Raw genomic sequence first — 576,716 nt, 5'->3', positions numbered from 1 at the left:
GCTATTTCTCAGGCTTCTCACTCCAGTCTCCCTGCCCATCAAGAACATAAGAACGGTCATACTGGGTCAGACCAAAGGTCCGTCTAGCCCAGTCTCCTGTCTTCCAATGGTGGCCAATGCCAGGTGCTCCAGAGGGAATGAACAGAATAGGAATTCATCAAGCGATCCCACCCCTGTCGTTCATTCCCAGCTTCTGACAAACAGAGGCTACAGACACCATTCCTACCCATCCTGGCTAACAACCATTAATGGATCGAACCTCCATGAATGTATCTAGTTCTTTTTTGGAACCCTCTTAAATTCCTGGCCTTCACAACATCAAGTCTTAATCCCACCTCTCCAAACTTCCCTTCTCAGTCCCATTTTCTCTTTCCCTCCTGGAATCCTTGCCCAACAACTCCCAGTTCCCTGCCACTTCATATGATCTATTATCCACATCTAGCGTGTAGTCACTGCCCTAACATCCAGCCATAGACCTTAACCCCACTTGTTCCTAGTCCCAATCTTTCTCCATCCAGCCTCTGTTTTTCCCCCTCCCCTCCATGTTCTTTCCTTAATCAGTAAGGGTATGTCTACACTACAGTGTTAATTTGAGTTATCTTAATTCAAAATAGTTAATTTGAATTAAGCTAATTTGAATTAACACATCTACACACAAAATGCAGTTCAAATTAGTTTTTTGCTATTTCGAAATAGTGCTTCCACACTGAGTGGACTCTGAATGGGAGTTAAGGCTGGCCGGAACCAATTCTGGCAGGGCATCAGGTTAGGACTTAGTGTGTAGGGCTGCTGCCTGAGGCTAACTGAGCTCCGTGCTTAAAGGGACACTACTCCCACCCCAGACAGACAGTTCTTAGGGTTCCCCAATGAGGGACAGCAAAGCAGTCCTGTCTTGGAGTGCCCACACTCGGGATACCACAGCACTCGGCCACATGGAGCCAGAGCTGCCCCTGGGCACACCGGTGCGTCTCATGGGGTTGTTGCCATCAGCCCAGCTGCACTTGCTGCAAGCTGCCATCTGGGGGGGTCTACTGGGGGGGCTGTCAGGATCCATGAGGCCCTGCGGGAGAGAGTCCGGCCCGAGGAGCCACCCCGGTCTTCTCCACCAGGGGCTCATGCCCCATTTCCCCCTCACATCCTTCCACTAGCCCCCCTTCCTCCCTAGCCCCCCTTCCTGATGTCAAACAAAAGACATGTATGTTCAAAAATAGAAACTGTGTTTATTGAACAAAACGGGGGGGGGGGAGAATGAACCTTTGGGGAGACTGGGAAAAGGAGGTGGGAGAAGGGAGGGGAGGGGGAAACCTGGGAGGAGGGAGCTGGAAGGGGGAAGCAAGGGGAAGAAGGGGGAGGGGAAGCTCAGCGCTCAGGGTTGGGGGGGGGGGGTCTTGCTGGACAAACTTAATTTTCATGCAAACCTGCTCCTAGGTTCACATGTGGCCTTTGGTGGCCAGGCTGGCAGCTATCCTGCCATAGACGACTGCATTCCTCTGTCTAGTGCGGAGATCATGGAAACTGGGGGCATCCCCCCCCCCTCCTGGGAGCTGGCAGACTACTCCTGGGGAGCGGTGGAGGGCTGGCTGCCAGTGGCTTGCTGGCTCATGTTTTGGGGCCACTGGGTCAGGGGCCCCCGTGGTCACTGCTGGCTCTGGGCTGGCAGGCTTGGAGCTGGCACAGGCACTGTGGCCAGGGTCTACCCCTTTAATGGCTCTGGGGCTGGGGGAGAGGAGAGTAAGTTTTCCTGGTTGTGCCCAGAGTGGCCACCAGGGTTCCCTGGGAAGGGCTGGAGGCCCCCTATTTTGAATTAAGTGTCTACACAGCACTTAATTCAAAATAGCTATTTCGATTTTGGCGCTACTCCTCGTTGAATGAGTTTACCAAATTCGAATTAAGCGCTCTGCTATTTCAATTTTATTTCAAAATAGTGGTTTGCATGTATAGACTCTATTAAAGTTAATTTGAAATAATGGCTGTTATTTCAAATTAACTTTGCAGTGTAGACATACCCTCACAGTGCTCCCTCTGCTTCCTGGTGGCTCTTCAGATAACTCTTTCCCCTCTTCCTCCTTACTCACCATATCCCATCAGGTCTCAGTCAACTTGCTTAACAAGTCCCAGTCTCCCTGAACACTTCATTCACATTCGGTCACCTCTCCTCCCCGCCATCTCCTTGCTCCCAGTCCCTCCCATAACCTCCATTTCCTTTCCTGGCTCCTACTCCCAGCCTGCCTGTGTTGCTAGTTCCAGGCTATGTCTACACAGCTGTGTTACCCAAATTAGAGTTCTGCGCGTCTTAACAGTAAGCCCGTTATTTCAAATGAATTTTGAAATAACAAGTTTGTTATTCCAATGTCTTGTAAACCTCGTTGCACAAGGATTAAGGGACACATCAGAATAGTGCTCTATTTTGATATTTTCACTGTTTAGGCTGCACCAAATTTTGAAATAAGATACACAATTGCCGTAGCTCAAAATACATAGCTTATTTCGTACTACTGTGTAGACATACCCTCCGAGTCCTCAGGCCCAACCTATTAAAAGATCACAATCTAGGCCCAAGATCCGTGAGTACTCTCTCTTCCTCTGTGTTTCCTCTAAGGCATGTGAGATCAGATTACTTTTCTCAGACTTCTTTCTCCATTTGCCTCGGAATGAGACAAGGGAACAGCCATTCTCTGTTTAGGGGCCCCAACAGCTGGCCTTGCTATTTGGGTCAGTATATCTCTGACTATTTTAGCTTTCCCTTTCTACCTTTCTTCTTTTCTATGTCTGTTCTATGATGTAGTCTGGGGAACAGCTGCTAGCTGTGCTGGGCAACTAGCCAGGTTTTAGTTACATTTTGTATAAAGTTTGCAGAGCTTCACAGTAAAACAGGCCTTTGGTTTCATGTGGCTGTATGTGAAGTGACCTGCAGGATCCCCTGTAACTTCCATTTCACTGAAGTGCCCATACCTCCATATATCCCAGTAGACTGGATTGCTCTGAAAAACTCAGTGCTCCTCAAACATGAGTAGTTTTAAACTTTATGCTTCTATTATTTAATTTTGGGTTGTTTGAGTTACACAGCTAAAAAGGTAACCACCGTAGTGCCAGGTTTTGCTGTAAATTAGAGCCTGAACTAAAACTGGGCCAACAGAGGGAAAGAGTGGGGGAGAGGTAGGAGGATGCTTGAGCATCATGGAGACAAATTAGCATCTGTGGCACACACTGTCAGTGTAATGTTGGGTACACAAATATAAAGGCCAGTTTATTAGGGGAGGGAGCATAAGGACAAAACATAAAGAGCAAAATTCTGACTAAGCCTGCTGATTTGTGTAGGGAGTAGGGACAGAGGATGCACAGAGTTTCTGTGCCTCTATGTCAAGGGCAGATAAGATACCACCCAGTGCTTGGAGGCTGTTGGATTTGGGAGTCTGCTCAGTACTATTTCTAAAGCAACAGAAATAAAGGCCCTTATTAAGTGTAGCTTCCTGAGGTGTTTTATTTGTGTACGTCGCATACTAGCAACATAGCTCCAGAGGGCCTGCCACACCTCTGCCAAGGCAATATCTGGAAGAGAGGCCTGGCATTAGCCTCAGCTTCTAACTATAACAATCTCATGATTCTACATATTTTGAAAAAAAAATCTCAATACTGTATTCACTTACAGAACTTTGCCATCTAGTTTATTGATTGTGAGGGCCTGATCCTGCAGTTCTAGCAGAAAAGAGTCCCAGTGATTTCAACTAGAGTTTTGTTTGCATAAGCATTTCAGGATCAGGCCCTTTGGGCATAGTGTAGTAGTCACTGTGCAATTATAGCATGCCCCTTCATGTTGCATAACAACTGAGGAGAACGTCTGTATTTTTTAAAAGCTTGTATTAATCCTACATGTTTGAGCAGGGGTCTCAAGGAAAAATAAAGTTCCCCATTCCTCTCAGCAATTATGCAGGATAGAGCCAGATGGACATCCTTTACTTCTGGTCAAGTGTCATGTGACCCCTCTAAGAGCTCCTCCCACCATCCTCTACCAATAGGGATTAGTTTGGCCCCCACAAGACCCCATGCAACTAGCCTGTAATTACATTAACCCAACTTGCATTGCATTAACTCGGGGAAGGGGAGGAGGCGGTAGTAGGGATGCCAGGTGTCCGGTTCAAAACTGGACAGTCCAGTATTTGAGCTTTCTCTTTGGGGAATCAATTGAGAAAATATAAATGTCTGGTATTTTCTAAATAAGATGTAATATAGATTGTGATGTGATGTCAAGTGTGTCCAGTATTTTTGTTGAAGCCATCTGGCAACCCTAAGGGGAAGTGTTCACTGTAAGGCTTCGTCTATACTGCAGTGTTTTTGCGTAAGAAGCCTTTTGTGGAAGTGTTCTTTCACAAAAACATCTTGTGCAAAAGCACGTCCAGACCTCAAAGCGCATTGCAAAAGCGATGTGCTCTTGTGCAAGAGAGCGTCCACACTGCATGGGCACTCTTGCACAAGAAAGTTCTGATGGCCATTCTGTGAATGGCCATCAGAGCACCTGTGCTTTTTTCAGATAGGGGTTTCTTGCATAAGAAAACCCTGAGGAGCATCCACACTTGTTTGCACAAGAACTCTTGTACAAAAAAGGAGTTATTCCTCGTGGGGAGAGGAATAACTGTACTGCCAAAAGCCTTCTCTTCTGCTGATTTACTTGCACAAAAGCGTCCTTGAGGTGTGGACGCTCCCCTAGTTTTTACGTAAAAATGGCTGGTTTTGTGCAAAAACCTTGAAGTGTACCCTAAGATTTTCCTCCTATGAGTGGAGTGAGTTTTGTCTTGTGCACAGGCCTGGCCTTTGGGCAAAGTGAGCGAGTCAGTTGCCTTGGGCCCTATGCATTCAGGGCCCTGTGGCACTGCACATTCAGGGCCCCATGTTGCCCAGCTCCCAGCCCCGCCCACCCGGACTCTTACTTGCTGCCGAGCGGCCGTGCAGTTCAGCCATGTTGCCTTGGGTCCTGCAGACTTTGGGTGGGCCTGCTCGTGCACCAGTATTGAGTTCATGTGCGCTTGTTCGGATGTGTGCTACTGTGACATCCATGTTATTAATAAATATTTTATAAACCTCACCCATTTCCCTTCTGCTATCATGTCTCCCACCCTCCCCTGATGCTTGCTGCACCCCACCCCTCAACCTCCTCTGCTGTCAGGGCTCCTGCCTGTCTCTCTCCCCTCAGCCCTTTGGGGACCTGCACCCCTCCCCATCCTCTTTGACCCCTGCACAAGCATTCCCTTCCCCCTGTGCCCACTCCTCCTCTATCTCCACTCTGATCATCTGTAGTTACCCCTCCCCATCCCCTCTCCCCTACCTCTCTCCTCTGTCTTCTGATGCCCATCCCTCCCCTCCACATGTCTACTCTTCTGCTTCACCCCCACAGTCCCTTGGCACCTGCACATTCTTTTACCTCCGCATCTTCCTGGTGCCTTCCCCTTCCCTTCTTGTCTGCCTTCTCCCTGGTACCCACCCCCTCACCATCCTCAGCCCCAGTTCCCATCCTGCCACTTTGCCCTCACACATAACTTGCTCCATCCCCTGCCATCCTCATGCCCAGCCCTCCTTTCAACCCCTCTTCTGGCACCCACTCCTCCCATCTCCTCTTCCTGCCTCTTGCCCCCATTGTCCCTCCCCTCTCCCAGCATCACCCAGTCCCCTTTCCTTCCCCTCCCCTCCTGTCCTTTTCCTTATTGTCTCCTCTTGGACCCCTGGCATTTGTCTCTCCTCCACTCTGCCCCTTGGTGCCTTCCCCTTTCTTCTCCTGCCCTGTCCCCCTCCCCTCAATACAAGCCCCTTTCTCTCCTCACCCACATCCCCCTTGGTTCTCCCCCTGCCTCCTCCCTCGCCTTCTGCCTTCCAGTTTGTGAGGGCTAGAGCCAGGCTGCAGTGCTATTTTTAGTACTGCTGTCCCGGTCCCTGCACGTTGCCCGGCTCTAGCTGGAGTCAAGAAGCAGCCACATGAGGCCCATTCCAGTTAGACTGCCCTGGCTGGAGAGCATCTTGTGTAGCTGCCACTTGACTCCAACTGGAGCCGGGACTGCCCACGGTGCTATTTTTAATAACGCCCTGGCTCCAGCTGAAGAAGCAGCGCTCTTGGACCCGCCTGATGCCCAACCCCTCTCCCCTGCTGCGGCCACTGTACAAAGAGCAAGTGGCCACTTGGGGATGGAGGATGAGGCAGTGCACCCGGATTGGGCCATGTGTGGCAGAGGGGGGAGAGAGGAAGGGAAAGTGGGGACCACGTGGTGGTAGGGTGGGGGCTGGCAGGGGGTTGCCAAGTGGCAGCACGCAGCACACTGGAGCTCAGAGAATGCTCTGGGCTCTAGTTTCAATCCCAACCTGGAAACCATGCGCCATTGGAAGTGGCTGTGGCTGCCACTGGCAAAGCACCCAGGGAGACACCTATGTGATGGAGGAGGGGGATGTTGCTGCTGTGCCACGCTAGCATCTGTGAGGCTGTCCCAGAAGGGAGAGGGAAATGGTGGTGCCATTTCTAGCCGGATCCAGCTGGGCTTTTCGGGACATTTCCCTACTTGATAGGGACACCAAGACAGAGCATTTAAATTTGGGACTGTCCCGGAAAAACTGGGATGTATGGTCAGCATAGGTATGGGCAGGTGAGTGAACAGGAGCTGTATGCCAATACTTTCACCCTCCCACAAACACCTGGGCATTGTGGAAGTAGAGACCATCAAAAAGCAGGCAGAGACATGGACATGGGCAGTGGGTGAAGGTAGGACTGGGGGGGCAAGCCCCCCAGACCTGCCCCAATCCTGCCTCTTCTGCTCAGGATCCCCCTCCTTACACTTTGTGGAGGTGGGCCAGCACTTGGCTCCACCACCATGGGGAGGGAGGAGGGCACGTTGGCCCAGCCTCCCCGGCCCCAGAGCACCAGGGAGGGCAGGCACTAGGGGCAACAACTCTCCACCCCAGTATGCCGGCAGTAGGTGTTTGGGGGATGGACTGGGGGTTGAGCCTATGGTACCTGCCACTCATGGCCATGGACCTACCCCCTGTGTTGCAGTCTTTGGAATCGGCTGGATGCAAGGGAGGGAATTTGTTATGCCTACATTACATACTTCTCCCATCCCCCATATAAAATCACAGAATACTAGAACTGGAAGGGATCTCAAGAGGTCATCATGTTCAGTCCCCTGCAGTCATGGCAGGACCAAGCACCATTTAGATTATCCCTGACAGATGTTAATCTAACCTGCTTTTAAATATCTCCAGCGATGGAGATTCTACAACCTCCCTAGGCAATTTATTCCAGTGCTTAACTACCCTGACAGTAGGATCTCCAAGAGAATCCTGACTTGGAGGGGTGCCTCTGAGTCACTGTTCCTTCCCAGAGCTCTTCTTGGGGTGGAACAGAGATACACAGGCCTTAGCACAAAATTAAGAGGAAATGCTCAGTCTATCTCATAAAAATTAAAGAATATTTTTCTTACTTGCTTATGTAGTGTTACAGACTTATACCAAAGAAAGTAACTAAAAAATACCATGTTTATTTTTAAAAATTCTCATCTCAAACCCGTAAAAATCACAAGTAAAATGAGCCATAGATGTGAATTCAATAACTATTCCTATTCTAATCTACAGCTACTACAAAAAAGGATTTATAATGTTCTTAGAATTTATTTATATATTGCTCTATATATTCAACCAAAATTTTACTTACTTGTGAATTTGGAACGTCGCCCACCCAAACCACACTGTCGTAGTTTGCCTCCACGAAAAAGTCCATAGTAAATATCTCCAATGAACTTGACTAGCTCTGGATCAGTGGCATTGACCAAATCAGCTCCTGTTTTACAAAGGATTTTGCCAGTCATCCATTTTTGCATCCCCATAGCAATGACAATCAAGAGAAAAGACACAAAACTCAATGCAGAAGCCAAGGCAAATATAGTCTTTTTAAAGCAGTTGGGCATCCTAGTAGTTTCAAGAGATCATCTCCAAGGCATTTCTGCCATAATTAGAGGAGTTTCACATCTGCTGATGCTCATAAATCCACAGGTAATAAGATGCCAGTTATTCCAAACAGAACCTTTAAAATCTCATTTTATTTTAAAACTTCAGAGGAACAGTTAAAAATCAAGCCCAAAGTGTAGATTTGCTGCAATGACGTCCGAAATGGTCGCAAAGAATAATTTCATTACACCGTAGCACAGTGGTGCTTGTTTCTGCAGAAAGTAATTCTATATCTATCGCACGATTAATGTTTCATCAGAGGGTTTAATTGTTCCTTGCTTTAAACACTCAAATGACACCAATTTATTGACAATAAGCACATGGGAGAAATTTAGATGCACAATTCAGTTGTATGGATTATTAAGAAAAGTTAAACAAGTTGTGTGAAAGGGATGCAGCATGAAAAAAATAGGCACCTGAATTTGATACCTAAACTGATACCTAAACTGTATCAAATGACTTTCCCTTGGTGCTTGCTGTGATCCCTCTTTTTCTAAATGTCACTACTGTCATTGCTATCAGAATTGTTCGTAAACTAGAAAATGATGACCTTTCATTTGCCAAGTCTGTTAATTGAAGTGTATAAATAATGTTTCACTATGCCAAGACTTATTAGATTAATCCACTATATACAATGAGATGCAAAGCAATTTATTGTAGCTTGGAGAAACACAATGCCAGCCATCTTTAACATATACCAGCAACTATGGTGACATAAACACGTGCGGAAACAGAACAGTACAAGCCAGAAGTACTAGCAGTGCTTCAAATAGCACTGAAAATAATAATAGTTTTGCACTTGTATAGGCACTTTCACTAGAGGACATCAAAGCTCTTTACAACTATTAATTAATTAATCTTTCCAGCATCCTTGCAAGGTAGAAAATAAACTAACAACTGACTAAAGTTGTGGAGGGGCACCAGTGCTGTCAAAGGTGCTGCTGACTTTTGGATGAAATCTAAAATCAGACTATTGGCCTGTTATGTTCAGTGAAGGTTGCACATTTGCAAAAATCAGGATGGTAATCCGGGGGTCCTCAGTTACAGTCAATCAACATTTCACCTGGAGACTCAGTTGTTACTTAATACTCTTTTATCTCTTGTATATGCACATATTAATATACCATGCCCATCACCAGAGAATAAGATCACCAGACAAATTTATTACAATGATCAAGCAGATCCTGTCCTAAGTTGTTATGCTGTGTTCAGCTGCTGTCATCAAAGGCAGCTTCATTTTGTTGGAGATGCACTAGAAATTTAAGCAGGATTAATTATCTCAGTTGGAGTTGGCTTTTACAGGAAGTGCAATGTGGGGCCTGTAGTGACCATGAGGGACTGGAGGAATTGGGTATTATTTATATCCTTGCGCCAAAAGACAGCACAGGCCACAGCATAGTTCTCTGAAACACGTTGCTTGGGCGCTGGCTCAAAAGGAAACCTGTCTCCTACTGGATTTCCAGCATTTGTACCCTGGCTTGTCCTTGTATTTGCAGTATGGTGGCAATAACGTGTTGTTTGGAAGATCCTTTTATTTTTACCTAAATTCTAAATTTTTTAAGAGAATGTTTGTCACTACAGTGACTCCCAACAGTGTGGGAAATCTGTAGCAGAGTGCAAAGGCAAGCCACTGAAGGCAGGGAAATGCACGTACCGCCTGTGTTATAAAAGGGTTCTGTTGCAAAGCGCTATCTCACCTAAGGATGTTAAATATGAATAATTTACTAGTCAAGTAGTTGATGGAATTTCAATTGACTACTTGACAGGCACTTCCACATTCCTCCTTTGAAATGTACAAGAGCCCCAATGGGGACTCTTGTGCATTTCAGAGTTGGAGCTCCTCATGCAGCCTGGGCCAGCAGGAAGTCTTGCTGGGTTCCATGCCTTTGAAATGAACAAGAGCCCAGGGGCATTTCAAGCAGAAGTGCCTGTGTGAGCCTGGAGTCAGCAGGAGTTCCCATTGGCCCCGGGGTTAGGGGCAGATATAGGGCAGGGCGAGCTGGGTGGCCCAGGCCCCATGCTTCAAGAAGCCCCGTGCATGTGCCGTGGCAAAGGGGGGGGCCCACGAAATTGGACTGTCCTAGGCCCCTGCCTGGGCTGCACAGGAGTCTGGAGCTGTCAGTCCTCAGCGGGGACTCTTGTGCATTTCAAAGTGGCACAGTGCCACATGGAGCCCAGGATCAGCTGGGGACTCTGCAGCGAATTCCGGTTCTGCAGAAATGCCACATGGAGCCCAGGATCAGCTAGAGAGTCCCCAGTTGACCCCAGGCTCCATGTGGCACTGCCACTTTGAAATGCCACAGCATTTCAGAGTGGCAGCAGTGGAACTGAGCCTGGGATCAGCTGTGTGGCATTGCCCCTTTGAAATGCTGCTATGGTGTTTCAAAGCGGCAGCGCCTCAGGGAGTCTGTATCTTGGGCTCTGTGTGGCATTGCCGCTTTGAAGTACCTCTTCCCCTCCTTTGCTGCCTCTATCTGATTGAAGCAGCAAGGGGGGGGGGGAGTGACTAGTTGTCTTGACTAGCCGACAAGTAGGTCAACTAGTCCTTAACTTCCCTAATCTCCCCAGGGTTAAGGGCACTTAGACACACGTGCTAGGCAACGCAGCGGTGCTTATGGGAGCCTGGAGGTGGTACAACCCGCCCGGATCCCTGACCCGGGGGACCTGGCGCAGCGCCGCCGGCCGTAGCATCTCAGCCAGCCTAGGTGGCGATGGCGAGGGCGCGCGGAAGTGGAAAGCGAACGCTGGGCGGCCCGCAGGGAGGCGGAGCTGCTGATGGGGCGGGCCCCGGCCCCAGGCTCTGGCAGGCAGCGGGCTGCAGAGAAGGCGAGAGGGAGCCAGGCGCGCAGCGGACGGAGCATGGCAGCCGCAGCCGAGGCGCACAGGGTGCTGGTGTACGGCGGCAGAGGGGCGCTGGGTGCCACGTGCGTGCAGCATTTCCGAGCCAAGCACTGGGTAACTAACCGCCGCCGGAGCGGGCTGGGCCGGCAGCCGCTGCCCGGGGAGCTAGCTCCCCACTGCCCTGTGTAGCGCAGCTCTGCACCGCTCTGCGCGGCTTCGGCCCAGCGGCCAGGGCTCGCCCCGGCGCTGTGACATTGGATTGCAGAGCTCCGAGAAACTAGGAGCGAGACGGTAAATCTCTCGCGCAGATGCTCGGCCATCTCCTCTCCTCTGCTGGCGAGGGAGAGCGTTTGAAGCCTTCCTTGCCGCTAATCCCCACGGCGAAGGGAGGCTTCCTCCCCCGAGGAGTAAAACGCGCCTGCTGCCTCCCTTGCAAATCAAGAGCCTTGGTTTCGTACCGCGCTGTGCAGCGGGCAAAGTACAGACACTGTATTCCCCCGCCCGCCGTAAATACTCTTTAAAATCTCTCATTGACTGCAACGTTGTTGTTGTTGTGTATTTTAAAAGCAAAATGTGTTTGCTGATCTTGTTATCTATCAGTGGGTTGCCAGCATTGACCTCGCAGAAAATGAAGAAGCTAATGCCAATGTTGTTGTGAAAATGACCGACTCCTTCACTGAGCAAGCAGAGCAGGTGACTTTTATTCATTTTACTTTAAACGTTGTGATAAAACTTGTAGCATCAATGGCTGGGGCAGCTGTTTTGCGTTAGGTGCTAGGGCAGTTCTTTCAAGTGTTGAGAGAAGCACTAGCCTTTTAACTGCCTTAGGACTTCAATATAAAATCCTATCTACAATAGAATATAGACTAGACCAGTGGTTCCCAAACTTTTTGGCATCACGCCCCCTTTTTGATTTTTGAGAAACCCTCAAACCCCCCTCCCCCATAGCAGCAAAACTTGTTGAACAAAGAAAAAGCTGAAAAACAAAAATAGCAGCAAAACTTGCCAGGAGAGGAGACTGGGTCACCTCGCGCCCCTCCTGGAATTTCTTCACGCTCTCCAGTTTGGGAATCCATGGACTAGACTCTATTGCTTTGTTCCTTGCAAGCTGTTTTTCTGGTCCTACACAGGTCATCTTCAGCTTGATACCTGGCTTCTGCACTGATATGTATTCATATTAAAAGGTCCCATTTGCTCTGAGGGCATCCTTTTATTAAAATCCATCTTTATCTTTAAAATCTGTACCTGGATAACAACAAACCGTAGACTGATTCTTAAAGAATTTTACAAATCTGTCTCTCCCCCCCCCCCCCCCTTTGGTCAAGTTGGTTTACTTTTTGCACTTTGTGCAGTGAAACTAGGATTGCCAGTTTTACTAGTAGGGATGTTAAATTTCCACTAGTCAGCTAATCAAGTAGTTGATGGATTTTTCCATTACTACTTGATTAGTTGTGGCGGGGAGGGGCGCTCACTATCTTGACTGTCTGAGTGGGGATCTTGGTACATTTAAAAGGCTGAGGCACAGCAGTCAGACCTGGTGCTTGTGGAAACTGCTTGAGTCCCTGCTCGCACTGTTTCCCCCACTGCGCCTCTGCCTCCCCGGCTTCCTTGGTGGAGACAATGCTGGGGGGGGGGGGGGAAGTGACTAGTCGAGTAGTGAGTCGACTCCCTGATAAGCCTAGGCTTATTAGGTAGTCAACTAGCCACTTATACCCCTAGTTGCTAGTCAACTTCACTGTTTCTTCCTTGTCTGTCAGAATTCTGCAAAATTGTGAAAAGACAAATAGTTTTATCAACATTCAGTCATCAGTGAAGCAAGTTCCTCACATGGACATGTCCATATACTCATGCAGAGTATCAGTGAAGTCAGTGGGGCTTCTGTGAACTGATGGGTCTAATTGTGCAGAGCATCTCACAGGACTGGGGCGAAAACATTTCTATGAAATTTTCTGAAACTGAAAAACTAAAACCAAACTCTGTCTTTATCTCTCACCTAATTCTGGAGCCTAAATTTCCCCACACTGTCATTTTAAAAAAAATTGTAGATGTACTACAGTATTGCATTACCTGTCTCACCTCGTCTTATTTCTTTTTTTTTTTTAGCAGTGTTCTCACTCACATTTGCAGTCAAGCTGAATTAGAGTTTTTCATTCTGAACTGCAACAAGCCATTTGTTAATGTTCTTGTTTACACCCCCTTCATTATGAACCACAGAAGCAAGCCCAGCACTTTTCCTGAGAAGCCAGTAGAGCTGGATAGGCTAATTGAAAACAGTTTCTCTGCATGAAAATGTTTCTTGGAGACTTACTTGGCAACTTATTTTAGAACTTGGTCTCCTAACTTCCCACTTCTTTCTTGAGTCTTGGTCCTGAAATGTATTGTGTGCAGATAGATTGTTGTGCCTGTTCAGAGCCTCTGACAACTTGATGGGGCTGCAGATAGATGCAACAGACCACCCCATGCACAGCTTGCAGAATCGGGGCCAAAGTGTTACTGTATTGTCAGCAAGTGAAGCTTTGTTCTTCATATATTAGCATGTTCCTCTAATTGTTGAACTGAATCATTAGGCTCAATATTACTTTTATGCATGTATAACTCAAAAGGCTTTCAAGTATCAGAGGGGTAGCCGTGTTAGTCTGAATCTGCAAAAGCGACGAGGAGTCCTGTGGCACCTTATAGACTAACTGAAGTGTAGGAGCATAAGCTTTCGTGGGCAAAGACCCACTTCGTCAGATGCTCCTACACTTCAGTTAGTCTATAAGGTGCCACAGGACTCCTTGTCGCTTCAAAAGGCTTTAAAATAGATGGTGAAGTATTTCAGATCTCAAATTCGTCATTTTTCCTGCTTTTTTAAAGGTTGGTCTCTTCTTTAAACATGAAACAATTTGATTAGACCCTTAGAAATTGATCTCTCGCTAAATAATTGACACAAGTGTTCTTGGTGTAAGTTCCACAGAACTAAAATTCAGTACTAATATATATGAAGCCCTACACTTACAAGAAGAAATAAAAACAGGGTAGACTAAAAGTATAAACTCTCAAGCTTTAAGCTTATAAATGAAAGTATAAACTATGTTCTCAAGTAATAGCAAACTAAGGGCCTGATTCTGAAACTAACTGATCCTGCAAGTCTTATTCTCACATTAGTTTCGTTGACATCACCTAGCACATAGTTGGTGTTTAATCTCTTTTCAGTATTCAGCATTGTTGTATTGCTTCCAGTGGGTAGAATCATAAACTCTAATTTTAAATAGCTGTTTACATCACCATGAGTGCAACATGAGTTAAAAAATACAATGTAAAGATAGTCTGGGTATTTTACATTTTCTTCAATGAGGTATTTTCAGAATGACTTCATAATTTCTTTGGGATATATTTCAGGTGACAGCAGATGTTGGAAAACTTCTGGGTGAACAGAAGGTGGATGCTATCCTGTGCGTAGCTGGAGGATGGGCAGGTGGCAGTGCAAAAGCTAAATGTAAGTCCTTTGTTAGTTGCATATTGGCAAACACATTAATGCAATGGGATGGAAAAGTCATGGTAAAAAGGAGATCTCTCAGATTAAAATTTTTCCTTTACTGTGATCACACAGAAAGGGAGATCCAATTAGCTTATTGGGATATAGATCACTTGAGTGCCTTTCATAGCTTTTTCTAATTGGTGTTTATATATGATTAATAATAGTATCTTGCTCTATTATAGCATTTTTCATCAGTGCATCTCAAAGTGCTTTACAAAGGAGGTCAGTATCAGTATCCCCTTTTTACAGATGGGGAAACTGAGGCACAGAGCAATGAAGTGGTTTGCACAAGATCACTGGTTAATTCTGGTAGAGCACTAGACTTTGGGTCTATATCTGTTAGGTCACACTGCCTTCCACTGTCTTGAATGTTGGTGTATCATTGGACTATAATGTTACATGCTGGCAAGATCTATATAAAAACTTGAGAGCTTTTTAAAATGGATTCAAGTCTTCAAATTTAACATTAAAATGTCTTGTTACTGAGCTCCTAATATTTCATAATAGCCAAAATGGAATTTTTCTAATGTAGGTTAGAATCCCCCAAATCATTAGTCTCATTTGCTATCTGGAGTATACAAAGCAGTTGATGAACCCTCTTCTCCTCACCCCATACAAATATACAAGACAACGGTGTTTCTTACTTTTAAAACCAACATAAAAAGAAGACATTCAGTGCTGCTGAATAAAAAAGTACATATTTGTGGGTTTTTGTTATAATCCAACACAATGCAGTTACAGTTTAACTACTATACATGAGGCAATAGCTTGTGACAAGTAACAAACTAATATTACTGTCAGGATGGCAAACGAATACCCTTGGAATGGGTGGTCATCTTGTCTACTTCATGCCACTAATGTGTGTATATTTGAGTTTAAGCTAGTGGGTTTTCTTATGGAAATAAACACCCTAAATGCTACAGATACAGGTATTCAATATTATGATTTGCTTAATCTTAATTTTCCTCCTCTTTATCCCCCAATAATGTGTTGCAAACACAAACCATCGCTCATTATTTTAAAATTCTATTTTCATTTTGAATTGACTGTTGGCAATACTAAAATTCTTTTAATTGACACTACATGCAGGCCAGTTCTTTGGAAATCTTGAAATTCTGAGCATGTCTTGGCAGCATTAGTAGAATTTGTACCACCTGTCTGTTTTGAACAATAGTTTTATGAACAAAAGATGTTTCCCACTAATTCCTTTATGTCTTGGGAGATCTCCATCCACTAGCCTGCATAGCTTATAAGATCCAACAAGACTCAAGCCAAAGGAGAAAATGGTTTGCAGTCTAACAGTTAGTATTGTTTTCTATGAAATTCCAAGGAATAAGTAAATAGTAGTTGCAATCAAAACTAGGTTTATATAATATTACAGAGCACTATCCAAAGGTCACCATTGCAGACATAAAATATTTAAGAGCAGTCTTTGCAGTCACAGAAAAGAAAAATCATAGGGCACTAGATTTTGTAAGGTGGTTTCCCCATTCAAGAACTAATAGACTTAAACCTACAGTTTATGTAAGACAACACAACTTTATTTTATACAGCTTCTCTCCTACAAACTGTATGGTCTATAGAATTAAATAATACAGTTACAGAATTAAAAGAAATAGAGAGAGAAGTTAAGAAAAATAGGCGAGGAAAAAAATTATTTTCAAAGCAGATATAAAAGTCATTCCAGAAGGTACGCACTTTAGAGAAGAAGGCTTTCTTACCATCACTGGTGAGACAAAGCAGAATGGCAGAGAGAGGAGGCTGTCGCAAGATGGACACAAGAGGAAGGGAATAAAGAGAACAACAAGCTCTTTAATGCTGATGAAAGCACATCTATTAAAGTTTTAGAAATGAGGGGAGTTCTGAACAGGATCTGGAAGCGAAAGGCAAGCTGGTAGAACTGGCTGAAGATAGGGGATGTGGTCATTCTTGTTACAGTGAAAAGTCTGGTAATACAATTGTATGTGCCATTGAACAGTGACTTGGGGAAACCAAAGAGAATGGAGATGCAATGAGCAAGGTGAGACACTGAAGGCATTGATTAAGATTTCAGCAGAAGTGGATTATATGAAGTGTTATAAGGCAGATTTGCACACTATTTGAGTCTCTATGGTGGGATTCAAGTTAGAACGAGAAGACTTTTGCATTCTGCATCATTGACCCAACTACAGGTTGAATCTCTTAGGCTATGTCTACACTACAGAGAAGATCAAAGCTGCTGCTGTCGATCTTCCAGGGTTTGAAATAATGGGTCTAGTGAAGACATGCTAATTCAAACTGAGAGGGGCGCTCTGGTCGATGCCGATATTCCTACTTCCATGAAAGACTTCCTACAGTATGGACAGTGCCAAAAGTTGAGTTAATGAACAGGCAGTCCCCAACTTACGCAGATCTGACTTATGTCGGATCTGCACTTACGAACAGGGCTTTTCTCGCCCCAGAGCTTGCGGGCGGCGGGACCGCCCAGAGTGCAGCGGTCCCGCCACCGCGTCCTCCGGGGTGAGAAAAGCTGCTCCGGGTCTCCCTGGTGTGCTGGGGGGGACTCCCCAGCACAGCAGGGAGACCCGAGCAAAGCCACACAGGCGGCGGGACCCTGCTGCCCGTGCGGCTTTGCTCCTTTGCCCTGGAGCAAAGCCGCACAGGCAGCAGGGTCCCCGCCTCTGCGGCTTTGCTCCTGTCTCCCTGCTGTGCTGGGGGGGGACTGCAGCACAGCAGGGAGACAGGAGCAAAGCCGCAAAGCTGCACGGACAGCGGGGTCCCGCCGCCTGTGCGGCTTTGCTCGGGTCTCCCTGCTGTGCTGGGGGGGACTCGCCCCTAGCACAGCAGGGAGACAGGAGCAAAGCCGCAGAGGCAGGGTACCCCACCGCCTGTGCGGCTTTGCTCGGGTCTCCCTGCTGTGCTGGCTTTGCTCTGGGTGTCCCTGGTCTGCTGGGGACTCCGCCCAGCGGACCAGGGACACCCGGAGCAAAGCCGCATAGGCGCGGGACCCACCGCCTCTGCGGCTTTGCTCCGGATCTCCCTGGTCTGCTGCGGGGGGGGGGGGGGGGGGGGGCGTGCAGCTAGTGCCCCCCCCCCCCCCCGCCCAGCAGACCAGGCTTTTGTTGTGGATGCCTGGGGTGGAGCAGCTGTGGTACTGCCGGGTTGGTCCTGCGGGGACCTACCCAGCAGCGCCCCAGCTGCTCTGTCACAGGCTCCAGAGTCAGCTGCTGTTGAAACTGATCAGTGGCTGATTCCAGGAAGCTGGGGACAGAGCAACTCTGCCTCAGGCTTCCTGTAGTCAGCCCCTGGTCAGTTTCAGCAGCAGCGGCTGAATCTGGAGCCAGTTCCGATTTACGTACAAATTCAACTTAAGAACAAACCTATAGTCCCTATCTTGTACGTAACCCGGGGACTGCCTGTACTTCAACTTCAGCTACGCAATTAACGTAACTGAAATTGAGTATTGTAATTCTACCTTGTCCCTAGTGTAGACATATCTTTAGTTCAGCATTCCCTGGTCTGGCAACATCCGTGGTCTAGCATGATTTTAGTTGGCCACTTATCGCGGATGTGTCCAAGTTTTCCAGGGTCTCATAAAGTTTGTTTACAGCCACCAGTCCTGGCTCTTAGTGTCCTGTGCTATTATTTAGCTCTTATTTACTCCTAACTGCTTCAAAGAACCCAGTAAACAGTAATGCTGCCAGAGAACTTTGACCTCTTGTGGTTGGGCAAATCCTTTGTTTGGCTCCAGTCAGGTCCCAAAGATGCTGGACTAGAGAGGTTCAACCTGTATTTTGTTTTTCCAGCTTTATACAAAAATTCTGACCTGATGTGGAAACAGAGTGTTTGGACATCAACTATTTCCAGTCACTTAGCCACAAAACATCTGAAAGAAGGAGGCTTATTGACACTGACAGGAGCAAAAGCTGCTTTGGCTGGAACTCCAGGTAACAAACAAAATGTGGTGGTTGCTTTGACACCAACAATAATTGTTTTAATTATTCTTATTTGAAAAACAACAGTTTTGCTCTCTCAACATTTCTTCCCATATTACCCATATGGAAAACAATTGTTTGAATCCCTTGAGGAAAGTTAGGAGCTTCAGGGGGTCGCTGAGTTAGTCCGTTACAGGAAAAAAAACAACAAATGGTCTGGTAGCACTTTATAGACTAACAAAAAAAAGTTAGTTGTAAGTTGTTAGGAAAGTTGTAACTTCACAATTGACAGTCTTAAACGGATGACCAGTATAATGCAGTAAAATAAAATAAAATCTGTTGCATAAATGCTACTTGTCTGGCTTTAGTGAAATCTTTCTGTAATATATCAAGCTATCAGAAGTACCTGGGAAAATAATTAAAAAATAACACATTAAAATGTTAGGCATAACATTTAAAGAACTTGGAGAAGGTTAAGTTCCATATTTGCTTTCTTGAAAGGCAGAGTTCTTAGGTAACTAGCTTTTTTTTTTTTTTTAAATTAGTGATAACACAGTTATTTTTATTGAGTATGGTATCCCTGCTCATGTTCTGAATCCAGTCCACCTTGTTTCAGACACAGATAAGTTTGATGACCTTCAGCCTCTATCTCTATTAGTTGTTTAATATAGGTTTTGTGAAATATGCCTTGTGATCTTTGATCTTATGTCAGTTTTTCTCGCTCTTTGTAGAGAAGAAAGTCTGAAAGCAATTAAAAAAACCCAGACACTAGGGGACTGAGAGTGTGAGGTATACAGAAATTAACATTCCTTAAAGTCTGCAATATTTTTCTGAGGTTTGGATGAAATACTTTTCATTTCAGTATCTCGTATATTAATTACTTAGATCTTTTAGCTATCTGCAATAATATTCTGATGTAACATAAGAAACTGTGAACGTTGAAATGGTGGAATAGTTTATAAAGATAAGGGGCTCAAAGGGTGCTTCTTAAAGCTATGTCTAAAAACAGAGGTAAAGGAAATTATAACTGTTACCATTATATTTCAGAAAAGTACACTGTTTTTTAGTTTGAGTTGCCTTCTATAGTCACATGGTTAAAACTGCATCTAACCTAGTCTGATAAAATTATTATCAAGTGGGAAGTGTGTTTGTTACTTTTTTTGAACTAGATTGACCATGTACTACATAAGAACGGGCGTACTGTGTCAGACCATCTAGCCTAGTATCCTGTCAGCCGACAGTGGCCAGCACCAGGTGCCCCAGAGAGGGTGGACCGAAGACAATGATCAAGCGATTTGTCTCCTGCCATCCCTCTCCAGCCTCTGACAGACACAGGCCAAGGACACCATTTTATCCCCTGGCTAATAGCCTTTTATGGACCTACCCTCCATGAAATTCTCTAGCTTCTCTTTAAACTCTATTATAGTCCTAGCCTTCACAGCCTCCTCTGGCAAGGAGTTCCACAGGTTGACTATACGCTGTGTGAAGAAGAACTTTCTTTTATTAGTTTTAAACCTGCTCTCCATTAATTTCATTTGGTGTCCTCAAGTTTTTCTATTTAGGGAACTAATAAATAACTTTTCTTTATCGGCCCTCTCCACACCACACATGATTTTATATACCTCTATCATATCCCCCTCAGTCTCCTCTTTTCTAAACTGAAAAGTCCCAGTCGCTTTAACCTCTCCTCATATGGGACCCGTTCCAAACCCCTTATCATTTTAGTTGCCCTTTTCTGAACCCTTTCCAAGGCCAAAATATCTTTTTTGAGGTGAGGAGACCACATCTGTACACAGTATTCAAGATGTGGGCGTACCATAGTTTTATACAGGGGCAGTAAGATATTCTGTGTCTTATTTTCTATCCCTTTCCTAATAATTCCTAGCATCCTGTTTGCCTTTTTGACCGCCGCTGCACACTGCGTGGAAGTTCTCATTTTTTCTATTAAAATGCAAATAGGTGAATTCTTTAGAGTAATTCTGTGACATTTTGTTTAGGCAGAGAATCGACTTAATTTTCTTTCATGTTTTGAGCAGGATGGTTCCAATCACTGTGGATTTTTAGTACAAGCAGTGCTGTGGGAAAACACATGAATCTTATTAAATATAAGGAGGCATTGGGAAAGAATTGTTGCTCAACTAGTGCAAATATGTCTTCTGACATTTTAGGCTTGTTATTTATAATTATGGAAGTCTAGTTATTCTTTCCCCCTATTCTTGTTTTTCAGTAGAGTCTGGAAACTAATTTCCTATTTAAGTACAGTAACATTAAATGGGAATTGCCTACAGCTAACTGGAAAAAAAAAGAAATAGAAGGGGCACAGAGATGTATGACAAAATTATTTAGAGTCAAAAAGAGACTTCACTATATTGAAAGACTGGGACTATTTGGTATGTCTACACTTCATTCCTTTCTCGCGAGAGTTTTGCAAATGCAGACACCCGAAATTACAAATGAAGTGGCGATTTAAATATCTAAATCCCCCTTTTATTTGCAATTTTGGATGTCTGCATGAAGAATGACGTGTAGACATACCCTTTGGCCTACAAAGAAGACAGATAAGAGGTGACATGACATAAAAACAACTAATAGTAAAGAGAATGTAAATTGTCCACTTCTGTTTCAGCCTTCTCCTAATATACACACATACCATTACCTAAAACCTATAGGGCAACATATTTAATATTGATCAAAAGAAATACAGATTGAAACTCTTTGGTCTGGCAACATCCATGGTCCGGCATGATTTTACTTTGCCCGATGTCCACTTCTCATGGGTGTAGCCAAGTTTCCCGTGGGCCCATCATGTTTTTTAACAGCCGCCTGTCCTGGTTCTCAGTGTTCTGTGCTGTTATTTAGTTCTGATTTACTACTATGAACCCAGTAAGCAGTGGAAGTGTTGGTAATGCTGCTAGACAATATTGACCTTCCATGGTCCAACAAAATCTCTGATTCAGCACCAGTCAGGTCCCAATAGCTCCGGACTAGAGAGGTTCAACTTGTACTTTACACAGTGTATAACTAGACTGTGGAACTCATTGCTGCAAGATATAATTGAGAAAAAGTAACAGATACTATAAGGATGGTGAAAATGTATCCCCAGTTATCGTAGCTAGTATAAGACCTTTCTTTTTGGAAAAAGGAAGATTCATGCGTCAGAATTTAATTTAGTTAGTAACCAATGTGGGTTAGAAAGAAATCTGCCCATAATTAAAGTCATTACATGACTTTCCACTGTGAGATTTCTGTAACTTCCACTAAAGCATCTGGTAAAGTTTTGTGTCAGACATACCAAGACACAAGACTGGATGGACCATTGGACTTTTCTATTATGACTATATATTTACCCCAGATTCTGCTAACATTTAAGCACTTGTTTACTTTTAAGTATGTAAATTGTTTGATTGAAGTCAGTAGAACTAGTCACTAAAGTTAAGTACACACATGCACAAGTGTTTGCAAGATTATGGTCATATACAGAGCTATCTAGTCAGCTATCTAGGATGGTGTAGAAATTGGTGAAATACGCAGATTTGATTATTCCAAAACATTTCAGAAATTTGAGTAAATTTCACTGAAGTATTCATTTAGAAAAACAAAAACATTCTGAAAAAATTGAAACATTTAATTTCAACATTTCCTAAAAAGAACATTCAGATTTTTTGAAACAGCTTTTTTTCCCCAAAACATTTAATTTTGTTTTAAACATTCAAAAATTTTTAAATGGTCAAAAATTAAACAAAATGTTTTATTGAACTTGAAGTAATTTCTTCAACTTTTCAAAATTGCCAATGAAGTGAAAAATCTGTTATTCTCTCATCTCTAGATCTATCTTCTATGTTTTTTTTATAAAAAGAAGTGCTCTAACAATGTGTTCAGATCTATGGCACGGAGTTTATGAAACAACTAAGCAAATAATCTTTTAAAAAATTCCATGTTGCTAGATCAGTTGAGATCTGTAAAACAGCACAGTTCCTTTGTCCTTTTTTAAAAAAATGCATATAATTTTTGCAATGTGCCGTTTGAATAATTCTGTTACCAGATTCCTGCAGCTAAAGATAAACCTACTTTTAATCAAATAACATAGAAATTTTCACTGTTTCTTTTTATACAACGCTTGTCAGTGAGAACTTCTTTTCTTTTTTTTTTTTTTTTTTTTATAATGTGCTTTGTTTCTACTTGTTAGGGATGGTTGGGTATGGCATGGCGAAAGGAGCAGTACATCAGCTTTGTCAGAGTTTAGCTGGTGTGAATAGTGGCCTGCCATCTGGATCTGCTGCTGTTGCTGTTCTGCCGTAAGTCGTTGCGGAGCTACCTGTGCTACTGCATTGTTTAATTTTAAAGTGTAACTGCAACTAAGTGACACATGGATGGGCTTCCTTTCTTCTCTGCTACAGACAGGGGCGGCCTGTCCGTATAGGTGAACTAGGTGATCGCCTAGGGCGCCAAGTTAAATGGGGCGCCAAATGGTGGCACAATATCATTGAGGGGTTTGGAAGTGGGGGCTGATTGCATGGTTCGCCTAGGGCGCCTGTTGCTGGCAGCTAGTCTAGGGCTGCCCCTGGCTACAGATGTAATTGTTTATAAGTTGTTGTGGTTTCTCAAAGCAGGCACGATGCATCCCTCTTCAGTGGTCTAAATTGAACATACCTGGTATATTATAGGCACTGCCATAACAATACATTACATATTTTTTCTTTCCTGTGCTAAGAGAAGAAATCATTGTTACAGTGATGTTAGAAAACCATGACTTAACCTTCATAGATGGTTAAGCCATGTTTAAATAGGTGTCTAAAAGTGCCACATTAGACGTATGGAATTGTTATAGTTCAGGTGGAAAAAGAAAAAAAATAGCAGGAAGTCATATGTAGCTGAAAATGGTTTTGAATGTTTGCATTCACTATTCCTTAATTTTGTTTGGGCAAAGTTAGCTGATGTCTGTCAAATTTTACATCTGAATGCCAAGTGGTATTTAGTGCCAAGAGGAAAATATGTCTTGCCAAACTTTTACCTTTAAGATTTTTTTCCATAGAAATGAAGCCTTTACTGTAGTGAATAATATTCAATCTCTTCTTTGTAGAGTGACTGGAGTAGCTAAAGTAATTGCCCTGAAGACTTGTGAATACAAAAGCTTTAGTTTCTCTTTTCCTTGCTACAAGGCTACTATCTGCCTGCATTGGCAGAGGTGTGGCTGACTGGCCTAATAGATATGGAAAAGATCTAACTTCTGTGCTTGCCTTCAGAAACCTAGCTAAGGGTTTGAGTATTTCCTTTTCAGGTCCAAGTCAAACACAGTCTTTAAAGATTGTCAGTACTCAGAAGTATAGAAAATGCTGTCTGAACTCATTTCATTGCGTCTCCCCTTGTTTTGTCCAAGTTCCTCCAGTACACTTCTTTTTGGGCAGGGAATGAACATACAGGATATCTGAATAATTATCACCTGCCTCTGCAGAGTACCACAACAGGCAGATACCAAGTTCACACTGATTTCTTGGCTACCAACCATTCCAAACTTGCTTAGATGCCTTGAAAGATTTTCTTCTGGTATCCATTTTTAAGAGCGTTATAAGCGTGGGATATTCAGCAACATACCAGTGATGTAGGCATTTCCCCTCACCTTACAAATATCATCATACTAAATTATATAGATTTAAAAACTTAAGACTGATCATTACATGCTGTTAGAAACATGCAGCTTTCAAGGGAAATCTATCTATCGTCTGGATTTCAGTGCCCAGTTTTGAAAACTCAGCCTATATTAAAGCAAAGAGCGGAAGAACAGATAGCTCTTATCAGAAGCATGATGTACAAATGAAAGGCTTATCTCTCTCAATTGCAGAGTTACCTTGGATACACCAATGAACAGGAAATCAATGCCTGATGCAGATTTCAGCTCCTGGACACCCCTAGAATTCCTTGCAGAGTGAGTATCTGCACAATGATGAAACAATTCTTAGCTCTCCTTTCAAAACAACTGGGTGTTTTTTTTTTTTTCCATTTTCTCCTATATGCATTCGTGGGCTTGTCACTTGTATTTGGATGTTTGTGTGTGCACCCCACTTTCTGTATCTTGAAGTTAGGTTAAGCTTATAGGGGTAGATCCTGGGCTAGTGAAAATTGGCATCACTCCATTGATTTCAGTGGCCCTGCATTAATTTACACCAGCTGAGGCTTTTAGCCCAGAGTGCTTTAAAGTCAAGCAAGCCTCATAAAACATGCAGACAATTAAGTTAAATCACAGACAGCTGTGCCAGACGTAAGCAGTCTAGTTTAAAGGTAAAGTGTAAAGAGAAACATGTCTTTGCCTTTACTGCTCCTTTTATATCATGTTAAAGTAGATATAGTTTCCCCTACTTCTGTGTGCCCACTTTCTTCCTGCAAAAGTGGTGTTGTCTGCATATTGATTCAGTAATATCACTCAAGTCCACACTGGCTAGAACTGTGGAGGATCTGACCTGAATGAAGCAGCGAAAAGACTCAAGCTGAGCTGCAGATCTCTTTGCTCTATACTGAGGGTTAAAGGCTTAGCATCCCCTTCTTTGCTCAGCTGAGGGGAGGGAAACCAGCAGCCCATTTGTGCTGGGTTTTTGTCATTATTCAGAACAGGTCCTTTAAAGATCTTGCCAAAGATGGCATGGCACAGAGAGAGAAGTGGGGCCCTGCTATAGAGTTTTGTATCTTTTTTTAAAAAACAGCAGTATTTTTGTGGGGGAAAGGAGGAAAGAATGGAATCATATCCAGTTTCATACCTCATAAAGGGCATTACAAATCTCTCTAGTTTTGTAGTTCTCCCTTTAAACCTGCAGAAGCCAGAACACTTGGAAATGAGGCTGAAGCTGTGTACATCACACCATTGTTCCTACAGCCTGTCTGTATTGACTCTGTATTTCCTTGCCTTTTGGAGTGCTTTAGTTGAATGTTCCATTCAGAAATGGGTTTAGGCAGAGGAGTCCTAGACAGCAGAGTGGTCCTTTAAATATGGCAGCTCAACCAGCTAACTTGACATCTGGTTGGTTTTAAAAAAAAGTAAGTACTTTCAGGTGCTTACCTGCACTCCTGAGACTTTGGCCAGATGCTTTTGTTTTACAAACACATTCCTAATTTTGTTTTTATAAACTGCTTTTCTCTTGTGAGAGATGCTCACAAACAGGAGAACTCATTCTGTGTGTGAGAATGTGTGCAGAGTGCTGCTCAAAGCACATAACTTGGGGTAGGGAACACAATCTGTTCCACTAGAGCAGTGGTCACCAACCAGTCCATCGGGATCTACTGGTAGATCTTGGAGCCTCTGATAGGTGATCTTGACTGGTTTGTCCAAGAGGCTGTCAACTGCAGCACTTCAGCTGCCCCTCACCCCACTGCTGCGCACCTCCCTTTGCCTCGGAGCTGTTTCCCTCTCCCACCCTGTATTCTGCCTCCACAGAATGGGGGGGGGGGGGTGAGAAGCACAACAGGATTTGGGATGGAAAGAGTTTGCTGGCTGCTTTTGAGAGTGGTGCAGGGCCAGCGCAGGAGTGAGCCTACCTTTAGCCTCACTGCACTACCACACCTGTGGTAGTCAGTGTCTAGCTGAAGCCTGCATCCTGAATCCCTGTCATGGTCATGTACTCCCTCCTGCACCCAACCCCTGCCCCAGGCTCAGCTGAAAGCCCTTCTCACACTCCAAATCCCTTAGCCCAAGGCCAAAGCCTGCACCCCAACCCTCTGCCCCTGTCTGATGAAGGGGAGGGAGAATGGAGGAGGGAGGGAGGAGGGAGTGAGCAGGGACAGGGCCTTGCAGAAGGGGCACGGAGGAGGTGAGACACAGGGTATGTCTACACTACCCCCCTAGTTCGAACTGGGGGGTAATGTAGTCATACGGAGTTGCAAATGAAGCCCGGGATTTGAATTTCCCGCGCTTCATTTGCATAAAGCCGGCCGGCGCCATTTTTAAATGCCGGCTAGGTCGGACCCCGTGCCGCGCGGCTACAGGCGGGGGGTTCGAACTAGGGGGGTAGTGTAGACATACCCACAGGTATTTGAGTTTGGGGTAGATCCTGGATTGCACTTAAATTCAAAAAGTGATCTTATCCTTTAAAAGGTTGGAGACCACTGCACTAGAGTAATGTTAGCCATAGTGGGTAAAACAGTTTCTCCCCTGCCCCCTCTTTTTTTAGAGAGAGATTTTAAGTTGATGGTGCTGAAATTGTTTTATGATTCAGCAATGATCACACTCTGTAAGAGGCTTCTTCACACTTTCTGGTAGAGTCAAAGACTATTTCCCTATATTGTGATTTTTGAACATGTGGGGATGATAAGTCAGCCAGGACCTCCAAAATCTTGAGATGACCTTAAAAACAATGCTCTTTTTCATTTGCCTCTGGGTTGCTGAGCCTGTAGGGTGCTAAAGATTTACTTACTTAATGAAAGCTGAGATTTTCACAGGAGGAGGCTTTAAGGGAAACACCAAAGAGCACTGATGACAGAGCCTTCCTCTTGAGAACACCCCCCCCCTCTCCCGTAGGAATTCTCACACCATTTGATACAGGCTGAATTCTTTAGACTGGCAACCTCGGGACCTGACAGGTGCTGAATCAGAGAATTTGTCGAACCATAGAAGGTCAATATTGTAGTCATTTGGTCTCTTTACTTTTCCATCGAGGTGAATAAACCAAATAACTCTTGCAATGCTGCTTAATAATGTAAGGCTGTACTAATACATCCTGTATAAGTCTATGTTATACAATTGTACTGTATTGATACAAGGAAATAAGTAGATAAAAATCATGCTTATGCTTTAGCAACATTTCCATCACTTCCACTGCTTTCTGGTCTCTTTAGAGCTAAACAGCAGCACAGAACTCTGAGAACCAGGGCTGGTAATGGTAAATAAGCTTTACAGGACCATGGAAGACTTGGCCACAGCCATGATAAGCAGACATCTGACTAATTAAATCATGCCAAACCATGGATGTTTCAGAGTGTCAGATTAGAGTGCCAAGTATCAGAGGGGTAGCCGTGTTAGTCCGAATCCGCAAAAGCGGCAAGGAGTCCTGTGGCACCTTATAGACTAACTGAAGTGTTGGAGCATAAGCTTTCGTGGGCAAAGACCCACTTCATCAGATGCATGTAGTGGAAATTTCCAGAGGCAGGTATAAATATGCAGGCCAGGATCAGGCTGGAGATGACAAGGTGGATCCAATCAGGGAGGATGAGGCCCACTTCTAGTAGCTGATCTGGAGGTATGAATTCCAAGAGAGGAGAAGCTGCTTTTGTAGTTAGCAAGTCATTCAGTCTTTGTTTAATCCAGAGTTGATTGTGTCTAGATTAGAGTGGTGCAACCTGATTCTGGCCTGCATATTTATACCTGCCACTGGAAATTTCCACTACATGCATCTGATGAAGTGGGTCTTTGCCCACGAAAGCTTATGCTCCAGCACTTCATTCTGGGATTTATTGTGCCCCAGAATGCATTGCATTGCATCAGATTATATAACCATTCAAAATGGCTACTGCAGAGTGAGAGCATGGGGATAGAGTATGGGCCCTGAAAAAATGCCTTCATTCTCTGAATGAAATTGTGTTCCTCTGTTCCATCCTCAGCAGCTACACAAGACCTTTGCAAAATCTTCAAACTAGGGCTCAAATTGAGCATGGGCAAGAAGGTAACCCTCTGAGAGGTGAATTCAAGTTCCATTGCTCCCTTCCAAGCCCTAACGAATCATTTCCACAATTTGTGTAGTTCAGTGGAGTGATGATGGGAGAGAGTGGTTGAAAGGACAGGATGCTTAGGGAAGGGAAAAATGCTGAAAGAAAAGAGCACTAAGGAAGGATAGAGCATGAAACCAAGAAGGAAACTTGGGACAGGGAAAGGAGGACACTGGCAGTGAAGGAAAGAGGAAGGAACTGGCAGAGACTCAGTATGATAATAGGGTTAATGAACAGGAGAGGAGTGGGGGGGAGGGGGGAATAAAAATACAAAAGGAAAGAAAAAAAATATATGAGAGAGGAAAGAACAAGCAAAGACACAGCTTTGAAATGTGAACTTTATTTTAGCCATAATTTTCAGTGAAAGGATGAATCTGAAGGGGAAAAATACTTCTTTTAAAAAACATATTGGGATGCCAACAGTATTTTTTGTTTTGGGCTCCCAAGTATGGTTCTAGAACATAAGAACGGCCATACTCGTGAGACCAAAGGTCCATCTAGCCCAGTATCCTGTCTTCCAATAGTGGCCAATGCCAGATGCCTCAGAGGGAGTAAACACAACAGGTAATCATTAGTAATCCCCCCTCCGTCATCCATTTCCAACCTTCTTAAGTGTTACTTAAAAAAAAAAATCCACTAAGAAATTGAAATGTTTTGCAAGCTTTCAGAGCTGAATCAGGGTACAATTACCTTCCACCAAAAGTTAACTTATGTATGCACGTTAGACTTTTCAGGTACACTGCACACAGTCTGAAGATCATGGAGATAGAGCCTAACAGGATAATAGGTGCTTGGTAGACAGATGAGAGCCTGCTCTTTGCCCTGAAGAACTTACATTCTAGGCCCCAGTTGTTCAATCAGCTCTCCCTGTGCAAAGCATTATAGATTTCAGTGGGACTCTGTGAGACTGTAAGGCTCTACTCTCATGGAGACAATTGTAGGATGCATGTTTAAAAAGACAGCACATAGCGATGGAAGTGAACATCACAGGCTGACTTTAACACCCTGCCTATACACACATAATATATTATCTCTTTTTCTCTCTCTCTTGCTTTCTCTTTTTAACAGAACCTTTTATGACTGGATCACAGGCAAAAACCGGCCCAGCTCAGGCAGCCTAATCCAGGTGGTAACCACAAGAGGCAAGACAGAACTAGCGGCCGCACATCTTTGAGATTGATCAGTGTAATTGTTTGTGAAAACAGCAAAGGAGAAAATTGTAGCATCCTAGTCCAGTTTGGGTGATCTTCTGTATCCAGTGATTGTTACCTTATTTGTGAAACAAGAAGTTGAATAATATTTCTCTGTTCTTAGATGCAAACAACATTCCTCTACCAAAAGATGTTATCTTCTATATATACCAAGGCTATAGATTTTTAAGATCTGCAAATAACCCTCTAGAGAAAACGCAAGATAAGGATACCTCTGTTTAACACCACTATTTGCCTAAATATATTCATCAGAAATTGTGTTTAATGATATACAGGGTGAACCTCTCTCATCTGGGACTCTCTAGCCCGGCAACATCCATGGTCCAGCATGACCATGGATTTTGCTAGACCAGAGAGCCCCTGGACCAGAGAGCCTGGGGCTACAGGGCTGCTTACAGCCATGCTCTGCACCATGGGACAGAGGAACCACGGCAGTCTGGGTGCACCGGGGAATGGAACCGTGGCATCCTCGGCAGCCCTAGAGCTACAGAGCCCCAGTGGCCTGGAGCCACAAAGCACTAGAAGCCCCAGGGAGTAGAGCTCCAGTAGTCCTGGGGCATCATAGCTGTGGCAGCCACTATGGCCCCAGGGAGTGGAGCTGCAGTGTTCCCAGTGTCCCCAGGACAGTGGAGCAACAGCAGCCAGGACTGACCGACAGACCTGAGAGGCAGCAGCCTGTGGGCAGAGGAGCTTGGCAGTGGAGAGAAGAGTCCTGCTTGGTTGCTGACAGACAGAGAGCCCAGAGTTTATCAGCAGAGGGGCAGAATTGACCTCCCCTTATCCAACAAACTCCCGCCTTTGGGACTGGTCCGGTCTCAGGGTGCTGGACCAGAGAGGTCTATCCTGTACCTACATATATAACTATCCAGTTGTATGTGAGTTGTCTTTTGGGCATTTCAGCAGTATTGTTGTGTGTTGTATTATTATCCTAATGCTAATTTTGGTTTTGGACAGAGATATAAAACAAAATCACTGCAACTCAGTCTTGTTACCCCTTTTCCTATGAGTATCCTATACCATTTCACATTGTTCCAATTGAACCAATGGTACTGAATAAAGGTTAATTGCATATGATGGTGTTGCAAGATTAGAATCCTTAAATTGCCTTAATTCTTTTTCAAAGCATCTGTCAGCCCCATAATTATTGTAGGGTGTTGCCTATTCCAAATAACTGATATATGATATTCTACATGTGTCTTGTGTAACTCTTGCTGGCTCTTTGCACCTTCAGATAGTAAAGTGCTCTACGATATAAAAGTAGAACACACAGATTATTGTTAGTCTTATACAGGATTTTGTGCCAAATAAATAAATACATATATAGCTTTATTTGTAGAATTGGTTACTTTATAATCTAAATCTGTAGTGTAATATTTACGGGGATTTTTTCCAGTGCTTTCAAAATAACTGTTAGTTCCACAACTGAGATTATTGTACACAAACAACAGGAATACTTTACGGTCTCATGTTTTCTTAGAGCAGAGTTATGAAAATGTATATAGTTTCCTACTATAGAGAGGAAAGGAGAACCTTTTAGCATTTCTCTAACAGGGACTTGCCTTATCTCCTTTGTATCTTTTCTTTGCTATACAAAAACATTCACGGAGAAGTGTCAATGAGTGGTCTCAGATCTCTGTGTTCATGTTCAGCACTCCCTGTCTGACACAGTTCTGGGGGTAGTCTTAGAGCAACACTCAAATTCATAAGTATGAGCTAAGGCATACTGACAGGAGTTCTCCAGAGTGAGAAGATGGTTGAAAGTGTGATCAACATCAGCTAGTATACTGTAGGACATTTTGTTTAGCATACACATTCAAAAAAGCAATATTTTGCCCTCCACCTTTCTCCTAGTAGTGGCAGTGGGAGCTCTTCATTTCTATGGCATGAGCCACACCCACCTCCTCAGCTTGCGAGATCTCTTATGAGAAAACACTTTCTGTTGGGTCCCAGGGCAGAAGAGTCAGTGGGCCCCATGCACATGTAAGCCATGCCCATGTGGAAATGGTCTATCTGACATTTGGATGGTGCTGTGTCTGTGCTGGCTGCTGCCCAGTGAGCTTCTGGCTGCCCTGCTGGGTACACTCTTCTGGCATAGCTATGTCTTCTACATTCCTGGCTCGTAGGGTTGCCAACTATCTTAATTACACAAACCCAAAGTCACTTGCCACTGTCCTTCCTGAGATCACATCCCTGTCCTACTCCTTTTCTGAAACCCTGCCCCCTACTTGCTTCATCCTCGTCCCCTCTCCCCAATTCACTTTCACCAGGCTGGGGAAGGGATTTGGGGTGTAGGACACAGTGCATGTTGCAGGCCTTGGGAGGGAGTTGGATGCAGGGTGGGGGATGTAGGCTAGGACAGGAGGTTGGGGTGCAGGAGGGATCAGGATTGGTGTTTTTCTCAAGTGGCTCCCAAAAGTGACAGGTAGCTGCTTTGGGGAGAGGGCCCTGAACGGCTGGGTGCACTGCTGCCTATAGATACTTCCTCTGCACTTCCTGGCCGATGGGAACTGCAGCATTGGTGCACAGGGTGGCCTACAGAGGGGCCACAGGGACGGTGATGACTGCTTCTGAGAGTGGTATAGGACAAAGGCAGGCAGGAAGCTCGCATTAGTCCCACTGCACAGCCACCCCTGGGACTTTTTAAATCACCTGAGCCCGTGTGAGACTGATCCTTTCCCCTCCCTCACCCGGCCTGCTGTTGGAGTTTTATGGTATTTTTCGTTCTGCCATTTAGAATCTGGACTGGAAGAAAGTGAAAAGATGAGAATGAAGAAGATGGGGACCCAAACTGAACTCGTAGATATGAACAGCTCTGAACTTTCAAAGTTTCAGATGATGGCCTGGACTTCACAACTACCTTTACCTCTAAAGCAAGCTAATTCAAAACCAGATCAGAATCTCTCTGCCTCTATCATATGCAGATTTGGATCTGAACTGTATGCTTGGGTCTAATTAATTTTAAAACATTAATCTAATTAATTGTGCCTCCAAATTTTTTTTCAAAATGCCAGAGGTGAACAGATCACAAGGCAGAGGAGCAACGCAAAGAAATACAAAGGATTATACTAGAGCATATAAAGTAGGAGAGCAGGAGGTGATATACTGCCTATAATGTTGCTTTGGACTAACATTAGAAAGCACTGTGCATTAAAAAAATGAAAAGGAAGTAACAGAACAGAGCTGATAAGAATATGAAGAGCTTCAAATAAGGTTGTAAGAAAATCATGATTTTATGGCAATCACAACTTTCAGCATTCACTGCAATATTGATGTAAATTTGAATGAATTAACCACTGAAAAATACCATTTAAAAAGTATATTTTGCATCTCTAAAAACATGTCCTTAGTCATGATAAATTTGATTGATTTCCAGAGACTTTAAATAGCAGAACCACTATCAAATATGATTATCATTTTCTGAATTGCTTGTGAATTGCCCTGCTTAGTCAAGCCAAAACTGAGTGACATCTTTTGAAGAAGTAATCTACTTGTGTGTAATGGGCTCAAGAATATATAGCAAAACTGGAAGATTTACGTGGTGTTGCTCAGATTCTTAAATAAGTTTTGTTTTTCTTCATTTAAATCATTATTCTGGGCTGGGGCTTGGAGGTGAAGGGTTCAGTATTCTGGCTGCCTTGAGGACAGAAGATAGCCCTCTCTTACTGCAGCATCTTAGGACTAGGTGAGAAGTGTCTGTATGTTGCTGCTGCAGTGGGCACAACTAGGGGAGGGGTCAACTGGCTAGGGGACAGGCAGACCAACGCACAAACTCTCTGAAATATATGGAAGAAATAGTTGTCCCTTTCTCCATCCCTGCCTCCTGCTAGCCCAGTGGGATAATAGCTGTCCCGGTTATCATCTCTGTCCCCTTGCTGATCTGCTGTGGTCATTCTACAATATAACTGTCCCTCCTACTAGACTCCTCTCTTTCCATTTTATGAGAAACAAATACCAGGCATTGTTCTGGCACAACCAAACCCTGACCTTGCTTTAAGTTATGATAAGAGAAAGCTCCCTACCAAATTTGGTGGTTCTAATTCTTGCCATTTAGGAGGAGTTCTTGAACATACAGACTCACAGATGGATGTACAGACAGATGCATATTTTTAAAATATGCAGTCAAAGAGGTGGAGAGAATATGATTTATTGCTTTCACCTGTTTCTCTCTTTTCCTGTGTCTGCTAGCCAGTGAGCAGCAAGTAGTGACTGTGTGGGAAGGTGTTTCATTCTAATCCTTGTAACGTTGGACAGATGTCTGGAAAGTATTGCAAAAGTCAATAGCAAATGTCATTTGTGATTTGACCTCGTGTCACACACTAAGAATTTTCTCTGTAAACAGTTATCCAACACGTTCAGCCTTTGAATATTGCCTGCCTTTACTGTATTTTGTGGGAGAGAGGGAGAGAGAATAACAGAACCTTACAACAGAATTGTTAACAATTTTCAAGAATGTCAGTAGAGGGCAGAAACTTGCAGTACATGGGAAAGACCTCCTTTTGAGTTCCCTGAATGCATGGCTATTTAACTCTTTGAAATGCTCTTTTTAGCAGTGAGGATCCTTCAGCTGTGTCAACAAAGAATGGGCCTTCCTTTTTTCCCCTCCTCTGCTTTATTGTCCCTAGATAATTTTCGGGCCTTTCAGGGCACTGCACATGACTAATTTCACACCATTTGCTATCCTCTCCATGAGACCTGCTGCTGCTCTTTCCTGTGAGGCTCCCAGACCCATTCCCTTTCAGTCATTTCCCACTATTCTCACCCCTTCCATCTCTCAATTTAAAACAAAATTTGGGTGCCTTCTCTGTGAAGGAGGCCCTGCTACAGGGTGAGCCATTACAGCAAGCAGGTAACAGCTTATCAGAAGCTGTATTTTCAATGCTTGTTCTGTCATGCCACTTCACTCAAGGGCCGAGATGTCTCTGGGATGGGAAGATGAGCATTTACCTTACACAGTGCTTGTAAGGAGGACATGAAACTGCAGTGTGCCTGAGCCCAGTTTGGTGGAAATGGCTTATTTTCAGAAGTCAAAAGTTAATGACAGTTCAGAATTTGACTAGAGGAGTTAAAATCAGGTTTAATTCTTAAACATGTGGACCTAGCTAGTAGATAATTTCACCACAGTGTTACTTAGGGACAGGAACACAAAGCAGCCAGCCACATAGTTGCAAGTGATATAATTTGAAAATTGTTTTTCTGGAAGGAAAAAAAAAAGCTACTCTAGGCAATGTGGGTTATTTTCTTTGTATATTTCCTCTGAGACCCCATTACCGTTTTGTTTTTGTTATTTGTTGTTCAGAACTTATAAGCTGAATCAAACCCCTCTAAGCAGGCTATGCCCATAACTGCAGTGTGGCCTAGAGAATCAGCATTAGAGCATCTGCTCAGAAGAGCTACGTTCCACTGCTGATTCTGTCAGTGGGCTGCTGAGTGATTGTAGAGACGTCGTTTCATCTCTGCATGCCTCCGTTTTTTCCTCTGTAAAATGGAATTAATGTTTCCTCTTTGGTGCAGCACTATTGCTGGAAAGCACTATAGGCTTTAGGAATCTTTGCCCTTCGGACTCTAGACAGCACAAAGATCCAATTTTCTCCTTCTCAGGGATTTTTTTTTATCACTTTCACCCCAGAATCAAAACTGATGAGATACATTCATGCACAGGCTTCCCCTTTCTAGACAGAATGACAAATGCAATTAAGGAGGTCTCTGTCCTTGGATATTACACAGTGCCCTGGACAGGCCATCTTGTGTGCAGGGCAGCCTGAGGTGGGCTGCGGCAGCTGGCGCCCCAGGCGGAATGCGTGATCAGTGCCCCTGCCTGCACGGCCGTCAATGGTGTGATGTCATCAGCGGGCGCCCCTTTGAAGGCTGCGCCCTAGGCGACAGCTGAGTCAGCCTATAGTCACGGGCCTCCCCTGCTTGTGTGCAGGATAAGAATGTTACCAGAATCAATGTTTTTTCCTCTGTTTGCTGAGTTACACAATTGCAGATGTTTACAAGGCAAACACTCAATATAACCTTATACCATGGACTACAGAGGTCATAAGTCAGATCAATACATGCACCAGCCCACACTACTCATAAGTCTACTCAAACAGTCTTACAAATCTACTATTATCCTTAACAATACAAACGCAGATATAAGCCAGAGCAGTCTCCAGTGATGTATCTGTCAGTGTTCAGTGAGGTCTGGGACCTTGGCATGAGCTGACCAAGTGACCACCCTGTACATGAACTCACTTGAAACCTCTCTTTGTTAATAACTTTATTTACATTTAATCTAAACCAATTCAGTGCTGCGTTTGTATCAAAATGATTGTTAACTATAAAATAATAAGCTGTGGTTTTGTCTCTATAAAGCAATAATGAACATTATTACTTTTGAGTGTTTCAAGACACTGCAGGGCAGATGGTACTGGGGGACTTCAGGACTGGAGGCCTGTTGGAATCACTCTTCAGCGACTAACCAACGCTGCTAGAGACCAGGGAGGGGTTGTTGTGCTATCCGCAGGCTGCTTGGGTCAGAGTGGTGAACCAGGGCTGCACAGTAGTCAGACACTCAGGGTGTCCAGACTGTGAGCCACAGCAGCAAAACATTTAAGGTACCCAGGGTTTCAGTGCTGGTGGTGACACAAGCTGTCATTGGCCTGGGTTGATTCCCAAAACACGACAATGGCCAAAAAGCCACAATCAAGGAAGAAGGCTGTATTGTGAAAAAGATTTGGGGGTTGAATAACTCCTACTGCAGTGCTGTACCCAGAAGAGCGAATGGAATCCCTGGATGCACAAACAAGTAGGTGCAAACAGGTAATTTTACCTCTGCATTTGCCCCTGGTGCAATCACTGCTGGAATATTGTGTCCAGTTTTCACACTGGAGATGGTTCAGAAATGTGCTATGAGAATAATTAAAGGATTAGAAAACATGCATTGGAGCAGGGGTTCTCAAACTTCATCATTCTGCAACCCCCTTCAGACAATGAAAATTACTTCTTGACACCAGGAGCGGGAGGACTGAAGCCTGAATCCCGCTGCCCCTAGTGGGGGTAGGGGCAAAGCTGGAGCCCAAGGGCATCAGCCCTAAGTGGGAGGCCTGTAAAATGAGCCTCACTGCCCAGGGACGTAGACCTCAGGATGAAGCCAAAGCTTATGAGGTGGGGCTTGTGCTTTGTCTTTGGCCTTAGAGCCCAGCAAATCTAACACTAGCCCCATTTTAATGGGGTTGTGACTCATTTTGGTGTCTTGACCCACAGTCTGAGAACTTCTGCCAGAGTGATAGACTGAAGGAGCTCAGTCTTGTTAGTTAGTCAAAGAGACACAGAAGGTATAATGTAGCACCCCCATATTTTTATGGAAATATGTTTTTGAATATGAATATTCATAACTCAGATATGCTTTATGCAAATTGGGGCATGTGACCTATCATTGGGGAGCTTGTAATCTCCTGAATGTGTATATTCTATTTGTGTGCATGAATCATTCCTGTATTTGAAGTTAGAGGTATGTAGTACAAAACTGTTTAGTAATCTGGATGTGCTAGTGAAAGCTGTTAGTGGTTCTTAAGGAATTTAACGGACCAGTACTCAAGACAATGATCAGTGAATAGTTTTGTTTTTACTGTGAGCCTGGACTATGGTTGGTCCTACAAAGATATGTGACCCTGCCATATGGTGCTGGAATCCATCTTCAATTTTGTATTTTCCCACAGAATGTGAAGAATTGAACAAACACTTCTCACCCTGGGGAACTTCTGTATAAGAAATTGGAAGCAACAAATGATTGTCTTCTGCTGGCTTCCCAGACTGCTCCACACTCCCAGAGGATACATGAAAAGGCCTGGAAACAAATGAACTCTAAGGATAGGGGTGAAGGACAGCTCTGGCCTGAAAAAGACTTCACCTGAAATAAGAACTAGGGTGAGAAGTTATGATTTGTAACAACTTTTCTTGGGTTACGTCTACACAGCACCATAACTCGAAATAAGATACACAGTTTGAGCTATGCAATTGCGTATCTTATTTTTATGCTATTTCAAAATAGCTTATTTCGTCATTTGGCACTGTCTACACAGTGCCAAATTTCGAAATAAAGCACTATTCCAAAATGTCCCTTAGTCCTCGTAGAATGAGGTTTACAGGGACATTGGAATAGTAAGCCTGAAATAACAAGTGAAGATGCGGGATAGCTATTTTGGGATGTACCCTTAGGCTATGTCTACACTATCACTTTTTGCAGGAAGACGCAATACAAATGAAAGCACTGATTAGCATATTGTCGAGCTTCATTTGCATAATCTATTCCGAGCCATTTTTGCGCAAGGGGTTTTTGCACAAAAACAATCAGTGTGGATGTGTCTTTTTTGTGAAAAAAGCCCTTTTTGCACAAGATCCTTATCCCTCTCTGGATAGGAATAGATTATGCAAATTAAGCTTAACAATATGATAATCAGTGCTTTATTTGCATTGCCTCTTTCAGCAAAAGCCATAGTGTAGGCAAAGCCTTAGTGTACTAGGCTTAGCTGGTGTATTTTGTTTTATTTCAGCTCAGTAATTTATTTTGATCCGTCTGTTATCATTTGCAATCACTGCAATCCTACTTTTTGTATGTAATAAAATCACTTTGGTTCATTATTGAATCCAGTGTAAATAACTGTTACCAGGAGAGGGAGAAAAAGCTGTGCATCTCTTTCATTGGTAAAGGGGGTGAACTTTATGAGCTTTGTCTGTGTAAAACTTTTATAAAGAATAAGGTGGATTTATATGAACTTTTGATCCCACTGGGGCTGTGTGCTTGGGTGTTGCGTCAAGTCCCTGTGACTGAGCTTTCCCAAAGCTGAGCTGTTATTTAATAATGGGCTCATCAATGTAGCAAAGGAAGATAATAATATAATCCAGTGGCTGGAAGTTGAAGCTAGACAAAGTCAGACTGGCAATAAGGCATAAATATTTAACAGTGAAAATAATTAACTGTTGGAGAAATTTGCCAAAGGTCATGGGTTCTCCATCACTGACAATTTGTAAATTAAGATTGGATGTTTTTTTCTAAAAGATGATCTAGGAATTATTTTGGGAAAGTTCTGTGGCTACAGGTCAGACAAGATGATCACAATAGTCCCTTCTGGCCTTGGAAGCCATATGAGCCAAGTTTTGTAGGTCTGGACATTTAGATTCCTTTCTACATCCACAATTCTGCCTCTTTCAAAAAAGTTTTTAGCACTTAGCCTAGCTGGTGACTTTTGTTTGAATGCTTATTTCACCTAGATATTGGGAGGGTGATTTAAAAAAAAACCCCTCAAAGTTTCTCCTTCATGATGGTGTGTGAAAGTAACTAACGATGTTTGTGAAAGATGTCATGTTTCCTAAGCTGAATCTCACAGTAGAAGGTATACTCTTTGCTGAGCTAGGCTGAGCACAGACTCAGTTCTGTTGCAGAGGAACTCAGACAGGTTTATTGCTGAAGCAATATATTCCTGTGAAGCAATGTATATAACCTCATGGGGAACTACACACAAGAAAAAGTAAAAAACATAGTGACTTCCAACTATAATGGAGGGAGACTCCTCCCATGCTGGTTCCAGTCATCCATGGGCCTCCCAGGGTCTTTGGTTTCTCTCTCTTGGCATTCTTCAAATGCCACCTCTGAGTTGGAGAGTGTATCATTGACCCACTCGTTACAAGAAAAGGACTAATAGAATCATAGGACTGGAAGGGCTTCAAGAGGTCATCTAGTCCAATCTCTTGCATTCATGGCAGGACCAAATTATCTAGATCATTCCTGACAGATGCTTAGCTATCCTGTTCTTAAAAATCTTCAGTGATGGAGATTCTACAACTTCCCTAGGCAATTTATTCATGCTTAACTGACAGTTACAAAGGTATTTCTAATGTCCAACCTAAATCTCTCTTGCTGTAATTTAAACCCATTGATTCTTGTCTTATCCTCAGAGGTTAAGACCAATTCTGTCCTCCCCCTTCCCCTCCCTGCGCCCTCCCCCCCCCCGAGGGTTGTTCTTAGGATTTATGGGGCCCTACAGAGTATTATTAAATGGGTGCTGATGGCAGCCTGGGGAGGGAGAAATGACAGTTTTTTAGAGATGTGATTTTATAATCCTCAGCAACACCCTAATGACAATTTTTAAAGCAAATTTTAAACTAAAGTCTTTGCTTGCTATCTCTTCTTCAGTAAAAGCTACTGTGCATATTCTGGCAACACCATTTCTCAGGACTTTAAATACATCCCTTGATGTAGGCTTTCCTGCTGGCAGACCCACAAAATGGACTGGCCAATGGTCACCTTAAAGCAGGGGCGGATGAGGATTTTGCGGGGCCCAGGGCAGCACAATTTCGCGGCCCCCCCCCCTTTTGATATGGCGCATTCGCCGTGGCGCCACAGTGCATGCGTGGGGCTTCTTGAAGCGCGGGGCCCGGGACGACCGACCCGTTCGCCTGCCCAATATCCGCCACTGTTTTAAAGAAGTGGGTCTGCCCCACAAAAGCTCATCACCTAATAAACTATCTTGTTAGTCTTTAAAGTGCTACATGACTGCTTTTTTTATTTTACCAAGATCAGACTAACACTGCTATCTCTCTGTGACTTAAAATAAAACATTGCTAAATGCTGGAACCAATGTGTAGTACATTCCATTGTTTAATGCAGCCATTTCACTTAATAATCCCCAGGTAGGGAGCCAAAACTGAACAATTCCTGTATATACCAGTGTGTTCTATAGCTTTTGTGTGGAGCGTTTGAATGCAGCTAAACATATCATGATTAGGAAAATACTTAATGTTGCAGGTTCTTTCTATAAAAGGCTATGAAGGGCTGTAGTTAGGAGGTAATTTCATAGTTTGAAGCACAACAGAGAAAAAATGGGTATTGATCTCCAACAGTTCTGTTCCATTTGCTCAGTATTCATTATTCCCCTCTCTGCTATTAAAATGTTTTTTTCCTTTATCAGTGCAGTGGAAAATATTTAAAACATTTATTTGAGGTTAAATGAGTCATGATTGTATTCTTGGAGCCAACTATTACAGGTTGTTTCATATTGTTAATGAGGAGAGAGACCCTCTATTGTGTGCGAGCTCACACTTGAGCCTAATGAACATACTAGTATATTCTATCAGGGACCAAGTGAGAGCAGCACTGAAAGCTGAGGGGGAGTATTGATCATACTGATGACTGGGTGAAAGCAGCTGAGGAAAGCATGGCATGAAGTAGAAAGAGCAGCGAGGGATATAATAGAAAGGGATTTATCATGAAAATCGGGAGCTGAAAATATTGAATTTTGCTCAGAGAGCTAGTTTTATCTTTATTTTCAAGCACTAATTGAACTTTCCTCAGCAAATAATGCTATAACATTCCACCAGCTTTAGAAAGCCAATCTCCAAATTATAAAGTTAGACCTAGTACTTCACCTCTGCCTGCGATTTCATATGCTGAACAAGGCCTAGCTAGTGTTTGGATGGAGGCCTCCAACTACAAAACTCCATTGCTTTGGGATGTGTTTTTTGGTGCTATATTTGGTGCCACTGTTCCCTGAGGCTACGTTTAGACTGCAGGCTTCTTGCGCGAGAAGCTTTTTGCAGAAGAGATCTTCCGCAAAAACTTCTTGCACAAGAGTGCGTCCACACTGCAAAAGTGCATTGGAAAAGCAATGCACTTTTGTGAAAGACAGCATCTAGACTGCATGGACGCTCTCTTGAAAGGAAACTCTGATTACTATTTACAGAATGGCCACCAGGACACCTGTGCTTTTTTTGATTGCCTCTTTTTGTGCAAAAAAACCCTGTTCCCTGTCCCCACACACCTTTTTGCTCAAGAGCTCGTGCACAAAAATAAATTATTCCTCATAGAGGAATACCTATTGCACAAAAACCCCTCTGCTCTTTCAATTTTTTGGCACAAAAACATGCTTGAGGTGTGGATGTTCCGCAAATTTTTGCGGAAAAGTGGCCGTTTTTCTGCAAAAACTCTCTAGTGTAGACATAGCCTGAGTCTATACAAAGTGAATGCCACAGCATTGTGCTAGAGGGCACTGTGTAGCTGCATATGCCACCATTTGGATAAAAGATATAACTTGTGTGCTAAAACATTTTTGGCCAATAGAGTGAGATCCCCAAGGAACTTATATGCTAAACCTACATTTATGTCAGGTACAGAGATTCCCAGGATTAGACTCAGGACCCTCGGTCTCAGCCACACATTTCTGCACCAATACCAGTATCCCTCTTAGGGGGCCAGAGGCAACTCCTGGAACAAGCACCACACGCTGCAATGGAACACGTGGCAAAGCCAGGAGTAACCCAACATCAGGTTCTCTGGCGGGAGTTTCCCAGTCTCCCCTCTCCCTGATACAGCATGTAGTTTCCCTCCCTTCATGCCTGGCTAGACACACAGTCTCTTTGCTCGCTCCCAACACAACCCCCTGCTTTAGACAGCCCAACCTGACCACATGCTCTGATGCTGGCATGTGCTCAAATTGGGAGGTGGTGGTGTATGATCTTAGCTGTCCTGCTGGTTCCAAGCTGTGTCCCTGTAAGAGACCCCTTTTGCAAACACTAGAGCAGTGGTTGGCTCTCCTCCAAGCAGCTTCTAGTTCAGTCTCTTTGTGTCTCTCTGCCCCAGCTCAGCCCTGCTGCAGCTTCTGTTCTCTTTCTTTGCTGTCTCTCCAAATCTTCCTGGGGTGGTTTTCCATCCTTCCCCACACTGAGGCACCAGTTTTAGGCTCCACTGCAATCCACAGATCTCCTGCTGAGCCCCGTAGGCATCTAAACTTAGCACTAACATTTTGAGAGTGAACCACCGTACCTCAGAATCATTCTCACTCTCAATGGCCCAATGACTATTTAAGTATTTATCCACAGTGGAATAGTCATTGGGACAGAGACACTCAGAAAAAAGAGAGAATGACCCCAGAATCAAAGGCAGACAGTAGGCATGGAAGCCAAAGTAGCAGCAATATTTAACACTGATTCAAGGGAGGGCTCTAAGGGTAAGTGTCCTCCCCACGCCCCTCCTCTGGTCCATTAATCTTCTTTCTGTTAAGCCAGACTCCAGAAGCTCCATCTATCACTAGAAGGCATGTTCTCTCACGGGTCTCTTCTCTACCCACTCCAATCATCTGCATTTCTCTGCAGTTGTGGATGCCGGAATTGGGTGTAGTATTGCAGCAGTGTTTGTGCCAAATATAGATATAATATAACCTCTCAACTCCGATTTGAGACACTTCTGTTTACTTCCTGTTCTAAATCCGTTGCTATATGCTGTTAAAGAGCTGTCCTGATCCATTTCACAAATATACCCATTTATGTGTTATTTACCTGAGCCTGGGCCCTGGTTTACCCTACAGAATTAGGTTGATATAAAGCAGCTTATGTTGACCTAACTCTTTCAGTGTCTATACTACAGTGGTACTCTCACTGATGTAAATTGCCTACTACATCATCCTAACTCCATCTCAATGGGAGGCAACACAGTATCCATGTAGATACTGTGTTACTTATATTGCCTGTTGGCTGTCAGCCCTCTACCCCATTTCACTCAGGCCCTGCCAGCCTGAATTTCCCGCTGAGCCGGCACAGGGCTCACAACTGGTGGAATCTCCAACCCAGTGATGACAGCCTGAGCTGTCAGGCAGGCAGGCAAATGGCTCAATTGCGTATCAGCAAGAAGACTAACATTCTTCTCAGTTGCTGCTATTATTTCTCCTCCACCTCTTATTGTCAGCCCTGGGTGAGGGGAGGGTGGGTAGAGGGAGGTATTCTCCACAATGCCCCCTCTTTCTTTTTAAGGGGAACAAGGAATAAAGTTCTGCCTCCCCACACTGTTCCCCCAGGAGACCCTGAAAGGGAACTCAGTGGCTTGTTATCAATAGAGTGAAATGTCACTCCTCGAACTACCCGAAATGCTTGCATTTTTAATCTGTGGTGAAACCTGTATTCTGAGCTCCCAGTGTCCTAACAAGAGTTGTGCACATGCATTTAGCCCAGCACTTGGAAGCTGGAAGATAAGTAGTACATTACACTGCAAACAGACCCTAATGTGTGGTTTAAAATGAAGCTTTAAAGCCAAAACTGGCCAGGGAGGGAATGTGGTCAAAAGGAGTTGGGTCAGGAGTGCTGCCTCCATGAACTCCATTGCAACTACTGTTGGCAGGGGCTGTCTGAAAAGGGGATGGGGAGAGAAATACCACTTGCCTTCCCCCCATTACAACAGCCTTTCCTGATACAGGAGAGTTGCATGTCTGGTAACAGTGACTGTGCCTCTGCTCCATATGTCTAGCTGCCTACTCAGGGCTAAAATCTCTAATGGGCTTGTTTTCAGGGATATTAAGCATACAAAAATCGAATTTATATACATGGGAGCTGCAGGCACTCAGCACCTCTGAACATAAAGGTGCAACAACATAAGAATGAGGATCAGAGCAAGGCTGGCAATTGAGATGGCAGCAATCTGCCCATTCACCCCAGGATAAACAAGCCTAACACATTTGATGGCAGATGTCAAGGGTCATGAAAATTGCAGCTTAAGAACTGTGTATGAAGGATGCTGGATTTACATCTTTCAGATTTCCTTCCAAAACAATGTCACATTTACAAATTATCATCTAAATGCAGCATGGGAGCAAAGGATACAAGGAGAGCTCTGCATTAACAGTGACCTACATCCTGGGGCAAACCAGAGCAACAACAATATCAGACAGGATCTTCATAGATGGCAATTTAACTGTCAGTCACATGATTTGTAGGTAGATGGAGTGAAGACTAAAAAGCCAATATTTCTGTTAACTTGAGCCCAATGTATTACATATTATGAAGAGCAGCAGACGTTTGGAAGGATTAAAAGAGGTTTCTTCAGATTACTCATGTGAAAGTCAGGGATTTGGACAGATCAAGCTAATTTCACAAAACTTGCTACATTTTTGTGATAAATAAATCCCCTCATCTCTCGTTTCTCCACCAAACAAAACTAAACCCCCAGAAAGTGCACACTCATGCCTGTAACCAGTAAGGGATAAGAATACATCCCTTGGTGGTAGACTATCATCTTCGGTGAAGCAGCCACTGTCCCTTGGCAGCAGTGGGAGAGGCTGTCTATAAAGTAGACTTGACCTAATCTATTTGCAGCTTTGAAGATCAAGGCTAGGTCCCCACCCTTTTGTCCCTCTGTCCGCCAATTGGGTGTGTATGCTGAGAGAGAACTGAGTACTAGGAGTAAGATGAGGCAAACCTATCCTGAGTTACAGATTATATGGTATGACCCTGGTACTGCTACATTGGAAAACCAATTTAATGCTTGGTAGAGGAGAGCATAAGTGAAGGGGGGTGGAAATTTAATTAAAATCGCAGCCCATTGCTTAGATCTGTCCATGTGTCTGTCCTCATTTTGCCAGTGTCTATACCAAAATACGTGCATGGTTTGTTGCTACTGCATTTCTCATGCAGTGTTGCACTGAAGTGCCATTCCAAGTTAGGCAGCAGAGTAAACACCATATTTATGTAGCATGACTTGTGTTCTGTACTATTGATTGTATTGTATATTAGGGGTTTGAACTGCGGGTAAAAGCAGCAGCAGCTACTGAAATTCTCTTCTTTAACCAGAGTATACCCAAATGTCACTTGCCACATACAGCATGCTACGTCTAGACTGGCATGATTTTCCAGAAATGCTTTTAACGGAAAACTTTTCCATTAAAAGCATTTTCGGAAAAGAGTGTCTAGATTGTCAGGACGCTTTTCCGCAAAAGCACTTTTTGCGGAAAAGTGTCCGTGGCCAATCTAGACGCACTTTTCCGCAAAAAAGCCCCAATCGCCATTTTCGCGATCGGGGCTTTTTTGCGGAAAACAAATCTTTGCTGTGTACACTGGCCCTTTTGCGCAAAAGTTTTTCGGAAAAAGACTTTTGCCCGAACAGTAGCAGCATAGTATTTCCGCAAAAACACTGACAACCTTACATGAGATTGTCAGTGCTTTTGCGGAAATTCAAGCGGCCAGTGTAGACAGCTGGCAAGTTTTTCCGGAAAAGCGACTGCTTTTCTGGAAAAAGTGGCCAGTGTAGACACAGCCTAGGTGTGTCTACGGCTGACATAAGAATGGCTACACTGGATCAGACCAAAGGTCCACTTAGCTCAGTATCCTGTCTTCTGACAGTAGCCAATGCCAGATGTCTCAGAGGGAATTAACAGAACAGGCAATCATCAAGTGTTCCTTCTCCATCACCCATTCTGACAGATGCTAGGGACACCGTTCCTACCATAAATGACTTTGTTAGCATCAGGATATTGAAATCTCAGCCACGTACTGTATCAGAACCTTCCTTGGGTCATAAAAACCCAGATTTTTTCCCTGGTGAGCTACCTGTACACAACCCAGGAGAAGAATTTAACCCAGTTTAATCCATTTTTCATCCTGTTACTTCTCTTGTAATTCTGTAACCAAGTCACTTGTGTCCTTGCTCTCTTCAACAGCTGGAGAAATACAGCAGCAACATTCCTCTGCCCTACTACACACAGCCTTGTCAGCCACAGCTATATGGAAATTACAGGTTGTTCTAGAAAGGTAAAATGTTCTTCTGATGTAGCCCTCCAGCCTTCACCTCCCTTCAACAGAGATTCCTAGCATATACCAGTGGAAAATGTAGCCAAATAACTAAACTGCCAAAGTGAGACAACCCCTCTTTCCAAGTAATATGGCAGCCTTTCTGTTCATTTACTTACACAGTCTGCAATCCTGCCCTGTCACTCTGCAGGAAAATACAACAGAGTGGCTGGCTCATCTGACCTAGAGAGACAGGATGACTTTGGAGAGGTTGCAAAGAGGAAGAGTGGAAATGGTGTGACCAGTGGTCTGCCACTTCATGTATCCACTTAGTTCAAACCTCTGCCTTCTGCAGAGATGATAATTAGTGCTAGGCTGTTACCCAGAGGTGTTCATCTGTACATCTCCAAGTTCTTGACAAAGAAGGCAGGTTTTGGAGGTAGCCCATGATAGTCTGTTTCAGCAAAAACAACGAGGAGTCTGGTGGCACCTTAAAGACTAACAATTTTCTTATGGCATTCGCTTTTGTGAGTTGCAACTCACTTCATCAGATGCCTGAAGTATGTATTGTGAGCACACTGCTACTACTCTACTATTAGAGAATTTTCAAATTATAAAAGCTCAGCTGTTAGTCTTTTAATAGCCCTGTCTACCTAACAAGCAATAAACACCTGACTATGAGATGACTTTTGAACACTGATGATGATTGTTGGTGTCCGAGACAAAGTTAATACACCTGTCATGCACTCATATAGCACTAAAAATATACAGAGTGACATGTGAGCCCATTTTCATTGGCACGCAAGGCAGGAACTCAGCCCCACCCCGCCTTTCCTCCCCCACTGCAGCTGAGAGCCTGAGCCAGTGCTCCCTTAACGTGCCCATCTGCACGGTGCCTACACAGCAATGCACAAAGAATTCTAATCTAAGTCTGCCCACCTCCACAGCAACACTCACTTCCTCCTGCTCCTGGAATTTGAGTGTTGCGGCTGCACCTGCTAGTGGGGATGGGGATGGGAATGGAGAAGGCCCAGGGCCATACTGGGGGAAGGATGCTCGGGCAGCCGCTCTAGCAGCCAGAGCCACACTGGGATGCGGCTAAGGCCATGTTGTGGGGCACTGCCACTGACATTTCGGGCCTAGAGCATGTGGCGAATGGGTGAGCGGGTTGCTCTCATGGTGTCTTGAAACTGCAGGTAGGTGGGTCATGCCAGGGGGGTTGAAGCTGCAGGCTGGCGGGTTGTTGTGGAGTGGGAAGGGAGGGTTGAAGCTGGGAGTGGGTAGTTTGTTGCCACAGGAGATTGGAGCTTTGGGAGGGCAGGTTGGAGACAAGGATGGGCGTGCGGCTGCATTAGAGGGTACAGTAGGTTGCTGAACCCTGACTCAGAGCCTTGTGTGTATCAGACTACAAGTCTGAGATTGGAGAACTCAGCAAGGCAAACCAAGGCGAAGGATCACATTGAACAGTAAGATCTCTTTCGTTAATATGGCTTCTTAACCAAAGAGAGAGCAATGGTAGAAGTCTGCTCTGAACACAGCTCCTTGTTCATTATAAGCAAGGCATGACAAGACCTACCAAGCCAAGGTCTACTTTCTAAGGAATTACAGTGTCAGCAATTTGAAAGAGAGGGAAGAAAAAGGGTGTGAGAGCTCTTTCTAAGGTCTTAAGTGTCAGCTGAGCACTGACAGATTCATAGCTGGAAACCAGATCTGCTCATCAGCTTGTTGTTATTGTTCAAGAGAGGGGCTAGACTTGTATGGATGAGTTTAGTGTTTATTCTCTGTAAAATGTTTGTAAGTTGCTGCATGTGTTAATCTTCCCTGTGATGGCTGCAGCTGATGCTAAAGGTACGAGGTAAGCGGCGTGCAGGAGGGTGGAGCAGGCTGCCCTAATCACTCCAGCTGCCACTGCCCATGTAGTGAGTGAGGGGAACCCCTGCTGCTGCTGTGCCAGGCCCTGTGCAGAGCTGAGGCAGGGCTTGGAGAAAAAGGGTGGAGTGTGGCAGAGGTGGAGTGGGGAGGCTGCCAGGCTCTCCACCTGAAGCACTGTGGGAGAGGGGTGTTGCCCCAGGCCCTACACCCCCCTCCAAATGTCTCTGCCCAAGGGAACAGTACACACAAGCTTGTTTGAGTCATCTGGGTATCAGCACCAATAACTGTTATAGGGAAAACATAGAATCATAGAATCATAGAACTGGAAGAGAACTCAGAAGGTCATCAAGTCCAGCCCCCTGCTCTAGGCAGGATCAATCCCAACTAAATCAACCCGGCCAGGGCTTTGTCAAGCCGAGACTTAAACACCGCTAGGGATGGAGACTCCACTACTTCCCTAGGTAACCCATTCCAGTGCTTCACCACCCTCCTAATGAAATAGTTTTTCCTAATATCCAACCTGGACCTCTCCCACCACAACTTGAGACCATTGCTCCTTGTTCTGCCATCTGTCACTACTGAGAACAGCCTCTCTCCATCCTCTTTGGAACCTCCCTTCAGAAAGTTGAAGGCTGCTATCAAATCCCCCCTCACTCTTCACTTCTGCAGACTAAACAGACCCAAGTCTCTCAGCCTCTCCTCATAAGTCATATGCTCCAGCCCCCTAATCATTTTGGTTGCCCTCCGCTGGACCCTCTCCAATGCGTCCACATCCTTTTTGTAGTGGGGGGCCCAGAACTGGACACAATACTCCAGATGCGGCCTCAGCAAAGCCGAATAAATGGGAATGATGACATCTCTGGATCTGCTGGCAATGCTCCTCTTAATGCAACCTAATATGCCATTAGCCTTCTTGGCTACAAGGGCACACTGTTGACTCATATCTAGCTTCTCATCCACTGTAACCCCCAGGTCCTTTTCTGCAGAACTACTGCTTAACCGATTGGTCCCCAGCTTGTAACTATGCTTGGGATTCTTCCGTCCCAAGTGCAGGACTCTACACTTGTCCTTGTTGAACCTCATCAGATTTCTTGTGGCCCAATCCTCCAATTTGTCTAAGTCATTCTGTACCCTATCTCTGCCCTTAAGAGTATCTACCTCTCCCCCCAGCTTAGTGTCATCCGCAAACTTGCTGAGGGTGCAATCCATCCCCTCATCCAGATCATTAATAAAGATATTGAACAAAACCGGTCCTAGAACCGAACCTTGGGGCACTCCGCTAGAAACCGACTGCTATCCTGACATCGAGCCATTGATCACTACCCGCTGGGCCCGGCCTTCTAGCCATCTTTCTATCCATCTTACCGTCCATTTATCCAATCCACAATCCCTTAACTTGCTGGCAAGAATATTGTGGGAGACCGTATCAAAAGCCTTGCTAAAGTCAAGGTATATAACATCCACTGACTTCCCCATGTCCACCGAGCCAGTTACCTCATCATAGAAGCTAATCAGATTGGTCAGGCACGACTTGCCCTTTGTGAATCCATGCTGACTATTCCTAATCACTTTCCTCTCATCCAAGTGCCTCAATATGGATTCCTTAAGGATCCCTTTCATGATTTTTCCAGGAACCAAGGTAAGACTGACCGGCCTATAGTTCCCTGGATCATCCTTCTTCCCTTTTTTGAAAATAGGCACTACATTTGCCTTTTTCCAGTCATCTGGGATTTCTCCTGATCTCCACAACTTTTCAAAGATAATAGCCAAAGGCTCCACAATGACATTTGCCAACTCCCTCAGTACCCTCGGATGCACTAAGTCCGGACCCATGGATTTATGTACGTTTAGCTTTTCTAAATAGTTCCTAACCTGTTCTTTACCCACCACAGGCTGTCCATCTTCATCCCATCTTGCGTCATTTGGCGCAGAAGTCCAGGAGCCGACCTTGTCCATGAATACAGAGGCAAAGAAAGCATTGAGTACTTCAGCTTTCCCCACATCATCTGTCACTAGGTTACCTCCTTCATCCATTAGGGGCCGCACACCCTCTCTGATCACCTTCTTCTTGTTAACATGCCTGTAGAAACCTTTCTTGTTATCCTTTACATCCTTAGCCAGTCGCAATTCCATTTGCGCTTTCACCTTCCTGATAACCCCCCGGTATTCTCGAGCTATACCTTTAAACTCCTCCCTGGTTATTTGTCCAAGTTTCCACTCTTTGTAAGCTTCCTTTTTGTGCTTAAGTTCACCAAGGATTTCCCCTGTAAGCCAGTCCGGTCTCCTACCATGTTTGCCTCTCTTGTTACGCATCGGGATGGTTTCTTTCTGTGCCTTCAATAAGGCTTCTTTAAAATACTGCCAGCTGTCCTGGACTCCTTTCCCCTTCATGTTAACATCCCAGGGGATTCTGCCCATCAGATCTCGGAGGGAGTCAAAATCTGCTTTTTTGAAGTCCAAGGTGTGTATTTTACTACTCTCTTTTCTTCCTTTGGTCAGGATCCTGAAATCTACCATCTCATGATCACTGCTTCCCAGGTTGTCACCCACCTCCACTTCCCCTATTAGTTCCTCCCTGTTTGTGAGCAGAAGGTCAAGCTGCGCACGGCCCCTGGTCGGATCCTTCAGCACCTGTGTCAAGAAGTTATCCCCAACATTCTCCAAAAACTTCCTGGATTACCTGTGTACTGCCGTATAGGTTTCCCAGCAGATGTCAGGGTGATTAAAGTCCCCCACGAGAACCAGGGCCTGCGATCTGGAAGCTTCGCTCAGTTGTCCAAAGAAAACCTCATCTACCTCATCCACCTGATTTGGTGGCCTGTAGCAAACACCAACCACAACATCAATGCTGCTGTTTGCTCCTTTAAACGTAACCCATAGACTCTCAACAGGTTTTTCTTCCTCTTTATACTGGAGTTCAGAGCAATCGTAGTGCTCTCTTACATATAGTGCAACTTCTCCTCCTTTTCTCCCCTGCCTGTTGTTCCTGAACAGTCTATACCCTTCCATGACAGCGCTCCAGTCATGCGAGTCATCCCACCAAGTCTCTGTTATCCCAATTAAACCATATTTCTTGGTCTGGGCCAGGGCCTCCAGTTCTTCCTGTTAGTTGCCCAGGCTTCTCGCATTAGTGTACAAACACTTCAGGTAACCAGTTGATCGTCCTATCTTCTCCATTCGAAACATGGCTCCTCCTTTCTTGCCCCTTCCTCTCTGCATTTCTTCCCGGTATCGGACTTTCCCACTCCCCTCAGGGTTTTGGTCACCGTCCCCCGACGAACCTAGTTTAAAGCCCTCCTCACTAGGTTTGCAAGCCTGCCCGCGAAGATGCTCCTTCCTCTCTTCGTTAGGTGGATCCCATCTCTCCCTAACAATCCTTGCACCCAGTACAGAGTCCCATGGTCGAAGAAACCAAAGCCCTCTCTGCAACACCATCTGCGCAACCACGCATTTACGTCCTCAATTCGACGATCCCTGCCCACTCCTTTCCCTTCAACAGGGAGGATGGAGGAGAATACCACTTGCGCTCCAAATTCTTGGATCCTTCTTCCTAGCACTACATAATCCGCAGTAACATGCTCAAGATCATTCTTGGCTGTTCATTAGTTCCCACATGGAGAAGCAGGAAGGGGTAGCGATCCGAAGGTTTGATCAGCTTGGTAAGCCTCTCAGTGACATCCTGAATGTGAGCTCCCGGTAAGCAGCACACCTCTCGAGATTCCAGGTCCAGACGGCAGAGGGATGGCTCAGTCCCTCTTAGGAGGGAGTCCCCAACCACCACCACCCATCGTTTCCTTTTGGGCGTGGTGGCCGTGGAACCCCCATCCATAGGACTACGCATCCCATGCCTTCCAGTAGATGGTGTTCCTTTCTGGTTTCTTCCTTGTGAGGTCCCTTCCAGAGCTTTCAGCACTGCAGAGCCTGTGGAGAGAGCTTGAAAGCGATTGCTTACCTCTATAGCATCGGGGGATTCCCGTGCTGGCCTTTTTCCCCTTCTAGAAGTTACATGCTGCCAGTTCTCTTCTTGGTCACGTACTGCCCTCTCTGGATCTTCTGCCGTGCTTGAAGGATTAAATGCTGCCTTCTATTGAGGAAGTCTTCATCCTCTCTGATCAAGCGTAGGGTCGACACTTGGGCCTCCAGTCCTCTAATTTTTTCTTCCAAAATGTTGACCAGCTTGCACTTGGTGCAGATGAAATCCGTTCTTTCTTCCGGGAGGAAGACAAACATGGCACACGCTGTGCAGGTAACAACAGCAGACCCATCACCAACCATCGCTGCTGTCCTGGATAAGGGATTTAAAAAGAAAGACAAGAGAACCTCCCGCCCTTCCCTCTCCCCTTCCCAACTCCCTCTCAGAACTCCCTGTTAGCACTCACCTGTTCGCAAGCTCTTTGGTCGCTTGCCCACTGCCTTATAAAGCCTCTCCCCCTACCAAGGCTCAGCCAATCAGCAGATGCTTCTAGAATTCTAGAATACATTTATTAACAAAGGTTAAGATTTAAGAGGCAGTGAGCAAAGATAAGAACTGCTTACAAAATAAAACTGAAAGTTGAGTATGTTTGTTATAGTCTAAACTTAATGTTAATAGGCTTAAAGCAACCTCTTGATGTCACTGGGACCCATGGCCAGGATCGAGTTTTCATTCATTTGAAAAGTGCTGTAATTTTTGCTTCTTCAGTGAAGGATGATAAAATGATTTTTTTTCTTCATATTTCCCAGAAACTCATTGTTTTGTCCCCTCCAAAGAAAGTATGGCTCATATAGTTCTGTTCTTGAGAAGTGGCTCCAAGGTATCTTGCCATACTCTCTGTCTACCTGTTTTTGCGTAGACTTTCACACGTGAATTGGGCTTCCATTGTTTTGGCTATATACAATGCTCAATATACATCAAACAGGGATAGGTGAATAAATGTTTTGTCTGGCTGAAAACCTGTTCCTCGGTTCAGTCTTTGTTACAGAGTCTAAAACATAATTTCAGTGTGTATAGACACAATTCCTCATATAGTGCCAATACAAACATTTTACAATTATATTAATGAACAGTGTGTCACCAGCTTTCACTTGACACCTTACGAAACACTTTTTGGATAAATAGTATGAAAGCAGCATGTTGAGTGTAAAGAGTTTTTCAAGCCTAATAAGAGTTGCTGTTACAGAACAGTGAACTCTTTGCTATTGAGAGTGTGTTAGGATCACAGTGGCCTTATGTATCATTTGCTGCACACTATCTAAAGAGTTTATTGATTACAGAGCCCTGGTTATTTGAAAACAATAGCCTTATTTCAAAATAATAAGCGGAGCGTCCACACTACCCCAAGCCTGTTATTTTGAAATAGCAGGCTAGTTCTGTACTCCTACTTTCTTTGGGGAATAAGCTTATTTCAAAATCATTATTTTGTGAGTTATTTCAAATTTAGTTATTTTGAAATAATTTCCTAGTGTAGACATGCCCAGAATGATTAACTTCCTCATGGGTGCAGTGCTACATGCACATCTTATAATAAAATATAATAGTGATATCTCACTTTGGCGTCATGAATGAGGGTTATATCTTTCCCAAATATAGTCAGCCTAGGTAGCCTTGCAAAGTGCACAGGACATCTGAGGGGAAAACCAAGCTCAAGTATCCAGCAGACCCAGTGGTCATATTCAAATCACAGTGAGGAGCCAATTGCAAGGATCCCAGAGAGCACGCAAGATCATTCTTGAACACGTGTCTAATGTCTTATTTTGAGGATTCACCTGGGCAAGCTTATTGTCCCCATCCTCCAATTCACCTGCTGGTATACTATTACTTATGTAACACTTTCTAGTTGTCTTGGATATATCTAGTTATTGTATCATAACTGCAGTACCTATTTTGCATGACAAATTGTTCCTCTGTCTGGCCTTATAGTCAATAGCTTTTACAAAGCTGCATAATGGATAATGCCCGGACCTCTTAGCATCATTGCAAGTGGACTGCAATTTATATCAAAATAATGTATCTATACGTATTATCTTGTCATCCCAAAGGGTATTGCACAGCACTTAATTACCTACCAATCCAATACATAAAATTGGAGTCTTGGAATGCTACAAATTTTATCATCAAAGTGAAGGTCTCTCATTTGAAAAAGTCTTATCTTTGAAGCCATTAAGTACAATATTGATGAAAAATAAAGGAAATATAGAAGGACACACAAAGGTCAGGGACACAAAGGATCGTAATAAATATAAGTAAATATGTTATAAAGTAATTTAAGTAATAGATTATTTTCCTCCAAACTTTTAATCAGACGATGATGTGTTTGTCTGATTAACTGTTACTCGTGGACAAAAAGTTGCCAGATATGTGTAGGTGGTAATAATAATACCTCTCTTATATCACACTGTTCATCATCAAATCACCAAAGTACTTCATAATTTGTAATATATTTGTCCTATTTGAGTAGGCAAGTATTATCCCTAATGTAGAGGTAAGGTACTGAGAGGCAGAGGATACGTCTAGACTATAGGCCTTTGTTGACAGAGGCTTTGTCAACAGATACTGTTGACAAAGCTTCTGTCGACAAAGAGCATCTAGACTACATTTAGTTCTGTCAATAAAGCAAGCCGCTTTGTCAACATGAAAGTGTAGATGCAAAGGACAGTGTAGATGCAATAACGCCTTCTGTTGACAGAACTCTGTCGACAAAAGGCATTATTCCGTATAGAATGAGGTTTATCGCCGTCAACAAAACTGCTGAGTTCTGTCGACGTTATGTTGACAGAACTTGGAGATAGTGTAGATGCAGGTATAGTTAGACAAAAGTGGACTGTTGTCGACAAAACTATACCTGTGTCTACACTACCGCTGAGTTCTGTCGACATAACATTGACAGAACTCAGCAGTTTTGTCGACGCAGGTGAACCTCATTTTACGAGGCATAACGCCTTTGTTGACAGAGTTCTGTCGACAAAAAGGGCAGTCTGGACATAGGGGTTTCTTTTGTCAACAGAAAAATACCTCCAAGGAAACTCCCTGCTGGACAGTCCTTCTTCAGGAAAAACCTCTTCTTGTTTCTGTCTGTAGCCATGTTTTAAAGGCACAGACATCCCTGGCAGGCATTGTGACAGGAAGCTGGCCACCGAGGAAGCCTGTCAGCACAGAGCTCTCCCAGCTTCACCTGCACGTGGCCATGTGTGCAGCTCCAGAGCCACGAGGCCCCCAAGGACCTTTGAGGGAGCCAGCCCTTGTGCCCACAGCTGAGAAAAAGAGAGCCCCAGCCTGGTCAGGGCCAGAGGCCCTGTACACCTGGTGCAGGAACGCCAACATCTACGGCTGCATGGTTCAGGAACTGGCTGATAAAGGGCACCACCCAAGGACACTGCAACAAGTTCGGGCGAAAGTCAAAGAGCTTCGGCAGGGATGTGTGAAGGCCTGAGAGCAGAGCTCAGCATCAGGTGCAGCCCCAGCGCACTGCGCCTATTATAATGAACTGGACCACATCCTGGGAGGCCAGGAACCTATGTCTGCACCGGTGTTCGTGCAGACAGGGTTGCACATACCGGTGCAGCAGAGCCGGCAGGAGGTCCCCAGGGAAGATGATGATGATGAGGAGGAGGAGCAGATGGAAGACACTCTGACCTTAACCACACTGCTGTGCTGTGCCAGGAAGCAGGGCACTCCAAGCAAGCACTGCAGAACCTTTGCTATCCCTCTAGGAGGTAAGCAAGGCAGCTGCAGCAGCTACAGCAGCAGAGCAACGGCTAGTCGGGGGGGAGGAGGGGTCCCTTTTAGCACGTTCTCTGCAAGGGGCAGGCAGCAGCACCAGGAAGTACATGCTGCCCCTGTGACCTGGCAGAAGCAGTTCCGGGTACTTTCTTCTGTCAACAGAGCGTCCTGTAGTCTGGACGCTCTCTGTCGACAAAGCAAATAGTTTTGTCTATCTGCTTGATGTAGTCTAGACGCTCTTTGTTGACAGAAGTTTTGTCGACAGAAGCCTGTAGTCTAGACGTACCCTAAGAGACTTGCCCCAGGTCACCCAGGAAGTCTCTAGGGGTACGTCTACACTACAGCGCTAATTCGAACTAACTTAGTTCGAATTAGTTCATTCGAACTAAGCTAATTCGAACTAACGCGTCTAGAACTAAAAACTAGTTCGAATTAGCAAAATGCTAATTCGAACTAGCATGTCCACATTAAGTGGACCCTGAACCGGGCTTAAGGATGGCCGGAAGCAGTGCCGGCAGGGCATCAGAGGAGGACTTAGAGCGTGGAGATGCTGTCTCAGGCTAGCCGAGGGCTGCGCTTAAAGGGTCCCAACTCCCACCCCGGACAGACAGTTCTCAGGGGTGCCCCGCTTGCAAAGCAGTCCTGGCTTGGAGTGCCCGGAGTACCCACACTGGGCACATCGCAGCACTCGGCCATCAGACCGGCTGCACTTGCCGCAGGCTGCCATCTGGGGAGAGGGGGCAATTGGGGGGATGCAGGAGAGCTTCCACCCCCAGAAGCCCGCAGAGCCAGCCCAGTCCTCCGCATCGGGGGCTCGTACCCCATTCCTCCCTCACCTCCTTCCACTTACCCTTCCCTAGCCCCTCTTCTTGATGTACAAAATAAAGATAATGTGTCTTCCAAAATGGAATCTGTCTTTATTGAACAAAACTGGGGGAGACTGGGAAAAGGAGGTGGGAGAGGGGAAGAGAGAGGCTGGGAGAGGGGAGGGCAACTAAAATGATCGGGGTTGGGAACAGGTCCCATATGAAGAGAGGCTAAAGAGTCTGGGACTTTTCAGCTTAGAAAAGAGGAGACGGAGGGGGGACAGGATAGAGGTCTCTAAAAGCATGAGTGGGGTGGAGAGGGTGCATACAGAAAAGTTCTTCATTAGTTCCCATAAAGAAGGACAAGAGGACACCAAAGGAAAGGAATGGGTAGCAGGCTTCAAACTAGTAACAGAGAGTTGTTCTTCACAAAGCAAAGAGTCAACCTGTGGAACTCCTTGCTGCAGGAGGCTGTGAAGGCTAGAACTAGAACAGAGTTGAAAGGGAAGTGAGATCAAGTCATGGAGGTTGGGTCTATGGAGTGCTATTAGCCAGGGGGTAGGAGTGGTGTCCCTGGCCAAAGTTTGTGGAAGGCTGGAGAGGGATGGCACGAGACAAATGGCTTGGTCACTGTCTTCGGTCCATCCCCTCCAGGGTCCCTAGGGTTGGCCGCTGTCGGCAGACAGGCTACTGGGCTAGATGGACCTTTGGTCTGACCCAGTACGGCCATTGGAAGCTCAGGGCTCAGGGTCGGGGGTCTCAGTGGACCCCCTTGATTTTCATGCACACCCGCTCCTGGGTGGCCAGGTTGGCAGCTCTCCTGCCCTAGACGGCCACTTTCCTGTGCCTAGTGCGGAGATCGTGGACGAGGTCCACGATGTCCGCACTAGCCCAGGCGGGTGCCCGCCTCTTGCAGTCTCGGGCAAACTCGCGGGAGTCGCCAGCCTGGTCCTGGGAAGAGGGGGAGGGCTGGGGGGCATTGGGTGGCTGGCTCAAGCCGTGCCAGGTGCAGGGTCTGCTGGCTGGGTGCTGGCAGGCTTGCACCTGGCACGGGCACTGTAGCCAGCCCGTGCCCCTTTAAGGGCTCCGGGGCCGGGAGGGGGGCAATAGAGTTTCCCTGGTGTTGGCCAGAGTGGCCACCAGGGAAACCTGGGGAGGGCTAGTATCCCACTAGTTCGAATTAAGGAGCTACACACCCCTTAATTCGAACTAGCTAGTTCGAACTAGGCTTAATCCTCGTAAAATGAGGTTTTCCTAGTTTGAACTAAGCGCTCCGCTAGTTCGAATTAAGTTCGAACTAACGGAGCGCTAGTGGAGCGCCTATGAAAGCTAGTTCGAACTAACTCTGTAGTGTAGACATACCCTAGTAGAGCACAGAATTGAACAAAGGAGCCTGCCATCTTAGGCTAGCACCCTAATTGCTAGACTATCCTTGGTTTAGTAAATGAATTGCTGAACTACTTCAAGCTCACCACCTGCCTATAACTGTGTTGTCCTGGAAAAGCAGAATTCTAGGAGCCAGCAGCTCAAGGAGCCTATCAAACCTATGAGCAAACCCTGGTGAGGCATGATGGATCTAGTACCCGTACAGAAGGGATTTGTCTAAACTATGGTGACCTGTGGAAAATGCTGGGACATCTAAGTACCAGTACTAAGCACCATCAATAGGAATGGTCCATTGTGTCAGTAAAACAAGTCTGGAATCCCTTTGGCTCCATCAATCTTTGAGGATAGGCCACAAGAACCATATCAGCCTGACATCAAATCCTTGCTCTTGCAGAAGTTCATGGTAAAATTCCAGTTCAAGTCAGGGGAGCCAGAGTTTCACCTTCTGTCTCTAGCTTTCTTCTAAAGTTATGATCCAAAGTGCTTATCTGTAGAGAAATTAAAACCACTTGAGATAAATAAGATTGAGCCAACAGATCATTGTCACCATAACACTCAGACGTCTTAGTATTTAGTATCTTCTGCACTATTAATGTTAGATACTGGGCTTTCAAAAGTGATTGAAAGCATCTGACAAGCTTAACTCTGGCATTTACATAATGTAATACTATAACTTGTGCATCAAACATTAATCACTCTACACTATGTTGCCTGATGTCTTCTGGATTTAAAAAAATTCTTTGATCAGAAGGCTTCTTAGGGTATGTCTATACAGCAGCAATATTTCAGAATAACTAATGTTATTCTGAAATAACATAGTGCATGTCTACACTACAAGCCTTTATTTCAAAATAATGTTGAGCTGAAGGACTTCATACTCTGACTCCTGTAACCCTCATTTTATGAGGAGTTAAGGGAAGTCAAAGAAAGAGTGTTCTTCTTTCGTCTTCCTGCTATGTAGATAGCTTCAAAAGCCAAATTAAGCTATTTCAACTTCTTCTACGCAATTGATGTAGCTGAAGTTGCATAGCTTAATTAGACTTTAGCCCGGCTGTGTAGACATACCCTTACCATGTGACATAAGCCCCTTTCTGCTATCACTTGTACAAGCTCTTTTTTTTCAGTACTTGTACCACAAATATTAATATTTTCTTACACAAATACTAATGTAAAATCTCCCAATGAAATATTACAACTATTTCAACCAAGAATTCCTGTTGGGTTTAAACTGTTTGGACTGTGCTCTTGTGATCTGACATTAACAGAAACTTAAGATGGAATTGTTGTCTTGCTATCAGTAAGGAACCATATTGTACCTATAACAATTTGAATGAAGGAACCTTTTTTAAGCCCATTTCCACTTTCTTTTTCACATATGGCTGACAATTCACCATGTAGGAAAACTGCAGTAAAAAATCTTGGCAGTTGGTGTTGAAAAAAGAAGGGAGGGAAAAAACATATGCAAACATTAATTATAGCAGTCTTCAGGATCCAAATTTACTAGAAATTTCTAAAACACAAAAAAATGTCTGGCAAAAGTTACTTTTGTGATATTATGGAACTGAGCTTTGGAAAGGGAATCAATGAGCAGAGGCATAATTCAGTAGATTTATGTATGTTGTCAGTTTCTAGGCAATATACCTATTGTCAGTTTTTTCCCCCCTCTAGCTACTTTCTCTAGCTTCTGGGAATAACTACATAATGTATTCAGTTATGTGACATGTTCTTTTTTTCTGTACAGAGCTTACCTCCTTCTCCCTGTTGGTGGATTCTATATTTCAAAGCACTCAAACACACTTTTGCCTGAGATTTTTAAAAAATATATCATGTGACAAAGATTCATTTTGCAATATTGCAACCAAAGTGGTTTTCCATATCACATAGACAGCTGAGAAATCAATGTCAGGCTTACATCCAAGCAAGGCTTAAATAAGCTGGAAGTCAAAAGATGCAATACTTCAGCATTATAAAAAGCTGCAAAGTGACCATATGATAGATGGTTTTGATTCATGAATGCACAGTACCGGCTAGGCAAACCCCTCAGAGAATTATTTACTGGAGGTTAACTTCTTTCTCCCTTTTTCCCCCCTTCCCTAGTCTTCTTTCTTTTCCACTGCCAGTTTATTGTTCTCTCTTGTCACTATTACTCCAGCATGATCCCAGTTTCTGCAGCTTCAATTTCTATCTGATGCTGCATATGCTTATGTCAAATTCTGGGAGCTGTTATGATCAGTGTAATGTAATGTCCATAGATTAAGTTGTTCAGTATTTAACCCCTTGGCAGATGGAAGACATTCAGTTTCTGAACTATAGTTCTGGCTTTGATCATGAAGATTCAGGTACTGACTCTAATTTTAAATAGACTACCTTAGATATGATTTTTTTATGCTCCTTTTATGTTAAGGACAAGTGGGAATTGGTATTTCTTTGTCATTTTGAGTTGCTAGTAAAAGCAATCTGTTTTATTCCACAGAATAGTAGGTAGAATACATTAATGGAAGTATTTTAACATCTTAAAACTAAATATCTTTAATACTTGTGACTATACAACATACTTATATTTTTCTTTATATTACTTTTATATGGACATTTTTGGAACAAAAATACCCCCTAGAAATAGTGTGTTTGTAACTGATAGCTTTTGTTAGTAATTGGAAGAATATTCTAGTGCTACTGATTTGTTAATTTCTAGGAAGAAGGGAAAGGAGATACATTCTTTTGCAGTACTGTACAGAGATCAATGATCAGGAAGGAGTGAGAAGGTCTATAATATTGGAGATGAGACACACTAATTGTCTTTAGCTAGTGGCTCTAGAATTAATGATCTGCCTGGCTGATGGGTGAGACAGGCAGTAGGAAAAAAACAACCCTGTGAAATATAGTGAGAAAAAATAAAATATTTGACAAAAGTTTTTATTGACAGATATTTCTGCTGATTTGCCTACATGTTTTTTGACATACAAGGACATGATTAGATTCCCTTCATTTCCTTTACAGTAGGAACCTTGCTTTCATTTTTTAAATAAGTTATGTTTATGTTACGAACTAGGATATGTGATTAGTGTTACTGAGAAATATATAAATGATCTTAATCCCTTTTCATCACTGGATATAAAAAGAAAATCTACAATTACAAAGATCATAAATGCTGAAAAAAGGTTTATATTTGGGGTTGGGGAGAGGCTGATGAAATGTAGCACTTTCCAGGGGAGGCAAAAATAATGTAAAATTAAATGTTTATAAGCATGCTTGACACTATGTTATAATAACTACATAATTTCTCCAACTTCTTAATGTACAAAAATGCTAGCAAAATATAAAAAATTCAGAATGAATCATTTGGAGAAAATGTTATTGTACTGGTTGTGAATACATGTAAAATAATATCATATTACATTTATATTGCATATTTCATGCTAAACAATCTCAAAGTGACGCAAGGCAGCAGTTCCCAAATGCCAGTCTGTGGACTGGCAGTGGGCTGTGAACTTCTGTCTGCAGGCCTTGGCACATTGCCAGGCCACGCCCACAGTTTTTCTTTAGCCCCTCCCCCAATGGATCCCTAGGGAATTTCCTTCCTGCCCACTTCCCCAGGCAGCAGCAGGTTGAGTGGCAAGGCGGGCAGCCGGTGTGCTGTGGCTGAAGCCAGGACCACGGTGAAGCTGTCCCTACTGGGGCAGCCTCACCGTGGTCCCAGTTCCAGCTCTGTTGGTCCCTATGCAGCCTGGCTGGTGGAGCCACATGGAGAGGAGCTGTCCTGGCTGGCAGGGCCCAGCTCCTGGTGAAGGGAGGGTGCCCTAGACGGCAGGGCCAAGCGCGGTGTGGAAAGCGACTGCCCCAGCCAAAAAGGCCAAGAAAGTGACTGCCCTGGTAGGCGGGGACAAGCACCGTGAGAGGGCGGCTGCCCCTGAGATCCCATTCTCTTCCCTCCCTGCTTTAAAAATACCAAAATATGCTGAAATTTACATTCATGCATGAATAAGTTAAATAGAAGCAAATGTGCTGGTTTGAGCTGTTTAATGTGAATCACCATGAACAGCTTTTACCCAAATTGGATTACTTAGAAATCATTAACTCATAACCACCCAGTCAAAGAGAAGCCAAGATTTACCACACAAAGCACAGCTATCTTGCATTATCTTCACATACAGCTCTTAGAAGCTCAAAGAATCTTCACTAAGGTGTGAATTGATTAGTATTCCAGCTGGAGGAATATTTCTATTCTAGCAGAAATGTTTGGCTCTCTATTCTTATAAAAATAAGGCTTCTCCAAAAATTAGTGAAAACCAGAACTATTCTGCATGTATTGTGTGCATACACACATAATGTAAAATATTACATGACCTCCTAAAATTACCATTCTGAATATGCAAGTATGCAAATAAATTAATTACCATAATGAATATATAAATATTTCCGTGACCATCTATCAACCGTTTTTGAATGAGTTTGCTGGTCCCTGGTGTGAAAAAGGTTGGGAACCACTGATCTAAGGAATATTTCACAAAAGTGTCATTGGAAGGAAGTCATATTTGGGGTGAAACAGGGCAACTCTTCAGCCATGTTCACCCACATTAAGATTAAGACTAGAAGAGTAAAATAATTTTCTAGAATAAACAACGAGAAGTCCTGTGGCACCCTATAGACTAACAGATTTATTGGAGCATAAGCTTTTGTGGGCAAAGGCCCACTTCGCCCATATTTGACGAAGTGAGTCTTTTCCCACGAAAGCTTATGCTCCAATAAATCTGTTAGTCTATAGGGTGCCACAGGACTTCTCGTTGTTTATGCAGATTCAGACTAACCCCTCTGATTATATTCTAGAATATTTAGCAGTGGCATTTGGTGGTAGAGTAGATCAATGCATCAGAGGCGAGGCCCCAGGTCAGCAGGTCATTCCGGGAAGCTTTTAATGACAAGCATAACAATTTAGCTGATATGAAGCCTTAATTTTGACCTTAATCATAAGTGAATATTAAGTGATTTTTGACTATGGAAAACACCTATATATACAAAGCCATCAAAGAAATGAACATGATTGCTATTCTCTGCTAGTACTGAGATACTTATACAGGGATATTTTGAGATACTTATACAGAGTCTGGTAGACTAACGTATGGAATAATAACATTAACAAGAAAGGGAAAAACTTCTTATTTTTCCAGATTCACAAGGTGAAATTCTGTCTTAAACATGTTCATGAGAACTATGGAGATCTTCCCAAAGTGTGTAAAACACCAGGTAGGGGCTCAGGGACTTATCGATTACCCATTACTGTAGTAAAGTCTGAGATGCTTACCCTGGAAAGTTTTTTCTTAAACTTTCCCTGGGTTGTCTGAAGTTGAAGACTATTATTAAGAAAAAGGAAAGATATATCTTTCTATCTTACATACTTTTTTAAAAAATATTCTGTTTTTAGAGGCATAAGAGAACCAGAAAAATAGGATAAATTTTGAGATAAATTAGGGTTTAACTTAGGTTGATTTCTGCACAGTTCTTACATAAGTTTCCCCCCTTCTTACTCCCCAAGCTGTCTAAAAACAGGACACTCTTTTGACTATATGCTTGCAGCCAGAGATTCTTTGAAACACTTGCACTGTCTTTTTTGGATCTAGTCTGGTTTGCTTCTTTAAGCAGGAAAAAATGAAGATGAAAGGAGGATGTGAAAGAGCCAGTAAAAACATGAAATAAACTGAGTTGTGGTCAAAATAAGCCAAGCCACAGTCTTTTCCTTCCTCTGACCTGGTAATGAAATTATCAAGGTTCACATGTGCCACAAAATGAGTGACAATGTAATCTTATAATTGCGACCTCCTCCTTTCCTCACCATGGCTTTCCTCTTGCTGCATCACATTTAAAATGAGCTAGTGAGCTCCATGGGCTAAGTATCTTGGTTATTTGGTTAGCCTGTAAAGTGCTTCTGCACATATTTTGGAAAACAAATATCACAGTAAGGAACATATTGGAAATAATAAAAAAAAATGGCATAAAGAACTAAACTTACCTTGGTCTTTAAAATTCTGGAATTTTTCACTTTTCTGTGAATTTAAAGGGGATTATTCACATGCTTCAAGTTAAGCCTTTACGTACATAGCTTGCTGAATTGTGACCAATTAGAGCTGGCAGATCAGTTTCAAAGCTGAACATTTTCAGAGGGAAGAGGGGGAGAGGACAAAATGCTAATTTTTTCCAGCCTGCAAAACAATCCCTCTCCCCCCCCCACCCCCTACCAACCCCCGTTACCTCAAACCTACATGTAGTATCTTGAAATCATTTCTAATGTAATTGGCTCAGTGTATAAATATTGCATATGAATTGCTGTATGCTTAATAAGATTGTATTTGTCACTGGACTTTCATATGATTCTTTAAGGTTTATATTGATCTTATACATATACTACTGTACAAAGATTATTTTGAGTGATTATGATGGCCTGTTTGTTTGATATACCTGAAGTTTACAGCAAGTGAATGTTGTTGTAGGCGAAAAATGATAATGTAAGTAAATTTTAATATAATGACTACACAGTAGGCAGTAAGATTAAGGATTGTATGCATAATGTTGTCACTTCTTGATTAGAAGGCTTAGCAATATCCTCTAATCACTTTGCTTAATGTTTTTAAATGTCATATAATGTTAAATATCAATGGAATGAAAATGTATACAGCATTGCAGATGGTGGTAATCATATCATGCATAACGAGGATTTGCAGATTAAAATAAACATATAGGATTTATGCAACAGATGGCTATGAAAATTAATGGGAGTTTACCTGAGTAAATTTAGCCACTAATGAGAGGATATTAAATGATCAGACTATGTCAATATTACTTTTACAATATACTATTTAGACATAGATTTTAACACAACTGTCTTTTCTTTGTAACTCAGGTCAACCAATTGCCTTGCTACTTAGTGATTTTTAGCTAACAAAAATGTTTAAGGGCTTGAAAAAGATGAGTGTAGTTACTTTAGAAATATGGATTTTCCTGAAACTTCACACATTCCAAATAATTTACTTTCTTGATATGTTATATCAAAATTGATGGTAGAACAGTACCTCTAAATAGCTAAAGAATAATATGAAGTTTTGATGGCTCTGATAAAGTTTTGCTAGCTTAAGTTGCGCTTTTAGTTAAAGATATGTTATATCTCACTGTTTCCCATGTGTAGCTATCTGCATTGCTACAAGCAAGAGCATAAATTGTTGGCTGGCTTTGCAATACGTTTTAAAGTCAGCAACTGTATTGGTAAGTTGATGAAAGGACCTTGTTTTGTACTTTAACACTCCATTGCATCTGATAACATCTGTCAGTCCCAAATTTTACTTATTTAAAGCCGGACCCTGATCTCATTTACTCTGGTGTGAATCAGGAGTAATTCCAAATCAGTGACATCAATCCAGATGCAAACTGCAATTCACACCTCAGAGTTAATGTTTCAGCCCCTCTGTAGACTCCAGCAGATATCTTTTCATCCCTTATGTATAATTAGTATGTCCAAGCTCTTCATAACCTGAAGTCTAATAACATTCTTGTCTACTATGAGTGGGGTTTTGTTTTTATTTTAAACAAAATCTGACTTCCTGATTACCCTCCCCCCTTCTTCTAGAACTTTGTTCCAGTGCTTAAATCTGGGCCTGATCCTGTTATTTGGAAGGGATTGAGATCATGGTGCTTACTACTGTGAGTATCTCCATTGAAGTCAATGACTTCAGCAGCTTTTACTATATTTCATGTCCAGTAGTAAGTATTTGCAGGCTTTGGCCCTCCAGCTACACAAGTCTCTATGCAAGCTTGCATAATCAGACACTTTTAGGCTATCAGACACTATTTAATGTATCTGGGAATATCAGGGACATCCAGAACAGTGGAAGAGTGACAATATTTGAAAAAGCAAGTGGGATGACCAAGGCAATTAGCCTGACATCAATCCCAGACAAAAGAATGCTACAAGTTGATATGCAATTCAATTAATAAAGAATAGAAATATAATTAATACCTGCCACCACAGAATAAAGTTCTTGTCAGGCAAACTTGAATTCATTCTTTCAGATGACAAACTAGATTGGCAAAGTCAACTGTAGATGTAATATACTTACTGTTATTTACATTACTGTAATTTACATTATTGTAGTCCCTAGGAGCCCTAGTCATGGATTAAAACCCTGAACAGAACAAAGATGTTCCCCTCCCTAAAAAGGTTGCTATCTATTCTTGGAGATCCTTTGACTTAGTACCACACCACTTCCTGAAGTAGATAAAGTGCATGTTGTGTGGATTAAGAACTGGCTAACTGACCAATCTCACAAAGCTGCTGTCAATGGAGAAATGTTTCTAATGGGGCCCTCCAGGGATGGGTAAAGCCAGGGCTATTCAATATTTATTTTAATGATCTGGGAGTAAATATAAAATCAATGCTGATAAAGTTGGTGACTCAGACTAAGGGTACGTCTAGACTACAGGGTTTTGTCGACAGAAGTTTTGTCAACAGATTCTGTCGACAAAACTTCTGTTGACAAAGCGTGTCTAGACTACATCAAGCCATAGACAAAACAATTTGCTTTGTCGACACAGAGCGTCCAGACTGCAGGGCGCTCTGTCGACAGAAAAAAGTACCTGGAACTGCTTTGCCAGGTCACAGGGGCAGCATGTACTTCCTGGTGCTGCTGCCTGCACTTTGCAGAGACGCATGCTAAAAGTGCCACAACCCCTACTAGCCATTGCTCTGCTGCTGCAGCTGCCTAGAGGGATAGCAAAGGTTCTGCAGTGCCTGTTTGGAGTGCCCTGCTTCCTGGCACAGCACAGCAGTGTGTGTGTGTGGGGGGGGGAGGGGGGAAGGTTTTTCCTAACCTTTCTTTACCATGGAGCGAGAGCTTCCCCTGGCCAGGCGCTGGTCCCACTCCACGGTGCTTCAAATGCTGCTGCAACTGCATGAGACTATCATGCTGTTAATGCCTGGTCCAGAACCTGAGCCCAGACTGGAGCCCCTCCTTCAGGATGCAGCAGCACTGTTCCTGCCTCCGAACTTTTTCCCAGACAGGCAATATTGGAGGATGGAAACAAGTATGGACTGGTGGGACTGGCTTGTAATGGAGCAGTGAGATGATCAGGCTTGGCTCCAAAACTTCAGGATGCGGAAGTCCACCTTCCTGGAGCTTTGCAACTGGCTTGCCCCCACCCTGAAACGACAGGACTCCCACCCGCGCCCTGCCATCCCGTTGGAGAAAAGGGTAGCTATTGCCCTCTGAAAGCTGGCCACTCCTGATAGCTACCGGTCAGTGGGACACCAGTTTGGTGTGGGGAGATCTACTGTTGGTGCTGTGTTGATGGAGGTAAGTCCCTTGGGAACGGGGGGAGGGCAGTCCGTAAGGGGACTGTAACCGAAAAAGGGTGGGTGGGGGGTAATGGAGGGGAGATGGTGGAGGGCTCCTGTGTCTTACACCATGATACTACTGGGAGCAATCACTGGGGGGGGGGGAGGGGGAGAGGTTCTGGGTTCTTGGGGGGGCGGATGGTCGCCAAAGGACTTGGGCAACCCATCTGACTTCATAATCTGTATTTGTTTGTATGTGTCTATTTTTGCAGGTGGTGAGGGCCACAGCTGCTGAATCGGATTGTCCACCTCGGAGACCTAGACACGATCATGGCTGGTTTTGCAGGGCTGGGATTCCCAAACTGCGGAGGAGCGCTCGATGGAACGCACATTCCCATCTGTGCACCACCCCATCAAGCCGCCCAGTATATCAACAGGAAAGGGTACTTTTCCATTGTGCTGCAGGCCCTGGTGGACCACCGTGGACTATTTATGGACCTGTGTGTGGGGTGGTGGGGCCAGGTACATGATGCTCGGATCTTCCGCAATTCACACCTGTACGAAAGGCTGCAGACAGGAACCTTCTTCCCCCAGCGAACCTTTGCTATCGGGGATGTAGAGATGCCTGTCTGCATTGTGACCGATGTTGCGTACCCCCTCATGCCCTGGCTTATGAAGCCATACACTGGGCATCTGACCCCGAGCAAGGAAGTGTTTAATGCGCACCTGACACGCGCCCATTTACAGGTAGAATGCACATTTGGCTGGTTGAAGGGAAGGTTTAGGTGTCTGCTAACTCGCCTCGACATGGGGGAACACAATATCCCAGAGGTGGTGGCAGCATGTTGCATCCTACACAACCTGGTGGAGAGCAAAGGGGAGGCCTTCCTCCCAGGTTGGGGGCCAATGGCTGAAGTGGAGGGCAGGTGGTTTGCGCAGCCTCGGACAGCTGCCGTGCGCCAAGCCCATCAGGCAGGGGTTCGCATCCGGGAGGCTCTGCGTGAGCGCTTCTCAGCTGGAGCCCTATGACTCCCCAAGGTATCCCCAATGGGGTCTGTGGGCCTTCCCCCCCATCCCAAAACCTTCCCTCCCACAATCCATCCCTGCATCAGCCTCTGAACAGTTAAGGCGCACACACCATGTTAAACTTGAAAAATATGTTTATAAAGGAGTAACGTTAGAGTTTAGATCTGTTATACAAAATAGAATTGTTCAACAACTGTGAAAAATAAAGTTCTTTTTTTAACTAATAACCTGTGTTTATAACTGTGGTGGGAGGGGGGATTTCAACCTGGAGGGAGGGAGGGATTTCCAACATGGAGTGAGGGAGGGAGGGAGGAGGGATTTCCAACATGGAGTGAGTGAAGGAGGGAGAGAGGGCAGACAACTTAAGGGTAATGGCGGCCTCGCCTGGGCCGCAAGGCTTTGCCACCCCTGGTCCGTGGACTCTGCCGTCCTTGGGCTCGAGTGGGGGCTGACAATGACTCTGCCCTAGCGGGGGAGGGGGGGCAGGGCTGGAGGGGTGGCAGGGGCTGAGGCAGAGGAAGGGGTGGCAGGGGCTGAGGGAGAAGAAGGGGGGTCAGAGGGGGCTGAAGGGGAGGATGGGGAGTCAGAGGGGGCTGGAGCTGGATGGGCAGGAGGAGTCCCCAGGGGGAGAGGGCCTGGCACAGCCAGGGCCTCCCGGACGGTGGCACACATAGCACTCCACTGTGGGAGGAAGTCCTGCAGCAGGCGAGTATGCCACCGAGCCTCCTCCCTCGCTCTTTCAGCCATGTTCTCTTGCATTTTGGCCATGGTCCCCTCCATTTTTTCCATGGCCTCCACATTCCTCCTCAGGAGGTCGTTGTAGGTCCTCCAATGCCTGCAGGTGCTGTGGGACCGGGTGGGTGGTGGCACAGGAGTTGCTCGGCGGACATCAGCAGCAGATCCAGCTGTGGAGAAGAAGAGGGAGAACCGATCAGTGTTAGCAATTCACACACAAGTCCATACAACAAGGGATGGGAATGTTGTTACTGGTAGGCCACGTCTGGCCTTGCCAGCCACCTCGGCTGCACAGGGGACCCGTTGTGGCTAGGACAATGTCCACCTTCACCCCCTAGATCCTCCCGCCCTCCACTGTGGCCTCCCAGGCCAGATCAGTGTGCAGCCACAGTAGGACAGGGGCCTGCTGCACCTTGGGTCTCCCATGTCCCCCACCCACATACCCACCACCCACATACTCACCATCTGCCCGCCTGCTTGTACATGCAGAGAGAGATGCAAGCTGTCCAGGAAGGAGGACCAAGATGTGAACACTGCTCTGCATCGTCTCTGCTCCCACTTCCCCTGTGCTGTGTCTGTGACCCTGCCTGCACTCACCTGATGTTCCTTCTCCTGCGTCGGAGGGTGCCTGCGAGGCTTCCTGCGTCTCTGGGATAGGCTGCAGGGTCAGGGTCAGGGTGTCCTCCATCTGCTTCTCCTCCTCCTCTTCCTCCTCCTCCTCTTCCTCCACATCTTCCCTGGGGACCTCCTGCCGGCTCTGCTGCACTGATGTGTGCAACCCTGTCTGCACGAGCACTGGTGCAGACATAGGTTCCTGGCCTCCCAGGATGCGGTCCAGTTCTTGATAGTAGGTGCAGTGCACTGAGGCTGCACCTGAAGCCGAGCTCTGCTCTCGGGCCCTCATGTATCCCTGGCGAAGTTCCTTCACTTTGGCCCGGACCTGTTGGAGTGTCCTTGGGTGATGCCCTTTATTGGCCAGCCCCTGAGCCATGCGGCCATAGATGCTGGCGTTTCTGCGTCGGGTGTGCAGGGCCTGGACTGCTTCCTCCTACCCCCACAGTTCAAGCAGGGTCAGGACCTCTGTCCCTGACCAGGCTGGGGCTCTCTTTTTGTCGCCTGTGGGCACCAGGGCTGGCTCCCTCAAAGGTTCTTGGGGGCCTCGTGGTGCTGGAGCTGCACACATGGCCACGTGCAGGTGACGCTGGGAAAGCTCTGGGCTGACAGGCTTCCTCTGTGGCCAGCTTCCTGTCACAATGCCTGCCAGGGATGTCTGTGCCTTTAAAACATGGCTACAGACAGGACCAAGAAGAGGTTTTTCCTGAAGAAGGACTGTCCAGCAGGGGGCTTGCCTGGAGGACTTTTTCTGTCGACAAAAGAAACCCCCGCGTTCAGACTACCCTCTAATCGGTAGAGAAAGTCATGAGAAGAACTAATGTTTGGAAGCTGAAGTAAGGGTGAAGGTGATAAACCACTAAATCAAACTACCAAGGGAAGTAGTGAATTCCCAATTTTTTGATGTCTTTTGCCCTTCAGAAAGATATGCTTTAGTCAAACACACATTTTTGACTTAATACAGGGTAACTGAGTGAAGTTTAATCTAATGGTCTCTTAGGTCTTAAGCTCTATGATATGGATCTAAGAATAAAAAGGTGTCTTGAAAGTGTCTCAAGCTGGGAACTAGATGAAAAATTTTCAATCAAGCCAACTTTCCTTTTTGGCAAAAAATTGCCTTTTACTCAAAACAAATTTTCAGCACACAGCTTTTATTCAAACTTTCCAAATTTTGACCAAAATAAATAAATAAAATGTTTCCAGAAAACCAAAAAACAATTTATTTTTGACAAAAAGAGAGAGAAGTACTTTGCATTTGTCTGTATTTCATCCTATTTACGTCAAACCATTTCTCCAGTTTGTCTAAATCATTTTGAATTATAATCCTATCCTCCAAAGCACTTGCAACCCCTCCCACCTTCGTATCATCTACAGACTTCGTAAGTGCACTCTTTATGCCATTATCTATATCATTGATGAAGACATGGAACAGAACCAGTCCTAGAACTGATCTCCACTCATTATGGCCTTCCAGTATAGCTGTATAGCTGTGAACCATTGATAACTACTCCCTGGGAATGGTTATCCAACAGTTAAGCACCCACCTTAGAATGGCTCCTTCTAGGTTGTATTTCTCTAGTTTATTAAAGAGAAGGTCATGAGAGACTGTATCAAATGCCTTTCTAAAGTCTAGATATACCACATCTACCACTTCTTCCTTATCTACAAGGCTTATTATGCTGTCAAAGAAAGCTATCAGGTTTGACATGAAAAAAATGTGTGCCTTTTTGCATCTTATGTTCTTATGATTTGAGAAAAAAATAAAAATCTAAAAATTTTTTGAGGTAAAAATCCATTTTCCAGAATCTCTCTTGATTCTTTATAAGTGTCGGGCAGTTTTTAATGGTCTGTAAAGTTATAATGCACAACTGGCAATGAATAAATACATAAGTATGCTAGTGTGTGATATGTTTTCTTGACATGAGTTGTATATTCATAAACATTTATCAGTTACTTGAGTGCTTTGAGGAGTTAAGATATCCTATTTGATTATTTTCTTTTTGCTGTCTACCTGCGTTGTGTATTTTTATAAGATTAAGTTGTTTGTGTCTGGAAACCAATTCATGCATTGCTGCAGATTACACTGAACAGTGTGCAAATTCTTCTGTGAAATTGCTACATTCAATATATTATTTTGAATCTGACCAGAGTGGAGGTGAGATTTAAAATAATAATTCCTTGCCTGCCTTTGGCTTGTTCTGATGAATTTGGGTATTTCTTTTGTCATACAACTTTTTTCCCTCTGGGTTATGAAATGTCAAGGTCAAACTGAGGTGAGTCTAAATGGTGTTGAGGATCTGACATGTAAATACATTTGCGATAATCCATGTGATGTTCAGAGGGCATCTGCTCTCCCGGAGTCATTAGCATTCAGGGATAGTCATTAGCAGTCAGGCATCCCAGTCAGGGTGCATTAGCCAAATTAGATGTGTTGATTAGAGTTACAAATTACATGTTGTATGTTTAGACACAAAGGAAGATGGCTTAACATTAGATTTAAAAAATCCTTAATCTTGTGAACATTTTTTTTTGGTTGGAGGGGAAGAAAGGAGTACTAAATCAGTAGGAAAAGGGTGATGCTAGTTACTTGTGGCAGCAAATTTAACTTAATAATGTTAATTTTAAGCATATAAAATATCTATGTTAACAGCTGAATAACAGTGAAATTAGAGCCCAATTTAAGATAAACATTTTATGTTTTGTTTTTAGTTGTTGACTGGGGAGTTAGGTGCCTAAATATATCTTTTAAGGCTGGCTTTATACTCCTTGGGGCAAAGGCAAATCTTCCTCTGTTTTGTACAGTGCCTAGATACTCTGGTACTACTCTGGTACTACAGGTTGAATCTCAATAGTGCTGAACCAGAGAATTTGCTGAACTGTGATAGGTCAATGTTGTCTATCAACATTACCAACACTTCCACTGCTTACTGGGCTCTTACAAGACATTTAGGGATAAATTAGAGTGAAAAAACAGCACAGAACACTGAGAGCCAGGACTGGTGGGTATAAACAAATGTTATGGGACTGCAGGAAACGTGGCCACACCCATGATAAGTGGACATTCGGCTAACTAAATTCATGCTGGATCACGGAGGTTGCTGGACCGAGAGTGCTGGACTAGAGAGGTTATGTAAAACTTTGGTGACTTAGTACATAATACATGTTGATTATCTAATTCACCTTGTTCAGGGATTCATGTGATATCTATCTAAATGGAGCACTATGCACAAAGCACTGATAGATAGGTTTAACCATTGGGCAGTATTAATATTAAAATTGTATCACAATGTGTCATGTTGATATTATATAGATAGTGCTACCTCATGTAAACACAGCGAACAAGGATACTGTACTTAACATTAGGCTATCAGCATTTTGGATAACATTAATAAAACATATGCTTGTTCTGCAGTGTGCAGTAACACCAGAAGAGATATCTTAAGCAAGCATAACACTCCAATGTTGAACACAGCCAGCCTTCAGCGCTCCCAAGATAAGGTACATCATGCAGGAAAATAATCAGATATATAGCTCATCGAGATGTAGAGATTTCTACCCTATAACTTTAACAATTCATTGTAGTATTTGCCTTGTTTAGAACAAACTAATGTAAACTAATGTTAGCAAATTGCTGATTGGTCCTAAATGCTTTGCTATTAGTTCTTATAAATTCCCCATTTAGGAGTGTATTGGTGACAAATTCCAAAAGGACATGGCACAGTATTTTCCTTTGCTCTGTTCTTACATTTTTTGGACTCACAGGGGATAGTCTATGGGAATGGCCAACTATCAGAGAAACAAGTATTTTAAATAGGTGGTGGTGAGGCTGAAGAATACACATGCCTTCAAGGAATTCCTTGAGAGTAGTCATGTGGAGACATCCAAGGATGAAAAAACTATCCAGCTACAAAGGACTGACGGTACACCTCTGGGAGAGGAGGAGATAGCACTGTCACAGTGTCACTGACTGGAGGAAACAGTTATTTGGATTTCCAGAAGGGGCTCAAGACTACATCTAGAAAACAGTGTCCTTGACTGATAAGTAAAGTGAACAAAGGGTGATATAAATATTAGTTATGCTTCAGCACAGAGTTGCTAGTTATCCAGACTGCATCTGAAGCAGATTTCTGAGAAGCACACCATACCAGGGTTGCATACTTTTGTGGGAGTAGGTCACTAAACCACTAGTTGAGAAGTGATGTATACTCAAACTATACTCCTGATTCACTTGGGACATTAGCAGGTGTGTGTGTGTGTGTGTGTGAGCTGAGAAGGGGAATGCTAAAATTGGAAATGTAAAACATATTTATCTTCTAAGGAGTTAGCAGTTTTAGGAATTGCCTTAGCAAACTGATCAATTATTCATGTAAGCTGAATGCTTCAGAATAAGTTATAAAAACCTGGTAGAGACCCAGCTATGTAATGCTGCTATGTCCTATGGATGAGAGGAGAAATTTTCCTGATTTTAGAGCCAAGGTTCAGTTGAAAGGCAGACAAATAGTCAGTGACAGTTTAAGGAATAAGGTCAATCTCACTGGCTAACACTTCCAAAAATGGGTATTGAGAGATTAGCTTCCTAAGTCCATATTCAGACACTTAAATAAACAGCCTGATATTCAGAAGCACTTAGTGAAGGCTCTGTGGTTCTGGGTTTCCTATATTCTGGAATGCCAGACTATAGAAAACATAGCAGCTGCACTGATGTGGCTCATAGGCTACAAGTAATCAGGGTGTATCTATACTGTAAATATAAATTTGTGGCACTGACTCTCAGAGCCCAGTCAATAGACTCAGGCTTTCAGGTCTCATGTTATAAAAATAGCAGTGTAGACACTCCTGCTTGGATTGGAGCCCAAGCCATGAAACCAGTGAGGGGGATGAGTCTCAGAGCCTGGGCTTCAGCATGTTTATGTTACAATCATAGTACAGAGATCCCTAGGAAAAACATTGTCCCACCAGAAAAATCAATGGATAATGGGCAAACATTGGAAAAAAATGGAAATGGAAAAGAAAATCATAGTCCTGAAAAACTAAGAGAGAAAGGAATTTCCATGACCATGAATCATCACAGTCAGAGAGAGAGAAGAAATGAATTGCAAACCCTGAAATGAAAAGGGTTTGAAATAAGCGGCATCCTGAATGGAGGGAAGTCTCTAAGGCCATGACTACACTACAGAGAAGATCAAAGCTGCTGCAGCCGATTTTCAGAGGTTCAAATTAGTGGGTCTAGTGAAGACACACCAATTTGAACTGAGAGGGTGCTCCCATCAATGCCGGTAGCACTGCTCCTATGAGGAGTAAGGGAAGTCGAAGGGAGAATGTCGAGTTAAGATGCTCTGACTCAAGCTATGCAATTAATGTAGCTGGAGTTGCGTATCTTAATTCTATCTTATCCCCTGGTGTAGACCTAGCCTATGTGGCAAGTGGTCCATGAAACTCTGATCTCCTCTCTGAGGAGGGGATTCACTGGAAACTATTCAAAGGCAATAGGTAACATATTGAGAAAAGGGAATTTAGCTAATACAGAGGTGTAAAGCATGAAGCTTCATCTTTATGTTTATTTTCTGCATAAAGAAGATGTGTTTGCTGTCCATATTTTGAATCTGATTTTTCAGTTAAGTTTTTTTTTTAAACCATAAGCAGGTCCCTGTGCAAACTGTGTCAAATGTGTGTGCCAAAGTGATAACTGAGGACTGTTTTCACACTTGTGGTGATGATGTGCCAGGGGGAAAGAATCAGTGTGTCCTGTAGTTAAGAACGCTAGGTGGACAGATCTGGGCATGCTTGGGACCAGAGCTGTTGAAGTCACCCTGCAGGGAGTAGCTAGGCTGGGTGAAGCCCTTGTGGACCTTTATGCTTGTGGGCTGGCTACTGGTGTCAGGACTCTGAGGGTATGTCTACACTGCATTCCGCTTTTGAGAGAGGAATGCAAATGCAGTCGACCGAAATTGCAAATGAAGCGCGGCTTTGAATTTCCCATGCTTCATTTGCATAATCACGGCCAGCTGCTATTTCGAAATACCCTATTTCGAGATAAAAACGCCATGTAGACACAGTTATTTTGAAAGAAGTCCCTTCTTTTCAAATAACCATAAGGGTTATTTTGAAAAAAGGGTTTTACCTCAAAATAACCACGTCTACACGGCGTTTTTTATCTTGAAATAAGATATTTCGAAATAGCGGCCGGCCGCGATTATGCAAATGAAACATGGGAAATTCAAAGCTGCGCTTCATTTGCAATTTCACTCGGCTGCATTTGCATTCCTGTCTCAAAAGAGGAATGCAGTGTAGAAATATCCTGCGGATGCATCTACACCGCAGGGCTTAACTTGAAATAAGCTCCGCAAATTGAGCTACATCAATTGCACAGCTTAGTTCGAATTAGGGAGCATCTACACAGCACTTATTTCGAAATGGAGCACTCTTCCTCCAACTTCAGTTACTCCTCGTACAATGAGGGGTACAGGAGTCGGAGGAAGAAGACCTCCAGCTTGACGGTATTTTGACACTATTTCAAAATAACTGCCTGCTCTGTAGATGTGGACTAAGTTATTTCGGAATAGCGCTAGTTATTTTGAAATAGTGTTTTAGTGTAGATGTACCCTAAGACATAGAACTACAGCATTAAGGCAACCAAAGTTACTAGGCAAGTGGTAACAGAACTCCTTCCAGATCTGAATAATCCCCAGAACATTACAGTTGACACTGTTAATTTAGCCTCATAGTGTGAGCTAAAGGCTTGTCCCAGGCTTTGCTGACCATTTATTTCATTCATTCCTTCAATTTAACTGTACCTTCAGGTTGTTTGTGTAGAATGACAAGTTCCCTCTCTTTATAATCTAGTTTGTTGGTGGATTCTCTGCAGGATAAAATATAATTCCAATTATTAGATAACAATTACTGTGCTATCTTCCAGGTTTATACTGCTGCCCATCACCACACCTCAGCCCCTTGCATGTAAAGTCAATAACAATTACATAGTCCCTAATGGATTCTGTGGAGTCCCGGGCTTCTGTGGAGTCTACTTCAAGGAATAAGACCCTCCGGAAAAGGGCACTTTTTCCGGAGGATCGGGGCCAGTCTAGACGCTCTTTTCCGGCTTTTTTAAAAGCCGGAAAAAAGCGGCGGACATTTTTATTTAAATGCCGCGGGGGATATTTAAATCCCCCGCGGATTTCCCTACGACGACTAGTGAAATTTACATGCCCCTTCCGGAAAAGGGGCCAGTGTAGACGTAGCCCCTCTGTTTTATTGCCCACCCCAACATAGTTTGCCCACCTGAACAACACATACCATAGGACTTCCCCGGAAGAACTTTTAAAGTAGATCTTTTTAGAAGATTCAATTTTGATTTAAAAATTGTCAGTGATACCGAATTTACTATGCTTTTAGTAAATTGTTCAAGTGAATAATTACTCTCACTGTCAAAATGTATGCTTATTTTACAGTTTGTATTTGTCTAGCTTCAACTTGCAGACTTTGGATCATGTTATACTTTTCTCTTCTAGATTGAAAAGCCTATTAATAAATATTTGTTCCCCAGGTAGATATTTATGGACTGTACTCAAATCACTTCTTACCTTTCTCTTTGTTAAACTAAATAAACTGATGAGCTCTTTGAGTATATCATTATAAAGCTATGCTTTTTAATCCTTTAATTGTGCTCATGACTCTTCTCAGAATCCTCTCCAATTTATTAATATTCTTTTTGAATTGTGGGCTCCAGAACTAGACCCAATATTCTAGCAGGTCTGCACCAGAGCCAAATATAGAGGTAAAAAAATCTCTCTACTTCTACTTGAGATTTTCCTGTTTATGCATCCCAGGATCCCAGGATTTCTTTTGGCTAGAGCACTGGAATCTCATGAATAAATGATTATCCACCACAATCTCCACATCTTTTTCAGAATCATTGTTTCCCAAGATAGAATCTCCTATCCTATAACTAAAGCCTGCATTCTTTGTTCCTAGATGTATATATTTGCATTTAACAAAATTTAAACCCGTGTTATTTGCTTGTGTCCAGTTAACCAAACAATCAATATTGGCAGTGTTATTTCAGAATAACTGATATTATTCTGCATCTACACATAGTCTGTGTCTACACAGCAAGCAGTTATTTTGACATATTATCAAAATAATGTCGAGCTGGAGGACTTCTTACTCTAGCTCCTTTAACCTTCATTTTATGAGAAGTAAGGGAAGTTGGAGGAAGAATGCTTTTTATCAGACTTCCTGCTGTGTAGACAGCACCAAAAGCTGAAATAAGTTATTTCAGCTTAAGCTATACAATTGAAGTAGCTCATATTGTGTAGATTATTTCGGCTTTAGCCCTGTTGTCTAGATGTGCCCTCAGTAACCTGTTCTTTATTATTTACTATTCCTACATTTTTTTGTCACTGCAAACTTATCAGTGATTTTATTTTTTCTCCCATGTTATTGGATGAAAATGTTAAATGGTGTAGGTCCAACAACCAATCCCTGCAGGACCCCACATGATGAGTCCCCTCTTATACTTACATGTTGAGACTTATCAATAAGCCAATTTTAAATAATTTTACTGTGTGTTATGTTCATTTATATAATTCTAGTTTTTAATCAAACTCTTATGCAGTACTAAATTCAACCCCTTATAGAAGTCTAAATATATTACATCAACTCTTTCAGAGGGGTAGCCATACTAGTCTGTAACTAAAAAACCGTAAAAAACAATTAATAGTCCTTCGAGACAAACAAAAAATATAGATGATATCATGAGCTTTAATGGGCACAACCTACTTGTTCAGATGAATGGTGTTAATGGGTTCAAGGTACAAATAGCAGAAAAAGAGAGGGGATGGAGAGGAAAAGAGAAGGAAAAAATGGGGAAAAATGTTGTCTATTAGAGTGTCCAATGCTAAATGAGGGTAATAGAGTGGGCTCTAAGTACCCAATGCTTAGCTTTTTATGTTATTAGGGAATAGAATGTAGTGACCCACCCAGTTCAGGTCTTTGTTCAGACCTCATTTCCAGGTGTTAAACTTGTAAATGAAACCAAGTTCTGCAGTTTCTCTCTCAAGTTGGATTTTGAAATTGCCTTGTAATAATATAGTCACTTTGGGTATGTCTACACTACACTCCTAGTTCGAACTAGGAGGGTAATGTATGCACACCGCACTTGCTAATGAAGTTTCACGAGGAGTAACGGTAGTTCGGAATAGGACCCTAGTCCGAACTACCTAGTTCGAGCCCCGTGTAGCCGCGCTACACGGGGTTCGAAGCAGCGGGGATTTAAAAATGGCGGCTCCCCGCTTATGCTAATGAAGCCCGGGAAATTCAAATCCCGGGCTTCATTAGCAAGTGCGGTATGCATACATTACCCCGCTAGTTCGAACTAGCGGGGTAGTGTAGACATACCCTTTTAGAGCCATTAGTGAGTGCCCAGGCAAGTTAAAATATCACTCAGCAGGGTTTCTGTATATTAATATTTTGAATATCTGATTTGTGTCCATTAATCCTTTGCGATAGAGGTTGCCCAGTTTGGCCAATATACATGGAAGTGGGGGTTTGCTGGCACTTGATGGTATAAATCACATTAGTGGATGTGCAGTTGTATGAGACTCTGATGTGGTAGCTTATGTGGTTAGGTTCTGTGATGATGTCGCTTGTATAGTTGTGTGGACAGAGTTGGCACTGGAGTTGACTGCAGGGGTAGATCCTGCATGCGTGTGTTGGAGGTGTGCTGCATGGTTGTTGGAAGAATTTGTTTCAGGTTAGGTGGTTGTCTGTAGGTGAGGACAGGCCAGTCCCCAAGGCCTGTGAGAGTGAGAAGTCATTTCTCAGGATAGGTTGTAGATCGTTAATAATGCGCTGGAGGGATTTAAACTGGGGGCTGTAAGTGATGACCAGCGGTGTTCTGTTGTTTTCTTTGTTGGGCCTATCTTCAAGTAGTTCATGTCTGGGTACTCTTCTGGCTCTGTCGATCTGTTTTTTTACTCCCCCAGGTGGGTATTTAAGTTGTGAGAATGCCTGATATAGATCCTGTAGGCATTTGTTTGTGGGATTGGAGCAAATCTGGCTGTATCTTAGGCCCTGGCTGTAAATAATTGATTGGGAAGTGTGTCTTGGATGGAAGCTAGAGGCATGTTGGTAAGTGTAACAGTCGGTAGGTTTCCGGTATAAGGTGGTCGAAATGTGTCCATCATTTAATTGTACTATAATGTCAAGGAAATGGATCTCTTGTGTTGACTGGTTCAGGCTAAGGTTGATGATGGGGTAGAAGTTGTTGAAATCCCTGTGGAATTCAACATCAGCTCTGTTACTTTTCTCAACAATCTCATAAAAAATATCAGGTTAGTTTGATGGAATCTAGTTTCCATAATCCATATTGATTTGGATTTATTACATTACCCTTTGTTCATTCTTTATTAATGTAGTCCTGTATCAGTTGTTCCATCATCTTGCTTAGGATTGACATTTTGCTGATAAGCCCGTAATTACCTGGATCATCCTGTTTACCCTTCTTAAATATTGGCACAACATTAACTTTCCTCCAGTATTCTGCAACTTGTCCAGAGTTCCAGAATTTATTGAATATCAGCTTTGACAATCCAGCAAGCTCCTCAGTCAACTCCTTTGAAACTTGTGGATATAAGTTATCTGGACCTGTTGATTAAAAATGTCTAACTTTAGTGGCTTCTGTTTAGCATCTTCTAGATCCATGAATGAAATAGAAAAAGTGTTACTGTCACCATGTGATGACATTATATCATCTGCTTTGTCTCCAAATGAACAGAAATATTTATTGAACACTTCTGCCTTTTCTGCAGTATCACTGATTATTCCACCATTTCCATCTATCCATGGACCAATATCATTATCAGGATTCTTCTTATTCCTAATATATTTTAAAAGCTCCTCCTTAGGGAAAATCCGTTAGATCACAAAAATGCCATGTTTGGCAAAAGTAGCAGTCTTTACATCACCTCGCTAAGGGAAATATTCTCATTGATTGCAATGGGAACAACAGTGGGCTCTAATAGGATAGCAGGAATGGTCACAGCTGGGTTGTCTGAAAATTTTGGTACTAAAAAAAGAAATATGGACTTAAGATTTTTATTTGAGTAAAACTAGCATAGAGGGACTTTTGGCAGGGATGCAAGGAGGGAGTATGTGAGGAGGAATCAAATGAATCTATCTTTTTTGTTTTGTTTAGGTGCTTATTGTCATCCTGTAAATGTGTGTACATTTTTCCTGGACAGAATCGTTAAGACAAGCATGGCTTCATCGCTGGGGTTTCTGAGAAGTATATTTTAGCCTGCTAGACTTTTAACCTTCTTTTTTCTAACAATAAGTTTGCTATCCTTTTAAAACCCTTTGATTCAATGGCTTTTGTTCCCCTTCAGGGGGGACAGGGCTGCCTGGTTACTCAGCAGATGCCAAGCTTGTGATTTGCATTTGATGAAAGCCACTTGTGAAAGCAGAATCAATGCTCAGATTTACAAACAGTAAACGTGGGTACTGGCTTGTCATTTCTTCCTAGGCTATTGTCCTCTAAAGTCTCTCAAGTTCCTCTCTCTACAAGAACATCTTCCTGATATCCCTACTGCCCTTCTCTATAGTCCAGGCGATATGTTAGATCAAGATGCAGGGTGAGTAATGTTTTCTCCTCTATTTTTCCAGCAAAAGCATAGAATAAAAATACATTCATTGAAAAAAATCTGTTATAAGTTGATCAAATGAACCATAACCAAACTGTGTGTCTGTAGGGTCCTAATCACAGAACACAAGAGACACAACAGAGAGTTTATTGCGAACAGGACAATGCTATAGTAATGCAGTCGTAGCAGTGGCTACATGAGCATTAATGTAAGTGTTTATGGGCAGGTAGAATAAGAATGGCTTAGAATGCTTCAAATAAAGGAAATTGAAATGGGTTATATTAATGACAGTAAACCATTCAAAGTTAGAGAGGAGAAAGGCATTATCTTGAATGAGGTTAACTAGAAACAAAATATCATTTAGTATATTTATGCTTCTAAAAAGGGTGTGTGTCTGTAACATTACTTAGGGTGACTTTACACATCAGACTGTATAAAGTGTGTGTGTGTGTGTGTGTGTGTGTGTTAGAGAAAGAGAGAGAGACAGAGAGAGAGACAGACAAGCAAGCATATGGGACACAACTTCACGGATCCTGATTTTAGACTAGCAGAGTAGTTAGTGTGTGCTGTTGTATTTTCATTAAGACCAATGCAGAGCGAGACGACAGATAGGAGCACTGGAAGTGTTTTAAATGTTTTGTTTAAGGGAAGTACTGTTTTCCCTTTTGAATTCATGGAGCACTGTTGATATTTCACTTATAAAGAATCAAGAGAGATTCCGGAAAAACTTTTTTTGAAAGAGAGTGTCTACACAGCAAAAGTGCAACGAAAAAGCGATGTGCTTTTTCGAAAGATAGCACCCACGTTGATTAGATGCTATCTTGCATTTCAGTTGTGATTACTGTGGATGGATGGCCACCAGGGCACCTGTGCTTTTTCCTGAAGGCCTCTTCTTTTGAAAAAACCTTCTCTTCTGCGTCCACACACGCCTTTTCCCAAAAAAGCTTTTTCTTCCTCGCAGAATGAGGTTTACCACCATCAGAAAAACCCCTCAGTTCTTTTGACTTTCTATCAAAAGAACGAAATAGCAGTGTGGATGTAAGTATAGTTTTTCCGGAAAAACAGCCATTTTTCCAGAAAAACTGCCATGTAGACATATCTTGTGGCCTGATAAACAGATCATAAGAGGAATGTAGCCATTTTCTCTTAATAAAGGCTAGACTGAATCTAACTTATCCCACATCAAGGGTCCTACCTACCCATCCTCAGCAAAACCCAATTCAGTAGGCTGGTATATGGCAGTTGTGAAGGAAGAGCTGAGAGGCTTATGTGTGCCAGAGGCAGAACTTTCATAGATGCTGGATCTGGACTAGGATGCTTGCTCCCACAAGTGATGAGAATGACCACTCAGCTCGGAGTGTTTAGAAACTCGCTTCTTTGATTTGACTTTCTTCCAGTTTCTTCACATACTCAGACACACAAAACACCCACTCATAGACACATGAATATCAGTACATGATGGATATTCAACCTACATGATGGAAAGGAAGAAAGAGGAAGAAATGATAACTGTAGGCTTCTAATTTTAAATACTTCCTAGTCACTCAGATACTGCAGTGTTGGGGGCCTTCTAAATAACTACACAGAACATCTGCAAGTAATTTTTTGCATCTACAGGCTATATAAACATTTACAATGTAACTGTTTGTTTAGGAAGTTAACAGTTAACTGTCTTAACTATACATTTTAACAGGTTTACAAATCATCACTTGCTAAGCTTCAGAAGTGTCTTTAGTCATGTTTATCTATGCAGGCATGTATCTCAAAGTTAATATTCAAAGACATTCATCAAATGTGATTCCTGTTTGAGTATTTTTGCAGGTGTACTCCACCTGAGATTTAAATAAGTGATAAACAAGTAACAAAATGTCTACTTATCCTCTGTTTTTCTTTATACATGTTTGATGCCTTATTATTTCAATAATAATAAACTTTCATATTTTTAATTAACCCACTAATATTAGGCTGTTTTTCTTTTTTCCCAATAAGAACCTACCAATAGTTTAACAGCTAATTGCTAATGAGAAATTAATTCTTCATTTCTCTGAGTGTCATCATTTCCACAAGCAATTCCATAGAGGATTACAATAAGATCATTTGGCAATAAATAATTGCCAGTTTGTGATACTTGGTTATGAATTGTGTCCCTTTATTCTTTAATAATTGAACATGTCCCATCATTGGTATAATATTTCTAAATTTATGTATAACAGTATCTTACGGAACTCAGTTTAACACAGAACATTTTACCTTTTGTAAGTCAGTTTTTTCAGTGATAATTTCTTTTAAATATGTAAAATGATGGCTCAAGTAACATAGAAATAGCCTTTTTTTAGGTCTGGTTTTTAATAGTAAAATTTACTTTGAAAAGTGACTGAATGAAACATACTATGGAGTTCTGTGTTGATGTTTGGGTGTTTATAAGCCTCTGAGAATGCAAGAGCAAGCTTGCTCCATTTACAATTAAAAATGTTTTTCTTAGCTATGCAAATTAAACCTGGGGCTATGCGGTCAAGCTAAATGGGGTTTCGTTGGTGTATCACAGTGACAGTAGCACAATGAAAAATATTTTGCAAAACTAACTTTTGCCTTTAGTCTTATCAGTGCTACCTATGAAGACAATGGGTTTGCACCGTTTTAACTGAGGGGGAAAATTGCCCATGCCATTGGAATTTAGTTAATGTTTTATTTGCAAAGGAACAAATGGAATACAACTTTCTCTCCAATAGCACTTCAGAGCCAATATGGCTTATGAGAGTAAAAATACTCACTTTTTCTCCCCTGGCCCATGAGAAAATGGAGATTGGTGTAGGATTCTGGGGGCGGTCTGAGGGGGCTGTCTTATTCTTGTTATATTTATGTTGTTGCCAGATTATTAATATGATCTGGGGTAATGGACAAATCTTTCTAATTGTATTTTAAATAGACCGTTAGTGTAATTTATATGGAATTGAATGGATGCTCTTTCATTTTCAGCTTAATAAAACAATACAAATAAATACAAAGCAGTAAAAAGGGATGTTAGGCTCATTCACTAGATTTTGTTCTGAATCCATACAATTCCAGACCCCTTGAATAAGAGAGTGTGACTTTAAAACCAAGTCTTTGGAGGTTACTCAGAGGGACAAAACCATTTCCACTTCATTCTTGTCTACACTAAAGCCACTCCATTGATGGGGGTGGAGTTGTACTGGTGTAAGTTTGAGATTAACTGTCTCAGTAATTTGAGCCTTAGTAACAGTGCTGAATATCAGTGAATTGATGTCAGAGGAGAAAACTAGAAAGTTATCAAGAGTGAAGTAACATGTGCTTCCTGCATACCCAGGGTTTGAGCAGGACATTTGTCTATTGCAGGGTTGGCCAACTGAGAGGGAGGTCAAGAACTGGCCTGCACAGCCCTTCCACCACACAGTGATCACTTCTATCCCAACTGTGACTCTTGCCTATTTTTAGTGAACTTGGGGTCCACTTGCATTTGCACTAGGATGCAGAGCATCCTGGATTAATTGCTACTTGCATCTGCCTGGATTTTGTATTCTAGGTATTCCAGAGCTTGCATCATCCATGACCAAAATTTGAATCTCCCCAGAGAGATTTGAAGTTGGGGCAAGTAGGAAGAGAGGAAAAGTCCCAGAAAAATGGATGAGGGGAAAGAGGAGAGCAAACACAACTCCAATCTGCCAAAACCCGTCTACATCACTAGGGACAAGTTCTCTGACAGAGCTCCCAGCAGTCATCCCCTTCTGCATTCTTTCTCCACCAGTGGTGAACAACTGAACTCAGTGCTCAGTTGTCATCACATTGCACCATTGGCTTTCCTGTCAATCTCTTACAATCCTTTTCCTTTCCTGCTATTCTGGCAAGGTCAGTTTCCACTTCAGAAGTCCCTTCCCTGGCACCTCATGCCTTTCTGCATTAAGTTTGCTCCTCATTGATGACATTCACCAGTTTGCGTAGTTCTGCTCCAGCTTCCAGCTATATCTCTTCTCTCATTCCCCATTTCATACTCTCTATTCCATCTCTATCCCTACTTCTTCCCTGACCACACTCTTTTCTCTTCTGCTTTGACACATAATTTGATGCCTGTTTTTTGCATACCATGATATTTCTTACAATTTGTCAGTAAAAATAATGTTTTCATGTAAAACATCATTTCTTTCAACTTGCTATCCCCTTATTAATCTGTGCTCTGGTACAATCCTGACAGCTCTTTGGGGTACTGTCTGAACACAGTGGGTCCTGGTCCATGACTGGGAATTCTGTGTGCTATGATAATACAGATAATCAGAGCTCTGTGTTTGTCACAGTGCTCGCAGAAGTCATGGATACTGTGACTTTCTATGACCTCTATGACTTTTGCAGCGGCCAGTGTGGCTGACTCGAGGGTGCTAAACAAGTGGCTGGTGCCACTAGCTCTGGCTCCTCCCCCTATGCTTTCCAGCAGCACCCTCTTCTAAGATATAGGATGGGGTATGTATAATGTAAGTCATGAACAGGTCATGGGTGTGATTTTTTTATTGCCCATGACCTGTCTGTGGCTTTTACTAAAAATACCCGTGATTAAATCATAGCCTTACAAATCATAATAATCCCCTTCTCACCTGTGACCACTGGAAAGAAAAGGCAAAACAAACATCTAGGACATACATACGTGATTGAAAAATCTTAAACCCACAGCACACCCTCTTGTAAACAGAAGTCCCTCTAGAGCAGGTCACGGGTTTCCGCTGTTAGCCCCCACCTATCTGCCATCATTTGCTCATGATGCTTTCTCACTTAGGTTGCAAGCTCTTCAGATTGGGGACCTTCTTTTCTCAGTTGTCTGTAAAGTGCCATCCACACCAATACACTAAATAATTATTGTTTTATTGTAGACCTGACTATTTATTCACCTATTCAGAAACAGAGATGGGGTCTGAGTTCATTTTATGTGGTTTCTTTTGTGCCCCGGATAGAACAGATGGCTCAGCTCAATACACATCTGGATGTGGACTATAAAGAGCTCATATGCTAGACTATATCTATGCAAAGTGAAACCTGATATAAATGTCAGTTTGCGCACACTATGTTTTTGGGAAGAGGGATTATGAAAACTTCCTGTTAACTACAGATCATATACTAGGGATAGTTGCTACGAACACACTTAAAAAAATTATGTATTGAACACCAATAACATGCTTGGCTTGGGACAATACAAAATTTAGCCATATGCTGCTTGGAGTTCTCACAAGAACGTGCATTGAACCTCTTAACAGGAAGCCATTTCCATGGGAAACAGTACGGCAAAGACACCACAGTAAGGGTTACCCTTACTTCTGTAACCCTACTTCATGAACTAACAACAAAGCTGTCTGTGGTAACAGATGGTAGTTGTGTTGTCTTAACAGGCTACCAAACCTTAACCAATGCCCTGTGTACTCTGCAGTAAACTGGATATAAATTATGTGCAGTGTCCCATGGATTCCATGGAATTCCAGTTCAGAGTTTTGTGGCAGACTGGCAGAGTTTTATTTCAATATTGATTCTGGAGAGGAGATACCCAAATATATGGGTTTCAGGATTTCTTGGTGCTTAGATTTCTATTTTATCTGTCAGTTGATATGGCTTAGTTTTATTATAATAAACTGAAGAGCTAAAAGGATGCAGACACTGTCGAATTGTACTAAATCAGTCTTGCTTAGTTCTTAGAAAAACAAAACAATTAACCAGCCAATTTTCAAAATCTTTAGTTATACCTATTACATTGTAAATACTCACCATATTTGTGAAGTCTTCAATGCTTCCTTCGACTCTGCGAGCTTCACTCCAATCTCTGATTTGTCCAAACATTTTCTGCTTTCTTTAAACCCCTTTCCATAGAAGTTCATCAGAAACTTTTTCCTGCTTAAGTTAGAGGGACTGATTTTTGTGACTTCGGTATCATGGTTTTTTATATCATACCATTTTCTTTTGCTTATTGTTGCTGTGTCTTTGAGAAAGGGTTTATGCTAAATTATGTTGTAGGCAGATGAAATAAATCGGTACAAAAGATGTTTAAAAATGCCCTTGAAAATCTTTACTTGCAAGAAAATGTTTTCAAAATGTTTTTATTTTTTTCCATCTGTCTCTAATCAGAAATAAAACAGTAAGGTAGGAGAAAAGAGAACTATAGAGGTGGTGCTAAGTGAATGTTGCATAACAAATCGAATCAGTTTCACAAAGAATCAAAGGCATGAATTTTAGGACTTGGAGCCAGTATGCTACATCAGGCACATTATTCAAATATGTAATATGCTTTTCATAAACCTCAGTAGGCAAAGATGGGCACTCGGGAGCCTTCCTCACTTGACTTTTCCTCATTTAAGGTGTTTGCATCTGTGTTGTATTGAACTAAGTGTTGCTGTGCTACTACACAGCGGATAAGGAGGCAATTAAGACTAATGTCTATCAATAATTGCAATGTATAAATATTACATGGATCTGAAAAAGCCCTATCCTCTTTCATTCCAAGTTTAATACATCTCCCCCACAGGTCTGAACTAAGAGAAGCACCAGCTGACAGTCAAGAAAATGTTAATTTTCTCTATTTTCAGAAAGTAAAATGTTTTCCAAAGCAAGGAGGTTAAAAATGAAGCTGACTGTTCTCAAAGGGGATGTTATTTGGAACAAGTAGAGAAAACTTTATCATGTTCTTCCTGCTAACAATGGAAATAAAAATGGAAAAATAAAAATAATTTAATAGGAATGCTCACTAGGACTCTATTTGGATGCATACAAGGCTGATTTCATTATTTCAGAGGCCTTGGATTTTTAGAAAGAAGTTTTTAAATAAAATTTTAGTATTTTTTTCTGTATTTGTACTTTTCAAATAGAACTTGTTGCAATCTGTGAGTTTACATGAGTGATAAAAGGACATCAACTAAAGCCTCGCTCAAGTAAACCATCTCAAAATTTACTAGAGCACCAAAAAACATACAAACAAACAAACAAACAAACAAACAAACAAACAAACAAAAAACCCTCTCTGGCAAAAAGCCCAAGATCTAAAGAACAAGTTTCAGCCCTCTCAGTTCAATGAGGGAAGCACATTTTAGGATCAAAAGCCAATGTTTTAAAGCGGGGGACTGTAACTGTAAGTCTGAACATCTCCCTTCACTTCAACTGTCTGGAGGGCTCACAAAGAATCTATCTGTCTTTAAATGGCTAACATCCATGCCATGTGGCCTTTATGGGTCAAAACCAGCCCCTTGGACCCACAAATTTTAAGTCACTGCAGTCCAATGAAGTACAAATGCCCTATGACCCATGCGAGAAGTTACACCAAGCAGGGCTGCTGCACTAGCTGAAGTTTCAGGTGAACTTCAAGAGAAGGTAATTGTGATAAGCCATTCTAGACGTGACAAAGGCATGGATTACCTCAGTGAGACTCAGATTTGAAAGGAAAAGTCACAACTTTCTGGCAAAACAAATATGGGAGAAAAAATGTACTTATCTTCTGATAATTCACAAGCATCTGCAGATCTTACAAGAGTCCTATTTGAAGGCACAGATACCACCTCAAGGAAAAACAGGGATTATCACTTGGATCTGATGAAAAGGGCAAACATTAACATATTGCTGGCACAGCATCCCAAAACTTTGCTATTCCTCCAAGTGGCTTTGTGTACATGTGGTTACAATGGGGTGATGTTATAGAAACTGATGGACACAATGGAGTTGATGGGTCAGATGATCAATTTGCCTTCAAAACTGATCAATGGTTCAAGAGTAGATAATGCCACAAATATCCCTTTCTTATAAATTTTCCCCAAAAGAGTGAAGAGCAGAAAGCAATATGCAAGCATGGACCAGTTTAGCTAAGCTGGCTTGCTTGGAATATCATAGTGTGATCCATGGAGTTGTGCAGCCTTAAAACCCACAGTCAGAAAAGTACAAGATGCAGGTCTCAGATGGGAGTCAGAATCATTTATATATATGCCCTAACGGAACATAGAGGAGCAGCTACCCTGAAATTATGAGAGCTACAGGATGAAATGTCTACATTTTCAGTTTGTTCTTTAAAACCTAGGACATTAGGATATGAAGCTGGCAGGCGTTGCTAGGGCTTTGGAGGATAGGGTCATAAATCAAAATGATCTGGGCAAACTGCAAAATGATCTGAGGTAAATAGGATGAAGTTTAATAAGGACAAATGCAAAGTGCTCCACTTAGGAACTAACAATCAGTCTCATACATACAAAATGGGAAGTGTACAGTCTAGGAAGGAGTACTAGAAAGGGTCACAGTGGACCACAAGCTAAACATGAGTAAACAGTCTGACGCAGTTGCAAAAAAAGCAAACATGATTCTGGGATGCATTAACAGGAGTGTTGTGAGCAAGACATGAGAAGTCATTCTTTCGCTCTACTCTGCGCTGATTAGGACTCAATTGGAGTATTGTGTCCAATACTGGGCACCACATTTCAAGAAAGATGAAGAGAAATTGGAGAAGGTCCAGAGAAGAGCAACAAGAATGATTAAAGGTCTAAAGAATATGACCTATGAAGGAAGACTGAAAGAATTGGGCTTGTTTAGTTTGGAAAGGAGAAGACTGAGGGGGGACATAATAACAATTTTTAAGGTACCTAAAAGGGTGTCACAAGGAGGAGTGTACAAGTAGGGGACTACCGGGGCCAGTCCAGTCTGCGCCCAGCCCACCACTTGCTGAACTGTCAAACCCCGCCCTCAAGGGGCCAGTCTAGTCCCTGTGTCCTTCCTGCATCAGGGCCGTGAGTGCCCTGTGCCCCGGACACTACAGCCTCCCTCAGCTGGGTGCACGCAGGGTAGGGGGGCCCGGGCCCGCCCTCTCTCACAGGCCCCAGCTCAGGGCCCTAAGGACAGGCTTGTCTGATCCCGTCCAGCCGGTGGGGGTTGTAGCCCACAACTCACCGGCTCACCAGCCACACTTCCAGGCCCTGCCCTGGGCTGCTTCCTACCCCGCTGTCTGCTTTCTCTCCCTTTCTTCTTCTCCCCTTTGCAGAATCCTCCTTCTTCCTTTTTAGGACCAGTGCCCTACCTCTCCCTGCCTGCACCCCCCCTGCTCACAGTGTAGCCCCCTTTTAAATCCTTCTGCTCTGCTGATGTCACCCGCCAATTCTGCTGACGTGTGCGTGTCCTCCCGTTGTGCTGATGTCACCCGCCGACCCCACCGACGCAGGTGAGTCCTGTTGCCATGTTCCGCCCGTGCGGCCAACCCCATCCCCACCGCTCAGCTGAGCTGCCACGGCCGTGCACGGCAGACAAAGACTCCGCACATCCCGGTCTGCCCCTAGGAGCGCGAGGGCAACTGCCAGGTCAGTGGGGGGCAGATCCGCCTCGGAGGGGCAGAGGCGGTCTGAACCATCACTCACCTCCCCCCGTAAGTCCTTTGTTATGTCCAACCTCCTCTCAGTCCCTATTTCTGCGATCCTCGAAAAGAAGTCCGCGTTCTCGTAGGCCTTACCGGACTGGTGGCTGATTTCAAATCGGTAGGGCTGTAGTTCCAGGTACCACCTCATTATTCGGGCGTTTGAGTCTTTCATGGCCTAGAGCCATCAGAGGGGTGCATGGGCCATTACCACTTTAAAGGGGCTACCTAGGAGGTAATAACGCAACATGTCAATTGCCCACTTTACCGCTAATGCCTCTTTCTCTATCGTTGAGTATTTACACTCCTGGGGGAACAGCTTTTTACTAATATATACAATGGGGTGTTCTTCCCCCCCTTCCTCTTGCGACAGTACAGCCCCTAGGCCTACCTCTGAGGCATCCATCTGTAAGATAAACAGTTTGTTAAAATTAGGCTGAGTCAACACTGGTGCCTGCGTTAGTCGCTGCTTAAGCGTATTGAAGGCTCTCTCACACTCTGGGCTCCACTGTACCTTCTTGGGGGCTGCGTTGCGGGTTAGGTCTGTTAGTGGGGCGGCCAATGATGCAAAACTCAGGACAAACCATTGGTAATAACTAGCGAGTCCCAGGAACTGGCGTACCTGCCTTTTCGTGGTCAGTGTCGGATAACTGCAAGGCTTCGATTTTGTCCACAATCGGTCAGAGCTTACCTCCCCCGACGATGTAACCCAAGTAGGACACCTCCTGTTCCCCCAAGTGACATTTGCTGGGGTTGGCCGTCAGCCTCGTGGGTCGCGTCCACATCGGGGCTAACCGCCTCCCGACTCCCCTCCCCGCACCGTGAGCCTATACTCTCCCCGGGATGGGCGGCTTGTTCTTCCCCTCGCTCCCCCCCCCCCCCCGGGATAGTCTCCCTTCGGCCACCACTCGGCCCTTCCATGGCTTCGGCCGGGCTCTTGTGGAGTACTTTTCTTGCCTAAAGCGCTGCTGGTAGGTTTCCAGCGTGATCCCTAGTTGATCAAGGATAGCTTCTTTTACTTTATAGTAATGGAGGGCATCCCGCGGATCTAGACTCCGATAGGAACGGAGCTAGAAGCGTTGCCCAATGTTGTTCTGGCCACCTGGCTGCGATGGCTACCCTCTCGAAAGTTATCAGAAATGCCTCTGGATTATCCGAAGGCCCCATTTTGGGTAGCCGTAAGGGTAACTAGGCCAGTGCCGCACCCCTCAGTCTCTTCCCCATCTAGGATAAGTGGGCACCCTCTTCCTAGGGCCCCCCATTGTTTTACCCACCGGTCCTGTTGGGCTTGGTGCTGGTCGGCCAGGTCCTTCATAAGTTGCCTCTGTTGCTCCTGCTGCTGGGCCGCTAGCTGCTGTAGCAGCAGGGTTTGCTGCTGCTGCTACTGTCGCTGATTCTCAGTGAGCCACTTAAAGATGTCTGCCACTTCCATTGACCTGTACCTATTCTCCTACCAGCTACCCCTTTGTATATGCCCGTTTCCTCACCCGGACAAACAAAAATGGACAAGCCCCAAAAAGAATGTTAAGGACAAGCCCCAAAAAGAAAATCCTCTCTCTTTTTTTTCCCCCTCTTAACTCTCCCTGTTTCCAGGGTTCGGGGTCCGCTACCCACATTCTCTACCATGTGTACAAGTGGGGGCCTACTGGGGCCAGTCCAGCCTGCGCCCAGCCCACCACTTGCTGTCCTGTTGAACCCCCACCCCCAAAGGACCAGTCTAGTCACGGTGTCCTTTCTGCGTCGGGGTCGCGAGTGCCCTGTGCCCCGGACACTACAGCCTCCCTCAGCTGGGCGGACGCAGGGTAAGGGGGTCTGGGCCTGCCCTCTCTCATGGGCCCCAGCCCAGGACCCTAAGGACAGGCTTGTCCGATCCCGTCCAGCCAGTGGGGGTTGTAGCCCACAACTCACCGGCTCATCGGCCACACTTCCAGGCCCCACCCTGGGCTGCTTCCTACCCCGCTGTCTGCTTTCTCTCCCTTTCTCCCTCTCCCCTTTGCAGAATCCTCCTCCTTCCCTTTTAGGACCGGCGCCCTACCTCTCCCTGCTGGCCCCCCCCTCCACTCGCACTGTAGCCCCCTTTTAAAACCTCCCACCCTGCTGACGTCACACACTGATCCTGCTGACGTGGGCGCGTTCCCCCCCCCCCCATTGTGCTGATGTCACCCGCCAACCCCACCAACGCAGGTGTGTCCTGTCGCCGCGTTCTGGCTGTGCGGCTAACCCCACCTCCACCGCTCAGCAGAGCTGCCACAGCCGTGCACAGCAGACAAAGACTCCGCACCTCCCGTTCTGCCCTTAGGAGTGCGAGGGCAACTGTTGGGCCAGTGTGGGGCGGATCCACCTCGGAGGGGCAGAGGCAGTCTGTCCCGTCACAAGGAGGGAGAAAAATTGTTCTCCTTAACCTCTGAAGATAGGACAAGAAGCAATGGGCTTAAACTGCAGAAAGGGAGGTTTAGGTTGGACATTAGGAAAAACTTCCTAACTGTCAGGGTGGTTAAATACTGGAATAAGTCGCCTAGGGAGGTTGTGGAATCTCTATCTCTGGAGATATTTAAGAGCAGGTTAGATAGACATCTATCAAGGATGGTCTAGGGTACTGGGTCCTGCCATGAGGGCAGGGGACAGGACTTGATGACCTCTCGAGGTCCCTTCTAGTTCTAGTGTTCTATGATTCTATAATTCTATGATTATATATACATATACAAGCTGCATTAGAGGAACATTATTAAGGAGGCAAAGTCAAGCATTCAACAAAAGTTAAGAAATGTCAATATTCATGTTGCTGATGTAGGATGGCTCTGTAATACTGGATTCTATCCCAGCTTCTGCCCCAGAGTTCCTATGTGATACAGGGCAAGTCATTTGAACCAGACTGTTCACAGGTGGCTACAAATTGTGTGCCCTTCATTTTCTAGGCACCTGACTTGAGACACTAGAGTCTGAGTTGCAGAAGTGCTGAGCACTCACAGCTGAAGTCAAGGGAAGCAGTGATTTGAATACAAAGAGCTCTGTGGTGCTAAGTACTCTAAAAGGTCCTATTGGGCACCCAAAATCAGTATATGTTCTTGACCTTGATCTGTCTTGTACTCCAGTTTTCCACCTGTAAAATGGGATAATTCTCTCTGCTCCCACTCACAGGAGTTTTATGAAGATAAAATAATGTTTGTGAAGCACTTCTTTACTATAGTGATGACTGGCATAGAAAAAACACAGGAAGAAATTAATAGTTCTGTTTTCAGAGCAGGGTTTGAATAGCATGAAATAAGGCAGGAATGGGGCCACACATTGAAAAACGAGGAAAAACAAAATATTGAACAGCTGCTCATTAACTGAGTACTGTAGTGTTCATGCTGTGCACTGAAGGCAGCAGGGGTCCTGTGGAAAAACAGCGTATGATCATGTAATTAGAGATTGTCATAAGGCGTATTGAATTAAGGTTACCCAAGCAATCTTTATTCCAGGATTTCCTAGATTTTGAGTACTTGACGGTGCAGTCTTAATGTTCTTTTAATGTAGGTTTGTGTGTGTGTGATATATCTACCTTTGGGCCGTCCTTCCACATATGCAGAATACACAGTTATGTAGGACACCCCAAAATTTGGGGTACCACTGGGTCTTAATATCCACCCATCTTTGTATCCCTGTTCTGTGCCTCTGCTTCCTCTAGAGAAGATTTAGTTAACATAAAGGTGAAAAAAGCCTGTCAGACCTATTAGCAGAACATCAAACTGGTGATAGAGTTATTCACGTGATACTGAAGACATTTAACAGGCATTTGCCAACCCCAGCTACATATTGTAAGTTTCTGAATTTACTGTGTTAGTCTAAGGACCTTAGTTTAAAATTTGTTTTAAAGATATTTCATTAGTGTGTTGCTGAAGATTATAAAACTACATTTCTAGAAAAGCAACCCTCCCCCAGTTGCTGTTGGGCATAGGGACACCAGTTTAAAAGTACTGCATAGGGCCCTATAATCTCTAAGGATGGCTCTGACACACATTATATTTAGAAGAAAGTGAAGTGTTGGGTGTCGATAATCTACAAATTTATGGCAGGAAGGATGGGCATCTGATAACACAGTTATATATAAAGTTCAGTATACTCAGGGTTGAATTCATTACTGGTATTGAAATGTTAACCTGGGCTATTTCTTAGGGGCTACCACTAGCCACCCTCCTATCTATGAAGAAATTCCTCTCTCTCACTGGAGTTTAGAAGTGCTTTCAGGCTGAGCTAGCTAACCCTTTTGAGCTGTCAGTTAAAGCCTGAGTGAAGTTTTCCCTTGGGCGATAACCCATCCGCTTTGCAGTGAGGGTATGAGCTAAACCACTTCATTGGGGATAGGTCTTCAGTGTCTTCCCATAATCCTTCCATGTGTCCAGGAAGATGAACATGTGCTACCGTTCACTGGGAAAGTAGTGCAGAACAGCTAAGGTTACTACAATGCAAAGAACTTTTGGATAAGCCCCCACAAGTCCCAGACACAGACATGGGTGGCGCCACTGAAGATTCAGTAACTTGGGTAAAACTTTGCAGTGTGGCTGCTCTCACCCAGTCTAGGCTAATGTAGGTGCTGAGCTCTGCAAGCCACTCACCCATGTTAGCTCTGCAATGATACATTCATTTTGAATTCATCAACTGTGAAAGCTGCAAAGGACTCATCAGCATTGAATGATCGCCAGACATTCATGTGTAACTTTTTCTGACTCAGCATCGCTTGAACTTGCAGGAAGTGAATTGAAACAAACAGTTGGCTGGATGGACATAAGCAGATGATTCTTCTAAAGTAACATGGATGCAGAGTTCAATAGCAAAACACAAAGCAGGGCAGAGGATGAGATGGTTCAGGAACAGATGCCTCATTGAGTGCACCTTTGTAAAGAGGAGAATATTGGTGACTTTCAAGGTGCTACAAGTGACATGTTAGATACCAGCATTGTAACTGTAATGTAGCCACAGCAATGATTTGTCTCCCTTCCAGGCCTTCTAATAGCTTTTTAACATTTTAGCTTTTTCGGTTAGCCTAGGAAGCTGACTATTAACTTTTGACATACCAAAAAATATAAAGATTAATCAGTGTGTAAACCACTACAAACAACTGTCAAAGACTTGAACTTTTTTATGTCACCAACCTTGTCTTTGATGCAGCACAAAATGAACAATTTTAAATAAATAAACAAAGTCCTTTACCCTGGATATTCTTCCATCACCACTTTCAGCCTCACAATTGATTGAAAAAGGAAGATTGCTACCTCAGCTTTCCAGTGATATTCCCCAGATGTCTCAGGAAGATTTCATCTTTACATTTGCATTCAGTTTGCCATAAACAAAATTTTTCCCTAAGCCAGAGGAGAACTTTGTTAAAAATATAGCAAGCATTTTACCATCAAGAAACTCTGCTGAAAGACATTAATTAGATTTTGGCGGGACTGGACATTTTACAGGTTCACATTACAGTCTAAGTGGAAATCTGGCTTGTTCAAAATTACAAAGAACTGGGAACCACACAAGGACAAAATCGAAATACTGTTAAGGGAAGCTATGGATCATTTCAGTAATTTAGCCAGACTGACCAATGCCAAACCAAGATTGTACATGGAGCCCAAATGAGGAAAAGAGGCTGAAACATAGCTGATGGAATGTAACCCTGAATTTGTTCCTTCTCTTCCAGCACTTAAAATCAAAGATCTATAGTTGCAAAGCAGTGAATTGTACCAACATGGTAGAAAATGGTGGTGTGAAAAATCATGGAAAATAGAACAGTTGTCAAGATTCACTCCTCTTTCAGCCAGTGAGCAGCAGCATCATGAGAGCATGTTTCCACCACATTCAAATTTTGGTTGAAAATTAGCAATAAGGATGGCAGAAAGGCAAATAACCTGGTGACTTTTGTTAGGACCTAAGGGCAGATATAATTGAGAGAGACACCTAATTAGTCAACTGGGTTTGATTATTGTGTTCCTGAGTCTCAGAGTCAAAAGGTTTTTGTTTAGAAAATATGTGCATTTTGGAGGAATTCTAACAAAATTATATCGTACAGGTTGAACCTTCACACCATACTCTCTCATCCAGGAACATCCAGGGTCCGGCATGATTATAGTTAGCCAGATGTCCACTTCTCATGAGTATAGCCTAGTTTCCTGCAGGTCCATAAAGTTTGTTTACAGCCACCAATCCTGGTGCTCAGTGTTCTATGCTTTTATTTAGTTCCAATTTACTCCTAAAATCTTCTATGAGCCCAATAAGCCGAGGAAGTGTTGGTAATGCTGCTAGACAATATTGACCTCTCATGGTTTGGCAAATTCTCTGGTTTAACTCTGGTCTGGTCTGAGAGTGCTGAACTAGAGAGGTTCAACCTATATGTTTAATTTGATAAAAGTTTAATTGTTTCCCCTTTTCACCCAGAACTGGATTTTCACTTTACGTCTTTCTAGACACAGCCTCTTCAGTGCCCCCCTTCCACTGTCTACAGCTGACCTTTGTGCTTTCCATAAAAAAATGAAACTTTTAACCTGTTTTTAACTTTTAGGTGCCTCTGGTATGTTGTTACCCCAGGTACATTCCTATTGTGCCTAATTGGAAATACAACCCTGCCTCCATCTCACCAAGGGATTTCTGCCACTTTGAACTCTTCAGAGCATAACAATGTTATACAGGCAGTCCCCGAGTTACGCGGATCTGACATATGTCGGATCCGCACTTACGAACGGGGCTTTCTCGCCCCGGAGCTCGCAGGCAGCGGGACCGCCCAGAGCACAGCGGTCCCGCCACCTCGACCTCCGGGGCGAGAAAAGCTGCTCCCGGTGCCTCTGGTCTGCTGGGGACCGTCTCCAGCATACCAGGGACACCGGGAGCAAAGCCGCAGCGGCAGCGGAGTCCCGCGCCTCCCCGGCTTTGCCACAGCAAAGCCTCAGAGGCGCGGGACCCCTCCGCCTCCCCGGCTTTGCTCCAGGTGTCCCTGGTCTGCTGGAGACGGTCCCCAGCAGACCAGGGACACCCGGAGCAAAGCCGGGGAGGCGGAGGGGTCCCATGCCTCTGAGGCTTTGCTGTGGCAAAGCCTCAGAGGCGCGGCACCCCGCCGCCGCTGCCGCTTTGCTCCCGGTGCCTCTGGTCTGCTGGGGACCGTCTCCAGCAGACTAGGGACACCTGGAGCAAAGCCGGGGAGGCGCGGGACTCCACTGCCACTTCAGCTTTGCTCCCGGTGTCCCTGGTCTGCTGGAGACGGTCCCCAGCAGACCAGAGACACCGGGAGCAAAGCTGCAGCGGCGGCGGGTCCCGCACCTCTGAGGCTTTGCCAGAGCTTTGCCAGAGGCTTTGCCCGCCGCCACTGCGGCTTTGCTCCCCATGTCCCTGGTCTGCTGGGGGGGGGGGGAGGGGGAGGCGCAGCTAGTGCCCCCCCCCCCCCCAACAGACCAGGCTTTTGTTGTGGACTCTGGGGTAGAGCAGCTGGGGTGCTGCTGGGTTGGTCCTGCAGGGACCTACCTGTCAGCCCAGCTGTTCTGTCCCAGGCTCGAGATTCAGCCGCTGTTGAAACTGATCAGTGGCTGATTCCAGGAAGCTGGGGGCAGAACAAATCTGCCTCCAGCTTCCTGTAGTCAGCCCCTGGTCAGTTTCAGCAGCAGTGGCTGAATCTGGAGCCAGTTCCGGCTTACATGCAAATTCAACTTAAGAACAAACCTATAGTCCCTATCTTGTACGTAACCCGGGGACTGCCTGTAGTGTAGAAGGGGAATATTCCAGAGTTTTGATAATCGTTCAGTAACTAGATGACTGGCACTGGTGTCATAAAAGTCACTTTCTTACAGGAAGTTAAAGAAGTATTTTATGCCTATCCTTCTTTTGGAGTATTTTTTTCAGACATGATTAATGTTTTATTCTTGTTGCAATTAGCGCTAGCAGGTATGTGATCACCTTATTTCAGATGTAATCTATAGTAATTAGCAAATACCTAAATTATGCTGTGAGTGGATAGTGATCTCTGGTTCACTAAATATCAAGGAAGATATCATACACAGAAGACTCGGTTTCCATTTAAGAAAAAAAAAAGGAAATCCCAATGAACAACTGATTATTGATAAGTAGAACATGTGCTGCTGAACTTGTCCAAGGGTACAGAAAATTAATGGAGGGATCTGGGAATAGAATCCTGGACCTAACCATTCTCTAACACCCAATTAGTCACAGATAGAATTAAATTCTTGAGTTGAGGCATCTTATTCTGCATTGTCTATTTACAACCAGCCATACACTTCCCTTTCTTCAAGCTGCATTGCCTTGGTATCAAACTGTGTGATGTGTAAAACACACCAGGATAACTAGCTACCTTGAGTAGTTAACTGTGCCTGGTGAGCACAGGGATAGAACCCAGAACCTTCTGGCTCTAAAAAGTTCAATCCATCATTTCAGATAAAGGAGAATTCCCTTTAGCTGGTGACAGTGTCATGGGTTATAAGCTGTCAGCCACCAGAAAATAGCTTTAAAGTCATAAATGGTAATCTCTCATAAGCATACTCTCTCGTGCAGAACATGCTCAGCTCCATAGTGAACCAGAGGTGGTCTTCAGCAATGCCTATTCACGCCTCTGTTACCTTGTCTCTTCCCATCTTTTCACTCTGCATCGTAGTGAAGCAGGTTGCAGGAAAAAGTGCCCCTTCATTTCTGAACAATGGAGTTGTTCTCGCTTGCTTCTCTCTTCTCTGTGGAGATGGGGCTTTTTGGCTATCTCTACACTGCACGCTTATTTCAAAATAACTCCTATTATTTTAAAATAACAAAGTGCGTGTCTACACAGCAAGCCTGTTATTTCAAAATAATTTCAAAATAACAGGCTTCTTACTCTGACTTCTGCAACCTTCATTTCACGAGGAGTAAGGGAAGTCAAAGGAAGAGTGTTCTTCCTTCGACTTCCTGCTGTGTAGACAGTGCCAAAAGTTGAGTGAAGGTACTTTGACTTCAGCTACACAATTAACATAGCTGAAGTTGTGTATCTTAACTTGACTTCAGCCCTCAGTGTAGATGTGCTCTTCCTGTCCTGCTCCTTCTCTTTTTCTCTCTTTGTGCTACACAGCCATTTTGGGGGCTGCTCAATTGTTTGAAGGTTGAGGAAAACAACACCCTTCTTTGGTGTAGAGGCATTTCCCTTATAGCTGTGAAGATGGGATACCCAAGTGATGTAGTGGGGCAAGCCAGAGCAAGAAGCACAGTGAGACCTGCTTGGCTGCAGTAGAAACGAATTACTGGTAGGAAGCAATTGGCACTAATTAGTACCCAGTTGGCACTAATTCTGAGTATATGGAGCCGTACAACTCTGACACTCTGAGTGTCCTCCAGCACAGCTGTCATCCTCCCTTCTCAATCACAACCTCAACCATCATCCTCCATTATAGGAAGAAATGTTCACCTGATCACTGCCATCTGTCGCCAGTGTCCCTTATCTCCAAGAATTAAAAAAGCCAATGGCTCTTTTTCATCTGTCTGAACTCCACTCCCAACACAGCCTTTTTGACAGCTGCTATCAGTGTCATGAGTATTACTTGCTTTTCTGTGTGGATGCTCAGATCTGCTCAGTGACACTCATGGAACCCCTTCTCCTTTGATTTTAGTTTTTTTATCTGTGACAGGTTGGGTCACAGAAATCGCCTTGGGACTGTCACCTGATGTGCTGATCATATCAGTGAGCCTCTCCTACCTACCATCTGGGGTGTTCCATCACCCTGTGCTGTTGATCCAGAACCTCTGGTCTCTTCCAGCAGAGGCACAGAGTTGGAGTGACAGCCCACAAGACAGCAACACAGATTCTGAACCAGAACAGCTATAGGACGGCTACAGGGGCATGACAGCACCCAGGAACATAGGCCCAAGGAGATCAAAACCTCAAATAAATCCATTTTACTCAGTATAAAAGTTTTATGCAGAGAAAGCTCATAAAGTTTACCCCCTTGATAAATGAAAGAAGGATATGCATAGCTGTGATTCCCACCCCTAGGTAACAATTATTTATACTGGGTTTGATAATAACCGAAAGTGATAACACACAGATCAAAGCAAGTTACTAATCTAAAATAAACAAAAAACACCAGCTAAGCTTAATACGCTAAGAGACATTGTTACAAATAATAATTTTTCATCCTACTTCTTATTTTAGGTAAAGTCCTTCAGCTCAGAGCTGATCTTTTATCTGACCTGGGTCTAACAGCTTCTCCCCTCATTAAGAGTTCTTTTCTTTTCTTTTCAGGTCCTTTAATATATCCTCTTGAGTTGGGAAGCATCCTGTGAAGCCAGCTGAAGACAATCATTGTTTGCTTCCTATCCCTTAAATAGAATTCCCCAATTTCCTCCACACCTGTGGAAAAATATCAAATTCAGGAAAGATACCAGCATCAGGTGACATGGTCACATGTCTTTGTAGGACCAACCATAGTTTAAGCTTACCAGAAAAGCAAGACTATTCACAGATCCTTGTCTTGAGCACTGAGCCATTAAGATCCTTAAGTACCAGTAATGGACCTACCGTAAAGTCGCAAGTATAGTGCGCACTTTTCCCCCCGGTTTTTTTACATCAAAATCAGGGTGTGCATTATCCATGGGAAGTTTTTTAAAAAAGTTTTAAACTCACCCTTGGCAGGCATGAGCTGGGGGGGTGGGAGTGGGCCAGGCACAGGCTGGGCTGGGCTGGACTGTGGCGGGGGGGCCGGTAGGCAGCGGGGGAGGCTCCCCCAGCGTGCGCGAGCTCGGTGCATGAACAGCTGGGCAGGGGAGGTTCCCCTGGCAGGCACGAGCTAGGCGCACCGGCAGCTGAACGGGAGATGCTCCCCCAGCAGGCGTGAGCTCGGCGCACGGACAGCTGGGCAGGGGAGGCTCCCCCGTCAGGCACGAGCTCGGTGCACCGGCAACTGGGCGGGTGAACCCCCCCCCCCCCCCCCGGCAGGCATCAGCTCAGCGCGCAGGAGCTCAGCTGGGCAGGGGGACCCTGCGGCAGGTGTGAGATCAGCTGGGCAGGGGGCTCGGTGGCAGGTGCGAGCCCCTTCTTTCCTATGCATAGCTTAAAATCTCAAGTATAATGGGGGTGCATATTATAGATAAGAGTTTAGTTTATTCAAGAATTTTGACCTTTAAAAGGCAGATTAATATTAGATTAATATTTATTAATTTATTAGATTAATATTTAGATTTTTACTTCATATTTCTAACTTCACATATAAGAATGATACATGCATACAAATAAAATATACAATTCAGCAAATTACAAGCTCTTGAATGATAGGTAACTTTCCCTCTTTTGCATAAAGAATATTCAAGTTATTCATATTTATATTCAAAACCACATTTCCATTAAAAATATGAGGGTACAATGTCATTTTTTAAAAAGAATTCTTGGTTTTGACTTTATGGACCTGAATCCTTACTGCCTAAAGCTTTGTCCACTGAATGACCCTGGGGTAAGTAAAGGGCTACTGTGTCAGGGCTTCCTTCACTTATTCTGGTAATTATTTACACCTGAATTAAGTAGTTGTAAAAAAAACGATGCAAGGTACAAGACTGTAGAGAAATGGTGGCTCTGTCTTTGAACTGCTACTTATTTATTTATGGTGAAGAACATACATTTCCCCCTTTATCTCTTCCACTGTTGAGCGCTCCAAGATTTGTCTCCTCCTCAAACCTTTTCTTCCTGTGGGAAATCTCTTTGCTAATTATAATCCTGGAAATCCTTTTGTTTACATTTCAAGTGCATCTCTCCAGCTCAAAGCTTAAAATCCACTAGGCAACACCTCAGTGTGGAAAGCAGGATCATTGACCAGTACTAATCTTCCCTCTGAGTCTATGTTTGTTTACATAGAAAAATTGACCAATGCAGCTATGGTGGAATAAGGTATATGTCTATTCTGAAACATCTACTTTTATAAAAGACAGAACTATGTAGCACTTTAAAGACTAACAAGATGGTATATTAGGTGATGAGCTTTCATGGGCCAGACCCACTTCCTCAGATCAAATAGTGGAAGAAAATTGGCATGACCATATATACCAAAGGATACAATCAAAAAAATGAACACATATAAAAAAGACAAATCAAATTTCAGAACAGAGGGGGGATGAGGAGGGGAGGTAAATGTCTGTGAGCTAATGATATTAGAGGTGATAATTGGGGAAGCTATCTTTGTAATGGGTAAGATAATTAGCATCTTTGTTGAGACCTAGGTGTAAAGTGTCAAATTTAAGCATGAATGACAGTTCAGAGGATTCTCTTTCAAGTCTTACTATATATTATAAGTTTATAATTATATTATATTCCTGCTCATCCAGAAATATAATTTATGCTATCATGTGCCGACAGTGTCCGTCTGCTATGTACATTGGACAGACACTTTGCTAAATAATCAATGTGCACAAAACAGACATTAGACAGTTTCACAAAGAAAAAACAGTTTCTTGCCATTTCAACCAGAAAGGGCATTGTCTCAAGGACTTAACTACCTGCATCGTTCTTCAAAGACATTTTAACACCAGACTTGAAAGAGAATCCTCCCTCCCTTTTTTTCTTCAACAGAATTTTTTCCTGGTGTTTTTTTTGGGGGTGTGTGTTCGGTATTTTTGTTTCAACCATCTAGCAACCCTAGGAACCAATCGTGTCACAAGTTGGGAGCCTCCTGTACAATACCACAAGGAGAAATTCCAGAAAAGCTATAGTGAAACAGGTTATTACAGTATAGTTATGCTGGTCAATTTCCCCTTGCAGACAGTCTTATTCCCAAATCAATTCTCCAGCACAGTAGTGGCACCCACTGTGCTCTGGTCCTAATGGAGTCTTCCTTTGATTAAATGGAAAATTGAGATCTTGACAGTTTTGGACTATTCATGATCTCAAATCACTCTTCTAAAGCATGGGGTGTTAAACTCAGTGCAGTAATCTAATTTCAAAAAGGGTAATCAAATTCTGCCTGTTTAAATTATTTTCTCTCTTTCATTTGGAAAAAATATTGCTCATCTTGGATTGTTAAAACAGTTGCTGGATTTCAGTTTCAGATTAAGTGATCCCTAGAGACAGTTTCAATATTTATTTATTGATTGATTTTTATTCTTCTCCTGTCACACCTAGAGGTTTGTTAGTTGCTGGTTTTGTCCATGACTAGCTCTATCTGTGACATAATGCAATAGTCTGCTAAAATGTTCCTCTTCAAATGATTGTTCGATTATTTATTTGGACAGTAGGGGTCACTAGTGATCTAGAAGAAAAACAAAGCTTTGTTTCCACCTTCATAATGAAACTGTACCAAGCAGAGAATCACGTTCATAAAAACTTTTTTTCATATTTTGCTATAAATCTTTACTTGAAGATTTTATTCTAAAATTCACAAAGAAGTGCCCTGTTCCCCAGCATCAGTAAAAATTTTGGTACTAAAAGTGCCCTTAATTACAGAAAGTAATAAGGGATTTAAGGTTTTTTATACAACTTAACTCTTCTTTACATAAAATCTATTTTAGCTGTTACTTGAATCAAGGACTAGAAACTGTAAAAAGACAACATCTTACTTTTTTTCAGGGTACAACAGAGGATAGTGTATACATAAAAAGTCTGGCTATTGATGCAAAAGTGTATTGTCAAAGTAAGGCTTCTAATTGAAATTTCACTTTGTTCCCAGATTCCTATGTCTTTAAGAAGCTGTCAGTAATTAGATATTCTAATTAGGAAGATAGATTAGATAGATAGACAGACAGACTGACCAATGACGACATAAAAATCAGCAGTCTAGCAGATGTATTTTTAAAAATAAACAATAATCATATACAGAATATATTTGTATTTTACAGTTGCCCCTAGTCAATTTAGTGTATACTTCATAGGCCTAAATTTGATCCACTGGTTTAATCATTAGCTTCCCTGGCTTGGGCCGGGTACTGACAGGGATTGCAACATGAATACTCATCCATATAGAGAACTGGATCTGAATCCCTTCAAACTCCATAGCTGTTTGGACCAAGAGCTCAAACCCTGAGTCTCTTGTTCATGTACAAGGCATGGGAAATGAAAAAAAGCCATTTAGGTATGCTGCTATTCTAAGATGAAATTTGCTCCTTTTTTGTGAGAGGAAAACCTGCTTCTTTGGCTGCAGTCCTATATAAACATCTTCTCACATCTATTCCTTTGGTCTTGGCATTTAACAGAGTTTAAGAAAAATATCTTAATGGAGACTGATTTCTAACACCTGCCACACACCTTGGGAATGTAAATGACTAGTGATTATGTTCATAGTGCTTTCTTCTAATCGTTTAATAAACTGTAATTGACAGCGAAATGGAGCACTTAGAAGGGAGTAAGTGATCCCTGTTTTGAGGGAAGGGTTAGCTGAGCATTCTATGATCCTTGACTTTCTTGCAGCATAAGGCAAACATTTGTGTGGCCTGGGACCTGTTGTGCAGATCACAGTTCAGAGGCACTATATGAGATGGTCCTGGTTTCACTTTCCCTAATTGGGTATGGCAAGTTTTTAAATGAGTGTTTGGTTCTATGTATTGCAGCTAATGTAGGAGTATTGCAGACTCACTGGGTAGAATGGGGTTTTTGAGTTCAGTGTGCAGGTGGTAGGATGTGCTGGTAGCCTATGATATTGAGGATATCGGATCAGATGACTGGAAGTCCCTTCTCACCTTAAACTCTGTGTACATTAACTATTTCAGAGTACCTTTAATCCATGAAGGTCATCCTCTTTTTATTGCTGTCCACGGAAATAACTCCCATCAACCAACAAAGCAACATTTATTTTGAACCATTAATATATTGGAAACAATAGAAATAGAGACACTTTCTTTGCCCCAATCCTTCATCAAATATCCCAGGATTGGGAAGTGCGTGTTCATTTTTATGCCATTTCCAGATGCATTTCATCTTGGATGGACACTAAGAAAACCTGATTGATTCCAATATATAGATCCTTGCTGGCTTACCATGTTAGAGATTTCTCAGCCTCTCCATCATGCCCTGAAAACATCAACTGAACATGGAAGATGACTTCCGGAGCTTTTAAATTGTGCAATACCTAGAGTCTCTCTTGAATCACTGATTCGCAGTCAACTGACTCAGCCATTGAGCCATCCGAGGCAGATAAACTAAGTCTCAGGTCATTAATTGTCTGGGTCTTTTGAAAGGGGCCTTAAAAGCAGAAGTCCTACTCCACATGGACACTAAAGATCCCTTGGAACTTCATGTAAAAGTATGGGGCTGCTTAATAGTCCTCAGCCAAAATAGTCTTCCTTCTTCCTCATCTTCTCGCTCCTCCTGCTCTCACAATGCAGTGCCACTATGATGTGATTGGATTTTTAATGTGAACATGCAGAACATTGTTGCACCCCACTGTTGTATGTTTTCCCCAAATTTTGTGCAGTGGGCCAGATGAGGTGTTTGTTCAAAGCGTATGCTTTGTTGATTCTCTTTACACTATTCACATGCATTTATGATTTTTGTGTTTAAAATTATAAGTATTGGCTATGTACTGGTATTCCAAGCACAGTATTAGCGTCTGGGAGATACCAACAGGCTTCCTATTGTGAAAAGGTGGAAGGTCAAATGAGTGGGAGTACTTAACTGACAGTGGATCTTAACTGGTACCAATGCACATCTAAGGAATTTTGTTGTGAACCTACTGACCAGCACATGGGCAATAGCTGTTATGGACTGAGTCGTGCATGGACAGGTGACTTGCTCATGTGATAAACTCCATCTGGGGCTGACTTTCACACAAGGAGAACAATAAAATTCCTTCCAGATGGGGAAAGGTATTAAAAGAGCCCTATGGGCTTCCTCCATCTTTATCTCCCATTCAGCTCATCACTTCAAGAGCATCTTTGCTATGAACTGAGCCTAACAAAGGATGTATTCCAAAACACACAAAACAGCAGATGATTCCATTGTTGTTACAAGCCTGCAGCAGGAACTTTGTAATTGGTGCATGTAATTTGTTTCCTTTAACAATTTTACTCTCAACCTTTTACTTCTTTTTTATTATTCTTTTATTAGATTTTAGGTTCTAAAGGTTTGACACGGCATTCTCTTTTGGGTAAGATCTGAGATATAAATTGGCCCGGGAATGCGGCTGGTCCTTTGGGATTGGAGGAACCTGTTTGGATTTGGTGAGATTGGTTTTCATAACCTCTCATCTGCATAAAGTGTGGTGCTGGTTGTTGCACAGGAGAAGCTGGAGTGTCTAAGGAAATTGCTTGTGTGACTTCTTGCTGGCTAGTGTGGCAAGAGAGGTGCTCTTTGCTATTGGTTTGGTGTGCCATATAGTGGAATAGTCTTAGGCTGTAAGTATCCCTGTTTTTAAGTAGTATTCCCTAATTTGACCCTCTCAGTGTTGCTCCCAGAACCTGTTATATTACAGCCACATTGTCCATTTGTTTTCCACATGACTACCAACTTTCACTGCAGAAGTAGCTGAATTTCCCTGGTGAAGTATTCTACATTGTACATTTATTTGGAATCTATCAGGATAAACTAAAATTCGGTCTTCTTCGACCTACAGCACTGAGTTGAAACACAATGGAAAAAAGAGAAGCTAACTTAGGTGGAGACTGGTTAAGTTTCTACCAAGATAAAGAGGACACCATGAACTTTTCCCAAGCTCCCTCCAGGGATCCCCTATTGCCCTGGCATCTGCAAACAGAAGTGCTGACTCTAGGCTGGAGCACCCATGGGAGAATATGGTGTGTGCTTAGCATCCACCAGCAAGTTCCACCCAATCAACTACTCATGTCCACTGGCAGCCCTGCCAGTTCTCACCCCTTTCCCTCTCAATACCTTCTGACATCACATATTCCATGGTGAGCAAGAGTTGCTGGGGGAAAGGGGAAGAGTGAGGGTGAGGTGCGCTTTGGGGCAGGGTAGAAAAGGTGGGAAGAGGCAGGACAGGGATGGCAAGAGGCAGGGTGGTGTGGGCCCTTCAGGGAAGGGGTGGAGTTTGTGTGTGAGGGGGCGGGGGCTGGGATATAGCAAGGATCAAGCACCTCCCTGGTACATTTTGAAAGTTGGTGTTTCTGTCTGCCAGCCTTTTTTATGAAATTGCAGCCCCAAGTTCTAGCAAGCATCAAGGACCCTTCCTTCCATCCTCACTTCCCATGACGTCTCAGGCAAACTTGCAGTCTCCAACATAAGATAAGTCCTAGAGTCCTAGAGCAGGCATATATTAAAAAAAGAAGATACAGATGGTGTTGGGCCACCCTGCAGATTGGGTGTGAGACTGAACTTCTTGGGGTGCAGGGGAAGCTCTCTGTAATAGAGCCACATTAAAATGTGCGAATTACAGTCTCCAGGCCGGTAACTGGATAACACGGCAGTAGACACATGGACTGCTATGAGGTATCTCCCAAAGGAGCCAAGAAAATGTTCCCTTTAAATCTACTGGAGCAGTAGCAGAGTTGTGCATATGTTTAATAAGAGCAGCATTACAGTGATATTCATGTAGCATGTAAATACATATAGGCAGCATTTTCACAATAACTACAGCTGGGGTATTGTAATGCCTACTCCTTTAACCAGTTTAAATAAATCATGGCAAGCATAAACCAAGAAACCCCCAATCTGATTTGCTAAACAAGTTGTATCCTGACTTCTCTGTATATCCTAAATCTTTCTCCAGCTGTTTGTTAGAACAAATGCATAATTAAGGACACTATCCTTTAGCTCTGTTTCATTTCCTGGCAATTCTACTAAAAATTAAAATTAAACAAAAGCTTCCCCTAAACCCCATTTCACCCCCCCTCAAAACCCAATCCCTAAACTGACACAGCTCTTGGATTTTTGCAAAGCAGAATAACAAACTTAAAAAATCCACTTTGGGGGTTTTTAGATTTATGCAGTTTAATTGTTGGTATATTTTCCTGATAAGGTGAAACTAGTCCTATGTCACTGGGGGAATGGTGTCCTGCTGTGTTTTTCCATCCTCATTTACAATGATTATGTTATCAGGCTAGCCAGGCAAAAGGGTGGAGCAACTATAATTTCAAAGCAGGATTAGGTTGAAATAACGAGGTCACCAAGTTGTGGTTGCCATGGCAACGTCACATCTAAGAATATGGGATGCTTCTAGGAGATGAGGCAAGCCTGGAGTCTCTTTCCTGCTGCACAAAATCCCAGACTACTTCTAGAAAATTGCTTAATTGCTTTTAAATGTTATTTTTTTTAAAAATCGGCTTCTGACATAAGGAGAGGTGGCTTTTTTTGTTTTGACAGTGTCCAGTGTTCACATTACCTCTCAACTGCTATTGAGTCTGTTTTTCTGTCACCTACCAGACCCCATCTTCAAAAATCCTTAATTTAGCAGATAAGCATACTCTGAATGGTTTGTAACCATCCCTTACCATTATTTTAGCTTAAAAACAACAAAATATTTTCCATTTATTTTTTGATACTCTGAAGTGTTTTTAATGCATCATTTAGTAGTTTCATGTTGTTTTGGACGCCATCTAATGAGTGGCAATTCTGTAGTGTAACTGTTCTTTAGCAGGCATTACGCCCCTAACCTTTAGGGGGGAACATTTAAAACAAGATCCTGTCAAATGAAATACCGAACAGCTGGATTTTTTTGTTTTGTTTTTCTATGCAAAATCCTAACAAAAAGAATTCTGTTTAACTCTCTCAACCTTTTAGTCTGATAATGTTACATTATAATCTTTCTGAAACATTATGATGTAAATCTTGGGACACAAAGTCTTATTGAAATCAATGGGATATTGTGTTTTCCAAGCCAAAGCTATACAGCTAATAGTGTAATATAATGTTAAGTGCCAGGGGGTTGGAGATTTATTGACAAAGGGAGTGTGTTACAAACACGCCTAAGGAGATTAGGCTGTAGCAAAAAAGGTAATGCAAAGTTTTAAAAAACAGGTTTTGCAATGAGCTCTGAAAATGGTTGTATTTGCACACAGTCTGATCTTCTCTGAGAGACCCTTGACCAAAAAAAACATTATCTCTGTCCCATCCCTCACAGGTCTTATTCTGGATACCCCCAGGGAGCATGCTCCCAGGGAGCACAAGTGTCTGAATGGGCCATAGGTGGAGCAGTGAGGTCTGAAGAATCCACCACCAGGTCCTTACTCATTGAATGCCTTAAAAGATTAATAATTTCTTTAGAGCAGGGTCTCTTTCTTCATATGTTTGATACTTCTCTCATAGTGGTGCTCTACAGAAACTGTACTGAACTGGAGCTTAAAGTGAACTTACAGTCAACAGCGCTTGCAGTGCCTGTTGGTAATATGTCCTATGGTTTGTTCACGCTATATTTTGCCGAAATCAGTCTGTGGTGCCTCAGTCTTCAGCTCCAGATGGCATGAATTAGAACAGCCAGGTCTGGAGGTGATAGAGGCATAGCTTCCTTTGGACAGATCCTCACCCATGAGGATTCAGGCAAGCTGAAGGTGAAATAAGACATTTGTCACCAATTCTGCTACCTGGATATCCAAGTTTATTGGTGATTAATAGCCCTTTCAGACTTGATAATACTTTTAAATTGAGGACAGATGCCCTGAAGGAAGGAAGTCACTTCCCTAGCTAGCTACTCTCCTCTTCCCACCAATCCCACTTAAATCTTGTCTCCTTTCATTATGAGCCAGATGTTTTCCATGCAAGTGTTAACTGCATGCAGATATAGTGACATCTTTATTATAGTGCTGATGATATCCAGGGAAAAAGATACCATCCTTACAGTGGAGTGCTGGCATGTTCTGGGTAGTAGAAACTTTGGCTTCTCACAACTTCTCTGTGAGAGCTCATAAGACACAGTAGAGAAGGGGTACAGCACTGAGTTCTATGGGACTCTCATGAGAGGGCTCTTGGGAATAAGGCCAGCAGACCAATATCACACTCCGGATCCTGATCAAGAGGAATAATTGAGACCATCCTAGTGCTGTCCTGCCCACTCCAATTAGGCTACTTAGGGTAATCACTAGGAGATGTCACCTACCCTCCCTCCATTAAGAGCACAACATACTGAGTCCCAACGTGTAAATATACCAAATAATGCTGTCTAACCTAAGTGCCCAGAATAGGGCATCTCCTGGCCCTCATGGGGGAACCTGATGCTTGTTACTATGTGAGCATAGTGCTTTGTATATTTGTCTAGTGCATAATCAGGTGTCTGTTGCTGTACCAGTCAGGGTTTTATCTGCTGGGATAATCCAGTCGCAGCTGTGCCTTGTACCTGGTCAATCTTCTATCTCCAGGAGATAGCTGATTGTAGGAACAGGCCTATGTGGCCTTAACAACATGACTCCTCTTTCCAGCCCCACCCAGTGAGTTAGCCCAGAGCCCTGTTCCCACTTGGTATTGACTTCTGGAGTGGAGCTACCCTTCTGCAAAGTGAAGCAGAGTAGCAGAAGGAAGAAGGATTGGAACTAAATTGTCAGTTCATGTGCCCTCCAGATGGTGATGTTCTGACAATAATTTGCTAGTAGAATAGCTGATATTTCTGGGGCATTTTGAAAGCTCATTGGGTTTCAGAGTGAATGAGCTTTCTAGCTGTTTCACTAACTATATGGGATGGAAAGATTTTTTCAAGTGATGCCTAGACTTGGAGAGAGTGAAAGAGTTTGTATTTTTAAAGTCTACTCCAAGGCTAAAGATCAGATTTGGTGTGTGCCATGTAGAACATGGATCAGAAAATATCCTGTTATTCATGGAAATTAGGATAATGCTACTGTATTGGAAATGATTTTTGCATGTCTAGTTTCTCTTCAGTTATTTAACGAGAACTGTGGTGTATTTTTTTTAGAGGTATGAGGGCAGGATTTTGTTGTTACCAGTGTTAGTTCCAGGTTCTTTCTGTCCCTTCCTTGCAGATCATAAGGGTGCACTCAATGAGTTGGTTAGTTGAGTATTGCCTCTTTTAAATCTGAGATTGGAAAGGAATAAAGCTGCTTCACTCCTCCTCCCCCGCCCCTTTTTTTTTTTTTTTTTTTTGGCTTGCTGTTGAGTGGAACAGCCTGCAGGAAAATTCCTGTGTGTCATGGGAAATTACACAGTTTAAGTTCTGGCTTTTCCTTCGTAATACAGAATAAACATTACATGCAGCCAGGGTACGTGCATAAAGTATAGTAGCTACTCAGGGTACATCCACACTATAGTTGGGTACCCATGGTTGCCCCATGCCAGCTGAGTGGCTTCAGTGTAGATGTTGGGGCTCTGTGAGGGGGGAGGGTCCCAGAGAAAAGGCTCTAGTCCAAACCTGAATTTCTACATCACAATTAAACAGCCCCTTAGCTCAAGACCTATCATCCCAAATCAGTTGGCATAGGACAGCCATGGATGTCTCACTGCAGTGTAGACACATCCCTAGGGTGAAACTGGCCATTTAAAAAACAATTTCACAGTTAGGGCTATTGGTGCACTTTTAGGAATAATTGTTGGTAAAAATTCTTCATGAGTCTTCCAGTTTTATTCTAGTAGAATGCAAAAGAGTAGCAAAAACACCACGAATGTTATTCTGTGTAACTCTGCATCACTAATGTTCAAAGAAATCGAAGTACAAATCTGTGGCTCTGTATTATGCCTAAGTCTTTTTTCAGCTGTCAGTGATTCTCTTGTATTCATGAAAGTCAAACAAAGCTATCTGAAAGGATATTAACCATCTATAACAAAAAACAGGCCAAATTTAATACAAAAGTGAATGAAAATGGCTATGTTATATGCCCTCAAAGCCCTACTTCATAATGGAAGCAAACACTCTTGAGGCTGGAATGTCAATGACAATAAAACTAATCTTTAAGTCAGATCTGTCAAACAAAATGGTTTTTTAAAATGTAAATGGTATGAAAAACCTGTGATGGTAATATAGAACTATATTCTACTCAACAACCTGCTAGAATAAGTATTGTACTAAAACAGATTCCCCCTTATTAATTCTCAGTCATACGGACACTTCTGATTTCCCTAAAATGAAGGGCATAATTTAGGATGGGTCCAATCCTAACTTTAGGATAAGTCAGCTGAGCCTACTTGCAATTCCCACTCTGCCAGACTGAAAGTGCAGTGTGCCTTGGGAAATCCAGACTCGTATCTCTTTTGCAACAGAGGCTTCCTGTGGGAGGTAGTGCAGCAGCACCTCGGACCATGTTGCTTGTAAAAGGAAATGCATATGTTCCTCCTTTCTTCTTTTCATCTGCCAGGATGGTATTAAGGGGAATTTACAGGCTATGGATTCTAAGACTTTAAATCCTCTTTACTGATCTAGTTTTCCCCTGGGACTTTCTTTGGATTGGACAGCAGTGACAGATTTCTGTGTTGTAGTGGAACTCCCTACACAGTCAAGAACTTGAGTATGGCAATTTGTCTATGATGCTTGGCATACTCTGCAACTAGCCCAGATGGGAACCTGAGGCTTTTATATTTATGCAGGTAGGTGATGAAGACAATGTTTTTATCATTGTGGGGCTGAGAAGGTAAGCAAGTTGCATTTCCCAAAGAAAACACCCTATGCTGTTCTGTAAACTGCTTGGCTTATGCATCTCTCATGACCCCGCCACTCAGGGCTCAACTTGCTGAGTGTGGAAGGTGTAAGATTGGTGGTGCATGTTCTTTCGTATTGTGTGACACACATCAGCCCTGCTTTTTTTTTGAATAGTGGTGCAATGCAGCATGTATGATTACCTGCCTTGCATTTTTTGCAAGTGACTTGTGGCTTTCAGAGACTGAGTTTGGCTTTTGAGTCCAGAGTGGCTGAACTGGAGGAGCTATGGAAGAGAGAGAAGTACACACACAGGCCAGCTGACAGGAATTCCCAGGCCCAGAACAACACGTCAATGGGCCCCTGACCCTTCCCTTGGATGGAGGCACTAGCCACTCCCCTCCCAGCACAGAGAAACCCCAAGCATCACTCTGTAATTAGAAGACACCCCCCCCTCAGTCACAGTCCTATTCCCCTTCTGCCTGGAGGTGCCTCTCCCTACCTCCTCTCCCCCTCTGCCCTTCATGACAGCCCCAGCTATCTTTGCCCCACAGTGGTCAGTCCTGTGCCCAGCTCAGCTCCTTCCCCTCTCTGCCCTTCCTTCTCTCCCCTCCCCACTCCAGCTCCATCCCACAATGGTCCTGTATGCAGCTGGGGGGCCTTCCCTTCTCTACCCCCCAGACATTCTCAACCCAACTCTGTCCCTGTCCCACAGCAGTCCTGTTTCCATCCTCACTCACCTCCTTTCTCCCAGCCATCCCTGCCTACCTCTGTCCCCACTTGTCCGCTCTGTTGCCTTCCTCTGCCACCCTCGGCTCTCCATTCCTACAGTCCTGTGCCCAGCTCTACTTCCAGAGCTCAGCTCCCTCTTTCTTTTTCCAGCCCAGCTCCCCACCTCCATTGCCAGCCCAGCTTGCCCCTCCCCGCTTATTCACATGGTAACAAAGTTGCAGCAATTGCTGCTGCAGCTCGGTCAACTCCTCCCCATGGCTCTCTGTCTTTCTGTGCAGCTAGGAGCTGCTGTCTCAACTTACTCTGGCTGCCCAGGGCCCCGGCTATCCAGGCCCTGTCTGGTGGGGTGCACCACTGGCTCAGCAGAACCACTCTGCAGTCTGTGGCGGGTGCAGGGGGCCCATATAGAGTGCACATAGGAGACCTGCAACCTATCTGGGCCATGTACAAGGGCCAGGTTCTTCCAACCACTGCTACTGTGGTAGTGGTCAGAAGACTCCTGGCCCCTTTAAATCACCAGGGCCCCTGCTTTGTTGGTAGGCCTGTACATACAGGAGACTTTTAGGTACACTGTAAACCAGTCTGTCAACCTCTGTGCAGTTGAGGAGGATAATAGTCTTTGGGGAGGAGAAAATCTAGCTGGAGTGAATGGAAATGATCCTATAACTAGGACCCCCCTCCATTAAGATTATGTCATGGTATTCTCTCAGGCTACGTCTACACTGCGAGTTTTTTGCGGCAGAAAATATACTAATGAGGGATTCATTAGCATAAGTCACAATCTCATTAGCATATTTGTTGCCATTTCTTTTTGTGCACGGGGTTTTTGTGTAAAAAGAAGCAGTGTGGACTTTTTTTGTGTGCAAAACCACCGTTTTGTGCAAGATCCTTTTGCCGCTCTGGCTACGTCTACGCTACACAGTTTTTGCGCAAGAAGTCTTTTGCAGAAGAGTTCTTGTGCAAAAACTTCTTGCACAAAAGAGCATGCACACCTCAAAGCGCATTACTTTTGTGATGTGCCTTTGCACAAGAGAGTGTTCACACTGCATGGACCCGCTTGCACAAGAAAGCTCTGATGGCCATTCACAGAATGGCAAAACAGTCATTTTTGCACAAAAACCTTGTAGTGCAGCTGTAGCCTCCCGGATAGGCATAAGGATCTTGCGCAAGATGGGGTTTTTGCACACACAAAAAGTTCACACTGGGTTTTTTTTGTGCAAAAACCCTTTGCGCAAAAAGAAATGGCAGAAAATATGCTAATGAGATTGTGACTTATGCTAATGAGTCCCTTATTAGCATATTTTCTGCGGCAAAAACTGGTAGTATAGACAAAGCCTCAATGATCTGGACATGGGGTAAACAGTGAGGTGGAAAAGTTTGTAGATGGTACAAAATTACTGAAGACAGTTCAGTTCAAAGCTGACAGAATTACAGAGGGATCTCACAAAACTGGGTGACCAGGCAAGAAAATGCCAGATGAAACTTAATGTTGAGAAATGCAAAGTAATGCACATTGGAAAATGTAATTTAAACTATATGTACAAAATGAGGGATTTAAAATTAACTGTAAACACTCAAGAATAAAATCATGGTGTGTCTGCAGATAATTTTATGAAAACATTTGCTCAATATGCAGCAGCAGTCAAAACTAATAGAATGTTAGGAACCATTAGGAAAGAATGGTTAATATGAAACATATACCAATTCCACTACATAAATCCATGATATGTCCACACCTTGAGTACTGCATGTAGTTCTGATCACCTCATCTCAAAATGATATATGAGAATGGAACAAAGTACAGAGGAGGGAACAAAAATGATTATGTGTATGGAACAACTTCCATATGAGGACAGATTTAAAAAATTGGGATTGTACAGCTTAGAAAATACTAAAGGGTATGTGACAGAAGACTAAAAAATCAGAATGGTGTGGAGAAAGTGAATAGGGAAGTGTTATTTATCCTTTCACACAACAGAAGAAACAGGGGGTGACCCAAGTAAAGTAATAGGTGGCAGGTTCGAAAACAAACAAAACACAATGCATAATCAACCCGTGGAACTCGTTGCTAGGAGATGTTGTGAAAGTCAATAGTATAACTGGAGTAAAAAAATAATTAGATAACTTTATCAATGGCTATTAGCCAAGATGATCAAGGATGCTACCCCATGCTCTGGGTGTCCCTAAATTTCTGTCTGTCAGATGCTGTTACTAGACAATGGGGATGGATCACTTGATAACTGCCCTGTTCTCATCATTCCTCTGAAAGTATGTGGCACTGGCCAGAAAGACAGGATATTGGGTTAGACAAACCATTGGTTAGTCCTAAAATGGCTGTTCTGATGTTCTAACTTTGTAAGGAGTACTGGCAATGAAATGAAACTGCACTGGACTATGCCATGCCCAGTCAGGAGGAGTGCAGAATTGCTGACAGAAGTGCCAGCCCTCGGGCAAGGTGGACGTGGTGTGGTTCCATGCTTCTGGAAGGAGTGAGTGCTGCCTCAGTGGAAGGGGTATGGCTAGGAGCTTGCCTCCCCCTGCCAGCCCTTACGTGCTGTCTGGAGCATGACTCCTGGGGCTCTAGTAGCAATTGAAAGGGCCTGGGGCTCTGGCCACTGCTGCTGCCGCAGTAGCACTAGCGGCGACCGAGAACTCTGGATCCTTTAGAATTGTTGGACTCTGGAGCAGTTGCCTCCTTTGATTCCCTCCCTCCCACCCCCCACCGCCATTGGCAGATCTGGAGGAACCAAATGGTGCCATCTCTCTTTGCTTTGTTTTTGTTCTATCCATTGCAGATTTGGTCCCTAAGTTGTCTCCTTCTTGGGGGAAGTGCAGCTTGAATCTATCAGGTGGACAGCTCTGCATGTTCAGAAATCTGTTGGTGAGCTTTCACAAGTCTTCCAACATGTCAGACTATTAGAAAATAACTGAATGGCTTGTGAGACTCAACAAATATTCCGGTGTGCTCTTGCTACATGTAAATGGATGGCATCGTACTTCCTCTTAGTTCAGTGTATCTTTTGTGCTGTGGCTGAATGTCAACTGGCAGGACACTCTGTACATACATGGAGTATTTGCGCAGCGGCCAGCAATGTTTATAAACCATGTTTCTTCTGGGTTTCCTTTCAGGTATTTGTTTTTGGCCCATATTGTACCAGAAACAAGTGACACACTCACGGGATTCATTCAAAGGCCATGGCACTTGTAGTTTTATACACACATCTATCTAGAACGTACGCTGGGTTGGCACCTATGCCTTAGAGAACTGTACTGGTATGATTTTCATGTAAACATGAGAGAAAGCTTCCCAGCCAATAGACACAACCTTAGTGAAACAGTCCAGCTAACTTGTAAGTGGGCACCTTGCCATCTGAACAGATGGACATATGTAGGCAGTCAATAGTCAGGTTTGTTCCTCTTGTGAGGGAATTTAGACAAGGATTTAAAACATCTTCATGCTTAAAAAAAAGGCAAAGTACTCTGTGCAGGAGACAGGATGCGGGAGGATAGCCTAATATGAACATCCAGATGACTGTACATCTTGTCCTGGTGGCCTGAGGTGAAGGCGTATGCCATCAGTAAACTAATTCTAACATGGGATAGCTTTCGGAAATAGATTTTGCCTTGATTATTTCCCCAATCCCCTCTTTCTTTCCTGGCTTTTCAATTTGCTTCTCTCCAGCCAATTCAAAGGGCTGCTGCAAAAATCCATTTTCTCTCCCAGCACTCAGAATCCATGTGATGGTTTCCTATATATACAGTATTAATTTCCAGCTTCTGGTCCTGAGCAACTCCAGTTATGGCTGATTCTCTGTGCCATCCTATTCTTTTCGTGTCCATTTACTATCTTCAAGCCTCTGTCTAACTGTTCCTTTCTATCTGTTATGCTTTCCTTCCTTTATGCTTTCTTCCCTGTTGCACTTATTCATGGAGCAATCTTAGCACCAAAGAGTCCTTCTCCCCTAAATGTTTCCCTAAAGCACACATGTTCTGTGATAATCCTGTATAGATAGCAACTGTGATGAATGATAAAAACCTGGCCTTCAAACTGGTCTGTCAGTATCATTGCTTTGAATGTCTGTACTGAACTCTCTGTCCAATTTCGATTTAGTCCCATGAGGCAGGGACCACATCTTCTTTCCCATATCTCACAGCTAGCTACAAGCACACATTGATGGCTCTCAAGAAATAATTATCAAATATTACCAATATTTTTCCATGACTGACCACACATACACTGCTTTTTCCAAATGGACCTTTGGCTAGGAAGCTTTCTCTCTTGTTTATGCAAAAATCATACTGTACAGTTTATGACCATATGGTTTGTGACACAAAAGGAGTCACATAAACCTGTTTTTCTTGTTAATACATGCATATGCACACTTGCACAATGCAGTACACACACAGTATATCAGATGTATTACAAGTAAGGAAACATACACACTCCAGCTTCACATGTCCAGAAGAACAAGGCAGCACTAGCAGCCTTAATCACCTGCTGGGCAGGGACAATGTGAAAGCTGCCAGAATGATTGCCTATGGATCTCACCAAGGAACCAAATACTCTGGCTGAGAATATAATATACAGGCTGGCATCTGTGCTCTCTGATTGCCATCAGTCCCTGAGCATTGAGGAGGAGGGAATGGATAACTGTAATCAAAATGCTCACTGCACAGTAATGATTTTAAATATTTTCATTAAAAATATCTACCACTGTGAAAATAATTAAACGTGTTTTTAAAAGGGGTTGGAAGAAACACAGTTAAAGCAATACAAGACTCCTTTCCTTTATTTCTTTTGCTTAGGAGTCTTCTCCACATCGCACTTTTACTATTAATTTAGCTTTCAAAATAATGTTCCTATATTGTTTTAGCCTGAATAACAACAGTATGGGGAGGTGTAACACACTATGGAAGTGAGTGGCTGTGTCCCTCCTGTGGTCCTGGAATAGCCACACACCATAAAACCATTGCTTCAACTAAAGTCATCCCTTCTAAAGAGTGCTTTATTGCCCTGTTGCCAACTCACACAAGTAATACTATTTTGACCTCCTCTCATAGACAGTCTCAAAATGAAATGAAAGACTGCAGCCTCCACATGATTTCAGAGATCCCCTCCTCCCTACCCAACCTGTAGCCTAGTGGAAGATGTACAAAATTGCAAGCCCAGAACTGCCAGCCCCAGGTCTTCCTCTGAGTGTTGTTAATATTTGTGAGCCTTGCACAGCCCTTGTGATGAGGAAAAGTTTCATACCTTAGAGGGTAATTTTTATTCACCATGCCAGAGTTGAGACAACTCAGGACACTTCAGATACAGCTGGGAAAAGACTCCGGCTACGTCTACACTGGCATGATTTTCCAAAAATGCTTTTAACGGAAAAGTTTTCCATTAGAAGCATTTTCGGAAAAGCGCGTCTAGATTGGCAGGATGCATTTCCGCAAAAGCACTTTTTGCGGAAAAGTGTCCCTGGCCAATCTAGACGCGCTTTTCCGCAAAAAAAAACCCGATCGCCATTTTTGCGATCGGGACTTTTTTGCGGAAAACAGTACTATGCTGTCTACACTGGCCCTTTTGCACAAAAGTCTTTCGGAAAAAGACTTTTGCCCGAACAGGAGCAGCATAGCATTTCCAGAAAAGCACTGATGATTTTACATGAGATCGTCAGTGCTTTTCCGGAAATTCAAGCGGCCAGTGTAGACAGCTGGCAAGTTTTTCCAGAAAAGCTGCTGATTTTACGGAAAAACTTGCCAGTCTAGACATAGCCTCCTAGTCTAACATTACAGAATTCACTCAAATCCTCTTGGCCATACAGTTTTTGGAAAGAACATCCCAAATAAATCATAACCCCCCTTGACATGGTAGTTCTTTTACAGTCTGACAGAGCATATATAGCAGTTTCAAGTGAGTTGTGGTAAAATTCAGAGTCCACTGAAATCAGTGGGGGCTTAATCAATGGAGTAGGCTTGCAGTTGTGTGTCTTCAGCTCAAATGGTAGTGGCTCATGCTTCTTTACATGCAGGTGTCTCCAATCCAGTTCCCTTAGATCAGTGGTTTGCAACTAGGGGTACTCAGAGGTTTTCTAGAGAATACATTGACTCATCTAGATATTTGTCTAGTTTAACAATAGGCTACAAAAAAGCACTTTCAAAGTCAGTACAAACTAAAATGTCATACTTGTTTATACTACTCTATGGTACATTGAAATGTAAGTACAGTATTTATATGTCTATTTATTTTATAACTATATAGTAAAATGAGAAAGTAAGCAAACTTTCAGTAATAGTATGCTGTGACATTTCTGTATTTGTATGTCTGATTTTGGTTTTCTGAATTTTTATGTCTGATCACTGGTTTTTAGTGAGGCAAACCTTGGGAGGTTTGAAAGACAATTCACAGCCCTGAAAGGGGTACAGTAGTCTGGAAAGTTTGAGAGCCAGTGCCTTAGATTACAACAGTCATAATTAGCTACATTTAGCTATTCTGTCTGTAAATGCTAGACTGCAAGCTTCTCCCATACCCAGAAGAGAATCCTAATGCACAACATTCTATTGGTGTGATCCTTTGGGAATGTGTGTGCCAGATGCACTTCAGAAAGAACAACAATATGCTACTAGATACTCTGCTACTTCTATGGCTGAAATGGTTTTTTGCTGTGAAGCTGAGGATTGTAGGTTCAAGACTGCTGATGAGAGAACCCAAAATGGGTGAAAAATACACATACATGTTTAAAAGTTAGTAAAATGACCGTGGAATCAGTTTTAGGATTATTTTATGTTGCAGGAGATAGTAATTGAAAGAGAATTTGGATGTTGTGTTAATATTTGTTTCTTTTTTATTTGTGTTTCAGTTCATGAGAACTGTCCCTTTAATATTGGTGTGGGGGCAGAGTCAGTATCTTTAAAGACTGAAAGCAGTGTGTGGAGATTTTTGCCTGTGCAGCTGAGTGTGGAAAACTCTGCTGGTAGGAGTGCTGCAAAGGTCAGAAATGAATTTAGTAAATGTATCTTTCCAGAACATAAGCCTCATTCTCAATCTGAGAATATTAATACTCATGGGGCTGGATGTTATAAGACATTACTGATAAGCTATGAGCCTTTTACCTTACGTCATCAGCTTGAACAGAACGTCACTCTTAAAAAAAAAAAATCCTTTTTCTTTTTCAGACAAGTCACATGATTTTGAACTTTAGCAGCTGATGATGCTGTTATTGGTATTACTACACAGCATTCACCTTCACCCTTGCATCAGAGCTAAGTCCTTCTGTCTGGGTTTTGCTGCATTATCTTAGCAAAGTCTCTCCTGTTAATCTTGCTCCTGCCGGAGCTCCCTCTGCCCCACTCCAGAGCATTGGTCACTGTGCTTCCCTAGGCAGCTGTTGTTCTTGCAGAGTCTACAGAAAGCATCTTCCCAGGTCACTCCAACACTGGGAAGGTGTCATGCCTAGCTTGCAACCACCTCTCCATAGTCCTGCAGTGAGGGAGGATTTTCACCTCTGATCATGGAGGTCTGGGGGAAGAGGATGTCCCCTGATTCAGCGTAAAACTTGAAATAGTTGGTATTGGGCCTAAACTCCCTTAGGGTACGTTTATACTGTAGCTGAGAGAAAGCCGCCCAGCCCAGGCAGATAGATTCATAGGAGTGGGGTTAAGTTAGTAGGCTAACGATTCCAATGTGTACGTCCAGCAAAGGGTGGAGCTGGGCTCTAGAGCCTAGGGGGTTGAGTGGGCTTGAAATAATAGACTTTGAGGAGTTGAAGCCTTGTGATGAAACTGGTGGAAGTGTTGGTATAGTCATGTTGCCACCCTTTTGGTTTTGTCAAGCTTTATAAGTGACACAAGTATGACTCTGGGGACAGTGTTACAGTAATTTGGTTTTTATTGTTAAATATTTATCCTGCCATAGCACACTGAAGTTCCAAGTGGAGCCGTGTTTCCAAAATCCCAGCCACCATACAATGCATGTGAAGATATGGTCCATACCCTGCGCAGCTAACAGTTTAATGTGGGTAGGTACAAAAAGTGGTAGTACTAAAGCTGACATTCTTGACAGCAGCCCCAAAAGTGAAGTCTGAACAGGAATTTGAAGGCACTGGAGAGTGGCTGGCAAGCAGGTAGAGGGAGGCTATTCCAGAACTAAAAGGTGCTATGAGGAAGAGGTGTAGGCCATACTGAGAAGTACCAGCACAGAGTAGGAAGCTAGCCAGAGGAAAGGAGAATGCAGATTTGGATGGTGTAGCACCTTGGAATCCAAATATGTATTCTTCAGGCATGGAAAAACTCCAGCTGCCAAACAATAGCAGCTGCCTGTTACCTACTGACCTCTGGAGGGGTTAATTGGGTAGTGTAATTGGGAAGTAAATACTATAGTAACATCTCTTGATGATTGGCCAATCAAGCTCATTTGGTTTATTAATCACAGTATAGACATATGAGATCAAACAACATAAAGAAAAAGCTGAATGTGTTAATTCTGGGGTATTATGCCTGTCTGCCTGCACTGGTCCAAGGAGGGCAATAATCCAAAAGGTTTATACAGATAACTCCTTTGTTTCATCTCATTTTGCAGTATCTGTAATTTAGCTACATATTTGTAATTTGGTGTCATCCAATCACTAACAAATGCCATTTTATTGTCAACATTTTACAAATTCCACTGCCCCCAAATTTCCAGCTATACAAAAGCATAAGTTTAGCTTACTTTAGCATGCTTTCATAACAAGTCTCTAATGTTATTAAATATTCTGCCATCCCTGCCTTTTCCTTGTTTTTTTTTTTTCCCTTCAACATTTTTATCAGGAGTTTCAATTACAATTTCTAACTTGTTGTTCAAATTGCTTAGGCAAACACATTTTACCTTGCAAGCACGTATGCTATTAAAAACAGCTGTATACAGCTATAACAAAAGGTCATGCTCATAAACATATTTCCACTTAACAAGCAGTTTAGCTCTTATTGGCTAATAATTCTATAGCCTCTCTTTTAAGCATTACTTGTTTGCAAAGCTTTATGGGTGTTCTTTAGCATACTCATAATAAATACTTAGATTTTAGACCTTCATCTGCCAGGAAGTTCAGATTTTAAAACTGTGGGCCTGGTTCTGCTTGGGTTTCTGCCAACTTTCATTGGTATAAATCCTGGCACAAGTCCCTGACACTGGAAATTTTGCCAGGAGGAGAAGGAGCTGCTGTGACCTTCCTTCTCTGAGAACAGCTTCTTGGCAGGGGAGGGGCCTACTGTAGCCCTCAAGCAGGTGGTGGTTTTCAAAAGATATTGCCAGGAGATGTGGAGTTTTAGCAGCTGCTTGCAGCAGAAGTCTGATGTGGTGTACTGTGAATTGGCTGACCCTTTAAGACAACCTTAGGGGAAGTGTGGCAGAAGCATGATCTGCCCTCCACTAGAGCACAAAGGACAGCATCAGTGGACGATGTTGTAATTCTCCTCTTCCAAAACCTGCTTTTCTGAGTCCTGCCAGTTTTATCCATTGATTAGTGTAAAGCAGCCTTTGTAATACTTGCAATGGAGAATGGGCAACTATTCACTCTGGTTGTAACAGGTCAGTTGGCAGGTGATGCTGTGAAGCCTAGACCTGAAGATTTGGTAGATACTTTTACAATGTCTAGGGTACAGAATGTGGGCCTCCCCTTTCACTGCCTGATCCAGTTATACAGTGGTGCAAGCTATTGACTCTTGTGCAGGTGTACCAGCAAATGCAATTTTAGAGAATGTCCAATGGCATGATTTAGATAACCGTGAGCAAGTGTGAGTGAACATTGCAATATACTGCACAAGTCTAAAACAAAAGCCAGCAACTTTTTTGCAAACCACACACTTCATTTCCATTGGTCACTCTCAAAATGTTTATTTTTAAAAGGGGGAAAAACTCCAAGAGAAGGTTGCAATTGGCAGCAAATTGCCTCTCATCAGATGGTATTGTTTTATCCCTCTTGCATTGGGAGACAATTAAATGAATAAATATATAGCTGTACTATCTTTAACTTGCTATAGTTAGTGAACTTTAGTCCTGTTTTTACACGAAAATGGTTCTAACTGACCATATTAGCATAATAATGGGAAGAAAAAAAACACAAGAAATAAACAAATAAGGCAAGCTTTTACTTTTACCTCTACTCCTTTAGTCTTGATTAACTAAATATGTGGTGAAAGAACTGCTTTGCTATCAACATTTTGTTAAAATACCTGTTCTTATACTTTATAAGGCTGTTCTTATCTGGCAGTTGTCAGAATAAAATTACTTAGCAACACCAATAATAGCAGCTCATATGGAGTCGATGGTTATTTCAGTTTATAGCACGATGCCTTTAGAGAGCCAATGGTGTCAATTGCTATTTCATGGCTCTGTGTCAGTGGCAACTCTTATTCCCTACTCAGGGTGAATTTACACTGCACCATACCTTGAAATAAGATACACAATTTGCATTGTTCAAACTGCGTATCTTAGATTTTTATTTCAAAATAGCTTATTTTGTCACTTGGCGCTGTCTAAACAGTGCCATGTTTTGAAATAACCCACTATTCTGAAACATCCCTTTCTCCTCATAGAATGTGGTTTACAGGGATGTCAGAATAATGAGCCCAAAATAACGGGCTTGCTGCGAAGACGTGGGTTAGCTATTTCGGGATATTCTGGTATCTTGAAATAGCATTGCAGTGTAGACATAGCCTCAGATAGGTGGCTGAGGACACCTTCCCAGTTTATTTAATGGTGACCTATTAAGGGGTTTTTAAAAATTGTACTTTTGCCCTTGCTTTGATTAAATAAATGAAATATTTGCCTTTTTACATTTCTAATGCAAGTACTGTAATATCAGGTACAGTCTTCCTTGGTTTTGCTTGGGGAATTCACATTGATGTCTCTTGTGAGGGCTTGTCACGTCAGACAAAGTGCTGAATTTTTAAAGATGACTTAATTTTCCTCAAATTCATTAGTCACTTCAGTAGATAAGCACCAACAAAAAGTATTTTAAGCGGAGTAAGCAAAAAAATCTCTTCCCCTCTCCATTGGTTTGGCCTACATAGGAACTGAATTTCTTTTTTTTTTTTTAAATGGTAAAACTTTACTTTGTACCCACCTAATGTGGTTCACTGTGCACCAGATGAACCTGCTGAAGATTGCTGGCTGGGTGAGAAAACCCACTTACTGAATTTTGTATACTTAAATCCGTTACATGCAGAAAATGTTAAACGTTCAAGTCACAAATTGTCAGATGATTTCTTGTATATTAGTTTTAGTAAGTAAAACTAGCAAACAAATTTTCCTTCTGTGTGTGTGTGTGGGGGGGGGAATCTTTAAAATATTCACTCTTTTCTATTTGTTTACAAGTTCATGCTGGTGAAAGGAAATTTTAGAGTAAATTCAGTCAACAGAAAACTTCAATTTCTTTTTTTCCCCCCTTCCTGTGACAATCATCACAAGTTTTGTATTTACCTCCGATTTGGGGGTAGTTTGAGGATTTCTGAAATGCTCCTTCCATTTGGATTAATTTAATGTAGTTTATTCATTCTTAAGTCTGCTGTTTGGATAAGCTAGTCTTTGCCATGGAGTCAGCACTTTTGCTGCTGCAGTAAGAAGAGCCTATGCGTATGAGAGAACCACTTGACGGGGTGGTTTGTTTGTTCATTTTCTGGATTCCTGGATCTTACTCCAGACTAGAAAATACCAGTGGGAATTTTTTCCAATGCTTGGGTTTTGACTCGGAGATATATCCTGCAGGCTCTAGGGGGGCAGATGTAATCTTTTAGCAGTTCTGTTATTGAAATTCTGGAAAGCCACTATGGTGCCATTAGTCACACAAAGTATTTGCAAATGTTTAATTTTATTTTCCCTGCTCAATGATGACAGTGTCTCATGATTTAGCTCAAATGTGAGTAAGGGCAGAACAGATGTTCTGAGCAAGACAGTGGCAGATTATGTTCGGTGAGTATCCTTTTGGTTCATCTATTCCAACCAGCGGGTCTAGCAGCCAGATGTGTGCCATATTTTTTTGATTTGCTTTTGGTGTTGGATGCAAAGGGTTTTTGTTCTAGAATCCATTAGAAATCTCACACATGTCAGTTGTTGCTCTGAGGCTATCTGGCAGTGGTCTGGTCACTATGGGGAGTACCTGGGCATAGTGTAGTATGATCCCCAAAGCAAAGCTGGAGTGAGGAATATGGTACTCTCAGTTATGCATTAGTGATGTGCCTTTTTGAGAAAAAAAAAAAGTTTTGATGCTTATCGGGGAAGGGCATGAGGGTTTCTCAACAATCACAAAGGGGGCGTGATGCATAAAAGGGTACGTCTAGACTACAGGCTTCTGTCGACAGAAGTTTTGTTGACAGATACATTGAGAGAGTTGACAGAGACATTGAGTTCTGTCAACAAAGCAAGCTGCTTTTGTCGACATGGCAGTCTGGACGCAAAGGACAGTTTCCATTCAATAACACCTTCTGTCGACAGAAACTCTGTCGACAGAAGGTGTTATGCCTCGTAAAATGAGGTTTACCAGCGTCGACAAAACTGCTGAGTTCTGTCGACGTTATGTCGACAGAACTCAGCGGTAGTGTGGACGCAGGTATAGTTTTGTCGACAAAAGTCCACTTTTGTCGACAAAACTCTGTAGTCTAGACACACCCAAAATTTAGGAACCACTGATCTAGATCGTTCCTGACAGATGCCTCTCTAACCTGCTTTTAAATATCTCCAGTGATGTCCCTGTTGATCTCTTTCCAAATGGAAGATGGTGTGACTGGATCAGCTTATACCCTGGTTAGATCTGGTGAAGCAAAGAGAGTAGTGATAAAACAGATAACTTTCACCTCAAGTAATGGAGTGATTGCAGTTGCACAATGGCTGGGGAATGTACATTTACCTCACATTAGTGGTTTCAGAATTTTGTGACTTTTTTTTTTATGAATCATTTGGGCTTGATAAATTGAGTGATTTAAGCAAAAATATTTCCCCCTTCATTACTCTGATGCTCGTGTGCATGTTTTCTTTCTGGATTTGAGAGCCTACTAATATTGTACCTGCTATTTCTTTCCAAGGTGGTTATGATATTTTGTGCTATTCTTTTTTTGTTTTGTTTTACTGCGTAGCCTTTCTTGAATTTTCTCATGTATAGCTTTATTGCTGTGGAAATCTGTTACAATATTTTTGGGTGGAGGCAGGGAGCAGATTGTGGTTTTCATGAAATACATTCCACAGCCCAACACACTTTAATAACAGGAAGGTTTGTCTTGTGAAATTATTCAATGTTAAAAATTCTTAATTCATTCCATTATTTATAGTTGTTGATGCCATAGAATCACTCTAACTCCCCTTTTTGTGGTTTATACCTTTCAGACATTAAGAGCCCTTTTGTTTATCATGTATAAAATGTCTAGACTCTTGAGTACTATATTTGATTTGTCACTTCAAGATAAAAGATAATTTTGGATCTTTCACATCTTCAGATTATGTGGTGCCAAAGAAGTTCAGCTAGCTGACAAATGTGCATTTCTAAATAATTGCAATGAGATTGTATATAGTGTATGTTTTATTTTATTAGCATTCACATTTAATTTGAGTTGTTAATTATTTTGTTGGCTGCTAAAGGAAAACCAGCTTGAAAGCTGTAGCTGGAACCTGTTTAAGGGGTGTGTGTGTGCGTGTGTGAGAGAGAGATCACTTTGTGTCTTTTGCAGTATATTGACTGCAGCCTTCGTGGATGAAAAATAACATTAAGGGCTGTGTGACAGGGTGGTCGTGCCCACCACTCCTGCCAGCACTGTGGGGGTAGCCACGGGAGAAGTAGCAGAGATGCGGCGCCTGTTCAGGGCCAGCGCGAGAGAATGATGTCACCTGCCGGCCCGGCAGGGGCGGAACAGCCGATCCACCAAAATTACGTTGCCAGCTGACACCGGATGACGGGGTTTAAAAGGTGGAGGGCAGTGAGATGGAAGGGGGGTGAGCCCGATCTGGGAAGGGAAGCAGAGCTGTGGCAGAGGGAAGGGTGGACAGAGAAAGAAGTGGATGGAAGTATGGTGATGGTAGGAGGTGGGTAGGAAGTGGCCCAGGGCAGGGTCGTGTAGCCCGTGGGCTGGCGTGTTTAGGGGAAAACCCCCTGTTAGCCAGGCAGGGGAGATTTTAATCTGTGCTTGAGGGCCCTGGGTTGGGACCTGGAAGTGAGGGAGGCCTTGGATCCCATCTACCCCACCATCCTCGACTAATCCTTCCCTGATGGTGTCCGACATTAACCTGAACTGTTACCCTTACGGCGCGTGCGGTGAACAGTACTTCTGAACATAGGACGGGTTGAGGGGACTATCGGCAGGCCCGTTCGGACTGGGGCGGGCATCGACTCATTCGGGTGGAGGGGTATATTGGGTGCACCAGAGGTGTACAGAGGCAATAAACCCGGTGAAACGCATACATTGGGAATTCGTTGTGTGATAGGCTGTCCCAAGACTATTAAGTTTTGACCAGAAATTGCTGTATTGTGGTTTTCTCAGATTGGAGGGGGCATGGATTATTCTTTTAAACCTGCTTATTGAAGCTGCTTATTCTTTTAAAGCTGCTCACTATAAGTAAAAAAATGTAGAATTGGACTCTCTTTTTCTGGTAGTAGGAGGAAACTCTGTAAACATATGTTGATAAACTTGGTTATATGATTAAACCTTGGGGAAAAATTAAAATAGTGGATATAAAGAAGCTTTTGCTTCAATCTGTAGTTCTTCTCATGGAGCTTCTTAGTGCCACAGCAGTACCAATTGAAGAGAGAGCCTCTTATTCTGAGAAAATGTATGGTCCTTCAAAATTGGTTCTGAGTAGTGACTGGCAACCTGAAAATATCAGGTGGCTATCTCTGTCTCTGCAGTGTACCTTCATGAGAATTACAAATTCATTGCAACCTCAGACCAGAGAATTTTTGCCTCTAAAATTCTGTAGTTCCATGACACATTGTGGAGAACACTAGAATTACATTGTTGGCACCATTTCTGGAAGGGTACCTTTCAAGAGTCAGGTCCTAGGTTCAGAACTCTACTTGTGCTGGGATGTGGTGCTTTGCTTACTGACACTAATTTTGTGCTGTCAGGGTCTGCAGAAGCACTCTCATTATTAAAAATGAAACTTCAGCAAGTGCCTGTTTTGCATTGGAATCATGAATTGAATACAACTGAGGTGGAGATCTACAATGATAACTCTGAGAGGTGGGACTTTGCCCTTTTATGTCAATGGCACTTCTTGGGAACTACTGCTGCAGCCCCTCCCCCTACCCAATCAAGAGGAAACCTAGCAGGGCATCTGGACCCCTTCCCCTGCCATGGAGTTAACTTGAAGAAGCCCAATGGGATGCATGAGCTTTATTGAGGGCAAATTAAGTCCAAGGAAGTCAGCAGAGGTCATCTCTGTATTCAGCTCCCAGTGAAGCAGAGCTGAGAGCAAGGATTCCAGCTCGTATTTGGACATGTGCTATCTATTGTTAAGTGGCATCTCATGTGGGCAGAGTGTAGTTTGGATTTGGAAAGATACTACTGCCTATCTGTCCCCCAGTCTGATCCTTGCCTAGAAGGATTAAAGCACAACAATGAAGCCTGGCACAACCAGCCCTGCTTTTGGAGAGCATCGATTGATACAACTGACAAGGAACTAACAGAATTCCCACCATGAAAATTATCCACTAAGACAGCACAGTATGTCAGTGCTGTATATAGCAAAGTCTGTGTAATTTCTCAGTTTATTTACAGCACTGCTTACAAGGGTTAAATTGCAAGCAGTACTACCTCGCTCTGCCGCTGTCCTCAGCTCAAATATAATGTACTAGGGATACACCAGAGAATGTTGAAGACTCATTTATATTGTCCTTGTTAGTAGTATGGAAGGAAAAACCTTTTTCCTTTTCTCCATGATGCTGTCCTGTAGTTCCGCATTTGAAAAGGCTATGAATGATGCAACTAGCCAATTACTGTAAATTTCTATCCCTTTCCCTTACCTTTTGAGTCGATCAATTCCTCTTGTCCCCTTGGAAGTGCTGCCTCGGCATGTCTTCTGCTGTTGTGTTTTTTGTTTAATACACAGGTATTGGTGTGGAAATTTATTAACGAGTCACTTTTCTTATTTTAGTTCTGCCTCTTATCTGGTCATTTCTGATGAGTGTTTAATTTTCTTGTTTAATTGGTGCACTTGTAATACCAGGAAAATTCATATAGACCTCTTCCCCCTTTGATTAAACCAGGAACAAAGAATTAACGTTACTAAATATGTAGGGTGTCACAGTTGTATGTCATGTGGTTTTAATTAAGTTTTAACTAATTCCCTTTATCTTGTCATAGTAATTAAGACTCTCCAAGTTGTGTCACATTAATGGGAAAACAGCTCTTAGGCATGGCTGACCAAGAAACAAAGCTGTTGTGACCTGTCTTGCTAAATTAAACCAGAGAGACTGATCAACTTGTATTTTGCTACCTTCTTTGATAAATTATGTTAAAAGGTGAAGAAAAGTGTTAACATGCCAACACGTAATGGTGCTGAATATTCCTGAAGTGCAGTAGCAAACTGACTGAGAGGAGAGTTCCTCAGACCTTTTTAAATTTATGCCCTAGGCTTTGATAGTGGAAAAATAAAATGTCATGTAGCAATAAAGTAGTTTAGACTTGTTCAAGTATTATCAATTTTCTTAAATTCCGTACAGTGTTAGCATAATGCATCTGGTTTTCACAAGGCTGGTATTTCCTTTGTTTTAAAAAATAAGTGGCTTTGTGGCCTACATGTTATAAACCTAATCTTTGGATCCCTGAGATCCTGGGTTCAAATTGTAAGCAGTGCTTCTTTGTAGCACAAGAAAATAAATATATGAGGTCAAACTACATGATCAAAATGGTCCCTTCTGGCCTTTAACCTATGAATTATTCCATATAAACTAGAAATAAATAGAGGCAGGTACACATTTGTACCCATATAAACATTTGTATTCCATATAAACTAGAAATAAATAGAGGCAGGTATACAATTGTATGGTCACAATTGACTCCTGCAGACCCCACATCTGACTCTCTTTAATATACATACCCGAGCGTCTCTTAGCTATTGAAGATAGTTCTTCCTGAACTGTCTGACTGCTGTGAAGGAGTAAGTCTCTTCTTTCTGCCAACCTTCTGGGGCCTCCTCTTCGATGGAGAAATTCACCCTGAATCTTAGACTCTGGGCAGGTTTACAGCAGCTGTTCGGAGCCTAGTGTGAGCAGTGACCCAGCCCAGTCTTGATTTTTCACACTGCTGCTCCTCAAGGAATGTGCAGAGTAACAGGAGAGGCAATAGAGTGGCTTGCTGGCAGACTGGGAAGGATAGCACTGCTTTCCTTCATGCCTAGAAGGGTATCATTGCAATATGAAGAGATAGAAAGTTACATTTCAATTTTCAAATGTAACCTTATTCTTCAGAAATGGAGGTTCTATTAGTTTCCTATTAGCTGCTGGTGAGAGGCTTTGTTGAAAGCCCTGGTTAGAGAAGCTCAGTGGATAGCTTGGGAAATGAAACTGCTGCTCCATTTCCAAACAGACTGTACACTTAAGTACTTACCATTTCTTTTTCAAGTAGAAATCAGCTTTCACATACTGGATCTTTGGTTCAGAGCCAGGGATGGACCATCTGGTATGGAAAAACTGATGACCGATGTAAGCAGGGGCTGAACTGCTGCTTGCTGTCAGCCAGCTGAAAGGAGGGGTGGGTGTGCCCACTACAGTTGTTTAGCTCTACAAGGTAATTAACTGTTAACTGTTGACATGTAAATACTGCTCAGGAGAGAATCCAAGGTGTGGCTATGTCAAGGGTGTCCAAATTTTTTTCAAAGAGGGCCAGTTTGATGAAGTGAACATGCGTGAGGGCCGACCATTTTGCCTGACATTCTTTGAACCATTAAAATTAAATGCAAATTAACTATTTTTTGCAAAGTTTATTGCAAACGGCATACTTTTCATTTCGTCACATGGATGACAAATCTAAACAGTTGTTAAATCACTCTGCCTTTCATATCTGAAGGCCAGATGAAAAAAAAATCCAGGAAGCTGAAATATATGTCAGGAACATTGTAAAGTACATTACATATTATTGGTAATAAAGGTTGTCTGTCATTAAGTTAAAAAAATATGAACAGGAACATAACTCCAAGTATACATGTTGTGTCCAAATATATTTATAACTGATTTAGACCAACTGACATTAACTGAGATTTTACAATGTATTCATCTCAATACATATGGATTCGTTGGGGGCCATAAAAGATAGATATTGCCAAATTACCTGGGGGGCCGTATTAAACCGGAACACGGGCCGCAATTGGCCCGCGGGCCGGACTTTGGACATGCCTGGGCTATGTAAATCCCATTCAGCCAGGGCTGATGGAGGGTCAGTGTTGGAATGGAATGTGGAGAATTGTATATAATTTGGGACTGTTGTGGGGGTCACTAATCATGCTACCCCTAAATGTGGGAACTGTCAAACATGCCACCAGTGCTTGCAGGAGAGACACCACCATCATGGTAAGAGGTCTCGGAAGAACAAGCCTTCCCCCTTCCAGAGTTGAGTAGACAGAGTTGGGGGAAAGGGTTAAAGGACTTGAGTCAGCCTGCTTCACACCTACCAGGTGTGAGCTATAAGACTGGCCCAGCCTGCACCTTTCCCCCTTTGTTTTAAGGACTGACCTAAAGCAGACTCCCTGAGGAGTCTTTTTGTTTGCTAGTCCAGTGAAAGCTGGATTCATTTGAGAGCTGAAATCACTGGTTAGGCTGAGAGCCAGACCTACTGCAGCCAGTAGAGTGGCAGCAGGCAAGGAGCGGCGACTAGCAGCGTGGCGTGGCGTGGCGGCAGGTGAAGAGCAGCCATCAGCGGTGTGGTGTGGTGCGACGGTGGACGAGGAGTGGCCATTAGCGGCGTGGCGTGGAGCGGCGGCAGGCGAGGAGCGGCCATTAGCGGCGTGGCATGGAGCGGCGGCAGGCGAGGAGCGGCCATTAGCAGCGTGGCGTGGAGCGGCGGCAGGCGAGGAGCGGCCATTAGTGGCGTGGCGTGGAGTGGCAGCAGGCGAGAAGCGGTGACAGGTGCCAGGCGGAGCGTCCAGAGGTGTGAGACGAGACAGCTGGTGAAGCGTAGCGGAGTTTCGTATAAGGTGCCCCCTATCTATCTCCCCACCCCCATTTCTACCCAGGTTGGGAGGGGAAACCCTGCGGGTGAACTTTGGGACTCTGGGTGGCACAGAGACTTGTGGGGACAGAGACTTTTGGGGAGTCGGACTTCGGGCGAATCTTGGCCGGGGTGGGGGCTCATGTTTGGGTTATGAACTCTGTTTGTGGTGTTTTCCCCAAGCTAATGCCGTATGAATTCTTCCTCTGTTTCATTAAATGTTCTTTTCCTACACTCAGACTCAGTGCTTGCGAGTGGGGAAGCATTGCCTCTCAGAGGCGCCCAGGGGTGCGTGAATTTCCCAGATCACTGGGTGGGGGCTCGAGCCGGTTCTTTGTGAGATTGACCCCAAGATATTGAACCCAGCCCTGGTTCCTACCAGGCCTACCCGGCAGAAGGGTTACATTTTGGGGGCTCGTCCGGGATTTACTGGGTCAGTACCCCTCGCAAGCACATGTTGAGTGAGTTGCTGTTGTGGGAAATAATTGTGATTTGTATTTGAGAGCATTACTGTTTGTATCATGGCTTGTCTGTCAGGTTTGTTGGGCCCTGGCCCAGAAGCCTCTAGCTCAGAGGCAGCAACCTCAGCAGATGATTGGGCAAAAGCCCTGGGGCAAATCTTGGAGAAATGTGTGCTATCCCATGCTATGGCAAGCTCCTATTGTAAGTTAAGATTATTCCCTGGGGAAGAGGAGTTTGAACCCTGGCTGGAACACACCACTGAAATGCTAGAGCATTGGGCTGTGCCAGACAGAGAAAAACGAAGATGTTTAGTAGACAGTCTCCGGGGCCCAGCTTTAGATGTGATTCGCACCTTGAAGCTCACTAACCCTGAGGTCAGTGTAAAGGACTGCCTAGAGGCCCTCACTCACACCTTTGGGAGCATGGAGGGTCCTGAAGACAGTTTTTGTAACTTTCTCAATGCTAAGCAGCACCGAGGAGAGAAGCTCTCAGCCTATGTACAGAGGTTGGAGAAGTTGCTGCAGAGAGCTGTCATTAGGGGAGCAGTGACTGCTGAGCAGATGGGCCAGACCAGATTGGCTCAAATTGTAAGAGGAACTCCATATTACAGCCCGATTCTACTACACCTCCGGCTAAGAGAACGACTGGAACACCCCCCTGCGTACTCCCAACTGATAAAGGAGGTCAGAGAGGAGGAAGAAAGGCAGGCTACCAGTGGGCTTTGGGAGCCCCAGAGGCCTAAGCCAACCAGCGCTGCACCCCGACAAACAGCCGGTGTGCTCATGGTGAACACCAGAGGAGACATTGCCCAGCAAGTTCAGGTCCTGACAGAACGGATTGCTGAGTTGCAGAGAGCCATTGACCAAGCGCGGATTTGCAGGGATGAGGAACCTCAGGCTGTGGTGATGGATAAGTCAGCGCCTGGAGCTGCCATCCCACCCAGCCGAAAGAGGAGAGGATCATTCTTCTGCTACCGGTGTGGTCAAGATGGGCACAGGGCTGCACATTGCCCAAATGAGGAAAACCCCAGTTTAGTTTATGGAAAGCTGAGAATCAGTCATGAGACGGTCGGGGGACAGGGACCACCCAGACCCCCAGGATTTGACGGATTCCCCAGAAAAGACCACTCAGCTAGGATCCCTTTAGGACTGACAGGGCCTCGAGCAGAGGTCACTGTAAGGATTGAAGGGGCGGAGTGCAAAGCAGTGCTTGATACCGGATCTCAGGTGACAATTATATTCCAGTCATTCTACCAGGTGCTCAGGCACCTGCCTATCCAGCCATTGACTGGCCTTGGCCTGTGTGGTCTCAGCATGAACGAATATCCCTACAAAGGGTATGTCATAGTGCATTTGGAATTCCCTGAGGAGGTGGCAGGGGTAAGAGAAGAGGTGGACACAGTAGCCTTGATATGCCCTGACCCTAAAGGGGTCCCTGATGTGTCAGTACTGATAGGGACCAACTCCAGTCTCTTCAAGGTGCTTGCAGAATACTGCAGACGACGGGCTGGGGACCAATATCTGGATACCCTGATGATCCATACCCTTTGTGCTGAAGCCTATAGGAAGATTGAAGATGCTAAACAGGAGATGTCTGAGCTACCAATGGGTACTCTAAGGTATGCAGGCGCAAACCCTTTAGTAGTGCCTGCAAGGACAGAGCAGGAAGTGCTCGTCATGAGCACCTGGCTGAAAGGCAATAAACGAGTGTTCGCCATGGTAGAACAACCAACTGAGGGAGAGCTTCCTGATGGGATCCTGGTCCCCTGTGGAGTTATAACTTTACCAGCAGCATCCCAGGACACAGTCACAGTACTGATTGCGAATGAAACAAGTCGTGATATTATTGTGAATCAAGGGCAAAAGATAGCAGATCTTTTCGAGACTGAATCGATTGTGAGTCCCCAGTGTGAACCGCACGTTCAGACTATAGATCCATCAAGGTTTGACTTTGGAGATTCACCCTTGGACGAAGAGTGGAAGGATCGCCTGAGGAAGAAGCTCTCTGAAAGACCCAAGGTATTCTCACTGCATGAGTGGGATGTGGGGTGTGCCAAAGGGGTCCTTTCAGCTGGCTGACAGCAAGCAGCAGTTCAGCCCCTGCTTACACCATGGTAATGAGGATTTGAGGACTGTTAGGGGTCTAGAAGGAGTAAGATGGAGTTACCAGTTTCCACCTTTTCGGCTGTGGAAAGCTGTATGATTGAAATATAGCCACTAATATAACTGCAGCAAAACTTGTACAAAGTATCATATGAGGTATCAATAGAAAATTACTTGCTAGATAAGATTATGCTGTTTTTAAACCTATGTTCTGGATATACTCTGGCCCAGCTCCACTCCTACTTCACCCTTTAACCCAAGTCCCCAGTTCTGCCCTGTCACTGCTCCTTCCCCTCTCCTCTCAGTGCCTTTTGCATGCTGCAGAACAGCTGTTCTGTGGTGGGTGGAATGCACTGTGGGAAAGGGAGAGGAGCTGATTGGTAGGGTTGCTGGTAGGCAGGAGGTGTAGGGGGTAAGGGAGGAGCTAGATGCTGGTGGGTACTAAGTACTTACTGGATTTTTTTTTCTGTGGGTGCTCCACCCCTGGAACATCCATGAAGTCAGTTCTTATGTATAGCCCAATGTTACAAATACAGGTGTTTATGGCTAATACACCCACTAGGTAAAATCTACATCGAAGCTACATTGATAGCTTTGTCTTAGTTGTCTTTGATGAGCTTTGAATTCTAATAACGGGCCAGACTACAAATTCATTCTGCCCACAATGGATTTTTCTGCAGGCACCTTAGACTTCAAGTGGACAGTGGCTGCTTGTGAGTCAGCAAGCCATGTAAAGACTTGTGGCTTGCTCCCATGACACATCTTGTGCCTGTCACTTTCCATAAACTGAGATGGTGAGCCTTTTTATGAGACAGTAAAATTCCATCCATATGGCAGAGAATATATAGAACCCTTGAATCCTCTCCATGTTGCTTCTTTCCTGCTTTGATTCTCTGGACTATGGACTTGCAACTAAGAGAAGCATTTTTCTAATCTATAGACTGAGGATGCTCTTTTGGAAATTTAGAGGAGACTTTCCAAAAGCCAGCAGTCTATAACATCACTGAAACAAACCTGAGATGAGAAGTATTTTGCAGTGATGGTATTACATATTTACCTGGCTGTGAGGCACGTCTCTTGAGATCAGAAGACCCCTTCATTTGAGGAAACTGGTTTAGGAACTGGGTAATGCATCAAGGGATAGAATGTTTAAGGAGGCTGCATTTTGACTTCCTATTAACTACTGTCTAAGACAGAAGTTAATATTGTTACTGGCTTGGTGTATTAAATGGTAGATTAACCACCAGTCTGAGGCAGAGTCTGCCATATTTTGCAGCAGTTTGTTCTGAATCTGGTATTCTCAGCTGTGACCCACCAAGGCACAGTGATATGTACATCATCATCTCAACTGGCCCCAAACTACAATGTAACATCGCAATGGGACATTTCATAGGTCCCAAAGGTATAGATGGGCTTATGACCTGTCTCATGACAAGAAGACTGTTGTCAAGACAGCAGGCCATGCTCATTTTGGAAGCCGGGTATCTTGGACTTGTTGGGGCTCCTGAGAGAGGGTACTGATGTGAATCAGTCTGAAAGTTTTAAAAAAAGCTGAGTTTCTCGTTAGTTTAGTAAAAGAGCTGACTGTGATAATTTTAAAGTGATCTTGTCAAAACATTGTTTTATGAAGCTCTGTTGTATTTCCTGCAGGTTTTTTTTCCCACAGAAGCTTTTTTGTACTACTTACATAACATAAGAATGGCCATATTGGGTCAAACCAAAGGTCCATCTAGCCCAGTAGCCTGTCTGCCGACAGTGGCCAGCGCCAGATTCCCTGAAGGTGGTGGACCGAAGACAATGATCAAGCGATTTGTCTCGTGCCATCTGTGTCCAGCCTCTGACAAACAAAGGCCAGGGACACCATTGCTACCCCCTGGATAATAGCCCTTTATGGACCTAACCTCCATGAATTTATCTAGCTTCTCTTTAAACTCTGTTGTAGTTCTAGCCTTCACAGCCTCCTCTGGCAAGGAGTTCCACAGGTTGACTATGCGCTGTGTGAAGAACTTTCGCTTATTAGTTCTAAACCTGCTACCCATTAATTTCATTTGGTGAAATTACTTGAGTCATTTTAAGAACTGCTTAAGTATTGGGTGTGACTGGTGAATTGGCTCAGTAAAACTAATGAGGTTCTGAGTGCTATTTTATCCCCTTTAATCATAATGCCAACTCTTTGTTTATTGTAGAATGGTTTGTATAAATATCTTTCTTGACCCCAGCCCAGCAATTAGGTTCCACCTACATTGTACGGACAAGGGAAAAAAATTGGGAGATAAAATCTTGAAGTGGCTCATACATGAGTTTTGTTACAGGGGTACAAGAAACCACAGACTTTAAAAAAAATTGATGTCTGCGTCCAGCACAAACACTGCAGAGCTGCTGAGGCCATAAAAAAGGATGAACATATCACAAAAGTTAAGGTTCTGCACAGCTAATTGGCAAGCATTTGGGGGCAGAGGAATAAGGTGCAAGTTGGGGGAGGGGGGAAGGGAGGGTGGTGATGACAGGAATGAAGGAAGTCCTAGTTGGAATGAAAAGAAAAGGATGGGCAGTGTCAGAAGAAAGACTTGCTGGTGCTTTGATCAAATCTCCAACACCTTTGCTGTTGGCCCACTGCTAAGGTGGATAGTATGGTAAGGAAGCCAACCTTTGAGATGCTTCTTGAAGTCAAGCTCATTTTGTCCCCTAAGCTTCAGAGGGGTAGTCACGTTAGTCTGTAACTGGAAAAACTTAAATAATGAATAGTCTAGCAGCACCTTAAAGTCTAACAAAACATGTCGATAGTATCATGAGCTTTTGTGGGCACAACCCCCTTCTTCAGATGTCCCGCTAAGGTTTGCAATAGGAAGGGCTGTGCTTAGAAAATGAGAACCAGCTGTAGGAGAGCTTTAAAACTACTAGGGGAGTCTCTTTTTCCTCACTCCCCCCTGGATTTGAATCTTCAGATTGTGGTGCTTCAATTTTAAGTGCTGAGCTGCTTTTGTAGGATATTTTTTTCCTTGTCTACTGCCCTTGTGTTAATCTGTGCTATGAAAAGGACTTTACTGAGAGGCTATGATGTGCCCATTTCCTGGAGGCTTCTAACATGGATTGAAGCCTTCTGTAATAGAAGCTGACTTTTGGGATAATCACTGTTCAAAGTGAGCAGTAGCTCCCCTAAGTGACACTTTCTCTTTCCCCCAGCATGAGCTGGGCACCAGCCATTCTCCCCACATCACTCAAAGAAAAACAATGATGCAGAAAGTGTAAGAGAGAAACCAAAAGCTAAAGAAAACCAGAAAGGGAAAGGGGGGGGGAGGGAGGAGGAGAGCCTTTAATGAAAGGATTTGATAAAATTTGCTTTGCAGTGTGCTCCTCTCCTTCAGACGTTCTTCCCTGCCTGCTCTGCTGCTGTCTACATCCCAACATTTTAATATTCTCAGTCTGATGAAGTCACTTCCTACAATATGTTGTTTTCATAACACTGCTGTCTAATTGATCAGATTTCTCAGTTCCCATCAAAATAATTCCACACAGCAGGAAAAAGTATCATTATTCAAGTAATAGGAATAATGGATATTCACAATGGACTGGGATTTCATCATTTTAAAACAACCTAAAGTCTATTGTTCTTAACATATTTAAACTGTTATATTTTGCACTTCAAAGGCCTCATCTAAAGCCCATTGAAAGCAATTGGAAGGCATCCATTGATGAAATTTAGGATGAGGCCCTGGGTGAAGGGCATTACGGGGGCTTTTCTATTTAGGTATAGAATTCATGGGCAGCCATTCACACAAAATAGGGTATGCCCCAGAAATTCTACACTGGCTATCTGGGATGAGGTAGGTTGTGTTTTCCCCGTGACCATTTTGGAAATAGAACAGTGCAACCTGAGCTAAATTTGCTAGTCACAATAATAAGGAGAAGACCTGATGGTTGGTGGGTAGGATATTGTGTAATGGATATTGTATGACCTCTAACCAGTCAGAGATAGAGAGTCCATGATGAGAGAAGAACACTCTGTGTATGTGGTTAAAGGGAGAGAAATGGCAATAACATTACATTATCAATCCACTAGACTTTTTTTTTTTAATAATTTGTAATACCTAGTCTTTGACTGGCTCTGATGTGATCCTGGTAGAAGTACTATCCTTAGATGTCCTGCTTACTCAGCTCGGAACAGCAGCTGTTCCAATAAGCAATTTCATGTGTACCAGCTGAGAATTTACTTCAACCAAGATTGCAAGCTCATCAAAATGTATAAAAGCATGAAGGTTCATAACTTTCTCCATAATGCAATAACCATAGACAATCTGAGTTATGGTGCAGTCATTAGATCTATAGTAAAATTAGTTTTGATACCTGGAGTTTGTCATATTTTTTTCTACGCCACAATGCAAATACTACACATTTATTATATATGTGTGTGTGCATGGACGTGCTAGCACAACACCAAAAATAGCTGCAGCTTAAATATGTATTACTTATTTTAGCCTATATTTTATATTCTGGGTTACCACAATTTGGCGTGGCTGTATCAGCACACACCATGCACAAAAATAAAATGTTGAAATGGAAAATGCATCCTTGTTCCTCCATTCCCATATTTATTCAGATAAGGTTAAGAAGATACAATAATTGCTTCTCACACTTTTTACAGTAAGTTTTTTTTTTTTAGACCTTACTATTACAGAGAAAAGCTTGAAAATGGAACCCTAAAGGCTCAGAAAGCAGAAGGCAAGTTAACAAAAAGATCCTGTATGTATTACAGTACTTTGTTTAACAAATGCTCATGATTGGCTTTAAAAATCTCATGACTTTAGCAAGGATGGCTCCTGATATTTAAATCACTGAGGCTGGCAAAACTGCTCTTTCTCCTGAAACCATGATGCTTCTAATGTTTTCACCTTACACCCTCTTCCCTCAGCTCTCTGATTTGTAGGCCTGTTCATACAGTCCTGATCATGGTTTCCCACCATTACTGATTCTTTGCCCTAGGGGAAAATGTTTGGGAGCCAGCACCTATGGGAATTGCAACACTGGGTTTCTGGTAGTGGAAATAAAATGGCAAGGTTTTCTCTCTCCACCCTCACCCCCTGCCAGCTGCCCCAAACTCTCACCTTGGTGGGAAATCCTCTAATGTTCCACCAAAGAGTCCATAGGGGTGAATATCCCTCCCAATGTTCCTTCTCAGACAATGAGAACCATTGAGAAACTTGCCAGTTGCCAGGCACTCAACACCAGGAAAGCAACCAGTTTCACTGCTTTTTAAATAAAATAAATTAACGTCTCAGATGGGAGGAGGAGGGAGAGGGAAGGAGTCTAAGAAATCACAAAAACTAGTTTCTCCATGAATGTTGGAGCTTTTTTAAAGCCATAATAATCACAAGATTTCATTACAGTGTGATGGATCGGCTTCCATTAAAGTGTTCTCTATTTTTAGGCTCTGGCTGTGTATCAGGCACTGCAGTAATTTCTCAGGGAGTTATGCTCAGTCTTACTGAATGCTGTAGATAATCTTATTTCTGTACCAAGATAGGTCAAAACCAAGCTACCCTTCTATCAGACTGAAATAATGAGTCTGGTACTTTGCTCTTTGTGAATCAACAACACGCAGTCCCCTTCCCTTCAGAATGTCTTCCTGGGGTAATTCTGTGAAGCTGCCATAGCTCTGAGGACTGCTGGAGGTTGGGAACAGAGGAGTTAAGGGTTGCTGAGTTGATAGAGATGAAGAATGGTGTTCCTTAACTGGGGAAAGATATGATGCAAATGCTGCTCCACTGCTGGAGGGGAAGGAGCTGCTGGAGGAAGAAATGTACTGTACCAGCAGCCTCTTTCCCTGCTCAAAAATATCCAGAGAGCAAGATCTCGTAGTCTTCTTCCTCATGAACACGTTGCAGCCATGGCCAACCCACGGCTCGTGAGCCGCAAGAGCTCTTGCCCACCAAAAGTGCGGCTTGTGAAGCTGCTCCTGCGCCCCTCCCCCCCAACAGTCCCTGGACCCTGCCCGCTTCCCCCTGACCCCCAGCTTCCCTGTGCTTACTGGGTCGGAGCTGCAGGGTTTTAAAAATGGCACCCAGGATGGTGGCCATCTTAAGGGGCAGCATCCTTTAAAAAAAAAAAAAAAAATCTTTCACTTGACAATACTGTTTTTTTTTTTTTGTTTGTTTTTTCCCCCACACACAACTCTGGTGTGGCTCTTTGCTTTTTTTCTGCTGCTGTTTTGGCTCTCTTTGTTAAATGGGTTGGCCACCCCTGAAGTAGAAGTCAGGCCTAGTAGTGGGGAACAGCTGGGAAGCAAGCGCTGCCAGACCATTCATAAACTCGACTGTCCTGTCAAGTGTAATTGCTGCCCTCATTAGCTTGGGACAAAGAACGAGACATCAATTTTTCGCCAGAAATGAATTGCAAAGTTTACATGAAGCTATGTTTAGGGCAGGGCTGGGCAAGATGCTGCTCGGGGGGGGGGGGCTCACATGGCTTTACATGGCTCACAGCTCATGGTTGCAGCGCTACTCCGGCAGGGGCCGAAGCCGTGAGCCTTTTAAATAGCCACTGCAGCCCTAAGCAGTTCCCAGGCAACCCAGTAGTGCTGGGGCCAGAATTGTAAGCAGCAATAACAGCAATTGAAAGGGCTTGCAGTTCCAGGCCCTGCTGGGATAGCGCCACAACCGGGAGCCCTTTAAATAGCTGCAGCAACCCTGGTACCCACCAGACAATGTGATAGTGATGGGGCCTGGAGCCCTTTGTTGTGTTTCTTAATTCAAAGTCTCCAGCCCCAGACAACTCTGGGGAAGGCTAGTCCCCAGCCCTGTCCCTTCCACCCCAGGCCCTGCTCCTTCCAGGGGTTGAGCCTGTCTGTGACCACATACCAAAATTCATGAAAGTTATAGTCCACATCTGGTTTAGAGCTACAATTCTCCTACCTGATGGAAAAGTTCACAATATTAGAAAGTGACTGACAGAAATGAGTCAGTCCTTTGTTTCCCAGCTAGAAAATGGCTGCTTCTTTACACTGTAAGCCATTGTGGGATAATGGCTGTATCATGTTACTCTTGTACAACAGAACAATGGCTGTATCTCAGAGGGTGTAAACTTTTCTGAGAGATGGTAAACTGAGAATTTGCCAGTTCCATATGCACATTAAGGATGCCCTGGCCATGATTTTTAGTCTAAGAGGTTAACTGTTGTGAAGATGGAACTGTCACCCTGTTCTGTGTTATCCTAAATGCTGATTTAGACAACGCAAAACTGTTTTTTGATGGGGAAGATACTTATGTTCCACTAACAAGATCTGCTGGTACTCTGTTCTTGTGCATGACATTTATGGAGAGAGCCATGTAGTCTAGTGATTTGAGAGAACTCGGTTCTGTTTGTGAGTTGGCCATGGACTTGTGTGACATTAGCCATTTCTCCCCTCTATTCCTCTTTCAGTTCTCACCATTTGTCTTGTCTATTTAGACTATAAACTCTTCAGATCAAGGACTATCTCTTGCCATTATTACTCCTGGGAAAATTCTGTGCCGAATCTTCAATTCTATGCATATTTCAAAATTCTGCATATTTTATTAAATTAACACAATATAAACCTACTAGCCTCGGTTATCTTGGTAACTCATTTCAAAATACCTGTCAGCCAGTATGTCAACAGAAAATGTTTTTGACAAATAGATTCCTTACTAGGCACAGTAATACATAACTTTGAGTAGTAATGTATTTAAATTGCAATATAGAATCTTATTTCCTGTGCCCTTCAGAACCAAGACAAAGGCTTGGAGGGAAGTCATGGGTAATGGAGGAGCTGAAGGAGAGGGAGGAAGCATGGGAGGGAAGAAACATGGAGAGTTTCCCCAGGAGTATGGAATAGATTTTGGGGGAAGGAGATTAAGGAGTTTGGGAACCTCCCTTGTGCTGACCCCTAGTTTCTCCCATTCAGTCAGACACATCCTCCTTCTCCATCCCCATTTTGGCCTCACTCCAGTTGGTTCCCTCACTAGTTCTTCTGAACTCTAGTATATGTGATCTCCACCCCACCCCCTGCAGCCCTATGCGGCCTGTTCTGTGTTCACCTTCCACGTCTTGTGTTTTATAATCTGGCCTCATGGGAAGGGTGTTATGAGGAATACATCTTCTCCTCTCTCTCATCTTCTGGCTACTATAGCCTGTAAGCCACCCGCTCCTCTCTTCTGGTGCCATGGCAGCCCCAGAAGGCAAAAGGCATAATTGTAGTGCCTCTCCAATAGAATATATTTTCTGTCAGTGGGGGAGGGGAGTAATGTGCAGGGTCACAAATTCTGCAGGTGCATAGTAATGCAAAATTGCCCCAGGAGTACATAATGTTTGTATAATGCCTGTATTCTGTTGGGAACATGAGGTGCTATTGTAAAACAAATACATAATAGCAATTCAGAATAGGACTGTTTCACTTCTCTATAGCACCTTTTGAGATGAAAGTGCTTCACATCTATTTACACAAGCTACACCACTGAAATACGCTTAGATTTACTACTACTTCCTGCTGATACAGTGTGCTAGTTGCTTTCAATGCACATACAATATAAAAATCAGGACTTTGCTTCAAAGAGCTCCCACGTTAGACTGACTATGTATAAAAGCAAAAGGGAGAATGGGAAATGTAAGCAGTATGACTTGAACAGTAAAGTGTGGCAAATGTATTGGTAGCTCTGCAACTTGCTCTCTTATACAGTTGTTTTAAGGTGTGTGTATGTGTGTGTCAATGTCAAGTGACTTGCAAACAGGACACTAAACATCACGTTCAGATGTACTAATGGGATACAATATCCTGCTTTTACAACTCTTAGCCCATGAAAGGTTGCTGTTTCAGTGGGCTATCAGGGATTTTGTGAATCCCTTATAGTGCTGGACCCACCATGCATGTAACTAACTCAAAATGTTCCAAAACTTAGAATTAAAAACTTGCAATTTCAGTGGCAGTCATTCTTTGCTATAACTGTCACTTACAGATCAGTGAAGTTAATTTGGAACAAAACTGCACATCAGAAAATAACTATAAGTGTGTAACTGTTCAATCCAGGTGTCCCCTCTTAGGGTACGTCTAGACTACATGCCTCTGTCGCCAGAGGCATGTAGATTAGGCTACCAGACATAGGGAAATGAAGCGGCGATTTAAATAATCGCCGCTTCATTTAAATTTACATGGCTGCCGCGCTGAGCCAACAAACAGCTGATCAGCGCGATAGTCTGGATGCGCGGGTGTCGACATTATTTAAATCGCCGCTTCATTTTCCTATGTCTGGTAGCCTAATCTACATGCCTCTGGCGACAGAGGCATGTAGTCTAGACGTACCCTTAATTTGGGTTTCCAGTTTTGGATTTGACTTCTCTCCTGTCTACTTGGTGCCAACTGATGCCAACTAAATGTCAGGACTGTGGAAGCCAACTTTCTGATGCCCTCTGACTTATGGATACACTGTCTTCAGGAATAAAACTCACCTTTAATTTGAAAACTCATTAAATTGTGGAAGTTATTCCCAGAATTTCCATATTTTTATAGCACTAATAGTATATACTTCTTGATTTAAATGTAATGCATTTTTCAGAAGTAAATCACTAATGAGAAGAATACACACGGTGATAATGTCAGGCAGACTAGAAGGCCTCCCTATAATGGGCAGAATCACAAAATTTGAGAGATTTACTTTTATCTATATGGGATAACTTTGATCAGAAAGGAAAAAAATCTAGAACCATTTGTATTACCAGCTGCACACCTTATACAATCTGTGACCACTTCTATTGTTCATCCCATTGGTAAGGCACATATATTTATATATAAAAGTTTTAGGCGTTCCCTCCACAAGAATATATATTCTTGTGGATGAAACTCATATATATTCTTGTGAAGGGAACTCCTAGAAGCCCAGATTTTCACCTGGTTTCTGTGGAACCTACCACTCTTAAGGACAGATTCATAGATGAAGCCAAAAGGGACCAGTGTAATCACCTAGTCTGGCTTAGTATCTAGGACAGGCTATAGTACATCCTTGAACTAATTCCTGTTTGAACCAGAGTGTATCTTCTAGGGGGGGGGGGGGGGGCGGGAAATCTGGTCTTGATTTTTAAAATGGCCAGTGATAGAGATTCCATCATTGTCCTTTGTAAATCAGTTCAAAGGTTATTTTACTCACTGGTAAACATTTTTTTCTCATTTCCCCTCTAAATTTGTCCAGTTTGGATTCCCAACCAATGGATCGTGTACTTTCCCCCACTAGAATGGAGAGCCAATTATTTGTTTTTCACTTGGTACTTATTTTTTATCAAGTAACCCTTTTAAACGTGTCTTTGTTAAGCAAAAGAGATTGAGCTCATTGTGTTAGCAGTTGTGAGGCAAGAAGGAAAGTCCTCTCTAGGATCATTATGTAGTTAAAACAGGAAACTAAGAATGTTTGCAGTGGAAAGTGGTAAATAGTATTGATATTGATAAGTGATCAGGAAAAGAGGCTGAATAGTAAAGTGGCAAAATTTGCAGACAATACAAAATTACTCAAGATAATGAAGTTCAAAGCCAACTGAAGAGTTGCAATGGAATCTCATAAAACCGGGTAATTGAGCAAATGAATGGCAGATGAAATTCAGTGTTGATTAATGCATAGAGGAAAACAATCACAACTTGACATACAAAAAGATGGGATCTATAAATTAGCTGTTACCACTCAAGAAAAATATTGGAGTCATTATGGATAACTTTCTGAAAGTTTCAGTTCAATGTGCAGAAGTTTTAAAAAAAAAAGTTAAGTGTTAAGAACCATGAAGAAATGATAGGTAATAAGACTGAACGTAGCATAATTGTACTATGTAAACTCCAATTTCAGCTCTGTTCAACCCATCTTCAAAAAATAGAATTGAAAGAATATATAGAAGGAAAACAAAAATGATGATGGATATGGCACAGCTTGCATATGAGGAGACATTAAAAAGGCTAGGACTGTTTTAAGCTTATAAAAGTCACGACTAAGGGGAGAAACGTAATAGAGGTCCCTAAAACCATGAATGATATGGAGAAATGAATAAGAAAGTGTTAGTTACTCCTTCACAACACAAGAATCAGAGGGTACCAAATGAAATTAATAGGCAGATTAAGTTAAGTTTTGTTTTGTTTTTCTCACAACTCAGTCAACATTTGAACTCCTTGCCAGGGGATTCTGTGAAGGCCAGAAATGTAATTGGATTAAAAAATAAACTGGATGAGTTTGACGGCTAATCACCAGTGACTGATTTGTCTAAGATGGTTGAGAAAACTCCTCTATACTCTGGGTGTCCAAGGGCCTGACAGTTGAAACTAGTACTAAACGGTAAGGGATGGATCACAACTACCTTATTTTGTTCCTTCCCTCTGAAGCATCTGGCCACTGTGCAAAAACAGGGTACTGGGCTAGAAGGACCATGGCTCTGATGAAGTATGGACACTCTTATGTTCTTATCGCTATATGGCATATTTTCCAATCCTTTAATCATTATTGTGACTCTTTGCTCCAATTTATTAACCTCCTTCTTGAAATGTTGACACCAAAACTGGACACAGTGCTCCAACAGCCATTGCATCACAGCCAAATACTAACGTAGGGAACAATTTCTTTTTCCCCCTCTTGCCTTGCTCTCCACTTGCCTGACCCTGCAAACTGAGCTTGTAGGGTGAGGTAAATGTGATGTGTCAAATTCTGCAAAGTTGTTCTGCTGTAGTCATGTACTAGATGGAAATCTGCAAGATCAAATGAATAACCCAATTTTAAATTCTTTCCCTCAGAAGAGATGGAAATTAACCATGATTGAGTGAGCACAGTTCAATAACAGTTATTATAAAGAGTTAGCATATGATTTAAATAGGAAACTGACTCTCTCTCTCTTTGGGGGGAAGTAAACAATTAAAATGAATGCTCTTCCCAACATTTTTTATTTGTCTTTATTCTTTCTCTATTCATATTCCTATTTTACTAAAAGCAACAACAGATTCTGGACTTCACTATGGAATAGTGATAACCAGCCTAAAATCACTTTACCAAGATTGTCATTCCTTAAGGCAGGTGATTTTGGATTCATTAGTTTAAAATGGATCATCAGGCAAAAATTCCTACCCTGCCAGCACAATGGCTCATTCTCTTGTGCTGCAGAGCCTTGAATTGGGTCTATGTGGATGCAGAATTGGTTGCTACTTAACCCTTTTCTAGTGTGTTTCACTCAGATTACTGCTGATTTAGTGAAGAGCAATTTCCATTTATTGTGGAAGCCAGACATACTTTGTGTATTATGTTTACTAAATTCAGCAGTCTCCCCCTTCTATATACTAAGCCCTCTTTCTGGAGTAAATCAAATTTGTATAGCAGGAACCCATCATTTGGCCAGACTGGATTAGGAAAGGAGTCCTCTTAAAACAGGGGTTCCCAACCTGGGGTACGTGCTACATGGAGACTGCGGCCAAGGGCAGATGACTGTTTTGTGGGGCCCCAGGCAGCATAATTCCGCGGGGCCCCCCCTTTGCCACAACGCATGCGCAGTGACGCCATGCGCATGTGCCGCGGCGCCGCGGCGCATGCGCAGGGCTTTCTGAAGCACGGGGCCCAGGGCGGCTGCCTCGTTCGCCCTGCCCTATATCCGCCCCTGACTGCAGCACCCAAACAGCCACTTGCTTCCTCGTGATGGCCTGGCTGAGCGGTACAGAAGTCAGCTGAGCAGCACGGCGGGAGGCGAACAACGTGGCTCAGGCAACAGCGCTGCCCAGAGGGAACAGCCAGCATTTCAGCAACAGCACCGCCCAGAGGGAATAGCCAGCATTTCAGCGTTACAGACTCACAGACATTGGGCTACTATATAACTAGATTGTCCTAATTGAAATATACCAAAAGTAGTAGTGTCAGTGAAAAAAGTTGTGGATTCTAGAGTCTAGAATTTATTTCTTTTCATATTGAATAGGGGGTACGGGAAGGTTTACTAAACACCAAGGGATTCGGGGACCAAAAAAGGTTGGGAACCCCTATCTTAGAACAATAAAACTTAGTCTACAGGCTAACTTAAACATGTTATCTCCAATCAATTTGCCCTGATGCATGTGCTATCTCAGATCCAGCTGAACTGCTTTCATTTCCTTAATGGTACTCAGTTTCCCAACAACTATGGGAACTCTACCCGTATGCCTGGCTAGAAAATTTGAATTAAAGATGATTCCTTAGGAATCATGAGGGAAGGTCTTTTCATAGACTGAGAACTGCTTAAAAGACAGGAAACAAAGGGTAGGAATAAATGGTAAGTTTTCCAGGTGGAGAGAGGTAACTAGTGGGGTCCCCTAAGGGTCTGTCTTGGGACCAATCCTATTCAATTTATACATAAATGATCTAGAGAAAGGGCTAAATGGTGAGGTGGCAAAATTTGCAGATGATGCCAAACTGGTGAAGATAGTTAAGACCAAAGCAGACCATGAAGAGCTTCAAAAAATCTCACCAAACTAAATGTTTGGGCAGCAAAATGGCAAATGAAATTTAATGTTGATAAATGTAAAATAATGCATATTTGGAAAAAATTCCAAATATACATACAACATGATGGGAACTAATTTAGCTACAACTACTCAAGAGAAAGATCTTGACGTCATTGTGGATAGTTCTCCAAAAACATCCACTCAGTGTGCAGTAGCAGTCAAAGTAGCTAATAGAATGTTAGAAATCATTAAATAAGGGATAGAGAAAAAGACAGAGATTATCTTATTGCCTCTATATAAAACCATGCATACAAATGTGGTCACCTGATCTCAAAAAAAGATGCATTGGCATTGGAAAAGGTTCAGAAAAGGGCAACAAAAATGATTAGGGGTTTGGAACGGAACCTTTATGAAGAGAGAGTAAAAAGACTTAGTCTTCAGCTTAGAAAAGAGGAGACTATAGGGGGGATATGATAGAGAGCTATAAAATCATGACTGGTGTAGAAAAAGTGAACCAGGAAAAGTTATTTACCTATTCCCACAATATAAGAACTGGGGCTCACCAAATGAAATAGGTAGCAGGTTTAAAAAAAAAAAAGGAAGTTTTTCTTCACTCAGTGCACAGTCAACCTGTGGAATTCCTTGCCAGAGGATGATGTGAAGAATATGACTTCAACAGGGTTTTTAAAAGAGCTAGATAGATTCATGGAGGTTAGGTCCATCAATGGCTATTAGCTAAGATGGGTAAAAATGGTGTCACTAGCCTCTGTTTGTCTGGAAATGGATGACAGAAGAGGGATCATGTGATGATTACCTGAGGTGTTCCCTCCCTCTGGGGCATCTGGTATTGGCTACTATCAGCAGACCTTTGGTCTGACCCACTATGGCCATTCTTATGTTCTTATATACCTAAATAAAGAAATGGGAGGAGAAACTGGGTCAATTACTCTTTGCTAACCAATGAACACAAATTTTAGCCAGTGCTCCAAATTGTTCTTTGGTTCTCAGGTTAAGATTAATCTGTCAGAAAAACAAACAAACTATAGTTTGGATCTCTCCCTGATTTTTGAAACTGGTGCTGCTAAGTCAGATAAATGTAGGGAGAGATTCAGGAGACGCTAATTTAACCCATATGCTGTAGAAATGCCTCTACACTCAATGATTGGGGTAGAATTTAATTGTAAAGGTATAATTATTTCTATCAGTTGCCTTACAAGCTAAACATGTAATTTAAAACCTAATGGACATTAATTAGAAGCTGAATAAATATGAAAAATTTTGGCTGAACAGAGCACTAATTGCTACAAGACTAGTGCTACAAAACTGTAAATTCAAGAAATTGAATACTGGAATATGGAAAATGTAAGCTTGGCTATGATGGAAAGAATTGTGTTCTGTAACAGGAATAGCCTCAAAACTCTCACAGTATGAGTCTTTGCTGGAAGTCTTTAAATGATACTACTAAATGCACTAATCCCACCCGTGTGTTTTATATGCAGATTTACCTGGCGTTGCTCAGATCCTTAACTCCATTAACTTTTTCAAAAATGTAATCATTTAAATGTCATGCATTTTCCTTTTATTTTAAAAAAGTGTTTTTATTTCAGAGCTCTTAAAGAGGGATTGTTAATTTTTCTATTTAATTTTTAAACATTAATTTTTAGCTATACCAAAACAGAGCATTACTCCCAATTTTTCCTTTTTTTTTTAATCTCTTTTCAATAAGGTTTAGTGAAAAGCAATCCTATTCAAGGTACACCCTATTTTTTCTGGCTCATTTTGTTTCAGTGTCTTCAACATTTACTCAGTTATGTCAGTTTTGAGAACTGTACTTGATTTGGTGATTGGTTTTTGTGTGTGTGTGTCTTCTGTTTGGTTTTATGAGAAGCAATTCCATTCCAGGCACATCTCATTTTCCTGGCACAGCCAAATCCTTACCTTGCTTTAAGTTATGATAAGAGGAAGCTGTATATTGAATTTGGTGATCCTAGTTCTTGAACAGACACATATTTGAAAAGGTTTGTCTGGCTGTTTGATCAAGATCACCTCCTAATGGTAGGAGCTAGGACCATCAATTATGGGATTGCTTCTCAGAAATGATACAGGAGAGAGAGAAAATCACCAGGTAGGTGAAAGGGCTGGCTGCGGGCACACCCTCCCTGTCTGCGATTGCCCTAGCCCCCAGCCTCCCATCCCCCCGAATACACTTTAGAGAGGGTTGGAGTGGCTTAAAAGTCTCCTCCCCTTTCTCCCCCCCATTTCATATAGGAACATTTCTGGCTCCACCCCTTCCTCAGGGAGCGAGGGGAAGTGCACAGTTTGCTGCATTTCTCACTCTGGCTGGGGAATGCAGAGGGGAAACCAACCTGGACCTGCCCCATCCAAGGACAACTCCTTCTCAGCTGCGCCTGCTGGAGCTGCAGCAGCCATGGAGAGGTGCTTCTCACCAGTCCACAAGTTGCTGAAGATAAAGAGAGCTAGTGTAGTCTTCTCTCCTTGGGCAGCCTGCATACTGAACTTCTCATTCCCAGCTCCATCCTAGAGCAGTGACTTAAACTAAGCAAAAATTGAGTTAAGGACCTGAGCAATGTTGGGTAAACCTTCTAGTTTGTGGATGTGTGTATACACACACACACACACAAAGTTAAGTGGAAGAAAACAATTGCTGTCAAGGCTGCAGATGGTGGGGACATGAAAGAGCCCTTAAAATACCTTGCCACTAACGGTTTCTGTTTAAAAAAACCTCCTTAGGGTCACAGATGTTCATATTGTGAAACCCAACTCACCAGGAGTCATACTTCACTGTGTAAACAGACCCATTCAGACCAGTGCTTATGTAAACAGATACTATTCCAAGGTGACTGAGGGATTTACAGTCTGATCTAGAGATGAATGAAAAACCTGCTTTAACCAACATTGGCTGCTTTTATTTGAATCTAGGAATTGGCATTATGATAAGTATAGCCACAAAAGAGGCCATTTCCACTCAGGAAATCAGTGGAATAGACCTCGGCTGGAAACAGAAGTCTAGCATTTTAACCAAGTAGAAAAATCTCCAAATAACTATGCTTGAGGTTTGTAGCTTGATTTTTATGAATTTTGGTTAGTGGTTTTATTTCATTTATTTCTGCATTAGACTTAAAAACTACACACTGTTGAAGTAGGAAAACACGTGCAAGTGAATGATGCTCTCTCTAAGAAATTCTAATAGATGGATCATTGCATATTTTTTACATTTTCTTTCTTAAAATAGAAGACTGCAGTTTACATAATTGACAATTCTGCAGTCTTTTTCATAGCTCATGCGTACATATACAGCTATATTAGAATAGTTATTACAGCTAATTAATTCAGTAAAGTAGTGGATTTAGAATAGTGGGGTTAGACACTGTACTGAGCCTAAAAGTGCTGCAGTTTTATACTTCATGTCATAATGCAGCCAGAAGAAAGCACTGAGGGAAAGAAAGCTTCACAGTTTGCTGAAGCAAGGTAAAAAGTATCTGGAAAACACTAAGCTGACCAAGATCTGACTGAATGCACCATGGACTCAGAGGGAATGTGTAGTAGCCTGAGAACAGAAGCCAGGAAAATCTTCCTTTTATTTGTTGGTCTTCTGAAACAATGCTGTATTCAAAAAGGATGGTTCCTTTCAAAAGGAAGGATACGTTTATTTTTCCTCTCAAAGCTCTACAGGAACTTATCCATCTGGCATTTGCACTGCCACCATTTATCCCACCCCAGAGTGTGCACTCCTCTGGATTAAGAGTCCCAGAGGCTTGCATGGGTGTGCTTGAAGGTCAGCAGCTAGAGTGGAGATAACACTGTGCAGGTTCTGTGTGTGTTAGTCCAAGCTGAGCAGCTAGCTGCAAAATCCTTCTGCCACTGGAGCAGGCTCCACCAAATGCCAAATCTGGTTCACTGGGCTGGTCACTCTGCCTCTCTTTGGACCCAGAGTTAGTCTACATCTCTGAGGTCTGTCCCAGGCAGCACTTTCCCAAAGAGCCTAGTTACTTACATTTACCTCCTATGTGCAGGTTTATGTAGCCCTTCTCAGCCACAGGCACAGCCAAAGTCTCTCCCCTTTAGGGGCAATCAGTAGCAATTGAAGCAGCCTGCTAGATCCAAGCCCCACAGGCTCTCAGTCCCATGTTCTAGCTGCAACACAACAGCTCCTGGACTGGATAAAAGCTCCTTCACAGTAGCCTGGCTCCTCTGTCCCAGAATGGAGAGCGCCTCTCTCTCCTAAAATGCCCAGCCAAGCCCCGCTTCCTCCTTTTTTCTCAAGGGCTCCAGGGCTAGATTGCAAAACAAAGGATCCTCCCAGAAGAAGTCAGAGGCCCCTTTGACTTTGACATATACAAACCATTCAGCCTGGATGGGATCAGCAGGTGGTTCTCAGTGCAGTTACATTGTTGCTTCTCCTCAGTGGTTCAGTCAATCTCCCAGTCCAGGGCTGGCACAGTCCTCCCTCAGACAGCTTCCTAGGGAGAGGGCACATCCTGCCTTGTTGCTGTGGAGTCTCCTCCCCAGTTGGACTCACCCGGTATGTATGGATACAAGCCATCCTCTCCCACAAGCTGAGTAGTTCTGGTTTACCCTCCAGGAGCACCTCTCTGGCCAGTATAACCCTTTTGTAACCTGTGTGGGGTAAACAACCCATCACAAGTCACTAGCCAGAGAGGAGTGATTTTCACGATGCTGTCTCTGTGGTTCTTCCTTGTTTGATATGTTGCTCAGGAAAGACAACTACTCAAATATCAGCTGGTAGGTGATTGCTGAGATGGAGGGAGTGGATGAAAACAACTGTCTCCGTTGCCATGTGCGGTGGGAGGTCAGTGAGCATCCTTTGCCTATGTACCACCAACCTATTCAGGTACACAAAGCTTGTGAAATTCAGAAGTGCCATATGGTCGAGTCTTGAGTACTAGTCCTGGGAAAGGACCAAGCACTGTAGCTGCTATTGAAGAGGGAGCATGCACATGCTTTTCAAGAAAAGGAGTGTTCTCCGCAGTTGCTTATCAGGGAGGCTCAGGGAGCTTCCATAAGGCCAGCAGTCTCAGAGATGAAGAGCAGTCAGTATGGACAGAGTAATGTAAGAGATTGTAATTGCTCCATAGGCCCTTTATACTTTGAAAAATATTGGAAGGGAGAGAAATGATGTGGCATGCAATGATATTTAGTGTATGAAATACTAATGAAGGGCTGATGCGTCACTCATGAGGAAGCCTGTTTTTGCTAATTTACTTGCCAGCATGAGAGGCAAATGAAACGAGAATGGTAAAAACCTAAAGTAAACAGAAAAAAAATGAGGATGGTTACTTTCATGTTCATTCCATCTTTCAACTGATTTTTCTCAGAGAGCAATTTTTGACTCTACAAAAATTCATAGTGTTGGTGGCAGTCTTTTAGCAGATCACAAATTCCAGGATGAAGCAGGTGAGAGCTGGGGACCATGATTTCTCAGCTCAGGGGCCTCTGGCTTGGAATGAATTTCCAAGTGGATAAGATTAGAGAAGTTAGGAGATGCTGCATCACGGAGCCAGTGGAGGACAAGATTTCAGGAAGAGCATGATCAGTGGTGTTACAGGTGGCAAACTCATCAAGGAAGATGAGAAAGAGGATACTGGTTCAGAGCTTTGGCTAGGTAGAGATCAGGAGAGACTTTGGCGAGACTAGTTGCAGTGGAGTGCAACTGGTAGAAAACATATTGGACAGTGTCTAGTTTGAAATTAGAGGCAAGAAATTCCAGGCAGCAATTTTAAAAAGCAATGAGCTTACAAAATGCAGGACAATGTAGCACTTTAAAGACTAACAAGATGGTTTATCATCTAATAAACCATCTTGTTAGTCTTTAAAGTGCTACATTGTCCTGCATTTTGCTTCAACTACCCCAGACTAACACGGCTACATTTCTATCACTATTCTACATGCAATGAGCTTACAACTGAGAGAGAAAAGAGATGGCATGGTTGTTGGGGAGACCAGGGGTTTGGTTTTCAACTGGATCACCTAGTCAAAAAGGGATCCTGGTGGCTCTCATTAGCCCTGCTGACCAAGCCACTGATGGTTCAGTTTGCAGTGCTTTGCAGCAGGGCTGGAAGCTCCAGTGAAACAGCTGACATGTTCCTTTGCACAGGGGCAGTCAGAGGGCTCTGCTCTACTCCTCCTTTCCCATTGGCCAGGGGCCATGTCCAATGGCAGGTGCAGGAGCAATGCCTGTGGACAAGGCAGCACACATAGTTGTGTGGCTGTGCCTTAGAAGAGGGGCTGGAAGGGGACATGCTAGTTACTTTTGGGAGCTTGCTTGAAGTGAGTGCTGCTCAGAGCCTTCTCGCCTGAACCCCTCCTGCGCCCAGCCCTCTGTCCCAGTGCTCATCTCTCATCCCACCCTCTGAACAACTCAAGCACTTTCAGGAGCCTCTTGTACCTCAAAGCCCTTATCCCCAGCTGAGAGTCCTCACCTCCTCTCGCATCCCAATCCACTGACTCAGCCTGAAATCTCCTCCTGCACTCTGAACCTCTCATCCCCAGGAAGTGAGAAAATTGGATAGGATAGGGTCATTGTGGCAAATGGAGAGTCTAAAGGAGAAAAGAGAGGAGACAGGAGAAGAGGAGTTCTATGAGGGGAAGAAAACTGAGCAAAGGGGGAAGGTCACAATTTTTCAATGCTCTCAATTAAAAGGGAAAGGAGGGAGCAGAGTTGACACTCCCAGTTTCGTTTCTGTGGAAATGAACTTAGCTCCTGAGTGAACACAGAGAGAACTCTACCTGCCTCCTGCAGCAACCCTAATTGGCTGGCTGCTTTTCCTCTGGTGATGGGGCAATGGAGAAAGCAGCCAGAGGGTAGGGCTGAAATTTTAGAGGGCTTCCCTCATCATGGTCAGAGGGGCTGCAGGCATGGCTGAAATGACCTGACTTTGGAAGAAACCACCAGAGTTGGCAATACTGGCATGTTGCATTGCACTGAAAAAATTCTGAATGCACTATACTGAGCGTTGTATTAATCCCAGCTCAACACCCAGCAGCAGAGGGATTTTAGGATGGAGCCAAAGGGCAAGTGGAAGTCTGAAGGCAAACAGATTGATAGCTGGTGGAGAGAAAGCTTAGGCACAGAAGAGCTGAAAGCTGCAGTTTTGGCAACTAGAAACTGGACTGAGCACATCCTCATTTCACAGAACAGCAAGTAGCCGTTAAATGGTAATGTGTTTGGGTTGCTATATTTCTAATGTGCACTTGAGGGGGTCTACCACAGCAGAAAAGGTCATTTATTCAAATAAGCAAGGTATAACTATGCAAAGAAAAACATCAAGCATCACAAAGAGATGTTTCACATTTAGTGTAATATTAGGCTAATGTGCTTCAGGTGAAATGTAGGACCTAAATATCAAGGACCTAAACAGCAAATATCAAGTACAGGCACAAGGCTGGCTAAATAAAACCTGTACAGATCCAGAAGGTACAGTAAGATGGAAGTGGATAAAAAGTATAGACACACATAGAATAAAAAGTGCTTGTAAGAGGAGGTCTTTCTATTTAAGTAAGGAATTTAAATGAGATCCTAAGAGACCACCAATACATACATTTGTACTGTTTTGAATCTGATATAAGTGTCCTAGATAAGATAAAGTTAACTGCAAACCCATAATTTTTTGGCAATATAAAATTGGAAGACGAGAGAGAACAGCTAGTGAATTAATTTAACTTTGAGCTAGATAGACCTACAGTAAACAAAATTCCAACAATAAAATGTTGGATCTCAAAATGTAAGTATGAAAGAAACAGTGTTCTAGATCAGCAAGAGTTTTAAAAGGAAATCAGATTAATTGTAGTGGTATCCCAGAGCATGGTGAAGGACACTAGCGGCACACCTACGCAGCAGAGCAAAACTGAAATTAAGCTATGCAACTTGTGCTACATCAGTTGCGTAGCTGAAGTTGAAATAGATTAATTCAACTTTTGGCGATGTCTACACAGCAGGAAGTCTAAGGAAGAACACTTTTCCTTCGACTTCCCTTACTCCTCGTGAAATGAGGGTTACTGGCGTTGGAGTAAAAAGTCCTCCAGCTCACCATTGTTTCAAAATAATGGCTTGCTGTGTAGATGCACTCTTAATTTCAGAATAACATCAGTTATACGGAAATTATGCTGCTGTATAGACATAGCCTACATTACCAAATAGAGTGAAACTCTGGATAACTAGATTGTCAGGTATCTGAATCTAAAATGTTGTCTGTCCTATAGTATTGGAATAAGGTATACAATGTTCCCAATACAAGATGTTCTTAGTGCTTTTCTTCCTGTTTTCTTTTTTTAATGAAATTTGTTCATGACTAGCTGCTGTGCATGTTGTACCATCTCCTCAAGACTGAGCAATCCTATCCTTCAGAACCTTAGGAACAGCCAGCCTTAGAAGAAAACTTGGATTGGACTTTGTCAATTGCTACTTTGCTGGTTCAGTAAAACATTAGGAGGGATGTAAGTTCTGACTCTGGAAAGGGTTTGTGAAGTTGGTCCAGAGAAGGAAAGTAACTTACTTGCAGTGCCAAAGGAGAGCTATCTGTGTTTGTGTGTCCAGTATGACAGAGGCAATACTTGTCTGACCGGATCTATCGGGAGTGAAGTGAAGACCGGAACAAAAAAAATCCAAGTTTGCCTTTTGTTCCTAATCCGAAGGGCAGAGGTGAAGTGAGATGTTAATTAATAACAACATAGGTATATAAGCACTAAAGGGTCTTTCATTTTTTGGTGTACAAGAAACTGATACAAAAAGCCAAATCAGTCTTTTCTGGAATTAAAATTCTGTTAAAAGCTTGCTGAACATCAGGAGAAAGTGCAAACTGTGTCAAAGAGTTCTGATGTGAGATTTGTTTTTGAAAGAAGTTTCATTTTTAGAAAGTAACTCATGGTGTTGATAAAATGAGACCCTTTCAATGGGACAAAGATGATAAAATTAAACTCTGCTGTGGGTGTTTGGACATTCAAATGAACTGGTTTAAAAATAAACAAAAAAAGCAAATGTTTTAACTGGCTTCGTTCCAAACGGATCCTTTTTTTTATTTTATTTTTTTAAACCATTTGTGGAATCTGTTTGTGTTTTTTGAAAATTGCAGTATTTTTAACTTGATGAAAAGAAAATCTCATCTGACCAATCAAACTCTATAATGCGGGGGGGGGGGGGGGACATAAGAAACTAGCAGTCTGTTTTTCAAAAGTTTTTATTTCAACAATTATTGAAAAATTTAAAATTAAAATCAAAATTGCTTTTGAAGTGAAACACATTTTTTTTTAAAGTTCCAGCTATAATTCCAACTATAGTTAGGGACCCAGTATTTTATGGTTCCATATACAGAGATATTTGCCATGCAGTCCATCGCTTGCAAAAAATTATGTTCCTCCAGCTACTCTTTCATTTAAAATATTGAATAAATAGACTGTCCTTATGGTTCAAAGAAAATCTTCACAACATTAATAGAGTTTCAATCCCTCTCAAATGGAATCTTCAGGAAGAGTGCAGAAAACCAACAAAATGTCGTCCCACCCCAACTGGGTGGGGCACTTGCCCCTGGGCACCACGCTGGGGGGGCGCCAATTTAGTCCCCCTCCATTCCCTCTGTTATCCCTTGGTTCTCCTGCTCCTCCTCCACCCGCTGCTGCCAGCTGGAGTCATCTCCCTGCCTCTCCACCCCCATCTTGACCCTCCTCCATCTCCGCCAGCGGGTTAGTGCATGAGGGGGCCCGGCCCTAAACTCGAGGGGGTGGGGGAAGATGCAGTACAAGCTCTTCCCCTCCTCCCAGTGTTGGGCTCAGCTGTGTACTAGGTTCAGGGCCCCGCATCAGCGGCGGGGGGGGGGGGGGGGTAGGTGTGTGTGTGTGCAAATTTTGCCTTTCCCCCAAGCACATAATGCCCTCACTACACCTCTGTCTCAATTGATTTCACTATTAGTCTGTGTGTTAACTCTGGAATTTAATCATAATTGCATCCCCTCTCTAACTGTTTCACTGTTGATTGTTTTTAACAGGATTAGCTAGAGAATAGGTCTATCTAATAACCCAAAACCTTCACAGCCTCCTGCCCACACTCCAGATGTTCCCTACCAAATTGCCAAAGTAATACAACTTTCCTTTGACAAATTTCTACAGTGCAGTTGTTATAATGACATATCAGGTTAGAACTCTGGCATACTACAATTCTAGGGAAGCATAAAATAAACTTAATATAAAAAAAACCCTTGGAAATAACATGCTTACCTTACCATTCATTTTCATATTTAATTGAACACTTCCCTTTTACATGAAGGTACCACAGATTTTGTTAGTTTGCCATCCACAGAAACCCAGGGCCTTATTAAAGAATTTGGGTCCAGATGGAATGATGCTTGTAGCCTTAACTATGTTTGATGTTGGTTGCATTCTTTATAACCTCTGCTGTGTATTGGGTGCTCTATTTTCGTGTTTTTTCCTGGATATGTGGAAGGAAGAGTTTCCAGTCAGTGTGTATGATAAATTCCCTGGTTCCTGCATGGATCCAAAACATGCATCCATATCCATATCTGCAAAAATGAGCTGCTGATATCCACGTCCATAGCTGCAGGTACCCATGGAAATCCCTGCATTTGCAGTGTTCTATCTATTGCCACCTTCTACAGGAGAACCCATGAGTCAGGGTCAGTTATTTGAGAGGGTGGTCCTACTAAAGTCAGGAACAGCTTTGCCATTGACTTCAATGGAGCCTGGGTTTTACTGAAGGCTCCTGGAACAATCTGTACAGTGATGGTGCTGAGATCCTGAACCAAACTGTAAATTCATGTATAATGGAAATCACTTCAAGGCAAGGGTGCAGCAGTACTCCTGCATCTCCATTCCAACACCTATGATCTCACCTCATGTGTTTGAATTAGGGCTGTTAATTAATTGCAATTAACTCACACAATTAACAAAACAAATTGCTATTTAAATTAATCATGTTTAATTGCAGTTTTAATCATACTGATAAACAATAGAATATCAACTGAAATCTATTAAAGGTTTAGGGAACTTGTCTACATTTTCAAATATATTGATTTCAGTTACATCACTAAACATAAAGTGTGAAGTACTCATTTTAAATTTTGGATTACAAATATTTTCACTGTAAAAATGAAAAAAACAGTATTTTTTTCAATTCACCTCATACTATTATTGTAATACAATCTCTTTATAATTAAAGTACAACTTATAAATGAAGCTTATCTTGTTACATAACATAATTCAAAACTAAAAATAATATAAAGTTTTAGAGCCACAAATTCCACTAAGTCCTACTTGTTCAGCCAATTGCTAATAGAGATTAGTGTGTTTATATTTACTGAAGAGAATATTGCTGCTTATTTACAGTGTCACCTGAAAGTAAGAACACACATTCATATGGCAATTTTGTAGCTGACATTGCAACGCAGTTGCGTGCTGGGTATGCCTCTTCATGCTTCCACCACCATTCCAGAGGACACGCTTCCATGCTGACCATGTTCATTATTAAAAAATAATGCATTAATTTAATTTGACTCAACTCCTTGCATGTTTCCTAATATTTTACCCACATTCTGCCATGTATTTCCTATTTTGGCAGTCTCAGATGATGTCCTAGATCATGTTGTTCATTTTAACAGCATTATCCTGTAGATTTCACAAAATGCAAAGATGGTACCCATGTAAAATTCCTAGAGAGAGCTATAGTACTTGACCCAAGAATCTGAAGTGCCTTCCAAAATCTGGAAGGGACAAAGTGTGGTATGTGTTCCCAGAAGTCTTAAAAGCACAACACTCTGATTGAGAAATTATAGAACCAAACCCACCAAAAAAGAAAATCAACCTTTAGCTAGTGGTATCTGACTCAGATGATGAAAATGAGCACGCATTGGTTTATGCTGCTTTCAATTGTTGTTTAACAGAACCCATAATCAACATGGATGTGTGTCCAATGGAATGGTGGTTAAAGCATGAAGGAAGACATGAATCTGTAGCATATCGGGCATGTAACTATCTTGTAACGCTGGATATAAAAGTGCCATGCAAATGCCTATTCTCATTTTCAGATTACACTGTAAACAAGAGGCGGGTAGCATTATCTCCTGCAAATGTAAATGTCCGAGAGGTTGGCTGTATAAGAAATAGGACTGAGTAGAATTTCTAGGCTTTAAAGTTTCGATTCTTTTATTTATTCAGTTTTTTGTGTCTAATTCTTCATTTGTGAGGTCAATTTTCATGAAAAAGACAATGCACTACAGTACCTGTATTAGGTGAATTGAAATATACTATTTTGTTTTTTACAATGCAGCTACTTGTAATAAAAATAAAGTCAGCACAGAACATTTCTTATTCTGTGTGATAATTGAAACCAAATATGAAATTTGAAAATATATCTAACATCCAGAAGTATTTAAATGGTTTCCTATTGTTTAAGAGCCTGATTATGTGATTAATCATTTGACAGATCTAACTCGTACCCTGGAGCAGGATATAGGGTGGAGCAAGAGTTATGACCTCTCAAACCTATGCAGCTTGTAGATTTCTGGGAAATGCTGCATCCCACCCATCAGATCCTAGGTTATCTTAATTAGTGGCAATCCCTTTGTTTCAATCTGGTGCCTTCCCCCTGTTTCCCATTCCAGCAACACAGTTTGGAAACTAGAGTGCCTCTGATTTCTGTGCCTCTGATGCTCCTTTTCCTCCCCTGCCAGTCCCCCTTCAATTGGTCTCAAAGGAAGAAGTTGTTTTTCATAGGGAGTTCAGAGGGAGCATATCATGTAGGGCTGCTTCCTTTCCTCATTTCTTCCCAACTGCAGAGCCCCAAGAATCATGCATGACAGTCAGGGGAAGATTTCACTGACTCAAAGGCAAAAGGAGAAGGGAGCATATGTCACAAAACCACCACCCTTCTTTGGGCATATGTTACTCTTCTACCTTCCAAAGGGGCTAGGGCCAACAAGAGGATTGGTTTGTAAAAGTTGTTTTTGATGATGATTTTGCATTAAGATGCTATGGTTTGCAACATGTTTGAAATTGCTGACCAGAAGAATGTGGTTTTCACTCAGAACAGTTTCCAAGCTGACTTTTGCCGCTGAGCTTTCCAGGGCTATTTAGAGCTACATGCAGCATAAAAATATCAAGAGAGATGGATGCTAGAACGGAAAATTACAATAAAAAATGCTTCTGAAGAAGAGAAGCCATAATGGTATAAACTAGTTTAATTTACCTAAACACATTTTAAACTTTCAGTTAAAAAAATCTTGCTTCACATGAACATCTAGCAGAACAATATTAAATATAGAAAAGCCTTTAAAATGCTCTGATAGCAAGACTGGGGAGTGTAAGTTTTACATGCAGTGCTGAAGATATTCATTAAAATTGTAATTAGACTCACGATTAAATTTAGTCACAGAAACTTTATGTGTAAGTGTTGCTACAGGAAGAAACCTCCAGTCTGAAAATTAGTTCAGCAGGCTGAGCTATTTTAATTATGCAGAGTTGATTATCATTGGAGAAGGAAGCCTTTATTACTACAACAGAATTTTGATTTCCCCCTGTTTTCTGGGCTGCAGTGTGGTACATACTTTGATAACCTAATCTTTTCTGTGCAAATAACATGAAAATTAATACGTGTGCGGTTAATATAGGATACTGAATTTTATTATATGACCATCCAGTGACTAATCTGATACACATTTTCCTAGTGGTGTAGCAACTGTAGTCATAGTGCATAGCCTTTCTGAGGCAAACAGTCTTGCAGTGAGAGAATTCTGTAAGCTGCAAAACCTTGTTTAAAGCTGCATTCCAGGCAACATCTTGTTTCCATTTGTGCACTCAAAGCTTGTGGCAGCAGAGATGATGGATGAGTCTAACTCTCTAAAATGTCACAAACATACTTTAATTTGGCAAATCTTAGTGTAGCAGAAGGAAACGTCCCTCTCTATTCATATCTGGTTTGATATCTGTAGAATCGCAGCAGCAGATATTATATACTAATTTAAGAGAGAACATTTCTCCGAAATGAAACTTGCCTTTATCGCAGATCAAACAGCAAAAGGTGTGTCATGTGCAGTGTACTTTTTTTTTCCTCTGTGTGTTCTAGACATAAAGAGTTCTACTGAAAAGGCTTTGGACATGGTGATGTACAGGAATAAGAGGCTCAGGATATTGTCTGACACTGATGGAGACTGGGGGTGTAGAGAGGCAATGAGAGCAGGCTCTGATGAGAAGTACTTATATTATTGTCTTTATTTTCATCCAGTGTTCTGGAATTTAATTCCCAGACTTCATGCACACACAAATAACATCATAATTGCGGTTTAAAGATATGGAAGCTTCAACTCCTGAAAAGAAATTTTGTGTGTTCAGAAATCTTTTCTAATTTTTTTTCTGTATGTCTGCTGAGTCTCAGCACTCTGGGAGCATATCATCTACATCGCTCAAGCACTCCATTTTTAACTATCACTAACGTGCCCAGCTGAACAGCAAAGCTATTTACTTTTTCTGATGTGCCAGATCATATTTTAAATAGAGAATTTAAAATACGTAAAATTTGTATCTTAAAAACACAGGTTAGAATATCCAAATAGAAGAATTAGCATGGAAAATAATGGTCATTAGGCCAAAGCAAAGAGCAGATATCTCTTGGAAAGCTGGAGAGTATTTATTTGTGTTAGAGAATGCAGAAGTGAACCAAAAGACACCTATTTGCAGAATCAGAGGGTTAGAAGGGACCAAATGGATCATCTAGTCTAACGTCCTGCCAAGATGCAAAATTTTTTGTCTAAATTATCCAAGACAGCTGGCTATCCAGGTGTGTGTGTGGGGAGGGGGGGGGGGGGGGGGACGGGGAGAAGGAGGGAATGGCAGTTTAAACTTTCATGGGTGAAGCTTTCACAATCTCCACATACAGACTCAGTTCTATTGTTTTACTGTTCTTGAAGTTAAGAAGTTTCTCCTGAGAGAGCAGAGTTAGAGGATACATGCTATGCTGTATTTTGAGTCTACTGTGGCAAGACAGAACAGCTGTCTCTCCATCAGTAGATCTCAAAGTGCTTTACACAGGAGTGTGGTTCCATGGTTTCCATTTTACAAATGGAGAAACTGGAGCACGGAGAAACGATGTGCTGTTCCCAAGGTTACCCAGCAGGCCGGTTGCTGAGCCTAGGACAAAACCCAACTTGGATGTGGACTCCATGGACGCTCCAAGCACCCACCAAAAAACAATAAGTGGTGCCCAAGACCTGCAGGACTGGATGAACGTTTTGTGGGTACTGGCTCCTGGATTATGATTCTGGCACTGCTCCATGCTGAGATCCTGCACCCCCTTGACGTCCTCTCCCACATGTAAGCAGTGGGCATGGTCTTATTGAGAAAGAGACTAAGAAGAGCATACACCAGCAAAAATAAGTTTCTCCTGAGACCCAGCCCAGGGCTTTACCAACTAGGCCATGCTACATCCATGTGTACTTTCAGTTAACTCAACAAAAACCTCAGATTACTTAGGTAGCAATAATATTCATTTAAACTGTTGTTTGTATTGTGTTTTCAGTAGCATGAGACAATAGGAACTTTCCAGACCTAAGAGAAAGCAAAGTTCCTGCATCCCACAATATAATTTCCTTAGGTAAGATTACTATGGTCATGTGTAGTGTGTTTGTGTTTGAGTAACTTTTGACAGCTGTATTGTTCGTGACTGCCTGGAAGTATGTGAGAGTTTGTTAGGGGCAAAAAGTCAGTGATTACATTTTTGGATGACTGGGCAGTAAGGTGTGTGAACTGAATTTCAGCTGTATGGTAATGAGCAGTCATTTGCTTGCTTTTTAGTGACTTTGTTGTTAGAAAGTACTCTTGAGCAATCCTTACTCTAACTTAACAATGTTATTTTGCATGGGAATATCCCTAACATAGAGAACACAAGGCAATTTGTCTTCTATGTATGAACTAGAGTTCATCATTTCCAAAGAATTATTGCTTCTTGCGTTGGAAAAGTGACCTTCAGCAAGAAATATTACCAAGTGACTTCAGGCATTAGGTTTCATTGTATTAATCTGGGAGGGGCAATATAAACCATTTTTGCATATAAATATATCTATTTATTTTACAGTTTTATATAGTTCCCATCACTGTGGTATCTAAATGCTTATCAGAAAAATGAGAGAGGTATAGTTCTATCCACTGGAAATTTCATAGAATCTTCTGTTCTCCCTTCTCTCCCTTCCCCCCCCCCCCCCAAGGTTTTTTTGGGGAGGCGTAGAGAAGCGGATGATAGGTGGTTATGTATATTTAATTCTTATGTCGGAAAACTTTTAACAAAGACAAAGTCCTGAAGTGTTTCCTGATGGAGGTCACTCTGGATTAGCTTGATCTGTCCAACAAGTACTTCCATTGCTCACAGCTGTATTCTGAAAATGCCTTGTCTTTGGTATCAGGATATAACATATACACAGATATAAAGCACTAGTACGGTATGTATTCCACGCATCTCTGTTTTGTGCAGTAGGGACTTCACCACTTACTTCCATCTTTGCTCATCTGCTGCTTGTCTTACTTTTTATTCCCATGTCATATTGGTACTTTCAATTCTGCTTCCTTGGTGCATTTGAATTATCATTTCGTTTTACTGTTACCTCTTGTTCCAGCCTGATACCAGGAAGAAAGAATCAATAATGTAACAAGACTGGCATGTTCTTGCCATCCCCATTTATGTCCCATAATTTCCTAGCCACTGGTTTCTAGTTTGTCCTCCCCCACAGCTGTTAGATATTGAGGATTTGTCTGAAGCAGCTGTTCAGGAACATTTGTAGTCTAGATAAGTCATCAAGTTACCAAATGAAGCTGAAACACAGACTTTATAATGGTGTTCAATATTCAAAGGTTAGTTTGGAGAACAAGATTTGTTTCCAGACAGGCTCAGAATTGCAAAAGCATGTCTGACTTCCTCTATTTTGGCTTTAAAAATCTTTCTCCATCTGTGGTATTTACAGTGCTGCCAAGATGCATGAAATATTGGATCTCTTGTATATCAGCTCCAGAAAGTGGTGCTGTATTTCTTGTTGTGTGCTTGATTCTCATGGTGTTGATTTTCCACCCTACTAACTGTGCATAAGCCTGGAGATCATGTTTTTAGATTGCGTGTCTTTGCGGGTATGGGATACCATATTGATGTCGTCTGCAAAGTCAAGGTCTTCCAACTTCTGTGTGAAAGTCTATTGCATACGCCTTGGTTATTCTGTGGTCTTCCTCCAATATGCAGTCCATTACCTGCAACAAAGATCGTGGGTGACGTAAAACATCCTTGTCTGCCTGCAGTAGTCTTGAGTGACTTACCAAGTAATACATAAGTTATATCATGTTGATGTAGAAGCTCTGAATCATGTTCACAAATTTCTGAGGGATTCCATAGTGGTATATCAACTTTTATAAATATGTTCAATCCACTGTCTCAAAGGCTTTTTGGAAATCTAGAAAATTCAACTGATAGTCCTGTGGTGATATGTAGGGTTACTATTTGCTCTAGACAACATTTCTTCTGTCTGAACCCTACCTGCTCTTGTTGTAACCTTGATTTACTACTTTCCTTATTCTTACCAGAATAATATGCATAAATACCTTACTTGGAAAAGTGGGCAACTATATGTTCCTCCAGTAGTTATACTGCCTGAGATGTCCTTTCTTTGGCAACTTTACAATATGACCCTTTTTTCCACTCACTTAATATTTTTCTTCTAAATCAAGCAAGAACACAGACACAGTAACTCCGAGAGGAATATGCTATAAAGAATAAAAAGGCCAAAAAGAGCACTGGGACAGATGAATGAGAATTTATAGACAAAATGCCATCAAATGCATAGACCACTGCTGCACAAAATGAAGCAAGGGTACTATATAACATCATTAGACAGTTGTCAGGAAGAAAAACCAATACCAGCCATCCAGTTCAAGAAAATGTGATCAATTTTACAACAAACCCATCAGAACACTTAAATATATGGAGGCAGTACTTTTTAGTCAGCTATGTGAATGGCAAGCCAGTAGCGAATCACCTAGATAATAGTGGAAGAAGATCTGGATGTTGAACTAGGACCTGTCGCCAAAATACAAATAGAGAAGTGGAATGAAACCCGATACAAATAAGATTTCAAAAGAGGTTCTTAAAGCAGATTGAAAAAGACAGTAGATATGTTGATAGGCCTCTCCCAAATGATATATGTGAAGAAGAGAAAATTCCAGGTGAACGGAAGAAGGTTAATATAGTGAAGCTTGTATTCTCTACATGCGTATTTACTGCTTTCTGGACAAGCTCTGTTTGGGACACAAACTTTGCCATTTAAAACATCTGCTCCTCTGGGTGGCACACTCTTGTCTCTATCTTCCTTTTTTTATTACAGTAGTCAGTGGCAATCTTGTATCTACTGTATCTCCTCTGAGTGGCTATTGTTTCTATAATATTTCTCCATTACAATAGCAGTTCTTGAGTGTACATCCTGTCCTCGGGGTGGCTTTTAATACATAATCTCTAACTCTCTTTCCATTTTTCTAGTGAGTAAGCAAGTGTTTGTGACTACAGTAATCCATGTATCTCTTAGTGCGGTGCCAGATGTGGCAAACATTTGAGTTGTTTTAAACTAGTATTAGTATATCACATGGTAAATGTGACACTTATCAGACCTGACAGGAATCAAAGTGAAACATTTCTCCTTCATGGTGTGTCATATGTGACTCACTGCAGTTTTCCTAAAGAAAAACTTGTGCCTAGGCTAAGGGAAAGCCAATTCTAGTTTAGATTTGGTCAGTAAAGAAAATGCACTAGGCGTTTAATATGTGTTTATATTTTTCAAAGAGATTTGCTAGTGATGGGTTGTTCAGAAACAGCTTGCTTCTGACATTATTTGGTTTCTTAGTAAAGAAAACAAAAGGCACAACATATTGCGATGTGGTATAATAAAACATCGTTGGATTGATAACGGCTTGGATTTTATAGTGTGAGGTATTTTTTGTTTTCAATTACAAAATGCTCTTTTAGTGTGCTTCTTTTACTTCAATACTCATGATTCATTAATAAAATTAGCTTTGTTTTGTATCTAACTATCTTCATTTTATTTTAGATTTAAAACCATTTATTTTCACTAGTGATCAAGTAAAAAATAGTTTATCTAAGAACATAATAAAAAACCCTTGAAAAGATGGTATCTAGAAACACATTTTAAACATTACACTTAGATGTATTATTCTCAGTCATGAGGTAAAGGGTTACAACTCCTGTTGAAGGCAATATGAGTTGTGTTCACTTCAAAGATAAACTAATCAAAATAGTTGATGCATGTTTCATGAGGGAGAGAGTTACCCGTAGGAAAATGAGCCAAATTCTGTGCATCCTATGCAACCCTATTTTGATTTCAATAGGCTTCTGGTCCCATTTACTTGCATCTGTGTAGGAGTTCTATAGAATGAGTATTCTAGCAGTATCAAAAATAAAAAGGTAGATTAAACGTGGGTCCAATTAATCCTGATATTTAGGATCCTACTCGGTGAGGTGGTAAATATCTTCAAACTCCATTCATGTTAATGGGAATTCAGGACATTCAGAGCATTTCAGAATGAGTACTTTCAGCCATCTATATACGGTGCCATAAAACGTTTATAAAGGGAAATAAACATGTTCCCTGCTGTGACAGTCTGTACCTCATGTTCATCCCTTCGAACAAAATGTATCTTAGCCTTATAAATGTGTATTTTGTGAGGTAGTATTTGAGATTGTAATTTTCTGATCACTATTGTCCTAGTAAAATATGTGTGGAAACATTGCATGTGAAGTTATAGGATTCCTCTGTATAGTATTACTAGACACGTTCTAAACCTGGGGGAAGTAGCCGCAAACTAGTTCCCCAAAGATGAAAGGCTAGCCATTACCTCAGCTAGCTATCAGCAAAATTAAATGGACCAGCACCTCGGAAAGTGGCCATTTCTTGAATGGAAAGAGGGTGCGGGTGAAAATACACACATTGACAATGGAACAGCTGAGGGTTTCCAGCTACATTTTCTGTCTGTCTCCAGAACGGTAGCTGGGGATGATTGTTGAAGAAGAGAGAAAAAAACTGGGAGAGAGAAGCAACCCCAAATTCTCTCTCCTTCCCCCTCTATCAACAGCACTGATAACACTTGAAGAACAAAGGAAGCATTGTGGGATTGGGGAGGGATCCTAACTGAAAGATTCAACTGGTAAGACCACTGTAATGTGTGATGAAAAGAGATCTTTGCTTTGAATTCACTTAGCTTAAGTTAGTTATTAGTTGTGTTTTGCTTTTACTTTCTTGTAACCAATTTTGACTTGTATGCCTCATGACTTGTATCTATCTTATTGTAAAAACTTAAACAACTAATAGACCTTCAGCACCTACAAAAATGAAGATGGTATTGTGAGCTTTTGTGTGCATGATCCACTTCTTCAGATGAATGGAGTTAAGGGGTCCAGGTTGCAAAATAAATAGCAGAGAAAGAGGGCATGGGAGGGAAAGAGAAGGTTTGTAGTTAATAAACTTGATTTATTGTTTTATTTAAACCAGCATGTTTGGAGTGAAGTATGTGGGAACTCAATTTGGGATAAAAGCATTTGTAAATATAATTTTCTGTTAATAAAATGATGAACTTTATATGAGCTTCTGTTTTCCAGGAAATAGCTGCACAGTACAAGATGTATCTTTCTGAGGAAAAGCATGGGAATGGGAATTTGCTGATGTTTGCTCTGGCTAGAGCACTCATATTATAATTAGAAGAAGCTTACAGGTTGGAGGCTGTGTGATGAGACCAGGAGTGGTAACTCTCACAGTGACGCAGTGTAAAAGGCACTCCAGGTTGGATAATTTAGGGGGGACAGTGTTTTTTGTTCACTAAGTAACATTACATCAATTATGACCAAGTGAAAATTTATTCTGAACTTTTTAGTGACAACATTTTCTAAATATGCCTCATGCAAAAATATCCAGGGAGGGAAAGAGGGGGAAGTCTTAATAGATCATGTGAGAGCACAACTCACCCCATCATCAAAACTGTGGTGTTGCTTGTGACAATGAGACAACTTCTTCTGATCAAAAGGAGCACTATAGCACTGGATTTTAAAAAAATGTATTTTAAAAAGCTTTTTGTTGTTGTTTTGATTGAGCATATATGTTCCCACAGAGAGACATTTTGAGTATCTAGTGGAGAAGGAGGAAAAGAGGATCCAGACTAGCTCAAAGCTACATGACAGAATGTTTGTTAAATGTGTTCTTTCGCTCTTGGATATTTGCATTTCCTTTCAAGTTTCTCTTAGTACCTCAGTGGCATTGGAGAGAAATTAACACAATAGCACACCATGCACTCACAAGTACACTGAATTTGAATATTAGCTAGATGGGCTAAAATGGCTTAGGGAAGTAGCAAATATTTTTTGGTATGTATTCTTACATGTTTTAGACAGAAGCTGCCTGAAAAGCATCAGGGGAAATAATGAAGCAGCTATCTCCTGAATATTTATTTTTTTGCTTGGTCCATTTTTCTTATGCATCCTCTTCACTTGAGAAGGTTCTGTGGCTTGTGTTATCAGGAGGTGAGATTAGATGACCACAGCAATCCTTTCTGGCCTTGGAATCTATTAATATCCAGGATTTGTATCTAATTTGTTTGCTTCCCTTTGGCTACCATTGCTTTTTCCCTTCTAGGAAAATCTCATGTTTATAGATGATGCTGACTGCTGTGGAATCTCTGTGATTCTACTTAACTAAGTTAGAGGCAGAATTTAAGGGGCTTATATAGGAAATCTACACATCCTGTGTGCAATGTGAATCAGTTTGATCAGGAGTTTCCTGCTTATGACTGTAAGGGCTGGGTGTTGGGATTTTGCAATCACTAATGATCTATCCCCACATACAGACAGTGCAGCAGATATTCCTGCTTCAGTAGTGATCACAGAATGACTTGTTGCTGCTCTGCAGCCTGGCTATGTGGGGGGGAAAAAGAACTGCTACCTCCAGTATCATGCTGTGCCATATCCATTTGATGGATGCAGGGGAGGGTTTCCCTCAAGGCTTATAAATATGAAGGGTAAAAAATGTCTTTTTAAAAATATGTTACCGTGTATCAATACCCTAATGTAGGTGGTCAGTGTTGTAGTTTTCACGTTATTACCTGGATGAGGTGAGTCCTAGGGCAGGATACAACATACCCTGTCAGCATTAAGCTTTTAACCTATTTTTTGTGCTCATGTTTATAAACATCACAAAAGCAAAGGCAAAACAAACAAAAACAGTAGACTTGCTATGAGAGAACAAAAGCTGAGGTGAGCAGCAGCAGTACTGCCCACCCAATTCCTTACAGCTTGAGGTGAGGAGAATAAGACCATATGTAAATAATATTCGAAGAATTTTTGATTCTCCTACCAATGTCTCTAAAAGTCCCAGGAGAGGCTCACATGCCAACTCTACTGTCTCGTCTGACAGGCCTTTGCCCGCCAATGCTGCTGCTACCTAATGACTATTACTTCATATGCCGGTTTTATTGCCTTAACTGACAGTCCTATGCTAACTAGCTATTCATTTTAGACACCTGTTGTGTCTCAACCATCCTTTAGTGCTACATACTCTAGCCCTGTTGTGGATGGGAACTGGTCACCTAGCAGAAAAGAAAGGAGCTCAAAATCTGTGATTCAACAGCTCCTTCTAAAATCATTGTCAGTGGGGGAAAAATAAGCTCCCACTGACATTTTTAAACAATTATATTTATTGAAGTGCTCTGGTAACTTGTTAATTTTATCTTCTCATTATTTTATATTTCTTCTTGTGCCTTGAACCACAAATTGGTCAATAGATTAAAACTGATCCATTGATCAATGGATTAAAATGTGCAATTGTTTTGTAGCAATACGAGTTCTTCTTTGTTCACATATGACTTGTTACTTTGTTACCTTTCTCAGGTTATACTTATGATTGAATCAGAAAAGACATCCTGATAGATATGTTAGATGTACTTTTTGCACTTTGTTCAGAAATGAAAGCACATCACTGTCAAAAAAAAAAAGTGTTGCTACAGTAGGGTAGTAGCATTTATTGTACACATGTTCTATACCTAAAGTCAAATCATGCTTTAAAAGGTCTATTTTCAAACAGGATTTGACTCTTCACATGCAAATCTAGAAAGTGAAGTCCTTGTTTTTGAGAGACTATTTTTGTTTTTTTGTTGCTGCCATTGCACGACTCAAACCGAAAGCCTGTTATCTCTGACTCAAAATCTATTGACTCATATGGTTATGGGGTGAGTGACCAAAAGGATCACTTCAATGGGAGGAACAATAATTTTGCAGTTGAAAGATTATCATTGAAATGTTGCTCTCCATGCACTGTAAAGCCAAATTTAGAGAGGCACTTGTAGAACAATCAGTATAGTTTAATGAACCACTTGAAGATTTACTATCCATGTTCCTCAAGAATTCATGTGCAGATAACTTCAGAAGACTGGAGAGAATAGAGTAGTACTTGGTCTCATATAGTTGTTTTAACACTCAGCTTATTGCAAAGCCATTTTTGGAAAGAGAAACAAAACAAAAAAGCCAGAAAAAACTAAATTCTAGTCATTGTAGTAGCAGATAAAGTCAAAATCTTACGTTAGTTATTTTGTATTTGGCAGCTCACCTCACCAGCTTTACAAAAACAATTGTCGGAAGAAATAAATATGCCAATACAAGACTTCTTAAACCCTGAACATCTCTTCACTCAACTTGGATGATTGCTTAAAAAGAACTCAGCAGTTTGATTAGAGGCATTGCTAGTATGTTGTCTACAATTTGGGTGACTTTTTGAAAAGATTTAATAGAATATTGCTATATTATCCTCCCAAGTACACCATCCCTTCCAAAAAAACCTAGAGTCACACGGGTTCACTGACTATATGAAACGGGGGTGGGCAGGTAAAGCAGAAACACAATTATGAGCTGCTTAAAGGAAGTAGTACATTGTGCCACCAACATCTGAACTAATACTAGTACATGTAATGCATACCAGATGAGTCACTGGCAACCTACAAGGTTACATTTAATTCGAATCCTCAGTCAGGTCTTCTCCTGCAAGACAGAAATCATAAAGAGAAGCAAGCGTGCCATTGGAAGACAAGCTTGTTTCACAAGTGAGGATTCCAGAAGGTGACCTTATTGTCTCGGACGTGGAGAACAGCATAAATGTCAGTGTAAAGTAGGCATAATTGTTATGCCACAATGAATGGTGGAATTGTAAAAAAAAAAAAAAAAAAAAAAAGCCTTATTTTTGTACCTTGTTATGTTTTGGGGCTGCCAGTGAAGTCTAATATCCTGAAAAAGAGGGAAGAAGTATAGTACATCATTGCACACAGATGGAATCTCTGCTCTCATTTTCACAGCTCTGCAACTGAAGCCCTTTCCAAAAGGTTAGGGAAGAGAGTATTCAGCATACCCCACCACCAATCCTAATGAAGTAGGATGGGTTAGCTGAGCAAAACCACTTTTTGTCTGAGGCCATTTGAACAGATTGGTAGTACTAAGTACTAAGAAACTAGATTGGACTTGGTCTTGTTAGGAGTTCAGGTTGTCCTGTGAATAATTAACTTTGTTTTGTGTAAAACTTTATCTATAAAGCCCTGCAAATCTGCAGGTATTTACTTCATTTCTCCAGACATCAACATCCACAGATATCCATACATCATGTTTGTCGATTGCACATCTGATGCAGATACGCTGTTTGTTTGTTTTTAATCATTCCTGCAGGGTTCTAGGAATCCACAAGGAAATTCTTGTGTTGCTGAAATGTCCAGGGAACTCTGCATGCAGTTGTATCAACCCTTATGGATAGGAAATTTTGCTGTATCACTCAACCATGTTGCTTGCAATAGTAACCACAGATTAGGCATAATGAATAACCTTTTGCAAAGTACATGTGAGCAGAACCATCGTTGACAGTCTTAGGTTAGCAGAATTCTGGACAAATACTATTTAAGTCTGGCAATAGCAGATGCACCAAGGCAATCAGAAATAACTGCTACCCTTATTAGGGAAGATAAGAGGTGATTGGAGTAAGATTTTGAGCTGTGCCTCGAAGAGATGCAGCACAGAACTTGCACACCAAGGGAAAAGGAGGCTATGTAAACTGTAAACTGCTTCAGTGCCCTCCTAATCCCTGACCTAAAATGTTCTAGAGAGGGGAGTGGTCCCTGGTGTGCTTTAAGCTTCTCAATAGTGTGCAAGTTACAGTAGGGTCCACAGGGTGCCCAATGGACCCCAGTGCTGCATGTTGCAGTGCCTTCCCCAATGCACACAAATGCACATACAGGACCAGCCTTGTCCTGTGCATGGTTTACAAGTGGGTCCTCAGAAGGCTAAACAGTCTGGTAAGATTATAAAGCAGAATTGTTTGTATAGAGTTACAGACAGTGACTCTGGGGGCTTGTGGGTTAATCCTCCACTGTCTATGAAACTCAAAAGCTTTTCCCTTCCACACCTCTATTTTTTTTTTTTTTTTAGTAAAATAAAAAAAAACATTTCTGATTCCATTCAGCTACAATCTCATCCTCATAATTTTTACATTATTTTTGGGAGATTAGAATACACACTATGGTAGTGGCATAATTAATATTCATGGGAAATAATTGTGTCGGGACTTGCTTTTGCAATCAATGAAAATTTGAAAGCAAAAGTAGATTTTCTGCTGATTTTTCTTTCCTCATGCAAACTGTGTGCTTCATTTTTTTTTCTAAATTTGAAAACTAACCAAAAAACAGTTGATGGAAAGATGGTCAGACATTTCTCCCCCTCTTTTTGAAATTTTGCTTTATTGATTTATTGAATTATCTGTGTTTATTAAAGTAAGTATTTTACCTGCAGTAAAATTCATGGTCTGTTTTGAAACAGTTAAACAATTTCAGACAAAAGATTGGTATGATAATGACATTTTTTCTGTAATATTAGCAACAAGCACAAGCAAATGCACCAGGAATCTAAAAGTTAAGGAAGCTCTGTATGGCATGGTGTTTTACTAGACAAAATTCTTTCTCTCCCTCTCCCTGGAATTTTAAATAGAAGACCTGGGTTGCAAATCAATAGTTCAATTAGATTATGTGGTGGTTCTCAGATGACTGTTAGCATGGCCAGGAGATTACTTTTGTTGATACTGGGAGATGTGGCTGCTCTGGGATAAAAGCTCATAACAGCACCTTGAGCTATTCTACATTGTGAGACAAGAACTATGGTAGAAAACATGCATAAGCTCGTGTTGTTTATATGATGCATGTTGCATATCCAAGGACTATAACATAATTTGCTATATCACAAATGTAGCATTGAACAAAAACCATTTGCAGGACACACAAACAATGAAAGGAAGTGTTAGGTGCCGATTCAGTAACTTTAAGCATGTTAATTGTGTGTCTGGAATCTAACTGAGTAAGTGCTTTGTTGAAGTAGAGCATTGGTGCTGTAAAGAGGAACTGCACCTACAGTACATGTTAGTTTGCTAAAGAGGTTTTTGAAAATAACAGAAATACATTTCTTGTGTTGAAGGAAAATTTAATCTGACGATTTACTTTTAAAAAAGGGTCACTGTCTATAACTCTATACAAACAATTCTGCATTATAATCTTACCAGACTGTTTAGCCAAAAGAGAAAATGTACTGTTGACCTTCTAAAATAAATGTTTGTAAATTCCATTTTCCACAAAAGAATTCAAACAAAATGCCTATTGGTCTGTAACATCAACTGTAGTGTGCATTGCACAAAAGCTCTTTGGAGTATTTGTTGGATACATAATGCTAAAATATTTGAGTGTGGATTTCTTTTGTAACTATGAAATCATTGATATAAACTAGGCTTTAGTGTGCACTCTCGGGGCTCCCTTATTTTAGTAGAAAAGAATTTCATTATGAAAAGCTTTCATTTTTTTTAAAAGATTAGTATATTAAGAATGTTACATTGGTTTGAGTGGTGATAAGAATCCATTTGTGTGTGTTACAATCAGAGTTTTAAAACATATTTTTAGGTGGTCTTTTAGTAAACTCCTAAAACAAGAAATGAACCTGCTTTTTTAACCTAAAGAGGACTAAAGATCTTCCCAGAAATGTTATTTCTTGAAACAACCTTTGCTACTATGAAAGATCTGTTTGTTGGAAAAGCTTGATATTGCAGGGTCCTTTTAAGATGTTTGGACATTGCTCATTAACTTAATATTTCTGGCTGAGAGGTTTGGAAAGGTTAGTCTTTACTCTGAGACCACCAAATACAGAGGGTCTGTAACAAATTGCTATTAGAAAAATCACATTTTTTTTTGATCAAACTTAAATTTCTCACTCAAAAGAATTAATTACAGAGATTTAAGGACAGGATAGTGGAATTCTAAGAAAAGGGAATATTAGAAATGGTTTTACATTCTGTAGCACAACCTTTCTTAGACAATGAACTCCTGGTAATCCATAGGGAACTGGCTGATAACATGAACTAGCTATTTTCCTTGTTTTCAATTGTTTCTCCAGTTATCCCAGATTCTTCTTTACAAAGAGCCTGGTGGTCCATATAAGAAGGAGTCACCCTACCTTTCTCCACTGATGGCTTCTGATCCATGAGAAGGAAGGGAAATGGGAGTTAACTTTAGGAAGCAGAGTTACTAGAGTTACCAGGCACTAGTGGATGAGGCTAAACTGGGGGCCATGAGAGGGTATGGGAAGGGGAGCTCACAGGAACCAAGATGCTTGCAATCTACTTTCTCTCTAAGATAAATATTACTGCAAAGAGCATTAAGCATGCTCCCTGTATTTTTCCCTTGGCATATTGGGCAGACAGAATTCTTCTTTTGCTACCTCATTCTCAGCCTCATGCTGCAGGGATGTCATGACGTGAAATTTAAACAGACTGAGAATCCTAAAACTTCTGTAGGGCAAAAAGACAACCTGGGCACTGTCTGACATGCATTTCATTTTTATTGTATTGCAGGTATAAGCATAGCAAATGTGTTTTGTTTTCCATGAATGAGACAGAAAAAAGTTCTATGTCAACAAATATAGGACTTTTGGTATATTGTGTAGTACTACCAGTAAGTGTCCATTATCAACTACTCCTACTCAATGAACTGGAGGATCAGAAAAATCTATTAACTTAGTTAAAAAATAAGAAAGTTAAGCAAGAAAGATAAATATTTTATTTAAAAATGTTATAGTGAATATGTTTATTTTTAGAAGCACTGTAATTTCACATCACTGTAACAATAGGCTAGAGATGGACCCAAGCCACATAGATCACATCTGAACTCCCCCCAAAGAATGGTATGTCTTGGTTCATATCAATCTCTACTTCATTCACATACTAGTGTATGGAACCAATAAGAGGCTGTACTACAAGGCTATGTCTACACTGCAGGTATTTGTCAGCAGAGAATATGCTAATGAAATGCTCACTAGTATTTGTCACGCTGTCATTTGCATGTTCTCTGCCGATGCTTTTTGCGCAAGAAGTTTTTGAGCAAAATGAAGCAGTGTAGACAGGTTCATTTTGCGCAAAAAAACCCTTTTGTGCAAGATCCCTGATGCCTCAAAAAGAGGTATATGGGATCTTATGCAAAAGGGTTTTTTTTTTTTGTGCAAAGCAGACGTGTCTACACTGCTTGTTTTTACTCAAAACCTCTTGCGCAAAAAGCATTGGCACAGAATATGCAAATGACAGCATGACAAATACTAATGAGCGCTTCATTAGCATTTTCTCTGCCGACAAATACCTGCAGTGCAGTCATAGCTCCAGTGTCACAAATATTTGCATGGTAGACAAGCTAGGATAAATCTTATTTTGTCATCCTGTGAACTATTAGAGTATATGAAAAGTCTAGCTTAAAAAAAAAAGCTGAACATAATCAAAAGCTAGAAGCAAAAGAATTATTGGACACAGCTACACTCCTACAGGCTCTGCAGGAAAGTTATTCTGGTTAATCAACCAAGTCTAAGTAAGAGAGACAGGCTGTGCAACCTTTTCTGCAGTGACTCACATTTTCTGTTCAGCACTACTCAGTTATTCTCCATCCAGAAAACCCCACCTATTGTCAGTGCTAGCTATTGTGAGTGAGAACAGGTCACAAGTGCTGAAAAACACCAGCAAGGACAATGGATACATGTCCCTTTTTTGTTGATTCCACCACTGAAAACAGTTCAGAGGTTGAAGTCAATAGCTGATGGCATGTGAATAAAAGCAAAAGAAGGACAGTGGAATTACCAAACTGAGGAAGAAGTATATTTGATGCAAATTATTACTTCAAATTTTTGCCACCAAATCAATGAAGAAATTGAGCATATCTCTATCAATATATTTTTAGGCAATCTACAAAAAAATCATAATTTCTTTGCCTGTATATTACACATACATAGATTGTTAATATGTCATAATATCAGGGCCATAAGGCAAATCTGAGAACTAACTTTTTAAATAATAAGATGGAAGTTCATTTTCAAAATAGTTTTAGAGGAATAAATGTCTGATGACATGAAATGAAACCTTACAGCCCTTCATTTTTAGTTTTTACCAAAAGAAATATCCTGGGTTTTACAAAAACTATTTTTACTGATTATTTTTTTTACACCCAAATTTTAGACCACTTAAATACATTATAATACTGATTATGTTAAGAACATCAAACATTATACTAGGTGTGTTCTTTAAAAATGAATTAATCTGGGTGTAAATGTGATAATGTCTGTTAAAATAAGACAATCTAGTGGAAAATGCACACACAAGGTTGCATATGTGTGCACGTAATATTAATGTATGGTTCATTTAAATAAGCTGAAGCATTAAACTGCTTTTGCTTTCAATACTCTTAATTTTGTTAATTTTTTCTCTCCTGCCACTCTACCAATATTAACCCTCATACTCGCCCAGAAAACTGTGAAGTTAATTTTTTGCACAAGCTTTTTTTTTCTACTTGTTTTAAAATGTTTGTAATAGGGACTGATAAAGCCCCAGGAAACTTTAAAGAAAATAAATAAAATTAAAACAAAGGGCCTTTCTTACACCACAGAGGGCATGATCCTGAGAGGAGTTCCTGGGAGAGGACAAGCACACTGGTATATGTATTTTTTGTATCCTGTATCTTAGTTGTTTCTGATAGCACATTGTGGATGCTAAGTGCTGTACAGATACTAAAGAAAACATGGTGTTTACACCAAAAGGTGAGATCAAAGATATGCAGATAAGGGTAAGTTAAAGGTAATGGGTTGGTAATGAGTCACATCTTGACAGTACAACTTTACATATATGTAAAAATAAATTTATTATCTTCATATATCCCTCAATCTTCCCTTGCAGTTGTCACAGTACAAGTGGGTCTTCTGCCGAGAATGTGGAGAAGGTAGTGGACTTGCAGACAAGCTGAGGAAGAGTGATCCATGTGAGAGTACGTGATAGGGTGTACAAACCCTGCACTGGACAGCAAGGGATTAAGAAATTATTTCTAGACTCAGTCTGGGCCCATCCCACCTGAAACAAATGCTCCATCTGCTGGAGAAATTAAGACGATTATCTCATTTGGTTGGCAGAGCTGCAAGTGGGCAGACCAACAGCCCATAACTCAAGCAGCACGGAGCAGAGGAAAGCCTAAGTCTTTGACACCAATGTCTAAAGAGGCCCTCCCTGAAGGAAGAGAGGACCCACCTCAGAAACAGAGAGGGAAGTACCTCCCATACTCTGTCTGTAGACCCTGGACATTGGTAATTCCCCTCTTATGTATTTGGTTTGGAGTTCCCCAAGAGGGGAAAGCCCTGGGATAACTTGATCCTAGGGGAAGAAAAGGGCCAAGTGGAAGTAGTTCAGGCATGGCAACCTTAAGCAGCCTTGGTTGCTAGAGCACTGGTAGCCCAAAGGGCCCTAGGTCAGAACCCCATGGAATGGGAGGGACCAGGTACTTCTCCCTGCAATAACCCTGCCAGTCATGGTTTGTGGTTCTGACCACAAGGGAATGCTTCCTTCCCAAGCTCTGAGTACATCATGGAAGTGGTTGGGGCAGAAGTGGACACACAGAACACGAGGCTGTCATTGCCACAGCAGATGGGATGGGAGTGGTGCTGTGCAGTAAATAGATGAACAGAGTTATTCAGGACCTTCCAGGACAGACAAATGTAGCAAAGGCATCACCAATGGAGAGGTTCAAAGTGTGGAGAGGTAACTTAGTCAGATGAGACATGGGCTATTTTAGCAGCTGCATTTTGCATGGGCTGGAGAAGAGCACCATATGTGTCAGGGGAGGACAGAGAGGTGAGGGTGACAATAATTATACGGGGGAATTATGAGGGTGTTAGCGGAAAGGAGAGATAGGAAAGAACACAGTTTTGGTGGCAGAAGCAATGGAAAGGGCATAGGGTGTGTAGGGCAAAAGAAGTCAGTGATGATCATAGAGAGAACCAAGACGTTATCCAAGTGACAGAAGGAAGGGAGTGGGAACAGATTTGGAGGGAAGATCAGTTTTACCCCAGCTGGAAATGTAACAGAAGACAGAGCCAAGATGTTCCCTTTTGTATTGTGGGGAAAAAAAGAAGGGGGCCTGAAGGAATGTAGGGCTATGTCTAGAGCGGTGCTATTTTGGGATACCGGAAGTATCCCGAAATAGCTACTGTGAATCATTAAACACACCTGTTATTTTGAAATAATAGGCACGCTATTCAAGCATCCCTGTAACTCTGAGACAATAGGCAGTGGGAAAGAATCCTCAGTCAGATATAGGTAGAGAAGGACATCTTGTTGGAAGCAAGAAAAGAGACAGGAGATTGGGCTGATTTTTGTTGTTGTTGATCGTTTCTCTGAAAAAAGCTGACAAGATCTTGTGTGAGCAGGAAGGAGATGCACATTGGGAGGGTTCAATGAAAGCTTCAGAGGCTCCAAATTTGGAACTGTGATTTATGAGCAAGAGAGTCAATGAAGTGAAGAATATCAAATAACACCAGGGAAGCATTAGCTTTAACGTGCACTTCTTTCTGTGAAAACAGAGGAGTCCTGTGGCACCATAAAGACTAACAGATTTATTTGGGCTTTTCTGGGAAAACCCAGTTCATCAGATTGAAGTGGCTACCCCCCGCCCCCCTGAAAGACTTATTTCTGTGAACTGTAAATACTGCTCTTTAATGTCACTGTCAGATGGTAACACATTTCTGTGATGCTAACACCAAGAGTCCAAAAATTAATGAATATTTGAAACTAAATTTAAGCTTACCATGTTATTTTTGAGATTCCCTGTTTCCCAATTTTTTCAAGATTATTGGTAGAATAGCCCTGTGGCAAAAAAATTCCCTGCAAAATCCAAGAGAAATAAGGCACCTCATTAGTTCTCACTTTGTGCCAGGGCTGACTTGGCAGTTCATAGCCTCAGCACCTCTGGGCTTGCTTCATCATTTACAAAAATGTAGGTTTTTTAAATTAAAAAAGAAAAAAAAAAGCTTGAGCCTCAGCACCTAATTGCTTGAGCCTTGACATCTCTTTAATTATAAATTAACCAGCACACAGCATCCATGGCCACTTAGCCCAGGACAGGTTTGTGGCATTGTTTGGGAGATCCTTCACTTGCGGCACGTCTGGAGAAGGTCATTAAGAGAGATGAACATTAGACAGCCAGATTTGGTCTAGTACAGGATATCAGTTCTCTAGAAATACCAAATGGCACTATACTTACAGACCATAAAAAAATCATCCACTTATATTTTTTTCGTTTTCAGTTTATTAAAAGGAATAATGACCTTGGCACAGGGCATTTCTTAGAGATTAATGACCAACTGGGATTAATGATCCCAAGCTGCCCCTTGGATGGCCTGTAAACTCCTCTAAACCAGTAATTAATCCCTAGAAAATGCCCTCTGCCTCAATTGTTATTGCTTTAGTATGACACAATTTATCAAACCTGGGGAAAATTGGTTTCTGAACAGTGATTTGCGGATTTTTAGAACCTCTGAAGTAGTACCAACCTGTCCAGAGGAGACAGGTTTGTGGGTAACATCCATGTGGTTACTGATACATGACTCTTTCATTGAGCTTCTCCTTTCTCTTCTACACCACTGACAATTTATGGTTCAACAAGTGTTCTAATGTCTGTCACTGAATGAATTGTTTTCCTTCTTCCTCCTGTGAGTTTTTAATTTTATTTAGTGAGATCTCTTTAAATTAAATGGACCAAACTCATCCGTGTTATAACTTGTAGCCAATAGAATTAGACTTGGGATGAATTTCCCTCCTCATAGAAAGAAAATATCTTTCATGTTAATCATAGTGGCTTCAATTCCAGTAGGGGAACACTTCAATCTTCCTGGACACACAATTGCAGATCTAAAAGTAGCCATCCTGCAGCAAAAAAACTTCAGGACCAGACTTCAAAGAGAAACTGCTGAGCTACAGTTCATCTTTAAGTTTGACACAATCAACTCTGGATTAAACAAAGACTGTGAATGGCTTGCTAACTACAAAAGCAGCTTCTGCTCTCTTGGAATTCACACCTCCAGATCAGCTGCTAGAAGTGGGCCTCATCCTCCTTGATTGGATCCACCTGGTCATCTCCAGCCTGATCCTGGCCTGCATATTTATTCCTGCCTCTGGAAATTTCCACTACATGCATCTGACGAAGTGGGTCTTTGCCCACGAAAGCTTATGCTCCTACACTTCAGTTAGTCTATAAGGTGCCACAGGACTCCTCGTCGCTTTTGCAGATTCAGACTAACACGGCTACCCCTCTGATATTCAATTCCAGTGTATTTTATTGTGTGATTCTTTTGGAAAAACAGTATAATCAGTTTACACATGGAGATGCTATATTTAAATACTTAATCAGACTAACTGGCACTACTGTGCATTATTTACCCTGTGCAAGGCCACTAGTTTATCACTTCCCTTGAGTTATTTCATGTGGAATATTGGGCTTCACCATTGCCTTCCATCTCTTGCAGTCTCTTGCCTAGTCTTAGCTTCTTCCCATGACATTTTGATAGCTTTCAGTTCTGCTTCTGTTATGAATTTTGAAGATGTCCTTGGTCTACCCCATCACCTATTGCCCTGAGGATTCTAGTCCCATGCCTGTCTTATGATGATCAGTTTTTTCTCTTGTGTGTTCTCACCATTTCCATATTCGTTCCATAAGTTTGTTGTGTCCTCCTCCAAAGATCTTCATTTGTGACTTTTTTTTTCTGCTAATCTGATGTTGAGGAGTTGTCTAAGGCAGCTGTTTATAAAAATGTGGAGTTCAGATAGAACTTGATAAGTCTCCAAGTTTCAGCACCATATAGTAAGGCAGATGTTACCATGTATTAAATATTCAAAATTTACTTAGAAGGGCAAGGTTTCTGTTTCTTGACATTGGCTTTAGAGTTGCAAAGGCATGTCTGCCTTGCATTATTCTCACTTTAATGTCTTTGTCTTTTCCACCTGGTTTGCTTATAACACTGCCAAGATATGTGAAGTGGTAGACCTTTCTCAGTGCCAATCCCAGAAATTGTTATGGATGTTTCTGGTTGTGCATTGATTCTTGTGGCTTGTTTTTATTTTCTGTGATGATTTTCAGCCCTGCCTGTGCACAGCTCTAGAGATAATTTGTTTTAGCTTGCATAGCTTTGTGGGCATGAATAGCAGTTGATGTTATCTGCAAAGCTAAAGTCTTTTAGTTTTCCATGTGAAAACCCACTGTATATTACTTGGTTGCTTGGTGATCATTCTCATTACCATTAGTGGTTTCATCACCATTAGCACTGTTTTGAGTTACATAAGACATCCTATTATTTAGTATTGCTTTAAATTCCTTTAAAATGGAGACAGTAGGAATGATCTGAAGATATATTACCATATAAAAATGGTCCAGAAATTGAGCACAAATGAAATACTTCTCTTCAAATTGTTGTCACACAATATGCTACCCATTCTGTAGTTGCATGGAAAGACATGCAATGTTGCAATGAACAGCTGGACTCTGTAGATCTCCTCACCTGCTTGAATTATTGGTTTTACTGGGGTCATTCAGAATTGCCTATAGCCAGTACATACTAAGTAATTGAGTCTTGGTGCAGCCTAACCTTTGATATTGCCCCACACTGGATATAGCAGCATGTGTATTTCTTTGCCACAAATTCCACTTTTGCTCAGAGCACATTCTATTAGTGTGTGTTATGGGTGCTCCACAGATGTGTTATAGCTTCTGGATGGTGATTTTGAAAGAATGAGGGAATTGAGAAGTAACTTGCAGTGCCATCTTACAGGGGCTGCAAGGAAAAAACAAAACAAAACAAAAACCTTGCCTCTCTCTTACCACTTTATATAAACAGTCAGGTTGATTCTATTTTGAAATAACTTCTTTACTTTTGTACATTTTGAACTGAGAGCTTCTGCCTAAAGAATTAATTTCCAAGAACAGCTAGAGTCAAAATCTCTTCAACCATTTAAAAACAACAACATTGTATTGAGTTGCTGTTTTATTGTTTAATAACCGGGTTGGTGCATTTTTTCCTTTTGATATTTCTTCTTTTTGGGACTCTGAAAGTTTACAAAAGAGTCTCAAAAGCTATGTAGAAAAAAGAAGGGATTTCTTATTGGTTCTTCGGAGCTGCTGTTTATGTTCTTAGTATTGCAGTCTTCTCTGCCCCAGGGAGAGAACAAACGTATGACTTTGGGTTTGTGGAAATTATTTTAAATACTTTTGACTATCATTACTACATGAGCAGAACTTTATGCACCATCAATATTTAAAATGTAAATAAAATAGTTCTTTAAAAATGAAGATCACTTAAAACATAGTGCTGCTTGAATGTAGAGGAGCCATTATGTTTAATAGCATTTTTTAAACTATTAAAGTTGAGTGGTTACTTTTTATTTTGCATTTAGTCACTCATGGGAGACATTTATTTTGTCTTGTACTCCACAAATAGGGATGCTGTTAGTAGAGAAGGTTCTCATTTTGAATAATAGCCTCATTTATATAATATCTCTTAGTATAATATATTCATAAGTTAGAGAGGAATGAAAATTCACAAACTGTTAAAGAGGTGGAAAAGCAGATGAAACAAATGCCTGTAAAGCTAAACAGTCTTGGGGTGTGGAAGGAGAAACAGGGTGAATGTTCTATTTCCAATAGTCATTTTGTTTATACTTAACATTCTTTATGGGCAATAATGACATCAGAAGGAAATATTAACAAAAAGTCTTAATTTGGGTTGTGAAGTTTGTAATTTTTGTGTAGTAATCTTGGACAGTAAACTCCAGGACAACCCAGAAAGGCTGACTACATGAAAACACAGAAATAAACTATTGAATTAGATGCAGCAGTTTTTATAGTCCTGACTTAGCTGTATGTAGGCATTTGAGAGCCATTTTTGCTATTTTTATTCACTTTTTATGGATATTCCAGCATGTTCATGACTTTTTTTTATGCTGTGGTAGCACCAAAAAGAAAGACTCATTTATGTGTTACAAACCTTGCAGGACAATAAATAAGACTGATTCATTATTTGTTCCTCGCAGCATTTTTTCCCTGTTACTTATAGGTACCTTGCCAAATGCTTGGTTTTATATTTCCTGATTCTGAGGGCTTTGAAATTTGAACCAAAGAAAAGGACAAACTGCAGGAATAGGTACACTAGTCCCTTTAGACACACTTGATTAAAACTGAGAGGCACATGCAGGAATGAAAAGCTGATGCAAGTAGGGAGTGGTTAAATGAGAAGTAGACATGATGAATCTTGAAGCCATTGTATAAAATGCAGGTGTGGAATATTACCTAACTTCATCCACTGGGGGGTCATTTATGGCCTTTTTCCTTTGTGTAGGAGGGCTATTATCGATGCTATGTATGGCTCTGGATGTTTAGATAAACATTTATGTTTAATGGTTGCTACAGGGTAAAGTTTAGCAAGAAATTCCACAGGTTTAACTGTGATACTGGATAGAGTATGTGTTTGTGTGTTTGGTTTTTTTGGGGGGGAGGGGAGGGGAGAGGAGTGTTTACATTTAAGGAACGTCCTTCTGAGAAGTCTCTTTGAAAGGCATGTAGACAAAGTGAAAAATCTGCAAGCATAAAACCATCCTCTGATTTGTTGCCCTGATGTTAACTTTGTAGAATACTTAACTTTTTAAGAAAGATCTTTGCAAATTCATTTTTTTACCAGTAAGTTTACCATTTGTGCTCTGTAACATTGTCTTTGTAAAGCAATTTTATAAATTTTGAAGCTATCCTTTTGAGTGGAGGATTGTTAATAAATGGAAAGTATTATATTACTTTATCTAAAGAAAAATACCCCAAGGTGGGTTCTGCGGTGAACATAAGCTATCTTCTCCAACATCTATAATTCTGTGAAGATATCTATTTAAAAGATGTCCAAAGGTGTTACTCAAATGATAGATGTTATTTTTAAATATAAAAAATAACAAGTACTGCACCTTCTGCAATACATCAAGACAGTTTATGTGCAAAATGAATGCACTGAATAGTTGGAAGAACAGCTTTTGCACTATGTAATTTTTGTACTTTTAAAGATTGTTTCGTTTGCTACACTAAGAATTTGAACTCTGAATGATTGACATAGCTAGGTGATTTTTATGTAGAATCCATGATATTTTGAGAATGAAACATAATTGCTCTCTGCTTTTAGAACCGTTTCCTTACAATGGTATTAGATTTTCTTGCTTTGATTGGTTAAAGTAAATTAAACAATTTACTTATTCTTTCCTTCAGTTGCATACTCTAGGCCAAATTTCTGCATTCAGTTATATCTATATTAACTATCTAATCTATATCAAATTTATATTTTATACAGTGAACACTGTAGTACGTGTAGTTAATTGAAGCAATTAGATTACAAAAATACAGCTGAGTAGAATTTTAATGTAAACAATTTTTTAAAGGGACTAATCTGGCATTTCTTTCTCAGAGAGAATTCCCATGTAATTTTAAGAAATTTGAACTGTGTGTTGTACAACAGATACGAAGACTTATGTTTAGTGCATTTTCCCAATTAAAGACATATAAGCTCATTGAAAAGCAATAAGACTAATTAGGATTTTAACCCTGACTGCCTGATACTAGATTAAATCTCTTTCCTAAGGCGCTTCAGAGCAAGCGCATTTACCTTGTGGTAAATTTGTTGTTTTAATCATAGTAGTGTATAGTGGCAAGGGCTACCCAAGCAGCTCTAGTCCAAGTAAGAGCTTACAATCTATATATCCTTCTGAAATCAAGCTTGCACATGAAATGTGCATAATTTGCCATCAGTTTTTTGTTGATTGATAAGGGAGATGGATAGATTCTTTTTTTTTTTTTAAAGGACAGAAGGGATCATCTAGTTTAACTTTCTGTACAGCCATATTCTGTAGAATTTCACCCAGTACTGAATCTAGTACTTTATTTGACTAAAGCATAATTTCCAGAAAGGCACCCAGTCTTGAGCCTCAAAATATGGAGAATCTACTACCTTTCTTGGTAGCTTGTTCCAGTGGTTAAACACCCTTCCAGTTTTAAAAAAAAAGTTGTTTGTTTATTATTTTAATTTAATGGGCTTTAACTTTTAGGCATTCTCTTGTTGAGCCCTTTTCTGCTAGATTAAAAAGGAGGTATTTTCTTGCCATGAAGTTTCTTAACTTGATTGTGGTATCTCAGAATTTTATTCCTGAGAAATGAATCAGATTGAATTTATACATTTCCTAGTGTAAAACAGTTCTGTAGACCTCAAATAATTTTTGTGGATCTTTTCTGTGCCCTCTCCAATTTTTAAACATCCTGTCAAAATGTGAACGCTGGAACCATGCACAGTATTTCATATCTGTCCCACCAATGACTTTTGCAGAGGTACAATAGAACCTCAGAATTACGAACACTTTGAGAATGGAAGTGGTTTGTAACTGAAATGTTCCTAACGCTGAACAAAACATAATGATTGTTCTTTTGAAAGTTTACAGCTGAGTGCTGAATTGATACAGGAAAAGAAAAATGCTGTTTTGCCTTTGTTGTTTGAATAGTTTGTTTAAAGTAGTACTGTATTTGCTTTTTTTGTTTGGTTTTTTTTTGGCGGGGGAATGGTTGGTTGGTTGGTTGCTTGTTTGTTTGTTTGTGCTGCTGCCTGATTGCATAGCAAGCTGTGTGTGGTTCACTGGTCAGTTCATAACTCTGGTGTTCCTAACGTTGAGAATGTGTTGTAAAATAATTTCTCTGTGCTTACTCCTTACTTGTAAAGTGAAGGGAGAAAGTAAAACAAGGCCTAGGACAGTGTTTCTCAAAATGGGCCCACTTTGAGAGAGCTGATAACGGGCCACTCTAGTTTCTTTATCTAGTGGCTCCACAGCCTCACAGCTCCCATTGGCTCCAGTTCACTGTTTCCAGCCAAGGGGATCTGAACCACTAAAATCTCTTTGAGGAAGGGACTTTGATTTCTTATGTGTTTGTACATTGCCTAGTACAATCGCAGGGAGGGGTAGCTCAGTGGTTTGAGCATTGGCCTGCTAAACCCAGGGTTGTGAATTCAATCCTTGAGGGAGCCATTTGGGGATCTGTCAGGGATGGTATTTGGTCCTGCTGTGAGGGCAGGGAACTGGACTCCATGACCTCTCAAGGTCTCTTCCATCTCTATATATCGCCATATATTATAGTATAATAATGCCCAGCCTAGCTGGGGCCTTTACATGCTCTACAATATAAATGTTAACCTTTTTTTTAAATATATAAAATTCATATCAATCTGTGCAGAACTAAACACTTAAAATTCCACTGAAATCTGTGGTAGTTTTTTTCATGCATTTCAATAGTCTGTGGATCAGGCTCAGAATTAGAGGCTTTTTTTTTATTCAAAAAGCATGTATGCCTACTATATAGCATTCCTAATTCCCTGCCCCCACAGGATTTAAAAATAAATAATGGCAAAATTATTAAATGCTTTTTATGAATGTTGCCATCTGAAAGCACATATTCATCAGATGTAAATCAGTGACAGATGTAGTTAGTGAAAATATATCTTTAACTTTACAAAAGGTTAAAAATAGCACCTACTTGTTTTAAAATCAGTAAGTTGATGGCAGTGATGGGGAAAAAAAAGTTGACAAGTTGATCAGCTAGCGTGCTGCACACCAAAAATCAGAAGGAGGAAAGAACAACAAAAAGAAATTATAGCAGAAGATATATCAGCTGGAAAAAATATTAAAAACCATCAACTACCTACTCCTATGTTTTCCTCTGACAGTTAGACTGCCTAACTCTGTCTCTTTTGACTAGGTCTAATGAATCTTAAACGTTTGCTTTATACTTTTTTGCTAAAAATCTTTGAAGGAGTGGTGGCAAAAATCAAGACATGTCTTTAACAATTCTGATCAGGTCTCTTCTGGAGTCTTGCTGCTGGAAGAATGTCTTATGGGTAAATTTCCACTCTCTCAGCAGGGCAGTGTTTTGCATGAACTAACTCCCAGGAGAAAATGTTGTGTGCTTATTCTGTACTACAAAGCTTAGGCAGAATCTCCATATTAAACTGACCAGGGTAGAGGAGGGGGAAGGGAGCAATTGACCTGAAAGAGAAGGTGTCGAGGGGGAAAGCACAATTTAGATTTCAGGAGCCAGACATTGCTATTCACAAAATTAAAAAATGAAATATTTCTATAGATATTCAGCAATGGTTTATTATGTAAAGCTGTTATGATATGTGAATATTACCTTAGCATAAATATGCTTGTTAATAAAATGAGAGAAAGCTCTTCAAATAAGAAATCCTTTTGTCAAAAAATTTTAAGACTTTAATATTGATATGGAGAGAAATATTGCCCTCCCCTTATTCTGCTTGGACCTGGAAGTATACGGAAGTTTTTTAACCTTGGATAAATCAGTGTAAACCTGGTATATATTTACTGACTTTAGTGGAGTTACTAGGGATTTACACTTAACTGAGATCAGAATCTATCTAGCTTTTAGTCTGCTTTTGTAACTAATTTATATCCTCAATATCTGGGAACTAGATTTTTCAAAAAATCTTATCTTTTGTAATAAAATGTATTTGTTACCTGGCATTATATACAAAATTATGGCGCTCTTTTAAAACGAATATTTTTTTATATTCACTAAAATGTGGCTTAATTTCTTATTCTTTTTTGAACCAGGGTTCTACAATACTAATAGATCTCATTGTTAGAAGGCTATTTCTTGATACAGTTCTGTGATTCAATACTTTTAATTATCTTTTTATTACAACATGTACCAGGTCCTAACATGCAGAGGATTTACTGATAAGGCCATATACCACTTGTATTGCATCCTTTTATAGTCATTTTTATAATGGTATCTAACTAATAAAATGTTATCTTATTCATTCAACTTGTGTGTAATAAATCAACACCCTATTCTCTTTCTTGCCATGCAGATATCAGTAGAAGTATGTGTGACTGTGTGCATGTACAAAACCTGATGATGGTGCTTGCATACAAATGAAAATTAGCTTAAGAGCATTTCATTAATGAAAGTATAGCCATTTGCTTGAGACCTGAGTAAAATTAATATTCTAAATAAAATAACATGGGCTTTGTTATGCCTCATGCAAATGTTTTATGATGCTTGGAAAAGATATAGCACAGCCTTGTTTTTCTTTTATTCCAGGCAGCAGTCTCATGTCACTAATGAAATAAATATAAACTGTGTAGGTTGTTTTCTCCCCAATCATTTTTTAACTGTATGATATACATATTGGTAGAGTAAAGAATATCCTATACTTTGCATTTGGCCTCAAGAAAGAAGCAATTTCTTTGGAAGTTAGGCAGACAAGCAGACAGCCTTGCTGGCCCCCTGGACAAATTGTCAGTTAGTTGGGGGGTTCTTCTCCATGCTTCTGGAAGGGGTGGGACCTTGGGCAGAAGGGCCCAGTCTAGACAGACAGCCCTCAGTGTAACCCAGACTATGCTCCTCTTCACTGCCATCAGGAGTATGCCCAGGGCTGCAACCGTGATTTAAAAGGCCCGAGGTGCCACCTGTCTCCACTGCCACAAATCTGGGGCAACTGCCCCCTTTGCCTCCCCACTCCATCGGTGGGCCTGAAGGTAGGCTACCACTATTACAAAGATATGATAAAATGACACACACATGTCAGGACATTGATGTGGGTTCCTTCTAGGCTTTCTCAGCCCATAAAGATGGTTTAAGCTTAAAAATATCTTTACAAATATTTGAAGAAAGTGTAAAATTAATATTTGGCTCTTACTGACTACAGTAAAAATCTATCACAAATGAAATGAAGGTGTCATGTGGCAGGAAAAGTTATTGTGACTTTCCTCATACTTTCCTAATCCCAGTGCCATAGAGTTTCAAGACAAATTTTTTTTAAAAAAATTGTTAGTACAACATTGAGAAAAATTGAGATATGATGGTTACTTTTTATGAAATGTAATATTTACAGTATGCACAGCTTACTAATGCATTTAATTTGAAACAGCTCAAGTTGTGCCCATGAAAGCTCATGATACCATCTACATGTTTTGTTAGTCTTTAAAGTGCTACTAGACTATTTGTTGTTTAAGTTTTTTCTAATCTACATAGATCAGGTTGGCCTAGCTGTGGAAGTGTCTTCACTTAAATTTTGGCTCTTGCTGATGTAGGTGCCTTTTTACACTGATTTAGTAGAGTCAGTGTAGACACTCTGTTACTTACATCGACTGTGGCTGGATTTCAGGAGCTGTTTCACAGTGCCCCCACTCTGACAATATAATGGATACAAGCGCTCCTGGTGAGAATGTGCAGTGCCTACAGAAGGAGCCAGGTGTGTGTACACAGAAGCAGTGTAATAAGTGTGGTGACTATATGATAATGTACATTAAGATAATATAATTTTGTAGTGAAGACATGGCTTTAGAGGAGTAAGAAATGTGGTTGTCCACATCTTGTGCCCTGAGGGAGGCAGAACGTGTGCCATCATGGCGAAGTGATGATGATTCTTTGCTGAAAGTGTAGCTGTGCTTGGCACAATAATGGCAGTATTGAGTTCCCAACAGGCTGAGGTACCAAGAGAATAGGAGCATAAGTACTTATAGTAAAGAGTGTGTGTGCGTTCATGTGTGGGCAAGATATTTGCTTAATTTTTTCACCGGCCTGAAACCTGGAACAATCCACGTGTGTGGGTGGGTTGGTTGGTTTTTGTATGGCAGTGCCATGAAATGTGCCTTGAGTTCTACTGCAGTTATTTTATAATAGATATGTTTTGTTATTGCCTTATTTTTTTAATGTGCATTTGTGGCACTAAAACCACTCATTGCCAGGGCTGTTAACTAAAAGGAGAAAGATCTCTACTCCTGTTTTTTAAAGTAACTGTACAAAATACAAGGTTATTACAAGATGGCAACTTTTTTGTTTTTAGAAAATGTATTTAATATTTTATTTGCCAGTGGTTGTGTAAACATCTTTCCATGCTAACATCACCCCAGCTTGTTTTTGACAGTTGCACAACTGATTGCATGGTTTAGCTAGGGACCAGTGAGCTAGCCTGCTCAATACCATGTTTTGTATTCAGCTACTAAACTCTAGTAAAGGACACAATGTTGTTGGTTTTTTCCTGTGCTCAAATTCACAAAAGGTACATTTGTGGTTTTGGATGGATGGTCATGAAATCAGACAAAAAATCTTGGGGTGAAAAATCTTTGTTTTTCTGTTGTCAGACATTACCACACAGGTCTACAGATTAATAAATTGTATAAAGAAATGTGTTAGTATTCAATCAAAATATTTTCATTGTAAATTGGGTCGCGAGTCATCCCACTGATCTGAACAATAAGTACATGCTTACAAGTGCTTTGTGGATGATTATATGTCCACATCTTTTGACCACCCTCCCAGAACTATCTGTGGTGCTACCCAAATTTTTGACAATTGTCACCTAATTGATGTCCCATCCAGACAGGTTAATATTGAACTGATTATAATCTGGATTTGAAGATGCTTGATGGTAATGGCAAAGAATTTCATTTTATGCAGATTAATTACCATGACCGTGTGTTGTGCTTATTGCCCGAGCAGACTGTCCATCCACACTGGGCAAGATGCTTTTGTTCTATTTAGTATGTAATCTGGCAAAGAAATATTGGTGGGGATGGGATAGGCTTATTGGTCAAGTATTTTGGGTGGGAATTGCAGCAAATGTTTGACCTTAAAATTCATGGCTATAATATTTGATTCTTAGAACTTTTTTAAATTTTGCACTTGCATTAACATTTTTTCAATAGTGTGTTTTATTTACAAGTGAATGTGTATAAGCAAATAGCTAGTTTTTTTTCTAAATGTTCTATAGTAACATGGGTTTTGCACCTTTTAAACTCATTAATTTTTCTGATTTTTTTTTAAGATTACACTACTGAGCTAAGCAATGAATGGCTGTTCAATTTTGATTTTTGTTTATTGTGCTGAAATTTTATTATTAATCATTGAAATTAATCTAAGCTATAAAATGCCTTCTTTTTTCCCACTTTAAGAAGATGCCTACATAATTTCCCGATGGAAAATAAGCCACTAAAAACAAAATAGAAAGCCCCTAATGCAAAGCAAATTCCCTTGTGTGGTACTGAAGACTACACTAAGTTGTTACTTTATCCTTAACTTATTCTCTTCTGCCAGAGTAGTTTTGCCGTGTGTATGGTACAAGAATGTTGAGGACTGATCTAATTACTATGCTTTAGGAATGAACTTTTAAGATTAACACCTGGGGTCCTAGTGAGAGAGATGAAAAACATGGTGTGGTATTTTGATGTAAAATGTGAGTTTATTCACTGAAGGTAAAACTTAGACTGGAGTAAAATTAGCATGAGATTAACTACTATTTTTCCAGCATCCATCCATGTGCTAACTAGCTAACACAATCAAGTAAAAAATAGAGAGCTTTACCAATAGAGCTTATAGTTTAAATTGTACATAGAAAAAGCAAGTGTGTCAAACTGACAAGATGTTGGGATGAAGGCCAAAGGTGGCAAAAAAATCATAAGGTTACTCAACAGGGCACAAACACCGAGTGATAGTCTCACCCTTTTTTAGGATGAGTCGTCGAATCAATGCCCCTATTTATTGTTTTAACTTCCTTAAATTTGGGGAGATTCATCAGAACACAGTTTTATATTTACATTCTAAAAATAATTATAATTATTGTGAAATGTTAATTCAGTAACAGTTGCCAGATGGTTCACAGATAATAATGAGAGATGTACTGATGCCTATATTCCTCATGGAAGTTGTAGGAGTCTGCATCCTGCCATCAGAAAATAGATGTCAGGAAAGTGGGGATGTCAAAGAAGGATGTGATTGAACCAACTGTACTACATTTTTGTTGCTGATTTATTTATGGGATTTCTAGGCTGGTAGCAAGAGACTAAGGGCTGCAAGAATTCCCCTTCCACAGTCCTACTGAAAAGATACTGGTGGAACCTAGTACTCTCTATCCAAATTGAAGAATATTACTCACTTTTGTTTCTAGCAAATCATAAATGCATTTTTCAATATGATGAAACTTAAGCCATTGCCATCCAGGTGTCCTTGAGGTGCAAGGCACAGAGGGAAAGATAGTCGCCATTGAGAAAGAGATACTTTTTTTTTTATTGGAAAGCAGAAAAAGGTTGGTACATGTAGCAGAATTCTTAATGCTGCCTCTTTAAACTGATAGTCTTGTGTGTTCTCTGCTACCTGATTTATCAGCATCACATCTGTTCTCGGACCAAGTGGCAGCATATAAATATTGTAAGGCAAGTGAGATGAAACAGAGCCCTGGGATTTCTTTCATGCTAGATCTGTGTAAGTGTGGAAGTAAAAAGGTCTGTCGATTCATAGTAACATGCCAGAAGGGATCTAACCAAGAATAGGCAGTCCAGAAGTGGCAGGAAAAAGGAAGAGTATTGATATTTATTAAAACTGTCTTTTCCAAATAGGTAGTGTATTTATACTTGTCAATGGCACAGTCACTAACATCAGCCAATGAAAAATTTTGGGGGCTTGTTCAGAGATTAATAAGAGGAGATAGTGTCTTTAGGCTGCTTTTTTGAGGCTGGGCAGCTTGGCTCACTAATGACCTACAGATATTGTCAGCATTCTATCTGAAATCAGTTGCTCCTCTCAATCCAATTCACTGTTGAGACATCCACGTTATATTACCAAGTATCTTTTTCAGACTTGGTAGAGAGGCCTCAGGATGGACGTATTTACAAGTGATCCCTGTAAGTCAAGGTTGAGACATTTCAGTGTACGAGGTACTTTGGGGTAAATTGCACTATTTGCTTTTCTGTGGCAGTGGAAAGAGAGGTTAAATGTCTCATGCTGTCAGAATTTTTTCCCATTAAACTCATTGAATGAATAAACAGGTGGGAGTCACATACACCTTCGCTGTAACAGCCTACTTTTGAGACGTATGCAACCACGTGGAAAAATGTGCACAATTGATTGTATGTGTCATGCTATCTGGAGTGGCTTGTGGCTGTGAATGTCAGTCTTGGGGCACACTGTCAAGAAGCCTAGTCGTATGTTCTACAATTAGATTTCATCAACCTAGTAACAAGTGTGAACTCCTAAAGCACTATACCAGTCTATCAATCTATGGATCACAGGAAGTCCCCTTGGGCATTCCAGTCTATATTGCTACCAGCTCAAGCTGGATTTAATGATCAATGTTTGCTATGCACCAAAGATCACAAAATGTTCAGGTTGCTCCCAGTCCCAAGAGACCAGTCACTTTTCCAGACCAATTTGTACCTTAGTTCTCATACCAAAGAAAACACTTGTAGCCAATCGTATAGTAAACTATCTATAGACTTATTAACGAAGAAAAGGAAATGAAAGTTATTACAAGTCAAAGTAGGAAACCATATATAAACTAATGAGTTGCAGTCTATGGTTCCAAAAGGTGACAGAGTTATAGAAATCTCTCTGTTCTGAATGGCTCTTTGGGTTAACCAAGTCTCTTCTTGGGGAATCTTTGATTCTGTTTCATAGTGCTGGCCCTGTGAGAGTCCAAACAAGAAAAGATGGAAAAATTCATTATTTCCTTTAAGAATTCAAGGTGATGGGATGAGTCCTGCAATGTAGCCTCTTCATGGGTGTAAGGGGCAACTAACAAAGTGTAAGTACTGCAGTCTCCCACAATGGCCAATTAGTTTTGATAGATGGTCTTAATGAGCAGGAGAATTCCTCTTCACTGGGTTCACAGTTTCAGACCACACTTTTTTTCAGTTAGAAAGCAAAAACTTAAAGTGCCTAAAGCATGTGATAAAGCTATTATAATTTGAGATTAGTGCTTGCAACAATTATGACAAGGTTAGGCCAGAGGGCTGCTACAGAGTGGGAAAAGGCCTGCTACTTAAGTGTGGAGGTCTACAGGGAAATTAGGAGCAGCTGGTAGGGAGCTGGCCCAGGCAGATTGGGCTAGCTGACTCCGTCAGGCCTGCTGGAGGCCTTTAAAAGCCACCCCAGTTAGAAAGGGGGGGGAAGAGGGGAGGAGGGAAAGAGAGTGAGAGGATGGAAGGAGAGGGAGAGGATGAGAGAGAGAGAGAGAGAGAGTTTGAGGCAAAGCTATAACAGTTATAGAGCTAGAAACAGCAGGGGAGGAAGTCCCAGAAGGAGTGGCTGGGCTCCCTATCGAAAACCAGCTGACAGCCCCAATCCCTGGCAAAGGGAGAAGTCTGCTAGTCCAAACGGTGGCCAGGGCAAGAGGGATCTTTGCCACACAATTTACAAACATTTCATAAAGTCTAAACACAGGGGGTATTGGTCTTATAACAATTTTAACCATTCTGACTCATAAGTGAAACAGATTGATTCCAGCAATGAATTTGCCAGAGCTCAGCTGAGGCCTACTGCCTGATCTATCAGCATCACAGTATGTACATGACTACCTTACTCTGAAGGAACAGTGTAACCGTGTCATACATTTTCAGAATCCAAAATAGCAACAACTTTCAGGAGATCATCAATGCAGCATTCAGTAAAATACATTAAAAATGGGGAAGTAAGAAAATGGACCGAATTTTCTAACTATAGACTGACTCAAACTGGGATCACTAATCCATTCACTCCCAGTTTCAGGATAGAGGTGTCCAGTAGACTCAAATCCTCCGATCTAAACAGGTTCTTGTGGTTTTTGGTTCCAGATTCAATGCAAAATGTAAAAATAGCTATTTTTTAAAAATCTAGTTTATTATACCTTATATGTAGATGCTTCTTTGTAGCTAATTAGAATAGATTCTGGTACCTCTTAAGATGGGCATGCTGAAAGCCCCACCAATAAAAGAACAGACCATCAACTTTTTCTTGCTTTGCTTAAAAAAATTGTACCACTCTCAGACTTTAAATCAGAGCCTAGGTTCTGAACTACAAACATGTTTTGCTGTGTTAGGGGGTCCTCTTGACCATGGATTGGATTCCTTATGTCAGGAACAATTGACAAGTGATTTCCCTTGTTGATCTTATTAGCATCGCTATGTCATATCTCTGTGCAGCTGAATTAAAATATAAACACAGGGAAAATATTTTGCTGAACTTCCAAATCCACGTGAGTCAAGGTTGGCTTGAAAATTTAGTAACCAAAAAAAAATCTTTCTAGGTCAATGTTCCATGATAGCAGCTGAAATACAGCTACCTCCAACCTGTTCATTGCCTTATTTTCTGATAATTCATTTGATCTTTTACTCCCATTCCCAATTCTCAAAATTTGTTTTCTGTTCCTGATCTGCATTTCAGAGCCACTCTATTTCCTGTTGCTGATGTGCCTGGGAATCTTGTATGTCAATAACAATGAGAGCTTCAACCCACAGTACAGATCTATAGACACGTTTTTTCTTCTTCTTTGGCTGTGGGTCCCTGTGTTTAATACATTGTGGGTAACCATGAGCTCCATGAGCCTGAGATTGGAGAATTCTTACACTGTTGGTGCAGCACAGGAGTAAAACAGGGGACACAGACATGGCCAAAGGGACCCCATTTGTAAGTGGCATTGTGGACTGATTGCTTCTCCGGTTCTTTCTTATTGATGCATGGCCTGAGTCCAAATCCTTTTAGAGTCCAGAGTAGATCCTTCCCTTCTCCTGTGAATGTTCATGTTTAGGGTGACCATCCCTTTTTTACCAGAACTGTTCCTTATTTAACCTCTTTTCCAGACGTCCCAATTTTTTTTTTAAAAAAGGGGCAAATTGTCCTGTATTTACACACTGCTTGCTGGTCCTTGAGTTCCCCTGTCAGCAGAGCTACAGCAGCCTCCTATTTGTGGCTAGTAGTAAAGGCAGGCAGCAGCACGTGGGGTCTGGAATCAGGCAGGGTGCCGAGGGAGAAAGATAGATAGAAACCAGGTAGTACTGTAGGAGTCTGTGTGTGTATATACACTGAGGGGTAGGGTGCATGGGTATGGGGTGAGTGAGGAATGTGTCTCCCCTCCCGCTGTGGAGGTCTGCCAGCCGTCCCAGAACATGGGGCTAAAACCCTGACTGCTGGCACCCTCGCCCCTGTGTTGAAACCCCTTTCTCAGGTGCCCCCACTACTGGCTACAGCCCCGTACCCTGGCAGCCTCCTCACCCATCCAGTGACAGCCCATTCCTCGGGTGAGTCCCTATTCCCAGTGGCCCTAATCTCCAGCACTTGCGCTAAAGGCCCATCCCTGCTCCTCCCACCACCCAAGCCATGAATGGTGGCGCTCTAGCTGGGAGTGTCCGGGCTTAATCCAGCATGCTCAGAGCTCCTCATGGGCAAGAAATCTCCAGAGCCCACGGGCAGAATCATGGCCAGAGTAACCTTCTGTGGGCTTGGAACCAAACGTTTGTGTGGGCCCTCTGGGGGATAATGTAGCAGGGTATTGGGATGCCAGTCCCCAGAGCACGGGTACAGCTAGAGGCAAAGGGGCATGGATGGCAGGGGCAGCCCCACTCCACTCAGGCCAGCCAAGGGCATTATTTACAAACTGGCAGTTCTCAGGCACACAGTGTTCCATCTGGACCTTTGCTTTCAGCATCCCCTTTCCCTCAAGGGCAGGGCCATACTGTGCCCCACAGCCCCTTGACTCAACATTCCCTGACTCCATATGACCAGAGCTCCCCACAGCGCTGCCAGAAGTATGACACTGTGAACATCACCCCTGCCCACTCCCTAGTCCTCCCACACACATTTTCTTTCCTGCCACTTCACATCCCAGCACTCACACAACAAGTCCCTCCTAGAGACCCACTCCCCCATGCCCTGCCTCTGGGCCACTCTCACTGACCCTGCTGGGAGGTGATTGTGTCTTCTATGCTGAGCTGGCAGCATAGCCAGCACTGTTCCTGAAGCGGGGAATCGCTCCAACTCCTTGGGATCGGCCAAACCATGCTGGGCTCCATCTAGACATGCTTGCCTAGAGGGGCCCAGCCAAGCCCCCATAATATTCACCCAACACACACCTGAGGCTGGCTAGGATTCTGCATCACTCCCAGGTAACTGAAACTTGTAAATACTGTAAATAAAACCTGCACACCAGTATCTATCTCCTTTCTTTTTCAATCGTTCCTCCTGGGTACTCACAAATATATCTGGTGTGAGACCCACAAAAGGTTAACTCAGCCCTGAATTTCACCAAATGTCTGCTGTTCTATCCATCCCATGTTTACCCTTAGTTTTGTTTCAGAAGTTCTGTAACATGAGCACTGTAAAATTTTGTTGTGTACATGGTAACATACTTCTGTGATCAAATTTATGATAGGCAGCAGTGGCAGCAATTACTCTGAGCAACTTGAATCATTGCTGAGTGAAGCACTGCCAGGCTACCATCACATGAAGTTAGTTCAATCTTTTTTTCTAGAAATGTCACACAAGCTTGTCTCACAATGTTCTTTTAATGATGATGTACAAAAACAGGTTAAGTTTTTTTTAAAAGGACTCTTCAGTAAGTGATAACAGTCAGGTTATATGTTAAACGTGGTGCACATTTTTCAATTGCTCATGGTGGCTATAATGACATTACTCAACATTTTACACTGTTTGTGTAGAAAAACTGAAAGACTTCTGCCGATTTGTCGATCTTGAGTATTCTAAATTGCTTGAGCAGGGCAGTACACAATTCCTTTCTCTTGGACCAGTACTAGACAAAATTTTGTTGATTTTTTTTTCTCCATGGGTTCAAGGCATATTTTCTCTCTCCAGACAAATGCCCAACACTGCTCAAGAAAGTCTTTAGTGGTCTTTGTACAAAACTGTAGCTTGCTTTTGCTAGCAAGTAAACAGCCACCTTTCAGAAGATGGTAGAGGCAATTGAGAAAAACGACTCATTGGGACAGAGGTTGCACTGAGTATTCTTGCCCTTCAAAATAATGTATCACAGAGGATCAGAGAAAGATTTGACGCATCATACACTAGCACCCTGTTGCATTCTTTGGTCAAGAGCGAGGAAATTGGCAAACAAGAATTTTCACAATGCCGCTGAGAAATTTTATTCAACGTCTCTGAAGTACTTGGAACACTGGAAACCTGCCTTTTAGTGCACAGCAAAGTTTGAATGGGCCTGATGTGGGATAATATCCAAAGTAGTCTTACCATTTGCCACACAAGAATTCCCACCCTAAGTTTGATAGATGAGACTTGTCTTTTTGATGAATGGACACATGCAAAACCAATAATATCCTGTCACATGTCTGACCGGAACACTCAGAAAACACCCATTTCTGAAAGGTGGCAGAACGTTTTTCAAGAGATGGACAATAAAGCAGTAGAATACTCCGATCTGGCAGAGGAAGTTAAATGCATTTTGTGTTTGCCAGGCACCACAGCCCTTGTTGAACATGTCTTTTCAGTAATGAATGCAGTTTAGTCACCTAAAAAATCACGTCTTAGTGTGTCTACCATGAAGGCTATTTTGTTTGGTGTGAGTGAATTTTGACCTAGATTGTTTTATGACAAGTTGCTAAAACTACAAGCAGATCCTTCACATAACAAATACAGTCCACAAGAAGTGTCACACTGTAGTGGACAGCAAGATGAAGACAAGGCAGGCACTTCTAAAGAACAGTAACCACTTAATTGTAAGTATATGTTTTAAATTTTACCTATTATTAGTTATAATAATGTAGATATCTTTTTAATGGCTGCTCAGTCAACTTAATGTTGTTTTGAACGTTTGTACTACATAGATCTGATTGATTGATTGCCATTGAAATTGCTTATATCAGAGCAATTTTACCAGGTATCCTGTATTTGGCATAGGGAACTATGGTCACCCTATTCAAGTTAGATTATTGTTAGTCAGTCTACAAGGGTTACTCAGTTACACACTGTTAGAAATTCCACTCTGGGGAATCCTTTTGCTTTCCCAGCGTGGGACTTACATTATGCCTAGGATACCAGGCTTCAAAAATTGTTTTCTGCTCGGGGTGAAAATAATTGTCAGGACTTACCAGTATGTTGGGGGCTTTGACAACATGTGGAGGGGGCACTACCTGGCCTCGGGAAGGGGTGAGGCTAATGCATTTTGTGTGTAGCTGCGTTATTTCAAAATAAGATATTTCGAAATAATGCTGTAGTGTAGACATTTCTGTAGAGGCAGCTGGGAACCTCAGTCCCTTTTAAATTACCTGCTGGAGCCTATTGGTGGGAGCCTTTTTGGGGTGGGGAAGCAAAAAGGGCAGCAATATTAACATTGTCTGATTGTCTGTGTATGGACCAGTAGTGGCAGCCGGTTCTTACCGGTATGCTGTACCAGCCAACTTTCACCTTTGCTCCTGCTGCAGCTCGTTTATGGTCAGCGATGACCCTAGTGCTGCCTTGCCCTGGAGAAGTTTCTATTTCTGCTAAGTATTGTATCTACTGCTATTTTTCCAGAAGAATGTGGCAGGTGTGGTAAAGAGTGACAAGCTGCAGCCTCCAAAGATGGTGTTGACTTACACCACTCTAGACCGAGCACTGTCATTTCTTTAGCTGTTTTGTCCTCTGCATAAGGAGTCACCTAGACTGTTTGTTGCCACAGCAGAATGAGTCCAAGGCCAAGCTGTAGTCTCACAGATTCTCTAAGTGGATCTCTTGCTGTATCTTTCCCTGAGTTAGCATGGCTTCTTCCTCCATGTGCGAGAAGGTCTCACTCTACAAGGGCACATGCAGACTCAGTAGCAGCACACGAAGAGGTGCTCTTGTTTGATATTTGCTACAGGGAGCTCCATCGACACATTCAGCAAAAGTTATGCCTTGGTTCAGGATGCACCATTTGGGACAGTGGTTCTGCCTGTCAGCCATCCACAATGGAATTCATGTAGGAATCTGCACTTGAAGAAGAAAAGTTATTTAGTTTGTTGATGTAGCTAGACTTCTTTGAGATGTGTAGTCCCTCTCTATAGTCCATTATCCATTATCTCAGACTAGATTTGCAGTAGACAAGGAAATGGCCTTATTCTTGGTGCAGAGGATGAGGAGAATGAGCACAGATACAAACCAGCAGATGCTATTTGCAAGAATTCTCAGACTCAAGAGCATGGAGCATGTGCATACTCCCAGTAGAATACAGATAGAGCACACATCTTGAAGAATTCCAGTTACCATAAAGTAACTTTCTCTTTTTCGGTCTGGAAGCTTATTTAAATTTAGCTAATTTCTTTTATGGATAGAAAAAGTTTAGTTTTTGTCTATTTATTTGTATTGTGGCAGGGCTTAGGAACCCTGATTGAGGATTTGAGTCTCTCTGTGTAGGGGCACTGTACAGACAAGTAGGAAAAAAGACAATCAATGCCCCAGAATGTGTATACTAGCATAACAAACTTTTGAACCAGCTGAGAAATGGCATGGGACTGGTGAAAGGCTAAGGCAACAAAGTGAACTGAGTAGAGCAGAACACGAGAAGACACAGCTTTCCAATTCTTCATATAATACTGGATAGAAGTGATTTGTAGGCACCATGGCAGAAGTAACAATTAAGAAGAGGGTAAAATAGTGGCTCTATAATGTTGATGGGGAGAAGTGAGCAGTAAGGTGATTAAAGTTGTCATAAAAGGCAGAGTGAAAATAAGGGTTGATGGTCTGTGTGTGGCAGAATGTTGAAAGGTCTTAAATACACAGAAGTGACAAACAAATCTGGGAAAGGGAAATGCTTGGCAGAAATGTCAGACAGGACAAGATGAAGGACTGGATGGAAGGACATGGGCCTTCCCTGCAGGGCTACATTTGTGCACTGATAGCTTAGTGACCTTAAAAGTCACTTATGTGGATAAGAGGGACCTTGAGATAATGTGCAGAGCCACAAGAACTGGAGTCCAAAGATGAATCCTTAGGAGCACCCTCTGAAACTGGGAGAGAGTCCACCAGAGAAAATACCAAAGAAGCAATCTGGGGAGAGGGGAAAGAGTCATGTGGGGATGGAGCCTCAGAAACTAATCGAAAGAAAGGGTTTCAAGAATTTAGGGAGTGGTTGATGATTTGAGGAGCTACTAAAAAAGTCAAGGAAGATGTGGATGAAGTCTATGCTCTAAGACTGGACAGGAAGGTGTGTGAAGGTTTGGTTTTTTTTGTTTTTTGTCACAGTGCAGTGAAGGTTTAAAATGGGTAAAATGTACAATTTTACGTCTTTCTCGTATTTAATCCAGCTTTTATTATGTAGGAGGAAAATATTTGTTTTTCAGCTGTATGTATTTGAAATAAGCCTTAAACAACTGGGAAAGCAGAAAAATAAGTGCATTGCATAGACCTTGAATCTTCCTCAGGTGGTTAGATGTTTTAAATTATTTTAAAAAAAAAACTTTTTTCCCCTTGCTGGCAGCTTGGAGATGTTGTGGCAAAGACTTAAACATGCAGTTATCAACCACTTCTTTAAATATGTAAGAAATATATAATAGAAATAATCATACTACAAGTGCAGCTCTTCACTATCATGCAAGTGGAAAAAAGGCAGAATGTCTTCAGGTTTATCATTGTTGTATTTAACAACAACATTGGCTTTTACAAAGGAAATATACCGCTAGCATTCTCACTAGTCTGTTGTCCCTTGACACTGAATAGATATTGTGAGTCAGTAAAGTTTCCTTTTAATTTTCTCTGACACTCTGACAAGTGTCTAGGATAACAAGCTGCTGCTGAAATGTGTTCTTTGTATTGAATCTCACTATGAAAAAGCAGGTAAGATGGAATTGTTCTCCCTTGTTGTCATAAGAGCAATATTACATGCAAATCAAGCTTTAAGAGTCCAGTTTAATTCTGAGAAACAAAGTCCCCTCTATAAAAATTCATGAAACTTTGCTTTCTATATATCTTTGTTGAAATTGTTTTTGAAAATTCTGGAAAGATCTATAGTGGCTGATGAGCTGCCCAATATTTTAAAGAAATCCAATTAAAATTATGAAAGCTCTTTTTAAAACTACCACACTACTTAATTCTGGTGATTTACTTATTACATTGGAAACATCTTGGCTTTCATCTGGGCTAAAGTGAGAGCTAACTTTATCTTTTTTGTATCAGGGTGTGTCTTCACCACAGAGCTCCACAGGATGATTGGCACTTTCATGTGAATGGCCCACACTGCCAAGACAGAGTCAAGAGTGACCAATTAACTGCATCCCCCTAGTGCTGAACACATGTTCATGTGGGGGGCTTGGACTTCTGGAATCATAACCTATGATTTATAGCACTGCAGGAAGCTGAGCCACTTGGATGCTTTCCTACTGAATTGTGGGAGAACTTGTCTCCCAGGGAATTGTGGGAAGGCCCTGGAGAACTATAAGTGCTTGAAAGGTTTAGCCTAAGATCATACTGTGAAGTGGGTGAATTCCCAGCCTCAGTATAAACGGCACATAGGCTTTAGCCTACAATCTGAAAGCCCAGTTATCTCAGGTGCAAAGCACTGCCACATTCAGGTGAGAGGGCTTTGTGTGCAGCACTCAAGTAAGAGCCCCAATAAACTATGCAGTGAAGAGAAGCCCTCAGAAATGGCTCTATTTTGCATGTTATTCTCTCATCATGAATATCCTTTCATGCTTATACTCCAATAATACTCATTTAACAGCTATAGAAATATACAATTGTCATATAATTGTCTGGAAATGGGAGGTTTATGTTGAATATATTGATTTATAATAACTCCTGGAACAAATGTAAATGAAACTACTGCACCTCATCAATTTTGGAAGTCTTCTGTAATGAAGAATTGAAGTAAATATAATATTTGAAATCTAATAGTGAATGTTATTTGAGTGCCAGAATACCTCAAGATCTGATTTCCTTTTACTCTGTTGAAGATTGATTAATTTTTTAAGTGCTAATAGAATTTCACTGTTGTATAAGGCATGGAATAAGATACAGTCCTTGTCTTAAGGAATTTACGAGATAGACAACCTAAAATAAACAGGAAGATTCAGAGGTTCTGACTGGCATTGCATCATTATTTTCTCTCTCTATCCTCCCTTTCATCTCATTTTGAGTAATGTGAATGGGTGACAACTATTAGAAAGGCAAGTTAGTGCTTCAGAAGGATTTGAAGGAGGAGAGGCTGGATGCTAGAAATGCTGGAAAAAAGGGAGATCTAGGCAAAACAGTGGGTATTCTAAAGATTGTATTTTACTTTGTTACTATACCAGTTATACAAAATAGGGACAGCAACACTGATGGAAGTCTGATTTCTTATTTGTTGCAGAGGGGGAATTTGCTATGAAGATTTTGAGTTTTATCTTGACAAGTGATCTTATGGAAGTCACTTCATTTATCTGTGCTTCAGTTTACCTATCTACACTATGTGGGGAAAAAGCTTGCCACCATTGTAAAGGTCTTGGAAGGCTTGAAATGTACAGAATATGCAAGGTGGTGGTGGTAGAGGTAGTCTAACTGATACGGAAGTGAGGCTCCTTTTCTGATTATCTCTGACCTCTTTGGATACCCAGTCACCCTTGTTCAACTCTTGGTGCTTCCTCAGTATTAAATGCTAGAAGATTTACCCAGGGTTGCTCAGGTCCTTAATTGAATTAAGTTTGGGATGTGGGTGTTCTTTTAACAAAAGGAAAATGTACTTGTGTAATCCACATACCTAGTGTTGTTCACTGTCCCATGTGGTGGAACATAGAACACAGCAACAGCTAAGATCAAGACCCTCTACAGCATAGGCTGGGAGATAGCTAGATTTTACCTCAGAGAGTAGAGGCTCCTATACTCAGCTCCTAAGGTTCCAGCTTCAAATCCTTCCGGTGGCAATTACACATGCTTTAAATAAATGATTGTATTTTTCAAACAGTGTGTTATTCTATGAAGTTAATTTTTATTTCAGATTTCTTTTTAAAATATATTTAAAAATGAAATGGAAAATTTTAACAAATGGAAATTCCATCAAGTGTATCTTTTAATCAGTTACTGATGCATGAGGACCTGCCTGTTTATCCTGTCACGTTAATTTGCTTCACATACTTCGGTGAGGGACTTTGTCAAAGGCTTTCTGGAAGTTCTCTATGTCCCCCTGGATCGCTCTTGTCCACATGCTTATTAATCTGCCTCAAATAATTCTAATTATTAGAGGCTTTATGTAAAGGGACATAAAGCCATGTTGGTTCTTTCCCAACAAATTAGGTTAATCTATGAGTCTGATAATCTCTTCTTTAGTATAGTTTCATCCAATTTGCCTGATATGCTCAAGTTAGGTTTTTCAGCCTGTAAGTGCCAGGATCATCTCTGAAGCCCTTTTAAAAATCAGTGTTTTTTAGCTATTCTCCAGTCATCTGGTACAAATGCTGATTTAAGTGATAAGTTATGTACTACTATTTCTAACTATTCGTATTTGAATTCCTTCAGAATTCTTGCAGGAATACCGTCTGGTCTTGGTAGCTTATTACTGCTTACTGTATCAATTTTTCTCCACTCTTATTCTTATTCCGAATTAAGTGTCTACATATGGGCTACGTCTATAATGGCATGATTTTCCGCAAATGCTTTTAACGGAAAAGCACTTTTTGCCGAAAAGCGTCCGTGTCAATCTAGATGCGGTTTTGCGCAAGAAAGCCCTGATCGCCATTTTTGCCATCGGGGCTTTTTTGCGCAAAACAGTTTTCAGCTGTCTACACTGGCCCTCTTGCGCAAAAACATTTCCGGAAAAGGGCTTTTGCCCGAGTGGGAACGTCAAAGAATTTGTGCAAGAAGCACTGATTTCGGACAGTAGAACGTCTGTGCTTTTGTGCAAAATCAAGCGGCTAGTGTAGACAGCTGGCAAGTTTTTGTGCAAAAGCAGCTGCGTTTGTGGAAAAACTTGCCAGTGTAGACACAGCCATGGAGTTAATCAGGAATAGTTAATCCGTTCTTATTCCTAAAGCCCAGTGAAAAATCACAGAATTCACAACAGTACCATTAAGCATCACATTTCACAGAATATGCACAATTGTTGAGTATTTTCTGAAGTGCTGTGATTTTTTTCCCCCAACAGTGGGAAGATGAAAGTGGATACTGTGCATGCTGACATGTGCTTGATGTGGTTTGTAGTGTGTGGTAGTATCATGTAGGGCCCTCAGTTTGGGGAGAGACTTGGCAGACAATTTTATGAGAGTCACGGTAGCTAGTGCTGCCATTGCTTGAAGCACAAGCAGCAGTGGCTTCTTTGGGGAGGCAGAAACCAAAATCTCCCTGCACTGGTCTTATGCTCAGTGCAGCTCATAGCTCGCAGCAACATCATGTTGGACCAGCAGATCTAAGGGGACTCGACGCCATTTTCATGCAAGACACCATAGCTAACACTGCCATTGCTCGGAACACACACTGTGAGCTGCATGAGTGACATGTGTGAATTACCTTATCTACCCACCCACCCCTGCAGCCGTATCTGCTTATGTTCTAAGAGGCAGCAGTGCTGGCTACTTTGTCTCTCATCAAACAGTCTCCTACCCCTGAACTTCTGCTCGAACATGACACTGTTGTACACTATGATTTACAAGGAGCATGAAACAGGTGCACTTCCACCTCCCTGCTGTTGGAAAATTTGTGATATTGGGCTAACTTCATGATTCCATGCAGTCCAGGAATCTGACTTTTTTTTCCCAGAATCCTACTTTATTCCAGATTAATTTTCATGTGTAGACAAGTCCTGAAATTGATGCATTTGGATTGATTCTTCTCAGCAGAAAACCCCCATTCCAGCCTGCTTTGAAACCGTGACATGGAAGATCTCTTTGCTAACACCACTTGGTGTTGTATAAGGATGGAAATTATGCAGTTATTTACATGTAGAAATAGCTATGAAGTAAAGTTTTTATTTTTTAGAAGACTAAAACTATTCCCCACAAGAAAATGAAAGGACTCTTCCAAAAAAGAAAAAAAAACTTGTCCAAAAGAATTAGAAGTGCCGTATTGTTAAAGAGGGTATGTGTATAATTTATTAGTACAGTAAGTGTCAACGAGCCAGTAATGGGGAAGTTGAAGGCAATGAATGAATGAATGAATATTAGCTCAGGCGTTAGTTGGTAAATGACTTTGCCAAAACAAAAGTGAAGCAACACTGGACTTCATGGATCTAGGTCCAGCAGCAGTAGGGGTTTGATCTGCTGGATAGCTCAGGAGAATCAAGTCTGAAACAGTGGTGGCAGGAGTCCGTGCCCGCTCTCTTCCCGTCCCCCTCCCCCTCCCCCCACCTGACTCCTTCTGCCTGAGTCACTGCTCCTGGCCGAGCTAGATGCTGGAGAAGACCAAAAGCAGGCCCCCGTCCTGGGGCAGGTGAAGGGTTTGTGGCTCCCCACAGCTGCCCACACTGCTCTCTACAATCCACCAATGGCTGGGGAATGGGAAATCAGCGCCATAGCTTAGCAATAGAGCCATAGTGGACCCTCCACATGACCTAGGAGGGGAGACCTAGAGGGTTGGGGACATGGGTTGAGGGCTGCTCTTGGCCCACCACACCTTGAGCTGGTGAAGGATCTGTGGCGCAGTGCCCCACACTGCCTAGGGCTCCCCAGCCTAACTCTAGCTGCTGGCCTGACAGGGATGGGTGAAGAGGCCAGTGGTGAAAAGTGGACTAGCCAGGCCTGTCCAATTTCAAAATGGGAAAGGGCAACACCCCCATGGCTGCCCCAGTTACAGCATTAATTTCAGACCATCTGGAGCCAGGTGGCCAACTTGAGACAAAGATAAATGAAAAGGAGGTGGATACCCTCGATCCGTTGAAATCCAAGGGAGTGGTCCCTAGTTAAATCAATGGGTAAAGAATTCATCCAGAGTTTTTAGAGGACAGAATTACTAACTATGGAAATCTTTTGGGCTGGACACTGAATATTATAATAGAAAAGATGTGTTGGCTGTGCTGGGAAAGAGACACCAGAATTTCCAAGAGTAGATTGTGGGGGAAAAAAAATCTTAGCTGACCACTACTATGCACTCAAGTTGTGCTGCTTTTTGCTGTAAAAAGCCATTTTGTTCAAAGTCTGTCTACAGGAATTGAACATTTCAAAATAAAAGTGTAATAGGATAATTTAGTAATTCGCTATCTTCTGTCCACTCATTTTCTCTCTTAAAAGAAATTACCAAAATCTAAGTGCACTAAGCACCCTCAGATTGTGAATACATATATTGCCGAATGATTCTCATTGCATTCATTGCTAAGCTGTTTCTGCTGGATCGGTGTCTCTCTCTCTCTCCCTTTCCCTCTCTTTCTACCCCTCAAGTTTTGTTCTGCTTGTTTACTGAATTATCAATCCATTTGTTCAAACTGAAGGGCCCTCTATTTATGATTTTTCCACTGAAAAATCCCTCTGGAACTAAATCCTGAAGTGTGAGAATAATAAATAGAGGGTCCTTCAACCTGAACAAGCTAGATAATTCAGCAAGTAGAAAGGGAGGGAGGGACCCAGAAGACTTGAGAAGTCAAAATATTCAGAAGAAATGAGAATTACACAACTATAAAGGCAAGGAATTGTTAACACTGACATTACTGAACCAGGTAACTCCCATAAGGCATAAGATATTCACTATATAGAACATCTATGGGCTGATCTTGCACCGTTCTGATCTCCCATAATTCACTGAGTTCAGCACTGTCAAAATCAGACTCAAAGTGCATCTATTATGTTGAAAGAGAATGGGATTTGGTCCACTGAAGAGCTTTGTATTTTTCTGGCACGTGTCTGCACAATAAAATAATTGCGGTTACCACATGAGCGCTCATAAAACATCTATTGTGATGTATCAAGACATTTTATTTAAAGCAAAAGGGTGTTCAGAGATCACGTTAACTCTCATGAGGTCTTGTATTAACTGTCACGACAATTGTACAAGTACTTTGCATCCAAAAAGGTTTATATTTACAAGTTGGGTGACAGTCTTCATTCTACAAGCAAAACACCCATTAGTATCAATAGGAAATCTACTCGTACATGAGGTAGGTGTCTGAGGAACTAGTGGATAATGTATTCCTATATTACTTTGTATATGTAATGTGAAGTACATATAAGTGAGCTGAACAATGGCCCTTTAGAAGTTTGTGATATTCTCTACATCACTTGAGTGTACTTTGGATCATGCCCAGTGTGGGCTTCTCCTTGAAATGTCAGAAAAATCACCATTCCTAATTGGTAAAAAAAGAGGTTAAAATTGCGTATTTTTATTTCTAGCTATGCATGTATAGTATCATACTTAAGAAAGGTAACCGAGTTAGTCTGTAACTAGAAAAACTTAAAAAAACAATGAATAGTCTAGCAGCACCTTAAAGACTAACAAAACATGTAGATGGCATCATGAGCTTTCGTGGGTACAACCCACTTCTTCAGTTGACTGAAGTATTAGAAGTCCAGATCCATAATTAAATAAAGGGGGAGAGGGGGACGGAGAGAAATAAAGAAAAGAGGAAAAAATAGTGAATTGGATTGTTCAAGTTACAAGAGGCTGATGAGAACAATTTGCACCTCTATACGCACCCGTTGGTTGGTTGGTTGGTGGACCCTTTGAATTAAAATGCTTTACTTTTACATGGAGGTGGGCGGAGAGAACAGGTGTTATTTTTAATTAAAAACAAGAAGATTCCTTCACTAAGTATGTGTGCAGAAACCATACATTTCTGAAATAAAAGTAAACCAGGAAAATGTTTAGGAACTCTGTTAGAGGAGAGATTTGCAGATATATCATTGTTGATTGCAATTGTCTTGCATTTAATGTATTTGATCATATTTCAGCTATCATCCCAATTCCTTTTAAATGGTAGAGAAAGGTCTGTTTTATATAATAGAAGGATATATTCTAAGATTTACTAGTATCTAAGGACAGGGATTTGGTCTTATAATATGTTTGTACAGAGCACGGCACAAGAGAATGTGATTCTGATTTGTCATCTCTGGGCACTAATGCAAAATGCTTACAAATAATACACCTAAGAGAGAAACTGTCAAGCTTAAAGGTAATTGTAGATATGTTTTACGGGGGGGGGGGGGGGGGGGGATCTGTTTTATTGCAGAGGACACTTTGTGCTTTGGGATCATTCCTGTCTGCTAATCCAGGGGTTTTCAAAGTTGGGTTGTGCACCTGCCCAGGTAAGCCGCTGGTGGCCAGGAGACGCTTTGTTTATCCAAGCATCCATAGACACAGCTCCCATTGGCTGGAAATGGCAAACCACACCAATGGGAGCTGCAAGTGTCTATGCCTTATCAACACTTAGATAAACAAAGTGTCGTGCGACCCACTACTGGTTTTTCCGGGTGGGCCCATGACCCAACTTTGAAAACCTCTGTGCTAAGCTATCACCAAACTGCAAGTCCAGTTGCCTAACATGAGGCCAAAACCTTTTGTTCCCTTTCACAACTTTCAGGAGCCTGGAATTAATCAAGAAATAAACATTACTTTCCAATATAATACCAATGATTTTTCTCTTGAGTGAGGACAACCCACAGTAGTAAAAGGGATTGTGACAGATTAGTATAATTCAGTATGTATATCTCTCAAACTTTGGATTTGAGTGTCATTTTGATTGTCAAGCTAATGCACCTATATTTTTGCCTTTTATCCTTCATCTTTCGCTGAAACCTCCAGTGAGGTATCTGAGGGAAAACTTGTATCTGACAGAAGGCTAACAATACAGTGCAATCCAGGCTCCTTTACCTGTAGGGTTTCTCATTCAAACACAAGCACCTTAAAATAATAAGCTAGCTGCTGCTGCAATAGTAAAACGCTGTTATCTCGTAACCAAGCAACAGATCAGGTGACTAGGGACTTGAAGTCACCAAGGAGAATCACGTGACAGAGAGATACTGGGACTTTATTTTTTAAAAAAACAGGCTTCCTCACTGGCCATTTTAGACACAAGAAATCAGACCCAGAGCGGTGAAAAATAGGCAGAAGTTTATGTGCATGTTAGGTTGTTTTTTCATGGATCTCTCTTGTGTTGTCTAAGAGTAAAGTACGTGTGTGTGTATATGTGTTCAGAATTCTCTGTGTTACTTGTTTGCAGAAGAAAGAGAAAATAGCAAACCAGAGAGTTCACAGTTTTGGCTGGAATTTGGCAGTATGCAACAACTACGGGGGAGGTTTAGGAGAACTGGTACTTGTATCAGACAGGGACCTGCACAATTGGAGTACAAGGTTTCCATTGCTAAGAGGTGTGTCAGACACAGGCATTACACCAAGATTGTGTTCTTAAAAATCTAGAACCAGAGATGGTGCCTAACTCTCTGCCCAGCCACTGCACAACAAGAGAATGTAGGACCGAAAGTTGGGATCCAGTACAGCAGCATGGTGAGTGTGCAGAAAGGGGGCAACATCAAGGATTGTAACTAGGACCGTTAAGGGGCTCCCAACAAGAAGTCACACCTTTAATCCTTGTAGTAATACAATACAATGGCCAAAATATTATTTTAAAACATTAAAACTGTTGTTATGATGCAGGTGGGATCTCTCTGGTGCGGCACCCTCGGACCTGACCCATCCCGAATGAGGGAATTTGCTGGATCAGGGAGGTCCCTTACCACTGGCTTCCCAGGATACTGCCCCTCCCTCTGCAGCTGGCTCTGCTTCAGCCCTCCTGCTATAGGGCTTGGGCCTGGCTCAAGCCTGCTTCTGCTAGCAGGCTCGGGCTCTCCGGGGACGGGGCTCTCCGGGGACAGAGCTCCCCAGCTGCCATGTCCCTGCTATGTACCGCCTGGCTGGGGATTTCCAGGAACACAGCTGTCCCTCTTATGTCCTGCCCAGCTAGGGCTTCCTGGGGTAGGAGCTCCATGGTTTCTCCACTAGGTTGGGGCTCCATGGCAGCCACATTGCTGCTGTGTCCAGCTGAGGCTTCCCATGTTCGGGACTTTGCAGTCACCCTGCTATGCTGCACGCAGCTGGGGTTCCCTGAGACGGGGCTGGCCAGTCCTGATGGTGGGGCTCCCTGCTGCTGGACTCCTGACCAGCGTGCACTCCTGGGCACTGATCCAGCAATATGCCTGATCCTTCCAGACCACAGATCTTGCCAGACCAGAGAGTCCTGGAATTAGGAGGTTCAGCCTGTAGAACAGGATTTATGACCCTGGTAGTAATTTCAAGTCGTCAGTCCCTTGAATTCGTGTAGAAATCTGAAAATATAAAGATTTATGAGTTTAAATATATTGTTCTGGATTTATTGACATGATTTGTCAACTCTGTTGTACAGTTTAACTGTACAAAGACATTTCAGATTTATTTTCTGATTGACTGGTGAAATATATGGACACAAGCCAATCAGTAATCAGTGTATGATTCAAATACAGAGTAGGATTTCTAAATTCTTGAGAAACAATTAAATCAGTTCCTGACTTAAGAATGAGTTCTAACTAAACATGATTGCTATAGTAATTTTTTTTTAAATCACAACTTTGTGGCTATCGTTTACAGGAGTTATAAATCTTAGTTTAAAAATGTAACTTCATCTCTAAAAGATTTACAGGACCTGCCTTCTAGGAGTTTGGAGCACTTTCTAGCTCACTGATATCAACTGGGTCTGTGGAAACTCAGCGCCTCTCAAAATCAATCCATAGAGTTAATGACACCTACTACTTTCACCTCAGTAGTAGTCAAGTAACGCTAGTTTAGACCTAAGATATAGCTATCACAGGCTTTGAAAGATCTTTACAAGCTTTGCCCAGAGTTAATGCTAAGGTAGAGCCAGTTCAATCAAATGTGGGGACTCTGTGAAGTAAATTCAGGTAGGACAACAAGGGCATGAAATTTCTGGTTTTAATTATTGTATATAAGGGGTGGTGTTCTCTGTAAGTTGAGTGCTTGGGCAGCTACCCAGAAGAGATTCTATTGCTGCCCAGCTGATTGGCAGAGCACCCAAGGGTTTCTACTGGTGGTGCACTTACTTCGGTATTCAACGCCTGGATGGAAAAAATTAGGGGTAACATTGATTAGGGGAATATTACATTTAATTTCATGTTTGGCATAAAGCTGGAAGCTTTACTGTAAGAACTAAAGCAAACCTCATCCTCACCAAAAATGGCCCATCAAATCCATCACTGTGGTATTTAGACCCCAAATAAATTTATAAGCATAAATTCAAGGAATCTGTTCTCTTTGTTTCAGGGTGAATAAATCTATATTGTAAAACACTGGGTTTTTTTAAAGAACATTATTTATAGGTGATATTCCTGGCTTTGTCAATAAGTTGAGCCTCATGCTACAATGTGAACAACAGACATGGGATCAAGGTGATTGCTTCTTATATAAATGTTTTTGCTGAGTAACTGTGTCTGTAATGAAGCCAGCTTTCAAGGACTTCCAGGACCTTGGATGACCCAAAAGGCAGTTAATATTTTTTGCTGGCTTGAGCCATAATGATTTTAGATAAGTAAAAAAATATTCATCTTCGTTACTGTAAGTGTTACTACGAGAATCTGAACTGTTTTAGCACACAGCCAAAACTTAACTGCAGCCAATTTTTTAAGTGTGCTAGCTCTGGAATATGGGACTTAATCAACATGTTTGACCCATCTTATATCATACTATGTTTACATTTGTTTACATTGGTGTTTGTTACCTATCATTGTTTAGACACTCTTTGTATTTTTAATTCAACATTAGAGGTTCTAGATAATTCAGCTAGAAGTTAAATTAAATTCAAAGCTTGTTTTCCCGAAAATTCCTGAAGATATGTAGGATATGTTGGGTACCGTAAAACCTGCCTGGCTGTGTGTATATAAAAGGGAAAAGTATAAATATAATTGTAAAGATTAAAAATAAGTACTAATAAGTTAAACATCTAAGTGACTGCACATTTAATGCACAGTTATAATTCTGGATATGCTATATCTTGTAATACTGCCAACCCCAAGTGTTCAAAAATTGTTGGTCAGACCCACAAAAAAATTATTTTAAAAAATAACAAAAGTTTGGAGGGATTTATTTGCTTTCCGGCTTCTGAATCTTTAGGAAGCACTCCTGTCACATTTTTCTGAAGTCATGGGGCTATAAAACAATTTTTTTATTAAAATGAAAACTGAGTTTTTATAATCCCATGAATCCAGAATCTGAGAGTTGGCACCACGGGATAGCGTATTAACTTTGGCTCAGATCTTGCAACTTGCTTTCTGTGGGTAGCCCCCTGAATCTGACCTCATTCTGTGGGCATAGGTAATCTATCTGACTAGGTCCCAGGAAAAGATCAAGTTTATTTAGATAATATATTCAAAATTTACATTTGATATTCCCCCATCCATCAAATCAATGTAGCATACACTATTATGCACATGTGGGCATGTTAATGTTACATTACAAATATTTTCATTTTTAATTTCCTTATTTCTCAAGTTTAATTTTTGATTTTTAAAATATTTTTCTTTTGCACTTAACTCTGGCTGAAGGGAATAGAAACAGTGGGTGGACAGCAACTCTAAAAATATGGCTTTCACTAACCTAGGCAAAAGATTGTTTATGGCCCTTAAAGTCAACAAGTGTCTTTTACTTCAGAGGGCTTTTGATCAGACTCCTACCAGTGATGGCAGTCTTAAAGGCTGAACTACCTTTTCTAGGTAAAGGTAACCCAATTAAAACAATTCGGCAGATGCTTTGTATTCTAGTCCACTTTGACTTTAATGTGGAACTAAATAAATATTGAAAATGAACTGTGCTAAAAAAAAAAAGCATTCTAATTTCAATCACTTTAAAACTACTAAAGAGATTTTCTTCACATTTAGATTATTTCCTTCAGTTGAGTATATGAAATAAACACTATGAAGTGTTTTTAGCTTAAGCCATTTTGGAGTTAAGCAACTACAAAAAGTTCATTTGGGACAAGAATTTTTTTTTAATCCTATAAAATTTAAGAATTGGAGAACTGACTTAGTTGAAGCTTTTCTTGGGGGAAAAAAAAAGCAAGAAGAAGAAAAATCTCATCCCATATAGCATTTATCTGATAGAACTGGAACTCAATCTTAAATATTTGCCTGATAGCAGGAACACAGAGTGTAGAGAGGTAAATCTGATTGATTAAATATAAATAGAATTAACATTTTCTAAAGGTTTGAAAAATGTAGTTACATGTGTCTTGGTACTCCCCCCATTCTATAGTCCTTTGTATTTCTAGGGCTTTTTGTATTGAATTGGTATGTTTGGTGCCAACATACCAAAACAATGACAGTTCTTAAAGATTCCTAGTCCATTTCATGATATGCAAGAGCATCAGTATTTTGGATCAGCATGCTTAGCCAAACCAAACTCCATAAATCTTTTGAGATTCATCTGTAAAGTAGTAATTAAACATTGCATATATACTTATATACAACAATAAACTGAATACCATACACAGACAGATGAAGCTTGCTAACTTTCAACTAACTGTGATTTCAGATGGCTGAATTATTGAACCCTCAAAAATGAGGTTTCTAATGGAAACCTCAATTCAACATTAACTATAGCAGCTCTAATCTATGCATATTATATTAATATAATAAATGTTTGCTGCACTTTAATCTTTTTGTCAGGTAGTTGAGCTATTAGTGGTTGGCCTTCAATTAGGATTTGTATTTTAGAAGACTTTGGACTCAAGGGTTAGATTGCAAACATTGCTCAGAATCAGTTCAGTAGTGAAAGAAGGAATTGATTTCTCAATATTTTTTTGTTCACCAAAAATGTTTAAATTTGTACAGCAGTCTGGACTGAAACCAGTGCGTATTTTTTACTACCAAGCTTCCCCCTCCTCCCCCCCCCCTCCATTATCCAGGCATGGTTTTCTCATTTCAGCTTTCTCTTTTCTCTCTCACATTTTTTGAGGTTTCCCTGCTTGGGCCTCTCTTCTATCCTTCAGTAAGGTTGAATTCCCTGATGGTAATCATAATTATAAGCATATGTTGTTACTGTGGGCTACCAATTTACTTGCAGAATGTGGTATGAAAAGTGTTTTTGGAATATATTTCACATAATCAGGGCAGATCTTATGAATAATTAAAATGAAAGTGGGTTTTGGAGTAATAGAGTGGGCCCTGGAATGTGTTGTTTTGAGATAGTTGCATAATATGTTTGAAACAAGTAACTAGCAGAAAAATATCCTTCAGCTTTAACATCATAGACACAATTATCTAAATTTTAAAGGCTTGTCATTGGAGTAGAGACCATTAATGCGAAACAAAAATAGAAAAATGCACAATAATTTTTTCATATTTGGCCAACTATTATTTCAAGTATTTTTGGAAATTATTAGATTTTTGACTAGTTCATTTATCACAGATACTAACTAAAAAGGATCAGCTTTGCAAGCTGAAAAAGCATACAAGGGCACAAAGTTCAGCCAGAAACTCTGTAGTTTGCATTCTTTTACATGTTTTCCTCAATGATTTTTGTCTTCCATTTTTTTAAAGGTAGGCTATTGTAATAAACCTGGTGAGACATGAGGGAGATTGTGGCCTAGGAATGTTTATTTCTCTCTCTCTGTTCAGGGTAATGGTCTAGATGCCATGTTGAGGTCATTTCCAGCCCCATATTTCTGACTATTTTTTCTCTCTCTCTCTCTCTCTATCTCTATTAAAAAAAACTTTTCTTGCAGGATGACAGAGTGATGACATCACGTCATTTTGTGTCCTGCCTGCTTCCTCCCTCCCATTTCCCCAGTGCTTGGCTGCCGCATGGGGCCTATGAGTTCTTGGAGCAGGCTCCCCTACCTCCTGGCGGCTTGGGGGAGAGCGCGGGACCTGTGAGGCCTCAAAGTGGTCTCCCCAGTGTCCAGGGGAAAAGAGCTGGGACCATGATTGCTGGGAGAAGGAGTGTTAGGTCATAGGGAAGGGGAGAGAAAGAGCCCGGACTGGCATGGGTGGGGGAGTGAAGAAAGAACCCAGGCTGGCACAGCCAGAAGGGCTGGCAAGAAAAGAAAGGGCCTGGGGGAACGTGGCCAGTGGGAGGGCGAAGGCACCCGCGGGACATGTCCTGGGGTGGAGGGAGAGGAGAAGGGGCCCGGGCTGTTGTGGCTACAGCCTGGCCCTCCCCGGTAGCTGGGGAAAGAGCTGGGGCTGCCTTCCCTGCCCTGAGATGGGGGTTGGTGAGCATAACGAGCAGTGGGGGCAGCTCATTAGTACAGTAAACTTCTGATAATTCGGCTCCTTTAGGACCCAGGGGGTGCCAGATTATCAGATGTGCCGGACTATCGGAAGGGGGGACTATGAGGGGTCTGGGGTGGAGTGGGGGGGATGCGCCCCTCGGCGCTGCGGGACCAACCCGGCAGCACCCCAGCCGCTCTGCCCCAGGTGCCCCCAAGTCAGCCGCTGCTGAAACTGACCAGGAGAAGCCAGGGGCAGAGCAGCTCCGATTGTCTGGCTGCCCGGAGCACTTCCAGGTTCCAGATGGTGCCGGACCATCAGGAGTGCTGGACGACTGGATGCTGGACCACTGGAGTTTTACTGTATTATTTAGCATTTTATTTCACAGAGTTCTTGGTATGCCAATCAGTACAGTGTTCATAATGTTCATAAGGGAAAAACAACTGAGGAGAGTTGGAAGTATTTCAAAGGGACGTTGTTAAGGGCCCAAAAGCAAACAATTCCGCTGTGTAGGAAAGATAGAAAATATGGCAAAAGACCAGCTTGGCTTAACAAGGAGATCTTGCATGATCTCAAAATAAAAAAGGAGTCATATAAAAAATGGAAACTAGGACAAATAACAAAGGATGAATATAGGCAAGCAACACGGGAATGCAGGGTCAAGATTAGAAAGGCAAAGGCACAAAATGAAATCAAACTAGCTACAGGCATAAAGGGAAACAAGAAGACCTTTTATAAATACATTAAAAGCAAGAGGAAGACCAAGGACAGGGTAGGCCCACTGCTTAGTGAGGAGGGAGAAGCAGTAACAGGAAACTTGGAAATGGCAGAGATGCTCAATGACTTCTTTGTTTCGGTCTTCACCGAGAAGTCTGGAGGTGTGCCTAACGTAGTAAATACAAGCAGAGAGAGGGTAAGTTTAGAAGATAGGATACACAAAGAACAAGTTAAAAATCACTTAGGAAAGTTAGATGTCAGCAAGTCACCAGGTCCTGATGAAATGCATCCCAGGATACTCAAGGAGCTGATAGAGGAGGTATCTGAGCCTTTAGTTATGATTTTTGAAAAATCATGGCAGACAGGGGAGATTCCAGAAGACTGGAAAAGGGCAAATATTGTGCCCATCTATAAAAAGGGGAATAAGAACAACCCAGGAAACTACAGACCGGTCAGTTTAACGTCTGTCCCAGGGAAGATAATGGAGCAAGTAATTAAGGAAATCATATGCAAACATTTGGAAGGTAATAAAGTGATAGGGAATAGCCAGCATGGGTTTGTGAAGAACAAGTCATGCCAAACGAATCTGATAGCTTCCTTTGATAGGATAACGAGCCTTGTGGATAAGGGAGAAGTGGTGGATGTCATATACCTAGACTTTAGTAAGGCATTTGATACGGTCTCGCATGATATTCTTATTGATAAACTAGGCAAATGTAACTTAGATAGGGCCACGATAAGGTGGGTGCATAATTGGTTGGATATCCATAGTCAGAGAGTTGTTGTTAACGGTTCTAAATCCTGCTGGAAAGGGATAACAAGTGGAGTTCCTCAAGGGTCTGTTTTGGGACCCGTACTGTTCAATATCTTCATCAATGATGTAGATATTGGGATAGAGAGTACACTTATTAAGTTTGCAGATGATACCAAACTGGGTGGGGTTGCGACTTCTTTGGAGGATAGGGACATAATTCAAAATGACCGTAGCAAGTTAGAGACATGGTCAGAGGTAAACAGGATGAGGTTTAACAAAGAGAAATGCAAAGTGCTCCACTTAGGAAGGAACAATCAGTTCCATACATACAAGATGGGAAGCGACTGTCTAGGAAGGAGCATGGCAGAAAGGGATCTAGGGGTCTTAGTGGATTCTAGGTTGTATCAACAGGTGTGTTGTAAGCAAAACTCGTGAAGTCATTCTGCCACTCTACTCTGCACTAGTTAGGCCTCAGCTGGAGTACTGTGTCCAGTTCTGGGCGCCACATTTCAAGAAAGATGTGGAGAAATTGGAAAGGGTACAGAGAAGAGCGACAAGAATGATTAAAGGTTTAGAGAACATGACCTATGAAGCCAGGCTTCATGAACTGGGCTTGTTTAGTTTGGAAAAAAGAAGATTAAGGGGGGACATGATAGCGGTTTTCAAATATCTAAGAGGGTGTCACAAGGAGGAAGGAGAAAATTTGTTCCTCTTGGTTTCTGAGGACAGGACAAGGAGTAATGGGCTTAAAGTGCAGCAGGGGAGGTTTAGATTGGACATTAGGAAAAAATTCCTAACTGTCAGGGTGGTCAGATATTGGAATAAATTGCCAAGGGAGGTGGTGGAATCTCCCTCTCTGGAGATATTTAAGAACAGGTTAGATAGACATCTGTCAGGGATGGTGTAGACGGAGCTTGATCCTGCCTTGAGGGCGGGGGGCTGGACTCGATGACCTCTCGAGGTCCCTTCCAGTCCTATTATTCTATGATAATATAACATTCAATAGTGTGATTATACATTGGATCCTTAATTTTGTATTTGTTATCCTAATAAGTAAAGCTAAAAGGTATGCAATACTAATGACCTGTGATCAGCTAAAAAGGAAGTGATGCCATTGCAGGAATTACTTCATCCATACAAAAGGAATAAAGAGCTTACCATGCTTACTATTGTATTTATCTGAGAGAGGTGGTTCAGAGTTCTCTTTTGAGTAAAAACAAGTACAGTGGCACTTCAAAGGCTAACACATTTATGAGGGTTTTGTGAGCATAAGCTTTTGTAAGCTACAATGCACTTCCTCAGATGCTGAAGAGAAAAAGGAAGAAAGACGATGGGGCGGGGAGGGACGGGGAAGGATACAGAGATGGGAGTGTGACAACAGTGCTAATTAAATCAGAATGGATGTGGCTCATCTCCAACAGTGGTGAGAAGGAGAGTCCCCCCCCGAACGAGAAATTATCTGTTGCAATGCTACAACCACTCCATGCATTTAATCTTTGGTCCAGCACGTCAAATTTACATATGAATTCCAGCTGAACAGCTTCTCTCTGCAGTCTGGTTTTGAAGTTGTTCTGAGAATGGCAACTTGCAACACCAAAACTTCATGATCAGGGAGGTTATAGTGCTCCCCCACCGGCTTTGGATGTTGCTATTTTTAATGTCTGATTTGTGTCCTTTTATTCTTTTCATAGAGACAGTCCGGTTGTCTGATGTACATTGCACAGGGACATTGTTAGCATACATTGGCATATGTCTCAGTAGTAGTTGAATGAGCCTTTGATGGTATAGCTGATGTAGTTAGGACCTGTTATAGTGTTACTAGGGTAGATATGTGGACAAAACTGGCAACAGGGTTTGTTGCAGGGATATGTTCCTGATTACTTTTTCTGTTGCTGGGTTGAAGTTGAAGTTTGTGGTGAGTATTTGCCTCAGGCTTAGGGTCTGCCTGCAGTTGAGGACTGGCTTGTCTCCCAGGGTCTGTGAGTGAAAGATCATCGTCTATGATAGGTTGTAGATCCTTGATGATGTGTAGAAGAGGTTTTAGCTGGGGACTGTAGGCAATGGCTAGGGGCTGTATGTAATGGCTTCATTGGGTTTGTTCTGTACTAACTAATTTCAGTAGCTAATTTCAGGGTAAAGCCTGTCTTTATCAATCCATTTCTTCACTTCTCCTCCAAGTGGGTACTGTAGCTTTAAGAGTGCTTGATAGAGATCCTGTAGGTGTTTGTCTCTGTCTGAGGGATTGGAGGAAATGCAGTTGTATCATGGGGCTTAGCTGTAGACAGTGGATCATGTGATATGTTTTGGATGAAAGCTGAAGGCAGGTCAATAACTATAGTGGTCAATAGGTTTCTGGTATAAAGTGGTATTTACATGACCATCCGTTATTTGTTCTATAGTGTCCAGGAAGTGGACCTCCTGTGTGTACTGGTCCAGGCTGAGATTGATGGTGGGGTGAATGCCTGATCCATAGACTATAGAAGTCAATAGTAAGACTCCTTTTGACTTCTGTAAGCTGTGGAACAGGTCCTATGAGAAGAGAAGGCATAAAAGTGATAATACAGCAAGAGATGGGGAAATTGTGCAACAGAAGTCTGACCTATGGGAATCTTTTGATTGACTTCAATGGCAGTTGAGTTGAGCTCTCAGTGCACATGTATGCGATGGGTGTTACTGTCCTGTCCATTGAACTTTATTGCTCAAGAGTTGCTCTTGAAACGGTAAAACACATGCCATTAGAGAAGAACAAAGTGGTCAGTAAACTAATGTAGAAAAATCTGTGGGATATTTACGAGATGCTATTACCAATAAAATAGAACCTGCTTCTGTCTATATATGGATTACTGCCAATGATCAGCATCTTTAATTTTGCCAGGAGGTAAATGCATCAATCAGACAGACTCAAGCCTTTTTATCAGATCAGTTATTCCAAAGTGAATGAGGTAAAGATTCTCCCATGATGTGTGGTCCAGGAAGTGAACATCACTCTTGTAGGCTAGTTGCTTACTGATCCTAATAGAATGAGGCACGTAATAATTTGAAATGCACAAATAATGAATGAATAAGATGCTGGGTTATTTGTGAAGAAGTGAATAAACAGATTGACAAAGCCAGATGAGTACCCAGGAATCTGCTTCTTTAAGATGGGCCCAACGAGGAAAATAACTGAACGCCACTGATCATCACCTACAGACCCCAGCTTAAACCCCTTTAGTGCAACATTAACGATCTACAACCTATTCTGGAAAATGATCCCTCACTCTCACAGGCCTTGAGAGACAGGTCAATCCTCGCCTGCAGACAACCCCCTAAAATGAAGCAAATTCTTTCCAGCAGCCACACATCGCACCTCAGATACACACCCTCAGGAACCTACCGCTGTAATAAATTCTGTTGCCAACTCTGTTCATACATCTATATAAGCAACACCATCACAGGGCTTACCCGCATAAGCCATCATATCCAAAGCTCGTACAGCTGCACACCTACTAATGTGATCTATGCCATCAAGTGCCAGCAATGCCCCTCTGCCATATATATTGGCCCAACTGTACAGTCTCTATGACAAAGGATTAATGAACACAAATCAGATATTAGAAAGGGTAACACAAAAATATGTCGAACATTTTAACCTGCCTGAGCACTCCTTAATGGATTTAAAAGCAGCCATTCTTCAACAAAGGAATTTCACAAGGGAATTAACCTTCATATGCAAATTGGACACTGTTTCTAGTGGCTTGAATAAAGACTTGAACGGAATGGCCTATTATAAAACCTGCTTTCCTTACATTCAATACCCAATTGACATCAAAAACTAAGTATGGGACACTTCCAGCCCAATCAATTAGCCTCATTAGCACTAGGGTTACAATTGACAGGTACTTTCCCCCCACTTTCCCTTCTTTTTCTGTTACAAATTATAAGTTCCTCCCTTTTTGTCTTCACTCAAGCTCATCTGAAGAAGTGGGGTTTTGCCCACAAAAGCTCATGATCTTATTTATTTTTGTTAGTCTCTAAGGTGCCACAGGACAACTTGGTTTTAATGCTATTATGTCGGACAATTCACTATCTCTTTGTGCCTCCATTTTTAATATCCCCTGTGGGGTTAGTGGCACTAACATTCATTTGTAAAGGGCTTTAAGATCTATGGATGGAAATCGCTTTGAGAGTATGGTGGTGGTGGTTGTTTGTATCATAAACCGTTTCTCCTTGAAATACTTGTTGAATGGACTAACCTGATTTCTACTTGACCTTTACTGAGATTATAAAATTTCTTTCTATTTCAGAATGTTTTGGTCTATAACTAAAGTGAGGGACAATCTTGTTGGAGATACGGTGATCATTTCAAACCAGAATTTGTATGTAGAGTGGTTTTTACTCAGAAAGCTAGACTTAATTGCTTTTTCTTTTTTTTAAAAAAAAACAAGGGCCTGATTTATATCCAACTTTAAAGTAGCATTAATGGATTTGCTTTTGATTAGTTAGTGAATGAGTGGTTGGAATGAAATTTCCATCAAAGAGTCTCCTGACTACACATTTTTAACAAGTTCTGTTGATTATAGTGTGGAACATCAAACTTCTGTATCAAATGTTCTACAAATTCTGAATTTCACTTTCAGAAACCAGTGTATAGTAGTGAGACATTGAAGGCCTCCGAGGGTTAGTACATAAGCATGTAGGTAGACTTTGTCTTGCTTGTACCATTCTTCTGACTGCTCTAACAAGCTTTTAGAGCTTTTAGAGCAGCTGATGTATATGTATGCTCTGAAAGAACAGTCACTCAGTAGACTTGCCGAGAAATGCCTTGGAGGAATTCAAATACCAGTGTATATATGTGTATGATGCACCTTAGCCCACTAATATTTAAAGCCAGCAGAGGAAAAAGACTAGAAATGTCTCAGAAGCAAGAGGGGAAAACGTGTAAAGGTTAAATTCAGTGCTAAAATCACTGACATTTGAACAACATAGATATAAAAGAAACATGAAAGCCTAAGACATTAACTAGGGGTATTGTACTGGAAATGTTATCATTTTAATGACTGAAAAGAAAAACAGGCATACTGTGGATCAACATAAAATGCTTTTTCTTTGTGAAGTGTATTCATCTAGCCTATTTCTAGATACAGATAATGTACAATACGTACACATGCGCCCTTCAGGCATGTAAAATAATTGACTGTCATGAGATCATTAATATTGGGAGAGGGAAAAGGGGGTCAGAATTAACATGCTGCATGTACTATGTCTAAACATTATCTTTGTCCTGTGAATTATGCACATCGACAGCACTTAGTTAACATGAGTGAACCTATGTAAATATCATAGAGGCTACGTTTAGACTGCAAGCCTCTTTCGAAAGAGGCTTTGTCGAAAGTATCTTTTGAAAAAGAGCATGTAGGCTAGCATCAATACTTTTGAAAAAGCAAGCCCCTTTTTTTGAAGAGAGCACCCAGGCAGTCTGGATGTTCTTTTTCAAAAAAGCCCAGTTTGCATTACATAGCACCTTTTTTTGAAAGAGCACTTTCGAAAAAAGGCATTCCTCATAAAACAAGGTTTTCTGTGGTCAAAAAAACTGCTGCGTTCTTTCGATTTATTTTTGAAAGAACACGGCTGCAGTCTAGATGCAGGTAAAGATTTTTTTAAAAAAGGTCACTTTTTACAAAAAATCCCTGTAGTCTAGACACACCCAGACAAACTAACTGATGGCTAAAATATTTCCTCTCTTATGTACACACGTGGCCATTTCTCTGGTTTTCTTTCAGACTGAGCATGAAACGTTTTTAAAGGAAATCCAATCAAAGTGGCTTGCTAAAGTGGTGATCGGGACCTTTATGTTTGAATTTGAAAGTGATATTTGGAAACGGGAATAGATTGATTTAAAAAAAACCCACTCAAATCCGCATGAATTAAGGAAAAAGACTAATAGTGCATCATGAGGCTTTAGCCAATACATTTCTAAACTTTATAAAATGCATTTGGACTCCCGTATATTAAATATTGTCCATGTGTTGCAGGACAAACCTCTTCACATAAAACACATAGACATAAACAATACATTGTAAAGCTAATCCTGGAATGTGAGGACCTTCAGGTTAAATTGCTTAAATCTATGATAGGTGACACTATATGGGTGTCTGTAGTTTTGCATTTGGCGAGTCCTGAACAGGAATGTTCAAAAAAGGAAGTTCCATTAATTTTATCTGAGTCCTCAATAAATCTTTGGAAATATCATGGAAATAACTTCTGGCATTGCCAATGATAGTAGTAGTTGGTGGGATACTTGCTAGCAAGACAAATTCAAATCCCCCCCTTGGAATACTACTACTCCTGTGAGAGATACAGCAGTACACATCAGTGAAATGCCCTGATCCTTCCTCCTTAAACATCCACATGCACGTGCATACACACACAGGTTTGTAAAGACATAAATAAGCACCTTTGTCTTGATCTACCAGTGTGCTTCTGTCCTAGCCTTCAGCTTTGAGAATGCACTACGTGGAACATGTGAGCCTTTGTGTTTTTACTGAGAAGAGCGCACTGTCAAAATTTAACAAATAAAATACATAATTAAAACTGAGCAAAACCACTGCATGTCCCCAAACTTTGAAAAAAATTGGCCTCAACTATGTATTTGGAAATGCTGACTGTGACACTATTTCTTTTTTTAGAGTATCGTTTTTACCCTCAAAGATTGATGTTTGAAATGGTAATCAGTGATACAGGGGAAAGAAATGAACAGAAAAGGTAACTACTGATAAGTGTAGACCCAGATTCACAGTTAGGATTTTGGTTTGTATTGTAACAATGTATTTCCACCTCTCTCTCCTGTATTTAATTTAAATCTTTTATTCTACTTTCGTTTAATTGTAAGTGCTCACAGGTACTGTGTGGTTTACAGGATTGGTGGTTTAAGGTAAAACTGGTGAAGATGCTTGCAGAGGATATGGAATTCCTGTAAGTGTCCAGTGGCTGATTGGATATCACAGGGTATAATTCAAGGGGATTCGGGAACTGCGGTGCATCTGTTACTAAGGAAGGGCTGACATCAGCCCTCAGGAGACCATTGGAGTGGTTGAAGGATTGGTGGTGCCAGAGAACTGAAATCCAGCTGCTGCAAGACTCCCTCTCGCTAGAGGCAGGCAATAACAAGGTGACGACAGTCCTGGGTGCCCTGAGAACTATCATACTACCCATTTCTGAATTCATAAGCATTTTCATACTAACATCTCAAAACAGTTGGGTTCCAAACAGTTTCAAATACCACACTGTTCATTAGCTGGAATTCAATTTCCTGTGCCTCTTCACTGCCGTTTTGCTTCAGTGCACAGTGTGTGCGTATTCATTAAAAACAACAATAGCAAAGTTTTGCCTAAAAAAGAAGGGTGTGTAAATAGAAGCTGCCTGGGGCAAAGCTGTATGTTGTGTTCTGGACAGTTACATAACTATTTACAGTGCTTTTCAGTTAAATAATGTATTTTAAAAAGTAGATTTACCATAGCAACCAAAGCAAGTATGTGATACATTTCCGCTTGCTGAGATACTCGCAACCTTACTATGAAAACACACTGGAAAAAATGTGAACTTGTGTGCCTAACCCGAGTGCCTTCCTCATGTTTGATGGGAAGACCTTGTTTTATTTCCTTGCCAGTATTTAATGCTCACTGTGTTAACAGAATTGTTTTGTTCTCTGTGCATTGTTATACTTGCATCTCAGCAAAGGACGAGTGCAAAAGCAGCTGCAATGTATTCTCTTTTAAGATATTGTGGTGCTGCCATGAGAGTGCAGCAAATGGTAGCTATTGAAGTATTTTGATTTTTTTAATGGTGTGCTTGAATAAATTCCACATGTGAATATATAGTCAGTGCATCATCTATAGACAAAGCAAGTCTGTAACTCTATGCCTATATTTCAAGTGTACGTAAAATATGTATTGTGTTTGCCTGAATTCTATTCACAAAAAGGTATGTACTTGTCTGTGGGATTTTATTTTTCTCTCCCCATTCTCATAAATTCTCTTCAGATTAGAGGATACAACATGACTATCCATAAAAAGATTCATAACAAAATTATTTGTAGAAGTCCACATCAGTGTATGTATTTGTATCAGTAGGGGAAGAAGAAAGAGGTACTGGTTGAGCCATTGGTGCCTTATGCATTGCTGTCCTCTAGGGGTGGTAAATTGGGATTTTATTCCACTTTTTGGTGGGAACTATTTTTCCAATCTATTCCTGCATTTGGTGAAGTAAATTGCAAATGCTCTCAAGATAATCTGAAGAATAAACTAGCTTCTCTCTTCATACTATTTTTAGTACCTTTGCCTGAATCTCTTCTGGAGAATGGGGCTCTCACAGTAACATGCCTTGCTCTTAAGGCAGGATTGATTTGAATAGCATGCAATAAATATTTTCCATCTCTTTTTTTGGAGACTAAATGCCCTTGACAAAAGTTAACAGCCTTCGGACAACCCTGGGAGGGACGGAAATCGGTAACTGTAAATATAGAGAGGCTATGCCTGCCAAAGGTAACATGATGAATAGTTGATAGAGCAGCATATTGGCTCTCTGCTGCATGAGGTGTTGAACAGATTCTGGCATTCTACTATTGGTCCAGGTCTTGATGCATAAGCATCTTTTACAAAATATGTCCCTGTGACCCTTCTGGAAACTTGACCCCTCACGCATATCTTTATCAGATGTTATTAGTTGATTACTTTGCCCAGGTCTTCCAGTACAACTCATGTTATGTTCTAGGATTCAAAGTGATGTGTGCTTGCTTTGCACAAAAAAACTTCAGCCCATTAATGGTAGTGGGGGTTGCATATTCTTATCTGGGGATAGAACTTGGCTTTTGGCTAAAACCTCCCCCTATTTGATTAGCATGGGAGCATGACACAGTTAATAGAACATGTCAAAATTTTCACATCAAATATATACACATCAGAAAATGCTGTTTTGTCTAAATTGAAACTTTACACTGTAGTATGAAAATTTGGTAAATTTTTGTCATAAAGCATTTAAATGAAGCATTGCAAGAAGATACGAGTTGGTCTTGTCAAAGTGGAACATTTCAGTTTTCCATATTGAAATGATTTTTGTTTTGAAACATATATATTGTATAAATGTAAAGTTGTAATTCTGATTTCTATCAAAATGAAATGTTTTTATTTCCCATAAAATTAAATTTTGGCTCAATGTAAAACATTTTTTTTCATCATTTTGATTTAGAAAAAAAATAAATTTTGAAAACTAAGAATTTCCAGCTCTTAATGTTACCTCTCAGGTTTCTTGTCCAGTAGCATAACTCAGAAATCTATACAGAGATTCTCCCATTAATTACTTTTCCCACGAGCAGCTCCAGCTTTTGTTAAAGTTAAGCAAAACCGACACATGACATCTGAATTTTCAGTAGCTTACCTACAGCTGGAATTAAAAACAATTACTGCTTTCCTTTCTTTTCTCATGTTAGAATTCATCATGCAGTGACAATTTGAAATTTACAATTCAGACATTTAGCATTCTTCAAGGAGAACATTATCATTTGAAAACCTTATAAAGAGGCATGCCTGTGCTAAAAAATGGAACTATCTTTTTCTATGGAGACCTCAATCATTTACATTTCATTTTCAGCTTCTCATCTTCTGAAAAATAACTCTGACATAGTCTTCAGATGCAAATTATTTTCTGAAAGTTTCAAACTCAGATTTTTGCCTAAAAGAGTTTTTTTTAATGTGACAACTTGAGCATCCTATTTTATTCCTTCCTTGAAGTTTTGCAGGAAATGCAGAATGTAGATGTAATAGGATTTCAGTACTGAACATAATGACTTCCGACAATTAGTAGAAACTGGTGAACCTCAAAAAAGGTTAGCACCTCAACATTTGAAATTGACACCAAGATTTTTTTTTTAATTTGCATGGTGTTCTCAAATTCTTTCGTAATGACCACTATCTAAAAATCTAGAAAGATAGAACGTCATGGGATCTTCAAGTACTTAATCAGGGTAGGTATCTAATTCTCCTACTTAGTGTAAATTCCATTAGACGCTTCTCTGCAATTTCAGATGGCTAAATACCATTACACAGGTAAATTGGGGCCTTGCGTATTATTATGTATTTATTTATTATTACTGTATGTCATATTTATACTACAGTGGTGTTCAGAGTCACCAACCATGGTCCTCTTTTGGCAGGCACCGTGTACTCACACTTATGTAAAAAAAGAAACTGACTCAAAAACTTTGCAGTGTATGAAAGTTTGAACCAAGCTATATAGAGGCTGCATCATTTGGAATAGAAGTCTTGGGAGAACAGGTTCCATGTGAAATTCCAAGTTTCTCCTGATTCTGGTTTGTAAGGAAAAGCCTTTCTTGTGACACATTAGCACTTGCAGTCAGTGTTCCCTCTAATTTTTTACATTCATGTGCAGAATAAATTGTGTATGCACCAAGGCAGGTGAGGATGTGCACTATCAATGGAAACACATGCTACTGGCTGTAGGCAGTCTGCTAATCAGTTGGGGGGCATCTGAATCTCTCCTGGGTGGCAGCCCAAGAGCACAGTGTACAGGAAACACTTCTTACAGGGAACACTACTTCCAGTGCTAACCAGACCGAGATCTGTGTCTGTGTAAAACTGTAAACTAATAGGTATGATTGGAAAAGAGGAATGTAACCACCATTTTTTAAGTGTTTGCATTCAGTTTGGGGCAAAGGTTTTAAGGGATGGAAAGGTGGTTCTTAGTTGGTCTGAATTGTTTTTTTTTTTCACTCCAAACCTGTGAAATAGTATATTTTAGAAATGGGTAAGAGAAAAATAATCACAAAGCAGACCCAATTAAGTAGCACATTTTTTTGTGTGTTTACCCATATGCACACTGCAAATAATCTCAGTCTAGATGACTTATTTTACATTAGGAAAAGTAACAAAAAGAGAGAATAAAATATCTATGGGTAGGTCTACACTTGCTCCCTATCTCGAGATAGGGATGTAAATGTAGTGTACTGAAATTGCTAATGAAACACGGGATTTAAATATCCCACGCTTCATTAGCACAATCGCATCTGGGTGCCATTTTGAAATCACGTTATTGCAAAATAAAACGCCCCATGTAGCAGCGTTATTTTGAGAGAAAACCCTTCTCTTGAAATAACCGTTACTCCTCATTTTATGCTATTATGTTAATGAAGTGTGGGATATTTAAATCCCGTGCTTCATTAGCAATTTCAGTACACTACATTTGCATACGTATCTCGAGATAGGGAGCAAGTGTAGATATATCCTTTGAGAGGAAAATAGAGTATGTCACTTTGTAGGCTCTTGTAGTGCCTTATAACCCTATCCCTCCCCAGCCCAAGTAGGGCGACCAGATTGTCCTGGTATCTGGGGCTTTTTCTTATATAGGTACCGATTATAGGTACCCCATCCTGATTTTTTTTTATGCTTGCTCTCTGATCACCCTTTCCCCAACACATGTGCAGGAAGACTTTAAATATAAGGTACAGAACACAGAAAATAGTATCATAGTTAATGACAGCGTGCACAGACCTCATGTGAATAAGGAAGATGCCAGAGAGGCCCTGGTGGTAGAACTAGCTCAATGGCAATGAGCTAAGTGGCAGAGAGTCACATCCTCATGTTCGATCTAAACTGCATCACAGCAATGTAATATCGGGCTGTTAAGATGGTGCCTCTGTTAATAGTACCCACCACCACCACAACATAAAGAAAAGATCTTAAGCGTCTTAAAGAACATTTTATTTGATAGTATTCTATCTGGCAAGAAACCACTTATCAACTGTTGTGATAGTGAAATCTATTGTTTTGCCTCTATGGTCCATACTACTCTATTGTTTCTCAGTTCGATTTTTAATTTCGTCTGTTGCATAATTAATTTTGCAAGATTTAAATTAGAGCTGTCAATCATAGTTAACTCACACAATAAAAAATTAATCATGATTTTTAAAAATTACAGTTCTAATCATACTGGTAAAAAAACAAAAACACCAACTGAAATGTATTAACTATTTTTGGATGGTTTGCTACATGTTCAAATATATTTCACCTCCTAAAAATACAGTAGTGCAATCTCTTTATCATGAAAACACACTTTATAAATGTATACTTTGTTACGTAATTGCACTCAAAAATAAAGTAATGAAAAACTTAAGCATATACAAGTCCACTCAGTCCTATTGCTTAGCAAATCACTACGGCAAACAAGTTCATTTACATTTGCAGGAGATAATGCTGACTACTTATTTACAGTGTCACATGAAAGTAAGGATAGGCATTTGCATGGTACTTGTATAGCTGGCATTCCAAGGTATTTACATGCCAGGTATGCTGAACATTTGTGTTTTCCTCTTTTGCTTACGCCACCATTCTAGAGGATTTGCTTTCATGCTGATGACACTCATTAAAAACATTAATTAAATCTGTCCATGAACTCCTTGGCTGAGAACCGTGTGTCTCCTGCTCTGTTTTACCCACTTTCTGCCATGTATTGTATGTTATAGCTGAGTTGGATGATAATCCAGCATACTTGCACTTTATGAATACTTTCACTGAAGATTTGCATGGGATTCTCCATCCTAAGTGCAATACTTGGCACTTGTCCTACTTGAACCTCATTAGTATACATGATGCTGCTGCTTCTGTTGTTCTCCCAATTCATTAGAGCTGTCTGGAAAACTGAATTTCCCACCCAAGGGAAAAAAAAATTTTTTTCAAAGAAACAATATTGATGAATTGAGATAAAGTGTAATAAACAGACCAGATTTTTTTTAATGGAAAGAAAATCCATTTGGGGAGAACTGAAACTGAATTTTTGGGTGTTCTCTTGGGTGCCCAACTCTCTGGATAGCTATCTAACACCGCCTACCTTACTGTTTTCTGGGACCTTTCTGCCTTGGGAGGCAGGAAGTTCCAGGAAGCATCTGCCTGCAATGTCAGGGGACCAGCCTCCTTTGCTGCTTAGATCCATAGAGAACAACTCAGGGTAACAGTTTCTCAAGAAGTCAGGGAGCTGTGTAAGCCCATGCTAGCCAACTTGCCGGACAGGTTTCCATCAAATAATTTTTACAGACTACACACGTTCCCATAGATTATTTTGATTTTTGTCAGTCAGAATCTCCTGATAGAAAAGTGTTCCATTGGAAAATCTTCAGCCAGTTCTGCACTGAGTAATTGCTTATCAAAACCACCTACCGTTTAACTTCTTTTGTGATCATCTGAGTCTTGTGCTAATTCATAGGTGCCTTATAAGAACTGCTGTGGAACGCTTTGCTGTCCTTTTGAACCATCTCAAATAGTTCTCTGATGAAGAGGGAACAACCCCAAAATACAGAGCTAGGGTTGGATTTTGATAAATATTCTCATGACCATGATGAGCTCTTTCATCTGCAGATTTAGGCTGTAAAGCTGTTTAAAACAAAGCTTTCTTGTAACATTGGGCCTGCACTCATGGGTGGAGGAGGGGGATCCTGAACATTGCAGAAGCTTACAAATATTCAGTTCTGTTCTACATATTTTTAGGGTGGGGAAGGATGGGTTCCCCTCCTCCCCCTAGAGAAAGATCTAGGCCAAAATACAAGATACAACTCCCCTGAAGTTTCATAAAGTTTTAATCTGGAACTGAAATTTGAGGTTAGGGAAGCCCTGTAAATTTTTCCATGTGCGTTTTCCCCCTATACCTCATCTCCATTTTTTGTGTCTTAGGTTGCCTAAAATCTTTGTAATCATGTTGGAAGATTCCAAGGCCCCTATTTATGGTATGATAATTTCTTTGGCACATTTATTGGTGTGACTTTTCCCGGATTAGCCCATTGGGATTTTATATTGTTTGCTGTTGTAATAAAGTGTCTATTTAGTTATGTTAAAGTTCATCAGGAAAGCATGAGATGAATTTTTGAGCTTAAGACACATACCATATGCTACAGTATAGATTTCAACAAAGTAGCAGTGTTTTGATTCATTTTGCTTTCCTTTCCTTCAGGGATTGAAAGGCTGAACATGTTTCAGCTTTAAATGCTTTAATGGTAAAGAGGTTGGGTATCTAATTACTGATTATCTAAATACTTAGGTGACTTATTTCTGTATTTTTAATGAGAGACTTTAAATTCCTTGCAGACTGTAACACTTGCAGACTTCTAAAAGTTTTCTAGCCATTCACCAAGTTCAGTGAAGAGCAGGTATCTTCAAGCTTGCTTACTCTTCTTGTTCCTAGGCTCATAATTAAAACCACTCAAATGCTTCTGATTTCAAACAGGTCTCATCTGATTTAATTTAAAACATCCCCTTTGTCTGTCTGTCTGTCTGTCTGTCTGTCTCTGTCTGTCTCTCTCTCTCTCTCTCTCAATCATTATTTAAATACAGATTGAACCTCTCTAGTCTGGCATCCTCAGAAGCTAACCAGCATCAAACCAGAGAATTTGCTGAATTGCGAGAGGTCAATATTGTCAGCAGCATTACCAACACTTCCATTGCTTACTGGGCTCTTAGATGATATTGAGGAGTAAATTAGAACTAAATAACAGCACAAAACACCGAGAGTCAGGACTGGTGGCTGTAAGCAAACTTTATGGGACCATGGGAATCTTGGCCACACCCATGATAAGTGGACATCCAGCTAACTAAAGTCACAATGGACCATGGATGTTGCCAACTACAGAGGTTTGTGGACTTCCACACCTACATTTCTTATCCTGGTAACAGAAAAATATTATGTCCAGTACTCTCACTCAAGACTTCTTTTTTTTTTTAATCTTTTAAAAAAATTATAATAGTAATAGCCTTTATAATATGGGTATCCTTAGTATTTGATTAGATAGGTTTGTGGTGTGCTCTCTTCAAGTTAGATCATCCATCTTAGATACGGACGTGGCACCTATTATGTGAACACATTCTTTAGTGTATTTATCCTCACAAGATAGGAGTTGTATTATTCTCATTCTACAGATGGAGATCCAAGGTGCATAAATACTAATGGGCAATTTTTTTAAAGGTATATGATACTTAAGGAAGCAAATAGGGATTTTCAGACATGTTTAGGCACCCAACTTTCATTTAAATTGATTTAAATGGGAATCAGGCATGCCTATTTGCATCTATATGTACCCATGTCTGAAAATGTGGCTATAGATGACTTGGTTATGGTCACACAGGAAGTGTTGGGCAAAGCAGGGACTTGAACCCAAAGCTCCCGAGTTCTCTTCTCGCATCTTATTTGTTTCCTGTCAGAGTGTGCTCCCGTAACAATAAGTATGTTTTATTAGATGTCCTCTGCGAGGACAGCAAACTTTGCCATTCTCGTGGTATAAGGCTATCAGCAAGACATAATATTCAGAATAACAAATTGGATGCAATGACAGGGTTATAGGCTGCTTTCACTGTAAACGGAACCTGAACATTTTCCTTTTGTGACTGCTTTTAATCGGACAATATATCACTGGTATCTAACACTAGCAGGCAAACAAATATTTGTGTTTTCTTCTATTACCCTATCCAAAATCCAAACTCATTCAAACCCTTTCTCATGCAACCCCTCATCTTCTCAGAAAAAATACCCATACTCGGACTCCAAAAAGATAACTGCATAGCTTTGTTTCCACTCACCCTCTCTTTTCCTTAACTTGAAACCTTAAACCAAAGTACTGAAATCAACTGCAAGGGAAATCATGGTGCTCAAGAAGGGAAATCAGTGCGACAGGAAAGAACCATTTTAATTAGCTGCCATAACTACATTTTTTAGGTTTCTTTTAAAAATCAATGACATGCCTGGAAATGATTTTACTAATGTCTTCATGCCCTAAAAACCCTAAGAAGCCTTCATTCTTTTCATAAAACAAGCTTCCATCCCCTTGACATTATTATAAAGACAATCCTTAATGGGAAGGTGGTAAACATACCTTTTTACTCCCTGGAGAATAACTAAGAGGACTGCATGCTATGCATATGCCTTCACTGGTGACCAAAAACAGGTTTTGAAGCCAGTCACAAAGCAAAATTCTCTCTGTTCCTATCTTTTTGCGTGTTCTGTTCTTTTTGAGCTCCAGTAGGCCAGGAAGATATGCCACAAGCATAGTTCTCTTCCTCCAATTTTGCACTACTTCTCTCCCCAGTGCAGAATACCACTGATCTCTTCACCTGCTTAGCAGAAGTATTTTGTGCCTCAGATTGTGCCAGTCAGGCACAAATACTCAAACCTGACCTAAGCCATTTACCAGACATACCTGGCTGCTTCAGGCCTCCAGGCAGTATCTGGAGACATCTGCCCCTACATCTCCCGACAATGTAGCACATGCATTATGGCATCTAATATTTTTAAGTATGTACAATTCATGCTAGCCATTGACTGCAATGATTATTTTAGATATGTAAAATCTAAAAAACATTCTGCTAAGGTAGAGTTTAAAGTGACCAAAAATTGGGCCCCACCTAAGAGGAAACTTACCAGCTATTAATAGGAAAGAGTGTTTTTTGTTTTGTTGATGAGAAGAGAGGTAGTATCTACTGGTTCTGGCTGAGGTTAGTGACCGAATGCGACAGGCAGTGCCAACTACTGCTGCTAATGAACCTCCCAAACCTGGGACTCTCTGGTCTGGCAACATACACGGTCTGGCAGGACAACGGATGTTGCTAGACTAAAGAGCCCCAGAGACCAACAGCCCAAGCCAGCGGGGAGTCCCACAGATGCTGGGAATCCCCAGCTGGGCTAGCAGTGGCTGGGGAGCCCCAACCACAGACTGCCCCAGCCCTAGCCAGGAACCCCTGGTGGCAATGGCCGGGGAAAATCCCCAGCTGGGAACCCTCAAACAAACAATTCAGAAAAAGGTACTGCATATTTTTTTTTCTGGTTCCAGCCCAAACACCAAAAGATCTGTTGCTACTTCTAAGCATATGGAGTACCCATTACCATAGCAGCTAAATCGCAGCTTTTGGCAGTGAAACTTATTTTCTTGAGTCCCACTCCTCAGTTCTTTCTTTCCCATCTCTTCACTGCTGAATATTGCTGATCACATGTCAGCCAGTGAAAATGTAAATGGAATTTACCTTTTCACTTTCAATTCCTTCTTATCTTCTTATGCAACATAAATTTTGTTTTTTTTATTAAGGGCAAATCAGTATCACTAGTTTTAAAAAAACTGCACCTCCTGCCCTTTTGGCATTAATTGGAGGGGATAAGAGAGGGGAGAACCTGTGTTAATAGAATTCAGGCTTTTCACTTAAAGCCAAAATGCAAACATTTTTGCTAATATGTAAAATGAGCTGCATAGTGGTAGCAGCAATCAATAAAAATATTCCTCCTCAGAAACGGCTAACAAACAAATTGGAGGATCAAGAGGTAAACAGTAAGAAATAGCCCATCTATTGTATGGAAAAAAAAACCCCATACCAGTTCTGTAATGAAGAATCTCATTGCTAAGGAAATTCACTCTAGGAGGCTTAATGTTGATATTCTTAGGAGTATGAAATCAAGAGAGGAACTCAAGAAGCAGCAAATGAAGAAATGCAGTTTGTTCCTTGGTTTTGAAAGCACAGAGATATGATTTAAAACAAAAACAACAAAAAAAGAGAGAAATCGTTTTAAAAATTCTGCTGGCCAAGTCTAAAGCATGCTCTGATTCTTGAACAGAAATGATTAAATAGCTTAAAACACCATTTTAAAGGTCTCCAGGACTAGAATCCAGGTTTATGGAACCAGGGACAGATGACATTCCCACTTTTTCCATGAAAATTTGTATTCTTTCAGCATTTAACCTCCACAGAGCTGCTTGAAGTGCTGCTCAAAGAGTCCAGAGTGAAAGCAGCCTTCAACCTTTTGGCCCATGCTTGCTATTTTAACCTGGAATGGTGCTCCAGGAAGTTGTCTGAACAACTTTTCAGACTTTTGGCCTGTTGCAACTCCAGACTTCACATTGCTTTTTGGTCTCCAGCCTCCAAACTTACTCTGTCCCAGCCTCCAGATTCTGTTCTCCTACTGTCTCTGATCTCTGACCCTGGGATGACTCACACCCTGACTCCTGCTTATCAGTTCTGCCTCTAGCAATTACTCCAATCCTTGCTCGCTGACTACCATCTTGTGGTCTTTCTTGACCCCTAGACACCACTCAGCTATGACTGGTAGGCCAGCCCTTCTATACCCTTGCTTCCTTTTGGCCATTGGCTTTAGGAAGAGTTAATTTAGTGGTACATTAAATATAAACACATTCCTTGTCATTTCCTTAATGCTAATATTACAAAACAGACTAGAGAAACTGAGGGGGAGGGGGGGGTCTCTGTGCACTCTGCGACTTATATTTGAGATAATGATCATTCATGATTGATTTGAATGAGGACTACTTTTGGGGACAAGAGATCACTAGTTTCAATATCATTTCAACCAAATATATGTTTGGAATTGAGGCACTTAAGCAAAGAGTGAACTACCTATATGTTAGACCCTACCTACCTATGCATTTACATAGATGTCATCAGTCATTGCTTACACTACAGAACGGGTGAGAAACCTTTTATAGGGTGGGAGCCACAGAAAAATCAGTCAGAAACCACACAAAGCGAGAAGCAAAAAAGAAAAAAACCCACACAACCTCACTGATGTGGCCCCCAACTGAGGAGAAAGACATTTCTCACATTCCCTTCACACACCAGAGCCTAAGGGGGGCCAGGCTAGTAGATTTTGTGGGCCCCCTTAAACTCTGGGACCAAAATGAGGGGTTCAGTGTGTGGGAGGGAGGGAGGGAGCTGCTGGGAAGCAGGTTGTGGTTGTGAGATCTGGGTGAGAGGAAGAGTGCAGGAGCAGGATGTGGGGGGGGGGGAGGGGAGAGTCAAACCTCGGGGGGCAGATCCAGGCAAGCTGGGGGCTACATTTGGCTCCTGGGCCTTAGGTTTCCCAACCCTGCATTACAGTATGTAATTTCTACCAGCCCCTTCCTACCTGATGATTTGCAATGCAGACAAGTGTTCATTTTGTTCCTTTTCTTTCAAACAGTATCAAACTTTACTGATGTGTAGTGATGTTTTCCTTTTAAAATGATGAACTTTAACACATTCTTCTGGTTTTAATTCTATTTTAATTAATTCTTTCAGTTGCTGCATTACTGTTATAATCTGAACAGGTGCCAGGGCCTTGGAGGCCATTACCATAGAGTTCATGATATCAATATTTGGTCAAATGCATATTACGCAGAAGTGAGAGAGAAGTCTACTTTAATGGTAAAGTTGGTTCCTGGTTGATCAATATCTCCCATCTTAGTGTTTGAAGCAGGCATTTTGCCTTCTGGATCTGATATTAGTTAAGTGTCATTACTCGATTTCTTCAGGATCAATAACACTTATGGAGTGATTACGATTTTTGCTGTGCTTGGCACACCAGATAGCTGATTGATTCCATCAGCTATGAATTGCTTCTGACTTTGTTTTAATGCTACAGTTGCAATAGGGGGGGAAATGGCCTCTTTCCAGCCATGGATCAATTCTGCTTCATCAACTGGAATTTGCATTCCAAATCTTTACCTCTAACTTTTATCAGGCTAAGGCTTGAAAATGATCTAAAACTTCTGCACTTTCTCGTGTTCAGTTTTCTGTGGTTGACTGTCATCAGAAAAGAGCTATGAAAGCAAGTAATGAATGAGAGGAGTGAAGGATGGTCTAGGCTTTATTATTTTACGATTATTATTTGTTGTATATTAGTTCCTAGCAATCGCACCAAGATCAGGCATCCTTTGGGTTAGGTGCTGTATAGACACACAGCAAAAGCAAAAGACTATACTGCCCCAAAGAGCTTAGTGTGTCCCTGAATTTACCTCCAAATTTTGTTCCATCAGAAGGAATAATGTGATAGCTAGACTTCAAATGTGGCTGAAATGAATCTGTCCCAGTAAACACTGTTTGTGCATAGATGAAGTGGGCAGGAATAAAAAATTACAGTAAGGAAACTTGCACAATAGCGGTTAATTAAGTAGAAAGTAAGTAAAATGCTCTCCATAATGTTTTAATATCTGAAGATTTCCAGGGTTTCCCCTTTCTGCTCATGAATACAGTGCTATGTCATACACAGAATTCCTATTTGTCCAAATGGTGCACAAGGCTTTAGACTAGAAGACTCCTGAAAGCTTTTGAGTAACTAAAATAGGCTCATGCCTTGTGTACTGTATTTAACAAGTCAATTACTTGGCATTCATTTACAAGCATACCGTTCATAGTCAAGTTAAGGTAATGTGCAACGCACATTATGCTGCTCTGATTCTGACTACTTGGTTTTACTGCCACTACTCTGAGGCATGAATAACTCACATTTAAAGCCCTGAGAAATGTTGCAAGTATTAAGCATACCTCCATTCTCAGCTTTGTCTGATTCTTGAGTTCTTTGCAATTTAAATCTGTCCACTGTAGTGAGCATATTCAGTTAAACAGCCAGCTGTTGTCTGATATTATTAGTTATGAAAATGTCTTCCCTGGGCTTTCTCTCTTCTTCACCCTTATCAAAAATACTATCCCTGCCCCATAGATTTTTGTGTGTGGGTATGTGTTCTGAACTTGTTTCCATTTAATTTTAATTTTAGTAGTAGTACTCTATCATGATTTATTTTACATTTATTTGTATTTGCACAGGATTTTATTAAGTCTCCATAGTTACAAGTAGTTACTAAGCTAGCCAAATGAGTCATTTCTCTGACATTGATTCCTGGTGATATGATCCCCTTGGTATGTAGCTATTTAATTAAGCAGACAGGCAATATCGCGAGAAATCACCTCTCATCATTTCCCTTTCCTCACATGCCTGACTATTTCAAAGAAGGAGCAGAATGGAAAAGGGGGAAAAAACTAGCCCCTATACATCACTTGGCCATGACAGTTGCAGGCAAGCACAAAGGTGAAAGTGAGTTTTAATTGTGCAATTTGATGCAAAATGCTTATACATGAGGCTGGTTTCAGAATGCAAAATGAAATGGGATGAAGAAAATGTCCACATTAGTACATTCCCAACTACACAATCCCTTGAGTGGCACATGGTCCCTGCAGCCAGCCTATGGGCTAAGAGTCAGAGCATTGGAACTGTGGTAGCCCTTCAACTCTAGTGGAGGAGGCAGAAGCCAAAACTGACTTTATATTTAGAGGCAGCTACATTCAATAGCCATTAGTAGTAGTTGGGATTGGCCGATAACTTGGTAACTTATTCATCATGGTCATTTGAGGGCCTCACTTTTTTTCCCCTCAGCATTTAGAAGACACATAACTGGATCAAACAGAATTTTATTTCTGGGACACTTAAATGTGGGTTGTAGTTTCATTTTGTTGGTGAGAAGTCAAACACTAGCAATGTACAAAGTGTAAAGGCCTGCATGTAAATCATCATCAATTGCTGGAGGTTAAAGAGTTAGTCTTCTATGGAGATTATTAAATGTCATTATTTTCTTCCTCACTTATGTTTTCAGCATTCACTCTCAATAGAGTGAAATTTCTCTTTAGATTTTGTTGATATACTGAAACACACTTGCATTTCTTTTTCTACGTTTGCAGAGCTGTCTTCCATTATGGATTCCTAAAAAACCCAGAGGGACAGCTTCAGGTAAACAGTGGTGTGTTTTTCAGTTGATGAAAATGCATACAAACTTGGGATAAATAAAATTCCAGTTGCAGAACTAAAGAAAATCCTTTCCTCACAAGTCTTCTCTTCTAAATAGTATTGTGTTGCTTCATTCTGGCTTTTCCCTAAAGGTAATACCATATTTAGTTTTGTTATACGTTCAACTATGTGGCTTTTCAGACCAAAAGATAAAGCTAAAATTTTCAGCATAAGATAACTGGAAAGATTTATTCTGCTGGTTATATTGATCTATGTAGTAATTTACAGTTTATTTTTTCAAAATCTCAGCATTTAAAAGAGTCTGCTAAAATTGTATTACAATATTTATTTCATATACTCTGTCAATATTTGGGGAAGATTCAGTGATGTGGTCACATAACTGTGTTTGCTGCTAAGCAGCATCAGGGCAGGTGGATTAATGTTTTGCTATCTGCAGGTCATTGGGTGACCAGCATTCTGAGATATTGTTCTAGAATCTCCTGCAGGTAGTTTGGCATGTCTCTACTAATCATTGTGCCTGAATAACCTTGCTGTCACATGGCTCACACGCCCACATACTGTCACAGCCTCAACTTTTAAATAAAAGAAAGCTGACAGCACAAGGAATTTTTTAAAAAGTCTGTTAGAAGAAGGAATTGTGTGCAACTGTCTTAGAAGGAATGGCGTTTGGGTGGAGGGAGCCAGGGAGAGAACTCAGTCTCCCTGTCTCTCTCAAATACACAACTCAGAAGTGGCTGCTAAACAACAACTTTAGAGAGAAATGCAAGTCTCGTCTCTGGGCCTTTCCAACTGTCAGATCTCTTTCCTGGAAAAAAGATAGAGAAGAAGAGAGAGCCTTCTACTCCATTTCAAGTGGTTTTTATTTTATTGGGTGGAAATCAGTGGCTTTCCTTGCCTCATTGTGCTCTGTCTGAAGGAAAATAATCCTCATTAAGGAAATGAACACTCTACTACAGGGCTAGGCAAAATGGGGCTCACAAGCTGGATCTGGCCCACAGCCCACCTCTGGAGGGCCCCTGCTTGCTCTGCCCCTGCACACAGCTCAGAGTCAATGGGAGCTGCCTGTTTGCAGGGTAGGAAGTGTGAGAAGCCTCTCCCCCCTTACTGCTCCACATGCAATGTTCAGAGAAGCATGTGACCCGTGTCGCTAGCCGCTCTGTGCAACATGCAGGGCTTGGGCAGGCAGGGATCCTGCCTGCTGGGCTGTTGGCTGGAGACCTCCAGTCCTTCCCTCCCCCACAACTCTCAACTCCCCTCCATCAACCCTTCCCCATGTAATCCTGCCCCCATGAGCCTATACTCCCTTCCAGACCCTACATCCCAATCCCTTGCCCCAGATAACAACCCAAATAAGTGCATTCCTATACCCCTACCCCAGTTCTCAACCTCCTCCCAGCCCCTGCACTCCCTCCTACCTGCACCCCTTCTCCAGGTCAGAATCCTCTCCTACATACATATCCCCTCCCAGCCCCTGCACCTCAATCCCCTGCCTTGAACTCCCTTCTGCACCCAGCCTCCATCCCAGAACCCACACCTCCTCCATTATCATGGAAGAGTGTAGCCCTTGACCACTTAACAAATATTTGGAGTGCTCCACCAAAACTTATTGCCCACCTCTGCTCTATCTGAGGGGGGAACCTCATAAGAAGTTCAGAGTCAGCTTGGATATCTATAGACTGGTCTAGATGGTTGTCAAAAGCATGAACCTCTTCCAGCTTTATTACTGAGAGTTTCTTCCTTTCTCCTTCTGCTCTGATGTTGGTGTTTTAGGTTCTTCCCTGGTATTTGTCTGCCACAGCATGATGGGAACCCAAATGAGACTGACAGGATTTTAGGTTCCGCAGACAATAGTAATCTTATTAAAAATAATATTTATTTAAAACCAGAGAGCAAATGGATTTAAAACAAAAGATACAGTTTACTAATATATACAAGTCTCCTCAGTTACAGTTAGATACAGTTAGAATCACTTCTATCCCTTGTGGGCCAATTCCTTCTCTCTGAGTACTCTAGGGCTACATCTACATTGGCCCCTTCTCTGGAAGAGGCATGTTAATTTCAAACTTCAGAATAGGGAAATCCACGGGGGATTTAAATATCCCCCGCGGGATTTAAATAAACATGGCCGCCGCTTTTTTTCCGGCTTGGGGAAAAGCCAGAAAAAAGCATCTAGACTGGCCCAATCCTCCGAAATAAAGCCCTATTCCTGAAAGGAATAAGAGATCCTCCGGAATAGGGCTTTATTCCGGAGGATCGGGCCAGTCTAGATGCTTTTTTCCGGCTTTTCCCCAAGCCGGAAAAAAAGCGGCGGCCATGTTTATTTAAATCCCGCGGGGGATATTTAAATCCCCCGCGGATTTCCCTATTCTGAAGTTTGAAATTAACATGCCCCTTCCGGAGAAGGGGCCAATGTAGACATAGCATAGTAGTCCAACTGACAGAATTCTTTCCTGACCAGAGACCAATCACTCCCTTTAATAAAAAAAAAAAAAAAAAAAAAAAAAGGATCTTATCAGGTTCTCCTAGTCTAGGGCTACTAATCCTGGTTTCTAAAACATTTTTTCCTCCAGTTATCTACAGACATGCTATGGTTTGGATTCACTGTTTTCTTTAGGACATAGAGACCATTGAGGATATCAAGACTCCTCAGTGCTGATTAATAACAATCCTTTTAAGGCTGTAAGGCCCAGCTCACGTGTTCTCTTTCAGAGACTGCTTTGGCTACCTGTGTCAATATTAGGTAAAACCTTCTGAACAATTTTTGTTTTGTCAGTGAACATAATCGGCTGGTCCCCAGTCCCTCCATCACAGATGCATACTACAGAATGTAGATAATGAATGTTTAGCACTAGGCAAATTACCTTATCTTAAATCTATTGCTCACAAGAATTCGTCAATAATAGTGAAAATAAAGAGACTTGCGAGTACCAAACCTGGATCCAATTATTCCTATGTATAATCTCAGTTGTTGCTCGTTGACTTCAGTTGTGCTGCTGCTCAGATGACTTGTTTCTATTAAATCTTCAGCTGGGTCACAACTGTATTTTCATAGAATCACAGAACTGGAAGGGACCTTGAGAGTTCATTGAGTCTAGATCCCTGCCCTCACGGCAGGACCAACCAGTCTAGATCATTCATCACAGGAGTCTGTCTAATCTGCTCTTAAATATCTCCAATAGTAGTAGAGAGATAGCCGTGTTAGTCTGATCTTGCTAAAACAAAAGGAAAAACTATGTAGCACTTTAAAGTGCTACATAATTTTTCCTTTTGTTTTAAATATCTCCAGTGATGGAAATTCCACAACCTCCCCAGGCAATGTATTCCAGTGTTTAATCACACTGACAGTTAGGAAGCTTTTCCTAATATCCAGTATAAACCTCCCTTGCTGCCATTTTAAGCCCATTCCTTCTTGTCCTATCCTCAGAGGCCAAGGAGAACAAATTTTCTCCCTCCTCCTTGTAACACCCTTTTAGATACTTGATAAGTGGATAATAAAATTGCAAGTCCCTTTAAGCTTTGCAGCATTCATGTAGCATATACCAAAGAGGAAGACAGTGGACTGAGACCCATGAGATCCAAATTCAACCGTGAGCTCTACCTTAGACTTGCTGTGTGATGCTATGATCTTACTTTGTGTGCCTCAGTTCCCCATCATCTAAAATAGGATATTAATAGTCCTCATCTCCCACCCTTTCTGACTTGTTTGGACTGTAAGCTCTTCTGTGCTGGGACACACTTTCATTTTGTGTTTGTACAGCGCCTAGCATATCAGAGGTCTAATTTCAGTTAGGGCTTCTATAGATTAATTTTATATGAACTAGATGCTGAGCTAAATATAATTTTCCCCTTCTTATCTCCATGTTTCATCTACATAGCAATTCATGTGTATATGAGAAACAAAGTTCTCTAAATTAGGTCAAACTTTCCTGCAGCTTCTCCTAAAATAACATTGCTTTATGTCTCTTCTTTAATGTGGAAGATTTTTCTGATTATTTGCAAAAGTGCCTTGTGTATGTATTTAACTGATACTTGTGAAAAGGTCAAATTAAAAAAAACACTCCATGCCTCTTTGCAGCTGTCATAGTTCTGTAAACCTCTTTGGTATAATATAAAAATACTAACATTTAGTGTACTGAACCATTTGAAAAAACCTATTTGAAACCTTGTCGGTAAATATCTTCTCCCCATGTTTGAAGCTGACAGAAAAAGAGGGCACCTGATAACAGCAATTAGTTGTTCTGCCCATATTGTACTCAATTCTTTATATGGTCTGTCTTTCCACATTGCTAAATGCAGAAATGTCTAACTAGAGAATTAATTTTGGTTTACTTTTATACAACATAGATAGTTATGCGTCTTTATTTAGTACCGTGTCCATCATACAAGTTACATTCTAGAGTGACAAGTGAAATAATGCTGTTTTATTTGTTTAAATACAGTTAGTAATCAGTGAGTTACGGAAACACTTAAACAATATTTTGTCAATTGCAGATAGAGATGAACTAACGTGATATGAGTTTGACAATCAAGATGTTTGTGTCTTGACATACAACCCCTGACACATCTTCATTCTTACTGTTTCCTTGCCCCTGTCTCTTTCCCTCTCCTATTTCCCAGATGCCACTCAAATTATCAATAGATCTTGTACTTTGAATTTAGGAAAGTAGCTCTCTTCCTTTCCTTGTCCCCAAACCTTCTCCTCCCAAAAGGCTGAAAAATTATGACTATCCTGGAGAGATGTTCTAAGATTTTCATTTAGCTTCAGTGTCCACCCTACAACATGCAGGAGCATGCATAAGAAGGAAAATTAAAGTAGCTGAAAGGGAAATTCTTTTTAACAGCTTAGATATCTCATCTCACTTGAATAAAGCATGTGTCTTTTTAAGATGTGATGAGTAACAATGGACCCATTTCTCTGAAGAGATGGCCCATACATGTTTTTATATTTGATAGCAGTAGCGACTGGTAATATAATTCAGACAGTTCCTGGAACTGTGTGCGTGCATGCGTGCGTGAGTGCCTTCTACTGGCATCCATTTTATTATTTGTATTTCAGGAGTAGTTAGAGGCTCTGACAGAGCTTAGGCCCCATAGCTTATGTCAGGCTGACACCTTGTGTTGGGACCTTTTCACCTTCTAATATATAAGGTTTAAGGTTAAAGAGCTTAAGGTTAAAGAGCTAGCTCTCTTATTGCAAGCTGTAGCAAGCTCCTCAATGTTCAGTTGCTTACCTACCACTAAAGGGTGACAGAGTCCACACTGAGGAGGCATGGGCTATGTGGAAGTACATGAGACAAGAACTTCTTACAGTCTGAATGAAAGTCACTGGGGAATTCTGTTCAAATACATGGCTTTTTATTGCCCCATATTTTTCATAAACATATTTTTCAATCCAATCTTTCCCACAAAAGTGTCTACGTAAAAGGTAGTTTTGGAGGGCAAACAATTTCTTATTTCCATCTGAGAATTTCCTCTGTGTGAAATGATACACGCAGACTGGGGCTCAAGTAGGTATCCTAAAAAAAAATTAAGTAGGGGAACCTCATGCTGTCTGAAACCTTCTTCTATCCTCTTGAGGAACTCCACTAGACAGCCAGAGAGATGGAAGGTAGGATTGGCCTGCTCAAAACTTCAGGTTTCTTATTTACCCTCCTCATTGTTACACTTTTCTGCATTGGATTGTGTCAGTGTTGATTTAGGTGCCAACAATCCATATAAATTGTTGTCCCTTCCTTAGGAGGAATCAAGTTCTTGAGGTAAAATTTAGTTGTTTAGAATCCTAATGAAACAAGTGGAAGTTTTAAGGAGGACCATTGAACCTGTATTTAGTATGTCTAAAAAGTCCATTTTATGTTCTGGTTATATAGTCATCTTTGTGAAGCTGAAAGGAAGATTCATTTAGAAACATCACATGCATATTCTTTATAAGCTCATGTTCTCCAAAGGCAACTTTAAATTCTATCTCCTCTATTGTCTTTGGTAAGGGTATATAAGACTATCTTGTCAACACAGTGTGTATTGTTTTGGTGAAATGCAGCTGTGCCTCTCATACATCTATAGGCCTTTCAGATAATGTTATATGTGCATTTTTTCTTGTGGAGGATATGTGATTTCTTCTATCTGTGCAGTAACTTTTGATGTAGTACAATCAAACACAAGGTCAGTACAACTAGATGCCTTCTTTTGTTATATTCATTGTGAAGGGTAGGTGACTTCTTTGATGTCAGTGAAGGTCATAATGTTGGCTGATCAAGTAGTGCCAGACTGCTCTACTAGGCTAGATAAGCTGTCTGAGGTCTGTAGAAGAGAAAAGCTTAAAAAAATTAGCCAAACATATGCTTTTTATGAGCACACGTTCCTAAAAAGCATGTTTGAATGAAGCAATCTTCATCTATTACATAGCTTTGCAGGCCAATACACCTTTTGGTTATCTTAGTTAACAAATAGGTGAAAGATGAGGACAAGTGAAGTGGGTTGGATAAGATAGGTTCCTAATCTTTCACCAGAACTCAAACCCAAACTTAAAATTATTTGACATTGGGGGGAAATATAGCTAACACTCTATACTTTATCACTTGACATTATTTTGAATATTGTCATAAACCTGTGCTTCCTAGTTCCATCTAGGACCAGAAGTAAACTAGGATAAATATTGAAAGAATGGTCATTCTGTCATGATTTCTAGCCCATGGAGTAGAGCTGTGAAAACTGGTCATTTTATATATTTTCCTATCATGAATTGTCTTCAAGCTGCTTGCAAACTTCACAAATTGATTCATTATTTAAATTTATATGATGAATAATGTTTTAGTCCATAGAGCTCAAGCTGGTACTATTCAAATACTGGCAATTAGAAATTTTGTTTTGATTAGACACAGGTCATGTGGTATTGTTCTTACTTTCTGATTGGAGGACTACATCTCAGCACTAGTGTGCTTAAATTTGAAATTTGATTTAATAGAATATCATAGAATACTAGGACTGGAAGGGACCTCGAGAGCTCATCGAGTCCAGTCCCCAATAGTGAATAATTTCACTATTACTCATTATTCTCTTGCTATTTCCTGTATCTTTGAACACTTCTACTAGTGTACATGTTATAACATTTTAGACCAATAAAATAATGGAGAATGAATACGAGTAAAAATCAAAATGTGTGAGTGAATATTCACAAACATCTGCCTCCTCCTCAAATATTCACTCTAGTTTGGATAGACTTCCAATGAAACTGATCCCAAATAGAAACACTTGACATTTTCACAAACAAATAAAATACCCTGTACACTTCACAGCAATGAGAATGAAAAATACCTAAATATTCATGTTCTGGAAGCTTTTATATTTTACAGACGAAACAGTAGGTATGCCCTAAAACTATCCAACAGATATAAAAGCAATGTTACAAAATAGCCATAAATTAAAAGGAGTCAAGATAGATACCAGATAAGTTGCTGATTGCTCATGAAGAGAATGGCAATAAAAGATCACACAGAGGCCCAAATTCTGCCCTTGGCCATGTACTTGCATCTACTGTTGATTTGGATGAGTGTTGTATAGTTTATGCTTACTTAAGAGTAGAATTAACCTTGAACCTACTGGAGAATAAAATCACATACGTAGCTGGTATCCTGTTTTAATTTAAGCAGAAGCCAAAAGAGTTATCATCTGAAATTAACTATTTTGTATCTGCATTAATTGATATGCGTAAAAATATCCCACCCAGTTAATCCTTCTCTTTCAGTTATCTGGAGTGTGTTTGTTTTACTGTTAGAAGGTAAGAATCCTCAGTAAGTCATACAGCAGGCTGGTTTATAAAACGCACTAATGTATTCAAGTGGGATTTAGCATAAAACGTGTGTTACACGCATAGTATAATAGCTTCCCATTCAGAAGTCAATATACCACAAGTTACCACACACAGTAGAAATAGTGATGGCCAGGCATTTTTCTACATTTAATACAGGGGGATAAAAAAGAGAACTCATACCTCTGGTAATGGTAATTGATATTACCAATAATAATGGTAATTATTAATGGCAGTGAGATATCTATATCGATATAGCTATATCGATATAGATATGTATATAATATGTGTGTATGAGGAAACATTTCTGATAACATAATGAATGTAAGGTAAGGCATTACAGTGTATCATGCCCTTTAGTCTCAGTGTTGTATGTATTTATTTATAAAAACTACAGTACAACACACCAATTTGTACTGATACATACACATGTAAACAAACTACTAGAGAAATTCTAATTATTATGCCTAATTTGGCTGCATACTTCTGAGTATTAAGGAGAATTCAGTTTAATTTTCTCACAGCCTCTATTTTTATCTGTCCCAGTTTTCTAAAGCCCATTTCTGCTCATGTAAATGTAACATGATCGTAGCTGCATGGGATAATCTTGATAGGACAATAGTTTATATTATTTTAAATGAGAGAGATGCTTTGTGACATTCTTGTTTAAGTGGCATGAAAATCTGAAGTTAAGTGCTGTGTAAACGAGGGCAGAAAAGAGCCCTTTGTATTTCATTTCCAACCTGTTACAGGATCATCTGGAGCTATAACCACATAAATCCCCTGAGGCTGCATCTCCAAGTCTCACCCTTACTATGCTGTTTCCTGATCACAATGGAAATCCACTCAATTGAGATTGAATCTCAGGGAAGTCTCACTAGTATTTTCTTTCTAAATTTGAAGCATCTCCTTATGGCCTCTTTTTACATACACTTTGGTTTCTGATAGTATTCTGCTGAGATACCGTCTGGTTTTATGTGTGTGGGAGGAGAGTATTTAAGGGGACCGTAGGCAAATCAGAACCTCTTTCTGCCTCATTTTACTCATCTACATTATTGGTAAAGTCTGTAAATATTCTCAGATTGTGAAATATCAAGTGCAAGGTTCTATACAGCACAAAACTAAAACGACTATTGTTTATATAGGAGCATCCGAACTCATAATGAATATGAAACTAACAAAAAAAAAAAGGGCCGGGGGTGGAGGGGAACCAAGATGCATTCACAAAGAGAGAATCATAGAAACTAGGCTTTTAAAATAAAAAAAAATTAAAAAGGAAGCAGTAAGCAACTGTAGTCTGCGCAGTGAAATGTAAATAGGAGGTCAGGCTCTCCTATGGCCATGTGACCCTCTCAGCAGGAAAAGGGGAAGGGGGCACGGAGGGAGGCAATGCATAGAGACGTGTACAAGGATATTCATGAGCTGGGAACTTCAACAGCAAAAATAGCTTTCTTGCACAATCAATGGTGCATAGCATTCTGTTTAAAAACCCTTATTAAATTAAGAGGCGCTCTCTGCAGCCACCAGGCTTTACTGCTGTGTTTGTACTTCCATAATGATGTGGAGAATACTGGAGCTTAACATCAACATAAAGGTTTAGAAAAATGCAATAACATTCAGATACAACTTGATTGTTGAGGAGCAAAGATATGGAATGTGGAAACTTGATATGACTCACCTGAGGAAGTACCAGCTCTTATGTTTTTTATTCCTTTTATTTAAAACAAAGTCTCTTATGCATGCTTTTGTCACAAGAAGACAGAAGGGTTGGCAGCCAGGCACTCCTCGGTATGTTTTATTACCTAGGCTTTCCTGGTGGTAAAAACCAGTAGGCTTCCTTGGCTTTGCCTTCTGTTTTTTTTTTCTTCTTCTATCAGAATACAGCACCATCCCAACTATTTTATCAATATTATCAGTCTGTGTGTATTAACATAGTGTATTTGTTAGTTCATAAACATGTTCATTTCATTACTGTTGTACTCACCATGCTCTTAAATGTCTCTGACTGGGATTCTGTGCTGCTTAAGCAACATTTTGTGCTTTGCAACATTCCTGTGAGGTGGTGGACGCTATTTATTTAAAACCTAATGTGGTACAGTGTCTTCCACCCCAAATATCAACTCTTACATAACCTTGAGATGGTCATTCATTCTTTCACTGGAGAAGTTCAGGGGAAAGGTGCAGTGTCCCCCTAAATCACAAGTGAAATGAGTTTGTTGGCTTGAATAGTATTTTTCCTTGCAACCTCCCCTCCCCATTTCAGTGCATTCCATTACTCATTGTTCAAATGAGGCTGCTCTCTGACCCCAGGAGGTGGGGAGGAGGGAGCTGGGGTTTAAATGCATTTGCTGATCAGTACAGAGAGAGACATTGTTTTTCATTTCTTGCATGTCCTGTTTTTAGGAGAAAAAATAAACCAAACCTAGTTTCAAGTACCACAGTGTTTCAGTTTTGGGGCATGCTATATGTTTGATGCAGCAAATTTAAATAAATGACTTTCACATATGAGCAATTATGCCTATAATTAGCACTGTTTGACTGAGTTAATCCACTAATATCCTAACACACATTTATTTTTGCAAATATTTTTAAAGGGAGATAATAAATATTTGAGAGGAATGCAGTATAAAAACATAATGTATTTTAAATTCCACGAATCAAAGCATCAACGAGAAGAAAAAACCTATTCAGACCCATTTTTTTCTTTTAGCTTTGCGGGGAATGTGAAATAAGGCACACTGACTTCTTCTGAATTAAAAGGGAAAATCTGCAACCTAAAGCACCACATCTTTTTAAAGTACATTATAAGCTTTTACCACAACTGTGTTTTTAAAAATACCCCAAAATCCTTTTATAAGATCTGTTAGCTCACTGTATTTTGAAACGTGAACACACATCTAATCCAGTGTTAAGAGAGCTGACTGACTCATAACTCAAGAGGTCCCCCCTCCCCCCATTACTGGCTAAATTTTAGCTTCTCGGCATAAGATAGAAATTTATTAGGAGAAAATTATTCTGGTGTCCTTTGACAACAGCATTCCTGATTTAAAAAAAATCTTGTTTGGCAAGCAGTCGAACAAGATACATTTGTCGGCTGTTTTTGTTCGTTGTACTCCTCTTTCAATTTTAGCTCTGTTTTCTGTGGTTTTACTGCTGCATGTTTACCTTTAGAACCTGACGTGTGTGTTCATGTTAAGCTGACCATACATCCCTTTTTTTCCCAGGACTGTATCTATTTTTAATACTCTGTCCTGTTTTCCCCATCGATTAATTAAATGTCCCGGATTTACAGGCCAGGGGCAGTGGCGTGGTGCAAACACACCCCCACAATGGTCCTCCCGTCCCATGTGAGCGGTGTCTTTCCTGTGGGCCAGTATCACTGTGCTCGCCAGTGCCTCAGCCTCCTGCACCAGCAGCCCTAAATCTAGGGAGGTCGCGGACACCAGCAGTCACGGATGCCATGGGAATGCTGGCATCCACGAGGGGGGGTGTAGGGCACCCTCATGTCAGCATTTTTGAACAAGGTAACATGCCAGCAAAGGGCAGGAGCTATAGTCCCACGCCTCTCTACGAGCAGGGCCATGAATAGGAAAAGACGGCCGCTGCACGTGCGGCCTCATACTAAGCCAGCCTCGCCTCTTGTGACTATGGCGTGCAAATGCGCATGCCACAGCGCTCTCTGCTCTCTTGCCTTTGGTGCTTGTGGGTCCATGCTGAAGCAAACTCCCTGCACTAACATGGTGGGCACTGCGTGGCATTAGGCACGTGCATGTTTAGCGCAGGGCTCATGGTGAGGGTGGTTGTCGCCCAGGAGTTCATTTCCTTTTATTAGAAATGGGGGTCGGGGCCTGCAGAGAGAGGGGGGTGGAGGGAGAAGCCTGAAAACACCCCCTGACGCATGTTGCAGAGCAACTCCCTGGCCAGACAACCTATTCCAAGCCCCCTTCAGTACCCTCCCTCCTCGCCAGACTCCTTGCTGCCAGCCCACTCTTGCACCCTTCCTCCCTCTCTCTTTGCCAGACACCCTACTGGCAGCCCACTCTTGCACCCTCCCTCCCTCCTCGACAGACACCCTACCCCTAGTCCACTCCTGCACCCTCCCTCCCTGGCCAGACAGCCTGCTGCCTGCTCCTGATCCCTGGCCAGACATCCTGGAGCCAGCCTGCTACAGAACCCCACCTCCCTCCCAGATCCTGCACCCTATCCAACTCACTGGCAGCACTGTCCCATACACTGAGCCCCTAGTTTTTGTCTATATCCCAGAGCCTAAGGGGCTCCATGAAATCCACTAACTCCAGAACCCGAGAAAAGTAAACACAGCCTATGGGAAGCCCTGAACATCAGTCCTCCCTGTCCTTTCACCTTGCCCCATGGGTCTGGAGTGCCAGTGAGGTGTTTCAGTTGGGGGCCACATCAGTGAGGGTTGGGGGGGGTTTCAGAGGAGTTATTTTGCTTCTCACTTGTGTGGTCCCCAACTGATTTTTCTGTGGGTCAGTGGCCCCTGACCCAAAAAAGGTTCCCCGCCCCTACCATAAATAAAACATTGAAACCTTTTGAGTTGGACATGAGTTAATATTTTACTTTATTTAAAATGAAATTTGATAAACTAACATGAGAAAGTTAAAACCCTTAATCGGTTTAATAATTTAAATTAAACTCTTCTCCTCAGATGCACCGCTAGCAAAATGGCTTGAGCATAATTATGTAATTAATGGTGAGTTTCCATTAGCAACTGGTGGGCTGCGGAAAGGTTTACATTGAGCCAGGTGGTTCATGGGCCAAAAAGATGGAGAGTCACTGAAGTAGAGGCACCCTCAGCTTCTCCCCCTGAGAGACTGCCCCGAGCTCCCTACTGCTCCACAAAACCCCACAAAGAGATCAGGTCTGTTACCAGGGCAGTGAAATCACTGTGTCACTTCAGTGTGGATGATGGACAGACTCTTTGTGAGTCTTCCTTGTCCAAGCAGTTGATGATTTAAACAGCTCTTGCACCCTCTTTCCCTCTTTGCCAGATACCCTACTGCCAGCCCACTCTTGCACCCTCCCTCCTCGCCACACATAGGGACCACATGAGTCAGGGTGTATCGTCTCTCTCCAGAAAGGGTTTTTATGACTTTTCCCTTATATTTTTGAAGGGTGAGACTAAATGTTAACTAGATCTTCTTTGGTATATCAACAGATTGCTTTGGGCCCATTCCTAGCTTAAAGTTTAAATTAGATCAGGCTCTTTCTAAGCAGATTGGGAAGTGGTTGCATTTGGCAATTATTATTAGGTATTATTTACATACTATAGTCATTGCCATCATGGTATTGACACATACATTACTCAGTAGCTTTACATATAAAATAGCCGAGGCCCATTGATTTCTATGGGAAATGTACCTTCAAGTAGTGGTGGCAAGGGTTAGTGACATGGTCTTCTCCACCCTGTTATAGTCATGGTTAGTTTGGTATTGTCATCCTGGCTTGTGGAAAGAAGAGGGCACTTGATAATTTTGCAGTAACTTCAAAAAATGCAGTCCCATTCATCAGTTAACCAGTTAATGTTAGGTCACATTGGGGCTGACACCGGCTCACATCCCCCTCCAGAGCGGCCCCTGTCTAGCAAGCTAGACTCCCTACGGAAAGAGACTACTCTGGACATTGGCGCAGTCGCTGCCTGCAGGACCCCACAGATAGAGGCTGCTCCAGACAAGAGGAAACCCTGTCTGCAGCAGGCCCTCTGCTGGGCTGGAGCAGCCCCCTACCTGAAGCAGGTGGGGAGCTGCTCCAGTCCCCTCTGATTACCAGTTAATTGGAACAGCTAAGCATCATCCATTAAAAGGACTAAGGAAGTTGTCCCATGAAATTGTGGGATAGTTCTGGATGATTCCCAGGTCCTGGGTCAAATGGGGCTGCATCTACACTGCAAAGTAATAGGTCCCTGGAACTCATTTTGAATCGAGGTTGGACCCCTAGCACTGCCTTTGGTGCTAGTGTCATGGGACCCTAGCTCTGGACCCTGGGTTAATGCAACTGCAGCATAGTTGCATGTTGGGGAGGCTCCTATGGAGGCCAAACCCATCCCTATTGGTAGAGGATGGTGGAAGGAGTCCTTAGAGGGGTCACGTGTCCTTCATGACCCTGGAAATATTAACTTCGGGGCAGTAGTTCCTGTGGTAGGTGGGCGTGGCTAATAGGATCAGGGGCATGGCTAATGTGTCCCTATTTTTGGTTCACTGTAGTTCATGTGGGATTTTATGGGGGAGGGGAGGTGGGGAAGGTAGGAAGAGACAGGAGGATAAAGTTTAAGAGGAAGCCTCTTTTTTTTTCTTTTCTTTCTTTTTTTCCCTGCAGTTAAAATCCACAGGAAAAAATCCTCATCGCATTTTGTGACTCAATTTGGAACTGGTATACTACCTGTTTGTGCCTCATTGAAATTTTTACAAAAATGTGTGATTTTTATTAAATTCTGATACACATTAACTCTGAAATCAGTCAATGTTTATGATACCACTCAGATAATATGGAAATAATATCACATTGATATTTTACAATTTTGTTTCTAAAACTATATTCATTTGTTTATATAACAGACAATGTAACCCAACCTGACAGCCCTCAGTCCATTCTGATCTCTTGAGGCACCTACTGGCATAGACCAGTCCTCTTACACAGCTCTGTGGAAGAGGTCTCACAACTTGATTTCCTCTGATCAAGTGTACAACCAAATTACTGACTCCTAATTCCACCTCATTTAAATATGGAAGTCAAGTTTCTTCTTTCCAAGGCTTGCCACCAATTTTATTCCTCAAAGCATCCCTTCCTTATTCGGTGCCTTGACTGAAAGGTGCATAAAGAACAAATCACTTTTTTTTTACGATGTGCTTGAAACTGCTTTTCTGGCAGCCCCTGAAGTTCTTCATTGTGGAAGCTGGAAGATGTATAGCGAATGAGAGATAGGGTTGGTGGAGAAAGAAGGCGGGATTGTGGTGTAGGTAATTCACTGACATGAGAGATGGGAGACCTGAAACTAGGACTCAGTTATCTCTCAGGCTCAGTGGCACGTGTCCTATGAGAAGTTTCCCCAAAAAAGGAGATTAACTGTACATCCTCATTTCTGGGCGCCCCACTTCAGACACCTGGAGACTGATTTTTAGAAGTGTTGAACATTCTCACTTCAGTAGAATTCCAGGGGGCCTGCAGATGCTCAGCACCTCTGAAAAATCAGGCTATAAGTATTTCAAATTGGGCACCCAATCAATGAGGCTCCCAACATTGATTAAAAACATGCAAATTTTAGACTTAATCTTGCTGAGCCTCAGTTCCCCATCTGTAAAATGAGGATAATTATAGTCTGGTACCTTAGCAGGGACTTCTAAGGATTTGTTTGGGGAGTCTGAATGCTATGTTAATGAGTTCACTGGAACCACCTATGAGAAAATTGGTAATTCTGTATCCCGTGCAGAGACTGGTTGATGTTTGGGGAATATGGCATAATAGGGATGGTATATCTCAAATTGGATGAGAGATTTCCAATTATACATGACCCCACCTGAGTACCTGCTTCTGCTTGCAGCCATCAGTGGGAGAATGGCAAAAGGATGGCAGGGTACTGGTTTAAAATTACAAACCACAGAAATGAGAACTCAAAACACATAGATCCTGCCCTAAGACATACGGCTTTCATCCCCCTCCCTTCCGCAGTGTCACAGAGATATGACTAGAATAGTGCTATATGTACAGTCACTTAAGTAAAATCTCTGTGTGTGATCTGGCTCTAGGTTGCATCTTTATGGTCAGGAAGAATGTTATACCTGAAGGCAGAGGGAAAACTGAAGGATTTTAGTAACAGTTTGATTTTGATTAAACTTCAGAACTATCAGTATGTTTCGACACATTTCATGTAATTCTGAAGAGTTCAGAGGCTAATTGCATAAGTAATTTTAATTTTCTAACTTTTTTACTTGGATTTTTTTAATGTAGGGTTTTTATATGTAATAAAGGTTATAATTATGTGTTGAAGGCCTACACAAATCCCTTCAAATTGGGAACCTAAACCCATATTTAGGCTAACTGACCTGATTTTGAAAGTCGTTATGTAGCCAGGAGTTTCCAATGAAGTCCATCAGGCACTATATGCTGTACATTATATTGGATAAAATTAATAATGTTATGAGTTGGGGTTAAGCAAAACCTCAGTGAGGTCGATAGATGTGAACTCATCCTTCGCTTAACTTAAGTATCCCCCAAACTTTGTTCTGTGTGTGTGTGTGTGTTTGTGTGTGAGTGAGAGTGTGAGAGAGGAAAAAAATAAATGAAAATATACAGGAGGGCATGGGTGGGCAGAGAGATCACATGGAAACTCAAGACAGACAAGAACAGAGAGAGAGGCAGAGGCAAGAAAGCCAACCAGGAGCCTAGAGACACAGCATGGAAAAGTTAAGAGTCTCTGTGTCTGATGTTTGTTGGATAAAGAAGTTTCTGTGCTATAAACTATGAAAATGCTCAGTTTCTTCTCAATTCCTTCTGCACTCGGAGACACAGAACTTTATACCTGCACTGTACATCAACAAAAACAATAGGTTCATAATTCAGAATGATCTGGAAAAACTGGAGAAATGGTCTGAGGTAAACAGGATAAAATTCAATAAGGATAATTGCAAAGCATTCCGCTTAGGGAGGAACAATCAATTTCATACATTCAAAATGGGAAGCAGCAGTGTAGGAAAGAACACTGCAGGAAGAGATCTAGAATTGTCAGGGCTGTTGCCCATTCTGGCACTCTAAGTGCAGAAAGTGGGGCCCCGCAGGAGACTTTAAATACTTTGCCTCTATAGGCTCTGCTTACAAAAATTCTCCAGAGTCACAGATTTACTGACTTGGGGACATGGGGGGTGGGGAAATAGCTTCCACCACCAATTGAAACAAAAGAAAACCTCTTTTCTTCTTGAACCCAGGAAGAAGCATGTGGACTTCTTCCAGAGGGGTACCCCAAAGTTCCTTTCCCACAAGAGAGCTTGAAAAACAAAGAGAAAACAAATTGCAGTGTCTGGTAGCTGGCCTCTTCGTCTGAGGCATGCATACACTTACACAGACTGCCTGTTTCCTTCCTGGGCACAAGAATCAAATTCTTGCCTTAAAAAAGGTGATTTTTAATAACAAAACGAAAAGGTATACTTGATACAGCATACTTGGTTTCTAGGTGTTACAGAGCAACTCAGTAAAACCAATTAAAATACACAGAACACCTTTGGGTACGCTCTTAGATAGTGATACTTCCTGACACTTCTCAGAACACTTAGCTGCATTTGGTTGCTTTTTTCTGGTGAGGTCTCTTAGTGGTGCGGTGATCTGACTGTAGTGCGGTACAAATTGCATGTAATATCCTGCCAAGCCTAAGAAGGATTGGACCTGTTTTTTTGACTTGGGGACAGGCAAATTACACTCCTCTTATGCACTGGAAGACAGCTTGGAGGTATTATAGATGTTCTGCCCATGAATCAGAGAATACAGTCAAACCATCCAGATAGGCTACTGCAAATTCACCAAATCCCACTAGCAGATTATCTACAAATCTTTGGAAGGTAGTGGGTGCATTGTGTAGTCCAAAAGGGAGAACATTAAATTCATGCAGCCCCACGTGTGTAATGAAGGCTGCTCTGACCATGGTTGACTCATCCAGAGGTACTTGGTTAAGTCCAGGGTGGAGATGAACTGGGTGCGTCCCAGTTTCTACAATAGCTCATCTGTGCGGGGCACTGGATAATTATCAGAGCAAGTTATCGCATTAAACTTATGACCGTCCACGCAAAAATGGATTTCTCCATCTGGCTTGGGGACTAGGACCACCAGAGAGGCCCGTGAACTTTCATGGGAGCAAATTACACCCATTACATGTTCTTGTTCTCCTTCTCTTTAGCTGCTTTGGCTGAAGGAGCAATCCGGTAGGGTTGGGCTCTGATTGGGGTGAGCTTCACCTGTGTTAATGGAGTGGTAAGCTGGTCAGTCCATCCTGGCTCACTGAAAACATCGGTGCAAAGCTGATGCACAGCTCCTGGATCTGCTGTGAGGCTCATGGAGAGGGTTACCTCTTCGACACCACCCTTGCCTTTCCTGTAGTAGTAGGCTTCTTCAGGCTACTCAGCATCATCTTGTAGGCTGTGATCTGAAGAACCATGAATTCTTGGGAATAAAAACGCTTTACAGAATTAACATGATATATCTTAGGCTTAAGGTTAATGTCTGGGAATGCTATGAGGTAGTTAACAATTCCTATGCACTCTCGAACCATGAACAGTCCGTCCCAGGCTGTTTCGATCTTATTGGCGTGGAGTGTCTTCAGGGCCATGACTTGCTTATCTACCTTGAAGGAACGCTCTCTGGCATGTTTATCAGACCAGGCCTTCTGTTCTTGCTGAGCATTGTGTAAGTTTTGTTGAGCAAGGGCTAAAGAGTCTTTGATGGTGTTTTGCAAGTTGCCTAAAAAATCCACAATGTTAGCTCCTGGAGAAGGGGTAGCCCCTTCCCATTGCTGCTTCACTAATTGCATTGGCCCCTTAAACTCATGGCCATACACAAGTTCAAAGGAAAAGACTCCCAAACTGGGATGGAATACATCTTTATAGGTAAATAGTAACTGCTGCAATACCATTGGAACGTTTATTTACTAATTTGCATATCACAGCTCCCAAAGTTCCATTAAATCTCTCCACTGGGCCATTTGTCTGGTGGTGGTAAGGGATGGCAACCAAGTGTTTCACCCCGTAAGCTTCCCAAAGAAGTTCCATGGTCCCTTCCTGGGAGTTAATCCTTGAATCCTTAAGGATCTCAGAGGACCAACCTACTCTGGCAAAAATATCTGTCAGTGCCTGGCACAAGCTCTTGGCTGTGGTGTTCCCTAGTGCTGCTGCTTCAGGCCAACAAGTGGAAAAATCCATGAAAGTTGGTATATTTTGTTTTCCTCTGGATGTCTTTTTAGGGAAAGGACTCAGAATACCCAAAGCTAAATGCTGGAATGGAACCTCTGTTATGGGGAGTTAGCTGAAGAGGTGCCTTGACTCAGTCTTGGGGCTTTCCCATCCACTGGCACACCTCACAAGACCGGACACAACTAGACACAACTTAGGAAAAACTTCCTAACTGTCAGCGGTTGTGGAATCTCAATCATTGGAGAGATTTAAGAGCAGGTTAGATAACTATCAGGGAAGATCTAGATCAAGGCTGGCCAAAATACAGCCCAGAGGCTGAATCTGGCCCACCAAGCCACTAGACTCAGCCCATGGATGCAGCAGGGAGTCTCAGGTAGACTCCCTGCCTGCCCCACTCCCTGCAGGCCACTCACAAAAGCCGGCTATGAGTCCCGGGGAGGGGTGGGGGGAAGGAGAGGCTTTGTGCACTGCCTCTGCCCCTAGCACAATCCTATTGGCCAATTTCCAGCCAATGGCAGCTGCCTATTTGAAGACAAGGAAGTGCATGAAACACCCTTTCCTTCCCCGCATGGGCTTGCAGCTATTCACAGATGCACATGTGGATCAAGTGGAGAGCCTGCCTGAGAAACCTGTGGGACTGCTGCCTGGGAGTCACCCAGTTAAGACTCCCAGCCAGAATTTGCCCCTGGCCATGCAACCCCTCCTTACCCAACCATCTGGCCCCCACTCCTGCCCCTCTACCTCACATAATCCAAAGCCTCTGTCCCACCTTCTGCACCCATACCCCCTCTCAGATCCTGCACCCCAATTCTCTACCTCAGATCACATCCCTTCCTGCCGTAGATCACAACTGAAATCCTTGCACCTGAACCACTGCCCCAGGTCACAGCTGTCTCCTTCACCCCCCCTCCATCCCAGATCCCACACCCCTTCCTGCATCCCAATCCTTTATTGCAAGTTCCCTTTTGTCCCCAATCTCTATCCCAGACCCTGCACCTCCTCAATTAATATGGTGGAAGAGGAGGCTCTTGATCACTTTCCAAATTCTCAGTGTGGCCCTGCATCCAAAACTATTGCCCAGCCCTAATCTAGATGATGCTGGGTCTAGGGATGTAAGTGACTAATCGACCAGTCAATTGTTCGATAAGCAAAAGGTTATTGGATAGTTGACACACTAGTCAACTAGTCGCTTCCCCCACTTGCTGCCTCTATCGCAAACAGGCAGCAAGGGAGGAGAAGAGGATAGAATGCTGGAGGGAGCCAGCTTAAAAGCCGGTTTCCCCCAGGTCCAACTCCATGGGACGGAGCAGGGGCGCAGCGGCAGTGTTCCAACTTTGAAATGTACAAGAGTCCCAACAGGGACTCTTGTACATTTCAAAGTGGCAGCGCTGCAAGGAGCCTGGTGCCAGCAGGGGGGACCCCACTGGCCCCAGGCTCCATGCGCCGCTTCCTCTTTGAAATGTACAAGAGCCCTAACAGGGGCTCTTGTGCATTTCAAAATTTGAAACACCACGTGGATCCTGGGGGCAGTGGGGAGTTTCCCACTGACTCTGGGCTCTACATGGAGTTTCAAACTTTGAAATGTACAAGAGCTCCTGGTGGAACGTGCTTGTGCTTATCAACTAATCAAATAGTCAATGGAACTCCCATCAACTAATTAGCAGGGCTCGACAAATTACTGAATCTACTCGCCTGTGGTGGCGCGCACATGCACAATGCGGGTCTTACGCATGCGCAGTGCGGGGCTGGCGAGTAGATTTCGCCGCTGTTTGTCAAGCCCTGTTGATTAGTTAATTAATCAAAATTTACTAGCTGGGGCCTGCTGTGAGTGCAGGGGATTGGACTTGATTGACCTCTCAAGGTCCCTTCTAGTTCTAGTATTCTGTGATTCTTGAAAGACTGCAACAGAGAGAATTCTAGGTTCCATCAATTTCTATTTCCTGCTGGAACATCCCTGAGCATCAAACTTTGACTAGCCACCTGAAAAGGAGCAACTTTTTTATTAGATGGGTGCTTAAAGTTAAGGTCCTAAATCTGTATTTAGAGGCTTGATTTTCAAAGGTGCTTAACACTGAAAGCTGAATAAAAATGGTTGTTAATAACTGGCTGTCTTCTGTAAGATCCGTGACCCATTTGGTGTAGAAGTTAGGAAAATAAAGGTATTAAGTGCAAAATTGTAAAAATGATTAAAACGTGTGAATTTCAGATACTATGCATGTAAAATGTCAACAGTATATACGGTATGTCTGAATCACACAGCACAACAGCTGTTCTGGTTATAAGCTACAGAAGTTCATAGCAAACAAAAACTGCAATGTATGGTATTCCCTTTTTAGATTCATGTAACACATTGACTGCCACAACTTAAGTAAATACAAATCCTTCAGCATGACCATAGGAGCCAGCCTCTGCAGACATTTGCTTGCAGTGGATTGGAGTCAGCTGATACAGAGGGACATAGACTCAGAAGAAATTGATATTGGGAGCTAAATTTGTCTCCATATCTGCAGATTGGTTAGTTTACAAATGTAATGGTATTGTGACCTTAGCAACTGCATATAAACTGGCTTGATTTGCAACAGTTAGCCGAAAAATGCTTTAGGGACCTGAGTTGATACAGCTTTTTAAAGACACCCAATATAATGTACTTTTATTGATTTGATGCTGAAATTATCATGTGAGTTTGGTGTTCATTTTAAACCCTGGTTTTCAGCAAGTAGAAGGAAACCTGAAAAGGCTGCAGTGTGGATTCTGATAATCATTCAAAACTTTGGACACTTGTTGGAAGCTCATTTGAACTTTTGCAATCTGAGTGTGAATATTAATGCTGAAAGTTTCTTGAAAATAGACTATTTTTGAGACTTCTGCAGTTTGCAATTCTGGTCCAAAACGTAGGTCAGAAGTTTAAAATTTGAGTTTCAACATTTCAGTTCCTGGACATGGGTAGAATTTGATTCAAGGTCTGTTCTAAAAATGGGAGACGGTACAAGAATGGGATGGCTCTTATCTTATCTCCATCAATTCACCCAACCCTTATTTATTCAATAGCAGTGGAATTTCATATCCTATTTGATTGAAATGAGGTGTTACAATTGCAAGAGTATGTATATATGGGTATGTCTATACTACAGCGTTAATTCAAAATATCTTATTTCGAAATAGTTAATTTGAAATAAGTTATTTCGAAATAACGTGTCTACACACAAAATGCATTTCATAATAGCGTTTTGCTATTTCGAAACAGCATGTCCCCACTGAGTGGATGCTGAATCACATTTAAGGCCAGCTGGAACCAGGTCCGGCAGGGCATCAGGTCAGGAGTTACTTGTGTGGCTGCTGCCTGAGGCTATCTGAGGCCTGTGCTTAAAGGGACCCCCCCTTGACAGCCGGTTCTCAGCTTTCCCTGCTTCCTTGCCTACCTCGATGAGGGACAGCAAAGCATTTTGTCTCTGCGTGCTTTAGTTGCCCTCACTTGGGACACCACAGCACTCTGCAACATGGAGCAGCGCTGCCCCTGGGTGCTCTGGTGCTTCTTGTGCACGTGTTGCTGTGAGCCTGGCTGCACTTTCTGCAGACTGCCATCCGGGAGGTCCATCAGGGGCTGTCAGTATCTAGGATGCCCTGCAGGAGAACTTCCACCTTGACGAGCACTAAGAGCCTCCCTGGTCTGCCCTACTGGGGGCTTGTGCCTCATTCCTCCCTCACGTCCTTCCACTTACACCTCCCTAACCCCCCTTCGTGATGTCAAATAAAATACATGTATTTTCATGAACACAAACTCTATTTAACAAAACTGGGGAGGTGGGGGAATGAAACTCTGGTGAGACTGGGGAAGGAGGTGGGAGAGGGGAGAAGAGAGGGTGGGAGAGGGGAGGGGGAAACCTGGGAGGAGGGAGCTGGAAAGGGAAGCAAGGGGAAGAAGGGGGTAGGGAAGCTCAAGGCTCAAGGTTGGGGGTGTCACCAGATCATCTTGATTTTCATGCACACCTGCTCCTGGGTTCACATGTGGCCTTTTTGGCCAGGCTGTCAGCTATCCTGCCATAGACGGCCTCATTCCTCTGTCTAGTGCGGCGATCATGATATTCGGGGCATCCCCCCAAACCTGAATAAGGTCTATGATCTCCACCCTGGACCAGGGAGGCGCCCACCTTCTCCAGGCCCTGGCAGGCTCCTGAGAGCTGGCAGACTGCTCCTGAGGAGTGGCGGAGGGCTGGCTGCCAGTGGCTTGCTGGCTTCATGTTTTGGAGCCACTGGGTCAGGGGCAGTGACTGCTGGCTCTGGGCTGGCAGGCTTGGAGCTGGCACAAACTCTGTGGCCAGAGTCAACCCCTTTAAGGGCTCCGAGAAGGGGAAAGGGAGAGGAGTGTTCTTGTTTGAGGCTGGAGTGGCCACCAGGGTACCCTGGGAAGGCTGGAGGTCCCCTATTTCAAAATAAGTGTCTACACAGCACTTATTTTGAAATAGCTATTTCAAATTTGCTATTATTCCTCATGGAATGAGGTTTACCAAATTCAAAATAAGCGCGCCACTATTTTGAATTAATTTTGAAATAGCGGTTTGGCTGTGTAGATGCTAGTAAAGTTATTTCGAAATAACAGCTGTTATTTCAAAATAATTTTGGTGTGTAGACATACCCTATTTGAATAAAAATGACTTAACTCTAGATGGTCAGATTTTGATTCCAGTTTCCCTAGGAATTCTCTGACTTCAGCAACCTTATTCCAGACTTAAACATTCATATTAGACATCTAAATTTGTTCCAACAGTGTTTCTATAGTGATGTTTCAATATAAAATAGCAATAATATGTCTTAAAATTCTGTGTTCTCTTTCTCTGCCCTCAAAACAAATAAATACCCCTCCCGAAGCATAAAGTTGTTTTTAACTGTCTGGACTGATTTAAATATAATTCCCCCACCACTGCTTTCAGGTCTCTCCCACCCTTTTGGTTTCAAACAGGCTCCCTCCTACTTTTGCTGATGATGCACAAAATCTTTGGCAGAACATCAGCAGATCTGATCATTTTTCTGGGCTGTTTGCCATTGCCATATTTTATATTCTTCAGGGTTTCTGTGGGTTGCAGATGCTCAAAACATCTTTGGAGTGTGGTGATCAAGCAAGGCTTGAGCACTGCAACTTACCAGCAGTTTGCCAGACCTGCTGAGACCCTCTTGTGGATTCGGGGTGGGGACAGATAAGCAAAGTTTCGTGGCGTGGGAGTGTTGAAAGCAGAACAGACCATAGACGGAGGAAAGAACCAAGTGTTCTGTAGGGGGGAAATACACAGGGTGGCAGGGAAGGTTTAGTAATTTCTTTGGGGAATATCAAAAATAGAAAGAGGGAAGAATGTAGTTGATCTGGTTCAGCATATGATGTATCTAGCAAGGAACAGCCTATATTTGGAGAGAGTGGAAGAACGGTTGACAATGAAGAGAAGACTTTGCACAGGATAAAATCTTTGCTTGCAGGGGTTTAACTGAACTGGACTGTACCTCAAACCTTTTGGGAACAGTTCACCCCTAATTACAATGCCATTGCTATGTGAGATTATGATGAGAAAGCAATGTACTACAAGTCTTAGTGAATCCATTACTTTACTTATACGATGTTATGATAGGAAAAGGGAAAATTATAGTACAATATGGCTGTCTATAGTTGTTCCTCTGATGTTGACAGTGGGTAATGTTACACTTTATGCATGACATACATTCTGAATCCCATACAAAAACAATTCATTAACTTAAATTTAAGGTTGCTAGACTGAATGCTGTAAAAAGCTAAGACTGGTTAAGTCTCTCCCCCAACCTCCTCTATGCTCCATACAGTAGTTCTCCCCCTTCGTTCCCCCCCCCCCCCCCCCCGGCTCAATTAACCTCCATTTGACCACCTACAAATGATATCTCAAAGAACTCACTTCTTGGAAGAACGGTTATTGTGGAGGGATGCAGCAGAGGGGCAGGGAACGCAAGTGGAAGGAGGAAGAAATCTTTATCATCTTCCTCCAAGATGTCCAAGAATAAGTGGTAAATCCTAGCTTTCTGCAGCAGAAGGTCATCTCTAAACAGTCTGTTGGACTTGTTTGGGGCCTTACCTTTAGCCCAACCTTTCCAGACTTCCATATCCTATTCAGGGGTGTGATTTATCTTGCATCTGCTCAAGTTTCACCTCACTTAAAACTACTTGCTTACAAAATCCGACATAAAATACAAAAGTGTCAAGCACATTATTACTGAAAAATTGCTGACTTTCTCATTTTAAAGAAATTGGAATATACACATTGTACTTTCATTTCAGTGTATAGCATATACATCAGCATTAATAAGTTATTGCAGGACATTTTAGTTCATAGTGATATGCATACGCATAGGGATATGCATACGCCAAGTTGAAAGCATTCAGGAAGCTCAGAAGAGGGAACCTGGCTTTACTGCAGAGCTCAGAACACTGCCACTCAGGCTTGCAAACAGTATTGCCAGTCACAAACATTTGAAGATCATGAGTCAGACCCCCCCAAAATCATGAGATTTTAAAAGGAAGTTGAATTTTATTTGCCTTCTGGCTTGTGAGCCTGTAGGATGCACTTAGGTCATGTTTTCAAGCTTTTCTGTAAGTGTTAGAAAGCTTTATTTATTTATTTATTTATTTTATTAAAACTAAAGCTGAGAGTCTAATAAAAGCACATAATTCTGTGAGCTGGGATTTCAAGGGAAAGTATCAAATAGTGTAAGACTCATGATAACACTGCAAAAGCTGGCAACTCCCCTCCATTCTTCTTGCCTCTTGTTAGTAATAGAGGCTGGAACATGGCGTGTGTGTGGGGAGGGGGGATAAAGATGAAGAGAGTCTCATCTGAAAGTACCTCAGGAGCAGAAAAAGAAGTTATAGGTGCTTGACAACTTTCATCCCCTTTAAATTATTTTTTTAATAGGAGATAGTAAGGGTTACCAGAGCTCGGAGAGTGGTTATGGAAGATACAAATACCTGTAGAGGCTGTGTGCTGTAGCATTGGTAAAGCAATTCCATCAGTTTTCTTGCCGTCTCAATAAGGAAATCACTGTGAGTTTTAATTTTAATATTTCAAAAGCAGACACATTTTGAGATTTTTGTCAGGATGTGTAGGATGTTTAAAGTCTGTGGGGACAAGAGCTGTTTAGCCAAAGAGAGCAGCCAGTGAATTTTTTTAAAAAAAGGAAGGAAAGTAGGTAGGTAGGTCCAGACTAGACCAGACTTTTACAAGGGAACATTTAAAGCAGTTCCTCTGAAAAAGTCACTAAATATGGAGAGCAAATGTGGGATTAAATAACCCAAACAAAAACACTTTGATTTTTCAGTGGGTCTTGTGTTTGAGTCACTTACACACTTGGAAATGCTATCCTAACTTAATTTAATCATATAGTAAAATAGGAACATTTTGATCCTGCTGGAAGGGCAAGTCACTATATGACTTTAACTGAGGGCTTGCCTTCACTACATAGGACAGGGGTGGGGAACCTCAGGCCCAGGGGCCGAATGCAGCCCCTAGCTTGCCTGGAGCCGGTCCCGAGGCTCAGTGTACCCCCAGCATTGGGAAGTCCCTGCTGGTGCTCCCACCCCCCCTGCTGCTCCATTGTAGGGCTGGAGCGCACACAACCTATTAGCCTGCCCTGCACTTAGGCTCTGGTGTGGGAGGGAAATGTGGGGAGTGTCTTTCTCCTTCTCAGTCGGGGGGCCATGTCAGTGAGGGATTGTTTGTTTTTGCATCTCACTTGTGTGGTGTGCAGCCCCGACTGATTTTTCTGCGGGTCAGTGGTCCCCAACCCAAAAAAGGTTCCCCAATCCTCTGAACTGTCATTGGGTATGTCTACACTACAAAGTTAATTCGAACTAACAGAGGCGCTACACATACAAACCGCTAGTTCGAACTTAATTTGAACTAGCAGAGCGCTTAATTCGAACTAGGTAAACCTCATTCTACGAGGACTAACGCCTAGTTCGAATTAAGTAGTTCGAATTAAGGGCTGTGTAGCCACTTAATTCGAACTAGTGGGAGGCTAACCCTTCCCAGCTTTCCCTGGTGGCCACTCTGGGCACCACCAGGGAAACTCTTCTGCCCCCCTCCCGGCCCCAGACTCCTTAAAGGGGCACGGGCTGGCTACGGTGCCTGTGCCAGGTGCAAGCCTGCCAGCACCCAGCCAGCAGACCCTGCACCTGGCATGGCACGAACCAGCCACCCGATGCCACCCAGCCCTCCGCCTCTTCCCGGGACCAGGCTGGTGGCTCCCAGGAGCCTGCCTGGGGCCGCAAGAGGCGGGCACCTTCCTGGTCTAGTGCGGAGATCGTGGACCTCGTCCACGACCTCCGCACTAGGCACAGGAAAGTGGCCGTCTAGGGCAGGAGAGCTGCCAGCCTGGCCACCCAGGAGCAGGTTTGCATGAAAATCAAGGTGGTCCACTGAGACCCCCGACCCTGAGCCCTGAGCTTACAATGGCCGTACTGGGTTAGACCAAAGGTCCATCTAGCCCAGTAGCTTGTCTGCCGACAGTGGCCAACACCAGCTACCCCGGAGGGGATGGACCGAAGACAATAACCAAGCCATTTGTCTCGTGCCATCCATCTCCAGCCTTCCACAAACAGAGGCCAGGGACACCATTTCTATCCCCTGGCTAATACCGCTCCATGGACCCAACCTCCATGAATTTATCTAACTTCTCTTTAAACTCTGTTCTAGTTCTAGCCTTCACAGCCTCCTGCAGCAAGGAGTTCCACAGGTTGACTATTTGCTTTGTGAAGAAGAACTTTCTGTTATTAGTTTGAAGCCTGCTACCCATTCATTTCATTTGGTGTCCTCTAGTCCTTCTATTATGGGAACTAATGAAGAACTTTTCTTTATGCACCCTCTCCATACCACTCATGCTTTTATAGACCTCTATCATATCCCCCCTCAGTCACCTCTTTTCTAAGCAGAAAAGTCCCAGTCTCTTTAGCCTCTCTTCATATGGGACCTGTTCCAAACCCCTGATCATTTTAGATGCCCTCCCTTCTCACACCCTCTCACACCTCCTTTTCCCAGTCTCCCCCAGTTTTGTTCAATAAAGAGAGTTTCTATTTTTGACCACACGTGTCCTTTATTTTGTACATCAGGAAGGGGGGCTAGGGACGGGTAAGTGGAGGGATGTGAGGGAGAAATGGGGTACGAGCCCCCGATGAGGAGGACTGGGGTGGCTCTGCGGGCTCCTCGGGGTGGAAACTCTCCTGCAGCCCCCCGATTGACCCCCCCAGATGGCAGCCTGTGGCAAGTGCAGCCGGGCTGATGGCCGAGTGCTGTGATGTGCTGAGTGTGAGCATTCAGGGCACTCTAAGCCAGGACTGCTTTGCAAGCGGAGAACCCCTGAGAACTGTCTGTCCGGGATGGGGGTCAGGTCCCTTTAAGCACAGCCCTCGGCTAGCCTGAGACAGCAGCTCCACGCTCTAAGTCCTAATCTGATGCCCTGCTGGCACTGCTTCCGGCCATCCTTAAGCCCGGTTCAGGGTCCACTCAATGTGGACATGCTAGTTCGAATTAGCAAAATGCTAATTTGAACTAGTTTTTAGGTCTAGATGCACTAGTTCGAATTAGCTTAGTTCGAATTAAGTAATTCGAATTAAATTAGTTCGAATTAGTGCTGTAGTGTAGACATACCCATTCATACTTAAATTCGACACTTTACGCCTAACTTTAAACAAAGACATAGCTTCCCCAATTATCACCTCTAATATCATTAGCTCACAGACATTTACCCCCCCCCCATCCCTCTTCTGTTCTGAAATTTGATTGATCCTTTTCATATATGTTCGTTTTTTTTAAATTGTATCCTTTGGTATATATGGTTGTGACAATTTTCTTCCACTATTTGATCTGAGGAAGTGGGTCTGGCCCACGAAAGCTCATTACCTATTAAACCATCTTGTTAGTCTTTAAAGTGCTACATAGTCCTGTTTTTTGTTTCAACAGTGGGAAGTGTTGTGCTGTAGTTTCTAGCTAAGTTCCAAAAAAAGTTGAGCTACAGGTTCTGAGGCAGCTTTGACACAGCTACTTTGCTTTTGTAAGTAAATACAAAGGCCTTACTATTCAGATAATGCCTTTTTGTCCTTGTTGTCTCCTCTGCCATTCTTTTTTTTCATGGGATTCACATTTACGGGAATAGGAAAACCTTTAGTACGATCCACTGCTGAAATCTGGTGATACTTATCAGGACCTTTGCTCTAGAGAAGACATGAATGAAGCACTAGTCTTTGCTAGTAATCTGGGCACGCTATCACTTTGGAAAGGATGTAGTAGAGACTCTGCATTGTTTGGATACAGGTAATTGGAATGTCATTGTTTAGAGTAAGCAAAATATATACCGAATATAATTTGCAGCTTAGTGAAAATAAAGTTTCATTAGCTATATATTTTGCTTTGAGTTTCTTTTACTGTGTTTCATCATTCAAGAAAAGAAGAGATCCATAGGCAGCCTTCTGCCTTCTTGAGATGAAATATTTCACTCCTGGAACGTAATCAGACTGAAAAAGTGAAAACCCTGGTTATCTCAGTTCTATCTTGGCAGCTGTACAAAATCTTGCTAGCATCAATGTAATCTAGCTCGCTCATACAGTATGCTTTCAGCTATATATATACTGAAAGTTGAGTGCTGGATGAGGCCTTTAATAGGTAAATCAGCACTGGGATGGTGGGGCAGTGATAGGAAGGAATAGTGAACTTCCAGAGAGAGGTGAAAACTATGCCAGAGTATTCATATGTGACTCCCTAGCCATAGAGAGCTGCTTTTTATCTCACGCTTTGAGTCCCTTCTTTCCTTATGCCCGTTCTGTTATAATCAGTCTGTGCTTTCCTATATTTGGGAAGGATGGTTAGGTGAAAGGATTGCTTAAGATGTGCCCACAAGTCAGGTTATACCTTTGGAATAAGAGTGAATGGAGTGAAATAGATTCTATTAATTCCTGCTTGGGGTTGGGGAAAGGAGTCAAGAAGTTTGCACGTGAGCTGAAAATGATCACATAGGCCACACGTTCCAGAAAGTTTTCCATTAAAGTTGAGAGATTGTGCCACATGCTTTTTACTTCTGAATCTACTGCATTGTGTTCGGATTCCCCTGGTCATTGGTTCTGTACTGATTAAGATATTTTGGCAGAATTATTCTGTTTCTAGCTGCTTTGGCCATCTCCACCACCACCTCTCCAGCTTCTTTGACCATCTGCCAACTTGAAACATCGCAAAACTTCCCTTTTCTTACTGTGGCTCTAGGCTGTGCACTTCCTTAACTGCTGGGTAAGGTTTCAGAGGGACAGTGACTGAAATTCCCCCTTTTTCTTCTCTGCTTGATAGCTCAGTAATAACACTTCTCTGCATGCTTCACCTCCGGGGACAAGCCATTGGTACTGACCAAGCTGAACAGAGAAGGGTGCAGGAGTCTGAACTAGTTCAATAACAACCATGTCAGTAACATCTGCGCACACCTCATTTCTTGTCGCTAGGGCAGCCAAGCTCTCAGTAGGCAGAGGAGGGAGCAGAGAGGTCTGTCTTGGGGAAAATGTGGTTTTGAGGGAGGGACTCTGTTGTGTGCTGGGGAGAGAAGGGAAGAGATGGATGAGGATGCTGTGTAAAAAGGCTAGAAGGTTGGAGTAATTGAGGGGAGGAGCTAAGTTGGAGCATGGGAATAGGAGAGAAGGCCCTTCATGAAATTATGGAATCATAGAACATTAGAACTGGAAGGGACCTTGAAAGATCATCAGGTCCAGTCCCCTGCCCTCATGGAAGGACCCAGTACTGCCTAGATCATCCCCGATAAATGTCTATCTAACCTGCTCTTAAATATCTCCAGTGATGGAGATTCCACAACCCCCTTAGGCAATGTATTCCAGTGTTTAACCACCTTTACATACAGGAAGTTTTTCCTTATGTCCAACCTAAGAACCCTTAGAACAAAAGAGAATGAGCCATCCCCTGAACATGCTAACATTTGGGGAACAGGCCTGATGGCTACCCGAGAGTCACAATGTAGCAAAAGTCTGTGCATGCAAACTGTACATAAATTAAATAGGGCTTTATTATTAGTCCAATGTAGGTAGTTGGCTCTCCAAAAGGGTAAATATCATGGGTAAGTTATGGGCCTATTGTAGTCAATGGGAAAACTCCCATTGATTTCAATGAGACCAGAACTACCCCCTGTTTAACTAATTCTTTTTTCTCTTGTACCATGTTTAATCACTTAGCTTCCAATTGCTGATCACTATGGATGGTTTTTACATTCACTTTACACTCTCACTGCCCAAGGGCAATACAAGTGAGAATCAGGCCTTCCTGACTCTACTGACCTGCCCTCCTGAAGTGGAACAATATCAGGCAGTTTGCTGAGAACTGAACGGAGACTTCCAGACCGTAAAGCATAAAACTCTGCGTCTTGAGCTAAAGAGTTGTACTGTAACTGAGAGTTGTAACAGACCCATATTCTCTGTGTCGGGTACAGAGGGGGATGTGTAACAAACACTGAACTGTGGGTTACAATAGCTTCATTGAAGAGCGGATAACTTGATCTATTGGAAGTCCTGTGGCACCTTATAGACTAACAGATTTATTGGAGCATAAACTTTCATGGGCAAAGACCCACTTCATCAGATGTCCACAAAAGCTTATGCTCCAATAAATCTGTTAGTCTATAACAATGTTTCTGAACCAGTGGTACGAGTACCCTTAGGGGCACTCGAGAGAAGTCTGGGGGTACCTCAACACAACTGAAATTTTGAGAAAACTGAATTTTTGTTTTAAGTTTTACAGCGCTTTGTTATTTTTGTACTTTTTTACACCCAAAAATTTCATCGCCCGCCTAGCTACGATTAAGTTGTTTAAATAAATGTGGTTTAATGGTAGAAAAAAAATTGTGGGTCTAAAAATTGTAGGTACTGGGGGTACTTATAATTTATTTTTAAAAGGGGGTACTTTATAAAAAAAAAAAGGTTGAAAAACACTGGTCTATAAGGTGCCATGGGACTTCTTGTTGTTTATGCAGATTCAGACTAACACGGCTACCCCTGTGATACTTGATCTATTGGTTACATAATGGTATTTTCAGAGTAGCACCTCACTTATTCCACATTGCCACTGTCCCATTCTTCTTCCTCTGCCCCACCTGCAGTAGGCTTCAGCAGATATACAATCTGTGTAAATCTGACAGTTTGCCTGGTCACAAATTTGTAGGCTCACTGCAGGCATTCTTCAGTTGAGCATTTGTCAATTTGCATAGCAAATTTTCAACTCCCTTTCTATTATCAACAAAGTCCTTGTCAAAATAGGGAAATAAAAAAAAATCCCACTGATGCTATTACTGGTTCACAGGCATTGCTAGTGTTAGCTCTCAGGTAATAGAATAGCCGACTAATCTCATGCATTTTTAGTGGTTAGTTGACAATTCTGTAGTCCCCAAAGATGGGGCCAGCAGCCAGTTCGCTTCGGGCCCACTCCCCAGGGAGTCCCCTGCCATCCCACCCTGGTGCCTCTGTATCAGACAGAGCAGTGCAGAGTGTAAGGCGGGAGCCAGTTTAAAAACCAGCTCCCCGCTCAGACTTGCTGCCTGCCGCCCTGCACTGCTTCCTCTGATACAGAGGCAGCAGCATGGGGTGGCAACAGCTCCAGTCCACGGGGAGTTAGAGGCAGGCTGCTGGGGGAAGGGGTAGGGAGCGGGGGCTAATGCCAGAACAGCCTCTGTCCGCGACCAGCCTGGGCCCATTGCAGGCAGAGGTTGCTTTGCGGCAGCCTCCCCTACTCTCCCTAGGTGGGGACAGCTGGCACCGCATAGACCGTGCTTGGGGGAACCGGCTTTTAAGACGGCTCCTCCCAGCACCAGCTCCTGCTTCCCTTCCCACACCTTGCTGCCTCTGATACAGCAGGCAGCAAGGGAGGGGGAAAAATGCGAATAATCACCTAGAATAACTGATGAACCTAGGGATATCAGTTAGCTGACTACTCTCTTACATCCCTAGTGTATATATGGCCAAACCAGCACTGGATTAAGGCATAAGCATGGACCTACAGCCCCAAGTCATAAAGTCACATAGTGGTATCAGAATCGCATCTAAGATTATTTGTATGTTGCTAGCAATGATGTATATGAAAAAAACCTCATAATGTGACTCGAAAGTAAATGATACAGATATGTCTGCTTGAGTCTACCGAAAGCCTGAAACAGTAACTTGAGAGGTGTGATTCTTTGTAATGCACTGTTAAATCTGAAACCTGTTCCTTCATGCAATCCCCTATTTATTTTTCCCTCGTTTGCAAAAGAGTTTCTCGCACTGTTCTAATGGTGAAAGAACATAACCGTCAATCATGGAAATAATCTCATATATAGCAATGCAAATTAAAGTACAGTAGACATCCGATAATCTGGAACCTTTAGGACCTAGGTGGTGCTGGATTATCAGATATGCCAGACTATCAGGAGGTACTATAAACTGGTTATATATAGTATATAAAGTGTTTTTAACCCTTTTTATTGTAGCACAAGCACTGTCCAGCATCACACAATGTCAGTGGTAGACTGACTTGGTCCCGTCCAGTTTCGCTCGGTTCAGCTGCTGCCTTGTGACTCGTTTTTTGCCGAAGCTCACTCACTAGGCTCTTGCAATTTTGATGCCAGACTATCAGGAGTGCCATACAATTGGATGCCAGACTATTGGAGTTTTACCGTATATGCTAGATAATCCAGGCAAACATTTTGTAATAATGCAGTCAACAATTATTTTTTAAAAAAATTTTAAATTGTGAATGGTAGACTGCAATTTATTCTGAACATGTTCACTATTTAAAATTGTTTAGTGTATGACACTTTCAGCTTCTGGATTGCTTATAAACTGTGGGCAAGTAGCTAGTCACTCCTATGTAGCCTATCTATTTATAGGGTCCCCATCACTGTAGTAAAATGGGCATATTCAATATTGAAATAGTTAAAATTCAGTATCTGAGCTGTTTGAATGGCTAGCTGCTATGGGTAATGTGGCATTGTTTACTGGCTGCATGTACTACCATTTAGAGATGTCTTAAATTACAAGCAAATTTCATGTAGACATGAAACACACTTCATTTTGCGATGGTATGAATGCTCCTGGTGAACTAATTTTGGATTTATAGTCGAGATTCATTTAATATAAAATTTGGCCACCATTTCTTTTTTTGTGGGGAAGACGAAACTTTTATATAAACAAAAGAAAGGTGGAACAGGTCACTTTGGTTCAGTATTTCCAATAAATTAATATTAACAAGATTTCTGCTTTTGCATACCTTTAATTACGCTATCTTCATTTTGCCATACATTTTTAGCTACATGAGAACATCCCTTGTTCCTCCTTCCTGCCTATCAATTACAAACCACCTTAAATATGTTCTTATAAACATTGTGTACTAACAGACTGATGTGTGCTGCATATCAAGCAGAGATAACTGTTTCACTTTGCTGTGTTACTACCAAGTAGTTATTAAAAAAAATTAGTGCAACTGCCAGAGCTACATATATTGCTAACTTATGAAGAGAGGGACACTGTCTTACTCTAACCCTTACAGACATATGCAGTACTAAATAATGACTATAAATACATTCAGAAGCCTGCTTGTGGTATGGAAGGTGTGTCTGTGTGTGGTGCAGAACAGTTCCTGTTCCAGTACAGTCTATGCTGCAACATGCTCAGCCACTGGCAGGGTAGAAACATATCTCCCCCAGGCTTCTAATAATAGCAACAACCAGAAGGCTGCAAAAGACCACGTGTGAGAGTGCAAACGTCAGGGACGGATGAATGAACTGTTCCCATTCACTCCTCCTCTCTCCCCGTTTTTGTCCTGGGGAAAGTTCTTCCTTAGTGATTCTTGGCCAGTGTACCAATCATTATATTGTAATAAATCTTGGGTACTACACAGCTGTCACCACGCTCCACACAAAGGCTACTCTGAACTTTATGGCAGCTGTGAGGACTATAACTCAGAACCTCAAACTTCAAAAACATAGGTTCCTACTGGCTGTTCTAAGGAAAAGATAGGGACTATGACATATAGTGGAGCAGTTCTGATTCCATTCAGCAGAGGGCTGTAATACAAATGCACATGGACAGCTCATTACTATACTGTGGCACCTCTGAATATCTTGAAATCCATTGTTTAGTTTCTGAATAGCATGTGTCTCTGTCCCCATCCTCCCGTCTCTCCCCCCCACCCTCCCGCCCCCGGCCCAGCTCTTACAAGTTTTATCTTTGCACAATTCAGTCCCCCACACCTATGCCATGCCTATTTCCCAGTAAATCTGGGGCCTCCCTATACCTCAGTATTATTTCCTTTCTTGGATTAATTTAACTTCCACACTTCTGCTTTCTAAGCATCTACTGTAATTGGTTGAGGAAACAAACTCTTTTTATACGTGGTAATAGAAGCTAAGAAATTTTAGTTTGGGTCACTTTGAAAGTAGATTGGGCTTTGCTCCCTGGCCTGGATGGGAGAGGGAGAGCGGGACACACACACTGTACTGTGTGTGCAGTCTTTTACATACATGCACTCAGACATGACAGATGTTCATCTTCAGAACTGAAGACACTAGCTGCGTTCTTCCTTGTGTCTGTATGTGCCCTCTCACAGCTTCAGAAAACCCATTTTTCCAGATGAAGGAATGTTTTAGTTTGTGGAAGTCTCCATTCAAAGTTTAGTTCAGACCAGCGGGTTTCTCGCACTAGCTTTATTCTCTAAGTTATTCTTCAATTTGTAATCAGTCCAGGAGGAAGTGATAGCTGAACGCCCCTGTCAGTTTATTTGCAGAACTTTTAAAGAGACAAGATCCCAGCAGAGATACTTACAGTTCCAAAAGCGACTGCCTGTCTCATTAATTCCATTTTTCTTTATTTTGTGTTTTAATTTACTCTTTTTAGCATGAAGTCAGGATGAGAATATGCAAGTGGACAAGCAATCAAAGGTTGTCAGTGGCAGGCAACTAGCATGGGATCTAATTGCTGCTGGTGGATTATAACGGTTTTATAATCTAGTAATAAATCAGTGGGTGGTACCCAAAATTTTTAATTTTTACTATCATTAGAGTTCTGTGCTTAAGATCTCTCCCTATTAAGGTTCTCAGTAAAGCAAAACATGATACTTATTCATATTTTACTGATGAAATAAGCAAAATTTAAAACAGTCATCGAGCTGCAAAACATAATTTTGTGAAATGGGCGAATTTTGGACTGGGCAGAAATTCCTCAAAATTGATTAAATTTTGCCCAGTGTGTGAAGTTCAGTCCTTTAACTATGAAATGTAGTGCATGCTATCATTAGAGCTGGCAAATTTTTTTTGGCTCTGGATTTAATTTGTAAATAAAGTACAGGTCTATTTAGGAAAAACATCTGAAGGGCAAGTGAAAAACCCTCCAGTCCAGAATGTGGTAAGATCCTATGTGTTTGTCAATTTGTTATGAAAATTGTGGGAAACATGGCAGAGTTTGTTAGTTGAGCATTTTGATTACATGACGCTGGTTAAACAGTTTTTATACACTGAAAAAAATCAGTTGTATGTGCATGGTTGAAGACCTAAAACTGTTTTTTTTTTCTGGACTTTGTGTCACCGATTTTAGGATCGGGGTTAGATAGTTGGGATTTGCTACAATAAAATATGGATAGCTATAGAGATACAGTAGACCCTCAAAGATACGAACACCAGTTATGCATTTATTGGTTAACCCCACACAACTTGGAAACACAAGTAAATCAATTGGGCATCAACAGACAACAGCTTCAAAAAAGCTCTCTCAAAAAACAGCAAGTACTCTATTGTGAGGCCGAAGCCGAGAATGAAGCTTGGGGGCTGACATCCCAAATCACAGTGCTCTCCCCAGCTTTAAAGCTCAGAGCCCTGGTGTTCTTGTGGAGCAAAAGCCCTGAGCCTCCTACTCCTCTCTCCCCTATGGCTGCAGCCCCAGTCCCCAGGGTCTGAAATCCATAACATCTTATTCGGAGTTATGGACCATTTCAGAGTTACAAACAACTTCCATTCCTAAGGTGTCGATAACTCTGATGTTTACTGGGGTTTGTATCAGGGATGCATCCACTTTCTACCGTTACCACACTTAGGCCTGTCTACATAGTGTACTACTCTGCACTTGAGAAATTTACATTCTAGCACACACTAGAGTGTATGCTAACTGGTCCCCATGGACTCTGCTAGTATGCACTAAAAATTCCCTTTGTGCACGTTAATGTAGCACTGTTTGAATTGGGATTACATCATTGTACACTAGAGAGAATTTTTAGTGTGCATCAGCAGGGTGTACACTGACCAGTTAACACACAACATGCTAATGTGTACTAGAATTTACACTCATCTAGTGCAGACTAACACATTGTGTAGAGAAGACTGTAGTTGTGTACCTGTTGAATGTTATATAGTATAGGTTGAACTTCCTTGGTCTGGCAGCTGCGGTCCAGCTAAAATGTTTCCCATGCTCATAACAGGAAACCAGCCCAAATATCACTGCTTGTGCCTCAGTTTCCTCATCTGTGAAATGGGGAAGGGGGGGAATAAATACATATTTATTTATAAAAACAAACAAAAATTACTCTGTCTTTGAAAAGCAACATGAGATGTATGCATGAAAAGCAGTATGAAAATGCTAATATTGTTAACTCATGCGTATTGTAGAGCTAAATCCATCGTTGGTGTAACTCCACTGACTTGAATGAAATTACACCAGTGATTAATTCAGTCCTGTTCGTTATAATTTTTACAATTTTTTGTGCTGTAAATCTGCATGGTACTTTGCAGAAATATAAAAAGACACAGTCCTGGCCTTAACGAGTTTTGTACAGGGATTCAAAAAAATTCCCTCCCAAAAACTCTTCATCTCCTAAGATGTTAATTAACCCATTTCAGTCGTCTAGATATTAAACACTTTTTAATCCACACACTATAGGTTCCAGGACTTTTATATGAATTTAATAGATTTCACCCTTCACTTACAAAAAGTGATTTTCCTCCCCCAGTGGGCAGTTTTGGATTTCTTCCATTTATAATATACCGCAATTGGTGAACGATTTATGTATTTAAACAATCTTGGAAAATAAAACAAGCTCTCCATTAGAGCTCAATCTATTATTTTAGAATGATCCATTGGATTATCTATAATTTATTTCTTAATAGATTTTTTTCATCAGTTATTGTATATAGTCTCTAACCTCCCCCCCTTAACACCTTTCCCCAGTTCCTTGCTTTTTTTTATGTTTCTGGGAGGTTTATGTTAAAATCTTGAGTGCTCTCCCTTGTGTGAAGTGTGTTATTGAGATTATTTCTGTGAAAATTCTATATCTACAATAATTTCTAGTCTCTGATGACAGTGAGCCAACCCTCCCCCTCCCCCGTGCAATCCTTTAACTGTTGATTAGAAATGTAAAAACAAAAAACCGTGCAAAAGTGTAACAGGCTGTACAAACCACTGTAGATAAACACGGTAAACACTCTGAATTGACAGATCTTTACTGAAAGAAATAGTCTCCTAGAAGTGACTCACCGGGCTCCAAATGCTTGTTATTGTTGTGGCCTTTGTTTATGTATTTTGTAGTCATCACATTTCTGATTATTACACAAATGTGGTCTTCTGAGAGGGTGATTGGCTCAGGCAGCAGTTAAACCACCTATATGCTAACAAGCCTTTGCTGCCAGGTTCCTAAGGGGTCCTGGCTGGGAAAAATTAAAACCAAACCTTAGACCTCTGTCAGACTGTGAAGAAAATTATATTTTTGAACTAGTCTACAGTGTGGACAGGAAATGACCCCTTCACAAACTGCTTCTTTAAAAACAAGCAGTGGTGCCTGAAGCTATCCAGTCTCTCTCTCTCGCTCTCTGGAGCTTGTGCTCTCTCTCTCTCCTCCCCCTTCTCTCTCTGCCTCCTGCTATAGAAGCAACAGCAGTTTCCAGCCAGTGTGTTCCGTGTGTGTGTGTGTGTGTGTGTGTGCATGTGTGTGTGTGTGTGCGTCCGTCTGTGTGGATGTGTGTGTGTCTGTCTCTGCGTGCCTGCCTGCTGCTACTTTGTACTGTGAAGAACACACAGCCCATGTGCTCTGTATGGATGTTGATGATACTCTGTGTAGCTTGATTCTCTGCAAGCAGGCAAGATGTCCAGCACACCACATGACCCTTTCTATTCTTCTCCTTTTGGCCCATTTTATAGGAGACACTCACCATACATGGTGCAACCAGAGTACCGAATCTATGAAATGAACAAGAGGCTGCAGTCTCGTACAGAGGTAAGTCCCTCAGCCTTGTTTTACTGTGCATGGACTGTGTGGTAGGTTTCAGGCTGAATTCCGTCTAAAGCGTCCCATTAGACAGCACAATATATAAAGGAATGAACACCCTAATTAATTTAGTAGTTTACTTGGGTAATCTTCATTATATTTTCATGCAAAGCAACTCTGAGTATATACCAGTTTAGGCTGAAATCTTGAAATCACAGAACAGCACTTCAGGGTTGATGCCAATCCGAGGAATTTCTTTTTCTAGTGTGTTTGTTCAGGATCTGTCCTGTTGGCATTTACAGCTATAATATTGCAAGGTATTCCTTGATCAATTACACTAAACTAATGCTTCTCCTTTGCAGAGAAGTGAGCCACAATCCTGTATTTGTTTTTCAGACTCTTAACATTAAATATGAAAGACAGCAGCAAACAGAAGGGAAGAGTTTTAAAAAACTTATTCCGGAGCTGCCCTTAAAGAACACATGTGCCTAAAGAACAGATACTGAAATATGTGCATATCTTTAGAAAACAGTTGCTTTTAGCAAGACAAACGATCAGTTCATGACTTTTTCATGTACTTGTCAGAATACTTGAAATGTACTGTTTGTAATGCCTTGTGCAGTTTGTTACTCCTCTTGCACATATTGAATTGTACATGGAGATCAGTTCCTTTAAAGAATATACTAAATGAAAAGTAGTAGTAGAAGAAATGCTTGTAATACTTTTTGGTTTAAAAATCTAGTACTGCCCCTTGTAATGTAAATATTTAATGAAGCAACACTTTTGATCTATGGGAGTGAAAAGTATATGGACTGGGGTCAGGCTGCGTTTTTGCCCATGTGTCTGTGCAGCACACATGCTTCCTGCTGCAGTTTTTCCAAAGTAGTTTACTGTGGATGCTCTGAAAACACTTCAAGAAGTAGAAATCTTGGAGAATCCATATCCTTCTGTAGCATGAAGTGTCCAGTTGAATATGTGGTGACTCTTTAAGGAAGGATTTTGGTGGCATTTAATATACATCTGTTTGCTGAACTATAATTCTTTAAGGGAACACGAGGTTATCATAAAATAAAACACACATGCCTGAATTGTCAGCTAAGCCATAGAGACTTCATGACGTTTAATGTATATGATGCAGCTAACAAGATGTGACCTGCTTTCTGATTGGTTAATTGTTAGAGAATGACTGATTTCCTAACCCTTCTATTTTCTAAACATATTATTGGTCTGTATATGATAAATACAATTGATAGTAGCTAAAAATGTAAAGAAGTTGTTGGTTTCCATAGTCATGTTAACTATTCTCAGTTTTGCCTCAGGTCATTAACAGTGACTGATACGGGTGTGGAAGGTGTGTTTTGTTTGGTTCTTGAAACTCTGTGATTTACATTCCTATACAAATTAATGTAACAATTGTAGTGTCCTACAAATAATCAGGAAAGAGAAAGTGTTATCAAATGATTATGTTGGCATTATTTTGTAGAAGTTATTTTGAAAAGCTGTATATGTGACTAGCAATTCAGCCTTTTTGCTTCAATGATATTTTCAGTATTTTAAATATGCCTTTTTTTCTGATTAGACTGAAGTTACAAATCTTCCACTCTGGAAAGGACTTGTAGAAAGACTTTTCCCTGTTGCCTTGCTGACAGGAGTAGAGCCATATTTAGGCTCTAGTCCTTTCATTACAGTTTTGCTCCACAAATGCTCTCTATGTTGGGCTACTCTGAGGAGGAAGGATAATTTACCCCCCCCCCTTTTTTTTTTACTGTTACCCTTATGGGTTTCATTGAGTTATAACAGAATTTGGGATAGCGAAAAGTGTACCATTACAATTTTTTCTTTTCTCAGCGTAAAAACACTTTGGTCTTGCGATTGCTTGATATTAAAATTCTTCTTTTCTTTTCTTTCTGAGTTCCTGAAGTCTGGACTGTGGCAAGGCTACTTGTTGAGACAGATAAGATTCTCTAACTAGCTTTGGCACCATCACCTGTACTTGTATTAGAGCAGCTTCTTTAGTACAAAACTTAGTTCCTTGGACATTTTGACATTTATGGTGACTAGAGGTGGACATATGGTGATGAAGCATTCCCTAATGTTATCTAATTGCAGGTGAAAAGTGGAAGTTTCATATTCATTTTACACACTTATGACCCCATCTGTGATTTGTGGCTTTGGAGTTCTAAAGTTTTATTAGGACCAGCCTTGGATATCTTACATCCTGATCAGTGGAGGCTTGTAGGTATGGAAGGAATGTAGTTGCGCTTTGAGTGATATGGGCTCAGTAAATAAGCATTTTTCTTCAGGCAATCCTTGGAAGGATGTAGGTGATGGCCTCTGGTGGGAGGCTGCTTGCATACACTCAATCCCATGGGATAGGTAGCAGAACTAGAGCAGTTTAAAGGGAAAGTAGTTATAAAGAAAGTGTCCAAAAGGGAGGATGGGAGGTAGTGTTCTTGGACCCCTTTTGGACGTACTTTGGACAGGGACAATGGAAAGCAAAGGTGCCAGAAGGATGGAACCACCTCAGCCCAAAAAAGAAACCCAACAACTACACATTTCCAGTCTAGGAACTTTTTCATGGCTTGTTTCATGATGCACAACAATAGCTCTCTTAATAAATCCGGTAGAGTCCAAGTATAGCGTTTGTCTACAGCTGAGGAACATGTAAGATAATTTGTCAGGGAAGGGCGGGGGTCTCTTATGTGCTTCCCCTCACTCCAGATAAAGCAGAGTCCAGTTTCACAGTGGCTCCCTGAGCATTACTGCTCAGCTGGACTTGTAAGCATGTTTGGATGGGTCAAGAAAGAGTGGAGTGGTCAGCCATTGCCACATCCCTCTCTCCATCTCCCTGGGAGGCAGGGTCTACTACCTCTTCAGGGATGCAGATGTGTCCAAGAGTAGGATACAGCTGTTCTGTGGCTTAAGGACAGCCTTTTAATGCCATTTGCATCAAGTCTGATTGGTTTGGCATAGGGTGAGGATAAAGAATATCCTGTAACAGAGCATGTGTAGCCGTACCTCGACATGCTAAGCAAAATGCTGTTTCAACACAGCTTCCACGTTTCTGTTTTTCTTAAGGATGTTTTATTTAGGAACAAATTGTAGCCATGTGAGTGAAGAACCGAAACTCTGAAGTGTGCCAAGCCTACCATACTCCTCTGCCCTTCAACCCCCTCTCAGTGCTTTCAGTGCTCTGCTCCTATGATTGGCTTCTAAATCTTGGTCAGCCTTAAGCAAAGAATGATGGTCAAGCCCAGTCACATATTGGTTTTGTGAAGTAGGGAATTGTCCAGTGGCTAAAGATTGTCACTGCCAAGCTCCTTCTTATTTATGTGATTTTAGCAGTGCTTGAGCCCAGGTTATTAACCTTCAACAAGACTTCAGCCTTTTTAAAGGTTGTGCAGAAAAGTTCAAATCATACAGAAGTTCGATACGTTGGTTCTTTTTCTTTAAATTAATATGCCAATTGTTAATTCCACTTGAGGAGTCTCATGTCCTTCCAGTATTCATGATTTTAACAAGTAAAAATGTTTTTTCTTTCAAATATTTAAGTAACTTTGGCTGACAGAAATGCACATAAATGATGTTTAATTTTTTATCTCTATTAACTGAAGCTCCTGGTTCATAAAAATGTACCTCTATTTTAAAGTAAAAGGCCACTTTTAAAAGAAGACCTCTTAAGCCCCTTTTAGACTGACATGGACTTTGAGAATTAATTGTCTTGTTGTGTGTGTGCATGTGTGGGGGTGCTTCTTTACTGTATATTCATGCTCAATTTATCTGAATGTTTTGGGTATCTGTATTAGTTTAAAATATTTAGAAAATACTTTGTTGTAGCCATTAAGCAGTCTCTCATAGATAGGAAGTGTAAAGTACTGGTAAGTTAACATAGCCTTCGTATCTTCCTTCTCTATGGAACTTCCAACATAAAAGAAATAACCTTTCTCCTTTCATGCAATTCATATTTTTATAACTGAATATTTTAAAATAAAAAAAGACAAATGAAAAAGTTTGAAATATCCATTAGTATTACAACACGCTACATATCGATCACTTACAGTTGCTAACAGTTTAGAGTCTGATAATTTTCTTTATTATCAATAAGCAGTGAAATATGTCAAGTTTATCACTTGTTTCTAGGTTCCCTTGTATTGCTGGAAGTTGTTTGTGGTAAAATCTACTCAAATCATCCAGCGATCTATATGTTTGTCTCTATCACATTTGGTGATATCTTTCAACTATTATGTCTTTATATGTAAAATATAACTTCTTGCCTGGCACAGAAAACATCATTATAGAAGTGACTGGCAAAATAGCTTAGAGTAATATGATTCTTCTTTAAAACAAACAAACAAACAAACAAACAAGCAATCAAATATTATTACTTTTTATTACACTGTACAATGTATTTTACAGAAGTAAAGATTTCACAGTGAAAAATATCAATAAAAGAAAACAATGATGTTTAAAACGGCTGCTTAAACATACTGCAAACTTATTTCCACAGAAATTAAACCAAACATTAAAAGCAAAACAAAACAAGCCCTGTCTCTGCGCCATACTTAAGCAGAAGTCTCTCTTTCTTTCTCCCTCCTCTATTCCCCCCACCTTATTTCCTCAGATTGCTGTCTTATGACATCATCTTTTTTCTTCTTTCTGATACATTTTTAAATATATTAGTCATAAAATTCTGACTTGTGTCATTACATTTGTTCACATAGCAACTTGATGTCACAAACAGATGTCTGGTACTGTGTACATCATAAGTCTGAGTTTGTTCCAGACACATTTGTTTTGTGGTGGGAGAACCCCAAAATGCTTTGATATGTTGGTTCTTATTCTTAAGAATTTATTAGACTGTTCCCCTCAAATACACTAATAACCAGAAAGGTACTTTAAAAGACTGTTCTGTTCTTAAAGCATGTTTGTATAAAAGTAAAAGGCTACTTTAAAAAGAACACCTCTTAAGTCCCTTTTAAACTGACATGGAAATTAATTCAAGGGTCTGAGTACTGTTTGCATTATTTCTACTGATTTCTTTTCCTCTCTCTTAAAAAACATCTGAGACTGTTTTCAATTAAAATTGCTACAAACTAACAATATTTATGAGGCTAGAAAAATCAGTTGACTTCCTTTCCACAGTAATTCTTACCTTACAATCAATGAGAGCTTGCTGCTTGTTTGTTTTTTCTTGAATTATAATATAGAGCATGAACTGTATACTTGGCAAGCACAGAGTTTCTTATTTGATTTTGGTGGAGGAAAAATCAATGTGAAATTTTTAAAGGGAAAACTCCTTCTTAAATTACAAATATTCTTACCAGCTCATTGTTTATAAAGAACATAAAGCATGTTTTAAGCAAAAACAAAAACAAAAACAAAAACAACAACAAAAAGAAAAGGAAATAAAAGAAACCTAAATTAGTTTAAAAAAATCTGTTTTCTTCAGATTGGGTGTAGGCACAATTTACAACGCACAGCATACCTGAAAAGCAAAAGCTCCTTTTATTTTGAGGACAGAGAACTGAGATTATCTGTGAATGACCCAGTCCCATTTATTCTTTATTTCAGTGGGGGTTTTGCCAGCATTAGGACTGCTAGGTTAGATCTAACAAATATCTCCTTGGGTTTAGATGCATGCGGTGCATTGTTTTCCATTTTTTGTATCACTAAAAATAAGGGTGAATTTTTGAAGAAATTAAAAGATATTTACTATGCATTTTGTAGGATATTTTTGTGTGTGTTTCATGTGTGTCATACACCAAGCATTCCAACTGTGCTGATTTTTCCCAGCTGAACACCTGTGCCGGGTACGTTTGCACAGAGTACTCCTGTTTGGATGAAGGCTGAGTCTTCCCTTCTTCAGGGCAGAGTCTAGCCCACTGGATGTTGGGGAGTAGTGATCTGGGTGGAAAGAGGACTGTCCAAGGAGGAACAATTGTGGGTCCCCCCACTACTCCAAAAAATATTTTTATTGGTGGCTTCTGCCATCTCAGAGGAGCAGAGCTATAGTTCAGGAGCAGCATTGCCAGGGTCCTATGGGAGGGTGCCTCACCCAGCTTCCCTCTTATTGAGTTATTCACTGTTCTTGGGGTCTGATTTATTAACAACAAGGTAATTACAAAGCACTGGTATATGAAACCCAAGATTAAGCTTTTTACTTAGGTTTAGCTACTTCTAGGATTTCTTCTCTCTAGCTAAACCTTCCCTGTAGGTTTGGTTACTTCTAGGGTTTCTTTCCTCAGAACTTGTATGCCAGAACACACTTCCCAATTGATCACCATTATATTCAGAATGCAGCCACAACTTGGTAAACATGTACAATCTGTGTGTAAAAATCTAGGAAACCTCTTTGGCCTGTACATAGGGGTGTAACTTGTAGCTCAGGTAGATGTCTGCTAGCTTTGACTGAGCTAGCACGATAAGTGTAGTTATGGTGGTGTGGCTATAGGGCCAGGCGTAGCAGTCCAGGACAGTATAAGAGGGTTAGTACGTACTCGGGTGAGTTAGTATATCCCACAGCCACGACCCCACAGCAACTCTTATCTCTTTTGCATCCTAGCTGGACCAAAGTCTTTGCAGGACCTAGAAGTGCTGCCAGGGGTAAAACTGCTGCTGGAGTAGGGATGCAGAATCTCAGCTGTGAGACACCACCAGAACGAATCTTCTTTATGCTGCTCAGTCCCATGACACCTCACACCAGGGCAATTCTTCCAGTTACTCCTTGATGTGAGGCTCACTCTTTACGATCCCACGCACTGCAGACTAATGTGCAAACCACACGCTGTGTCGGAGCTGCCTACCCAGCCACACCAGCCACACTTGGGGTTTTCACATGCTCCAGGGCTAAATAAAGCTTGATTGGTAACAGGATAACCACAACAAAACAATAAACCTCAGACTGGTCTTCCTGAGTTTGGCCTGAAGATATTTCTGTTATAAACTGTGTTTCCCCTCTCTGTCTAGTCATCTCCCATATCCCTTTATATCTAAGTTACATGGGCCAGGCCTTCCAGAGTGAGTTCACATCTTTTTGAAGTTTTTAAACCTGCCAGCAGGGTAGACGAAAAGAAAAACTCTGCCACCCTATCATATAGATCATATAGCTGCCTTTTTCACATTCTCTCCCCCTCTCCCTGCCCCATGGTTGAAAATATAGAACATTTTTGTCTTTCCCACCAAGCACAGTTCCTCCATGTCTGATTTCTATCCTTACATGGTAAATCATAAAGTCAACTTGCCAAATCTAGGCACCTGAACAGGAACTAATGCAAATGTCTGTGCTCTAATTTTTTTCCTTATAAAAAAATCTTAAAAACTTGTTACAGCTTTGAGATCCAACAACACACATATGAGATATAATAGCTGTCTGGATCCCATCAGTTCAGAAATACTAGCTGCAGGCTACAACATCATTCCTGCTACAAAAGGAACAACACCGATCTTACCTATTTTACCTAGGGGTCAAAAGTGAAAATCATGTTTATGCCATTAGGTAATGCTGCATCACAAACATGATGAATACTTGCTTGGTTAAAATTTCAGTCTTAACTTATTCATTTTTAGCTTTGAAACACTCGGCTTTTCTAATTATGTTTTTAATAAAGTTATTTTCTAGAGTAATGAAAAATTCTCTGGCAAAATCCTTAGGTAAGACAAAGTTACTGTTGTGATTTTTACTATATGTATGTTTACTATACATATGTTTACCATATTCATTGTACATTATGGTAGGCTTGTAAAGAGATTATGGTTCAAATATTAGCGTATTTCACCTTTTTGTCAGCCAAAGAGCTTCTACTTTTGTTGCTCATCTTAACATGATTTCCGTATATTTTGATTGCAAATGAACGTTTTGAAATGTTACTTAACTATTGTATACAAAATTCAATATGTGCATATGTGCTTGCACCCACCCATCCATCCATCCATATATATATATATATATATATATATATATATATATATATATATATATATATATGAATGAGACAAAAAGTCTTAGAAAACAAAGTAAAAGAGAACAACTCAGGTTTCATCACTTCTTATTTTAACCATTCAGAAGCTAGGCAATAACACTAACATCTGATTTCTTTATTGTGATATGGAATCCTTGAGATTATCTGAGACTAGACAGAACAAAAAGAGAAATTGCAGAGCTTCAATTCATTTGCAAATTTGATATTATCAGTTTAAGATTAAACAAAGACTGTGAATGGCTAGCCAACTACAAAAGCAGTTTCTCCTCTCTTGGTGTTCACACCTCCACATCAACTGCTAGAAGTAGGCCACATTCTCCCTGACTGAATTGACCTCTTTTGATCTTTGCCCTTCCTCTTAATTGGTACTCCTTTCTTTTCATATGCCTGTATATTTATATCTGCCTCTGAAATTTCCACTACATGCATCTGACGAAGTGGGTCTTTGCCCACGAAAGCTTATGCTCCAATAAATCTGTTAGTTTATAAGGTGCCACAGGACTTTTCGTTTTTAGACAGAACCGATTTGTGAGCTTGATTCTCTATTGGCTTACAACATATATGCTAGTTTATACCTAAGCAAAGTCAGTGTGAAATGCTACCTAATCAGGATGGTAAACTCAGTTTGTGTTATAAGTGTAAAATACTAGAGAGGACTGTAAATCAGTGGAAAATCTGGCCCAGTTCCCTGTAAGCTGAATGCCATACATAGGCGTGCGCACGGGGTGTGCCGGGTGTGCCCAGGCATACCCTAAAGTTTCAAAGGGGGCGTGAGTGAAGGAGCGCTGCTTCAGCGCTCTGGGGAACGGATGCCACGTCGGGTTTGCCGTGCATGCGCGGCCAAAACCGGCAGAATTTGGACCCACGGAAAGAAGCATCAGGGACGCAGCAACATCACCCGGCCGCCCCATCAAGCGAGGTGAGTTTAAACCCCGGGCGGGAAGGCGGGGGGTGTTCCCCGGGCAGGGGATCGGGTGCAGTACGGCTGGCCCAGGGGGGCGGTCGGGGGCAGCGGCAGAGCGGCTGGCCCGGGGAAGGGGGGAAGTGCGGCTGGCCCAGGGGGTGCTGGGGTTGGGGGCAGCGTGACTGGCCTCGGGGAGGGAGGGGGAGCGGAGTCGGGGGCGGCGCTGCTTGCCTCAGGGAAAGAGGGGGGGCCAGGGTCGGGGGCAACATGGCTGCCCTCCCCCTCCCGAGCTGCTTCCCATCCCCTCTTCCCCCCGGCCAGTCCCTCTTCCTCCCCCGCCCAAGGTCAAGTGTGTCTGTTTTTTTTCGGGACGGTCTACTTGACAACCCTATGAGTTGGACCCGATGCAAGCACCAAGTGATGGGGACTGCCGGAACTTTGGGAACCAGAGACTGTGGGGTGGGGGTTTGTGGCCCAAAAGGGGTCTGGGAAACCTAAGAAAGACAGAGTAGGGGGAGCACCAGAAGGGAGACAGTCAGGGCAACCCTAGAACTCTGTTACAGACCAGTTGGCGGCTGCTGGAAGAGGAGGGGAAAATAGGGAGTAAGGCTCAGAGAGTAAGGGGCTTGGGCTGAGGAGAGGGGGGTAGGTCAGGAGAAGAAAGAGGAAAGCAGCAAGGGACAGGGTGCAGGAGAGAGACAATTGCCAGGGAGACAATGAGGAAAAGGGCAGGAGGGGAGGTGTCAGTGAGAGGGGAGGACAGGATGATGCTAGGAGAGGAGAGGGGAAGAGCTTTGGTGGCTAGGGGGAGAAGGAGAGGTGTTGGGAGAAGGCTTGAAAGAAGGCTTGGGCATGAGGAAGGCAAGGATGGAGGCACGTGCAAGGGCACAGGGGCATGAGGGCAGAGGGTAGTGAGGGGGTGGGCATCAGGAAAAAAGAAGACAAAGGGGGCAGGTGCAGTGAGGGAAGGGGGAGGCACCAGGAGGGTGTTGGGGTAAAGGAAGGTGCAGGTGCCAGGGGATTCCGGGCGGTGAAGCAGAAGGGCAGACACCTGCAGGGGAGAGAGGAATGGCAGGTGTGTAGAGGGAGGTGTTAGGAGTGGGGATGAGGAGGGGTAGCTCACATGATCAGAGTGGGGCTAATGGAGGAGCGGGCACAGGGGGGAGAGAAAGGCTGGTGGAGTGGGACAGGTCTCAGGAAGGCTGAGGGCAGTGAGAAGAACAGGAGTCGGGACAGCAGAGGTGGGTAAAGGGTTGGGGGGGGGCAGCAGGCACCAGGGGAGCTGATGGAGCAAGTGGAGGAGACAGAGCAGCAGAGGGGAAAGGTAAAGGTTCATAAGATATTTATTAATAACTTGGGTGCTACAGTGACACATCCAAACAAACCAGAAACTCAGTACTGGTGCACAACACAAAATTTATTGTGCTCATGGGAGGAAACTCTTAGAGGGAACAATTTCACCAGCCTCTCCACCCCCCAAGTTAATGTCATACACGTTGCGTTAATGCAATTGCACGATAGTTGCATAAGTGAGTTTGGTGAGGGCCAAACTAATCCCTATTGGTAAGAGGATGGTGGGAAAAGTCCTTGGGGGTGGTGGTCACGTGACACATTTTATTTCTGGTCATGTGTCCATATTGCCCCGAAAGAGTTACCTCCAGAGGCGTGGCTACTAGGGGTCAGGGATGTGGCTAATGGGGGGGTCAAAGAGTACATTTTAAAAAAATTCTTTGCGTGCACACCCTAAATGAAATGTGCTGCTCACACCAATGATGCCATATTCAATTTAGTTCCAGTGTCACCCTGAATGCCATCATGCTTATATAGGGCTTCAATACCAGAAGTGGTTTTATAATAGTTTGGCTAAAGTCACAATAATTTTGTGACTGAGTATTACTAGTAAGTAAATACATTGGCATAAAATACTTTGCTTTTGTCATGGATGTGTTCATTTGTGAATTCTGTTTGTTGGATGTTTAAGAATTGTCAGGGACCTACTTCCTCCTTCATAAGAAAACTTTTCATCATCCATCCTTCCTCAGCCCCTATTCTTCATCACTAAGCCAAGCTACTCGCACAAGGATATGCCACCCTGTATCTGCATTTGTCACCTTACTTGTTCACTGAATGAAGGCAGTAAATAGCCCTGCCACTTGTCCCTCGTCTGCATCACAAGAGTATCAGTTAACCCTTAGGGTAATTAGCTAATAAAATCATTGATGTGATTTGAAGTATCATTTTTAGCAATTAGGAGTTCAGGTATGATGCACTGCAATTATTATATAGTGCATCTATCTGTTTTACATAGCAGTCATGTATGTAATGCTTTGTGAGTTACTTACATTATGCATGGAATGGAATCCTGTGTGCCAGCAAACTATGATGATAACCTTTTGACTTCCATGCCTTATGCACACCCAGGATTATTATTATAAAGGGAGGTGCATTATGAAGTGTGTGCTGGCATGAGTTATAAGCAGAGCCAATACGGTTCCTGCCAACTTCATGACCAGGTCTGTGTAAACTTATGAAGCTATTTAGTGTTAATGACTGGTGATGGTGGAAAATTACAGAGAAGTGAATGCCATGCATGTGGGTATTTTATATGGTATGGGAGATTGCTAGATATGCAAATACTCTAGAAAAAACTAGATTGAAGCGTTTCAAAGCCCCAGTGGCTTTGTAAGCCTCCATTGTAATTATAAGAATTATGGTCATCCAGTCAGGGACAGAAACACTATGTATGACTTTTATATGACCAATCACAAGTTGAAATTTGAATATAAAATATTACGAACAGATTGAACCTCTCTAGTCTGGCGCACTCTGTCCAGCAACATCTGTGGTCCAGCATGATTTTAGTTAGCTGGATGTTTACCTGTCATGGGTGTGGCCAAGTTTCCTGCTGTCTCATAAAGTTTGTTTACAGCCACCAGTCTTGGGTCGCAGTGTTCTGTGCTATTATTTAAATTTTCTCTAAATGTCTTTTAAGAGCCTTGCAGGCACTGGAAGTGTTGGTAATACTACTAGACAATATTGACCTCCCGTGATATGTCACATTCTATGGTTTGGCACTGGTCGGGTCCAAAGTGTGTCTGACTAGAGAGGTTCAACCTGTATTTACAGCAAACTGGTGATAAATCCAGTGAGTTAAAAAAGAAGAAAAAATATGAGCAAAAATTAGTCTAATATGTGAATAATGAATACATTCCAGGAAGTTATCTGCTCACAGAAATGCTGTGAGTAGAAGGAGATTCAATTAATCAAGCCTGGGGTTTTGTTGTTTTTTGTTTTTGTTTTTTACTATGATTAGCTCAGCTCTTTTCAGTACCTCTTAGCACATTGACAGGGTTAATAATGCAAAGTAAAATGATTGGTTAATAAGCCAGCATTAAGCTTATTGCTTGTGAGACAGCTAAGATATTTAACACCCACCAAAGCAGCCAGTCTGAAACAACCAGGCTGGCCTTGACTGACTGACTTTCGTCCAAAGGGCTGCAACACATGCACTTCTAAATATTCAGCACAGCACAGATGTCCTAATATTGAGCTATGTTAGCACTGGTATGCAACCTGAAGCCACAACCTGCGTGTCTAGACTGACAAGAGTCCTACCAGTTGAGCCACCATGACACCTTGTGGCTTCCTAAGTTATATATGTATCTTTTAAAAAATAACAGCTAAAATTTAGCACTTGGTGGATATTGTTAAACACCATAAGATACAATTTTCTGTTGTTTTATATACATTTACTAGGTTAATGCATGAGGTAAATTAAACAGTAATGATTTGATTTTAATTGTGCTAATGCTCCCTAATGAATTAATTTGTCAAAGTATTGTACTATGCAGTCATAGCATACACACCATCTCACTACACTTGACCCTTTGCTCTTATGGTCATATTCCTGGTATCACCTTGTCACTCAGATTAAATACTGAAATTTGTCTAGCTACAGGGCAGGACCAGCTAAATTTATAACTGAAATTTAGGTTAATCCCCCAAAGCTCACAAAAATGAGGGGAATCTTCGTTGGCTGAAGAAAATGGCTACAAACCACCGAGTTAAATGAAAGTTACTAAAATATGCTAAGCAATAAACAATGTGCAATAGACACAAAAATCCAAAATTAGGGTAGAAAATTGAGCATGTCCTCCAGTTGTGGATAATTTACAACCCATTCTTCTTAATGTGAATTTTTCACAGAATTTTTTTTTTGTTGAAAAATTCTCACTTGAACTTAAATGGGGCAGGTGATCAATTATGCATCATGCTGAGGTACTCAGACTGAGCATTATGTCCATAATGAATCAGCATCTTACAGTACAAGATGCCATCCTCCATCACCTACTTGTTACATTTTCAAACAAGTAGCATTTCATGCTGATCAATATGGTCTGATGGTTTTCTTGTACTCCCCATCTATCTGTCCCTATGTCCATCTGTTGTCTCTTGTCTTCTCCTGAGGCATGTCTGCAAAGCAAATGTTGTGCATGAGCTATCCTACCCAAGCGAGATTGAATTCAGCTAGCAGTGAAGACAGTGTAGTGGCTTCAGAATGGATAGTACTAATCTGGCACAGGACCCAGCTGCTTACTAGCTTTCATTGAAGCCCATGTTGCACAGTCTTCACTACCTTCGCTAGCTAGAGTCAAGCTAGTTCAGATAGAGAAGCTTGTGCTCAGCATTTACTGTGTAGACACACTCTTAGGTTGTAAAATCTTTGGGGGCAGGGACTGACTTTTTCCCCTGTGCTTGTATAGGGCCTAGCACAATGAAGTCCTGATCCATGTGTGGGGTTCTTAGGCACAAAGAAGGTAATACAAATAGTGAATAATAATCAGATTATGGAAAATATACACTTAGAAGGTAATATTATTATGCTGGTGTAAATCAGATCTTGTGTACATCACTTTGGTTTTAATCTCACAAATCAAAAGGAGTTCATTTATATTTTACGTTTGTCCATCATAAATTTTACATTGATTAGAAAATGCCACAATATATTATTTTCCTGTAAACTTAGAATTATTTGATGCCACTAACACACATTTTTCTAATACATACTGGCCATATTTTTGCTTTCCATTATACCCGGGCCACGCTAGTGGTTTTGCTGGGATTGGACGAATACAGCAAAGGGCAGCATTTAGCCAATTTTTAATTTGGTATCAGTTGCTACATGCACAATGATTTTGTTATTTCAGAGTGGTCTCATGCCAGTTAAAGTGATGCTTTCCAAGTCTCAGTTTATAGTAGCAGAAAAGTTAATGTGCCTTCAGCTCCATATGAAACATATTTTCTTTTTCAGTAGTGGCCAGTGTTGTGGGCCATGTGTTTTATCTCAGTAGGCTGTTGGATGGAAAGGCTGTAAACTCTTGCAACATGCATAAGTACAGAGGTAGAGATGAATTGTGAAGATCCTCCTTTGGGACATTGCTTGTTAACCTCTGCATTCAACTGATCTATTAACCACTGTATGCCCAGTATAAATATTTTAAACCCTATTGGCTTGTCAAACACAACTCGCAGTATTAAATAGATGTGTATTCAGTTTTGCTTTTTTTTAAGAGACATTATCTTTATTTACAGACAAATAAAGAGAGTCTTAAGTCTGAAGCCAAAATACTATTTTAAATGTCATTTTGAAAATAAATTGGGATACCTTTGGCAAAGCATAAATCATCTCTGGTATGCTACACATGCCAAAATAGTAGCAATATTATGATGATACTCATTTGAGTGTAAGTAAAATAGCTATACCTTAACTCTTACCACATTATACAGTAAATATTATAGAAGCTGCTGTAAGTTGCAAAGAACCATTTCCCTCTGGGGCAAAAGTGACAGAGGGTTCTATGTTGATCATTAGGGAGTGTAGTTGGTTAAACTACTCAAATGATCGCTGCTCCATTTCATTCAACTACAGTCCTCTGCAATACAAATACAGTGGAATGAATTTCAATAAAGAACTGGAGCAGTTCACTTGTAGTGCTGATTGGTTAGGCCCATTACAGCTAAGGAGCTCTGGCTCCATTCCTAATAATAAATTTAAGTATGAATATTAACACACATTCTTGAATATTATTGTGGCAGGGATGCAGAAGTGTTTTCTACATAGATTCTCTTCGAGTGGTGGAAAAATTTGGTGACTGTGATTATACACCCAGACTTTTACCACCTTTGCCTAGAGCAGTATCTAAGAACATGTGTTATGTTTTTTTTAAAGGATAACAGAGGGAGATCTGATAGCTAGTACCTCTCCCTTGCCTTAGGTGAGTGGAAAGTTCTATAGCTTTTATGACTGAAGGAAAAAATACCCTTGACTAAACTTATTGAAACACTGCAGATGGCCTATTCCATATACAATTAAGTGTGTGTATTCAAACACACATATAGTCTGGGTAATTATCAGGAAGTATATGAAAATACTAGATTTGTGAGAACTTGGATAAACCCACCTGGTATGCAGACTTTCCTTAATAAATAGCTTCTATTAGCTTGCAAACCCAGAGCAGCATTATAAGAAGCAACAGAAAAAGAAAAAATTGAAAATGCTCAGTTAGACATTTTCCATTTCCTTACTGAGAAACTGAAGCCACAGACATACACGTGAAAACAATAACATAGTAACTGGTAATTCAGCCCCTTTTCTATAATTTTAACTTGCTCTTCTCCACAAACATAGTGACCATAGATGCTGGTATTGGGGGTGCTGCTGCCACCCCCAGCTTGAAGTGATTTCCATTACATACAGGCTTTACAGTTTGGTTCAATGGCTCTCTGCACCACACTGTACAAATTGCTCCAGCACCCTTGCTAGTGGCCTGAATTTTAGTCGGAGCCTGTTCTTTGTAGTGCTTCTGTGGGGTAAATCCTGGTTCCACTGAAAGTTTTTCCACTGACATCAATGGGATCAGGATTTGGCTCTGTTTGTGAAACTTGCATTGAAGCTCTGGGAAACTATAATAAAGTAGCTGCAGCATTTTGTGTTCATTCAGCAGAAAAGAATAATTGGGGCCTTGGTTTTCAAAAGGAGAAAAAGCAGGCCCTTTAGGCTACATCTACACTGCAGCACTATTTTGGGATACTGGCGGTATCCCGAAATAGCTATTCTGCATCTTTTGAGTGCACCCGTTATTTTGAAATATAATGGGGTTGTTATTCTGATGTCTCTATAAATCTCATTCCACGAAGAGTAAAGGATGCTTCAGAATAGCAATTTATTTAAAAATAAGTGCTGAGTAGACAGCGCCAGATTTAATAACTGATTCAAAATAAGTAACACAATTTGCGAAGCTCAAATTGCATATCTTATTTTGAGCTACAGGTCCACTGTAGATGCACCCTTAAAGTGTCTCCAGTTGGGCACCAAAACCTGAGGCATTCGAAGTAATAAATTTCTCTTAAAATGTTGCCCATAAAATCTGTGCAAAATTACATGTTCAGATGCACAGATTTTATAGGTACCTGTACATGAGTTTTCCGCCTACAACTTTACACACATCAGAAATGTAGAAAGCTTAGTTAACAACAGCCAGATTCTCTATCAAGAATATTGGAGAGCAAATACCTGCTGGAAAGCTATAACAAGTGTGATTCTGCAGGGGTCTGTTTTGGGACCGGCTCTGTTCACTATCTTCATCAACGATTTAGATATTGGCATAGAAAGTACGCTTATTAAGTTTGCAGATGATACCAAACTGGGAGGGGTTGCGACTGCTCTGGAGGATAGGGTCATAATTCAAAATGATCTGGACAAATTAGAGAAATGGTCTGAGGTAAACAGGATAAAGTTTAATAAAGACAAATGTAAAGTGCTCCACTTAGGAAGGAACAATCAGTTTCACACATGCAGAATGGGAAGCAACTGTCTAGGAAGGAGTACGGCAGAAAGGAATCTAGGGGTTATAGTGGACCACAAACTGAATGAGTCAGCAGTGTGATGCTGTTGCAAAAAAAGCCAACATGATTCTGGGATGCATTAACAGGTTTGTTGTGAGCAAGACACGAGAAGTCATTCTTCCGTTCTACTCTGTGCTGATTAGGCCTCAGTTGGAGTACTGTGTCCAGTTCTGGGTACCGCATTTCAAGAAAGATGTGGAGAAATTGGAGAGGGTCCAGAGAAGAGCAACAAGAATGATTTAAGGTGTAGAGAACATGACCTATGAAGGAAGACTGAAAGAATTGGCCTTGTTTAGTTTGGAAAAGAGAAGACTGAGAGGGGACATGTTAGCCGTTTTCAGGTATCTAAAAGGGTGTCATAAGGAGGAGGGAGAAAACTTGTTCATCTTGGCCTCTGAGGATAGAACAAGAAGCAATGGGCTTAAACTGCAGCAAGGGAGATTTAGGTTGGACATTAGGGAAAACTTCCTAACTGTCAGGGTTGTCAAACACTGGAATAAATTGCCCAGGGAGGTTGTGGAATCTCCATCTCTGGAGATATTTAAGAGTAGGTTAGATAAATGTCTATCAGGGATGGTCTAGACGGCATTTGGTCCTGCCATGGGGACAGGGGACTGGACTCAATGACCTATGGAGGTCCCTTCCAGCCCTAGTATTCTATGATTCAAAGCATAGCATGGAAATTTTCACTAACTCACAAGTTTAGCCAGACCAAGTGTATGACACATAAATAAATCAGTAAAATACTGCTTTGTCTTTGACAAGAAATAGGATGAAGTAACACATCCACCCAGCTTCATCCATGAAATTAATCAAATGGGACGCTGTAAGCTATATTGTTACTTGTGTTCATGGATTACAATTTTTACAGGATTCAGTGTGGCTATGTCTAGACTGGCATGATTTTCTGGAAATGCTTTTAACGGAAAAGTTTTCCATTAAAAGCATTTTCGGAAAAGAGCATCTAGATTGGCAGGACACTTTTCCACAAAAGCACTTTTTGCAGAAAAGCGTCTGTGGCCAATCTAGACGCGCTTTTCCGCAAAAAAGTCCCGATCGCCATTTTCGCGATCGGGGCTTTTTTGCGGAAAAGAAATCTCTGCTGTCTACACTGGCCCTTTTGCGCAAAAGTCTTTCGGAAAAAGACTTTTGCCCGAACAGTAGCAGCACAGTATTTCCGCAAAAAGCACTGATTTCTTACAGTAGGAAATCAGTGCTTTTGCAGAAATTCAAGCGGCCAGTGTAGACATCTGGCAAGTTTTTCCGGAAAAGCGGCTGATTTTCCGGAAAAACTAGCCAGTCTAGACACAGGCTGTTAGATTTATTCTCAGTTTGCACCAGAAATTAGATGCTCATAATTAATATTTTTTTAAACATTTTCCAACAGTAGCCAACCTCTGGTGCTTGGCTGCGAGGGAAGAGGAGAGGATTAAATGAAATTCATAGCCTTTTATCAGGGATTTGGGCTGCGAATGGCAGCATGTGTGGTTTGTGGCTGGTGAATTGGCACATTTACAACCTTCATACAATGTCAAGTGTGCGTGTTGTGGATGTGCACAAGCTAAACGTCAGCTTTAAAAACAACTTCCAGCTTGCTCTTACTTAGGGGGCAATTTACTCCATCTAAAAAGGGAGAGGATAATAATCAAGCGGATGGTTACTATTAAAGACTGGTATTGTTTGTGAGCAAGGCCTCAATTGATGGGTTCAGCAGTTATCTCGTCGTTGTATTTACTGAAAAGTGTTTTACTTGTGAGCTGTAATAAACTACAACATGCTAGCTCAATAAAAGGAAATGGCTTCATCAGGTTTTGTGGGGCAATTGTGCAACTAGCAAATACCATCGATGTAATCCCAGCCACACTGAATCAATTACAAAACTCCCACTGACTGCAGTGGGACCAAGAGCTCACCCTATTTATTTGCCTTAGAACATGGATTCCTTTAGTTCAATAATTGTATACCCTTCGCCACTCCAGTAGTGGAACATTAGAGAAATAAGAATAAAATAAATGTATTTGCAAGATTACAATGAACATGGATGATTTTTTTTGTACTCTTCACACCCAAATCACCTTGATGAATGTAATACACTTAGACATAGGTGCTGACTTCCCCTCAAGTTGGGGGGGATACTGGCTCCCCTTCCTTTCAGGTCCCACCCCTTCCCCCAAGTTCCTGCCTCTGCCCCATCTCTCCCCACCTCTGCTCTGTGCCTGCTCTGTACTCAATCGACCCCCACAGCACTTCTTCCTGACCCTGCTCCTGCCCTGCCTTCTCAAAGTGCACCCTTCCCCTGCTCCTTCCCAGAGATTCCTGAATACTGTAAATCAGCTGTTTGTGGCACTCTAGAAGCATTGGGAATGCAGGGGAGGAGTTGGACCAGTGGGCAAAAAGCACAGGAGGGAAGAAGGGAGGCAGAGGGGGAGCTTGGCTTTTGATGGGTGCTCGCCACACATGAATTTTTCCCCGATGGAAATATGGCAGTGTCACTGCTTATGCCCTTAGAAGCATCTCAGACTACAAAACAAATTTTCAAAAAATGTAATCCTAATGGTACTCTCATTTTTCCCCTGGAGCATCAAATTTGTGGATTTTTTTTTTCTACAATTCCATTTGAAATTTCCACGCAATTAATCTTTTTTGGCATAAAATTCATCCCTGATTTTTTAAAAATGATCAATACCAGTTCTCTTATTAACAAAACTTGAGGAGATTCAAATAACTGGGAACTATTACGACTTTTCTTTATGAGCTGTATTTTTAATATTGAAAATGAACATTGCTTCTTGCCTGCTGCACTGAGTATAATTCCATTAAAAATTCCTGTTCAGATTTTCCTCAATACAAACTACTGTTTAGTAACCTAATTTGGGAGAGCAATTCTGTGGGAGATAGTCATATAATTTTAAGGAAGTCATGGGAAAATTAAGGTTTCTGTTGGACATCAATCTCCATTACTTCTTATCTCATCAGACATCATCAGATAATTCCCAAAGATGGCAAACTCTCACTTATCTTTATAGTGGCTTATTTAAAAGGCCCTTGTAGCTCACTGTTGTATTAATCTTCTGTCCACAAACTGTACCTTTAAGAAGAAACCCTTTTTTTAATATCCATTCTTAAATGAATCAATGGAGTCTGAGAATCCTCTCTATGTTCTCTGCACAATAAACTTAACTTTCACTCTAGCAAAAGGAAACGTTTTCCTGCCACCTTCATCAATCCCATAAATATTCTTTGTGTGAGCAAACTTTTTGCAAATGGAAACTGTTATTGGACTTTTCCTTAAAGAAAAGATCTTAACAGCAGTGCTATCAGTGTTGCTTGTATCAGTTAATTCAAATATATAACCCTGTTTCTCAGCACAGGACTTTCTAGAATACCCCTAAAAGACACGATTAATGTGTTTGGGCCTAAATTTTGCTTTTTGTATATAACTTCATTTAGGAACTTGGGATGTGAAAGGCCTTCTTGTGTCACCAAGTCCAGTCCCCTATTATCTCAAAACACCCTGTCATATGATCCCCTTAATAAATGTATAAAACTACACCTTACAACTAATTAAGTTCTTTGCCCCCACTACTCCTATTAGAAGACTGTTCCAGAATTTCATTCCCCAGATGGACACAAAGCTTTTAATTTCCAGCCCAAGAATTCATTTTTTATGGAAAAGGACGGTGCAGAATACAGCTAAATGTTATATTAATCAAGAGCGTGTGGAGACCCATGTATCTGGGAGAAAGACCCTATCTCAATTCACAACTGCAAGGGCCTACTGCTAACCTCTCCCTGAATATGTATAATAAACCACGACTGCATATGTACAGACATCTTAACCATCGGCATGTTTTTCAACTGGGGTTTACAGCATCAAAAAGACAAACTGAAGGAATAACTATCAGCTGTCAGTAAACAACAGGCTTTTATTCTCTCTAAGACCAGTCACACACACAGGTTCTTACACATTAGTCTAGTGAAATATATTGGAGAAAGATTGCAAATAATGACATTTGGAAAGGGGAATTGATTACCAGGTAGCAGTTCTATATGTTTCCTCAGCTGAAGTCAAGTCTCATCCAGCCCACAAAAAGATCCTTTGGAATATGTCCTGATTTCTGGAACTGGCTTGTAGATTTTAATGTAGGCTTGGCTTTATAGCATATCTGGAAATTGAAGACCTTTGGCCATTGGCAGTTGGGAATAAAGGAAAAGGGATGTAAAACTGCAGCTCTTTGGTCTATTTGATGTGTATTTTCAAAGTTCTTTTCAACATCAGGTTTTGTTCCAAAGTTCTTTATTACATTTAAGGGTAAGTTGACACTTGCAGCTGGGAGTGTAGTTCTCAACTCAAAGAGCCATACTTGAGCTGGGACTGATTGAGCTAGTTCACTAAAACTAGAATGTGGCCATTATGGTCCAAGAGGCAGGATGGGCAATACTCATCTCAGATTCTAGGTATGTTCTCAGGATGGCTAATCCCTCCTGCTGCTTTTGCTACCATGGCTAACCTGTATTTTTGGTATGCTTTGTCCTTTCAAGCTGGGAGTGGCTCTCCCTGCTTAAAATATAGACAATACGTTAGTTTTAGGAAAAGAGAGAGAGGAATGGACTCACCGGGGGTTAATGAAAATGAGAACTGGCTTTTGGAATAAAGAAAGGAAATGTTTTCAGGAATAACTTGTCATCAGATTACAAGGCTGATCTTTCTTGGCCAGAATGATGCACTTAAATACTCCTTTTTTTTTTTTTTTTTTTTTTTTTTTTTACATACAGTGGTAACCAAAATATGGCACAACAAAGTTTTCTAGGACAGAAAACAAGGTATTTGGAGGGTCAAGTTCAAATTCAAGATTGGACAATGCTGGCATCTAATTAAGATGATTTACTTGATAAACCTTAGTTATCCTGGGGAATTGCTCTAAAAACTTGTCTAGGACTTATTGAGACGCCTATATTAGAATAACAAGCCAGTGGAAAATTGTATGCAAATATCAACAAAATCACCACAGTGATTCAAATGCTCATATATATTTCCCTTGAGATGTGAACACAAACGCGTGCGTGTGTGTGTGTGCGCGCGCGTGCGTGGGTGCGCACGCAGTGTCAATATCAATACTCCTTAGCTATTTGAAGAAAACAAGGTTAATCCTCCCCTCCATACTTCATTCCTGCTTTTGCCTCCTAAGAGCACTAAAATTCAGTTCCACAGCACAAACCTCCCATTAATGCTGACCAAATGTATTTCAAATATGGTGGTAAGTTGGATGCTGAGCATTTCAGCAACACTCAATAGCTAGACACGAAGAAAAGAGTTCGTGATTTTAAGGAACGGTAGAAGGGAGAACAGTAAATTAGTGATAAGGGATTTCAGGAAGGCAGATTTTGGTAAGCACAGAGAGCTGGTAAGTAAGGTCCCATGCGAGGCAAGACTGAGGGGAAAAACAACTGAAGAGAGTTGGCAGTTTTTCAAAGGGACATTATTAAGGGCCCAAAAGCAAGCAGAAAATATGGCAAAAGACCGCCTGGACTTAACTGGGAGATCTTGCATGATTTAAAAATAAAGAAGAAGTCATATAAAAAATGGAAACAAGGACAAATTACAAAGGATGAATATAGGCAAACAATACAAGAATGCAGGGGCAAGATTAGAAAGATAAAGGCACAAAATGAACTCAAACTAGCAACAGGCATGAAGGAAAACAAGAAGACATTCTATAAATATATTAGAAGCAAGAGGAAGACCAAGGACAGGGTAGGCCCATTGCTTAGTGAGAAGGGAATAACAGGAAACTTGGAAATGGCAGAGATGCTTAATGACTTCTTTGTTTTGGTCTTCACCAAGAAGTATGATGAAGGAATGCCTAACATAGTGAATGCTAGTGGGAAGAGGGTAGATTTAGAAGATAAAATTAAAAAAGAATAAGTTAAAAATTACTTAGAAATGTTAGATATCTGCAAGTCACCACGGTCTGATGAAATGCATCCTAGAATACTCAAGGAACTGATAGAGGAAGTATCTGAATCTTTAGCTATCATCTTTGGAAAATCAGGGAAGACAGGAGAGATTCTAGAAAACTGGAAAAGGGCAAATATAGTGCCTATCTATAAAAAGGGAAATAAGAACAACCCAGGAAATTATAGACCAGTCAGTTTAACTTCTGTTCCAGGAAAGATAATGGAGCAAGTAATTAAGGAAATCATTTGCAAACACCTGGAAGATAATAAGGTGATAGGGAACAACCAGTGTGAATTTGTAAAGAACAAATCACGTCAAACCAATCTGATCACTTTCTTTGATAGGATAACCAGTCTTGTGGATAATGGAGAAGAGGTGGACATGGTATACCTAGACTTTAGCAAGGCATTCGATATGGTCTCGCATGATATTATCAATAAACTAGGCAAATACAAGTTAGTTGGGACTACTATAAGGTGGGTGCATAACTGGCTGGATAATCATTCTCAGAGAGTAGTTATTAATGGTTCCCAATCCTCCTGGAAAGGTATAACAAGTGTGATTCTGCAGAGGTCTGTTTTGGGACAGGTTCTGTTCAATATCTTCATCAACGATTTAGATATTGGTATAGAGAGTACATATATTAAGTTTGCAGAAGATACCAAGCTGGGAGCAGTTGCAAGTGCTTTTGAGGATAGGGTCATCATTCAAAATGATCTGGACAAATTGGAGAAATGGTCTGAGGTAAACAGGATGAAGTTTAATAAGGACTAATACAAAGAACTCCTCTTAGGAAGGAACAATCAGTTTCACACATACAGAATGGGAAGCGACTGTCTAGGAAGGAGTATAGCAGAAAGGAATCTAGGAGTTATAGTGGACCACAGGCTAAATATTAGTCAACAGTGTGACGCTATTGCAAAAAAAGCAAACGTGATTTTAGAATGCATTAATAGGTGTGTTGTGAGCAAGACATGAGAAGTCATTCTTCCGCTCTACTCTGAGCTGATTAGGCCTCAGATGGAGTATTGTGTCCAGTTCAGGGCACCACATTTCAAGAAAGATGTGGAGAAACTGGAGAAGGTCCAGAGAAGAGCAACAAGAATGATTAAAGGTGTAGAGAACATGACCTATGAAGGAAGACTGAAAGAATTGGGCTTGTTTAGTTGTTAGAAGTTGAGAGGGGACATGATAGCGATTTTCAGGTATCTGAAAGGGTGTCACAAGGAGGAAGGAGAAAAGTTGTTCTTCCTGGCCTCTGAGAAATGAACAAGAAGCAACGAGCTTAAACTGCAGCAAGGGAGGTTTAGGTTGGACATTAGGAAAAACTTCCTAACTGTCACGGTGGTTAAGCACTGAAACTAATTGCCCAGGGAGATTGTGGAATCTCCATCTCTGAAGATATTTAAGAGTAGGTTAGATAAATATCTATCTGGGAATGTCTAGACAGTACTGCATCCTGCCAAGAGGGCAGGGGACTGGACTCGACCTCTCCAGGTCTCTTCCAGTCCTAGTATTCTGTGATTCTTTGTAGAAATCAGAGCTCTCTTTTTTTAAACACCTCCACCCCTGTAATCTAGTGTCCCATAACTTAAATGTGTTGATGGCAAAGTTAGACAATTTATATCCATTTGTTCTAGTGTCAATACTAATGCTTAACTCAAATAACTCATTTTCTTCCCTGCTATTCATCCATCTAATGTATTTATAGAAGGAATCTTATCTCCCCATAGCTGTTATATGACTCTTTGAGACTCATTTCATAAAGGTAGCTTTTCCATTCTTCTAATCATCCTTGTAGTCCTTTTTTGTACCTGTTCCAATTTGAATTCATCTTTCTTGAACATGAAAGATCAGAATTGCACATAGTATTGCAAATGAGGTCTCACATCTGCTTTGTATAACCTTATTAACACTTCCCTATCTCTATTGGAAATGCCTGGCCTGATGCACCCCAAGATCACATTAGCCATTTTCATGGCTGTATTACATTGGTGGCTTATAGCCATCCTGTGATACATCCCAGTCTTTCTTCTCAAATGGCAAGACCCGGCTTTATAGCAAAAAGTCTTGTTGTTATTCCTTAAGTGCAGGATATTGTACTTCACACTTTTAAATTTCATTCTATTTCTATTACTGAAGTTAAGGCATTCATATCTTCATATATGATATTCTGGCTCATTTCTGTATTGGCAATACCTCCCCAATGTGTGTCATTTGCAAAGTTTATTAGAAAACTCTCTCTTTTTTTTTTAACCAAGGTCAGAAATAAAAATGTTAAATAAGATAGGTCCAAAAATCAATCCCTGAGGAACTCCACTAGTAACCTATCTCCAGCTTTATAGTTCATCTTTCAGTATGACCTGTTGTTGTATCCCCTCTAACCAGTCCTTTAGGCTCTATTCAGTTTTCACATTAATCCCCATCTTCTCCAATATAAGTAATAATTTCATACGTGGAATTGCATCAGACGCTGTACTGAAAATCAGGTAGTTAGATCTATTGCATTTCCTTTGTCTAAACAATCAGTTATCTTCCCAAAGAGACCAGTTTGGTCTAGGGATGTTCAATGGCATTTAATCAGCTAATCGACTAGTCGATTAGTTGTTACAGGGAGGGAACTGCAAAGCCTCAGTGGGATTAGCTCCCAGCTCCAGTTGCTAACCCCACTGCAGCTCTGCCTTATAAATGTATTAAGAGCTGCCATATTTCCCAGCTTGTACTCAGTCCCCTGCTACATCTCTGCCTCCCCTGCCCCACTAGGGAGATGATGCTGGGGGGCAGGGTGTGGGAACCAGCTTTTAAGCAGGATCCTCCCAGCACTGGCTCCTGCTTCTCTCTTCTACCCCCCGCCCCCCCTGCCCTTTGCTGCCTCTATGATAGAGGCAGCAAGCTGGGGGGAAGCGAGTAGTCGCTCACATCTCTACTTAGGTCTGGCACTATCTACCTTTTGTCAAACCAAGTTGTATTATCTTGAGCCTGACTATCTCTACGGCTGTTTTTAGCTCTGTAGCCTGAATCCTGTGAGCCTGAGTCAGTTGACCTAGGCTCTGAAGCTTGCTGCTGTAGGTGTTTTTTTTATAATAGTACATCTCCTAAAATTCTAATTTGGGTGTTGCAGAACTTGCCTGTTTTTCTGGGCACATGGGGAATTTATGGGAAGGTACAGGAGGACTATCAGCACTTGAGTTCTTAACAGATACTTCTAACTATTTGAACTGTCTGCTCACTGTCTCTCTTTTTCTTCCTCCCATCCCCTTTTTTCCCCTCTCCCCTTCCCTTATTTATTCTTGAATCTGGACTTCTTATACTCCGGTGAGCTGAAGAAGTGGGTTGTGCCCATGAAAGCTCTTGATACGGTCTACATGTTTTTTTAGTCTTTAAGGTGCTACTAGACTATTTGTTGTTTTTAACGTTTTTCCTGTTACAGACTAAGTCGGCTACCCCTCTGAAGCACTTGCGTGGTTTAACCTGAGTCTTTCTGGAAAGTGGTTGACTACTAGGACTGAGTGCAAGACAAACCGGGCTCTAAGACACGGGCAGTCTGTATTGAAAGTACCATTTAACTCGGGTGAGAAGTTTTGACATGTGGATGAGGAATGAGGGGCAACACCTCAATACTGAGTTAGCATGGGCTCTTAAACTTTTACATCCAGAATGCACATCCCCTGGTGTTGCAAGCCCCTACTCTCTCTATATCAAATCCCTCAATGAAAGCATCTATTAGGCTTATCAGTATTAAATATCTTAAAAGTGTTTAGCTGAGAAACTTTAAAACAAAACAAACTACTAGTCATGTAGGTGTTTTGTGTTTAATTGCTGCCTAGTTCTGACATTCATTTCTTTGGGATGTTGTCAGCATTGGTATCCTCAAAGAATGAAAAGAGATGCTGTTGGTTTTAACTTGTTTCTGGGCAGGTATTTTCCCTGTGCTTTGGACTGTGTCCTTAGTTTTGCTCCTCTGGAATTGTCTCTTTAACTGTATTGTCAAGAATTCCATAGGCATCAATTTACCATGCCTAGAAATGGCAGATTCTGAATATGAGAGGACCTTTTGCGTGAGCTGCACATGACATGTCTTGAATGTTTTAATCCCTATTTATTTCTTGGGCTTTTTGAAATTCCCTTATGGGTCAAGTAGGAGGAAGAAACGGATGAAAAAGAACTTGTATAGTAGAAAGGGGAAGACCAAGAATTTTGATGGCTAATTTTTCTTTAACAATTAATGTTAAATCTGCCTCACTAGCAAAAGCAGACAATTTTCTGGTCAATGAGGTTCCATAGGAGGTTTTGAAGAGAGTCATTGCTGAGTATCATGTCTCTGTTTGACTACTTCTAGTGATGCACCATTTTATTACTCATTTTTGAAACTACCTCAAAAGAAACTACTCCATTAGACCCCTGACAGGGAGTTTTTAACATATCCATATGATACAATGCTGACTCACTGACCACTGTATCTCTGGAACAGAGTTTTCTGGCAGGATCCTGGCCACAGTTCAGTCTTTTTCTTATATCCCTGCCAGAGGCCATGACTAACAACTGTATGCTATTGTGTGCCACACAGAGAAGAGACTTACAAATAGTTGCTTTTTCCAGATGCGTATGAGGGGGAAAATGAAGAAGCTCATTAGTTCCAGTTGTTGGTTATGCTGAAGTACACTTCATAAAGTTAAACTTGCAGACTTTTGGTCCATAATAAGCACTAGGATGTGTTTGGAATGTGATATTTTAAGAAAATTGTTGTTATAATACGAAAATGGGTTGACACAAATGAACAAGAACATTTTAGTTGAGATTCCTTAATATTCAAATTCACATTTACATCATAATAGATTCACATGGCAATTTTTGTGACGGCTCCAAGGAAGTTACTGTGAAATATTGTACAAAGTCTGCACTCGCTGATCTTCTTGAAGGGTCTCGCAGACATTTGGTATCCCTTTATTAAAAAATTCTGCTAAGCAATCTGAGGGAAATGCTGAGATGAATTCACTGCCTTGGATGAAGTTCACTTTCCTTCTGATTAATGCTAAATCATCCCTCCTAGAGAAGACCAGGGATTCTAGCTTTCTTGTGATTAAAAAATCTTCAAAATCTCAGATGAAATTAAAAAAAACCTCACTTTTTTCTGCAAATAAAATGAAATGTTGAACTTTAGTTTTGCTATCCACAATATATATAGGTATCAGTTAAACACAATGTTTTATTGATATAATTATAATTTTAAGCAAGTTTGAAGCATACCTTATTCATAAAATAAGAATAATAGAACTGCAATTTGTATATCTTGTGTATAACAAATATTTCTATGCCTATATTCTGGATTTTCAGAAAAAAATTAAATGCACAAAAATGGAATGATCCAGTCACAGTGCACTGGTGTTTTTAGTGTTTTTCATGGGTGTGCTGTCTCAGTCCTGTTTTCATTTCTTTTCATTTGGTTTATATAAGTGCTTTCCATGTGTTCTACAGTTGTCTATCTTGGAATGTGAGCTATAGCCTTGCTATATACAGAACAACAAATTACCATCAACAAGAAATTTGTCCTTGCCAAATTCAGTGATGTGGTCTTTAGGAGTGATTTTTAAAGATTTCAACATTTTTTTTCATAATTTTAATTACTGAAGTGAAATTTGAGATGCATTAAAACACTAACATCTATATGCTGTTGAATAATCTCAATATGTTGGAAGCAGTTTATTGGAGTTTGTTTAGCTATGTAAATTTAAAGTGCAATAAAAAATCAACCACAAGATGGGGAGGTTGTGTGCATTGAATAAAAGACACAGGTACGTTCAGTAAAAAGTGGTTAATAGTTAATATTTTTATTTTTTCACAATATGTAAAATCTAAAATTTCACTGTACATATGCAAATTCTGTGTCGTTTCCCCCCCCCCCCCCCCCCCATGGCAAATGGATTTCTAGGATCCTGGGAAGATGGCTTGCAGAAGTACAAAAATAGTTTTTTTAAATAAAATGTGTTTGTCTTCAGAGAGGACAAGAAAGAATCAAAATGGTAGTGCCTCATTTCTTGGTTATGGGCTAGCTAGGAGAAAATTGCTTAAATGAAAAAGAAAATATATCCATTTCTCATATCCTCACTGCTTTATTGAAATCCTTGTCTACAGATTAACAATAATGCAGAGTGCCTGTGTGACATAGCTAAGAGCCCAGTATAAATAGCTTTAAATTCTTTCCATGAGTTTGTGCAGGAAATGTTGTTGAAATACATGCAAATGGAACAGTGAGTACCTGTCTATTTAACCTGTATTGGCAAATGTCCTATGTGTTCATATGTGATTATTTTGGTGCATGGACAAGTCTCAAGGCTGACTTAAGTCTACTGAAAATTTGGGTCTATAGAATTTGGATTAAAATAGCTCATTAACTTGATTTGTTGAGTGTCATGCAGCTCGTATCAGGTCCAGTATTTCCATATCTGATTGTATTTTATTATTGGGTCATCCATTGTGCCCATAAAAACAATTCAGTCACATCTTTGAATTTCCTGGCTTTTGTTGATATCATGTAAATTTTAATGCAATTTTAGTGTACCAGATCATTTTGGGGGTCTGCATTTCAATATCAAATATAGACTCTCTCTGGGTACATCTACACTAGCCCCTTAGATTGATCTAAGGAGGCTAATGAGGGTGACTGGAATTGCAAATCAAGCCCAGGATTTAAATATCCTGCGCTTGATTTGCATGTTCCCGACCGGTCGCCATTTTAGAAATTGACTAGCCCGAAGTAACTGCCCGTGTCTACATGCAGCAGTGAAACGGGATTCCAATTTAAAGCCCCGAATTCGAATTAGCGGGTAAACCTCATTGCTGGAGGAATATCAGCTAATTCGAGTTAGGGCTTTAAATTGGAATCCCGTTTCACTGCCGTGTGTAGACGTGGGCAGTTACTTCGGGCTAGTCAATTTCTAAAATGGTGACCGGTTGGGAACATGCAAATCAAACACAGGATATTTAAATCCTGGGCTTGATTTGCAATTCCGGACGCCCTCATTAGCCTCCCTAGATCGATCTAGGGGGCTAGTGTAGACGTACACACACACACACACATTCATTCTGTATTACCTTGAAAATCACGTAAATCAAAATGACTATGGGAATGTGTTCAGCTGATATCAATCAAGAATTTGGCCTTAACAAAGTATCCTGAGTACTCCAATGTCTTTTGTGAACACTGGTTAGTGAATCATAACCCAGATCTTTTTATCTAGGGCACCTTTTGACTTTCTTCGTGAGCACATTGCTGTCTAGTGATCTTCAGAGGAATAAAGCTGCTTAAATGTTGAAAAACGATAATGACATCAAGGGTAAATGCTTCACTAATAGCTATGGACACACTACTGACTGATGCTACATTTTTATCAATGGTGCAGTGCTGTACAAAGAGGAAAGGATGGATAGGTACTCACCCTAATATGTAGGGACAAAACTTGTAGCTAACTGTATAGCTGCAGCAATTCTATACTTTTATTTACAAATTATAAATAACTACCATTTCATCACAGTGAAATCTGAAATACTGAAAAATCCCCCATTCTGTGAAAACAATGAATGAACAAGTTTTTAAAATAATTGTAGCTACGTGTATGTGCTAGCAATGTACCTTGTGTTCAACTAACCAGAGTAGAATGGCATTATAGGGAGAAGCCCAGAACCCTAAAAATTAACCCAAAAGCTTTTGCCATGGATGAGTGTTTATAGGTGGTGCTTTCTCCTCTGTCCTGATTTGTCTGCCTACAAATAATTATCAGTCAGGCAGTGCAGAGGTAACAAATGTGTATGTTGCTTTTACATGCAGACAACTCTCATGACTGCAGCAGGAAAAAAACCTACCCCAAAACCAAACATTGTTTCTTTTGCTAGCAAGCCAGCCAGCATTCAGAAGAGCAGTCAGCATTTTGACAAAGAAACAAACCTTGGGTTCAGAAGAAGGGTCTTTTGTTTTGTTTGTTTGTTTGAATTGGGGAAAGGTGCTGCAAATCAAATATATGAAATTTAAGGCTGTCATCTTTGATGGTAAAAACTTAAACAACGAATAATCTAGCAGCACCTTAAAGACTAACCAAACATGTAGATTATATCATGAGCTTTTGTGAGCGCAGCCCACTTCATAAGATGAATGGAGTTTTTAAAGGTCCCATTCCAAAATAAATATGGGATGTGGGGAGAGAAAGAAATAGAAGGGGAAAAGGGGGAAAAATAGTTAATTAGGGTATGTCTAGACTGTGTTGCTCTTTCAGAATACTGAAAGTATCCCAAAATAGCAATGCTGCATCTTTAAAAGTACCCACTATTTCCTGAAATAGCGGATGTACTTTTGCATCATCCCTGTAACCGTCATTCCACGAGGGTTAACAGATTTGTCGGAATAGTGCCTTATTTTCAGTTTACACTCGGAATAAGCTATGCAATTTGCATAGCACAAATTGCGTAGCTTATTCCGAAGAAGGGTGATGTCTAGACAGAACCTTAAAGTGTTCATGCTATATGGAGCTGATAGAGAAGGTGCAAATTGTTCTTAAATACCCATTGTTCTGTGTTTTAAGTCATTAGGATATGGAAGGTAGTGTGCTAGACTAATGTCTTTATTCCTTTGTGATCGGTCCCAAACCTGTAAATGAAGTTAAGTTCCAAGGCTTCCCTACGTATTTGGCTTGTAGAATTGTCCTGAAACAACATAGTGATTTGAGATCCATTAATGTGTGCCTGGGCACGTTAAAGTGTTCTCCAACAGGTTTCTGTGTGTTGCTGTTTTGGATATGTGATTTGTGCCCATTAATTCTTTCTCGTAGAGACTGTCCAGTTTGGCCAATATACATGTCAGAGGGGCACTGCTGGCATTTGATGGCATAAATCACATTGGTGGATGTGCAATTGTGTCTTTAATGTCACTGTTCTTTGGTATAATTTCCTAGAGAAAGTCACGCAGCAGGGAGAGAATGTTGTGTTAACAAAGGGCTCTTGTAAAGATTAGACAGGTAATTGTTAGTTTTATTTGAACAACTATGGGCATGTTTACATTAGGACATTATTTCAAAATACTGTATTTAGAAATAACTCCTGAGATTAAGTATTTTGAAATAAGCTTATTCCCCCAGAAAAGCAGGAGTACAGATTTCAAAATAACTAGCCTTTTTTTTTTCCGAAATAACAGTCTTGGTAGTGTATATGGGGGGCTATTTTGAAATAACTCTCTAATGTAGATCAAGGCTTTAAGATGTAGCTCAACTCCCCCTGACTTCAGCGGCCATCATATTCGTGTTAGGGATGTTGAATATCGGTTAACTGAATAGTCAAGTAACCTCATGAATTCTTAAAGGTTACTCAACTATTTTATAGTATCCAGGGGAGGGGCTGGCAGCCAGTGTGCTCCAGCCCCACTCCTGAGGAGCCCCCTGCCACTTTGCACTGCTGCCTCAGTATTTGAGGCAGCAGCACAGGGTGCCAGGCAGAAGCTGATCCATGAAAAGAGCTAGTTTAAAACCCAGCTTCCCTCATGGACCAGCTGCCTGCTGCTCTGTGATGATGCCTCTGATACAGAGGCAGCAACACGGGGTGGCAGCAGCCCCTATCCAGGGAAGGTCTGAGCTTGTAGACCTAGCATGAGCTGGAACTGAGCTGGGTTGCCTGCCCACCTAGCTCCTAATACACTTTACATTCAGAGCTGCAACAGGGGTAGGTCCCAGACCCATTTCAAGCCAGGACTGAGCAGAGCTGCTGGCCAACCTGCTGAAAAATGTATAGGGGAGCATTAACCTACAAGTTTTTGCTTATCGGTTAATCAACTGCACTATTACATCCCTAGTTTGTGTATCTGAGATGTGATTGGATGCCCATCCCACACAAGGCAAGGCAGGTACATTTAGCACAATTAACCTCATGGGTGGTACCTTGGAAGTGATTTAGGCTTGGAGGACAAAGGACCCCAGGTAAGCAGGAACATTTTGTGCCTGTATAAAGTCTGGAGGCTCAGAACAGTGGAAGGCTGCAGGGGAAGTTGTCACTCCTTAGGAGAAGAGAGATTTCTGGAGTTAGTGGATGATAAGAAGCCAAAGGAAGGAGTAGTATATAGTTAGTCCCTGGGAGAAGGGAGTTTGGACTAAAGCCAGAAGAGGGGGGCAGAAGATAGAGGAAAGAAATAGGAAAGAGTCAAGGAACAATGGCAATAGGGTGTGGGAGCAAAAGCAGACCGTAGTTGCCAGACAGATGGTCCCTGAGCTGGAACATGAAGTAGTGGTTTGGCCCAGTCTACTAGCCAGAAGAAAAGTGGCACAGGACCTGGCCTTGGAGCAGAAGAATGTTTGGAGCAGTATGTGGATAGCTGATCATGTGGGGCACTGATATTCTAGAAGGGAAGGATTATCGTGACTTTTAGCCAGGGGCCAAATTAAACAGAAGGAGGACCCCGAGATCAGATTTAGAGAGAGAGAGGTCGCAGTGCAAGGAAGGGAGCATCAGTCCTGAGTAGACCTAATCCCCACGAGTTACCAGGAGATGCCAAATGGACAGTACGTTAGAAACTGGCCCGAAGTTTGAAAATTATCAGTGCTTGTCTTCAAAGAACTTAATACAGACAGAAGAGCACAACTAGAAGAAAATACTAATAAACTGGCATGTTATCAACAGAAATTTAATGCTGCAAGATTAATAACAATACAGGTTTGAAAGAAGGTAAGTTTGACAAAGAATATGAGTTGAATGTGGACAAGACGTATCACGTAGGTGATATGCAAAGATCCTGAGAATATATGCTAGAATGACAGCTGCATGACAAGTGATAAATTATTGCTTCTTAGGAAAAACTGTTGCAGAAGATAAAATATTGTGTGCTGAAACTCCAGAATAGAAAGAGTGAAAGACACATTATGGAAGAATAAACATCTGTTGAGAAAGGACATAAATCTGAAGACTGAATTCCAGCTCTTAAAAGCTGTTTACTGAAATAATGGTGAATGCTCCCACTAGTCTGGCAAAGAGGAATATTGAAACCTATCCTATAAAAATCAGTATATTTAGGGCCAGAAAAGTCCTGCCAATTGAAACTCCTGTGATGTCCCTAAATGCATTATCCTGTGGATTCACAGTATCAGCACCAGAAAACTTCTGCAATGTGGAGCCAACCCTTTAGTGGTTCAGGTAAGAGTCATGATTAAGTCTATGGCTGAGTTTTCAAAAAAAAAAAAAAATCTGTTTCAAAGGAACACTCTCAGGTTAAAAATCATTCAGTTGTTTAAAAAAAAAAACAACCCTGAAATTTCTTACCTTGTGCATAACCAAGACTATCAAAATTGAATTAAAAAAACTGATTTACTTGTTACTGCTTTTTGCCCTTCTTTCTACATTGCATTCAGCTTGGACAATTAAAATAGTCACTTTTACATTCAGGTTCTCACACATCCTCTTCATGCTGCAAAATTTAGGTTGTGGACCAATTCCTGATCCTGTAGTTGGATCTACATGTGAGAGTTCTTATAACTGCTCTAATTACACTGAAGCCAAAGGGGCTTCGTCCAAGAACAAGAGTCAAGCCATGTGGATTTGATTGTAGGCTTGGAGCCAATTTTGCTAATAATCCCACCCCCATGACAATAGGGCCTTTTTAACAAACCTGAATGTTGGAGGTATCTATTTAAATGTCCAAAGGTATACCAAGAAACTTTTATTAGCCATTCTATAGCCTAAAATGCCTCCATCTGTTTGAGCTCCTATGGACTACACCATGGTACCTGTGGCATCATAGAATGATGCATGCTGAGGCATCCCAGCAAAGCTTTGAGTGGCCCAAACAACTGGAGGTGGGTACAAACTAAAACCATGTACCTGAACACACTGGAACTTTCAGGGAAAGTCAAACCTGGATCTGGTCAGTGTTTCAAGCCCTTTCTCATTTATGGAATAAATCATCTTTCTCAATACCACCTTTACATCCACTAAGTTCAGATCCAAAAGTTATGTTTGGGACTCGCTCTACTGGCAAGAATACTATTAAAGTTGAGGATTTTTAGCTTTTTTGTGAACTTCCAAATAGCCTGATCCAACACATGAATCCACCAACTCTGAATGTTATGCAAACACTGAAACCCCCTAACTATCTGACTTGATCGAACCCATTGCAAAACTGAGACTTCAATGCCAAAACTGGTTGTTTCAGTAAAATGAGTTTCCATTTTTTTCTTATTTGCAGATGAACTTTTCTGAACACTTCCCCTTTCTGTACATTGTGCTCACATGCATGCAACATTCTACAGTTTTAACCAAGTTCAGCAATAGCAGAAATGAAGTCTGTTTTGAAGAAAGAATAAAATTCTTGAAACTGAGGATAGGTCTTAAACATGTTGGCACATGTATCATCCTTTGCCCTCCTGAATACTCTAGCACTGTGGTCACCAACCAGTAGATCAGGATCGACTGGTAGATCCTGGGGCCTCAGAAAGGTGATCCTGACTATTTTGGCCAGGAGGTTATCAAGTGCCAGCACATCAGCTGCCCTTCCTCCCACTGCTAGGGTTGCCAGATGGTCTCCCAAAAACACCGAACACAAGGGCTAAAAATTTGTCAAGCAAAAAACAAAACAAAATAAAACCCCACTCACACCGAACACACATCCTGTGTGGCTACTACCAAGAGCCACCAAGCTGGGAACAAAGCGGGAGGCAGCAGAGCCTGCTCTGCAAAGCAGCTGCCTGCTACCCAAAGCAGAGAGAGGTAAACCCCGGAGCAACATGATGGCGGGGGCTGGGGAGGGGCAGCCATGGGTAGGAAGGTGCCTTCCCCATAGCCAGGTCTTTGGGTGTCCCAGTAGGAAGAAGCAGAAATTCCACCCCAGTTAGTTTTGGCTGAGAGCACATGGAAGGTGCCTAAACGCAACTATAAAGTACCTGTAGGCTTCTCTCCTGAACTACGGCGCCACAATGCACTTGAACAGTGCTCAGGAGCTTCTCCTCCTCCCCAAGCCATCACTCCTCCTCAGATGCAATCAGTTGAGCGCTTCCAGTGCCGATTGCACTCCGCCCACCCAGCTTCTGCACACAACCACAGGTTCCCAGCTGGGAGGCGGGGTCGCGATTGGCGCTGGGAGCCTGTGGTTGCGTGCAGAAGCCGGGCAGGGGGAGTGTCTGGGAGTCCCAGCCACTCTCCCCGCCTCCTCCAGGCTTTTGAATGCTACCACAGGCTCCCAGTGCTGATCACAACCCTGCCTCCCAGCCACTCTCCCCACCCCCGCCAGACTTCCATCCGGCGCCCAGCTGGAAAAAACAGAAAATACCAGACATTGCACATGTCCGGTATTTTCTGAATTTTTTTTTTACCAGACAGAGGGCGCAAAAACCGAACACCTGGCAACCCTACCCACTGCCTTGCTGCTCCTGCCCTCTGCCTTGGAGCTGTCTCCTGCTTGCTGTGCAAGGTGGAGGAGACTGAGGAGGGGGATGCTGAGATGTTAGGGTGTTCTCCTCCTGTATCCCAACTCCACAGAGTGAGCAGGGTGGGGCCTCAAAGAAGAGATGGGACAGGGCAAAAGCCTCGGAGAAAGACGGGGAAGAAGGTGGGGAAAGGATACTTGGGTTTAGGTAGACCCTGGATTGACTTAAATTAAAAAGTCTTGTGGGGCCTGGTTGCTGAGTGTGTTGCAGGGTTGCCAGGTGTCCGGTATTGACCCGGACAATCTGGTATTTTCGCCTCCTGTCCGGTAAAAAAAATTCAGAAAATACCAGACACCTAAAATGGCCGGTATTTTCTGTTTTTTTTCCCTGCCAGGAGGCAAAAATACCGAACACCTGGCAACCCTACAACACACTCAGCAACCAGGCCCCGGGCCCTCGGACACCTTCCCCCTCCCCCACTTACCTAGTTCTGCAGGGGCTTGTCTTGTGGCTGAAACAGAAAAACAAAATGGCTGCAGGCAAAAAAGCCTTTTCTTAAGGGGCCATGCTCATTTTTTAAAGTCGCATGCTCAACAACTTTGGTGTGCCCCTTTTTTTTCTCAACAGAATTTTTTTCCCGACGTTTTTTTTGGGGGGGTGTTTGGTATTTTTGGTTAAACTAGCTGGCAATCCTAGTGAGATTGTGCTCCTGATATTGATTCTTGGCATCTGCCTTGTGGTTCTTGACTTCTACTTTATCTCCTACTTCCTTCTTGTATCCTGATTCAGCCCAATTCTTGATGTCTCCTGCTTCTGATCTCCTGCTACCCTGATCCAGCTCAGTTTTGATTCCTGTCTTGTGACCGTGGTCTCCTGCTCTGACTGCTAAGCCTAGCTATGCATGACCTGGCTGTGCACCAGGGATCTGTGAGGATCTCTTTCTCTTTTCGATTTCTTGTGATAGCAGAGAGGGAGCAGCAGGGACAGAGAGGTTGGCATTGACAGGCTCAGTCCCAGCTTACAGAACTGGAGAATTGTGGGGAACACAGCAGAATCATCGATGTACAGTGTTGCCTCTATTGTGGAATAATACTATGGGAATTGTTAGTTATAGTTAGATCAGGGTATGCTTCATACCCCTGTATGTTATGCTTTGCCAATCTTTGCAGTGTATGGAAAAGCAGGTTTTTGTGTTTGTCCTTTGACAGGATAATGTTCCCCTGTGATCTGTCACTACCCTAAGCTGCAAAAAACAGGGATAGTAGCATGACTAAGCATAATAGAACAGCGAGAGGCAGGATATTTTCAGATCATTCATCTATATTGAGTAGCGCTATTGGATTCAATGCAGTCACTGTTTAGAGAACAGGACATTGCCACTACTTGAAGATGGCTATATATATTAAGGTGCCAAATCTGTCCTTGGGTACATACATGGGGCTTTTCTCACTTTGAGAAGGACACCTGCATGTGCATTAAAGGGCACAATTTGTCCCTGCTTACCTCGAATGCTGTTTGACCTAAGTGCACTTGCTAAGAGTTTGCTTAAGCAAGTTTTTTAAAGAATATTCCAGCCAGCCCTGTCACTTGCAATTGGAAATGAAAGGATTTGGCCTCTAAGAGTCCTCCCCTCCCACCTCGTACATCTTTCTGTTTGTTCTCATTTGGTTTCTCTCAGCCTTGGTTCACAGAAACTGATGCCCTCAGTTCCTGTCGGCTAGCAGGATGCCTGGTGGTAGCCAGGTGATTGATAGCTCCTTCACTAAACTTGCCTTGCCTTTCTACATCCCCTTCCTTTTCCTTGTTCCTTTTCCTTTTCCCCTTGACGTCACAGTGCTGTTCAAACTCTGTCTCTTTGGCATTTCTGTGACTTTAAAAATACTTCCAAGCTACTCCGTTTTGGAGGTCCAGTGGTGTGAAAGGGCAGTTGTAGGCTTTTTTATTTCTCTTATTTTCTTCTGCAGTTTTAATTCCCTTGAGTTCCCATGGGAAAGTGAGAAACTTTAGCAAATGACAGTCAGTCTTGCTGTTGTTGGGAGCACCATCCTGGGAATTTGCACACAACATTCAATTAACTCTCCAGCTTGGGGATTGTGTGCACCCACAATATGTGTGCAGTATTGTCAGCATTTCCATTAAAATGCCTGTCAGTGAGTGTCTTACAGTTCAGTTATTTTGACTGAGGCTGGTCTGAAATTTTTGTTCCATAGTCAAAATAACTACGGGCATGAAATACCCCAACTCTGTCTGTGCCCTCCCATCGTGGCATAATGAAATTCTGTCTCCCTGTGGTTGCTGGTACCATCTATTGGATGCTGACATTGGGTAGTGTGCATTTTGTATGTTTATTCTTTCTTTTCCATGTGCTGTTCGATGGGTTTTGTGCCTTGCCAACAGTGTTCTGAGAAGTCCACCTTGGGGAGAATTTATCATTTCATAACTTTCAAGCTTGTTTTTTGCAGCTTAAGGAGACATCTGTCTCCATGATATTTTTCTTTTACTTAAGGTCAGTGTGTTTATCCTGTCAATAATGCACAACATATAAAGTTAGGAAATATGTAGAAACAGGGATATAGTACAAAGAGATCTTCCTTTCTGTGTTACACTGCCATAGTCTCCCTAAAAGTGATGACTTTCAACCAGTCCTTGCAGCTCTCCTATCCTGGGGGGGAAGGAAACTTGATATTTTTTATACAAAACTTGAAACTGCTACAAATGAAATGGGTGAGACTGAAAGCCAGCTGAAAACTGTGGTGATACCATAGAGATAAAGAGGAGTCACTTTTGGGCTAGACCCTTGACCTTGTTCTGTTACCTTGTTAACTCTTGTGGTACAAAGGGAATGGACAGCCAGATTAAACAGCTATGGATGCATTTCCCTGTGTTGCATAAAGCCAGCATAGATAACTGTACACCAGCAGGGGCAGATGAAGATTTTGTGGGGCCCAGGGCAGCACAATTTCTCAGGGCCCCCCCTTTGACACGGTGCATGCGCGGGGCTTCTTGAACCGCAGGGCTCGGGGCGGCCACCCTGCTCGCCCTGCCCTATATCCGCCCCTGTACACCAGTCTCTCTCAGCCTTTCCAGACTACAGATTTGTTTTGCATACCCCATGTTGCACTTTATTAAAAACTACATCCTTACAGAATTAAACATAAAATTACAAAAGTGAAACTGCACACTTATGCTGAAATATTGCTGACTTTCTTTTCTTTACTATATAACAATAAACTAAATCAGATGGAATATACTTACAGGCAGTCCCCGGGTTACGTACAAGATAGGGACTGTAGGTTTGTTCTTAAGTTGAATCTGTATGTAAGTCGGAACTGGTGTCCAGATTCAGACACTGCTGAAACTGACCGCCAGTTCTGACTTACATACAGAATCAACTTAAGAACCCCAAGCGTCCCCAAGTCAGCTGCTGCTGAAACTGATCAGCAGCTGATTCCAGGAAGCCCGGGGCAGAGCAACTCTGCCTGGGGCTTCCTGTAGTCAGCGCTGGTCAGTTTCAGCAGAAGCTGACTTGGGGACGCCTGGGGCAGAGCAGCTGGGGTGCTGCTGGGTTGCTCCAGTAGCGCCGCTCCTCGGTGCTACTGGACCAACCCAGCAGCACCCCATCTGCTCTGCCCCAGGCGTCCTGATTCAGCCGCTGCTGAAACTGACCAGCAGCGGCTGAATCAGGACCTGGGGCAGAGCAGCTGGGGTGCTGCCGGGTTGGTCCAGTAGTGCCCAGAGCAGGCGCTGCAGGACCAATCGGCAGCGCCCCAGCTGCTCTGCCCCAGAGTCCAAAACAAAAGCCTGGTCTGCTGGGGGGGGAGGGGGGGAGCACACTAGCTGCGCCCACCCCCCCCCCCCCAGCAGACCAGGGACACGGGGAGCAGAGCCGCAGCCGCGGGGGGGTCCCGCGCCTCTGAGGCGTTGCCAGAGCAAAGCCTCAGAGGCGCGGGGAACCGCCGCTGCTGCCGCTTCAGTCTGGGTGCCTGTGGTCTGCTGGGGACGGTCCCCAGCAGACCACAGGCTCCCGGACTGAAGCCGCAGCCGCGGGGGGGGTCCCGCGCCTCTGAGGCTTTGCCAGAGCAAAGCCTCAGAGGCGCGGGGACCCGCCCGGTGCCCCTGGTCTGCTGGAGACGGTCTCCAGCAGACCAGGGGCACCGGAGCAGCTTACGAACGGGGCTTTCTCGCCCTGACCTCCGGGGCGAGAAAGTCCCGTTCGTAAGTGCGGATCCGACGTAAGTCGGATCCGTGTAAGTCGGGGACTGCCTGTACTTACTTTTTCAGTAGTAATAGAGAGGTAGCCATCTTAGTCTGATCTTGCTAAAACAAAAGGGAAAACTATGTAGCAGTTTAAAGACTAACAAGATGGTTTAATAGGTGATGAGCTTTCGTGGGCCAAACCCACTTCCACGGATCATATTCTGGAAGAGAATTGGCATGACCATATATACCAAATGAATACAATGGGTAGTATGTAGAACAGAATAAACAAGTCATTGTATGAAATTTTAGTTTATACTGACTTCACGAGTGATTGTTGTGTAGCCTGTTGTAAAACTAGGCAAATCTCTAGGTGAGTTGATGGAAGCCCTTTGCGTACCCCCAAGGGCATACAGACCTCTGGTTGATAACTGTTCTAGAGCACCTGCTTCTGGATTGGGGGCAGAAGAGAAGAGGTGGTGGGTTAGAGGAGTGTGGAAAACCTGGAGTGACTTGTGGATCATCTCCAAAGACACTGCTGTTGGAACAAATTGGAAACTGCTCCAAGTACCTCTGGGGCTAAATTGGCCTCGGTGTACTTCCAAAAGCAGGTGGAGGAAAACCCTAGGCTCCTCACTCATCCCCTCAGGTGTGCTCAGGGATGCTGCCCCCAGGGCTCAGTGATTTAAAAGGGCCCAAGGTTTGGGGCTGCACAGCCAGAGTCCTGGGCCCTTTAAATTGCCTTCAGAGCCCTGTTCAGTGCACTCCAGGCAGAGTTGTCGGCAGGTTGGGGAGGCATGGAATTGTCCAGGTGGTGCCGAGGGCTGTACTCCCACCCCTTCTGCCTGAATCCTCATTCCTTTCGGAGGTCTGGAGCTGAGTTTCCCCCCTACATTGCCCAGGGCCCAGCAAAATCTGTCACCCACTCCTGGATATACTGAGTGCTGCTCTATGACCCGTCTGAGATCTGTCCCTTTGGCTTTGGAAGATGAGAGAGAAAGTAGCAAGATGCTAACTGGTGTCTCCATTAAAGGTTATTTCCTGTTACACTTGATAATAAAAGAGCTAGAAACTATGAGCAAAGTCTTGAATTTTTTTGGGGAGGGGGAGAGGACAGAGAAGGAGCAAAGCAAGAGGTTCTGCTTTGTTTTAATTAGTTAAGCAAAATGCTGATAAACAAGCAACTTTGCATTAAAATTACATTAAGATCAGTAACGGGGTGCAGGCAGTAGCTCATTTCATGTGAAATGACACACGAAGAGGACACACACGCGCACACACAAAACACACCTTTCCTGGGGTTTGATGTATTTAACAGCAAAGCAGTTCCAAAATACTATTACCGTATATTCCGGCGTACAAGACGACCTCTGAAGTTAAAAAACATCCCCCCAAAATCGGGGGTCGTCTTGTACGCCGGATGCCCCGCCGCCGGAGCCCCTCCGCGGCTTTGAAAGCCTCGGGGGAAGCCGGAGGGGGGGGCAGCCCATGCGCGCCTGGGATGCCCCGCCGCCGGCTTCCCCCGAGGCTTTGAAAGCCGCGGAGGGGCTCCGGCGGGCGGGCAGCCCATGCGCCCCTGGGATGCCCCGCCGCCGGCTTCCCCCGAGGCTTTGAAAGCCGCGGAGGGGCTCCGGCGGGCGGGCAGCCCATGCGCCCCTGGGATGCCCCGCCGCCGGCTTCCCCCGAGGCTTTGAAAGCCGCGGAGGGGCTCCGGAGGGGGGGCAGCCCATGCGCGCCTGGGATGGCCCGCCGCCGGCTTCCCCCGAGGCTTTCAAAGCCGCGGAGGGGCTCCGGCGGGCGGGCAGCCCATGCGCGCCTGGGATGCCCCCCCGCCGGCTTCCCCCGGGGCTTTCAAAGCCGCGGAGGGGCTCTGGCGGGGGGGCAGCCCATGCGCGCCTGGGATGCCCCCCCGCCGGCTTCCCCCGAGGCTTTCAAAGCCGCGGAGGGGCTCCGGCGGCGGGGGAGCCCAGGCGCTCCTGGCGGCTTTGCTCCCGGTGCCTCTGGTCTGCTGGGGACCAGCTCCAGCAGACCAGGGACACCGGGAGCAAAGGAGGCGGAGGGGCGCTGGGGTATAAGATGAAACCCTATCTTTTAATTAAAAAGATAGGGGGTCGTCTTATACGCCCAGTCGCCCTATACGCCGGAAAATACGGTACATGGAAATGCTAGCCTAAGATTTTTTTTTTTCCTGAGGCATGAGTGCCCCATGGGTTACTTTAACCCAGTTTAACTCTTCTCCCTAGTGTTGGTTGCTCTTAGGCCCCCTCCTTGCAAAACTATTAGGGCTATTCCAATCTCCGTTGTATCAGGGCGGAGCAAGTAGCCAGCTGCATAAGCAGTCAGCAAATCTTGCTATAGCATTTCCCAGTTGGAACACCACCTGCTAACAGGGCAGAACACTGTGAGCCTGTTGCTGTATGTGATGTTTTGCTAGTTTTAAAATTAGCCTCTGTGATACAATACAATACAAAGAACTGGGAAAATGTGGAAGCAGAGCTGTAACACAATTTTATCTTAATCTATATCCACAGTGTGTGCTAGTATGATGCTCATGCTGTTGAATAGGAATATAGCATATATTTGTGAAGAGCATGGACTTAACAGTAAGGAATGTTTCATATTAAACTTGGGACTTTCAGAACTTAAATGCCAGTTTTAGGAATCTAGATGCTGAAGTGAGTGACCTTGCTTTGGCACCTTCATTTGAAACCTGAGTTCCTCCAGAATACTACAAAAGACATGCGTTCCTGAATTGTACATCTTTAACCAAAAAAAAAAAAAAGTATACAAGAATAAACACAAAGATAGATGTACAGGGAATATTTTTGAATATGTCATAAAGAGAAGTCCCTGGTGAAGACTTATGTAAGCTAATAAAAAAAATCATAGCATAGAGAGACTGACAACAAAATGACCAACTAGGTTCAGAAGATGCAAGTTGCTCTTTGTGGCCCTGGTTTTGATAGTGATGATCCATTCTGAGATGCACATGACAAAGTTTCTGTCCAAATTCTAGAATTTACTGATTTGCAGGTTGGCATAATTCTGTGTTGCTGTCTCCACATTTTGGAATATGACAGTTAATGAAACCATGCATCATCAGTTGCTGATTCAATGGCAGCCATGTTATGCAGGTGTGATGCAACCCCATGAGATGGAGAACTAAATGCCCAACAAGATACAATGCAGATCATGTCAGTATCAGCCTGTGGCAGGTTGCAGTCTGCAGGATATGTCTCCCAGTGGTGACTCCCAGATACCTTTAGGGCTATGCAACTTTGGAAGCCCCGGGGGCCACAATGATACTCACAGCACATGCCAAAGGCCACAACTTAAGTGTGGTTGCATATACATGCAAATATATGCAAATAGATTCTTTCACACTAAAGGCATGAATACAAAGATTAAGCCTTAAGCTGTGCTGCCAGACCAAACATGACCAGTGTGAGCCAGTCAGCATCTCTCAGACTCGGCCCACAAGACTAAGGAGCCAGCACTTCCCACAATGCCCCGGTGCACCCAGCTCCCTACTGGGAGCTAGAAACACTGACACCCTGTACCCCACTCTTCTAGCCAGCCCGTCTGCTTGCGTCTTTCAGTGCTCACCCTGCCTGGGAGATGCCTCACCATTGTGAAGCATGTGCCCAGTGGAAGCCATGTTCAACGAATCCTACCCGTGGGTCATGTGTTGAGCCCTGCATAAATCCAAACCGCACTGCAGGTTGCAAACAAACAGACCGTGGGCTGCATGTTGAGCAGCTCTGCTTTAGACAGTTGGTCAGGCAGAAGGAGAGAGCAAAGGTGCAGGAGAGCTGCTTCCTCACCTGCCTCTGTCTGCCCCTTTCCGCAGAGCTGGGTGCGAGTCAAATCAGTTGGACTGAACACTTTCTAAAATCAAGCTACTTTATTTCAGGTGCTTAAATATAGATTTAGTGACCTAAATGTAGGCACTCATTTAAATATGTTGGCCAAAATAGAGAGACAAAGTGAGTGAAGCAATATCATTTATTGGACCAACTTCTGTTGGTGTGAGAGAGAAGTTTTTTAGATACACAGAGCTCTTCTTCAGGTCTAGGAAAGGTACTCAGAGTGTCACAGCTAAATACAAGATCTAATAGATTAGCATAAGCAGTGGGCACATATTCTAAGGGACTATTTGATGTGAAGTGGCTCTACAGTCCTAGGAGAAAAAGAGGGTGATTAGTGGGTTACTTGTAATAAGCCATAATCCAAGTATTCATTTTAGTGTCTATCAAAGTTATGAATTTAAGCTCCCAGGATCATCTTCTGGAAGTGTAGGTTTCTTCTGAGGATGAGGTCTGTTATTTCATTCCAGAGCATGGTGATTGGTTTCACTCATATAATTGTTAAGACATTGTTTGACACCCTGTATGGGTCACACCACAGTAGAAACCCACAGGGAGTACCATCAAATAACTACAATCCATATTGAAAGAAATCTTTTCTGAAACCCTTCTTCTGGCCTTCAAATAACACCCAAACTCATCATCAGAAGGAAGCTCTCTATAGACCAGGACATACCAACTCAAAATGGTATCAAAATCCTTCCAGAACATTAGACGCCAAACATGCAGATGCCATCTCCACTGCTACAATAATCAACACCTCACAAAGCGTACCTGTCACAATGAGACCCATGTGTCCTATCGCAAGATGTGGTGTCGCTCATCCAGTGCTTTAAATGCCCTAATAACAAGTGTTTGGGTGAAACCAGACAATCATGATGCTCTCTTAAGGATTCACGGGGAGTGATCTTTAGAATATATGCTAACTACCTATGCTAAATTATGTTGGATCTTGCAGTTAGTTGTAAACTTCTTAGTACCTTTCCAACACCTAAAGAAGTACTCTCTGTGACTTGTAAACAAAAGCTGATCCAATAAAAGATATTACCTCACTCACCTACTCCTTAATATCCTGGGACTGACACCTAGCAATGACTATACACTGCATAGAGCTTCTGGCAAAAATACTCATAACAGCATTGGAATATTAAGTCTCTTCTTGCTAGCCAGGCAGTTTTTTAACACAATAAAGATAGTTGTCTAGTGCTAGTTCTGTTATGGTACTGAAAAGTGTGGGAAACCCTCCCTACTCAGTGCAGCTGTCCTTGTTGTATATTGCAAATCAGTGGCAACATACATAGCTGAAATTGCTCTTCAGTGTCCCACATTTACTTTTTCCACATTTGTCATACAACCCCTCTCCTGTCAAAAAAAAACAAAACCCAGATTGATTAGCCCCTTGCAACTGTAGCGATAGTTCATCTATGAAGTTAGTAAGAGCATGCCTCAAATGTTTTAATCTAATTAATATGTTCCATTAGAAGTAAATAAAAGACATAAAGGTCAAGTTATATAACAATTTTCCTGCACATTTTTACTGCTTTTCAGATATTCATTGTATGATGAAATCCATTCTTAGGCAGTGAGCTAGCACAAGACCTCTATACCAATTAAATTTACTTAAGCCCTGTTTGGGGGACTTATGTAGAGCATTGGCTATTTCCTGACTCTCTAAAAGCACACAGATAAACTTTACCCTGTGATAAATATTTCAGACATTTTCTAGTGAAATGATTCAGTTTTGTTTCTCAGTGAAACTGAGCTGGTAGGATACTCTGAACGCAAAACTCAAGTGAGATTGTTAGTGTTTAAAAACATTATTTACAAAAAATAAAATTACTTAAAAAAAGAACTTCCAGGAATATCTCAATACGTCGTAGTTTTATCTACACAATGAAGGGTTCATGAACAAATCTTTTTATTTTAAATTTATGCTAAGACTGCAAAGTGGAGCACATCTATTGACGCAGTTTTCACAAGTCAGTAGATACTGTATCAAGTCCTGCCTGGAAAGAGGATGTTACAGAAATAAATATGACATGATGCGATAGTGCATTTAAAAAAAAATTAGAACAATACATTCATGTGCTGGCCACCAGGAAACATTGACAATGCTCCCACCTTTTTCCTGTGACTTACCCAGAGTTCCTTCCAGGCGACGCAGATCACTGATAATGCTGTGGACTGAATTCTGTGCCAAATGAAAATAGAATAATTTTTGATACACTTGTATCTAAGTTATGGATTTAAGGAACACCTTTTCCATGCAGCTTTAAACCATTTCTGTACAGAGTAAATAAAAGCCTTCTTGCCAGTTCATCAGATTGGTAAACATGTTATTGCATCTGGAGACAACCACCAAAAATTATTTAACTCTTGCAAATATATAGTTCAGCAATGTATAGCGAATAGAATTGCTGCTATATTCAGGAAAGAACTTGGATCGTTGTTTTTCTTTTTTTAAATGATTCAAAGTAGTCTTTAAACAAGTGGATTTAACTATTACTGATTAGAGGACCATATACTGCAGGTAAATAGCTTAATTTCATACCAGGATTTTAACATATATGTAACCCACTGGTGAGTGTTTCTTACACGTCCCCGCTCCATACACAATCCACAGAGGAACTGAGCTTGTGGCAAACCACTGAGAGCGCCTTGGCTCTTCAGTTCAAGCTGTAGCAAATCATCGGTTCAGCTCTGTTGGTTCCTGGTTTAAGCCTTGTTGTATCAGTCAAGAGTGGTGGCTGCAGTGTTAGTCACAGATGAGATAATGTTTTAATTGGACCCACTTCTCTGTGGTAGAGCCACACACTTTGCATGCCTCACACACAGAAGTAGGGCCAATAAAAATTATCACCTAACCCACCTTGTCTCTCTAAGAATGGTGGCTGTTGGATACATTGAAGAACATTATTTGGGTGAAAATCTCTCATCCCTGCAGGTCCCCAAAGAACTTTGATAGTGCTCCATAGTGCATCATGGGATTGGAGATGGCTACCAGTGAACTCTGTAGTTGGCACAGTAGGGCTCCATAAAATGGGTTATTAATGGAAAGGAATTTGGGATCATGGTAAAAAATATTGTGGATCCCCACTAAGTAGCTCCAGCAACCATACACTCTCAGGTGGGAAGAGCTGTCTCAGAGTCTGCCTGCCAGCTGGATGAATTCTGTTTTACCTCTCATCTTAATTCTGAACCACTGAGTCCACTTCTTCAGGTATTTTCTAAAGTTGTACAAATTTTACCTTTTATGTAATAGCAGCTGATAAGAAAAAATTCTAGGCTAATGAAGAATAAGTAAGTTTTATCTTCCCAGTTATTACATGCAGAGGAAAACCAAAATCTTCACTAAATGGAGATCACTTCTTTTTTTCCATTTCCCAAATCTTTCTGCCCAAATTGTTTACATAAAACCTAGATAAATATTTATAAAATATCTTGGGCACAGTGACTAGTGTTTAAATATTTGGAAGAGATTGTGAAATTTAACTGTTAATAACATAGTTTGGCACCTTTGTGACTAACAGTTCATTGCATTCCACCATTTACTTAGGAAAATGAATCAAGTTATCTTTTATGGCAATGATTTGAAACAAACGTTATATTTAACTTGGAGTTGTGTAAGAAAACAACTCAGAAAACCTTGAAAATAGTGGGTGCCCAGTAATGAGACTTTCAAATATGTTAATTTCATATATATTATGATTTTTAAAAAATGATTCATTATGATCTTATAAAATATTTTTAGCAAGCTAGGCCGATGATGATGATCTTTCATGTGATATCTCGTCTGTTTTCATACTGTGTCTCTCATTGGGTATCTAACCACTTTCCATCTTCTAGGTGAAACTCTAAAGCATGTTACAGCTTTACTATGGTAACAGATTGTATGAATGATAGGCCAAACCATGATTAAAGGGCACTTGCAGAAGGAATTAGGAAGCGTGTGTGGAGGGGGGAAGGGGACACGATCCTTCTGAGTTCCTTGTCTGTTTCCGTTTCTATGAAAGGTTGGATAGTTGATCTGTTTAATGAAAGCCTATCTCTTAGATATTAGTCCTACTCCCATTGAAGGCAATGTCAACGCTCTCACTGATTTCAATGGGACAAGATTAGGCCCTCTATCTATCCTAATTCAACTTCTCCTCCATGTATGCTGCCATGGAGAATGACCTTTAGACTGACCTCTCTCTGGAATGCTTCTGGAGTTGAACGTCATAATAAACCTGACTGTATTTATCTTTTTTTAAAAAAGGGGGATTTAATGTTTTATTAAATTTGTAATAATTAATCATTAAAAAGCACATCAAAAGTAGATAGAAAACTGAAGAAAATTTGTGAGCCATTGGAGTAAAGAGATGCAAATAAAAGCAAAGGCTGTATTCTACCTTCTGCTATCAGTATAAAAGTCATCAAAGTAAACCTGTTTTATTTAGACATCTGGAAAATGTACTTTGACAAACATCCGTTTGATGCATGTCAGTGTCTTATAAAGAGACTTTGATATCAAAGATCCTCAGAAACTGTCAGAATAAATCAGATCTTCTTTATGACAGAGAAATCTTTCCTAGCCATGATTTGTATTGTCTGGATGATATGTTTTTAGCATTTTAATACAAAGGGCTATTTTGCAAATATTTTTGTACATTTTTATGCAAAATATTATCTTATTAATGAAGCATTTCAGGTGGTTAAGCAACCTGGAAAGCAGAATCTTTATAGCTATTTTCACAAATACTCATACATGTTACTTCCCAGGTTTTTAATGTATATATGCTTACTAGCTTTACATTTGCCATAAGGTTACACAGGTGAAGTGATCTATTGAAAAGGCCTTTCAAACTAAGGTAGGAGAATTGTAACACCAAATTATAAAGATGCCATCTCCTTGCATTCAGGTTTGTGAAATTTATATCTCAAATATTAAAACCTGATAGGTACAGTTAAAATATAATAGATTTGGTTATATTTTTTAGCCTTTGTAAAATGTCCTTTCATCAGCAGTCTCCAGAGAGAGCATACTTCTCTTTAAATCAGAAGTAGATAATTAGTTGCTGAACTATACAAAGAGAGGCATCTGTGTACGACTATGCCCATTCAAAACTGCAGCATGCTTTTTCTTAGTTGAACTTTAAATACAATCTAGAAAAGAAGGTTCTGCCTTGATGTGCTTGGAGACGTTGAACCCATTAAAATGGAAAGGGAAGAGTAATGTCTTGTGATGCCACTCCTCTTTGGAAAGGGAGACCTCTCTACTGCTTTACATTTACAACCTGGTGCAGAAACATTAACTATTTAATTCTCATAGTACAGGCAGTCCCTGGGTTACGTACAAGATAAGGACTGAAGGTTTGTTCTTAAATTGAATTTGTATGTAAGTCGGAACTGGTACATATTGTAGGGGAAACTCTAGCCAAACATTTCTCCAGAGCTCAGTTTTATTCTCCCACACCTCACTTCCCTCAGTCCTTTATTCTCAAGCTGAGGTGTCTGCTGAGAAAAGCCACTCCGCGTCTCCCTGGTCTGCTGGGGGTGGGCGGGGGAGGGATGCTAGCTTCGCGTCTCCCTGGTCTGCTGGGGGGAAGCAGCTAGTGCGGGGTTGCCTCACCCCGTTTGTAAGTAGGGATCCAATGTAAGTCGGATCCATGTAACCCGGGGACTGCCTGTACTGAGATAGGGAAAGGATTATTTGCTATTTTTGCCAATGGAAAATTAGTCTTTTAACTTGCACAGGGCAACACAACAAGATTCAAAGAATCTCTCTCTCTCAGACCCAGACAAGATTTGTCTCAGAAAATAAGAGGTATTGGAAATGAGTGTCATATGTAAGATGGTTCTGGGGGTATATAACAATTTGTTCTCTGGGGGAGTGAGGAACTGGGATACTCTATCTTGAAACTTCCAATAGTTTAGGAAGGTATTATGACAACCATATGGAGGAATAATTCTATGCATTCGCTAGATGCAGTTTCTGAATGGTGGGATCTATGTACACAGGAGTTATTAGAGCTTCATGGACACACATGGTATTTTGACTACTCCCAGTTACCAGTGGCTGAATTATGTTTGATAGTACTGCCACCAAGCGGTGTGTTCAGTAGCTAGCACCAAAACACGAATCTGATGACGTCTTTGGGTAGTTCAGAAAGAGTGGAGAGGAAGGATCTGACAGATACTATCAGTTTCCAGAGAGAGGTCATAGTTCTCCTTGAACTTAATCTCTGGATCTTCTGGATAACTCCCACAAATGCATCCTTTTCAGTATCACTTCAGTCTTGATTGTTGCTATAATCCTGTTCTTCAAAGTATTGCTCTGAGGCTGTGTTTCCAGATATGAAAGCCTGACAGTGCATCAATCCTGTCTAACAACATTGTGATGCCTATACCCTCTTCCCTTGTATCCAACTTTCATACTGTATGAAGGTCAGGTCTTTGGTTGATTTCTGCACTTGGTCCTATATTAAGGGCTGCAGAAGGATAGTGAGGTATTCCAATATATTCCCATCGCTTTATGTACCAATGCATTATGTTGGCAGATGGAAAACAAGGATCTTATAACAAATTGTGTTACTAAATCCAGGCTTCCTTTGGTGTGGATATCCTGTATGGAGTCAGGAAGGTTCAGGAGGGGACGAGATGCATTGTGCCTGTAGGGGCTGTAATCTAGAAATGGATAATAGAGGAAGGCTTTTGTAGTCTTAAGGAAAATGTTAGTCTCCTTTTGCTTTCATATACAATTATTGTTAAATAAATATCAATAATTACTTAGTAAACAGCCGTGCCAAATAAATGTGGATTTTATACTGCATTTTGTTTGCTGAAAAGTTTCAAAAATGTTCAGTCAGTTTTATCTCAAAATAAAGTTCACTGCTTATAAGCTGGATAGTTAATATTCATTTCTAAACACTGTGCTGTTTTAAAACAACTACTGATGATGCACATAAGTCCATGGTCTGGACTTATTTAAGGGTCACTCTTCTGGGAATTGTGGGTACAAGCCAGACCCATGGATGGGGAGGGGAGAGACAAAGGGAGCAACTGCCCCAGGGTCCAGCGGTTTAAAAGGGCCTGGGGGTCCTGGCTGCCACTACTGTCATCTGAGCAGATGTGATGTCAGGACATTTACCAAGTAGAGGAGGAGTTGTAAAAGAAGGACTGAGGGAAACCCAACTGGTGTGGGGGAGTATACACTTCAGATGGACACCCTGTAGGGATTCTCTGTATCCTAATAAAGCAGAGAGGCTAGAAGTTGATTCTGGGTGAGAACTCAAGAGAGAAGGTCAAATGAAAGCGTTCCATTCAATTATATCACATAAAGGCTAATCACAACTAAAAAGTGACACATTTTGTATGTACTTCTATATAAATTCTAGAAGTCTAAATACTAAGATGGATGAAAATGAGTGCCTGCTATTAAATGAGTCTGTTACTATAATAAGCAACATAGAAACTTCATGGAATGATGACAATCAACGGCACACTGTTATCAGGGTACAAAATATATAGAAATGACAGAATAATATGTTCTGGTGGGGGAGTGGCACTATAAGTGAAAGAAAGCATATAGTCAAGTAAGAATTTTAAGTGAAACAAATGGCAACGTAGATTAGAAAATGGATGGCTAGAAATTCTATGCTTGAATAATGAGAATAATAATGAATTTGGAATATACTACTCACTACCTGACCAGGGAGGTGACTGAAAAATGCTCAGGGAGATTAGAGAGACTACAAAAATAGAACACTCAGTAATTATGGGGGATTTCAACTATCCCCACATTGACTGGGTACATGTCACCTCAGGATGGGATGCAAAAATAAAGCTTCTAGACACCAATAATGACTGCTTCTTGGTAGAATGTTTAACCACGTGAGCGATAGAATTTTGATCGGTTACTGTTTTTGTATATTTTTTACATTCCTCGTAGCATTTATTTTCAGAAAGTGGAACTACACAAAAATGAGGAAACTAGTTTAAACAGAAATTAAACAGAACAGTCACAGGAACAAAATGCCTGCAAGCTGCATGGGAGCATTTTAAAAACCCCATAATTAGAGGCTTAAATGTATACCCCAACTTAAAAAAAATAGTAAGAGGACCAAAAAAATGCCACCATGATTAAACAAGAGAGTTAAGCAGTTAGAGACACAACAGCATCCTTTTAAAATTGGAAGTCTCATCCTACCGAGGAAAATAGGAACATAAAGTCTGGTAAGTCAAGTGTAAAAGTATAACTTGGCAGTCCAAAAAAGAATTTGAAGAGCAAGTAGAAAAAGACTAAAAAAAAAGAACAATAATTTTTTAAAAGTACATCAAAAGCAGTGAGCGTGCCAAGCAATTCACTAGACAATTGAGGAGCAAAAGAAGCGCTCAGGGGAGACAAGGCTATAAAAGAAAAGGTAAGAAACACCTGTTCAAGAAACGGTTGGCAGAGCTTGGCAGTGTACCTCCCCAAAAGTTTCCTGGAGATCTCTATGGATGATTCCTGGGATATCCTGGTGTGCATAAACAAACTTTTATGTATTTTTGAGGAAGAATGGCTCTTGCACAACAGGGGGGTTTTGCACAAAAAGGAGCCATCTATATGCTCCTTTTTGCGCAAAAGCCTCTTGTGTGAAAACGGCTGCTTGTTAATTATGCAAATGAAGCACGGCGATATTCCACGCCGAGCTTCATTTGCGTAAGTTTTTCTGCAAGAAGGCCACAGTGTAGATGTACCCTGAGGGGAAAAAATTATGGTAGGACAAAAAGCAATGGTCTCATGCTGTATCAAAGGAGAGATAGGTTGGACATTAGGAAAAACTTCCTAACTTTCAGGGTGGTTAATTACTGGATTAAATTGCCTAGAGAGGTTATCATTGGAAAGTTATTGCAAAAGCTAGAAGTTCATCAATTACTAAAATTGGATTTTTCCTGGGGCATTACTGATGCATGAGAAAGTTTAAGCAACTTGCCCAAAACAGCAGCGCACTTAAGTAGCCTAGCTTGCATTAAACTCAGGGCCTTTGCTATAACTAAGGCTATGTTTTAGTTGTGGATATTTTTAGTAAATCTCATGAACCAGTCACGAGCAATAAACAAAAATTCACGGCCCGTGACCTGTCTATGACTTTTAGTCCCTGACTAAAACTGGTGGAGGGGGGGTCGAACTTAGGGGCACTGTAGATGCCGGGGTGGGCCACCCAGCAAGTAACTGTGGATGTTTGGGGGGTGGGTGGGGCGCAAGCTGGGAGGGCACCATGAGTGGTAGTGGTGGGGTGTTGGTGGGACTGCGGCAGGCTTCCTACCTGACTCCTGGGTAGAGGTGACCTCCAGTTCCTAGCTCCATGTGCCGCCTTTGCTCCAGTTCAAGTCCTGGTTCTGCAGCCAAAGGGAGCTGTGGGGGCAGCAGCAAGTGGAGGTAGGAGCCCTTACAACTCCTGCTGCTAGAGGGAAGTGGGGGAAACTCAGGGGAGACTACCCCAGTCACGTCTAGTGTGGCTGGCTGAGGGCTGCCGAAGTGTTCAGGCAATTCCTAAGTCAGTCGCATGGGCTGCTGCAAAAGTCAGAGGCGTGACCTTGGTGACAAATATGGAGCCTTAGCTATAAAACCCCTAGACACACTGTTTCTCTTTGGTATAGGGATTGGAGAAAGAAGAAATGCCTATATTCTCCTTACCCTCCCTGTGCAAGAGCATCCATGGTCTCAGTCCTAGTGACCCAGCTAGCTCATAGCATAGCTAGTTCTGGTCCAGCGGCACATCAGTAATTCTGCTGCATGAAGCAATAAGGCTTGGCTCTCCGTAGTTCCCTCCCTTTCTACACTAATTCTCAGCACAGATGTGAGATTGGGAGAACACTTATGGAACCTTGTGAAATAGTTCAACAATTAGCTATTTTATTCCTTTCCCAGCATTCTGGTTGCCTTAGTTCTGCAGCAGAAAACATGCCTCTAAGAACTACTGCTGCCATAGCTGAACTCCTCTGCACTACCGTGTCCAAGAAAGGCATGGAGTGAAAAGCCACAATGGAGTCCTTGGTATTGTTATCTCACACTTCCATATTTTTTCATTTCCTGCTTATAAGGAATTTCTTTTTACAGGCTGAGTCTATCCAGAGCAGAGAAGGCTTTACTTCCATTTTCACTGTAACAGTGCTGTAGCAAATGGCTGTTTAACACTTAAGAATTACGAGCTGTAGCATTTGTATGCTAATCTTACCCAGGGAGTGAGGATTTGCCATTTTTTCATTTTAGAAAGTATTGGTAGCTGTTAGGAATTTCCTAGTCCTATTGGAAATTTTCACATCACTCACAATGTTTAGAACTGTGAAAATTTGCAAAACCTTATTCTTCAACTGAGTAGGATGCAAAAATCACTAGTTTTTATACTACTTTCAGTGATGGATGGGAGAAGTTGTTACATATTCCTCCCACCAACCAAACATTCCCAAGTGAGATAAATCTATTTAAATTGCACAGGAAGCCGAGAAACCTTGAATACTCAAAGCTAAAGGATTATTCATATTCTGAGAAACGACACTTAAAAATGCAGTATTCTTAATATTTAAACACAGACTGTGAGAAGGTATCATGCATATTTACACCTATTATTCCAATTTCAATAAATACTCAAAATTGTTGTGCTTTTTTAATAACTACAATCAGTTCATACAGTAGCCTTTTAATTAACAACTAAACATTTATACAAGTTGCACTTCCCTAAACCAGGACTCTCTGGTCCAGTAACATGTGTGGTCTGGCAACAGAGTCCCAGGGATAGGAGCCCAATGGCAGGAGGGCAGTTTGGGGCCTTGCTCGGACTGGGACCCTGGCAGAGCTGGCAGCAGACCCAGCTGGGAGCCAGCAGCAGCCCTGGCCAGGAACCCAGTTGCAGAGCTGGGGCCAGGAGCCCAGTTGTGGGGCTGGGACCAAAAGTGGAGCCGGTGGCAGGTCAGTTGCAGGGACCTCCCCTAGTGCAGCAAATTCCCTTGTTTGGGACCAGTCAGGCTTTATACTCAATATGGTATGTACAAATCCAAAGTAGTATAGCTCTAGGTCCTGGTTGTGCCAAAAGCAGACTTTAGGCTTGCTTGAGGTGATCATGACGTTGAATCGGTGTCTATAGGATTTTCTACAATAAATGTATACACTAATTTCGGTAATAGACAAAAGTACAGACATCACAAATAATATAAGTGATCCACAACAATATAAAAGTGAATACAGTGAATTGTAAAAAGTTGAGCTACCACAGCTCATCCAAATCTGCATAATTCTGTACATCAGTATTACAAAGAACAGTATTTTATCAGAACAGCACTTTTTAAATTCAACCATATTTGTAATGTTCCAAACCTAATGCTGCACCCTGGTTCTCTTTAAGTGATGTTTCCCTAAAAATGTATCTGTTCTCAATACTGAAGTAATAGTATGTGTGAGTTGAATTTTAACAGTGTAGTGACAAAGTCTCAGAGGGGTAGCCACGTTAGTCTGTAACTTGAAGTGGGTTGTGCCCTCAAAAGCTCATGATACTGTATATTCTTTTGTTCCACGAGGAGTAACGGTAGTTCGGAATAGGAAGCCTAATCCGAACTACCTAGTTCGAGCCCCGTGTAGCCACGGGCATGGAGTCCGAACTAGCGGACATTTAAAAATGGCGGCGCCCGGCAATATGCAAATGAAATCCGGGAAATTCAAATCCCAGGCTTCATTTGCAACTCCGGTTGCCTACATTAACCACCCTAGTTCGAACTAGGGTGGTAGTGTAGACATACCCTAAGAGACAATTTCATCAGTCTAGGGGGTATAAAAAGAGTTTGGGAGATCTGAGAGTGAGGGATCATTTTCCAGGATAGGTTGTAGACTGTTAATAATGCCTTCGAGGGGTTTAAGCTGGGGGCTGTAGGTGAGGACCAGTGGTGTTTTGTTATTTTCCTTATTCGGCTTGTTTTGATGTAGGTGATTTCTGGTATGTGTCTGCCTCTATTAATCTGTTTCCTCAATATCTCTTCTGTGGGTGTCTCACTCTTACAGACCTAGGGAAACAGGGCAATCCTTGCATATAGACAGTCCCCCAAACTGAGGCAAATACCCTGTTGCCTACTCTGTCCACATACCTATACAAGCAACACCATCACAGGACCTAACCAAATAAGCTACAAGATCAGGAGCTCATACAACTGCACAACCTCTAATGTAGTGTTTCTCCATATTGCAAGGGGATGTGGATTGCAACTGCTTTAAACACTAAGGAGAGGGGATCACCACATTGGAGTGTAGAGGGTTTGTTTATTCAGTTAAAACAAGAACCCACCCCTTCCCTGAGGCCCCGCACTCTCTGTTCCCCTTCTTTCCATCACTTGCTTTCCCCAGCCATTATATACTCTCAGAGTACGGCTACACTGCCACTTTTTTTGATCCTTCTGTTGGAAGAGATTTTTCTGACATTTGGCCTGTCTAGACTGGGCCAAATGTCGGAAAAATCCCTTCTTTTGGAAGCCCCCTGATTCCTCATGGAACGAGGAATACAGGGGCTGCTAAAAGAGCGTGTTTGCTGGAAAAATTCCTGTAGCTTAGCCATATCCTCACTGAGTTGACAGGATGTGTGGGCTGTGGGGTAGGAATAAGGGATTTGGGTGTGGGAAGGGGTGAGAGGTACAAGCTCTGTGAGGGATTTGGATGCAGGAAGAGGTGGAGAAGGGGATGCTGGCTCAGGGAGGGGGCTCCAGGCTGGAAAGTGTTGGAGTCAAGTGGAGGGTTGGGGTGCTGAGGAAGCCACAGGCTTGTGGATGTGAGGGTGCAGGATTTAAGGTTGGGATGTATGAGGGGCTCAGGGCAGGGAGGCAGGGAGTATGATGGGCTCAGGACACAGATTTGCAGAGTGTGGATTGTGTAAGAGTGTTGTGGCAGAAGACTGAGAATGTGGGGGTGCAAGAGTTTGGGGATGTGAGAGGCTGAGGACAGGGGGTTCCAGTGAAAGATAGGCTCAGATTTGGGGTCGGAGTGGGGAGTACAGGAGTATTACAATGCTCTGACCAGATGAGGGCTTGGCCCCAGTTGGTGGCTTGTTGGCCAGGCTTCATTTTTAAATAAAATATTATGTCAAACACAAAAAGTTTCCGTGTTGTCTTTATTTACGAGAGGGGCGGGGAACCTGTTTTGAGCCAGGGGTCACTGACCCACAGAAAAGTCAGTTGGGGCCATACAAGTGAGATACAAAAACACAACCCTTCCAAAACTCCTCAAGCCTCACTAATGTGGCCCCAACTATGCTGGTGGGGTCAGAGGCCAGGGTACTGTGGCAGGGGACAGGGTGCTGGGGTAGGGGACAGGGTGCTGGGGCAGGGTGCCAGTGGGTGCTGGGGAAGGGGACAGGGTGCTGGGGTAGGGAATAGGATGCTGGGGCAGGGTGCTGATTGGTGCCAGGGCATGGGACAGGGTACTGGTGGGTGCTGGGGTAGGGAACAGGGTGCTGGGGCAGGGGACTGGGTGCTGGGGCAGGGTACTTATCGGGGTCTGGGCAGGGGGGAGGGGACAGGGACCGACCGGTACCAGGGGATCCTGCAGCTGCACGCCAAGGCCCAGGAAGTATGTGGGCTGCTCCCCCATCCACCGAACAGCTGGTGCAGTACCTGAAATGCCGGTCCGTCGTGTGCCAGGGACTTTCTTCCCCTGCTGACTTCCTGCACAGGCCGAGGGCGAGAGTGGGAGTCCCAGACAATGCCAGCTCTAACTGCTTGAGCAGTGTGTACCTTGCTCCTTCACTTCCCATGGCAGCGCACGCAGCCTGAGCAGTTGGAGCTGGCGCAGTCCCAGACTCCCACTCCCTTCCCGCTCTCTCCCCTGCACGCAGGAAGGCAGCAGGGGAAGAAAGTCCGCAGCATGCAATGGATCAGCGTTTTAAGTACTGCGCCGGCTGTTTGGGGAGGGGGGAAGAGCAACCTTTGTACTCCCGGGACCTGGCGCACAGCTGCAGAACTCCTCCCCACCCCGCAGGAAGCCCGCGCTACCTCTGTTGTCGCTGGAGGTAGTGTCAGCATGGGGTGGTTCTTGGGGGAAGAGGCAGCGAGGGGGGGGGGGGCCTGAAAGCCTTGTGATTGATTGATCGAGCCCCCAGGATCGACCAGTCAATTGCTATCGACGAGTTGGTGACCACGGCTCTAAAGTACCCAGGAGTATCAGAGGTTTTTTTAAGTGTTATATCTCTGGATTTATTAACGTAATGTCTGAACACTGTGAAGGGCAATACACAATTAAAAATGCCCCTGCCATTAGGGTTTTTTTAATCCCTGGTCTTTCTCAATTAATATGCACATAAACATGAGTTAGTATTCCAGAGGTTGTGTGGGCAAGATTGTATGGATCATCTGATGGTATGCAGAGAAAAAGAGAGAGGGGCACATACATATTTTAAATCTGGGTATTTTAAAAGCAAATATATTGGTGTATATAAAATACGCAGAGTTTCAACAGTCACAATTGCTTATTAGGGTTTTTTCTACAATTACATATATTTTAAAAGGACTCTTGTTTTAAAGTGTTTGCATGCTAGAGTTCCTCACAGTAACACATTTTATGTAAGTGACCAAAAAAGCATTTATCTATTCTCATTATTAAAACATTATTAAGAAGGGTTTTTTCTTTCTGCTTTGGAGAATGTGTTTGCTGTTTTGATCACATTTTCTTTTCTCTCTCTCTCTCTCTCTCTCTCTCTCTCTGGCTTTGACTCTCCCCTCAGGCAAAATAGTGATTCCGCTGCTGAACACTGAAAAGAGTGTTCAATAAACAGCAAAAAAACAAAAGCACAGCAGGACTGACTCTCTGATAGGAGTATGACTGTTGCACACTTAGGAGAAACCTCTGCCAAAATCTGTGTTACTGCATTGAACTAAGTCATATATTAACGCATATGGAAAAGAGATTAACTCTTTCCTTGTCAGACATGCTTTGTGTAGTCTCCAAAACTAATGGAGATCTGATTGTGTACAGCTAGTATTTTCTTAAATAATTACTGTTTTGTAATCACTGTGTGGTTAGCCATATGTAATGCTTGACTTTTTATGGAATTGCCCTAAATGTGTATATTAGTGAGAGAATTAATAGAGAGTGTTGAATTGTTTGTCATGATCATTCTTTATTGGGATCTATCTTCAGAGCAACTAACAGTTAATAGAGCTACTTCTGTGGTAAATCTGTCAAATCTGTTTCAAAGCCTGTGTACTCATTGTACACATGGGTCAAATGGGTATCATTTTTGTGTATAGCAAATGTTTCATATACAGAAAACTTGAAGAGATTTAACGTTTCTATGTAGTAAAGTTTAGGGATCTTTTAATTATAGGGTATTATATAGTAGTAATTCAATTAAAAGACATCTGGAGAGTTGTACATTAAAGGATGTAGTTTTGGAATAGAATATGTTTTCTAGCTTTGCAGCACAGTGCTTTGTTCTTACATATTACTTTGCTGTGCTGGTGCAATGCTTTGTGAAAGTGTGTGAATCAGTGTTTTAAATCAGTGTGTGTTTGATCTTCCCAAACTTTTCTGATTGACCTGAATTCTGAAGATCTGTGCCTTTGGCTACTATGTTTGTGTTTCTTTTGGTTACAACAGGCCCAATAGAAAGACAGCAATGCGTGCATCATTTGCAGAAAACATAAAATAAACCCAGTAAATAGCATTTGCTCCTTCTCTTGTTGTATGTGATGATAATGTCAGTTTCTTATTAGAATTTTATGACTTTTAAAATTTATATACAATATAAAAATACTACTTGCAGTTACTATGATAAATGTTCCTCAGCATAAAGTCCATTATTAAAGTTTCTGCATACAATAAATGAGTAAATATCTACACACATCTGACTGGCTGCGTCTAGACTGGAATGATTTTCCGCAAATGCTTTTAATGGAAAAGTTTTTCAGTTAAAAGCATTTGCAGAAAAGAGCGTCTAGATTGGCACGGATACTTTTGTGCAAAAGCACTTTTTGCAGAAAAGCGTCCGTTCCAATCTAGACGCAGTTTTGCGCAAGAAAGCCCCGATCGCCATTTTCGCTATCAGGGCTTTTTTGAGCAAAACAGTTTTTACCTGTCTACACTGGCCCTCTTGCGCAAAAGCATTTGTGCAAGAGGGCTTATCCCTGAGCGGGAGCATCATAGTATTTGCGCAAGAACACTGACAATCTTATCAGTGTTCATCAGTGTTCTTGCGCAAATTCAAGCGGCCAGTGTAGACAGCTGGCAAGCCGCTTTTGCGGAAAAACTTGCCAGTCTAGAGGCAGCCATTATGTTGAATGTCAGCCTTCATAGTGTCAGGGATTACTAATAGTTATATATGCCCTTTAAGATATCTTGAAATTAACACCAATATTAACGATAATCAAGGGGCAGGTGGAAAATTAGCAGCAATTTGAATTAACAGTTCTTATTTTGGATGCACTGTTTTAGGAAAAAGTAAAGGAAATGTTACATTTGATATTAGAAGTTTCTTCTCACATAGCTCTTTCTTAAAAGCTTCATGCAATGAATTTGTTCTGATTTACTTAATGCTCATCATATTCAGAAGGATAAAATTACAGGGGTTAGCTCTATTACTGTAATAGAGGTCTTAGGAAATGAAATATTAGAAACATTCTAATGCATCTCAGCTGAACACTGCTTGCTTCACCTCTGAATTTTTTGCTAGTACATGCAGAACATATGTGGCATTGGGGGGTTAATGGACATATGCAAGTATGGTTCCCTCCTTGCTTTTATCACAGCAAAAAGACACTGCGAATGGTTCCTATTTCCCCATATTTGGAATTTTCCTTTTAATGGAAATTTAAACACCAACCCCTCGCCCCCATAATCCTTAGTGTCATAGTCTTCCCATGCTTGGGTTTTCTTTCTTTTTGGTAGATATTTCTATGGCTGAAATTCTCTTATGAAAATTCGCAGAACTCTGTTGTTGAGCTCCCTGACAAGATTGAAAACAATGAGTAGTACGGTAGTACCTTAGAGACTAACAAATACATATATAGATACAGTATCATGAGCTTTCATGGGCAAAACCCACTTCTGTCCTCTGCTCATCTGAGGAAGTGGGTTTTGCCCATGAAAGCTCATGATATTATATGTATTTGTTAGTCTCTAAGGGTACGTCTAGACTACAGGGTTTTGTCGACAGAAGACAAAACTTCTGTCGACAAAGCGCGTCTAGACTACATCAAGCCATAGGCAAAACTATTTGCTTTGTCAACAGAGAGCGTCCAAACTGCAGGGCGCTCTGTCGACAGAAGAAAGTACCTGGAACTGCTTTGCCAGGTCACAGGGGCAGCATGTACTTCCTTGTTCTGCTGCCTGCACTTTGCAGAGACGCATGCTAAAAGGGCCACCCCCCCAACTAGCCATTGCTCTGCTGCTGCAGCTGCCTAGAGGGATAGCAAAGGTTCTGCAGTGCCTGTTTGGAGTGCCCTGCTTCCTGGCACAGCACAGCAGTGTGGGGTTTTTTTTTGAAGGTTTTGCCTAACCTTTCTTTACCACGGAGCGAGAGCTTCCTCTGGCCAGGCGCTGGCCCCACTCCACGGTGCTTCAAATGCTGCTACAACTGCATGAGACTATCATGCTGTTAATGCCTGGTCCAGAACCTGAGCCCATACCTGAGCCCCTCCTTCAGGATGCAGCAGCACTGTTCCTGCCTCCGAACTTTTCCTCGAAGAGGCGATGTTGGAGGATGGAAACAAGTACGGACTGGTGGGACCAGCTCGTAATGGAGCAGTGGGATGATCAGGCTTGGCTCCAAAACTTCAGGATGCGGAAGTCCACCTTCCTGGAACTTTGCAACTGGCTTGCCCCCACCCTGCAACGACAGGACTCCCACCCGCGCCCTGCCATCCCGCTGGAGAAGAGGGTAGCTATTGCCCTCTGGAAGCTGGCCACTCCTGATAGCTACCGGTCAGTGGGCACATGATGCTCGGATCTTCCGCAATTCACACCTGTGAAAGGCTGTACGAAAGGCTGCAGACAGGAACCTTCTTCCCCCAGCGAACCTCTGCTATCGGGGACATAGAGATGCCGGTCTGCATTGTGGCCGATGCGGCGTACCCCCTTATGAAGCCATACACAGGGCATCTGACCCCGAGCAAGGAAGTGTTTAATGTGCACCTGACACGCGCCTGTTTACAGGTGGAATGCGCATTTGGCCGGTTGAAGGGAAGGTTTAGGTGTCTGCTAACTCACCTTGACATCGGGGAACACAATATCCCAGAGGTGGTAGCATGTTGCATCCTCCACAACCTGGTGGAGAGTAAAGGGGAGGCCTTCCTCCCAGGTTGGGGGCCAATGGCTGAAGTGGAGGGCAGGTGATTTGCGCAGCCTCGGACAACTGCCGTTCGCCAAGCCCATCAGGCGGGGGTTCGCATCCGGGAGGCTCTGCGTGAGCACTTCTCAGTTGGAGCCCTATGACTCCCGAAGGTATCCCCAATGGGGTCTGTGGACCTTCCCCCCCCATCCCAAAACCTTCCCTCCCACAATCCATCCCTGCATCAGCCTCTGAACAGTTAAGGCGCACACACCATGTTAAACTTGAAAAATATGTTTATAAAGGAGTAACGTTAGAATTTAGATCTGTTATAAAAAAATAGAATTGTTTAACAACTGTGAAAAATAAACTTTTTTTTAAACTATTAACTTGTGTTTATAACTGTGGTAGGAGGGGGGATTTCAACCTAGAGGGAGGGAGGGAGGGGGGATTTCCAACATGGAGTGAGGGAGGGAGGGAGGGCAGACAACTTAAGGATAATGGCGGCCTCGCCTGGGCTGCAAGGCTTTGCCACCCCTTGTCCATGGACCCAGCTGTCCTCGGGCTTGAGTTGGGGCTGACAATGACTCTGCTCTAGCGGGGGGGGAGGGGCAGGGCTGGAGGGGTGGCAGGGGCTGAGGGAGAGGAAGGGGTGGCAGGGGCTGAGGGAGAAGAAGGGGGGTCAGAGGTGGCTGAGGGGGAGGAACGGGGGTCAGAGGGGGCTGGAGCTGGATGGGCAGGAGGAGTCCCCAGGGGGGGAGGGCCTGGCACAGCCAGGGACTCCCGGACGGTGGCACACATTGTGCTCCACTCTGGGAGGAAGTCCTGCAGCAGGTGAGTATGCCACCAAGCCTCCTCCCTCGCTCTTTCAGCCATGGTCTCTTGCATTTTGGCCATGGTCCCCTCCATTTTCTCCAATGCCTGCACATGCCTCCTCAGGAGGTCGTTGTAGGTCCTCCAATGCCTGCGGGTGCTGTGGGACCGGGTGGGTGGTGGCACAGGAGTTGCTCGGCGGACATCAGCAGCAGGTCCAGCTGTAGAGAAGAAGAGGGAGAACCGATCAGTGTTAGCAATTCACACACAAGTCCATACAACAAGGGATGGGAATGTTGTTACCGGTAGGCCACGTCTGGCCTTGCCAGCCGCCTCGGCTGCACAGGGGACCCGTTGTGGCTAGGACAATGTCCACCTCCACCCCCTAGATCCTCCCGCCCTCCACTGTGGCCGTCCAGGCCAGATCAGTGTGCAGCCACAGTAGGACAGGGGCCTGCAGCACCTTGGGTCTCCCATGCCCCCCACCCACATACCCACCCCCTGCCCGCCTGCTTGTACATGCACAGAGAGATGCAAGCTGTCCAGGAGGGAGGACCAAGATGTGAACACTACTCTGCATCCTCTCTGCTCCCACCTCCCCTGTGCTGTGTCTGTGACCCTGCCTGCACTCACCTGATGTTCCTTCTCCAGCGTCGGAGGGTGCCTGTGAGGCTTCCTGCATCTCTGGGACGGGCTGCAGAGTCAGGGTCAGGGTGTCCTCCGTCTGCTCCTCCTCCTCTTCCTCCACATCTTCCCTCGGGACCTCCTGCCGGCTCTGCTGCACTGGTGTGTGCAACCCTGTCTGCACGAGCACTGGTGCAGACATAAGTTCTTGGCCTCCCAGGATGCGGTCCAGTTCTTGATAGTAGGTGCAGTGCACTGGGGCTGCACCTGAAGCCGAGCTCTGCTCTCGGGCCTTCATGTACCCCTGGCGAAGTTCCTTCACTTTGGCCCGGACCTGTTGGAGTGTCCTCGGGTGGTGCCCTTTATCGGCCAGCCCCTGAGCCATGCAGCCATAGATACTGGTGTTCCTGCGCTGGGTGTGCAGGGCCTGGACTGCTTCCTCCTCCCCCCACAGTTCAAGCAGGGTCAGGACCTCTGTCCCTGACCAGGCTGGGGCTCTCTTTGTCACCTGTGGGCACCAGGGCTGGCTCCCTCAAAGGTTCTTGGGGGCCTCATGGCGCTGGAGCTGCACATATGGCCATGTGCAGGTGACGCTGGGAGAGCTCTGGGCTGACAGGCTCTCACAGTAGCCAGCTTCCTGTCACAATGCCTGCCAGGGATGTCTGTGACTTTAAAACATGGCTACAGACAGGACCAAGAAGAGGTTTTTCCTAAAGAAGGACTGTCCAGCAGGGGGCTTGCTTGGAGGTCTTTTTCTGTCGACAAAAGAAACCCCCGCGTCCAGACTGCCCTTTTTGTTGACAGAACTCTGTCGACAAAGACGTTATGCCTCGTAAAATGAGGTTCACCAGCGTTGACAAAACTGCTGAGTTCTGTCGACGTTATGTCGACAGAACTCAGTGGTAGTGTAGACGCTGGTATAGTTTTGTCGACAAAAGTCCACTTTTGTCGACAAAACCCTGTAGTCTAGACACACCCTAAGGTGCTACAGGACTACTCATTGTTTTTAAAGTTACAAACTAACACATATACCCCTCTGAGTCTGACAAGATTAAGTTAATCATTAAACAAAATTCAATATGAAACCAAAACAACACTTATTTTGGGTGGAAATTATTTATAAAGGTTACATGAACCTGTCAGGAAACATAACCAAAGTCATGTAGCATAGCTGCCCAATTTGTACAGCTCACATGTTGACCTGTGTATATTGAATTCTTAACTGAATATTTTTCAAGACCATCTTGTGTGTATCATAGGCTATCACATATTCCACTGAACAACTTTGAATAGCAAACACATTCATAAAATAAAAATAGCAGCCTATTCGCACACTGTTGCAAACAGGAGAAAGGGCTGATTACTCGAGATAAATGGGTCCTTATTTGTCCTATTGTATTGTATGATATCAGTAATTAGATGCATTTTAGTAACAGTTTTCGTATTGTGTTACTTCCTCTGGTGAAGATATTCACTCCCATTAGGCCTTCCTTGCTTTCTATGTCTTGCACTATCATTATAGTGATAGTCACTTTGAACACCTGCTCAGCTCTCTTGTTGTGTCTGAGCTGTAGGACAGCAATGAATCTTCTAAGGTTGCTCCTCAGAGAGAACTGTTTTTCTGGGTTCAGATCTGTATCTTAATGAAATTCTTCCCATCCCATAAGGCAGAATATAAATGTTAAAAATCAAAACATTTAATGTGTGTTTTCTGTGGCGCTATTGTAATAGATGTTTCAGAGCATGTCTGAAGTGGTACACTGACCTTTCTATACTACGATACACCTAAACAGCTGTTACGACTGAGCCTTTAAATCAGTCAAGCTTAGTACAGTATTTAATCAATCTAGAATTACAGCAGTTTTAGTTCAAATGTCAGTCTTTACACCTCATAAGTTTTTCCATTTGTATTTAACTCAGGTAACTTTTCTGAGGGAAAACTGTTTCAGAATATAGAAAACCGCACATTTTCTTAGTCATTTGTTAACTTTGTGATTAACTTAATTTATTACAAATAACATAGAATGAAGGTTTTTTTTCCTAACCATTAGGGTCAAGGTTTATGTTAGGCTTCATAAACATTCTGAAGAAACCTGGCATACCCATATATATGAAAATTTACAAACAAAAGCATTGTGCACTAGAGTGAAGCAAGAAGCATTTTAGTGTATGAGGCAGGTATTGCCACTTGCATAACAATTCACCTCCCTCTGTTGCTAGTGAATATTCATAGTCCCATAATAGGGCCCTTTGTATTTACAATTCTGTTGAAGTGTTGAGCAGGCATTCAAGCCCTCTTGCGTTTTAATAGGGTAGGTATGTCATTTGTTTTTTTATTCTAAACATTACTAAATAGCCAAACTAAGATTAGCAGTGTTCCTTAACTGCCTCCGAAAACTCCCTCTGGAAATATAAAATTGTGGTGACTCCTATTTATTTTGCTGCTCATGTCAAATCACCTTTACCGGGCTTGTGTATAACAGGGTTTTTCCTTTGTGGGGAACCATTGGGAAGATGCCATAGATCTCAGTCAGAGTATTAGAAGAATTCATTCACAATATTTATGTATTATGTAGATGTAGGAGAATTAGCATTACACAGATAATCAAATATTAATGATATGGGCTACTATTCCATTTAGGGGGCCTCTAATCACTATCCTGCCTTTCAGTGGGATTACAGGCCTGCGATTGAAAAGTTATTGACTTTTTACTTCATATGAAATAAATAAAACTGGTACCAGGATGCATGCCCTTCACCGCTTACTGTACCCTAGCTGCCTGCTGTGCCTGCCTTACTCTCCACTTTCACCTCTGCCCTGCTGCTACTACAGTCTCTTTCCCTGTGATGCAGTCTTCACTGTCCCCCACTGAAGTAACTCTCACCTTCCACTCAAGCAAGCGCCCGTATCTTTTCTTGCCAGAGCAGCGTGCCCATCCTGTTCCGGCAGTCCCATCTTCCCCAGGGGAGGGTCTATTGCCTCCCTCTCTCCTTGCTTCCTCTTTCATGTTGTGCTGCCTTTCCATTTCAGCAGCTCTCCACCTTGGCAGGTTAAATCACATCTGTGGGTTCCAAACAGCTTGTACCATGGGTTGCAGTGGGTTATGTTACATTATACCACAGTGATTCATGCTGCATTTCAAAACAGATGTAAAGGGTTTGTATTCATTGAAAAGGAATCAGGCCTGTACACATGCTCTTTATCAACCAGCTCGCTTTTGTACAGTTAGTGCTACCCTGTCTGTGCAAAGACTACTTTTCAGTGATCAGACAGCATAATTAGGCAAGACTGTACTTTAGAAGCATGAGTTCCCTCTTCATCTCAGCTGGAAAACAGGACACAAACATCAGGGATCATATTGCAGCAGGTTAGATGCTGTAGACTTATACAGCAGATACAGTACCTGTAATCAACAGGCTTCTTTCCAAATCATAGTTAATGCTTTAGCAAGTCCCTGTCAAATTACATTGCTGTGCACAGCAAGAGCTACATACGCATATGTAAATAACATTTTGTCACTCTTCTGGCTAGTTATCCCATTAATGATGCTGATGATATAACCATAGCACTTGTATATTGGAGAATGTGCATAAACACAGATAAGGACTAGCTGTTGGGATCAGGAAGGCTTAAGATCTCAGTTGTGTTGGAAGGAAGGAGAGGCTGAAGCCCTGTATGTTTGTGCAGGAGATACAGAGCTTTGGGTTTGTGGGAGATATTTTATCAGAAAAGAAGAGCTGAGCTGCAAAGGGCTTAAGAGTGTAACCCTGCAAACTACAGAGAGGGAACTCAAGAGCAGTGAATCAAAGCCTACTGGCTGACACTAAACAGCGGACAGGGAATGTTTAGTGACCCTCCACAATCTGCATTGTATATTAATATTCATATATACACAGATACAGAAGATTTTGTGTGGAGTTCTACTGCAAATTAGCATCCTAGTGTATGTATGCACAAAAGATGACTTTCCTGCATTGTGTGTTCTCTAGAGAAGCAACACTGTCACACTTCCTTTAACAGTCAGGTTCTAATTACACAACTACCACATTATTTCATTTATTTATCCAAAGCCTTTTTCCTTTTATCCAATGTAAATCTCACTGCTACATATTTGTGTTGGAGATAGGGTGGGAGGGGACATTTTTCAAAGGAATAAATGAGAGTTAAATGCCCAGATCCCTTTGAATTTCAGTAGAATTCAGGTACGTAAATTTCTTAGCCTCCTTTGTAAATCACAACTCTTTGTAAATCACAACCTGCTATCTGCCCTTTTGCTACATATAGTCACTGAATAGAATGTATAGGAATGCTTTATAATTAATACAAACAGGCAATGCTAATAGTCCTCTTTCTACAATTCTGTCTTAGTTTTGCAGGGTGACAGAATTAAAGTTGCTGTTTGATTTTATTTCCAGTCTCTCTATTAAAATTCATTTCTAAGTTTCATTACTTTTTCATATACTAATTATGCATCATAAAACACAATGGCCCTCACACTTTGTAAATGGTTTACGACTTGAAACACCCACATACCACTTGGTAACCATATTGTGCTTTGGTGGTGGCCAACTTTACTGTTTTTTTGAGACAGAATTTAAACTAAAATGTCACAGGTAGCAAAATAAGTGTTTGATATCTTTTTAATGCTCTCCCCAGTCAAAATAAGTTGAGTCATACTGCTGAAATGTATAGTTTATGCATCTTAAAGAGATGATGTTGATATCAAGTTAAGGAAGTATTGACTGGATAAACAGACCGTAAGATGAATAGAAAGCTGGCTAGACTGTCGGGCCCAATGGGTAGTGATCAATGGCTCGATGTCAGGTTAGCAGTCGGTTTCTAGCAGAGTGCCCCAAGGATCTGTTCTAGGGCCAGTTTTGTACAACATCTTTATTAATGACCTGGATGAGTGGATGGATTGCACCCTCTGCACGTTTGCAGATGACACTAAGCTAGGGGGAGAGCTAGATATGCTGGAGGGCAGGGATAGGGTCCAGAGTGACCTAGAGGATTGGGTCAAAAGAAATCTGATGGGGTTCAACAAGGACAAGTGTAGAGTCCTGCACTTGGGACCGAAGAATCCCAAGCATTGTTACAGGCTGGGGACTGACTGGCTAAGTAGCAGTTCTGCAGAAAAGGACCTGGGGGTTACAGTGGATGAGAAGCTGGATATGAGTCAACACTGTGCCCTTGTTGCCATAGGCATTCGCAGGACATTTCATTAGGGTGTGCACGCAAAGATTTTTTTAAAAATGTACTTTGACCCCCCATTAGCCACACCCTGACCCTGTTAACCACGCCCTCTGACCCCCATTGGCCACACCTCTGGAGGTAATACTCTCCTGGCAAGATGGACACATGACCAGAAGTAAAAGGTGTCATGTGACCCCCCCATGGACTTTTCCCACCATCCTCCTACCAATAGGGATTAGTTTGCCCCCCCCAAAACTCCCTTTATGCAACTATCCTGCAATTGCATTACCCCAATGTGTGTGACATTAACTCGGGGGAGGAGGGGGCAGAGAGGCTGGAGGAAGTGTTCCCTCTAAGAGTTTCCTCCCATGAGCAGAATGAATTTTGTGTTATACACCAGTACTGAGTTCATGTGGCTTGTTTGCATGTGCCACTGTGGCACCCAAGTTATTAATAAATATCTCATAAACCTCTACCTTTTCCCTCTGCTGCCATGTCTCCTCCCCTTGGTCCATCAGCTCCCTCAGGGGCGCCGCGCGGTACTGCCAAGCCGGGCGGGGGTGCCCCCAGGTGCACAAAGGGCGGTGCTTCCGGGCCCGGGGTGCAAAAATGGCTTGGGCTGGCCAGCGTTTGTAGTCAGGCCCCAGCTCCTGCTGGAGCTGGGCCGCGTGGTTTGAAAGTCCCGGGCCGTGATGTCACACCACGCCCAGGCGTCTCCTCTCTCATCTCTTGTGCGGTGTTTGAGTACGCTGTGCATGCGCTCTCTCTGCCCCACAGTGCCCTGTTGATGGCCACGGGGAATTTAAAGTGAGGGTCTGCGGTGCACCGTCACAAATCCCTTTCCTCCTCCAGGAGCCGCTAGCTGGCCCAAGACATTAGGGTGTGCCTGGGCACACCCGGCACACCCCGTGCACACGCCTATGCTTGTTGCCAAGAAGGCGAATGGCATATTAGGTTGTATTAGGAGGAGCATTGCCAGCAGATCGACAGAAGTGATTATTCCCCTTTATTCAGCTCTGGTGAGGCCACATCTGGAATATTGTGTCCAGTTCTCTCCCCTCCCCCCCCCCCACTCACTATAGAAAGGATGTGGACAGATTGGAGAGGGTCTAGCAGAAGGCAACCAAAATGATTAGAGGGCTGGAGCACATGACCTATGAGGAGAGGCTGAGGGATTTGGGTTTGTTTAGTCTGCAGAAGAGAAGAGTAAGGGGGGGGGGAATTTAATAGCAGTCTTCAATTTCCTGAAGGGAGGTTCCAAAAAGGATGGAGAAAGGCTGTTCACAGTAGTGATGAATGGCAGACAAAGGAGCAATGGTCTCAAGTTACAGTGGGGGAGGTCTGGGTTGGATATTAGGAAAAACTATTTCACTAGGAGGATGGTGAGGTACTGCAATGGGTTACCTAGGTAGGTGGTGGAATCGCCATCCCTAGAGGTTTTTAAGTCTCGGCTTGACAAAGCCCTGGCTGGGTTGATTTAGTTGGGATTGGTCCTGCCTTGATCTCCTGAGGCCTCTTCCAGCTCTATGAATCTATTATTAGAGATAGAGAATCAGAAAAGCAGATAGTAAACCAAACACCTGTCTACTTTAAGAAAAGAATATACGAATGGCCTTACTGGTCAAACCAATGGTTCATGTAGCACCGTATACTGTCTTCCATCAGTGGCCAATACCAGGTGCTTCAGAGGGAATGTACAGAACAGGGCAGTTACAGAGGCCTTGTCTATACTTATGGGAAGATTAATGCCCTGGAGATCAATATCCTGGGATTCGATTTAGGGTGTCTAGTAAGGACCAGTGTTCCCCCTAAGCTGCGCAGCAGCACAGTTTCACAGGAGATTAATCAGCCCTGCCCAGTTAGAGGCTCAGGGCTCTGTGCATGGAGCTGACTGACTGGGCGGGGCTGATTAATCAGCTGTGAAGCTGTGCTGCCAGTAGCTTAAAGGGAATATTGGTAAAGACTGGCTAAATCAAACTCTGATGGCATCCCCATCAACCCTGGTACTCCATGGTGTCACAAAGAATAGGGGAAGTCAACGGGAGAGTTTCTCCCATCAACCTCCCTCAATAGGGATGCCAGAGAAATTTGACTCCAGCTATGCAATTTTCTTAGTTGGAGCTGGCCTGAGTGTAGTGTAGACCTTTATTTAAATCCCTGCTATTGTATCTCCCCCTCCTGTCTCATGTACAACCCCTGCTCTCTGTGTCTCCCTTTCCCAGACTGGCTGCTCTTGCTCCCACAGTCTTCCCCCAGTCTCCCCTCTCCGCATTCCCCCTGACCCTCCCTGTGACCCACCTCCAAGTTTCCCTCCATTGCACCCCTGCTCCCACCTGCCCATAAGTCTCCCCAAATCCACCCAACCTTCTTGCAGAGCCTCCTGCATCCCCCTCCTACCTACCGCCTCACACATCCCTGTTCCTTTCACCCTCTTATCTGCCCCCACTCCTCTTCATCCCCCTCCCGACCCACCTAGGCCTGGCTCCCCCTGTTCCGCACACATTGGAACCTGGTGGCATCTTCCCTGGCCAGGGATCACAGCCAATTCCACTGGGAGTAGCCCGGGGCCAAACCATCCTCCTACAGCCCTGGGGCACTGGGGGCACCATTCCCGGGGGGAGAAGGGGAGGGGTCTCTCTTACCTTCCTCCCAAGCACTACTTGCCCTGTAGCAGGGGCTAGGTTGGGCCACGGGCTGGCCAGGATGCGGGTGTTGCCCTGGGAGAGGCTCCTGGAGAGCAGTGGGACTGGCCCTGCTGGAGATTCCCCCTCCTGGCTGCAGTCTGGGCACATCAGCAGCTCCCACTAGGACTCACGGATCTGGCCTGGAGCCTGGCTCCAGAGTCACCATGAGCAGCAGTAGCCAAGACCAGCCCTGGCTCCCAGAGCCCCTGCCCACTGGTGCTGTGTGCTAGCAAACAGTCCATTGCACTAGTGATCTCTTTTCCAATTCTAATATTTTTCGTGAGATGCGGTGATCAGAACTATATTCAGTATTCAAGGTAGGGGCATACAATGGATGTAAATGGTGGCATTATGATATTTTCTGTTTTATTACCTATTCCTTTCCTAATGGTTCCTAATATTCTTTTAACTCTTTGACTGCCTTGCACATTGAGCAGCTGTTTTCAAGAATTACATGAATTACAAGAATTACTCTAAAATCTCTAATTTAGACCCCATCACTTCACTCAGAATGGGCTAGGTGCTTTTCAGATCCAGAGGAAGGCACACTTCCTTCTTCCTGCCAGGGCCAGCATTAGGATTTTAAAAGAGCCAGGTGATTGCCTGTGGTTCCTTTTGAACCTTTTTGCCCCACAACACATCAGCTGACAGATTAATATTGTTTTAAAAAGCACCTGTGAGGGGAACACTGCAGAAAAATGAGTTCTCTTTGGGCTCCTACCAACTGCCACAGATGCAAGTTGATGGAATGCATTGACTTGTGCTAAAGACTGCACGTATTTGCCAATATTTATAAGTGTTTACAGCAAACTGGCTTTTGAATAAATTGGGGCCCTTGAGAGTGCCAGGCTTCCATCTGCTGGAGAATTTTACATCAGTTCTGTTGAATTTTCTAATAATTATTAAATTTATTTCGGTCTTGTCTAGCTGTCCACCTGAAATCAGGGCCTCATTATGTTAGGTCCTGTACAAACCTGCAATGAAAGACACTTTCTGCACCCAAAAGATTGTGATTTAAACAGACAAGAACTACAGAGGTGGTGAAAAAGGAAGCATTATTGCTACTTTACAGATAAGAGATAGAGAGGCTGAGGCTGGTCTTGCAAGGTGCTGAACATTCTGCCTGCAGTACAGAGGAACATTTAAGCATGTGTATTGTCTCACTGAAGTAAGTTATTTACACTTTGAAGGTTATTTTTTGAAGCAAAAAGAGTTTGATATGTACCTTACTTCCAACTTTTTTTAAACAGTCTAGGCTAATGGCCACTGGGCCACTAAGAGACAAACCCCAGAACTCCTAGCTCAAATGGAGGAAGGGGCTATGGTGGTTTTAAGTCACTTGATACTGAACTGCTCTGTAATCTCCATCATAAATTAAACAATCTGGGAGCCTAAATTACAACAGTCTCCCTGGGCTGCCCTACAGACTACAGTGCTGGCTGGACACGCTGCCTCTCTCAGAACCTGACTGTGTGGTTCTCCTTACACCAGGGTTTATGAAGGCATCTGCAGAAGGAAGCTTTACTGCCATCTACTGCAGTGCCTCTACTGGAATTCTCTCATAGCCAGGCCTGTGGTGTTTAAGGCTCTTTCACACTACCATTGCTCTTTTATGTTGCATAAAGCAGCAAGAGAGGGGGTGAAATTCTCACCCGAAGTGTCCATTAAATCAGGGTATGTCTACACTACCCCCCTAGTTCGAACTAGGGGGGTAATGTAGTCATACGGAGTTGCAAATGAAGCCCAGGATTTGAATTTCCCGGGCTTCATTTGCATAAAGCTGGCTGGCGCCATTTTAAATGCCGGCTAGGTCGCACCCCGTGCCGCGCGGCTACACGCGGCACGGACTAGCTAGTTCGGATTAGGCTTCCTAATCCGAACTAGCTGTACACCTCGTTCCACAAGGCGTACAGCTAGTTCGGATTAGGAAGCCTAATCCAAACTAGCTAGTCCGTGCCGCGTGTAGCCGCGCGGCACTTCATTTGCATAAAGCCAGCCGGCGCCATTTTAAATGCCGGCTAGGTCACACCCCGTGGAACGAGGTGTACAGCTAGTTCGGATTAGGAAGCCTAATCCAAACTAGCTAGTCCGTGCCGCGTGTAGCTGTGCGGCACGGGGTGCGACCTAGCCGGCATTTAAAAATGGCGCCGGCCGGCTTTATGCAAATGAAGCCCGGGAAATTCAAATCCCGGGCTTCATTTGCAACTCCGTATGACTACATTACCCCCCCCTAGTTCAAACTAGGGGGGTAGTGTAGACATACCATCAGACTGATGTATGTCACTAACATTGAGCTAAACTTCTTCACACACAAATGCTAGATCAATTTAAGTTAGAAAGACAGGTGTTTATTTACTTATTTCATAGTTAAAAACCACAAGTTGAACCACAATTGTCTAATCTGGCACCCCTAGGACGTGAGTGGTGCTGAACCAGAGAATATTCCTGATTACATAAGGTCAATATTGTCTAGCAGCATTACCAACACTTCCACTGCTTACTGGACTCTTAGAAGACATATAGGGGTAAATTAGAGCTACAGTACAGCACAGAATACTGAGAGCTGTAAACAAACTTTGAGACCACAGAAGATTTGCCCACACCCATGATAAGTGAACATCTGGCTAACTAAAATCATTCCAGAACACAGATATTGCTGGAGCAAATTGTGCCAGACTAGAAAGGTTCAACCTGTACTTACAAAATTGTAAGAACTGTGGTCAAATCAACCCAAAAGTTTACATGCATCCCCAATAGAGAACTATGTGAGAATGTGAAAATCTTTCTTTTGTTTCCTCCTTTCCCAAATGAAAATACAATTAGAGAATGGAGAGAGAACCTCCAGATTTATGGGGAGAAGAGAACCCCCTTCTGCTCAGTAAAACTATAGATGCCTTTGGTCAAGCGGAGACCTGGGTAAGGTGATGACTCTAGATTTTGGAATAAATATAGCAGTGGTACAGATCAAAATTCTGTTTAGGAGTTTCCTTTTTAGCCTTCACAAAAGCTGTCAAAGTAATATTTTCTAAGAGCCTGGCTAAAGAAACTGAGGTGAAGTTGCATCAAAGCCTCCTGGAAGCACCTTTCATCATATAGAGAAATGTAAGAACCCATCAGCAGTACAAATACAGGTGGTTGGTTATAACTCAGGTCCAATTTATAGAGTAAATGAAACATATTTAGAGACTGGGCTTAAAGGCTTGGTTGTGGTTAGGATCCCATCTACCCTGCAAATTGTAATCACTTTGAAAGTGACTACAGATTCCTCTGATTCCTCTTTGGTCCTGCTTTTATTCTCTGACCCTATGTAGTACAGAAAGACTCAAACAGTCTTTTAAAAAAGAGATACTGTATTGTAACCATGAAAGCCTTTTGGCTTCTTAAAATGAATGAAAGCAATCTCACCTTGAATTCTGTATACTACTTTTATACAGTTAAAACCCATGTTTTTGCTTGTAACAAGGAACTGTGTTATGATTAAACGCCCAGAAGAAATCTAAAAGAAAGAGATTTTTTTCTGATACCTTGTCTTTCACTCAAATGGCCAGTGATAATAGACACTGGAGGCACTGGAGGTCAGCTGTGCCAGTGCTGACAGTTATTTAAAAAGTAACATGTCAGAGAACTGAGCATCAGTAGCTCTTCTCTGGGGAGACTGGGTGATGTCCCATTCTAATACAGTATCTACTGTACTTAAAATTACTGTGATGAACTGAACTGAAATATCCTCATTCCAGTACCCTCTGTCCAAAAAATTACAGTGTTCAAATTGTAACAAATTTGAATTTGTTTGTGAGGAATCCACAAAATGCCTTGCATTTAGGGGAGGAGAACCAGAGAGAATCCAAAGTTCATATTTGTGGGATACTGAGCTCTTTCAAATCCTGTTGCTTTCCTGTGTGCCAGGCATTCTCTCATCCTAAGTGAGTCCATTCTCAAAATTCACTTAGCTGTCCACAACTAATCTCTACTGTGTTGGGTTCAATCAGAGGGATCCCTTGGGGCTGTCACTGGGGTGCTGGTCATGCCACTGAGCCTGTCTGTCGTCTGGGGCACCCCCCACCCTGTCCTGCAGCCAAGGCTCAGAGTTGCAAAACAACACAGACCCTGAATCAGAGCAGCTTTGGGAGGATGCAGCTATAAGGCCATTGACAGCACCCAGGAGCACAGACCCAAAGAGACCAAAGATCCATATAAATCTGTTACTCTCTGTACAAGTTTTACACAGAGAAAGCTCATAAGGTCAGCCCCTTCTATCAATGAAAGAGAGAGATGGATAGTGGTTGCTCCTCCCCCTTCTCCGCCTCATGTAACGATTATTTACACCAGGTTGATAAGTAGGATTTAAGTGATTGCAAATGAAAATAGACCGATGAAAGTAAATTATTAAGCCAAAATAAACAAAATACAGCAGCTAATTCTAATACATTAAGAAACTTGTTACATGCAAATTCTTGTCCTAACCGTTGTTCTAATCATCTCTTTTTATAAGTGAGGCAGCCTCCTAGCTTGGGCCCACTCCTTCCCCCTGTTGAGTCTCAGATGTTTCCAGCAGGCATCTTGGGCACTAAGTCAGAATCTCCTAGCATCTGGCCACTCCCCCTGTTGTTTGATTTCCCATCATTATATCCCTTTCGCCCAAGGCTGTGATTCTTTGTGCTCAGTTCAAACTTTTATCACCTCAAGTGGAAAAGTACAAATTCCAAAATAGGTTCCAGCATTAGGTGGCCTGGCCACATGTCTTTGTAGGACCAAACACAGTTTGGGCTTACAGGAAAACCAGAACCACTCACAAGGTATTTGAACACTGGGCCATTAAGCTCTTAAGTACTACTAATGGCTCTCGCTACAAATTCTATATTAATAAATGGATTCACACTTCATATTTCTAACTGCATATAAGAATGCTACATGCATGGAAACAGAATATACATTATTCAGCAGATCATAGCTTTAAAGATTATATGTTACATGATGCATTTTGTTTAAAGCACCTTCGAGTTATGCATATTAATATATGCCAATTTTCATAAAGCATGAGGGCTTGTAATATTCACTTCTTAGCCCCCCCTCTTTTATTCCATTGTGTCCCACATTTCAGATTGGAATGAAATGAAGAAAAAGTAGTAGATATGGTACAATAAATAGGAAAAGAGGGTAGAATCAGAACTAACAAGATACTTAAATAGCCCAACAAACTAATCTTTATTTATAATACTCTTGCATTTCCTCCTGTGCCATTATTAATTCCTTTGTCTGTTTTCTTATTATTTATACTTAGGACTTCTGATTTTTGGTTTTAACATAAATATCAACAAAGCACCCCTGATTTAAAGAAAGAAGAAAATTGGTATTTATATAGTGAATGCTGGTAAAACACCAGAAATGGTTACTTGTATCTTTGGGATTATCTATATGAAGCATTAATGTGAACTGTGGGGTGTGATTTGTAAAGTGTGTTCATGTGTTAGTCTGCTCAGATCCTGCTGGTGCACACCAAAGCTTCCCTAGGGCTTTGACATAGTGCTGTTTGAAATAGCACTATGCTAAAGGGCACTAGGGAGCATTATAAAGAGACTGCTCATTGAGGATATATTACTGTAGTGAGTAATTACATGCATTACTATTTTAGGCAGTTTGTTCAAGAATACCTCCTACACAGTAAGAGCTAGGACCACCAAATTCCTTATACAGCTTTCTCTTAGCATAACTTAAAGCAAGGTAAGGGTTTGGTTGTGCCAGAAAAATGGGATGTGCCTTGAATGGGATTGCTTCTCATAGAACCAAACAGAAAAGAGACAGAATCCCAAAAGTAAGTAGAGTCCTCAGAATTAACATAACTAAGTGAATATTGAAAGAGACTGAACCAAGATGAGCCACAAAAAGAGGATGAACCTGGAATAGGACTGCTTCTCAATAAGCCATACAGAAAAGAGATAAAATTGAAACATTTGGAATAGACCTCTGTTTTGGCACAGCTAAATCCAGGCTTAAGGTTGGTAAACTAGAAGAAAATGTTATTGGAAACCAGTTTCACTATAGCCCTTTTTTGTTAAAACATAGTGAATGATAGGAGTTTATAGGGACGAAGAAAAAATACACTTAATGGAATTCCCATTTTTTAAAATACTAAAAAAATTAAACAATTTAAACAATCCTTTTTATAAGAAATCTAAAATAAAAATTAACTTCTTAAAAATAAGTTATTTTGAAAAATACAATCATTTAAATAAAGTACCTACATTTTCCTTTTATTTTCCAAAAAAAATTCCTTGATTATGTCAAGGACCGGAGCAATGGTGGGTAAATCTGCTAGTAATATATATTACTCGGAACTGTGCTTACAAAAAGCAAGTTCTGTGTCCTCTTCCTTCCTCTTATTTTGGACGTCTACATAAAACTGAAAAAATGGTTAAAAATACCTGCCCAAAGAAACTAATAAGTCCTCAAAAAAACCAGCCAACCAAATAAACAAAAAACAAACCGAAGCCTGATTTTTACTGTTCATTCTTTGGGACTAACACCAGTCATCCTATATTTTTGTAAAATACCATGCACATTGGTGGCGTTGTATGAATAATAGTAATACAGCAAACAGAGGCTTGAATCACTCACAAGCCAATATTCTCTCTTGATTACAAATGTTGCCACCCACACGCCTGTAGCACATTTAAATTGCAAGAAGTTCTATTTCACACTGTCTTTAGAATATTTAGGCAGTGAACTGCTAAGAGGAGAGAAGGTTGGTTCATTTAATCTCTGTGCTAGCAGTCTGTGCTACCTTTTCACTATTGGATCCAGTCTCTCCCCTGTTCCTCTCATGGGACATACAGTGCTACATACAATGGGTATACAGAAGGCCTAATTGTAGCATTAGGCCGAATACAGTGCTCCTGAAAACGGTATTCGATGGAAGTGAAATTGGAAGGTAAATATTGAGTTGAGTGGTACATAATAAAGCCATACATATTATAATTTATCATTAATTGCAGCAGGAGGTTGTAATAAACTATACCAATAATTAGTCAACCTCCTAACCGCACAAAACAGAACCTATTAGCTATTTTAACCTTCACAGTGTATTTTATTAATAAGTTCCTATTGTCTTCATCACACATTTTGAAATTAGAACTGCAGTTACTGTATCTTGATGACAGTACTGTATACATAAAATACTGCATTAGGATTAAGTAGGTGCAGTGGAGTCTCAGTGCAGTGTAATTGTTATTAATTACAATTAAAAAGACTTTGTCACTCACTCCTAAAAAAGATATTTTATCAATTCAGTCTGTTCAGGAATGAATTACTTGGTCTTTTTATTAAACCAATAACTTGTTTTTAAAATGTAAATGTGTATGGATACCTTCTGGGAACGCTAAAGACTTACTCCAAATGCTCTCATGTTTATATTATATTCAGAGGTATAAGATAGTGAGACTATAGGATTATATTTATATTCATATAGTCTAAGACAGGTAACCTGAGAGTGGCAAAATTATAATTTTAAAATATAAATTGCAAAGAGGAGAAATGAAGCAAATTGCCTCTTTACAAAGGTCTTGATTTAGGAAATCACCCCATTCAGGAAAGATGTTTAAGTATATGCCTAAGTCCCATTAAAGTCAATGGGACTTAAGAACATGCTTAAACACACGTGCTTTCTTGAACAGCAGTTACATTAGGTATGTCCTTAAGTACTTTCCGGAATTAGGGATTTAAAGACGTGAGTCTCTGCTATTTTATGCCAGTGCTACTCCAAATACAATTTTTATACTTATGTTGATGTAAAACTAGAGCAATACATGGTGAACCAAGCTCCATAAGCTGGTCTTATATCTGTCATTTTCCAGCACTCATTTCTCTGTTACTACCTGATTCTGCTCCTTTTGTAGTCAGGGACAATACTCCCGTTGATTGCAGTGGTCCACCTTCACTGAGGAGGAGAGTGAAAGCTGGGGATGGGTGGAGGGCAAGATCATGAGAGAGTGTTGAAATGAACTGATCATGAACAAGAGACAAAAAGAAGCAATTTGTGCCTCAGAGAAGGAAGAGAAGCTCCTGTAAACCACACTGAAATGTGCCCAACTTGAGAAATGTCTGTGAAGAAGAGAAGAGAAAAAGCTGTCTAGATGGCTCTGAATCAGCTACTTCTAGGAAGAAAAAGACACCAGTTCTTTGCTTCAACAAGGCTAAAATTTACTCCCCCAGCATTTAGATCAAACTTCAGCCAAAAGTCTGCAACAAGCAAGATTTTAGTTTATCCCTGCTACCCACCCATCCTTTGACCATGTGGGATATTCTAATCTGGAGCCTGCTCTATGTTATTGGTCCACAGCACCACAAAGAGTTAAGTAATCAAAGATGTAAGGTTGCCATAGTTTTCATTTAGCCAGTGACCCTAAATATTGTTAATATGATTTTTGGCTAATTCATAAATTATTGACATTTCAAAGTATTCTGCTGTGCTTTGGAAGTATTTACATGACACCATACAGCTCTTGTGTGTGTGAACACCCGACAGCCTCCAGTCTATGAACTGAGGAGGAAATTTTTTTTAACTATGAAAAAACTTTTTCAAAATCATTTTATAGAACAGCCAGCAGTGGCTTTCTAATGAAGGGATTGTTAGCTGACTGAATCTATTCAGAAGCATTTCTTGGAGAAATTTTGGTTTTGGAACTCTGGTGGAAAAACACCATTGAAATTGAACACCAAATAAAAATGTGAAGTAATTTTAAATTCATGCTAATATCCATCCATCGTCACAGAGAAATAAAAAATTTCACCCAGAACACTTCCTGCCCCACCATGGTGTTACAGGGACCTTTGAACAGCGAATTACCTAAAACAACACGTTAATTGGAGCTTCCTTGTATTCAAAACTGAGGGGGCAGTTGGCAGTCTCTTTGTTATTAGAGACTTACAGATTTGAATTCACTGTTCCACTACTGGTCCAAATTAATCCAAATCTGCAAAATTGTAATGCAGGCTGACATCTCTCTTTTTCAGGTTTCTGAAGGAGCAAAAGGTTCATTGAAGACCTTAGAGAACTGCTGAATTCCTTCCCCTTCCTCCCTCCCTTTTTCTTGTTTGGATCAGGGTGGGTGTACATTTGATATTTGAGCTCTGGACAGCCATTATGTATCCTACAAATAAAATAGTCTGTAATGCTTAGGCACAATGGGGTGAGTTAATAATGCTTGGTATTTATATAGCACTTTGCATTTTTGGAGCTCTGTTAAATGTATGCATTAACCCTACAATACATTAGAGAGATTTTCTAAAGATAAACAACATGATGTGCCAAACTCATTCCTGGTGTGATGGAATATAATCAGGAAAGAGTTTGAGCAAATACAGTCCTTATTTCCTTTACTGACTGTTTACAACGTATACAATTGTAAATACTAGGCCAGATTATTATCTGGCATAAATAGGAACATCCCAAAACAAACATGATCATGCTAATGGCTAATGTTTTCTCTCAAACTCTTTCATCTTGAAGTTCTGCACAGATAGTGGTTCCAATTCTGATTTTATTTATTCAGGTGTAATATCATTAACTTCAGTGGAAGTAAAGGTTGGTCAGTCTGGAAATCAGGCTGTTTAGTTATGTGCCTAAATGTGGATTTAATTGCCTATCTGTAGGTTCCCAGGTTGAATGATTTAGGCCAAAATTATTGTTTAGTTAACTATTGTGTGAATATTTTTAGGGTGAGACAGAATAAAATGATTGTAGTAACATGCCTTTTCACTGCCAAGAATGTGCACAGAACCCTCTTTGACTGTCAGGCATGGTTACAAACATTAAGGCCCTAGTCATTGAAATCAACGTTTTTCCTTCCACTTAATTGAGTATAGGACTGGGCCCTGAGGAGAAGCACTGAGAAAACTCTGTTTGGAACAATTCCATTTGGAAGTGATTTTGAGCTGCTCATTTAGATCATGAACTGTTTGTCAATACTGACAATTAGTGGGCCAAAGATTCCATTGACCACATGACAAGAATCAATATACACAGTACTTGTTTGTTATTTACCATAGACTGTATTAAAGCCTGTATATTCCCCATAAATCCTTTAAAGCTATCCTGCTATGATCCTATTACTACATGCATTGACTCATCAATAAATCCTTTTGACAAGGGTGATATGTGAAAATCAATACCAGTTTATCATGTAGTCCCATGTAGTGTTTCCTGCAAAGGTTTAAGACCATTTCCCAAAGCTGTGTAACTGTGACAAGGCTTAGGGGCAGATCTTGTATCAGCTGTGCACACATGTACTGACCATGATTAACATCTTTGTAAATCCCGTGCAAGGGAAATAAAACCACTATCCATGGTTTTTATGAAGTTTATGATTTGAAAAGTGCTAATCAGTGCTTTTATTAAAACTATTATTTTCCAAAAGTGAATGAACTCCTAGTATTCCTAGAGAACAAGTTAAGTTTTACAAACAATTATTCCTTGAGCTGTTGGGAAACTGCCAAGTGCATCTTTGTCACTGAGCCATTTTCCATTATGTCAAAGTAAAGGCAAAAACCTAATAATGTTTACTTATTAAACCAGTGGTTCTCAAACTTTTTGGCCTGCAGCCCACTCTGCTCAACGCAAACCTTTCCGTAGTCCACCAGCCAAATGCCTATGATGACAAAAAGGGTGCAGGAGGGGGTGGTAAAGTCTGGATGGGAGGGAGGGTGAAGGAGCAGGGTGTGGACAGGGGGGTATCAGCAGCAGGGGATGGGGGGGCACTTAACTGGGTCCGCACCCCTGGCCGTTCCTAGGCACTGTCCCCTGCTGCTTCTATTGGGAGCAGGGGGGGAAAGCCTCTAGGAGAGCAGTTTCCTGTGCTGCCATTCCCCCAGCCAAGGGGAAAGCTAGTGACAGTATGTGAAGCTGCTTCCTCCCCCGCAGCCAGATTTGGCCCAAGAGGCTTAGCGCTTCTTCCCCACAACTGGAAGCCGGTGCTCGCACTCCAGCCTCTGGGGGTGGGGGAAAGATGGGACTGGAGCATCAGCACAGACTCCCTGCTGCGCGGGGAAGGGCGGGGACCAGGAAAGGAGCCACGAGCTTGCAGCCTATCTGCAGGATGGTCGCAGGACACTAGTGGTCTGTGGACCACACTTTGAGAACCAAACCACTGCATTAAACAATAAGAACCTTATTGCTTTACACAGTAAAAATCCTATATTATTTAAGTATAATAAACCTATTTTGGCAGGTTACTTGGAACTGTTCTGATATTTGTGCAAGCTCTTAGCAGCTAGTTTGAAAACTACTAAGTTGTCAGGCTCAATAGATTTCCAGAGACCTTCAGGTCCGTAGACGGCAAGTGGGTGGCTACTGTAGCTAAAGCCAGTTGTTCATGGCAGTGCATTTTATTTGTTTATTTTCATAATGAATATGCAGATATTCAAATAAAATGCTACCGGGCCACCTGAAGTTTATGAATGAGTTTGCTGGTCTATGGTATATAAAAGTTTGGGATCCACTATCCTAGAGCAGTGTTTCTCAACCTTTTTTTTTTTTTTTATAAAGTATCCCTTTAAAAAAATTATAAGTACCTCCTTAAAACAACTTAATCGTTGCCAGGCGGGCAATGAAATTTTTGGGTGTAAAAAGTAGAAAAATAATAAAGTGCTGTAAAACTTACAACAAAAATTCAGTTTTCTCCAAATTTCAGTTGGTGACGTACCCCCCCGACTTCTCTGGAGTACCCTTGAGGGTACTCGTACCACTGGTTAAGAAACACTATCCTAGAGCTTCTAGAGATGTTTTGAGCCTATTAAAACAAGAAACCTTCTTGCAACTATATAAACCCATCCTAAACAAAGCCTATATAGAAAATAATCATTTTACAAATCTACATTTTAGCCTTTCTAGGCCTGACTTATTTCCTTACCGACATGACAAAAGAAGAGTTCAAAGAAGGCAAAGTATTTAACTGGTTCTATATTTTATGTCCAGGAGCATGCAAGTCACACATGAGCCTGAAAAGGATCTCAAATACCAGGCAGAGTGAAGGGGAAAAAGCCTATTACATGGTGCTTTGGAGAACGAGCAGAAAAGGCTGCCTCAGCATATACAAGCCCAACTTCCACTGCAATCAATGGGAGACGGAGTTGCTTATGTCAGGGTTGAATTTGGTCTCTTGTGTACAATTTTTTCTGCAAGGGCTGTGTGTGTGTGTAACAAGTTATGGCTCAATGAGTGTATTTCCTGAAAAAATTCTACAGAGATACAGCCCTTAAGTGGAATTTACAACAAAATATTGGCATAGCAGGAAAGGTTTTAAGTGAATGGATAGAAGAGATAGCTACAGCACTTATGATAGAAAGTGTTGCTCTTTCAAAAAAACAATATTATGCCGCATTCTAGCGCAAAAGCCTTACCTGAAAACTCTGCTCCCTCATCGCTGTGCTTCTGCCTTTGCATATTATATAGTTTTTTTATTCCTATCAACTTTTGTCTTTCCTATTCTCATAGTTCATTCTTCTGCCCTCTTCTTCATTTCTCCTTCCTTTATATTATGTCTGTTAATTAATCCTTAAGTACCCACTTACCTAAATTACTGGGCACAGAGACAACAGTGTAGCCTTGTTTATTGTACTAAAAACGTTTAGAGACATTTTTGTTTTATGTACATGACATTTCTTAGTCTCTTCAGTTGATTTCTCATTTTTTCACCAAAGATGACTTGACTCATTTTCATGCCTTTTCTTTGTCTAATGTTAAAAAAGGCAAAGAGGAAATGTGGTAGAATACTGCTGTCCCATCTAATTCCAAAAGCATGGGTTTCTCATCATGCAGGAAGGCCAATGTCAGATGTGGGTTTCGGGGGACTGCTTACTGATAGGGGAGCAAAGTAGGGGAAAAGGGGGTGGAATTAAATCTGCATTAAGCAAAAGGAAAAACGACGATTCCTAAATGAAAAACAGATTACATTAGTTCCAGGCAACACATAACCCTAGCTCATGCTGACCTGGGCTGCCTGGTGGGGTCTTTACGCAACAACTTACACAATTTCTCCGAAGTATCAGGCACCTATAGATTCCCTTCTCCCCTATACATCTTCCATATATATATTGACCTCCTTTTTATTTTTTCTTAAGCAAATAGATTTGTTACTGTTCATGCAAGGACAATCTCATTCTCCTTTTATGGCTGTGTTTTCATAAGTCTCTTGTACTCCAGACTACTGCTGAAATGTGGCATCTTGTTTCTCACTTCAAGGGGTGATTCTCTTTCAAAATTCTTGAGCCAGAGAGAAATAGGGATTATTGTTCTGTAACACCAGGTTTGTATTTTGGACTTTGAGGTCATTTTGCTTGCCATTTTGGCATGGATTTAAGTGTAACTTTCACCCACCTCCTATGAATGGGCAGTAAAAGCAACAGCAAAGAATGGGGAAGTTTCAAAGATGTCAATTGGCAGCAACAGGACCCTAAGCATGAACAGATTTGTTGAGGCAGCTTTTTCAGCCTAGTCTGTAAAAGCAACCAATTCTCAGCTTTGTGTACAATGAGCTGATGGAATCTACTACCTACCTTCTCATAAAACACTCTAGAGGCCAGTGTGAGGGGAACGAAGGCCTAGCAGTATTTATTTACAGATGTAGGCTCAAAATTGACAACAGTTCTGTCTGACCGAGGCTACGTGTTGGATTGTTGATTTGCAAAAGATGCCCGTATGCTTCTTACTCTTAGATTGCAGTGGCTGCATGTACTTTGTGTCAAAAGCCTCAGGACATATTACAATTTGTGCTAGTCCTTTGAACAGGTGGTCTTGCTGGTATATGCATAAATGAAACCCCAGTGAAATACATATAGAGAGTGATATTGTTTGGTGAGTTTGGTTTTTTGTTTGTTTGTCACAGTACTGTATATACAAGGCACCGGTGTTGCTCACATGGAATAAACTTTTACAAATGAGGATTTATAAGCAAAACCCAAATATTTGTGAATTCAGGATCAGAACATAAAATGAAGTTCTAGTGTATGTTGATAATTTAGAGAGATTTTTCCAAGGTGAAATGTTATTGTTGTTTTAATGAGCGAGTAGAACATGGACTTTAAGACCAGAAAAAGACAATCATGATGATCTAGTTTGACCTTCTGCATTGCGCAGACCACAGAACCTCACCCACCCACTCCTTCAGTAGTCCTACAGCCTCAGTTTGCAGAGACTCCACCATTTACTTACAAGTTAGTATAATAATCAGGGCAAGTAGAATTTTTACCATCTAATTTCTTTTGTCCTATAAATATTGATTCGTGAACTGATTGGCTTGTTTCTGGGAGATTTGTTTTTGAAAGGATGTTATGTAGCCTTTAATAACAGAGTAGCAAGAATTCCATTAATTTGTATTTTGATATAATAGATCTAATGCTGCTGAAAATGAATGGTGTTACTAGCACATCAGAAAACTGGTATATATTGTCATCCATTAGAAATGTTAGCTAGTGTCATAAGATTAGAAAAAAATCTGCAGGGTTTGTGAAATATTTCTTGAAGTTCAGTTTGCAAGGTTGACAAGCTTAAGAAATTCTGCCAGGCTGTGCAGGTCTCTCTCTTCTTCCTCTGGTGTGCTCCAGGTTCAACCTCAAAGAAAATTCAGCAGTGACCTGTGCTAAATTTCCTTGGGAATAGTTGAGCCCTGAGAGTACTAGGCTTCATTCACTTATAGAAAACAATGAGGGGTTTTCAGGAAGGAATTTTCCGTAGAGTTGAAAGATCAGGTTAGAGAAAGTGGGGTTTTAAACATATAACCAAACAGAAAAGGAGGGGAGAAGATTACAGAAGTAAGGATTTGTTGGGGAGCCCAGAAGGGTTGATTTTTCTCCTAACCCACACTTGACCTCCTTTCTTCAGGCTTCCTTTGTTTCTTATCCTGAACAATGATGTAATATTCACATGAAATTGTTGCAACACCTCACTGCCATAGTGGTTGAATTTCAGTAATGAGAACCATTATTTTTATAGAGTTTAGAAATTCATAGGTGCATATACATAAAATGTTTTGGGATCTTTCCATGTTCCGGGCAGTGCTATACAGACATTCAAGTGAATTATCATTAAAGGGTGTAATAAAACATGCAGTACTGAAGATTTTATTTTAGCTAGAGATGTGTTTGGCTTTTGCAAAACTTCAGTTGTCTTACAAAACCAAAACCACCTTGATTTTTAATTCCAGGCCTACGTATTGCAGATTATCAAATATCAAAGTCAAACAAGCTCAGTTTTTCAAGTAAAAAACGAACAACAACAAAAAATCCACGCCCTAATTGCTAGTCCAACAGACTAGACTCCCTCTTGTTCTTCAACTATGTTTGTTTTTGCCACAAATTTTCATTTTGCAGGTGGCATTAAGTTAATGATTCTGTTGGATACCTGTGCGAGAATAGGATGTAGCTCATTCACCCATAGCTATATTGACATTGCAGGGAGTAAAAAGTAGCCGTGAATGTGAGTTTATAATAAGTATTTTCAGGCAAAACAGAAGCTACCCTACAACAGTCACAGTTAAAACATATTTTTAAAAGATTAATAATAAGCAGGTACAGACTGGTTTCTAGGGCAAACTAGAAACCCTCGTGTTGGAAAAAATGACTTCCTGTGAGCAATAATATCTCTAGCTGTATCCAGTGTCACTTTTTCAACCTGCAGAATGACCTGTAGTTTTTAATCGACAAACCTCAACTCTCTACCGCATACATTTATAAACTGTGCCCTTATTCTCCAATGAGCCCCATGATGGCAGACCCTTGTACTCATGCAGCATTCCAGCAGGTGTATGTGCAGCCATTGTGGTTCCCCTTATGCTTAGCTCATCATAAAGTTGAGGCCTTTGAGATCAAATTCATGCGTGTCCTTAAACCCCTTGGAAATTCATTACAAATGTTATTTTCTAATCATCTCTATCTGATGAAAATGTATTTACTTCTAAATGTGGCTATCTACCAGCAGATTTTTTTTCCATTTAAAATAACAGTAGAGTAGCATGTATGTGCTATGAAAAGTGCAACAATTACTGTCATATCATAAAAATTAGGGTTCTAATGCAAAAGCTTTGAGAGTACCGGATTAAAAAGGTGGAGGTCCAAGTGCAACAATTGTTTCTTAATTGCTTACCAAATGTTGTAAAATGTTATCCAGTCTTTTTTAATCTGTGGTAAGCCTCTGTTTATGTATTCCTACATCTCTACATAGAAAGCAAACAAAGCAAAATCTCCTTGACTTGTAAAAAGAAAACTCCTGAGACCTAAGGAATAGAAAATGAGACACTTTAGCTGCTACCCAGGGATCTGACAGCTTGATCATTATTACTTGGAATGGAATTCCACCTACAAGTCCTTAAATATAATTAATTAAAAAAAGTATTAAAAGAGTATTTAACTAAACACACAAAAGCTGGATATTCAGAGACAAGATTTTTTTATTCCATTTTTAATTCTTGCTGTTGTGATTAGAAATTGCATCTCATATAGTCATCTACTGAGGGCCTTGGAAAAATAGGTCTGACATAACTTATGATTTACATTACCTTGGTACAAAGGGATGACCTAAGAATGCTTTGATCATCAATCTTAGCTTTGAATTCCTTTGCTTTCACACATTTAAAACTTCCTCCTGCTAAAACCTATTTTAAACAAATCTTTTCCCCATTTTTGAATATCAGCTACCATACCCAGGGTTGATAATTAATTGATTGATTTAGGTTTGTAAAAGCTAAGTACATGCAAGGAGCAAATATTACAGGACATTACTTCTCTTTGGGTATGTCTACACTATAATGTTATTTCAAAATAGCTAATTTCGAAATAGTTAATTCGAAATAGCTTATTTCGAAATAACGCATCTACACATGAAATGCCTTTCGAAATAGCGTTTTGCTATTTTGAAATAGCGCGTCCACACTGAGTGGACGCTGAATCGCGTTTAAGGCCAGTTAAAACCAGTTCCAGCAAGGCATCAAGTCAGGAGTTACTTTGTGTGGCTGCTGCCTGAGGCTATCTGAGGCTTGTGTATAAAGGGACACCCCTGGATAGCCAGTTCTCAGCTTTCCCTGCTTGCTTGCCTACCTCACTGAGGGACAGCAAAACATTTTTGTGTCTGCCTACTTTGGTTTCCCTGACTCGGGACACCACAGCACTCGGCGCCATGGAGCCATAGATGCTCCTGGGCACTCTGGCGCTTCTTGTGGATGCGTTGCTGTGAGCCTGGCTGCACTTTCTGCAGGCTGCCATCCGGGAGGTCCATCGGGAGGGGGTGGGGCTGTCGGTATCCAGGAGGCCCTGCAGGAGAGCTTCCACCTAGACAAGCACTAAGAGCCTCCCTGGTCTGCCCCACTGGGGGCTTATGCCTCATTCCTCCCTTACGTCCTTCCACTTACCCCTCCCTAACCCCCCTTCCTGACGTCAAATAAAATACATGTATTTTCATGAACACAAACTCTCTTTATTTAACAAAATTGGGGGGAAGGGAATGGAACTCTGGTGAGAATGGGGAAAGGAGTCAGAAGAGGGGAGAAGAGAGGGTGGGAGAGGGGAAGGGCAACCTGGGAGGAAGGAGCTGGAAGGGGGAAACAAGGGGAAGAAGGGAGAGGGGAAGCTCAGGGTTGAGGGTCTTGCTGGAAATGGCCAGCCAATCAGAGCTGAGAGCCATGTGGAGGGAGCAGCTTTTATTTTCAAGCGGGCTGGGGCTGCCAGGCAGGAGACAATTTGGTAAACCTCTCCCAGCCAGCACCTGCCTGTGGCACCCCATCCCCTCTTGCACCCCAACTCCCTCCCCTGTATCACCATCCAAACCCTCTGCCCCAGGAGACAACTCCCTCCCAGATCCTGTTCTCTCTCCTACTGCCTTGCCCCAGGCCAGAATCCTCTCCTGCACCCACACCCCCTCTCTGACCCTGCACTCCAATCTCCTGACCCAAGTCACAACCCCTTCCTTCACCCAAACACCCTCTGAGACCTCACACCGTCTCCTGCACCCCAGTCCCTTACCCCGTGTACCCTTCTGCACCCAACCTCCACCCTAGACCCTGCATCCCCCTCCACAGAAAAGTGTGGCCCTTGACCACTTACCAAAATCTTGGAGTGGCCCCCACCAAAAATTATTGCCCTAAGTTTTAGCAGCTAAATCCCCTGAAGATTCCATCTTCACTGAACATACTCAGACCTCTCATAGATCCTAGTGATAACCAAAGGAACAGAAAAATAGCCATACTGTGGGTCAGACCAATAATTCATCTAGCCTCATATTCTGTCTTCCAACAGCAGCTCACAGTCATGCCATGGTTTTATATAATGGCATTATGATATTTTTGTTCTAATCAATTTCCTTTCCTAATAGTTCCTAACATGCTGTTAACTTCTTTTACTTTCACTGCAGAATGAGCAGATGTTTTCAGAGAACTATCCACAAAGGCAAAGATTTTATTCTGGAATTATAATAGTTGATTTAGACCCTATCATTTTCTATGCATAGCTGGGACTATGTTTTCCAGTGTGCATTACTTTGGGTGTGTCTAGACTACAGGGTTTTGTCGACAAAAGTCCACTTTTGTCGACAAAACTATACCTGCGTCTGTACTGACACTGAGTTCTGTCAACATAACATCAACAGAACTCAGCAGTTTTGTCAAAGGCTGTAAACCTCATTCTACGAGGAATAATGCCTTTTGTCGACAGAGTTCTGTCGACAGAAGGCGTTATTGCATCTACACTGTCCTTTGCATCTGAACTGTCATGTCAACAAAGCGGCTTGCTTTGTCGACAGAACTGGCTGTAGTCTAGACGCTCTTTGTCGACAGAAGCTTTGTCGACAGTATTCTGTTGACAAAAGCCTGTAGTTTAGACGTACCCTTTGCCTTTATCAGCATTGAATTTTATCTTACACTTTGTTGCCAAGTTACCCAATTTCATGAGATTAGTTTTTAAGTCTTCTTGGACTTAACTATCTTGAATAATTGAGTGTTCTCTGCAAATGTTGCAAGCTCGCTGTTTACCCCTTTTTCCAGATCATTTATGAATATATTGAGCAGCACTATTCCTAGAACAGATCTTTGAGGGAACCTGCTATTTATCTTTTTCCACTCTGAAAACTGACCATTTATTCCTACCCCTTTTTCAAGTATCTTAAGCAGTTACTGATCCATGAGACAGCCTTCCTTCTTATCCCATAACTGTTTTCTTTACTTAAGAGCCTTTTCTGAAGGACCTTTTCAAAGGTTTTCTGACTGCAAAAATATTATATCCATTGAATTCCTCTTGTCCAGATGTTTGTTGACTCCTTTAAAGATTTCTAGTAGATTGGTGAGAAATGGTTTCCCTTTACAAAAGTTGTGTTGACTTCCACCACAGATCATGTTGATCTTGTGTCTTATAGTTCTGTTCATAACCACAGTTTCAAATAATTTGCCTAGTACTGAAGTTAGGTTTACTAGTTTACAATTGCCAGGATTGCTTCTGGAGCCTTTTTTTTTAAAGGTGTTATATTAGCTACCCTCTAGATATATGATACAAAGGCTGATGTAAATGATTAGGTTACAAACAACAATTCTGCAGTTTCATATTTGAGTTCCTTTAGAACTCTTGTGTGAATGCCATCTAGTCCTGGAGACATATTACTGTTTTATGTTTCAATGTTTTTAAAACTTTCTCTAGTTATATCTGAATCTGGGACTTTTCTTCAGCTTTGTCAGCTAAAATGTCTCAAGTGTGGACATTTCCTTCACATCCTCTGCATTGATGAAGACTGATGCAGAGAATTCATTTACTTCTCTGCAATTGCCTTGGTTTCCTTATGGACTCCTTTAGCACCTTGCTCATCCAGTAGCCCCACTAATTGGCTGGGTTCCTGCTTCCAATGTACTTTAGTTACGTTAAATGTTAATTTTTATGTTTTTTTCCAGTTGCTCTTCACATTCTTTTTTTGGCTTGCCTAATTATTCCTTTAAAAAACAACAAATGGTCTGGTAGCACTTTATAGATTAACAAAACATGTAGATGGTATCATGAACTTTCATGGGCACAGCCCACTCATTTTGCCGGAATTTATGCTCCTTTCTATTTTCTTTAGCAGTATTTGACTTCCAGTTGTTAAAGAATATCTGTCTGGCTTTAACTGCCTCTTTTACTTTATTGTTTAACAATAGTGGTTTTTGTTTCTGTTCCTCTGACTGTTTTCTTTTTTGGGGTTTATGCATTTAATTTTAACCATTATCATGGTATTTTTCAGTAGTTTCTATGCTGCTTGCAGGCATGTCACTCTTGTGAATGTTCCTTTTAAATTCTGCTTAACTAACTTCTGCATTTTTAAGTAGCTTCCCTTTTTGCCTTAAAGCTAATGTGGTGGGTTTCTTTGGTGTGTCCTTCCCTACAAGAATGTGACATTTAATTACATTATGGTCACCATGACTGAGTGTTTCAGCTGTATTCACTTCTTGAACCAGAATGTTCACATGCTATCCCACCAGACTTCCTAACACTCACCAGAATGTGTACGGCATCTGGAGAGCAACTGAGTATGCACCATCTTCTCTGAGCTTCTAATGCTGGTGACAATATGTGAATCCATCCATACAGAGTGACAGATCATGCTTCCTCCAATCCAGGATTACCAGGGAGCAGCCAGACTCTCCCATAGCATAAGAACTCCCAAACTCCCATAACTTAAAAAAGAACTAGGGGTCACCAAATGAAATTAATAGGTAGCAGGTTTAAAACAAACAAAAGGAAGTTTTTCTTCCCACACACCACACAGTCAGCCTGTGGAATTCATTGTCAGAGGAGGTTGTGAAGACCAGGACATTAGCAGGGTTCAAGAAGGAACTAGAGAGAAATTCATGGAGGTTAGGTCCACAAATGGCTATTCGCCGTGATGGGTAGGAATGGTGTCCCCAGCCTCTGACAGAGGCTGGGAATGGTGACAGGAGAGGGATCACTTGATGATTCCCCATTCTATTCACTCCTTCTGAGGCATCTGGCATTGGCCACTGTCAGCAGACAGGATACTGGGCTAGATGGACTTTTGGTCTGACCCAGTATGGCTGTTCTCATGTTATGTGTTGGAGCCAGGACTGGAATTAAGAACTGGGAATCTGTCTCTCTTTGTTCTCAGTGACTCTCTTACTGGCAATGAGGCAGTGTGGAAGAGGAAACCATCTGGAGTTAAATGCAGAGAGGATAAATGCTGCACCATGGAAAAGGGAATCAGGTCCTAACTATCTTGACTTAGGCAACCAAAATTAGTGAAACGCTTTAATTTCTCTATGCTGCAGTTTCCAATCTGTAAAATGGGAACAATTCATCATTTTCTCTTCAGAGCAGGTTTGGCATAATGTGCACTAGATAAGGCATGGGCCCTACATGGAGGAAACTTAAACAGAATCATGCATATGTACAAAGCAGCTGAGTTAAGGTTGTAGGGCAACCTCAATTCTGGTAGTTCCTAACTTTTTCATAGTTGACTGCAAATTTTAGAAATCTGATTTGAAAGTGTCTGTGTGCATGCATTCACATTTAACACTATCTATATTATTATCTACTTATAATTAAGGTTTTGAGCTTGGGTATTTTCAAACCTGCAGCCCAAATGAATTCAGGGCAGGCACCTTATTTCTCTTATCCACTCATTTGCAATACATATACCTACTCCTCTGTGTGTGTATGTACGTTCATGTTAGGGAGGCCACTGATACATCCCCAGAATACTGGACATTCCAGAATGCTATGGATTCATCACAACCAATATGACCCTCCTCCCCCCCAAACCGTGTCAGTGTCAAGATAATGCTGGAGGGGGAGGAGCAGCACATTCTGCAACATGTCATTTCTCCATGATGATACCTGACAAAATCAAATTGAGCGCTAGACAGGGACAAACTTTTCCAAATCCAGATGAATGGCCTGCCTAACACATATGCATATAAGTGGACATGCACATGCGTGCACACACACTCACTCACTCACTCAGAGTCAACGTCTATCCAAAAATCAGAAAAGCACATGAGAAGTTATATACATGCTTAATTATTTTTGTGAAACATGGCTTACTTAATAATCTTAAAATTGCCAAAGATAAAAGGTCAATATTTAGGGAATATAGTTCTGTGTATTGCAATGGATGGTGTCTTATAAATGTAAAATATTATTATTTTAAGTAATTACATTCTTTTTAAAGCACTAGAAAAAACATTGTTCACTGAATAATTGTCTTCAAATGCTTAGACCTGGATATTGGCAAAATAATATCTAAACTCTCACGAAAACTCTAATGTTTATAAATCAACCCCAGCTGTTCCTGTTTATAGAATACTTTGTAAAAGTAAAAGAAGAAAAATCTTGATTTGACAATGTGTGCCAAGTTTCAGTCCACTGCAAATATAAAACAGACAATATATTAAACTACAAAATGTGAGTTTTATCATAGAAATTCCATTGGACTGACCTGTACTGTGACAATGAACTTGATGAATTAAACCCACATGCCCACAACCTGAAACAGCAGGTACTTTCTGTAGATTTCTAAAGCCGAGCAGTAAGAATTTCATTTTTGCTGTTCCTCTGACAGTAAAGAAAATGAGAACTATCTCATATATAGCACCTGTCTAGCAGGAACTCCTATAAGGATCTAAATTGTCTTTTAAAGGGCTAAATTCTACTTCATGTTTCACCAGAGTAAAGTCTGGAGTGCCTCCTTTGAAGTTGGTGGATTTTATTTCAGTGCAATTGGGAATAGAATTTAGTCCCATAATAACTTTTGTGAGACTCTTTCACGTGAATATTATTCCTTGAGAGATGGGGTTTTTAGCTGATCGTGAAAATGGCGATCGGGGCTCTTTTGCGCAAAAGCGCGTCTAGATTGGCAAGGATGCTTTTCCACAAAAAGTTCTTTTGTGGAAAAGCGTCCGTGCCAATCTAGATGCTCTTCTCCGCAAATTTTCCGTTAAAAGCATTTGCGGAAAATCATGCCAGTCTAGACGTAGCCACTGAATTTGTGCCGGCCCTGGGCTCAGGGCACGTGGGCGGCCCCTGCCCAGGCGCACGGCACATGCGCGGTTCCGGCTCAGGGCATGTGGGCAGCCCCTGCCCCGGGCGCATGGCACATGCGCAGTGCCGGTCCAGGGCACATGGGAGGCCTCTACTCCCAGTGCGTGGCACAGGCACGGTGCCGGCCCCAGGCTCAGGGCGGGTGGGCGGCCTCCACCCCCGGGCGCACGGCACATGCGTGGCCCCACCCCCAGAAGCATGGCGTGTGAGCGGCCCCGCTCCTGGATGCCCCGCAGCCACGAAAGGTTGGGGACTGCTGCTATAATGAATAGCAGTTACTGTATAGACTCCATCCACTGTGGAAAGGAGAAATCATTTTTTGCTTCAGTATGGAAGAAAAACATTGTACATATATGGACGGGTTGGAAGACAACATTCATGTTAATGTAGCTTCATATGCAGTTCTTTCTGAACATCTGGAACATAGCTGTGAAATCTCTCACAACTTTCAAGTTTGGAAATGTTTTGGAGCACACTTGCATGCCATTTCAGTGGTAGAAACCACTAAATTGTGCGTGTTATTTTGGAATGCTAGTCTTAGATTATTTATTTACTACTTGGCAGACTTCTAGCCAGAAGGGGATAAATCTGGCCCCAGTGATAAGTTTTAACAACTGCATGCTTATGCACCAGTAGGTATCCGGAGTTCAGTAATAAAAACCTGTCAGTTTGTATTACTTGTCTCTAGCTTTTTTGTCAAAGCATGAAGGAAAGGAAACTAGCAATCTTTCTTCCCCTAATAGTGGGCAATCAGTCACTTAATTAGATAAAACAAGCTGATCATTTTACTATGATGCTATCTGCACATTGACCCCCACACCTTCGCCCCCACACCTTCAGCCCAGACCCTTACCTTGGCACCGGGAGTGGCCCGAGGCTGGCTGCAGCAGCTGGCGCCCCAGGCGGGCGGCGCAATCGCCGCCTACGCCTGCTCGGCCATCAGTGACCATGACATCACAGGGAGCCCCGGCGCCCCGTGATGTCATCATCGGGTGCCTGGGACAGCGGCGCTCTAGGCAACTGCCTAGGCTTACGGGCCATCTTTGCTTGGCACCTCCATCCCATGTCAGCCTGCAGCCAAACCTCCTGCTTGTCCTCCCAGACCTTTCTGGATGAGGTCCTCGCTGTCAGGCACACAGCCTACTTGGTGATAGCACTGTCAGAGTCCAGACATGGTGTAGTTGAAGTAGAAGCCAAAGTGTGAATCTAGAGGTGTGATAGTAGCAGATAAGGTAGAGGTCAACAGCTACCCAGTTAGCTGGGCCTGCAGAATTTCTCAAAGGCTCCTAGAAGTATATAATTTTGTGGTAGCAATAGTCAAAATGAATATCACCTCTGTCTCTCTTATTTCACTTTGGAGTAAGTTACACCCCCTCAATCCCATAAGTTTTGCTCTCTCAAAGGATTGAGGATGCATTGCATTTGCAAAAATAATCTTGACCTTCTTGCATTTGCATCTATTCAGAGTTAGAAGCAGGGGTAGCAATTGGACATTCATTAGGACTGATAGAAAAGCTTAGGCTGTGTCTACACTCGCAGCTTCTTGCGTGAGTAATATGCAGAAGAGGCTCTTGCACAAGAAGGAGCGTCTATACTGCCCCTTCTTGCTCAAGGAAAACCCTCTTGCGCAATGTTGTTACACCTATTACTTTTCAGGAAGAACAGCATTGCGCAAGAGGGTTTTTCTTGCGCAAGAAGGGGTAGTGTAGACGCTCCTTCTTGCGCAAGAGCCTCTTCTGAAAAAAATGGTGACTTATTAGGTATGCAAATGAGGCTTGGCGATATTCCACGCTTAGCCTCATTTGCAGAGTACTTGCGCAAGAAGCCGCGAGGATAGTCATAGTCACAGTGTTTCAAATAGGAAACTTAGTCTCTTAAAGAGATGGTTAGTTCATACAGTACCACCTGGTCTTGAGAGACTTTTAGTATTCTTGAGAGACTTTTAGTATTACTTTATTATCATAGTAATGTTATAGAATGTCATGTTTCCTTTAATTTTTGCAAGACACTGTAGTTGTTCTTCCTCTGATGATCCAATGGGTTTAAAATTTTCCATCTGACATTCTTGGTTGTGATATAGATATTGTGTAACTTAGGGTATGTCTACACTTGCACCCTAGTTCGAACTAGGGATGCAAATGCAGGCATTCGAAATAGTAAATGAAGTGGGGATTTAAATATCCCACGCTTCATTAGCATGATCTCGCTGGCGCGCTAGTTCGAATCACAGCTGATTCGAACCAGGAAGTGCACGCCGGGACACGTTAGTTAGAACCAAACCCCCTTGGTTCAAACTAACGTTACTCCTCATTTGAGTAACGTTAGTTCGAACCAAGGGAGTTTGGTTCTAACTAATGCATCCCGGCGCACACTTCGTGGTTCGAATCAGCTGTGATTCGAACTAGCATGCCGGCGAGATCATGCTAATGAAGCGCGGGATATTTAAATCCCCGCTTCATTAGCAATTTTGAATGCCTGCATTTGCATTCCTAGTTCGAACTAGGGTGCAAGTATAGACATACCCTTAGAGAACAACTCTCTTTTCATGTCTCATCCCAGCAAATGGGATCCATTTGGGCATTTGAAAGCATAGAATTGTATGTCTGGGGCAAGGTGCTAATGTATATTTCTCTGAATACTATCAGTGTCTTTTTGTGGTTTCTGTGCATTTCTCAGTGGACAATTACACATTATCTTCTCTGTTGGTACTAATTATTATGTATCCTTAGAGATTTGCTAGAAGCAAAGGGATGAATGAACATGAAGACTATACTGATAGCTTAAGCCTACTTACTGGTGGTCCCTCTAGGTCAGGATGCTGGCATACTGTCAGGGCAGTACAGAGAAAATTGCCATGATTCTGCACTTTTTTTGTGAATCTATATAGATTGCAGGACAGGGCCCTAAATGTGCTACTGTAGAGTTTTTGCAGAGGGATGTTCAGTTCAAAAGGAGCATCAGTCAGTCCAAATCTTTATCCATCCACAAACTGAACCTTACTGAATTAGAAAGCTTTTGAAAATTTGGATAAGTACCTGCTTACCTAATACACTATGTCATGAGCCCTCAGTAGACATTGCTTACATCCAACTAAATGTATTGTGTAATCTGAGGCGCTTTGGCAGATATTGGACTTCTTACTGTTTTCAGGCTTCACATTTTCCAGAGGTTCACAGATCCACATTCATTGCAGAAAAACTTAAAAAACAACTAATAGTCTAGCAACTCCTTAAAGACTAACAAAACATGTAGATGGTATCATGAGCTTTCATGGGTACAGCCCACTTTCATGAAAGCTCATTATACCATCTATATATTTTGTTAGTCTTTCAGGTGCTGCTAGACTATTTGTTGGTTTTTTTTTTTTTTTTTTTTTTAGTTTTTCCAGTTACAAACTAACTCGGCTACCCATCTGAAGGTTTTATTCATTCCAGAGTGCGTCAGGCCAGGGAGACCCTACGATATGTGATTTTAGGATAGCAGCTCACCTGAGCCCAGCAAATACAGCCAGACCAGGTAGGATTATCTGCAAAAGGCAGAGTGGGCTGTGTGTGTGAAGACTTTTTGAGATACAGACAACACCGAGAAAAGAAGGAAACAAAACAAACAAACGAACAAACAGAAAACAAAATTTTTGTGGAGAACAAAAATTACTTGATCCAGGTCAGGAATCAGAAGATCAGATTGGGGAGCTTAAGTGGAGAGTTGGTTAAGGAGGAATTGGTTTTGAGGGAGATGGTGTCCCAAAATATCATCCAGTTTTTGAAGGAGTTTCTAAACCAACCTGAGCTTCCAAACCTTTTGAAGTTTTTCAGGCATTTTGTCTTGAGGGTCACTCCCACACATTCTTTGCAGAATAGCAAAGTACAGTACTGCTGCTAAATCATTTTGATCATCATATCAGAATAATAACAGTAATTAATAGCTTTTATCATAGTGCCTACGAGTCCCAGTCATGGACCTAGACCCTATTATGCCAGCTGTTGTACAAATATAGAATAAAAAGAAATTCTTAACTCCAGAGAACTTGCAGTCTAGATGCATGGAGCTCTAGAGTGGCAAGCTAGGGTGTGAATCTACAGCTTGGTATGTGCCAGGCACTATCTGATTATGTGCACCAGGAAACTATGCACTAATACCGGGGTTATCAAACTTCATTGCACCATAGCCCCTTTCTGATAACTAAACTACTGCATGACCCCAGAAGGAGGGGCCAAAGTCTGAGCCCCCCAAGCTCTGCCATGTTGCAGAGGCAAAGCTGAAACCCAAGACTCACCGCCCCAGATTAGGGACAGATGCCAAATCCCATGGGTTTCAGTGCCGATCATGGGGATGAAAACTGAAGCCCAAGATCTTTATCCTGTGGCAGTGGACTACAAAAATCCCCACTACAAAAAGGATGTGGACGCATTGGAGAGGGTCCAGCGGAGGGCAACCAAAATGATTAGGGGGCTGGAGCATATGACTTATGAGGAGAGGCTGAGGGACTTAGGTCTGTTTAGTCTGCAGAAGCGAAGAGTGAGGAGGAATTTGATAGCAGCCTTCAACTTCCTGAAGGGAGGTTCCAAAGAGGATGGAGAGAGGTTGTTCTCAGTAGTGACAGATGGTGGAACAAGGAGCAATGGTCTCAAGTTGTGGTGGGAGAGGTCCAGGTTGGATATTAGGAAAAACTATTTCACTAGGAGGGTGGTGAAGCACTGGAATGGGTTACCTAGGGAAGTAGTGGAGTCTCCATCCCTAGAGGTGTTTAAAAGTCTCGGCTTGACAAAGCCCTGGCCGGGTTGATTTAGTTGGAATTGGTCCTGCCTAGAGCAGGGGGCTGGACTTGATGACCTTCTGAGGTCTCTTCCAGTTCTATGATTCTATGAGTGGCGCATGGGCTTCGAACCTTGTGGTAGGCCTTAGGTTTTGTTTTTGTCTCAGGCCCCAGCAAGTAGAACAGCCCTGGAAACTGCATCAAAAAGGGCATGTGACCCACTTTGGGTCCCAACCCACTGTTTGAGAACCACTGCACTAGAAGTTCCCTTTTGTTTCAAACAACAGTAAGTCAGAGTGCTCTGCCAAACTTGTAATGGACAGCAGCAGAAGTTACATGGTTTTTTGTGTACATTAGGCTGGTGCACTGTAGATTTACACTCCAGATTTCTGTGTCGTAACATATCATATGGACAAGAGAAGACAGATGGATATAGACAGGCCCGATGGGGAATTACCAGGAAATGATGAGACCATATTGGTCATCATAGAATCAAAGAACTAAAACTGGAAAGAACCTCAAGAGGTCATCAAGTCCAGTTCCCTACTCTCATGGTAGCACCGAATGTAACCGCCACCAGCCAGATTTGAACCTGGGACCTCGGGAGCTTGGTATAGGAGCCTCTATGCTTTGAGCGAAAAGCTAGCTGGCTCTCACCCCCCATGTTGTTGAGTCTCTTGTTCTTATCTGTTGCTGTGGTCTAGGTGCCACTGCATGGGACAGCGAGGGCTATGTCTACACTTCAGGCTTCTTGCATAAGAACTTTTTGCGGAAGAGATCTTCTGCAAAAAGTTTTTGCACAAGAGCACGTCCACACTACCATGTGCTTTTGCACAAGAGAGTGTCCACACTGCCATGGACACTCTTGCACAAGAAAGCTCTGGTGGCCATTCACAAGATGGCCATCAGAGCATTGTGCTGTTTCCAATAGGGATTTCTTGTGCAAGAAACCTCTGTTGTCCGTCCACACGCTCCTTTTTGCACAAGAGCTATTGTGCAAAAAGGCTTATTCCTTCTAGAAAGAGGAATAACTCTTGTGCAAAAAGCCCTGTCTTCTGACGATCTACTGTACTTTTTTGTTGCTCAAAAACATGCTTGTAGTGTGGACTCGTTGAGAGTTTTTGCACAAAACTCTGCAGTGTAGACATAGTGTAGGTGTGTGGGTTACATAAGCACCATCTAGATCATTCTTGACAGATGTTTATCCAACCTGCTGTTAAATATCTTCAATGATAAAATTGCACAGACTCCCTAGGAAATTCCCTATGAAATTGAGGCCTAATCAGCGTAGAGTAGAAGACTTACTTCTTGTCTTGTGCACAACATTCCTGTTAATGCATTCCAGAAAGATTTTTTTTTGCAGTAATATATGTCTGTTGACAGATATTTAGCTTGTGGTCCACTATGACTTCTAAATGCCTTTCTGCAGTACTCCTTCCTAGACAGTCACTTCCCATTCTGTATGAGTGAAACTGATTGTTCCTGCCTAAGTGGAAAACTTTGCATTTGTCCTCATTGAACTTCATCCTATTTACCTCAGACCATTTCTCCAGTTTGTCCAGATCATTTAAAATTATGATCCTGTCCTCCAAAATGCTTGTAACCCCTCCCAGCTTGGTATCATCAGCAGACTCTCTATGCTGTCTTCTAAATCAGGGGTCAACAACCTTTCGGAAGTGGCGTGCCAAGATTTAACTTTCCCCATCCTCTTCAGAGCAATTCCTGCCCCCTCCCATCCTATCCCCGCATCCTCCTTCACTTCCTCCTGTCCCCACATTCCTGTGCCCCAGCACACACACCAGCAGGGCCGCAGCGCTGGGACTCACAGCCCCCCCAAGAGCAGCGCTGGGATGAGGAGGGACTGGGGGAGCAGAGTCACTTCTCTGCCCGGCTCAGCTCTTTGCCTGGGGTTCATCCCTCACCTGCAGGCTGCAGCTCCAGGGCTGTGGCAGGCAGAGCCTGGGGCTGGCCAGGGCACTAAGGAAGGGTCTCTCTGCCCGTGGGGGCTTAGCCCAGGCTCTAGCACCCCACGGAGGCAGCAGCAGCATTTGACTGGCCCTGCCACCCTGATCTGTGGAGCAACCCCAGCCCCGCCCCCTCCCAGAGAAAGAGGCAGAGCCTGTAGCTAGGGGAGGTGGATATTAACTCCTTAGCTCTCAGGAGCCGCATGCCCAAGAGGTGCAGAGACCAGCTCAGTGTAATGCAGCCTGCTCCGCTTGCTGGGCTGCCTGACCACTACACCATGCTGCGCCTACCACAAAAAAATCATCTTGCATGCCGCTTATGGCACATGTGCTGTACATTGCAGACCCCTGATCTAAATAATTGATGAAGATATTGAACAGAATTGGTCGCAAAGCTGATCCCTGCAGAACCCCACTTGTTATGCCCTTCCAGCATGTTTGTGAACCATTGAGAACTTCTTTCTGAGAATGGTTATCCAACCAGTTATGCACCCACCTTATAGTAGCCCCATCTAGGGTGTATTTCGCTAGTTTGTTGATAAGAGAGTCATGTGAGACTGTTTCAAATGCTTTACTAAAATATAGGTGTATTAAATCATGATAGGCACTGGTCTCTGCACAGCCACAGCCCGACTGTTAAGGTTTTTTGTAGGCATAATTGTAAGAGAATTATAAAGAGTTTTGAAGCTGAACAATTAATTAGTTTTTTAGATGTTTATGGTGAGGCTCCTCTCAAGCATGAGAGGCAATGTGGAAGAAAACACAAAAGACTTGGCTGAAATTGTAACAAGTGGGCAGTGGAGGCCAGTATTAATGTCTGATTGGAGCTGTCAACATCTCACTAGTAAAGAACAGATGACAGGGTTGTGAAGCACCTTGGAAGTGAAGAAAGTAGCCTATGCTTTCTGTGACAGAAATGGGAGAGCCAGTAAGGAGATGCAAAGAGAGGAGAGACGTGGTCCAAGCAATGGTCTTTGCAGCAGCAGTGTGAGTGAACAAGGCTAGAGAAAAATGTTACAGTAGTCGTGGTGCAAGATGGGTAGAGGTGAAAGGACAAGTTGTATTTTAGACATGTTATACAGAAAGAATCTGCAAGATTTAGCTGTAGCCTACACAGTAGAGGGAGGTGTAAGTACATTAAAATAAAAAAATAACTAATAAAACACGGTGCATAGAAATATTGTAACATTTCATAATAGTGCTTAATATCCTTTAAGTGCATGTAAAGCAATGTAAAAGCATGAGAAAGTTGGGGTGTCCAAATAGAATGCATCAAAAGTAAAAAAATCTTAAACAATTGGGATTTACTGCTGATTTGATTCACCTGATCTAAAGCAGTAGGTTTGCAGTTCATAGGAGGCTACTCTACTCCTGTGATGTTTAAAATTTCATTAGATGTTCATGGGCTCATAGGTGAGGCATCTATTGCATTATCAGCTATAACAAACAGAATTATTTTAAAAGGAGACTGAACTGTCTCCTCTTATGACCCCTACAATGCATCACATTAGGTTTCAGCAACAACAATGACCTTACTGGGTTCTTTTCCTGACATTTTGTCATTCATACTTGACCTTGCTTGCTTTGTTAAAATGTAAATGTATACACTTCTCATGTTCTTGGCAGATGGTAACTAGATATTTTTAATAAATAGCTGCTCATGTTGCCACTAGTTGAGCAGCAACAAATGAAATTTTATAAGAGTTTTATACCTTTTGGTGGTAGTGTTGCTGATAAGTGGCCACTTGGTAGGTGAGAGCTTTGTTTGTCTAGGGTTTTAGCATAATCATTGAATCACAGCTTTCTCTAATTGCTTCTGTGGCAGCCAAACTCAGTTGGATCGGATTCTATACCAAATGGAATTCTGTCACATTCAATATCAGTGTTTGCTTTATTAAATAACATTTCTCTGAGGACTTGCATAGACTTTTACAGTTTTTAATTTGTTACAGTATGTAATAGCTGGCTTCTGTGAAGGAATTGTTCTCCAATCGCATTCTCTTTATTGCGACTGATGCCTTTTTGCTGTCACTGTGGATGACAAGATAAGAGACTCAGTTTAAAAGAAAACAGTACTCACTTTGCTCAGTGAGTTTATTTCAGAATTTTGGAATAAAGCATTTCTTACTATGCATAAATTTCACTGTTTTTTTTAAATGAAATTTTAAATTTAACCAAAAATAAAAAGTAAGTTAATAATTCAAACGACTTTGTAATCACCACCTCTGATTTTCAGTGTGTCCTGCCTTCTCTAGATATCTGCTTTACATGCGATGTGTTTCAGAGCAAAGACTCGCTTATGTTTTCACATCCTTGGCAATTAGCTAATACTAATGATATTAGTATTAATAATAACAGCAATAAAAAGCTTTTGGTGACAAGTAGTTTTCCTGTTGGTAATGCTCTTTCTAAAGATCTTTAACAGGACGTTCAGGCATACCAGCTTTAACTAAAACTTTATAAGTACAAGTGATGGCTCATATATGTTAGGTAGTCTTCATTAATGTTTTCCTCTGTGTACAGTTTTTGGAATAGTGTGCTAAGCCAGATGGCTACAGCTCTGATGTATGTCACTCCCTTCCTGCTCCCACGCTTCCCCTGCCTCAAAGTAATTGTTCTTGTACAACCTTAACTTCTATCTATTATTTTTATAACGCAGACGTGATTGTAATATTCTTTTAAGTTTTTGATGTATGCACTGAGGGTGGTGATAGCATTGTAGAATTGAAAGGGATTGTGCTAGTGTGTTTTATGGCTGAGTGTGGGGATGGTAATAGACTAATGCATGAAGAATGATATTGTTTGATGTGACTGTTGGTTTGACATGTGATTTCCTTGTGGTTTAGTGAGAAAAAAAACCCACTCCTATTTCTTAAAGTTAATATGCCCCCCCTCCTTGGGAATTTCCCATTTTTTTAAAGTATGTGTATAGGAACCTTAGGGGCCTGTACTGGTGAAAGGGTAGCTATGGAATGGGGTTGAGGAGCCAGTCAAACAGTCAGATCTCCTTCATTAAAATATTTCACACTGGCAGGGAAACATTTAACCAGTGCTCCAAGTTCTTCTATCTGCCACTCGACGCTTTTCATGTGAAGCAGCAGGAATCTGGCAGCCTGAATAGCTTTGAGCACTAGGAGGAGAAAATCTGAACATGATTTAAAGATTTCTCTGCCAAGTTTTGGAAGAGCAGAAATGATTGTTTCACCAGCTCCTCAGTTATTCTCACCCCGTTCTTGGCTTGCTGGGCTCCCAAAACCCTCAGTCAACTTCTTTCCTCTACTTCTGCTCCTTGGTAGGCACAACCATTTCAAGGCTGAGATTTTCAGAGCCACTTATGGCCTTTGGACACCCAACTCCCACTAGATTTAATGGAAATTAGTTTTTAAGCTCTCAACTTAACTGTCTGCATTTTAATACATAGAATATTGTATGGCTGCAAAATTATATACATTACAAAACTACACTTATAAAAATATTGATATATTATTTTTGCAAGTGCTTGACAACCAGTAGCACCCACAGAACTCGGTGGCCCAAATATTGACTCTGGTGCTAGGTGACCAGCAATTTTGAAAGTCACTTAGTCTGATTCTGAAATACCTTGGACTCGGAGGATTGGAAGAGACCTTCTAGTCTAGTCCCCTGCTCTCATGGCAGGACTAAGGGTACGTCTAGACTACATGCCTCTGGCGACAGAGGCATGTAGATTAGGCTGCCGGACGTAGTAAAATGAAGCGGCTATTTAAATAATTGCCGCTTCATTTAAATTTACATGGCTGCCACGCTGAGCCGACAAACAGCTGATCAGCTGTTTGTCAGCTCAGCGCGATAGTCTGGACGCTCCCCTGCCGACATCAAAGTTAGTCGAGAAATTTCCTACCCCAGTGGGCTGAAAAAGGTGTAATCAATCAAATTATTTTAGAAGGCCCATTTTAAAATGATTCTCTCTGATTTACAAACCTGTACATTCTCAGAAAAATCAGTCTCTGCTTAGAGAGCAAGTCCTCTTTATTTGGGGAAGATACACTATCTTATTCATCCATAACAGAGAAATTTAATTCCTGCTTTTAAGTGCGACTCTCAACTGTAACAATGAAACTGCTGAACAGCCACCTTAATATTTTCCTGCCTGCTCTTTCTGGAATTAATAATGTTTGGGTGATACTAAGCAAACAGAGCTACAATTATATTATTAGGCAACTATATATAATTTTAAAATGAGCTCATGTTTGTCAACAAGCAGTAAGAAAAAGAAATAATTTTTGAATACCCTCCCTGGGTGCATCTACAGAGCAGGGCTTAACTCAAAATAAGCTAATCAAATTCAGCTACGTCAATTAAGTAGCTTATTTTCAAAATTGGGAGCATCTACACAGCACTTATTTAGAAATAGAACACTCTTCCTCCAACTTCCCTTATTCCTCCTATAATGAGGGTTACAGGAGTAAGACATCCTCCAGCTTAACAATATTTTGACATTATTTTGAAATAACTTAGTCCATGTCTACACAACAAGCAGTTATTTTGAAATAACACTAGTTATTTCGAAATAATGTTGCTGTGTAGACATATGGCCTCTGTCCCTGCAGTTACTACTATAATAGAATCTCACAAATGTTGTCTCTTTCTTTCTCTGCCTCTTTGAAGATCAAGCTTTTGTAGCATAAGGCTACATGGAACAATCCTGTCCTACAAGGGGATGGGGTAGATGACAATGGGTCTTTCCCATCTCTAGTGTCTGTATTTCTAAGAGATATGTAAGATCCTTTTTGGAAGAAAGAGGTGCCTAAGATTTTGATGCATATTTTGCTGTGACTAGTGGGATGGATTTCAGCGCTTAATAAGAAGTAAAATCATAATCTTTCATTGGTTTGATTTACAGGTCATTATTTATTGTTTATAGGCTATAGATGCAAACTTGGGTCCCAGTCCAGAAAAGCACTTACCTCTGTGTTTAACTTTAAGCATGTGCTTAAGTGCTTTACTGGATCAGAGTCTTATGCAAGATTGTTCCAAGCCCTTCTAGGTTGGCAGCTCAATAACACTCAGATATCATATTGCTATGTTTCCTCACCTGAAAGCTTTTCTATCGCTTTAATTTAGTCTAAAATCATCTCAATTCTTCATTATCAAATTTCTCAGCTCACTACAAACATGGTAGTTTGTTAATTATATAACTATCAATAAGCTGGAACATCGGTTTTGCCATACAATACCAAACCAGTGATTTGTCCAGTCTAGTATCCTGTTCGTCACATTGGCTAATACAGTTTAGAGGAAGATGCAAGACATTCTGTAATGGGCTATTCTAGAATAATCTACATGTAAAGGCCCTTTTTTCTTAACACTAAAGTTAGCACTTAGCTCATACTCTGAAAACAGAGAGTTTATATTCCTCACAATTTTTATCCGGTCTAATGTAGTTATACATAGTCTTATTAGCTACATATAATCTAATCATGTTTTAAATTCCGCTAAATTCTTGGCCTCAAATGGAAAAGCTGTTTCCTATTTTTCAGGACATAGCTGTTTTCTGACAAACATGCTGTTTACATGCTAAAGTCTCTGGATCAGTGACCTTGAATAGGGCTACGCTATTGATTTTTTTCAGAAAAAGCTAAGCAAATTGTGCTCCGCAATTTGCGTAGCTTTTTCCGATTGCTTTTCCAGAAGAGGCTTTTCCACCATTTGGCCCTGCCTAGACAGAGCCAAATGGCGGAAAAGCCTCCTCTTCCGGAGGAGCCCTTATTCCTTGTAGAACGAGGTATACAGTGCTCCCCAAAAGAACGTTTGCTTTTCTACAAAAAAAAGCGGAAGAGCAAACGTGTTCCTTGGACGCAGCAGAGTTTTTTTGGGGATACCTCTGGTATCCTAGAAAACCCCTGCAGTGTAGATGTACCTCTTATCTTCATATATGTGTGCAAAGTACCTTTTGCTGTATTGGGATTATATCAATACATATTGTTGCAGGTGAGAATCCAGAAAGATTCAAAAAGCAAGATTCAGAAAGACTGTCTCTGCTGGTCCTCCAATACCCATCGCTGCAGTATTTTAAATGCCATCAGTAATAATAATTTAGTTTCTGTAAACCTAGATATGGCATTGGCATCAGATTTCAATCGTATTGTTGTTTTACGATCAGTGCATCGACACTCATCTGACCAACCCTCCTCCTTTAACCAGGCTTGGGACTGATATGGAACCCCTAGAGCAGTGGTTCCCAAACTTTTTGGCATCATGTCCCTTTTTAGATTTTTGAGAAACCGTCATGCCTCACCCACCCAAAAAAATAGCAGCGAAACTTGGGGTGGGATTGACGGGGGTGTGTGAGGCTGGGTCGCCTCGTGCCCCCCCCCCCCCGGAATTTCTTCATGCCCTCCAGTTTGGGAACCCGTCCTAGAGGCTTCATGGTGGCAGCCCACTCCACATTGGATAGGGAAATGTTGAGAATGACTGCCTCAGTTTTCCCTACAGGAAAGATGGAAGGAAATAGTGAGGGAGGCATTGGACACCAATGGGCCTGAGCCCATGGTTGTTGATGATGAAACCTAGATGTAATGCTATCAGTGAGTGTTTTTTCTGATCACCAAATCTGAGACTATCGATAACTCAGGTAGTTTCTGTTTACTGACCTTAATGGGGATAAGTTTTTCTTTTCCCTGCAGGGGCAGCCCTAGACTAGCTGCCAGCAACTGGCACCCTAGGCAAACTATGCAATCCCCCCCCCCCAACCTCAAGGGCAGATATCGACTGAGGGTTTTGTTTCTGTGCTGGGGAGAGGGGGGCTGGGGCTGGAGTTCTGTGGCTGGCGCTGGGGGTCAGGGGGTTGGGGATGGAGTTCTGTGGCTGGGGGTCAGGGGGCTGGGGGCCAAGGGGTTGGGAATGGAGTTCTGTGGCTGGGGATGGAGTTGTGTGGCTGGGGGTCAGGAGGTTGGGGCTGGGGGCCAAGGGGTTGGGGATGGAGTTGGAGTTCTGTGGCTGGGGGCTGGGGACCAGAGGGCTGGGGATGGAGTTCTGTGGCTGGGGATGGAGTTGTGTGGCTGGGGGTCAGGAGGTTGGGGCTGGGGGCCAAGGGGTTGGGGATGGAGTTGGAGTTCTGTGGCTGGGGGCCAGGGAGCTGGGGATGGAGTTGTGTGGCTGGGGTCTGAGGGGCTGGGGATGGAGTTCTGGGGCCGGGGGGCTAAGGATGGAGTTCGGGGGCCGGGGGCTGGGGAGAGGTAACAGGGTGCTGGGCCGGGGAGACAGTCCCCTGCACCTGCCTCCTCCCAAGATCCCACCCCCCCAGAGAGAAGCCAGCATGTGCCTCTCCCGGGGCCGAACCCCCCCTCCTGCAGGGCAGGGGAACGCCCCCCGCGTTCCTCCTCCCCTGGGGCCGATCCCCCCTCCCGTGGCATAGAGGAACCCCCCCCCCCGTGTTCCTCCTCCCCTGGGGCCGACCTCCCCGCCCTGTGGCACGGGGAAACCCCACTGTGTGCTGCCTCTCCCAGGACTTACCCCCCTCCTGGCCGCAGGGAAGCCGTGCTCCAGGTAAGGCACCGGAAGGAGAAATGGAAGGGGCAGGGTTTGGAATTTGGCGCCCCATGTAACTTGGCGCCCTAGGCGGCTGCCTAGTTTGCCTATAGGCACGGGCCGCCCCTGTTTCCCTGCTTCACTGTCACAGATAATATAGGTGGCTTACACTCACTGATGGTGAGCTTAGATACTGACTGTTCACTGAGATAGCTGGAGTAGGCAGTTTTTATATGCTAAGTTAGATGCAAGTACACAAGTTAAAAAAGAAAATCGGTCAACATCTCAAAAGAAAATAAGAGAATTCCATACCAGTGAGGATAATGCACAGGATAACACACACTTAAAATTGTATTCCATTTCTACAAGCCATTCTCAAAGGCTAATGCTATTGCATACTCAGTGCAGTGCACAAGAATGTAACCACAATTTATTTGGGCTAAGCACAAATCCAAGTCTATGATTTATCTGCAATAGTTATGGGTGAAGAGAGCTGTTAAAGAAATTCTATACTGCAGAAGCCTCCTTACAGTCTGTTATAAAAGAGTGCCAATATCCTTAAGTTTCAAACAACATTGAAGATTATAGATTTATCAAATGTTTAATATACATGTAGAGTGTAGCCAGACCATGTGAATGCTATATTAAAGATGGAATAGTCCATCTCTATTAACTGCAAAATGGTAATAATTTTAGCTCATTACTAACCAGTCTGTCGGCTCCCCAGAAACAACTATGGAGTCTAATGTTTGAACTATCCCCGAAGGTGACCTAGAAAGGCAGAATATATCCCATAATAATTCTGGACAGTTTTGCAATAGAATATGTGTGGCAATGAGAGATTACTTCTTGACCCCAGTTACCTCTGCCCCTTTCCTTCCTTTCTTACCCATGGCCCCTCTTCTTCATAGTTGTACTATTGCACACAGGAATATAAATTGTGGGTTTGGATTAAATCCACAGGTAAAATGGCATACGTCATAAATCGTCAGTTTTTTTTCTTTTTGCAAGAGCTACAGCATGCTACTGATATTGCAATTGAGGTATAATTACCATAGGTGGCTAATGGGTCACCCAGTGAATGGATACTTAAGGGTTTGTTCTCTTTTGCCCACAAGCTGCATTGTAATGTAAACGATGATAATTAATAGGTTTGGGACATGAGATAATTTTCTTTCAGTTCTGTTATTATACTGAATCAGTTAGCCTCCTCCTTTCTGCTTTTCCTGACTACTAAAATTAGCAAACCTACTGGATACATGGGTTTTTCTTCCTTCATTCTAAAGAGTCCTCTGTTTGAAATAGAGTTTGTCTACATGGAGAAATTGATCAGTGTAGCTGTAGCAGACAGTGGTGTAATTATACTGTTGTTATGATGGTAAAACTTCCCCATGTGGACATTCTATTCTGGAATAAAGAATAGTAACGTTAGTATTTCTGTAGTTATGCCTATCAATTTCTCCCACGTATACAAGCCTTTTGCTACTAAAACATAACTGGGACTTACCATGAAATTGGCATTAATCAACTTATGCCTCTCCAATATATTCTTTTTCAGTCTGCCAGTTTTTTCTTGGATCAAAGAATAAATACCTGATTTCACAAAGTGCCCATTTTAGAAATGAGCCATCACATTGTATCATTATATAATGGTGTACCATATCCCACGCCAATTTGACATGATGTTAGCAGAGCAATAAATCTATGACTTTTGGTGCTTCATGTTCTATGAAGGAATTATTTGTGAGAATGGGGTCTCTCACTCACTAGTGTAATGCCATATATTTCAGTGGAGTTACTTCTGATTCAAATAATGAGTAGAGAGAACGAGGCACTTTGTCTTTACATGTGAGTCAGAGGGCACTTTCTCTTTGAAATTGTATCTCTGTGTGCATGGGTGAGGCATTCATATACTGTAGTTACAATACAGATAAAACCTTAGACTGTCTTTACTCCAAAAACTTAGATGAGTTCCAAATTGGAATGTAAACTGACTTAATTAATTATTAACTCAGCTGAAGAAACTGATATGCCTTGGCTACCAAACAGGTTGTTGGCAAGAAATTGGAGAATATAATTGAATAGAAAACTACTTATGAAAAATGCCAAGTCTTCAAATCTTTCTGCCAGTTTTACATCACTTTGTTCCATAGTTGGCATCCAGCCATGCTAGTAAGGGAAATAAAGTAAGCAATGCCATGAAAGTGAAACTATCAATATGTGTGAAATAACAAATGACAGTCATAGAGCTTTGTATTCTTATTGTTGGGCACTGGCTGCAGTAGTGTGCCCATAAAATATGGTGTCTGGATAAGATTACAGGAGTTTTTAACTCTTTGAAAGTTTGAAAAGCAAAAATAGCAACAGGAATGGTAAGGGTCAATTTAAAAAATGAAGACTGGTATACTACACCTAACAAATCCTATCCAGGGAAGAAGAGAGAATGCAGGAATTATCACATTTTCTTCCGTCTCTCAAGTCTCATCATGAATCAAGATCAACAGTTGGTGCAGAATATCTTGTACCAGGCCATGTTTTATATTCTTCCATTTGTCTGCAGCTGAGAAAAGTTTGACATATGGATCAAGTATTAGTCTGGCAAAGTTACTAGGTATTGTTAGGACCATTGTTCTGAACTGAAGAAGAAGAGGTATCTCACTGCCAAATATACCTTTGATTTCATTTTAGAGGTGCAGAAAAGTTGGAAAATGGTAAATTTGTGTGTTCTTTACCTAATGGGAACACAAGGGAAAGAAAAGATACCACATCATCATACATGTGAACTCTTACCTCACAGAAGCAAAGAGAAGTGTATGGGTATGTCTACACTACAGAGTTAATTCGAAATAACAGATGTTATTTCAAATTAACTTTAATAGCTGTCTACACATACAAATCGCTATTTCGAAATAAATTCAAAATAGTGGAGCCCTTATTTTGAATTAGGTAAACCTCATTCTGTGAGGAATAACACCTAATTCGAAATAAATGCTGTGTAGACACTTATTTCAAATTAGGGGGCCTCCAGCCCTTCCTAGTTCCCCCTGGTGGCCACTCTGGGCACAACCAGGAAAACTCCTCTCCACTCCCCCAGCCCCGGGGCCCTTAAAGGGGCAGACTCTGGCCACTGGGCGCGTGCAAGAGCCAGGCCTGCCAGCAGCTGTAGACCATCAGACAGTGGCCACAGGGTGGCAGCCAGCTCTCCCCCGCCCAGTACCCCTGCACCCAGGGGCCGTAGACGGCGCGTACCCTCGTGGACTACTGTGGAGATCATGGACCTCATTGAGGTTTGGGGGGAGGCTCCCAACATCCATGATCTCCGCACTAGGCGGAGGAACGCGGCCGTCTACGGCCGCATAGTGGCCACCATGGCCAGGAAAGGCCTCAGGCACACCGAAAAGCAGGTGCGCCTGAAGGTAAAAGAGCTGTGGCAGACATATGCCAGAGCCACCGGGGGCGGTGCCACAGCATGGGCTGACACCTGCCCCTACTTTACTGCTCTCGACCAACTCATGGGGGGAGGAGCGATCCGCGCCAGCCCAGGAGGCAGCAAGCTGGGACCGGAGGGCCCTGACCCGGGCATACCAAAGGGGCCACTGCCAGCTGTCCCGGCACCGGAGTCGGCAGGGTCGTTCGGGGAGGCCATACCAGGTAAGTGCCAGCACTGTCCCCTACGTAGGGGCAGGTACAGAGGGAGACCAGGGACCGCGCGCGTGGGCCATGCCTCCCACAGGTCATGTAGCCACCTGTGCAAGTGCAAGCACGTGTCATGCCACCCTTGGGCAGGTGGGTCCAGCTGCATGACACCCAGAGGCCATGGTCCAATAGGCACATGCGTGTGTGAAGAGACCTGACACGCTCCCGACCCTGGGGCGGTACCCAGCAGGACACTCTCCCTTCACATGCCCCCTCTACACAGAGGCAGGTGACATCTCCTCCCCCCCGCCCCGGACACACTATACACAGCACAGGGGCATGGGTGCAGTCTTGGGGCAGCTCCCGGTCCCGGGGAGAGCCAGACATCCTGACCATGGCCTCTGTGCAAGCACAGCGGCTCTGACAGTGCAGGGCATGGTCGCCCTCACATCGCGGGGGCGGGGCCTGGGCATCATCCACTGTGTCACCAGGGAGAATTGACCACTTCTCTTCTTTCTCTACAGCTGTACCAGCTGCTCGTGCAGGGCGCACCACCCGCCCGGGACATGCTCCCATACCCATGGCCTGCTCCGGACCACCAGCATGCAGCAGGAGTACCGGGATCAGCACCTGAGGGCCTTGCAAGCCCTGCATTGCACCATCCAGGCCTTGATGGTGGAGGACCTGCAGCTCCACCGGGAGCAGCTTGCTGAGGACCAAGTGATGAACTCTAACCTGCAGGCCCTGCTACAGAGCATGGTGCCCTGTGCTGGTCCTACGCCTGCTGCCACCCCAAATACCGTCCCTCCTCCCACTCCTGCCCCCCTCCCATCTCTTCCTCCTCAACCTCCACACTCTCCTCCTCAATGTCCACACCCCCCACCTCAACCTCCGCACCCTCCTCCCCATCCCCCCGGGGACGCCGAGGCTCCCTCCTCTGCCATTGTGGGAGGCGGTTGGCCCGGTGAGACCCCCACCCCTGAGCTTCCACTCCCCCTTCTTCCCTTTGCTTCCCCCTTCCAGCTCCCAGTTTTCCCCCTCTCCTCTCCCACCCTCTCTTCTGCCCTCTCCTGCCTCCTTTCCCCCATCTCCCCAGAGTTTCATTCCCCCTCCCCAGTTGTGTTAAATAAAGATAGGTTATATTTTTGAATATACGTGTCTTTTATTTGACATCAGGAAGGGTGGGGGGCTAGGAAAGGGTAAGTGGAAGGACGAGAGGGAGGAATGGGGCACAAGCCCCCAGGGGGCAGACCGGGGAGACTGTTAGCGCTCCTTGGGGTGGACGCTGTCCCACCGGGCACCCTGGATCCTGACAGCTCCTCGTTGGTCCTCCCGGATGGCAGCCTGCAGAGAGTGCAGCCAGGCTGCTGGCAGCGTGTCCACGAGACGCAGCAGAGTCTCTGGGGGCAGGTCTGGTTCCATGTCGTAGAGTGCGGTGGTGTCCCGAGTGAGGGCAAGCAGAGCACTCTGAGACACAAATGCTTTGCTGTCCCTCAGGGAGGTAGACCAGCAAGCAGAGAACCCTGAGAACTGACTGTCCGGGATGGCGGGTCAAGTCCCTTTAAGCACAGACCTCAGCTAGCCTGAGGCAGCAGCCCCACACACTAAGTCCGACCCTGATGCTCTGCCGGCACTGGTTCCGGTCAGCCTTACCTTAGATTCAGGGTCCACTCAATGTGGATGCGCTATTTTGAATTAGAAAAATGCTATTTCAAATTAGTTTTTGTGTCTAGATGCGTTATTTCGAATTAGCTTATTTCAAATTAACTAATTCGAAATAAGTTAATTTGAAATAGCGCTGTAGTGTAGACATACCCTACGTGATTTACTTTTTAAAGTAACTTTTGTCTTATGTGCCTGTTTCTGAATCAGGCAGAGATGGGAATTATGGGGGAAAGATGGGAAGGAGGGTAGGAAGGGAATGTTATCATGGACTCTTGCTCTCTCACACATCTTTGCTCAGGGCAAAAGAAAGAATTATACATTGGAAGCTCTTCTGGGAACAGATTGTCTCTTATTTTGCATGCTGTAAAACCAAATTGCTCTCACCAAACAGAAAAGTATTTACAGAGGCACTGACTGGTTACTGTTCCATACATGTTGCTAAGGAGAAAACCAAACTATAGGCCATATTTTGACAAGTTCTGCCCTGACTTTTCATAGAAAGGTGCAAATGCTATGAAAAAAATGTGATTAAGGAGACTTTTAAAATATTTTTAAGAGTGTAGGTTTACAAACTTTTTAATTGTGCAAAGATGAACACTTTTTTTGCTTTAAAAGGATTCAAAAAAGAAATAGATAAATTTATGGAGGTTAGATCCATCTATAATTATTACCCAGGAAAGGTAGGAATGTTGTCCCTAGCCTGTTTGTCAGAGTCTGGAAATGGATGACAGGAGAGGGATCACTTGATGATTACACGTTCTGTTCACTCCCTGTAGTACAGCCGTGACCAACCCATGGCTCGCAAGTCGCTTGTGGCTCTTGCCTCCCAAAAGTGCGGCTTGCGAAGCCGCTCCTGCACCCCTTCCCCCCCAAACGGTCCCTGCTACCTGTCGGCTCCCCCCGGCCCCTGGCTTCCATGTGCTTACCGGGTTGGAGCTACGGGGTTTTAAAAATGGTGCCCAAGATGGCAGCCATCTTAAAGGGGCAGCCTCCCTTTAAAAAATTTTTTTTTTAATTTTTTAATGTTTTTGTTTTTCATTGACAATTCTGATGCGGCTCTTCGCATTTTTTCCACCACTGTTTTGTCTCTCTTTGTTAAATGGGTTGGCCACCCCTGCTCTAGTGCATGTGGCATTGGCCACTGTTGGCAGACAGGATACTGGGGTAAGTGGACCTTTGGTCTGACCCCATATGGCCATTTTTATGTTCTTATGAAATGTAAAACAGAATGATCTCAGGATTCTTCAGTCACTTAAAACTTTAAAATGGAATATTCAATAAACCCCAAAGTTCAAATATAGACAGGTATAGCTATATTAGAACTTTGATTTGGGCACAAAAATGGTTACTATCAGTCTTTGTCTTAGTAGCTTGGATCTTTGCTAACCACTTAACATACAGTTTACACACAAATTTCACCATGTACAGCTGTCAAATTATATCAACTTTGCTCTGTCTAAAAATATAAGCAGGAAGTTTAACTGAATTGTATGCAATAACCTTATAGGGTTTTTTACAAAACTTTACATAAACATTCTAATATCTAAGGCTCTTAAGGAAACAAAGTAGTCATGGGATATCATGGGATGTCAGGGAAGGTCCTCATGGCTGATAGGCAGCTTTCCCAATGAAGAGTAATAAACACTGGGGTCACACACATAGATCTGTACTAGGACCGTTAACAGATACATCAGTCATCTGAAACAGGGAATGAACAGTGAAGTGACAACGTGTCCAGAAGATACAAAATTATTCATTAGATTTAAATCCAAAACTGAGGAGTTACAGGGGTTGACTCAGTGACAAAATGAAAGGTGAACTTCAAAGTACAAAATAATAGACATTGAAAAAAGTAATCCATATTATGTATACATGAAAAAAAATATACATATTTAATGGATGAATTCTAAAATAACAGTTACCATTCAAGAAAGATCTTGGAGTCATTGTGGATAGTTCTCTGAAAACTTCAGCTCAGTGGGCAGCACTGGTCAAAAAGGCTAGCAAAATGTGAGGATCAATTAGGAAAGGAATAGAAAGTAAAACAAAATATCACAATGTCCCTATTTATATCCATGTTGCACTCACACCTTAAATAATGTGTCTAGCTCTAGTTGCCCCATCTCAAAAAGATTAAGAAAAGGGCAACAAATTTGATCAAGGCATGGGATAGTTTCTGTATACAGAAAGACTAAAAATACCGGGACTGTGCAATTTCAGAAACAAATATGTAAGGGGGGTTATGGTTGCAGTCTGTAAAATCATGAATGATAAGGAAACAGTGAATGAAAAGTGTTATTTATCTTTTCTCCACAGTACAAAAATCAGGGATTGCTCAATAAAATTAATAAGCAGCAGGTGGAACTCATTGCCATAGGATATTGTGATGGCCAAAGCTATAGACTAGATTTTTAAAAAGATCTAGGTAAGTTCATGGAGGATAGTGGATATTAGCCAAGATGGCGAGGTATGTCACTCGAGCTACATCTAGACTATAGGCTTCCTTTGGAAGAAGTTTTTTTCGGCAGAGATCTTCTGAAAAAACTTATTCTGAAAGAGAGCGTCCACACTGCAAATGTGCATCGAAAAAATGATCTGTTTTTTCGAAAGAGAGCATCCAGACTGAATGGATGCTCTCTCTCGCATGTAAGTTCTGATTGCTGTAGATAGAATGGCCACCAGGGCACCTGTGCTTTTTTTCCTCTTTCCTCGTCTTCTGAAAGAACTTCTTCTTCCTGTTCACACTCACCTTTTTGCGAAAGAGCTCTTTTGCAGAAAGGATTCTTCCTCATAGAATGAGGATAACCAATGCCCTGTTCTTTCGATTTTCTTGTGGAAGAATGCAATTGCAATGTGGACGTTCCTCAAGTTTTGTCAGAAAAACGGCCATTTTTCTGACAAAACTCTGTAGGATAGACATACTTTCTATGTTTGGGAAGACCCTAAGTCTTTGACAGCCAGAAGCTAGGAGGGAAAGATGGGGGTGGCTTTCTTTTAAAATAACCTTTTCCTGTACACACACGCCTGAAGATCTGGTACTTGTCACTATTGGAGATAGGGTGCTAGGCTAGATGGCCTATTGATCTTACCCAGTTTGACATTTCTTATGTTCTTATTCATATTCATACAAGTTTGCTTTTCTTACAAAGATAGAAAAAAATCAAATAATTCAAATATCAATATTCAGTCTCAGATTTCCTAATAATAAGAGACTGACAACAACATGATTTATATCACATGACTATATATATATATATATATATAATGTTCAGTGTGTATGTTTGTATAGTATTAAAATGCATATAAAGGGTCTGATCTAGAGGGACTTCTACTGACTTTGACGGAAATTGTACCAGGGCCTTAAATATAGTAGGAAGAGATTGGGGGCAAATACAGGAGCAGAGTTAAGATTATTAGTCAATGAAAAATTTTATGTTTCATGGCCTACAAGTGTAAATTAGGTATAAAATTTGAGTATCAGAGGTTTTTATACAATCTTGTCTTCTGACTTCCATAATTTTTAATGTTTGTCCATTTTTACTGAGTAAATCTTCTCTTATATCTCTTACATTTAGAAACTCCTATTATAGCTTTTGTGAGCATGTTTGGGATGAGGGGAGAGAGAAATCAGATACAGGCAGTCCCCGGGTTACGTACAAGATAGGGACTGTAGGTTTGTTCTTAAGTTGAATTTGTATGTAAGTCGGAACTGTAGGGGAAACTCTAACCAAACATTTCTCCAGAGCTCAGTTTTATTCTCCCACACCTCACTACCCTCAGTCCTTTATTCTCAAGCTGAGGTGTCTGCTGAGAAAAGCCGCTCCGCGTCTCCCTGGTCTGGTGGGGGGCGGCGCTAGCTTCGCATCTCCCTGGTCTGCTGGGGGGAAGCAGCTAGTGCGGGGTTGCCTCACCCCGTTTGTAAGTAGGGATCCGATGTAAGTCGGATCCATGTAACCCGGGGACTGCCTGTATAATAATTTGCTTGTGCAGAGTTAATTTGAACTGAGAAGGGTACATGTTGCCAAAATGAGTGAGAACATACATAGTGCTGAAAATAGCAAGGGTCAATAAAGAATTATAGAAGGTGCCAGAACTAAAATTTAAGTTCTCCAGGACCCTATATCTCTTTATTTTTGTTTTATACTGTGTGGAGCACATAAGTTTGTCCTAACAGTGCAATTCTTCTCTATGTAAAAATGGTCTTTTTTCACAACAGATCTGCTTACTGTGAGCATTCAGAGTCACATTTAGAAGCGTTAATGACTGTCCTTTTAAAATACTTCGTACACCACTGATACATGCACAGACAACAGAGAAGAGAGGGAGTGAACAGGAATCAGCTGTGTGATCAACAGAATTTGTTAACTGAGGGCCATTTTGTTTCCCAGAGATCCATAAGCGGTAGGGAACCTCCGTAAATATCACCCCTCTTTTTGGTCAAATGGAAGCAGTCATCTTTATGCCACTATTTCCCAACACCGATGTCCTGGACCCGCAGAAGATTCTCTGCTAGACTAGTAATTTTAGAGTAGGAAGGAGGACTGTGGGTGCAGTCCTGTTACTCCTGGATTAAGGAATTATCAGTAAAGTTGACACATCCTGAGGTTGTAAGGACTTTATTATGGACTCGTCCTTGCTATTATTTAAGTAGGGGGATTGCATGTGCTGATCCTTGTAAGCTGGCTTGAGGGGATCCCAACAATCCCCACAGTAGAAACATGTCAGCACAGCTCTTCTGGGGCCAGACTTCCAGAGGGAAGGGAAGAGAAACAGGTTGGTAGGGAGTTGCTGGAAACAAAGGACCATGTGCCTCCTGTCAAGTTTGGGGTTCAGATTTCCTGTTTCAGAGGGGGAATAGGGAGCAAACTATATTTCAATCCAATAGAAGAACTTAGACAAAACCACAGGATAACCTTTTGAATGTTTCACCTCGCTGGAGAGGGGCAATTTGACCTTACTTTCCAATTGCAGGGTCAGCTACTCCTGTCCAGCAGTCCCCATTGTTGGCAAGAGGGAAGGTATTTTTTGATTTGCAAACTTTCACTAATACAGGTGTGTAAAGAGGAAATAGTCCAGCTTGACTCCCAGTTCTCGAAGAGAATTTGTGGGAATGTCAGGTGCTAAGACCTAAGACCATTTGATGCAGAAATCAGCGTCAGAAAATAAATGCGGAGCACCACAGTTCATAACACTATTCAGAATTGAACCACATTTCAAAATGCAATTAACAATAAGGGTAGAGGTGATAAGAAGGAACAGTGACAGTTGTGACTGAAGGACATTTTGCTTCTAGAGTAGTTGTCGTCTCTACCACTGACCTAAATATTGGTTTCCGTTTGTCCTTTCATCCTGTTTGACCTAGTCTTTAAATTTATTTTAATGAAAATAGTTTCCCAAGTATTAATTTTTTGTTACGTTTGGTCCATTATTTCAGTGTTCCAATGTGTGAGTGCGCTATGTGAAAGGGAGGTTGCCATGGTAATTTCTCATTATTGTTGAATAGAAAAATAATTACTCTGGCAAAATCCCACGTAACCTGTCAGCGCATAAGTTAAAGATGCCTGGGGGCAGCCTTGACTTCAACATCCTTCTTTTTTGTGTGGAAAGAGATTTTTTTTATCCTTTTTTTTCTTACTAATTCTATCCATATTCTGCAGTTTGACTGGGGATACCTCCCTTAGTTTTGTTCACCATTTGACTCTGGGCACTGTTGGGCCCACTTGTGAGGAGATTGGACCAGAGAATTAATCAGGGAAGTGTATCTAATTCTTTATGCAAAATTTATACATTCCCCTGAGTGATTGGTTTTCCTTCTTCCTAATTTTAAGTATGCAAAAAAAACACAAAGAAAAATACTTTGGACAATATTCAAATTGCAATAGAAGGTGGATGTTTTTATTTGTCCTTTGAGACAATCTATGATAATGTAGTAGCTACACTTTCCTACCCTTAAGAATTACTGGGAATGAGAAGGAATGAAAGTATCTGTGGTTTGAGCTGAAGCTCTGCTCTTTTTCCTATGCTCTTTGCTTTTGTTTTATGTACGCATTACAATTGTGTGATGCTTCTTTTTTGCTTCTCTCACTGTTGGATTTTCATTAGTAGCCGTGATCCTTCTGTAATAAAGAACTAAAAGGAGCTGTTCCACTGCAAAATGGTAAATGTGGTATGTAACTCTGCTTAACCCGCCATCCCCTTTTCAGGTACAAGAAGCACGTCCAAAAGACTTGAATAGAACGGGGCAGTGCAGCATCCCTTTTGACAAGTGATTAAAAGTAGGAGCTCATAATTATTGGCTGGGCTCTAAACTATTACAGGCAAACTTATGATAGCAACTTACCAGACTGCCATGAGTGAAGCATAAGTGCTTAAAATACGGAGGGGTTCTGTTATGGAATATATCTATCTATCTGTTCTGTGCTTGGCACTATAGTGCCTCAGCTAATAAATATATCAGTGTGTCCATGTGCACACACCCATAAAAATTACAAAGCCACGCAGAAGAGAGCAGGAATCTCTCACTGACAATAGACTTATGAAAAGTGGGGTCAGTATTTTTTTATTTTAAAATCTTGTTTCATCTTTTTTGAGAGCGTGACTTGAATTATTTCTCAGGAACTCAAAAGCTGCTCTGTTCCCGATTACACTGCCTCCTGTTGGTGACACTGCTGACAGCAGGAATTAGCATTGATAAGAAAGAGTGAATAAGGAAGGCTGGCAGCTAACCAAGAAAGCTCTTGTATTATCATGACAACAACTACAGTGCTATGCAGTGCTCTTATTACTTTATTAAATCTCAACAACAAGGAGCTGTAGAAACACAATTGAGAACAAAGCCTAGACCGGGTTCTCAGGATAAGCATGAGAAGGAGTGTCTAAAAAGACCAGGTAGTTATTTATCAATTTGTGTGTCTGTATGATTAATATGGTATATGCATAGTTTACTTAAATTAGAATTTTCTCATAAGTATTAGTTTCAGAGGAATAGCCGTATTAGTCTCGTTCAGCAAAATCAACGAGGAGTCCTGTGGCACCTTAAAGACTACAAATTTATTTGGGCACAGCTTCCATGGTCTGGAATCCAGGATGCATCCAATGAAGTGGATTCCGGTCCCCAAAAGCTTATGCCAGGTTTTGTTTATTTAGATCAGGGTGATAAGCGCTTGCTGCCTATGATATATATTTTGAGGACATATAAAGTCTGCTCATAGCTCACCAAATTGCGTTTAGTCACCGGTAGATTGCTGGCACGATTGTTTTAGATTGGTTATAGTACATGGAATTTCTGATTTTATATTACCAGCTTCGCCACCAAATCACTTTGTGAGGTTCAACAAGTCATTTAAATCTCAGTACCTCAGTATCTCCACCCATGTTGAAGACATGCACTCCACATTTTTGGAACAAGCTGCCTAACCAGATTTTCTTTCATTTGTGTTTATTAAACCACAAATCATTTTCTTTCCCCTACTTTTTTTTTTGTCCATAGCATATTAAAAGAATGTGCTTAATTTATACTAGAGTGTGTTACTGTATGGATGGGATTAGGAAAGGCTACAGTTATGCTGTAAACAAGAAATGTTATTTGGCATCCTTGATGGACGTTTCAGCAGAGAAGCCAAGGTGAATGGAGACTGAACTTAACCGCCATACTGGATCCATTTAACCTAGGATCCTGTCTTCTGCAGTGACTAGTCCCAGAGCTTCAAGGAGAGTGCATAGACATAGGAAATTCTGGAGGGATCCAACACTTTCAGCTTTGGGATTTAGATTTAGGATCTCCGCTGGTATGGGCTTGTATCCCTGACCATCTTGGTTCTGATATCTAAAAGGGTGTCACAAGGAGGAGGGAGAAAAATTGTTCTCCTTAGTGTCTGTGGATAGGACAAGAAGCAGTGGAATTAAACTGCAGCAAGGGAGGTTTAAGTTGGACATTAGGAAAAACTTCCTGTCAGGGTGGTTAAACAATGGAATAAGTTGCCTAGGGAGGTTGTGGAACCTCCATCTTTGGAAATATTTAAGAGCAGGTTAGATAGACATCTATCAGGGATGGTCTAAATGGTACTGGGTCCTGCCGTGAGGGCAGAGGACTGAATTTGATGACCTCTCGAGGTCCCTTCCAGTTCTAGTGTTCTATGATTCTATGAATAACCATAGACAGACCTGTCCTCTAGTTCTTTTTGGACCCCAGTTATATTTTGGCTATCACAACATTCTATAGCAATGAATTCCATAGGATAATTGTACTGTGTGTGAAAAGTATTACCAGCTGCTTAATAATTTAATCCAGTGGCCCCTGGTTTTTGTATTGTGGAAAAGGGTAAAAAACCACAACTCTAGTCACTTTTTCCACACCATGGTTTTATAGATCTCTTTTACATTCCCCTTAATCATATGCTTGCTGAACTGAACAGTAGACACTTAAATAAGACACATGGTTTTAAAGTTTCCTTTGACTTCATGAAGAACAGTGAAAACTGAGAACTTTCAAAATCAGAGAACTTATTTAGGTGTCTAAATACAGATTTAGATGCCCAAATGTATGCACCCATGTTTCAAATTTTTTGGTTTAATTTCCAAGATCATCAGCCCAGCTTTAGTATTATATTTGTTATATGATGTATATTTTACTATGTGTCAGTTTTTAAATTCTAATAACTATCGTTATTTCTAAATAATTTAGTCCACGTCTATACAGAAGGCAGTTATTTCAAAATAATATCAAAATACTGTTAAGATGGAGAGCTTCTTACTCCGACTCCTGTAGCCCTCATTGTACAAGGACTAAGGGAAGTTGGAGGAAGAGTGCTCTATTTCTAAATAAATGCGTGTAGATGCTCCCAGTTTCAAAATAATCTATTTTGAAATAAGCTACGCAACTGACGTAGTTCAATTTGCGTAGCTTATTTCAAGTTAAGCCCTGCTGTGTAGACACACCCTCAGAGAGCAGGGGAGACTTTAAAATCCTAGTTTCAACTTTTGTGTCATGTTGAAAACTAAAGAATTATCTGAGCAAGTGTATTTAAATAACTAGCCGATATTTAATTAACCTACTGTATTGTCATCGTCATAATAAATGCATCTAAGTCCAACAGCTATTATATGAAGCTTCAAAATAACTTACATTTAAGTGCATGCTAATAATGATCATGTACATAGGATTACAGAATGAAGTACTGTTCCTTCTCACCTTCAAGACTAATCATACCATATAGGTAGAACACGAAAAAAAAATAAGAACAGTATATTAAGTACCAAGTGATTTGTAAAAGCATTTTAAGATTTAACAAAATGTGTGTAAACATTCATTTATATGGAAGACACTGTGCTCTTTTATATGCTTGTATAGTGCCTAGCTTAATGGAAAACCTCTATTACTACAAAAATAAATGATGTTTTATTAATAACATATTAGAAGTTTCCTTAAATTGCAACTAAATACTTAGATGAGTAAATTAATCTGACATACATGGACATCCACTCTTCCACACAGACAGGTCCCATACCAAAAATGAGATCCTTTGGATTTCTTTTTTTAAAAGAGATGTTTTTTCTTATTACCACATGTTAAATGAATGATTTTTCTCTTCTTAGGACAGTGATAACCTCTGGTGGGATGCCTTTGCAACTGAGTTTTTTGAAGATGATGCAACCTTAACCCTTTCATTTTGTTTGGAAGATGGACCAAAGCGATACAGTAAGAGACATGTGTCTTGTTATGATGTTATGCCTAATTCTATAAAAGCAGTATATACTTAAAAGCTGGTGATGGTAATGTGCTCACTACAACACATGAAGCTACCAACAAGCTCCAGTAACAAAACGTACTGTCAGCTTTCTCAAAGAAAGGAATTTAAGTATTGAAATTCCTTTGTACAGTTTGAACCTCTCTAATCCAGCATCATGAAGATCCTGACCAGTGCCAGCCCAGAGAATTTGCCAAACCACAGGAGGTCAACATTGTCGAGCAGCATTGCCAACACTTCCACTGCTTACTGGCTTTTGGAAGACATTTAGGAGTAAATTAGAGCTACATAACAACACAGAACACCGAGAGTCAGGACTAGTCATTGTAAACAAACTTTATGGAACTGTAGGAAATGTAGCCACAGCCATGGTAAGTGAACATCTGGCTAACTAAAATCATGCCAGTCCATGGATGTTGCTGGACCAGAGAGTGCTAGATTAGAGTGATTCAACCCATACTTTTATACCTGGATTATAAAAGTGTGAGTTTCAAGTTGACCTGGCAAATAATGCAAAGAAATCTTCGAATATTCAGTGGAATTATTAAATGAATTTGCTTTGTCTGTATTTGCATTCTCTATATGTTCACTTTCTACTGACATTCAAAAGATACAGTTTTGATGGCAAAAATATTCACAGAAGGGAAATTTTATGGAAAATTTCAGTATTCCTATGGGAAGAGTCTCCACATTCACTCAGTGCTCAGAAAAAATACCAAGAAACAGATCCTTGCCTGGTGTAAATGGTTACCACTCCATCAACATCATGGAGCCATTCTAATTTATACCAGCTGAAGATCTGCCCTGCATGTTAACTGACCTATCACAACTAAGCAACGATGCTGACATTTAGAATAAGGTCAGTCCATCCGTGAATAAATTCGAGTAACGAATACATTTCTGACAATACTGTAATCGAATTGACCATGTGCCACAGTCAGGAGAAAGAGCTAAAATTAATCAAACAAATTGTTTGCAGTGAATTATTCTCTCTGCCCTAGCACCAAGCAACACAGAAATACATAAATAGTGAATTGTACATTGATCAATCCATTCTGAGAGACCCCTACTTCTCCATGACAGCTTGTGCTCTGTGCTTAATGTTCTGAGTCTCGCAAGGTTCTTACTTTTCTTGAGATTGACTGATTGTCAGTGTATCACTCACAGACTTCTAATTCATATTATCAATTATCTCAGGTATTTATTTGACAAGTGTTACCTTTTTCTCAAGAAAAAATATAACAGTCACTTTGAGTACACATTTTGAGATTAGTGTTGGCAGAATTACAGTTTCTTGCCTTTCAAAGCGAGTGATAACTCTGTAAAGGTCCTGAAATTACAGCCTGTAGCAACATTGGTAACAGCTGATCTGTCCTGATTAGGCTGAGTCAACTTGTCAGATATCAGATTTCCTAGTGGTGTTATCAGTCCAGAAGACAGAGATACATCAGCAAAAAAGCAATTAATGTCCAGTTACATCAAAGGGAGTTGTGTTTCTGGAAAACAGTATCACATATGAAATAATTTGTCACAGGGTAAAATATTTGTATTGTCACAAACCTTTGATAATCGTTGTGCTATCTGTAAGTGTGGGTAGCTCACAGCAAGCCAGGGCTGTAATTCTCAGCATTGCTGTTGATAAATGTGATTGAAAGATCAAATTACTGTGCGTACACGTCAAACCTATCTAGTATGCATGATTTTGCATGGTGACCACTGAACAAACTATTGTTGTTATAGCTTTTGTTATGATGCTCCTTAACACTATGATTAAAGTTGACCATAGAGAGGATTTTTCAGTACATTTTTATTTCTGTACTTTCTGTACTTTGCATAATTTTCTCATTAAGTAATATTGATGTTTTCTGGCACTAGCCCTATTTATATTAATTGTTGCTGTAAAATCTCTTTTAAGCGTCTCCTAACCTGTCAAACAGCTAGGCTAGTGACTGTTCTTTAATTATTATTTGAGTTCAAGAGCAACCTTCCTGGATGGATGGAGTTTGAGTTGTCCCAGTTATTACCTTCCCAGATCGTGTATGAGAGGAAACAGGAGCAGATGGAAAAGATCTAGGTTCATTGCCTATTGCAGTTCTCTATATCTAAGAATGACGCCTCATGTCCTGAAAAGGCTTTAGCTAATTTAGAACAGAGCAGTCTAGCAATAAAGAGTTGTGATTGGTCAGTTAATGTCCAAGGACAGATCTTCAGCTGGTATAAACAGTGCAGTCCACTTTGTCAGCAATAAAAGTTATCAGCACAATTTACCACTCTTTGCAGGGACTCCTGGTAGAACACAGAATTCCATTCAAGTTCTCTTTCCTGACTGTCAAAGCCATGCATATAATCAGTTCTTGCTACCTGAGATACATAGAACTGGAAGAGACCTCAGAAGGTCATCAAGTCCAGCGCCCTTCTCTAGGCAGGACCAATCCCAACTAAATCAACCCAGCCAGGGCTTTGTCAAGCCGAGACTTAAACACTGCTAGGGATGGAGACTCCACTACTTCCCTAGGTAACCCGTTCCAGTGCTTCACCACTCTCCTAGTGAAAGGCTGCAGCTAGACTGGCAAGATTTTGCGCAAAAGCAACTGCTTTTGCGCAAAATCTTGCCGCCTTTCTACACTGTACAAAATCAGTGGTTCTTGCGCAAATACTCCAATGCTCCCGCTCAGGGATAAGCCCTCTTGCGCAAGTATTCTTGCTCAAGAGGGCCAGTGTAGACAGCCAAGTTAATTTCTTGCTCAAGAAAGCCCGATGGCTAAAATGGCCATTGGAGCTTTCTTGCACAAGAGAGCGTCTACACTGGCACGGATGCTTTTGCGCAAAGGCAAATCTTTTGCGCAAAGGCACATGCCAGTATAGATGCTCTCTTGAGCAAATACTTTTAATGGAAATACTTTTTCCATTAAAAGCATTTGCGCAAAATCATGCCAGTCTAGACGCAGCCAAATAGTTTTTCCTAATATCCAACCTGGACCTCTCCCACCACAACTTTAGACCATTGCTCCTTGTTCTGCCATCTGTCACTACTGAGAACAGCCTTCTCCAGCCTCTTTGGAACCTTCCTTCAGGAAGTTGAAGGCTGCTATCAAATTCCCCCTCACTCTCTGCTTCTGCAGACTAAACAGACCCAACTCCCTCAGCCTCTCCTCATAGGTCATATGCTCCAGCCCCCTAATCATTTTGGTTGCCCTCCGCTGGAGCCTCTCCAATGTGTCCACGTCTTTTTTGTACTGGGGGCTCCAGAACTGGACACAATACTCCAGATGTGGCCTCACCAGAGCCGAATAAAGGGGAATAATGACATCTCTGGATCTGCTGGCAGTGCTCCTCTTAATGCAAATTAATATGCCATTAGCCTTCTTGGCTACAAGGGCACACTGTTGACTCGTATCCAGCTTCTCACCCATTGTAACCCCCAGGTCTTTTTCTGCAGAACTACTACTTAGCTGATTGGACACTCTCTTTCAGGGACCCTGAACGCCCACAATAGCTTTATTTCCTGGGAATAATAAAATTGTTGACTAATAGGCTCATGTCTTGGGGGACAGAACCATCACAGCAGCTGGACCAAATGTGTGGAATATGCTCACAGATTAAAAATGTTTAGTGACCTCAAAGTATTAAGAACTAAATATGACACCTGTCTGTCTCTGAACTTTCCTTTGGCAGTACCCTTATGCCAGGGGTGTCCAAACTTTTTTCAAAGAGGGCCAGATTTGATGAAGTGAACATGCGTGAGGGCCGACCATTTTGCCTGACATTCTTTGAACCATTAAAATTAAATGCAAATTAACTATTTTATGCAAAGTTTATTGCAAACGGCATACTTTTCATTTCGTCACATGGATGACAAATCTAAACAGGTGTTAAATCACTCTGCCTTTCATATCTGAAGGCCAGATGAAAAAAAAAATCCAGGAAGCTGAAATATATGTCAGGAACATTGTAAAGTACATTACATATTATTGGTAATAAAGGTTGTCTGTCAACTTTTAAGTTCAAAAAATATGAACAGGAACATAACACCAAGTATACATGTTGTGTCCAAATATATTTATAACTGATTTAGACCAACTGACATTAACTGAGATTTTACAATGTATTCATCTCAATACATATGGCTTCGTTGGGGGCCATAAAAGATAGATATTGCCAAATTACCTGGGGGGCCGTATTAAACCGGAACACGGGCCGCAATTGGCCCGCGGGCCGGACTTTGGACATGCCTGCCTTATGCCTACATTCTGTCTCTTCTATATACAATAAATATATTTTTAAAACCCCAAAGACTAATTCCTAAGCCTGGGGAAAGAGTAGTTATGTTGTTCTTACTCTTGGAGGCAAGCATATCCTGTGATGAGGGGAACCAATAGGAGAACCTAGAAAGACAGATAAGCATCTACTGATGATTCATTTGTAGAATTGAAATTGATACAGGATACGCCTACTTGAAGAACCCAATTGAAAACTGCACTCCTTTGACTTGCTGCAGTCTGTGAGACAGCAGCTTGACTCTCTGACATAGATGGATATTCATTTAGGACCAGAAGGGACCATTTTATTCATCCAGTTGGACTTCCTGTATAACACAGGGCATAGAACTTCCTCCAAATACCTTTTAGAGCTGATCTTTTAGAAAAACATCATCTTGATTTAAAAATTGTCAGTGATGGAGAGAATTCACCATGACCTTTGGCAAAATCTTTCAGTGGTTAATTACATTAATCATTACACTATCAAAATTTACAGTTTTTATTTGTAGTCTGAATTTGTCTAGTTTCAACTTCCAGCCATTGGATCATGGACAGTTTCCTCAGTTTCTTCTGGGCTTCAACGTCTCTCTATTGGAATGAAAGCTTAGGTCTCTCTCAAAACTGAAAGTCATCCCTATCTGGGATAGACAAATACCAACAAAACCAATCCTTTGCATGTTCATTGGGGAGTAGAAATAGTCCTTCAACATCCTGAGGCCAGAGCTACTCTCTAGGTCAATGTGACAATCTTCCCTCGATTGCAGGCATTCAGAATAGACCCTTCACCCTCAGTCACAGGGATTATCAAGTCATTACCTCAAAGTGGCACAGATGCAGTATAGGGGGAGTCTGTGCTCTCTTCCGCCATAGGTTCCAGCCTCAGGACCCTAAATAGTGAAGTGGCAGTCTGCTCCTGTCTTTACTATTCCATTTCACTTTTCCCCTTCCTTGACCCCAGACCTCTCGGAGTGCTGTTTTTTACATTTTCTTACCATCTGTGTTTTATGCCTTCTTTTCTTGCCTTTCCATAGACTGAAGTCCCTCCCTCAAGTTCCCCACAGGTCCAACCCACACCTTGATCACACTAGTTGGCTCCACCAGCTTTTCTCTCTTTCTCATTCTCTTTCTCTCTCATTGTACTGCCAGTCCCAGGTGTTCAAAACTCGTGACTCAGGCCAACAAATCATGAAACTGTCTGAAAAATTATGATTTTAAAAATATTTTTGCAATTATTTTTGCCTTCTGATTTTTTTACTCCTATTTTAAACATTTTCTTGGTTATGGTGAGGGTTGTAACTTCACTTATTTTTTAATGAAAATTGAGATGCTTCTTTAATCACATGATTCCAGGAGACTGAGACTTTAAGAAAAACACCAAATTTTGTAATTAAACACTAAAGTTGGCATTTTTACACCAAGAGAAGTTGCTTGCCAAAACAGTACTTCCTCTCTGAAGGTCTACAGCTGTAATAGCCTGGGGACCAGAAGTTCCAGAATTCCCTTGATCTGTGAGGAAAACCAGACTTGGCTCAGAGCTGGCAGTTGAACATCTCTTAAAGGCCCAGATCAACCAGTAACACATTCTATGACTCAAGCCTGATCTTTACTGTCCCTCCTTATATTCTTATCATTGTAGATGCAAGTGTGTTAGTTCTTGCAGCTCCTGCTGTTCAGTATGTTATCCCAGAGAGATTACCATAGCCTTTCCAATCTCATTAGAAAACATTTTTTCTCCCTTGTGCATACACCTTAATATCCCCATCCCTCTACTATTATTGATTATGAAGTCTATCAATATGTTGTTGAACTGTGAGTAACGTCTTGCAATTTAGTTGCAGTACAAATGCCATACGGAAAAAAGTACTGTATTTTGTTTGGTAATAAAAGTGTGTTGGACTCTGACTAGTCTTCAGGCTGGAGATAGACACAGTATAACCCCACCTTTCAATGCCTTAGGAAGAGGAAAAGCTCCCTTATACCAGTCAAAGAGATGTAACTTTATTTTAAACTGAAAGCACTGCACAGCGTATGCTGAGTTTCACTGAACAGTAAATGAACGAGGAAACGTGCAATCATTTAAAAATGTAACCAGAATTGAAATTGAGTTAATTTATGTCCCATTTTATTGGATCAAAACCACAATAGGGTTCATGCAAGACAAGAAAATTTGTAACTAATCCCAATAAAACAGATTTTTTCCTGTTTGTGGATAAAACATTTTTATTTCCTGTTAAGCACCTTGTATACTTGTAAAAGAGTAAATACAGACTCTGATCCATTGTTGCCCAGGTTCTTTGTTTCTCTGAGACAAAATATTTCTAGAACAGATAAGAGAAACAAGTTTGATTGACAGCCCTTAGCAGAGTCTCATCAGCTGCTGCACTGACAGCCTGATGATGCACACTGTGCTGATGTGGTGAGGACTGACAGTTGATTGACAGTCCAAGAGTGTGGAGACAGGGAAGATGAAGCATGCTCAGTAAGAATAATGTGCAGTGTTTATGCAGCACTGCAGAGAATAGGAGATAGGAAGTTAACTCTTTCAAAGCAAAGTGACATTATAACATATAATAGATGTATCTGCCACTGTACTGGAAATTGGACATGTCTTGATTTCTGTCTAATTAGCTGAGAGCTTTGCATTTATGGGAGAAATCAGAAATAGGTACTATAAGGAATACAGGCAGTAGTTATTACATTTATCTTTTGTGTTAGGTAGACATTTCAGATTGGGTTTATCTAAGATTTACATTCACAAGATTATGCCTAGAAAGCATTGTGAATTTCAGGCACTTTTTATGTGCTTACATCAACATAGTGTATATGTCTTTGCATTGCCTTACACAGTTTGGAAAAGCAAGACATTTCAGAAAGATGAAGTTAAGCTAGGTTGTTTCATGATTTCCTAGAAAAACATACTGTTTTATTAGTTTAACTGATGTTCTAAATGAAAATCTAAATCTAGATATGTGAAAATACATTTTCTATTATAGCTACTATTTTATTTTGTGGATGAAATGCACAATATGACTATAATATAATATTGCATTATGCACCATGATTCATTTATGTATTGTTTGGGGCATGAAATATGTTTTGCATTTTTCCCTTCATTCTAGATTTCTCTTGGCATGTTGTAGAAGTGATTTTACATGCAGTAATGTAATATGCTGCCAACGATGGACTAAATAGCACATGGTTTGCTTTTAAAGTGATTAAGTAGGTACTGCCCATGCCTTTAGAGAATTGTTAGCTTATGTGTATTTTAGACTTCATTTCAAATTATGCTTTTTGTGAATACATGAGACAAGCATACTACAAATGCTCTTTATATTTCTGAGCCACATACACTCTACTGTTTGTCTTGTTCACACCCAGTGATGGTCTATAAATGTCTCAGACTTTAGTTGGATACTTTCTGGAAATGTAACAAAGGAGGGTTGAGATGCATTTGGCTTTTCCCTAAAGCAATACATATATTTTGGGACTCTGCCCCTAGGAATACAGAATGACCATCTGCCACACTTGACTTGCGCTTAACTGTTATCAAAAGATACTGGCATTCTGTCTATATACCCCTATTTTATAAAACTGTTATCTGACTTCTGTCACACAATTCATAGAGAAACATATATTTACCAAAAGAAATAGGTTGCCCATGTTTCAAGGTGTACTCTCTCTTCTTCCTGTTTTTTCTTAAGAAATCCAAGTCGTTAAATATGATTTGATAATTCAAATATGTTTGAATAAAACCCCTCTCTTGTCCCTTTTGAGGCCATTTTCATTTTCTTTCTACCTCTTCCTTTGCTCATGCACACGTTTTCAGTATTCTGCAGTATGTTTTACTTATGGTGTTTTGGCCAGATGCCCTCAAGTCGGTGGGTATTTTTGGGGAGTGGGAATCTCTCAATTGCAACTTTCATTGGACTTGTCCTTTGTAGTAATATTTTATCAACCAGTAGCTCTTCTGATGGACTGTCTTTGTGTTATAAATGGCATGCTATTTTTTTGCAGAAGGAAACACCCCATATCTGTTCGTTCTTTTATAAGTATTTATTTTTAAATCAAAGGGAGCTGTTTTTCTGAATATTTTTTAAAGACCCTTTTAAGCATTTTTGGATGAACTGATTTAACACAGTTCTTTCCTCTTTCATATCTTTTATAAATCTCACATTAGCTTAAACTTTAGTACACACATGAGGGTAGGCAAATGCCAGTAGGCAAAGTATTTTAGAATTGTCTTTGGTCCTGCTTTGGTCAGGGGGTTGGACTCGAGGACCTCCTGAGGTGTCTTTCAGCCCTATGATTCTATGACTGCTTTATGTTACACATCTAGCATCAATCCTCGAAATTCCACCGTTGGAAAATGGCAGTTGTGAAAACAGCATTTGTGCTTCCAGGCAATTCATTAAAAAATGTTGATGCAGTAATTTCAGTTATTTATTACTTGCCTGGTATTGACAGGTATTGCCACTAAGGATCACAAAGGACCTATTTTACTGGATGCTATACTTACACATAAGAGTAAGACCCAATATCAACCCAGAAGAATTTTCAATCCAAGTAAAGGTAGGGCACAAGATATGAGTGCAACACCCCATTAGAAAGACTTAAGGAACAAAGACATGGGTAACAATGACAGACTCACATAGTTATATAAGCTCTTTTTGGACCTCCTTCATAGCCCAGTGGAAGGCATACCACTGACTTGACTGGGATTTTGGTCAGCTCTTATGTTCCCAATTAAATAGTTTTCAGTCATTTCTTTCTCTTTTTAGTTAACAGAAAGAGAAACAGTACCTATGTATCAGCATAGTTTTTAAAAAGGAAACGCCAAACATGTATTAAAAGTCATGAATACAATAGGCTTCTTATGTACGCAATAACAATTGCACTTAGACACATGAGAGTGGAATAGGCCAGACGTTTTTATTTTGTGTAGGTGTAGGGTATCTGCCAGATCCATGTCTGGCTGCAAATACTGTATTAAACACCTGTTTATATTAGGTATTTAAGTGCAGGTTGGACCTCTCTAGTCCGGCACCCTTGGGACCTCACTAGTCCTGGATAAGGGATTTTGCTGGACCAGGGGAGGTCTTTTCTGGTCCCCTGCTGCCAGTCCCACCCCCTGCCCTGCACTCCCCCTAAATTTACTGCCTCCCTGCCCCCCCCCCCGCAGCTCAGCTGAGCTGCCCCTTGTCTCCCGCAGCCCAGCTGAACCCCGTGTCGCCCTCCCCCGCGTTGTTCCAGCCTCCCGTCTCCCCCCCACACACACACACATCGTGCTCAGCACGCTGGGATTCTCTGATCCTGGAATATTCATGATCCTTCTGGACCTCAGATGTTGCTGGACCAGGAAGTTGTGGTTTATAGAGATGCAACCTGTATTATATAAACTACAAATATTTGTGTACTTGACATTTTTTAAATAATTTGATATCAAATTAATAAGAATGATTCTTTTATAGAATCACCATCAGTCTTTAAAACAAAACTACCTTTATCAGTAGATCAAACATTGCTTTTGTCAGTCCCTAGAGTGGCTAGTTAATACAGATTTCACAGTATATTAATATTAATTGTAATCTATAACTAACATATTCTCAGATTGCTGAACATTTGTATTAAGACATATGACAAAGGACAGATGAATTGGTCTCTATATGAAATAAGATTCAGCTTGAATCTTCAACCACAACTGAACTGTGTATTTTAGTGTTTTTTTGTTTGTCTTAATTGGTTTTATTTTCCATCTTTATTTGCCTGTGCTCTGTCTGGCTTTAGAAGTAGAAACACTGAATTCTGTAAGAGACATAAGCATAACCAGAGGAGGATGGTAATCTCATTAGAGAGACTATTCTTGTGAGATTTCAATTCTGATTTCTGAACCAAATAGATCCAGAGACACTAACCCAAACCTCTGAACCTTTCTGAGTTTTATCAGGCAATTGTATAAACAGTAATGTTTCAGGGACTTGTGATCACCTGCAGGATTCAAAAAATAATTCCTTCTTCTCTCCATTATAAAGTATTATACAACTGCACAGGAGTATAATATTTCCCCCCTTCCTGTTGATGACTCTCAATATCAGGCTAGATGGACTTGTGATCTGCCCTGCTATGACAATTTAGATTGCTATCCCTGGTATTCTATTCTATTCTATTCTATTCTATTCTGTACAATCTCTTGGGGCTCATCTAGATTACATTCCTCTGTCAAAAGAGGAATGTAAATGAACCCGATCAAAAGTGCAAATGAAGCACAGATTTAAATATCCTGCACTTCATTTGCATATTCGCGTCCGATTGCTGTTTCGAAAAAGGGTTTTTTGAAAGTGAAACCACAGTCTAGACACGGTTCTTTAAAAAAAAAACCAACAACAACCCTTTTTCAAACGAACCCGTACTCCTGAAAATATGAAGAGTATGAGTTCTTTCGAAAAAGGGATTTTTTTCAAAAGAACCACATCTAGACTGCGGTTTCACTTTGGAAAAACCCTTTTTCGAAACAGCGATCGTATGCAAATGTGCAAACGAAGCACAGGATATTTAAATCTGTGCTTCATTTGCACTTTCAATTAGGCTCATTCACAGTCCTCTTTCGCCAGAGGAATGTAGTCTAGACAAGCCCTTATATTGCTCTAATCACCAGAATATTTGAGTACCTTCTGATAGTGCATTAAGCAACTGATTAATATCTGTCATTTGCTGTTTGTTCTTACCTCAAGAGTAGAATTGTATGTGCAGTGAAGGGTTTTGTTTTCGTGGGTTGGCCCTTAGTCCTGGGGGAGTTCATTGACAATGCTGGCCTGAGAAAGCTTTGTCGCCTGCACAGACAAAGTTTAACCTTATTGTAGCTCTGCTGGGCCCACAGACTGAAGTTGTCAACCTCAGTCTTCATTCTGGATTTTTAGGAGATATCTTGGTCCCAGGCTACCAAGCATCCTGAAGATAAGGACCAAAACTTTGAACCTGTCTCCATATTCTATGGGAATCCAATCTAGGGAAAAGAGAACAGATCTGATGTGTTTGTGGCAAGCTGTGTTGTTCAGGTGCCAGGCTCAGAGGGGTAGCCGTGTTACTCTGTAACTTAAAAAACTTAAAAAACAACTAATAGTTCCGCAGCACCTTAGAGACTAACAAAACATGTAGATGGTATCATGAGCTTTCATGGGCACAGTCCACTTCTTCAGATGAAACTGAAGTTAGAGTTACCTAAATATTGAAGGCTTCATGCCCAGGGACATTGCGTTGCTGTAATCCAATTAAAAGATGACAAAGGTATAAATAGCCAAGGCCACAACATCATTCACCAGGATGGGACAGAATATCCTACCCAATCAGGATGGTAGAAATAATTAATCATGAGTGCTGCTACGTGAGAGCTTAGCCTTGGTGGAGAGTCCAAGAAAACTCTTTTAAAAAACAGGTGGAATTGACCAATTATGGGGGGGGGGGGGGTTCAGCCAAAGGACACAGCGCATTAGCTGCAAACTCTTTGAAATTCTTCCCCCTTTCCACCTCTCTCTTGATTGGGTCCAGCTGTTCTTCATCCATGATCTGATCTGATCCAAGCATGGGGCCACCTTGGTGACAGTGGTGTAGTCAAATATGGTGAAAGATAAGTAGAGCTCTGTGTTGTCTGTATATTACAGCCACTTGAATCTATGTGGCCTGACTCTTTCACGGAGTGGCTGCATGAATATGATGACCATTTAGTTATCTCTTCTAAAAACTCATAGCTGCTCCCATTCTGTTCTAAACACTCTTATACCACCTTACGTAATGCAGCTCTGGCAAATGCATAAAAGTATTAGAATACAGTGTGCGCTGTGAGTCAAGTTTATTTTCGTCTCTATTGTCCTGGGCTAATCTAATAGATCATTGCTTTTTAACTTATTATCAATCTTAACCCTTCCATTCAGACCCATGTTCCTTTGTGGCACATGGTTTAATTCACTAAAACAAGGTAAAATAAAACCATGGATCAAGTGGTATTAAACACTTTTAATTACATGGGTGAGGAAGGAGTGATGACAACCTTTGGGTGGAAGAATAGCAAGAGATTTTGTGTATTTGGTGTATGTGTATATGGAGCATATGTATATGGTGTATTTGGACTCCAATTAACTGAGTAAGGTATGCAGGGGTTGTGGAGTGGGCTTCTGTATTCAGTGACTAAGATAAGGGCTCCTGGCAGCGGGCAAGAAGAGGAGTTTTTGATCAGGGAAGTTCTCTGTATTTGCATTTGGTGGCAAGGTAAGTGCACACAAACCAACTTCAATTGAATTAACATTTTACACAGAATTTGTAAGGTATTAAGTCAAAGGGTCCTGGGGACCTTGTAAGATGCGTAGAGCTAAGGCAAGGGAGTGGATCAGGGAGCCTGCATGTGCTATTTGCATGTTTTGGAAGCCAGTAGATCTTCAAAGTCCTGGAGACTGAAGTGTCTTCTATTGAAGTTCCTTCTTTTCTTCCATCTGTTTTCTTGTTTTCATTTTATTAAAAAGTCCTAGGAAATGCATAGTAGCATAACCTGTCTTCAAACTCTATTCTATAGCTCTCAAGCAAAAGAATTGGTCTTTGGGGCAACATTATCAAAAGTATCTAAGTGACTATCACTTAGGCACTTTTGAAAAATGAATCTGGACATCAATAAAACATATTGGAGGACCATTATGATGTCTCAGGTAGCTTAACTAAACATCAATAAAATATTGCTAACTGCTCTGTGTGTTCATATTGTAGAAGGTAAGTGTACATTCACATTATATAGAAAATGGCATACTACTTAATAGTGGTAATTTGAGAAAATAAAAGCGATCATGTAATTAAGTCTGCCTATTGTTATCCAGCCACATAAGAAGCAGAGTTAAGATTATACTGGCAACATTGACATAAACATTTTCTGCCTTTTGAATGCATATGAATGTGACATTAACACTTTCTTAGTAAGTTTTCTTGCATAAAATGCAGTTTTAGAGTAAGGAGCAATGCTCACTTTTGTCTATGATGAGCCACTTGAATCCCAGCTTGTTGACTTGGCCATAGTGAACCATGCATTTTTCAATTGCTGCTTCAGCCAGTGCAGAAAATGGCAGCCCATCTTCGCAAAATAGATCAATGAAAGCATGTTAATTTGATGGTCTGGACACTACCCTAGCTTCCCTTTGGTGTTGAATTTCAAAGCCCTAAGTATACTGGCCCTGACCTACTGCAGGGTAACCTTTCTGCATCACCAGGATCCAGTTGGGACATCTGTGAGTACCAGGAATAAGGAACATTATTTCTGAGTGTGAGACTCACAAGAGCAAAGAACTGAGCTTTCTCAGCCACTGTCATATACTGCGGAAACCCCACTAAAAGAAATTAGCATGGCAAAAATATGTTTGCAGTCTTCAAGATAATTTGACAGAATTGTCTCCTTGTCTTAGCTTGTCTTAGCTTTCTCATAATAACCAGCACCTCAGGGGGGCAGAGATAGCGGGAGACAAGGTGAGAGGTGAAAGTAGAAGAAAATTAACTAAATGAAACTCCAATTTAAGGTATATCTTTGCTGCAGCTAGGAATGTGCTTCCCAGCTCAGGCAGACAGACACATGCTAGCTCTGCTGAAGCTTGCACACTAAAAATAACAGTGTGCTATTTTGGTAGCATGGGTGGCTCTTTGGACTAGCCCAGCCACCTGAGTATGTACCTGTGGGGGTTGGCTGGGTTTGTATTCAGGCAGCCAGCCTGAGCTGTCACTCTTTGTTAGTCTTGGGTACACTGCTATTATCATTGCACTAGCTTGAGCAGAGCTAGTGTGTCCATCTACCTGAGCTAGGAAGGATTCTCTCAGCTGCAGCCACACAGATGGTGCTGGACATAAATGGTGCTTGTGTTACATGCTCACAGAAAGGACAGAAAGAATAAAAGGTCACTAGTTTTTAGATTTTTCTTTTTTATGTAATGTATTTATTGTAAGGTGATGAATGGATGAGTACAGGATAGATGGAATGTATGATTAAATTTAAAGACATTTTAGTTCATAATATAAATGAAAGTAAATAAAAAGAGAGGATGTACAAGTCTATTATTTATGATCAAGCTCTTTCAAACTACTATTTAACCCACTTTATAACGAATGTATGTTTGAATTCAAAAGCTCTCTGAGCAGGATGTCAAATGCATGTTCCTCTCCAATCATCCTAATTCTAAAATAAAGGGTATCACAATGCAGCACTCATTTTGTTTTTGTGGAACTGATATAACTACCTTGCAAACTGTGGCATATTTCAACAGTCTTGTTGACAGGAAGAGAACCATGGTTTGTGTGTTTGTGACTTTGAATTTTCAAGCACAAGTCAGTGAAATTTGAAAGGGACAACAGTGAGTTAGAATACACTTTAATGCAGTTCTCAAACAATGAATTCTAATATAAGACCAAAAAAAGTAGGAGCCTGTGGAGGAAAACAGATATCCTTGCTAAGACAGGACACTGCTTTTTATGTACACATTAATATCTGATCTTAATATTAACCAGGAAGAAGAAAATTACATTTTCTTTTCAAGCCTTTCACTATTTTCTTCTATGAAAAATCATGTTTCTGCTTTGATTGGTGGTGGTTCTGTTTTAGAAAACTCTTCATTTGCTCTCAGGTTAGGTTAGTTATACTGCTAACAATAACTATCACCTCCAAGAAAGCCAATAATAATGAATGAAAGCCAAGTTAATAATGCTTGGGCAACCTCTTACCTCAGGTACACAACATGCTTGTGTAAAGGGGAAATAGAGTGTAGCCAGCAAGAGTAAGTCTCAGGTCTGACTCTGGGTTCCAAAAGTACAAAGGGCGCCACACAGGTATCTGTCAAGCACAAACAGTTTATTTCTTGACAGCTAACAGCTGTGCCCCATAGATAAAAGAACAATATAATAAAGAAGTGGCATAGCTTACATCCCTTCCTGCAATCTTGGGACCCTGGGTAGGCTGCGGATGAAGTGGGAGGTTGTCTCAGTTTCCGAGGCTCTGGTACCCAAAGCTCATCGGCGAAGTCCGATTTGCTAGGCTCTGAGGCAGCCTTAAATACAGTTTTCCCGCCCTGTTTGGCAGTTTGGAAATTTCCAGGGCTTACTCATAAGTGCTTAGCTGTTAGTTATTGATCTGGTTCTTCTTGTCCTTTGGCCCTGTTTACGTGATCAGTACATTAGGATAAACAGAATTGTTTATGCGTTCTTGTCCTTTAACCTTATCTTATACTTGTTCTTGCTATACTGGCAACAATGCTTATCTTAAATGGCGTATGTTCCCAAAGACTTGCTTCTGGCTCATCAGATATAGGGGGAAGGAATGCAGGCCTCACCACTCCTAAACTAGCACGTACAAAGTTCTTCCGCAATTGACCACTACATAGAGTAACAATTTTTGCAAACAAGGGATGCTAAGGGTGCGAGTTTTACTTAAGTATTCAGAAATAGTTCTCTCAACTATTGGTGCTGATGAGTTTTCAAGAATAGTTCTCTCAAATATTGGTGTTAAGTAATGTTACCCAAGAGAAGTATTTGCTCATGCAAAATTCTCTTTGAATAGAAAGATCTATTATGTCATGTATTTGAAGCCTTACCACCATTTGTTAAAGTTAACTGCATTTTTTTCAGTTTGCTACTAAGGCATTCTCAGAAGTGAAATTTTTATACTATTTCATATAATAACCAATTTTTTCAAGGTGACTGGCAATAATAGAGCTTGCAGATTTTCCTACATGTTTACTTTCCTGTTCAAAGACAGTCTAGAGATGATAAATAATGTTTGATTATATATGAGTAAACCTACAATTTTACAGTTTGTACCTGAACATATTTTATATGAAAACTTTAATATGCAATACTGCATTATTCTTTTTAAATAAAAATAGGCCAAAATATCAGTAATTACAAGAGTTGTTGCTCAGGTTCACAGCAGTGCAGCAGCTATTTTTCACTTGATAATTACCTTCCTAAAGTAATATCCGACTTGTCTACACCTTATTTAAGGAAATGGTCTGCTCACCAAATCTAGGCAGAACTCCAGCCTGGTGCTTCATATTTTTGGTTTCAAGTTTAACTAAGTTTCAGATTTTCTAGGAGGAACCAGCATCTTCTTCAGCTTCCACTGGACCCCTTGGTAATCTGTTTCAAACGTGCTTTCTTACTCTTAGCTCTATGCTAGTGCTTCTCAAACTGGTCCATAGATCCACTCTGAGAAGCCTGTTAACTGGCCACTGCAGTTTGTTTGTTTACTGGCTCCGCAGTCACGGAACTTCACAGCTCCCATTGGTTCTGGTTCGCCAATTGCAGCCAATGGGAGACGCGAGAAGAGACGGCGCCCCATGGCTGCAAATGGCAAACCCGAGTTAATGGGAGCTGCGAGGCTCTGTTACTGTGGAGCTGGTAAATAAACAAACAGCAGTGGCCAGTTAACAGGCTTCTCAGAGTTGATCCATGGATCACTTCCAGAAACACTGCTCTGTGCCTATAGACCAACCTATGCTATGTTTAATTGGCCATATCTATTGAAGTTGTATACAATGTCCACAGGAATGGAAGAGAAGGCTAATTGTTCCTATAAAATAGAAACAGTGTGTAATGTCTCCCCTCGCCTTTTCTAGAAGGAGAGAGAGAAACATGTAGAATTTTATTTAGAATCTTTATCTTTGTTTCTTATTGTTCTGTTTTCTCACATATTTTGCAACTTGCGGAGAGCCTTCATTGGTGTTGCACAGATGCCAAATGACGCAGACAGTAAATCTACCATCTTAAAAAAAAGTTAGTGAAAGTTTCCTTGGATGATAGGATGGAACAAAGGCGATGGGCTTTACCTGCAGCATGGAAGGTTTAGGTTGGAGATTAGGAAAAACTTTCTGTCAGGGCCATTACATTTTGGAACAAATTGCCTAGGGAGGTTGTAGAGTCCCTATCAATGGATGTTTTGTTAAAAACAGTTGGACAAACACTTGTCAGGAATAGTCTAGTTATTACTTGGTCCTGTCTTTTTGAGTGTAAGAGGCTGGACTAGCTGGGATATTAAAGTCCCTTCAAGTTCTACACTTTTGTGAGAGAAGCTACAAATCACCCCTTCCTTTCTTTGATATTTCAGAAGAAACCAAAATCTGTTAATAAGATTGCCGTGAGCTATTGATGAACTTGGAACAACAGAACTCTTCCTTAAAAGTTCCAGCTTCTTCTTATTTCTCAAGAAGAGGTCAATTCCCTGTTCCAGTTCCTTGATGTTTCCTGCTCGGGGGTGACAACAGCAGAAAAGTAATTTGTTCTTTTTCAAGACCAATATAGATGATAGATATCAACAAAGATAAAAATAATAAATCTCAGTATCTTATTTAATGTTTTTGTATGGATTCTTTTGCTGTTACAAAAGATGCAATGAGGACTTCTGCAATTTATTTCTTTATCTAAAAAATATAGAAGCATTCATCTGTCTACCATCATTACTATTTACAATAGCAGCAGCGCTAAAGATGATCTTCCTCAAGTTTCCAGTTCATAGCATTTTCTCAAACCCTTCAAAGCTGCCAGAAGATATCTTAGACAACATGTTTAATATAGGCTATTAAATGTGGCACCTTGGATTCCTCAGGACATTTGTCAGGATTGGCTAAGTTCTTACTCATTTTGCCCACAGATCTCATGGGAGCTTTCTCATGCTTAAAATTAACCCCCTGAATTTTATTCAGTGTCAAAAGTGCAGCAAAAATTATTTCCAATTGTCTTAATTATCTCAAGATGTTTTCCACTGTGTGTTCTTTCCAAGAATAGGAAGCTCCCAAACACTGGGTCTCTATTTTGTGTGTGTGTGTGTGTGTGTGTGTGTGTTTGTGTGTGTGTGTCTGAAACCTAGGTCCTTATTTACTATATGAAATCTTTTTCCTAAGAGTGTGATTTTTTCAAAAGCCTGTCACAGAGTTAGGTTCTCAATTTACAAGGACACTGAGTGGAAATTGTGTGTTTAAAGGTGGGTGTACTGATGTGCTTTTTAAAATACCACCCTTGGAGTTTAATCGTGGTCCCTTGTACAAAGGCTAAATAATATGGAAATGAGAGAATGAACCAACACAACAGCCTGCCATTCCATCTATTACAGGGATCTTTGGTCAGTGCATCAGCACAGTAACACACTCACTGACTTTTCTTGCTAGCCATCTGTTCCTGTATGTAGCCTTGTAGGCTTCTTTACGGCCCTCTCTTCCTGCCCCAGTAGTAATATAATGAGTCTGCTGATTTTCAGGCTTTGAACATCTGTGCATAGATAAGAGAGACTTCTCCATGAAAATATCTTGCTTCTCTTTTACCTAAATCTTTCTCTCCAGCTATAACCTTTCTATCTCATTAAATACAAACAAGGCAAATATTATATGGGTTCTGTTACTTGGAGTTGGAAGTGTCCTTGGAATGCTTTAGAGAACACTGCATTGTTTGCCCCTGTATTGGCTGAATCTCTGTACTGCATGTTTGAAGTAGATGGCATCCCTATTGTAGCCAAGAGCTGTACTGAAGATCATTTGCCACCTCTTTTAAGTCTGGTAGGGCCCTGGCATCCATGGCTACGTCTAGACTGGCCCCTAAAAACGGAAAAGCGATGCAAATCAGGTAAGTCAGCATAGGAATTCCTGAAGGTAGGAATAAGAGATCCTCCGGAAAAGGGCTTTATACCGGAGGATCGGGCCAGTCTAGACGCTTTTTTTCCGGTTTTTCCCCAAGCCGGAAAAAAAGCGGCGGACATGTTTATTTAAATCCGCGGGGGATATTTAAATCCCCCGCGGATTTCCCTATGCTGACTTACCTGATTTGCATCGCTTTTCCGTTTTTAGGGGCCAGTCTAGACGTAGCCCATCAGTTTTATTTTTGTGTATTCAGAGAAGCATCTCTAGGCAAGCTGCCAGCTAGAAGCAGATTGGTTGTTCAGAATTCTCCCTTGGAATTGTAGGGCAGCCACTTACTGGAGCCTTACTTAGCAAATGTCATGGTTCCCATGATTAAATTATAGATAATTCAAATGTTCAATTTTTCTCCATTGCTTCCTGCAGAGCTAGGGTGTCTGTCCCTAGAGCAGGCATAGTGCAGCAAACACGCTTCCCCACCCTAGGCTCAGCAGAACTAGCCTTGCCTTACACTACAGTGTAGGAAGTGGATGTTAATGGAGGCAAGAGCTGCAGGATCCTGCCAGGAAATTTGGAGGAATATGGGAGGGAACACACTGGGCAGAAGGTGAGGGACTGGAAATCTACAACATTAATCTCTGGGTAGGAGTGGGGCTGGAGAGGGGGATGCAGGACCCAGCCAGTGTAGTGGGGGGGGGGGGTGCAGGCTCAAGAAGTGGGGAGGGTTCTGGATGAAGGGAAGGAGAGGAGTTGGGGAGGAGGGAGGCCATGGCATATGCTTTAATGTGGTCATCTTTAATTTGCATTTAAGTTTGAATTTTCAGCCTGTAGCTGTCATACACATTGGGTGTGGGCAGAGGGAATTCAAAAAATAAAAAAAACATGAGTGACCATAAAAACACTATCCACTTCAAAAATACTGTGATTTTAATGGCAATCTCCTGGTTATTTTATTTTATTTATTTGGTTTTTGAGTAATGATTGCTGATCGCTATGACTGGTAATACTGTGCCAATCTGTATTATTCTGATTTCATATGTGAAAAAAACAGAGATGGGTGAGTTTGATGTGAAGTGACTTGGTCTTGATCTGTGAAAAAGCCAAGGATAGAACCTAGGTCTTCTGACTCCCAATCCTTGCTCCTTAACCATAAAATCATCTTTCATCTTCAGACCAACTTTCTGAACATTTTGGCCAAAATGTAGTCCAAGAACAAAACCATTTCTGCAGTTAGCCTAGGGTTGGTTTTTTTTCTTTCAAAAATCTCTTTCATTTGTTTTTGTGCTTCTGACCACTTCCTGATTTTGGCTAATATTGGAAGTGGAGGTAGTAAAATGCTATAGGACGGGATGTTTTTCACAGCATTTCTAACCTAGCGAGGACCACAGAAGATACTAAAATTCTCCTGAAATGGAGCATTCATATGTGATATATAGTCTGATTTTAAGATCAAAGCGATTTAGAAAAGCCTAAGAGAGACATCCTAACATTTGAAGGTTTATATGAACAGAATCTCTTGTGATTTCTCTGTTGCTACCAGACACACAGCCGATAATTTTCTCCTTCTGTAAATGTTGCTTGAATCTTAAGAAGAGTTTATAGAACATTCACAGGCAAAATATCTCTTCTATGCTGCCTTCATTAATCCTGGATTTTGTATAGCAAAATATAAATTAATTTTATGTACTGCAGAGCTAAAAATCAAAGGTAATAAAATCTTGCAGGTTGCTTCTAATCTTCTGCAGCATGTCTGACTGCATCACATTAGAGCTGCAGAAAAGACAGTTTCCATTTCAGCACAGACTTTCTCAGATTTTTATCATATAACTTGTGTTTGTGGGAAAATTACCATCCTCTCATGTATTTTGCCTGCAAGATGATAAAAGGAGCAGACAAAAACCCTGTATAATCCAATGATTCCTGTCCTTCTATAAGCATTTATATTCTTATATAGTTTTGGTGAAGTGTGAGACTGAAACTACATCTCAACTTCTGAAGAGAGTCTATAGGAGTTTTCTAAGTAGAAATTAGTTCATTATTTATCCCTTCAGAGTGTGAAGATTAACTTTGCAATACAACTAGTATTGTTATGGTACAATAAATAGTTTTTACTTGCCACAGTTCTTATTTAAATTTTTCCAATTTTTTCTTTCTTTCATCTGCATTTTTAAGACTGACACAGTGCTGCCCTGTGGTTAGATCAGGGGAACAGAAAGTCAAGAGATCTGGGCCAAGGTTTTAAAGAAGCAGATTTCTAAAACTAGGCATCTAAATAACTATCTGATTTTCAAAGGTGCTGAGCATTTAGGAGTTTCCATAACAGTTAATGGGACTGCTTGTGCATACAATTGATTGCATTGTTAAGGGAGAAGTTTTCAAAGGTGAAAATGGTAATTTAGGGGCTAACCCCATTATCGGTGAATGGGAGTTAAATACCTAACTGCTGTCCCTGCCTTTAAAATCTGCTCTTGCAGCTCTGGTCATGGTCAAGCCTGCAGAAATAGAAGAAGTCTACCTTGTAAGTGGCCTTTACCAAGCAGGCTGGGATGCTTCTGACATCCCAAACATGATGGGCTTGCTTCACATGGCTCCTAACAAGTATATAAGCACAGATCTTACAAGGAGAAAATATCTTGAATATCTATATCCCCTCTAAAATGTCCAATCAAAAAAGAAAAGAGCAACCATATTGCAGTTGTACAACAGATTTCTAAGACCAAATTGTATGTGTTCCCTGGGCATAACTGCTGTCCCAATTTGGGTTGTGAGATGAGTTCTTTGGTCTCTCTGGGTATGTCTAGACTACATGGCTCTGTCGATGGAGCCATATAAACTAGTTTACCCGGCATAGGCAAAGAAGCGGGGATTTAAATAATCCCCGCTTCATTAAAATAAACATGGCCACCGTGCTGTGCCGATGATCAGCTGATCTGGCACAGCACGGTAGTCTAGACGCGGATCGGTCGGCAAAGGCTTCCCCAACCGACCGATCCGCGTCTAGACTACCGTGCTGTGCCTGATTAGCTGATCGTCAGCACGGCGGCCATGTTTATTTTAATGAAGCGGGGATTATTTAAATCCCCACTTCTTTGCCTATGCTGGGTAAACTAGTTTACAGGGCTCCGTCGACGGAGCCATGTAGTCTAGACATACCCTCTGAGAAACTGAAAGTTCTTTACATCACTTTTCATTCATACCTTTCTGGACTAGTAGTGTGACAAAAACTTCATAGACTGTGGAATCATCTGGTCCTTGTCTGCCTTGTATATAGTAGATGCCCTTATCTATGAATCAGGAAAAGTAATTGAATGAATTGCAAAATAATTTTATTAACTGACACAAAAAGTCCCTTCTACACTTTTTTTTCCCTAGAGAAATACCATGACATTTGGGCAGATGTTAATCAAAAATGCCATACAGATTGAGCTTATGCTTTTTAACTCTGTTGAAAAGGAAATGTGCATAGCTGTGAAAAATGGTACCAAAAAAAGCTAGGCAAATAGAAGGTAGATCTATCAGTTAGACTAATTGGGTTTATATGCGTTTGCTATTTTCTGTACCTTCTCCCATGTGATATTTGATGGTTCAATGTTTTATCAAATATCAAATGTTGAATAGACTGAAGTCCCTTGAAAATTATCTGAACACAGGATGAGTTATGTTGGTATGACTCCCGAAGTATCCTTGGGCTACTTTTTCACTTCTTGTCTGAAGTATTTCCAGTAGGTGTTAGTTCAGTTTTATCTGATTATTTAATAGAAATTGCCACCAAAAAAAACCCAACAACCCCAAAAACCTGACAATCTAATTTAGCTGGAGAAAGCAGAATTTGCTAGAATGTTATATTTAATCTTCCTTAATGTGACTTTGTTAAACATTTTAATAGTTTAAAACATGTATCCATACTCAGTCAAGTTTAGTTTTCTCAAACAAGTTTAGTTTTCTCAACAACCTGTATCTGTTGAGGAGGAGACCTTATGGGTTGTCAATGTGTGTTTGATTTGTATACATTCAAGTTCCAATAAAAAGATAAAGGAAGAGTGAACTGAAATTACAAGTCCTAATTTTAAAAAAAATTATCACTGCAAATCTAAATGACTTCAATCAGTTAAGCTGATTTTATTTTTATGTATCAGAATTCTCAACCATTTGAAATTTTTATCTGCCTAAATTTGATGATAAAATTCTCTTGTTTTCCCGCAACATTTAACACAGAACTAAAACTGAGTAGAATTTAAGTACATACACACAATCCCAAATGAATCTCTCCAGTGTCCCTTAGGATAATACAGACAGGAGTTTATTGTCAGGGCTCACTTGCTGCTTCTCTTGCTTTGGAGTACACACATGGATCATACAAAGAAGTGACAATTGTGTCCAAAAGCTATCAAAATAGGTACAGCAGTTCGTTTCACAAGGTCTCTGACATAGCTTATATGAGTGCAAATATTTGTAAGGGCCAGGGCCTAGTCTTATCTTGTCCCTTATTTTAAACAGTTGTGCTAATGTTTTACTGCCTCCCTAGGTACTAGAAATCAATGATAATGCTAGAGTGCTTTGTTCATTGTTATTTTAGAAAATCTCTAATCAAAACAAGTGTAAGTGCAGATATGTGCTCAGTGGTGGAGTTTTGTGTATTCCTTGGAAAGATGGTATTCCCTGGAGAGAGAGGAAAGGATTAGAAATGATAACCACTTTTTAAATACATCAGCTTGCTCATGTGTGTGGTATTTTGTTATCAGCTTTACAGCAAAAGCTTCATTTGATTTGTGCAGGGATGTGGATAATAAGGAGAGGCCAGTGAGCTGATTTTTATAGTCCATTTGTAGCTTAAACAAAGATCTGGGATTGTGAGGATAAAGACTGACTGAAATACAGCAGATTATGCAGCTTTATTTTTTTTTAAATTGTTATTTTTTTGCCATAGCGCATGGTTTTCCTGTGCCCATGCCAAATGAGAATGGGAAGTTTTAAATAGGAATTTGTGACAGAACTTCATCAAACCCAGCTCTCTTCGTATGCAAGAATGTGCCATGCATATGAACTAGTGCAGTTATGAAAAACAGAATTTGAACTTAGACTCTAATATTAGAAGGCACAATATCCACTGCTGAACAAGAGGGCTTAAAATGTTTCTGTGAAAGATGTTATTTATTTCCTTCTAAATGCTTGTAGCCAAACAGGAGGTAGGCTAAGCATTAGTATTTACTGCAAAGGTGAATAAAAGTGAAACACATTCATGGTTTTTCCACACCATAATTTAAAAGCCTGATGAAACTCAGCCTACATCATCTATTGTGAAGGACAGGGATATGGAGAGATGCCAACAACTTTTTAGTCCAAGTAGGCATTGTATTTTTTTCTTTCCCCTTTTCATTTGAACATCTTCGGCAGTGTTTATTTTGTACTGTGGATCACAGCACAAGGTGCTTTCTGTTTAAGTATGGCTGAGTGGGATTTGGGGTAAAGTCCCATCAGTGCTACTACATAGTTCACTGGCTACATAGTTCACATCTCTGTTTCCTGAAGGGTTGAACAAATCGCCTTCACAACCAAACAGCGGTCTCTTGCACGGTAGTGCAGAGCAACGGAACATGGTAGAGGAGCAATGTGCCAGATCAGTTTATTAAACATCACTGAGGTAGTGTATCTGAGGGGTAAAAATACTATTTCTTTAAATGTGTAGCAGGAAAGGGGGGGGGGCAGATGGTGCCCATTTAAGAGGAAAGGCAGAAGCTCTACAGTGGAATGAGACGCAGATAGAGTAGTCTCAGCGGGGTACTTGTGTTAGTCTGTAACTTTAAAAACAACAAATGGTCCTGTGGCACCTTAGAGACTAACAAAAATATATTTAGTATCATGAGCTTTCATGGGCAAAGCCCATTTCTTCAGATGAGGTTACCATTTTTCCTTATTTTAATTAAGTTTCTCATTCAGTGTTAGAAGAAAACTTATGCTTTTTCTTTAATTCAGTACTAACTTGATCTAAAATTTAAATTTTACAAAATCTCAGCTTAATTGTTCAGTTGTTTGTAAATTCAGATGGAAACAGGTTTTTAAAAACCTTCAGCATTTGCAACGCAAACATTGTTTCAGCTTCATAATGCAGAAGAATCTGGGAATGAAGTTAACTAGAATTTGACTAGACAAAATGAAATTTCAGGGAATTGGATCTGCCCTGTTTCTTCTGTCCAAGCAGGGAAAAATATAAAAAAAGAAAATCAACATTATTATAGGCAATGTTTTCTTGGGGGTAGGACACTGAAATGAGATTAGTTTCTACCCTGGTCCATTGTGTGACCTAAGGCAAATCATTTCCTTTCTCTGTGATACCCATTGTCTTGTCTGTTTAGAATATAAACTGTTCAGGGCAGGAACTTTCTTTTATTTTGTGTTTGTACAGTGCATACGACAATGTTATCCAATCTTCATTGGGACATCTAGGCACTGCTGTAACATTAATAATAATATAATTGATATCAGTATATGGTTGCAATTATTTCACTTTTGGTAAAACAGTCAGGAAAAACTAGGCAGTTAAAATGGGCAAAGGGAGATGCCATCAAGCCCTCTGACTAGTTGTTGTATGACATGAAGAGACAAGAGCTGAATGTGTGCTAACTAGCTTGCTTACTCCTATTTTTGAGAAGTGCTCAGACTTTTTTAGTGTGCTTGCAAATCCATAATTCATGTTATACCTGCAGCTCTCATACCAATTTTTGCTGCAATCTCATCATATCTCAGAAGTGAATCAGGGCTTGGGCCTCACTAGTACTCTGATGAGGCTTCCAAGGAACACTAGGGATGAGTGACCAGTCTCTGTATATATTGTTCATAAGGTACTTTGGGTTCCTTCTGGGCTTAAGGTGTTTTTGCTCATTGTAATAGTGCAAACTAAGGGCCAGATTCTGATGCCCATACTGAGATTAGATGGCATCTAACTCCACATTGACTTAAGTAGAATTATGTTTGGAATAAGTCTAACTAAGATTGAGTAAGTTTATCTGAATATTTCCCTAAATAAATTATACTAAATCGATCAGAATAATCCATGATTTATGACGCTCCTACTACTGACAAGAACATGACAATACGATGAAAAGCCACTAATTCCTACTGGATAAATGCATTTTCAGAATTGTCTAAAAGAATGTTGTGCTCACAGATACTCTGTTGAAATGATACTAAACTGTAAAGTTCAGATTGCATTTGCTTCTGTTGTGAATGTTTGTTCACATAACAAAACCATCGTTAGAGCCTGACCTAACTAGTAGTCTTCGTTGAAGTGAGATCAAGGACTGGAACTGTAGGTTGTTTTGCTAGAAATTGGCAAAGCTGGGTGAGATGTTCATGACATAAATAATGCTTGTCCCCAACCATATCTGACTCTATTTAGTTCCAAAATCACAAAATCTCCACCAACCTCATTTACCATCCAGAAAATGGCAGGATTAAAATAGAGAAGGAAGAACTGCTGAATCCATGTTTGCTGAGAGGTTTACAAATGACTTCTCATTGTACTAAATCAAGGTTAGAGACACAACTCTTGAAGAACAACAGTTATTTCTCAGGCCAGATCTAAATGGAAAACTTAGGTAAGAATAGCTCAATGATGTGAAAAATCTAACCTCTCTGAGCACTATGTCACATAGGGGTAATGCCACATTAATCTGTATCTGCAAAAATAACAAGGAGTCTTGTGGCACCTTCATGGGGAAGCCCATGAAAGCTTATGCCCAAATAAATCTTGAAGGTGCTACAGGACTGCTTGTTATCTCTAAGCACTGTAACTATGTTGATCTAATTCCTTGTGTAGATATAGCTACCATGACATAGCAATGTACTTTGCTGCTGTGGTCCCTATAGTTTAGATGTGGCCTACGTGACCTCTGCTAAATTCACAGTATTATTTGTTGAGTAACAATAAAGTGCTCAGCAATCTTCAAAATATTGTTCCCTCCGATGGATATTATGATTTGAGGTTTCAAAGTTGCAAGCTCAGATGCCCCAGAAGTACAAAGATCAGCTTGAAGAATTGAAGGCTAAATAATTTTTTTATTAACTAGAAAAATGGTAGATAATTTTTCCCCTACTTGTAATGTCAAGGAATGTTTGAATTTAACTCTGTTTGTCAGTCTGTTAATTATAATCCTTTACTAACCGTACTTTTTTCTTAACAGCACTTTCTAAATGTATAGCAACCATTTAAAACTTTATTTCCATGTCTATAATGGTGACTGTTAATTTTTAATGTTTCAGCTTACAGTTTGAAATAAGCTTTTATGATCTATTACTGTACATCAGTTTGACATGATTTTGCTATTAAAGTTAAATGTTTTAACACAACATTTATACTTGAAAACAATCACTGTCACTCTGGGATTGTTCAGCAAAAAATAAAGTAAATTTTAATATTGGTGAAAATGGTCTGTTACTAAATCAAACTTCTATTATATGCATACTATATATTATTTCCACTAAAAACCAACAATTTATATTAGAAATTCTAAATTTAATTTACTGTTAAACCAGTTAAGTTACAGCAATTGTGAAGCAAAGCTGCCTGTAATGTAACCAAACATTGATGTGATTTCCACTTGGAATGCTTGTGATAGGTCATTATGAAAACATGCATGGTACAAGAATCCAGCAAAAAAGAGAGGTTCCAGCTCTGTTTGTTTTTTTTCAGGGTCCACTTTAACCATTTGAAAATGGGATACAATAATTTCTTCAGAATTAATTAGGGATTCAGATAGCTTTCTGCATCTGAAAACCTACCTCAATTCGTTTTTGATCAATAGCCTTTAAGATACCATTTTAAAAATCACTATGCTGCAAAGTTGCTTTTCTGTGTATGACCAAACACAGTTAGAATGTGCTCTATCTTCATTTTAAAGATGGTTCTTGTTTGCAAGAGTTTTAAACTCATAGGTGTTTTCGAATAGGCTTATGTACACAGCTGAGGAGAACTTTCCTATAAAGATATAATTCTCCAAGGGCTTGACCTGCAAGGAGGTGAGCACTCTAGCCTTGATCTCACAAAGCACAGAAGCACAGGCTTCACTTTAATCATATCTGAGTAGTCCCATTGACTTCATTTAGCACCTAGCTACAGTGCAGAATGGAGCCCCAAGGGCTGGATATCAGCAAAGATTGACTCAACGGCTAATGAAATACAAAATCTCCCTGTGATTTGACATAAATTTTGTATGAGCTCAAGGAAATGAGTTCCCAATCAGCCTCTCCAACTTACAGACTAGAGACCTTCAGTGAAAAGTTATACTTGGTACGTGGCATTTTGTGGTAACAAAAAGGCAGTTCCGCGAAGTCGATTAGTGAATTCCTTGTCATTAAGTAGGGATGAAGCAACATTATCAACTTGTAATGAGGCAGCTGAAGTACAGCCACACTGACCACTAAAGCACTGTTGGTTTAAAGTAAACATTTTATCTGTAAAGCTGTATTATTAATCAAACTTATCAGGAACCCATGTGGTTCTTGATTCTAGTAGCTTTTCCTTTAAGTTTCATACCCAGCGATCACAACCACAGCTGTCCAGCCATTGACATGTCAATGAGTTGCATTTTTATCTTATTGTGGACAAACTACCATACTTGGGAACAGAGTGCTAAGTCTGGGAGGAGCACTCACTCCCCTTTGATGTAAAATGAAGAATGTCTTTATTACTCTTCAGAATATATGGGTATGTCTACACTACAGCATTAATTCGAGTTAACTTAATTTGAAATAGTTAATTCGAATTAAGCAAATTTGAAATAACGCATCTATACACAAAACCTATTTTGAAATAGCATTTTGCTATTTCGAAATAGCACTGAGTGGACCCTGAACCGAAGTTAAGGCTGACCGGAACCAGTGCCGGCAGGGCATCAGGTTAGGACTTAGTACATGGGGATGCTGGCTGAGGCTAACTGAGCTCCATGCTTAAAGGGGTCCTACCCCCACCCTGGACAGATAGTTCTCAGGGTTCCCCGCTTGCTTGTCTACTTCGTTGAGGGACAGCAAAGCAGTCCTGTCTTGGAGTGCCCTGAGTGCCCGCACTCAGGACACCACAGCACTCGGCCACATGGAGCCAGAGCTGCCCCTGGGCACACCGGTGCATCTCGTGGGGTCGTTGCCATCAGCCCAGCTGCACTTGCTGCAGGCTGCCATCCGGGGGGGAGGAGGTCGATTGAGGTGCTGTCAGGATCCAGGAGGCCCTGAGGGAGAGCATCCACCCCTCAGAGCCCTCAGAGCCATCCCGGTCCTCCCCACCGGGGGCTCGTGCCCCATTCCTCCCTCACATCCTTCTACTTGCCCCTCCCTAGTCCCCCTCCCTGATGTCAAACAAAAGATACGTATGTTCAAAAATAGAAACTGGGTTTATTGAACAAAACTGGGGGGGATGAACCTCTGGTGAGACTGGGAAAAGGAGGTGGGAGAGGGGAAGAGAGAGGGTGGGAGAGGAGCGGGAGAAACCTGGGAGGAGGGAGCTGGAAGGGTGAAGCAATGGGAAGAAGAAGGAGGGAAGCTCAGAGCCCAGGGTTGGGAGTCTCGCCAGACCAACTTGATTTTCATGCAAACCTGCTCCTGGGTTTCCATGTGGCCTTTGGTGGCCAGGCTGGCAGCTATCCTGCCATGGATGGCCGCATTCCTCCATCTAGTATGGAGATCCTGGACATTGAGGGCATCCCCCCAACCTGAACAAGGTCCAGGATCTCCACCCTGGACCAGGAAGACGCCCGCCTTGTCCAGCCCCTGTCAGGCTCCTGGGAGCTGGCAGACTGGGGAGCGGTGGAGGGCTGGCTGCCAGTGGCTTCCTGGCTCATGTTTTGGGGCCACTGGGTCAGGGGCCCCCATGGTCGCTGCTGGCTCTGAGCTGGCAGGCTTGGAGCTGGCACAGGCACTGTGGCCAGGGTCTACCCCTTTAATGGCTCCGGGGCTGGGGGAGAGAAGAGTAAGTTTTCCTGGTTGTGCCCAGAGTAGCCACCAGGGCTCCCTGGGAAGGGCTGGAGTCCCCCTATTTTGAATTAAGTGTCTATACAGCACTTAATTCGAAATAGCTATTTCGCATTTGGCATTATTCCTCATAGAATGAGGTTTACCAAATTCGAATTAAGTGCTCCGCTATTTTGAAATTAATTTTGAAATAGCGGTTTGCATGTATAGACGCTATTAAAGTTAATTCGAAATAACAACTGTTATTTTGAATTAACTTTGCAGTGTAGACATACCCTACGACAGCAGGCATATGAACTCTCCTTCCCTTTGTGATCTTTCCAGTCATGATACGCTAATAGATTAAAATGGCTTTCGTGGCTTGGTCATCACTTTTGCTTTATAGGGGCTGTCCTTTTAGAGGAAAGGTGCATACTTGGGCAAGTGTGGGACTAGTAATCAAAGGCTCTTCTGTTTTCAGCAGGGAGACAGCAAAGATAGCAACTGAAAATATTTCCATTTGTCTCCTCTTTGTCCTGTCTGACATAACGTGTTACTACCATTTGAAAGCTGGTGCTGACTGAGAGAGATTTTCTGAACATATGATGAAAGAGACAGTGACATTTCTTAGATTGGCAGAACATTTTTACTGTAATCTTATTGATCAGAATACTGTAGGCATCTGGTTTCCACTAAAGACAGACTAAGATGTGTTTTGTTTGGCTTTGCAAAACCTCGTTGTTTTGTGATTTGAACGTGAGTCCTAATGTCATGCTAATTAAGGAAAGTTTGTGAATTTGGCCCATCTTTGGTTCTATAGCTCATCCTCATAAAAATCATGTGGGGAATGCTGCTGCTGACTGCCGCTAGTTTTTTTCTGCTTCCTGTTGTGCCTTTCTGCTACCATTGTGTGTCTAGTTGAGTCAGCTAAATCTATCCATCCGTGGTGGCTTCACTCTTCATCATTACCTGTTTATTTTATTTCAATGTTTTGTGGTTAAATAATTGACCAGACACCCGCGTTCACTTCCCCAGAGTGCTGGATTATCTTCATCTACATTTGTTCTGCAATTACAGATGACCTTTCCCCAGCTCCTTCGTTTTGTCACAAGAATAAGAAATGAATGAAAATAACTCTTATATTTACACTCAAACAACAAATGTTTTTGAAAGTGAGTTTTTTATTACCAAGAATAACTTCAGCAACATTTGCTGAATTTAAAAATACTGTCATTGCTAAGTTGGTAATCAGCACCTTTCCCCATCTTAACAACTGTTTAAACTGTCTTACTTCTGCTATCAACATTCTCCAGATGAAGCTCTGAACCCGTGTTTCTCTCCACTTTAACGTCTACTTCTGCAACAGCCATCTCTTGTGTCATTGTCTCATTGAAACAAATTAGAATAATATACAGCTTTACTGTGCTGTCATGTGGCATACAGCAAATGAAGCTGTTTTGTGACTCTCACTTCTAGTTTTATTTCTACATAGTGTGATACAGAATGTGTAGATTTGCACCAGATGTGCTGAAAGAATGGAGAACACGTACTCCAGCTTCAGTAACTATAGCCCTAGCCAGCATGCGATGGCTGTGTTTGTGGTTTTGATCGCTTCCTGCAGAGAGAGTTTCATTCAGCAATGTACACATTATCCTTGTTCTTTAAAAATAAAATAAAATCACTTCTGGGAAAAGAAGGGCTCTTTTTTGATATTGGAGAACTTGTGTGATGTTTGCGAATTTAGAAACAATGTGTTGTGCCTTTCCTGCACCCTGAACAATATCCCGGCCACTTCAGTTCATTTGATGTATATATAGTTAGCAGATTTACCAGGGACGCCTTTGTGGTTATTGGCAAGAACCAAGCGTTTGAGGTGAGCAAAAGCCTTTCTAATATTGATGAAGAAAACTTTGTCTGGGGCTGCAGGAGATCAGTGCATACCATTTTTAACACCAGAGTTACTTCTTATTTGAATCATGCAAGCAAATTGTGAAATGCTTCTCATTCTCTTGTGTTACTCAAATGTACATGTTGAGTGCCTTTCCTCACAGCACCATGCCATGGCAATCCCAGAAAAGGTCAGTATATAATGATATAACAGCTTATGTGATGACATTTCTCAAGTTGTATTTTTCTCCCAAACACAGCAGAAAAGCATTCAGCCAATTTTTAAGCAGCTCTGAATCAAACAGGAATTTGTCATCCAACTCTTCATCCATCCCTTACCTTTAAATGTTTTAGATAAATTAATAAATGAAAGGATCAGTATGAAATAATTTAGTAACCCACAGAATTCAGTTAGCTTAATTTATGCTAATCATGATATATTGGCATTCTAGCAGATAAAATAAAGCTGGTGAAGAAGATTGCATTGAATAAGCTGCAACAATTAACCCTAGAAATTATCACTGTGAAAATGATTTGAGCTTGCTATTGAAAATAACTAGTCTGACAAATTCTGTTAACTGTTGATTAAATTCTTGGGTGTGTAAATACAAATTTTATATTTCCATGTGTATGCATATATATGATATACATTTTAGCAAGTATGAATGTGGACATAAAATACGTATTTTAATGATAAAACAAGCCTTAATGTCAGAATTATTTAATTTTTATTGAACCATTTGTATTTTGTTTTTATAAAGACCATTTGATTATCAGGTTGGGTATAAGTGCATAGTGTAGGTCACAGTATTAGTACAGATTTCAGTACTATCAAAAGTAAGGAGAAAAGATGCAAAACAGAAAAGGTTATAACCATTTTTCTGGCTGTTTGATCATGAAAGGATGATTCATGGATTCTGTCAGGTTACATCTGATAGAATTATGTCTTGGGCCCTGGGTCACGAAGGGGACCCATGGAGCATATAGCCAACAGAAATAAATAACACGATTATCACATACAAACAACTAGCTAAGGACTCCTTATGTACTCTTGTTTCTGTATCTTTTGATATGCGTAGAGTTGTAAATGAAGTTCTTTGGTTTCTGAGTTATCAATTCAGAGTTCTGGGTAGGCATTAGATTTTAAACATAGTATTTTAAACATAAGATTTTTCCTATCCCCGATTGCTATATTAAACTGACCATACATAAGTTCTGCACAGAGAAAACAAGGCAGGTGGAGGGAAGCAGAAAAACATTGTTTTCTTAACCCCTTTCTATTGCAGGTATTATTTGAAATAAGAATGGTTATCAAATTGAGGGGCACAGTTGTGGTTTTTGAAGTTGACTGTGCCTTTTTTAAGATTGCATGGCAACTTGACTGTGTATAGTGGTTTCTATTTTAACCCCTGACAGTCAGTCATTCACAAGTTGCTGAAATGTTCACTTTGAGTTGAAATGCTTCATGCATTATATCTCCTAAAGATAAGTTTTCCGAAGTTTAAGAATGCATGGTTCAGACTCTTTTTATTAAGGAGACAGAGATGAAGTTTATATTTTTCCTGTTATAAAGATAATTATTGTGGCCTTTTTTTTATTAGTTCTCCAGTAAAACTGGCTGAGGTTAAAAAGTCAAAATTTGAAATGGAAATGGTTCTGATTAAGTACTTCTGCTTTTTCTAGAGAAAATTGGTGTTGATTTGACTGTGATAAGCCTTTGGGCAAGTGAAAAAGCTTCCGCCCACCCAGCTTACACTGTAGAGGGAGGAATTACTGCACACTTGGTTAATTTAGCTAAAAGTGAAAAGGTAGTGTAATATATTTCTGAAAATCAGTAAATTCACAAGGGGCTGTGTGACCTTGTATGGTGTGTAGGGAGTGTGGAAAGTACTGCTGTCAGTTTGTAAGATGCACAGGGACTAAGCCAAGGGCTTCCTCGGCTCCTACAAATCTCACAACTGATGCTTATAACACAAACAAACAGTCCTACCTACACACAAAGCCATACTTCTCTGCCCCAGAGGAGCACAAAGAGAAAAGAACCTTTTGTTCTAGGGTTTTTTGGACTTTGAACTGTGCAGAGCTTAGATGCCATGGTGATATCACTACATAAAATTCTGCAGACCCATCATGCTACACATAAAGGGCCTTGTAGCAGTAATTTACCCAGCAACAACTATGTTCACTGCCTCAATTTACTTTCTTTCCCATCAATAAAAATACCTCACAAGGGAGCCATTCAAATTAACTCTTATGCTGTCTGATTCATTAGCAGTCTAACTCAAAGCAAATCGTCTACACCTCTTACGCAGCTTGAACCCTTCCCCCAAGTGTTTACAGTCCTTACTACCTTCTTTTCAGGGTGCTGTAGTCTTTTACAGCTCTCCCTGGGCTCAAAGAATTCCTTTGCTTTTATGGCTCAGGGCTAGAGAAAGATATTACGAAGACAGCTTCCCCAATTATCACCCCTAATAACATTATCTCATACACACTAACCTCCCCCTCTCTGTTCTAAAATCTGATTTGTTCACTTTTTTTTATTGTATCCCTTTGGTATATATGGTCATGCCAATTTTCTTCCACAATTTGATCTGAGGAAGTGGGTCTGGCCCACGAAAGCTCGTCACCTAATAAACCATTTTGTTGGTCTTTAAAGTGCTGCATAGTCCTGTCTTTTGTTTCAGCAAGACCAGACTAACACGACTACATCTCTATTATTATGGCTAGAGAAGAGGCTTTCTTCTTCACTCCCGGCTATCCCTCCAGCTGCCTTGGCAGAGCGAGTCTCCTGCTGGCCTTTCCTGCAGTCTCTTGAAGGTTGATTTTTCTCTTCCCCAGCAGGCTTCAGCCACCTTCAGCTCTCTCTGCCTAACTAATTGATTGATCCATAATCTTGTCCTTAATATGTAGCTTTGTTATGTCACCTGGATTCTTAGTCCCATCATCTGTAAAACATGCTAAACGAAGCAAAAGTGAATTTGAAACCAACACACCTAAAGTGCTAGCTCACCTTATGACAGAGCATAATTCTGCATTCTTACATCTGTTCTGTGTTGGTGCAAGTTCACTGAAGTAGACACAATTATACAACATACAGTAAAAGTGACAAAATTACTGGTATGCAGCATATAATCTACCTTATTTCCACTTAAATTAGTTTAATTGTTTTATCTTTTGAATTACATCTAAGCAAGGCTGTATTGCGGGATGGGGAAAAATATGCAGTGTATGCTTGCTGACAAAAATGATTAAAATACACACTATAGGGAAAAGGAGATATTATCATATACAAGTCTAAATCAGTCTCTACAATAAGATTCCCAGAATGTCGCTCCATGTGCCACTTTGAAAATGAATTTTCTGTTGAGGCAGTGAAAACAATTCAAGCATGGTTGAGCTTTTATTAAGAATATCAGTACACAGTACACATTATCATTGGGTTTTGCAGTCTCTTACCAGTTTTGAAGTCTTCAGCTATTTTAACTTCATGATCAGTGTAGAACTACAGAAAGGTGTTTATCTGTTCCCTGCCAAGAGTCCTAGACCATTGTGATATCAGAGGTAACTCCGCCAATCACCACCCTTACTCAATAGCTAATTTGCATGCAACAGTTTCATTGGTTGTATGAGAAAGATTTCAGAGATGATGGATTACTTGGCCCATCTGCCACATCTTTTTGTCCAAGTGCCACCACACATATCACCACCAGCCACCTAGATAACAACACAACCAGCAGACCCAAATACAGATACCCTCCTCAGATTACATCTGAAGAAGTGACTTGTGCCCACGAAAGCTCATACCATCAACATATTTTTTTAATCTTTAAGGTGCTTCTAGACTATTTGTATATGTAACCCCCAAGGAGATTGCTTGGATTCCCGGGGCTTTGTCTGCTGGCAGCTCAGGGAGAGGCACTCTGAGTTTGCCTTGGCTCCCCCTCCCTACCAGGGCCAGAGTCTGCCCGGCAACCCACAGGGAGTGAGATGCCCCTCCCAGGGGGAAGGAGAGACCATTGTTGAGGGGAGTCTGGAGCCAGCCAGGAAAAGGGGAGGACTGAGTGTGTGGGAGCTAGTAAGCCCCAGGCCTGCAGGCAGGGTTCCCCCTGAGAGCTAGCCTCTAGGGACCTGAAGGCAGGATCCCTCAGCTGGGTTTATGTCTCCACTGTTGATTCCCAGTTGTGGAGTTTGCTGGGAGGCTTCCCCAGCCAGGCGGAGTTGGCTCTCCAGCTCCCTGGGTGAGAGAGTCACTGCATGGTCAGCTGGGCTCTAGCAGCAAGTTCAGGGCTGCTGCCTGCTGTGTGGGTCTGGAGGCTGGCCTGGGAGGCTATAGTTTTGAATTTTGGTGCAGTTGTGTGGTCTGCATCTTGAGCCCTGCACCCCTTCACAGTAAGGGGAAATTCTGGGACCGAAGCAGCCTGGTTCCTGCTTGAAGAGGACCCCTGTGAGAAGAGAGCAGCCCCTTTGCAGAGACTGAGTCATCTCTCAACCTGAGGCTCATTCATGGAGTGTGTGAGTGCACCAATTTTTAGTTAGTAAGTCAGGGAATTTGTTTGGGGATTTTATTACCTGCAGCCTATTAAACTGTGGAGGGATTTGCTGCCTTCTCCCATTTGTGAGTCCTTTGGGCTGTACTGGACCTAGTCAGCCCCACTGCTAAACCTCTGCAGAGAAGGATTGTGTGGTCAACAGTCATCAAGGGCCCCAACAAAGTACGCGTACCAACGGGACACTAACTTCACAGTTGCAGGGCACCGGTGACCCTAAAAATAATGTTTTACCCTGTTCTGTTATAATTGTCTCCTGTTTAATATAATTGTGTTTATTATAGTGTATGTGTTTGTGTTATTTTCTGGGAGTCTCCAACTATCTTACAAATACGTGGGGATTATCCTGGGCTAGAATTTTCCTCCCAAGCTGCCCTGGCAACCCTGCTAGGAAGGAGTGAGGGGGGTGGAGGCACCGCCAAGTACATCAATCAGAAAGAATAAAATTGAGTAGGTGGCGGGATCCAGAAGAACCCAGACCTATCCATCCGAACCTGAAAGGAGATTGGCTCTAAAAGAAGGTAACCAGGTGGAGAGGGGGCGCTACATTGGAGGCACCACTGGGAGCCCGTCTTTTAAACTCATACCTTATATACACTCCTGCTGTCTTCCTGGGATATTAAGTAAATTCCCAGTATGGATTATCAGAAGAGGCTTATAGCTTGGTGTGAGCTGGAGGGAGCTGACCCTGAACGCCACTTTCTGCTCACTAATGTACCCACTGAATGGGAAATTAGACAAATTGAAGATGAGATTGCTAATGTCAGAGAATGGGGAACCTGTGTGGTTCGGAGTCAGATGAAAGCACAAGGGGAAGCTACTTTATCTCTTCTTGTAGAGAGCAAGATTATACTGTCTACTGTAGTGACTCCCCATGTAATTCTGCCAGATGGAGGGAAGGACGGATGGAAGGTGACCATTCAAACACAATCACGTTTTCCCTCCCCATCTGCCCCACCATCTGAAACTAATGGTTTTCAGTCCAAATTGGGGAACTTCCTTATGCAGGAAGGGAAGACCATGACTGAATTAAGGACTCTTTTGGGAAGTAGTCCTGTGCCTCCTTCCAGTTCTACAGACCAAATAATTTTTGCTATGGGAAAAGCAATAGGGGAGTCCATAAAGACAGCATATGAATCAGGCCCTTACAGAAAACTGAAGTTCTTTTCAGGCATTAAACCTGTGCCTGTAGGGGAAGATGACTATGACACTTGGAGGCATCAACTAAATCAGGTGATGCAGGAATGGCAATGTAGTGAGGCTGAAAAGAGGAAACGTGTGGCAGAAAGCCTGCGAGGACCTGCAGGGAATGTAATCTGTGCATTAAAAGCCAGCAAGCCTGCTGCCACTGTTGATGACTATCTCTCGGCGATGGAGGATGCCTTTGGGAGCCTAGAGACTGGGGAAGACCTCTACTTTCAGTTTCGATCCTGTTACCAACATTCAGGTGAAAAACTATCTTCCTATCTTCACAGATTGGAACCATCCCTTCAACTGTGCATCCGCCGTAAAGGCACTGAAAGGAGCAAGGAACACCGAGTACGACTAGAACAGGTCATACGAGGTGCCATTTATGATGATTTTCTAATTATGAAATTGAAACTTGCAGACCGATTGGACAGTCCTCCAGAATTCCACCAACTGCTGCGAGAAGTCCGGGAGGAGGAGGAAAAGAGAACGGTTAGAGAGAGGAATAAGATCTCAGTGAGCCAGACCGTTGGTCCTCAGAAACTGAAGGATGACCTTTGTCTGCCTACCACTGAGGACCTCCATCAACAGCTCAAAACCCTGACAGCACAGCTCACTGAATTTATGACGAGTAAGATGCCTCAGGGGTCACCTAGCGATATTCTTCCACCAACTTTGACAGAAAGGAAGTACCCTCCTTTTCACCCAGGGAGAAGGGACCCCAACAGAGAACCTGTAAAGAAAACCTTGGTGACCCTCCCAAGGAACAAGAGATTCTGCTACCGATGTGGCGAGGATGGGCACATTTCCACCCAGTGTGACAACCCAAGGTATCTCAGGAGCTCCTGCTACATTCCAGCGTTTGATGGAGAAGACAGTGGGGGATATGAATTTGTTAGAAGTGCTGGTGTATTTGGATGACTTAATTGTTTTTGGGAAAACTCTGGAAGAGCATGAAGCTCGACTAATGAAAGTGTTAGACCGCCTGGACGCTAGTGGGTTGAAACTGTCACTTGATAAATGTCAATTTTGTCAGACCCGAGTAAAATATGTAGGCCATATTGTGTCAGCAGAAGGTGTGGCGACTGATCCCGAGAAGATTGAGGCATTAACCACCTGGCCTGTACCCAAAGACCTGAAAGCTTTACAATCTTTCCTAGGCTTCTGTGGATATTACCGCCGATTTGTAAAAAATTACTCCTCCATTGTGAGACCGCTCACCAATTTGACAAGGGGATACCCCCCAACGTGGAAGAGATCACCCCAACATAAGCTTGCAAGTCCTAATGAGAGGTATTTCAAGGTGAATGAACCATTTGGAGACCGTTGGACTGAGGAATGCAACAGCGCTTTCCATGCCCTTATTGAGAAACTCACCACTGCACCAGTGTTAACCTTTGCAGACCCTACCAAGCCCTATGAACTACACGTAGATGCCAGTCTTGATGGATTAGGAGCAGTTCTCTATCAGAATTATGAGAATAAATGGAAACCTGTGGCGTTTGTCAGTCGAGGGTTGACTGCCTCTGAAAGACACTATCCCGTGCACAAACTTGAGTTTTTAGCTCTCAAATGGGCTGTTGTGGACAAACTTCATGATTATCTATACGGAGCGACCTTTGTAGTAAAAACAGATAATAACCCACTTACTTATGTGCAGACCACGGCTAAACTAGATGCTACTGGTCAGCGATGGATGGCTGCCTTGGCTGCTTATGACTTTAAGCTGCAGTACCGTTCGGGTCAAACCAATGCAGACGCAGATGCATTGTCCCGTCGCCCTCATAACCCACTCGAGGAAGAGTCTGAGTGGATGGAGATACCATCTCCTGCTATTCGTGCCACCTGCAAGGCTGTAATAGGAAAAGTGCAGTCCCCTTATGTAAATGAGGAAAGATATGCTGACACACTGGGGTTGTCTGAGAAGGCTATACCTACCATTTATGCAAACCTCGTTGGGCTAAAGACTTTTGAATTGCCCCAGTTAACTCCGACTGAATTGAGAAGAGCTCAGTGGAAAGATTCAAATATTGGACCTGTGCTGGAAGCTGTAGAAAAGGGTGAAAAACCCATCTCTAAGGCTAACTTTTCCCCCGGCACAATTCTTCTCTTAAAAGAGTGGGATCGTTTAGTGATTAACAAAGGTTTGTTATTCCGGACCACCCAGACTGTAAAGGGCCATGTGCGGAAACAACTGGTCTTACCCCAAGAATACCAGGAGATGGTGTTGAAGTCTCTGCACGATGATCATGGTCACTTGGGGGTAGATAAGACTTTGGAACTGGTCAGAGATCGGTTTTATTGGCCCAAAATGACAGCATCTGTGGAAGACCACTGCAAATGGTGCTCTCGGTGTGTTAAGCGGAAGACTCTGCCAAAAAAGGCAGCGACTATGGTGAACATCGCTACAGATGCACCCATGCAATTGGTGTGCATTGACTTTTTGTCATTGGAGCCTGATAGAAAGAACCACTCCAGTATACTTGTAGTTACTGACCATTTTACAAGGTATTCCCAAGCATATCCCACAAAAGACCAAAAAGCCAGTACAGTGGCCAAAATTTTATGGGACAAATTCTTTGTACATTATGGTTTCCCGGCCCGAATCCATTCTGACCAGGGAAGAGATTTTGAAAGCAGACTAATTCGTGAACTTACAAAAACCCTGGGAATAAGGAAGTCCAGAACCACTCCTTACCATCCCCAGGGAGATCCACAACCGGAGAGATTCAACCGGACTTTGCTAAACATGTTGGGAACACTACATCCATCCCAAAAGACCAGATGGAGTGAGCATGTCAGTTACCTTGTGCATGCTTATAACTGCACTAAAAATGAGTCCACTGGGTTTTCGCCTTATTATTTAATGTTTGGCAGAGAAGCCAGGCTACCAATTGACTTATGTTTTGGGATATCCTCTGATGAAGCTAGCGAAACAACTTATCTCCAGTACATTCAGAGTCTCAGGCGTGACTTGCGGGAAGCTTACAGACTGGCCTCCCAAGCAGCCACAAAAAGCAACCTTGCTAACAAGCAGAGATATGATAGTCGGGTCCGTGAACAGGATCTGCAGGTAGGAGACAGAGTGTTAATCCGAAATCTAGGTCTCACTGGAAAACATAAATTAGCTGACCGGTGGAATGCAGACACCTACATAGTGGTTGATAAGCTACCAGACTTGCCTGTATATCGCCTTAGGATGGAAAATGGAAAAAATGTTTATAAGACTATTCACCGAAACCACCTCTTGCCAGTGGGGCAGTTAATAGGTGAAGAGAAAAATAGTGAATGTGGTTCCTCCCGGCGACCCATTACTCGTTCAAGACTAAGAAAGAAAGTTCCTGCAGAAAGAACCCTTACTGCACAACTTGAATCTGCTGAGGAGGCAGACAGTGAGTCTTTAACCTCCTCTGGAGAAAATGATCCTCATTCACAGAGTAGCAGTGAAGAGGAATTCTTCCCCTATTATCCAATACCTCCTATGCTTCATGAGCAGCTATGTGAGGTAGAAACTGTTAGAGAGGGAGAATCTGAGCCTCCTCTAGCTCAAATACTTAACCCTGAAGCTGCACCCTTTGTACCCCCTCAGTCAACAATACAGCATGAAGAGGCAAGTGGTTTACCAGCTAGGATGGTTCCACCTGTAGAGGATGTGGGAGAAGCCATGCAACCTGCAGAGAGGGAAATCATTGATTGTCCTGCAGTCATTACTGCTGAGAACCCTGAGAATGAAGAAGCTCCTGTACTTCGACGTTCAGAACGAGAGCGAAAACCTGTACAGAAACTCACCTATGATGTCCCAGGGTCCTCCACCTCTATCCCTCTGCATTTAGTAAATAGATGGGTGCGGGTGGCCTATTATTGTTTGTGTCTGATAGTTAACAATGGAGACTCCAAGGTTAAGTCCTTTATTTAAATATAGTAAGAATGTTATTAATGTAAATTGAATAACAATTTAATGTTTAAATTAATATTGTATGTGGACACAGCAATACTTACTTATTGGCTAATGATATTTATTGTCAACTAAACAATGTATACTATTACCTGATGGAAAGGACCTTGCATGTTTGTGTTGTGGTTAAATGACCCTTGCCGAGGACGGCAAGAACTTTCGCACAGGGAGAGTGTAACCCCCAAGGAGATTGCTGGATTCCCGGGGCTTTGTCTGCTGGCAGCTCAGGGAGAGGCACTCTGAGTTTGCCTTGGCTCCCCCTCCCTACCAGGGCCAGAGTCTGCCCGGCAACCCACAGGGAGTGAGATGCCCCTCCCAGGGGGAAGGAGAGACCATTGTTGAGGGGAGTCTGGAGCCAGCCAGGAAAAGGGGAGGACTGAGTGTGTGGGAGCTAGTAAGCCCCAGGCCTGCAGGCAGGGTTCCCCCTGAGAGCTAGCCTCTAGGGACCTGAAGGCAGGATCCCTCAGCTGGGTTTATGTCTCCACTGTTGATTCCCAGTTGTGGAGTTTGCTGGGAGGCTTCCCCAGCCAGGCGGAGTTGGCTCTCCAGCTCCCTGGGTGAGAGAGTCACTGCATGGTCAGCTGGGCTCTAGCAGCAAGTTCAGGGCTGCTGCCTGCTGTGTGGGTCTGGAGGCTGGCCTGGGAGGCTATAGTTTTGAATTTTGGTGCAGTTGTGTGGTCTGCATCTTGAGCCCTGCACCCCTTCACAGTAAGGGGAAATTCTGGGACCGAAGCAGCCTGGTTCCTGCTTGAAGAGGACCCCTGTGAGAAGAGAGCAGCCCCTTTGCAGAGACTGAGTCATCTCTCAACCTGAGGCTCATTCATGGAGTGTGTGAGTGCACCAATTTTTAGTTAGTAAGTCAGGGAATTTGTTTGGGGATTTTATTACCTGCAGCCTATTAAACTGTGGAGGGATTTGCTGCCTTCTCCCATTTGTGAGTCCTTTGGGCTGTACTGGACCTAGTCAGCCCCACTGCTAAACCTCTGCAGAGAAGGATTGTGTGGTCAACAGTCATCAAGGGCCCCAACAAAGTACGCGTACCAACGGGACACTAACTTCACAGTTGCAGGGCACCGGTGACCCTAAAAATAATGTTTTACCCTGTTCTGTTATAATTGTCTCCTGTTTAATATAATTGTGTTTATTATAGTGTATGTATTTGTGTTATTTTCTGGGAGTCTCCAACTATCTTACAAATACGTGGGGATTATCCTGGGCTAGAATTTTCCTCCCAAGCTGCCCTGGCAACCCTGCTAGGAAGGAGTGAGGGGGGTGGAGGCACCGCCAAGTACATCAATCAGAAAGAATAAAATTGAGTAGGTGGCGGGATCCAGAAGAACCCAGACCTATCCATCCGAACCTGAAAGGAGATTGGCTCTAAAAGAAGGTAACCAGGTGGAGAGGGGGCGCTACATATATATTATTTAAGAAATTGTACATAACCCTGTAATACAAAGCTTGCATGACAACACGTAGCCTCAAAGGGGCAGAGATAAAGTTCTGTCTGAAATCCTAATTTTAGCATGTGTGCTTAACTCGGCCTAGTCTTAACATTCTCTTGCTGTAGTTTTTTGTATGGTATGTGGTACATCTCAAGGAAATACCACATTTATGCCAAATGAAATCAATAAAAGCTGGAAGGACCAAGCCTGCAATGCATCACAATAGTTGATAAATACAATTCTAGGATCGGAAGAAGATACCAAAATGAAAAGAATATACTGGAGGGGGGAAAACCCTGTGAAAAGCCCAAAAACTAGTAACGTTTAGCATAGCAAAGTACAGCAAACTTTCTTTAATTGCCCAAATTGCAGTATACAAGAACTGAAAGTGCAAGTAAATAAAAAATGTGTGTAGTTTAAAAGTAATCCTTCTCTAGAAATGAAACATAGTAGAGAAGACTTCTTGTTTTGATCCATATATAGGAATAAACACTTAAATAGTACCACAATAATGAAAGAATTTTCCCCAAGGCCGTATGGTTTTGTTGTCATTCCCTTACTTGCTGTGGTTGATGAGAGGGCAGGTTATCACCTATCCACTCATGTAACTCAGTTTTGTTTGCAATGTAATTGTATAAATGGCACTTTATTAAAAACATCTTTTATTTCTCAGACTTTAGACTCAGAGACTAGTTCATGTGTTGATATAAAGATCTCATGTAATTCTTTATGTACTGCAGACAGCACTTCAAAAGGGTTTATTTGGGATTTGATGAAGCAGTTTTCTGGATTTGTTCCATTGCTGGTTTGCAGTACATTGTTTATAACATGATTGCAAAATAGAACAGAACATTGAGTCTGGATCTACATTTCGATTTTATTAATTTCATCCACTTACAACTAGAAAAAAATCCAGAGTATTTATTTGTGAGGAATGTTCAGTGAGAACCATTGTAATGTGTATTCCATAGGTCACAGTGTGCTTTCATGAATATAAGTGAAATGTGCTGTGTGCTTGAGATGTTGTTTTCTTTAAATTATGAACTACACTGAATAGCTTAACTTTAGAACAATTAGATGCATCTAAGATTCTAGGGTACTTCAGAAGCAGAGGTAATGTGAACTCTGAGGTACAGATAATACTGTTGCTACTGCTGATGTCTGTATTTAGATTATAATCGGATTACACACTGAATTCTGCTGTTTGATAGTATTTTACTTGTTTTTATCACAAACTGGTCTATGATAAAACCAGGGACTGGACTGAGGCTGTGCTCCACAACAGAGAGACACTGCACTAGTGTTTCCCTGATGGCCGTATCATCTTCTGTATAATTTAAATTTCTAGTTCTTCTGGTTGATAGGATAACCTTCCAAATGCAAAGTGATGGACTATTCTCTTCCTGAGTTTACAGGCAACCTAAAAATATAGCTCTAAGAAATGTGTAAACTTTTATTCAACTCAGTGGGGTGTCCATTTTAATTTCAATAGCAAGGTAAGTTCTGCTTTGAGGTTGATGGTATAATAAATAGCCCTAAATTTTCAAATGAGGGAAATAATGCACGTATACTCAAAAACCAGTATTTGTACATAAAATGGAACAGTGGCATGTTTAGTTCAGAGAGCTGTGTGGGCATATGATTTTTTGGGGAGGCAGTCATTTGGTTTCCAGATGAGAAAGCAGGATCTGTGGGTATAACAGCTATGTGAGCATTTTCAAGCATGCCCATTGTTACCACTGCTGTTTATATAGCACCACAGATATACACAGCACCATGAGATCAGAGTTAAAATTGCATATCAGTACAAGAAAGACAAAAAAAACCAGAGCAAGACAGAGTTGGAAGTGGTCTTCATAGAAGGAAAGCTTTAGAGGGTTAGTCTTCAAGAGTTTAATTAATAAAAGAAGAATAAGGGTATGCCCTTCATGTACATCTAGTAATTATATTTATAGTGGTGAACTGGCAAATATTTAACTGCTATCATTACACTTTGTATCAACACTAGTGGCCACCACTGTGATATGTATAAATTCTACATGTGCTGTGATATTATACTCAATTTAAAGGAGGAAAAAAGTGATGATGCTGTACCATACTATGTGATTAGTTATGGGGATGCTAAGGTGCCTTGAATCCTTGACAGTTATATAGATAGCACGCTGTTTGTAAAATTTGCTAGTTAAAGGGAGACAGCCCTAAATTCTCTTTGCTATGAAACCCCCACAGCCCTCTGCCTTTCAGGCAGAAGCAAAAAAGAATGGAACATTCCAGAGTAACAAGCGCTTCGATTTTTTTCTGCAGTGCTGTGCTTAGAAAAATTGCACTCTTTCTAAGTCAAAGAAAAAAAAATTAAAATTTATGACAGTTATAAATATTACATGATAAGGGCATCAAGAGTACCTGTAGCTCTCTGGTTTTGGAAGCTGTTTTAGAATTAACTCTTTAACAGGATTCCTGTTTTGGGGATAGAGAATATATAAACATTTAATTACTGTCAGATTTTACGCTGGGGCTGTGTCTAGACTGGCCAGTTTTTCCGGAAAATCAGCCGCTTTTCTGGAAAAACTTGCCAGCTGTCTACAGTGGCTGCTTGAATTTCCGCAAAAGGACTGACGATCTCATGTAAGATTGTCAGTGTTCTTGCGGAAATACTTTGCTGCTCCCGTTCGGGCAAAAGTCCTTTTGCGCAAAACTTTTGCGCAAAAGGGCCAGTGTAGTCAGCTCAGATTTGTTTTCCGCAAAAAAGCCCCGATCGCGAAAATGGTGATTGGGACTTATTTGCGGAAAAGCGCGTCTAGATTGGCATGGACGCTTTTCCGCAAAAAGTGCTTTTGCGGAAAAGCATCCATGCCAATCTAGACGCTCTGTTCCAAAAATGCTTTTAACGGAAAACTTTTCCGTTAAAAGCATTTCCGGAAAATCATGCTAGTCTAGACGTAGCCTGGGTGTTTTGGGAGGGCTTGTCCTACCTTACAGATGTGAGTAATAATTGTCTTACTCATATGAGTAATAATAGTTGTTTACATTTATATACAACTTCCACTGGAGTGATCTTTTACAGCTATGGAAACTGAGGCAGTGAAAGGAATAATGATTTGGCCACGTGTACATAGGAGGTCATTAGCAGAGCCCAAAACAGAATCCTAAACACTTGACTTGAAATTGTGTGGGGATTTATACTCCTTGGAGCCTTACTACAGTAAATGGAATGGTGGATTGAATTCATCAGTATAGGATTTGATTCCAGATTACAACTCAACACTAGTGAAATTCAGCAAATATGTTGAAATTTTGATTGAATTTCTTAAAATAAGTTTTCAGCCATAATTCATAGCCATGCTTAGGAACATCTTCTGACTGTTGCTGTTGGATGAGTGTGGGAAAAGGGGAAATGTAGCAGCCAAGTTCCCTGGCTGATTCATATTGACAATGCAGGGCAAGAAACAAAGAATGTCCCAAGAGTAGAAGGGGGATGTGCTCAAAAACAGTCTGTTCTGATGCTTCAAAAACAAGTTCTGCACTTCTTATAGTACTAATTTCCAGACAGCAGGGCTACGTCTACACTGGCCCCTCCTTCGGAAGGGGCATGCTAATTTTGAAAGTGGGAATAGGGAAATCCGCGGGGGATTTAAATATCCCCCGCGGGATTTAAATAAACATGTCCGCCACTTTTTTTCCGGCTTGGGGAAAAGCCGGAAAAAAGCGTCTAGACTGGCGTGATCCTCCGGAATAAAGCCCTTTTCCGGAGGATCTTTTATTCCTACTTTCAGGAAACTTATTCCTACTTTCAGGATCCTCCGGAATAAAGCCCTTTTCCGGAGGATCTCTTATTCCTACTTTCAGGTAGGAATAAGAGATCCTCTGAAAAAGGGCTTTATTTCGGAGGATCGCGCCAGTCTAGATGCTTTTTTCCGGCTTTTCCCCAAGCCGGAAAAAAAGCGGTGGACATGTTTATTTAAATCCCGCGGGGGATATTTAAATCCCCCGTGGATTTCCCTATTCCCACTTTCAAAATTAGCATGCCCCTTCCAAAGAAGGGGCCAGTGTAGACGTAGCCCAGCAGTTGCATGGAAATCATTTGGCCATACTTTCCAATTTAGATTAACACAACCTCTTCAGGTTACGGAGTGCTACCTGATTTCTTTTTCAGTCAGGTCATGCCCAACACAAGCTTTGTGCAGTGCCTCTGTCTTGCAATAGGGACAGAGATTTTCATTATCTTCATTCCATGTCTGCCCTACCCACAAAAGCATACATATATAAGACTATATATAATTTAGTCCACACAATCAATAAAGTAAGATATGCAAAATTTAAAGAGGACTTTCATGCTAAATGAAAGGTGAAAACAGAATATTTATAGAAAACTCAGTGTTGTTAGGCTGTATTTTGTTACATTTCCTTTTCCGTAGTTGTAGTTTTTTTCTGAAAAGACCCTTTCTCCCTTACATTTCTGCTCTTCATTGGCTTAATCTTGCTGTGACTTTACCCTTGTTCTGTCCTCCCCATATTAACTCCTTCTTAAAGACTCACTTCTGATGTGGTACTTATGGTGAAGGGAGAGCGGAGTTTTATATAAATTACCTACAGTAACCCTGACCTACATGTCTGTATTTTTTACAATGTAAGCTGCTCAGAGTAAATAAAGACTGTCTGTTAGTGTTTGTAAAGTCCTTAGTAAATTGTGGGCTAATTGGTGCTAGTGCAAATAAATAACAGTAAATACGACCAATACAATAATAAATTTTCTAGTCTAACACACTCAGAACTTCAATAAAAGTTTTGTGTGTTAGGACTTCAGGATTTGATACATTGTACCTTTGGCATCTTTATCAGTTTTTATGGAAATGACTCTGGTCTCACAAATTCACCATTCTGTCTTTATTGCAGAATCAAATAAAAGTCAATACATTGTTAGGAAGAGCACAATCTTGACTAATCACAAATAACTTTGATAATTACATTAGTTAGCAGACAAGAAAAATGACAAAATGAGTAAAGTAAAATTTGCAATTCCATGTATGTGCTATTTTATAAACATTTCCCTACCATGTAGACTGTTCTTTAACGTATTCACACATTTCAAAGCTATTTTTCACTTATGCAGAATATCTGCAGTTCACTCAATAAATATATCTTTGATAACTGTATTTTCAGCCTTACAGTAAAAGTTTTGATGTCTTAAAAGGGCCATGAGCCTTCTTTAATATGGATATCTTTCAGTTATTTTCAGAGGAGTTCAGAACAATAGAAATTGTAATGTTAAGCAAAAATATTGCACGTTGTAGATATGACTGCTGACAGTGGATGTATTTTTGTGACAAATGGCTGTTATTTAATAGGAGGCAAAAGGAGTCTGAAGTCATTTGGAAAAAAAGCAGATTGAATAGATATTAACCAAGCTAAGCATGTAAATGTATTTCACTGGCTAGGTGTGACTACAGTAGTTTAAATACAAAGCATAACATGAAATTTAGTTACTGTTGCTAGGTTTTCGGTTTTTTAAATGTAATTTGAATTTGGTTTTCATGACTGTGGCTAGAAATACATACTGGAGCCAAGCTTCCCTTCATAGCTGTGTAAAGAGAGCTCAAATTTTCCAGGATAAAATCCTGGCCTTAGTGAAGTCAGTGGGTATTTGCCATGACTTCAGTGAAGTTGAGATTTCATCCCTGGTATTTAAACCAATGCTGTTCTAAGTCCAGGTCTTTGTTTACTGGAGAATGACAATTGGATAGAATTGAACAAACTCTGCAGCATTTAATTCAGCCAGGCTATATAAACCAGATCCTGAGGGATGTGGTTGCAAGACTGGCAATGGTATGAATCAACTCTTGCTGTTTTATATGGAAGCCAAGGTTCTAATGCTCATATCACACAAACAGGCTGCAATTTAACGTGTTGTTAGGCTGAGCAAATGGTCATCTAGAAAATTCAAGTTGTTTGAAGATGACAGGAGTGTTGGATGTCCAGAACCAACAATGAAAGGGGGAAGGGTGGAAGGGAAGATGGGAAAAAATTGGAGGAGGAGGAAGAAAAAGAGGCAATGGGTAGATAAGTTTCAGAAGGAAAGCCGAGCCAGTCTGTAACAGGAAAAACTGAAAAAATCTGAAACAAAATACAGGACTATGTAGCACTTTAAAGACTAACAAGATGGTTAAAGTGCTACATAGTCCTGTATTTTGTTTCAGCTACACCAGACTAACATGGCTACATTTCTATCACTGAAAAAATCTGATCATCTAAAGAAGTGGGCTATGCCCACGAAAGCTCATGATACCGTCTATATGTTTTGTTAGCCTATACAGGCAGTCCCCGGGTTACGTACAAGATAGGGACTGTAGGTTTGTTCTTAAGTTGAATCTGTATGTAAGTCGGAACTGGCATCCAGATTCAGCCGCTGCTGAAACTGATCAGTTTCAACAGCGGCTGAATCTGGACGCCAGTTCCGACTTGCATACAGATTCAACTTAAGAACCCCAGGTGTCCCCAAGTCAGCTGCTGCTGAAACTGATCAGCAGCTGATTCTAGGAAGCCCGGGGCAGAGCAGCTCTGCCTCGGGCTTCCTGTAGTCAGCCGCTGGTCAGTTTCAGCAGCGGCTGACTTGGGGACGCCTGGGGCAGAGCAGCTCGGGTGCTGCTGGGTTGGTCCAGTAGCACGGCCGCTCCTTGGCGCTACTGGACCAACCCAGCAGCACCCCACCTGCTCTGCCCCAGGAGTCCTGATTCAGCCGCTGCTGAAACTGATCAGCAGCGGCTGAATCAGGACTCCTGGGGCAGAGCAGGTGGGGTGCTGCCGGGTTGGTCCAGTAGCGCCAAGGAGTGGTGCTGCGGGACCAACCAGCAGCACCCCACCTGCTCTACCACAGGCCCCGGGCTTTGCTCCACGTCTCCCTGGTCTTCTGGGGGGGGCACTAGCTGCGTCCCCCCCCAGCAGACCAGGGAGACGGGGAGCAGCTTTTCCTGCCCCGGAGGAGGCGGGCGGCGGGACCAGGCGTCCTGCCGCTCCAGTCCTCTGGGGAGAGAAAATCCCCATTCGTAACTGCGGATCCGACATAAGTTGGATCCACGTAACTTGGGGACTGCCTGAAAAGTGCTACCAGACCATTTGTTGTTTTTTAAGTTTAACTGGGCTATCCCGTGAAGCCTCTGAAAAACAACAGTCTATTAGCACCTTAAAGACTAGATAGTTAAAAGAGGTTGATAAGAACCATTAGTGTACATGGAGAGGAAGAATACTAACAGATTCTATACAGACATCAAGAACCATTGGCACCTTCATTGGTTGGTTGGTTGATAATGTCCCAGCCATCCAATATTGAGATTTAAACCATCTGCATGAGAATTAAACTTGTGAATGAAGTGGAGTTCCAATCCTTTTCTGTGTATTTGTCTTGTGGAATTGGTCTGTAACAAAACAGCAACTTGGAGATCCCTTAATGAGTGTTTTAAGGAGGTTAAAGTGTTCTCCAACAGGTTTTTGTGTGTTCCCTTTTTGGATATCTGGTTTGTGTCTATTAATTCTTTCCCTTAGGGACTGTCCAGTTTGCCCAGTATATATTGCAGTGGGGCATTGCTGACATTTGATGGCATAGGTCAGATTAATGGATGTGCTGTTGTTTGGAAAGTAGGAAACTATGAAGCCTCCCATTATGAATGCACTTTGGGCAAGTGAGGGAATAGCTCATCTGTCTACCTGAGTTGCTTTGCTTCATTTTTTGTCTGCCCATCTGCAAGTATGTTTTAAGGGCCAGAAACCCAAAAAAGAATGGAGCACGTCTGTAGTGGAAGATGCAGCTTCGTGAAGAAAACACTGCAGGATTTACACTGGGGCGGAGGGGAGGGGATAGGAGAGAGAGGAGATGCAGAGTCAGTCCATTCAAAATGCCATAATTATTCCCTTCAGTCTGCATAACCCTCCGTGTTCATTGCTGTCAGAACAGAGCAGTATACCCTAATGAAAATAACAGGAGAAACATTTATTTCCTTCCCCCACAGAAGAATGAGAGATTAATGTTTAATTGCAGCTAGAATACATGGTGCTCACAGAATGATTCCTTTCCCTGTAAATGTCTCCATTGATACTGATGCTGTTTGTAGCTCATCTCCATATGCCCTTACTATCTGCTAACAACGGTGCCTTGCTGCATAAGCAGGTTTTGCTTTTTTTAATAAGGAGAAGGGAAGTCTTCTGGTCCTTCCCTGTAGTGTAGTTTAGGAAAAAATCAGAACACACAAACAAACTGGGGCACAGATTAGATTCCTTTAACTCTTTCATTGCTTTTGCCTCCTTTCCTTGATTTAACTTACTAAATAATTTTCCATGGTGCATGCCTGGTACCCTTCCACCCCCTCCCTATGCACACTTCCTCCTTCAAACGTGAAATGGCAGCTATCAAGTGATTTTGGTATCCTGCCACCTTTTATTTGTCACAGCAAGTTATCTGCTTCTACTACTGGCTTCTTTAAATCACTGTAACACATCAAAGAGGTGGGTGAACTGGTATTTGTGTCCAAGTGGGATCTATTCAAGCATTGTGTCTGAGAGAGAGAACTTTCTGAAGCATAAAAGAAAAGAAAAAAACGGTTGCAACCTCTTTTACACCATAGAAAGCAGCAATGATTTCCTGAACTTTTGCCCTTGTAAAGTAATTATAGCCTAAATTACCCCATTGTTTGTAAAGCAGCACTTTACAAAAGCTCTTCTATGGAGTGATGACACTGCCACACTGCCTGTTCTCTAAGCTTTTTTTAAAAATAGAACAGACCCCACAGCACTGTGTTCTCAAGATAGGCTTGCCAGGTAGACTGACTTTTGGGCTGCAGTAGCCAATTTAATTGCCACTCTCTGGCTCCCCTGAAATGGTTTAGAGGAAGGCAGTGCTGTATGGACTATGGGAAACGGCAGGACGTTCGTGTTAATCACAGATTCCAGTAATAATGAAATGTCGGACAGAGAGGATTATGTGATCACAAACATATCACAGGCATGGGGCTGTCTCCATATCTCTCACTCATGTAGCACTGGAATGCAGGAATAATAATTTCAGTTTCTATGGCGTCTTTCATCACAGAGGAGCCAGAGATGATTTACAAATGAAAACTGTTACATAAACTACCCTTATAAAACAACAAAACTGAGGTAATGGTCCAAAACACTACAGTTAACAGGTATTACTAAAATGATTTGGGCCATTATTGAAGAATACTGTAAATTTGTTTTTAAAAGGGAATAAGCAGGTTCACTGTAGCCAGCATAGAAGTGGAATTTGGCAGTGTCCTGTAAGGCAACATTACAGCATAGCTCAGGAAATAAAAGTAACTTCCTCCACTGAATGAGCAAGAGCATTTCAGATGAGAGTGTTAATGCATAAGGTGGAATTTATTCGGGACACCTGGGTAAAACTCCTCCTCTTCCGAAGAGTGACATGGAATTTTTAATGATCCCTGATGGTCACAACCTTGGTGTTGCAATGTGGCTGAAAAATGGCACGTGCAGTAACTTGATAACCTACAACACTGTAGTAGTGTTTGAGCTCAGTACTGATTCATGGGGAAGAGCATCACCTGTGGAATTACTAATCCATCTTCCTGCAGCACCTTAATTTTCCTTGAAGGTCTCCTATTGAAGTACAGGCAGTCCCCGACTTACACGGATCCGACTTACGTCGGATCCGCACTTATGAACGGGGCTTTTCTTGCCCCGGAGCTCACGGGTGGTGGGTCGCTGCCTGTGTCCTCCGGGGCGAGAAAAGCTTCTCCCGGTCTCCCTAGTCTGCTGGGGAGGTCCAGCAAAGCTGCTGGACCCCCCCGCCTCCCCCAGCATACCAGGGACACCCGAGCAAAGCCGCCCAGGCAGCGGGAGTCCTGCTGCCTGGGCGGCTTTGCTCCCAGGCAAACGAGCAAAGCCACCCAGGCGGCGGCTTTGCTCGGGTGTCCCTGGTCTGCTGGGGGGTCCAGCGGCTTTGCAGGTTTTATGTTTGACCTTCCTTGCATAAAGTTTTAGCTTGAAGTGTGTAGTGCTGATTGTTGTAGGTGAGGTCATTAAACTGACAAACTAGAACTCTTTCTGGTTCCAGATATGTGTAGAGCTTAATCTGTCTATGAATTAACCTGGAAAACTTCTGTGGTTTTATTTGCACAGTGAAGTCAATGGCAAGAGTAAAGCTGATGTTTTGTACAAACTGGAAGAAGATATGATTGGAAAGAGAGTTCAAACAAGTACTACTAATCTGCATGATTAGCAGTGCAAAAGCCTACATGCAAAACACGTTTCTACATCATGGATGTACGTGTGGTTATCTTTTTTTCTGACTACTGGTTCCTACTGTTAAATTGAGCGTAGTTTCATCATTACATTTGATGTGTTCTGGGGTTTCCTATGCATTTTTAGAAATATCCACTTTAGTCTATTTCTTACAGTGCTTGGAATCATTTAGGAGACAGATGGAAGAGTTGTGCACTCTTAGTTGTGACTGCAAATGTGGCCCCATAGCATGAATATTTGTACCACTATTTGTATTTTTACTGTTTTGCTCTAGACAACGCTACTGTATATACTTTTTTTCTGAACAGAAAATGAATGTTACTATGTAATTAGACTTTAATGTGACCTAGGTATTTTTTAGACCCAAAGGAAAACTTTTTACTGGCTCTAAGGGAAGCATTGCTGTGCATATAAACTGAAATGTGGGGAAAAAATATCTGAAATGTAAACTGAAGAATTCAACATTAATCTGACATTGAAGTGTACATTTCAAAACACCTGTGATATTGTAACTGCATAACTCCCATGGCATTTACTGGGGATAATGTGAAACACAAATCCTATGCAACAATTTGAAAAACATAGGGCCCTTTCCAAGCCCATGTGATGACAAGCAGAAGTGCAATTCTGAACAAAACTGCAATAGTACAAATTACAACTAAGTAATGAGCCACCTTTGTAGATTACAGTTTATTGAGGTGAGGATCTCGTGAAAGTCTCCCCACACTATAAATATTCTTGCAGATACTATACTGCATCCTAATGCACTCTCTTTTAGGAACCAATTCTGCATTTGTGAGTGCGTGGACTAGGTGGCCAAATAGACCTTGATCATCTTTCATTTCTTGTGATTCTCCATTGGTTCTATTAAACTGAAATCCCTGCTGCCATTTTTAAAAATATATATATTATGTGATCTTGATTTGCTATGCCTTGATAGCCAACTATTGGTTTTAATTAGTACAAATAGCGCTCTTCCATTTGACAGTTGCAGAACATAACAGCTGATAACATGTTCCTTTAAGTCCTGTAATTACAATTTATAAATAAGTAAGAGAATTTCCTGCTATTTCAATTTTATTTATGTTTGGAAATACACTTTCTGTACTTGCTTTCTACAGGCCAATTAGCAACGGGATGATGTGGAAATGCACACTACCCACTGTCTTTTATTTTTAGTGTTCACTTGCATTGTCTTGTGCAATTTGTCTCTGAGGGCCCATTTCAGTTAAAACCCCATCCAACTCCTGCTGCACAGTACCCTGTGTGAGGCCAGGAAAACTCAAAAGTCTGCTTTCCTCCAGAGCCCATGCTGTAGAAGCCAGATGGATTTTTTTATTACTGTTACTGAACTGGAACGTTAAAACTAGCATGAGGCATGGCTAAATCAACAGTGGCAAACCCATGTATACTGTATATAGTTTTACTCTGTGTTTGCTAAATATCCAGATTGTGTGTGTAGATTTTTTTCCTTTTCTCTTGGGTGGGGGGAAATGGGCAATCTGCAACAGTTATACAGAGAGTTGGAATAATCCACTGTCCCTAATCCTCCTTACTTTGGTTCAAGTGAGCCAAAGCTGTATTCACTTTCCTTCCCAGCTCTGATCAAATTCTCTAGATGGCATATAGTTTGAGCTGAATTACATATGCAGAAGTAATGCCATGGGGCTAAGCTTTTGTTATATTTACTTCAGCTTTAGTTGTTTAACACTGTTCTAGTAAAAAATAGCAATATCCTAAATGCATAAGAAGGCCTCTCATCCCAAAGACTTTACAACTTTACAACTTCTGGACTGATATCCCAATTGTCCAAAGCCATCAAGCACATGCTTAAAGTTAAGGACTTGCTTAAGAGCTTTACTGACTCAGAATCTATATCCTGGCATTCCTACTCCGTTTTTACAGATTCATTTATGAGGTGAAGCTACCCTGTAAGCAATAAGGTTTATGCCTGGATAAGATCTGAATACAAGCTGAGAGGGAATTTCAGGACTTGACCTTTCTGTAGTGTATTCACTTTACCTGCCACTGAAATGCAGCCACATCGAGAGTGCCATTTTGCAGTTCTGCAGGAACACCCCATGATGTTTTGTACCACGGGTTGGCAAGCTACGGCACGTGTGCCATAAGTGGCATGCAAGCCAATTTTCAGCAGCATGCAGGGTGGGAGCTCAGCCTCACCCTTCTGCCCTGCACAGCCACTGAAGAGCCCTCTCTCTTCCCCGCAGCTGGTTAAGCTGCAGTGGGAGGAAGCAGCACTGGGGATGAGGCTCCTTAGCGGCACTTCCGGGTCTGGCCCAGGACCACGTGGCCATGGCAGCCATGCCCCTGGGGCCAGCTCAGGACTGTGTGGCTGTGGCAGCGGTGCCTCTGGGGCCAGCCCTGGACCACTTGACCATGGCAGTTGCTGCAAGGGGGCGCAAAGCTAGATAAGCGTCTCCCCTCATGCCCAGACTTCAGTAAAGATACCAAAGCCAACACCTCAGAGTGCTATGTGATCTTTAAAGACTCCATGAGACCAGGATTTCAGATCAGCCTTGCATAAGAAACATAGATTGTCTAGCAGCAATAAGGTAAATTAACGGAAGAGAGAAAAAAGCTCAAATAGCAAAAATAATCTGTAAGCGTTTTGATTCTAGCTAAGGCCATGTGCTTGAGGAAGGGAAATCAAAATCTCTACGTAGTTCTGAAAAATAGTAGGCTATGAAAACCTAATGTTGAGCTAAAAGAGAGAAGCAAGTAGTTAGCCACTTTGGAATGAATGCAAAATATATATTTGATTAGAGATTCTTATATTTTGACATTGAATTACTACCACCACTTTCCTCCAGGAGACAACTTGCTGGAGTTTGTAGGAAGAAAATTACCCCCTTTTCTATGTACTTTTTCCTGTCACCTTGGGCAGAGGGGATTATGGCAGGTTATCTCTCTCATAATGCTTCAGCACAGGCACTTCATGTAAGCAGCCTTCATAGCAGGATACGTGCTTCTTTAAAACAAACATTTTCTATTTTTTGAAATGTTCTGTTAACTGTTGCGAAGACACAATCCCTTGGAGACTGCATACGTGGCATGATGTTGTCTATCTCACAGCTGGTTAGAGACAAACTGAAACAGCACTGGTGGTAAAATCAGCCATTGCAATGAGCGACTTTGTAGAAAGGGAGCTTGTTTACTGAAGCAGAAATCCTCTTCTTGTGATAAATCCACCTGGCTGGTTCAGTCTTGTAATCCAAGCAAACTGTGGGCTCTTCTGAGGCTTTTCAGTCACAGCCCATGGAAGGCGGCATGTGGTTCTGCATCGTCTGGCTGCAGCTCCCAGAGGCAGCATCCCTGGGAAGAGACAATGGGCCAGATCCTCAACTAGGTTTGCTCCACTGACTCCAGTGGGGTTACATCAATATGCCCAGCTGAGCATTTAAGCTTTGTGCTTCTAGCAGTCCTGACACTCTGAATGCTGCAGTGTGTCTTCCTCTCTGTGCTAGTTGAGTTCAGCTGGCTTGGCCATGCTCTTTCTCAGCCTCTCTGGTGTTTCCAGCCATGGCACCCATGCTGACTACAGTCCTCACACTTGGGGAGGTAAGGATTGGGATGGTAACTTTCTATGCAAATTTTGAAAGGAAGATTCTTGTGCCCCCAAATACCCCATGCTGGGCGGTTACCTGCTATCTATAGGTTAAGGCACAATCAATCCTTAACCTATAGATAGCAAGTAACTGATACTGCCAAAACTTGCCGTGTATGCACAAGTCTCCATGCACATAGCCATCTCTTTGCTATGAGGACATGATGGATCTCTGCGTTAAACACAATGTATACACGCTCATGGCAAGATATGCTATATCTAGCCACCTGAACATGCAGATTGGTTGTATGCCTACACATAGTGATAGTGCACTGAATATGTTTACATATAATTAAAGAGAGGGTAGTTTCTCCAAATTCACCAGCAATGCCATCTCTTAGACCATCATTATTACATCTTTTTAAATGATGATTGCAAATGCTAACTGCACTTTCAGCAAAAAGAATTGCCAAGAAGTCTATAAAAGAAGAGAGAGAAAATGCATAGCTTAGTAATAGAGCCACATGACTATAATGATGTTGGAAAATTTATTTTCTTTTAAAATACCTTGAACCTCTTGCTAAAGCACAGCTCAGAGCACTGACCAACTGGTGGTCCTTTGTCAGAACATAAGATGCTAGATTTCTGCAGCAAGGTGCTCATTCACTACTGTTAGCAAGAATCTCCTTTAGTTTGCTTCGTAAAATGGTAAAACTTTGGACTCGGAATCCTGGAAACACTTTTTTCATGATCAGTAGATTTCACATTAGTAGTCAAGAAAAAAAAGTGCATTGAAGGCAAATAAACTGTTAGAGACACTTAAGCCATATTGACTTAAGTGGTGAGATCATGCCAAGGAAGTTGATATAGTCAGCTCGATCATGCCAAGGAAATTGATACAGTCGGCTCTAGGGGAATGCTGATCAACTGATTGCAAAAACACGTGTTTAAAAAATATGTGTTTTCAAAACTAGTATGAAAAACTAAAACTGCCAAGTTCTCCTCAAAGCCTTGATAGCCTCACTAGTTTCACTAATTAAAGCCTAGCTTTTCATGTTCAGGCTAAACAGAATGAAAACATAACACCAGAAACACATTTTTGTTTTATCTATATTTCTTATCCTTTACTGGTTTATTAAATAACAAGGATCAAACTGTGTATGTAATGTCAGTTCAAAGAAGAAGCTCTTTACATCAACATTCCACACGATGATGGATTACTGGCTGTCACGAACACCATCCTTGATGACGTCACTGCACACCTGGTGGCTGAGCTATGTGATTTTGTCCTCACTCACAACTATTTCCAATTTGGGGACAATTTATATCTTCAAATCAGAGGGACAGCCATGTGGACCTGCATGGCCCCGCAATATGCCAACATCTTTATGGCTGACCTTTAACAACGTTTCCTCAGCTCTCGCCCCCTAGCAGCCTTACTCTATTTACAGTACATTGCAACATCTTTATCATATGGACCCATGGGAAGGAGACCCTTGAAGAATTCTACAGGGATTTCAACAACTTCAATCCCACCATCAGCCTTAGCTTGGATCAGTCCACACAAGAGATCCACTTCCTTGACACTACAGTACAATTACACAACAGCCACATTTCCACCACCTTATACCGGAAACCTACTGACCGTTATACTTACCTACATGCCTCCAGCTTCCATCCAAGACTGTTCACCACAAATGAGCCCTAAAGGATCTGTAGCCAGGAAGTAATTTATAAGGAAAGACTGCGGTGACTAAGTACTGGATAAAGGGAAACTGAAATCTCTGCATCTATCCAAAAGATGTAAACACCAAGGAGGGAGAGGAATTACTTGATGTGAACCATGGGACTATAACTACAGTAAGAGTAATGGCATGGTATTAAGAAAGAAAAAGTTCAGACTGCGCATCAAGGGAAACAGTCTCAAGAGGGACATGTGTTAGGCTCTAAAGTATTTTCCTTGTGGTAGTAGTGAAATCCCTATTGCTTTGGACTGTTAAAACTAGAAAATCTACTCCGGGGACTGATCTTAAAGTGGCAGAGCAAAGGACTGGATGACTTATCACATTTTATTCATCCCTTACTAGAGTTGCGAGTTTTGGTTGGGTGTATTCCTGGAAGTGTCATCATGTGATGTAATTTTCAATTACAGATTAATTCCTGAAGATTTCAGGACAATTTTGGAGGGTTGGCAACCCTCCTTACTTCTTAATATGGGCACAGTCCTCTTCCCGTCACTGAGCTATACGCTGGGCTATGCATTGTTCAGCAATACACATAGTAACCACAGGGGGTATGTCTACACTACAGCGCTAATTCGAACTAACTTAGTTTGAATTAGTTAATTCGAACTAAGCTAATTCTAACTAACGGATCCAGACTAAAAAACTAGTTCGAATTAGCGTTTTGCTAATTCGAACTAGCATGTCCACATTAAGTGGACCCTGAACCAGGGTTAAGGATGGCCGGAAACAGTGCCAGCAGGGCATCAGATGAGGACTCAGAGCGTGGAGCTGCTGCCTCAGGCTAGCCGAGGGCTGTGCTTAAAGGGACCCGACCCCCACCCCGGACAGACAGTTCTCAGGGGTGCCCCGCTTGCAAAGCAGTCCTGGCTTGGATTGCCCGGAGTACCCACACTGGGCACATCACAGCACTCGGCCATCAGCCCGGCTGCACTTGCCGCAGGCTGCCATCTGGGGAGAGGGGGCAATTGGGGGGCTGCAGGAGAGGTTCCATCCCCAGAAGACCGCAGAGCCAGCCCAGTCCTCCCCATCGGGGGCTCGTACCCCGTTCCTTCCTCACCTCCTTCCACTTACCCTTCCCTAGCCCCCCTTCCTGATGTACAAAATAAAGAAAACGTGTGGTGAAAAATAGAATCTCTCTTTATTGAACAAAACTGGGGGAGACTGGGAAAAGGAGGTGGGAGAGGGGAAGAGAGAGGCTGGGAGAGGAGAGGGCAACTAAAATGATCAGAGGTTTGGAAGAGGTCCCATATGAAGAGAGGCTAAAGAGACTGGGACTTTTCAGTTTAGAAAAGAGGAGACTGAGGGAGGATAGGATAGAGGTCTCTAAAAGCATGAGTGGGGTGGAGAGGGTGCATCAAGAAAACTTCTTTATTAGTTCCCATAATAGAAGGACTAGAGGACACCAAAGGAAAGGAATGGGTAGCAGGCTTCAAACTAGTAACAGAAAGTTGTTCTTCACGAAGCAAAGAGTCAACCTGTGGAACTCCTTGATGCAGGAGGCTGTGAAGGCTAGAACTAGAACAGAGTTTAAAGAGAAGTGAGATAAAGTGATGGAGGTTGGGTCCATGGAGTGGTATTAGCCAGGGGGTAGGAGTGGTGTCCCTGCCCAAAGTTTGTGGAAGGCTGGAGAGGGATGGCACGAGACAAATGGCTTGGTCACTGTCTTTGGTCCATCCCCTCCAGGGTCCCTAGGGTTGGCCGCTGTCGGCAGACAGGCTACTGGGCTAGATGGACCTTTGGTCTGACCCAGTACGGCCATTGGAAGCTCAGGGCTCAGGGTCGGGGGTCTCAGTGGACCACCTTGATTTTCATGCACACCTGCTGCTGGGTGGCCAGGCTGGCAGCTCTCCTGCCCTAGACGGCCACTTTCCTGTGCCTAGTGCGGAGGTCGTGGACGAGGTCCACGATGTCCGCACTAGACCAGGCAGGTGCCCGCCTCTTGTGGTCCCGGGCAAGCTCCTGGGAGCCGCCAGCCTAGTCCCGGGAAGAGAGGGAGGGCTGGGAGGCATCGGGTGGCTGGCTCGAGCCGTGCCAGGTGCAGGGTCTGCTAGCTGGGTGCTGGCAGGCTTGCACCTGGCACGGGCACTGTAGCCAGCCTGTGCCCCTTTAAGGGGTCCGGGGCCAGGAGGGGGGCAATAGAGTTTCCCTGGTGTTGGCCAGAGTGGCCACCAGGGAAAGCTGAGGAGGGCTAGTCTCCCACTAGTTCGAATTAAGGGGCTACACACCCCTTAATTCAAACTAGTAAATTCGAACTAGGCTTAGTCCTCGTAGAATGAGGTTTTCCTAGTTCGAACTAAGCGCTCTGCTAGTTCGAATTAAGTTCGAACTAGCGGAGCGCTAGTGTAGCGCCTATCAAAGTTAATTCGAACTAACGTTCGTTAGTTGGAATTAACTTTATAGTATAGACATACCCAGGGAAAGTTACATTACATGGAAGAAGAGCACAGCCAATTGCCTTTTACACCTTATCCCATTCCAGCATTCAGTGGAACCACACTGTTTCTATTCTTTCTTTAGGGGTTTATAGGGACAGGATTTTCCCTATATGCACATAACTGCAATAAAGGCTGAGTTCTGTGCAGGCAACAAGGGAAGAATTAGACCCAAAACATTTTGGAAAACCAAAATGATTTACTATCTCTTGCATCAGACTTTACTCCCTTGCTTGTGGTGACCCCATTATAACTGTCATCATTATTGATTTGATATATTTGCACTAATAAATTGTATGTATAAGCCCCAATCTACGGTCATGTTCCCATTATGCTAGGTACTGTATTCACATGTAATAAAGACAGTTCCTGCCCCAAAGAAGGCAGGAACTCTCAGTATATGATGGGAGAGAACAAGTGAGTACAGCAAACAAACAGAAGAGGGATAGAAACAGTGGTGATGGAACAGTTTTATAGCGGGGATGATGAAGTCAGAAACCATGAATTGCGGTTGTTAATTTATAGGAATACAGTCAAAAGAGTGGTCATTGCTACTCTCTGGCCCTAACTAGTGTCTAGACATGGATGCCTATAATTACCATCTTCCTTGCCATTGTTGCGTATTTTGTGGACATTTTTTCAGCAAATCTGCTTCAGTCGAAGGGTGAGAAATGGCACTTCCAAAAAAGAAAGGTTTTATTGAATTGCCACAGAAATGGAATAGCATAGAAAAAATGATACACTTGGCCAGTGAATGCAGGGTACATGAATGTGTGAGAGCAGGTACAACAGGATAACTACACATAGCCAGCTTCAAAGTATTTAATTCATAGGAATACTGTCAAGAGCGTGGTCATTGCCACTCTCAGGGCATAATTAGCGTCTAGACATGGATTCCTTTAATTAAAAGCACTGGCCCTGATCCTGCACCCACTGATGCCCATGGGAGTTTTACCAATCATTTCTCTGAAGGAAGAGCCAGGCTCTTCTTTCAAATGCATGGTGTATTTGAAACTTTACTCATGGTGAGAAGTGCTGCTTGTACCATGTGAAGTTTCAGATTGAGGAAAAATGCAACAGCTTCCTTTCAAATCATTTTGAAGTGCAGGCTCTTCCTAAACCCCATGATGGATTCACTGCTTTCAAATTCTCAATGGTGTGCTGGACATTACTGAATACCTTTCATATATTCAGACACACTGTGTTCTGCCACATACTGGGTAAATATTTTAAAAGGATACAAAGAATAAAATCTAAAATGAGTCAGATAAGCCTAAATAAAATATAAGTTGTAGTGCTTGGAATATAGTGTTATTAACTTAATTGGCTTTGCTGGATAACCTAAAATGATCCCAGCACTGCTAGAAAAAAAGCTTTCTGTGGAGTGGGGGTAGAAAGGAATTTTTGGAATATGCATCTTAGTGTGTGTAGAAATCTCTGTTTTTATATAATATCTATATGAGAATTCTGTATTAGATATATGTCTTATATAGTATGTCACGTGTAAATGTACTTAGCGTAAAATGTGTAATTTTGTGTAGAGCTTGTGGAATATTAAAATACTTAATTTACAAATATATTCTAAGTAAAAGTCACATTGAGTTCCATTTATTTCAAGGTGGGCGGATAAATCAGTGTTCACTGAAGTCCATAGGAATTTTCAGTTTACTTCAATGGGCATTGAGTTAGGTCCATATTATTCATTGTTCGTTAGTATTTAGATGACCAGCCAAGCATTCATAAAAATATTTGCAAATGCTGAAAGTAATGTTATTTCTAACAAATAGTTAAAGCAATTCTTATGCTTTGTAATAGTGTGTTTATCCGGTGAAAAGACCTGATGCTGCAGTCCTTAGGCTGCCAGACACTCGTTGACGCTAATGGAAGCTTTTTCTATGTTAAAACCATGGTGCTGAGCCAAAAGTGTATTTTTTTCAGAAAATGTTTATATGGGATTATGTTGGGATGCTGTGTGTGTGTGTTGAGGAGAAGGATGAAAAAAAATCTCTTAAAAGTTTACAAAAGCTGTAAGGTTTTATAATTTTCTCTCTTTTTTCGGTATTGCATGATATTTTTTCATACCACATCTTTTAGCAAGAAACTGATGAATTATTTCAAGCTGAAGTGTTTTTTATTCCCACACAATTTGAAATGCTGATATCTTAACACAAAATTGATGGTACAGTCCATGTCCTATCCATTATCTTACCTTTTCCACTTTTTTTTCTTAATTGCATTAGAACTGTTTCCATCACAGAAGGCAACTGTTTCTTTTATCCCAGGCACAGTTCATGTTGTATTTCTGAAAGGTACAGCTGTGTTTAGAAGTCCCATTCTCACACATTTAAGAATAGCTGAGCCTGATTTTTTCTGAGACAGAGCCAATAGTCCACATGGCTTGTCCTTTTGTTTATGAGAAGTTAAGCTTAATTTTTGGCATTTCTCATATTTGAAGTTATATTTGTTTTCAACAGCTTTTTTTGTAAGATCCATCATATGAAGTAACTCCCAGTAATTACATGAATTCGTCACGGTATTGTAGATTACCTTATACACATGTTTTTCTGTCAGAGACTGAGGGAAAATGAGGGTGGAGGGTGTGTGTGTCAGGGAGCTATTTATATGAACTGTTCTCTGGCTGCTACACAGTATGTGCAGTGTCAGCAATAACCCACCTTTAAGACTCAGTGATCTTCAATCAGTCTTTATGGTCCTTATTTATTTGCCTGTTGTTCAAGCTGTGTGTCACAGCCAGTCACAACAGTTACTTCAAGCAAATTTTCACACTCTTTGGCTCAAACTGCTGGCAGCATTCCTAAAGACTCTGAGGAAATAATTCCACAAAGTGGCATAAATTAATGTGACTAATTAACATGATGTTAATTATTTGTAAATTGCATGTTTGGATACACATTACTTGAGAGGCATATGTTACATTCAGTGTTTACTGAAACAAGTGACTGCTAATCGCATCTCCTGAGTGCTCCTTTCACAACAGTCAGCAAACAGAGGCTTCTCTAAAAATAAAAATAGTGTCCTAAGGGAATGCATGAACTATAGCATATAATGAAATGAGCAACTAAAGTAGTGAGTTCCCTTCAGAACATTTAGTAACTGCTTTTGTAGGTAGCAATTTCATTGACAGTGCGTGTGTGTGTGTGTGGTATACATTACATTAAAGAACCCATGGAAAAATAGTATGTGATGACATAATTAGACTGTATCATAACATACAAACATATAAATATGAGGGTCAAATTATAGTTGCAAGGGTAATCTCAATTCTGCCACTGCCTAATTTGTGAGTGCTTGGCTTGACAATTTTAATGTTATTTCAAGGCAGGTTTTTTCCCAGTAATTTCCTAATTAAAAACATGCTGAAAAAGTAATTCCATCATACAGAAGCATATAGACCCTCACTGGTGTCATCAGTGGGTTTGGGACGCTTAGATGCACAGCACTGACCTCTGCTACTTGAACTGAGTACTGGTCAGAGTAGTAGGCTGTTCTCTTTGTGGACCAGATTTTAGAGGGAGAAGTTAAGATTCCATTTTTCTAGTGGGATTCACAGCGGCTTGGTGATCATACAGGAATGATGAGTTAATTAAATACTGGGTTCTAGAAGGGAGTGTGTTCTACTGATTATCATAGAATCATAGAACACTAGAATTGGAAGGGACCTCAAGAGGTCATCGAGTCCAGTCCCATGCCCTCACGACAGGACCCAGTACCATCTTCACCATCCCTGATAGATGTCTATCTAACCTGCTCTTAAATAACTCTAAAGATGGAGATTCTACAACCTCCCTAAGCAATTTATTCCAGTGTTTAGCCAGTTAGGAAGTGTTTCGTAATGTCCAGCCTCAACCTCCCTTGCTGCAGTTTAAGTCTATACCTTCTTGTGGTATCCCCAGAGGCCAAGGAGAACAATTTGTCTCCCTCTGACTTGTGACATCCTTTTAGATACTTGAAGACCGCTATTCTGTTTCCTCTCCATCTTCTCCTTTCCAAACTAAACAACCCCAGTTCTTTCAGTCTTCCTTCATGGGTCATGTCCTCTAGATCTTTAATCATTCTTTTTGCTCTGCTCTGGGCCTTCTCCAATTTTTCCACATCTTTCTTGAAATGTGGTGCCCAGAATTGGACACAACACTCCAACTAATCAGGTCTAATCAGTACTGAGTAGAACAGAAGAATAACTTCTTGTGTCTTGCTGTCAACACTCCTGTTAATGCATCCCAGAATGATGTTTGCTTTTTTTGCAACAGCATCATACTGTTGGCTCATATTTAGCTTGTGGTCCACTATGACCCCAGATCCCTTTCCACAGTACTCCTTCCTAGACAAAAAACAGGACTATGTAGCACTTTAAAGACTAACAAGACCATCTTGTTAGTCTTTAAAGTGCTACATAGTCCTGTTTTTTGCTTCAGCTACACCAGACTAACACGACTACATTTCTATCACCTTCCTAGACAGTCACTTCCCATTCTGTATGTGTGAAACTGATAGTTTCTTGATAAGAAGATCATGCGAGATCATATCACATGCCTTATTAGAGTCTAGGTATGCCACATCCACCACTTCTCTCTTATCCACAAGACTGGTTATCCTATCAAAGAAAGCAATCAGATTGCTTTGACATGATTTGGTCTTTACAAATCCATGCTGGCTGTTATCTATCACCTTATTATCTTCCAGGTATTTGCAGATGAATTCTTGAATTACTTGCTCCATTATCTTTCCTGGCACAGAAGTTAAACTGATTGGTCCGTATTTCCCTGGGTATTCTTATTTCCCTTTTTATAGATGGACACTATATTAGCCCTTTTCTTGTCTTCTGGAATCTCTCTCGACTTCCATGATTTTTCAAAGCTAATAGCTAAAGGCTCAGATACCTCCTCTATCAGTTCCTTGAGTATTCTAGGATGCATTTCATCAGGCCCTGTTTACTTGCAGACATCTAACTTTTCTAAATGATTTTTAACTTTTTCTTTTTTAATCTTATCTTCTAAACCTACCCCATTCCCACTAGCATTTACTATGTTAGGCATTCCTTCATAAGACTTCTTGGTGAAGACCAAAGCAAAGAAATCATTAAGCACCTCTGCCATTTCCATGTTTTCTGTTATTGTTTCTCTCTTCTCACTGAGCAATGGGCCTTCCCTGTCTTTGGTCTTCCTCTTGCTTCTAATATATTTATAGAATGTCTTCTTGTTACCCTTTATGTCTTTAGCTAGTTTGAGTTCATTTTGTGCCTTTGCCTTTCTAATCTTGCCTCTGCATATCTCCATGATTATATTCATACATTCTAATTTGTCCTAGTTTCTACTTTTTATATGACTCCTTTTTGATTTGTAGATCCATTCCCCCAGTTCCCCGCCCTCCTCTGATGTTATACTCCTCCCCATGCCCTCCTCTCATCTTATGCATCTCTCCCCCATCCGGGTTTACAGTCCAGTTTTTGGTTTCTGTATCTGAGTTGTTAGGTGCCAGGTTCTTTGTCAGGCTGCAGCAGCTCTCATAGCAGAGGAAGCCTAGCAGGAGGGAAGGTGGAGATGATCCAAAAGTGCCAGCAGGAGGTGGGGAGTAGAGTAGGGAAAGGGAGGAAATGGAGCAAGGGGAAGAGTGGGATCTTGGGAAGAAGAGATTGGAAAAGGGTGGGAAGTTTGGAGGAAGAGGCAGGGCAAGATTTGGGTGAATTTTCACAGAAATAGCACTTGTTCTGTCTCCAATACTGGGTGAGGTCCCTCAGCTCTTACCTCCTTCTAAATTTCCAGGACTGCAATCAAAGCATAGAGATGTCAAGTTTCTCAATGAAATGGTTTCAAGAATTTTTAACAGACACAGAACAGCGTATATTTTACTAACCTCTTTCTAGGAAGCAGCAAAACTATATTTGTTGAAACTTTAAAAGTAACAATAAAACCCCCTAGTCTAAGGCAATTATGCAAAATTTCAGCCAAAATGGTTAAAGTTTGGTGAAATTATAAACATCTGAAAACATGATATTATGCTGGAAAATATTGGTCAAACATAACTTTCATTGTAGCTAGCAACATTGCCTATAATAGTGAATAGAACGAGGAATCCTGTGGCACCTTAAAGACTAACAAATTGGGCATAAGCTTTCATGAGCTGTGGCTCATTTTCTCAGATGCATGATGTGAAAGCTTTAGATGACAGAGATTTATACATATATACAGAGATGGAAGTGTTGCATCAGTACTAATAAGGCTAATTCAGTCAGGGTGCATGTGGCCCACTTCCAGCTGTGGATAAGAAAGTGAGAATACCTAAACGGGAAAATCAGTTATTGTAATGAGCTAGCCATTCCCAGTTCCTATTCAGACCCATTCTGATAGTTTTAAGTTTGCATATGAATTCCAGCTCAGCAGTTTCACACTGCAGTCTGTTTTTGAAGGTTGTTTTTTCTGAAGTATGGCAACTTTCACATCTGTAATTATATGTCCAGGGAGGATAAAGTGCTCTCCTACTGGTTTTTGTATGTATCTGAAGAGGTATCTGAGCCCTATCATCTTTGAAAAATCATGGAAATTAGGAGAGATTCCAGAAGACTGGAAAAAAGCTAAAATACTACCCAATTATAAAAAGGGAAATAAAATCAACTCAGGAAAATATAGACCAATCAGTTTAACTTCATGCCAGGAAAGATAATAGAGCAGGTAATTAAGGAATTCATCTGCAAACATCTGGAAGAAAATAAGGTGAGAGGAAACAGCAAACATGGATTTGTAAAGACCAAATCATGTCAAAGCAATCTGATAGCTTTCTTCGATAGGATAACCAGTCTTGTGGATAAGGGAGAAGTGGTGGATGTGATATACTTAGACTTTAGTAAGGCATTTGATATGTTCTTGCATGACCTTCTTATCAATAAACTGGGCAAATACAATTTAGATGGAGCTACTGTAAGGTGGGTGCATAACGGAGTGGGTAACAGTTCTCAGAGAGTAGTTATTAATGGATTACAGTCATGCTGGAAGGGGGAATCCACCGGGGATTCCACAGGGGTCTGTTTTGAGACCAGTTTTGTTCAATATCTTCATCAACAATTTAGATGATGGCATAGAGAGTACGCTTACTAAGTTTGCAGATGATACCAAGCTGGCAGGGGTTGCAAGTGCTTTGGAAGATAGGGTCAAAATTCAAAATGATCTGGACAAACTGGAGAAATGCTCTGAGGTAAATAAGATGAAGTTTAATAAGGACAAATGCAAAGTACTCCACTTAGGAAGGAACAATCAGTTTCACACTTACAGAATGGGAAGTGATTGTCTAGGAAGGAGTACTGCAGAAAGGAATCAAGGGATCATAATGGACTACAAGCTAAAGATAAGTCAACAGTGTGACACTGTTGCAAAAAAAGCAAACATGAGTCTGGGATGCATTAACAGGAATGTTGGGGGACAAGACACACGAACTCATTCTTCTACTCTATTCTGCACTGATTAGGCCTCAATTGGAGTATTGTGTCCAATTCTGGGCACCATATTTGAAGAAAGATGTGGAGAGATTGGAGGGGGTCCTGAGAAAAACAACAAAAATGATTAAAGGTCCAGAAAACTTGACCTATGAGGAAACACTGAAAGAATTGGGCTTGTTTAGTTTAGAAAAGTGAAGACTGAAAGGGGACATGATAGTGGTTTTCAGGTATCTAAAAGGGTGTCACAAGGAGGAGGGATTAAAATTGTTCTCCTTCGCCTCTGATGATAGGACAAGAAGTAATGGGTTTACATTGCAGCAAGGGAGGTTTAGGTTGGGCATTAGGAAAAACTTCCTAACTGTCAGGGTGGTTAAACACTGGAATAAATTGCCCAGGGAGGTTGTGGACTCTACATCTCTGGAGATATTTAAGAGAAGGTTAGACAAACATCTCTCAGGGATGATATAGGCCATGCTTGGTCCTGCCTTGAGGGCAGGGGACTAGACTTGATGATTTATCGAGGACCCTTCCAGTTCTAGTATTCTAAATTCTATGTTACTATTCTTAATGTCAGATTTGTGTCCATTTATTCTTTTGCATAAAGACAGTCCTTTTTGTCTAATGTACATGGCAGAGGGGCATTCATAGCACATAATGGCATATATCACATAAACTAATTCAGCTATCGCATCACCTATAATGAAAAGCTGTGCGTATCTGCATATTTTTACGTATATACCTCTCTCTCTCTCTCTCTCACTCACACACACACACACACACACACACACACACACACACACACACACACACAGACATATGTAAATATGTGTGTGTGTGAGAGAGATGTATAGATGTATATACATATACACACCACATCATGGGTTTTGGAGCTATGGAATTGCAGTTTTCTGAGGCCAGATCCTATTTCAGTGGAACTGTGTGTAGATAAAGATAAACAAATATGAACATTTTGTACAATCATTTAATTGATTGACAAACCTGTAAAAATGTCAATCTTTTTATAGAAAAATGTCAATTTTTCTCCTTAAAAGTAGAGAATGGGACATTATATTTAAGAAAAAAAAAAGTAAAACTTGAAAAACTGTTTGTATAAAAAACCATTATATTATGGGAAAATGCCATCATTTAACCTTTTGACTGACAAGTGAAAGCCAGCTGGATGCATGACTCCTATATCAAAACAAGATTGAATCCAAGTTTGTAGTAGTGTTAGGTAACATACAGGAAGATACTCTGGGTCTAATTCTAGCAGTAGCTCCACTGAAGTCAAGTGAGTTATGCCAGAAGAAAATTTGGCCCTCTGTTCTTGAAACAAACTGTCTGATTTCCTAGAATACTCTTTGCTGTTTAGTTATTTACAGAAAAAAAACCAGTCTCTCTATCTACTTACATTCAGTTAACAGCCCCCGGAGTCTCACTCCTATTTCCTTGTTCACCTTCTTTTGTTGCTTGGATCTTCGGTCCAAACTGAAATATTTAACTCTGAACTAAATTAACAATAACTATTGTATCCCTGAAAACTATATTATCCTATGGTGGGAGTGTGAACTTGTCACCTGAGGGTGAGAAGCCATGATTAGGATTCTTTAACAGCGGCTGAGTGGGTTCAAGAATTGTCATAATGGGTAGGTCAGGTACTTGTTACCATTGAATGTGTGATCATGCAACAAGGCCAAGAAGCATTTAGGCTGGACATTAGGAAAAACTTAACTATGGTTAGGCACTGGAATAAATTGCCTAGAAACAGAAAAAAAGACACAAAAAATCACTTGTTTTGAAATTTTGAAAAAAAATCTATCCAGCTCCAACAATAAAGACCTTATATTTACATATCATCTTCAGCCAGCTGCCAACTAAACTTTTTTACAGACTGATTGTGGAAATCCGAATATGGTGTCTGGAAATCTTTGTATCTACCACTGCATTGCTGTTGCCTGTAAAAGAGGAAACAAAACTACTTCTCAGCCATGCACAATGAAGTGACCCACAACAGTGCTTACAAAATAGCTTAGAACACAATGTGAAAAATAAGAAATTCTAGGGGAAATTTAGCAACTAGCAGACAGAATATAGTTACTAAAATTGAAATTTCCAGGTACCAAGGTTAATACACACATGGTTAAGAAAATTGCCATGGAACCTTAGCTTAACAGCTGAAGATGGCCAGGCACTGAGGAAAGCCAGATGCAGGGACACTTGTGTGTTTGTGAACACTGAGAGCCTGGAAGGAGGGGAGACAGACTTCCCATGCTGCCCCTCCCCCCAGTAGCTCCCATTGGCTGATTTTGGCCAATAGCAGCTGCCTGTTTGCAGGACAGGCAGCATATTAAGTGCCCCTTATCCTCTGGGTTCATAGCATTCAGTTTAAAGCAATAAACATGTCTCCTGCAACACCCCTGAGGATGTATAGGAGCTGGAAGGCAGAGACCCTGTCTAAGGAATCTGCTAGGCTGTTGGCTTGGAGCCAGGAAAGGTCTCCCAGACAGAACCCATCTCTGGCACCCCACCCCCTTTCTCCCTCCCCCAACCTTCTGCCCTGCTTCTGCCCTCTTACCCCATGTAACCCAAACCTTCTGCACCCCTACTTCAGCCGCCTTACACCTTCCCAGACATTGCATCCCCTCGTACACCCCTCCTCAGGTCTCAACCCCCTTTCAGACCTTGCAACTTGATCCGCTATCCCTGGTCACAGTCCAAATCCCTTCCCCCCCCTTTCACATCCCTGCCCCACATCACAACCCCCTCCATACCCCAGTCCGTTGCCCAGGTCATGATCCCCTATTTCACACAAACTCCCTCCGAGATCCCACACCCCAGTCTCTTACCCTAAGCTCCCTTCTGCACCCAACCTCCATCCCAGACCCGTGCACCTCCTCCATTCATATAATGGAAGAGTACGGCCCTCGACCACTTGTCAAATTCTTGGAGTGGCTCCCCCATCAAAAATTATTGCCCACCCCTATGTTAACGTCCTAAGGTAAGAAATAAAAAGATTCTTTTAACATGATTTTTTTTGAGTGTTGCAGATATAAGAAATTTTAACCTGCCCAAAAGAAAATTCATCCCACGTATAGATGGAAAATCTTAGCAGGAACATTGGTGTTGCCTAACTCATTTTGGGCAGCCAAGCCATTCAGCCTGATCCAACAGCCACTGAAGTCAAGACTAAGATACAATAGGAAATCCAGAGATTTTTACTGGATTCCTGCCATTTCCCAAATAATAATAAAGGAAAGGGAATTTCCTTTGTTTTTGCATGTGATACCTTTTAATGTCATTGATAGAGTTGTAAGGGATCAAATTTATCAGAATCAACAAACTGTCAATTTGTTTTCTTGTGGTATAATCTGATGGTGAGCTGTTTTCTAGTTCTTGTTTACTACTGAAACTTCCCATCAGTTATGGTCCTTTTTTAAAACAGGAAATAAGTGTCTTCTAGTATTTATGTGGTTCCCTAATAAAATCAAAACAATGATTTATTTCTTTCCCTATTGAAAATCTTGAACTCAAATACATTTCTCAAATTCAAGTATTACACTTGTCATGCCAATAATCAACTATATATCTTTTACTATCTTATAAGGAATTTTGTTTGATCACAAAGATATGTAGCTAGGGTTGCTCTATACACATAAATCAGATATTTGCAAATATTGATGTTCATGTTCATTAACATATGGATCAAATTTTAGGTCACCCTGGTATAATTGTGGGTAGAATTTGACCCATGGCATACCATATAATATTTATGTTACTTGCATTGCCTTTAGTATTCAAAAAATTACAATAGTCTAAAACATTTGAATAATCATAATTTACATCTTTTAGCGATAAAACATCTTTTTGCTGCATATCAGTGTATATTTTTATCTTAAATTAAATGTACTTGTCCCTGCCTGTTTTAATTTAGAGATGCTGTATAATTAAAATGAAACCAATGCACATGACAACAATGTCTAATTATGATTTAAAAATAAAGAAAAATCTATTTTTGAACAGGTAACATTTCACAAAACAGTTGACCTGTTCCAGAGAAGCATATTTGAGAATACATACCTTCTGTATTATTAATTTGGTTGTTTAAACTTTTTAAACTGCGTAGGGGTTGTCTTCTCTTTGAGTAGTATATTTAATTTTCTAGGCTGGTTGTAACATAAATGCTTTTGCACTGAAAATATGCCTTGACTGGAAGATGAAATATTATGCTATGTATGTCATTCATTAAAGAATTGTTTGGCTGTTTTCTATATTATAATCAGCTCTTTCAAAATATGAATTTGCAAAAGCGGCTGTGACAAATCTCCAAGGTATTTTTCTGCTTCCCTGGATGTAAACAGAACAGCTTGATAGAATCTGTCTACCATATTTAATAACATCCCAGTAGGAACTGTTTCTCTCTGTGAAAAGTCTGCAGATATAACAGTGAAAGACAACAAAATATGAACACAGTATACACACTATTTCTGCTTTGGTTACTACTTTATTATTCATGTTTATTTATGGTTCCTTTAATACCTATGACTTCCGGAGGCAATAATTTATTTTTGGTCCTTTGAATTGGGACTGCATAATTGGGAGCAGACATCTGATTTTCATTGAAAAAATATGAAGCTTGAATCTTGAGATCTACTTGAACCTTAAAACTCTGAGAGAAGGGAACCCTTTAAAAATGTTGTTGTACCTTGCTTACTGTTTGTGCCTATATATTGTTCCTGAATTCAAGGAGAGTAAGTAAGATGTATTCAAAGAACTCAGCAAATGGTGGATCTATTACTCAACCACTTATTTAAGCTATTTTTGGGGGGTATCACTGAGGTGTTAACCCCTTCATCACATGTCCTTGGAGAAAGGGCTATAATTTAGAGTGCACGCTGCACTATGCAATGCTTAAAAAATATGGAAAGCAGTCAGGATAGCCTAAATCCTGAGCTATCAAGCACAAGGTGCACATAATATCAATATTAAATGTAAAGCATGAAGACGACCATTTGATACTCGGTCCTCTGTGCAGTGGTTTTCAAACTTTTTTTCTCATGACTCAGTTGAAGGATATTGTTATTGCCCATGGCCCAACATAATTTCACTATAATGTAGGCACCGGGGTGGAGCTGATGATGAGATCTTTGAAATATAGGAGGGAGCTGGCTTTGTGGGGGGGGGGCAGGGCTGGGGCAGAAGGGGCTTACTTTGAGCGGCTCCCAGTCAGTGGTGCAGTGGGGGCTTCCTACCAGTCCTGGCACCACAGACCATGCTGTGCCCCAGAAGCAGCCATCAGCAGGTTTCCAGCCAATGGGAGTGCAGAGCTAGTGCTTGAGGTAGGGGCAATGTGTGGAGCCATGTGTGCTCTTTCCTCCCCAGCAGCTGGGCTTGCTGTTCGTTTGTTCTAGGGCACAGCGCATCCTGCGGTGCTAGGACAAGCAGGTCGCTGTCTTAGCACCCCACTAGTCACCTGATCCCCCTGCAGTAATGAGACCCAGTGCTGGGACGTGACTCATAGTTTAAAAACCACTCCTGTATGTGAACGTGCATTATTTATGTGGAGATAGTTACTACTTTTTAAAAGGCTTTACTTCATTTTGTAATCAGGAAAATTCCCAATAATTGAGATTTGTAGGCTATCTCAAATTAGATGGTGTTGGTAGTCTTTATTTTTATTGCAGTTGTTCTAAGAAATAACATAATATAACAGGTAATGCAGTAGTGAGCTAGTGATGTTGTCTTTCTTTTTATATGCTTTTTTTATGCTGTTTGTGATCTTAATATAAGATTACATCCAAAATATGAATTTCCCCTTCTCTGTAACACATAGATAAATAATACATGATTAAAGCAAACAGATAAAAATAGAAATAGTAATTTTTAAAAAGTAGAGGTGTGAGAGACAAATTCTGCTGTTAATTATTCTGGTAGGAATCTGACATAACTCCATTAAAGTCAATGGAATTGTAACTCCAATGGAAATCAGTGGAATTACCATGGATATAAGCTAGTGTAATTGACTGGTTTACTACTGTAAAATATTACCCGAAACATTAAATTACAAATGTAAGATCCAGTTGTTTTTCCCTGCCACCAGCTACCATAGGAAATCCCCTCAGGGGACTACACAACACAAAGGAGAACGATATCATTTTATCCCTACAATTGCTGACTGCAAGAAGTAGCTTTCCTTGCTGATCCTTCCCATCTTCTAGTCCTTGTAGGATTTTTGCTTTCTCTTACTCAGCCGTATGAGATGTTTTCTGATCCAGCTTGGTCTGAAACACTTCCCTATGAATTTTCCCCCATTGCTTAGGAAGGGAGCTTCAGATACCTTTTGCAACTTTGTTGTAAAGTAATTCCAAGCTTCCTTCACATTCAGATCTTTAAGTTCTTAGATCCAATTGACTTCATGAAGTACAGTAATTCCTTTTGTTTTTTTAAAGTTCTCTCTTTTGAAATCAAGGACACTCGGGGTACATCTACACAGCAACATTATTTCAAAATAACTAGTGTTATTTCAAAATAACTTGGTCCTCATCTACACAGCTGGTAGTTATTTTGAAATAATGTCAAAATACTGCAAGCTGGAGGACTTCTTACTCCGATTTCTTTAACTCCTAGGAGGTTTGTGGAATCTCCATCACTAGAGATATTTAAGAGCAGGTTAGAAAGACACCTGTCAGGGATGATCTAGACAGTGCTTGCTTGGTTCTACCGTGAGGGCAGGGGACTGGAATCAATGACCTCTTGAGGTCTCTGTCAGTTCTATTGTTCTATGATTCTATGAACTCAGTGTACGAGAAGTAAGGAAAGTCGGAAGAAGAGTACTCTATTTCAAAATAAGTGCTGTGTAGACGTTCCCAGTTTCGAAATAAGCTATTTTGAAATAAGCTACATAATTGATGTAGCTCAATTTGCATAGCTTATTTTAAGTTAAGCCCTGCTGTGTAGATACACCCTCATTGCCGATCTATTTTGTTAATCCATTTCTCTCATTTATGCCAATCCTCTTTTTGTGTAGCATTCATGAAGAAGACATATTAATTATAGCAAAAACAGATTCAACATTTTTCGGAATTTAGCATATTCTTGGAAGATAAATCCATAGTTATCCATTTTGTCCAACAATTTCCAAAAGAGGTTGTTCTTGTGTAGGCCTATAATATATTTATATTACTGAACAATGGTAAAATATAACTTGTGATATCACTTGAATTACATCAATTTTAATTTTGTGTTTCTGGTAACTGTATAATATTTCTCATATCTTTTTATTCATATTTTAGATTAGCATTTGAAGTGTAATTTATTACTTTAGGTTATTTTATGTGCATACGTGCAAGAATAGTGAAATGTGATAGATTCCAAGTCCAGAAGATATCATAGTTATCATCCAGCCTGACTGACTATAAAACATGGACCATAGAACTTCCCCCAAGAAATTCATAGACCATGTCTTTTAGGAAAAAAATCCACCTTCATTTAAAAATTGCCAGTGGTGGAGAATCCATCACAAAACTTGGGAAATTAGTCCAAAGAATAATTATTCTCACTTTTAAAATGTACATCTTATTTCTAGTCTGATTTTGTGTAGCTTCAACATGAAGCCATTGGATTGTGTTATATCTGTCTCTGCTAGACTGAAGAGCCCATTATTAAATGTTTCTTCCCCATGTAGATACTTGCACACTCACCCCTTAATCTTCTCTTTGTTAAGATAAATAGATTGAGTTCTTACAGTCTATCTCTGAGAGACATGTTTTGTAATCCTTTAATCATTCTCTTGGCTCTTTTCTGAACCCACTCCAATTAATCAACGTCCTTCTTGAATTTTGGACTGTGAAACTAGAGGCAGTATTCCAGCAGCAGCCACACCAGTGCCAAAAGCAATGGTACCTATCTGCTCATACTCCAAATTCCTCTGTTCATGCATCCTAGGATTACACCCATTCTTTTGCCAGAACATCACACTGGGAGCTCATGTTGAGATGATTAGCTACCACAACTAGATCTTTTTCAGAGTTACTACTTCCCAGGATACAGTGCGCCATCCTATAAGCATTGCCCACATTCTTAATTCCTAGCTGTATACATTTATATTTAGCCATAATACAACACGTATTATTTACCTGCTCCCAATCTGACGATTAATTCAGAGCAATGATCTGCCTTTTTTATTATTTACTACTACTCTATTTTTTGTATCATCTGCAAATTTTATTAGTGATGATATTTTGTTTTCCTTCATGTCATTGATAATAATATTTAATATCATAAGATCAAGAACTGATCCCTGCGAAACCCCATTGGAAACATACTGCTTGATGACAATTGTCCATTTACAGTTATATGTTGAGAACTATCACTTAGCCAGTTTTAATCTATTTGATGTGTGCCGTGTTAATTTTATATTATTCTATTTTTTTAATCAAAATGTCACGTGGTACCAAGTCAAATTCATTGCAGAAATCTAAGTCTATCGCATCAATACTATTCCTTTTGTCTTGTGTGTGGAGTGTCTCATGATTGAGAGTGCCTGTTTCAGGGCAGACTATCAGGAAACAGGGCAAATCCCACAATCTAATGGTGTGTTCTACAATTAGATTTCACCAAGCCAGTATTAAATATGAACTCCTTGGTCTATACCAGTTCTACTATGGAGTCACAGACTGTCCTTTTAGACTCTCCAGTCTATCTTGACACCCAGACCAACTGGACTTCATGATAAAAGATTGTTTAAAGCAAAAATCACACCACATCAGGTTGCTTTCAGTCGCAAAAAACTGGTCACTTACCCCAGATCAGTTGGTACTCCATATCTTATACCAAAGACAAAGCTGTCAGACAATTCTATAGTAAAGTGTAGGTTTATTAGTTAAGAAAAGAAAATCAGACACATTGAGAGGCTAAAGCAGGTAAAATGTAATAACAGGTGAGTTACAATTTGTAATTCCAAATGGTGGCAGTGATGTAATAACCTTCAGTTTCCCAAAAGTCCTTTCAGGGTATTATGCCTCAGGGGAGGCATAAGGATCTTGTGCAAAAAAGGTGGGTTTTTTTGTGCAAAAAGGAAACGTCCACACTGCTTGTTTTTGCACAAAAAAAACCTTGCGCAAAAATGGCTCAGAATAGATTATGCAAATGAAGCATGACAAAATGCTAATCAGTGCTTCATTTGCATTGCCTCTTCTGGCAAAAGCCATAGTGTAGACAAAGCCTTAAAGTCCTTAAGTCCTCCATTAGTATTTCACAAGATTTATATGATGGATTATTTAGTTACAGGAGTGTATGCAATATAAAGGTTTGCTGTTACATTATAAAAGGAACAGATAACTGAAAACTATGTAAATAATGTCACATTCATTTTCAATAAGTTTAAACACCCATTGCACTCTTATGCATCTAACCATTACTTTGATCTATACCAATACACAAGTGAATTGATTTGAATACACTGTTTGACTGCTAGGAACCACAGATTTATCTCATAAAAAAATCAAGTTAGATTGACAGGATGTGTTTTCCATAAACCTATCTTGATTTGCATTAATTTTATTATCCTCCTTTAATTCCTTATTATTTGAGTCCTGTATCAGCTGTTCCATCATCTTGCCAGAGATCAGTTCCATGCTGACAGGACTATAATTATTCAGGTCATCCAATCTAGGGATGTTAAATTTAAATGAATCAACTAATTGAATAGAACCGCCAGCTCTTGCTACATTTCAAAGGTGGAAGTGCCACAGGGAGCACGGGGTGAGCGGGAGACTCAAGCAGTCCCCCACTGGCACTGTTGCTTCCCGTACATTTCAAAAGCAGGGAGCACAGGGCCACTGAGGGAATACCTGAGTCTGCCACTCACCCCATGCTCTCCAGGGCACTTCTGCTTTGAAACGTAGCACGAGTCTCACTCTTGCTACATTTCAAAGGTAGAAGCACCGCCAGTGCCCCACTGTGCCCCAGCCTCCCTCCCCTACCCCACGGAGTAGATGCTTTTAAGCCAACTCCTCCCAGCACCCGCTTGTGCTTCCCTCCTCCCTAGCTGCCCCTCTCTGATAGAGGCAGCAAGGTGGGGGGAGCAACTAGTTGAATCACTAGTCAACTATTGGATACGAATATGCCTATGTCCCTAATCCAATCTACCCTTTTTAGTCTAGTTTCCATTTTGTTTGACCCATGCAAAACACTCAGTGACTTACTCAGTGTTCAGGCATGCATGGTTCATGAATGAGAGCCATCTGGCTAAGACTGAACCCAGACAAGACTGAGGTGATATTTTTGGCTTTTGAGAGGGAGGGGAAGAGAGCAACCATAACTGAGTGTGTCTGCCATTTATTGGTCAGATTCACACTCTAGGTGTCTGGTTGGAGTTCTAGTTGCAGATAACAGTAACAGCCCTGGTTACCTTTTTTATCTTTTTGCATATAGACAACAGCAAATCTTGCAGGTGCCATCCATGCTTTTGTTGCCTTGAGGTCAGACTACATCAGTGTGCCTTACAAAGGACCAAAACCAGATTGAAAGGAAGCTGGTCCTGAGTGTGATAGTTCACTTATGGGGAAGAGAATTAGCCATTAACCTGTGCTTTGTTATATTCTCTTGGTGAAGCTTAAGATGTTGGTATGGACTTACAAGCCCTAAATGGACTAAGATATTGGAGATAATATCAGTCTTGCTTCCCAGTTCAGCAAAATACTTAATCATGTGCTGTGAGTGTACTTGATTTGACTACTAAGATGTGTAAAATTAGGTGCTTGTTGACTCAGGGCTGTTACGTAGGCTTATAGTGTGTATGCCCCAAAATCAACAACAAAAGGCAGATAGAATCTTTTTACTTGGAAATTATTGATTAAATGAAAGAATGATGTAGGCCCTGAGGCACTATTTTGAGTGTGCTGGGGTGCTGAAGACATTCATAGTAGTCACTGCCAAAGAAGTTAAGGGATTGTCTGAAAATACAGCCATATGAGAAATTCAGGATGGCCTCCAATAACTGGATATTTGTTTGTCAACATCTTTTATTCCTTGAAGTGATTGCCTCTGGGAAGCAATATTGCCAGTGTAATTTCCTGCAGTGAAAGGAAAGTTATGGACTGTATCCTATAAATACTTTCTCAGGTGAATAATCCCACTGACATCATACATTTTTAAGGTGCAGTTTTAAGCTAGTCATAAAGTAATAAAGTGCTTTGGGATTCTTCAAGATGAAAGGTACCATAAAAATTAGGATGAATATTTTTTATCTATGATTAAATGACCTTGGTTATTGTGATAACACTGCAAGCCACTTACTGCTAAATTATTGCTTAAAGTTTAGCAAATATTGCTAAAAGAAAATATAATTTTACTCACTACCTATTGTAGCAAAAAGGGTATTTCCCAGATGTGAGAGGAAAGGCACTAGAAATGAAAGTTTTAAGTGTATCAACAGAAAAATGTAGCAGAATTAAGCAACATCTAAACATTGTGAGAACCACGACAGAACCCGCCCCACCACCTCACCTTCAGGGTGTCCCCTAACCCGCCTTCCACCAGGACAGCCTGGCTGTGTCTACACTGGCCACTTATTCCGGAAAATCAGCCGCTTTACGGAAAATCAGCTGATCTACTGTAAAATCATCAGTGCTTTTCCGGAAAAACTATGCTGCTCCCGTTCGGGCAAAAGTCCTTTTCCGGAAAACTGTTCCGGAAAAGGGCCAGTGTAGACAGCACAGATTTCTTTTCCGCAAAAAAGCCCCGATTGCGAAAATGACGATCGGGGCTTTTTTGCGGAAAAGCGCGTCTACATTGGCACGGATGCTTTTCTGGAAAAAGTTCTTTTCCGCAAAAGCATCCTGGCAATGTAGACGTGCTTTTTCCGAAAATACTTATAACGGAAAACTGTTCCGTTTTAAGCATTTTCAGAAAATCATGCCAGTGTAGACGTAGCCCCTGTGTATTGGCTATCCCTCCGCTCCCAGAGAGCCTCCAGATTTAAAGCCATTGCCTTCTCCTTTCTCTGCATCAAAGCCCTTCTGTTTTTAGCTTATATTTTTATAAAAGGTTTTTATAGCATTGTTGTGGTGACCAGGTTTTAATTTTTTTAAATCATTTCTTGACTATGGAGCTGTTTGTAGAGTGCAATCGTGCTCTTCCCTTACTCTGTCAGCAGTCTTGTTAAAATCAGTGATAGTGTTGCCTGAGTAGGGATTTCAGTATTGAGCTCATTTTTATTATTACAGTTATTTAATAATCCCTTCCCTTCCATTTACTCATGCATTTCCAGGGTCGAGACTTTTACAAATGATTTCTGGGCAAAATTTCTTCTGAGTTAATATGGACCAACACTCATGGAGTAAATGAAATAAATTGGCATTAGAGCAACAGAATGTGCAAAAATTCATCAGCTAAGCCACATGCCATTTTTACCATGTGCCCTAACACTATATGAGAGCTAATAAAGTGCCTACTTCTAATGTGCATATTCCAGCCTCACAATAAAAATCGGCCATTGAGATTAAATTTATCAAAAATCAATTGAACAGTCAAATATGTCAGCCACTGGGAGCTGACTTTCAAGTTGAGAAGTAAAAATAGAGTATAATCATTTGGCCATATATCCTACTGTAAAGTTTTAATTTATATTTTTGATTCATTTACATCATATTAATTGCCAGAAAAGTCTTTACTGAAGTCAGAACTAAATAACCTTTGCAAACTATAGGGCTAAGACCTGTCTACACACAAATGATCACTTTAACTATACCATATATCCTCTAGTGTGGACATAGTTATGATGTAGCTATTTCTCTGCAAGAAGGGGAATGAACTATATTAGTATAAGAGCAGGTCTACACTGGTGAAGAAAATGGATGCACGATACTCAACTCCAGCTAAGAGAATTACACCAATTCTCTGTGGCAGCCCCACAGTGGGATGTTGACGGGAGAAACACTTCTGTCGACTTCCCTTACTCCTCACAACAGGAGTAACGCTGCTGATTGGGAGTGCCCATAGTGTTCGATTTACCAGGTCTTTACTAGTGTCACTAAATTGAACCCAGAAGGATCAATCGCAAGAGCGTCAATCCTCTGGTAAGTGGAGTCATGGCCTAAGACATATTTATACTGGTATACTTGGGGTTGTTCCAAGTAAAACTAATTAACATACTGTACTTATATTGGTATAAAACTATGTTTACACCAGGCCTTAGGCTGTGAGAACAAAGAGTGTATTTTTTGTAATTCTTCTGGTTTTTACCTATATCATAAGCAACCTGTATTTGTAGTAATTAACTACATTGATGGACGATTTTGTTAGTCACCATAATAGAGGCTTGAAAATATGGTAGGCACTGTCCAGTTCACTCTGAAGATCTTCAGAGGAAGATGATGATAGATTACTTGGGGTGTCTCAAAGGTTTTAATTCCATTGTAGGGTTCAATGTATCATTGAGAAACACTGACAAAATGATAAGGATCATATCTGCTCTTTATTTGTGGTATAATTTTTAAGAGCATTTCCTTTTCCTGTTTTAATCTCTCTGTGGAGACTTATAGAATCATAGAATAATAGGACTGGAAGGGACCTCGAGAGGACATCGAGTCCAGCCCCCTACCCTCAAGGCAGGACCAAGCTCTGTCTACACCATCCCTGACAGATGTCTATCTAACCTGTTCTTAAATATCTCCAGAGAGGGAGATTCCACCACCTCCCTTGGCAATTTATTCCAATATTTGACCACCCTGACAGTTAGGAATTTTTTCCTAATGTCCAATCTAAACCTCCCTTGCTGCACTTTAAGCCCATTACTCCTTGTCCTGTCCTCAGTAACCAAGAGGAACAAATTTTCTCCTTCCTCCTTGTGACACCCTTTTAGATATTTGAAAACCGCTATCATGTCCCCCCTTAATCTTCTTTTTTCCAAACTAAACAAGCCCAGTTCATGAAGCCTGGCTTCATAGGTCATGTTCTCTAAACCTTTAATCATTCTTGTCGCTCTTCTCTGCACCCTTTCCAATTTCTCCACATCTTTCTTGAAATGTGACGCCCAGAACTGGACACAGTACTCCAGCTGAGGCCTAACTAGTGCAAAGTAGAGCGGCAGAATGACTTCACGAGTTTTGCTTACAACACACCTGTTGATACAACCTAGAATCATATTTGCTTTTTTTGCAACAGCATCACACTGTTGACTCATATTCAACTTGTGGTCCACTATGACCCCTAGATCCCTTTCCGCCATGCTCCTTCCTAGACAGTCGCTTCCCATCTTGTATGTATGGAACTGATTGTTCCTTCCTAAGTGGAGCACTTTGCATTTCTCTTTATTAAACCTCATCCTGTTTACCTCTGACCATTTCTCTAACTTGCTAAGGTCATTTTGAATTATGTTCCTATCCTCCAAAGAAGTTGCAACCCCACCCAGTTTGGTATCATCTGCAAACTTATATGTTAAAAAAATCTGTTCATCCATTTAACTTTTGTTCTTTGTATAATAAACAAAGTGTTTCATTATGGAACAAGGGTGCTGGAACTCCATGTGTTGGGGATGCTAAGCTTGAAATGATTTCCATCATATACAGAGTTTACAGTTTTGTTCAACGGCTTTTAGCACTCCAAACATAAAAATTCCAACACCACTGTTATGGGATATCATTGGCTGCCACCACTCTTCACCACTTGGGCACTAGTTTTCCCACAAATCTGTTATTTTGCAAGTACCGAGGTACTATATTAAAAAGGGTTTCCTGAGCACAACTAATTGTGACATATTTATTTATTGTGTATAAATACTGAACAAATTGTCATAAACATGTATTCTTCAGGGTCTGGGTTTTGTGTCTAAAAAAGAAGCATAATTTTTTGAGGGAGAGTGAGTGAAGGCAGACCTATAGGGGAAGAAAGTTCAAGTGGAGTCAGAAATTAGGGTAGTAAGTAATATAACAGAGAAGGAACAGCTAATCCACACCAAGACACAGGGGGGACTTCCACTGAAGTTGCCTCATGGGGAACATCTGTCCTAGAAGGGGAAGAATATTTCCTTTTTTAAAAAAGTCATTTGCCAACAGTCTCAATCTGTCACTATAAGCAAATTAACATATTACCTAATTCAAATTGAACTGCAGGCTTTTTGAGGGCCCACTTTAGGCTGGTCTGTTGGGAAAATCCTCATTTCCCCTACAAGTTTTGGCCCTAGGAAGGCACTGAAGAAATGTGCAGTCATTTCCATTAAATATTTAGTTGTACCATGAATAGAGGCAAATAAACTCAGCCATGGCAAAAGATTATTTTAGTATTTCTGAAGTGTTGATCATATTGCAGATGACATGGAGAAATGATTGTTCCATCCTTAGTAACATGAGAGACTCAACTACTCAAACAAACAAAGGAACAAAGAAAGCCTCTTTGCAGTGGAGTGACGTGAGTTTTGCTGTGGGATGAAGTCAATGTGTGTAGCAAACTGTTCTGTGCTGAACAAAAGAGAAGAGTGAGACTTTGACTGTTATTAGCAAATTGTAACATAAGCAAATCATCGCCCCAAACATATGCTCTTTCTTATCAAGCATTGAGAAGTACTGCGTCATTAAGAGCTGAGTCTTGTAGTCTCTTAATTCAAGTGTACTCCCGGTATTTAAGAGAGAATCTCTTCAGGACGTTAGGATTTAACCCTAAAATGTTCTTTGAATCAGTACCGCAAAAACCAATTAATGTTTCACCACAGTAAGGCATTATAGAAGTCATGCTCCCATACTACACATTATCCCACTGTGTAGACAAATCCTTAGATATTCATGTCCTAGTTACTGTGTTTGTCTGAATAGCAGAGCACATCTGCAGAATGGTTTTAAACTGCAGGTATTATGCAGTTAACACATATTCTGTTACCACTTGAATCAATACTCTTACTATGGTCTGAGTATACTTCTCAAGAGTACCTAATTTCACTGTTGCTCCAAAGTTACCTGTGTTCCACTCAAATTTGGCCAAAGATGGGGTTTTGGGTGTGAGGGGGGGCAGCAGTCATGTGCTCCAGGACTCAGCTTGATTTTCATCCCATTCCCTAGACTATCAGGGTGTAAGGGAAAAGTACTCACATGCCGTGTACTCACCAGCCAGGTGTGAGAGACATGCATGGCATGCAAGTACTTTCCCCTCACTTCCTGATAGTCCGGGGAATGGGATGAAAAGCAAGCTGCTTACTGGAGTACACAGCTGCTGCTCCTCCTACCCTCTCAAAACTCCACCCTTGAATTTGATGTCCCCTTATTTTTATGCTTGAAAATGGCTTATGGAACAGAAGCTATAGAATGAGTTATTTACACTCAAGGAATTAATCCCGCAACAGTTTAAAATTCCCACATGAAGCTATTTTTGCACTCATTTCATCCTACATGTGGGCCACTCTCTAGTAGTTTGAAATCATGAGCACAACAGGTTCCTGAAGCTGTTTATCCACTGTTTTTTTTAAACTGCTTCTCACTGTTCTTTACATATATCAGTTCCAAAAGTTGCAAATTGTTGTGACAAATATACATAGAAAAGGTAGCCTAATGATTATATGAAAGATGGAAAATAGCCCACAGTTGTAGGGAAAGGGTCATTTCCTCATCAGTGCAGATTTGCTACAGAACATACAATACACACTTGCTATTGTGCACATTTATTTCTGTATAATTGAGTAAGATTTTATGGGGAACAGTGTGCAATATATGTTCTGACTGAAGCATGGAAACTTGATACATTCCTTGCTCTCTGCTGAAAATGGTTTGATACGATTTTGTCAGAAATCTGCTTTGTTTTGTTGGTGCACTGGTTTTTTAACTTAATAAACTTTCATATTTAAAATAAACAGAACGTTTTAAAACCATGGAATATTTATTCCAATTATTTTAATGCAGTTCTTGCATACTGTTTGTGACTTTCTCTACAGTTATTTTCAATTAATATTTTAAGAAGTAAAAGAATGAAAGAAAAAGAAAAAACACTTCGCAGTACAAAAGGAAATCAAAGCTAACTGCCAACAGCTTTGTGGGTGGGGAAAAAAGAATTATGGTTATTATTAAACATATATGTGACTGACAACTGATGTTATCCACTGGTGAGATATTGTTCATATAAAATTTCCAGAAAATCATACTGGTTATCAATCCACATATGCTCAGTACTGACTTTTGAATCTGAGAATTTCTTGTGATCTTCCATATTCTCTAAACTGCTTACCTCTCACAAATTCTCTATACATGGTCCTCACTGTAAAGTACCCTTTGATGCAGCTATGGACATATGTTTCTCTGCTACTGTTTGTAAATTGACTGTGGATCCAGTTTAGATGCTGGATTGACAATCCTGGAACATGAAGTTGTCTGTCCATAGAATAGGCAAACTTTCTCTCCCACGCTGTCTACCAATAATCCCAGTCCTGACCTGAAAAGATGTCTTTTGAGGTTGAAGTGGTCATCATATGATGTCCTTGAGCTCTTTTGCATCTACCAATTGGAAAGTTTAGAGCAAGTGATGGTGATACTCACATTTGTCTGCTATGAAATGAACTGAGACCAGAAACAAAGGCTCATGAGCAGCTGATAAAGATAGGTTGATACTGACTTGATATGGATGTAAACAAAAGTGTTAGAAGTGAAAGTCTCCAGCTTATGTTCACAATCCTCTGGCTCATTACCCCTTAACTTGTTGTTATATATTTGTAAGGGTGTGCACTGGTGAGAGAGATCTCTCTTTTCATTCAGAGTAATACTGTATCAGGAGGGTATCTTCCTGCACGAAGGCTATAAATGGTGAGGGCTCATTTTGAGCACAGTTAAGGATCTTTTATCCATGGTCCTCCAGCTTCCAGAACATATCCGCATGGCTTCATGTGGAGACTGTTTGGAGATCGAGTTCTAGAACATGTTTGCTCCAGTGAATCTGGCAGAAAGGATCTTGTTGCTTGATTGTCTATTCTCATGGTAACTAATTGAATGTTTATATTGCTTTTTGTCCTAAAGGATCCCAAACATAATGACCAGATCCTTAAATTGGGTAAATTTGCATAGCTCCATTGATTTCAATGAAACAGTGTCAGTTTACACCAGATGATGATCTGACCCAGTGTAGTGAAAGATGAAATGTGCATAGGGGTCACTTAACCCACCACTGAAATTCAATAGTCTTTCCATTCTTTCAGTAGTGTCTAGAAGTTCTTCACATCATTTCCTGTGGCAACCAAGTATTGATTCAGAGGTCTCCCATCTATATTCTGATCAGCCCAACTCCAGTTAGCTTGTGACAGGCTCACAGCACCAGAGAGTGTATGGTTACTATCACTTTGGCTTAATGTCACTATGCTTGTTCATGCACATAATTTTTCTGTAATGTAATCTTCAATATACTGCTGAAGTCAACAAAAGTCAGAGAGTAGATGTCTGTTTCATCTAGTAAAAGTGGGTTATTCGCCTGTCTTTTGTTTATCCCTTTTTGTTGGGCTGTCATTTGAATTTTATGTATGTGTCCTTATTTCTTTAGACCATTTATCTGGGTATCATTTTCTATGTTGTTGTGGTACTATGTGCTGGCAAGGATTGCATATGCTCCTCTAAAATGCCTGTCCTGCACAATCTCCATCATTTTTATGGTCTTGCATTTTGTCACTTTTTTTCTTGCACTTGGTTGTGGTTTGTTATGTTTTGACAGTAGAATGTCATAAAAGCCATGGATAACTTCTTTGGCTTGTCGTTGAAACTTTCTTCTGTGCAATTACTGAACCAAGTCAGCTAAATAATTAATACGGACAGCGTTCACAGACCAACCTGTAACTATGATTATATTAAGGCAACACATTTGTTTGTTATATTAGCACTCTGTTGAAAGTACACATATTTGTGCCTTTTACTGAACCCAAAGCTGAAATTTGAGATGTTAGGTCTTCACTAGGGAATGAAGGCTCTTTGTCACAGACAGGTTTTTCCAATCATGTAAAATTAATAATTGACCATATGTTTCTTAAAAAATGAAAAGTGGGCAAACGATTAGATCATAATGCTTCCCGGAACTCTTCCAGATTATAAATCTAAATCCATCTTCAATTAGAAGTCTTGAATTCTGTGTTGGGTCTGTTGTGAGCTTCCAGTAACTTAGGTCTGCTGTTCAACCCCCAAGCCGTGTGAGATGTTATATTATCTTTTTATGATTGGTAAGCCAATAAAAAAACACTGCAAACTTATATAGGTCTATTATAATACCTTTTATATGGGTCATTTAAAAGCACTCTAAGGCTTGAAGGTGGTGCAGAATGCAGTGGCATACTTTCTGAGCGGAGATGATTGGAAGATAGCTAACATGACACCAATATTTAAAAAGGTCTCTAGAGGTGATAGTGACAATTACAGGCCAATAAGTCTAATGTCAGTACCGGGCAAATTAGTTGAAACTATAGTAAAGAATACAATTGTCAGACACATGGGTGAATATAATTTGTTGGGGGAAAGTCAACATGGTTTCTGTAAAGGGAAATCATGCCTTATTAATCTGCTAGAGTTCTATGAGGGGGGTCAACAAACATGTGGACAAGGGGGATCCAGTGGATGTAGTATACTTAGATTTCCAGAAAGCCTTTGACAAAGTCCTTCAACAAAGGCTCTTAAGTAAAGATAAGAGGGAAGGTCCTTTCTTGAATTGATAACTGGTTAAAAGACAGGAAACAGAGGGTAGGAATAAATGGTAAGTTTTCTGAGTGGAGAGAGGTAACTAGAGGGGTCCCCCAAGGGTCTGTCCTAGGACCCATCCTATTCAACTTATTTATAAATGATCTAGAGAAAGGAATAAACAGTAAAGTGGCAAAATTTGCAAATGATACCAAACTGCTCAAGATAGTTAAGACCAAAGCAGACTATGAAGAGCTTCAAAAAAATCACACCAAACTAAGTGATTTGGCAACAAAATGGGAAATTAAATTTAATGTTTCAAGCGGAGTGCCCCAAGGTTTGGTTCTAGGACCGGTTTTGTTCAGTATCTTGATGAATGACCTGGATGAGGGGATGGATTGCACCCTTAGCAAGTTTGCGGATGACACTAAGCTAGGGGGAGATACACTTGAGGGCAGAGATAGGGTCCAGAGTGACTTAGACAAATTGGAGGATTGGGCCACAAGAAATCTGATTAGGTTCAACAAGGACAAGTGCAGAGTCCTGCACTTGGGACGAAAGAATCCCAAGCATTGTTACAAGCTGGGGACCAACCAGCTAAGTAGTAGTTCTGCAGAAAAGGCCCTGGGGATTACAGTGGATGAGAAGCTGGATGTGAGTCAACAGTGTGCCCTTGTAGCCAAGAAGGCTAATGGCATATTAGGTTGCATTAGGAGGAGCATTGCCAGCAGATCCAGAGATGTTGTTATTCCCCTTTATTTGGCTCTTGTGAGGCCACATCTGGAGTATTGTATCCAGTTCTGGGCCCCCAATTACAGGAAGGATGTGGACTCATTGGAGAGGGTCCAGTGGAGGGCAACCAAAATGATTAGGGGGTTGGAGCATATGATTTAGGAGGAGAGGCTGAGAGAGTTGCAGAAGCAAAGAGTGAGGGGGGATTTGATAGCAGCCTTCAACTTTCTGAAGGGAGGTTCCAAAGAGGCTGGAGAGAGGCTGTTCTCAGTAGTAATGGAAGGCAGAACAAGGAACAATGGCCTCAAGTTGCGGTGGGAGAGGTCTAGGTTGGAAATTAGGAAAAACTATTTCACTAGGAGAGTGGTGAAGCACTGGAATGGGTTACCTAGGGAAGTAGTGGAATCTCCATCCCTAGATATTTTTAAGTCTCGGCTTGACAAAGCCCTGGCAGGGTTGATTAAGTTGGGATTGGTCCTGCCTAGAGCAGGGGGTTGGACTTGATGACTTTCTGAGCTCTCTTCCAGCTCTATGGTTCTATGATTCTATGAAAATCTCAAATTCAGCTGTATACTTAAGTACGGTTAAAAAAATACACTTACAGGCATCTTGTGCATATTTGAAAATAGGCATAAAAATAAATATATCATTATACTGTATGGTATTCATAGAAACATAGTACTCGCAGAGACCTTGAGAGGTCATCAGTCCAATTCCCTCACTGAGGCAGGACCCAAGTACACTTAGACCGCCCCGACAGATGTTTGTCTAACCTATTTTTTAAAGCACCACAGGCTAGGGTTCTACAACCTCGGTTGGAAGCCTATTCCAATACTTATCCTTATAGTTAGAACAGTTTTCCTAATATCTGACCTAAATTTCCCTTGCTGCAGATTAAGCTGTTTAGTTGTTGTCCTGTATGATGGGAGGTATACCCCACACTGGAATTGAAGGGGTCAAGGAACAATTCTGGGCGCAGGCTCTCCCTACTGCAGAGCATGCTTCGGCTGGAGGTGGAGCTTAAAAGGGAGCCAAACACCCCAGCAGGAGCCTTACAAGGCAGTGAAAGAGAGATGTTCCCTGACACCTTGTGAAGAAAGATGCTACAAAAAACTTTCACTTAGTGAAAGAAACTGCATCCGAATTTTCAGTAATATTCCTTTTCTTTGCCATTTTGTCAAACTGTAAGACTGTTGGGCTGTGTCTACACTGGCAAGTTATTCCGGAAAATCAGCCGCTTTTCCAGAAAACCTTGCCAGCTGTCTACACTGGCCGCTTGAATTTCTGGAAAAGCACTGACGATCTAATGTAAAATCATCAGTGCTTTTCCGGAAAAACTACGCTGCTCCCGTTCGGGCAAAGTCTTTTTCCGGAAAACTGTTCTGGAAAACGGCCAGTGTAGACAGCACAATAGTGTTTTCTGCAAAAAAGCCCCAATCGCGAAAATGACGATCGGGGCTTTTTTGCGGAAAAGCGTGTCTAGATTAGCCACGGACGCTTTTCCGGAAAAAGTGCTTTTCTGGAAAAGCATCCTGCCAATCTAGATGTGCTTTTCCGGAAATACTTTTAACGGAAAATCACATGTAAGCTGTGATTGCTCTGGATGGATTGGCCACCAGGGCACCTGTGCTCTTTTCCTCTTCTTGCGAAAGAACTCCCTCTTCCCCGTCCACACACACGTTTTTCTGAAAAAGCTCTTTCAGAAAAAGGCTTCTTCCTCATAGAAAGAGGTTTACCAATATCGGAAAAAACCCTCAGTTCTTTCAATTTTTTTTTTAAAGAACACAATTGCAGAGAGCTGTGTTTCCGAAAAAACTCTGTAGTGTAGACATACCCTGAGAGTTGAAAAGTGGAGACTATGACTTATTGGTCAAGGAGACAGGAATTAGGACCCAAGGGTAGAGCAGGCTGTGACCCAGGTAGGAAAGGAAGCTGGGACTGGTAGCCCTGGAAGAAGGAAAACTTGAACTGGTTGGCCAAGGAGGCTATGTCTGAGATCTGTGGAGAGAAGACTGGCACTGAGGAACATGTATATGTGGAGAAAACAGGGAGCCAGTTGTCTGAGTGGAGGAAAATATTGAGATCAGATGAAGAGCTGAGAAAGAGGGGGCACATTAGGACTGATTGGACAGGGAACTGGTGGGCGGAACATGAGAAGGGGGCATGAGAGAGAAGTCTGTCAAGCAGATATTTAAATCCCCCGCGGATTTCCCTACGACGACTGGTGAAATTTACATGCCCCTTCCGGAAAAGGGGCCAGTGTAGACGTAGCCACAGTGTATAGAATGAAGGAGAACTGGGAATGGCTGGACAAAGAGACTGGGACATGGTGCAGCAGGGATGAGACTGAGATTGGATGAGGCTGTTGAGAGACCTGGCCAGTAGGGGACAGGGAGAGAGACACAGTTGGGGTAAGGCACCTAGGAAGGGGAAACTGGAACTGGCTGGATAAGGAGACTGGAGAAAAGGAGTGAAGGGGACAGATACTACCTGGGAAGGGAGATTAGGACTTTTGGGTGAACCAACTGCTTGTGTAAATATGCCATATAATGGAACTGCTGTTTTTCCAGTTTGCTTTATTAAAAGAGGAAATTACACACAAGGACCTACATTAAAATAACATTAACCAAGTTGCAAAATCAAGCACTTGAAACTTAGGAAATAAAATTAACGTTGTCTCTGCAACTTTTATTCCTTCCCTTTGTGTGTATGCATTATGATATAGTCTTTAATTACAAGATCACCTACTTTTTTCCCACAGAACTCCTGCCTCACTCAGTGCACAGCATGGATGCTGCTCAATTGTTTGTATTGACACTCCCTCAGTATCCCAATTCTAGGTGCTCCATTCCAAGTGGAGAAAGCTTGGTTAGGATTTTTGTTTAATTTGGGCATTTCATTTTGGGTAGTTTTGGTTTTACAGATGTATAATTAGTGTGTGAGTGTGCATGTGTGCTGTGTTTAAATACAGACACCATACTGCAACAAAGTTCTCACGCTCCTTCACAGCATGGGGCACATCTTTACAGAGAGATAACCATGGGGACACCTCCCTTCCCATTCATGATTGTGGGAACCCTAACACTTCCATACACAGCTGCATGACATCCCTGTGGCAATCATAGCTATTGCTTATGTGGAAAAGTAATAACAGGAAAGTATTCAATATATTTTTATCTTTCTTTAATGTGTTGCAGCAGCTGGAAACAAGGAGGAAAGCTAGCACTATGTGACCAGGCCACTTTGGGAACCACTTATCAAACTATTTTAAATGGCATTTAAAATATTTTCACAATATTCATGCATTGCACAAGGAATATGAATATACATGTATTGCAATCACTAGAAATTCTGGCTTTTCATATCAGGCAGTAAGTGCACAGGATGATTAACAAGAAACTTAATTTGTCCTAATTAGCCTTAAGGGAGCAACAAATTAACTTGATGGATACATGTTTCATTTCAAAATATACTGTACTGAAGAACATAGGAAATTGTTACTTAAAACTTCAGAAAAGTTTTCTTCTGTTTCACTGGACTTTAGTTTCTTTAATTACATTTGAATACTATAGAAAAATAATCCATACTTTTGATATATGGGTGGTTTTTTGGTATGGTATTGTTCAAATTATACATCAACTTGTTAGCTCTATTTAGGGACTTCAGTATAGAATTATAAGTTACATTGAAAACATCAGTGTTAAGGCATTTGTAGCCATATTAAAGTTCAATATCTTAGCAAAAACTTTTAATAAACTTTTATATATTTTCTCTATTTACTTATCTGCTGTACTGTTATATTATAATAAAGAGAGATTTATTGAACCCTCAGATTTTTCTGGCACAATTCAGTTGTCTGAGACAATTTAGGTATATATGATACTTTTGAAACTAATGTAGAAATACCTAAACTACTTTCACAAAAGTGCACATACTTTTTAATTCCCAATTCCCACTCCCAAATATATAAATAGGGCCAATTCCTTAGTTCTTATGTAAGCAAAACTCCAAAGGAAGTCAATTTTAAAAAATTACCTTCAAAACATACAGAACAAGACAGAAAGACATGAACTCAGTGGTCTGTCTGAGCTAGGAGTTAGAGTTGTAGTCTGGGCTCTGATACTGACTTCTCTATTGGCTTAGACTAAGTCACTTAAACTTTTTGTCTTAAGTTTATATGAGATGGGAAACAATCTGCCTTCTCACCCTTCCCCCACATAATGGAGTTAATCTTTACTTAATATTGCACAGGGATTTGCAAAACATATTTCAGATGAAAAACATAATATACTGTAAACTCAAAATATTAATTGTCATTCTAAAAATACAGTATTGATCTGTTTATAAAGTACTAATCCCTATGTTTTGCTATTTTAAGTTGCTGATGGCAGCCAACCTGTCTGCAAAAATGGAGCAAGAAAACATCAGTTGCACATAACACATTTCCCTTGGATGTCTGTTTCTGCTACTACTTAGTGCAACTGAAAAACATTCTGAACTCATAATTAGTATTAATATTATTAGTATTACTATTAGCAGCTAAGTCCCGCTGCTCTTATTCAAAACTGCCATGGATTTCACTGATGTGAATTCTTTGAGAGCTGTTTCCAAGGTTTGCAGGGTTTGTCCCTTGAAGTCTAGGAGTTGGGGTTTAAAAAACATATGCAGGCTGGTCTATTGGTCAAATCTACCTTTGTACATGGTTCATCTCCTAGTCAGGGAATATCTATATTGCAACAAAAACCCTGCAGCACTGAGTCTCAGAGACTAGGTCAGCTGATTTGAGCTATGGCTGTGAGGTTAAAAATTGCAGAGTAAACCTTTGCGTTAGGGCTGGAGCCTGAACTCTTAAGATTCCCCCCTCAACATGGGGTTCTTAGAGCCTGAGCTCCAGCCAAACCTTAGGTATCATTCTTCAATACAATTGTATAGCCCTACAGCTCAAGTCCCACAAGCCAAAGTCTGCTGACCTGGGCCAACCACCACTCAGTTGGTTGGCCAACCACTGGGCCAACCAGCCATCTCAGCACAGGCTGAACACCTGTGCCTTTTTATCAGCCATTTTAGATCATATAGGCAACTATTTGCATTTGAATTGAAAAAGTGATCTTTGGTGGGCTCTGTGTTCTTAGCCTGTGGATTTATATATAGTATTGAGCTGTCATGCTCTTTTTCAATCACGGGATTTTGGTTTTCTTTCAATAGCTCTCACTCCATTCAACAAACTATGTTAGTTATATATAATTATATAGATAATTTTATATATTTTTTATCATGTTTGTTATAACCTAGAGTATTTGTTGATTTTTCGTTTTGTGTTTTTCTCACAGCCATTGGAAGGACCCTAATTCCTCGTTATTTTAGTACTGTCTTTGAAGGAGGTGTAACAGACCTGTATTACGTTCTCAAGCACTCAAAAGAGTCATACCACAACTCATCTATCACAGTGGACTGTGATCAATGCACCATGGTCACCCAGCATGGAAAACCCATGTTTACCAAGGTAACAGGAAAGACTCAGTGAAACATATTGTGGTGCTTTTGTTTTGTTTTCATGGAGTATTGATGGATAATTATTACTGTGTTTTTCTGAAAGGATGTGTTGATTTCAGTACCTCAAACACTATCATCTCTTTAGATTTTGCATTATTATTATTATTATTATTATTATTATTATTTGTTACATGACTGGAAAGCGTTGTGGGCACCTTTTACAAACTTCCTAGAAGTTTTGCAAGAGAAGGAACATACAACTAAGCCATCAAAGACACCTAATTTATAGAAACAGTTTCAGCTGCCTCTGTACTTTTCTCTCATCCTTCATTTTAAAATAACAGATTATCTTCTTTTATTCTCATTGTATGAACCTGTACAATCTCAGATGGCTAAATCCCTCTCTTTGAATGGAGAAAAGCACAAGACGGATGGGACTGAAGAAATGTATCTGAGCCTTTAGAGAACATGTTCTATGTTCCTTGTTGGCATGTGGGACTGATGAGGTTCTAGTGTAGCCAGAGAGTATGGAGGTGCTGGCGCTATGATGGCTGAGCATTTGTAGGGTAATCATGACATAGTCTGACCATGTAGAACTTGTTCCATCAGATCACACTGACTTTCTGACTACCATGTTCACATATCTCATTCACAATATTTTCATGACATTGAGATTGAATTAGGGGTAAGGCTGGCCAGAAAACAAGAATTTTGTTTTGTGAACATTTTTGAGGTTTCAGCATTTGGATCCATTCCCTGGAATTGAAATCAAGTTATCCTGAATTCTTTTGCCAAAACAAAACAAAAACACAATGGGGGGTGAGGGATAAAGTAGCCTGGAGATTAGGACACTCATTTGGCATGAGGGAGAACCACATTCATGTCCCTTCTTCAACTCAGGATCTTGAACCAGCATCTCATACATACCGGGTGAGTGCTCAAACCACCAGGCTATTGGCTCTTCTGAGATCTTTTTCTTCTTCTTGTGTTTTGACCACAGATTCCATCCTGACCTGGAGAAAGTTTGGTCAAAACCAATTAATTTCCACAAATTGGCATTTTCTGACAAAAGAAAAACATTAATAAATGCTTTATTGAAATGTTCTCAACCAACTCAAGCATATGGCCAATGTATTGTATCATAAATCCACTCTCCACTCCCCTTCCCAAAAGAGACAGAAGCATGCCAAGTAAACCGCTGCTTCTAGATGATCTCTCCTTGCCACCTGGCCAATGAAGAACTTTCATATTACAGCCATGGCTAGATGTGTGGCCATAGGCAGTGGAAGGGAAGCTCTGGTGTAGCTATTTGTCCTTTCTGCATGGCACTGTACTAACATGTGTGCTATTTTCATGATTTTTCTCCTCTTTGTGATGCATTTGGCCAAAGGCAGAACATAGGTCAGTTGATTTAGTGGAAACTTACACAGAGAAGCAGTTTTACTAACTCCTGCCTTTGGAGTTTCTAGCATTCAATAAATACTTTTGCTGATTTAACATATTTGTTTTGCATTGTTAGCACACTGTACTACAGCATGGTTCCTACAGAGGGGAAAGTACTGCCTCCTAATAAAAAAAGTAAAAGGTGGAATACTACTAAGGTCTGTTATCTTAATGGGTTGAACATCCCATCTACTTAGAGATGAACTTTGGCAGTTTGATTTCAGTCTTGCAAAGATTTACACATGTGTTTAACTTCAGTTTAAGAGAATACTCTCATGTGTACAGTTAAATGTATAAGGCTTCACAGGATTGGGGTCTTAGTGACACCATTCTCACTCCAATAGTTAATGTTCTGTTGAGATTCTAATGTACTTCTCTATACTTCAATAGAAAGTTCTCTCAGGAATACAACATGGCTAAAATGGCTTTATTATGTTTGAACAATTAAAATGTCATTTTCTTAATAAAATACCTCAAGCAGAACAATTTAGAAAAGAGGAACATTGTTTGTCTTATTGAAAAACAAGTTAGAACCAAATTCTGCCCTCAAATGTGTGGGTACAGCCAACAATGAAGTCAATAGAAGCCCAGACATGTACCCAATGGCAGAACTGTGACCGGCTGTCATGGGACCAGGGACAAAATTCGAACCTCATGTGTACCTCTCTGTTACATTTAATTCACCCACTTTAACCCATGTCAAAATTTTCTCAAGTAAGATTTTTTCTTCCTTTAGTAACTCCATTATTTAATGCACCAAGCATGCTGCGGTTGTTTCTCACCCACTTTTGATCTGATGAACAGTCTGTAAGCTAACAAGTCTCTAAGCAGTTTTAAATCAATAGTATGGAACAATAAGCCACAAGCTATAAATTTTTACATTTTCCTGGTTAGGTTAATTTATTAGATTGTGCTGAGTAAATTTGAGATTAGACATGTTTATTTTTTTTCTTTTTTAGACAAGGTTCTTGAGCATATAACTGATTTTAAGCACAAGTAGTCAAAACCGACTTCAGTGGTGGTGTTCACCTGCTTAAAGACACACAAGTGCTTAAGTATCTTACTGAACTAAGAGGTCAATAAATGTCATATTTTTAATAAAATCCAAAGGAAGTAAATGAACAGAAATATTTTAATAAGGTTTAGGATGTGAATTAAAAGTAATAAAAGAATGGAAATTCATGTTCAGGATTAAGAGTACCAGTTAACAGTTTTGCCACTGACTTGCGTGATAGCAAAATCACATTCTAAATATGCAGGCTACCATGTTAGTTCCCAGTGGTGGTTGGATTTACGATTTTTTACCCCTTCACACGGTGGAAATCATGAAGCAGTGTGCTGGTAGAATTAACCCAGACGCTAATAATTTACTTATACTGAAACATTATATGGAAGTTGAGCTATATTTTTAGTGCTAGTGATTTTTGTATTTCCCAATAGCCTAACATAAATGAACTTCGAAGTGATCGGAGCTACTAAAAATGGTAATAGCCTACACGCACATATTGTTATAAGAATATACCTTTTTCTCTGCCATTGACAGTGACTCATTCTTCCATACTTTACAATATAACACTAAAGCTCACTTTGTCTTTTTTAACTCTGAGAAAATTTTATGTATGCATGTAAGTTTCAAAATGTTTTTCAAGTAAAGGAACAGGTTTCAGAAATGATCTATCAAGAAGGGCAGAAAAGGGGGAAAAAACGTATTTTAGAAAAACTGCGTCCTATCCAAAAAAAGAGCAATATTGAGGTTACTTTTAATGAGTACAGCTTGCTGAATAGCCTACAATTTATCAATGCAAGCAAGGGGTTAAAAAGCTATTGGTTAGTTTGAGAAATGTTCTTTTTTAGTTTTCTTTTTCCTGGCCTAGTCTAGCACTACCACGTGATATAGTGAATGCCTGCCAGCCTCTTTCTTGTTGATCCTCCGGAGACCATCTGTGCTAGGGGCATTGATTAGAGTGTGTCTGCTGGGATTACATCTTTTCTGTTGCCATGCCAACTAATCAGCTGATTTTGGTTACCACAGAAACAAAATGTCAGAGCTCACAGTAAGGTAACATGAATTCAGCACAACAGAAAATGTTTTCTTAATTGGAGACCCTTTTGATTTGGATTCTAGGCGAAATGCACCTTTTCTTAAAAAAAAAAGACGAACTTCAAATAAGAACTACATTAATTGTATTGATTAGGAGTAATACATACAATTCTTCTGTACACGGGAAAATTAAATTCCTTTATACAATGTGTAAAATTTTACCACTGATATGAGCTATGTTTTCCAGCTCTTTTGTGACCATTTGTTAACACATATGCATAAAATAAAGTCTATTAAGGGCTGTGTTTCCTAATATTTCATAGAAGACATATTTGTGAACCTATGGGATAGTATTATAAGAAATTATTATAAATCTAGAGTAATTTAATATTGGACAATAACCAGGATCATTGGCCTAAGTACAATTTTATTGATAGGCTCAGCTACCTCACATTGGTGTATTAGGGTTGTGTGTGTGAAATTTTTAATCTTACTATGAAAATAATGAGGACATTGGAGAGTCAAGTGAGGGAATAAATCCTGCATAGAGGCCATCAGCTATACAAAAAGGAATGCATGACTGAGGTACAGTGAATATGAGAACCCAGGAAACTATTAACAAATCTTTCTTTCCTAGGCCTACAATATTGTGCCTGCACAGTATGCCTGGTAGCCTAGCCTAAGTAGTTTTGAATCGGATGCTAAAGCAGGTCAAATTGTTAGGAGACACCATTATCGCGTCAAATGAGCAGTTAATCAGAAAAAAAGTCACAAACTAAATAAATCTGGGTTTGATGACCACACCAAAGTACAAACTGAGTAACTAGTAATTAGCATATTTTTATTTAATTTAGCTATTATTTGATTAAAGTTTCAATAAGCATCTATTTTAAATGGCAGACTAGGTTATCTAATTGTCTGTGCACAGTACTGTAAGAACATTTCACTAATTACTGGCTCTCTCCTTTCATTATTTCTTTCACTGCAGGTTCCCTCAGTGATACTAACTCCTAACAGGAGCTTTGAGACTAAATTCATAACCACTGTCTTTAAAAGAATTTCCAGTGCAGATAATGTGTACAATGCTTCAGGGATCTACTAGCCAGGGCACCCTACATGGAGTGCGTTTGGCACCCTCAAAAAGACTGACTGCATGACAGCCACATGATACTCAGATTCAACACCACTCACAGATAAAGCTGTGGGCGGCTCTATGGCCATCAGCCACTTTCCCTCCCTTTACTTGCAGTACCCAACTGCATTTATCCATCTTTCTACCTGCCCACCCACCCCCTTTGCTTTTCTAATACAGCATCCTTCACAGTACAATATGAATTATTAGGCTGTGGGAGCAGCTCACATGTACAAGCATTGGCATACAGGTCTCTCCTCTGCCCCCTCAACACTCAGCTTCAGTATTACATGGGAGTCAGCTCCATGGAACTACTGGAATAAACTCAGGGAGATCTCTATGTAGCTTTCTGGTTAGTGGCAAATCTGTGTAATAGGCAGCTGATGAAACAGAATGGAAATTAGAGAAGAAAATGAGATTAAATATAAAAAGTGGGTGTATATGTGGGGAGGAAGCACTTGGAAAAAGACAGCAAGGAAAAAAAAGAACAGAAAAATGAGTATTAACAGCAAACATGCTGGGGCATTGTGCACTGCTGGTGGATGCAAATGGACCATTTATACATTAATCCATTAGTAGGGAGGATCAAACTTTAAAAGGTTGCGAACGACTAGTTCAGCAGCTTGACATCAAGTATGCACAACAGTCACCTGTGTTGAAAGGTTTAGTGTCATTAATTAGCTGTGGTGATTCAAAAGGGAAACAGAAATGTGCCATAAATAAGATTTAGTGTGCACAACACTATAAAATCTAGAGTATAAGAAGTTATTGTCTCCACTATGAGCCCTACCAACTTACTTACCCTAATTCTATTTCTAGGGAAACAATTAACCCAGTGACAATGAACACTGAAATGCCGATGATATTTTGATGTTTAGTTTAAATGAATGAGAATACTGTAATTCTGCACAGATTTCCTGGAAGATTTTATTTCATGTGTTTTATTAATCTTAGGTATGCACAGAAGGGCGTCTTATCTTGGAATTTACCTTTGATGATCTTATGAGAATAAAAACATGGCACTTTACCATTAGACAGTACAGAGAATTAGTCCCACGCAGCATTCTAGCCATGCATGTAAGTAATCCTTTTTTCATTTGACCTAATGCAAAGAGATGAGATTATGTTTTTAAAGGACTTCAGCAAATTTCACAGCTCACACAATTAACTATAAATATTTTGTTCAGACTGCAAGTGCATTAATTTATACGCGTATCTTGCATCATTCACCCCTGTTTTTCAGTGTTTCATAGTAAAGCTATATTGTAACTATATTTCACAGTTATTTTTCACTTCACTCTAATACAAATCCAATTTTATCATCATGGGTTGCATGACAAAAGATTTAGGGCCAATGTCTGCTTTCATTTATATTGATTCAACTCTACTGAAGTCAGTGGACTTTCCTCACTTTAGTTGAGAGAAGAATTTGGCCCTTAAATATGTATGCTGATTTTTATACTTTCAGGAAATATTAAATTCAGACATACCTCTCCCGGCAGAGATAGACCCAAACCAAAGCTTTGGAACCTGATTCCGGAACTTATTGTCACATTCAAATTCTTTTTTCTGTAATGACATGAACCAGGACCCCAAAGTACCTTTGTATTGTGGAGGATTGGATAGTCAAATCAAGATTTGAGTTTTATAGCTCAGTTTCAAATGCAAATCTACTACAATAAAATAACTAGCATAGGTTAAGCAATTAGAGAAAAATAGAAGTTAATTGTATTATTATTATTTTCAAAGTGTTCAAACACTGTAGGCATTTCTAGAAGTCCAACTGCACACATTGAACTGCAGGATCAGGGCCATAGATGTTTTAAGAACTCAGGCCCAGATTTTCAAAGGTATTTAGATACCTAAATATACAGATAGTCACCTAGTGAGATTTTCAGAAGTACCTAAGTAGCGCACAGAAGGTTTTGTGCTGAAAAGAATAATACAGGTTGAACCTCTCTCATCCAGCACCTTCAGGACCTGACCAGTGCCAAACAAGAGAATTTGCCGAACCACAGGAGGTCAATGTTGTTTAGCATCATTACCAACACTTCTACTGCTTACTGGGCTCTCAGATGACATTTAGGAGTAAATTAGAGCTAAATATCAGCACAGAACACTGACGGCCAGGACTGGTGGCTGTAAACAAACTTTATGGGACCATAGGAAACTTGGCCATACCCATGATAAGTGGACATCGGGCTAACTGAATCATGCCGGATCATGGATGTGGCCATAACAGAGTGTGCCAGATTAGAAAGGTTCAACCTCTTAACTTCTGTTTTTCTCTGACTGCTTACCCTATGCTAGTTATTTATTAGAATAGATTTGCATGTCAACCTCTTATAGCATCTTTGCTGTTTTCATATATGTATAAATACACACACACACATGATGGATAGCTAGGTGGGTGAAAATTCCACTAATCATCTAGATTAGTCACTTAAAGCCAGAGTTATGTATTTAGAAAAGTGTTATATGAAAAGATTGCAAACTTGGAGATAGCCTGTATCTTGAACTGTGTCTTTTGTACAGTGTCTACCACACTGGAATCCCAATTTCAGAAGTGTCCAGGTGCCAATATAATAATAATAATTGTATGCAAGTGGAGAGGATTCTAGAAAGATTGTATGAAATGGACTTTGTCTAACAACAAATTAGTATTGCTTAATGTTACAAATCCAGGAAAAGACATCTGGAGTGGTTTTATTTATTTAACTTTCTACTCTAGCTTTGAAATGTAATTTTCCCACAAGAGAGATTCTCCCCACAAAAAAACCAGACCAAAATAAAACAAAACAAAACCCAACAACCCTAAAAGCAAAGTGCAAATTTCTTTGTTTCCTTCCTCCTTAGGCACAAGACCCTCAGGTGCTGGAGCAGCTGTCCAAAAACATCACCCGAATGGGTCTGACTAACTTCACCCTCAACTACCTCAGGGTAAGCACTGTGGAACATAGCAGTTATTGTAAGTAATTTTTAAAAGGTTACAAGCATGATTAAGGCAACATAGCAAAGACAGGGCATGGGGCAGTCAGGTAAGATATGAAAGCAGCCCTCAATGAGGTTGGGAGAGTGGTAGTGTGATTGTAATTAGGGTAACAAAGTAGCACATAACAATGTTGGGGCTCGAACCCGCCTCATTGAAGTGAATAGAAATTTTGTCATTGACTTGAATGGAAGCTGGATGTGCCCCTACATTTTTGCTTGGAATTCTTTTCAATGTTGCATAATTTAACAGGATTTATTATTTGTTTATTTCTAGAAGTTTTTCATCCTGTTTTGCTAAGATTTCTTATATGTTTTTCTTGTCTCTAAATCACTATGTCCTAGAAAACTGCAGCTAGTTTTTACTACAATCCAATGTTCTCAGCCTCCTTTCTACCTCTCTAATAAGAAGCAGTATTAGGAAAAGGCACAGGTCCAGCTCTGGAAGCAGTCAGACCCTCCAGGTTCCCATCCTCCTTTGCCTCTGGGAGACTGAGTTCTTTCCTCAGCTTTGCACTACATTGATGCTATTTTTTATGATTAAATAATGCATTTGTTCCCATTGCTTTATGACCCTTGAAGTGCATTTAAAGTTTGCAAGTTTATTTTTATTTTCTTAAAGTATTCCCCTGTGTGGGTTTACAGTGCGCACACTCTAAACCCAGATTTCAAAGTTAATATTTTTATGGTTAAATGCAAATTGTTTCTAGTTTTGGAAATATTAAACAAATAAAATGAGGCTACATACCTAACGATGCAGCAAGCAAAGGTGGGCCCCAGTAACAGTTTTTCCTTTTAAGTAAGTGAATAGTTAGCCAAAAAGGTGGTGGGGGTTTTCAGGGAAAAAAAGACTATTCTGAAAGATGAAAATGTTATCAGCCCAATGCAGAGCTGCACAGGATAGTAGTTAAATCAACTGCAATTCAGTGACAGCCATGTTTCTACAAAATGTTCCATGCAGATAGAGACCTGAACCAAGCAGAACCCCACTGAAATCAGTAGGATTCAGGGGCCAGGTCTACACTGGATCTGGAAGGTTGGCTTAAGGTACACAATTCCAGCTATGCAAAATGCATAGCTGGAGCCAGCTTATCTTAAGCTGAGCCATGGCAGTGTCCACATTGCAGGAGGTAAAAGAAAGAGTATCAGATGCCAGTGGGAGCTGCCCTCGGCATTCGATTTAGCAGGTTTGTTCTAGACCCCTTAATTGAATGCGAGAAGATTGACCTCCGGAATGTCAGTCTTCTGGTAGGTATAGATGTGCCCTGTGTGAGCACAGGGACAACTTGCAGAAATAGGGCTAAAGGTGAGATCTCACCAAGATGTCTCTAAGGCTGTGCCCTTGTTTCCCCAATAGACTAGCTGGTCATAGCTGGTATCAAGATTTGCACTGGGAAGATATACAGTGAAGTGTAAGGGGATGATGAAGTCTTGCTTTCTTTTTTTCTTCCAGAGTAGTCTAGTTTTGTTCGTTTAATAGACAATGTTGGGCCCTTGGGTGCCAAGCTTTCGTTGACTCTTAGCCAGAATGATTCCAAAAGGAAATCTTTTCTGAGGCACTCTTTACTTCTTTCTGCTTTATAATGATGAATTGATCATTCTGCTCTTTTCAGATGTGCAGCTCATCATTGGTGCTCACATAAGCTGATACACTTCCAGCTTGATTTACTTCTCTTTCCCATCATTTTCCTCTGTTAATTTTGAAATGGCAATTTCTTCTTAGCCCCGAGCTTTCAAACCATTCACTGGAAGACAAAAATCTGTTAAATGTAACTATGTTTAAGTTTTTAAAAGTCAGCATTTTACCCGATTTTTTATTTAAACCTTTCTGATGTTCAATAATTAGTATTGTTATGTGATTTTAAATAAGGTTTAAACGTAAGCCTGTAAATGACTTCCATTTTTCTTATGCTGCATGCTGCAAAGGCTTGTAATAATCATAGGAAAAAAACTTCACTGATGGGCAGAATTAATCATTTTTATTCTCTAAGTCTAAAGCACAAAAGTGAGCTGCTCTGCAGCCTTTTTAAAAGCAGAATTTAAACCTTGATTTCAGATACCGCCAATATAAAGGTGTAGTGTGTATCTTGTGCTCTGTAAATACTGTAATATGGCATATCCCTATTATTTGGGATAATTACAATTTCTAGCATTCAAACCTTCTGCTTGTTTACTCTATTTTTTTATTCATTTACTTTTGAGTTGGTGGAAATAAAGCTACTGTGCTTAGAGGAACATTCATTTTGTTTAAGAGTGGGGGTGGGAGGTAGAAATCTTTAAAATATTTTCTTGGAAACTTGTAACAAAATGTACTGCCATACCATTTTTTCCATGTTGGAGTTAGCAAATGTACTTTCTCCCCACTCCCCCTCCTAGTTCTGCAAAGAACATGGCTTTTCTTTGCCTTTATTGCCTTACTTTGTACCAGCATAATTAATTAGCTCATCAATAGGGGTCAACATGCTGTGCTGTGGCTCTTGCATAGGATTTGTTAGTTACTGGAGATCCTCAGAGAAATAGTGACTAAAATCTTGTAGGTTTTAAATTAATATCAGCCATTGTTTTTATTTTGTTTCTTGGAAAGTGAGGGATATTGTAAAAGAAATCAGATATTAAGGCTAAGAACTATATTCTACCCTCAGATAACACTGTCAGTAACTAATAGTACCCCTAGACAGATGGAGAGAGGAGAACATGACAATCTGTAGAACAGTTCCTATCTGGTTGTAAGAATGGAAGGTAGGTAAATTGTTACCTGTGTGCTTTGTTAGCCACTCAGCTATTTCCCTTGGGTCAGACTGGACTTGAATCAAGTCTGAACAACAGGGACATAGTTGGAGTGCCGTTCCCTCATATTTTAGAGCTAAAATTCCTCTTTGTCCCTGTGCTGTACAATTTCATATTCCAAAAAACACAGCTACATTTCTCACATACTTGTTTTAAAAATGTCAGTCCTGTATTGTAAAGCAGTTATGGCTAGATGGAGCCTTAGGCACATCTCTGTGCTGTCCAGGAGAAGCCTAGAATTCCTCCTCTGTTTCTCCCTTGCTCTGAGGCAGGAAGGGAATGGAGTATTTGCTACAGCCTTTTACCAGGAGTAGATATTCCACCTTCCCCGCAGTCCAGCTCAGCTCCACTCCCTTGAGTGTTAGGGTAAGTGCAAACAAAGCTCTGCCCAGTTCCCAGCATCTGCTCACCCCCTTCATAGGAAGAACTAGCTCAGCAAAGTCAGCCGTCCCTTCCCAGTGTCTGGGGCAAAGATCCAGGTAGGCCACAGAGGGGATTAAGAGGTCTTTTTTCCCCCTTATGACCCTGTGTGAGTATGTTAAGGCCAGCTATAATCAGAGCCTTCATTACAGATTATCCAATTCTCTGGTTTGCATGCCAGTATCAAAATGTCATCAATGCAAATGCCAGTTTGGGCAGGAGGAAAAGGGAATAACAGAGACCACTTTTTGCTTATGCAGTTTTTCACTAGATATTATCTTACTTCAGTTCCCAGAAGGCTAACATAATTTATTGTGCTATTTATTATATGATGGGGTAACATTTCAAAAGGAGAAACTTAAATTGCATCCGCACCATTTACATATGTACCTTTTATGCATGCACATTTTTCATTTGTACATACAAAATATACACTTATGCAAGTATTTCTTTAGGGGTTTGGAACGGGTCCCATATGAAGAGAGATTAAAAAGACTTGAACTTTTCAGCTTAGAAAAGAGAAGATAAGGAGGGATAGGATAGAGGTCTATAAAATCATGACTGGTGTGAAAAAAGTGAATAAGGAAAAGTTTTACTTATTCCTAAAATACAAGAACTAGGGGTCACCAAATGAAATTAGTTTTTCTTCACTCAGTACACAGTCAACCTCTGGAATTCCTTGCCAGAGGATGTGGTAAAGGCTAGGACTTTAACAGGGTTCAAAAAAGAGCTAGATAGATTCATGGAGGTTAGGACCATCAATGGCTAGTAGTCAGGATGGGTAGGAATGGTGCCTCTCACCTCTGTTCGTCTGGAAATGGGAGACAGGAAAGGGATCATGTGAGGTTTACCTTTTGTGTTTCCTCCCTCTGGGACATCTGGTATTAACCACTGTCGGCAGACTTGATACTGAACTAGATAGACCTTTGGTCTGACCCAGTATAGCTGTTCTTATGTTCTAGTTCTCATGTGGTATAAATGTGGTCTAAATATGGGTATTAGCACAAAATATTTGGGTGTCATTTAGGGATTCTGTTTGGCCCTTGTTCTGCAATTTTCTGAATACTAGCTCATCAGTATTTTACTGTTATATTGCATCCAAAAAACCTACGTTAAAAGAATGTTAAGGCTGCAGAGTCAAGCACTCAAAAGTTAGGAGGTGCCAGAATTAAGGTTGCCTTCTTAATTTTTCTCCCTTGTGCATTATGGTACAAGTCTTTAATTACATGATCACATACTGTTTTTTCCCATTGAAATTTTGCCTTATTTTGCACATGTAGTAGTTGGTGCTATTCATGATTGCTTTCAGGGCTGGCCCACAACATTTTGGTACCTGAGGCGGGGAGCTCAAATGACTCCCCCATGCCACCTTTTCTCCTGCCTGCCTGTTATGTCTCTTGTGCCCTCCTTCCTCAACAGCACAGCACCATCTCTGTGAATCTAGAGCAGAGAGAATACATATGCACCAGCAGCAGATACAATTTTCTACACTCTGGGTCATAGTGCCTTCCTCCTCCCCCCCCCCCACCCCCACCCCCCGCCACAGTCTGGCAGCTGCCTCAGTTCGCCTCATGGTAAGGCCAGCCCTGATTGCTTTTTATCCTCATAATTCAGTGTGTGGTACCATGCATTATTTACTGCACACCATCCAAACCCTGCACTAAATACAGAATTATTAATTTCCTCATGGGCTTTTCCATGGAGCTTTCATCGTAGTGTCTTAGTTCTTTACAAATGTTAATGTATATTCACAACACCCTTATGAGGGGAAGCCAAGGATTAGAGCCAAATGGTCAAAAGTGGAAACAAATTAGGCACCTAGAATTAAAGAGATTTAGGGCCTGACTTTTCAGAGGACTTACAGTGCTATAGCCCTTTCTGTGTTTAGAGCAGAGCTCCTGTTGACTTTGGCTGTAATTGGGAGTGCTGAGAACTTTTACAGATCAATTGTGGAAGAGCTTCAACCTGGGTACCCAGAAAATGAAAAGTTTAGCTATCACTCTGTGGAAGAAGCAGTTGCCCTAACCATGAGGCTATCTTTTGTTTTTCTGGAGTTCCCTCCCTCATTCACTGCCTGCATTCCAACTTTTAGAACAACTGAGAGAGAGGTCCTAATATTCCCAGAGCAAGTCCATTCTGGGAACTGTGGTGTCACTTTCATAATATATATACACATTATAAAGGGAACAAATTAGGATTGGGCACGCAAACTTATTTCTGGTATTTCTTCACTTCTGAGAGCTTGCCTTTGCAACTGTAATATTTTTTGGATATAATTTCCTATGTTTCTAACAAAAAGTAGAAATTGAAAAAAGAAAAGTTTAATAATGTGGAACTATCCCAACTTATAGCCTAGGTCATCAGTAAGTTTGCAATCTTTAGATTCACAGCAAAGTTCTCTATTGGTGTTCCATGTGAGCTAAGGGTAAGAGTAAAATAGCCATAAAAGGCTAATCTGCCATTAGAGGGAGATGAGCTACATACTCCTCCAGTGGGGTCGTAGCAATTTGCTAGACAGTGAAGGAATGTTGAGAGTCAGGACTCCTGGGTTCAATTCCTTGTTCTATAGCAAAATACAGGACTATGTAGCACTTTAAAGACTAACAAGATGGTTTATCAGATGATGAGCTTTCGTGGGCCAGACCCACTTCCTCAGATCAAATAGTGGAAGAAAAGCCCACGAAAGCTCATCATCTAATAAACCATCTTGTTAGTCTATAAAGTGCTACATAGTCCTGTATTTTGTTTCAGCTACACCAGACTAACACGGCTACATTTCTATCACTTGTTCTGTAGGGGATTGTGCTCTAATGGTTACAGATCCTTCTGCTTCTTCCCATGACCTCCTCCTCCTATTCCCTCCTGCTTCTACCATACACATCTGACTCCTCTGTCTCCTGCCTACCCTCCTGCTGCTTAACTTCTGTCCTGCCCCAGCTGCTATTTGCTATCCAATTCGTGTTCTCCTGCCCCTGCATCCTGCCCATGCACCCTCACTTTCCTGCTGCTGTCTTCCCTCCTACCTTACCCTCACACCCCTCCTTCCTCTGAATGCCCTCTTCCTCACTGCTGGGGCACAATCATGGGTCACTGAGAGCACAGGTGAGATAGACTCCTGGTTCTTGGTTCCAGTGCCACAGCACACTGCAGCTAAGGGGAGGAGCAATTTTGGGGAAGGAGTAGTAGGCTCAGCCTCTCTGGCCCCAGGATGGAGCATGCTCAGTTGCTCTGTGGAGATGGGCATGCACAGCTGAATTACAGGTAGGAGTGGTAAGTAGATTAAATATGCTCAGTGCTGATGACATCTCCAGAGAATTTGGCTGCTGTGCTAACAAGTCTCTCCAAAGCACATACAAACTGAGATTTATAATTTGGCCAAATGTGGGTGATTTCTTATGGACAGCAAAAGACACAGCTCTGACCCTAGAGTGACAATCCTGCCAAAATGTTTAGTCCTGCTCCAAAGCATGGAGGTGCCAGAATTTTCCAATAAACCAGTTATGTTTGTTTTATCCCTTACAAAAAAAAATTCCCCTAACCCCTTCAGTTGGAGGGAAACACACTGTCCATGAGAAATTTCAGTCCAAATGGACAGAATTTGACACAGTTATAAGTAACTAAAAGCAGCTCTAACACCTGAAAGTGCCAAACAGCATTAGCCATAGGGATCTGTAAAGTGCTTTTGCTGCTTATAATTAGGTAATCCTGCCATGGACTTTCTAAGTGTTGATTATTTAAGTGTTGACTATATCCTTCCCTTTTGTGTATCTACTTTTGTAGGATAGTATAAGCTGGTGCTTTCTGAATGGAAAGTATGATGAAGTATGCGTCTTTGACAAACAAATACAAGATAGGGTTTTTTTAAATATAACATGCCTTAGTATAGAGTGTCACAAACCACCTTACAGCAAAAATCCATCCATCATTAGCTAAAGAAACAGCAGAAAATAAGTTCTGAAGAAACAATTTCTAGAAAAGAAGTGATCAAGATGAAAGGGGCAAAACAACAGAGGGCAAATCAGTTCCAGAGAAAGGGATCAGCTCAAGTAAAAAATGAATGCCCACCAAATCAGTATTGCAAAGAGGAGACCAAATCCAGTGTAACAGAGTCTAGAGCTGGCTAAAAGTTGGAAAGTTGTTAATAATTGCCCCTTATGTAGAACTTTTCATTCATCAATCTCACGGCACTTTACAAAAAAAGGACACATATTTTGTGTAAGGGGAAGCTGAGGCAGAGAAATGAAAAGTAGGTAGAAGCAGGTATTTTGAGAATTTTGAAAACCAGGACCACAATATATAATAGGATTTTGAGACATATAGGGAGCCAGTGCAGGTGCCAGTGGTAAAGATATGGATGATCAGTTCTGTTTCTTGGCATAGTATTTTTTTCTCTAGATAGTAGGAATTAAGGAAAACAATAAACAAGAAGGAATGGTGGCAGTAAGGAAGTGAGAGATTAAAGCATTAAGAATTTCAAGTGAGGCAGAGACAAATTCTAGCAATATTCCAGAAGTAGTGAAAGCAAATGTTCACATACTGTCACTGTGATGGGCTCTTGAGTCTTAATTTAAAAGAGTCCTAAAGACAAGATATATTGTGCATGAATTAAAACTGACGGTGCACTGTGGACATACAAAAACATGACCTTGGGAGTAAAATTAAGGTATAGATTAAAGAGAATGAGAAGATGATAGAGAGACTGAGACAGACAAAGAGGTCTTCAGTCTCTGAAGCATTCAAAAGTGGGAAATCAGGGTATAGAACGATGTGGACAGTTTTAAAAAAATGACAGCAAAATGGAAGAGAGAGGTTGGAGACAGAGAGAGAGAGTTATCCACAGAGAAATAATGTGCAAGGTTTAGACTAGGAATGTTATCTTGGTGACAAGATAGAGGAAGATAGAGGAAAAAAGAGGGCCAAGAATATAGCCTTTTTTGAAAAATCTTTACTTGCGTCTAGACTGCCGCCACGTTCTGTTGACAGTAAATTGACAGAACACGGCAATTTTGTCGACAGCGGTAAACCTCAATTTACGAGGAATAACACTATTTTCAACAGTGATCTGTCGAAAAAAGGGAAGTGTGGACGTGGGGAAGATTTTTTGTCGAAAATAAAGGCCTCCGGGTAGAAGGCCTGGTGGACACTCCTGCCAGACCTTTCATCTCTATTGTTCCTGCCTGTAGCCATCTTTTAAAGCCACAGGCACCCAGGAGTAACATTGTGGCAGCAAGCCAGCTCCAAGCAGGACCCTGACTGCTCAGCTCTTCCTGGTAGGGCCACTCTGAGCCATGTCCCAGGGACGAGACCCCCCTGGCCCTTCCAGGGACACATCCCCACAAGAAGCCAGAGGCACCAAATGCTGGCCACCCTCCTGGTCTGGCCCCGAGATCAAAGCCCTCTTGAGGCTCTGGTCTGAGGAGGAGTTTCTTCAGGCACTGCAGTCCAAGAGGAGGAATGAGGACATTTACGCCAGAATGGCTGATGGCCTTGCCAAAAAAGGTCACCACCCCCGCACACTGGAGCAGGTCAGGGCAAAGGTCAAGGAGCGAAGGCAAGGGTATGTTAGAGCCTGTGAGCACAGTTCCCGCTCTGGGGAAGCACCACACTACTGTGCCTATTAGGAGGACCTGGACTGGATGCTGGGGGCAGGGGAGCCCCTGCCTCCCAAGAGGATTGTGGAGTCTGGGGTGGAGACATCTGTGCAGCAGCAGCTGCAGTTCCAGGGTGACCAGCAACTCCAAGAGGAGGAGGAGAACACCAGCAGGAGCACAGTGACCCTGACCCAGCAGCCAGACACCCTGATGCAGGAGGCCTCCCAGACAACTTTGGACACCGGGGAGGGAACATCAGGTGAGTGCTATGATGGTCCAACACACACAGGGCAGGGGAGGCAGGAGCAAAGTAGATGATGCAGTGCTGTGACATGTCATGCTGATCACAGCCTGGGGGGGAGGGGGCACACACATGGCCAACCTCAAGGAGGGCCGTCTTACCCCTGCACCCACATGGCTGTGAGGCACCACCTGCTCCTGCAGACGCTGATGCCAGGTGCAGGCATGGGTTGAGGACGCTGGGATTGCCACACAGCTTCAGCGTCTCAGCAACCTGTGGGAACCCCAACTGTGGCCTGACACTTGTTTGTGCTGCTTGGCCGTGGGGTATGGGTGGGGACAGGATGGTGGCTTGCACTCCTTCTGGGCTCCAGGGAGGGTGTGGCTGCTGGCCAGGCCACACTATGCCTTACTGAGACCACATCAGCATCCCCTGACCCTAGAGAACAGGCACTGTCTGCTGAGAAGAAGGGCATGCCCTCTCAGGGAAAGTGTGAGCATGCATGACTGACGACTTTTCCCTCTTGTCCTCCACAGCCAGACCAGCTGTCCAGGAGGGGAGCGCCACACCTGTCCCACCACCCAGTTGGCTGCAGGGAACCTGTCGGCACTGGTGCACATATTTGGACCTGGTGCGCCAGCACATCTCGGTCCTGCAAGGGATGCAGGAGACATTTAACCAGAGGATGCAGACAGAGGCACAGTGGTGCAGTCACTTGCTGGATGAGTTTGTCCAGCAGCATGCTGCTATCCGGGAGGCCATGGCCTTCCCCGGTCCTGTGCCTGTTCCTGCTCCTCCTGCTCAGCCTGACCTCGTCCTCCCCCCTCACCCCTGCCATCCCAGACCCAGGCACAGCCCCACCCTCCTCCCCAGGCCCCTACTGTCCCAGCGCGCACGCGCAGCCATCTCTGAGCAGGTCTCCGCAACCAAGGTGCCAGGGGCTCTTCATCCAGGCAGGCACCCTCAGCCCTGAGCCTCCCTCCCGCCTTCCAGGTTAACATTCCCCTTCCCAGCTGTGAGAGTCAGTAAGGGAATCACTTTACTTTGTTAACAAACAATTTATTTTTTTGAACAAAAGAGTTTTACAGTTTTTGAAGCAATAAATAGTGAAATAAACTGTCAAAATGTTTTCAATAATACCTGTCTCTGTTCTCAGGGTGAATATGTACAATGTGAATGTGGAGCCGGGAGGAACTTGGGGAGGAGAAGGCACTGGGGGCATGAGCAATCCCACATTTGGAAAGCCCTGAGGAAACTCATCGGGCTCCTTGGGAGAATTGCTCCCTCAGGGCTTCCCGAATGCGCAATCCCAGCTGGTGGGCAGGCTGGATAGCAGCTGTCTGAGGCTGCTCAAAGTGCTTCCCCTCCACATCACACCATGTCCCCCATGCAGGGAGGAAGGCCTCCCCTTTCCTCTCCACTAGATTGTGTAGCATACAGCATGCAGCAACCACATCAGGGATGTTGTGTTCCCCCATATCCAGCCAAGTGAGCAGGCATCTAAACCTGCCCTTCAGACGGCCAAAGGTGTACTCCACCTGAAAGTGAACCCGATTCAGGTGGGAGTTAAAGAGTTCCCTGCTCACATCCAGGTGTCCAGTGAATGGCTTCATGAGCTAGGGCATAAGGGGGTATGCTGCGTCAGCCACAATGCACGTAGGCATCTGCACATCCCCGACTGAATAGTTTTGCTCTGGAAATAATGTCCCAGCCTGCAGCCTGCGGTACAGGTATGAGTTCCGGAAGATGCGGGCATCGTGTGCCCGGCCTGACTACCCAACACAGATGTCTGTGAATTGTCCCCGGTGGTCACCCAGGGCCTGCAGCACCATAGAAAAGTAGCCCTTTTTGTTAATATACTGGACTGCTCGATGGAGCGGTGCGTGGAACGGGATGTGTGTCCCCTTGAGTGCTCCACCACAGTTCGGAAATCCTAGCCCTGCATATCCGACCACGATGGTCTCCAGGTCTCTGAGGTGAAGTACCTCTGAATTGATGGCTGTCATCACTTCCAGAAAGGGACAAATAGAAACACACATAACAGGACATTAGAGAGGAATTACGTGAGCTGATGGGAAGTGCTCCCCCACCCCTCCCCTTCCAGACACCAAGAGCCCACCCCCAAACAACCCCTCATCCACCTCCCTCCTCTCCTTCCCCCCACACCATGGCAGAGTGAGGCCAGGAGGACTTCTACCACTGCCACCTCCATTCCCCATTCCCTCTGCCCAATCCTGACTGCCCCCTCCCCCATGATCTGAGGAAGTGGGTCTGGCCCACGAAAGCTCATCATCTAATAAACCATCTTGTTAGTCTTTAAAGTGCTACATAGTCCTGTATTTTGTTTCACCCTCCCCCATGGACTGTCCCAAGTGAGTGACTTATCTGCATCAAGACGGCCCCAATTGTAGACCTCCCCACACCAAACTGGTGTCCCACAGAGCAGTAGCTGTCGGGGGTGGCCATCTTCCAGAGGGCAATAGTGACCCGCTTCTCCAGGGGGATGGCGGACCGCAAGTGGGTGTCCTGGCGTTGTAGGGCAGGAGCGAGCCAGGCACGCAGCTCCTTGAAGGTGGACTTCCACACATGGAGCCTTGTCGTCCCACTGCTGCATAACAAGCTGGTCCCACCAGTCTGAACTAGTGTCCAGCCTTCAAACTCGCCTCTGCAGGAATAAGTTTGGCGGCAAGGGCAGTGGGGCTGCAGCCCGAGTTAGCAGCTCAAAGCTGAGCTCTGAATCCAGCTCTGTCACAAACATCATGATGGTCTCATGAAGATGCAGCAGAACTTCCAGCATCACAGTGTGGAGCCATCGCCTGCCATGGGGCAGCTAAGGCTCCATGGTCAAAAACACAGTGAAAAGCAGAAAAAAAAACCCTGAAAATAAACTGCTGTGGTGTCCGAGGGAGCAGAGCAAGCACTGCAGCAGCTTTGCTTTACCTCCAGGAGGTAGGCAAGCCAGAAGCAGGAGCAGAGCAATGGCTGTCCAGGGGGATCCCTTTAAGCACGCATTTCTGCAAAGGGCATGCAGCAGCACCTGGAAGTAAAGTCTGCTCCTATGCCCTGCAAGAAGCACTTCCGGGTGCCTTTTTTTCTGAAAGAGATGCTCTTTTTCAAAAAAGCGGATCCATTTTTTGATCCACGTCATGTAATCTAGACACTTTTTTTCAACAGAGGCTTTTTCAAAAGATACTTTCTAGATGTACCCTGTGATTCCACTCCAGAACAGCTAAGGAGACAAGGCAATGGTACTTTGATGTGACTGTGAACTGAAGCAAGAAAGCCCATATAACAATTGTAATTACAAAACTAACCATTTGGTTTGTTTTCAGTAGCCTTGTATCTCTCATTTGAATTTGCTTTGTCTTGCAAACCCAAATGTCCCCAAAATGGAAAAGTATTTTCACCACTTTCTATTTGAAAAATAGCAATGGGCCCTACATAAAATAAAAGCCAAGATTTTCGGATATGATTAGCTATTTTGGGATTCTCAGCTCTGAGATCCCTAATCTGAGACAACTTGAAGAAGCCTGATCGTAAGAAAGTGCTGAATTCCCAGTCCTATCCTGGGCTATAAGTTTTCTATTCTATTCTAAGAATCTAAGAAAATTATAGCAATTGGGTCTGATTTTGATTTCTAATACACCAGCTGTACACTGTTGTAACTGTTGACTCCAGTGGATTTTCTGCTGATTTATATGGCTGTGAGAGGAGAAACTGGCCCATTGAGAATTGTATTTTATGGTAGTTAACTGAGAATGTCAAACCATTACTGACATAAGTGTGTGGACATAGGATTGCTTTGTGACTATTTTATTTGAGCTTGCATATAAGTATGTATGATTCACAAACATTTTTAAAAACCATCATGGATTCCTTAGGTGTCAAGGATTTAACAGTCTATTTAAAATATTTTCTTGGAAATTATTAAATTGATACAATGCTATGTCTGTGTTTTATATGAAAAACAATGTATGTCTATGCTTGAGGCTTACCGGTATGCTTATTGGTTAATCAATTAACCAACCCCTGCTAGTGACTTCTGGTGATGTCCAGCAGTGCCGAGCTGGTACATCCCTGGCTGCAGAGGGGACTGCGGGTCAGGCTGCGGGACCCCATAGCTGCAGCAGGGCCAGGCAGCTGGCTAGGTGGTGCACCTGGAGTTAAAACAGTTAAATAACAACAATGCAGTGTTGTTGTAGCCTGATTAGTCCCTGGATATTAGCGAGACAGTGTGAATATAAGAATTGCCATACTGGGTCAGACCAAAGGTCCATCTAGCCCAGTATCCTGTCTTCTGACAGTGGCCAATACCAGGTGACCCAGAGGGAATGAACAGAACAAATAATCATCAAGTGATCCACCCCTGGTCACACATTTCCAGCTTCTGACAAACAGAGGCTATGGACACCATCCCTGCCCCTCTAGATGGACCTATCCTCTATGAATTTATCTAGCTCTTTTTTATTTCCTGTTATAACTTGTATTTCATAACATTCTCTGGCAAGGAGCTGTACAGGTTGACTATGTGTTGTGTGAAGAAGTACATCCCTTTGGTTGTTTTAAACCTGCTACCTATTAGATTTATTTGGTGAAGCCTAGTTCTTGTGCTATGGGAAGGCGTAAGTAACTCTTCTTTATTCACTTTCTCCACACCAGTCATGATTTTATAGACCTCTATCATAGGCACTTTTCCAAGTTGAAAAGTCTCAGTCTTGTTAATCTCTCATTATATAGCAGCTTTTCCAGACCCCTAATCATTTTTGTTTTGCTTTTCGGAACTTTTTCCAATGCTAAGATTTTTTTTTATATGAGGCAACCCCATCTGCATGCACTATTCAAAATGTGGGGGCACCATGGATTTACATAGAGACAGTAAGATATTCTCTGTCTTATTCTTTATCTGTTTCTTAATGATTCCTAACATTTTGTTTGGTCAAAAAGGTGGTTGGTTGTGGGTTGCAGATTATTATAATAAACTGTAAATCCAGTCTCTGTTCAGTCCATGATTTTTAGTAGTTAGCTGAGTATTGAGTTCAAGCTCCTATGCTCATCTTTTGAAGGTTTTCTTCGAGAATGAGGACTGGGAGGTCAGGTATAAAGTGATCACTTTTTGAAAAGTGCTTTCCTACAGGTAATAGGGGTTTGTTTGGTATTTTTTACTTTTATCATTTTCTGGTGTAAGTTCATTCAAGAGCAAGTAGTGATTATCTGGTTTCACACATATCGTTGTTATTAGAGTATTTAGTGCACTGAATGAAGTACAGCACATAGGCGTGTGTAAAACCCATGTATCTTGAAAGCTATGTTATGGAGAGAGTTGATCATTGTATCACTGGAGATATGTCTGCAGGTTTTTCATTTACTATTCTTATAAGATCTGTTGCCACTTTGAGTTGATGTATCCTGGTTTGAGGGGAGCTTGCTTCTGATGATGAGCATGGAAAGTTAGGAAGGGTATTTGAACGCCACAAGAGAGGGTTCAGGTAAGATTTCTTTCAGGATGAAGACAAAGCTCCACTGCTAGAATAATCCCTAAGATTTAACTGACACCGTTCAGGAAGGCTAAACCTGTTGTCAAAAATGTTGAGAAACACTGCCTTCAAATATGTGCGAACTGTTGATGCTGAACCAACACTCTGATCTTTTATTTAGCTGTGACACTCTCAGTACCTTTTCCAGACCTGAAGAACTCTGGGTATGTCTGCTCTACCTAGTTTGGTCAACAAATGTTATGTCAGCACCCAAAAGTCTACAAAACAAAAATTGTCAGAGGGTGTTCACACTCACTCTCTCTGTCACCAGATCATGTCCACATTGGGGGCACTATCATTGATAGTATGAGCAATGCACTGTATGTATGCCCTGGTGTGGAAAGGCAAAGGTGATCCCTGTGCATCTTGGGCCCCCTCAATTCTCCCGCAGCCTTTTCAGCTGCCTGGAGTGGCATCTGAATAGCTGTGTGAGCTCTCCATGCTGAGGAATGCCAAAGCAGCACAGCAGCCTATGTCCCTCCCCCTGAAGCAGCAGGGAAGAACAGCAGCATCAGTTTATCTGTTTCCATTATGGTTATACACCAGCTCCTGCGAGTCCCATCTCTGGGAGCTAGCTGTTGTCCCACAGCGAAGCCAGCTCTCTGGAAGTGGGGCCAGTAGCCAGGAGCCAAATTTATAAGTCAGCTACCAGCACATACCTGCTCCCAGCCCCACTCCGAATGAGGTGGTTGTATTGCAGGCTCTGCAGTATAAAGCTTATATATCCTGCAGAGCCTACAGCACCATGTAACTACTAGGATTTTTAACATTTACACATACGGTTGCCAGATAGTTTAACAAAAAATACCGAACACACCTCCTCCCCCTCCAAAAAAAGCACTGGGAAAAAATTCTGTTGGGGGGGGGCGGGGAAAAAGGCGAGACCACAGTTGTTAAACAAACAAAAACAGGCGGGGGGGGGGGGGGGGAGGAGCCAAAGTTGCACCACTTCCTCCAGTTTGGGACCACACACTAACCACCAATGCACCCACCACTCCCCCTGAGCCAGGCCCCCTAGTTTCCCCATCCCAGTGCACTCACCTCTGCCTCAGACCCGGCCCCCCCGCAGTGTCTCCCATCCCAATGCACTCACCCCTGCCTCAGACCCAGGCCTCCCTAACGTCCCCCCAACCCAGTGCATTCCCCCTTCCTCCTGAGCCAGGCGTCCCCAGTGTCAGGAGCTCCCGCTCCAATCAAACCTCTCCCCTCCCCCATGCAGAGCCAGGCACGGAGGAACAATCTGACTTTTAAAGTGGATGTTCTTGCCTCCCGGCCCAGAGTATTTTCAAGTGTTGCAGTTTCAGCAGAGTTGTTTAACCTCTCACATTGGGAACTGCACAGCTAAAACTATGCGTAACAATGAAAATGTTCCCCAAAATGGCACCATTAATTCTGTACTTTGCTGCATTTTCCACTCTGTGCATATGCCTCCGTATTACAGAATAGTATGTTTAAGCAATGCTCTCATATAGCCTCCATTGACATCAAAGGTTATACTTCCTTTTATCCAAATGTAGTTGCACATTTTTTTCATTTATTCAGGGAACTTTTGTACCTATAACAACCAGATTTTTTAAAATTAATTTCCCCATTCCCTTGGGCAGTTTCTAGCCATGAACATGCCATGCTTCATGAACAAAAAAATAAATGGTTATTTTTATTGTGGATTTTTGTGTGCCAACAGAAAATGAATTTGATTTAGTCGCAGATAATAGTTCTTAGGTGAGCCCAATGGAACAAATATCAACTAGGGGATCTGATTTGAAGAAAAAATGTAGGAATATAAAAGCATAAAAGAAGGTGAAAGAACAGTGTTTTAATAGCAAAACAGAGAGTAGTCTCATTTTATTAATGATCCAGGCAAAACTTAGGGCTGATTTAATTAAAGGACTGTGTACTGTTTCTGCTCAAGATAAGACTATTTTTTGTACAACAAATATTAAGCACATGCATGAGGCCTGCAGCCATATTCTAAGGCTGGGATTGATTACATTGGATCTCATACACTAAGCAAAGCAAGATTTATCCTGATCAGTAGGGGTATGTCTACACTTGCACCCTCTTTCGAGAGAGGGATGCAAATGAAGACATTTGAAATTGCAAATGAAGCCAGGATTTAAATATCCCATGCTTCATTTTTATATTCATGTTATGACGCTATTTCGAAATAACAGACGCTGTTAAGACGCGGTTATTTTGAGAGAAAACCCTTCTCTTGAAATAACTGGTAAACCTCATTGTATGAGGAATAAGGGTTATTTTGAGAGAAGAGTTTTTCTCTCGAAATAACCACGTCTTAACAGCGTCTGTTATTTTGAAATAGCGCCATAACACGAATATGCAAATGAAGCACAGGATATTTAAATCCCAGCTTCATTTGCAATTTCAAATGTCTTTATTTGCTTCCCTCTCTTGAAAGAGGGTGCAAGTGTAGACATACCCTAGTTGAATGGGAAACCTCCAAGAAAAACAAAAGTGTTTTATAAAATGGTACTTAGTGATTACATAAAGATTGTTCTTCCCTCTGGATCAGTCATTGCCCCACCATGGCAACTGGGTGCAGAACTCCTATTGACTCCAATGATAGGAGAATGGTTATTATTTATTATTCTTTGTATTACAGTAGATTCCACAATAGGAGCCAAACTTATTGGAAGTCACTAAGGCCCTAAACTAAATAATCTAAGGCCCTAAACTAAATAATCTTCTGAGTGTGAGGCTCAAAAACAATGCACAACATCCATTGGACACTTCACTTTATTGGCTTTGTCAAAAGGTATCAAAGCATCAGTGCCGCTTTCAAGTATTATTTTAGTGTTTAGTATTAAACTTCTGTGTTCTATAACTCTGCCATGTGCAATACTATGACTGCTATTCCATTGCATCCCTGATAGATTCATTAACTGCTGATGGGGATGTGAAATGTCCAGCCATGTAAAGGACAGAATATTTTATATACTATTATTATGTCCCCTTAAAATATAGTCGTTTTTTAAAAAAATCACAATACATTCTGTGAGAACTATTGCAGTAAGAAGCAGAACATGGAAGAAAACTCACCGAAAGTCTACATTCCTGTGATTCTCTTCTAGATGAAGAGTAAAACATAGAGCAGAATTTAGAACACAGAAGAGTGTTGTTGAAAGTCTGAAATACAGCTGCAAAAATAATGTACACTTGTCAGACCCACACCAAACTGAAACAGTAACTGGAAATCCCAGTAAAATTCACTTTTTCCATGTTAAGATTTCACTTGGGAGGAAAGTGCCAGATTTTGCTTTACAAACATTTACCAACAAAATAACAAATGTTCATGACACCTTATTTTTTTGCATCTTCTGGGTAGTTTTGGTACCTTGAAGGCCATCTGGACTCCTTGTATGCCAGCTCCATCAGTTCTTTCTGGCTCTATTTCTGGGAAGACTAGCTTAGTTAGTTGTCTTTTAACATTTTGGCTCATATTGCCACTTAACTCCTGTAGAAAATCATTCTATAAGAAAGCTAACTAGTATGTAGGACCAAATTTTGTTTGCAGTTACATCAGCATATAAAATGGAGTAGCTCCTCAGAAACTACTGATGTTACTTTAGATTTACTTTGATAATACTGAGGCTATGTCTAGACTGGCCCCAAATTCCGGAAAAGGGATGCAAAGCAGGTAAGTCAGCATAGGGAAATCTGCGGGGGATTTAAATATCCCCCGCGGATTTAAATAAACACGTCTGCCGCTTTTTTTCCGGCTTGGGGAAAAGCCGGAAAAAAAGCGTCTAGACTGGTGCGATCCTCCGGAATAAAGCCCTTTTCCGGAGGATCTCTTATTCCTACTTGAAAGTACTTGAAAGTAGGAATAAGAGATCCTCCGGAAAAGGGCTTTATTCCGGAGGATCGCGCCAGTCTAGACGCTTTTTTTCCGGCTTTTCCCCAAGCCGGAAAAAAAGCGGCAGACGTGTTTATTTAAATATCCCCCGCGGATTTCCCTATGCTGACTTACCTGCTTTGCATCCCTTTTCCGGAATTTGGGGCCAGTCTAGACGTAGCCTCAGAGTGGAAGTTTCACCCTTATATGACACACTGCTTTTAAGATGTAATGCATGCACGCATAACAACGAATCATACAAATAACAACTTGAGGAGCCTCACAGAAGCAAAACAGATGTGAAGAATGTGAGAATTTAATTTACAACAATTTGGATACAAATGCCCTTATCTTCAGCTGTGTAAATCAGCATAGTTCTTTTTAAGGTCAGTATGTAGCCATGGAGAATACGAGCCCAAAAATACAAATCTGGTTTACAGTCGAAAAACTTTCCTCTGATTTGGAGTGAGAAGAAGACAGTTGAATGGGGAATCTCAGAAGCTTTGAGAGCTTTCATTATTTTCACTGTTCACTGAAGCAGGAATTAAAAATACATGAAGCAGGGAGAAAGGGAACAGAAGCAAAACCTAGCCACATGAATTCATTTTGGCACCTAGACATGCACATACAAGTTGCCTTCCCTCCACATACATTTAATTTTCTGCTAATTCCTTCCTGCCTTTCTGCCACTGAAATTGTGCTCAAGATTGTAGCCTGAAAAAGAAAAAGGGTTAAAATATAAAAGACAAAATAGATTGTGCTACCTAGTTTTTGGCATATGTTGTTGTAGTTGTGTTGGTCCCAGGATATTAAAGAGATAAGGTAGGTGAGGTAATATCTTTTATTGGACCAACTTCTGTTGGGGGGAGAGAGACAAGAGATAAAAGATATTACCTGATCCACCTTGTCTCTCTAGTTTTTGGCAATTATTTGAGACTGTTTTCTTGCTATTTCTGATCTCCCCTAAAATGAAGTTATATAAGAAGAAACCAAGCTGATACTGTAGGATTTTTTAGATACTTGCTAATAATATGATTGTGTGTCCAATTCTGCAAGATGCCTACCTCACTACATTTCAGTGGAAGTTATGGCTGCTCAGTAACCCTCAAGAGACTTTTCAGGATTGTGCAAACACAGCTACAAGGGTTGACTATATTTCTCTCTTAGAATGCTTTCTTTTAATTATCCAAAGGTTGCTTATTACATGGGTTTGTCTTGAACAACAGTGAGATGGGCCAGCTCATTAACTGGTGTAAATTTTTATAGATCTGTTGACTTCAGAGTGGACCTGTAGTTATTTACATCACAGTGTGAGAAATCTTAGAAGAAAATACCTGTTCTTACTGTTACCAAGGCTCCTTTTCAATGACGACTTAGAGAAATTTATCAATGAGCTTTCTCCCCTGGATTTTTTAAATTACTGGATGTTCATTTGCTTATAAACTATAACTACATACTTTCCATCTAACAATTAGTGCATTTTATTTTATTCTGGAACATTTTTGCTCAATTGTTCAGCATTCATGCTTGGAGGCAAACATTTGATTCTGTGCCTAATGCTTGGGGTAGAGTTATTCTAAAAAGCTATCCATCTAAATCTATAATCTCGGAAGGGTGATGTATGTAAAGGTGAAAAATATCATTTGTCATTGAATTCTAGCTTAAAGATGGCCTGAGCCTTGGGATTTAGGCAATATGGGCAGTTTTTCTTCTCATCATCTGCTTTATTCGTAACTGCAGGGGCTGTCAGAAGCATGCACTTAATAACACTCAGCTCTTTGCATATTAATAAATAAAGCTGCATGAATCTATGGGATGTCATAGGCATCGTGATCATGTAGAAAATGCCTTTGGTAATGAACAATTAAACCTTCCATTTGGGAACACTCAAAAAAATTAAATATGAAACTAGACTGGATGTATTTAGGTTGACTTATTTATGCTGATCACATAGATATTTTATATGTATAGAAAACTGTGAGTTTTCTTCAGTTTGGGGCATATAAAAGTTACACTAGCTAGCAAGTATTAGCAATATGTTATTGAAGCAGCAGGAAGGTCCAGTAAATGCATCTGTGGTGGGTTATCAGTATTGAACACCTTGAATGCATTGCGTGGCATCAGGAAGGCCAGATGACTTCAGCCACCCAAAGAAGTGCCAGAAAAGGCAGTGCATGTAGGCTGTTGTTGTTATTCTAAAATGGAAATAATAACAAAGAGGGAAAAGTTTATGCATGTACCTTTTATTTGAGTGTATGCCTGTGACATCATTGACAACACCACTGAAAGTTCCATTTGTGTCAGGCATACTAAAGCCATTGCATAATGTAAATCTTCCTGTGGCTGCTTCTATATATGCTGGACTCTGAAAATCTTGCTCTGTCTGTGGTGCTCGTGTATGGCCTCCATTAGTATGGTAGCTGAGCACTGCACAGTTTTAAATAGTTTTTGTATAATAGTCCTGTGAGGCGGGGAAGTGTGAGAGGGAGATGAGGCACAGGGAGACTAAATGACTTGCCCAAGATCACCCAAAAAGGTTGTGATAGAGCTGTGACTTAATCATAGGCCTCCCAAGTTCTAGGCTTGTGCACTAATCTCTTTCCAATCTGCCATTGTTAGCCACACATGATTTTTACCATGACTTGGAAGAGCTACTTCTGTCTTGCAGTATTGGACCATGGTTGGAGGCAGCTCTTCACTCCCCCCAACTAGCAATAGAGACAACTCATTTTTACCACCAACTCATAGGAATCTCCAGTGGCAAGAGTAGCAGCATCTCTTTGCCCATCAGAAAGAGGCCCGCCACCTGAACTACAGGCAGGAACGATGGGGCTTCCAAAGGTGTGAGTCCCACATAAGATGCATGACGCTTGGCAGGTCTGTGCCACTGCGTGGTCTGAGAAGAATCCCCAATCCCTATGGAGAATTCCTAGTTGTTGAAAATAGGAGTCTTTTCAATTTGCTTGAAATGGGGTTGTCTTTTTTTTTTTTTTTTTTTTTACTATTTACTATTTTTATTACTTCTTGTGAGCACTACTGAGCCAATTCAATGCAGAGACTGGGCTAGATTCCATTCTGACTTGCACTTCACCAACAAAATCATTAGCTAAGTTATGATTGCAGAATTTTTATGTTGGGTGATATCTGAGTTAAAAGGAACACAGCTTGACTCACATTCCAGAAAGTAAGGGAGAAAATATTTTTTATAATGTAAACTTCAAATCTTTTCTGGAAGTCTCCATAAGATAATAAGCTTGGAGCACCATGATGCTATTTCATGGAGTCACTGAATGAGTCTCACAATTCAAGGATCTTCTTGTGAGGCTTCGTACAAAATGGTAGTAAAGGGAGGAAATAGAGATTATTTCCCCAAAAGAACTGTAGCAAAGTTACTGTTTTTTCCTTTGCAGAGGAGCACTTTCCCCCTGAATGTTGTCTGTTGGATGTTTGTTATAGGTAACCTAGTAAGGACAGGGGATTCCAAATCATAGTTTGGGTGGAATGTTAACTTTTGTTTCAAACTTTAAAACAACGCGTAGTTGTTGTTTTGATCAATTTATTTTGCTTATTCATGACACTGGGCTATTTCACAAGTTCCATTCAAATCTAACTTTTTACTTTATGTCCCCCCTCCCTTATTCCTGTCAATGCCCTTCCCTGGAGCTAAGGCTGAGAGTGGGGATGTGGCTCAGGGAGAGCGGGTAGACATTCCAGATGTTGACAGAAAAAGAGGACTGAGGCTGGGGCCACAGCTGGGGAGGAGGGGCTAGGAGTGGATCCCCAGAGACAGGGATGGGACCCAGAGGTAGGTGATGCTCTCTCCCCACCCTCATAGGGGCTGGCACAGGCCCCAGCCACACTCCCCGTACCCCCAACAATGCTCCTTCCTGTTCCCTAGGTGGGTGTGCCCCACAATTGGAGACCTCTGATATGGAGGATCCAGGCTCAGGGAATAATATGACCTAAGGTTTTGAATCTGAAATGGGTGAACCAGCCATGATATATTTGCATGAAATTTAAAATCCGATCCTTAATTTAATTATTCCTGTATGCTCCCCTGAACACTTTTGTGTTATATACAGTATTTCAGCAATGAGTTATTTCTTCAGCCTATGGTTCACAAGTGCCTCAAAACAAAGGCTCAGTTAAAAACATAATGCAAGAAGGAAATCAGAGAAGAGAAAGTGAGCTGCCCCTACAAATTTTACACCCAGACACTCTGTCTTTGGTTTAGTTTGGTTCAACAACAAACCATGTTATTATTGTGCCCCGAGTCATGGGGCAGCATCCATCAATATTAGTAGAAAAATACAGATTTAGCTTTGCCTGCTCACCTAAATAAATGGTCAGACTTTCAAATACCATCAGGATCTACTCTCTCTTCTCCAGCACACTGTATGACAGAGCAATATGGGAAAAGCATATTCACATAAAAGGCCTAAGGAACTCAGAAGTGCTATATGCTGAATGCAATCTGTTGTCACTTCAAATTGTCATATACTGGTGCATAGTCTCCCATATGCTGCATTGTTACAAAACTGTAGAAGATCTAGTAACCCTCAAAAGGAGTAGAGGAACAGGAAAAAATGCTTTTGTGACCTGTTCTAGTTGAAGGTAGAACAAAGAGGAGAAAGCACTATTTTATTTTATGTCTGTACTTCGATCTGCGGGTAATTCTCAGCACAAAACCATAGGAAGGGACCACAGGAGGCATCCACTCTAACTCTTGAATGAGGAGACAAACTTGCTGTAGCTCCCATCAAGCTTGCACACTAAAAATATAATGTATCCGCAGCAAGTGTTAGCTGTGGGATTGGCAGCTGGCCCTGAGTATATGCCCATCTGAGAACCAAAGCATGGACTCTTAGAATCATGGAAGGGTGTAAAATAAAGTAGGAGGAGGCACTTACATACTTATATTAGGTTTTTTTTGCTGTTAGACTATTCCTTTTATCTTCTGGTTAGGGCCTCATCTGTTCAGGGAAACTGACAGGCGTAGCAAGAGTAATTATTCCAGAATAAAGGGACTTTTATTCCAAAATAGAGTGTCCACATAGGAAGCTGTTCCAGAATACCTGTAGTTAATAGTTTATGAAAGCTTTGATGGTCAATTTCTTCATGCTGGCAAGGCCTAAATTACATCAGCACACTGACTCATCAGTGCATGTCTTGATCAGTTGACTCATGCCACAGTATACATCATCATCCTGGGTGCGTATAGACTACATGGCTCCGTCAACGGAGCCATGTAAAGTAGTTTACTCGACATAGTCAATGAAGCGGGGATTTAAATAATGCCCGCTTCATTAAAATAAAAATGGCTGCCACGCTGTGCTGACAATCTGCTGATCTGGCACAGCGCAGCAGTCTAGACACGGTCGACAAGGGAAGCCATGTAGTCTAGATGCACCCTCTGTGCCTTAATAGTTAAAATTACATTTAATGAGAAGTCTCTTGATCTGATTCTTTTCTGCCCTGCATCTCATGCAGTGATTTACACTTATGCAAAGTGGAAAACTGTTACAGTAACATTTTCCCATTTACTGCGTATAGGTGTAAAAGACTCTCTGAGCTGTAAGGCAGTGGAGAATCTGGTTGCCTGACAGAGGATACACGGGGAAGGAGGGAGGGAAAATAACAAAAATCATAAAGCTGTAATACAATCCAGAAATGCCCTGAAATGCAAAATCACAATAATAAGCAAGCACCATCACTCCTGATGCCACAGAGCAAAGCAACAAAGATTAGTAGGTTTCTAACCTTCATTCTGCAAATACTATGTATGCCAGTCCATTTGCACCATCTGCTGGACCAAGTGTCAGAAGAGCACAGGACACCAGACAATATGTGTTGAAATTCCATTTGGAAAAAGAAAATTGGTTCAAAGGCCATGAAAACAAAAATCCTGGGTGTTATAAGTGGCTGTTGCTAGTTTAGGGAAGTAAAACTGAACCCTAGTGGTACCATTTCTGAGTCTCAGATGATTACCTGACTTTATTTTATACCACCTAAATAAGTAGAAAAAAATTAAAAATAAGAGAAGAGACATTATTTCCTATAGGAGTGTATTACAGCATGAGTGTAAATGTGAATTCAACCAGCCCAAAAATTGGATGCACATGCCTTGTATCACTGCACACTTATGATGGAAATGTGTAGAACATTGTCAGTGTTTCAGAAAGTGTAACCCAGTGGTCCAATAGGAATGCATTCTGTTTGTTATATTTAATTATCTAAATGTAGGTCCTTTATTCATTAATTGCATTGAATAAAGGTCTCAATCTGTACTATATAATTATTTCTAGTGCTTGGGAAGTGCTGTTATTCAGATAGTCTTTGTGAAAAGAAATATTTATATTTTCTTTTCACAAATGCCATCTAAATGTTGGAAAGTATAATTTATTCATTGTTTTTATATGAAATGTGATTGAATTGTTACATTTGAACTGATCATAATGAAACTAAATCTATACTACAAAGGATGATGTCTTTATAAGTAAAAAAGGGTCCTTGCACACTGGTGTAACTTGCTGATAAATTACTTCCTTTGTGAGATAACATGCAAGAACTGCAAACATTGTGCCCCAGCCATGAAACCTTGGAAAAATTATGACTCCAGTGCAGCAAGAAAGGAGCTTACTTAAAAAAAAACATACATTGTACTTGAGTATGATAACGTTTTGGAATACAATGTTGTCTATATTGGAAAGGCTTCTAAAATAATTACAATACAATGAAGTTATATAACTACTTAACTATTTATATGGCCCCCATATATGTTGTGTCTGAGCCCCTCACAGTCACTGATGAAAGAGATATAGATTTTAAGTCCAGAACGAACTATTGAGTCCAATGATACTCAGACCTCAGTGATTCAGGAGCCAAATTAGCAATCAGCATTACCCCAAAAAGCCACAGGCATGTGAATTTGTTTCATTTATATATATAAACTTCTCACAACAAAGCGATTGGCCATTTTATCAACTGCAATTGGTTACTAACATAGTAAAAGCATCTGGATTGGTTAATAACTTAGATTGGTTAATAATAAATTATACAGCCTTTTAATATCGTGTACTGCAAAGAGTTGCAGGAGACACATTAAAGATCCACTTGAGACTCACAAGCCTGAGTCTGAATATCACTGGACTCGATGGTATACTAACTGTCTGTATACATCATAAGCTGTTGAATTTCATTCTTGTATTGAGGGCCAGTAACTTGTGTTTGGATAAAGCACAGAGTATCCTCACAATATCCATTAGAGGTATGGAAGTAGTATTGTCCCCAGTTTACAGGTGAGGAACTGAGGCCCCAGATCACATAGCAAGTCTTTGGCAAATCTGGGAATTGAACTCAATTTTCCCAAATGTAGTCCTGTTGAATGCCACAAAATCATCCTTCTTCCCACAAGTCTGGGCCATTTATATAAGTATCCCTCAAATATACCCAGTACAATAATAGTAAGGCAATAGCAATACACAGTGCTCGCCGAACAGCAGTGAGCCCCGCTCACCAGCCGCACTGTCCGGTGATCTGCGCATGCACAGATCTCCTGAACCCGGCTCTTCCGGGTTGCAATCTACTCGCCATGGGCATTGCATTGTTTGTTGAGACCTGGCAATACAACAGGAATGTGTGAGAATAGCTGGAGACAGTAGGCAAGAAGAGGTATATAGTGAGTTGGAAATGTTAAGCATCTTTGTTGGCAGCAAGTAGAGAAGAAGAGCTAAAGGGCTAGAGTTATATTGTAAATAGGGATGGGCAGAGGTTAAAGTAGATTGGAAAAGGAGGTGGAACTCTCAGCCCTGGGGCAGGGAGAGATGTGAGCGAGTGCTGTTACCCCAAGCCAGCTAGAGGGTAGCTCCCTTCCACTTTTAGCAGTGTCTAGTGAGCTGTACTCTAGCCAGCACCACTACTCCTTACTTTAACCCTTGGGATGGAACTCAGTAAGATTAGCTGGCACACTGGGGATGGTGTAAAGATAGGAAACAGTACAGAACTGGGAAAAACCTAAAATGCAGTCCTATGTAAAAAGGAGGCAGTGTGCAGGGAGATATGAGCACATGCAGGTAGATTGGGATAGAGTCTTCAAGATGGGAAGAGTGAATGCAGAGAGTGGAACCACTGGAAACTTTTTTGTTGAATGAACATGTGATCCATCAGGAAGTAATTTACAGGAGGAAAAGGAAAATGCTGTCCTTGCTTCCAATCACTGTAACCCTGTGACTAGCTTAGTTACTATTCTCTGCTACTATTCTCTGTTTAGTTACTGTTCTCTGTAGAACTGGCGACTTCTGACCCCAGTGGGAGCTACCTTTCCATTTCAATGAGAGCTTGACAACCCTGCTGTGTTTTGTGATATTTTCTGTGCTTGAAAATAAAGGGTATACAACTGTGATCACAATAGTAGAAAACAGTGTGAAAGTTGCCCTCAATTTCTGTAATTGGTGGACTTCTTGGAAGAGGACGAATGTGTTGGCATTGGCAATAATCCACATGCCAAAGGCAGACTTCACACTACCCTTCTTCCCCCAGAAGATCCAAATTGCCAAAAGTTTGTTCTGTTAAACAGAGTACAGCATGATATACTGTCAGTATAATGCAGAAACTTAGCTGGGTGGCATATGGAAAATGTGGATCTATTCTTTCCACCCTCTAGTGAAAACCCAGGCTGTTTTAACTGCAGTAAAAGTGGCAGTCTCCATCATTAGCTCTGCAGCTGTCCTCAACTGAAGATGACTCTGGTAAAACTTTCTTTCTGAAAGGCCCACATTTAGCAGTATCCAAAGTGCTGCTTCAATGCAACTGGAGATATTGAAGCAGACAGGAGATCTTTCTCAGTATTTCCACTCCTGAGATCCTAAAATTAATGGGTGAATTTGAAAACTATCTCAGATAGCACAGCTACCCTTCCACTTTCAACTCAGATTATTCAATAGTCATGTGAAATATATTCTTTCCATAAAACAACTCAGAGTTGTTCTCTTTCCCCTCCCCATTCCAACTACAAACAAAACTAACCCAGCACTACAAACAAAAAATACTATGTGCCACATATAGTAGATAGTATGTATGGTGCTGCTAATCCAGCCTACTGTGTGGTTGGTAGGAGAAGGGAAGGTTGAGAAGTAGTGACACAGGTAAGATGTTTTTCTTACTAGTCATTTTCATTTAATCTCAACTGCTTAAATCTTCCAGGAAGGGAGCAGTGGATGGGACACATTCAGTCATTCTGTTTGTAGCCGTGCTGATGAGGTCAATGTTGATGTAATATCAGACATTTTGTGGCTACTAACACACCAGTACTTAACTTATTAAAGTATCAGGCAGATTGTTCTACCTGATTATCCACAGCTATCCAGTGATTCCCAGCCTGATCTGGTATTTCTGCTATTTGCAGACCTTGCTCTCTCAAAAGCCCTGTATTTTGGCAGTCTTCCTCCTTGCAAGATAAACTGGATGCAAGTCCCAGTAGAGTCTACCTACAGCATTCTGACAGATGGTTAGAAAGGTACCTAGTAACTGTGCGGCATAACTCAACCCCCGAGTTCAGTCTTATGGCTCCATCGCACTCTCATATCCTGCCATATGGAGTCTAGATCCATGTATGCTAGCACATTGTACTGTTATTAGGGGCTTAGATCTCCCACCTTATAGCCTATATCTGATTTTGTATAGATCCTCACAAAATAGCTTGAGGACAGTCAGGGGCTAAACATTGATTTGGTGTACCTGACTGGAATTCTTAATAGAAGGACAAGCTTAATGTTTGTTTCCCTTCTGACTTTTGTGGATGACTTTCCACAGTCGCCATATAGCTCTTCATCCATTATATAGTACAAACACAAGGCCTGCAGCATGGGACACTGAGTTTTGCAGTCACAATTTGCGTCTGCAAATAATTTTGTTCAGAATTTGGTAACTTCTGTTAACAGTAGACGCAGACAATAACAATTACATATTTACCTAGCAGCAAATTAGGTAGTTAGAGGTGCCAGTGTTACAAACCAAAGCCCTATTATTTCAGCATTTACCAATAAGAATTTAAATGTGTCAACCCGCAGGAACTATGAAGAGCTCTTACTCAAAGTTTATATTCCTTTAATTTGGGAATTCAGAGTATGTTGTTGTAAACTATATTTATTGTGCTACAATTTGTAATGCAAAGTTTTGGGTACAGTATATAATATTGTGTTGCTAATTATATTGTTATGAACATAGTGTGGAGCATTATTAATTCTGGCAATATTGATACTTAAAAGCATCGTTGGCAGACCACAATAATATAGCTTTAGTAGGGGATGATCTATGACTGTAAGCATTAAATACTCTCCTATTTTAAAGTCATTAATCCCTACTTCCTTCAAATGCATTTAATTAAAAAGCTCCATTTTCCAGTAATTGCTGATTTTATGTAACCCCAAAATGGAATTTTATTGAGGCACAAGGTCTTTTATATAAACATCCATCTGTCTACAGGGTGGGTAACAGTGGCTGGAACAAGTACTGTAGGATGGGTGAAAAATGGGCAGATTAGGGAAGAATCTGTGTCCCCAAAAGAACTTTGAACTCTTCCCAGATGTATGAAGGCTCTGGAGAATTTTTGCTTTCATAATTTTCATAAACAAGTGAATTGCAGCATCAATAGAAGAGAGAATCACAAACACAAGTAAAGGGTGGAGGTTATGACTTTTGGTACAGGAAACCTGGGTGCAAGAAAACGTAGGAAAATGAGCTTTCGGAGCAAAAAAACACAGTATAATGTTTTGATTTCTGGTATAAAAAAATGATTTGTAGAGTCAAGTGAAGAGAGAATCACAAACCATGGACTTAGTGGCCAAAAGCATTGCTTTATTTGTACATTTTAAAAGCACTTTTGTTTTCCTGCTTTTTAGAATTTGCTCTGTAAAATATCATCTGCTATCCATATTATTCCATTCTGCTTGAAAGTAGAATTAAGAGGGCCTCAGTAATGTACACATAACAGAATCAGGCTGAGAAATATGGCTATCAAAATTGAAAATGTTGGAATTAATACAGCTGGCATGCAAAAAGTATGAAATAAATGCATGAAAGTTTGTCAGCTTATTAATCTTTCCATTATAAGTGGTGTTTCTACTTTCATTGCTCTAACATCTAGCCACAGTTCATTGGCTAAAGGCCAAAGTAGCTTTTGCACTGGCACATTACTATGTGGTGTCATTCTGTATTTCACTTCCATTTATTAATGCTGCAGACTTCCTACAATTCAGTCTAAAAATAGAACTGGTTATGTGAAAAATACTGCATTTGTGCCTGAGCTGCAGCATAGAAACAAGATGATTTTATGAGGATGTGGGAAGTGATTCATGACATAGAAACAGTTCATTGGTTATACTGTGGAAAAAAGCTTCCTTTTTTATATTTGTAAATAAGACTATAGTTGCTAGGTACATGTAACCTTCTACAGATGAAAGCACTTCATTTATGATATTGCCTCAATATGTGTGGATGATTGTGCATACATGCATATGTGCTTGTATAACAGTAATGGGAGGTTATGACTTTTGGTACAGGAAACCTGGATATAAGAAAATGTAGAAAAATGAACTTTCAAAAAAAAAAGCATAGAATAATGTTTTGATTTCAGGTGTAAAGAAAGTGATCACATATATGCGGTATGTTTTGAACTGCCATCTAAAATTAAACAGTAAATTATACACTATATTAAAACCTTTAGTTTGCTGCTAAATTTTAGACCCATATTCTTGTCAGGTGTGACCTAGTTGTTCTTTCTTTTCTGTCTTTGGTATTTCTAAAGTTTCTATTTGCAATGTGAAGAAAACCTTCCTAAACTTTCTTGCACATTTTAATATACCTGCAAACTTAAAGTTGCCAGCACTCAAGTGCAATCTATACACCCTTGATATTTTTTATGAGTATGATTTTTTGAGGGGATCAGCAATAGTTTGAGCAAGACAAACAACATGCTAGAATCTATCTGAACCTCAGGAAGTTGCCAAGGACACAGGTGAAGAGAGATAGTGGATGCATTTTATAGTCCAAATGAAAAGCAGCAAAACTGATAAGGTCTCATTGTTGCACAAATAGAAAAGCTAAGCGTTTACATATCAAAAATATCAAGTGGCAGTATTTGACTCAGAACTGCTGTATAGTAGTTTGTTTGCCTTTTGGAGAAATTGAGAGGAAGGAAATGTCATGCAGCAACATCACAGATGATAGTGATGGGAGATGGCAAGCAGGGAAATAGACTTTTCCCATTCTGTTTCCTAAAGATACTGTTTGTTTTGGATTTGCCAGTAGTTTATTAAGAAATTCTGATGGATAAAAATCTGCACTTTGTCAAGAATAATAGAACATCTTATGAAGTGCACATCAATCTGAGGGTTTTAACTGGAATTCAGTAGGATGCAAGAAAAAATGGTCATTGTATTAGTACTGGCTACAATAATAAAGAAATAAGAACAGACTGTAAGCAATACCGGTTTTGAATGAGCTAGAAAAATTGGAACTAAGGAAGCTCTTGATTTGCACACACTTTTCATCAGGCCATAAGATAGAGCAACAGATTTGGGGTATTTGCATTGAAAGTGAGAGAGATCAGATCATAGGAGGAGGACTGGATCAAAAATATAAGTTTCAAAGTTCAGAGGTCCTCTCTTAATTGTTATGGGCCAACTGTATCCCAGGCATAATGGTGTAGCTCCATAAAAGTCCTGTGTAGTCAATGGAATTGTACCATACTTAAAGGTTGATTTTATTTCCAGTGATTTGATTTATGACAGACTCTTTCAAATTGCTATATAAATGTAAATTGGTATATAAATAAAATTTGCAGGGAATCTAACCATCCAGTCAGGGTGTTGTACTTTGCAATATAGTCTAAAACCAATGCTAAATTAAATTACAAGGATAATTGTATGCTCATTAGTAAAATCATTAAAAAGCTAGTTTCAGATATGCAAGACAATGATCATTGTGTACTGGCCATTGCCTAGGTGCAAGTGTGTCTGAGATGAGACATGCGCTTTGTGATAACCTGATGGTCTGCAGGAGGCTATGCCTTATGATAGGGCTTATTACTGGTTGCATTAACCGTATTCTGTGGTTAGCCGCTTTGCTAAAAGAGAAGGCTCAAAATGTTGGTTGAAGAGAATACCAGGAAATCCAGCCTGGGCAGGATGAAACTTGAGACATCACAAGGGATCATACAAGAGTTGTAGCTGTTGAATTACAAACACTTGTGTCTTCATAGATCTAAGAATCAGGTCCAGCCAAAGCTGAGAGGAGACTCTGTTTGCAAGAAGGCCTTTTGCTTTTGTTGGTAAAACTATGATTATAAAATGCATTTGCCTTTGCAGTTTGGAATCCAAAATTGTATCTTTTCCCCTGGAGCCAAGCACTGTAGTTTACCTAATTTATCATCTGTATATCCCTGCACAGATACAAAATTTGTATCCATATCTGATCCATTATCCACAAAACTAATCTGCAGATATAAAGTGGATATCTGCTGATTTACAGTGCTTCAGATATAAAATTTGGGTCTGCATCCATCCATGATCTGCAAAATGGCCCAGAGATGCAGATATAAAGCAGATATGTGAAGATTTGCAGGGCTCTAGTCACCTCGGAACAAAGAAAAGGCACCTCGGAACAAAGAAAAGTGCTCAGTCAGGGCACAGAGAACGAAAGGAACCATGAATCTGGCAAGAGCAAACTAGTTGAAAAGCTCAGAAAAATAAGATGGTTCCACCTAAGGACGCGCTTTAAGAATAATTTCTCCATTGTACAGAAGTATAAAAATAATATAAATCTATTAGAAAAACAACATAAAAACTTTAGAGGGAGCAGCACTAAACATAAGCAATAAAACTGGTTTTATAAACATATAAACTGTGAATTAAAATAAAGTGTCTCCAATGGGTTTATCAATGAGAAAGTGGTAAGTCTGAAGCTTTTTTTAAAACCTCAAGAGAAAGACTTTTCCAAGTAGGATTCATCCCAGACCCACATCATAACATCACAAAGAGCATACAGTGAGCCCTCGCTACTTCGCGGTTCGACCATCGCGGATTCACGACTTCGCGGACTTTTTTCATTACATTATGTATATACGTGAATCCGCGATGGTCGAACCGTGAAGTAGCGAGGGCTCGCTGTATACATGTTAAATATGGTGTCCCTACTTCGCGGATTTTCAACTATCGCGGTTGGGTTTGGAACCTATCTACCGCGATAAACGAGGGTTCACTGTACTGGGAAACAGATAGACTAGATAGATGTCACAGTCAAACTTATCTCCAGAAACAGCTCCAGCATGAATGCTTCACCTAAAACAGTGATAGGCAAGCACTTTAGCATATATTAAATGGTATCTATTAAAAAGGTTCAATCTCTCTCTCTGACCTAGCTAAAGATTCCAATAGGGTTGCATATATCCAGCAAAAAGAATGCTAAGCTCAGTGCAGAGCATTTTAATATCAGTTATCTAACTATCGGGAAGTTTATAGCAGTGACATCTTGACCACAGTAGTATTGAAATGCTAAGCCCTTTTGTTAGTTTGAGCAAGTTAATTGCCATAAACATGAGCCCCAACTTGTGAGAGAGGAGGTTCTCATATCTTTCAAATACGTGTCCATGTAGGTTCATGCTGCTGTTGTCATTGTGCCTGACAATACTCAAATAGGGCAGGATTAATAAGGAGATCTGACAATTTAGTCACATACTCCTGCATTGTTCTTGAGCACAGTAGAGGGAAGAGTAGCACTATGTGTCAATAGCTGGAAGATGTTTAGAAATATTGCAATATAAAACACTAAAAAGCATTAGTAGCAGCATTATCGATGATATATTAGGAATTAATTTTATTTTCAATATGTTCATTTGTATAATATTAATTTTTAAAAGCTTGCCCGTCGTGACATGAATGCAGTTTCTTTTTTCATTCTCACTGTTACTGGGAGTTGAAATGGCTGCTGATACAGAGTGGTGTAAAAACATGATGAGCCTTGTAACTTGGGAACAATTGAGCAACTGAATAGTGCATTATTGAGAAATCATTCCTTACCTCTGGGTGTTGGGCAGAAACTGGAGAGCCCTAGATTGAAGTTTAGAGCAGAGCGTAGGATGAATAAACATAACAGAGCACTGAACATTCACTACTAAATCTAGGATGGAGATTCGGTAGTCCCAAATTTTCTACTTGATATTGCAGGGTTGGCAACCCAAGCTAAAAAGACCCTAAATTTGAGGTTTATGCTGTAATTTGTATTGAATTTCTCAATAACCAAATAGCGAATGACAAGAATAACAACTTGTTTAATGTGCAGCAGGCAAGTTGCATGGACAAAACAGCCACATTTTTCCAAAGCTGCCAGAGACAACCCTCCATGTGCATTTTAACACACAAGGCATGCAAATAACTACATCAGATTATTGTCTTCACCCGTCTCACCATTCCCCCCTCAAATCTCTCCTGTCTCTGACATAGCCTCCTTCTTGTTTTATCTGAGACAGTAATCTCTTCAGAGTGCAGGGCTCAGTAGTCTGTAAATCACCATACATATCAACAATGCTGTACAAGAAATAAGTAATAACCTCTAGATTATAATAATTATTAATATTGTAAGTGTTCATCTGAAAACTCTAATTCTTAGCCTGTTAGATAATTACAAACATAGATGCTTCTTTGAGTCACTGTGACAGATCACTGCCTGAATCAAAGGGATGGTGGGACATTAATGATATCCCAGGTCAGGAACCCAGGGTATATAGCAGTGATTTCTCCAGCTATGAAAATTGTCATAGAATCCACCTCTTGCTGCAAAATTGTGCAGAATCTCAGCTTTCATTTCTATATGGTCCTGAAATACTTGAAAATGTGATCCAAAGGTGATCTGATGCAGTTCCATCTTGCAGTCTTCAAAAAAACTAAAACAAGAACTTGATCCTTTTAGGGAAAACATCTTGCTGCTGTTCTTACCATGCATTTATAAACTGTCTCCCATGCCCATCTCCAGGTATCAGAAGTGCAAACTGCTCCCTGACCAGTTGCCAAAAGCTCCACCTATAACTTTGACAAAGACTATAGTGCGGTTGTGCATGTGAACACTGTTAATTTTTGCCATGACAAAACCAAAAAATACAGTGAAAAATAAATGGAAATGAATATAAAAACAAGGACTAGTAGATGTTCTAGATTACTTAGATGTTAAGCAGTGATCATCTTTTAGTTCTGTGTTTATACCTCACTTAGCACAATGGAGATCCTTCTCCATGAGTGGGACTACTAAGCACTATTACAGTGCAAAGAATAATCACAGTATTGACTGACTTTTTAATTTTCTGATTGTATTCATTATTTTTTAACTTAAACGGTGCTGCAGAATTTCCTGTCTGTCACGTCAAAGTGCCACAGAACCCAGAAATACAGAAGGATTTAGGTTCAGCTTGCTGTGGAGTATACAGGTCTTGACTGTGTATTTTTAATTTGTATTTAGTTTGTAAAATCTGAAAAAGTATACCATGGTGCAGAGAATTTATTGTGGGTGCTGAAGAAAACAAAAGTTAGGTACTAAGGAGCTGAGCTTAGTTCTGTTTAGTGGCAGCAGAAATCTATAAAAATACTAATTTTGGTGCAATATTCATCAGCTTGTAGCTGACCCGTTCAAACACAGTGATTCAAGAGTGTCAGAGTAGAGGTGACAAACCAGGAAAGTGCTTAGAGAAAACTAAAAAATAATGAAACCACTGGTAATATTAGTATTAAAAAGTACATTTATAGTCATGAAAAATCTATGTTTTTTCATTTATGCCTAAAATTTGTAATGGAAATCATTAAAGGCCATTTTTAAGGTGAAAATCTATATTTGCATGTGAACTCAGAAAGTACAAACTATTTTGAGCCATGGGTTTCGTAGCCAGGCAGCAATATGTTGCATGTTCCTGGACTGTTTTCATTCTGTTCTACAGAAAAATAGTTACATTAATTCTGGAGAAGTCATCAGCAGAGAGGTTTAAAGTGATTCAAATCCCTCCCTTTCCTTTATCTACCTCACCTAAGTGTACACCATATTCAGGCTGCTGAAAGGTGACACTGTTTCAGTATGTTGCATGAGCTATTATACAGGGCACAACAGAGGTCAAGTTTTCAGGGCTAGTTCTTCCGTGTGACATAATAGTTTCTATACAGTGACATCAAAATGTTCCCAGGTGTATCAGTAACAATATGTAAAGATACTGATGGGCCTCTGAGAAAGACAGTGATTGAATGGATATGCCTTACCTGACATTGGAGGTTTTTTGTTTGGTTGGTTGGGTTTTTTTTTTGGTGAAATCTTGCTTCAGTGGAATGGAATTTTGCCATGGGATGTAATGGGGCCAGGATTTCATTCACTGTGTTAATTGAAATGAAAGCATTCTGTATAAAACATACAAGAAGTGCTGTTGCAAACTGCAAACATGCTAGAATGTGACAGTCTGTTCTAAAAATTAAAGCAAAAATGTGCATGTTCAGTTTTGTTTGTGATTAAATCAGAGCCTTTGAGGAGAAGGAAAGAGCCTTAAAACAAAGCACAGAACCTTATGAAGAATGCATAGTGTATTACAGGTGTAATTTCACTGTCTGAATCTAAACTGGTGAACAATACTCAGATTGAATTGGAGGGAGAGTATCACTTTGGTGAAGTTTCAAAATCTGTCTGAGCGGCAACTGTTCCTAGTTTTCTCAGGTTTCCAAGTGGCCGATACAAGTTCTCAGTTGGAGAAAGATGGAAAATATTGGAGAATATTAGTAAGTTCATCTTCTGTGATGATGAAAGTAGCTTTTCCTAATGAGGGGTGAAAGCTGTAAGCTGTACACAGAAGCAGTCTCCCTCTAACCTACTGCTTTGGGTAAAATTTTGGAGTTGGTGGCAGCCTGGTACATATTGACTAAATGGGGTTCTTGCTGTAAAAATACTGGCTTGCGGATTATGGTCCCTCTCTTACCACCTAGTACTGCATTACTCCAAGTCCCACTGCATTCTCTTCAAAATGCAAAAAACATTGATTGAGTGAAATGAATGCAGCTCTTTTGTGCTCCATAGCATTTAAGTGGCGGGAAAAGTTTCTTAGCTGAGATAGTTCTGCCACCTGCAGCTCATAACTGGCAGAGCTACAAAAGCTTTTTTTTTTTTCCTTCTTAAATGAGTTTTCACATGAGGAAATAAGCCTAGATTATATAAGCTGTGCCATCTCTGGTGGAGAAAAGAAGAGGCCTGAAGAGAGTGTTTGGGAATCAAAGTTAGAAACAAGAGACATAAACTTCTTATCTAGTAGTACAGGTTGAATCTCTCTTAACCCGGACTCTTGGGTCTTGCAACATCCCTGGTCTGGCAGGACCACAGATGTCCTAGGACCAGAGAGTCCCGGTGGAGGGCTGGTGACTGGGAGCGGGGCTAGAGCCCAGTAGCAGGGCTTCCCTGTGGTAGCGAAACCAGGAGCCTGCAGTAGGTCTGCCATCTGGTGCTGACAGAGGCTGGAGCCAAGCAGCGAAACTGTTCCATGAAACCGGGAGGCAACGGGGCCACCCGGCAGCATAATCAGGATCCCAGCAGCCTCGCTACTGCCAAGCAGCTCAGCTGCCTGGCGGGACTGGGAGGCAGCGCAGCTGCCCCATAAGACCAGGAGCCTGACCGCTGAGCTGCCTGGGGGAGGGGCCAGGAACCCTGGAATGGAGCTGCTGAGCGGCGCAGCAAAAAGTCCAGCAGCCCCGCTGCCACTTGTCGGAGCTATCTGAATGGGGCTGCCCAGTGAAGCTAAAGCCCAAGCAGGGCTTGTTGCCTGATCGCGCAATTAAACCCCAGCAGGGGGGCTGCCTCACAGGGATGAAACCCGGCAGTGGGACAGTGCATGCCAGTGGCAGGGCTGCCAGGAGCCTTGTATGAGAAGGGTCCAGAGGCAGGGGGAAGCCAGCTAGGAGGCTGGCAGCGAGGCCATGGTTGTGGGGCAGGGAGGGGCTCAGAAATGACCTTCCCTGGTCCAGCAAAATCCCTTATTCAGGACTGATCAGGTCCCAAGGGTGTTGGACCAAGAAAGGTCCAACCTGCAGTATGAAAGAGAACTTTTCTACTAGCCCTTTCTTCTAAACTATGGTGCTATCAAAATGCATTGATGTTCTGAAATGTATATAGAAAATTCATGCTAGAACAGAAATTGTGGGATCAAATCCATTCTTGGTGTAACTACAACGAACCTCCAGGACTGGATTTGGATCATTCCATAAAAGCAAATTTTGGCTGTATGTCGCCAACTCTAACTGATAATTGAAAGATAAGAGCTTCATACTGCCCCAAACACTTGAAACCTTTCTTGACCCTATCTACTATGTCTCCAAGTCTCTCCTTAGAACACTGTTCTTTCTCTGATCCCCGTAGACATTAGCCTTCTAAGAAAAATGTTTTTTTTAAAGCAGAGCCTTGAAGATACGTGCACGTTAAACAAATCCAACATGATCTTATCTTTGTTTTTCTTTGTCACTCTGTCTTTCCATCTTTCTGTGATTCTTTTTTTCTCTCTCCATAGTGCCTAGTAGCAATAGATAATTACGTATTATTATTAAGTATTAGTATTAAGTATTATTAGTATAATGTTAATTAGGTAAAGCATGTTAACTTTTAAAATTATCCAAACTTTTGTAGAAAGTTAATATTTTTAAAAGACAGTTAAAAGAATGAGATTATCTGATAAAGTCAGGGGAATATCAAACATTTCTTCACAATTATTTGACAAAATCACTTCATAAAATGCACTGCCATTTAGATTAGACACTGGTAGTTAAGAGTGGCAGGTGCTTTAGGTTTGCAACTGCTTCTGTATAAATGAATCTTGTCTTTATATTTTAAATCCAGCTCTTTGCAAGGACCAAGGTACTGATTGTTGCTGGCAGATTCTTCAGACTTAGGATAATTGGACCATGATCCCTTCCTCTTTCAGGGATTTGTTCTTTGAGTCACTTTAGATTTCAAAGGGGTCTCAAAGGTCACCAAGAAAGACTGAAAGATTTAATATCAATCACTCTTAATCGCATTCCTTTTACATCTGTGTCCAATTCACAGTGAGCTAGATGCATTTAAAATGAACTTGTCACTGCAGAGCACAGTTCCCTGTTAGTCCTGAGGTATCCAGAACTGACTGTTACCTGCAAAAATCTGGGGCATCTTTATGCTTTGCAGGGTTTAAAGCTCTAGAGAGAAAAATGGATTCGAATTTCTTGATTCCAGAACTAGAGGGGTGCTTCAGAATAGACTGAGAGTTAGCAACAAGAATCACTTTGAATGCTTGTGCAGATGACCAATCCTGCAGGCATCTCTACCTTCTGTGTTTCTTATCCGGTTATAATTTCTTTTGTGAAATTACATATGGGATTATCATTTAAGAGATCTATATATAGCAATGACAGTATATTTTCCCCTAATTACAATATGGGCAGCATAAACCCATGTGACACAGAAAAAATTTTCTTTGTGCATCTCTAGCAGTAAGGAGATGCTATCCAGTTTATTGCACTGAGTGCAACACGGATGATTACCTGTCTTGTGGTCAGGTAGTATATGTTTACTGTTGGTGCATGGAACTCATTGCCCCCTCAAAAACTGAGTATGGGTTCTTGAAACCTGAACTGGAGGAGCTAAAGGAGCCAGAGAGGTACATAGCCAAGACTTTCCAGGACACAGTAGAGTGGTCCCACCTCAAGTCTGATCGCCCTAGTGCTATTGAGGACAATGAAAGTCATAGAGAAGGACATCAAATTGGCATAGAGGAAGATGATCCCATATTTGGGAACCTCTTTCCATATGATGTCATGCTATCCTCTCTCACTGAGGATATCCCTCATGGCAAGGTGACTCCAGTTATTAAGAAGAGACAAGGTAATATGAATGGAAGATTCAGTTATTAGAAATATAGATGGTGGCATTTGTGATGACTGAACCATACAGAATATACCTGCTGTGTGCAAAGGTTGTGGACCTTTTGAGACCTCTAGATAGACTTATGTGCAGTGCAGTGGAAGAGCCAGTGACCATGGAACGTATAATTACCAGTGACATCAGGAAAGGAGGAGAGAGGTCCTAAAGGCCAAATCTATACTGGTCTTAATGCAGATCAAACTGTGCTGCATTGGACACTCTTCGTTAGCTGAGCAGAAAAAGTCAAAACTAGAAACCAGAAAAGTAATGATTAGTTTCAGACTCTGTGAATACCTTTAATCTAAAAATAATTTAGCTTAATTTATTCTGTTTTGTTTCTTTCAGTTGTGTGTAATATTGGAGCCAATGCAAGAACTGATGTCAAGACATAAAACCTACAATCTAAGTCCTCGGGACTGCCTGAAGACCTGCTTATTTCAAAAATGGCAGAGAATGGTGGCACCACCAGGTAATTTTTTCTCTATATTTTTATTGCACTTGTTATTGATATTAATATAGAAATACTGAAAAACATTGTGGATAATCCATTAGGAAAGGAAATTTAAGCATTATTCTAAACATAACCTTAGATATTATTTTAATACAAGTAATCTGAATCTGCTGGTACATAACATGGAATAAGTTTTAGATCTACACACATTCAAATAGTTTTACAATGTGTAAGATAGAATTCAGCATAAGTCATACATAGTATGTAAAATGCCCACTGGCTCCAATTAGAATTCATAGCTCACTCATATCAAGGGTGGGAAACCTCCAGCCCACAAACCTCATGCGGTTCATCAAGGCTGCCAAATGGTTTGTTACCTGAGGGTCCACAGGCATGGCCGCTCATAGCTTCCAGTGGCTGCAGCAGATCATGGCCCCTGGGAACAGCAAGTGGCTGTGCCTATGGGCGATCAAGTAAACAAACGGTGTAACGGCGGTCCACCTGCAGCTAACCCTGATGAATCACATGCAGCTCCCCACTCCTGGTTTACATATTATAGCTTCCCGCTGTAACTCTGGAACTACAGTTTCAAGTTACAATTAATAGTCTTCTATTCTAATACAATTTATCTTCAGGCCTGAAATTAACTTCCTTGATCACAAACACAAAAATAACCTTTATTTTAAAAACATTGAAAGTTGTAGATGCACTTATCACAATTTAGATGAGCTGTACCATTATCACCTTTGGGATTTTGTGATCAAAGGTCATAAATCAACTGAATGTAATAATTGTGACTTGGTACATATTTGGTAAACTAGTAGAGGGCCATAATTTAGCACAGGTTGTATATTCTACAGTATGGGTCCACCAAAGGTGACGTCCATGACTGGAGCAGTAGAAAATGATGCAGACTTTCATTTGAATGCTGACAGGATTGTAGAAAGCTGCCCTTATCTGTTAAACATGTTTGACATAGGCAGATAGTCCAAAGGATAGTGCAATGGGCTTAGAAAAAGGACAGTTGAGTTTGGTTCTGAGCTCTATGCCTGGCCTGCTATCTAACCTTTAGCATGTCACTTCACCTGTTGGTGCCTCAGTGTTCTCTAACTAAAGTGTTTCTTTGTAAAGCACTTTGAGATGCATTGATGGACAATGATGTAAGACAGATGAAAAGAAATACATTTTTAGCATGTCTCTTTGTAGTTAATTCTTCTGTGAGCTTTAAAATGCCTGTAATGTGCTTTGCCTTTTCCATTTTTATTTTAGCAGAACCCACAAGACAACCAACAACCAAACGGAGAAAAAGGAAAAATTCAACTAGCAGCACTTCAAACAGCAGTGCTGGAAACAATGCAAATAGTACCAATAGCAAGAAAAAAACAGCAGCTGCAAACCTGAGTCTGTCAAGTCAGGTACCTGTAAGTCTCATTTTCCATTTAGGCCTGAATCACTTACAAAACTTTAAGCTGTGCCTAAAATCTTATTGTATTCTTGAGCCAAATTTATCACACACTTGAAGAGGCCTTAAACAATGTAATGTAGATACAGGGACAATAGAGGTGAACAGTGAGGAATCTGTGCTGCAGCTGAATGATCTTCAACCAGTTGATGGGCTTAAGAATAATTTTGGGAGGTGTGGTCCAAGTCCCATTCAGTTCAATGGGAGTCTTTCACTGCCTTCAGTTGGATTGGGTTGGGCTTTTGGTTATCAGTAGTAGCAGATCTGATAGATTCTTTCAACCCTCTGTCCATCATAGAGCAAATGAACACATTAACCTGAGTCATAACAGGAGCATAGACCAAACCAGAGCAGTGATCTCTCTAGACTACTATCCTGTCTCCAGCACTGAGTGACCTGAGTCAGATGCTTCTGTGGAAACTGCGAGAAACCCCATGCTGGACAAGCATGGAATGACCCGAGAGTAGAACTTGTTTCTTTATAACCTCTGTCAGTTAGCAGTTGGCTTATGCTGAAGCAGATGAACTGCTGCTCCTTACAAATTTTTATCCTGTTATGTGTAACTATTAATGATCTTGTGGTTCATGTTAACAGCTAATTCTTTTTTGAACCATAGTAAGATCTTGATCTCAGTGGCATCTTGTGGCAATAGTTCCAGGAGTCCATTATGCAGCATGCAAAATAGTATTTCCTCATACCAGTGTTAAGTTTGTTGTCTTAATCAGTATCAGGCCCCAGACTATGAGTGAACTAACTGTCTCTCATCTCTAGAGAGGGTAGCATATGCATTTTAAAGCTAGTGAAATGAATTTGACAATATGGGAACTATAATACAGTGACTTGAGAATAGCATGCAGTGAATTTTATTGTATTTTTTAATCAACATACAAGAAAGGGTCTTTTGTGGATCCTAAAAAAAATTATGACATTTATAACCACCTAAAAGGTGGCTCCCATAAAGCCTGACTTTTTAGGTAAAAAGGATGAGTGGAATATCTAGAAATAACACTAATAACTTGTGAAATAGTCTGATTCAACAACTGGTTGAACAAACTACTAGATTTCTACAGTTTTTGGCTTTAGTATATTAAGTTAATATTTTTTCCCAGTCAAATCAAACTTTTCATGAGGATACTTCATCCAAGGACAAATTTTCACCACAACTCTAGCAGCTTATCTGCTATTCTGGTGGCACAAAGCATATCTCATTAATTAAAAAATTATTATAGTGCAACTCTCATTTATGGTAATGATTGTTGTACATCTAATCCAATAAATCCAATAATACAGTAGACTCCATATGATTTTTCCAAGTCGTGTAGGTTGACTTCCAGTCTTTACTGTATTTCGTGGTATTTCATAGAGAACATTTTCAATTTTTTTTTGTCTTTTATAGAAAAAATAATACTACGTAGCAAAGACAGAATGTAATATATTTTCAGATGTAGGACATTCTGGTTAAACCTATTCAAATCTTTTTCTTTAAATTAAATACATTCACCTAAATATAACTGAAGTGTCTAGGGTGTGTGAATGAATGAGATGAGACCATGTTTCTTTAAAATAATACAGGCAAGGATCTTCATTACAGAAGAGCCTGTATTCTCTATAGGTTGCAACAATCTCACTTTTAGTTTTTCCTTTTCAATCTCATTCACGAGCAAACTGGTCAATAGCAAAGGTGAAATGTATTACATTTGCCTTCACTTACGTGCAGTGGGAAAGTGAAAAACCCTACTTTTCCTTTACCCTTATATGCATTCATTCTCAATACAATGCCCTCACTTCATACATGATGTAATTTCAGGCTACAGTTTGACAGTAAACTGAAGTCCCTGTTTGTCAAGGCTTTCTCTGTGGCTAGTCCTGTCTTTTTCTCTCCTCTTTGGAAATAAACAGCTAGGAGTTAAACAATTCTTCAGATGTTGAAGGTGAGGGACTTCTTTTTTCCTGTTGTCATTAGCTGACAGAAATTAGATGAATTCACCTTCTGTCTCCAAGTGACTCCACTAAGCAGCAACAGCGCCTGTCCCTTTTTCCTCCACATCATTTCTCTGAAGGACCCTAATGGTGAACTCATATGCAGACAAATATGGGTTAATATGAGGTTTTTCTTTTTCTCCAGGAACACAGCTCCACCCAGCAAAAACCTCTCTCCTGGAGGATGCAGTCAATTCCCCAGGTTCTAGTGAATGCTGTGCTTCTGTCCCAGTTTCTGTCTTAAAATCACACTGGGTCTGACACTTCCTGCATAAACCCTGCCAGGACTCTGTCCAAAGTCATCGGGTTAACAAAAATGTTGTCAATACACTACTTGAAAGACTATTGGCCTAAGTGTCCTTCTCCCTGCAGATCCTGTCTCCTCCACTTGCTTCCATTCTGATCAATTCTTCCGGCAGTGACAATATTGACAATCATCTTCAAGCACAGGCAGAGAGAGACAAGGGGGCTGTATTTCCATGCTGGGGCACTGGTTGATGCTGTACCCTAGAGTTGAAAAACTTAACAACAAACAGTCTAGTAGAACCTTAAAGACTAACAAAACATATAGATGGTATCACGAGCTTTCGTGGGCACAACCCACTTAAAGTACTTCAGTTTATCCAGCCTATAAGGTTTCTGTTCTTTGGGTTGCCTGAAGTTTGACAGAGTTTGTAGAAATTATGAACCCTTTATACAGTGATGCCTACATTAAGAAAGAAATAACTCTGCCAGTAATTCCCTGTGGGAAGATCATAGTAGTTTCATTCCAGTTTTCTGACAATCTGGCTATAGAAGACCACTGTCGATTCTCACTAATTTCCTCTTGGGAGAGCACAGCTCTTATCTCTCACTGGCAGCTTTGCCTGTTGTAAAAGAACAACTCAGTCTAGATACACTCTGAATGGCTTTCTGATCAGATTCTCCTTCAGCTTCTGGAAAGCCTGACTGCACTGAAATCTCCACCAGACTACTGATCCCTTCTATGTCAAACTATACAATGAACAGTATCCGAGGGGTAGGCGTGTTAGTCTGAATCTGCAAAAGCGGCGAGGAGTCCTGTGGCACCTTATAGACTAACCGAAATGTTGGAGCATAAGCTTTCATGGGCAAAGACCACATCAGATGCATCTGACGAAGTGGGTCTTTGCCCATGAAAGCTTATGCTCCAATACTTCGGTTAGTCTATAAGGTGCCACACTGCTCCTCGCCGCTTATACAATGGACAGTGATGAACTTCTTGCACAATGGTATTCCTGTAGCCGGCAGATTGCCAAGATTCCAGGCCCTAGCATTTCAATCACTTTCCTACGTTGGCAGAGATGACCTATACAGACTATTCCCTTCTAGAAGAACTTGCCCTTCATAGGGTTAAGTTCCAGGATTGCTTGCCAAAGCCACTGCAACACATCCAATAACCATTTTAGTTCTAAATGAGAACTTCCTGCATGTGCCAGGACAACACCTCTGTGACACCAGACAGAATAGTGTTGTGCTAGCAGAACCATGTAGGACACCCAGGGCATGTCTTCACCAGGGAGTGATTTTGAAATAACTCCCCTTATTTCAAAATAACAAGTCAAGTGTCCACACAACTCGCCCGTTGTTTTAAAATAATAACTCCTGCTTGTGACGAGGAATAACATTTATATCAAAATAGTTATTTTGGGAGTTATTATTTCAAAATAACTTATTTCAAAATAATTTTCCAGTGTAGACATAGCCCTAAAGACTTATTGAAGACTCAACAATTCCATTAATTTTAAAGGAATGGGGATGTGTAAGTCAGCTGAGGATTTTCTCTCAGCCATAATGGCTAAACAAACAAGAACAGATAGTCAACCTAAAGAGCAACCAAAACTGAGAAATTTAAACTCCTCAATCATCTCAAGGGAGCGATAAGCCCAAAATCTAATTTAAATGACAACTTTCTCACTGCCCATCATGCTAGCTGAAATATCAAGCTTGATGTGCCTATCCTTCATTGAGCATAGTCACAAATACTGGGGTGGGATGCACTGAGGTAGGGAATTGTTAATGGTGGATGTACTGGGAAACCAAGAATTCAAACCCCTCAAAATAGTCACCTCCAACTCCATTCACAAAGGAAAAGGAAAGAGAGCTGCATCTTCACCCCAGTATCCAAAGATACTCCTGAGTACCAAAAGTCATCACAACTAGTGTCAAATTGTCAAAACCAGGAGCTGCTTTCTTGTGAAAACTTAGCAATACAGAAATTATGGCAAATTGAAAATGTGAGGACAACTTAAATTAAGTGAATCAAATTTCACAAGCAGTAACATAGTCTTATTGTACTGTTCATTTTCATATATTATATATTCATAATATAAAAATGTAAATTTGGGTTCAATTAGGAATTTTTTGGTATGAAAGGCACTAAATACATGTAAGCTGCTGTTATGATTATATTATTAAATGATTAATTTTATCACATATGTAAAACATCCACTGCTTTATTTATAAAGCTTCATTGCAAAGATACTTTGCCATCACTACACATTCCTTGACTAAACATGTTGTTTCTAATCACAGAGTAAATTAGTAAGAGTGACTATAGCCTAAATCTTTATTTAAATAAGCTACTCAAATATGTGCTACTGTAACTAGCCCAGAGCAGTATGTGCTGCCATGCAATAGACTAGGGTTTAATTCTTGGATTCTGCTTCTCACTCCATGAGCAGGAGCTAGGAGTACTCCAGAGCTGCAGCCTCAACCCTGGGAGGGATGGAGCCTTGTGTCATTCAAGAACAGTGACCCCCACTGGCCAATTTAAGGAGAAGCATTGAGGGGCTCTAAAAGGAGTCACTTCCAGTCCTCCTCAGAGGTTGGTGGAACTAGTGAGTGGAGGTTAAATGGGGTTAAATTGCTGGGGATCGTCAGCATTCCATCTGAGGAGCAGACCCCACCATGGGGAGGAGCTAGCATGGGTGCTACCTCAGAAATTATTTATTGCTTGATAGAAGAAGAGCAAGAATCTGAAGAGTATGCACTCTCTAGCTAATGCCGCGGTATCTTTTAAATATGATCAGGAAAATTGCCACTATACTCAATAAAACTGTAGTTTAGTCAAAAATTATATACTGATATGGTGAGGAGAAAGATAAGACAAGCTTCTTCTCTCTTGTGGGTGTTGTTATACGGAAAGAATAATAACTGATCTGCAAAAGATCATGGAAACTGGAGGTGTGACATACTTAGTAGGTCACTTAGTTTATTTCCTGCCAGTGCATGAATGTTTCCAATATCATATTGAGGTGACTTGAGTGATGGGGCTATTACTGATTCCTTTCAAGTGTAATTCCATAGTTTGCTAGTCTGAGTATCAGGAAAAGTGTCCTTCCAATGTGAGTGACGTTGTCCTTTACTGAGTTTCATCTTAGTAGTCCTTGTTACACCTCCTTAAACAACCCCTACACATTTAATCCTTCTACCCATTTAGCATATGCCTCTGTAGCAGTAATTTGGTAAACTGTGTACAGATTTTTGTTTTTTTAATTTTCCTCTTAAATTGAGCCCTAGTCTTAGTAATTTTGATGCACTTCTCTGAACTTCTTCCAAGTTGCTGCCATCTTTCCAGCATTGAAGTGCCCAAAATTGGATGCAGAAGTCAAGGGTCCAGTCTCATCAGTGTTTTATACAAATGAATGAGCACTGCTTTAGTCTGTAATTCAATTGCCAGCTCAGTGTCATGCTGGTCTTCCTTGGCTACCATATCACATTGCAGGCCCAAATCTCATTGGCTGTCCTCATACTGCTTTCCTTCCATAATGGGGTCAGTCCTGGTTCAGCGCTGCAAAATACCTATATTCTTTGCTTTAAAGGCAAAAGACTAAATTAGAACAAAGTTTTGATTATAAACACCTCTGTTGCATTCAACTTTTAGGTTCCAAAAGTTTGATTTAAGAAATATTTTGTTGATATTGAGAGTAACACAATAAAGACAGTGTAAAGAAGAAACTAGGTGATACATTTCCTCTTTTCCACAATTCCTCACAGACTACAGTTTGAAATTACAATATACACGTTCATCCATAACTTGGCAGCTTTTGTTCAGGAATGTGATGAAGCAGTATAAATATTTGTAGGCGAAGCTTGTTCTATTTCATGGAGAGTGAAATATATATATGATAAAAATCTTATTATATGTAAGCAATAGTCTTCTGTTTGCATTTCACAGATGCTTTATATTAATGAACAAGGTACATTATACAGGGATGGGCAAAAAAGTGCTGGTGGTTCACCTGGGATAGCTCCATCAGGCTTCCACCACTACATTTATTTGCATCTCCACAGGTTTGGGCAATTGCAGCTCCCGATGGCCCAGACCAGGACACTGCTTCCCACAGCTTGCATTGGCTGGGAGCGGTGATATCTGGCCAGTGGTAACTGCAGTCACCCATACCTGCAGTGGTGTAGTAAATACAGCAGAGGCAGCCCACTGAGACTCACACTGAGTAACCGATTCAGACACATGGGCCGGTATTTGCCCACCACTGCTTTTATATATGAATCTATGTGTTCAGCAGGATTATTTGAAGTGCTGATTAAATCAGCAGGTACAAATCTGGGCATCTGGAATTGTTGCACTTTTACCAGTTATGATAAGCGGGACATGATAGCGGTTTTCAAATATCTAAAAGGGTGTCACAAGGAGGAAGGAGAAAATTTGTTCCTCTTGGTTTCTGAGGACAGGACAAGGAGTAATGGGCTTAAAGTGCAGCAAGGGAGGTTTAGATTGGACATTAGGAAAAAATTCCTGTCAGGGTGGTCAATATTGGAATAAATTGCCAAGGGAGGTGGTGGAATCTCCCTCTCTGGAGATATTTAAGAACAGGTTAGATAGACATCTGTCAGGGATGTGTAGACGGAGCTTGGTCCTGCCTTGAGGGCAGGGGGCTGGACTCAATGACCTCTCGAGGTCCCTTCCAGTCCTATGATTCTATGATTCTATGTTATCTGAAGGTCCACCTGTCCCACTCCATCAGAAGATGCATCCCATGTATTTCCTTCCCCAGTGTAGTAGTTTGCAGAGCAACCTGATTTTCCTTAAAAGAGAGAAAACAAAAGAGAACTTTTTTCAGTCTGATTTTGCACCTTTCCACTCTATTCTGGTTAGCATCCAGCAACAAATCTGTGATGCACTGTAGTACAGTAGGTGTTTTACTTGTTTTCATGGAAGGACAATTTGTACTTAAAGCAGTGATTAGATGGATTCTTTCCTTCTTGAATTCTTCAATTTTTGATGACTACTAGTTTCATCAGTATAATTATAATTAGCACTCTTCATCTTCCTTGGATGGTACCAGCTGGACAGATTGGGCCTCTTACTGCACAGATTGGCGGCAGGGTTGCTTACGCGAAGATAGGTGACAGGCACCATGAAATAACAGATGGTAAATTCAGGGCTTGTTGGCAATCAGCAGGTTTTTGCTAATGACTTAATTAACTATGCAAATTGTCAAATCAGCGTGAACATTGTTTTTATCGAAAACTTTACCTAAATTAATTACCATAATTAAGTAGCAGAATGTCAAGTATATTGGATGAGCAAAAGGGCTTGGCTGGCTAGGGATAAGAGAGTTACCATCTTTACACTGTGTTCTTTATTTCAACAGCCTGAGTGTGAGAAGTACTGTGTCATGTACTAGATTTAATGCATGAATATTACAAAATTGCAACTCATTTGCATCCTGGGCAGTCTTTGTAAACAAAATAATTGATGTCCTGTAAAGGAAAATAATTGTATAGAGGATAAAAATACCAAATAGAAGGTTAAACCAACCATTTAAAACTTTCTAATTGTCTCCACTTTTCTAGTTTGATTATTTTTAAATGTATATTTTATTCTTCTAGCATTATGAATTTTGGTGGTTTGAGAACCAGTGCCTTGAATATACAAATAGATAAAGGTTTTGCAGTGTTTTATTTTATAAATAAAAAATCAAATGTAAGTTTGCATTGTGACGCTAACCATATAGGAGCATCAGGTTCCATTGTGTGAATGTCACAAAATTAACAGATTCAAATCCTCTAATATGGCTATTTTAAGTTGGTTTTCTCTCTCTCAAGGTTTCCATATAACAAATGTTGGGTGCTGTTCACAGGATGTGATGGTGGTAGGAGAACCAACGCTGATGGGAGGTGAATTTGGGGATGAAGACGAAAGGCTTATCACTAGACTAGAGAACACGCAATATGATGCAGCAAATGGTATGGATGATGAAGAAGACTTCAACAATTCACCTGCCTTGGGAAATAACAGCCCCTGGAACAGCAAACCTTCTGCTAACCAGGAGACCAAATCTGAAAATCCCACACCACAAGCTTCCCAATAGGTTATTCTGCAGCATTATCCACTGTTATATATGTCAGTGGATTATAATTACTATTTCACAACATTCTTTTAAAAAAAGTTCCAGATACAATATCTATTTCTAAACTACAGCTATCTGATTTTTTTAATTAGAGAAAAATCATATATAAGCTTTCATGTACTTTTCTTGGAAGCTTTCATACATGACACGATACTGGCACTGACCTCAATTAAAATAATTGAAAATTAAATAGCACCTCGTGGCAAATTTCAAACAAAACTTTTTGTTGGAGAGGTCTTTTTTCCTCATCAAACAAAGGCCATATTTTAACAAGTCATCAGTGCTCAGGATCTCGTTAACATAACTATGGAAAACTTTTTAAAAATTGTAAAATATTTTCTGCTTTTCAACTTGCACCTAAAATTTCTTGTTTCAGAAAAATCAGCTTTTTAAAAGTAACTTAAAGTAACTTTAGTTCTTTCTTTAAATCTTCTTTCATTGTTTAACCATTTAAAGGATCCAGCATTTTTTATTTATATTGTAGCTGATGCCAGTAGTCCTTCTGTCATTATTCAAAAGTGCTGAAACAAGAAATGTCTTTTTTTTTCATCAAAGACATGAAAAATATTTTTATGTGGAGAAAGATGCCCTGTCCTATGAGAGTTTATGCTTTGTAAAATTGCTGTTGATCCAGATATTTTAAAGCCATGTAATCCATTCATTTTGTGGGCAGCTTAATAAATCTAAAACTTTTGTGTTTTTATTATTGTATCTGAGTTGGCTTTGTTGTTATTTCTTTTCATAGTATATTTCTTGTATCATATTTTTGTAAAGCCCTGGAGCCCTTAAACCAGTTAATTTTTTTTATTATTATTCTGGTGTATTTATGTGAAACTTTATAAAAGAAACTAATTTTTTTCATTTCCATATTAATATGTTCATTTCATCATGTAAAAACACAGTGAGTCAGTGTGTTATATAATACAACTGTATTTTATGTATGCTTTGCCAATAAATGTGCCAATAAACTGTGTTAACAAATGTGGTCTTATACAGTTCCTTACAGACAAAAAACATATCAACCTTGACTAATCACGTAACAGAAATAGGTGCAGTTGATCTGAATCCCTTTATCGATATCATTTCTTGAAGTCAGTGTTTCACCTAATATCATTGTCAACTCTTTCTAGCACAAAGGGAATGCTGTATTTAAAGGTATATAACATTCAGTTTTTAATTTGTTGATATCTTCTCTCATTTAAGTGTTTGTGTCATTGTGTGGCCAAAAGCAGTGGCTAGCACCAAGTACAAAGAAGCACAGTATAGCAGGAATAGTACCCAACTACCTTAGCCAAAGCACCCAACTATACCAAGACCAATATTGAGCTATGCCTCTGATCTTGTGCTCCTGTGACTTGCTTGAGCACTTCACATTCTGCTGAATTATGTATGATAGGATTCCATTGACAATTACCAAAAAGACTAAAAGTTATTTATTTTACTTTTTCTATCAAACAGAACGTTCAAAAATTCAGATTTGCAAAGTTAACAGGAACCTATAACATTTTAAATAGTACTGAACAATTTGATGCACATGATACCAGGACAATCGATTCTGGGGTATTGTAACAAAATTAGTTACAGAGCAGGAATTGCTGAGAATGTCAGAAGAGTACTGCAAACGCCATTAAAAAGCCTGCAGGGAATGCAAGACTCTCAAGGGGAACACAATACCCTTGCAGACGTATTTTAAAAAAAAAGGAATATAGTATGTCCTGGGCAGACACAACACTTCTGAATGTCTGCTTTCTGTAGTAGCTATCTACTAGCATGGCACTAGTTTACTGAGAGTTCATGCCATTAAGCAATATTGAAGTTAAAGGTCCAAAGTAGTGCAACAGTGTTAAATTGAATTGATTGATTAAGGACTACAAACGTGTAAAGGAGATAAACGAAATTATTGGAATTTACAGTAACTGAGCATCAGTGAGCAGAATCATTAGCTAAACACAGCAAGTTGAATAAAGTTGATTTAAGAGCAGGTTACATAGACATCTATCAGGGATGGTCTAGATGGTACTGGGTCCTGCCATGAGGGCTTTAAAATTGTTTGTATTGCATAGGTTAAATCTCTAAAATCTGGGACACTCTGGTCCGGCAACATCCATGATCTATCAGGACCTCATATATTGCTGGATCAGAAAGCCCCAGCTGTCCATGTTTATGGGCTGGGCTGGTGCGGTGAAGAGCACGCTCCGACTGTGACTGGTGGCAGGGCGCGCACCTCCACCTGGGCCACAGGTAGCAGGGCCAACACTTGGCAGTGCAGCCACGGAAAAGCAGGCAGCCCTGCCTGGGCTGGATGCAGTGGGGCCAGTGGCACCCAGGAGCACAGCCCCGGCCGGGGTTGCAGATGGCGCAGCGGAGAGTACATCCCCAGCCAGGCTAGAGACAGCAGGACCTGGCACCCCCACCATGGTGGGGAGCACATCCCCATCCCCAGGCAGGAGCACAGCCCTGACATGGCTGTGGATAGCAGGGCCGACAACTAAGAGGGGAGCCTTGACCTCCCCTGGTACAGCAAACTCTGTGGTTCAGGACCGCTCAGGTCTCCAGGGTGCCAGACCAGGGAGGTTGTACCTGTACAATGTGTTTTTTGCTGATTCTTGTAATAATGGATATTGTAGTTAACACCCCAACTTCTAGAGGCAAGTGATTAAGAGAATCTTCGCTTTCATTTTAAAAAGTATATTGGTAACCCTCCTGTTGTAGAGAAAGGTTTGAAAATATGACCCTAGTGCACCCTAAAGGCTCAGAAATAAGAAGTCAAATAAAAAAGTGTTTTAATCATGTGATTTAAAAAAAAAAAGCCAATCTCATTATTTTTGAACATTTGGGTTTGGTAATACTGAGATAGGTTTCAAGGATGGGCCAGTGGCATTTCTTTAGTTTCTTTTTTTCTTTAGTTTTCTTTTTTCAATTCTTTTTTCCAGAATTGGGAGCTTCACCATACAATCAGGGAGGCCCTGTTTTTCTGATGCCTCTTAACTTTCTTGTAATAAGCAGATTCCAAATCGTGTATTTGTAGCTGGCATTTTATTTCCATTTCCTGTGTTCAGCCACATGCTGCTAGCTAATGCTGAATGTGGATTTTCACTGTATCATTTCTTACGCGATAACTCCCTGTACAACCAGCAGTAATGGTGACTATAATCTTCTCTGATGATTCTTTTGTTTTTGCCCAGTTTGTGCTTTCAGGCAGGTCACTAAAATCTAGATAAACGAAGTTATCCTTCAGTCCCTTTGGCCTGCTTCTGAACAAGTTATATGAACTGACTAAGTCTGGAGGAGAGTCCTATGGCAATGGTGTATTATTTTGCAAGAGTTCTATGATGTGAAAACACTAAAAGAAGGGGAGGCAGTGCATTGCCATATAAAAGACCACTCTTCCAAAGGAATGTTTTTATCTGCTGAGCACTCTGTTTTCTTATGCAACCACATTTCTATTTGATTTCTAGCTTCACTGGGTCTTGATTCTGCTTTGAAATCAACCCTGGGTGTCTCTCAAACCTGGTACAATTGTTGCCAGTCATATTAAGAGGATTTTAAGATACTACAATCTCAGTAGACTGGAGAAATGTGTATGTCAATTTAAATCTGATTACTAGAGCATCAACTATTTGTTATTGATTACAAGAGAGATGGGATCCTAAGCTTTATATGTGAAAAGGTAATGTGATGGGCATCGTATTTCTCTAATCCAAATAAACCAGTTTAATTTTTGCTTTCCCATAAACAATGAAACAACAGATTAGCCACAGTTCTAGTTCTTCTTTCTATGGAAACAGGTTATTGTAAGCTTTAGCCTATTTCTCGAAAGGAAAAATAATGCAATTCTGGCTCTTACTTTTTTGTCTGATAAGAGCCTTGCCATTTTCTGACCTTCAGCTGTGTGACCTCTGCATATACATTTATGTAGTTCATTGCTACAAATTACCTGGTATTGTGCTTTTCTATAGGCTGAAGCTGTGTACATTAGTACATTAGTTTATGAAATAATGGCAGCCTGAAAAAATGTTGAGACCTATTCCACAGCCTATTGAAATCTATGGACATTTCTCCTTTACCTTCAGGCCATGAGTCAACCAAGAATGGGCCCCATTGTTCATACTGAGAGTTGCAGAGGTGCTTGTAGCCAGTAGCCTCATTGGGTTTATAATCTTTAAATAGACAAGAGAAACACAGGGCAGAGTGACAAGCAGTGTGATCCTGGATGGCAGCAAAACTCAATGCCTGAGACGAGGTTATTTTAATGGGTGGGTTTGTTTGGCAGGGTGTCAGTGAAAGAGAAATGGAAAGGAAGGGAGTAAGGGGGCAGGTCAGAGGGAAGATGATGAGAGAGGTAGGTATAGAATAATGCTGAGGTGAGGAGACTTAGAGGAAGCATGTTGGAGCAAACACCAGTCAGCACAGGGCAGAGAAAGTCTAATCAAAACTGCAGACATTTCTTTGACTTTCCAGAGGTCTCTACTTGGATTGCATCTCTAGTTGCTCCAAGTGGCCAGAGGCTATGGTGTAGGAATATTTTTAAAAAGAGTGATTTTGAAACCTTTCGTGTTCTGAAAAATGCACTGAAATGAGTGTGAAAAGTACCTAGAACATTAAAGTTTGACCTTGTTTGAATCAGTATATGTTTGACTCCTAAACCCCGCTTCAAGGTCCCAGTTCAGGAAAGCATCTCTATTCAGCAAAATACATAAACCCCTGGTTCACTGCTCTGCTGAACAGAGTTGGATTTAAGCATGGCCTTTTCTATCTCACTGAATAGGAACATGAAGACCTAATCCAAAATCCATTATAGTTAATGGAAAGCTTCCCATGGTTAATGGGCTTTGGATCAGGTCTTACATGCAAAATCCAGTGCAAACATAACTAGGGAGCTGCTGACTTCATAAAACTGCTAAAAACACAGATTCAGTCATCAGAAAATCTGCTATACTGAGCTAAGGGGACTCATGGATTGGCCCAGTGTCTCAGTAACAAGTATAGTAGAAAGGATCAAATTTCAGTATGATGGTTTAATTATATGCACTGTGTGCATATATCTCCTTATGATCATTTAATTATAGGCACTGTGTGCACCTCTTGAAAAATACACAGCGGCCTCAGGATAAAGAAGAGCCTCATGATGGTACAGGAGTATTTGTGCACTTAGTGTTTGTCTCACATCTCAGGCCTTGGGACAGAAGTGTATGGATATCTGCTGTATTAAAAGTGGGAATACCTGGACTGAGCGTGTCTGCAGAGATAAGAGAGTTGCTCTTTCATAGCACATTCAGCATGTTGAGACAGTGGGTCTATCAGTCAATGACTTTATCAGCAATGATTTTTCCCTGTAAATAATTAAATGCATGCTGTAGTCCATTAAGGGATTACTGGCTCCTATATAGCCACAGAAACATTACAATTATACACTGCAATTCTAATGTTCTAAACCCCTAATCATTTGTATTATATTTCCATAAACACACTTAAAAGGCTGTTTCTTATTATGAATCTTTAAAGACTGGTGCTACCATTTTAATTCATAAAACAATTATAATGTGATATCACCCTTGTCATTACAGTAAATAAGCAGAAGAACATTTGAAAAATGGAAAACAGACTCCTTGGAATGTCCTTCTTGAGCTAATCTGCAAGATGAGTGTCCCACACCACTTCAAAACCTTCCCAACAAAGTGACAGTTCACCAGTTATAGTAGGTTGAGTGGCAGATGGAGAATAAATAAAATCAGTTATCTATGAGAGAAAACTTTCACATGATTTGGGCCAGTAAAAAAGTTGTGCAATGCCTAATTATGTAAATGTGCTCTTTTTATTACCTTCTTCCCCCTTCCCCCACCGTAATGTGTTAAACTCAATCTTTGGGTTTTGTGTCAAAATTAGCTTATAGATTCTTCAAGGCAGCTCTGAAATCATAGAAAGGAAAGGGTGGAAATCAAAGGCTGCCACTTGCGCTGCAGCTAGACCAAATTAACCTGCACATCTTAGGGGTTTCTCCACTGAGGCAGCCTATACACACCCCGTCACAGGAGTGAGAATATTCTGAGGTGAGGATGTCACCCTATCAGCTGAGGGTCGTCAGTCACCTCTGTAGTCCATAAATATCTCTTGTCTCAGGGTAACACAGAGTCCATAAGCAGTCCTGCTCATGGGACAGTATTGCCCAATGGCCAGAGTCTGTAAGCAGCCCTTGTCTCAGGATAATATGGCCTACTGGCCAAGGTCAGGAAATAGCCCCTGTCTCAGGGCAGCACAGAGTGTCAAGGTATGTCTACACTAAAGCGTTATTTTGAAATATCTTAGGGTACGTCTACACTACAACGTTAATTCGAACTAACTTCGTTCGAATTAGTTAATTCGAACTAAGCTAAGTCGAACTAACGGATCTAGACTAAAAAACTAGTTCGAATTAGCGTTTTGCTAATTCGAACTAGCATGTCCACATTAAGTGGACCCTGAACAGGCTTAAGGATGGCCGGAAGCAGTGCTAGCAGGGCATCAGAGGAGGACTTAGAGCGTGGAGATGCTGTCTCAGGCTAGCCAAGGGCTGCGCTTCAAGGGTCCCGACCCCCACCCCGGACAGACAGTTCTAAGGGGTGCCCCGCTTGCAAAGCAGTCCTGGCTTGGAGTGCCCGGAGTACCCACACTGGGCACATCACAGCACTCGGCCATCAGCCTGGCTGCACTTGCCGCAGGCTGCCATCTGGGAAGAGGGGGCAATCGGGAGGCTGCAGGAGAGGTTCCACCCCAAAAGGCCACAGAACCAGCCCAGTCCTCCCCATCGGGGGCTCGTGCCCCATTCCTCCCTCACCTCCTTCCACTTACCCTTCCCTAGCCCCTTTTCTTGATATACAAAATAAAGGACAATTGTGTTCAAAAATGGAATCTGTCTTTATTGAACAAAACTGGGAGAGACTGGGAAAAGGAGGTGGGAGAGGGGAAGAGAGAGGCTGGGAGAGGGGAGGGAAACTAAAATGATCAGGGGTTGGGAACAGGTCCCATATGAAGGGAGGCTAAAGAGACTGGGACTTTTCAGCTTAGACAAGAGGAGATGGAGGGGGGACAGGATAGAGGTCTCTAAAAGCAGGAGTTGGGTGGAGAGGGTGCATACAGAAAAGATCTTCATTAGTTCCCATAAAGAAGGACTAGAGGACACCAAAGGAAAGGAATGGGTAGCAGGCTTCAAACTAGTAACAGAAAGTTGTTCTTCACAAAGCAAAGAGTCAACCTGTGGAACTCCTTGCTGCAGGAGGCTGTGAAGGCTAGAACTAGAACAGAGTTTAAAGGGAAGTGAGATCAAGTCATGGAGGTTGGGTCCATGGAGTGCTATTAGCCAGGGGGTAGGAGTGGTGTCCCTGCCCGAGGTTTGTGGAAGGCTGGAGAGGGATGGCACGAGACAAATGGCTTGGTCACTGTCTTCGGTCCATCCCCTCCAGGGTCCGTAGGATTGGCCGCTGTCGGCAGACAGGCTACTGGGCTAGATGGACCTTTGGTCTGACCCAGGACAGCCATTGTAAGCTCAGGGCTCAGGGTCGGGGGTCTCAGTGGACCCCCTTGATTTTCATGCACACCTGCTCCTGGGTGGCCAGGCTGGCAGCTCTCCTGCCCAAGCCGGCCACTTTCCTGTGCCTAGTGCGGAGATCGTGGACAAGGCCCACGATGTCCGCACTAGACCAGCCGGGTGCCTGCCTCTTGCGGTCCCGGGCAAGCTCCCAGGAGCCGCCAGCCTGGTCCCGGGAAGAGGGGGAGGGCTGGGGGGCATCGGGTGGGTGGCTCGATCCGTGCCAGGTGCAGGGTCTGCTGGCTGGGTGCTGGCAGGCTTGCACCTGGCACGGGCACCGTAGCCAGCCCTTGCCCCTTTAAGAGATCCGGGGCTGGGAGGGGGGCAGATGAGTTTCCCTGGTGTTGGCCAGAGTGGCCATCAGGGAAACCTGGGGAGGGCTAGCCTCCCACTAGTTCGAATTAAGGGTCTACACAGCCCTTAATTCGAACTAGTAAGTTCGAACTAAGCTTAATCCTCGTGGAATGAGGATTACCTAGTTCGAACTAAGCGCTCTGTTAGTTCGAATTAAGTTCGAACTAACTTTGTAGTGTAGACATACCCTTATTTAGAAATAACTTATTTTGAAAGAATGCGTCTAGACACAAAATGCATTTCGAAATAGCATTTTTCTATTTCGAAATAGCACGTCCACACTAATAGGACGCTGAATCGCATTTAAGGCTGGCCAGAACCGGTTCTGGCAGGGCATCAGGTCAGGAATTACCTTGTGTAACTGCTGCCTGAGGCTATCTGAGACCTGTGCTTAAAGGGACCTCCCCCCTTCCCCCAGACAGCCGGTTCTAAGGTTTCCCTGCTTGCTTGCCTACCTCGCTGAGGGACAGCAAAGCATTTTTTTCTCTGTGTGCTCTGATTGCCCTCACTCAGGACACCACAGCACTCTGCAACATGGAGCTGGAGCCGCCCCTGGGCAATCTGGTGCTTCTGCAGGCAGTAATAGTCTCCCTGGTGTGCCCCACTGGGACTTGTGCCTCATTCCTCCCTCACATCCTTCCACTAACCCCTCCCTAAGCCCCCTTCCTGCTGTACAATAAAAAATGTGTTCTTTACAACAAAGCCTCTTTATGGAACAAAACTGGGGTGGGGGGGATGAAACTGAGGTGAGACTGGGGAAAGAAGGTGGGAGGAGGGAGGGTGAGAGAGGGGAGAGAGAAACCTGGGAGGAGGGAGCTGGCGGGGGAGGAAGCGGGAGGAGAAGCTCAGGGTTGGGGGTATTGCCAACCCAACTGTCTCCCAGCACTGTGGGTGCAGGGGCCTTGGCATCCCTGGGGGTGTGGGGAGGGTGGGGAGGAAGAAGCAGAAGGGGGTGGAGGAGCAGTAGCTGGGGAGGCAGAAAGCTCTGCCCCAGGCTCTATGACCACCTGGGGGGCATGGACCATCCTGCCCTACAGGATGCGGTCCACGGTATCAAAATAAGAGCAGGGGTCTGGGTCTTCCCCTGTGTTGTATCATGCAAGCAAGGTACTAATAAACTTCAACAGGCCTTTATTTACCAAAGGTGAAACCTCTACAAAGCGGCTGCTGCCCCCTCTGTAGCTCTCACTTAGCCTTAGCTCCTCTCCTCTCCCCTCCCCTCCTTCCTGTTTCCTGTGCTTCCAGACTCCCTACAGCCAGTGCTCCCAGTTCTACTCATTACAAGCAGCATCTAAAACACCACGTTCCCTCCTCTCTTAAGAAGCTCTCTCAATTATAAAATAAACATTGTTGTTCTAACCACAGCAACAAATATGGAACAAGACACTGTTGGAGGAAAATATTACACTGAAATACTACATAACATAGTCTCTAGTCCAGACAGGTGGTCGTCTGGGTCTGACAGACCGTCTCTCAAACCCCGGTTCCAGTGAAATGTCTTGTTGTGTTGGTGCTACGGTGAAGTCATACATCTCGGGCTGGGTATTGGCATCATCTCCTCTTGGTGCATAGGCAGGTGCAAGATAAGAAGCATTCCATACCCGCCCATCAGAAAGTCGATAGGTGTAAGGTCCCTTCTTCTCTATGATTTTAAGAGATGTGAATTTATGTTCCCCTTTGAGTAAAATTCCAGGTTTTCTTACTCTAACAAAGGAATCACACTCAAACTTCGGTTCCTTAGCACCCCGCCAGTTGTCCATGAACGCCTTATACTTTTCTTGCTTCTGTTTAACTGTTTTTCTCACACCATCCTCTTTTGATGCATCAGGTCTTGCCTTTAACAATCCAGCAATGTTCAGTTTAGTGTTCATCTGTTTTCCATGCAGTAACTCTGCGGGTGATCTTTGAGTTGTTGCATGTTGTGTAGCCCTGTATGCTTGCAAGAAATCAGTAGTGAAGGTTATCCACGAGCGCCCTTCCAGTTTAGCCATTTGCAAACTCTCTTTCAAACTTCTGTTAAACCTTTCGATTTCCCCATTGGCTTGAGGGTAATACAGGGATGATCTTCTATGTAAAATGTTCCTGTCTGCTAGAAAAGTTTCAAATTCCAGGGAAGTAAATTGACTACCATTATCTGAAACCAGTTCTTTGGGGTTACCTTCTCTGCTAAAAACTGTAGAGAGGAACTTAATTACTGTAGCAGAAGAGATTTGCGATGTAAACGCTACCTCAGGCCATTTACTGAAATAGTCTATTAAAGTGATGGCATAATGACAGTCAATTGGAGAGGTATCAAAGGGTCCTACAATGTCAATCACAACTTTTTCCCATGCAGAATCAGGAAGAGGAACAGGCTGTAATGATGGGGTACGTGTCACTACTGTCTTATCATGCATTTGGCAAGTGACGCAGGATTTTATGATTGCTTCAGTTTAGGAGTCCATACCTGGCCACCCATACAGATCCCGTAGTCATTGTTAGGTTCTGACAATTCCTTGATGAGTATTGTGGGCCGAGCATATAAGTTTTGACTGTAATTCTTCTGGCACAAGTAGCCAGTATGTACCTTGTAGCACACAGCCATCAAGCAAAGAAAGTTCATCCCGAACTCTAAAATAAGGCAGCAAAACTAGGTCAAGGTTTTTTGGGTTACGGGGCCATCTCTTTGTCAGAAATTCTCGTAGCTTTTGTTGAATTGGACATGCTGAACAAGCAGCTTGGAATTGCTCTCTTGTAACTGCATTAAGAGTGCTTCATAAGCGCAACTTCTTCATCCTTATCCTCCGGTGGATCATCTGATGAAGACAAAGGCAGGTGAGAAAGGCAATCAGCTATCACATTTTGGTTTCCAGGCTTATATTCCAGTTCATAACTGAAAGAGAGTAGTCTTGCAGACCATCAAGCAATACAATTTCCTGCTCTTCCCAGTCCTTTTGTAGTTAGCAATGTTGTCAAAGGGCTGTGGTCTGTATGCAACTTGAACGTGCCCCACAAGTAAGTTCTCCATTTTTCAGTAGCCCAGACACAGGCAAGTGCTTCTTTTTCAACTGTAGAATATTTTCTCTCAGCATCACTCAGCATTTTCTCTCAGCATTTTTCAACTGTAGAATATTTCATCTCCTTGAAGCAAATGCAACAGCCCCCTCTGTGTTGTCCTCATGAAGTTGTATTAGGACAGCCCCAAGTCCGTAATCAGAAGCATCAGTAGTCACGATTGTGGGCAATGCAGGACTGAATAGTGCAAGCACTGGACTATGTACAATCGAGTCTTTCACAGTTTTCAAACTAGCTTGTGCATCTGTTGTCCACACCAAAGTTGAACTTCTCTGTAGTAATTCTAGTAACGGTTCAATGACAGAAGCAGAATTGGGAATGAATTTTGCATACCAGGAGGTAAGACCCAAGAAGGAACGTAAGGTTTGCAAAACTGTTGGAGGAGGAGCATTTGAAATTGCTAGGATATGATCTGGATCAGGTTTTAGTCCAGCCAGTGAAATTATATGCCCCAGAAAGAAGAGTTCTGTTTGTCTAAATTTGCATTTAGATATATTGAGCTTGAGGCCTGCTGTGCTGATGCAGTTTAGTACAGATTGCAGGTTATAGTCATGCTCCTCAGAAGTATTTCCAAACACAATAATATCATCCAGATAACACTGAACTCCATGTTGATCTTCAGAATCAATGACATCATTTTTTGGAAGGCACTTGGGGCAGATGCAAGACCATATGGAACACGTTTAAAATGATATAGTCCCTCATGTGTAATAAATGCTGTGAGGTCTCTGCTATCTTCATGCAACATAACCTGGTGGTATGCGCTCTACAAATCAAGAGTAGAAAACATCTTTGCTACACGGAGTACTGCAAATACTTCTTCTGTGTGAGGAAGAGGGTGACACAGAAGAAGGATGTCAAGTATCAGAGGGGTAGCCGTGTTAGTCTGAATCTGCAAAAGTGACGAGGAGTCCTGTGGCACCGTATAGACTAAGGGTACGTCTAGACTACCGCGTTTTGTCGACAGAAGTTTTGTCGACAGATACTGTCGACAAAACTTCCATCGACAATTTGCGTCCAGACACATGGAGTTCTGTCGACAAAGCAAGCCGCTTTGTCGACAGAACTCCGTAGTCTGGACGCAACGTTACAGGCAATAACACCTTCTGTCGACAGAAGTCTGTCGACAGAAGGTGTTTTGCCTCGTAAAATGAGGTATACCAGCGTCGACAAAACCGCGGAGTTCTGTCGACGTTATGTCGACAGAACTCCGCGGTAGTGTAGACGCTGGTATTGTTTTGTCGACAAAAGTCCACTTTTGTCGACAAAACTAGGTAGTCTAGACACACCCTAACTGAAGTGTTGGAGCATAAGCTTTCGTGGGCAAAGACCTACTTCGTCAGATGCAGGTAGTGGAAATTTCCAGAGGCAGGTATAAATATGCAGGCCAGAATCAGGCTGGAGATGACAAGGTGGATCCAATCAGGGAGGATGGGGCCCACTTCTAGTAGCTGATCTGGAGGTGTGAATACCACGAGAGGAGAAGCTGCTTTTGTAGTTAGCAAGCCATTCACAGTCTTTGTTTAATCCAGAGTTGATTATGTCAAACTTGAAGATGAACCGTAGCTCAGCAGTTTCTCTTTGAAGTCTGGTCCTGAAGTTTTTTTGCTGCAGGATGGCTACCTTTAGATCTGCAATTGTGTGTCCAGGGAGACTGAAGTGTTCCCCTACAGGTTTTTGTATGTTGCCATTCCTAATATCTGATTTGTGTCCATTGATTCTTTTACGTAGGGACTGTCCAGTTTGGCCGATGTATATAGCAGTGGGGCATTGTTGGCACATGATGGCATATATAATGTTATATTCCACTTTTACAGAAGAAGGATGGAGGCATTCACCTTTGTGTGGACTTAAGGGAGCCAAATAAAGCTATTGTGATTGACAGCCACCCTCTTCCTTACATAGAAGTATTTGCAGAACTGAAAATGGTAAGCACCGTAACTTCTGTCATACAGGCATCACAGTATGTTGCATTTTAACTCTATGCACAAACTCATAAGCACAGCCAAGTTTCTCCTCAACCTGGTCTTGGGTCCCAGCTGAAACTGGTGTGTATACTGCACGAGTGCTTTGCTGTGGAAGATCAATTAGTCTATTAACTACCCTGAGGTTTAAAGCAGCCAATAAATCTCTGCCAAGGATAGCAGTGTCTTTGTGGACAATGTAGAACTCTGCATTTACACAGCAATCAGCAAAAGTCACTGTTGCTGGCAGGCAGCCATGTACTGGAATTTTGTTTTTCAAATAGCACACCAAGTGAAGTTTGGGTTCAGTAAGAGGCACATCTTTAAAGTAATGCAAATAGATGGAATCAGGTAGTATAGATTCTGCTGAACCAGTGTCCAACATTAGCTGAATAAGATGTGATTTGCCTGAAGGTGTGACAGAAACATTTACAGTGCATCTTATCTGTTCTGGAATATGTGCAGTAGTGATTTTGTCCACCCTCAGCACAGTAACATCTGGTATTGTATCTGCATGCACCTGTTGATTGGACTGGCTACTGCAGCATACCTTAGTAAAATGCCCAATCTTTTTGCAGTGATTGCACTGAGCTACTTTTGCAGGACATCTTGTGTAGCTTGCAAGGTGTTGTGGGGATCCACATGCTTTTGCTGTGCTTTGAATTTGCTGATTCTGTGGTTTTTCATTAGCTTTCCCCTTGTAATTGTTTGTCTGCAGCGATAGTGGACTTTTCTGCAAAGGAGTCACAACCTGGACTGGGCCTCCTGTATCTGTGCTCATTATTTTGGCTTCTGCTATAGCTAACTCAATCTGGGTAACAATGGTTATTGCTTTTTCCAGTGTAAACTGTGGTTTTAGAAGAAAGCGTTCTCTTACACAAAGCATGGTTGTTTTCTCAATGAGCTGGTCTCTAGTCATCTCATCTGCCATAATCCCAAAGTCACAAGTTACAATCAGACTCCTGAGAGAAGCAATATACTGCATTATAGTCTCCCCTGGTTTCTGCTCATGCTGGCAAAATCTGTAGCGATTAGCTATTACATTCACGTTTGGCACAAAAAAGTTCTTTAGTGCAGTGAGTGCAGTCTCATATTTATCATCTGCATGGGGAAAAGTGTAAAATATACGCTGCCCTTCTGCTCCAAGGCAGTGGATTAGCAGAGCATGCTTTCGTACTTCAGAAATCTCTGTAGCACTGATTGCAAGCAGATAAGTCTCAAACAAATGGATCCAGGCAGTAAAAGCAATTGGAGGCTCACCAGGGCTTTGCAGAAAGGGTGTAGGTGAGTTCAGAGGCAGAAGACTCATCCTCGTTGCCAAAATGTTGTATCATGCAAGCAAGGTACGAACAAACTTCAACAGGCCTTTGTTTACCAAAGGTGAAACCTCTTTACAAAGTTGCTGCTGCCCGCTCTGTAGCTCTCACTTTGCCTTAGCTCCTCTCCTCCCTGCTCCTTCCAATTTCCTGTGCTTCCAGTCTCCCAACAGCCCAGTTCTAATAATTACAAGCAGCATCTAAACATCACACCCTGGTTGGGAGCTGCGCCCTGTGGCCCTGGCATACGCCTACTACAGCTCCTTTATTTTCATGCGAACCTGCTCCTGGGTTCGCATGTGGCCTTTGGTGGCCAGGCTGTCAGCCATCCACCTGTAGATGGCTGCATTCCTCCATTTAGTGCAGAGATCACGGACGTTGCAAGCATCCCCTCAAACCTGAATTAAGTCCCTGATCTCCACCCTGGACCAGGCAAGTGTCCGCCTTTTCCGGACCCTGGCAGGCTCCTGGGAGCTGGCAGACTAGTCCTGGGAAGCGGCGGGGCTGGCTGGCACTGGCTGCTTGGCTCATGCTGGGGCCACTGGGTCAGGTGCAGCGACTGCTGGCTCTGGGCTGGCAGGCTTGGAGCTGGCACAGTCACTGTGGCCAGAGTATACCCCTTTAAGAGCTCTGGGAAGGGGAGGAGGGAGAGAAGTTTTCTTGGTTGTGCCCAGAGTGGCCACCAGGGCACCCTGGGAAGGGCTGGAGGCCCCCTATTTTGAAATAATCATCTACACAGCGCTTATTTCAAAATAGGTGCTATTCCTCATGGAATGAAGTTTACCAATTTTGAAACAAGCCTTCCGCTATTTCAATTTAATTTTGAAATAGCGGTTTGTCTGTGTAGACACTGGTAAAGTTATTTCGAAATAACTTTGCTGTGTAGACACACCCTCAGTTAGTAGCCCTTATTGCAGAGCAGTGTGGCCTAACAGCTAGAGTCTGTAAGCAGCACTTGGCTCAGGGTAGTGTGGCATAATAGCCAGAGTCTGTAAGCAGCCCTTGGCTCTGGGCAGTGCAGCCTGAGAGCTGGAGTCAGTAGGATTGGAGGCTAGTGCCCAGGTAGGGAGATCTGGGCCCACCCTGCTCCACCAGGTCCTGACCCAGGGCCCTATGCATGGCAGATTGGTCTGCCACTCCCTCAGAGGGGAATCTGGCTGAAACATGCCGAGTGTACCTGGATAGAAGAAGCTGCTCCTGCACCCTCCCTGTGTCGCTTCTTATGGGTGCTGCCAAGGTGTTGTCCCACAAAGCAGCTGGGTCCCCCAGTTCCCCAGCAGCAGCTTCTCGCTGGGGCTCCACTGGGCCATGTAGTGGCAGTCTCCTGGAACTTTGATTCCTGCTATCTGGATTGCTGTTTGTTGCAGCTCCGGAGCTCTGGCTGGAGGTCCTTTCTCTTCACTGGCCGGCCCAGATTGAGCTGCTCTCTTGCCTTTTTTGCTGCCCCAGCACTAGGAGCGGGACTTTCTCCACCGACAGGGTTTTTACCCCTCCTGCTCTGGTGCCAAGTATGCTCACCTTGGCTATGTCTAGACAGCAGGCGGATCTTTCGAAAGAGCAATCCGCTTTTTCGAAAGAGAGCACCCAGCGAGTCTGGATGCTCTCTTTCGAGGAAGCCCTATTTACATTGAAGAACGCCTTCTTTTGAAAGAGGAACTTTCGAAAGAAGGCGTTCTTCCTCGTGAAACGAGGTTTACCGCCATCGAAAGAAAAGCCGCGTTCTTTCGAAATTATTTCGAAAGAACGCGGCTTGAGTCTGGACGCAGGGGAAGTTTTTTCGGGAAAAGGCTACTTTTCCCGAAAAAACCCCTGAGTCTGGACACAGCCCTTGTCACAGCCACACTGTTCAAAAACCTCCAATGGTGGGGCATGCATACTCCTCCATGGAAGCCAGTTCCAGGCCTTTATTGCCCTTACTGTTTAATTTTTTTTCTAATAAAAACCATAAGCCTCCATTGCTGTAGGTTAAGCACAATATTTCCTGTTCTATCTTCAGTGGACATGGAGAACAATTGACTCCTGTCCTCCCACTCTAATTTTTTTTCTCAGTGCTAAACATGTCCAGTTTTTAGCCTTCTCTTACTAGGTCAGGTATTCTAAACGCTATTTCTTTTTTGATGCTCTTCTCTGGACTCTTTTGTCTACATCTTTCTGAATGTGTCGTGCCCAGAACTGGATGCAGTACTCCAGCTAAGGCATCTCCAGTGCCATACACCCCAGAATAATGTTAGTTTTTTCTCAGCTGTATCTCATTGTTGACTCATATTTAATTTATGATCCACCTGCGCTCTCAGATCCTTTCCCGCAGAACTGCCACCTAGAAAATGACAAAATGTTACTGTTCTTAATGTCTGATTTATGTCCACTTATTCTTTTGCATCAAGACTGTCCGGTTTGGCCAATGTATGTAGCAGAGGGACATTGCTGGCACATGATGGCATATATCACATTAGTAGGGCTACATCTACACTGCAATGCTATTTTGGGATACTGGAGTATCCTGAAATAGCTATCCTGTGTCTTCACAGCAAGCCCGTTATTTCAAAATATAATGGGCTTGCTATTCTGATGTCCCTGTAAGCCTCATCCCATGAGGAGAAAGGGATGTTTTGGAATAGCGGGTTATTTCAAAATGTGGTGCTGTGTAGACAGTGCCAAATTATGAAATAAACTATTTTGAAATAAGACTGAAATAAGATACTCAATTTGCGTAGCTCAAATTGCATATCTTATTTCGAGCTATGGTGCAGGTGTGCAGGTGAATATGCCTACTAAAAGAATTTCCCTCCTTCGGTTTTCTCACCTCATTGACTGTTGAGAGTGAGCCACAACCACTATGACTGAACTGGCCTTGTTAACTTTGGTCCTCTGCATAGTAATGTAACTCCCATCTTTGTATGTATGTTTGTAGCTCTGCCAGACTGAAGTTTGTACTTCATGCATTTGATGAAATAGGCTCCAGCCCACAAAAGCTTATGCTCAACCAAAATTCTTAGCTGTTCAGGTGCCCCAGGACTTTTCATTGTTTTTGCTGAAACAGACTAACATGGCTACCCCTCTGAAACATGCCTGATTATATTGACGAAAAACCTGTTTAAGCTATCCTGCAGAAATTGCTAGGTGAAATTGTAGTCTCTTGGCTACGTCTAGACTACATTCCTCTTTTGAAAGAGGAATGTAAATGAGGCATATCGAAAGTGCAAATGAAGAGCAGATTTAAATATCCAGTGCTTCTTGCATATTCACATTCGAGTGCTTTTTTGAGAAAGGATTTTTTGAAAGTGAAAGCACAGTCTAGACAGGGTTCTTTCAGGACCTGTACTCATTTTTTCAGGAGTACAGGTTCATTCGAAAAAGGTTTTTGTTTTTTTTTTTTAAGAAAGAACCCTGTCTAGACTGCACTTTCACTTTTGAAAAACCCTTTTTCAAAAAAGCACTCGGACGCAAATATGCACATGAAGCAAAGGATATTTAAATCCGCGCTTTATTTGCACTTTTGATTTGCCTCATTTACATTCCTCTTTCGAAAGAGGAATGTAGTTTAGACCTGCCCTTCCTGAAAATATGCCATGATCATGCAAACCTGGCGAATCAGATCTTTGGTAATACAGTACACTGACTGCCTTAAGTCACCAACTTAAACCTGCCTTAGGGCACAGTTAACACTGGAAGTTAATTTTACAAATGTTAAAATAGTCCCACTGCCAGCACAACTTTTCACGGGAGTGTAGGGGGGTCTAAGGAATCTATGGTTTCATAGCTTTGTGTTTACTTGCTAGATGCCTATTGTGGCTTCCACTGTACAACTGGCCCCATTCGTCATTTAACAGTCAGCACCACACACAGCTGAAGTAACACTGATATATTTCTATGCTAAGATTAGAAAATACTATAGCATCACAATATTGTAGAGCAAGAAATGTTGAAATGTATTTGTGCCCCGACACAGACAGAATTTTAGCTAATTTTTGTAAATTTCTCAATAATACTACTGTATCACACCAAAAGATTGTAGTTTCCATTAAAGAACTAAATCCTGTACTCCAATGTAGATAGGACTTTTTATTCCAGAGCTATGTAATTCAACCTCCTGTCTTTGACAGTGGCTGGTACCAGATGCTTTAGAAAAAGAATGCCTATAGAGAACTGTTATGAAATAATCTGGATTTATGGCACATTTCTTTCTGACCCTGTTGGTCAGCTGTTGGATCGTGCTCTGAAACATAAATATTTATATCCCTTATAACATATTGTTTTGTTTTTAAAGTAACTGTGGATGTTTCCATAGCCATATGAGTGTTTAATCCTCTTTGCTTTTGTAAAAGTACTTATCCAAATCATTCTCCACACATGCACAACCCCTGACTTTATAAGATAGAAAGCAATACACCTATCTATGCTTAAACAATCTAAAGGCACAGAGAGACATTGTGCCATGCCAATATGCCAATTACATGAAAACTTAGGTGGCCTGAAGTAAATCCCACTCAAGTCAATGTGTGCATTTCCACCAACTTCAATGGGAACTGTATCAGGCCCCTAGGCCTAGATTTAGCAAAGCTCTTACGCATATGCTTAACTTTAAGCATGGCTGTAATCTTAGCCCTGGTTAGATGTGCTGTTACTAAAATGTCTTGTTCAACTGGACTCTTAGTTTACAGGCTTTGTCCATGTCTGAGTCTCATCATGTCTTCAGGATTTCTTGCTTCAGGGCTGTTCTCAGTATTAATGGTAATATTGTAAGCACATCAGCACCATGCTTTTTAAGAGGGAAGGTGCTTTTAAGTCATATGTCAGAAAACGCAGCTGATGTTCAAAGCGCTATAAATACAGGGCAGTGTTCATCTTGGGCACTCAAGTGGTAAGGTATCATTTCACTAAGTATTTATTGAGGTGCATAATTTCTGGGCCAGAGGTGTTTTTATTTTGATTTGGTTTGAGAGAGGTGCTTTGTTTTGGTTTTTTTCTTTTTTTAATTATAGTATCACATTTAATTAATTATTTTAGCTGAATACAATCATGTAAGTTATGAGCTGGCAAGAACAAATGCCATTAGACTATAAGTTTCTCTTAAGTATTTTTTTAACTTGCTAACATGGATTCCATCTGATTGCTAGAGAGCCGCAAGTTTTATGTGTCTCTAGTTTAAATAATAGCTTTGTCTCAACAATTCAGAATTCATCCGAGATAGCATGTTCATTTCAGTATTGAGCAGTTATAATGCATAGCTAGTATCTCCTTTATAAGGGCATTTAGGAGACATTTACAAAAACTAAATATGAAACAGACATTTAACATTTATTTCTTATCGTATTCAACTCCCCTTTCATTTCATCACATAAAATTTCATCTTCCTTGTGTGATCTCTGGGGGGCTGAGTACTGGAAAGGCTTTTTATGAACTGTGTTCTTTATTTCTACAGATGATTCTTAAAACTTTCTTCCTAATCCTCCTGATGGCTTTTTAAAAACTCATTTACTGTTTTGCAACATTTTTAATCCTCTGCCTTCTGTTGGCCATGTATAAAATTAAATTGTGGCCCACGGGCAGCCCCATTAAAATCAGGAAGTTATAGAGGTTGCAAAAGATTATCTGTTTTAGCTGATAGAACTGCAAAATAAATAAATAATAAAAATAATACTTTCTGAATGACTGTTTTATATTTTAATACAGAGGAGTCCAGAAACACTGTAAGAGATGTAACATTGTCAATGTAATTATTTAAACTGTCATATGTATTTTAGACCTTCTCAATGAAGGGACTTCAAGCCCAACCCCTTAAATTCACTACATAGACCTGGCAGTGACCTAATGCACAAGGATAAATTTTCCCTCTGAGTTGTAATCTGGCACATGAATTCTCAGCAAGAGAGTTCTGGAAGAAAAAAAAAAAACGTTTGTTTTCCTGCTTTACAGTTATGAGAGAAGAGCTATGAATTCTTGTTTCTGTACCTTTAATTTTTTCATGTGATCACTTAGGAATTGTTACAGAAATCCTCTATATATGTAAACAGTTAATAGACAAAGGTTCCATTCCCGTAAACGATGCTTGCATAGTTCCTGGGGTTTGTAGGACTAATAAAATTGCTTGTGTTTGCACTGCAAATAGCTTCCTCTGGCCGCTCTTCATATAAATTCTGAACAGGAATCTCAGGTTTCAATATTTTTTTAAAAAAATATTATTTAGCCCTCCTGGTCTACCGTAGAGTTTGCATGTTAAAGACTCAGAACCCAGAAAAAAAGCAAGAAAAACCTCAAATTAAACATTTTTTAAATGATGTACAGGCAGTCCCCGACTTACGCAGATCCGACTTATGTCGGATCCGCTCTTACGAACGGGGCTTTTTTTGCCCCGGAGCTCATGGGTGGCGGGTCGCCACCCGTGTCCTCCGGGGCAAGAAAAGCTTTTCCCAGTCTCCCTGGTCAGCTGGGGGGGTCCAGCAAAGCCGCTAGACCCCCCCAGCAGACCAGGGACACCCGAGCAAAGCCGCCCAGGTGGTGGGGGTCCCGCCGCCTGGGCGGCTTTGCTCGGGTCTCCCTGGTCTGCTGGGGGGGAGGGGGCGCAGCTAGTGTGCCCCCCCCCCAGCAGACCAGGCTTTTGTTGTGGGACGCCTCGGGTAGAGCAGCTGGGGTGCTGCCGGGTTGGTCCTGTGGGAACCTACCAGGCAGCGCCCCAGCTGTTCTGTCCCAGGCTCCAGATTCAGCAGCTATTGAAACTGATCAGGCTGATTCCAGGAAGCTGGGGGCAGAGCAACTCTGCCTCTGGCTTCCTGTAGTCAGCCCCTGGTCAGTTTCAGTGGCAGCAGCTGAATCTGGAGCCAGTTCCGACTTACATACAAATTCAACTTAAGAACAAACCTATAGTCCCTATCTTGTACGTAACCCGGGGACTGCCTGTACCATTCTTTGTGGATCAGACTCAGGAATGGTAAGTACTTGGGATTGGCAATATTGTGGATGTCAGTTGTATGCCAGCAGGGAAGAACAGTGTATAAGAAGCACGGATGCTGTGTTGTGAACATGGAAATTCCACAGAGATTTAACAGTTTTTAAGTTCAAGGACAT

General features: G+C 41.6%; 3 protein-coding genes across 10 annotated transcripts in view; 2 read left to right on the top strand and 1 right to left on the bottom strand.

Moving 5' to 3' along the window:
* CLRN2 (clarin 2) overlaps positions 1–7,940 on the bottom strand; it is a 9,460-nt gene extending 1,520 nt beyond the window's left edge. Inside the window, exon 1 of the mRNA XM_006136991.4 lies at positions 7,688–7,940. Coding sequence (XP_006137053.1) covers positions 7,688–7,940 — 253 coding nt within the window. The remainder of the gene's footprint in view (positions 1–7,687) is intronic.
* Positions 7,941–10,751: 2,811 nt separating this feature from the next.
* QDPR (quinoid dihydropteridine reductase) lies at positions 10,752–30,482 on the top strand. Its single transcript, XM_006136990.5, has 7 exons — positions 10,752–10,935; positions 11,422–11,514; positions 14,203–14,299; positions 18,127–18,267; positions 22,442–22,550; positions 24,095–24,178; positions 29,011–30,482. Exons 1-7 carry the CDS (start codon positions 10,756–10,758, stop codon positions 29,114–29,116), a joined length of 810 nt encoding a protein of 269 aa, XP_006137052.2. The 5' UTR covers positions 10,752–10,755; the 3' UTR covers positions 29,117–30,482.
* Positions 30,483–279,305: 248,823 nt separating this feature from the next.
* On the top strand, positions 279,306–556,380 carry LDB2 (LIM domain binding 2). 8 transcript variants are annotated; one of them, XM_025178423.3, is made up of 9 exons: positions 279,306–279,874; positions 403,818–403,920; positions 497,961–498,133; positions 503,694–503,816; positions 505,596–505,679; positions 545,457–545,580; positions 546,835–546,983; positions 551,707–551,849; positions 555,130–555,264. In XM_025178423.3, the coding sequence occupies exons 1-8, from the start codon at positions 279,743–279,745 to the stop codon at positions 551,809–551,811; spliced, it is 993 nt and encodes a 330-aa protein (XP_025034208.1). In that variant the 5' UTR covers positions 279,306–279,742; the 3' UTR covers positions 551,812–551,849; positions 555,130–555,264. The 8 variants fall into 8 exon arrangements, with proteins under 8 accessions (XP_025034208.1, XP_025034209.1, XP_025034207.1 ...); XM_025178424.3 differs by having other exon boundaries at positions 279,307–279,874; positions 546,832–546,977; XM_025178422.3 differs by having other exon boundaries at positions 279,307–279,874; positions 546,832–546,983.
* The last annotated feature ends 20,336 nt before the right edge of the window (positions 556,381–576,716 follow it).

This window comes from Pelodiscus sinensis, chromosome 4, assembly GCF_052426305.1.
Source record: "Pelodiscus sinensis isolate ZL-2025 chromosome 4, ASM5242630v1, whole genome shotgun sequence".
In the NCBI taxonomy this organism is placed as follows: domain Eukaryota; kingdom Metazoa; phylum Chordata; order Testudines; family Trionychidae; genus Pelodiscus; species Pelodiscus sinensis.
Note: the sequence above shows the minus strand (reverse complement) of the source record. Positions and strands in the feature narration are given on the sequence as shown.

Bases quoted from the DNA above. Each gene is read 5' to 3' on its own strand.
- LDB2 (XM_006136983.5), top strand. From the start codon at position 279,743: ATGTCCAGCACACCACATGACCCTTTCTATTCTTCTCCTTTTGGCCCA. The intron at 505,680-545,456 runs GTAAGCACTGTG...TGTTTCTTTCAG, and splicing joins TCACCCTCAACTACCTCAGG to TTGTGTGTAATATTGGAGCC. The intron at 545,581-546,831 runs GTAATTTTTTCT...TTTTTATTTTAG, and splicing joins GAGAATGGTGGCACCACCAG to CAGAACCCACAAGACAACCA.
- QDPR (XM_006136990.5), top strand. From the start codon at position 10,756: ATGGGGCGGGCCCCGGCCCCAGGCTCTGGCAGGCAGCGGGCTGCAGAG. The intron at 10,936-11,421 runs GTAACTAACCGC...GTTATCTATCAG, and splicing joins ATTTCCGAGCCAAGCACTGG to TGGGTTGCCAGCATTGACCT. The intron at 24,179-29,010 runs GTGAGTATCTGC...TCTTTTTAACAG, and splicing joins CCCCTAGAATTCCTTGCAGA to AACCTTTTATGACTGGATCA.